Here is a 487,587-nt window from a genome sequence, read left to right as displayed (position 1 = left end):
GGGCTAAATGTGTTCTAGAAGTTAAATGCATAGGATGCGATGAATCAGAAGAACAAGAGCCACTTAAGATTTTTAAAGCCGTTGGGTTGCCCAGGCAATACACAGACGTTTTGTGGATGGTTTGGCATTAGCAGAAAACATTTTCGTGGCATTCGCCTCCTCCAGTATTCATCCGTGAGTCTCTGGAGTGCTAGTGATGGCCAGGAGACCAAGACCCAAGAGGGCAAGCAGTTTTCTCAGGGTCACGAATTGGGTTTGTCGCAGAGCTGATGGGAGACCCCAGGTCCCCCTGCACCTTGCAGCTACTTGCAGGGGCTGTCGCTTGTCAGCTTGCCTTTCGATACCCTATGCAGGGGCACTGATGCCACCGAGGCCTTCAGACACTGGGGCGCCACCCACAGTGACCATCCAAGAGGCTGTATTTGACCTTTAAGCGGCCAGCTTCTTGCCTGCGTTCTCAGCTCCGAGCCTCCCAGCCCACTTTCACCTGCGATACTAGCGAGCACCACCGACCACCCACTTGCCTGAGACACTGGGTTTTCCTTTTTGCCCACCTGCCGCTCCCGTCCCACTCCCGCCCCACTCCCACCCCCAACGTATGTTTAATCCATCCCTGAGAACTTTCAATCCCATGTTTAAAAATTCCTGAATCGCTCCATTTCTCTCTGTCCGGCTCCAAACACCTGTAGCCACATCAGCCTCCTGCATGGCCTCCTCCCACCCGATCATTTGTTTTAGTTTTTATTTTCAGTACTTTACATTTTCTCATAAAAACAGGTAGGTGTGGTGGAAAATTAGAAGTGGGCGTGACAGTGCCAGTGGAGGCTGTCACACATCAGCGTGTCCAGCCCAGACGCCCTTGCACCCAGAGCTTGGATCCTGTCTCCCTTGCCTTCTAGAATTGTCTGGGAGAAGCACTGTCCCCTCCCAGTAAATTCCATTCATGCTGTTCAGTTGGCCAATCTGTTTCTGGGGACGGAACCAAGGGTCTTCTTGGCTTATAACCCCACCCCCTGCATAGATGGTTGGGGTCAAGCAGGACATGTCAGTGGGGCTGCTTCTGTGAGACTGGAGTGTGGCTCTGTGGGAGTGGGTGGGGCCTGGGACACACACGCTTTAGAGAAAGCCGAAATCTTAATAATCAGAATTATATCAAATGTCAGGCATTCTTTGGGAGGTGGAGATATTGTGAAAATGCTCTATGAAGCCAAGGAGAATTAAGACCTTCTCCTTGTCTCACCAACTGAGGGGCCTCTGTTGTTTGTTGCTCAGTCGTGTCTGACTCTTTGCGACCCCATGGACTGCAGCATGCCAGGCTTCCCTGTCCTTCACCATCTCCTGGAGTTTGCTCAAATTCATGTCCATTGAGTTTGTGATGCCATCCAACCATCTCATCTCCCACTCTTCCGCTGTGCCTTCAGGTTAGCTTAAAAACGTATTTATTCAGAAAAAAAAAAAGTGGAGAGCGGTGCAGACCCACTTCCATAGACTGTGAGCACCCAGAAGGCAGGGATTTCTGCTTTTTTCTGCTCGGAATCTAGTGGGTTTGGGTTCAGTGCAGCAGCCTCGGGGGTCACTTTTCTGTAGCTGAGGGCAGGCTGGAAAGACAGCCCTACAGGCCGTGGACCGAGTCTCCCCCAGCGTGGAGCCTGAGAAGCTGCCCACCAAGGATCAGGCTTCACTTGGGGGGGTCAGCCCCCGGTGAAGTTGATGTCAGCTCTCCCCATGCCGGGGAGCATCCTAAGCTCCCTCTGTTCTGCCCTTCGGTCCCTGAAAGCCGGGCTGCTGTCTCCTCCACTTTGGACAGCATTCTCACAAGAGCGTGACTCCTGCCCCCTGGGGAACACAAAGGACACGCCTTCAAGCCCCACCCCTGGAACTCCTAACTGCATGTCTGGAAAAGAGGCCCTTTGAAGGCACAGAACTTAATCACAGTGTTTCTAGTTTTTTTCCATTTTGAAAGAGTGAGTAGCCAGTCTGACAGATGTGAAGGCAGAGCCATTAACCTCTTGGAGGAGGAAGGGCCATAACCCAGGGGCCCAGGCCGAGGCTGCCACTGAGGGAGCTGGCCTGGGTCTCTGCTTCTGCCGGGGCCGCGGGCACTGCTGGCCTCCCCCCAGGGTGGTGCTCGCCTGGGGTGGCAGAGCTGTGTCCTCAGTGCTTCCTCAAAGTCTCCGTGGAGCCTGTGGGTCCTCTGGGGGCAGAGGATTGGGGAGGCTGTGGGGACGTGGGGTCTGATCTGGGGTGCTAGAGGCGAGCATGGCAGCTCAGAACCAGCTCTCCCTTTAGCTCTGTGGGCCTCAGTTTCCTCATATGTAAAATGGGGCACGGGGTGAGATGCAAAGACGGCCAAGCTTTTCTTTGACCAGTCTGTATTTCCCATGAGCCTTTGAGGTGTCAGGCTGCCAGGCTGTGGTTCTGGGGTTTGGACGGTCTCTCCATCATCAACACTTAGAAAGGACCAAAGCTGCTTTCTGCACCCCCTTACACTGGACAGAGGCCCCTGGGCTTATCTTGGTGATAAGCACACTTGGGGCTTCCCAGGTAGCGCTACTGGTTAAGAAACCACCTGCCAGTGCAAGAGATATAAGAGAAGCAGGTTTGATCCCTGGGTGAGGAAGATCCCCTGGAGCAGGGCATGGCAACCCACTCCAGTATTCTTGCCTGGAGAGTCCTATGGACAGAGGGGCCTGGCGGGCTACAGCCCATAGGGTCATAGAGTCAGATATGACTGAAGTGAGTTAGCAGACAGCACGCACATCTTGGTGACAAACAGGAAGCTGGGGAAGCAGGTCCTTGTGTCCTACTTGGAGATGAACTTCACCTGCTGTGCGCTAAGATCAGAAGGATGAGAGGGGCTGGCGGAGCCGGGCTGTCTGTGTATCCCAGACAGACTGTCAGAGGGTGAGACAGCCAACGAGGCCAGTTGCGTGGCTTAAACAAAAGAAGTCAGTGGGAGCAGAAACAGAAACCCTAGGAGCTATTCCAAAAATGTTCCGTTTTAACCAAGTAAGTGTATTTTATTACATGCAGAGTATCATTGAATTTAAAGGAAGTTAATATGAAAGTTTGTATGTCTTCTTTTAAGCAAAAGCCAGATAATATAGAATGTGTCATTAGAGCCAGATGGTGAGGCGGGAGGATGTCATGGCCATATTTGCCTGTGAGCTGGTGGTTCAGCTTTTAGGTCCTTCTTTTTGACCTGCATTAAACCCCATCCTTACTGCCTCTGTGAAGTGTGCTGCTGCTGCTGCTAAGTCGCTTCAGTTGTGTCCGACTCTGTGCGACCCCACAGATGGTAGCCCACCAGGCTCCCCCGTCCCTGGGATTCTCCAGGCAAGAACACTGGAGTGGGTTGCTATTTCCTTCTCCACTGTGAAGTGTAGGAGAGGCTAAACAGATGGCATTGTTTTGCGACCCCTTCAACACCTGTGGAGTGGATCAGAGCCACCGACTGGTCAGTCAGGGCATTCCCTTCAGTCCTCACCTCATTGACCCTGGTGCCCACGGTCGCCCATCCCTGCCGAGGGGCTCTGAGCTGGTGTCTGTCGCCCTCCACTTCTGTCCCCTTTCATCCTGGCCAGAGAGCATGTCCGTGTACAGAGCAGGAATCCAACTCCTGTCACATCCCTCTAAAGGCCACAGAAAACTAACCTCTCTTTGCAGGGACACCTGCATCCGTCCAGTTGCCCCAGAAGCCACGCCCACTCTCCCCTCTCTCCTCGGGGAGTCCAGCTGGACGCCACGCTGTGTGGTGCTCCTTTTAGGAGCCTGAAAGCCACGTCCGGCTCCGCATTCCCACGGCTCCTGTCCTGGTTCACGTTGCTGGTGTCCGTCACCAGGACCCTCACAGCAGTCTCGTCCCTGGTCTTCGGCTCCCCCTTCCCCATTCCAACCTTCACCGTTGTCTGGATGGATATTGGGCAAAATGCGGTGGAGAGAACATGGGTTTTGAGATGAGACACAGGCCTGTGTTTCAGTCTGGTGTTCCCACTTAGCCGTGCAGCCTCAGCCCAGCTGACACTTCCATGCCTTCATTCTGGATCTGTACAGTGAGTGTAACATTGATGTCAGGTTATTCTTATGGAGACTGAATGTGATCACATTTTTAAGAAATGCCGACTAAGAAGCCATGAGCAGCTGCCCTTTCTGTTCCTCTACTCCCCACCCTGTTTAAAATCTTCCAGTGACGTAGTTTCAGGTCCCTTCATTGCACTGGTTGACTTTATCTAAGCCTGTCCAGTCTGGCACCAAGAACTAACCATATTATAACGTATTTAAGGCAGGGTTTGCCCCACAGAGAGTAGAACATTCTAGCATATCCGTCCATCTACCCAGTGGAGCGACGCTGTGATAGGCCCTGGAAAACACAGAAGCACAAGATGAGGTGTTTGTAGCCTGGTGGGGAGACAGTCCACTGGCGTCAGGAGGACCAGATATGGCAGGGGCTCAGGGAAGAGGGCCGGCCGGGAGCGGGGAGCAGGTGCAGGGAAGGTGCCCTGGGTGAGCTGCTGACCCCTGAGCAGGGAGGTGAGTCAGACAGACTCAGGACCTTGGAGACCAGGCCGTCCACACCTTGCAGGGCCCTGCACCATACTGAAGAATTTAGACTTGGCTTTGAAGCCCATGCACGTGTGTGCTAAGTCGATTTAGTCGTGTACAACTCTTTGGGACCCCATGGACTGCAGCCCGCCAGACTCCTCTGTCCATGGGATTCTCCAGGCAAGAATACTGGAGTGGGTTGCCATGCCCTGATCCAGGGGATCTTCCTGACCCAGGGATCAAACCTGCGTCTCCTACATCTCCTACTTTGGCAGGTGGATTCTTTACCAGTAGGGCCACCTGGGAAGCCCCTTTGAAGCCCATATGTAGCCTGAAACGGAGGACTGACATAGGTTTCTGTTCTAGAAACATCCCTTTGCCTGCATTTCAGAGAATGAGCTGGGAGGAAGTCAGACTGGAGGCACTGAAGCCAATTGAGACGTTCAGCTTGAAAAGGGTGGAGCCCTGGTCAGAGCAGCGCCTTATGGACACAGAAGGAGGGGCCAACTTCAGGCAGGGGGTGGTGGTGGTATCACTGGCTCTGATGACCCTTTGAGTTGGGGGCTTAAGGCAAGACCTCCACGAGGCAGAGGCTTCTGAGTCAGGCGACATCACCTGAGTTAAGTGATGCTATTCACCACGGGGGTGGAGGGGTGGTGGTGATGCTGGTGGTGAAGGTGGGAAAGGGAAACTGAGGAGGTCAGGCTCGGAGGATCAGAGAGGGCAGGGCCAAGTTTGGGCCGTGCGGGGCAGATACTCCTATATAAAGGTTGGCCAAGAGGAGCAGACCCCAGAGGACAAAACCACTAGGAAATGGAGTCCCAGAGAGCAAGGAAAACGATCAGGGTTCAGGAAGGAAGGCTGCATGGTAGCCAAGGCTGCAGTCAAGCAAGGCTAGGGCTGCAAGATGTTAGTTACAAGAGCAAAGTCGAAGTCACTGGTCAAGATACCAGCAGGAACCATTTCCTTAGGGAGTCTGAGCCATGGGTTATGGAGTGATGGGGATGAGCAAGCAGGGAATTTGCAGTCTGCACTTTCCAGAAGCTTGTCTCTTAAGAGAAAGTGCACTCGAGTGGAAGGGGCTAGGTAGGGGCAGGGGGCTTGAGCATTTTGATATACTTGGGAGATCACCCGGGAGACATGGGGGTGAGCGGTGGGTGCTGCTGCTTAGGACAGGGAGAGGGTGCTCCCAGCAGGGAGATGGGGCACCGGAGGAGCAGGGATTTCCCATGAGGAGGAGGAATTGGGAACAAGTCGTGGAGTTTAAAGAAAGGCGAAGCTTCCATCACAGCCTGTGGGGTGAACGAGGAGGGAGACGAGAGGAAAAATGAGGGCTTTGCACTTGACCACGGCCATAGTCTGTCCTGACCTGGAGCACGACGCACTCTGTGAGCCAGAGGTCCAGACAGTGGAAAGGAAACCACCGCCATTCAGACCCATTCAGGACAGTTGTGGAACCAAGGGAGTGTAGCCTAGGGAGGAGAAGGCTGATCCGAGGTGCCCCGAGAGGCCCCATGTCGACCCTGCAAACCGAGGGCTACTTGGCACCAACAAGCCAAGACTTCAGGGAAACCAAGATTTTTGTCAAGGGTCAGTCACTTCCTAGTTTATCTCGAGCACGGAATGAAAAGCAGACCCACGTTCTCCTTGCTGTCTCCTGAGTATACTAATTTTCACATAACTCTGAGCAAAAGCCCCCCACCCCAAACACACACACACAACCCCCATAAAGTGGCACTGTGACCAGATTCGCTACAATTTCATGGGTGTTCTCCCCTCTCACCATGAGACACAGCTGGTGAATCAGGTTGCAGAAGGTGCTTCCGGGAAAACTCAGTGGGAGGAGTTTCCAGACCCTGATGTATAGAAGCAAGTGTTCGGGTATGATACAGCGGTGTGTTGTATGTGTGAGTGTATGTGTTGGCAAGGGGATGGTGAATATGGCTGAATCTCCATCTTTTTTTGTGTAATAACTCACTTGCCAGCTGCAATCTCTGCAGGGTCTGGGGGTTTACATGAACTGTGATGAAAGGGCAGCGCTGACTGGGGGGGCTGGGGCCCTGGGGAAGCCCCAGCTCCGGGCTGGACTGCTGTGGCTGGCGGGATCCCTCGCTCTGTGTCAGGGCCCAGGTGTGCAGGGAGAGCATCTCTGGAGAGGTGCTGTTTGCTTTTTGCTCTGTAAGGTGTGCAGAAGGCGCCCGGTCCGGGGGGCAGCTCAGTCCCTGGTCTCGGCTCTGCCCGCTCCCGCTGTGTCAGGTTCCTCATATGTTAAACAGGCCAATCGGCCAGTCCCGCCAGCCCTCAGGGGCGAGGCGTGTCACACGGGGCTCCTGAGAGTCACCTGCAAAATGCTTTCAAAACCATGCATGGCTGTAGAGGATGCTGCTTCCTTCTTGTGATAACGTCATGTGTTTTCATTTGAACCGTTTCGGGACCTCACAGACTCACAGGTCCTTTCTGTGTCCTGGCAGGGGGGATTCACCTGTTACATGTCAACTGTAGGGAACCAGGATTTGGTCCCAGACACCACTCCGTGTCAGAATGGCAACTGAGCCCAGATCCCATTTAATCCTTTATTTGTATATTTTGGCCACACCTCGCGGTATTTGGGATCTGAGTTCCCCGACCAGAGGTGGACCCCATGCCCCCTGCAGTGGAAGTGCTGGGTCTTGACCACTGGAGTCTTAACCAGTGGGAAGTCCCACCACTGATTCCTCCTTAGGAAGGAGTGATGGAGGTTGGGAGGAGGGGCAGGGATGGGATAGATCCAGGATCAGAACCCACACCATGCTGAGGTTGGTCTGAGGTGAGGCGGTCGCTGCCCTGTGACTTGGAGTCAAGGTTACTGGGCTCCTTGGGTCCCCTTCACTCACCTGAATAAAAATCATGGCCTGGTGAGGATCGGCGGGATCCAGTCATGCACTGAGTTCACCCAAAGTGCTGAGAGATCCTTGGCTTTTCTGGTCTCATGGCTCCATCACATTTGTCTTTGACACTCAACTTGCTTTTAAAACGCCTTAGTACGGTTTCCACAGGAACTCTGGGTAACTTTCAAGTTCACGCCTTTGAAAGGCAAAAAGCTCTCCATCTTTTCAACGATGGCAGCCCCAGGTAAGCTGGAAGCTGAGCCACGGTGAGAAAATTCTGGTCTCATCCCTCAGAACCCGGGTATCAGCGTTCTCTTTTCATGTGCTGCTATTGTCAGAGTGCAGGAGATCTCTATTAATAGACTAAAGAGTTCATGCTTCTGGTGGTTTTTCTAAGAGGAGGCATTGATGCAGCTGGCCAAGCTTGGCCGCCCACTTTTGCATGAGGTTTCGGCTGGGTGCGTGGCTGTAATTGGGTTATGGGGCTGCTAATGTGATCGTGCTGCCTGGAAATGCGAAAGCCATGAGTCAGTTAAACATCAAGGTGAAGTTATTTCCAGCTGATCACTGGCAGCATTGAGGCCCGGGTGATGGAGCGCAGATTCGGCAGACTAGGCTGCCCATGCTGTCCCACGGCTCCCTGACTTCTGTCTCTGGGAGCACAGACTCCCTGTTCCTGCTCTGGGCAGCCTGCCTCACTGGTGGGGGATCCAATGGACGGGAGAGGTCAATTGGTTCCATTTGATTCTTTTAGCAAACATTCGTTCAGTTCCTCCTGTGTGTCCAGAGTGCACAAAAGCAGGTCTTCTTTGTGATTTTAAATTATGGATTTGAAACATTCTTGTTCTAACAATTCTAATGACAAGCTCGATGATCATCTTCTTCCCCTTCAACTCCCAGCTCCGTGAGGTGTCCAAGGTTCCTTTGCATCATAGGCTTCCATAGGTTTTCTATGCCACTGCAAACATGTTCACAAGTATATGTGTGATACAATTTGTATTTTCTGCAACTTTTTTCACGCCCTGCACCCCACCCCTGCTCCTAACCATATAACAGAGTTTCTAGGTTGATACATATAAATCCAGCTCATTTCTGTTCAGTAGCTGCATAGAATCACATGCTGTTGTTACCGAACCAAACTTGGGTCCACTCACAGTGTCTATTGCAGGTGCCAAGCAGGGAGTCCAGGCAGTTCAGTTCAGTTGAGTCACTCAGTTGTGTCCGACTCTTTGCGACACCGTGAATCGCAGCATGCCAGGCCTCCCTGTCCATCACCAACTCCCGGAGTTCAGTCAGACTCACGTCCATCGAGTCGGTGATGCCATCCAGCCATCTCATCCTCTGTTGTCCCCTTCTCCTCCTGCCCCCAATCGCTCCCAGCATCAGAGTCTTTTCCAATGAGTCAACTCTTCGCATGAGGTGGCCAAAGTACTGGAGTTTCAGCCTTAGCATCATTCCTTCCAAAGAGTCCAGGCCGCTACTGCTTAAAAGACTAAAGCTCTCCAAAGACGTTCAGGGAAAGGTTGTTAAATCAGGGTGAGGGAGAAGGTTTGTGGGGTGTGTCATCAGCTCATGGGCCTTCTTCTGATTGGTTGGCGGTGAGGTCATTGGGAGTTTACCTTGGGGTTCCACCTTGTGTTTCCAGTTGGTCTGGGGTCTACAGGCTTGTGGACAGCGGGCAATTAACTTCTTCCACTTGGTGGAGATTTCAATATCTATAAAATAGCTCAAAAGACACAGCTCAGAATATTATCTATAGCCCTTGAAGAGGAATTAAAGGCCCTAGATTTTGTTTAATGAACTAAACTATTATTTTGTCTTGCTTGACTGTTTTCCTTTCTGCATTTTCTCACTTCCCTGATTTACTCTTTGGGACTTGGGGAAGACCTAGGAGACTAAAGTTTTTCTGCAGACAAGAGGTAGACGGAGAACACAGAAGTCGGGTGGGCAGTAATCTGTTCAGAGAAAGCCTCAGAGGGTCCTGCTTGGTTACATTTTGGGGGCTGTGTGGTTCCTTTAATCATTCTCCTTCCCGTGTGTTTTCAGTTTGTTTCTAGCTTTTGCTCCCAGAAACTTCCTTCTGGAAGTATTTGTGCCTAAAACAGGGGCTTTGGGAGTAGAGAGACCTGGGTGTGAATCTCAGCTTTGCCATTTATCGTGTGAACTTTCATACAGTCTCTGAGCTCTTCTAACTTCAGCGTTATCAGCTGCAAAATGGGGACTGAAGTGATGCGGTGAGGCTGGCAGGGGATGGTCCAGATCAAGTGTCTTGGAGAAGGGCCTGACATTTGTGGGTGCTCAAAAAACATCAGGGGTACCTGCGGGTTTGGAAGGCTCTGCCTGTCTCGGCAGGTTTCTCACTGGTGTAACTGGAGGCTAGGACTCTCCAGGGTCTGGGGAATGCAGATCCCGCCACGCCAACCCTTCAATCCCTGCAGTCATGTACAGATGTGAGAGTTATAAAGAAGGCTGAATGCCAAAGAATTGATGCTTTTGACTGTGTTGCTGGAGAAGACTCTTGAGAGTCTCTTGGACAGCAAGGAGAGCAAACCGGTCAGTTCTAAAGGATATCGACCCTGAATAGTCATTGGAAAGACTGATGCTGAAACTGAAACTCCAGTACTTTGGCCACCTGATGCGAAGAGCCGACTCACTGGAAATGACCCTGATGCTGGGAAAGATTGAACACAGGAGGAGAAGAGGGACGACAAAGGATGAGTTGGTTGGATGGCATCACTGACTCAAGGGACGTGAGTTTGAGCCAGCTCCAGGAGAGGGTGAAAAGGAAGCCTGGCATGCTGCAGTCCTTGGGGTCACAAAGAGTTGAACACGACAGAGAGACTGAACAACAGCAAAGACGCAGCCTCCTCGGGTGGGGGGCTTGGGAAGCCCCAGGGAGGACCTGGGCCTCTTGCCTCTGCTCTCTGAGTAGAACCCCTCTGAGGCCCCCCATCCCCCGACACCCATGCGGCAGTGGCTGCCACCTCCGGCGTCAATGTCACTGGCACTTCTCTGTAAGGGCTGTCGTCATTTATCTAGACATATCTCAGTTCTCAGTGGCTGCGGCTGCCCAGTGCTGTATAGCTGGTCTTCAACTGTCAGCCTCCTGTGATGAAAAGCTGACAGCACACGGGGTCTGGGTGTCAGCCCTGTGCGTTCTGCAAACAGGCGGAATGTTCACTGCATCACATCTGCCTCCGTGCTGCCGGCCCCCCACCCGCACGCCAACCAAGAGGTTGGCCTGGTTTGCTCTGTAGATCCTCTCCGTTCGAGGTTCCAGGGACCTCTGGGGTCATCCCTGAGTCATTCTGCTGTTTCTCTCTGGAGACTCCAAGGCCATCAGACACGTGCACCCTGGTGGCCTCCTTAATAGCCCAGAAACCCTTGGGTGTGCATGTGGTTTGGGGCCCTCTATCAGTGTGCACAAGCTTGTCCATGTACTCAGAATTTTCTAGGTCAGAGATGCCAATAGTGGCCCCCACACTGGTTTCCATCATTGGTCCATGGTGAAATGAGAAAAATAAGAACAGAGTGGTGAGTTCTCTTAATGCTGAGTATGGTCAATGTTGAGGACTGTTCTTAATTCTCTGTGGTGGACACATCGCCTTTTTGGCATTAAAATGTCATTTTGAAAATGGTGGTCATTTCTTTTTTGACAATTGGAAGCGTTTCCAATGATATTTTAATTTCTGTGATTTTTCTGTTCAAGGACTTGGCCCGTATGTCCATTGGGTGTTAATGCTTTTCACGTTGACTTGTAAAATCGCCTAGATTTTACAAACATCCACCTCTCTAAGGGAAATATTTGCAAAGGCTTCCCGACTTGTCATATGTCACTTGATTTTATGGATCACACTTTTTGGTGTGTAGTTTGCATTTTTATGTATTCGTATTCAATTCCTTTTGCAATTTAGATAAAGCCGTGAGAAATCTATTTTATATTTCAAATTTGTATGGTTTTTCCCCCCTTAAACTTCAATATTTTATTAGTTTCTCCCCTGTTTTTATGTCCATATTTGGACAGATCAGAAAATAGGCAATCCTTTGTGAAGTCCCAAACTTTAGAATTGTCCTTATCTGTTACATCCCAAATATATACAGTCCTGAATATTCATTGGAAGGACTGATGCTGAAGCCGAAGCTCCAATACTTTGGCCACCTAATGCAAAGAACTGACTCATTGGAAAAGACTCTGATGCTGGGAAAGATTGAAGGCAGGAGGAGAAGGGGATGATAGAGGATGAAATGGTTGGATGGCATCACCGACTCAATGGACTTGAGTTTGAGTAATCTCCGAGAGTTGATGATGGACAGGGAAGCCTGGCATGCTGCAGTCCATGGGGTCACAAAGAGTCAGACATGACCGAGTGACTGACTGAACTGTTACATCCCAAGGCCTGGCAACACTGTTCCGGGTGGCCTCTCCCGCTCCCTTGCCCACTCCTGGGTACCACTGGTTTCAGTGGAAAAGGCTCTTTAGCCCAGCATCACACCTCATTTATGCTTGATGTCACCAATACAGCTGGAGTTGTTGTCATCTGAAATGGATTAAAAAAAAAACAAAATCTGATATATTTTCTGATCATTTCCTCATTTCTCTAAAATGTTGGATCCGCCTTTTCTCACCTTCCATCCCAGCGTCTTTCCTGATTGACTTGGCACAAAACTCTATCAGCTCATGGTTTCAGCCTCATTCTCTGAAACTGCAGCTCACTCCTCTCAGTAGGCACCAGTTCAGTGTTTTCTGATTTCTCACTGACAACGGCTACTGTTACATCTCACTCAGAGCAATCCACGTGGGAAATAAAGATGGGGGTGACTCTGTTCCCTTGCATTTACAGTCATAACGAGTAGTGTCTGCTGTGTCACCCACCATCAACTCGCTATGACCCACACGTTTGCACTCATGCATAAAATTGCTGCCTTAATTTTGGAGCATTTATTGTTTTCTGCAGGACCTAGGGGTCTCAAACTGGGTCAGGAACTGGAGAGGGTGGCTGTAGCAGAGGCTTCAGGTGCCCTGTGTTGCAGAGTGAGCCCTGGCCTGGGCATTTGGCGCAGCCTCCTTTTCCTCTGGCTGTGATGTGAGGCCTGGGGCAAGTTGCACGTGCCGAGTCTTTCTAAATCTGGAAAGCGAATAGGTGGCCTCTACTGGGATGCCTATGCAAGCCATCGAGGCACAGGATGAAGATATTAGACCTTGTATTCTTATTTTATCTTAAAAAATAATCCATCTGGATAGAGACTGATGTCTTGTGCCAGGCACTCAGGCTCCATCTATGGTTCATGAGTCTGGAGCCCTGTGCCAGTCCCCCTGGATGGCGTGTCCCGTATGGTGCTGAGGGAAGGCGGAGCTTCATTATGCAAAGGTGTTGGCTTTCAGCCCAATGCAGCGTTTTTCCCTTTCCCCAGGCCCCACTAAAATGTATTATCTAGTTTGAACCAAACTAACCCTTGACAAGGATGAGTGACTAAGATTTCTTGAAGAAATGCATGGATGAATGATAAGTGATTTTGCAAAGACAGAAAAACAGTATAATCAACCTTTCTTTTGCGCCTGGAACAATCTGTCACTCTCATTATGAACAAAAAACAGTGAAAGACCTAATTGGATCACAGAAGAACTTGACTTCAACTGCCCAGTTCTCTAGGCTTTAAAAATATAGACTTGCTTCCTCTTGTTAACAATGTGCTCTGTGTGGTGTGTCTCCGTCCAAGCATTCACCAGCCCCTACCCTGCTTGGCTTCTGAGATGACACTTCTCAGGAGTCTCAGATGGCTTCTGAGGGGATGTTCAGAGTGGCAGAGCCAAAGACCTTGTGGTGTGTCCATTGTGCCATTGGGAGCGCAACTCTGATGACCATTAAGAGCAAGCACAAGCTGGCACCTCAAACCTTTGATATTTCAGATATTCACATGGATATATGTCAAAGCATACCACCAAACCTGTTTTAAAAATGGCGTGTCTTCTACCACATTGCTCTCACTAAAAATATGGATAGCATTTTAAGGAGAACAGACATTTTGCATAATTAATGAGTAAATTTAAATACATTGGGAACGTTTAACATTTTTCATGGCATCCTTTCAAAAAGCATTTAACATTTGTTTTACAATAAATATATTTATACAGAGACACATATGTTATAATTTATATACAAAGAAGTACCTGTTTGGGGGATATGACCCAGGATTTTTATTGATAAGAGATATCCCATCAAAGAAGGGTAAAGATGTGAATCCGACAATTATGGACGAATCTTCTGGCTATGATGTTTCCCTTGGGGTCTCTTTCAGAAGCCAGTCATAATTTCAGGAAGAAACGTTTGTAGGGGGTATGTCAGGATCTGACATCTAAAAAATTTTTAAAAGATCGATCAAAATTTATTAAGACCAACAAGTGGCTTCCACTTTTTTATCACTGTGGAACATTAACAGAGGATACAGTCTTTACTATTTCAAATGTCCTTTATTGCTGCACTGCTCAGAGATGCTATATACTTTGGGGGAACAGACAAGTGAATCATTAAATGAAAATTTACTGCTTACATTTTCTAGAAAAGATAATACAATGCATAATACAATACATATTACACCCACCCTGTAGATATCGGGATAATACAATGCACGTTCAATGACCTCTATTTTTTAAAAGTCTTGAAATTCATAATAGCATCAAATGCAAGTTGAGTAAAAGTACAATTCCATTTAGAAGTTTTTTAAACTAAAAATAAATGCGGAAAATTAAAAAATATCTGGAGAAGCACAGTGTCCTGACGTCCTCTTGGTCTTTTGCAATTTTGACGAGTATGGTCATGAGAGTCAGGGACCCTGGGAGGGAACTCGCTCTGTTTTGAGGGAGGGGGTCCAGGGACGATCTGGTCCTGAGGGAGAGAGGATGGGGTCAACGGCAGAGCCTGAGCAGCTCCTGGCGGTGGGGACGACCTCTTGTCCTGAGCTCCCTGTTAGTATCCATGGAAATGTGGGATTTGGGGATAAATGGAGGGAAAGAGGAGCAGAATAGGGAACAAGGAGGAAGCGGCAGCACCCACGAGGGGCTTCTGGAGGGAAGGAGCCAAGCCTTCTACCTGTGCCCAGGGACCGGGAGCAGTGTTCTCTGGCAGATGCTCCACCTGGGTTATCAGACGCACGAGGGTCCACTTCCAGGAGCTTGACTTTAATCCATTTCAGTGACTCTTCTCTGATCTGCAACCCTCTTGTGGAGATATGGAGGCATCTATCAGTCTCCTGAGCTCCCAGCGGAACTTCGAGAGTTCTCAGCTCACCGGACAGCATCAGGGTTTGGAGAAGAAGAAATACTTCTCTGCTTTTCTTCAAGGTCTTGTAGTTACCCTCCCTCCCAGCCCCTGTAGATATCTGGAGCTTTGTCGGCATGGCTCACCTCGTCTCTTGCTTCAGGACAGTCCCCCGCTTTGCTCCAAGTCATCATCTGCTTTGACAGAATATTCCTAGAAGCTCCACTTCTTGACAAAGTTCAGTCACTTCAGGGACTCGCCTGAAAAATTTGGATCTGCACTACCCACTGGGGCTTGCTCTCAGATCTCCGTCTTCTTCTCCTGCCCTGATACAGACTTTTCTTTCCACCTTGGGCACTCAGATGCTCCCTTCCTTCCTCGTATCAGTCCTTCTCTTCTGGCCCCGAGAGCAGGAGCCTGGGGTCCCGCCAGTTTCCACCTCCTGACCCCACATTATCACCTGTGTGTCTTCTCTCACGGAAGCTGCCACTTCTTCCTCTGTCAATGAACATTCCTGCAGGGACTGGTAAGCCTTCCACGGGTCCTAGAGGTCAGTATACAGGTCCCGAGTATTCCTTCAGTTGCCTACAATAATTTTAAAGTGTTTTAGCTTCTTCCTCTTGTGTTCCCATGGGTTTGGCTTCTTTGTTCAGAATGTGGATCTTTGTTGAAGTGACAGACAGCTGGTCCTCCTCTTGATCTGACCATCCAGGTTCTTCTCTTGCCGGCTGGTTTGCTAAAAAGCCTGTGTCTACACCTCCGGGGACCCCAGGCATTGGTCTTTCTCCATCACAGGGTGAAACTCCCACTGTCCCCTGTACCGGGAAGGTCTTTGAACTCAGGACTGTGTGGTGAGCACGTGTCTATTCATAGCCATCAGGCCTCACTCTGGTGTCCCTGGGCCCTGTGGAGGGCCTGGCATGCAGCAGGCGCTTAGCACTCCCCATGTTTGTGGAATAAAAGCCCAAATAAGCGGAAAGCCATCGTTGGCAGTCTCTGAGGACTCACACACAAAGCTCTACTGTCTCAGTGGATGGTTCTGTTTCATGGGTTTTGAACTCCCCTGGGCATAAAGCGTCTGTGTGAAATAATTAAAAACATTTAACAAATGTTCGACATTGGATGACCACAAACCATTCATCAGAATTCACCCTTTGAATTACAAAGGGTGTAACTTTGTAATTCAAACTCAATGTTGTTTGAAAAATAAAATTTTCTGATGGTCATTTTCTGTAATCACATTTCAGTAAATTTAATAAACAAGTCACAAAAATCAAAAGGCAACTCTGGAAATCTCAAAACTCTTCTAAATAAACTTTGAATCAGGAAAAAAAAAAATAACCCACAAGAGCCCAAACTGCACCATTATTTAGGATACTGACAGTGAAGGCACTGTATCAATACCTGAGAAAGAGAGCCAGTGCTACACAAAGAGGAAAATTCATAGCATTCCGGAAGATGAAAGTGTGGTGATGAACTGGACAACTGAGTATCTGGCTAGAAAAGTTAACAGTGGGGAGAAAAAGAATCACAAGGAAAGGAGAGCAGTGGAAATAATGTTGCAACAAACTCTTTGAGAACTCAGAAAATCTGAAGACTCAAGTAACTGAAGAGCGGATTTGTAGGGTGGCTGTTATTTCTTCTTTTAAACAGAGAAGGCAGAAATACAACAGTGAAAATGAAAAAGAATGGAAAACCAAAGGCAAAGAGGAAAGTGACTTTTCGGAGCCTACCTTCCAGAAGGCTGTGCCGGTGGAGGAAGAGACGGGGAGTGGGTGGCGATGTTGTTCGAGGCTCCTGGGCAACTGCCCACCCCGACCTGTTCCCTCCGCCACCCCACGAGAATAGCGCAGTCCCTCCTGGGGTGGATGGGAGGTAAGACATTCCCATCTGGACCGCCCTGTGGCTGGGATCCCTGGGTAGGCTGGGAGCAGCCATGAGTCCCCTCAGATGCACCCTCTCCTGGGGGCTGGTGGCCATGCTTGGGCGTATTTGTACTTTCCCTTGCCTCCATCTGCTACAAAAGATCATCTTTAAAAAGTGAGATGACAGATTCTGGGTCCAAAGTCTTTTACGGTTTGGATTCTTATGAAGATTGCGGCAAGTGCAGACCTCCTCCCTGGAACCCGTGTGTGTACTTGTGGGACAGATGAACGAATGAGTGTCCTAAGGACAAAGCTATCATTTGATGACCTTAGGGATGACCTGTAACCCTGTGGGCTCTGTAGATGGTCCTCACCGTAGAGCTTAAAACCTCAGGGAAGAAGCCGTAGCTCTGGGGAGGGTTCTGGGTCCTATGATGGCGTTTCATTTTACAAGCCATTAATTCTCAAATTCAACATGTCCAAAACCAGCCTTCTTTTTCATTTATTTATTTTTTTAATTTGAAACCAAGTTTTATTTCAGAATATATCCAAGGTGAAGATTTTTGAGTGATATTATTTTATAATTTGGAGAATACACACATACACACACACACACAAATGCTCAGGCTCCCTTTGGGATGTTCTGGATTTTAATCTGGCAAATAACACTCCACTCTGATAGGCAAAGTTGTCCACTATTTTGATTGACTCTGTTATAAAAGCAAGAGTTCTTAGCGATGACTCCCAAACCTGCTCCCCGCTCCCCGCAACTTCATCTAAGTGGCCCCACCATCCAGCTAGAGCTGCTCAAGGGAAACCCTCAGAATCCGTCTTCGGTGCCCTTCTCCCCTGACTCACGTGCAATCTACCGTAAAGTCTCGTCGAGACTGCCCCTAAGACGTTTCCCAAACTGGCACTGTGTCTGTCTCCCACCCGATTTCCTGCCTGGAGTGCCATGGCCCACAGCCTCTTACGTGGTGTTCACGTGTCTGCTCCTTTCCTCTCTGGGTTTCTCCGTGGACCACACGGAGTTATCTTTTAACTGTGAATAGACGACATCACCTGCCACTTTCTAAGCGATGTTTATCTGGCTTGTGACAAAATCCAGACCCCTTTCCCTGGTCTTCAGTCTCCTGACTTATACATACAGCGTGGCCCCCTCCAGCCGTGTCAGCGTCAGCCCTGACTTTCTCCCCTACACCCAGCCCGCCCTGGCAACAGTGGCCTTTGTCTCTTTTCCCCAAGTTTGTTCCTACCTTAGAGACTGGCCCAAAATGCATGCCCCCAAATCTCATAACTATTTTAATTTGCCTGGTTTCAGCTTAAACATCTCTCTGAAACCAGCTCAAGGAGCCCCACCCCCCAATCCCTCGCTCACACCTCCCTGTGATATTTTCAATATTTTAGGTACAGGGTGATCTCAAAGTCCTCGTACTTTGCCACACATCTATGGCAGTGGCCAGGAATGAGAGGGCCATGGTCCTATTCCTCCAGAGTCTGGAACTCAGCCAGACAAGGATTTGGGTTAATTTCCTTTCTTATCAGGTGTGCTAGGAAGCTTTTCCCCTGTCACTCTAGGAGCGTGCTGTTCCCAGATGCTGGGAATGCTTTTCTCCTGCGTGAGGTGCCTTCCTGGCCTTCCTGGTGATCACGGTAACACCCCTGCCCGCCCATCGGCATTCCTCCTCCTGGTGCGGTCGCCTTGCCTCCAGGTGATCAAGCCCCACCCCCACCCCGTCACTGGCTTTTCTCCTGGTGCCGTCGCCTTGCCTCCTGGTGATCAAGCCCCCCACCCCACTGGCATTTCTCCCTCTGGGGCTGTCGCCTCGCTTCTCATGCTGTTTTAGCCCGCTGATCCCTAAAGGGATTGTGGCCAGGAAGAGGACGCCTGCTCCAGACAAGAGCCTTGGGGCCGTGGTCTCTGGCAGTGCCCCCCGCTGCAGCGCAGTCCCAGGGAGGTGTGCCCCTTTCCTCCAAAGTCGTCCACTTCTAGTCTTTGTGCAAAATCTGGTCTTTCCGGTTACGGTCTCAGTTCCCTCTAGGTATTTCTTGTGATCAGCGGGTGTTGAGCGGAAGCCGTGGTCAGAGGGGAAATTCAGAGATCAGCTCTCCCTCAGTGGGAAGGGACTGGCATGCAGGTCAGGCCAGTAGCACCATGTTGATGGAAGGAGCTAGGCTGCTACGATTGGGGCAGACTGTGGACGCTGCTCGAATTCCTGGGACAAGAGTGAAGTGGGGAGACACAGGAGGTGTGGCGGTCGGCTGGCCTGCTTCAAAGGTGAGGGTGAGGGGGCTCCATGGGGTGGCCGAAAGTGTGCAGAAGCTGCCCACATAGGCTCCCTGAGGTGGTCCCGGCTACAGCCCTGCCTCTGGCTGTGACCGTGGGGGAAAAAAGACCAGGAAACACATGGTCCTCAAGGGCACGGTCCTGGGGCTCCCCTGGTTCCCTTAGGGGGAGATCAGGAGAAGAGGGAGGGGGCTTTTGTACCATATAAATGAATGATGATTGAATGAGGGACTTGCAGTAGAGCAGGGCAGGGATTTTGGGGGCTGTGGGTTGGAAGGAACCTCTGGGCTGGGGTAGACCTCCCAGTTCTGCTTTTATAACCTCACAGGGAGTGGACTTGATAAACCAGAGCCATGTGCATCCACGTGGTATCCTGTGTCCTCACCATCACCGTTGCTGAATCAAAGCCGGACAAGCACAGAAAGAAGGAAACCCTCTGCCTCTGGTGCCTGGGGCCATCCAGACAGCATCAGACCTGGGGGGTGGGGGAGCCATACCAAGGCCCTGCCACAACCTGCTTGCTTTCTTGTTAGTCACCAGAGGCAGGTACCTTTACTTTGCGGATTTAAGTTGCAGACGCAACACTTTATCGACTCGTGCCAATCAGCTGAGTTAGTGTTTGTGAAGTGCTTAGAACAGTGCTTGGCACTGGTAGCTGCTCCAGCTCTTGTTATCAGTGTAGCAGCTACAGTGTTTCAGCCTCTAACTTCTGACGACCCGAGTAAACCGGGGTGACTCGAGGGTGACAGAGCAGCACCCATGGTTCCACTGGCTCATTGGATGAGCTTCACAGGCTGGGAGGAGGAAGTCACCCAAGCAGCTGGTCCACATGGCTGTTTGCTCAGACCTAACCTCTGGCTTTGGTTTTTCCATTGGTCATGTATGAACATGAGAGTTGGACTATAAAGAAAGCTGAGCACCAAAGAATTGATGTTTTTGAACTGTGGTGCTGGAGAAGATGCTTGAGAGTCTCTTCACTGCAAGGAGATCCAACCACTCCATCCTAAAGGAAATCAGTCCTGAATATTCATTGGAAGGACTGATGCTGAAGCTCAAACCCCAATACTTTGGCCACCTGATTCGAAGAACCGAATCATGGGAAAAGACCCTGATGCTGGGAAAGATTGAAGACAGCAGAAGGGCAGACAGAGTATGAGATGGTTGGATGGCATCACTGACTCAGCGGACATGCGTTTGAGTAAGCTCCAGGAGTTGGTAATGGACAGGGAAGCCTGGCGTGCTGCAGTCTATGGGGTTGCAAAGAGCTGGACACGACTGAGCGACTGAACTGAACTGAATCTTTGGCACTGGCACCTCGTGTGGGTGAAGTGCTGGGCATCCCAGAAGCCCCCTTTAGCAACAGGCGTGTGCTATAGGATGTGTGCAGGCTGCCCATCCTCCGGTGGGACTTGTGATGTAGGTGTTCCCTTCTGAGCTGTCTGCCTCCTGGCACCACCAAAGAGGGTACCCAGATGATTCCACCTGAATTTAGACTTGGCTGATAAGCCTGCACTCTGGGCCTGTGCCCTGGCCTGGGATGCTGGGAGGGGCTGGGCCATCCTGGGCTGCAGGGCACCCTCTTCCCTGCCCAGCTCGCCGACTCAGGCACACACACACAGCCCAGTGGGCCCACAGATGTTCACAAAGTCCAGGAGCGATTGTCTACCCCTGGGCTACTGGCCAGAGGAGTGCGTGAGCAAGGCCTCTGGGGGTGAGACCCTCCTGGTTACATTGCTTGCTCCAGAGTAAGGACTCGCTCGTCATATACCACTGCACCCTCGAGCCTTTGCTGTCTGCCCCCAGGCTGCCCTAAATGTCCCACCTCAGCTGCTCTGTGGCCTCTGCCCTTCCTTCCCCCGCTCCTAGAATCATCCACCAGCCCTCCTCCCCAGCACCTCATTCCCCATCCTGACCGCACCCCCCACTTTCCCTGCACAACCTCACTCTGGCTGCATGGTCTCAGCTGTCTGCTGTTCTGGGAAAACATCTTGGTTGAACCCTCATGGGCCACCCATACCAGCCTGTGCAGGCGGCCCTCTGAGGGATGCTGGGCTGAGACCCCAGCCTGGGGTCTCCCTTTAATTCAAGGGAGACCAGTCAGACTTGTATTGGAGACAGAGTCACGGATGCGTGTCAGACAGACTTCTTGTGCAGCCAGCAGTGACTGTTGGGAACGGCAGGCTCCCCCCTGGGCCCAGGGCAAGCACAGAGTGTACTTCCCACCAGCTCAAGCCTCTGATGGGGGCTGTTGGTGAGCAGAGATGGGCTCTTCTCCCCCCATTCCTCTTTTATTTTACACGACTAGCAAAGCCTCCTCCTACCCAGGGTGCTTTGGTCCAGTGTGCTGGATGCTGTTGACTTGCTGCTTCAGAAATCAACACACAACCACCTCAGTCGTCTTCTTTGGTGGGAGAAGCAAGTGTGGGTGTCTTTGATGGAGTGAGCCATGGGGACCCTTTTCTGAATGATGGGGAGTCAGGTCCTGGGCATCTGTGCTAATGAGCTTCCCTTGCCCTTTCTTGGCAGGATCTGCTGACCCACAGTGAATGTTCTGGAAAGCCCTGGTGGACCCGAGATGGAAAGAGGGTAAAGAGAGAGAGAGGCATGGGGGACTCGGGGGTGGGGGTTGGCGGTGAAGGAATCACGAAACATCTTACCCTGTGTCTGGACAAGAAACCAAGGTCTCACTTAAGTGTTTTCCCAAATAGCTAGTTGGTATCAGAGCACCAGAAGGTTGTTCTCTTCTAAAAATAGATATTGCATGTTATCAGAGCTGTTCTTTCCTTTATTATTTTTTTTTGTTCCTTCTTGATTTGAAAATGTTAGTTTTATTGGTGGCATTGCATTTTGTTTGGAGGGGGCATATCTAGCAATGTGTTTGTTTTCTCTACATCCTTTCATACCTTCTCCAAATCTCCCAGGCCGTTTGGTACTTCTGAACCTTCACTTTTGCTGTTCCCCGTGCCTGGGACCCTGTCTCCTCCGTAGGGCTCCTCCCAAGCCCTGAGACCAAACTCCTACTCATCCTTCAAGACTCAACTGAGACAGCTCTTTCTCTGGGGAGCCGTCCCTGTCTCTTTTATCTCCACTCCTCAACCTCCACCCCCCGCCAACCCCTAACCGTGGACTCCTGCCCACTGATCTCATGAGCTCCGTGCATGTATTTCCCTGCTTCCCATCCATATGTTAATTACAGTCAAAGCTATCGCGTCTCTCTTCCCTTCTAGACAGTAAGCTTTTTTGGGAACAGTGGGTGCATGTCAGTCCTGGTTGCGTCCGCCTTGGTGACCACAAGCCCAGACACGTTCTTCTGCTGATACCCTCACCCCATTCTGGCGCTCGCCCCCTCAGCTGGCCTCGAGAAGAAGTGACATATGCTTGGGGGCACATCTACCACAAAGAAGGGCTCTTCTTTTTACGGTGGCCAGTGGGTAGACCTGCTCAGCAACTTTCCTTTTGTCATCTATACCCTCCTCCTGCCTGTCTGGGGAGTCCTCAGATGTTTTGCTCTCGGGACCCCTTTGTAGTCTTGAAAGTCGCTAAGGACACCAAAGAGCTTTTGTTTATGTGGATTATGTCTACTGATGGTTCTGGTGTTATGAAGGAAAGCTGAAATTAAAAAAAAATATATATATATACATATATATATATACACACACACTACCTTAAACATAACAATAATAAATCTGTTACACACTCATGTGAGTATTTTTGAAACAAACAAAAAAAACCTTGAGGAGAGGCAGTGTTATTTTATATCAGGGTTTCTAAACCGTGGCACTATTGAAATCTTGGACCAGGTTATTCTTGGTGATGTGTGGGGAGGGGGGACAAGGGGAGCTTTCCTGTGCCTACTTGTAGGACTTTGAGCAAAATCCCTGGTGTTCATGCCCACTAGGTTTTAGGGGCACCCAGGGCCACCCAGCACCGCCTCTCGGCTACGACAACTAATGTGCCCTGGAGTGAGCCAGGGGACAGTCATACTGTCAAACCACTGTTTTACATCTGCAAATCTTTTTAATGTCTTCAGTTACAGAAGACAGCTGAATCCTTCCACCTGCTTCTGGATTCAGTCTGCTGTGGTTATGTTGTTTTGGTTGCAGTGTGTCTTGAACTTACAGCTGTCCACAGACATGTGGTTGGAAAAGGGAGACACATTTTAATAGCTTTCAAAATAATTGTGTATAGTCTTCTTTGGTGCTACCCCAAAACCCAACGTGTGGCAGTTTCCTTAAGCTTAGTTATAACGTGGAATCTGCTGTGTTCGTGAACTTTTTATACTGTTCCATCCAAATACATCTGTTTATCTTAACCTTTGGATGGTGCCTTTTACACAAGTGAGATTTTTGAAACATCACACATAACTTCTTTAGAAAAGTTTTGCACGGGTCTTTTCAAGTTTGGTGCATCTCACTGTAAAAGAAATTACATGTGCTCGTATTCGTCTTATTACAAAAGTTTCAAAATTCTGGGCAACTGTCAAGATCACAACAACCGATTCAAATTATCTGAAAATCTGTTTCCATCTGGAAAGATCCGATTTTGTTAAAAATCCGATTTTGGCCAAAAAACACTATGAATTGTTCTCCTAGAAGTGACTGGCTCGCTGACATTTGAAAAAATGGCTACCTAATACCAGCGTTTACACAATTGGGAGTACAGATGATTCTTTCAAGTGAAGATACTGTTCTGTGTTTAAAGCGGCTGCTGCAGCCCCCGACTCAACCCCCTCCCCCGTGGGCTTCTTCCCGACATCCCACCTAGCCCAGTGAACAGCCTGAGTGCTTTCTGGGTATCTCCCTCAGCAGCCCAGAGAATATTGTAAAAAGTGTATCAGGACTGGAGTAAAATTCATGTTTACTGCTTCATCAAGCGCATTCCTAAGGGAAACTGGCTTTTTCCCCCCTCCACTCCCCACCCCCCTTCCCAGTCCCCCGTGACAACCATGACGACCAGCCCTGCTTTGTTCGACTGGCCCTGAGACCCGTCTGATGCATCCGCTGCACACTCAACACCATCAGTGCGAGTATCAACACGGGGGCAAAGGCACGTGGCACCTTCGATCAACGACGAAGCTTGTTTTGACCTTGCTGAGCCGGAAGGGGTTTGGGGACCCCAGTGGACGCCTTCTGGTCACCACCAGCCTCGTCTCCCTCTGATGGTGAGGTAAGACCACTGCAAGTGTCTGTCTTGAGCAAACAGGAGCTGTTTACATGATGAGCTAGGGAAGCGCCAGGGAAGGGCCCCAGGAGGTTGTCTGATCCAGCCCCTTTGGACTGCGGACTGGCAGATTGAGACCCAGCTGGGAGATAGACCCAAGGTCTCACAGCTGCTCGTGGAGGAACTGGGCCTAGAACCCAGGTCTTCTGATTCCCAATCCAGTGCTCTTCCTCCTAGCTCTCTCCCACTAGTCTCGAGACTCATGGGGCCTCGAACAGGCGTCCACCTGCAAGAAGATGCTTGAGGGCATGTGGGGTGACTGTGCGTCATTACACTACATACAGACCACGTGTCTGCAAGCTTCCTTTGGCCCAGCAGCACTGGGGGGTTGGGGGAGGGGGCTGGCTGCTATTGTCTCCAGGTGCTGGGACCACCAGGTGGGCAGAGGCACCAGGTGGGCCCTGTGTGTTCTGACAGTCAGGCCCTCCTTCAAACTGATTAGCCAGGGAACTCTGTGGTTCCTTGGCTTCACTGGGTCACATCACAGTGTGATTACTTTATAAGGACTCCCCACCTTGCACAGAGTCTGAGCCTTGCAGAAGCAGCAGCAGCAGCAAGGTAGCAGTAGCTGATGCGCACGCAACTTGGCCCCATGAGATTTCATCCAGATCAACTCCAGGTACTTCTAGTATTTATCAAAGAAGGTAACCAGTGTAAAGGATTCTTCACGGCATGTCAAAAAGCAAGGTTTATGTGTTCAGTTACCAAGGAGGCTCAGACTGCCCTCGCCTGTTTCCTGGACAAACACCATGACATCATCACCATAGACCACAGAAATTCCCAACATCTGGATGCTGAGGCCCTGTGCGGGTCTATCAGATCATCAAAACTCTCAGAAAACAGAGCTATTATTGGTGTAGTATGCAGAGTGGACAGAAAAGAGTCTGTCTCTTGGATAGAGCCATCACGGGCGGCTGAGACGGCGCACAAGTGCGGCCGAAAGGAGCTACCCCACATCCGAGGTCAGGGGCGGCGGCTGGGAGGAGATACCCCACGCCCGAGCAAAGCTAGTGGAGGTGATCGAATTCCAGTTGAGCTATTTCAAATCCTGAAAGATGATGCTGTGAAAGTGCTGCACTCAATATGCCAGCAAATCTGGAAAACTCAGCAGTGGCCACAGGACTGGAAAAGGTCCGTTTTCATTCCAATCCCCAAGAAAGGCAATGCCAAAGAATGCTCAAACTACAGCACAATTGCACTCATCTCACACACTAGTAAAGTAATGCTCAAAATTCTCCAAGTCAGGCTTCAGCAATATGTGAACCATGAACTTCCAGATGTTCAAGCTGGTTTTAGAAGAGGCAGAGGAACCAGAGATCAAATTGCCAACATCCACTGGATCATCGAAAAAGCAAGAGAGTTCCAGAAAACATCTATTTCTGTTTTATTGACTATGCCAAAGCCTTTGACTGTGTGGATCACAATTAACTGTGGAAAATTCTGAAAGAGATGGGAATACCAGACCACCTGACCTGCCTCTTGAGAAACCTATATGCAGATCAGGAAGCAACAGCTAGAATTGGACATGGAACAACAGACTGGTTCCAAATAGGAAAAGGAGTACGTCAAGGCTGTGTATTGTCACCCTGCTTATTTAACTTCTATGCAGAGTACACCATGAGAAACGCTGGGCTGGAAGAAGCACAAGCTGGAATCAAGAGTGCCGGGAGAAATATCAATAACCTCAGATATGCAGATGACACCACCATTATGGCAGAAAGTGAAGAGGAACTAAAAAGCCTCTTGATGAAAGTGAAAGTGGAGAGTGAAAAAGTTGGCTTAAAGCTCAACATTCAGAAAACGAAGATCATGGCATCTGGTCCCATCACTTCATGGGAAATAGATGGGGAAACAGTGGAAACAGTGTTAGACTTTATTTTTCTGGGCTCCAATCACTGCAGATGGTGACTGCAGCCATGAAATTAAAAGATGCTTACTCCTTGGAAGGAAAGTTCTGACCAATCTAGATAGCATATTAAAAAGCAGAGATATTACTTTGCCAACAAAGGTCCATCTAGTCAAGGCTATGGTTTTTCCAGTAGTCATGTATGGATGTGAGAGTTGGACTATAAAGAAAGCTGAATGCAGAAGAATTGATGCTTTTGACCTGCGGTGTTGGAGAAGACTCTTGAGAGTCCTTTGGATTACAAGGAGATCCAACCAGTCCATCCTAAAGGAGATCAGTCCTGGGTATTCATTGGTAGGACTGATGTTGAAGCTGAAACTCCAATACTTTGGCCACCTGATAAGATCTGACTCATTGAAAAAGACCCTGATGCTGGGAAAGATTGAGGGCAAGAGAAGGGAACGACAGAGGATGAGATGGTTGGATGGCATCACTGACTCAATGGACATGGGTTTGGGTGGACTCTGGGAGTTGGTGATGGACAAGGAGGCCTGGCGTGCTGCGGTTCATGGGGTTGCAAAGAGTTGGACACGACTGAATGACTGAACTGAACTGAACTGACCTTGCACTTTGACAAACTTAAAAGAAGCTTCTGGAAGGTTTTCCAGGGAGCTGCCTTGTCCTCAGCCATCACTATGACCTCCTGTGCCTCGCAATGGTGTTCCACAGGAAAACTGCAGCCATTTTTCTGTCCCGAGGGGTGGGGGGTGGGACATGGAAGACAGACACAGATTCTCCCCGTAAACAGGCTTCTGGTGCAGAGTCACAGTTATTAATGACAGTGAGGACAAGTACCTCTTCCTGGTGACCTGCAATGTTCTTTAGAAAGGAAGTTCAGGGCCTGCCTTTGGTGGGAGCTGAGCTGAGAAAATAGGGCCCCCCTTCCCCCTTGGTTTCACTTAAGCACTGCAGAAAGATAATTTACTGGCCAACTGCAGCGCATGGGAAAGTTTAGAAGTCTGACATGGAACTTGAAAATTATTTCCAACCCTGTCTTCTGTGCCTTTTCCCCACCAGGGATCTCCAAGAGCTAATATCCCAAGTGATCTCCTTGGAAGCTGTCCCAGGCTGGAGTCCCCCTGTCCAGAGCCGGAGGCTGGGCTGGGTGGCCTCTCTGGTTCCTTCCTGCAGTTCCCAGTGGCAGTGACCAAGGACCCACATCTGAAGATGTATCCAGAAGGGTGACTGTGTGGCCTAGAAGCTGCTTGTTTCACAGACCTCCCTGCCCTACCAGCCTCCCCTCCAGGGGTGCCCAGGTCCTGACTGCTCCAGGCCTCCTGGCCCTGGGTGGCTCACATCAGCCCCCCTGTGATCAGGTCCCTAGGTGGCCCAGCACGAGGTACCCTGATGCTCTTATTCACGGAAGCCCCCTCCCTCAACCTGGCCTCCCAGTGGGGAGAGGGCCTTCTGGCTTCTGGTGGAGCATGGGCCTCAGGGTTGGGACCACACGGTCGCCTGGGTTTCTCGTGGAAAGTCCACGACGGGCTCTGGCAAGTATGAGCAGCAATGATAGGCTCAGGTCACCCCGGGTAACGGGGGTGTATTGTAAGGATACACAGGGGAGTGGCCAGGCTGGGCCACGCCCAGCTCTCAGCCGAGGGCAGCAGCAGACAGTCGCAGCAGGTCCAGCACCTGCCCTCGCCCCCGCCTTGCTCCCAGCAAGCGACCTGCTTCTGGCATCTCACTTGCCATCTGTCTCATGTCCCGTGGTCCCTGCCTGCCCCTGGGGAGGCCCTGGCTTCTCTCTCCTTCTGTCAGCATCTCCTTAAGTTCCCTCCCAGTCCTTACGAGGTTGGCGGGGGGGCACACGGCTTGGGGGGGCCGGGGCCCCAGCAAGCGTACCTCCTGGGCTGCTGGTTGGCCCCAAGGGGGCCTTTGTGGACTCACGCACTAACCCCCCATCCAGCATCTGTGGCCAGGGTGGTTGGTGGTGTCACAGGGTACAAAGCATGGTGACCTGCGGGCGAGGGGTGCCCAGTGGCTGCCCTCTTGAGATCTGGGCATGTGCTTGAGGGGAGCCTGGGGGTAGGGGGTAATCAGAGAGCTGGGAAAGAGCCTCAGGGACACCTCCCCATGTTATTTGAAGTCCTCGTATGTGCCCACAAAGGCCCTTCACAGACCCTTCAAGGCTCTGGAAGGGGCTGGAAAGGACTATCAAGGGTAGCTAGAGCCTCGGACTCCCATCTCTAGTCCATGTGCTGAGTCCTCTGGACCCCCACCCACGTCAGCCCCTTCCCTACCTGGGCTGGGTGCCCGCTCACTCACCAAGGCCTCCCCCACCCACCTCTCAGGGCCTTATATGGGAAAGACAGGAGCGGCAGGAACCAGAGAACCTTGTGGCCGATGGCAAGGCTCCCTTTGGAGTCAGGATTACTCATTGCGGAGGGGGGCAGTATTTAAAGTTGGATGGGAAGTGAATCACCCATCCTGATGACAAGACCACATTATGTGAGAGCTCTTTAGAGGAGGGGGTGATGGGGGCTGGAGTGGAAGGGCCTCAGAGGAAGTCGTTCCTGGCGGAGCATGGGTGGGGGGATGGCAGGTGGGGCCAGGAACCCTGGCTCCCAGTGCCTCCCCAAAACCTAGCCATGATGATGTACCAGCTCATCTTTGTGGTTTTTTTCAGGGGTGGCGGAGGCTGCAGGTAGGGCAGGGGCCTCCAAGCCTGGGGGAGGAGGCACAGGCACAAGGACTAGGACCCTCAGACAGGGCGAGGGGCGTGAGGGGAGCTGGGGGAGGGTGAGGTGCTGCCCTTACTTCTGCTTCTGTGCCCCTCGCTAAATTGAAATTGACCCCTCCCCCGTGAACAACGTGCCATACACTTAGGGTACTTCCGAGCGTGCCAGGTGGGAGCTGCCCGCTGTGGGCTTTAGGGCAGCAGCTCCCACCTGGCACGCAGGGATTCTCGCCCCACTCCTCTCTGAACCACCACCCCAGGTGACGGAGAGGAGGCAATGAGGGCCCGGGTCTTGGGCTCTGCCCAGGCTGAGGGCATCCCCGGCCGGTGGCCTCGACCTCCTGCCCAGCTCCTGGTTGGCGGAGGCTGAGGGAGGAGAGGCGGTGGAGCTGAACCCGCTAAACTGAAGGTGGTGGCTAGGTCCTTCTGCCTCCCTTCCGCAAACAGCCAGGCAGCTGGGAGCAGGGGGCGGAGGGAAGGAAGGCCATTCTGCAGGTACGGAGACCTGGATGCCCAAGACGTCAGATGACGTGTTTCTGGACTGCCCCCCAGCCCAGCAGGGACCCCAGCAGCGGGGACCCTGCTGCGGAAGACCGTGAAACCGGTGCGGATCTTGAGCCCTCTCACAGTCCCTGTTCTAGGTCTGGTTCTGTCTCTTGCTAGCTGTGTAACATAGGGGGAGTCCCTTAACTTCTCTGAGCCTGTTTCCTCATCTGTAAAATGAGGATAATAAGTCCTACATGGCTGAGGAAAAGTGGGGTTCGAGCAAGAACTGAACCCTGGAGCTGTGGAGCTGGGCTCCCGGCCCAAAACCACAAAAGCCCCATAAAAAGGGCACCTGCCTCCTTTCTTAGAACCACAAGTCTCTACCAACTCAGAGTATTTTATGGCAGTCTTGTGCACTCCACCCACTAGGAGGTGGCCACCTCGTACCCGCCACAACCTAAGGCTGCTGACTCTAAGTTGGGGGACGGAGCCATCAGATGAAACATTCTGCATGCTCTTCTGGTTGACAGACTTCTTTCAGAAACTAACAAAAACCATGGATCCCTCTCCCAAGTTAAAAACAAAAAACAAAAAAAAGCCCAATGCCAACACATCCACCCTATACCATTTTCTATAGCATTTCAGGGGAACTCCCAGAGTCCCCAGAGCCACTTGCAAAAGTCTTTTGACAGATGGAAAGCCAGGACGCATGAGCGTAAATGTTGACACTGAGTGACTTGCTGTGTTCGCCAGTTGTTCCCCAGTCTTTCCCTTGTGAGAGGGCCAGGGCGGTGCTTCCGAACCCACCCAATGCGGAAGGAACACACACATGGAGGACTGGAGGTGGGCGGTGGGGAAGGTCTCCACCCCAGTTCCAGGGTTGAGTCGTCTGGGCCTGGAGGACACACCGCAGTGAAGATCAGATGACAAGGGACTGACACTAGAGGTGTCCACCCTCTCCCTCCCTATTGACTAAGGTCGAACAAGACAGGAAAGAAGGCCAGGGGTGGGTGGGTGTGGGGAAGGGAGTTTTACCGGACAGACAGAATTGAAACCCTCCCGTAGGGAAATAGTAGGTGAACAACAGAACAGAAGTTGTGGGCTCTCTCAACTCAGAGGCTTTCTCCTGGGTGGCCGGGACTGGGGGCCTGGCCTGCTGACCATCCCGGTCATGGAAACACTAAGGCCAGAAAAGTAGCATCCTGGGGACCCAGGGACCTGGGGAGAGTGCCAGGCGCTCTCTGTCCATCTTGCAGAGGAGGTGTCTCCTAAGGGCCAGATGCTCATTGCAGTTTCTGTTCCACCTGTATTCCGAGTAAGCTTTACAAGAGCCGGTGTCTGGAGCCTGGACCTGCATGGCCACCCTCTCTGTGGGGGGAGCACAGACAGGCCCCTCTGGCTTAGATGGACCCTGGGGGGCTCTGGTCGGAATGGGGTGGGGGGTGCCAGATTCAGCAGCAGGCTCTGAATTCTCAACTCCTGGGTGGGGTCAGGGGCGAAGGCAGGGGCAGCAACCCCCACCCTTAATTCCAGAGCCACCTTGACCTTGAGTTCATCCTTGCTGCATCAACATTTTTTTTCAAAAATACGATTTCAAAACCACACCTAGTGGAAAAATTCGGAGAATATAGAACCCCAGCATGGGAAAGAATAATATAGAAAGCCGAGCCAGAAAAGAAGAAAATAAAAATCACCTGTAATCCCACCGCCCACATTTGAGTGCTTGTTGACCTCTGATGAGATCATTTCAGCTGGCCTCATCCCACCCTGATTCAGCGGTATTGAAATCATGTATTATTCCCCTCACCTTCCAGGGCTGGGGCTCTGGACCTCAGTTTTCCTGTTTGGAAAACATAGCTACACGCTAACAAATTTCTCCAGCTACTTTCCCATGATTATCACGTCTGTTTGGCCAGGAGAGAGGCCTGCCTGTCCATCGTTGGCAGCAAGGAAAAGACAGCTGGAGTGATGGGCACTTTCAAAGTTATGCAGGAGCCAAGGAGCTTGGGGCTCCTAACTCTTCACAAAAGTATGTGTCAAAGAAAAACTTCCCTGACCTGAGAGCAGGCACATCCTCCAGCTGGGACCAGACACCACAGGTCCATCCCTCCGGGATCTGTTCAGAGCTGTGCCCAGGCCTCTGTGCTACAAAGTCAGAACAGCAAGAGATCCTAAAACAGAGTTTTATTATCTGCTTTATGAGCCACTCCAAAGTTGGGACCAAACTTCCTCTGGTGCACACTCTCTCTGTCCCATGGCCCTTCCGTTTGGACCACCTTCCTGACCTTTCTAAATGCAGTGGGACCCTCCCCTTGTTTGGTGAGTAATGACCTCCTTCTCTGCATTTGATGGCTTTGGTGGCCTCTGTGACTTCCCATTCTCTGGGTCTCACCCCGCTCGCCCTTGCGGTCGGTGGCCAGTTACTCCCTCTCGGGGTCATCATCCGAACCCCCTCTCCTTGCGTGGGCAATCAACAGGAGACTTTGCCGAGTCTCCTGGGAAAAGGTCAATTCCTGGTTTATTTGCCAACTTGCTTGGAGGGTGTCCACTCGAAAATGATTGGCCCCACGGAGTTGCTCCACACCCGCTTGCTTTTCGAGTTGGGGATTTTTTTCTTTCCCTCGGCTAGATGTGTGCAAAGATTGAGGGTGTGAGGTAGCAGACGTTTGTCAGGCTGGCCCGAGAACCTGACGGCCGGGGCCACTCTTCCTACGTTCACCGTTCAGTCAGAAACCTTTTACTCCCTCAGCTGTTCTGGGGAAATTTGCTTCGGAAACCATGGCCAGGTTTGACTGACTAGAAATCTAAGAACCTTGGGCAGCGTTGCCAAGCGTTCAGTGCTTGGTGACCAGCTCTGGACTGGGGGTTTTGGCTGCCCTCCATCCCCCTCCTCATCTGCCCACATTTCTGGGCGAAACTTGTTTCTTTCCTGGTGGCGTGACTTCAAGCCAACCTTCAAAGAGAGTGCCCCTTTCCTGGGGCTGGTGTGGGGAGGGCAGGCATGGGGGATGCTGTGTGGGCATCCTAGCCTCACACAGGGGCAGGCACACCTCACACCCCGTGGAAAACCAGCTGTGCTCTCCTGAAAGCCTTCTTTGACTTCAGACGTGGTCACTGGGTGTTCTCTTGCATAAGTGGACTGACCCGCGGTCTGCTGAACCCTGCCTGCAAATGTGTGCAATCAGCATTGCACGTGTTTGTGACAAACACAGAAGAAGGAAGCACTTTGGCACGTGGAGTGCAGCTACACCTAATACCTAACGGGGTTCTGTTGGGGGATAGGGGCACAGGATTGGGGAGGCCTTGGCTGGTGACCGCAGCAGCGATGGGAGACCTTGGGGTCTCCTCCTCTGCCTTGCAACTTGGGAAAAAAAGGTGGCTAGTGATGGGGTGAACAGAGCTGGGCTCCCTGTCACTTTCTCACTAATGGGGGCATCTTCAGAGCAGAGGTGAAGACAGAATCTATAGGTGTCTCCTGGGAAATTCCAGGTGTCACGTCTGGTGCTGAGAAAGAGGTCCAAGTCCTCTGACCTCCAGCTTTGGTTAATTCCTATCCATCTCTAACTTCCCTGGTGGCTCAGACGGTAAAGCGTCTACCTGCAGTACAGGAGACCCGAGTTCAATCCCTGGGTTGGGAAGATCCCCTGGAGAAGGAAATGGCAATCCACTCCAGTACTCTTGCCTGGAAAATCCCAGGGATGGGGGAGCCTGGTAAGCTATAGTCACTGTCTTCTTTCATCCATCTCTTATCACTTTCTAGTTAACGTCCAATGAAAACATTTCTACTGCTCCCCTGGGAGGTTAAACTTTGTGTATTTTTTACTTTTCTAGGATAATCTCTTGACTATCAGAGAACCTTCGAAAATGTAAGTCTTAGAACATGCAGGTACTTCAGTGAATATGTGGCATGGCCCCTTTCATTTTACCCATAAGGGTTCAGAGCTGAGACCTAAGTGCTCAACCCGGCTCACAGATATAGACTCTTAACCTACCTCACATCTGTCTTGCTGGGTGACTTCAATGATTGAATAGCAGGCTCTTGGCAACCCAGGTGCCATTTGAGATATCCTGGGAGCAAAAAATTCTAGTCTTCTTTCTAAGGGTCCAGTTACTTTATGAATGAAGACACACCTCTGTCATTCTTAGCAATCTACGTGGGCTGTGGGCATCACCAGGTTCTCATTATGCCTTTCTTCCAAAGACCAAGCAGTTGGTGCAGCTGCCATGCTCGCTTTCAGACTTGCCAGTCATTTCCTGGCTTTCCCAAATGACCTACTTTTCCCTAACCATTCTACTCTCTGGCTGATCCTAGGCAGTAATGTGGCTAGAAGTGATAGGGCGAGAAAGAAGGGAATGGCAGAATAAGGTGCAGGAGGAATTAGAAACATTGATTGAGCACTAACTATATTCCTGGCACTCTGCTTAGTGCTTTACCCAATATTATCCCCATTTTACAGACTGAGGAAATTGAGGTTTAGAGAGGTTAAGTAATTTGCCCAAAGTCTCACATCAAGTAATAAGAGCAGCCTCGCTCTGATTTCAGAGCCGAAGCTTGTCATCACCATGTTCATGGGGCCACGCTGGAGGGATAAAGTCAGGTATCTAGGAAACTTCCAAGAGGCAGCAGCACAGAATGTTACTTTTTTAACTGCCTGTTGCTGCTGTCTTGATGGGATTTCTAGGACCACAGTGGAAGTGAGGGCATGAAAAGGAGAACAGACATTCCCTGGATTACCCATGCTCACGACTCATTTCTTCTCTCCCTCTTTTTGCTGGGGTAGACAGACAAGAATTTTTCCAGCAGGTACAGGCCTGAGGATGCTGGGGCTTTATGTTTGCGCCTATAAAAACAGTTTTTCAGGCTCAGGTAAACACTCATGTAGCTGTTTATCCATCCAAAGAGCATTTATTAAACACCTTCTGTCCTGTCAATTTTTGAGCCAATAAACTGGCAAAGTCACTGACCCAACAAACCTAGCTCAGATTCAGAAATTCATAATCTAATTCCAGCAGGGCTTTCTGTAGATTCTCCAGAGCAGTTTTTTCAAATAACCCTTTATCTTTCCCACTTCTCAGCTACTGCTTTATAGCCGGACCCTCTACATGAAGGACGGCGGAAGTGATGGAGAAGCTGGCCTGTTTAGCACTTGAGCTCCAGTTTGGGGGAAGGATATGGAAGCCAAAGACTAACAAGAGGTTTTGGCATTATTTGTGAATATCTCCTTATTCTGCTATTCCATTTCCTTGGGCACTTAAGCTAGGCTCATGATGTATAAGGGCCAACTAACTGTTTACTTAAAACTCTACCCCAGCATCCTCAGCGCAACCTCTCAACTAACTGCCAGCTGCCACTCACTTGCCCCAACGGAATTAACGGAAGCTGCCAACAGCTCTGCCCTAACCTCATTGGATAGAATTGTGTCCTCAGCAGACACGAGTTTCTCTTTCTTCTGAGATTGCCTCCCTCCTGTCTTGGAGCGGGAAATGTTCTCCTGTCCAGTCCAAGTTTCAGAGAGGGGAAGGAAGGGGGTGTTTTATTTATTCTTACCTTTTACTTATTCTTATTTATTTGTTTATTCAATGTGCTCCCGTATGGGTGTCAGGACTAGTCCTACAAGCAACTGCTGGCAGGGCCAGAGATAAGCCAAGGAGAGGGGTGCCAAGGAATTAAAGTGCTTGGGGAGGGTCAGCGGTCCCCTGATCACCACCGACAATCCAAAAACATGGTCCTTTTGGACTTAACTGGTCAAAGCCAGTGAAGTCACAGAAATGCATCTGTTAGGAAGAGTGGGCTGGTCCTTTTCCCTGAGATCTTGTAGCACAGATGCAGGTGGATGGAAAAGACATGGAAAGCCTTCATAACTGCACAAGTGTGGGTGGGGATCAGTACTTACTGGGGAATGGTGGAGGTCACAGGAATGTGTGTACAAGAAGTGAAATTAGCAGAAGAAAGGCTCGATCTAGGATTCAGGGTTTGGTTATGGTAAAATCAGAGACATCTGGAAGGATGGAGACAGAAACCTGAATCTACTGGCTTTGAAAGTGAGATGCATGGCTGAGACAACGTTGCCCTGAGAATTTCTAGTTTTTGGCTTGAGACATAAGGTTGTGGTCAGCGGGTGGAAGTAGACATCTGCAGGGACACAGGTCTACCTATCTGTCTTGGACTTCTGGAAGATTCTCTCTAGGCCAAAGATTGTTAGCTAGGTTACAATATCAAGGAAGGTTATAGTTGCTTCTTCTCCACGTTGCCAAGCAGTTGGACTTTCATAAACTCTATAGGAGGTTTGCAGCAGCATAAAGGAGATGGCACTGGATTTAAATTTGAAGCTTGGCCCTGCCAAGCTGTGTGCTCTGGGACAAGCCATTTAACATTTTTGACTGTAATCTAGAGAGTAACACCTATATTACAGGGGACGCCTTTAATGATCAAGGTGGGGACATAACCAGGAAAAAGATAACGTTTACCGTAAAGAGCTGTCATCACTCCGCAATGGTGATGGAGAGGAGCTTTATACTAAACCCTAGGAAGTTGGTGCATGTTCTTGTCTAGAGCAATTGTATGTACAAGATAATCCTTCCAGCTTGAGGATTCTCCAGTCAGGTTAAAGGATGCTACTGTTGCCTGGGGTTTCACACACCTAGACCCACCACCTACTGCTTTATCCTAGGGGATGTGGGACTGGGGGAGCCTCTGTTAGCAACTCTGGAGACCCTGGTTACAAATGATTGGAATGCACAGGGAGATGGGATAATTATCAACCTTTGAGAGCCTTATGAAATGGGTGAGTTATTTTCGTTCAGCAGTACAAAGCAAACATTAGCGGTGAAAAGAATGCAAACCACATCTTGCCTATTTAAAGCAATGAAGGAAGAGAGCACAATCACACAGGCAAAGAGGCTCTTTTGTTTCCCCAGCCAGGAGTGGTGGTTAAAAAGTGCACGCAAGCCACAAAGACCTAGCCCATCTCCTGCGCTCCTGACGCCATGTGTTTTCTTTAAGAAAAAAAAATGCCTAAAAATAAAGCAGCACCACATTTTCTCCAACTTGCTATCTCGTTTGAGCTTTATGTTTATATTCTGTTGAGAAAATCTCAAGACATTATCTGTTTTTCTCTACAGTAGTAGCTAATTCTTCCCAGGGGTGCCAGGGGGAGGATAAATGTAATTTTCCCTAAGCACACACTTATTCATTTACTCACTCTTTATTAAGACCCATCACCACTTGAGCTGTCTCCTAGGTGGGGATTAACAAAAATAAACTGAAAAGACCCTGTCCTTTAGGAAGAAAAGATATACACCCCAGCATCTCTGACTTTTGGGGAAAGGGAACAGGCTTGGGATGAAAAAGAGGACTGTTTATTTTTCATATATCTGAGCTGTCAGGAGTTAGATTGAGTGGCTGATGGGAAGAGAGAGCTGGAGTTAACCTTAGAGGTAGGATTAAATAAACCGGGTCACAGGTGGCCTTGGATAACAGGTTAACAATTTATCAGTTTATTTTTAAGATGTGGGGAGTAATAGAGAAGTTTTGAGCAAGGGAGCAGCATGATGGTCTGGCTATATAGACCTGAAATTTGGAATCTTAATTCTGAGAATGAACGCAGACAATAATTGCACGGGTGGATGTAAAGTGACTTGAGGATGTTTGAAAGAGAGCAGCAACATGGAGTGGGCCCTCTGCTAATGTCACATTTGCTGCTTCTCTTTATTTGGCAGGGAGAATGAAGCACGTGTACACAGAGTTAGGTTCTTTTGGAATTCCCTTTCTGACTGAGGTGGCCTCAGACGACTGAGAAACCTAGAGGATGTGTCTAAAAATACTAGATAGGAAGACGTGGCTTCCCCAGCCTGAAGATGTCTCTTCCTAAGGCGGGTGGGCGGGGCGTGGAAGCAGGGCACGGTAATAGGCTCTGCGGCCAAGATGAACGCATGTCGATGGGGAAGCGGGGAGGACACTGAGGGGGCGCCAAGCTCTAGTGATGCTGGCTCAAGTCTGAACGTTGCCACTAATCCACTGTGTGACCTTGAACAGGTCACTTTTCTTCTCTGGGCCTGAAATGTCCTCCGCTGTAGACTGAAGGGTGAAACTGGGTGGTCTCTATTGTCCTTTGAGCTCTGACATCCTGTGGGTCGTGGGACCAAGCGAGGCTGTGGTCCCTCCTGCAGGACACACGGCCCACAGGTGCCTTCTCTTCCCTCTCACTGGTGCCAAGGAAGACAACTCAACAGGGGGTGTTCTCCCCTGGGTCCCCAGCCGGGTCTTACAACCCCAGTTCAAGTTCTGGCCCAGCTATAGGTCAGTAGTGTAAACTTGGGCAAATCACTTCACCTCTATGAGTCTCTGTTTCCCTTTCTTAAAAAAATGGATAACTTTATTGGCCATGCCCTCTAGCCAAACATTCTTCCTTTGACCAAGAGAGAGTCAAGCTGTAGGACATTCGTCTCTGACACCCAGATCTTGCCCATTGCTGAATTTTTGCCGTCTAGATCAGGAAAGCCGTTCAGAGAATGCAGTGTATTAGTCGGTCTAGGGATCAGTCTTCTTCTGGTTCCTTGGCTACAAGGTGAGCTGTGGCTCCTGTGAGTTGCTAATGGCTACAGGGTAGCATCACAGACCCTGGGCAGAATATATGGACCAACTGCAACACAGGAACCTTCTGAAAACAAAAGGCTGGTTAGTTCTTAGGACTGGTCTCGATGCCAGGGGGCCCAGATTATGAAACTCAGATGATGAAAACATGTCCCAGGATCCGTCTGGGCCTGCTTTAGAGCCTGGCGGCTTTCTCTTGTGCCCAGTCACATGCTGTGCTAGTTTTCCTATAATGTGGACATACAGGGATAGCAAGACATGTTGGCTGTGATGTCAGTTTCCCTTTCCCTACCTACAAAGAGACTGAGGGGTCTGTGATTACTCACAATGAGCCAACTCTGGCTAGTGATGTTTGAACTGACCTGCTGGACTTCTGTGTTTGAGGGTGCTGCCATTTATGATGCCGTTAGGTTCAAAGATAAGTCTGGACCGCCTTTCTCAGTCGTGTTAATCCCTACCATGGGAACTGGGGCTCTCAGAGGGGATGACGTGCTCCATTCTTGCCTCTTTTGGAGGTTTCTGAGTATACTCCTCAGGGAAGCCTGGAGGGGTGGTCCTTGGATGCAACTGAAAGTCTCCCAACAGCTCCCCTGAAGAGAGAAAGTCAGTGTGTTGGCAGATGGGTGAAAGCCTAATGTCTGCAGAAGCAGTGGGGAGAACTGGATTAGGAGAACATTGTTTACCACAATAAACATGAGCAAAGCTTTTGTCCCTCACATCGGGACAGATCCCTTGAGTGGGTTCAATTCATTCCCGCAGAGCAAGAACAGTCTGGCTCTTGTAGCTCCAAGAGCCCCAATATTAGTTCCCGTTCCTGGTGGACTAGGTTCTGCTGATAGGATTGTAATAGCCACAGCAGAAACATGTTGCTGAAGTGGAAAAGCAGGTTTCAATTTTCAAAGACTCAAGTTTGGAATCAGTCATGGGAGAGAAACTTAAGAACCAGAAGGGGCCCACGAAGGAAATCGACCTTCTTAGATGTTTAAAGAAGCGTTATTAAACTTTGTCAAAAATCAGTTAAATTCAGGGCAGTGGCTAAGGCTGAAAAAAAAATAAGTGTTTTGATTTTTCCTAAGAGGATCATACGGAGTAAAATAGTTGGGGGGAGGAGGAAGGGATGGGAGCTCATGTTGAGAAAAGAGAGCAAAGCACAGTGATAAGCAGAAAGCAGAAGATGACACACACATGAACGAGAACTTACAGGGCTTTGCACACTCCCTGCATGAGCCATTATCATTATTCTATTTACTTGAATACTACGTGTGCAAATACATATAATTCTTCTTTTTAAACAAGTTATGAAAACAGCAGAACTTACTGACACCGTGAAACCAATATAGAAAACCTAGGAAGGTTGAATCACGAGAATTGGAACCAGGGCCTCATTCAAAGCAAAATACTGTGCTGACATTATTTGTATAGGGTAAATTAATTTTTTACAGATGCTGAATCAAACCCAAGGCCCTTTATCTCAGAGCTAAAGCCTTTAATAATTGCCTCAACAGTGTAGTAAAAATGAGAAGACTGCTATGTAGGTTAAGTGTCTTTTCAGTGTCTACTGAAAGAAACACAATTGAATTGCTCTCCTTTTCAGACTTTTTTTACAGTTTGTCTGCACTCTAGTTATTCCTGGAAGGCACACACAACTACAGATTGATATTTTGATTGGTTACCTTTAGTTTTCTAAGAGAGGGAAAGATAGAAATTTAAAAAATGGAGGAAACTGGCTTCCAATAATATGAAATTATCATGACAAGGCTAATGGAGTCTCTTCTACACAGAGAGCTAAGAAAGGTTAGACATAGAAAAATAGAATTTGCCATATGCACTCAAAAGCGAATGGCCTTACACTGTTTTAGACAACAGCACGGGCCCTTGACAGTTGTATCAAGCTGCAAGGTAAAAAGCCAGCACTTATTTATCCCCAAAGTACGGAAACCAAGGTAGGGGTGGGGGTTGTGTTGCCTATATTAAATAGTCTTGTTTTAGGCAAGACAATCTTCATGCAGTTTCCTCTCAAATCATCTTGCTTGTGTCAAAATTCCCTCAAGGGGCCACTGCCATTCCAACTTGTCTCTCACGGCTGCGTTAGAGACACAGAGGGACAAGGTGACAGAGAAAATGAAAATAGCAGGTGTCGTGCCCCAAAAGTGTCGTTTGGGTTTAAGAAGAAAGACCCCGAGCAAACCAGAAGAACCTGGAAGGAGGCTCTGTGTCTCGGGACCACGGTCAGAGGCCGATGGCTGGACATCAGTGGTCAGGGGCTGACCCCAAATCCTCCAGAATCCAGGCAGGTGGCACTTTTTAAGGAAGGTGGTTCCCCAGAACAACAGAGAGACGGGACTGGGGAAGGGGTCTTGAAGGCTTTGAAACAGTGACCTGAGGGTCAAGTGGGGTCGGAAGGGACACTGATCTGAAGAGGTCTCCTGAACTGCGTCCTGGTGACCAGGGCCAGGACAGACTTCTTGATCTCCATGTCTGTGCTCTTCCTGTTGGCTTTCCCACAAACAGCACTTAAGACATTAGACAGACAGACAGACAGAGACAGACACAGGAGCAGCCGTTAGAAGGCTGGAAACACTTTCTCCAGGGAGCAGCCCAAGCCTGACCAGACAACCGACAAGTCCCACAGCATCTCGTTCCTAGGAGAAAAGAAGGGGCTCAGAGCCGAGGGCCCTCCAGGTGATCCGAGAACTTATTTTGGGCCGAGCTTCATCCCCAGCCACGGGCCCACCCGGTGGGAGGCCTGGAGGCTTGACGTGCGGTCCACGGCTGGATGGTGTCTTCAGGTTCTGTGCTCAGTGGTGGCTCACTTCACCCCGCAGGGGAACCTCCGTTTCTGCCACGTGCCTCCTGCTGAAACCCACCCAGAACATGCCTGAAGTTGAACAAAAATGGGTTTTCCTTGACTTGTTTCCAAAAGGAGGAACGCTCACCTGTGGAGAGGGTGTTCAAAGGAACTCTGGGGCTTGGGCTTGTGATGGACAATTCTGGGGAGGGTGTAGCTTAGGATGGCGGGGTCTCTGAATAACATCGATAAGCAGGTGGGAGGCTCTGACTGCGGATCTCGGTTAATCACCTAGAGGGTGAGATGCTTGGCGGATGGTTCAAGCGCGGCGGGTGCGTCACTAAGATGGGGAGACGCCTGACGTTTGTGTGTCTGCTTAGACCAGATTATGAAGGAGTAACTTTTTTTTTTTTTTGGTCTCCCCTGTGGTCAGTGGTTATGTCTCACATTGGTGTCCTGGGAAATGATGTCCACCAGGGCACCCTGGTCCAGGGCCCTATGCCCGCGCCTGGCAGATGGAGGCCAGGCTATGTGGGTAAATGGGGCTGTTCCTGAGGGTCTGGGGCTGTATTTCTCTGTCTCACATAGACCGGTTCTTCAGTGCAACTGGGAGACTCCAAGCAGGAGAACCGTGGAAGGATGTGTAAAAATGAAAAGCACAAGAGAAATCAATAATTCTTACCCTGATACTTTCCTTATCTGGGAGTTCCCTACCCACAATCCTTGACCTTTGAGAAAATAGTCAAGGACTAGAAGCAAGCAGGCCATACTTCTGAGCACCTGAAATAAAAGCCCCCCCAATGCCCCAGGTGTTTACAAGATCCCGGGGTTTAACACAAGTCTTTCTGCTCTAACTGGTTTTGTCATGGTACTCACAGAAGGTTAGAAACTCAAGGGGAAGTGACAGGACCACTCAGACGTGGGTGGGCCCTGAGGGCACTGTGCTGATAAAAGAAGCCAGATACCAAGACCGCGTTTCTAAGGAAATGTTCAGAAGTAGGTCCAGGGCACAGGAAGGGGACCGTAAGGGTTTCCAGGGCTGGGGGAAGGGGTGGGGAGTGACAATTGATGCGAATTTCTTCTGTGGGGTGGATGAAAATATTTTGAATTAGTGGTGATGGTTGTGCCACTTGGAGAATATACTAAAAACCACCTTAGAAGGGTACATTTAGTGATAGGTGATCTATGTTTTGATTTTAAAAAGTTAGAATGAAGGAGAGCCTTGTCTGGCAACCTGGTAATCTGATGGCAAGAGAGAGTCCAAGCACAGTAGACATCTTTACTCATCTAGAGCTTCAAGCTTTGCCTGGAGCCTCCGCTGGCTTCGTCGTCATAATGTGGTGTCCCTGCTGGCCACGTGCAGACCTGGGTGCTGAGGGGGTAGAAAGACAAGTTAGGACATGGCCCCTGCTGCCTGGAGTGGGGGAGGTCACCTCCACACTGCAGTTCCGGCATACGTATTGGTGACCCCATTTTGAGGCAGCTGACTGATGTCCAAAACTGTTTAGTTTAAGAAGGCAGAGGAGTGGGTCATGGGTGATAAATTTGTTTAAAAAAAAAAAAAAGAAGTTTCTTTCAAAACCACCAACCTTTTAAAGAAAGGTGGAAGCTGCCGGTGGCTAGTGTCAGGGAGCTAGAAGGATAATGCATGTGGAATGACTCATTTCCCAGAGAAGCGGGGTCCTCGCTGCATTCACGGAAAGGCAAATGTCCCCATGCAGTTCACTAACCCCAGACAACGGGCGATTCCTCCAGCCCCCTTGGGCATCTGGGTTCTCAGGGCCGCCGCCCCAGTGGTACTAACCTGTATTGTTTTCCCAAGAGGCTCCACGTGCGTCTCCCTGAGAGGGCAGAGAACACAGAAAGCCTGAAATGGAGGGAAAGTCTCTGGGAGATGGGGCTGAGGTTGGGGGTTGCTGGAGGCAGGAGCGGATTAAACCTGCCCCCCCTTCCCTAGGCTCTCCATTCTCGGTGCTGCTCAGCGAGTGGAGGACTCTGTGTGGCTTCATGTGCAGGACATCCTGGAGGAAGCAGGTGGGGCAGGTGCCACATGAGCCCCTGCTTCCCACCCCGGGACTGGTGTCTCTCGAAAGGAAGAGCCATGCACCGCTCTAAATCACAGCCCCAGTGGACAGCTGTGTCTGCGGCGGCTTAAGAGGGGGCCTTGGGCGTGCGCAAGAGGAGAGCTGAGGCCTCTTTCGAGCCCTGGGCACATGAGTCCTTAGCTCAGAATGTCCATTTCGGTACTCAGGCCGCTGCCAGCGACCCTAGGTTCTGACTTTGCCACAGGCTTTGGGACACAGGGCTTTTCAAAGAAACATTTGGGAGATTTCAAAGGCACAGGTTCAGACCCACTCGTGGAAATGATACGTATAAAGAGAAGACCTGGCTCCCCACCCCTTACCCTGCCTCTTTCTACCGGGGCCACCCTTGGTGGGATCCAGAGGCTGAACACCAGGAGATGGGGACCCATGTCTTGGGAAGACTAGAGCCAAGCTGAGTGGGAGCGGGGTGGTGCGGGGTGGGGGGAGGCGGGCGGAGGGAATGGAGACTTCTTCACTGTAAACAAGTGGGGTGATGGAGACGCCTGGGTGGAGGTGGGGGGCTGGTCTCAGTGATGGCCCATCAGAGACTGCGTGGAGGCCCGGGGCTTCTCCTGGGCTCCTGTCACCTGCTGGGCTCTGGACAGGAGTCGGGGAGGTGGGCAGGATGGAGTGAAAGGCAGCCAGTGTGGAGACCCACCCTGTCCCCAGCCCTTCTCCTCCGTCCCCTCCCACGACCCCCTCAGGTTTGAGGAGCCAAGGCTGTCTGTCGGTCAGACCCTCTCAGGGGCACAGAGGTGTTTTCCCTTCACTAACGGGGATGTATTGTAAGGATATCTCTGGAAACTGGATGGTTACGCTAAACACTGAGGACAGATTGGCTTCCAGGGCTTTGGAACAGGATTCTGGATCCCTAGCAGCTCCAGGCACGAGCTTCTCTCGGATCCTCTGGTGAGATGGAACTCCTAGACCATGACGCCCCCAGCTCCATACCCGCCCAGCCCTGCTGCTTGTGATCTTGGCCACAAGCGCACCTGCCCCGGCTCACTGGCACGCCTCTCTGTGTGTCTTTTAGCTTTTAGTCACACTCCCAGCACCTTTTCTCTCACCTTCAAACTTCTGGAAGAGGTTCAAACTTCTGGAAGTACTTTGATTAGACCATTGTCACCATGGCCACTGTCACACGAAGCCACCTCCCGTAATGGTACAGGGCTGTGGTGAAGTCAGACGCTCATGGAACCCTCAGCTGTGGCTTGTACAACAGAGTGGTGGCAGCTGACAGTTGGGTGTCCTGGGTGGATGGAGACTGTTTGTGTTGGTGGTGGGGCCAGTGTGCATGGGTTGTGTTGAAGGAGCGAATAGCAGGTCTCCTAAGACTTGGTCTGAACTTCCACCCCAGCAAAAAGAAAAAAAAAAAAAAAATGTGTACATATATGAAGCCAGATCAATGGGATGCAGCCCTGCCTGGGTGCTGCTGTTTCTTGAGTCTTGTCTCCCCAAATGAGACTGGGAAGGACTCCCTCATTACCCCCCTCTTTCCTTTTTGGGGTCCTGTGAGTGAGAACAAGAAGAGGTGACCCTAAGTGTTTGTAGGGCTTTCTCTGGTTGCAGGAACTAACTCAGGTTTTAAGTCCTAAGGAATGGGCTGCACTCTGGCCCTGTTCACCTGACCCTCTGGCCCATCAGAACCTATTCCTTTGGATGCCAGACTTAACGTTCCTTAGTTTCATAGTAGTATTCGGAGCCCAGTGAGTGAGTCAGTGTTTGGCAAATGAATGAACAGATGAATGAGTGAAAACCATCGGCACTTGGGGCCGGCTGGGAGAGGCCGGTGCCTGGGCTCTGGTAGGAGCAAGGCCTCGCTTTGAGTCCTGGCTCTACCCCATGCAAGCTGTGTGACATCAGAACAAGTTACTTAACGTTTCAGAGCCTCCCTCTCCTCAACTGTAAGGTGAGGTTAATGTCCAGTGCTAAGTGGTTGTGGGGCTTCCCATGAGCCGAAGGTTCTCAGCACAGGACCTGACACCGGGCACTGGGGTTCTGAGAGCTGTAATGACCCAGGCTGGCTCCAGGGGGCTGGCGGGTGGGGACTGCACACCCACCACGTGTGGGCACGGGGGCATGAGCCCACTGGGGAAAGAGTCACTCGCCTGTGTGTGTGTGTGTGTCAGGAGGAGTGCGAAGGCCAGGGCCAGCCCCAAGTTGCTTGAATCCTCTTTATGCCCAGGGAGTGAGAGAGGGGCCCACTGGGCTCAGGGAGTGCGGTCCAGTTCCAACCAGGCCTGGGCTAAACAATTGGCGGTGGGGGGAAGGGGGGGTGGGAGGCACTTCCCAGCCGGGCTGTTGGGAAGAGCAGGATCCCAGAGAAGGGTAACAGCCCTGGCGGGGCCAAAAATCCACGTGGGGTCCACTGAGGCTTAGAGTCAAGTCTGTGGTCAGTGGTGAAGGCGAGGGCAGAGCCACAAGTGAAGAGCCAGCAGGATCAGAGAACAGGGAAAGCCCCGGGGCTGGGGTGAGGGGGGTGCCCTGGCTGCCTGGGGTGTGTGACCTAAGAGGTTGGAGAGTGCCTCCTCCTTGTCCGTCCCCAGAGTCCTCCGTCCACCCAGCTTGATGCCAAGCAGGCTGTTGACGTCCGAGTCTCTAATGGGGTGCAGATGGCAGGTGGGGAGGGGAGGGTCAGTGGGGAAGGGGCACCAGGTGCCCAGAGAAGCTCCAGCAGGGGCCCCTCGCTGACCGTGGCCACTGCTGTGAGCGCGTGTGCGGGTGGGGACGACTGCCCTCATGACTCCTCCTCCTCCCCGCTCCCCCCGCCCCGCCACCCAGCAAGCCTCCTCCATCACGGTCCTCCCGCCCGGGGCCTCTCCCAGCCCACCTTCTCTTCATTCAATTCTCGGCCTTGGGAGCTTGAGGGCCACCCCCTTCCCGGCCTCAAGGACTTCCCAGCTGTGCTCAGTCCTCAATGCGGCCCCGAGTTCCCCCCGCAACCTCCCATGCTGCCCCCCACCCCCAGTCCCTATCCTAACCCTCACCTGTCTCCCTAAGCTCCTGTTTCCTGCTGACGTGCCCCTCTCCTGCCCAGCCCCCTGCCACCTCACCTTGTACTTGAAGGTAAAGGTCTTGAAGCTCAGTAGCGGGAGGACCCTCTGGTCCAGCCCCCTCCCTGTGGCCTAGGGGTCTTATTCTGGGTCTGGTGGTTTTCTCCCCACCTGAACCTTTTCCTCACCAGCCAGCCCCTCCTCTCTGTTAGCATTTTAACACACTACTGGCTCATTCAATACAATTTACTGGCAAAACTCTCAACCCCAGGTCCCCCTGACTCCAGGGCCCTGTCACTGCCGCTCCTGACAGTTTGACGTTCTGGAAAGTACCTGTTCCTCCTGGCACTTCCCTCCCGCCCACCCATTCATCTTAGGAACCAGCTTTCATAGGCGGCCCCTCCCCCCACTGCCACCCAGCCTGTTCTCGAAGATTCTGTGCGACCACTCTGCTGAGACCACTGCCAGCCTCCGACTGCAAAGCCCAGCAGACGCACCTCTGAGGCTTCTCTGAGACCTCCTCCAGCCCTGACTGGCCTGTCTCCTGGTTTTACTTCTGTCTCTTGAGCCGGTCTTTCTCAACCTTCTCCTCCAAGCTCCTCTTTCTCTGTTGATCCTGCTGAAAGACGGGTCTCCCAGAATTCTCCACCTGCCATTCCCAATTGTCCACTTCTCCTTGGGTTTAAATGCCGTCACGATGCTGATGACTTCCCCCACCCCCACCAACACTGGCACGGCCACCCCACCAGGGGTCTTTTCTGAGCACCCCCTGTCAGCAGGGCATCTCCTGTAGACAGACGGGAATGCCAGGAGGATCAGGTCCTTTGCAGGACAGGGCATCTCCTTCTGGCAATCCTTTCAAACAGATTCTTCCCTCACTCCCCTGCTTCTTCCTATTCCTCTTAGTTCATTCTCTGGGTAGATGTTGTCTCTGGTCACCCAGCTGGCCGGCTCAACCATGACCTGAGACCCAACCTTGGCTCGTCCCTCCTGGGTATCTGCTTGGTGCCTCCTGCTCGTCTCTGATGGTTCCTTCTGCTCGTCACCTGGCTTAGTCGACTCTACCTTCTTACTGTCGGTGGAGCTCATCCTTCACTCTGCAGTCACGGTGTCCTCCAGACACACTTTGGCACCTCTTGTGGGGGTTCAGGGGGGCCCCTGCCTCCCCACCCATGCGTGCCGTCTCTGCCTCGTGTGCGGTCCCCTCCCGTTCATTCTCCATGCAGCTGCCAGGATGAATATCTACAGGTACAGCTCTGCTCGTGGCAAACTGCCACTTAAAACTCTTCACGGCTTCCCTGATGCTTTCAGGGTAAAGTCCAAACTCCTTAGCGGGGTGTTCAAGCCCCCCACCCCCAACCCCATGTCCCGTGGCCCAGTGCTGCGTGGGTCCAGGAGACTTGAGCTCAAACCTCAGCCGCACTTCTGCTGTGTGATTTTGAGTAAGTTACTTAACCTCTATGAGCCTCCGTGTTCTTGTGTGTCCAGGGCGCTCGGGTGCCAGGTCTGTTTCTCTTTATCTCAAAGCAGGTGCACAGCCACTGTCTCCCACCCCAGGGCCTGCACCCGGCACTCTGTCTCTCGCCCACAACAGCTTATGCCCCCGGACAGCAGACAAACTCTGCCCTAACGCTGCCGCCCTGCATCCTCCCCAGAATATCCACAGTTCTACCAGGAAACCCCCAGATTGGTCCCGATCCTTGTTTCCACTCGGCTGCCACTCTCTGCAGCCCCCGTCCCAGGCCGGCGCCTTCCTGCCGTGCTTGCCCGACTCCTCTCCACTCCTGAGGGGGTCTTCTAAGAGACCCCCTGCGGGAAGCGTCTCCTGCGTGCACACACCTAGACTAGTTACTTCCCAAATGTCCCAGGGGAGTCTTTCCAGGCCTTCCCCTCCTGCCTCCCTGGAGGGCTCTTGGCTGAGCTTCGTGGCAGCCCCCCAGAGGGTAGGGATCATGTCTTACTTATCTTTATATCCCTAGTATGGAGTACGGCACCCTGGGCTGTCTATAAACCTCTGTTGAATGAACAATTTAGACTTGGGATTGTCTCAGGGTGATACTGGGATCCTGACTGTATTTATCGGTGTATAATGCTCTCATTCTTGTTTGTTTCTGCTCCTCTGGGGAGTAGGGGCCTGGGCGGCCCGTCAGATTGTAACCTCCCTGAGGGCAGGGTCTCCGGTTGAGGGGTGACCTGTGCAATGAGTACACGGCTGGGAGCCTCATCCGTATTGCCGACCGCCCAACTTCTAAGAAGAGGGAACTGTCACGTGGGGTGGCTGGGTCCTAGTCCCACTGTGTGCAGAGCAAACGCGGTGGCCGTGGAGGGTCCTGGGCTGTCCCCAAGGTACCGACCGGGTCATGAGAGGTAGCAGTGGTGGAGGGGGCAGGGCACATTTGGGAGCAGGATGGCAGAGCTGAGGCCCCGAGGAGACACACAGTCTCCTGGGAGAGTGGTGGACATTCGCACCCGGGACTGTCAGGCAGGGACTGACTTTTCTTACCCAACTGGTTTGAGCTTTTCTTTTAAAACGAGTTTTCAGGCCAGGTCAGAGCATCTCTGAATGTCACTTCCCATCAGTTGAACGGGTGAACTTGCCTGTTTGTAATGTGACAGATCCCTGGGGGCTTTCTCCTGCCTGAGGACCCAGGCCGAGCTGCCAGCCTTCTGCCTCAGAGCTGCCCTGGGCTCTCTGCAGCCTGCCACCAACTCCCCTCACACCCCTGCCACCCCTGAGTTGTTGCACTCCTGGGGTATTTTGCTTTGAGGTGGAGGTGGTCTGCAAGAAAGATGCACAAGCCCCCCTAAATGTGACCCTGCAAGAGCCTGTGGGCTATCCCCTCTGGTCACTCTGGGAAGATGGGCACCCTCACCCTCCCCACCCTGGGTGCCCAGCACTGGGGTCATGGGGGGCTGATCCCAAGGAGGGAGTTGAAGCCCACTGCTGTGCTGGTGTCCATCCGGGGGGATCCTGGCACCTCAGGGAAACTCTTGTTTTTATGCTCACTCTCTTCCCTGTCCTGTGGGTGCGTGATGAACGTGGAGGGCTGGGAGCTAGAGGGCCATTAATTTTGTGCCCCTAGCTCTGAACACCTTTTTCCATATCAGAGCTTTCATAAAGTTGGTCTTCTGATAATCTGCTGAGAAATGGGGTTGGGCCAGGTACTCGGCCGAGCTTCAGGAGTCGTATTCAGTCTAATGAACATCTACGTGTCTTGGTAGAGGGAAGACCTCATTTGGGTCACTGGTCCTAAGACCGATGTGAATAAAAATTCCTTTATCTGCCCTCTGGGGCGACCCTTCAGCTGGCAGTGGGGGTGAGTGAGGCCAGGTGCTCCCAACCCTCCTTGCTTAGGAGCTGGGTGTCTGGGCGTGAAGGATGCCGTGGATTTGGGGACAAGCCCTCCTTCACATGCAGTGATAGAAACATGAGCCTGTTGGGGAAGGGGGAGAGGGAAACTGAGGCAGCCGGTCCCAGGCAGACGTCTTCTTGCAAGTCCGACTCTCAGCATGAAGGTTCCGCTGTTGGCAGGTATCTAAACAGTGGAGTATCTAAACAGAGGAGTGCCCACATTGGGCGTCTGTATTTACAGGCGCAGAGTCATCCAAGAAGGCCCCGGTTGGTGGCTCCTCCATACGCAGGCACACAGGAGATTTCTGTCCGTCTCCCCTCCCTCGGGCCAGGCGTCTGGCTCGTGCTGTGCAGGCAGGTCAGGAAAAGAGTCCCTGCAAGAAAAAAAAAAAAAACAAAAAAGCCCTCTCTGGAGGAGCCCTCCCGCCTGGGTTCACCAGGATGCTTGCCCTAGAGTTCCGATGGCAACCTCTTGCCCCCATTCTCTCCTCTGCCTGACAGAAGGCCTGAAGCTGTTCACAGATTCTGGACACAAAGCAACTGAGCATGCAGCAGGGCTGTGAATCAAACAGGGATGGGGCATTGAGTCTGTCCATTGGTGGACAGTGGAGGGGAGGATGGCCCCTCAGGAGCTGGGCTGGCAAGGCCCGGGGACTTAGAGAAACCAGGCAGCATTTTTAAGCATATTGGCATCCTGTGTGCATATGTGTATTAGCAGGAACTTACAGCTGTCGGGTCTGCCTGGCGTGTGACTGGCCGTAGGTGGGAAGGTATCTTCCTCTGGTGGTGCTGGACATGAGGAGGAAGTGGAAGGAAGGGTATCCTGGGGGACTGTAGAATTGCTGGGGTCCATTTACAAGGCTTTCTGGTTGTACAAAATGTATTTAGAAAAAAAAAATCCACTTTCTAATCTTGCTCCCAAATAATGAAAGGCAGTGAGCCTGGAAATAAAAAGTTACAGTAAGGCATCTTGTGTCCATTCATTCATTCATTCACTCATTCATTCATTCGTTCATTCAACTAGTACCTATGAGTACCTTTTGTGTGTCTGGCACTTGTCTAGGCATGGAGAAGCGGGGACACACAGAAGGTCAGGCTTTGCTCTCCTGGGACTCACCTCACTGTGAGGAAACTGAAAGGCATGGCCAGGAAGTGGTGGAGCCCTCTAGCACAGGCGGGGAGGTGGCTGCCCTTGTTCACCGTGGTTTGGACGTGGGGTGCTGAGTGCCCAGACTTCCCTGTGTTGGAAATTCTTCCAGCCTCTAAGTTTGGAAACATGTCATTAGAGCACTTTTTATGGAGATCTTTAAAAGGACATCCCCTCTGCCTTAGGAAATTTAATCCACAGAACACAACCTCATCTCTTTTCAATGCTTTGGTCCTAATCTTTCCTTCCCCTTGACTGTCCCCCAATCTATTCTTAATCCCCTGCTGCCATACAATTGGCCATTGCCCTTACGAATTTAAGACTGACTGGAGGAAGGACAGAACCGATTCTGTTTAATGAGTGAGCCTCGCCTTGCGTTCAACCTAAGGGTAACAAGCTCCGGCTTGGTGGGTAGGGTGCTGCAGAGACAGGGTGATGACTGTTCTCTTACTTTTCTGAGCATTTTCCTTGCCTTAAGCTGTGTTCTGCAGACTCACAGTGGCTGGATGTAACTTCTGGCTAAAGTAGGGCAAAACTCTATAAGATGCAGTGTCAAAGTGAGTGACGTGGTGTATAATACTTTGAGAGTTTAAAGAAAAAAAATTCCCCAGGGGCTGGCAAGCCCCAGGAAAGGTTTTATGGAACAGAAAGTTAGCTAGGCCTTGGTGACGGGGATGAAGGGCTTGGTGAGTTGAGGGGAGGCAGCCCCTTTATCAAGAAGGAGGAGTAGGCTGAACTCTGTGATGGAATCAGAGGGTCTTTGTGATCTGTACACATAACTCTTCATGGGGTTCTATGTGGTGTCATGTCTTCTACCCGCAGGCCAGGTGGGGATGTATTATGCAGATTCTAGGCCGCTCTGGGTTCCATAGGCACTCATGGGTGCATTTGCCAGCTGTGGGTGCTGCCTGGATTGTGGGCCTGAATCACAAGACAGAGACTTGTGCACCAGCTGTGACTCCGATGACTCAAAATGGGACAGCATTATGGAGCTTGCATGTGTCTGTCAAAGGCAGAGGAGAAAGAGGGCTGGTTCCATCCCCTCTTTGCACTGTCAAAGGCCCGTCCCCTTCTCTGGAACCCAACTTGCCCTAATATTTCAGAAGGATGACAAAGTTGCACTTGAAATCAGGAGCCACCAATGGGTATGAGCTCATGTGGGTATCTGTTATTAGCAAAAAAGTATGAGGGTCTTTTTTCAATTTATAAAATTCCTTGGAAATCTAGAACAATAGGGAAAAAAAAAAAAGACATGCAACTGGGCCTAAGACCCTTCCATGTGATGCCCAGTTGTGTATTCACTTAGAGTAAGGTGAAAAGTCTCTTGAAATCAGTCACTATTAATGAGTCAACTATTTTTCAAATGGCTGCTGCTGCTGCTAAGTTGCTTCAATTGTGTCCGACTCTGTGCGACCCCGTAGACGGCAGCCCACCGGGCTCCACCATCCCTGGGATTCTCCAGGCAAGAACACTGGAGTGGGTTGCCATTTCCTTTTCCAATGCATGAAAGTGAAAAGTGAAAGTGAAGTCACTCAGTCATGTCCAACTCTTTGCAACCCCATGGGCTGCAGACTCCTCCGTCCATGGGATTTTCCAGGCAAGAGTACCGGAGTGGGTTGCCATTGCCTTCTCCAATTTTTCAAATGGAGGAAGATGTTAAACTTATAGGCATTAGGATCCATTCATTCATCCAACCACTCTTTACTGAGAGCATAGTATGTTTGGTTCAAGATGAGGGATTCAGCAACAGTGGCCCCCTCACCCTTCCATCCCAAGATCCCAGAGATGACAGAATAGAATGAATACTTGTATAAAATTACATTAAAGAACATAAAACAGTGCCGGAAATTAAAAAAAAAAAAAAAAGGTGTCCTTGGTACAGAAGAAACCGAGGACTCCCCCAAGGATGGAGAGCAGTCAAGATCAGACTGATGAGGGAAACCACAACTCCAATGTCCCTGCAGAAGGATCACTAAAAGATGTGCTCTGGGCCCAGAAGTGGCAGATAATGGGGTGAAGGGAGGTGGGAGTATGTGATAGGGTGAGGGCTTGAGGTCACCAGGAGGCTTGGGTAGGCAACTGAATCCCTCCATTCCTCCACATCCAGTCTCTTCAGGGCAGGCAGGGAGCAGTGGAGACTGCTTGGATACTTGGGTGAGAGAGACTGAAGCTGAGCAGTGCTCCAGGGTGGCTGACACAAGCCCAAGAGGAAGATTTCACTTCTCCCCTCCCTGCTCGCTCACTCCCCCAACAGCAGGCACTTCCCCTTCACTTAGATTGGAAAGGCTGGAGCCAAACCTACCCTGTAACACATCCCACTTCCCACTGCCAACCTGACTTTCCAGTACAGAAAGGGGCATGCCTCCAGGATTCACCAAAAAGCTGTAGAAAACCCAACTGTGAAAAAGATGTGCTGATTGTAGGAGGCAAAAGTTCACACCAAAGCAGGTGCTAACAGTACAAGCAGAATGGGACTCCTCTGGAGCCTTTGGAGTAATAAGTACCACTATCAGATCTGTAAAATGATCAGCAGGAGACCTTGGAAACAAACTGTGCACAAGGACATATAAGAATCAACAGATGGGCTGGACCGGCAGTGCGGATGAGAGTGAAGAGTAACTGGTGAACTGGAGGTGTTCTCTGCAGCCTGTGGTCTACAGGACCATGAGATGGAGATACGGATTGAAGCACTTGCGAGAGAGGTGGAGAACACACTCTGTCCACAAGAAGTTTGTGAGGGATGGAAAGGGTGAAACACAATAAGAAAGCTTACTGGGAGACAGAAAAGAAACCACTGAAGACCAAATTGCAAGATGAAACCGGATGACCAAGTGCCAAGAAGGGGGAGTGACAAACACCTGCGACTGGATACAGCACAACAACAGAGTTAGAGGAAAACTACTAAAAAAAAAAAAAAAAAAAAAAAAACCCAAAAAACAAAAACAAAAACTTCCAGGGAAAGAGGGAAAAGAGGATCTAAAATGGAAGAAGGATGAGAGGGACAACAGACTTCTCGTTGGCTACACTAGATGCAGAAAGGCAGTGGAACCACATACAGGAACCCTCTGGGGTAGGGAAGACCGCGAGCCAGGAACCTGTGCCCAGTAACACTCGCCTTCATGTGTGCAGGGGAAAGAGTCACTCTGGACATTTAGGTCTCAAAGAGTTCCCTATCTTCTCTCTAAAAAGAAAGGTCAGAAAAAAGCAGAAGAAAAGTGGGAATGAAGAACCTCCTTTTTTTGCTGACTCCCCACACTTCTGTCTCAGAAAGAGATGGTCACTTTGCTCCTGGTTGGAGAAGAGCAGACTGAGCATCTCCCCCAGGCCAGCTGGCTGGACAGAAGCTTAACTGTCAACAGCTCTAGAAGGTCTCGGCCTGCCCTTGTGTGGTCACTGTGGTAAAGTGTGCGACAGGGCCTGACGCTGGCCATCTCCTCTCAGCCCTCATCCTAGGACTTGCTTTTTTCTCTGAAGCCTAAAGAGGCTTGGCTACGTAACTGGGGTGGCCACCATCCCGTGGAGTGTTTGCTTCTCTTTATTCTCAAATCCGTCCCGTAGGCGTTAAAGAGGGGATGAGGCTGGGAGAGGCTCTCTCCCCCAGACTGATGCTCAGGGCAGTAGTAGACACATTTGTGCAACCTTTGCCTACTGGAATCCGTGTCACGGCAGCCTTAGATGCTCAGAACATCAGGTGCATGCCTGGCTGAGCAGAGGGTCATGGCCTGGACCTCTGGGAACTCTGCCCAGTGGCCTGGCAATTTGAGAGTCTGCCAGCTCAGCTGGAGGGAGGAGAACGATCTGTTGGGAAGAAGCCCTTGACGGCCTTGGGAAGGAGTGAAGGAAGGAAATAAAAACTGCTGTCACAGGCTACAGGTACTGGAATTCCAGGCAAAGACCCAGGGTGCTGCTCTGGGACACTGGATGGCTGAGAGACGAGGCTTACAGGGCTGCCCCGGGGTCTCAGCGGTCTGAGCCGGCAGAGCTGGTCCTGGCTGGGAATGGTCTGGATCCCCTGGCAGGCCTCTCCACCCACTGAGGGGGCTTTGGAAGCTCTTTAAAATTTCATATGGTATTAAAGTCATCTCCCCCACTCCAGTTTCTCTCCTCCGTATAACTGTGTCTGAGAAAACCATGCCAGGCTCATGTTCCCTACAGGAGTCTGTGCCTCCCTGGTGGCTGCTCTCTGTGGCCCTGCCTGGTTCCCTAGGGGCCAGAGGAGGCCCCGAGCCTCCTTCACCCTCATGGGCCTTGGCCTGGGTTCTGCCTGGTTCTCCAGATGGGGCTGAATTTGGGAACCAGTGTGCCCAGTCGGCTGTCTTTGGAAGGGCCCTGGGGATTTGGCCCATGCTCTTATTATAATCCTAGAATGTGCAATCTAGTGGGGGACCTTGAGACCCTTTATCCAGCCCCTTTGGCTCTGGTCTGTTTTCTTTAGATAACTGCCTTCTTCGCTTAAAAAAAAAAAAAAAAACTCTGAAGATGCAGGTCCTTCTGCATTTCTTGAAAAGGCTTTCCTGCACTTTGCTTGCTGTTGGCCAAAAGAGGTTACACTGCTGTATGCAGGCCCACTGGGCGCAGAGGAAGGGCCAGCCTGAGGACTCTCCCCACCCGTGAGGAGCACTGGGCACCAATGGCCTTATTCCATGTTGGCCCTGGAACGAGGAGGCCCCTTGATTCTTGAAGCTGCCGTGTAAATTACATGTTTTTACACATCACCTGTTGGTGGCTGATTTGACTGTCCCGATTTCATTATTCACACTTTAGGCTATATCCACTCATTTAAAGGCATCTGAGCACAAGTGGACGATGCAGTGGAAGTGGGAGCAGAGAGTAAACGGGGAGATTGGAGAGAAACAGGAAGTCATTCGTGGCTGCCTTGCAAGTAGATTCCCAGGAGTTCGAGTCCATGGGTGCCTAGGGCTGGCACGCCCCTCGAGTGGGTGCGGAGAAAGCGGAACACTGGCTGGCATGAAAGTGAAAGTCCCTCAGTTGTGTCCGACTCTTTGCAACCCCATGGACTACACAGTCTGGAATTCTCCAGGCCAGAATACTGGAGTGGGTAGCCGTTCCCCTCTCCAGAGGATCTTCCCAACCCAGGCCTTGAACCAGGGTCTCCTGCATTGCAGGCGGATTCTTAACCAACTGAGCTATCAGGTATATTTCTCCATAAATTCCCAGCTAGAAGGACACCCTCTTCCCCAACTCTACAAGCTGCACTTGGGTGGAGTATTTGAGAGCAGATGATTCCTCCCAGGAGACCATGAGTATTTGAGATCCTTGGGGGCAGGAGGTGGCATCTACAGCTTTCTCTCTTTTTTTTTCCCTGCGTTTTTGTGTGTTTTTTTTTTTTTTTTTTAACAGAAAAACCACTTTGAAGATGAGTGGGGCTGGGTGTTGGTGTGGCCCGCGTGCCTGAGCCCCTGGATGGGGCACAAGGCTCTCCAACACTTTTGTTCTTTTCCTCATTTGCCATGCTGTGGGACAGCATCTCGCCTCTAGACACCACGTGGGCTTTCCAATGACAGAATGGAGAGTTGACAGCGAGCTCCTGGCTCAGCTAGTCCCAACTCAACAGAGGAAGAGTGATGACAGGGCGCATCCGGGACTCTACGGACAGGGACAGACCCTAGCCATCCGCGCTCCACCACTTCCGTCTATCTGATACCTCCCTCTCCAGGGTCTTGAGCAGCCTGAGACCCAGCTGGAGTTAGAATTTGAGCCTCTTGATTCTAGCTGAGTGCTTTTCTCCGCTCCCCCACCCTCCCAGTGCTCTGTGCTTTCTCTGCAGCCTGCAGGCCAGGGTACAACCCACTCACAGGCAGGAGAATGAAATAGGATCTTAGAGTGCAGGGCGCACTTCCACCCCAGAAAGACGCTCCCCCTGGCAGGTAGCTGATGCTTGACCTTCCACCATTAGAGATTCATTCCTTTGTCACTTGGAAGTGAGGCCGGCCTATAACTCTGGAAAGGCCACCCGTGGCTGATAGCTAACAACCTGCTTGGGCTGTTCCTGCAGGACAGTTGGTATCTGATGGTGGCAGGGGTGGAGGAGAAGCTAAGACAGAGAGATCTGAAACTCGCTGAAGCAGGAGGACAGCTTCCCAGGTGGTGCTAGCGGTAAAGAACCTGCCTGCCAATGCGGGAGACAGAAGAGACGAGGATTCAATCCCTGGGTCGGGAAGATCCCCTGGAGGAGGGCCTGGCAACCCACTCCAGTATTCTTGCCTGGGAAATCCCACGGACAGAGGAGCTGTGGTGGTCTATGGGGTCGCACAGAGTCGGACGTGACTGAGCATGCATGAAGATGCAGAAAGACCACGAGCTGGGGGTGTCGTGAGGACGAGTCCTCCTTGTTGCAGACGTTCCTTACAGGCTACCACCCATCTGCCCAGCACACACAACAGAACACGACCAGAGCTGCTTCTGCATGGACTGAGCCACACAGTGCATTGGTCCCCGGCTGAGGGAACAGAAGAGCTTGAGCTGTTGTTTTGTTACCGAAAGGCAGAGGAGGGGCCCCCAGAGGCCGAGGGGATGGTGTGCTTGCTACCCTGACACAGGGCTTTGTGTTCTTGCAGACACAGAGTGGGAGGGTTCCGGCCAGAAACAGAAAGGGCCGGTTCCCCAGGAGGCTCAAAGGGACTCAGAGCACGAGGAGGGGGCTGGGGGCTCGTCAGGTCTTGCCCCCAGCTTCTGCACAGCATCCTGAACTGCCAGGTGGGCGGGGAGACGACAGCCCTGCACGGCCATCAGCCTCCTTCCAAGCGACACGGTCGACGTGGGCACGGGCGAGGCTTCTGGAAGCAAGTTCAAGGTTACTGGACGTTGACGAAGGGGAGCAGAGATGAAGAAGGAGAACTCCGTGTGAGTGCCTACAGGGTGGTCCTGCAGGGTCTCCTGGAAACTCATAGGAGGGGCTTTGGTAGGGGAGGGGGTTATAAGGATCCTCTGTCACGTGACATTTTAAAAAGCAGAACTCTGGGCCGCTTTTACTTGGTTGGGACACAGGGTGGAGTTGGCCTGGTTATAACTGGAGTTTCTGTATACCATCTGAACCCTGCCTGAGATGCTGCTTGAAAAACAGCCTCTGGTCCTGGGACCTGGGATAGAGACCACGGCCCTGCTTGGAGAAAGTGCCGGAGCTCACGGGTGCAGCCTCCTCTTCCCCTCTATGTCTAGGCCATGAGTCTGCAGGACTGCAATTTGTACCAAACTCAGTCTGGGAAAGGGCGGAGTTTTCAGGGACCTCATTATCCAACCTGGAGGAGGAAGGGGGAAACCTAACCCACCTTGTCTTATGAACTTGAGGGTAAAATGAGGCTGAAGGAGGAAGACAAGGTGTGCTCAGAGGCTCCGGGCTGGAAACCATGACCTGAATGAACCTCCTGGGGCCTAGATTATGGGCCAGCGGGGAAAGGGTACAGACAGAGATTTGTTTTAAAAAGAGAAGGCCGTCTCTGCAGGCTGGAGAAAAGTCAGAGCGGATAAGCAGAGTTGTTCTGCTGTCGTTGCCCCTGGGCCCGCTCTCTCCTTCCTGCCTGTGATTAATCCCATGCTGGTCCAGGACGCATTCACTAAGTCCCCAGGCCGTGGAGTGGCAGATCTGGCCCCTTGAATAAGCCGAGTTATAAGTTCCAGAAGTTAAGAGGGCGAGGTCCTCCACACCTGCAAATATGGTATGCGACCCAGGGTGACACCACTCAGGGCAGGAACTAAGCAGATGTGACAGAAGGAGCTGCAGCAGGAACACGGCCTGATAGGTGCCATTTAGATGGAGTGGCCCTGCCTCGAGCCATTGCCCGGCTGACTGACGGATGCTGCGGCCTCAGGGGGATGGGGTGTGCTCTTCACCCGGAGAGTCAAACAGAACCAGAGGAGATGCAGTTTTGGCAGAGTGAAGTCGGTCACATCCGGCCGCACACCATTGCGCCCGTCTACTGAGCTCTGCAGGGAGCCTGGCTCTGGGTCAGGCACGTTGCCACAGCGCAGCCTGCCTTTTGTTTTTTATCTGAAGGATAGTTGATTTACAACGTTGTGTTAATTTCTGCTGTGCAGCACAGTGACTCGTATATATATTTTTTTTTTCTATTTTTCTATTCTTTACATTATATTTTATTCTTTATATTTTTGTTCTTTTCCATTAGGGTTTATCATATGGAATATAGTCCCCTGTGCTATGCAGTAGGACCTTGTTGCTTATCCACCCTCTATATAATGGCTTGCATCTGCTAACCCCAACCTCCAGCTCCATCCCTCCCCCACTTCTCCCCATTGGCAACCACAGGTCTGTTTTCTCTCTGTCTGTGATTGTGTTTCGGTTCCATAGATATGTTCATTGTGTCATATTGTAGATTCCACATGTAAGGGACATCATATGGTATCTGTCTTTCTCTTTCTGACTTAACTTCACAATGTATGACAATCTCTAGGTCCATCCACGTTGCTGTGGGTGGCATTATTTCAGTCTTTTTTATGGCTGAGCAGTATTCCACTGTGTATATGTACCGCATCTTCTTTACCCATTCCGGTCAATGGACACTTAAGTTATGTCCCTGTCTTGGGTATTGTGAAGAGTGTCATGAACTAGGGGTGCATGTATCTTTTTGAGTTGGAGTTTCGTCTGGGTATATGCCCAGGAGGAGTGGGATTGCCGGATCATATGGAAACTCCTATAGTTTTTTGAGGAACCTCCATCTGTCCTCCATAGTGGCTGCACCAACTTATATTCCCACCAACAGTGTAGAAGGGTTCCCCTTCCTCCGCACCTCCTCCAGCATTTGTTATTTGTAGACATTCGAATGATGGCCGTTCTAACCGGTATGAGGTGATATCTCATTGTATTTAGTTTTGTTTGCGTTTCTCTAGTAACTAGTGATGTTGAGCATCTTTTCATGCGCCCATTTGGCCTACCTCTTTTTGCAAATGGGGTTCTCGGGGCTCAGAGAAATAGAGCGATGTGCCCAGAGCCATAACGGAAAGTATCAACATCTGGATTTAAACCCGGGTCTGTGCTCCTTCTGCTGGTGGAGTTGGGGAGACGGGGGCTGTGTTTAGCCCCCCATTAGGAGCGTGACCTGAGAAAGCTCTGAAACCTTCCTGAGCCACCCCTCCCTGATGTACAAAACAGGGGTATAACGCAGCTCACCTCTGGGGTCAGTGTGGGCTCGGCGCCTGGCCTGGAGCAGGCACTTGGCCTGCAGTCACTGCTCTGGGGTCACCGTGCTCCCTCCCTTCCCTCCAGGCTCTGGAGAGAGGCTGCACAAGCTCGGGAGAGGCCCTGAACCCTGCCAGGGCTGGTCCAGCCCAAGAGAGGGAAGCTCTGCTCTCTGGAAGCCACAGCTGCATTTGAATTAAACAGATACCTGGATGGTCCATGAAACTGAAGCCACTCTTTTCTTGTTGTATGATTTTTAAACATCACACAAGCTTTATGCAGTTCTTCCCATAGAATAACCCTGGGAGGTGTGTAATGATGACAACTGATTTTTGTTTTCCTGCAGGAGAATCAGCTCCAGGGGGACCACTTCTGATGAGATGAAGACTCTGGCTGGCCTTGTCAGCACCCCAGCAAGCTGCTGCCTGGACTATCACCCAGGGTGGACATTGAGTATTTGGGACAAGACATTAATGTGAATATATTTTAAAGCCAAGAGTCATGAGACACGTAGAAGTTCTGTCTGCATGTACCTGGATACATACATGAGTCAGAGAAGCAGTTTGGGGATCATCTGCTGCTTTGAATGATTCATGTGTCAAAAAAGATCCCCGAGACCTCATGGGGGTGTAACTGGCCACAACCCTGCAGCCTGGGCTGTCGGGAAGCTTGCTGGCTCCCCCACAGAACTCTGCCCCTGGTAAGCATCTCAAAAATGAAGTGATGACTATTTATAATGATTGTTTGCTTATTGACTTTGAGGCTGCGAAAGCCAAAGAGGACTGTTTAAAAAAAAAATGGAGTGCGCCCTCCTAGCCCAGTGCTGGAGTGACCATTGCGATGAGCATTAGCGGCAAGCCTTCCTTGTAAATGTCTGACTGGCCAGGACTGGATTTTCCATTTGATCCCTCTGACACGCCTCACTTTTCAGCCTTTGTTTTGGCCACCAGAGTTGAGTTTTGGTCTGAGATGTGACCAGTCTTGGTTGTCATTTGGGTGTGATTGGATTCATCATTCAAACCATGCATAAAAGGACAAAGCAGAAAGGGGACATGGGGCTTATCTCATGTGAACCCCCCTTTTTTTTAAAGAAAAAGAAAGGGGCTTGAAGAGGGAAAGGGACTTTTTCAAGCTACCCAGCCATTGACTGACAGAGCTGGGACCAGAGCCCAGATCTGCTGACCCCTGCGGTGACCCTCTTCCCCCACATCACTCTGTTTCCCTCTTATGTGGACAAACATGATCTTCTATGAAGATGCTGGGAAGGAAACCCACTTTTATTAGAACACTATTTCTTAGGAATTGTCTTAGATGCTAGGTCTGCCTTGGCTCATTTTATTCTCACAGTGCATCTGCCAGAGAGCCGTCTCCATGAAGCCACTGATATAGGAATGAGAGGTTAACCGACTGGTCTGTAAGACCACAAAGCCCAGGCCCTTTCTCCCAGGCTCTGGCCAAAGGTCTCTCCTCCCTTTTGCTTCTTCCTCCCTCAGCCTCTCACACACTCTGAAGCAGGCTCTAACGGCCTAACATGGGAGGTTTTAAGCGGTATACGGTTTCCTTGGGTTACAGATGAGTCACGGGTGGACTGCATCTTATCAGCAAGTCTGGACACAACAGATGTTTCAAAGGGACTAAGCAAGACTTACTGGAAAGTAAGGGTGTGGTTTTGCAGGTGGTGGTTTTCTATTGGGTCCCCTGGACAAGAAGCAGGGGCATCTGGCCTCCAAGCCAGGTTCTCCTGGCACAACTCTCCAGAAGGAGCGGGAAATGAGACGTGCCTGCAGGCCTGAGAGTCCCCTGTGCACACTGCACCCAAGTGACAGGTAATTGATGCCATTTTTTGGTCTTTATTGTTTTTCAGACCATAGAACCTCTTGGTAGCATCCAATCCATGCTTGGCTGCCTAGACCTGGAATCAACCTGGTTTCCTCTCAGGAAAAGTGCCCCATGCCTCAGATGGTCTTGTGAACACTCTGCCAGGCTGTCGAGCTCTTGGCGTAGGAATGCTTTTAAAACAAGGATTGTGTCTTTTATTTCATGGATCCTCCCCCTCAAATACCCAATCCAGGGCTTTTAATGCAGTAAGTAAATATTTTTGTACTTAACATTGGAATAGTGGCGGGGAAGGGAGGCTGGATTTTCACCTTCCAAGGGTTCAGGCTACACCCCAAGGAATCAAATTTTTGAAAGGATCTGGCAACATACATTAAAATGCTGCCACTTTTGAGAAACTATCCTGTGGAAATGAAATTCCTGTTCATAGGGGTGTATGTAAAAGACCATTTATTGCAAAATCACGTAGAGTGACAAGAAAAATCAGAATGACTTGAAAATCCATCAGTAGTAGGGTGCTGGTTGACAAAAGCATGGTTTATCCACATAGCGAGACATTTTGCATGTTTAAAAATAATAACTTGGATTTACATGTAATAACCTGGAAAGGAGTCTCTAAGGTAATAACATACTGTTTAACAAAGAGATCAAGTTGCTGAGTGATGTATGTTATTCCACTTCTGTACAACACATTCATGGTCCCTGACTTAGCAGAGTTTTGGTTTATGATTTTACAACTTAACCATGGTATGAAAGTGATGGTGTGTTCAGCAGGAACCATACTTTAAAGGTTGAATTTCGATCTTTTCCTGGCCTAGGGACATGCAGTCCAATACAGTCTTGTGATGCTGGGCAGTGGCAGTGACCACATCTCCTGGTCGGCCCTGCAATTGTGGTAAACAACCGATGCTCGTAGAGCCATTCTGTACTCAGATAGCCGTTCTGCTTTCCTGCTTTCAGTATATTCCATGTGGGGAGGTGGGGTGTTACCAAATGGACTTTGTGTGAGATGATCTTGCTCAGCTGTAGGCTGATGTAAGTGTTCTGAGCATGTTTAAGGCAGGCAGGGCTAACCTGCCTGTGATGTTCAGGAGGGTAAGCGCATTTTTGACTCATGGTATTCTCCATCTGGGATGGGTTCATCAGAAGACAATCGCTACTGTAAGTCAAGGAAGATCTGTTCATACATTTGCATGAGAAACAAAAGCAGGATATACAGAAACATGCGCGTATCACCAGAGAGCGGTAACTTAATTTTTAAGTTTTTAAAAATCTAGCAGTTTATATTAAAGAAAAAAAATGCTTTAGGAAGGGAAGAGATAGGTCAGGGCAGTTAACTGGTCCAGAAAGAAAACAGGTGGAACCAAGCACAGCTTTTTTTGCCACCTCAGCTTACTGTGCACCCCCAGGCAGGACCATCCCTAAAACTCAGGATGAGCTCTTCAATGGGGCAGGTCACACAGTGTGTTATGTCCCAAGAAATATCAGTACTTGATGTTTTGGGGAGGGAGGCAAGGCTGCGAAATTTCCCATCCATAAAAGTTTTGGAAGCACACAGGAACTTTAGTATCTTGATAATGTGTCCCCAGCCTTACCTGAATGGAGGCTACTATGCTTCTATTCCAGGTCCTAAAGCCTCCAGGGTCTCCTGTCTATATCAGTGGTTAGTTCTTGCAGGGCCTCCCTGACAATAAGCCATTGGTTATAGCTGTATTGAACCTGTAAGACCCAATCCATATGACCTCTGATAGTACCTCTGAATCCATAACCATCTCCTCCTGAGAGGTCATCAGGGCAGGGCTGTGTCTTTTCATCTTCTGGTCCAGAACACTCAGCACAGTGCTTGGCTTAGCGTATCTGCTATAGAAGGGCTAATGGAAGAAAACGTGTGCTGAGTTCTGGCACCAGATAAATGGAATTGACTTCTAGCTGGCTTTGGGGGACCCAGGAGAGATTTTCCAGAAGAAGGTGAATCTTAATGACTTAAGAGGAAAGGAATGGAGTATCCAGCTTCCACCAAGGAGAAGAAGCTGATTTTTGTTGTGACAGCATTTTAGAAAGACTAAAATAGTATCTCTAAGGGCTCTGCTACCGTATTCCTCTTCTGCCTCCTCCAGAGAAGTTTAGGTTCCATCGTAGGCCACTGAGAAAATGTATGGATGTCTTATGAGTCCTTCTCACCTTGGGAGGGCTCCCCTGAGAGCTCAATTCATAAAGAATCTGCCTGCAATGCAGGAGACCCCGGTTCAATTACTGGGTCAGGAAGATCCACTGGAGAAGAGATAGGCTACTCACTCCAGTATTCTTGGGCTTCCCTTGTGGCTCAGCTGGTAAAGAATCTGCCTGCAGTGTGGGAGACCTGGGTTCAATCCCCGGGTTGGGAAGATCCCCTGGAGAAGGGAAAGGCTATACACTCTGGTATTCTGGCCTGCAGAATTCCATGGACTATACAGTCCATGGGATTGCAAAGAGTCAGACATGGCTGAGTGACTTTCACTTTTCACCTTGGGAGAAAGGTAGGTAACAATAGCCTGGGGTTTAGCTTCTTAGGGGCTTAAAACACCAAGGAGTAAGCTCTGAAGAACTACCAAGAAAACGCCTCCCAAGTATAGTTAGAATAAATAGTCAAGTCAAACAAGATCATATCCAGCAGAAGACTACAATGAATCCATTTAATCAGACATTATCAGAGTAAAGAAGAAATAACATTCTGGTTTTTATGGCAACTGAAAAAAAAACTCACGTTACTTTGCAGGCATTGGTGGCACTCTTTAAGTTGTTTGGGGGAACATAGTTTAAGAAACAATTTGGCTTGAATTGGGGAGAAATAGGACTGTGGAGGCTTCATGCAGGAGAACTCCCCAGGTGAGGGGTTGTCTGAAGGCTCAGCCAGGTGGCTGGCTGCTGCAGCCTTGGCTTGGCTCCCACCTCCCAGAAGACACTAAGAACACTGCTGGGTTTGCTGCTGGGAGGTGATGATGGGTAACGACTGTGGCCTGATTCTTGAGGCGCCATGGATTCACTGCAGCGTGTCTCAGCCATATGTGAGCCCTGGCCACGTGTGAGCTCCCCCGAGGAGGAGGAGTCGGGGGTGGGAAGCCACGTGACACGTCTTATACATCCCCTCTTATTGCAGCAACCACATTTGAACAAGCTGGCATCTGGGTTTCCCTAAACAGTATGTGTGCAGGCCAGAGAAACTGCACCCTGAGCCCAGGTGCTGGATTTGGGGAGGCAGCAGAGGAAGGGTTGGCTGGCTTCTGAAGAACATCTACTACACACGGTCTTCATCTTCCGGGGGTGGGGCTTGGAGGAGACAATGATGGGGTGGATGGAACATTAGAGGCATTGCTCAGCCTTCCAGAGTTTGCAGCTCTGCTACTACATCTATGCCAAATAATGAGTCCAACTGGACCCTTCTAGTGACAGGTGACTTGGTTTTTCTGTGGCATCTCATAAAGAAGGATTGTGGTTGTTCGGTTGTCATGTCTGTCTATGACCCCATGGACTGCAGCACACCAGGCCTCCCTGTCCCCCACTATCTCCTGGAGATATAACCACCCCAACCTGCCTATCTGGGGTGGCCCTGCTTGGCCTGGCTCATAGCTTCATTGAGTTATGCAAGTCCCTTTGCCACGACAAGACAGTGATCCATGAAGGGGTTAGGCAGGATAACTGGTCCAATTACAGCATAGTCCTCCCCAAGCATCCTTCAAAAACCTCTGCATACTCAGCCAACCCACAGCACAGCTTTACTCTCTCAAGGACCTCTGTTAGGGATGGACCTTTTGATAATGTGAGGCTTCTTACAGTTTTGGATGGGTCTTCTCTGTGACTTAGGGATTTTTCCTCAAATGGGTCTTTTCATCTCTAAATAGCCAACTGTCCTCAACCATGACTACCTGTTTGACTCATCCGGGGACTTAAAAAAAAAGATCCAGGTACTAGTTTCTTCTTCACTAAGTCTTAGTTTCTGGGGGTAGAACCAGAGCATGGTGTTTCTAAAACTCTCTGGATGATTCTCAGCAAGGTTGGGACCCACCCCCTGTCCCTGGAACCCTGGGTGACCTCTGGAAGATCATGCTGGCATCCTGGACTCGCAAGCCCACTCCACCACGTGGGCTGTTCTCTTGTGTTTTTGTGTCATCTGTTATGATGTGGAGACAGCGACAGTATATCAACTTCACAGAGTTGTCGAAAGAACTTCACGAGGACACATTACGTCTGGGAGAATCTCCAGCACGTGAGAAGGGCTTGATTGAGTTGAACTCAGAGCCCCCAGCTCAGGGCCTTGAAATGTGAGTGCAGTGTCCGTGTTCTTACCATGAACCAGGCATGTTCTAAGCATTTCACTTGTACTATTCAATCCATTTTGTTGCATTGCAGACCTGGTGTAAGAAAAATGACAACAGCAAAATTAGTCTTTGGGATTTCTTTACCAGGTAGGACTTACTGTACAGACCACACATTTAACTCACACCCTGGAGAGCTCCCCTGTACCCCCGGTCATAGGCCCTCTTGCCTCCCACCAGAGTCCTTTCCAAAGAAAGCTCTTCTATAAAAGTTCTGTATATTTCAAAACATCCAAGGTGATTAAGGGCTTCTCAGTTGGCTCAGTGGTAAAGAACCCGCAGGAGATGTGGGTTTGATCCCTGGGTTGAGAAGTTCCCCTGGAAGAGGAAATGGCAACCCATTCAGTATTCTTGCCTGGGAAATCCCAAGGACAGAGGATCCTTTCGGGCTACAGTCAGACTTGCAAAGAGTCAGATACAACTTAGCGACTGAACACATGCACGCGCATCCAAGGTGATTGGACCTCCTCAATGGTCATTCCAGTGTCTTTGCCTATTGCTAAAGCCCAGTGCCTGCTCATGGGCTAGGTATAAAAGCGCTGCCCAGTAAGTTCTTGGTGGAATGACTACATTAATCCTGCAAAGGAGTATGCCAACATACTTGCGCAAAAGATATGGAGAAAGACGGAAATCCTTGTGAACAGTGGGGATGGTGAGAAAAATGGTACCACAAAATGCCTACTGTGTGCTGGGCACTTTAAATACATTATGACTTTTCACAACTCAGGAGATGAGTATTCAGGTCATCTTTTGCTGTGTAGCAATTCACCCCCAAACTTAGTCTTTTAAAGTAGTGATTAATGAGGTGGGAGCGTAGAAGGGGCCACTGCTCTCTGCTCCAAGATGGCTCTGCAGAGGACAGGAGCATCCACTTTCAGACAGCCCAGTGTGGTCCTCCAACCACTCTGGAGCCACCCTGGGGGCCTTGGCAACTGAGGCACCACCCCAGGCTGGCTCAGGGTTGGATGTGTTGGCCTAGAACACTCTTTGCCATGAGAATACAGCTCTCCCATCTCAGCCTCTCTGCTCCCCATTCTGAGGGGAGCCGTGCCTGGGGAGAAGCCAAGCGAGAGATTTCAACAGAGAACAGAGGAAACACACCCACTGAGGTTCTCATAGCAACATAATCACGCACAGGCAGCAGCCTATTTTGGTGGGAGCTTGTCTGAACCTCCCTCCCCGCCCCGGTTAGTCACAGAATGGATGCCCTGCACAGGCTGCAGCAGTGTGGGGTGGCATGGGCTGGGGTGAGGGGAGAATAATGGACTGGAAGCCAAGGGCTGGGGAGCTCATCTCAGATGCTCCGTCAGCCAGCTGAAGGATCACAGGGTCCTTGCCCGAAAAAATGACAGGATAGGACTGAAGTGGGAAGATCCTTTCTGGTTTCCGTTGATCTTACAAGTGCTGAGCCTCTCCCAGCGGAAGATCATATGTCTCGAGAGATCTTTTGTCTCTGAGAAAGATGCTTAGAGAAAACAGGGTTCCAGAGGGTAAAGGTCATTCTTTAAATTCAGCTCATTTACCCTCCCACCCCCACCCCCAACCTTCGGCACATTGGCAGGATGTGAAAGGGGAGGAGAATGACCAGTGTCACCAAAGACTCTGGTCACTTACCCAGGTCTGTGGGCTGAGAAAGGACAGGGTTAAGGAGGTTAAGGTCATTCGTTTAAATTTACTCCTTCCTCAATTAAACACACATACACACAGAATCACTGGGAACTCAACCGTCTTGCTCGCTCACTCTCCATCCTCTCCCTCCTGCACTTACTGCAAGGCATCCTCTTTCCCCGCAGGACCAGGTGATGGAAACCTCTTTAGTTTCTGGCCCATTTCTTCAATGGACGCTGGGGTTAGTTGAGGACAATCAGGCTGTCAAAGGTGATGTTAAAAAACAACCAGGGCATGCATGCAGGACTGCTCTCCCTGGGTCAGCATGGGGATGAAGTTCAGAGCACCAGGAGGACCAAGGAGCCCCTTTTGGGTCCCTGCCCTCGACTCGTGAAGTGAAAGCTTTAAAAGTGCAGCTGTCTTTGAAGGAGTCAGAACCAAGTTGGCCTGTTGTAATTGGAGACAGAATGCCTCCCCCCACCCCCCACCCCCGCCCCCTGCCCCAAGCCCAGCTTTGTTTCCCACCAGCCTGACAGATGGCCACTAAGAGAAAAAGAAGCTCTCCAAGTGAAGACAGGAATGCATTGTATAAAAATTCACACCCCCTGCTACCGCCTAAACTCCCTTAAAAAAGGACCAAGAGAATCCTAATGGGTACGTGACATCCTCCTTCTCTCCCATAAAAGGGACTTCAAAATCTGGTGATGCTGGGGGAGGGGTGAGGAGGGAGAAGAGAGATGTGTGGGCAGGGGACTGCCAGGGAAGACTGAGGTTGGGGGAGGGAGAGGTCGGCTGCAGGTCACCCACTTGACTTCCTCCCACCCTCTTTTCCAAGCCACTTCTGGCTGAACCTTTGCCCCACCTTCCCAGCGAGGCTGGGAGCCCCAAGCCCTAGGAGAGGCAGAGTGGGAGGAAAAAAGGATGGTGATGCCACACTTGGCCCTAGAGTTGAAGGAGTTAAGGACCCTCCCTCACCCAGACAGCCACCCTTTTGCTCCCCAAACCCCAAACGCCGAGGAAGCATCCAGGAATTGGCAGCGGAGCAGGAGAGGGGGTGGGATGGGGTGGGGTCGGGGCGAAGTGACCGTGGCCCAGCCTTGCCCAGCGCCAGTCCTGGGGGGCGGGGAGGACGCACACCGGGGCTGAGGACCTGCCAGCGCCCAGCTCCGGCGCGCCTGCCTTCTCCGAGCCTCGAGCGTGGCCCAGCCGCGTCCACGCAGCCCTGGCTCCCCTCCACCCCACCCCCCTGCAAGTTGTCTACGGCTACGGGCAGCGGAGGCGGCCCAGAGACCCCCGGAGCCCAGCCGAGGGGGCGGCCCCAGGGCGCGGGAGCCCTCGGTCTGCGCCCAGCCACCGCCCGCCCGGCCCAGCCTCCTCCCCGCCCCCACTCACCGGCTCAGCCCCCGGGAGGGACGCGCAGGGAGCGTGTGGCTTCGCCCGCCGATCGGCAGAAGTTGAGAGGAGTTGCCGGCTGCCTCGGCCGGCCGGACTTTGCGAGTAGAGCAGCCGGCGAGGCGCCGCCGCCGCCGCCGCGGAGCCTTCGGGGGCTGCCTCCCGCCTGCCGGGCCCGCAGCGCGGCCGGAGAGGGGCGGGGAGGGGGTCGCGGGCGCCTGAGCCGCTCGGATCTGTGCGAAGGACTGGACTCCGAGGAGAATAAAACAAAGTGGACTCGGCAGGGAAGACCCTACCGCCGTTGATGGTACCGGCCGACGCTCCGGCAGAGGGGCTGGGTTGGGCTTTTTTTTTTTTTTTCCCTCCCATTCTCTCTCTTTCTCTCTCTCTTTTAAAGCGACACCCGCTCTCTCTTTCTCCCATCACTGTGCCACCAAACCCTCGCTGGCTCTTATGGGCATGAAACATTCCTCCCGCTGCTTGCTCCTAAGGAGGAAGATGGCGGAGAACGCGGCCGAGAGCACCGAGGTAAGGAGGCCAGAGGCCGGCCCGGCCACCCCGCGGCCGCCGGGCTACCCCGCGGCCGCCCGGACCCCAGCGCGCGCCGCGCCGCTCCCGGTGCCAAACTTTCTCAGCTCCATCCCGCTTGCTCCAGCCGGCCGCTTGCGCGTCTGTGTGTGTGTGCGTGGTGTGTGTGTGTGTGCTGGGTGGGGGAAAGACGGTGCCTGTCTCAGGACCCCTCCCTCTTGAAAAATGCAAAAGAGTCGCTCTTACCCCAGCTTCCTCTCCTTCCACCCGCTGCTCGCTCGCGCCCGCCTCGCCACCCCCCACCCCCAACCCAGAGTCCCAAGCCCTGGGCGGCCGCGCTCCCCTGCCCTCTCCTCTGGGCTCCGTTAGGGCTCCAAAGTGGCGGGCTGTGCTGAGCCTGGATGGGCGACCCAGGGGCCAGGTCGTTTCCCTGCAGGGCCTGGACCGTCCCTCCGGGCCGTCACCCTTCAAGCTCGCGCTCTCGGTCCCCGCCGCACCGCGGAGAGCTTCGGGCCTCGGGAGTGCCGAGCCGCGCCGGGGTAGGGCAGGGGCACCGCCGACAGACCCTGGCGCCCAGACCGGGGCGGGGGAGAGGTCCGCAACCCGGGACCTAGAGCCGCCTCGGGGGTGCTAACCCGGGGAGGGAGCTCGGGCCGCGGCCACCTTCAGGACCGCGGACAGCGCCCGCGCCTGCCGCAGCCGAGCCCGCGCGCGCTGTGGGGGCTGCGCGCCGCGCCACAGCAGCTTGGAGGAGGAGGTAGTGGGACCTCCGCAAATTGCGCTCTGGCCCCCAGTCTCCGGCAGCCCGGCAGCTGCCCTTTCTCGACTCTCGAGTTGGCTCGGAGCCGCCAAGAGCCCAGCGTCCCGAGACCGACCAGAGGCTGGGCTTCCTGTCCTCATTTTGACTCTGCTGTCATGACCCCTGGCTCAGCCCGTAGGCTCCGGGCACCTGTAGTCATGCAGGGGATCCGCGTGGGCAGCCCCCTTACCTTCCTGGAGGAACGGTGCGCCGGGGCAGGGGCGGAGTGGGGTGTGTGTGTGTGTGTGTGTGTGTGTGTGTGTGTGTAGATCATCCCTTACTCGGTGGCAGGAAAAAGACAGAGAACAAACTCCCGGACTCTATTAATAGCCTGGTGTCTGGTGGGGCTGCCGTGCCTTTCACAGATGGTTGCCCATATGCAGCGTGGGGCGGGGACGGAGGTGTGGCGCGCGGGGATTGTCCCTCCGTCCGTGGGATGCCCAAAGCGGCAGAGACCCTTCTCAACCGTCTTCCCTCCAGGTCTGAACTGCAGCTAACCCTCTACCCCACCGCGGAGGCAGCAAAGCTTTTTAAAATCCCCGTTCTCCGAGAAACTAGAAGCAGCACACATCCTGTCGATTTCGAAACAAAAAAATGCTCCGGGATAGAGCAGCGGGGCGTCCAGGAGCTACTGTGTCTCCTTGAGTTAGGGCAGAGCCAGCGCGTGCGGGGGCCCTCCCGGTGCCCCACCGGTGAGAGGGCATTTAGGAAGCTGTGTAGCGCTAGGCAGAGAGCTCGCCTGTACGGAACCCCTCGCCCTCCTCGCTGTGATCGCCCACCCGCAGAAGTGATTTCTAAAAATAGCTCCGAGTCAAGGCCGCACTTCTGTAATCCGTTGGCCCAGCGGGCACGTAGCAGTCCCTGCAGCCATGTGGCTGGAGCGCGGGCAGCAAAGAACAGCTTCTCCCGGCCCACCGCCAAAAAAAAAAAAAAAAAAAGTTTTCACGGGTCTCTGGCCCCCGCACTCCTGTTGTTGCCGGCGAGATGCGGGCGCAGACCCCGGGCCAGCGTCCGCAGTGAGCTTGTTGTGAGCTCCACACCTCCGCCAAGGTTCAAGGCGTCCGGAGCAGGCAGAGCGCGGCGTGTGCGCGCGCCAGGCTATTTTTACTTGCTTCCCCCGCAGCTCCAACGCTCCCCCTTCTCGGCGGTTGCACATGCCAGCTCTGCTCAAGGCATCAATGAAAACAGCAGTAGAGGCGGCGAGCTCCTGCGAGGGGAAAAAAAAAAAAAAAAAACAACCCACGTCGCACGCCTGGCACACAGGGGGAGGGGCAGATCCAGCTGGGGCTCCCGGGGCGGGGAGTGAGTCTGGGGTTCAGTTCCTCGCAGCTTCCCCGAGAAAGGGAGGAATTCAGACTTGGGCCAACGTGCCCCGGTGGAGGCATCCAGGCAGCGTGACAATCGCTTGGTTTTCTTCCAGGAACTGCCTGTTTTTGGAATGAGCCAGGACTAGAGCAGTACTTCCAAAAGTGGGGTGCTGTGGGTTTGCCTGCATTTATGGTGAGAGAGAAGCAAGGATGCCTCGGGGTGTGTGTGTGTGTCTATGGTGGTAGCTCTCCTTGTTCTCAATTCAGCATATCTTTATCAAATACTCTGTGCCAGGAATAATTAGGTTCCCGAGGTTCAAAGATAAAGACACTAGGCCACTGCCCTCATGGAACTCACAGTTTGGTGGACAGGAGTGCCGGCTGATCCAGATCATTCGGTAGCACCTTTTCCTGACTTTTGTTGGCGTGGTTTGCAAGCACTTTATCTCACTTTATCCTCACCATAATCCTGTGAGATAAGAGAAGGTTAGAATTCATTGTGTAGCCCCGTTTTACAGATGAGGATGTTGAGGCAGAGAGGTCCAGCAAGTTCTAAATATTACCTGACCGGCTAGGACAGCCTTGGAGCACAGACTGCCCCCACTTCTGACTCATTGCCCTTTGCCCTATACTGCTACCTTGATTCTTTTTTTCTACTGCACCATGCAGCATACAGATCTTAGTTCCCCAACCAGGGATCAAACCTGCACTCCCCCACCCCCCACCCAGTGGAAGTGCAGAGTCTTAACCCCTGGACCACCAGGGAAGTCCCTACATGGCTACTTCTAAAACGATGCCATGTGTGGATGGGAGCAGGCAAGAAGATGGGGAGAGAGGATGTTTGGGAAGGAAGAGATGCTGTTTTGGGACAGGCAAGGAGAACAGGGAGCAAGTGATCACTCACAAAGTAAAGGTAGGGAGAGATATTCTAATCTCTATGCAGGAAGGAGAGTGGGGAATAAAACTATCTGTGAGCAGAGCCTCCCTGGACCAGACAGGTTTGGAGCTGGGCCGAGGGCATCCTGGGTGCAGCTTGTGGCGGGGGGTGGGGGGGTGGGGGGGGGCATGGCCAACGTTGTTGCCACTTTCTCCAGCTCCCTCCCTCAGGTGCACTTCTCCTCCTCAGCTGAGGGCATCAACGCCCACGCATCCCCTCCTGGCAGCCTCTTCTCCCTCTCCCCTGCTCCACACGTGCCTTCAGAACCTCCTAGTGGGCCCATCGGAGTCTCTTTTTCAGCACCCCGCACTCGAGAGGCTGCCACCCTCACTCAGGCAGGAGGCGCTTTCCCGTTGTCCTCTTCTCTAGTCCAACCTCTTCATCACTGCTCAATGGGCTTTCAGAAGCACAGACCTGCTCAAGAGCACACGTGGCTGTCAAAACTTACCATGTCACCCTATTCCCTTTAGGACACAGGATAAAACTTGATGTCCTTAACCCTTCCATATCTGCCCCATGCAGTTCTCTGCAAACACCGACTTCATGCCTGAATGCCTTTGCACATCCTGGTTCCTCTACCTGGGCTGCTCTTTCCCCCTCTTTCTCTGGGGAGGGGGCCGAATCTTCCTCAACCTGAAGGACTCAATACAAAGGTCACTTCCTCTGAGCAGCCTTCCATTTAAATAGCTCTTCCATATATCCTCCATCCCTATGGAGATGGAGTGTTCCTCTCCTTCTTCTGTGCTCCTAACACCTATCTCTCACTTTCCCTGTTACAAGGTAATTGCATTTTTATATATCTGTTTCTCTAGTTGGATAAAGAACTTTCGGGGTGGTGGGGAGCAGGTCTACCCTGTTCTGACACTGGGCCTGACGCAGAGTAAATTAAAATCGTTGATAAATGTTGACTGATTCATAGGAATATGAACAAATTCGTGAGCCTTCTGGGTCTTAATCACTTTCTGCAAACTGGGCCTCCTATCTCCCACTCTTGTGCTTAGATCCTTGTGGATCCGGAAAACATAAAATGAGAGGAGATTCTGGGAATTAGGTGCTGCAAAGCTCCAAGCCCGGGTACATTTTGGTTACCCGTGTTCCTACTTAATAGTTGGTAATGACTGACTCTTCCTATGGGGTGTTCGTCTGAATAGCAAATAAATGGATTAATCACAATGCCCAATTAGGAGCCGTGGGCGATGGTGGACGCTTTGGAGCTGCTGCTTGCTTTACCGGCTCTCAGTGAAAGCCTGATGCATTATTTATGGTGCCCACCTCCCTGACTGGGGTTTCAGCACCTCAAAGGGAAGCCTCCATGGGTGTGAAAACAGTTTTAGCAAAGGAGTCATTTTGGAGACTGGTTTTTGAATGTCATCTTGACTTCCTGGTCCAAGGAGAGAGAGAATATTTATGGGTTGGGAAAACTACAATAAGACCCGGGTTGGGGCGCCAGTGGGCGCTGCTCCTGTGAGTTACGGGGAGACCGGGGCTGTATTCTGACATGGTGCCTGTTGGTGGTTTTGGCCGATGGATCCCTCTTCTCAGGGTTTCTCACTTAAGTGTGTGGTCCTATAGCACAAAAGTGAGAGAGGAGGAGGAGGAAGAAGACAAGAATTGGCAAGACCCAGGCCCACTTCTCTGAGGTCCACATGGTGTCTCTTTCTAACGAGTGTGGGGCTCTGGAGCCAGACCGCCTGGCTTTTACTCTGAACTCAGTAGATGTGTTGTTATGATGAACAAGGTGCTCCTAACCTCTCTGGGCCTCGTAAAGCTGTTGCGATGATTGAATGAATTAATTCGTGCAAAGGGTTTAGAGCCTCGTGAGCTCCAGAGACCTTCGCGATCACCATCAAGCCATCAGCTTTTAGGAGCCTCGCCGGGAAAGTGCCAACAGGATGGACTCACCCTGCCCTTGTTTCTCCAGCTGAAATGGTCCCCAAAACCATGGTCTGCACGCATTTCTCCTCCCTCTGCAAACACGGATTTCAGTCCTGAACTGAACTCAGGAGAATTAAGAAGATAGCCACGTTTGTTTTGTTTTGTTTTGTTTTCCTCCTGGGAAATTTGGCTCTTGGGGGAGTCCTCCATTGGCTTTTGGCTGTCAGAGAGGGTGAAACCACACTCCCGTCTCTGATTCAGGAGCGGTTTTCATTTCCTCCTCTGTGCTAACTGCGATGTGAAGTGATTATCACATTCCAGCGTGGAACATGCAAAAAATCTGTAAAAACAGCATTTACACCTTGGCTTCTCCTGTGCCAGCAGGGGAAGAACGGGCAGCGTTGCGAGATGTGAGCTGCCAAGGTAACTGGAAGTGGATGGTGGTGTTGTGTGATGGGCAGGCATTGCTGTCCAGTCGTGCACGGGCTTGGCCAGAGGAGAGGAAGCTCGGGCAGCAAGGACCATCCCGAGCCCACTTCCTGCACCCACGATGCAGTTGGCCCCTTGGTTGTTAGTTACAGAGCTTCAGAGAAGGCAGCTTCACCAAATTCCTTGTGCATTTTCAGTCAGGAAGTTCTTAGGTCTGAGCTCCACCTCTTCATTGCCATGGGAGTCACTTTGGTTTGTTCTGTTCTAAAAGGAGATTAAAGACTGTCTGGTTGCTTTTGCATTTGGGACTGCACGAGGGCTGTCACCCTCTGTACTAAACTCTGTTCTGAGTGATGCCAACCCTTTCCTCTGAAATTCTGGACTAGCCAGGAGAGGTGGGGTTGAGAAGATATACCCCTCCAGGGGTACCCAGACAGTTGAATGTTTCACACACCAAAAGGCTTTTCTATTTTGTTATTAGAAGTCCATCAAGCATCTCAACTTTCCCCAGATTTGTAACGGGTGACCCATAAGTAACGATTGTTTTTTTTAACTCATTTTTATTTTTGACTGCACTGGGTCTTTGTTGCTCCACGAGGGCTTTCTCTGGTTGCAGTGGGAGAGGGCTGCTGTTTGCAGTGTGCGGGCTTCTCATTGGCAGATGTGTGCGCGGGCTCCAGAGCGTGCAGGCTTCAGTAGTCGTGGTTCCTGGGCTCTGGAGAGTGGGCTCAGTAGTTGTGGAGCACGGGCTTAGTTGCCCCGCAGCATATGGAATTTTCCCGGACCAGGGATTGAACCCACGTCCCCTGTGTTGGCAGGTGGATTCTTAACCACTGGACTACCAGGGAAGTCTGTAAGGATCTCTTTTTAAAATGTAATTTTATACAAGCAAATAGTTCAACGTATACCTTTTCATAAAGTCATAGACTCTTAGAGCCAGATGGGAACTTTAAGTTATTTAAGAGGCAGGAAAATTTTTCCAACACCAGAGTTCCTCAATGTTGGTGTTAATACCATGTTTCCTCCTAAGTCAATGCCATCTCTACCTTCTTTAGACTCTAATTGATTGCTTTTGATACTTGGCACTAATTTTCTGGTGTATGCTGATACGGAATACTAAAAACTAGTTGTTACCCTATATAAGATCTAGGAATTGTGCATAACAAGATACCTCTCCCTTTCATATGACACTTCAAATGCTTTGGCATCTATTGTCTCGTGTAAGAGATGCCATCCTATATTACATACATGCATACACAGGCTCCATCCTGTACACCATATATAAACACAACGAGTTCCATCCTATTCCCATGGGACAGATGAAGAAACCAAAGCACAGAAAGTTAGTGTGACTTGCCCAAGATCCCACAGAGAGGAAGTGATGGAACCCAAGCTCTGGTTTTCTAGCCACTGAGACCTGTGGCTTCTCCACTCTATGGGGCTGTGAAGGCAGCAGGAGGACCAGAGTAGATACTCAAAATAAATACGAAGAGAAAGAATGCGGAAATTAACTGGAGAAACCACAAATGGTGGATTGGGAAGAAGTCCAAGAAAAGACACCAGCCCTGGCTTTCCTCTCCTGTTTTTATGGTTCTCACTGCTGTGCCCCATGGGTGGCGGGGACCTATGGCCAGGACAGTCCTTGTTCCACGATGCCCCTGAGCCCCAAATCCTTGCCAGTGGGCCAGGAAAAACTCTTGAGTAACAAAGTATACATTTTTGAAAGTTGGACTGAAGACCATTGTCTGATCATCGTTAAATCTGAACGTTCATCCAGCTTCTTTCTTGGGATGAAGTAAATAGCAGAGACTTCAGGACAGGAACTTTGTTTTTTAATTTATCTTTGTAATTTTATTTCATTGTTCAGGCTGTTGCAACAAAATACCACAAACTGGTGGCTTCAGCAACAGGAATTTATTGTCTCCCGGTTCCAGAGGCCAGATGTTCTGAAATCCAGGCATCTGCAGGGTGAGGTTCCTGCCGGAGATTCTTAGGGGATTGTGTTTGCTGACTTCTTCTTCGCTTCTGGTGGTTGTCAGCTGTGCTGTGGTTCATAGATGCAGCACCACCTCTCTGCTTCCTTCTCCACCTGGCCCCCTCCCCTGTGTGTCTGTATCTCTTCTTCTAGGGACACCAGTCATATTGAACCAGAGCCCACCTTGTCAGGTATGGCCTCGAATCCTTAATTCGATTGCACTGGAGAGATCTTGTTTACAAACAAGGTCAAATTCACAGGTCACAGGGGTTGCTGTTTAGTCGCCCAGTCGTGGCCCACTCTCTGTGATCCTGTGGACTGTAGCCCCACCAGGCTCCTCTGTTCATGGGATTTCCCAGGCAGGAATACTGGAGCGGGTTGTCATTTCCTTCTCCTGCGGATTGTCCATCTTCCCGACCCAGGGATCAAACCCGTGTCTCCTGCATGCCTCTTTACCACTGAGCCACCCGGGAAGCCCTAACAGTGGCTAGGGCTTCAATACATCTTTTGGGGGGACGACTCAACCCATGACCTCAGCCAACACATCATAGGCCTGAGTAGAGAGTGACTTGCAGATGACAATGAACAGGACTCAAAATACTTGCAAAATCAATGGAAGTAGTCTCTCTTCTCCAGTCCACCCACTGTCCACCTCCCCCACCACCTCCCCAGCACCTTGGCTGGGCCCCCTTTCCTTGAGTAGCAGCAAAATTATAGCAAGAGCTGCGGTGTTCATGTCTGTATTTTGTGCTGGACACGGTGTTCCATGCTTCATATGTATTGCCTTGTTTAGTTTACACAAATTGCAAAGCAACTCTTCTTATTCCTGTGTTGTAATATCTTGACAAACATTGTAGGGCCCCAAGTAGCAGAATGGAGGTGCTCTGGAGCTGGTGGCTCTGCTACTGATGGGGGCCTCTCTCCGCTCTTGCATCCCCTTCCAGCAGGAAGCTTGTCCTCCCTTTTGCTCCGCACTAGCTCTCACCGCCGGAGGGCTGGAAGGAACTGATAGACATCCATGGGTGGAAGAGGGCGGAGCCTGCCAGCCTGCACCTGGCTCCATGTGTTCAATCCGCTGGTCCTCCCAGGAGACTGGCTTGGGAGTAGTTCAGTCGCTCAGTCATGTCTGACTCTTTGCAACCCCATGGACTGCAGCATGCCAGGCTTCCCTGTCCATCACCAATTCCTGGAGCCTGCTCAAACTCATGTCCATAGAGTCGGTGATGCCATCCAACCATCTCATTCTCTGTCATCCTCTTCTCCTCCTGTAGCCAGAGACTTATTGTGGTGGTAGCATCGTGAGCCCACTGCCAGCTTCCATGAAGGGCTGTTCTGGAGGACTGGAGGGGTGAAGACTTTGTGGGCACCTTCCAAACAATTAAGCCACATGGGTCACTGGCTTCTGGGCCCAAAGCAGTTTTGTGCGAAGGTTTGGAGCCCTGCCCCTGGGGTTCAGACCTCAGCCCGTTGGGCCTCACGATCACCTGTGCCCAGTTTAATCATCTATGATATGGTGGTAGCACTTTTTTCCCATGAAGCTGTTACGAGGATTAAACAAGTGACTTCACATAAGCTCACGTTGGCACACAGGGAGATGCTCAAGACAAGCTCTGATTTATCATCCAGGCTTCTCTGGCAATGTCTCAAAGGAGCAGGGCGGCACACAGATGAATAAAAGGTGTCCCCTGCTGATGTGATGGACTCACCGATTCAAACATTCTCAGGAGGGATGGGGTCCTCCAAGCCCCAAGGGCTGCCCTACCTACCCCATTCCACATGCACACTCAATGCTGGGGTCCAGGGTTCTGGTGTCTGCAAGACCCAGAGCATGAAAACAAAATCTCATGGAGCCCCTAGAGATGGAGAGAAGCAGGGAGCACCCACTGCAGACCTCTCAGCCTCCTCTGGGCCCCCCTCAAGCCCTGCTCCTGGGATGAGAGCGACTCCTACTGGTCTGTGACTGGATCGAGCCCCCCTCCCCACATTCCTGAGAGGGAAACTGAGGCCTGGCGGAAGGGAAGACAGAGGTGTGGCCCAGTCTCCCTCCACACATCGGGTGTTAAATACCAAGTTAAACACACTGCCCTCTTGACCATGGACCCAGGAGAGTGTATTCACCGGGGGTGAGGCTTGACTGGAGGGTTGTACTGTAGAGAGCAGACCACTCTAAAGGAAGCAGCGATTAGCAAACGCCTCCATCAGGGCCTGACCTGCAGCTCTGTTGTGAAGGATCCTCTCTTGTTAGCTGGAGGGAGGGAAAGGGGTGGCCCTTTACGGCTGGGGCTGCCAGGAAATGAAAGGCTGCAATTCTCACAGGCATGTGACATCCAAGGGCTTCATCGCTTCTTGACAGGCAGTTATGACAGCCGCTCTCCAAGGAGGCGCAATCAGAGGATCCCCAGAAAATGATTGCAGCCCATTGCCAGCCTAAATGGGCTCCTAATTAAGGGATGTTCTCTATTAATGCACATTAGTTCAACTCTCGCCTTCAGGTACCGAGTGGGGAACTGATGAATATTTATTGAATGAATAAAGGAGATAAACCTGCGCATTGCATGCACACCAGCCAACTTCCTTCTCTTGGAAAGTCTCTCTGCTCCCCGCTTTCCAGAATGAAAGCTACGGTCCCAGGATGCAGGTGGGGAAGGTTTTGGAGGCAGCCTTGAGTCTGATCATCTTATCTTCATCTCTGTGGGATTAAAACCCACTTCACAGTCCACAAACAAGGATTAAACACGATCGCGAGAGAAGACAGAAAAATAGAAACTCGACACATGTTTTCTCCTTCTTCCCCGCTGTTGTAACTCTGAGTTTATTTGCTCAGCTATTGGTTTGCTTTTAGGGGACGATTTATAGTTCAAAGCATGAAGTGTGCTTTTGGATTTCAGTGCAGAGCGGGTGTGAACCACCTCATCCAGGTAGCAGGGTGGCGGGCGTGTTTATGCGAGGGGGTGTGGACAGACATCTGTAGAAGCACGTGTTCCCGCTCTTATGAACTTATCACGTGTGGTTTGTAGTTCATTGCAGGTAGCACACACCAGGTACACACTTCACCGCTGGCCTGGAGCTCCGAGATGGAGCCAGGGAATGGTGACTCAGTGTGGTGGGCAGAGTTGTACGTGGGGCACAAGATTCCAGGGAGGAGACATCATAGAGATGGATCTGAGTGTCAGGGAGGTCCGAAGCCCCGGCTTTGCAGCTGATGCACGACCTTTGTTACGGAACCCGGATGCTGTTTTCCTCAGGTCAGGGGTAGGTGGCCTTCCCATCTTGCTCCACACACCATCTCCAGACCCTCTCACGCCCTCTCTCCAATATGCTGGTGCTTCTCAGCTGCAGCCCAGACCTGGGCCCCAAGCTTGGACCGTTCAGTCTGGCTTCCCCCCTGTCGCAACCACTGCGGTGCCTCTCAGGGACCTCAGATTCACAGGGTCCCTCGGGAGCATCACCTCCTCCCATGTCTGCCCCCTCTTCCTGATCCTCATCTTGGGGTGTGAAGTCACCCGAGGAACAAGCCCCAGTCCTGTGTCCTTGGCGATTCCAGTGATTCTGCATCTCCTTGGCTTGTCCTCTGCCCTGACTCTGTCCTCCTCTTTTGGGTCCCACTTTGGCTGTCCCGGGCACGTCGCCCACCTCTTGCCTGACTCTCTGCATCTGCTCCAGATGCACACCCCACCCCTCCGCCCCCATCCCCACCCCCGCCAGCTGCCCCTGGCTTTCCTCTGTCCTCATAGCAGCACGGACCTGCATTCTGAAGTGGCGGCCAGACTGTGCTACCCCTCTCCTCAAACGCCTTCAATGGCTTTTCCATTATCACTGCAGAAGGTCCCACCTCCTTGCCAGGACTTAGTCGGCTCTGCAAGCTCACACCCCAGAGCGCTGTTCTCTGATGTCCTTCCCTTCCACTCTAGATACGCTCACCTGCCTCCCTCCTCTCATCACCTTCCTTCATCACTCTTCCTTCAGATCTCACCTTAGATGCCACCTCTTCCAGGAAGCCTTCCCCGACTCCACTCCCTCATTTAAGTCAGACTTAGCTCTCCCCACTCTCCACCATGTGATCCTACCTGTGTTGCAGATCCTACAACAGTCGCAGTGTGTAGCACTCTGTACTCATTGGCTGACTTCCTCGTTGACAAGTCCACCATAAACTTTGTGAAGGCAGGGGCTCTGTCTGTGCTGTTCACCATTGGATCCCAGCACCTAGCATAGGGGCTGATACCTGTTAGAGGTTAGAAACCTTTTGTCCTATGAATGATCACGCATGGACAGTGTTATATGGATGGTGGTAGTGGTTCAATTGATAAGTTGCGTCTGACTCTTGCAACACCATGGACTGCAGGCTTCCAGGCTCCTCTGTCCATGGGATTCTCCAGGCAAGAATACTGGAGTTGGTTGCCATTTTCTTCTCCAGGAGATCTTCCAGACCCAGGGATCAAACTCAGATCTCCTGCATCGCAGGCAGATTCTTTACTGACTGAATCACCCGGGAAGCCCGTTCTATAGATGCTGGTGTTAAATCATTATGGCGCCCTTCCTTTGACACTGGTTGGGATTGTCAGTCATTCACACAGCATCCCCTAAAAAGGAAGTCTCCATGGTCATAGTCATCATCCCCCAACCCAAAGAAAGGTTGCAGGTAAGCTGCCCCCAGAAAGATATTCACCGCCAAGCAGCAAAGGCCGGACTGCAGAGAGACGGGGACAGTTGTGCAAACTGGGGAAGCAATTTTCAGATACACAAGTGTGTGCATACCCAGTCGCTTGTCCTGTCTGATTCTTTGCAACCCCACGGACTGGAGCACATCAGACTCCTCTGTCTGTGGAATTCTCTACGCAAGAATACTGAAGTGGGTTGCCATGCCCCTCCTCCAGGGGATCTTCCTGACCCAGGGACTGAACCTGCATCTTAGGCCTATCCTGCATTGCAGGTGGATTCTTTACCATTGAGCCACCTGGGAGAGCATACGTTTAATACCCTCCTGAACAGGCAAGCCTTAAGTTTCAGAAAGGGCTGGGGGAGGTCAGGGCTGTGCCTGGGCTGTGGGAATTCCCTGGACTTCTGTGGTGGGAGGAGGAGGCAGAGAGACCGTGAAGCCTCCCCTGAAAAACCTCACTTGAAGCACAGGAGTTGGAGGTTTGCATCAGTTCAATTCAGTTCTGTTCAGTTGCTCAGTCATGTCTGACTCTTTGCAACCCCATGAACTGAAGCACGCCAGGCTTCCCTATCCATCGCCAACTCCTGGAGTTTACTCAAACTCATGTCTGTTGAGTCAGTGATGCCATTGAGCCATCTCATCCTCTGTCGTCCCCTTCTCCTCCTGCCTTCAATCTTTCCCAGCACCAGGGTCTTTTCAAATGAGTCAGTTCTTCACATCAGGTGGCCAAAGTATTGGAGTTTCAGCTTCAGCATCAGGTGGCCAAAGTATTGGAGTTTCAGCTTCAGTCCTTCCAATGAAAATTCAGAACTGATTTCATTTAGGATGGACTGCTTGGATCTCCTTGCAGTCCACGGGACTCTCAAGAGTCTTCTCCAACACCACAGTTTGCATCAGATGTTGGTTTGCATCAGCCAGTGTATTTTTTCCCACTGGGCCTGATGCTCATCATTGGCTGATGTGAGCAGGAGCTGAGCAGGGTGGGTGGTTGTGTCCAGACCAGGGATCTGAACCACCCTGAGGCTCTGGCTCCCAGCCCCAGGCTCTCTGGAGTCCCATGCTCCGGCTCAAGGGCCAGCACTCTGCAGGGGGATGTGACTTCTCGCCCAGCTTCTCCTGAGCCTCCTTTATTCACAGTTGTCTTAGGCTGGCACTGTCATTCACTCTGCTATTTATAAAGTTAACAATAAGATGCTCTCTACTCCAGGAGGGAAAGAAAGTCAAACCAGCGGGCTGGGCTGCCGATGCAACCGGGCCCTGGGGTTCTGTCCACAAGGACAGCTCTGGTGGTTTTACTGGAGGCTTCCCTGATGCTTGGCCAAGCCTGTGCCCATCCCCCTTGCTTCTTGTGGCTCTGCTTCGGCATCAGAACCCAGAGCTCTGGCTCTGCCCCCGCCTTTGGAAGGTACTACGTGTGCCCTAGTCCAGGCAGTCGGGCTCCATCCTAAGCCCCGAGGAGTCTCGGCCCTGGCCTTCCTGTATTTTTTGCTCTGTTTTCTCGGGCCCTGGGTGGTTACCAGGTAGCATGGAAAGAGCCCAGAAGCCCGAGGCCCTGACTCTGGTGCCATCTGCCCTCTGCCTCTCAGCCACCCATGTGAAAAATACCTGAATTGGTCCTCGTCTATCCCACCTGATGTGTGCGAGCTAGGTCGCTTCAGTCGTGTCTGACTCTCTGCCACCCTGTGGACTGTAGCCCACCAGGCTCCTCTGTCTGTGGGGATTCGGGGAACCCCTGAACGAGCTGGAGACCAGATCTTGAGTGCCTTTGGAAAGGGGGGTGTTTTATGCAAGTTGTAAACCTTGCTGTGGTTCCCCAGCTGTCCCAGGTGCCTCCCCGGGCAATTTTGTGTTCGTTTCCCCTTTACTAGGTTGTCAGCGGAGATGGAGACAGCTCATCGCCACGCTCCACGTGGCTCCCCTTCCAGACGTGCCCACGTGTGCTGGACTCGTGCTGCTGAACACGAGAGATGTTTTCCCCTCTCGGTGGCAGGTGGCGCAGAAAGTGGAGGTTTGGGAGGAAGGGAAAAGGAGCCGCCAGTCTGGGCTTGGTGGGGAGCTGACCTCTCCTAGGGTCCTGAATTGAACAAAGGCTGATAGGGAGGTGTTTATCCGGGCTGGGGAGCAAACCTTCTGGAAACCTCCGCCTCCTCTTCTGCTCCCCGCCTGATGGCTTAGCCGCCTCCCTTCCCCAGGCTGGGGCTTCTGCGCTGCTGAGAGCCAGGGCTGTTTCTTTTTTAGGCAGGAGAGATGTGTTGTTGTTGTTGTTCAGTCACTCAGTCATGTCTGACTCTTTGTGACCCAATAGATTGCAGCACAGAGTTTTCTCAAACTCATATCCATTGAGTCAGAGATGCCATCCAACCATCTCATCCTCTGTTGCCCCCTTCTCCTCCTGCCCTCAATCTTTCCCAGCATCGGGGTCTTTTCCAATGAGTCAGCTCTTCTCATCAGGTGGCCAAAGTATTGGAGCTTCAGCATCAGTCCTTCCAGTGAATATTCAGGGTTGATTTTCTTTAGGATTGACAGGTTTGATCTCCTTGAAGTCCAAGGGACTCTCAAGAGTCTTCTCCAGCACCACAGCTCAAAAGCATCAGTTCTTAGGAGCTCAGCCTTCTTTATGGTCCAACTCTCACATCCATACATGACTACTGGAAAAATCCTAGCTTTGACTATACAGACCTTTGTCAGCAAAGTGATGTCCCTGCTTTTGAATACGCTGTCTAAGTTTGTCATAGCTCTTCTTCCAAGGAGCAACTGTCTTTTAATTTCATGGCTGCAGTCACCATCCACAGGGATTTTGGAGTCCAAGAAAATAAAGTCTGAGAGAGATGAAGGGCTCTGGGGGAGGCAGCCTCAGCTTCTTAGTTCTGGACTCTGCGGGCCTGGATCTTGGAGTGATTCCAGTTTCAAGCAGCTGCGCCTTAACCTCCAGACACTTGATGCGCCATAGGTCTAGCCTGTTGTTAACGAGTACGGGATGGAGGAGAAGAAAGAGAAGGTTTGCGTCTCGAGTCCGTTAGCGCCGTGCTTCTTTGTCTTCCCCTGTGTGCACTGCTGGACCATTATTTCTGAAGTGCTGGGACCTGGCTTATCTCCCAGGATCCAGGCTGAGCCAGGATGTTGTGTTTCTTTGGTACCCTGGCTGGTGCCAGCGGCCGAGCGCCAGGCCGGGGGCCTGGAGGAGGGAGAATGCCACAGCCAGCCCTGGCATCATCCTCCCCTGACATCTTCTTACCACGGGCCCTGGAGATCCCCTTGTCACCAACTGCAACGGCCTCTAATCTCACCTGATCGATCGATGGCGATGGCATCAGACGCTGTTGGTGCTTTGTTTTCCCTGATGCTCTCTGCTCTTCGGGCTTCTGTGTCCTTCCTCCCTCCGCTCCCACAACTCTGACTTCCTGGATCCTTCTTGCTTCCCCCATGAGTGATGCTGAACCCTGCTCCCCATCCCTGGGTGACCTTTTCCTCCCCCATGTCTTGTGACGTCCAGACCTGCACTCCTGGCTATGTTCCTCTTCCTCAGTGTTTGGCAGGCCCTTCAAGTCCTACATAACCCAAACTATGCTCCCTACGTTTACCTCTGAGCTTGCACATCTGTTCCTACTCCAAGTGCATCCTCCCTTACTCAGGCCAGAAGTCAGGAGTCACACTAGCAGCCTCTCTACACTCACCTCCCCGACCCCAACCCTAGAGAATCTGTCACAGAGTCCTGCCGATTCTACCCTGTTCATATCGTTGGCTTGCGTCTCCTCCTCCGTCTCTTGCTGCCTCTGGTCAGACCCTGGCTGCACTCTGTCTGGGCCTGCTGCCCTGCTTCTGCCCCTGCCCTGGCCAGGCCACCCTCATCATGGCAGCCGGATGCCTGTGCTCCAGAAGGCCGCAGTGGATACTGGGGGGATGAATGCATGAGTTCTGGGTGGAGATGCTGGCTCAGAGGAGCAACGAGGGTGCTCATTCTGCAACTGCTGGACATTGTGAGTTAACATCGGGGCTCACCATTCTCATCTGGCCTTGGTGGAGATGGTTGTTTAGTCACTAAGTTGTGTCTGGGCTTCCCCGGTGGCTCGACTGGTAAAGAATCCGCCTGCAGTGCAGGAGACCACAGTTCAATTCTTGCGTTGGGAAGATCCACTGGAGAAGGGATAGGCTACCCACTCCAGTATTCTTGGGCTTCCCTGATAGATGACACCAGAGAAGAAGGGGACAACAGAGGATGAAATGGTTGGATGCCATCACTGACTCGATGGACATGAGTTTGAGCAAGCTCCAGGAGTTAGTGAGGGACAGGGAAGCCTGGTGTGCTACAGTTCATGGGGTCACAAACAGTAGGACATGACTGAGTGACTGAGCTGAACTGAAGCCGTGTCCGACTCTTTGACACCCCATAGACTGCAGCACTCGAGGCTTCCCTATCCTTCACCATCTCCTGGAGCTTGCTCAAACTCATGTTCATCGAGTTGTGATGCCATCCAACCATCTCATCCTCTGTTGCCCCTTCTCCTGCTGCCCTCGATCTTTCCCAGCGTCAGGGTCTTTTCCATTGAGTCAGCTCTTCTTACCAGGTGGCTAAAGTATTGGAGTTTCAGCTTCATCATCAGTCCTTACAATGAGCATTCAGGGTTGATTTTCTTTAGGATTGACTGGTTTGATCTCCTTGTTGTCCAAGGGACTCTCACGCAGTCTTAAATCCAGGGCTAACTTTTTATCACTGAAGGGGGGAAAAGAAACCCAACTCTTCAGAGTATTCAGAATTTATGAGGTTTTCCACTCTGGTCCAGAGGGACAAGAGCTCTTCCTGGCTCTATGTGAGTAACTAAAGTAGTCCCTTTATCTTTTTTTTTTTTTTTTTTTAGAAGTTTAAAAATAATTAATTAATTATGGCTATGTTGTGTCCTAGTTGAAGGGCCCTGGCTCAGTTGCCCCAAAGCACGTGTGGTCTTAGTTCCCTGACCGGGGATCGAACCTGAGACCCTTGCTTTGAAAGGCAGACTCTCACCCACTGGGCTGCGAGGGAAGTCCCAGCAGTCCCTTTATCTTGTTTGCACGTATTTTCTTGGTCTCACGTAGCGTCCTCACAGGCACGATTTGGTCAGCCTTGGCTGAAGACTGGAGGGACTCTCTCTCCAATTCTCCAAAGCTGCCTCACTGTAGAGCCTTCTGCCCCCCAGCACTCTGCCTTGCAGACTCTAGCTGCCTTGCTGTCCTGACTCCCACCTTTGTCTCTTCCACCAAGGACAGATGTATCGCTCTGCCTCTGAGTGTTCCCATTCCCCACAGCACAGCTCAGACACGCCGGGCAGCTGGGTCATCGTAGGCCCGCCTTGTCTCTCATCTTCCAGAGATCTAGTTTTTCACTGCCTGGTGTTCAGTGTCTTGAAAACTGTTATTTCATATGTTTTCTCCAGCTTTTAAACTGATCTTCGGAATTGCATGGGAGTGCTTTGAAAAACCCAGATTCCTGGGATCTGCCATTGGCTAATCTGAGGCCACTCTGGAGTAGATCTGGATATTATTGGGTGGCTGACAGTGTTCCCTTTCTAGCTGGAGCATCTGTACTTTCAGTCAATACTCACATTGGGAGCCTCTGATTAAAGGAGTCAGTCACCTCTGCTAAGAATCTGAGTGGAGAGATATTTATTAATATTTAAAGCAAATCAGTTTCCGGGAACTGGGTGGAAAGTATCTGGAGGAGTCCATGGAAACCAGATGAAAATCTGGATTAAGCAGATGTGGCTTTGGTTCTGGCCAACAACTTGCAGATGAGGACGAGATGGTTGGATGGCATCACCAACTCGATGGACATGAGTTTGAGCAAACTCTGGGAGATAGTGAAGGACAGGGGAGCCTGGCATGCTGCAGTCCCTGGGGTCTCAAAGAGTCGAACATGGCTTAGCAACTGAACAGCAACAACAGCAACGTGTGATTTTCTTTGTGACTTAAGACTCTGTAGCTTGTTTTTCTCCAGCCATTGGCGTATCAGACAGATCATGGGGCCAGAGTCTCTGTGAGGGACCAGCTCTGGGATCCTGACCAGTCCTGCCATGGGGGCAGAGTCAGCTTCTCTGAACCTTGGCACTGTTATCTGCAGCTCTATCTTTGCAGCATTTGAGTGTGAAGAGATTGTTGGAAAAGCATCTACGAACACACTTGAATCTGTACTTGAAGCCACTTGTAGACTCTACAGATGAAACGATGGGGCTTAGTAAACGCATTCTGTATTTGCAAGATATTTCCTTCTAGAAATCCCAGGAGATAGCACACTTCTCAGTAAAGATATTAGAAGCACTACCGAACCCTCCAAAGAATGTTGAATATTATTCACATTCTGGTGGTTATTTGTCTTGGTTTTGTCTTTCTTCCTGCCACCTCTCTGCCCTGTAAAGGGGAAAGAAAGGTCTCTGATTGCACGGTGGGAAGGAACCTTGCATAATATATTTATGAAGGGCAGCATTGACCCAGATGAATGCAAGGATGCTGTAATCAACACGTCTTTATTGAGCCCCAGCACTGTGCCAAGTATGAAGAGAGAAACAGTGACACGGAAGGTCTGCTTACTGGTCTGAAGGAATCTGCTTCTTCGTTGTAGACTCAATACCTACATGTGTGTGTGCTCAGTTGCTTTGGTCACATCTGACTCTTTGCGACCCCACAGACTAAAGCCCACCAGGCTTCTCTGTCCACAGGATTTTTCTGAGAAGGATACTGACGTGGGTTGCCATGCCTTCCTCCAGGGGGATCTTCCCAACCCAGCGATTGAACCGCATGTCCTGTGTCCCCTATATCGCAGGCAAATTCCTTACCACTAAGCCACCAGGGAAGCTCCCAGTGCCCACAGTTGTGAGACAGTTTTCATGAGACCCTTTGCCAACAAAACGGAACAGAACGTAACCAGTAGCTTCGGACCAGCAGATGCCATGGAAATTGAGAAGCAGCAGGAGAGAACAGGTGTCGGGGCTGCAGAAAATGACTGACTTTCCGTGATGGGCATGTTCCTGAAGACAGCAACTGCATAGTTCTCAGAAAGCTCTGGGGAGGAGGGGCAGAACGGAGCCCAGGGAGCAGACAGCGTGGAGGGTGAGGACCGGAGTCCAGTAGGCAGAGGAACAGAGCTCTACGAGCAGCCAAAGCCACCATGTCCAGTGCCAGAGAAGAGCCCAGGGAGCATCCAAAAATAGCACCAGGGCAGAGAGTCAGATGGCCGGAGATGGACGCCTGGTCCTCCTGCACCACACTTCAGAATTTCCTCTGAATGTTTATACACGAGATGTCTTTAGTCATCACTGAAACCCTGTAAAAGTCTGGACACATAATTATTGCCATGTGACAGGGAAGGAAGCTGGAGGTCAGAAAGGTTAAATGGGGTTTGCATCATAACCTGAATAGGGAAAGAGAGAATGAAGACCAGAGCCCACAGGTGCCCCGTGTGCATGTGACTTCTGCCTGATACCCTCTGTCTCCATGGCGACCCCGGCTGAGTGTAGAGTCACCTGCCCGGCTCACATCCCACGTGGATGCTGTGATCCAAATCCGGGATGAGGGCTTAATCCAACTCTGGGCAAGATGAGGGTCAGGGGAGGAGATGGTCTTTCTGCACATCTGTCCATAAAGGAAACAGAGAGCAGCTTGGTGGTGTCCTTCCAGTCAAAGGAGAGACAGGCCCCTGTTGGCTTGGGGAGGGGAAGTGGGGAGGGGAAAGGGGGAGGGGTTGGGGCACATGGCAGGTCTGCTGTTTAAGGCCATTCAGGAGGAAGAACCAGGAGCCAAGCATCCAATTAACCTGACATCTCTTGCAGCCAAAATATTTGAGGATATAAGAAGAAAATTTAATATGTGGAGGCTTGGGAGAAAAGTGACTAATAGCTGGAAAACAGCCCCAGTTTATTTAAAAAAAAAAAAAATAGGTCAGACCCAACAGCTCCAAAAGATTCCTTCCCAGCAGTTCCAGATCTGGGAGATGGAGGGGGTACCGCATGGCGGCAATGCCCCCCCGACATGAAGCAGGTGTGGCTATTGTGCCACAAAAAGATGGCCTGGTGCTGCCAGGAAGCGATGGGACACCATGCACGTCCTTGGAGTTGAGCTGCACTGTGACTCTGGCCGTGACCATAAGTTAGGGGCTGGCCCAGGTCGCCCAGCCTGCAGGTGGCTGAACCCTCACCCAACCCCAGTCCTTTGGCTGTGAGAGCCAACATGCTTTCTGTAAGCCGTGGCTGCCTCTCCTTCAGATGACCTTGGCCAGCTCTGGCGTTGTCTGGGGATCGCAGTGGCCCTGAGACAGGGCCAGGCTGGCCTCCAAGGGCTGCAGCAGAGGGTCACCGAGGGATGGAGAAGGTGGGCAGCTGCCCCCAGTCCTGCCTGGACCAGGCTTCATGGGTAGCCCTGGAGGAGCTGGTTAAAGTGCAGGCTGTCCGTCCTGACCCCCAGAGGATCAGATTCTGTCAGTCTGAGGAGGGGCCTGACCCCCACCCTAAGGTGACTGATGTATATGGTCCTCAGTCAGTCAGTCCCCAGGTGATTTCCCTCAGAACGCTGCTTTCTAGAGACAACTATAGCTCTCTCAGGAAAAAAGGATGCCCCGGCTATTAAATTGGTAGCACTAGACACCTTTCTCTGTCCATGGGATTTCCCAGGCACGAGTACTGGAATGAGTTGCCGTTTCCTTCTCCTGGCGAGCTACAAGTCTTTGGGGTCTCAAAGAGTTGGACACGGCTGAGCACACACACACACGCATGCAGACACCCTTGTTGCCTCTTAGAGATTCAGGATTCGTTTTAGCAAATTAAAGGCTTAAGAGGATTGCAATTAAGAAATCGCTTTATACTTTGTAGTCTATACATACAGCAAATTGTTACATTGTATATGCCTTCAACTTCCACAATGATATATGTCAATTTGATCTCAAGAAAGCAGGGAAAGAAAAGAAATTTCTTTGGATTTTTTTTTTTTTTCCCCACACTCAACCACAGAACCCTTGATTCCAGGAGTATATCTTCTGTGGGAAACAAAGTGAAAATAATTCAGCTGCAGACAAGTGGTTCTCAGTCTCTGGACGCAGTAGAGTCCGGGGGTGGAGGCAGGAGTTTTGTTAGGATAGATTGCGGGAACCCACCCATCCCAGAGACTCAGTGTTTCCGGTGAGGTCCGGGTACTCGCGTTTCTTATAAGCCTCCAAGTGGTGGCTGCTGCTGCTAGTGGACCTGGGACCAGCCAGCGAGAGCCACCCTGAGGCCCCTCTGTGAGCCCCTGGGAGAGAGGGAGGGTGGGCAGCAAGACCCGGGGGTAGGGCATTCTTGGGAGCATAGCCTTGGAAGGGGCGTGAGTCTGAAGTTAGAAAAAAGCATGTGGGGTGGGCTTTGCTGAGATGCCAGAGTTGCAGTCAGGGACACCATATAACGGGCTTCCCTGGTGGCTCAGATGGTAAAGAATCTGCCTGCAATGCAGGAGACCTGGGTTTAATCCCTGGGTCAGAAAGATCCCCTGGAGAAGGAAATGACAACCCACTCCAGTATTCGTGCCTGGAAAATTCCATGGACAGAGGAGCCTGGTGAGCTACAGTCCACGGGATAGCAAAGAGTCGGACACGACTGAGTGACTAACACTTTCACACCATGCACTGGAGAGATACCAGTCTGTGACAGGATCAGCGTCTGGCCTTGCCCCAGGGGTCTCTGTGCCTTTAAAAAGCCAACTCAAGGGAGGTGCGTGAAAGTGACTGTTGACAAATGAACAAGCACAGGGGCCATGCCTGGGGAGACAACTCTGCCCTGTGGGACCAGCAGCCTCTAGAACCCTCTCCCCATCCATCGCTGGGTTGTCAGGCTTCTCACCGCAGGGTGAGGAACAGGGAGCTAGCTGGATCCTGGCTTCCACTGCACTGTGCTTCCTTCCAGAGTGATGGGGGCTGACGTCAACATTCCTCTGCTGATTCCTCCTCTTTCAGCCCAGGTGATAGGAAACATGGGTGCAGCAGTGGAACCAGGCCCGTCTTTGGCCCAAGGCAGGCAAGAAAGCTGGATATCTGTGGTGTGGTCATGGCAGTGGTGGGCGACAGGGGAGTCCCCGGTTTCCGACACAGCCATGCCTGCCTGGGTGCTGCCCGACACGCACCCTTAGGATGGTCACCCTGCAGCAGAGCTCTGACCCCCTTCCTAGAGGCAGACAGATGGTGCCAGAAGATCTTGCTCTGGGTCACTATCAGCTGCATGGACCACGGTCAAGATCGCAGTCTTGGGAGTCAATACAGATGAGGGGGAGAAAAGGGTGACCCCAGGCTGGGTAGGGAGAAGAAGAAGACAGCTGGGAAGGACGAGGCTGTGAGACCTGGGCTGGGAGCCCTCCTCCTCCCACGCCCTCCTCTGCTCCCCCTCTGGTGCCCCACCCCTGCAGGTCCCTTTCTGTCCCTCCGCGGGGCCTCAGGCTGGGCAGGCGGCTGCGGAGGACAGGCTCAGGTTAGAAAAAGCTCTCCTGACATTTAGAGACAGAGCAGGATTTGGCACCTCCAGTGGCGCCTTTTGTTCTCAGGAAAATCGTTCGTTCGGCTTGGGCCGGCGCCAGTGACAGCCATTTATAGCCCAGCAGGCTTAGGTGGCTTCAGCTGCCTGGTACAGAAGGGCTGGCTGCCCCCTGGCCCCCCACCGCCTGCAGGCTCTTGGCCTCCCTGCTCCTCACCCTCCTTATCCTCTCCCTCCTCTCTCCCCACCTCCCATTTCCTAGAGGTCCCAGTTCTAGATTTGCCCACGTGACCCTAGACACATCCCCTTCCTCACATAGACCCCAACTTCTCCTGGAGCTCGCTGTCTGCTCGCTTTGGAACTCAGTCACCTTGGCGAGGTGCCTACCTGTGCCAGCCTCCACCGAGGGCTTGTCCTCTGCTTCCACATGACCTTTGACCCTCCCCCCCAAACCCCAGGTTGGGCTTCCTGCCTGGGCTGGCTTTGCTACCTACTTCTGAGTGCAGAGTCTGGCTCCCAGCAGAAGCTGTCGAGCTTGGTGGGACAGAACTGGCCCAACCACAGTATCGGGGTCAAGAGCACAGCTTTGCTGTCAGACAGACAACAACTGGTTCCTGTGTTGGCACTGGTACTCACTAACTCTGGGCTTAAGAAGTGATTGAATTTTTTGAGCTTCAGCTTCCTCACCTGTAAATTTCATTACCTCATTGAGTTATTACGAGGTGTTTATGGGATATTTGTGAAGTGCTTAGCATAGTGCCTGGCACACAGTGGGCTCTCAGTCACTGTTAAGGATCATATCACCACCATCACTACCATCACCACCATTATCACCATCATCACCACCATCATCATCACCATCACCACCATCATGACCACCATCATCACCATCATTATCACCACCATCACCACCATCATGACCATTATCATCACCACCATCACCACCATTATGACCACCACCATCGTGACCACCACCATCATGACCATCACCATCATGACCACCACCACCACCATCACCATCAGCACCATCAGCACCATCACCACCATCATGACCATGATCATCACCATCACCATCACCACCATCATTACCATTATCATCACCACCATCATGACCACCACCACCATCACCATCAGCACCATCGGCACCATCACCACCATCATCACCATCATGACCACCACCATCATGACCATGATCATGACCATCACCACCGTCATTACCATCATCATCACCACCATCACCACCATTATGACCACGATCATCTCCATCACCACCATCATTACCATTATCATCACCACCATCATGACCACCACCATCATGACCACCATCACCACCATCACCGTCATCAACACCATTATCATCTACCCTCATTTTCAGGTGGAAGTGGGGTTAGGTAAAAAATTCTGTCTCTGAATACCCAGCCCTGCCCATGGAATTCCCACCCACCCTTTGAAGACCAGCTGGACACCACTTTTGCAGGGAGCCCTACTCCAGTCTCCAGCTTCGGTGTTTCCACAGCCCTTTATCTAATTTCTCAGCATTTAGGAGCCTGGGCCTATTGACTGCAGTGGAACATGGTGGGCCAGGGAGACGACAGGTGAGAAGTACTGGTGAGAAGCTGTGCTGAAGACGCCCTGGGAGAGGCCAGACCTGGGGGCAGGTCACAGCATCCGAGCAGTCCTGATCTGCAGTAGGCGCTAAGAATAGAAGACAAAGTCACAAATCCTCTCAGTGGAAGGTGACCCTGAGCAGATTGGGGAGCAGGCAGCAGTGCGAGATTTTCCACAAGAGCAGTGCCCTGAGCCCAGGGCCCTGCGGAGGAGCGGGGAGGTCAGAGCAGGGTACGGCAGGAGATAGCCATGTGGAAAATGTTACCAGAACCAGACAGAGCCTCAGGGAGCCCCATGGAAGGGACCTTGGACTCAGAGTAGAATGGAGCTCAGGAGTGCAGGAGGCCCCTGTGACCTTGACCATGCAACAGCCTGGTTCAGCTGGAACTTTTTCTTTCTTAATATATTTAAGTGGAGTCAAGATTAGGGCAGCTTCATGCTGGAGCCCTCTCCTGCATTAGAGTTGAATATACAGCTTCCTGAGCACAGCATCTTCTGGATTCGAGAGGCTGAATGAGGTTGGCTTTGTTCTGGTGTCTTGTCTGGTTGCTGGAGTGCAGCGCTTGGGTCGCATGTCCTCAGAGCAGGGGCCATCACAGAACCAGAGGCGTGAGGACATGTCCTCCTGAGCCTCTCCTCTGTGTCCCCTGGTGCCTCCATGGTCCTCAGAGGAGGGTGCTTCTCTCGCTGCCCCATCCTCACCCCCTCTACCCTCTTCCCTGAGATCTCTCCCAAGTGAACCCCTCAGGCCCCCTCCTCTGCAGATGGCCTCCAAATCCAGAGAGCCAGCCTAAGCTTCCATCTGAGGTCTGGGATTACGGTTCCAGTGTTTCTACTTTCGGCTCTTCACAAAACTCGTACTGGTTCATGGCGTACACTTAAAAATACGTGAACCAGCACAAGGGTGAAAAGAATGAACTGTCCACAACCCAACACGCTGTGACAGTTGCCACTGACTCTAGGACCTTCCCCGGGCCTCCCCTCCCCACTCACAGGCATGAAGAGGCTTCAGTTCTAAAAATGCTCTCTCTTCTCCCACTGGTGCTCCTCAACCCACCGTTCATCACGATCACTTTTCTGTTATTAAACACTCTTCCGCCACATTTGAAACGGCTGTGTAGATGCTCCGTGGTTTGTACAATCAGTTCTGTTTTGTGAAAACCCCAGGTTGGCTCATATTCTTTCTTCCTTTTTTTAGTCTTTATTGAATTTTGTTGTAATATTGCTTCTGTGTTATGTTTTGTGTTTTTGGCAAAAAGGCATGTGGGATCTTAGCTCTCTGACCAGGGATCAAACCTGTACCCCTTGTACTGGAAGGCAAAGTCTTAACCACTGGACCACCAGGGAAGCCCCTGACTCATTTCCTGCGGTGATGAATAGAGTCATCACCAAATTCTTACAGCGATGTGCTTACGATTATCCATGATTCTTTCCTTACGATATAGTCCAAAAAAATGGAATGGCTGTGCTAAAGGATTTGTGCTTTTTACCACTTTTAATGCATTTTGTCAAACTATTTTCCCAAAAAGTCTCACTAGTATTGGAAGTATCCAAAAGCACGTATTTTTCTGCAATCATTGCAAATGCCGTTTTAGTCTTTTTTTTTTTTGGAGTGGGTAGGGAGAGAGTTGCGCTTATTTGGAATTTAAAAGTTATAACTTTTCCGTGTTCACTGGAAGTTATCTGGTTTCCAGAGAGACTGAATATTCTGGCAGCATGTTAATTTGCCATTTGTGGTGATCCTCATGTGAGCTGACTGTAAGATCCTCTGTTCAGTGTTAAATTGGAGATGTTCCTCTTGTTCTGGCTGATTTGTAAGGGCTCCCTCCATTTGAAGGGGTAAAAAATCTGTCTGCAATGCAGGAGACCCGAGTTCGATCCCTAAATTCGTCGAGAAGATTCCCCTGGAGAAGGGAAAGGCTACCCATTCCAGTGTTCTTGCCCGGAGAATAACACGGACAGAGGAGCCTGGTGGGCTACAGTCCATGTGATCGCCAAGAGCCAGGCACGACCGAGCAGCTAACGATTCCACCGTGTGAAGGATATTAACCTTCGCTGCCACATGTGTCAGAGACGTGCTTCTCAGTTCCCCGTTGACCTTCCGGCTGTGTTTATGGCATTTCCCGGCTGGGACGACATCACCGCCTGCCTGCCGGACATCTTTCCTCGTACTGTGCAGTGACGTGTCCAACTTCTCACAGGCAAATCGAAGTTTACCTCTTCCCCTCTGGCCCCGGCAGGCTCTTCCTGCTGACTTGCTTGTTTCTCTTTTGTGTCACCACCACTATCCTAGTCAGCCAGGCTTGAAATGTTGAAGTCATCTTTGATTCCAGCATCTCTCTTCTCCCCTCCCTTCTGACAGTTGCCAACTCCTGTGGATTCTATTTCTGCGATTTCTCTGGCAGGCAGCCCCTCTGACACCACAGTGGCTCAGTGGCTCATTATCTGGACTTTGGAACCGGCTCGGAGGCTCGCACTTTGCCTCCCAGCCCTACTTTCCCCCACAGCCGTCCTCCTTGCCCGCTCTCCACCCCCACCCGCCCCCCGCAGGCTGCCAGCACATCTACTGGCAAGTAGATGCTCAACCCTAGAGCTCAAGTAGAGCTCAACCCTAGAGCTCCCCTGTTGCAAACCACCAACAGCTCCCTCTCAATCTCGTATTTATTTACAGCCTCTTGCTGCTGCTGCTGCTGCTAAGTTGCTTCAGTCGTGTCCGACTCTGTGAGACCCCATAGACGGCACCTGGCTGTAATTTCTTCCAGTCCGATCTCCCAGTATCCCAGCCATGTTCCCCGAACAAGCTCCACTGCTTCTCCACCCTTTTCTTATTTGCTGAAGCCACGCCTTCCTAGAACTCTCACGTCCTTCTAGTCCTTCTAAAACTCCCTCCCGTCATCCTCAGCCACCAAAATCCATGGAGAAAGCCCCAAGATTTCAGGTCTCTCAGAATCTTCCAGTTGAAGTGACTTCTCTGTACTTTGAACCCGCACCACCCCCCACCCCTCCACCCCCGCTCCCACCCTCCCCCACCCCCCTGCCCCGGCCCAGAGCGGTTTGCTTGAGCTTTTCCTGTAAAACAAATCTTTCTCCACCATCCAGTGGAGCCTCAAGGGCCTCCGGCTCCCACTAGATCGAGTCCTTTGAGGGTACAGTACTTGCATGTCTGTTTCTTCCACTGGATGCACAGCACTCACGGCCGCCAAAGTTCAGTGGGTGTTTGTGGAATGAAACAGGCGGCGATGCCTGGAGGTAACATACCGCTGCTGTTCCCCACCCCAGCCCCCTGGGACAGGGCACCCTGGCTGCCAATAGGCAGATCGCAAGTCCCCTGTCTCTGCAGGAGGCTGAGCTGGGCTGACAGCCTTGGCACCAGGGCTTGGGTCACAGTCAACTCCTTGTCCCCTGGACCTGTGATTATTGAGATGAACGGCCCTGAATCCATCCATCATTTGCCTCGTGATGCAATGGGAGGCACATGGTGGCACTTTGTAAGTTGGCACCAGGGAAAGAATTTCATGGAGCCTGTGGCAAGGACCTTGGACTCAGCTGCCTGGAGCTCAGGGGTGCAGGAGGCCCCTGTGACCTTGACCGTGGGAGAGCCCAGTCCAGCTGGGACTATCTCCTTAATATATTTAAACGGAGTCAAGATTGGGGTCAGCTTCATGCACAGAGCCCTCTCCAGCGTTAGAGGTGACTCTGCAGCCAGCACGGGAGTGTGCAATTGACACAGTCTATTTTTAGCCTCCCAGAGACCGTGACCAACATCCCAAGTGGAGGGTGGATGCACCTGCCGCATTCTAATGAGGCAGCCCATTGCCTCCACTACCAGACAGCCCGGGATAGCGCCGACCTGGAATCTGATGTTGCTAAACTGGGAAGTCTGCTTATTTCCCAGAGGCTGTAGCCTAGATACACCAGGAAAACGGGACCATCACCACCCCCTCGAGCTCGCTCCCCTCCAGCCCAGGGCTCTGGGAAGTCTTGGGGCTATGCCTGCAGGACAGTGGAGGGGATGGACTCGGATTTCTTGATCTTGCTCTGTCCTAGGACCTCCCTGTTTCCCTTGCTGGAGAGGAGATAGTAAGTCTGTGTTGACCCAGCACACAGATGAGAAGACTGAGGCATAAATAAGGAGATGTTAGTGTACTCGGAATAGTGTTACTACTACTAATGATTGTTGTTGTTGTTTGGTGGCTAAGTCATGTCCTACTTTTAGTGACCCCGTGGACTGCATCACGTCAGGCTTCCCTGTCCTTCACCATCTCCTGGAGTTTGCTCAAACTCATGGCCATTGAGTCGATGATGCCATCCCACCATCTCATCCTCTGTCGTCCCCTTCTCCTGCCTGCAATCTTTCCCAGCATCAGGGTCTTTTCCAACGAGTCGGCCCTTCGCATCAGATGACCAAAATATTGGAGCTTCAGCTTCAGCATTAATTAACCAATGATAGGTCATATAATAAAGCACTTACTATATGCAGAAACTGTTCTAAACTCTTTACATGTATTAACTCATCACTTAAAGTAGACTTTTATAAATTCGGGACACCTGGATTTCCTACACTTTGGGAAAGGCAATCTTCTCCTGGCAGAATCATGCTTCTGCAACGAAACCTGAACTTCTGGGCTTCTGTCTCCTCCTCTGCCCTCCCCTTAGCCGGTGGAGGAGGAGGGACTGATCAGTGCCGTGCAGCAGCTGAGGGAGGTGGAACTGAGCTGGCTATCAGGTCAGGGAACCGGGGATGGGCCATGCGCTTGCAGGAGGTTGTCTGTCAGTGAGGGCACTTGCAGCTCAGAGCAAACTTCTGCTGAAGTTCAGAGTCAAACAGTGAACCAGAAGCTGGGGGAGGGCAGACGACAGGTGTGAGAAGCCAGAACCCAAGAGACCTGCATTTCAGGGGCCAGGGGCTGGAAAGAAGTCCAGGGGCTTGAACTGCCTAAGAACACAGGTGGGATTTGTTTTCGTCAAACACATTCATGGTGCCCTGGGTCCTTCTCTGAGCGCTTTCCAGATACCACCTTCCCTAGTCTTCAGGACGGCTCTACGAAGTGGGGACATTTATATTCCCATTTTAGAGTTGGGGAAACTGAGGCGCCAAGAGGTGAATAACTCTGGCCAAGGTTGTACAGCTGGTGAGTGGCAGGGCTTCATGTTTAAGGGGGCTGGCCCTTGGGATCCATACTCCAGCCATTCTGCTATGGAGTGCTATGTGACGCTATTACCTCTTTCCCTTTATTCTCTAAGGAAAGGTATTATTGTCCCCATTTGACGGATATGCAAACTGAGGCACACATTTGCCCAGGTCACCAACTAGTAGGAGACAGAATTAGGTTAAATTCAGGGGGCTTCCCTGATGGCTCAGTGGCTAATACAGGAGACACAGGTTTGATCCCTGGGTTGGGAAGATCTTCTGGAGAAGGAAATGGCAACCTACTCCGGTATTCTTGCCTGGAGAATCCCATGGACAGAGGAGCCTGATGGCTATAGCCCATGAGGTTGCAAAGAGTCTAATACGACTTAGTGACTAAACAACAGGTAGGTTTGGCTCCTAGGTAAGCAAACTGCTACCCACACAGCACGACCATCAGCTTGGGGACACCATCCCTTCGTCACCTTGGGTGCTGGGGCTGGTGGAAGCTGGACTGGGGGAGCCAAGGGAGAGGAAGAAGGAGGGCGGAGTCTCAGAGGGCAGGAGGTGGCCGCTGTTCACACCTGCCCCTCCTCTTTCCTGCAGGTGAGCAGCCCCCCATCTCAGCCCCCGCAGCCGGTCGTCCCAGCCAAGCCTGTGCAGTGTGTCCACCACGTGTCCACTCAGCCCAGCTGCCCGGGACGGGGCAAGATGTCCAAGCTGCTGAACCCGGAGGAGATGACCTCGAGGGATTACTACTTTGACTCCTACGCCCACTTTGGGATCCACGAGGTATGGCGTCCTGCGCTGGTGGCCAAGCGAGGCGAGCTGGGTCCTGCGGCGACCGCACTTTTTCCTAGGGCAGCATCCTGCATGCGGTTCTCTGCTGTCATTAAGGGAGATCTCCCCAAGGCTCAAGGCCAAGGGCCTGTCTCCATCCTGGAGGCTCCCCAGGTAAGAGATCAGGGCCAGGCCTGGAGCCGGTGAGCAAGGGGAAGCATGTGTCTGGGTGTTTCTCAGTCAGAGAGGAAGAGATGCTCCCGGGGTCCTTGTTTTATGGTCCGGTATCCTCGCCTCTTTCTGAGCCTGAGCCTGAAGGTCCAAGAAGACCAGACATCTCTGGTCCTTGCTACCAGATGCTTTGCAGCTGGGGTCCTTCTGGCATCTTGATGTGCTGGCTTCAGGCGTCCACGGGTCCGCAAGTTCTCCCTGGACGAATGAGCACCTCCAGGGAGGGTCAGCAGGCTTCCTTGGGAACCTGGGCCTGTCTGACACCCTGATTGATTCTCAGGAAGTCCTTATGTCTAAATGCTGTCTTCTTCCATAGCAGGGGAGATTGATGTTAGCTGCGGAACAGAACAGAGCCTCCTAACGAGTGCTTCCTGGCTACAGCAGGGGCACAGGCAGTGTTTCTTACCTCCCTCCCCCACCACCTCCAGCACCTCCTCACTCCAAACAAACAACGGACATGAGATGAGCCAAATGCGTACTCAGGGCTGGCCGCTCTTCTTAGCAAGCTATCCGTGTCGTTGCATCGAAGCCCCAGGCACTCTGTGAGGGAAGTGTTTATATGATCCCCCTACAGTACACGAAAACGTTTTGAAAAAGGAACAGAGGCTCGCTTGCTATGCAAATGCTTTTTCAAAAGAAGTCTCTGAGCTCCCCTTTCAATTAGATGCTTCTGTAAACCCTTCCTGTATCCAAACAGTGATGCTGCATTGCCAAAAGCATGTTTAATAAGTCATAGGCAGCTTTTTCTTTTCCTGAGTGCCTACTCCATCCACACTGGGTGTTGCTCCCCACGTTTCATGTTACTGACTCATTTATTCCTCAGGCCAACCCTACGAGGTTGGTATTCTTATTTGTCCCCATTTCACAGATGAGGCTAGATGACCTTAAGAATCTTATCCACCTCCATTCATCTTTGCTGGTTCCTTGGTGCTCAAGCTGATACTTGGCAGAGCTAGAAATGAAACCTTCGTGTTTGTGGCCCTGGGGGCTTCATTCCTAACTTCTAGGCCGTATAGTGTGGGTCTTTCTTTCTCTCTTTCTGGAAACTTTGGCTTTGTTCCTGCCAGTCCCTTTGCAGTTTCCCATGGAGGTAGTGGGTGGAGGGGTTTGAGCCCCCTGAAGATGGCTCTCCACATCAGAGCATGGGGCTTTGCAGGGAAGGGGCTGGGCCCTGTGTTTAGTTCCAGGGTCCCAGCCGAGGGAGCCCTGGGCAGCTGAGCCTGCAGCATTTGGCAGTTCCCACTGGGCTTGGGAAGCTCGCATTCTCTGGTGGCTCAGATGGTAAAGAATCTGCCTGCAATGAGGATACCTGGGTTCGATCCCTGGGTCAGGAAGATCCCCTGGAGAAGGGAATGGAAACCTGCTCTAGTATTCTTGCCTGGAGAATGCTATGGACAGAGGAGTCTGGTGGGCTACAGTCCATGGGGTCGCAAAGAGTCGAACACGATTGAGCGACTAACATTTTCTTCTTTCTTTTCTATCTGGGTGGGGATGGTGGATGGAGCCCTGTCCTAGGGAGGCAGGAAAGGTGCTCTCAAGAGCTTCCCTCCTCAGGACCCTACCTCTAATTAAAGGACAGGCCTGGGACTGTGGGCACCTGTCTCAGAGCAGGATCCTAGGAAGAGGCAGCAGTTCTGAGTCAGTCTTCAGTCGTGTCCAACTCTTTGCAACCCCATGGACTGTAGCCTGCCAGGCTCCTCTGTCCATGGGATTCTCCAGGCAAGAATACTGGAGTGGTTGCCATTTCCTTCTGCATTGAAGGCAGATTCTTTACCGCCTGAACCACCGGGGCATTAGTTCTGGGGGTCCCCAAATGCCCCCCCTGGGCTCCCTGTTAGGGACCAGCTGACTGTGGTGTGCCCCTCCCATCTGCCCCACTCCTTTTGACCCCCCCGCCCACCACGACACATGTGGGCAGGATGCTCTCTCTGAGCTGTTACACCTCTACGATTCCTTCAGGACAGGGTTCCCGGCCTCTGACTCAGGCACTCAGCACACTCTCTGATTCATACAGGTTTGTTGAACTAGAGGCTCATCTCCTCACTTGGGCACTGCTGGTCCCTCCATGGCCGGGCATCTGGAGCATCTGATGTCCCCTGGGGGGAGCCACCCAGGCTCACCCCCTGCAGACAGTATGACCAGGTTCCCTCCATTCCATGCGTCACTAGAAAACTCACACCTGCTTATGAACACATATGAGTAGAGTGCGGACTGAGTGAGCTTGTGAACCTGGAGTAGAGAAAGGATCTATATTCAGGTCATGCAGTTTGCATCTCTCCCTAGTAACCTGTCCTAGAATAGTTTACCAGACCTTTGCATCAGGAAGTACTTCTGATGACCCAGTTGGAATCCTTCTGGTTGTCATGGGGTTGTCATTCCTAGATCCTAGCCCCTGGGGAAACACAGGGGTCTTTAATAGTGGCGGGGGCTAACTAGCTTTCCTTTACCCCTAAACTCCCCTCCAGCCCTTTCGTCTCCGTGATTGTCCGCTGTGAAAGGAGGTCAGGGCCTGTGGATGGCCTCCTCCTGTGATCCTTTGCAGAGAGCACCTGTTCATTTCTCTGTTATCAGACACCAGAGATCCCCTCTCTATGCCAGACGGCTCATGGGGATGTCTTTACTTCCTCAGTCTGGACAAGACCCACATCTCATAGCCCACCTGGAACCGAGCTGACTGCTTGGCAGGCTTCTCCCATCATCAACAAGCCCCTCACGTGGGCCGGCAGCAGTACCGCCAGCTCGCTGATTCACAGTGACCAGCCAGTGTTTAGGAAACACGGTCCGGGCAGGACTGGGTTTGATTCGTCTGCAAATACAAACAAGTGCCCAGTGTGGTGTGTGTGGGGGGGGGGGGGGGGGGGGCACCGTCGGAGGTTGGAGGGCACAGTGGGAGGTAATTCTGAAAACTTCTGGTCTTGCATCCTATGGTTCCCCCAGAGCTGACTCCACGCTTGGCCTTGGAAAGGCAGGAGACAGGGAGAGGAGGACCGTGAATCCTTTCCCACGGCCTCTTCGAGAAGAAAGGAGTGGGGAAGCGACAGATGTCCCTGTGTGCAGAGGGGAGGGGCCCGGCCCCACGACCTGGCCCCATGACCTCTGAGATCCCGCCTCAGCTGCCAGAAGAATCAAGCCCAGCCGGGCCATGTTCCCAGCTCCGTGCCCAGCTCTGGGTGCCCCACCCGCTCCCAGCCCGCGCTCTTTTGACAGCCTTGCTGCAGGTTCTTTTTGAAATAGATTCCTCAGGGCTGCATTTCGCAGCCATTAGTCAATGTCCTGCCATGTGTTCAGTGGGCAGGAGACAAAGTCACCCACAGCTGGGGGTGGGAACTGCTGCCACCGAAGAGTGGCATGCTCCTGTCTGAGTGTCTGGAGATGTCTCTGGGCTGTTCTCTTTCAGGAGGGATTAAAGCAAGGGCGTGTAGGGAGGGGTGGGGAGGCAGGGAGATAGCCTTGCTATGTCACAACTTCTCTTCCCCCAGAACTAGTGCCTTTGGACTGAACTCCTGTGGTCTGGAGCCTTATGGAAGGGAAAAGGGGGCCAAAGAAATGACAAAAGATGATGAATTGAAGGGGACCCTGGGGAGATCCCTTTTAGCAATAGCAGGATCTGCAGAGACACTGGGCCGATCTAATTCCATTGGGAGAGGCAGTGAGGAGTTTGAACTATGAGTATGATTGGGAGATTTCTGAATCTTTGTCATATTTTTGCCTCCATTCCCTACTCACCCTCAACAATCTCCTCCCAGAGATGGAAAGGGTCCTCGTTTTCACAAAGACCCAGAGCTAAGCACTTTTGTAATACTTCCTTCACTTATTTGGTCATGACAACAACCCTATGAAATAGCTGCTCTCATTATCCCATTTTTCAAATGAGACTAAGATGCAGAAGGATAAGTGATGCTCTGGGCCTGCCGGAGAGCTCACTGGAGCTGTGACTTGCATGCAGGTGCCCTGGCCCTTTCCTTATAGAGCACAGATTACACCCTGTGCCCCGTGCCTGGTTCTGGGGATGCCATCTTGCAGTCTTGTAGGCTCTCAGTTTTGAGGCCCTGTTTTTTTATTTTATGTCAAGTGATCTTGCAGTGTTTGGTTCCAGAGAGCTTCTGGAAGGAGAGGCACAAACTCACTTACAAAGTATTTAGACTGAGACGTGAATTCAGCCTAACCAAACCGTCACCTTATCCAGCTTCTAAGATAACCAAAGATATGAGCCTTGGGGCAGCACAGGAAGTAGTGGCTGGACTGAAAAGCAAGCACACATACTTTTAGCTCCTGTAGTTGAATTCCAAGGCCCTGATAGATGAATTAAATTCCCCCATCTGAACGAATCCTACTCAACTCCTAACCTGCTCAACCCCTGATTGGACTGAACCGACCAATTCACCATTTTAGCAGTCTAGAAAGAAAGGCCATTCCCACTTAGAGAAACAACTGACTTCAGCTACTATAGTTCCTTAGACACCAGCCATGGCATAAAGGATAAGTGTCAAGACTTGAGAAGAAACAAGAGAATTTTGTTCATAGTCAAGAGAAAAATCAGTCAATAGAAACAGATCTACAGGCAGCCCCGGTGTTGGGCTGATTAGATAAAGATTTGTAAATAGCTATCAGTATAATAAAAATGATTTTTAAAAATTTCTAGGGAGAGCTAATGGATGTAATAGGTGAAACTGAAATCTTCCAACTGAAAAATACAGTATCTAAACCAAATATTTGCTGGATGGAATTAATAACAAATAGGATACATAGAAGAAAATATGTATGAATATGAGGACAGGAAAGAAAGAAATCATTGAAGAACAGAGAGAAAAAAATTGACAAGTGAAACAGAGCCTTGATGAACTGTAATACAGAATTAAGTGGTAAAACGTGAGTAATTGGAGTTCAAGAGGAGAAGAGAAAGAATGGGACAGAAAAAAAAATGTTTGAAAAAATATGGATGGATAAATGTCTAAAATTGATTTTAAAAAGGCCAGTAACCTTCTGGATTGATTTGCTCAAACAATGAAACCACATCAGAGACAGCCCCTGCAATCGTAGTCCTCACCTGACTATGAGGATCCATGGTCACTCTGGGTCCATGAGGATCCTCTGGGTCCACTCTGGATCCTCATGGTCCATGAGGATCCATGGACGCTGTTTTGGTGATTTAAGCCAGACTTCCGTTCACTAGACCTATAGCTTTTCTGCTGAAACAGAACAAGTGAGAATTTAGTATGCTTCTCAGGACTTATTTTCTAGAGGTATTCTAATTAACCGGTCGCCCCCTAGGGTTTGGTGAGCCAAGCTCTTACAAACACTGCTCTGGCTCTCCGGTCCTTCACAGTGGCCACACCCTCCTCATCTTTGGCGACTGGCCCCTGCTACCCCAGGATCCCAGCTGGATGCTGATCCCACGGTAACTTGGAGAGAAGGGCACACAGAGCTGGTCAAGGGTGCTGGGCTTCCCTCATGAACTTCTGCCTCACAGCGGTGGGTCTGTTCTCTGGCATTGGTGTGTGGGTCTCACATGACAGGTGCATTTTAACTTTCCAATCTCCCCGACTCTTTTTGGATACCTTCCCTTTCTGCTTACCAGGGATGTGCTGGCATTTCCGATTCATTTAGTGTCAACTAGCTTTGACCATGTGTCCTTCGACCAACCACAACCATTAGAGGTGCTCCAAGCCCCGGACGTAAAACACTGAAACCACAGTCTTTGCTCATGGACCCACGTCAATAGACGCTGCTCAATCCAACTTTGTGTTCCCTTCAAATTGTTCTCTCACTCTTCCTATACACCCCCCCAACTATCCCCCAGATTTCCATCTGTATAAGTTAGAAGTATCGTGCAGTTATTTTGGTGGGTATCACACCTCCTCCCGCGTCCCTCTTTGCCTTGCTATTTTGTTGTTGTTTACTCACTAAGTTGTGTCTGACCGTTTATGACCCCATGGATGGTAGCTTGCCAGACTCTTTGGTCCATGGGATTCTCCAGGCAAGAATACTGGACTGGGTTGCCATGCTCTCCTCCAGGGGATCTTTCTGACCCAGGGCTTAAACCCATGTCTCTTGCCTCTTCTGTATTGGTGGGGGTGGGGGTGGGGGTGGTTCTTTGTCTCTAGCGCCACCTGGGAAGCCCCATGCTGGTACAGTTGCTTGCAAAGTAACACAAATACTCCTCAGGGCCACCCTCACCAACCTTATCCCAGGTGGCACTAGGGGTAAAAGAACCCACCTGCCAACTCAGGAGACATAAGAAACACTAGTTCAACCCCCGGGTCGGGAAGATCCCCTGGAGGAGGAAATGGCAACCCACTCCAATATTCTTGCCTGGAGAATCCCATGGACAGAGGAGACTTGTGGGCTACAGTCCATGGGGTTGTAAAGAGTCCGACACGAATGAGGTGACTTAGCATAGCACAGCACGTACAGGTAAGACTCTTCAGGAAAACAAGCTTTCTTGGGCAGGGGTAGGAGGTGCTTTTGCTGGCAGATAAGACCGTGCAATTTAGGAACTTGAGGTCCCAGCTGCACCCGAATCTGCCCGTATGTTCCCATTCCAGTTCTCAGGACCTCGTTCTTTTCCAGTTGATGACTCAACTTTAACAAAGAGACCCTGCAAGGATAGGGGATTCAATCTGTGTTGTCATTCAGACAAGATTAGACTTTGGCTTTGCTTTTCAGAAATCTTTTTTTTTTTTTTTCTAATTTTATTATATTTTTAAACTTTACATAATTGTATTAGTTGCAAGAAAATAAGGGTTTCACGCCTTGCTTTTATTCTTTTCTTTCTTTCTTTTTTTCTCCTAGAAGTCGTAGAAGTTTTCAGGTGCTAAATGAGCTGGGAATTTAAGTCCCTGAGCTCATCATTGTCTTCCTTTAAGTTTTCTAGTACAATTAGCAATGACCAACCAACCAATCAATCCACCCCATTAAAATGCTCTAAGGTTGCAAATACTTGGCCACTCGGAGTCCTGTCTTTTGTAGGAACTTTATCACAGATATCTAAGGCTAAAATCTGAGTAACTCTTTTGCCATTTCACTAGAGCCCTCTTCACCAATGGCAACAGATTCATTAATGCCTTTAAATCTAATCAGATCAGAGAACCAATTCCAGAAAACTCAGAACCTATTCAGAGAACCCGTCCTTAAGCTCTGTTCCTTAGGAGCTATTCTTGGAACCTCAGGCAGTTGTGTAAGGTCATTGCCTCCATGTCTGATGGTGGAGTTGAAGTCCAGGGCACGTAATCAGGAAAGGAGCAAGAAATGACAGTTCTCTCACGGCAACAGAAAGTTCTGCTTCGGGTCTAACTTAAATCCCTCATGCTGTGCGCATACTGCCCCCTTTTTTTGGTTTTTGAGAAATCGGAGCCTTCCCAGGTCTGGATGGGAGTTTCTCCTTCGATGGTACAAGGTGACCTTCCCGGGGCAGACTTTTAGGGAACTGTGTGTCCTCTGTGGGGGGCCCTGGCCTAGCCATGCTCTTCCGTGGCTCGTCCTCATGACAGAGCTGAGGTCCCAGAAGAATTTGGCGGGACAGCCCTGGGTGCGTGGGTGTGTGGTCAGGTGCCCTAAACACATTGACTCTGCCTCTCCTTCCACACAGGAGATGCTGAAGGACGAGGTGCGGACGCTCACTTACCGGAACTCCATGTACCACAACAAACATGTGTTCAAGGACAAAGTGGTGCTGGACGTGGGGAGCGGCACCGGGATCCTCTCCATGTTTGCTGCCAAGGCCGGGGCCAAGAAGGTGTTCGGGGTGAGCATGGCCTCTGCGGGGACACTGGCCCTTCCCGGTCCTTCTGGTCCTTCCCAGTTCCCGTCCTTGCTGGGGTCACACACACCCTCCAGGAGGCAGTCAGGCATGGCTCTCGGGAGGCAGGCAAGCTCCTTAGCTCCCTGTCACCTGGGCATTGCTCCTGGCCTTGCCTTGGAGCTGCTGACATGTATAGAGGACTTGACTTTTCTGAAACCATTTTGGGCTCATCATTGCCTTGGAGTCCTTAGTCCTATGTGGGCTTGAGAGGCAGGGTGGCCACACCTGTGAGCTCTGGTTGGAATCTCCGCTCTTCCACTCCCAATAGGTATGACCTGGACTATTCACATCTCTTCTGTACCTCGGTTTCCCCACCTGTAAAGTGGGCATAACTACAGTACCTTGCCCACAGGGTGACTATGAGGAGGGGATGAGTTTAATACACAAATCAAGTGCTTAGCACAGTGCTTGGTGCAAGTCAAATGCCCAGTCTTTATTGGTAGAGTTGGGAGGGGGCCCTCAGCACTAACAAGACAGTCTCCTTCCTCTGTTCTTTAAAGGCAAGATGATAGATTTCATCCTGCTCTTCTGGCTCCTGCAGCCTCTCCAGCTAGAGGTGGTGATGGGGGACCCACTGGGAGAGCTCCTGCAATGCAGCTGGGCGCAGCCCCAGGACAGGGGCTGCAAGGGTCCAGAACTGGGGAGAAACTGAGAAAGCAGAGCTCTGAGCTGCTGGCTGACATAGTGAGTCTAGGGCTGGAAAACAGGAATTCATCATGATCAAAACACAAGGCACGCTGCAGTTAAACACACAGCGTGTGCACAGGACGGCCCAATGCAGAGGCCGGCGGGAAGCTTTCAGTGGGGCTTCATTAGCTGGATCATCCTGCAGCTTGTCTCAAGACCCCGCCCCCTGCCAGGCTCCTGGTTGACTAGAGCCCCCCAAATCCCTCTGCACCCCACAACCCCCTGCCTGAACAACATCCCCCTCCATGCCTTCCTTAATGGCTCAGATGGTAAAGAAACTGCCTGCAATTCAGGAGACAAGGGTTGGATCCCTGGGTTGGGAAGATACCCTGGAGAAGGAAATGGCAAACCACTCCAGTATGCTTGCCTCGAGAATTCAATGGACAGAGGAGCCTGGCGGGCTACAGTCCATGGGGTTGCAAAGAGTCAGACACGACTGAGCAACTAACACTTTCACTTTACATGCCTGACTTGAAAGATACCCGGGTCCTGGTTGGAAGGGGTCTCAGGGTGGTCTCAAGGCCCCTCTGGTGTAGCCTTGACCAGCAGAGCCATGATGTACTTGCCGAGGTCCATGTAGAGGGTGCAGAGTCAGCCCGGCTGCACACAGTCAAGTCCTGCTGTCTCCACGGCACTGCCTCTCCCCACCTTCCAACCTTCCTTCCTTCATGAAGCCTCTTCCTCAAGATGGGGGCTTCTGGTCAAGGGACTGATTCCCTTCCAAGGTGCTCACAGAGCCTCAGGGCTTGATGTACATCCCCTGTGACTCCCTCCGTCCTCCCTTCAGGGGCTCTCTGAGGTCCCAGCTCAGCTCCAGAGTCAGACAGGAGCCCAGGGCAGAGCCAAGCAAGGCAGGGCAGCCATCATTCGCTTCCAAGTCAGGGGGCTTCAGCTGCAGGTTTGACAGCTGCCCCTCTGATTCCAGCACCTAGGAAACAGGTTTTCTATGGCCAGACTGGGGCTTGGTCTCCTGCTGTTCCAACAAGGTCAACGAATTCCTCAAGTATCTTAGCCCTTTGCTTAGGAGAGGCTTCCCCGGTGACTCAGACAGTAAAGAACCCGCCTGCAATGCAGGAGACCAGAATTTGATCCCCAGGTCAGGAAGATCCCCTGGAGGAGGAAATGGTAACCCACTCCAGTATCCTTGCCTAGGAAAATCCATGGACAGAGGAGCCTGGCAGGCTACAGTCCGTGGGGTCACAAAGAGTTAGATGCAAGTGAGCAACTAACACTCTTACACTTTGCTTAGGAGATTTGGAGAGCCTGGCAAGACTAAGGCTTGCAAGAGTAAGAAGAATCAATTCTTTCAAAGGTGGAGATTGCAGAAGGAGTTAGAGTTAACACAGGTCTGCCCATGGGGCGGGGAAGGGTCTCAAGATGTCCTGAGTCCCTGACCTGCCCTTTTCCGATGGTCCCGGGAGGGCCAAGGAAGGAGAATGACAGCAGGGAGGCTCATCGTCGCTCTGGCTTCCCACCTCATCTGCCTTCCCACCTCCTCAACCCCACCACCCCAAAGACAGTGGCCATGCCAGGGGAATGAGGCCTGGTCACTTCTACCAACTCAGAGGCCAAGCCCTCCACTGCGGGGCAAAAGCAGCCAGTTTAGTGGGAGAGCCACTGCCCTGTGCTTTGGAAGGGTTGCGGGTTAGGCTTCCATCTGCCACGAAGTAGCCGTGTGGCCTTGGGCAGGTCATCGCATCCCCAGGCCTCAGCACCCCTGTCTGTTCTACTGGCCCTAAATTGCATGCTGTGATTCTTCTAATGCCTGGCCCCTTTGCTCTGTATCCCTTCCAGATTGAATGCTCCAGTATTTCTGACTACTCAGAGAAGATCATTAAGGCCAACCACTTGGACAACAGTAAGACTCACCTCCGCCTGCTTTCCTGTGGAGGGAGGGGGCAAGGGGTTTGTACTTCCTTGTTCGGGTGGCAGAGACTGATGTAAGACCACTTGGCCTTGAAAAGGTGGATGCCAGCCACTGCCTTATTAGCAGGACTGTGCCCACAGGGCTCAGAGTTTCCCAGTCCCTGCCAGGCCACCAAGGGCATGTCTGCTCCAGCTCAGCCTGCGCTGAGCCCAGCCTGAGGCTAAAGCCTTCATTTCCAAGCCCTCTGCTTGGCCCCAGCTGTCCCTCCTCCTCCCGTTCCCTCTCAATGCCTCCAGCCCTATGTCCACTGAGCAACATCCCAGTAGACCCCACGCTCTGTATTTGGAGAAACGTTGTCTTCTCATGCCCACAGGCCCCGCTGCTGATGAACTATCTTGGCAAGTAGCTTGCCCCTGGGAGTGGGACCTTCTTACAGCTAGAGTCTGAGCACAAGAGGAGCTGTGTTTCCTTCCCTTCCTCTCCTCAGTCCTTTCCCAGGCGTTTGTGATCTCCTTGGCCCCTCCCTCTGGGACTCATCTTGAACATGCTCACCCTCATGAGGGCCCCTAATCAGGAATAACTCCTGTATCTCCCATCACTCAGTATTCTTGCCTGGAGAATCTCCGTGAACAAAGGAGCCTGGTGGGCTACAGTCCATGAAGTCGCAAAGAGTCAGACACGACTGGAGCGACTTAGTGCGCGTGCACACACTGGGTCAGTTTCCTGTGTGTGGTCACCACCTCCTGCTCTCCCACCTGCCATGCAGTGCTGGGTTCCCACTCCTGGCTGGAAGGCCCCCGAATGGGCCCCGATCTCTGGGCTCAGGCTTGGGTGGGCGGAGCTTGGCTGCCTCTGCTGACCGTGCCCTTCCAAGGGTGACCCCTTGCTCATCACGTGGCCTCAGACCCTATCTGGCCTGTCTTCTGCTGGTGGCATCTTCTCAGCCCACCTCGTGGCTCCAGAAGAGAATCATTCCCTGCTCTGTATTTCGATGGCTCACATTTGATTCTGTGCTACGGAGGCAAAGACCTGGGAGGGACAAACAGTTGTCCCCAGGTGGATGGCCACCCCCATGGCCCATGCTTGTCCTCTTCACACAGGCCCGGGGGGGAGGTCTTTTCAAGGCAAAGCATGCTCTGCCTTGGCATGTATACTAGAAAGAGGACAGCTTGGCTTCCATGGAAATGCTTCTGAAACGTGGCAACAGCCAATTGTGTGGGTCTCGGGAGCGTAGGTGTAGAGACATAAATAACAACCCAGGACATAAAATACCTGCTACCCAGAATCAATCAATCTCCCTCCCTCTCCACCTCCGTACGGCTCCCCGGATGGGTTTGTTCCCAGGCAGACGCACACCTCCACACGGCCACCTGCAGGCGTGAGTGTGGCCTTCACGTGGTTCCTGCCACCCGCGTGGCCCACACACGTGCTCAGATCAGGGTGTCATCTTGGACATCAGGGCTGACAGCCGCCAATTCCTCTCTTTGCCTGCCCAGGAGACCCATAGTTCTAGAAGACAAATGCTAATCCATTGACTTTTCAGAAAACTAAAGGGAATAGTTGGGCCTTTCTTTCTCTTCTTCTGCCCTGGAGCATCCGTGAAGCCTGAGCAGAGTGTGAGGCACAGAGAGGCAGCAGGAAGGGCTTCATCAGGTGGCTCTCCTTCTGAGCCCTGGCTCCTGGTGCAGGAGACGCCGCCACACTCAACTCACAGGATTACGGAGGGATTAGAGAGAATACACGCGAAGGGCCTGTACAGCAAGCCTTAACTGTAGATCTTTCTGGCTTTACGTTCTGCACTTTGCTCATTCCTGGTCACGCATCCCAAGCCTTTTGTAGACGATGCTTGAATTCTCTGCCCTGTAGCATCCCTCCATGCTTGTGGCCATCCAGTCCTGGGATGATTCCCCTGATGAGGGTCCCACCAGCAGCCACCTGGGGCTGTGATGGTTTGAAGAACTTCCTTCTGCTGGAGTCTGCCTCTCTGCAGCCTGACCACAATGCTCTGGGTCATCACTTTGGGACCGCACAGAGTAAGGGGGCTCCCCTTCACCTGGCAGCCCTACTCCCACAGATGCAGGGACACACCCCAAGTTCCTTCACCCGTGGCTTTGGTTTCAGCCCCGTTCTCCTCTGGCCATGCGCCAGCATCCCTCTCACCCTGGCAGAGGACGCTCTGGCTCCCTTAGCAGCTGTGCTGACCTCAGGCCACACTGGCGCTCAGCTGGCATCAGCCATGATCTGCAATCTACCCACATGTGGCTGCCTAGCAGCAACTCCTCACCTCTGTCCAGTCTGTGGATACTTTGAATCCAAACTGAGAATCCCACCTTATCTACATATCAAGTCTCATGTTGTTAGGTTTGGCTCTTCCTTACAATCTACTGGGCTTCCCTCGTGGCTCAGCTGGTAAAGAATCTGCCTGCAATGCAGGTACCTGGGTTCAATCCCTGGGTTGGGAAGATCTTTTGGAGAAGGGAAAGGCTACCCACTCCAGTGTTCTGGCCTGGAGAATTCCATGGACTGTATAGGCCATGAGGTCACAAAGAGTCAGACACAACTGAGCGACTTTCACTTTGGCACTTTCACTATAATCTACTCGGAGTCCCCAGGCAGAGACTGGGGCTTCCCTGGTGGCTCAGTAGTAAAGAACATGCTTGCCAATGCAGGAGACACAAGAGGTGTGGGTTCAGTCCCTGGGTAGGGAAGATCCCTTGGGGGAGGAAATGGCAACCCACTCCAGTATTCTTGCCTGGGAAATCCCATGGACAGGGTAGCTTGACAAGCTACAGTCCATGGGGTTGCAAAGAGTCCAACAGGACTGAGCACGCACCGAGGAGTCCCCAGAGCCTTGCTATTTGGGGATCACTGTTCCCTGTGAGGCGCCGTCTACATAGGGAGGAGCTGGGGTGGAGGCAGGTCTAATCCAGTTCAGCTCTGAGCCAGCACCTTTGAATACAGTCAGGGAACAGCTGTGAATTTGCACAATAATTGGTCAGCTTCCACTCCAGAGAGGCTGTGGAGAAGGTGCCTTGCCAGGTCCTCACGTGGGGCCTGGCATGGTGGTTGAGAACTCCGGCAGGTTCACACTCAGTTCCAAAAGATCAGCTTGTGATCTTGGGCACCTGACCTTCTGTGCCTCCGTTTCCTGCTCTGGGAAATGGGAATGACAATGGAACAGACCACAGAGGGTTTCACAGAGCTACCATACTTTCAGTGAATTTGCAGAATGGATGCAGGGCATGTGGTGGCTTGAAATTGGCCTCAGTGGGAGTATTTATGTGGAGAAACAGGCAGATGCTGCAAGTCAGGGTATCCTTCCTGGAGAAGTCCCTGTTAAGTGTCTCCCAGCACAGCTCTCTGTAAAGCACAACAGTGTACCTGGGCCGTTAGCAGCCAATACATGTTAGCTATTGTTATGATTATTTCATTCATTAACTTGACTAATAGGCTGGTCCAAAGAAGGGATGAGTTTAATCAGATATAATCGCTGTTAATGAACCTGTAGTGGCTCTTGGCAATGGCTGCTTCCCTCAGAGGCAGCCCATGAATAATCCCAGGACTGGGTTCGTGCACCCACCCCTGGGGGAGGGATGTCACCCACAGTCCAGGCCCCAGGCCAGATGCAGGGGAGCTGGGGAGAAGAGCACAGATGAGGTCTGTGCTCTCATGATGCTTACAGTCTCAGGGAGGGCACAGACTCCAAAGCAAGTGGACACACAGCATCCCAATAGAATCGCAAATGGTGACTGTGCTCTGGAGGACAGGATGGAGCAGTTGAGAAAGCTGGGGTCCGCTTTGGATGGGGTGGCCGCCCAGGCGTGTCTGACTCTGCTCATACCGTGGACAAGCGCTTCTCTCCCAGCCCTGCTGCCCGTGACATCACGGCTGAGCCAGAGCAGGGCAAGGGTGGGCGTGTCTACACCACAGGCAGTGGTGGGTAATCAGGTCGTGATCCTGTCCGTGCGCAGATGCAGGACGGGGGTCTCAAGTGGCTTTTACCAGGTTGAACAGCAGGCCTGGACTTTTCTTCAACTTTTGATTTGTATCAGTGTGTTTGTGCTCAGTTGTGTCTGACTTTGCGACCCCGTGGACTGTAGCTCGCCAGGCTCCTCAGTCCGTGAATTCTCCAGGCAAGAATACTGGAGTGGGTTGCCATTTCCTTCTCCAGGGGATCTTCCTAGCTCAGGGATCGAACCCATGACTTCTGCATTGGCAGGCAGATTCTTTATGACTCTGCCATCTGGGAAGCCTTATTTTATATTGAGAGTGAAAGTGTTCGTCGCTCAGTTGTGTCTGACTCTGCAACCCCATGGACTGTAGCCCACCAGGCTCCTCTGTCCATGGGATTCTCCAGGCACGAATACTGGAGTGGATTGCCATTTCCTTCTCCAGGGGATTTTCCCAACCCAGGCATCGAACCTGGGTCTCCCGCATTCCAGGCACGTTTTTAACCAACTGAGCCACCAGGGAATCAAATTGACAATGTTGTGATGGTTTCAGCAGAGCGACTCAGCTGTACATATATGTTCTCCCCCAAACTCCCCTCCCATCCAGGCTCAGGCCTAGATTCTGGCACCCTCTTTTGATATTCTGGGGGAATTCCTGGTGGCAGAGTGGTAAAGAATCTGCCTGCCAATGCAGAAGATGCAGGTTCGATCCCTGAGCCAAGAAGATGCCCTCAAGAAGGAAATGGCAACCTGCTCCAATATTCTTGCCTGGGGAATCCCAGGGACAGATTAGCCTGGTGGGCCACAGTCCAGGGGGTTGCAGAGTCTGAACACGACTGAACACACACAGGTCACTGTTTAGTTTCCCCAGAAAAGCTCAGGCACCGGGTGGTCTTTCAGAGGATGGTGAAGGATGAGTTTCCTTCTAGAGGAAAGTTCTGATGGAACCAGCCCACTGTCCATTGCACAGCAGCACCTAGGAGAGCTTTTGCTGGGATCTTTACAGCAATGAATGCAAAACAAGCCCCCAAATGAGGTGTACATCTGTCTTGAATGATCAAAAACTCAACTGAGAAGTTTCTTCTGCCGTAGAGGGAGGGGCAGGTCTGGGAAGGGACTCAGGGGCAGAGGATGTTTACAGCAGGGGCTTTGCCTAAATTCTATCCACCTTACGTCTCAGTCATCCGGTCACCAAGGAAACAATGTCAGTGTTTGCCTTCTCTAGAGCCCCGATTGCGAGCTTGCCCTTCACCTGTCATTTCATTTCATCAGTACAGCCTCTCGTCAAGTAGATGTCACTTCTCCTGATTGTTCTCTGGATAACTGGAGTTCAGTCAAGTAACTTGCAGAAAGTCGTACAGCTAATCATGAGAAGACCCAGCACTTTAAGCCAGTTTTCTTGAGTGCAAAGCCCATTCTTTCTTATCAAAACACCAAGTCCTCTCCTCTCCAACACTAGCTAGGCATCCTTGGGGCTGAGCCTGGGCTGTGAACAGATGCAGTGGCGGCAGTCTCTCAGCCCCCTGTGGGTTTGAGTTGTCATGGTAGCCTGACATGGGGGATGGGGGCCCTGGTAAGGGTATGGGCTCTGTTTCCATGGTGACCATTGAACCCCTCTAAGCCTCACTTTCCTTAAAAATGAGAATAAGAATGCTGTGTCTGCTTCAAGGGCTTGTTGGGACATAGTGTCCATCCTGGGCTTAGCACAGCATGGGCCCTTAGTCGTCGTTCAGTTGCTCAGTTGTGTCTTTGTGACCCCATGGACTGCTGCATGCCACGCTTCCCTGTCCTTCACCATCTCCAGGAGCTTGATGAAACCCATGTCCATTGAGTCAGTGATGCCATCCAACCATCTCAACCTCTGTTGCCCCCTCCTCCTCCTTCCCTCAATCTTTCCCAGTACTGGGGTCTTTTCCAATGAGTTGCCTCTTCATATCAGGTGGCCAAAGTATTGAAGCTTCAGCTTCAGCATCAGTCCTTCCAATGACTTTTCAGGGTTGATTTCCTTTAGGATGGACTGGTTTGATCTTAACTGCCCAACACACTTCAGGAGGAATCACACAAGGAGTCTTCAGTCCTCAGTATAAACTGGCATGGTGAAGGGAGAGAAGAATCAGAACCGCGATGACCCCTGTAGATTGATCACGTCCTGATGTGGGGTGCTTCCCAGCCTGGGTCCCTGCAAAGTGCGGCCGTGGGGTTCTTATTTTGCAGTCATCACCATATTCAAGGGGAAGGTGGAGGAGGTGGAGCTGCCCGTGGAGAAGGTGGACATTATCATAAGCGAGTGGATGGGCTACTGCCTGTTCTACGAGTCGATGCTCGCCACCGTCATCTTCGCCAGGGACAAGTGGCTGGTGAGCCTGCTGCATGCCGTCCTCTGGTTGCCCCGTCGGCTGCCTGGCTGTTCAGCCCCCGCCTGTAGCCGAGGGAGACTGCGAGGACTTCAGAGAGGACCTGGGCTACAGGGTCACCGCTCCCAAACCCCTCTCTTTAAACTAGATCTGCTTCTGGGGGACAGAATGAGCATTCGTAGGTCTAACCTTGGCCTCTTTTGCTATAATAGAGACCCACTGTTTGCTGTCCAAAGTCTATGCTGGTCAGCAAGTACTAAGGGTTTGCACGGCTGTCAGTAAGCCAGTGTGCTTTTGACCTTAGCTTCTCCAGAATGAGAAGTCAAAACATCTTCCACCACCCTCACTGGACACATCTCTGCCCATCCACATTTATCCTATGGACCCCACTTCGGCCCCTTGGGTTTTTCCTGGTACCAAAATCGACACTGAGCCTCCCCACCCAGCCCTCCCCCCGGCCGAGGTGACAGTCTGCTGCATGAGGAATGCTGGCGAGGGGGTGCCTGTCTGGTGACTCTATGTGCAGTTCAAAAATGTATGTCTTTGTCAGGTGAATAGATTACGAGACCCATTTCCCCACAATTCATCAACAGAAACCTGGAGGGCTTATGTTTCCAGACCGGGCGGCTTTGTACGTGGTAGCAATTGAGGACAGACAGTACAAGGACTTCAAAATCCACTGTAAGTCACCCTTTCATTCTCTGCTGGGCTTTTAGGGGGGCTTTGCGGGGGCGGGAAGCACTTCAGAGGGCTGGGCGTGAGTGGTCAGTCTCGCGGACACAGCTGCTGTGCCTCTGAGGAGTTTATACCTGTGACCTTTTCTGGATTCTTCTCTCTGGATGTTTTCCTCTGGTCCCAAGGGTGGGGTTTCTACAGAGAGGAAATAAGAATGTGGCTGGTGGGAGGTAAAGTGGGGAGAGAATGAATGCCGTGTGGATGGAAAGTGAATGAAGCAGCAGAAGCTGAGGTTTTTTTGCAGAGCCGGCAGGTGGCTGAAATCTACTAAAGGTCATTTCTCCCTAACATCCACATAAGGACAGGGAGGGTCTCCAGCCAGGCCAGTTGTTTGAACTCTGCCTTTGTATGCCTGAAATCTGTCAGCATAGCATTGGTTCTCCTTCATATAAGTAAGATACAGAGGGAGATGAAGGCTGAGCATGGGGGTGGGGGAGCGCTGGGCTGGGGGTAGGGGCTCATCCGAATCTGTGCTCTTTGTGCTTAATCAGTTGAAAAGGTGCTCTCTTAGAAAAAATGTCCCCCACCCCCGCATAACTCTCCAACATTTTATCTGATCCCCAAAGAGTTGTTTGATTCTATTTCATTTAAAGAGTGACCATTCTCAAGGGATACAAGCCTGGTCCTCCATGTGTTTAAACGGATTATGCTTCCATAAGGTTTAGAAGGACAGGGAAGCCTGGCGTGCTGCAGTCCAAGTGGTCACAAAGAGTCAGACATGACTTAGCATCTGAACACACACACAAGGTTTAGAGACAGACTTGTGTCCTTAGCCAGAACTAACTAAAGCGACAAAGTGCGAAGACCACCTCCCCACCTCCACACACACAAGTGAGTATGCACACGATCCAGCCCTCCCCGCAACCCCCGCACACATACAAGTGAGCACAACCCCAAGCGTGAGCAGAAACTCCAAACAGTCCAACAGTCTCCGCAGATTTGGGTTCCTGCCAGCGCAATGCTAAACACCCCTCGTCTAGACTCCCTGTGACAGAGAGGTTCCCAGATCGAACAGACTGGCTTCCGGCCCCCAGAGGCTAGGACTCCAGAGTCCAACAAAGTCTGGTCGTTGTCTGTGCTGCTGGGCTGTGCCTCGGAGTACATGCGTCCACCTGCATCCTCACCTTTCTGGAAATATAAACTCAGAGCATGTTGAGAGCCAGGTCAGGACAAGACAGAAATGGGACATTTGTCTGAGCCCTCCCGCCCATCTGGCGTCATTTCTAACGTTCAACGAACAATGAGAGGTAGGAGGTTAGATGATAAAGCTTTGAAGGTGGCCAGTTCTGGCTTTGCATCCTCTGGGTGACCGTGAACGAGTCACCTAACATCTCTGAGCCTCGGTCTGAGATAAAACTCCCCCAGCCTATAGACATGTCAGGAGGATGAAGTGAGACAATGTATATAAGGGGCGTGACAGTTGTTGATGCCGCACGTGGCAGCCTGGATCTGGTCCCCAATTGTGTCATTAAGCTCCTTCCTGCCTGTGGCCCTGGCCCTGAGCCTGACTGCCGAGCTCGCTGGCCTCCAGAGGCTCAGAATCTAGGCCAGATGCGCTCTCGTGATAGGTTTCAGAAACAGCTGAAAGGCAAATGTTGATCAAATGCATGAATAAATAGGACATATTTTGCCCTGGAGCTGTGTGGTTATGCTGCCTTTGGAGTTTTTGCTGTAACAGTATAAATTGTGTTTGGAGGAGAACCTACAGGCACATTCTTTGTTCTCACATGCTCTAAACTGATTGAACTCCGACCCTCGGCTAGGCGCTTTAAGGAACTTCCTCGTAGTTTAAACGCAAACAGATCTCACCCTCCTCCTTGTCTGGATCCTGGTCGGGACCTTGACCTCATGCACCTTGCCATGAGGACTGGATCAGCCCTGACAGGCCCTGGTGCACTGGCTCCTACTCAGGTGCCAGCCCAGGACCCTCGGAGACCATGGGATTGAGTCTCCTCCTGCTTATTGCAATTTTCATACCATCTGAAAAAGAAAAAAAAAAACAAAACTGAAAGGTAGCCCCGTTTCTTCTCTCGTGGAATCTCTCCAGTCTGTCAACAGCATTCCCCCGCAAACTCAAAATCAAATGCACCTTTACATTTTATTTAACATAGTTTCCAAGTTTTCTATTTAAACATGTCTTTTTGAAAATGACCTGTTTCTGTTTTTAGGAAAGGAAGCAAGCGCATTTAGAAATCTGTTTTAAATAAACAGAGATTTTGGTTACTCAGAGTTCTAAATCCAAAGTGAAAGCATAAAGGTTGCTGGTTGCTAAGGGAACAATTGTAAGCAAATTTCTGATGGCTCAAGAACCGGCTAAAAAAGAAAAATCTTAAATAGGGCAGGAGAAGGAGTTGTGCCCAAATCCCTTTCAGAAAGAAAATTGTTGGGAAAATAGTTTGTCCCCTCCCCGCTCCCTCCTTGCCCTTCTCCTCCCCTCTTTTCTCCACCACACGCAACATGGGAACACAAAAACATGAGTGAACTCAGCAGTTGCCCTCAGTTTGCTCACACACACACACACACACACACACACACACACACACATACACAGAGATCACTGGCGTGTACCAGGCTCACAACGCACAGTTTGTTGAGTGAATGAACGAGAAAATGAATGAAGGAATAGAAGTAAGCCAGCAAAGGAATGTACAAAGTGGTGGTGGTGAGAGCAGCAGCAGCGGTGCTGTCGACTTAAAACAAAGGCATAAGGTGAGAGCTATGAGTCAAGTTTTATTTGGGCCAATATGAGGGCTGCAGCCTGGGAGACAGCACCTCTGGCGGCTCTGAGAAACTGCTCCAAAGACGTCGGGGGAAGAACAGTATATATGTGATTTTGGTAAAGAGGAAGTACATGTGGTCAGGCACGTTTATTTTTTTAGAAAGTTTCTGCTGGTCTTGTGAAGCTTCTGCTAGTCACGAGAAACGGTCGTCACAATGAAGGACGTTAGTGTTTTTCTACATATAAGGAGGTACTAGAATTGGGCTCATAAAATCAACTCCTGAGAACATCTATCTGAAGACCTGTCCTGCTAGCTTTCTGGAGCACAGAGTGCCTCGTTTCTGCTCTCCACTCTGGACTTCTTCAGGGGGTGTTGGAGGGCAGCCGCCGCAGCAGCACGTGATTTAATCCTTGTAGAGGTAGATGGCAAGCACCCATGGCAAGTGCCAATATGTGGTTGGCAGTGATTTAGTCGCTAAGTCATGTTCGACTCTTGTGACCCCATGGACTGTAGCCCACCAGGCTCCTCTGTCCTTGGGATTTCCCAGCAAGAATACTGGAATGGGTTGCCATTTCCTCCTCCAGGGGGTCTTCCCGACCCAGGGATTGAACCAGGGTCTCCTGTATTGCAGGAAGATTCTTTACCAGTGATCCAGTGAGGGTTCCCAGACAGAGGTGCAATCATTAATTTTTTTTTTAACTCTGAAGATTTCTAGAATCTCAAAATTGGAAGGAAATTGGGTAGATATTCCATGTGATTTTCTTACCCAGTAGTTGACTCTAAAACATGCTGAGGGTCAGAGGATGGGCACTGGCTTCCTGGCTGATGAGAAGATGACAAGGGACCTCTTGCATAGAGATGGTGGTGCCTGTAGCTGGAGGCTTGGCGGGCAGGACCTCTTGGAGGGTTCAGGTGCTCTCCATGAGTTTCTCCACCACCCTGACATCCAGAGCTCTATTGCCTGGCTCTAGCCTATTTTACACAAGGAGTTGACTTTGATCTGAGAGCCTAAAATATATTAAACTATTATACACACCTTCCTTTCTATCTGGAGGAAGTTGTCAGTGGTGCCTGGTGCCACCTGCTCTGTTTTTCCCCGAGGCACCCCCACTAGTTTCTCTAGCAGAGAAACTCAAATTACCGGGGCCAGGACAGGGATGGGGGATGTAGCTACCAATCTCTCCACTGAGCTTGTTTTCCAGTACTTCATATTCCTGTCTTTGTTTTCAGGTTAGTATTTCCTCTAATATATATCCATTCTGTGCGTAAGCTCATTGGAAGAGTTCTACATCTTTGATATTGTGATCTTTTTCATTTCCAGCATTTCCATCTCACTGATAAAATTCTGCATCTGTTCATGCATGTTTTTTCTGCATTAGATTCTTTAAAATATTTATTAAAGTATTTGAACCTCCTTGTTACATTTTCCCAATACCTGAGCTCTGAGTCTGGTTCTATTGACTATTTTTCCTTTTGGTAATGGGTCATATTTTTCTTCCTTTTCCATGTGTCTTGTAATTTTTGATTAATGCTGGACATTGTGAGTAGTGCTGGACAGTAGAGACAGATAAATAATTTATGCCCAGAGAAGAGCATGCCTCTTCCTCTACCAGCCCATTCAAGTGGGGATTCTAGTCCACCTAGTCTGGACTAGCTGGTAGGTCTGGACTTGGTTGCTGTTTCAGTTACATTCAGAGCACCATGGTGTGGTCCTTTTCAAGAGTTTGTTTCGATCCATAAACTAAATTTCACAGGTCTTTTGTTATTATTTTTGAATCCCTAGAAAGTTAGCTAACCCTTTCCTGGTGGTTGATGACCCTCACTCCATATTCACTCATTTACTAGATAAGACAATTGCAACAAAAAATTAATATGCTTGATGTGCATCCTCACCCATGCCTGCTGCACGCATGGTAGAGAAGCTAGTGGGAAACGCATGGTCAGTGGGAAGGAGAGGAAAAAACCCTTATGTCCTAGATAATCTCTCACTGAATAACTGGAGGTAGGGCCATCTGGCCGGGAAGATCAGACATAAATTAACCAGGTGTTGTGAAGCAGTGCAGGCATTGAATGTTTGGGAATAAATTCATTAAATTTAATTCATTCATTTAAAAAAAACCCAACATTATCGGTGGACCTGTACTGTGCCAGATGCTCTGTTGCAGGTGCTGAGGATACAGAGGAGAGGGGTTCCACAGGTGGGAGTGGTTGGAGATGTCACAGTGGCCATTTGAAGCTTTAAGTCCATTTGAAAATTGGACTGCAAGGGACTTCATAGATCGTGGAGCCCAAGGATTACCAACTGGTTGGAACTGCCTATGTTGACTTGGAAATCCCATCTCCCTGGGGCCCAAATCTGAAGATTCTGATTCAGTAGGTCTGGTTATGGTCCAGGAATCTGTATTCTAAGAAGTGTCTCAGATGATTCTGGAACACAGAACCAGTGGACCAAACCCCTCACTTTACAAACAATTCAGAAAGAAGGGGGCCAAGCTGCCAGGGTCACAAGCTTGGTTGATGGCAAAGCCAGAGCTCAACCATGTAACTACAGTAACTATCACATCTCAAGGGCTTTCTCTGTGCCAGACCCTGTTGTGAACCTTATATATATCATCACATTTGATCCTCATAACAACCCTAAAGAGCAACTATCATCATCATCATCTCCATTTTTAAAAACTTGTTATTTTATATTGGAGATAACAATGGGGCGATGGCTCCAGGTGCGCAGTAGGGGCACTCAGCCGTACATATACATGTATCCATTTCCCCCAAACCCCCTTCCCATCCAGGCCGCCGCATATCATTGAACAGTGTTTCCTGTGCTGTACTGGTGATCCATTCTAAATATAGCAATGCACTCATTGGAAAAGACTCTGATGCTGGGAGGGATTGGGGGCAGGAGGAGAAGGGGACGACAGAGGATGAGATGGCTGGATGGCATCACTGACTCGATGGACGTGAGTCTCAGTGAACTCCGGGAGTTGGTGATGGACAGGGAGGCCTGGTGTGCTGCGATTCATGGGGTCTCAAAGAGTCGGACACGACTGAGCGACTGATCTGATCTGATCTGATCTATGTCCATCCCCAAATCCCTTAATTATCCCTTCTCCCAATCCTCCCCCCGCACCACCGCATCCCCTGGTAACTGTAAGTTCATCGTCTCTATTTTAAAGAAGAAACCAGCTCTTCAAGAGGTTAAACTCTTGCCTAAATTTGCACAGCAAATAAACAGAGCCAAGATTTGAAGCCCAAACCCAGGATTTTAACCATTTCACATGGACTCTCAGATACACTTTCACAGAGTCTTAACTTAAAGCAGGGCGGAGGGTAAGAGCAGATGTGTAGCGGTAGGTGTCTTGAGAAAGGGTTTTAAAAAACGTGTGTGTGGGTGTGCATGTTTTACCTGGGTAAGCATGGACAACTCTTTCCAGATTCTAGCAGGGGATCTTCTCTGGAGCTGTCGACACACTTCCCCAAACGTTGAGTGTTAGTTGCTCAATTGTGTCTGACTCTTTGTAACCCATCAACTCTAGCCCACCAGGGTCCTCTGTCCATGGGATTCTCCAGGCAAGAATACTGGAGTGGGTTGCCATTCCCTTCTCTGGGGGATCTTCCTGACCCAGAATCGAATCCAGATCTCTCACATTTCAGGCAGATTCTTTACTATCTGAGCCAACAGGGAAGCCCCAAATGTAGATAGATAGGTTAAGTTGGGAGTTTGGCTCCAGCCTCGGCTATAGAATGGGAGCTGACTGGCATCTAATCCTCAAGCCAAAATTGCACAAGTGCTTGCCCTCTGGGAGATGATTATTTTCTCAGCCTCTTCTTTCCGAGGAAAGTCTTTGTGTGCCCTTGAAAAGATCCTGAGTAAAAGGAACACAGCATTCCCTGGCCGTTCACGCCTCCCTCATTTCACCCCCATCTCCTAAAGACACAGAGGGACATAAGTTTCCTATGGTTCCATTTGTTTGGTGAACATTTAAAAATAATTTAATCCTGTAAGATTTAAGAGAAAAGCAAGTCTGCTGCTACGGCTAAGTTGCTTCAGTTGTGTCCGACTCTGTGCAACCCCATAGACGGCAGCCCACAAGGCTCCCCGTCCCTGGGATTCTCCAGGCAAGAACACTGGAGTGGGTTGCCATTTCCTTCCCCAATGCATGAAAGTGAAAAGTGAAAGTGAAGTCGCTCAGTCGTGTCTGACTCTTAGTGACCCCATGGACTGCAGCCCACCAGGCTCCTCCGTCCATGGGATTTTCTAAGCAAGAGTACTGGAGTGGGGTGCCATTGCCTTCTCCAAAAGCAAGTCTAGTTCAATGTATTTCTAAACTCCTCTGAGTAAACGAACAAGTGAGATTCAGCCACCCAGTAACTAGACTCGGCTAAGGGATCCTCAACCTCCAGATCTAATGCTGATGATCTGAGGTGGGGCTCACGTAAAATAGCAAAAATGAAGCACCCAACACATGTAATGCACTTGAATCATCCTGAAACCACCTCCCCCAACCTTGTCCGGGGAAAGATTGTCTTACATGAAACCGGTGAAAGTAAGAGTCACTCAGTCATGTCTGATTCTTTGCAACCTCATGGACTACACAGTCCATGGTATTCTCCAGGCCAGAATTACTGGAGTGGGTAGCCGTTCCTTTCTCCATGGGATCTTCCCAACCCAGGGATCGAACCCAGGTCTCCCGCACTGCAGGTGTATTCTTTACCAGCTGAGCTACAAAACTGGTCCCCAGTGCCAAAAAGACTGGGGACGGCTCTGCACTGTGGGGCAAGCAAATGGCATTCCTGCTTGCTTTCACGACTGTGTTGGTGCAGCCAAAGGGTTAGGACACAGGGTTTGTCCCTCAGCGCCATGATTTCCCTGCTGTGGGATACTAGCCCAGTATCCCACATGCATTTAAGCCGAGCGCCAGCTGCTGCCAGCCCCATTTTCTCATCTGCTGTATGGAGGTATCCTCATGCGGTTGCTGGGGAGAGTCAGTGATGGGTCCGGCCAGGGCTGGGTGATCAAGCAGTGGTACCAGTGATGATCGTCATTTACCAGTGATCTGGCACCATCATGGACTTCTTGGTGGCTCAGATGGTAGAGAGCCTGCCTGCAATGCATAAGACCCAGGTTCGGTCCCTGGGTCGGGAAGAACCCCTGGAGAAGGGCATGGCTACCCACTCCAGTATTCTTGCCTAGAGAATCCCATGGACAGAGGAGCCTGGTGGGCTATAGTCCATGGGATTGCAAAGAGTCTGATATGACTGAGCGACCAACACTTGGACCATCAGACTTGCATTCATTGACTTCCAACCCTGCACCCTGAATCCCTGATTAATGCATCTTATGAGCAGCCCCTGGGGGCAAAGGGGCACTGCTGGGCTGCTCTGTGCCCCACCTGGGGGATATGTCTCACGGGATGGGTCCTAATGAGGACATTGTGGTGTGTGAAAAAAGCAAGGCCTCTGCTGGACACCCCGGATCCCCACCTCACATTTTGCAGTTGAGAAAGTGGATGATCAGAGAGGCTAGGAGATTTGCATGAGGGCATGGAGAAGGAAATGGCAATGACAACCCACTCCAGTGTTCTTGCCTGGAGAATCCCAGGGACGGGGGTGCTTGGTGGGCTGCCATCTATGGGGTCGCACAGAGTCGGACACGACTGAAGTGACTTAGCAGCAGCAGCAGCAGCTGGCTAGTAAAAGACGGCACTGGGATTCCAATGGCAGCCTGTTTCATGAACCAGGAAATCCCATGTTTCTTTCTGCTTCATGAGAGCTTCAGTAGGTGGGGATGGGAGGTAGGAGGGAGATGGCTTTATAGCTGTGGGGCAGGATGGAGCCGAGGCAGTGGGGTAGAAATGGGGACGGTGGAGGAGAGAGTTCTTAGGAGACGCTGAGGCTCAGAGAGAAGGGAGGAGAGCAGATACAGAAGAGTCAGGAATCTGGGTTCTAGTCCTGGCCTGACAGGAGTCTAGCTGTGTGACTTCGGTGAAGTTTCTTACCCTCTCTGAGCTTCACTTTTCCTAACCCTGAATCGGGACCTGTGCACATTAGATGGTGTGAAGGACCGTTTGGCACCTTGTGAAACTCTCCCCCAGGCAAGCACCTCTCCTGTTGTCAGACCAGGGAACACAAGCTGCCGCCCACCCTCTAGGACTCAGGGGGCCCCAGGGACTTCTGGGGGTCCCGCTGCTGGCCCTCACATTTTGCTCTGTCCCCACAGGGTGGGAGAACGTCTATGGCTTTGACATGACTTGTATTCGGGACGTTGCCATGAAGGAGCCCCTGGTGGACATCGTGGATCCAAAGCAAGTGGTGACCAACGCCTGTTTAATAAAGGTCTGCAGATGCATCCTGCATGGGCCTGGGGGTGAGGGAAGCCTACTGTGCCACGTGGATGCTCAGGCCTGGGGTCAAAGCTACGCAGGCTCCTGCAGGGCCCTAGGCTGTGAGGCAAGGCCACCTCGGCTGGCCGGAGCCTCTGGCAGCCCAGGGTGACCAATGAGAGCAGGCACTGGCCCTGAGCAGAGCTGTCGAAAGAGGGCCAGTGGACTCCATGGTGGCACAGCTGGGGGGTGGTCAGTGCGTGTCTCCTGGTGATGTGAGCGGGGGTGTGTGTCGGGGGAATGGGAGCATCAGAGACAGAAGTCCTGGAGGCTCAGGTCGGGGGAAGCCCCCCTATTCGGAGCAGGACGGCGGCTTTAGGGAAGAAATCCCAAACCTCAATCGGCTATGCAGTCAGCGTCACACTCCCCCGCTTCCAAGCGTACCTGTGACGTGGCCGGGTGGGACTCACCGCATCCTGGGCTCCCTGGTTTGTACACGGCTCCACATCTTGTCCTCCATGGCTTTCCGTCTTCAGTGCAGATGGAGAACTGCTCACCAGGGTCCTCCCCCAGGGCATTCCTATTACTAAATATCCAAACTCGCCAACTGTGCTGTGTGCGTGTACACTCAGACCCCATAGACTGTAGCCCGTCAGGCTCCCCAGTCCATGGGATTCTCCAGGCAAGAACGCTGGAGTGGGTTGCCATTTCCTCCTCCAAGGGATCTTCCAGACCCAGGGATCGAACCGGCATCTCTTGTGTCTCCTACATTGGCAGGTGGCTTCTTTACCACTAGTGCCACCTGGGAAACCCCTTTGGCGAGGGTACCAATAAAAGCGCTTCGTGACCTCCCCACCCTTCCAGCCCCACGCTCCCCCTGGAGGTGACCACTGTCCACACAACAGGTTAACCTTTCCAGCCCTTTGTCTAAGTATCTGCATTTACATATGCTGATCTGTCCTCCAGGCCCAAGGAGAACTCCTGGTACTTGAAAGCCATCCGTTTCACAGGGTTCAAGTTCACTTTTTAATCAAAGAATCTGGGTTCACTGTGTCTCCAGCTTCATTGTGTCAGTTGTCCTGGGCCCTCCCCCCAGCCCTCATTGTGCTGAAACACACCTGCCCGCTCTGGTCCAGTGAGCATCACTGCAGTTCCAGGAGCTCTGGTGGGTGGGACAGGGAAGAGCCCAGGGCCACTGGGGGAAGGGGAGGTTCCTGCAGGGTGAATGCAAACCGCGGCTTTGTCCAGGGGAGAGCAGTCAGTCCCCAGTCCCTGGTCGCTGTGTTCCTCATAAGGAACCCTTGTCATCTTGGATTTAGAAGGGACCCTGGAGGACAGATAAAACTAGGCGAACCTCATACAGGTCCCATCAGATAAAGGATGCTTCCCTCTCATCCTGCCTTGGCCTCGCGCTGGAGGGTTTTGCCACCTGTTACCTCTGCCGGTTCCGAGTCCAGGCAGGACTCATGATGAGCAAACGTCCTTTTATTTCTTCCCACCAGCCCCTCTGCCCATGAAGCTTCTCCCTTCTGGCCTAGGAGGTCCAGCAAACTATCATGTGCTTAGTTGCTCCGTCCTGTCTGGCTTTTTGCGACCCCATGAACTGTGGAGCCGTGGGGGTCTACAGGACAGACTCCTCCGTCCATGGGATTCTCCAGGCAAGAATACTGGAGTGGGTAGGCATTCACTTCTCCAGGGGACCTTCCCAACCCAGGGACTGGACCTTACCATCTGAGCCACCAGCGAAGCCCAGGTCCAGCAAACTACACTCCAGATAATTCACCCATGGTGCAAAACATTCCTGCAAATATTGTAGCATGAGTGGAAATCACCTGGTGCCGTTGAATTTGCCCAAATGGCACACGGCAGCTGCATGGAGCCGTTAAGCATTTTCCCACAGGGGATGAAATTCCTTCCCAGGTCACTCTCTGCCCCTACCGGGCAGGGGTGGCCACAGCCCTTGTGCACGCCCACTGCTGGTCCTGGACTGGCCTGCTCTGTCTCCCCTCCTTCCTCTCCCCCGCCCAGCCAGGAACAGGCCAGGGTCTCTCCGGAGTGCAGCCTGGGGCTGGAGGCATGGCAGAAACCGGAGCTCCGGGCCCTCCCCGGCCAGTCACCTTCCTTCCTGTGCTCTCTGAGAAGGGCAAGGTCGGCTGTGTTTGCTTCCGCCACCAGGAGAGCCGTCCATCAGCTCTTGCTACTGTGCTCAGCACTGTCTTCCCGGGTCTGTTGGGAAAACAGTTGCCCTTCTTCACACACTTAATTGCTATTTTCATCGCTATTAACGTTGCGGCTTGTGACACTTGATGATAATTAAGACTCTGTTTTGACCAGCCTTCTGCTCTGAGACGTCTGTTTGTAACATGACATAGTGGGGACAGCAGCGGCCTGGCTCCTCAGAGTCACCGATGCCTGCGGAGCCCTGCGCCTGTTGGTGTGGCCTGAGGCCTCGTCAGGGGTCCCCCTGGGGTCTCAGAGCTACTGCTGCTGCTGCTGCAGAAAGAGGAAGCTTTCTGGCAGAGGGATCAGGGCTCCGGGGGGCAGGTGATGGGTCTGACTCTGGAGACTTTGAGTCTAAGAGGAGGGGGGATCCGACCCAGAGGGCCTTGTGTCTATGAGGCACAGATGGCAGGGCGGAGGAGGGGCACTCCAAAAGAGCAGCTGCCCCTCTGTCTTTCCCGTTTTAATGAATATCAGACTTTCAGTCTGGACGGCTTTTGTTCCTGCAGAGGCCCCTGTTTAGAGGCAAATGTCTGGAGGACCTAGAGAATGCTGTCAGAGCACTGACATTTTGTTGATGGACATCTGAGAACCCCATAGAGACAGAATCCCTGATAGATGGGGTGGTGTGTGTGTGTGTGTGTGTGTGTGTGTGTGCACGCGTGTGTATGCGTGCATGTGTGCTCTTGTGCACACTGAGAGTGGTGAGGAAGTGAGGGGAGGCCAGAGAAGGAAGAAACCAAGTCCAGGTGAGTCACACAGCGTACTTCCCAGGTTGCTCTCTGGGTCCAGGCCCAGAGGCTGGGATATTTATAGGTGAGTCCTAGAAAGTTCTGGAAGGCTTTAGATCCAGGGAGCGGCATAGCCTGAATCCATCTTAGGTTGGTGGGTTGGTCTGAACCCACTTCAATATTCTTGCCTGGAGCATCTCATGGACAGAGGAGCTATTCTTGCCTGGAGCATCTCGTGGACAGAGGAGCGGAGGGCTACAGTCCATGGGGTCACACAGAGCTGGGCACGACTGAGCGCACACAAATGCACACTGAAGGGGAGGCCTGGGGGTGGGTGGGAGGGAGAGTCGTCAGGCGGGAAGACAGTGTCAGGAGGAAAATGATGAGTTTTAGGGGCCAGGTCACACACCGAGGGTGCACGGACCATCACGTCCGGTCCCCGTGTCTAACGAGCTCTGGTCTGATGGTGGGGACAGGGGCAGAGGCGGTGAGACCGCTGAGCCGAGCCAGAAGCAGTGTACAAAGACCAGGCTGGGCTGGTGGCCAAGGGGCACAGGCACAGGGACAGGGACTTTGGGAGGAGCCTGGAGACAGGTGGGCTGGCCCCAATGGAGAAAGAGATGGAGAAGCTAGTGAGTGTAGACACCATGAGCCCAGCCCTGGAGACTGAGCTGAAGCCCCCAACAAAAACCCAGTTAAGCTCTGGTGCTCTGAGAGTTGTTGGGTGGGAGGGAGGGACCTCCAGACGCGTGCACGGGAGGGATGACCAGTGGTGTGAGCTGACAGGTGCTGCAGCTAGACAGGCTTCCCGATGGGGCAATGCCCAAGCTCACAGGGTGGCATAGAATGAAGGACACCGCCGCCACCACACCCCCGGCCGCTGCACTCTGGTCCCAGGTGGAAAGGACACGGATTCTGAGAGCGGCTCAGTGGGGGAGGGGCTTACCTGCCTAAAGGCGGTAGGAGCCAGCAGGGTGGTCCTTGAGGTCAGAGGCTGCTAGAAGTGGGGCTTCCCAGGCATCACAATGGTGAAAAAGTCCACCTGCCAGTGTAGGAGATGCCCGCTCGATCCCTGGGTCAGGAGGCAAATGAGCCCACACACAGCACACAGCTGCTAGAAGTAGGTCCCCACTAGAAGGGACCCCCTAGGCTAGAAGTTGTGGCCAACTCTTTCCAGCCCCATGGACTGTAGCCCACCAGGCTCCTCTGTCCAGGGACTTTCCCAGGCAAGAACACTGGAGTGGGTTGCCACTTCCTCCTCCAGGAGATCTTCCCAACCCAGGGATCGCACTCGTGTCTCAAATCTCCTGCATTGGCAGGCAGGTTCTTTACCACTGGCTCCACCTGGGAAGCCCCAGTGAGGAGGGAGAAGGAGATGAAATCATGACTTAGGAAAGGCCGTTTACACAGGAGAAGAGAAAGTTGGGGGATCCATGTGAGCAGGAGCAGGCATTGGCTTGTTCTGTGGGTGGAAGATACAGAGGCTGGTTTTGAAGCAGGACCTACTGACTGGAGACGTTGGGGAGGACTGGCCGCCTGGTAGGCAGTGAGCAAATCCTGCCTGGGGGTGGTCAGGTGTCCAGGGCCACTAACTTCCTGGGGATGCTCTTAGGGCTCACGCATTCCCAGGGTAACAGGGGACCAGCTTTCTGACTCCGCTGGATTCTGGATGCCTGACCTGGCCTCACAAGGACCTTTAGTCTTTGTTCCCCATCCTTAGGCTCTAGAAGCATAGCATGGCTTATCTGAAGTGATGTCACCGACATCAAGGGCCCCCACAGTCCCCAACACCTGCAGTCACTTCCTTTTCCCAACCAACAGGTCATTGGGTGTTGAAGCTGCCACGCTGCACCGTAATGGGGCTCTGGGCTGGCTGCTGACTTGGCCTCACCTCTGCCTCTGTCCACCCTGTGGAGGCAGGACTTGGTTTTGAAGGTCCTGGGATTCCTTTCTTCATCCTAGAAACCTGTAGAGATAAAAGCCTCTTTGTCTTTCCTCCCCCCTCCCCTAAGACCCCTCTCTCCTACTTATTCCCAGCATCTTCCATCATCCGGGTCTCAGGCACACCCTTGGGAACCATTTCCAGGCACACAGGTGTCTGTCTGGCTTGCACAGAGCTTTCAGGACAGAGGTCCCTACTGTGCAACCCAGCAGTTAGACCTCACCGAAAGTGGTCTGGATGCCTGGAGAGCTTTGTCCTGTCTCACTGGAGGTGGCCCACGTCAGGTCAGCATCCTCTGCACAGAGAGAACACCACACTGCAAACCGTCATTCATGACTCCTGCTGCCACCCAAGATTGATTTTCAGTCACTTCCCGGCTGAAACTGTTAGAGTTATCAGTTCTTTGTGTTCTCCATTCCCAGCTAGAACTGAAAAATTCTCACCTCTTATTTCCCCGTTTTATGTATTTAACTGTCCAGCTGGTGATAAATGGTCAGCAGACTTCCCTCGGCTCAGCCTGTGATTGTGTGGGCTCGGTTCTCAGTGTCTCTTGTTGATGGGAAATGAGTAGTCCAGCTCTGCTGGAACCCAGGAGGGCTTGATGGAGCAGGTGGCTGCTTTAATGCAGTGGCTCTGGGGCACCCCACCTCCCTACCCCACCCCTTGGAATTTGCCCCCCAGTACGAGGCTTCCCAGGTGGCGCTAGTGGTTAAGAACCCACCTGGCAGCACAGAAGACATGAGACCTGAGTTGGATCCTTGGATCCTGGAGAAGGAAATGGCAACTCACTCCAGTATTCTTGCCTGGAGAATCCCATAGACAGAGGAGCCTGGCGGGCTACAGTCCATGCAATTGCAAAGAGTCGGAGAGGACTGAGCAACTGAGCATGCACACATGCACGCACTGAGCAGACTCCACCCGAGAAAGGATGGGGGAGCTTGTGGTGGGTGGGCCTGGGACGTGGTCCCAAGAAATGTGACACCCAGGGGAGTCTGCGGTCTATAGTCTCCCTGGGGGATGAAGCCTCAGGCGGGACCCAGACCCGGCAGAGGTGCTGACCCGCACTCTCTCTCCTCTGGACTGCAGGAGGTGGACATTTACACGGTGAAGACGGAGGAGCTGTCCTTCACGTCTGCCTTCTGCCTGCAGGTACAGCGCAACGACTACGTCCACGCCCTGGTCACCTATTTCAATATCGAGTTTACCAAGTGCCACAAGAAAATGGGATTTTCCACAGGTGAGCCTCCTGCTGGCCTTCCAGACCCACCTGGCCTGGTGCCCAGGCTCTGTAGGATGTGATCTCCCCAGCCTGGACGTGGGGCAAGGGCCGGGGGGCATCAGCCAGGGATCCTCACTTGGCACCTCGCAAGCCTCTCCAGTCCTGGAGGAATGCCACAGTTCTGGCTGCTAGAGGAGAAGGTAAAAAACTGTAGCAGCTGTGGCCAGCGCTGAGAGCCAGTGTCGGGTGGGCAGGGGCAGGTGTTGGGGCTGCCTTTTTGAATGCATGCTTATTCATTTAGTGTTTCCTGAGCACCTGCTGTGTGCAGGAGAGGGTATGGAGGGGAGTGAGACTTTCTTGTGGCAAAGAGCAGGCAAGAGACTTACCTTAATTCCTCACAGGAGGGCTTCTTCCAGAGGTGATGCCTCTGACCACCAAGTGGAGTCCTCTGGTTTCCATCAGCCAGGCCAGCCCTGGTGCCTCCTCATCCCGGGAAAACCAGAGGACCCTGGTCCCAGTCATTATCAGCCGCTCCCCTCCCTTCAGCCCACAGGGAGTAGGATATTTCACCTGGACCTTGACAGATGGGTGGGACTCAGCCTTTCAGTGGTGAAGGGTGGGGCAGTGGGGCTGAGGAGGAGCCCGCTGGAGGATCCTGGCTGTGACTGGAGGCCAAGGGTGGAGCCACATGGCTGTTTCTCCCTCTTCCATCCCTGGGATATGCCTCCCGAAGGGCCCGCCCACCCTGCTGCCGGAGATGAGAAAGTCAGGGGGCAAGGGTTCTCTGGAAAGAGTTCTGTGTCTCTAATGCCTGGGCTCCAGCATTGTAGCTAGCTCCCAGCTGGGGTCTTTCTTTCCCTGAGATGGTCTGTTTCTGGTGGGTGTCAGCATAGGGTTTGATCCAGCGTGTAAGAGATGTCCTACCATTTTTACCAGCTGGCATGGGTTTGGCAGTCGGGTTTACTCAGACCCTCTGCACTCTGACCACCGAGGAAAGAGTATTTCCTCTTTGTGTTTAGCGACCCCAGATGCACAGAAATAGATTAATCCTGACTCCTGGCTCATGACATACTGCTATGACATACTGCCACGCGCGGTTCACTTTTTGCTTATGTTTTAATTAATACAGCAAACACTCGTGAACTTGCCACCTAGCTCAGTAACTAGATTGTAAATAAAGTATTGTTAATTCGAATGAAATAGTGACTAGAAATAAGTTTATTATTAGTAGAATGTAAATGTATTAGTTAATATCATGAGATAAACCATTGTTCATTAGAATATAAATATTAAACTGAAATATATTATTAACAAGCATAATACAATAAGGTTTATAATTAATAAATGTAAGTCAATTAATTCAGGGGGCTTCCCAGGTGGCTCAGTGGTAAAGAATCTGCCTGCCAAGCAGGAGACATGGGTTCGCTCCCTGGGTCAGGAAGAGCCCCTGGAGTAGGAAGTGACCTGCTCCAGTATTCTTGCCTGGAAAATTTCATGGACAGGGGAACCTGGTGGGCTACAGTCCACGAGGTCGCAGAGTTGGATATGACTGATAACACAGGAGATTAAATTAATTCAGAGTCACAAAATAAATCCCTGTGAGCTTACTACCTAACTCAAGGACGTCAATGCTATCAACATCTTTGCATCTACCTGGATGGTCCCCTTATCCCATTCCCCACATCGCCACCAGATGAGCATTATCCTGAATTTTGGGTTAATTATCCCCTGCTATTTTTAAAAAGTTGTTTCATGTGTACGTACAGGCCTAAATAAGGTATTGTTTGGTCTCAGCTAGCTTTGAACTTAAGCTGAAATGCAGGTTGTTCTAAGTGGTTCCTCCCCATGGGCCCCCGGGGGCTGGAGCTGCTCCAGGAGACACACTGGAAAGCACGTCACGTTGTGCAGCTTGGAAACCATCCCTGCTAATGGCTCTGCCCGTGTCTTCCCCCCGAAGCTCTGGGCAGAAGCTGTTGCAAATGGGCACAGCCACGCAGGGCTCTGGGCTGTGCCAACCAGCCGGCGGGCCCGGCGGCCCTGCCCCCTGGACATATCCTCTGCGGGTGGGGTGGAATATGTGAACTGGGCCCCTTGGGGAGACTGAGTGGGTGGACGGGCGGTGCTGAGTGGAAGCGGCCTAGGGTTAAGTACTAGTTTTTCCAGGAATCAGCAAGGGAAGGCGGCCGGCAGTGGAAATAAATCTGAGTGGGTCCCTTTCTGGCCTTTGGGCTCATCATGAGTGAAATGGCCCGGATGGACTTCAATGGCCTGGCAGCCGCTTTCCCAGCTTGGCTACCCTGTGACACTGAGTCAGCTTCCCAGGTCAAAGAAGCTTCTTCATGCATAGTCTTGAATTCTCTGAAAAGCTTGTGAAAACCTTAGGGAATAGAATTACAAATTCACAGCTGAAGAAGTATTAAATTCCAGAAAGAACTACCATCCCCTTAATCACTGGCAAGAGACCAGAAGGCAGGATTCCACTCTGACTCCAAAAGCACCAGGAAAAATCTTCCTGTGAGAGGGCCCTCTGTTCGTACCCACTGGCCCCTGTGTGCCCCACTCCCAGCCTCTGTCACAACCAGTCACAACTCCCACTGGACGTTATGGCCAGCTACCCGAGTGTCTTCTCACATAGGCTGTCGGATCTCGTGGGGCAAGGCTGTACTGGCTGCTGTTCCCCACTTTTAAGACCATGTCAAGCGTATGATAGGCATCCTAAGTGGATGTCTGCTGAATGAATGAGCGAATGCATGAATGAGGGAGTGAATGCATGAATGAGGGAGTGAATGCATGAATGAATGAGTGAATGCATGAATGAGGGAGTGAATGACAGTATTATTATAATGGAAATTTAAAAGCCACTGATATGACCTTGACAGTTGTAGTTGGGGCTGGGAGGGAGGGAAAAGCCCGTTCACTGACCACATCTCCGGATGTCGTGGTCCACAGTGATGCTGAGTGCTCACCTTTGTGCACAGCAACTCTCTGGGGAATCAATCCTAGAACATTCCAGACCAAGTGCGGCAGCCCTGCTTTACAAACCAGAGCCATAGTTGATGGATAAATGACATGACATACCGCTTTCCACAAAGAGTCAATAACCACTGATCTGGGCCTGATATGTTATATAAATATATCTGTATTTAAGGTGACCATGCAATTCATCTTTCAATTGAGGACAGTTTGAGAGTAAAGAGGAGAGCTCTTGATAATTACGCTGGGAACATGGACCTGGGTGCAATAGGAGATGGTCACACTTGGTCTTACCCCGCTTCCCATCATCTAATCCTCACAGTCCCTCAGGAGATAAACCTTCTGCAGATGTAGAACGTGCGTGCCAGAGTCACAGTGCAGGAGGAGGCTGGACACTGGGCCTCTTGTTGCCTCATTAAATGTCCTTTCCACTGATACCCACCCAACAGATGTATAGGATGTGAAGGACTGGGTCTGCACAGCCATTGCGGCCTTGGTTGTGTATCTACATGAGATTTTTATGTCTTGGCAAACCTGCCCCCTTCTCACACCCTAGAATTACTCATTTCAAATCCCTAGGACCAGAGTCAAAACATCTACATTGCAATCAGCTTCTCTTGGAGACCCTGATGGAGGCCCCAGATTGAAAAAACTGCTTTAGACAATGAGTCTGTGGACCCATCACAGAAATGAGATGTTTGGGGAAGTTGTTAACCTTTTAATGTTGATGTTGAGGGAAAAAAATCCCTTTCCTCCAACTCAAGGCTGGCACGTTTTGGGGGGTCAGCATCAGAGGCGGATGGTCTGGGCTCGCTGGCTGGCAGATCTGAGTCAGTGAAGTCTCTGGGAGTCTCCCAGGGCATCTGATTAGGAGACAGAGGAAGTTGCTGGAATCTCCTTGCCTGAAGGTCTCTAAGAAAAGGAGTGGCACCTGTCTGGGCGTGGGTGGCGGTGGCGGCGAGAGTGCTGTCAGTCACTCACTGCCATTCTCCGCACACCCCGGAAGCTATCTTTTGACAATTCGTTTAGGTGCCACTGGCAGAGAAGGTACTGGGAACAGTTGGACTTTGCCCACGGGCAGCAGTATGCCTTGGAGGCCAGGAAGGCTGGACATGTTTGGAGATTCACAATATGAGCAGCACAGACTCCATGTTCATGATTCTCCTTCAAGCCCTTCCAAATGCTCAGGCTGCTTCCCCTCCCCACGACCTTGACTTTGCATCGATTTCCCAAAGACACATATTGAAGGCTACTCAGATCTGTATTCAAAGCACTGACATTTGATCAAGCTAGTCTATTACGAAGGACACAGACAGTTAAAATAGATCCTGAGGGTTGAATGATCTTGGTCCCACTGCGGGTGCGATAAATCTCCATGCAGGCTGTGTGTGAATTCCTTCAGGCTGGATCACCAGTGGCCAGTATGACTGAGGGACAGCCCCAACTCTTCCTGCGAATTAAAACTCTGCCTTCTGATGATGTCCAGGGCCTAGCCTTTGTTCTGCCTCCAAAGCCATCCATAAGGCCACAGACTTTTCATGTGACAGACTTTGAAATATTTGAAAGTCCTCCCCAAGGCTTCCCACCTTCAACTCTGGTTGTAAGGAAAGAGAATGAATCAGTGTTCGTGAGTCACGCCTCCTGGTGGAGGAAGGTAAGAGCCTGCAGGACAAGAGGAACTGGCTATAAGATGTATTTTTCTACAACCCTTTGGTTCCAAAGTCTCAATGTTGCTGAACATCCCTGGGTACCTTGAAGCCTCACACCAGACCCGCTCTGGCTTTTTACTATCAGTCATGTATTCGGTGCTCACAGACCTAGCAAGTATGGTGATGGGCTCCAAGGGTGTAATAGTATTCCCTCAGACCCCTGTCCTGATGGAGGTTGCAGTCTTGTGGAGACTACAGAAAGTAAAAAGAGACAGAGATGGTTATGCAGCAGTGTGACTGCTACAGTAATCACACAGGCTCAGGACGCCCTTAATCCAGCTAGGTGGTCAGGTGAGGCTCTCCCGAGAATTGACCTTGGAGGATGAGGAAGGGAGAGGCTGGTGGTTAAGGAGGGAAGAGTGTCCGAGGGATGGCAGCTTCTGGGACAGGACCCCTCATCTAGTCGTAGAATTTGTCATGAGCCCAGAGGATGGATGGGATTTCATGAGAGGTGTGAGCGTCAGTGTGACTTTGGTTCATGCATGAGGTGTGAGCTGTGGACCAGCATTGGGTCTGTAGAAGGAGAATCATTCTGAATTTTTACCCTATCTAGGTAGGAAGGCTTGTTCGAAACCCCACTACAGGCCTAAGCCAAGAGTAGCAGGATGGGTTATAGCAGGGGTCCCCAACCTCCGGGATGTAATGCCTGATGACCTGAGGTGAGCCGATGTAATAATAATAGAAATAAAGTGCCTAAGAATGTAGCACACTGGAATCATCCTGAAGCCACCACCCACCCATGGTTTGTGAACTAGGACAGAGAGGCAGGCAGAGAAAACTATCTGTAGGGCTGGGATATCCATGAAACTGGGGAAACTGGTTTAGCTGTGGAGTTGGTGTGAGTGCTGTCATTTAACAGGAGAGTGGATGGACTGCCCTCTGTATCTCTCCCCTACATTTGTCTGCAAGTCTTCACTCTGTTGAACCAATGAAACAGCAGCATTTTGAGATTCATTTGTGTTAATACTACCCTTGGTATGACCTTGTAATGTCAGTTGGTTTCTCCTCTGGTTGTCCACTAAGATCCTCAGTTTGGAGGGCGTGGGGAGTTGATGACAAGTTGAGCCCCTGGGCTGAGTGGGGAGGCCTGCCAGAACTTGGGCACCTGACCCAGTGAGAGGGCTGGGCAGAGTGTTCAGCATGTCCCAGAAGAAACCCAGCAGCTTCCGGGTGGGGTCCCAGCCCTTCTGGAGACATCTCTCTCTCTCTTTTTAAAAAATATTTATTTGACTGCACCAGGTCTTAGTTCAGCACGTGGGATCTTCAGCGGCAGCACGGAGGATCTAGTTCCCCTACTAGGAATTGAACCCTGGCCCCCTGCACTGGGGCTTTCCTGGTAGCCCAGCTAGTAAAGAGTCCACCTGCAATACAGGAGACCCCGTTTCGATTTCTGGGTCGGGAAGATCCATTGGAGAAGGGATAGGCTACCCACTCCAGTATTCTAGCCTGGAGAATTCCATGGACTGTATAGTCCATGGGATCGCCAGGAGTCGGACCCAGCTGAGCGACTTTCACTTTCCCCTGCACTGGGAGCGCAGAGGTCTTAGCCAGTGGACCACCAGGAAAGCCCCTGGAGGCGTCTCCTGTGACTCTCCCTTCTCTCCCTCAGCCCCTGATGCCCCCTACACCCACTGGAAGCAGACCGTCTTCTACCTGGAAGATTACCTCACTGTCCGGAGAGGGGAGGAGATCTACGGGACTATATCCATGAAGCCAAATGCCAAAAACGTGGTGAGTGCTGGGGGAGCTGGGGGTTTGGAGGGGGAGGTGGCGCAGAGAGGAGGAGGGACATGGAGGGGGTTTCCCCCACTGGCTGGCAGGGACCTGGGCACCTTGTGCACAATCAGGAAAGTTATAGGCGAAGTGGAAGAAAGGCAGGTGTGGCCGTGATGGCACCCTAGAAACACCCAACCTGGACCCCTTAAAACTGGAGCATTGGAGCCCTCCTGCAGGGCCCCCTGGGACCCTCCCCACCATGAGGGCAGCTTCCAGCCCTTGATGAGAGGGGTTCCCTGAGCAGAGACTGTGGCCATGGGTTTCACCTCGTTTGGGATGAGCTGAGCCAGGAAACCACCGTGTCTGGTGGCCTGGAAGACAAGTTCGCATTCCTCCAGTTGGCCTGGTGGGCTGGATGGTGTGGTTCTCTCTGGGCCCGCCCCCTCACTCCCCGGGTGCGGGTACGGGCACTGGCCCTGCAAATGCCAAGGTTGGGGGTGGGGGAGGGGGGTGTCTGGGGCCTCTTCCTCTGAGAAGCAACCGCTCCACTCCTCCCGAGTTGAAACCGGAGGGGACATTTCTATATTCTCACAGGAAAGATTTAGGTTAGAAACCAACGACTTTCCCAAGAGGATAATGAGGCTCCGGAAGAGGCTCGTGAGGGCTGTTCGTGGGGTGTCCTGAGCTGGAAGCTCTTAGCAGCTCAAATGCGCGCGGCCCTCCGCCTGCGGGGAGGGGCGTGGTCCCAGGGCTCCTCGGTGCTGACGCCTCGACTCCTCCTCCTTTGCAGCGAGACCTCGATTTCACAGTAGACTTGGATTTTAAGGGACAGCTGTGCGAAACATCTGTATCTAATTACTACAAAATGCGTTAGCACACGTGGGAGGCTGCAGAGAGCGAGAGCCAGCCCGGAAACTCGCCCCCATCTGCGGCTCGAACACCAGGGACCCTGTTTGCAGGACGACACGATCCAACCTGGAGTGCCCTCGAGACTGGTGAACTCCGCCGGCCTCCCGAGGGCCCTGCCCCTGGGCCAAGGGCCCCCAGCCCCTCGGCTCTGCTCCGGGGGGCCCTTCTCAGAGGCTCTGTTTTCCCGACCTTGAGCCACGGCCAGCGCGGCAGCCGGGCCCCGATGGAGGAGTCCACGCGTGTCCCCATCGTCCTCCTTAACCGTGACTCTCGGATCCTCAAGTTTTGCATGCTGCAGGCATCTAGGTCAGATTGCTTCTCTAGAACCTGGAGACTAGTGTCTTTGATAGCATAAGCCAGACTCTACGCGCGTGCGGCAGTGCGCGTGCGCGTGCGCGGACAACATCCCGGTTAGTTACTTAACCCCGCGCACCTGTATGTGTGTGCAGATACAGTCAAGCGGGTGACGTCCGTGTTCATCACAGGAGTGTGTGTGCGTGTGTGTGTGTGCGCGTGCGTAGAATATATATTACTCTCAGAGGAGATTCTGTTGCTTTCCAATAGAAATTTGTTTTGTGATTAGTTCTCTCCCGTCCCCAGCCCTTCCCAGCTATGAAACGTTCTCTGTATTAGCTCCGGTCTCCTTTTGACTAGACGGTGGCTCCGAACCCTGGGCATAGGACCGCACACTCCGTGGGCGCTCAATAAATGCACACGAGAGTGAAGAGATGGGGCGGCTGCATTCCTCGTGCTCTGGGGGCGTGCGGGGGCGGGGCGGGTCGTGCGGGAGGAAGTCAGAGGCCACAGTGGAACAGAAGAGCGGATGGCGCTGCTCTCAAAAGGAAGGCGGCTGCTTGGTGAGGGAGCCGTGAAGCTGGGACCTGTCTGAGGGCATCTCCCCTGTGACCCTCCGGGATGGGAGGAGGGTTCTGGAGTGGGGGTCAGGGGACATGGGCTAACATCGAGTGCTCTGGAATGGGAGGCCAGATGTAGCCTGGAGAGGGACCAAGGTCAGGGGCAAGAAAGGTTGGGAGGGTCCAGAGGAGGCAGGAGGTGGTGGCTGAGCTCTTGATTCGGGGCTGGGGTTTCTGGATGGCAGTGCCCGGGAACATGACCACTGATTCCAGCGGCAGGGAGCCTGCCCTTTCACTGCGTGTGTGCTAAGGCTTTCAGTCGTGTCTGAGTCTTTCTGACCCCATGGACTGTAGCCCACCAGGCTCCTCTGTCCATGGGATTCTCCAGGCTAGAATACTGGAGTGAGTTGCCATTTCCTATTTCGGGGATCTTCCCGACCCAGGGACCAAACCCGTGTCTCTTATGTCTCCGGCATTGACAGGCAGTTTCTTTACCACTAGAGCTTCTGTGTACATGTTGGCTTCCCCAGAGCCCTGGGGTTGAGCACAGGGCCCCCCTCACCCCTCCACTTTGGTAGCTGAGCCTCTGGGCTCCAGGGTGGGGGAGGGGGGGAGGAGAGGGGTCATGGAGGAGCCACCCTACCTCCAGGCCTGCTTAGATGCCCTCTGCACCCCCCGGCTCCCCTACACCCACCCTGTGCTCAGTCCTCTGCCCTTCCAGTTGGGGAGGCCTCTCGTTATAACTAGAGACAAATACCATGCATGCAAATCATGGAATGTTTTCATCATATGTTTTGGACAAGAAAAATAGAGAAACTTAACTCGAGGACAACAGTAAGAGTGTTAAAAGAAGGAAGGGGGTCGAGGAAGGACCGGGGTGGGGTCCCCCAAGGGCACTCGAGGGGAACCCCCTGTGGTGGAAGTATGGGAGTAGGCAGTCCTGTCCATCCAGCTTTGGAGAGTCCATTCATGGTCCATGGGGTCAAATCCTCCATGGCCGCCGAGAGCCAGCAAGGAGGATGCGCTTCCAGGAGCTCCAGGCCTCTGGGGGCTGCAGGTGTCCCTGACATCCCTGGGGGCCTGGAAGGGAGGCCCACGCTGAGCAAAGAACCGGCAGTCTTTCGGGCCTCTCCAGCCACCAGCTGAGAAGCGGGCACCCCAGAGGCCTCCCCGGGCCCTGGGCCTTCAGCACCTGCTGCATCAGCTCCTGGGGCTCCAAGAGTGAAGCCTGGGGGACATGGAGGAGCATGTCCACAGCAGCCCCCTCCCTCCTGCCCGTGGGAGCGCTGCAGTGGGACTGCCATCTCCCCTGACTCAGTGGGAAACAAGCAGTGTCCGTTCTGAGTACATTCTGTAGGGGATGAGGTCTCAGCTTGACCTTGGGGATTCCCGCGGGAGACCGCTTCACTTGTCAAACCTGTTTTCCCCAACTCTGCCTCCCTCTCTCTTTCCTTCTTCCTTGTTTTCCTTCCTTCCTTTCTCTCTCCCGCCTTCCCTTCCTTCATTCCTACCTTCCTTTTTTCTTCCATTCTTTTGAGACTACAAAACCCAGTAGTGACTTTCTCCGTGTCTCTCTCTTCCCTCTCTGGGGAACTTCCCCATTCCATCCCCACCGCACTTCTCCCCAAGCCTGCAGCTGCGATGCCCCTTTTCTGGTCTGATTTTGGCTTGCTTGTACACGCTGCTTGCTCTGAGGTCCACTGAGGTCCAGGTTCCCCGCTGGACCACAAGCTCCGAGGGCAGAGACCTTTCTCGTTCTGCCCGTATTTCCCCTGGACAGAGTGGGGTTGCAGGTGGAGTCTACACGGTGACAGCAGACGGGCTTGACTTCCTCAATACGTGCCCCAGCGTGACTCAAGGGCTCCAGGTTCCTGTCCCTTCTATCTGTGCCGCTCAGGAGATGCCCATCTCCCCTTTGTCCTGTCTCTGTGGCCTTCCTCTCCTCTGGGCACCACACTCAGCACCCAGCCAACTGATAGCTGGCTCCAGCCCATCGCTGTGCCTCGGGGTGGTCCCCTGGTCAGGAGTCTGTCCCTGGCCTTCTGACCAATTCAGATCCTTGGGTTTCTGCTCTGCTTTATCTCCTATCTTTTAAAAAAAATATTTATTATTTATTTACTGTTGACTGTGCTGGGTCTTCATGGCCCCGCACGGGCTTTCTCTAGCTGGGGAGTCAGGACTACTCTAGTCATGGTGAGTGGGCTTCTCATGGCAGTGGTTCCTCTTGCTGCAGTGTATGGGCTCTAGTCACACAGGCTCAGTAGTAGTGGTTCATGGGCTTAATTGCCCCTCAGCATGTGGGATCTTCCTGGACCAAGGATGGAACCTGTGTCCCTTGCATTGGCAGGCGGATTCTTAACCACTGGACCACCAGGGAAGCCCTATCTCCTATCTTTAAGTCTCAGGTCCCACACAGGGTTGGGGCTTTATCTTGTTCTCTCCACCTTCTCTACGGCATGGAGGGTCCCCAGCCTGGTTTCTTGAATTCCCTTCCTAAAGACTGTTTTTTCTGAATCCCTGCTCCCCACCTGGCATCTTGAATGGCACCTGTCCACACGCCTTGGTTTCTGAGTGCAGCCCCACCTGTGAAGCTTCCTACCTCACCTTAGACCCTTGGGTGTGTTGGGCCCAGACCCTCGCCTGTGGTCCTGAGACCACTGGGATGAGCCTGGCTTCCTGAGGCTGGGCAGTCTGACCACAGTGGACATGCCGGCCCCTTGTCCAGAGCCACCAAGGCTGCTGTGCGCCCGTCCCATTGGGAGCCATCAGCCTACATTCAGGTGAGACCCAGACACAACTTGTTCAGTGATCTGAAATTTAGCTGAAAGAAACACGTATTGGAAAAGGCATGGGCTCCAGGCTCAGCCAGACACTGGCAACAGAGTCCACAGCCCCGTCCCTGCCCTTGGGACTCCTGGTCCATACCGCCTGCTGGTCAGTCTCTAGGTGGGCAGGGCCTGCTCCCTTCTGAAAACAAACAGGGTCCCTCAGCCACTCTCCCTAAGCACAACCCCCCTCCGCGACCCCCACAGTCTTGACCCCTCGGCAGGTGATGCGAGCTGTGTCCAGGTCGCGGTGAGGCGGGCTGCCTCCCAAGCTGGTCCAGAAAGAGATCACACTGAATTTGCCTGCTTCTGCAAGCCCCCATGGGGGCTCAGGCCGTCACGTTCAGAGAAGGAGGCCTGGACCCCTCTTGTATTCTATCGAGAGATCATGTCTCACTGCGGAAGTGAAAAGGATCTTTACCAACTTCTAGGGTGCAGTCAACATCTCGGCCTCAAGGGCAGCCAGAGTCCACGGGGCAGAAGAGGCCCCTAGGGTACTGAGTCAAGGATCCAGGCCCCTGCGGACCCCTGCTCTGAAGGCAAGCATCCATCCTTGGACAACTTTGCCACATGACAGAGGTTTGGAGCCAAACCATCCAGTCAAACCCTGGCGCTGCTGCTTGCTAACTATGTGAGTCTGGGCCAGGCACTGCACCTTCCTGAGACTCCAAGGAAATCAACTGAAAGAACCAGAAAACACATCTGGAAACTGAAAGTACGATGGACATTCCAGTTATGCTTGCTATAGTAATAACATTTCTGCCTGCATTCTAGCCCTGACACTGAGAAGCATGACTGGGTGTCAGCGCCTGAGGCCTGTGGACCTCTGAAGGTCCCCGGGGAGCAGTAGGCATGGTCAGCAGCTGGCCAGATCCCAGGGCTACGGGCTTAGGCCCAGGGAGCCGGGCAGCCCTGCAGACGACGCACATGTAGACTCTTGCCAGAAGCCCTGGGCAGGAGTGGCATGCGTGGTGACTGTGCTCATTAGCTCGTTAAAGGCTTCACATGTGTCTCCCTGCAATCTTGATGTTCATCTCCCAGCTCCCCGGTAGGCAGTGACCGCCTGGCATCAAGACATGCATGGCCTTCCATTAGAGCTAAATGCTACTCTGTTACTGAGGTGTCACAGCCCTGCCTGGGCTGCTCTTTGCAGGCCCCCGCTTCTGGCTCTCTACCTGCATTTCCAAGAACCTCCTGGAGACCCACCTGGCCTAAGGCTTGGTTTGCATGGAGAGGAGCAGTGGAAACCTGCAGCGTCCACTTCACCTTGGAATTCAACACACACTGCTTCCCCCAGGAAAAGTCATATTTGGTTTGGGTTAATAATATGAGTCTATTTTGGGAGGGCTCCAAAATCACTGCAGTGACAGTAGCCATGAAATTAAAAGACACTTGCTCCTTGGAAGAAAAGCTATGATAAACCTAGACAATATATTAAAAAGCAGAGACATTACTTTGCCAATAAAGGTCCGTCTAGGCAAAGCTATGGTTTTTCCAAGAGTCATTGTACAGATGTGAGAGTTGGACCATAAAGAAGGCTGAGAGACGAGGAAGTGATGCTTTCAAACTGTGGTGCTAGAGAAGACACTTGAGAGTCCTTTGGATGCAAAGGAGATCAAATCAGTCAATTCTAAAGGAAATCGATCCTGAATATTCATTGGAAAGGATGATGCTGAAGCTTCAATACTTTGGCCACCTGATGCAAAGAGCTGACTCATTGGAAAAGACCCTGATGCTGGGACAGATTGAGGGCAGGAGGAGAAGGGGGTGACAGAGGATGAGATGGTTGGAGGGCATCATCGACTCAATGGACATGAGTTTGAGCAAACTGCAGGAGATAGTTAAGGACAGGGAAGCCTTGTGTGCTGCAGTTCATGGGGTGGCAGAGTCAGACACAATTTAGCAACTGAACAACAACAACAAATAATACATCCAGTTGGTGTAATGGGGTACCATTCTCTTTGACGGCCAGAGTTAGAGGCTCAAAAGTGCCTCTAACTTTCTGGGGACCAGGAAAAGGGAGGAGGTGGGGATTAGTGAGACCTAACAACCCTTTCTTGATGGCGTAACAGCCTCAGAAATGCTCCAGAGTTGTCTGGCTACACGGAACAGGAAATAACCGGCCCAATCCCCCACCGTCTTAAATCATCATTAATGTGACAGAAGCACAGAGCCACCATGACGTGGTGAGTCAGGAGGACAGAACAGGAGGTCCTTCCCTGTGCCCAGGGCTGGAGTGGGCTTCCCAGGAGAACACCGTGCAGGGAGGAAGGCGTGGCCTAGGAGTCCTTTTGTTGTTCCGTCACTCAGCTGTGTCCGACTCTTTGCAACCCTGTGGACTGCAGCACACCCATCTCCTCTGTCATTCACCATCTCCCGAAGTTTGTTCAAACTTGTGTCCATTGAGTTGGTGATGTCATCCAACCATCTCATCCTCTGTCACCCCCTTCCCCTCCTGCCCCCAATCCTTCCCAGCACCAGGGGCTTTTCCAATGAGTCCTGTGTGATCACCAAATGCGGAAGTCCTGCCTGAGTGGTGGGGTGGGGAGGGAGATACACTCACGCCTGTGACCTTGGGAGGCTGGCCGTGACTTCCAGGTCAGGCATGGGTGCTGGGCCATCCTGAACACAGTGGCTCCAGTCCTGATCTCAGATGAACCCAGGAGAGCTACGCGAGGAGTCTCTTCCAACTTTCTCATTCCATCAACTTTTGTCGGTCCCTCCTGAGGAGCAGACGCCAGGAGGAGACTCTCCACAAGGGTCATACATGCTACGAGGGAGTAGACTGTTAGGAGATCAAGAGCCTCTCTGAAGACACGACTTGAAACAGAAACTCGAAAAAGCAGAAGAGGAGGGGATGGTAAGGTAGAGGATGCGGTTGGCAGAAGTGACACGTGCTGAGGCCCCACCGAAAGGCGTCCAGAGAGGGAGGCTTGTTTGGAAAGAAGAGGAGAGACAAGGGAAAAGCCGGGACTGGGGGAGCGGGGAGAAGGGAGGCCTGGGATGCAGCCAGGGTCCACGGTCCAGAGCCCATGTCCAGGTCAGGGAGACGTTTTCCTCGGTCAGTGAGAGAGCACTGGGACTGTAATCAGGAAAGTGACAGGATAAGGTTTGTAGGCCGCACGTGCTCTGAAGCTAATGAGCTCAATTTGGCGGCTGCTTTCCCTGCAAAATGGCAATGGACTTCACTTATTGCCTAGTTCGGGAAATCAGCTACAGGAAAGGTGCCGGCAAGTACGCCTGGCAGAAGCGCCCCTGGGAGCCCTGGGCAGAGGGTGGAGGGGAGGCTTCTCTGGATGCTGTGTTGGGGAGTGGCAGGGGGACAGGTGGCTGCCTCGTAGGACTGCCCGCTCCCCAGCAGGGAGCCTCAGAGGGGCGACCTGTGCAGCTCTGAGATCGTCTGCATCCTCCTTTCTTGTGTCACGTCGCACTGTTCTCCCCACACAGACGGCTCGGAGGATGTAATTGTCTGGGAGGCGGGAGGGCGCGAAGGGTCTGAGCCAGGCTGATGTGTGCTCGGGAATTGTTCTGCGGCTGTTTCCAGGGGACCATGACACCCAGCATCACTTTCCACTCACAGAAAGGACTCTCGAAGCATCTTTCAGCGGCTCCGTGGGTCGTAATGGCTTTCTGACATTATGACGATTGCTTTCTGGCCACGGTTGGTTAGCTCAGCTGGATGGAGCTTGAAGCCAAAGACACAGGCTTCTCAGGCTCCCGCTCAGCTTCATGGTCATGGATGAACTCCAGCCAGCCTTGGAGTAAACAGAGCTGGGGCTGCAGCCTGGATTCTCCGGCCAACAATTGAGCGCTGCAGTGAGTTACCAGAACTGCTGTCTCCTGGGTGGACCCTTCCTCTGTGAAATGCCATGATGATCACACCTCTGTCCCAGACTGTTGTGAGCTGACCCAGGAACACATCCCGCATGGTGAGATGGTAGCCCCCTTTTCTCAGAAATGAGGGATCCGGACAAGAGCGTGCAGGAGCCCCTGGGAGGGAGAAGCCCCTCCAAGCTGAACCTCTGTGCACAGTGGGTCAGAGTGCTGCTTCCAGGGGCCAAGTGGCCAAGGCCCCCATCCTCTGTTTCTTGGAAGTGACTCTGACAGCTGGCCTGGGGATGCACAGATTAGAGACAGGGTAGGAGGTCAGGCCAGGGCTTGGAGGACCCCAGGCTGTTCAATAGGACTCAGGACTGGGACCACCTGCAAACCTGGAGCCCGTGGTGGCGGGAGGCTCCCCCGGGTTCATCACAGAGGACCCAAGGTCCCCTAAGAGGGGGGAGCCTGGAGCACAGTGGAATGTGGGCTCTGGGCTGGAGCACCAGGTTCAACCCCCAGTTTCCCCACAACCTCCTGGCTGTGTGACCTGCAGCTTCCCTGCCTCAATTTCCTCTACTCGCAAACTGGCTATAACCTTTCCCCTCTGCAGGGGCGTTGATGGAGGTAAGTGGGAGCCGTGACGGGGATGCGGTGAGTGGGCATGGGTTTACTGTCATGACTGTGGTTACGACTGTGGCTCTGACCTGGGTCCACTTGAGCCCCTCCGGGGCTGGGACACACGGCCTGGCTGAGCCCGTCTGGCTCCCCGTGTCTCCATGTGCCCAGGTATGGGACCTGCTGTAATTTCAGTGTCTGGTCTTGTGTCTCCTTCGATGGTGATTTCCTAGAGGACAGGTTCTGCCTCTCATCCGTGTTTATGCTCAGTGTCAGGTATAGATCACGCCCACCAAAGTTCTTCCAGATGTTCAGGAATATTTGCCAAATGAACTGATGAAGACTTATGACTGCGATGCTCTTCTCAGGTGCAAGCACCCATTCTTCCTGCTCTTGGCACCTGCCTGACACGTGGCCTTGAGGTCAGCACCATCCCCCTAGGATTCTGGGTTCTCACTTATGAATGAAGGTGTCGGCCTAGAACAGTCTCCAGGCGTCTACCCAGCTGGCAAAGCTGTAATAGCTGATTCTGTGGCTCTGTGCCTCTTATTTTGTGGCCCTGGGCTCAGAGATTTCTTCTTTTTTTTTTTTTTTTTTGAAGTCTTTTTTGAGTTTGTTGCAATATTGCTTCTGTTTTATGTTTTGGTTTTTTGGCCAGGAGACATGTGGGATCTTAAGTCCCCGACCAGGGATTGAACCTGCACCCCTTGCATTGGAAGGCGAAGTCTTAAAACCACTGGACCACCAGGAAAATTCGGGGCCCAGAGCTTTCCAAGGAGATTTTGCTCCGGACTTTTTAGGGGGGGAGAGTAGATTGGCTGCTGGGAGATCAGGGGTCAGGGTGAGAAATAAAGGCTTGGGGAGGAGAGAAGTTCCCACCAGGACTATAGCACAACAATATCCCACGACTTTGCCAGCACACAGCAGATGAGGAGGGGATAGCCAGGTTGCCAGGTTCCTCCAGGCGCTTAGCTCCATTATTCGTCTGCAGCTCTGCTGAGCCAGGACTATCTCATGGAAAATCATTTTAATAACCGAGAGGAAATGGAATTAAGGATTCGGCTGCCGGCCGGCCAGGGCTGGGCCACTCACATCCAGCAGGGTGTTAGCTCTGCTTTTGTTGTTGTCGTTGTTCAGTCGCTCGGTCATGTCCCCTTGGACTGCACACGCCAGGCTTCCCTGTCCTTCACCATCTCCCAGAGTGCTCAAACTCACGTCCATTGAATTGATGATGCAATCCCACATTTATCGTCTCTGATAAGATTCCTATTCAGGCATCATGCCCACAGCTTCCTAATGAGTGGCCTTTGGAGTGCTGGGCTTCTGCAGAAGGCGAGGACAGCCTAGAGGCCAGCAGGGCTGGACAGGGGTCCGGGATCGGGGGAGGCCGGGAGAGACGACCATAGATGTGCTCACGTCCAAACAGCGATCTGGCCCAGACGTAAGGGCCTGGTTTGGATGAGCCCCAGTCGCACTTGGAGGAGGTCCTCACACTTCAACAGAAAGGAAGTGGTTCACAGAGGGTGTCACAGGAGAGACCTGTGAACTCCAAGGCACCAGGTAGCTGGGGGTTTTCTGCACCTCAGCTACCTGGGGCCAGGATCCTGTTTTTCTCCATCCTGAATCCCCTCAGCTGAGAGCAGCAGCGGCTGATGGCTTTATGGCTGTAACATCCGTGTTCACAGAAAGGGCCAGAACATTCTTTGTCCCCACCATCAGGGGTAGGATAGTTGGGAAGGGAGCCAGGGATGAAATTGGAATGGGTGGAGTGTGTGGATTCGTGTGTGTGTGTGAGTGTGTGTATGAGTGTGAATGTGTGTGTATGTGTGTGCCTATGTGTGTGCGAGAGTGTGTGTATGTGCGTGTGTGTACGTGTTTGTGTGTATGTGTGTATAAGAGTGTGAGTGTGTGAGACTGTGTGTGTGTGCGTGTGTGTATGTGTCTATGTGTGTGTGAGTGTATGTGTGTGTATGTGTATGAGTGTATATGAGTGTGTGTGTATGTGTGTTTGTGTGTGTGTGTGTGTTTGTGTATGAGTGTGAGTATGTGTGTGTGTGAGAGAGACTGTGTGTGTGTGTGTGTGTGTGCCCGCGTGTGCTGTAGACCCACAGACACAGGATGAAGGACTGTAGCACTTGAGCCCCCACCCCCCACCCCCCTAAGCATAGGGCTCACCTACACTGACTGTCCAGGTCTGGTGATTAGAGGCTCTGCATTTCTGAGGAGGTCTCAGAACACTGTCAGGCAGCTGCTTCGCTAATGGTCTGCTGTGTGGACAGAGGAACCCTTTAAAATTCTCTGGAGGAATCCAGACGGAGGTGGAGGCAGGAAAGAGTGTGGAAGACGGAGACAGGCAGATCTGAGACTAGTTCACACACAGGTAGGTTTTCCACTTTCTATTACTCCACACCACTGTTACTGTTGCTGATAATGGTAATATTAAACACATTTTAAAAAAAGAACTTTCAACTTCTAATTACATTAGAATTTCTTGTGAGGGGACTTGGACAAGCACTGGTATTAGTTTTTTCTTAGTGCTTACCAACCAAGTATGTTGAAAGAAATAATCCACCAGTTATGACAGGTAAAGTAACAAAATGAAACAAGAACTTTAAGATTCTAGACAGATACCAAACAATAGCCTCCCCCGCCAAAGAAACACAGTGATACTGTTTTAAACATTATTTTTAAATTATTTTTTAATGTCAAGCCAAATACGCCAATTAAAAGAAGAATAAACAAAAATAAATAAATGGTAAAAATAAAAACAAATCCCTCAGGAGATTCCATGGGCCTCTGAGACTAAAAATGTGGAGTTGGAAGCCTGGCCTTCCTGGTGCAGCTGGGGCGGAGCGGTGGATGGGCCATTTCCAGGAAAGCATCTCTTCAGATTCGACCACTGCAATCCCTGCAATCCCAGCCGCCTGCCTGCAGGTGGAGGACCTCCTGCAGGGCCTCTTATCAAGCCTCAAAGAAATGACGTTCAGGGATTAGTAAACAGAATATGGCTTAAATTACGGCAGAAGAAAATTCGGTTAGCTCAACCAAAGTGGGCTGAAGCCCCAGAATTAGCTGGGGAAGGACTGGGGCCCCTGCTGTGACAGCATCCTGTAAGGGGCTCATGGGGGGCTTATTGGGAGCTTGGGGGCTCTGAAGGCACCAGACAGTAAGGCTGGCTGTGATCCCCAGGGCAGCGGGCTGCAGGCTCCTTGTCTGTGACAGGCAGGACCTTGGTGAGTCCTGCTCTGGGGTCTGCCCGGCCAGGCAGGGAGTGAGCTGGGAGTGAGGGCAGCCCACTTGTGGGGCGCTGTCTCTTATCTCCTATGCACTGAGGAGGAAACCCAGACTCCTCCGGCACCCATCCACTCTCAGGGTGCAGACTTCAGAGCCACTGAGCGAAGGGGAGGGATGGGAGATGGGCCTCATGAATGAAAACTGCTCTGGGAGGGGGCAGGAGATGGGGGGAAGAAAAGAAAGAGGACGGGGTGGGCACCGAGGAAGGAAAATGCAGCCTCATCTGCTTGTTTGTGTTTCTTGTGTTCAAGATGCTGACTTCTAGCATATTTTTAAATCCATCAGACATGAAAGGCTGGTTTAAATAGATCTGCAGAGTGAAGCTGGTGATTTCATTTGCCACAGTGGAGGGGCTGGCAGGATGCTGGCGAGGGCCCAGAGCCTCTCCCTGTGCTGCTGAGGAAGCTGTAGGAACATGAATCGGTGGCGCTTTTAGGCAGGTGCTCTCCCTGCGGACTGAGGGAGGGGGACATGCACTGGGGGCGAGGGGAAGGTTGGCAGGAAACGAAACTGGAGAAATGAATTGGACCTACACTCTTCTGGTCCAGGGAAGCCTCCTGGTTTAACGCATCCTGACCCCTGTTGCACCTTAAAGTGAAAGTGGAAGTCTCTCAGTTGTGTGTGACTCTTTGCAACCTCATGGACTATACAGTCCATGGAGTTCTCCAGGCCAGATTCCTAGAGTGGGTAGTCTATCCCTTCTCCAGCAGATCGTCCCGACCCAGGAATCGAACCCAGGTCTCCCGCACTGCAGGTGGATTCTTTACCAACTGAGCTATCAGGGAAGCCTTTGTTACACCTTATCCTACAAACTTTCACTTCAATCTCAGCTCAAAAGAATCCCAGACCCTTGGGGTTGATGGGGGTGGAGGTAGGAGCCTAGTAATTCAGGGTATCTAGTTTCTCACCTGCACTCCTAAGAGCAGACCTCAACATATCCTTGAATGCCTCTCGTGTTAGTGGGCTCACTACCTCACGAGGCAGCCTGTTCCTCTGCTGGACAGCAGTCACTGGGATAAACTTCCCTGGGATGAGTCACAGCCCCATGCTCTGTGCTGACTGGTTCTAACCTGGTTCTCTGTGTATGATGCCAAAGTCAGCCCTTCACCTCTGAACACAGTTCTCAGCTCCCTCCCCAACTCCATCCTTCTGTGCCAATTCCTAGTTTCCCTACCATAAAAGTACCCCCATGAAAGTGGAAGTGTTAGTCACTCAGTCATGTCTGACTCTTTAAGAATGCATGGACTGTAGCCCACCAGGCTCCTCTGTCCATGGGATTCTCCAGGCAAGAATACTGGAGTGGGTACTCATTCTCTTCTCCAGGAAATCTTCCCAATCCAGGGATTGAACCCAGGTCTCCTGCATTGCAGGCGGATTCTTTACCATCTGAGCCACCATCAAGGAACCTCAAAATTTAACCCATAAATCTCTGCAAAGCCAAAATATTTCTTGGTGCTAAGTGAACATATTCCATGCTGTAAGAATGCATATTTCCTGATGTGACAAAATTCCAGGAAAGACAAAAGACTTTGCCATTCATTTTTTCTGTCATTCAACAAACTCTGGCCCCTATTTTGGGGCCAGGTTATGCCTACTGTTGGGATTTGGGGTATGGGAATCCCCTTATCCCAGGAGCTATCTCCAGAGGGAGAAGTCAAACTCCTAAAAAGAAGGGTGTGCTCGGGTGGGCAAGGGCAACGAGGCTGGCAGAGTGGGCTGGGGTGGGGTTGGCTCCAGGTCCTTGGGGGAGGGGAGCTGGGATCATTGTCATGGTGTTTTTATAACATACTAATATACAGTCGAGAGTTTCTAGGTCTTTCCTCCCCTTGGAGCCCTGACACTCAAGGGCTGTCAGCAAGCTTCTTCCCTCTCCTGATCCCCCATCTCCTGACACAGCCTGAAACAAACATCATGTGTCTTAGAGCCTTGGTGGTTGGCACTGGAGAGAACCAAGATTTCACCCATTCATGGAACATAAACGTTTGTGAAAGAGGTTGTTCAAAAAATGTATCGCAGAAAAATATACATAATGTACATTTACAGTTTTAACCATCTTCAAATGTACAATCCCGAAGCGTTGATTAGCACACCCACAGCAGTACATGTAGCCATCCTTCCCTACCCTCCAAGGCCAGAACTTGGGGCTCATCGCAGAGTGCAAGTGTTTCATAAACCATGCCGGTGAAGATGGTTCTATCTGGAGTGTGGTATTAATATCTAAAATCTTAAATCCACCCATCCACCCAACCAGTGTCTGTTGCATGCCAGTTTCTAATAAATACAAAAGGGACTGAGACCTGAGCCCTGCAGGTAGTGTGGAGAGGGGAGCCTGGAGTCTGGATTCCGCTCCCAGTCCACCGTCCACGGAGGGCGGGAAGACACAGAGAGTTCTGTTCTGGGACGGCATCTCTAGCTTGGAGATATGTAGGGTTTCCTTATTCTATTTGCCCAGAGACACAAGCAATGCTCTTACCCGAGACCCCAGCTTCTCCCAGTTACCCAGGCATGTGAGATTTCTCTCTTTCCTATTGTGTTTTGTTCTGATCTCTTCACGAGAGACAGAGGTAATAACTAACATTTGTCTGGAACTTTTTGGTTGACTAAGCACTGTCCCCAAGAGTTCTCTTTTGACCCGTCCATGCCCGGTGAGTGTAGCTGGGCAGAGAGAACTCTTTTACAGCCTGGGAAGCTGGGGCTCAGGGCAGCAAGTGGGTCCAGATTCTGCCCACGGCCACACACACATCTGCAGGTCCGCACTCTGCACAGGTCTTTAGAGAAAGTGTTTGGGAGGGGACTGTCTGGGTGAAGGTGGCTGGTTCCACACAAGGAAAGAAGAGGGCCAGCAGGGAAGCATCTTTTAATGCTCAGAGGCACAAAGCCCAAGTCAAATTGAGCTGTCGAGCTGCCTGTGGGTCATGGATGACTGCCAGCGGGAGCCGGGGCAGCTCAGGGCAATGAGATGGACGCTCTGATGGGCCGCACAGAGACTGAAAGGCAATCAGACCTCGGCAGCTGGAACGCTCCTGGACACTTTGTTTTAAAGCTGGAAGCAGCTCCTCACTGGAACTACCAGGCACACCCATGGGTCTACCAGGCCACAAGGGTCCAGGTGACCAGCCGAGTGACCCACCAGGTGCTCGTGATGCTCTGCTCTCAGCTGGGTCTTTAGGCAAACGCTGCTGGCCAGTGTACCCAACATGAGGCCACAGAGATGGATGTTTATGCCCTTACTCTGTATAAATAAACACCACACAGTAATTTTACAGAGCAGCCTGGCAACCCTTGGCCAAATGTCGCACCAGCACCCCCATCTTCTGCCCTTGACCTCATGCTACATGTGCTCATCAAACTCCAGTTCCATGGTCACATGATCCAAACTCATTATGAGTCCCCTTGAGTACCACACTTTAATTCTTTTCGAGTCAAAAAAGATTCCATTCTCTCTGTCCATGTTCTTTGGGCATTTTTGATTAGCAGTGCAGAGTTTTTATGTGTATTATTTATTGTTATAGGTCAGATGGATCCAGTCATAATTCATTATAACAGCACAGGCCTCACTGGTCCTAGGAGTCCTTATACTTTGAGCAGTGGACTTTCCTGGTGCTGTGACAAGAACCTGCAAAGACCACTTCTGAATCAGAGCCAAAGCGCTGATGAAGTCCAGCCCCCTGAGGGGGTCAGTCCTTGAACCTGACGCAGTCCTGCCCATGGATGATAAGCAGCCCAGCCTATTCCAACACTGCTCAGTTTCCACATTGACTTCAGGTCCTCTGCTGAGCACCATATGGCTTCCCAAACCCCATCACTTCCAGGAGGTTCTTCCTATGTAGGGCACTTAGATTAAGTGGCTGCCCTGCATTGTGTGAAGGGTGGAGTTATAATGTTCTTTGTTATTGCCACGGCTGAGGATCAGTATGTCTATTAATAGAAATATTAATAGGAAGTGGGGAGGTTTAGAAAGCTCCCATATCCTGCCAACATCACCGTTTCCTCCCCACCGACACACACCCCACAATGAGGAGGGAGGGAATAGCTCATAACTATGGATTTTGGCTGAGTTGGTTGGAATTTGAAGAGCCACTTTCTGTCCCCCAGACTATGGGAAGACAACATGGCAGGACACCTAGGGCCTGTCAGCAACAGGCCACCTACGTCTTGGGTTTTATATGCTTATGTACTGTGATTTCATGATTTGGAAGTAATTAAACTACTTTTTAAATAAGCTTCTGATTTGCAATCTTCCCACACCTGTCCTTTGGGAGTGAAGCTTTGTGGAATGTCTGGATTCCTGGAAGGAAGGGGACAAATATCTGAGGACCCCTGGTCTCTCTTCACTTCCCCAAGGAACTGAACACTTCCTTGAGCATCTCATCTCCATCAGGGTGGCCAGAAGCTCCAGGTGGAGGGGAGGGCTTCTCAGATCCAAACAGCTTCTGATGTTAAGGTCCTCTTCCAATCCAGAAGAGAAGAAAGACCCTGTGCAGGAGGTTCAGGGTGGGGCTAAGGGATGAGGCCAGAGTCCTGGTTATGTTGGGTGAAGTGCAGGAAGGCAGCAGGAGCTGGCAAGCAGGGCTCGACCTGTGCACAGGGCAGATGGCTACCACTGAGAGGTCTTTGAAACTGTCAATCAGCTATCTAAAACATGTTCAAAGACCTACAGGAAGCCATGTCTAAATAACTGAAGGGAAGCATGAGAATAATATCTCACCAAATAGAGAGTATCAATAAAAGACATAAATTATAAAAAAAGAAGCAATCAGAAATTGTGGAGTTGATGAGGACAATAATAAAATTCACTAAAAGTACAGTTAAAAATTGACTAGAGGGTCCTGATAGCACATCTGAGCAGGCAGAAGAAAGAATTAGTGGGCTTGAAGACAAGGCAATTGAGATTATCTGGTCCTAGGAACACAACTTTAAAAAAATAAAGAAAAATGAACAGAACCTCAGAAACCTGTGAGACACCATAAAGCATGCCAATATATGTATAACAGGGCCCTAGAAGGAAGGGAGGGGGTAGAGGGGCAGAAAGACTATTTAAAGAAATAATAACCAAAAACTCCCCAAACTTGCTGAAAGCCATTAATTTATACATTCAAGAAACTCAGCCCAACTTCAAGTAGGATAAACTCAAAGGGGTCTATTGCTAGACCCATAAGAATCAAACTATTGAAAGACAAAGAGCTTTGAAAGCAGCAACAAACAAGCCACTCACCACATACAAATGATCCTTAATCAGATGAACAGCTGGCTTCTCATCAGAAACCATGGTGGCCAGAAACATCGGGATGGTAAAGTCAAAGTAGTGACAGGGAAGAAACACCGTCAATCAAAGGTTCTATATCTGGTCAAACTATCTTTTAAAAGTGAAGGATAAATCAGACATTTCTGGATAAACAAAATTGAGAGTGTATCTGTAGCAGACTTGCCCTACAAAAACTACTACAGAAATAAAGGACACTAAATAGCAACTTCAATCAACATGAAAAAGTAACGAGCACTGGTAAAAACAAATTACATAAGTAAAGATGATATAAACATATTTTTCATTTGTAACTCCTTTTTTCTGACTTAAAAGGCAACTGCATAAAACAATAAATAAACATCTATGTTGATGGGCATAAAATGTATAAAGATGTAATTTATAATAATAACAACAAAAAGGAGGGTGGAATGGAATTATATAGGAATAAATTTTTTATACTCTTGGAATTAAGTCATTATTAATCCAAACTGTAACAAATTGAGATATTAATGGTGACCCTCGGGGCAACCACCAAGAAAACAAATAAATTACACATTGTAGATAAAATTACAAGAGAATTACAGTTGTACACTAGAAAATAACTAACACAAAGGAAGGCAGTAGTGGAGGAATACAGGGACAAAAAAGACACGTGAAATACAGAAACGGCAAAATGGCTGACGTAAATCATACTTTACCCATCACATTAAATATAAACAGATTAAACTCTCCAGTTAAAAGGCAGAGATTGGAAGAAAAGGAAACGTGACTCCATCTACATGCTGTCTACGAGAGACCCACTTTAGGTTCAAGGACACAAACAGGCTGAAGGTAAAAGGACAGAGAAGATATGCCATTCAGGAGATGTATCCACCAAAAGGGCCCGAGTGGCCACACGAACATCAGACAAAACAGTCTCTAGGGCAAAAATCGTGAGTAAAGACAAAGAAGCACATTTTATGATGATAGAGGGTCCAACCATCAGGAAGACAAAACAATTATAAACATACAGGAACTTAGAGCCCGAAAGTACATGAAGCAAACTGATCTTTAGGAGGAGAACAGGAGAAGCAGCGCTGTCTTAAATATTTGACCCCATAAACCATTATGGTGCTTAATAGTCTGCTAGGGATTTATTCCTTTGGGTTAAAGTATGCCTTTCTTAGAGTTCTTTGTTAAAATACAGATACGGCCCTGAACACCACGGGCATGAACACCTTAGCTGAAACTGTTTTAAGATCCTTTGGAGTAGGGCCTGCTACTGACAGAAACAAAGGGTTGAGCCGTCTATGATGGAGGATGCAGGTGTGGCCTGGAGCAGACCTGGGCGAGGGGAGGCTGGAGGGGCGTCCAAGATTGGGCAGAGGTATGAACACTGGGGAAAGAGCAGTACAGGGTAGAGGAGAGGCGGGAGAGAGCCAGGAGGAACAGAAAAGACCCCAAAGGGGAAATGAGTGCTGGACAAGGAGCAAAGCCACCAGGGTGTTGGTTTGGTGCTGGAGTTCGTGGCCAGAGGCAGCAGCAGACCCGGGAGAGGTCCAAGCAGTCAGAATGGGAGCGGCCAGCATGAGGCCAGAGATGGTGATAAGCACAGGGCATCCCTGGGTAGGCACTGGGAGCACAGGGCATCCCTGGGCAGGCACTGGGAGCCTAGGGCATCCCTGGGCAGGCACTGGGAGCACCATGGCAGGGAGGGAATGTGGTGGGATGCGGTCTGAGTAGAAAACCAGGAAGCCCCCAGGACAAAGATGGGCAGAGCCAGGAGGTCACACCAGACACGAGCTCAGAGTCGAGCAAAGAACCGGACAAGCAGAAACAAAAACAAGGAGGTGTCTGGGAGGCGCCCAGTGACGGGAAGACGCTTAGTGTTGGCTGGTGCTGAATCTGAAACCGAAGCGAGGCAAATGTTCTGGGCAGAAACTCGAGCTTGACAGTGACAGTAGCCCCTGCTTGTCAGCACCTAAGTGTTCCAGGCACGTCACACATGCTGCCTCCCACCGTATCCGAAGCATTCCTAGAGGTCCACGTGGAAACCTCCTGTCCACAGACACATAGGAAACCTGCTTCAGTGACTTGCTCAGAGCTATTCCTGCTGCAAGGGGCTAGAGCTGGGAGGCTTTGCTGCCACCCTGTGCTAGGCTCTGGGCCGGGCTGGTGTCCAACAGTCTTGCTTTAAAGGAATAGTGGGGTAGGGGGCAACTGAGATCCGGGGGCACGGAAGTTCTCAGAGTCTCTACAAAGTCCCCATACATCATGTTTTCTCAGCTGGGCGTGGAGAAGGGAGCCGCAGAAGCCTGACCACCTTCCTGCCCCTCTCTCTGCCTGGATCCTTGAGGGCTGGTGAGGATTCACCCCATGGGCTGAAAGCCCAGGCACTAGGGTTATCCCACCCTACTTGAAACCCAAGCTAGGGACAAGGGGCTGCAGATAAAGGCACACACACAGACACACAGACACGTCACATACAGACACTGCTGGTGACCATCTCACTAGTGAGACACTGGCAGTACCCTCTCTTAGGGAAAGGACCTCCTGTGAGTCCCCCACACTGGGGCTGGGGGCCAGAGCCCATCAGATGATGAACACAAGCCCTCTGAGCAGGAAGAGCCCCCCAGAGCCCTAATGTTACTGATGCCACGGAGGCCCAGGAGGGAGCAGGAATGCTCAAGGTCCTGGGTCCCTCCTGGCATTCAGTGCTGGCTCTTGTTACCCACCCTCCAGGGGCTCCCAGGTGCCTACAAAGGTGGACGAGAGAGAAAGCCTGAACAAAGGAAGCTGGCGCTTGCCTGTGGCCTGTGGTCTCTGACCCTCTGGCCGATCTGGGCAGGAGGCCATAGGCACACCCTTGGGAGCTCTTGGCCAGTGACTGCCCCCTACCCTGCCCAGCTGGCTGTGTGCAGCTTTCTTGAATCATCTTCTTGGTGGTTTGCAGACTCTTTCTGTCCCCTCCCTTCCTGCATGCCCCAACAGCATGTGGACATCACCCACTCTCCTATGTGGGGCCGGGGTCTAGCCCTAGAATGGTCAGCAGCAGTGATGTTTATTATCTTTGCTTCCAAGTTTCCACTCAGGGTGAGAGTGCCCTTGCCAGCCTCAGATGCTAGTCAGTGATGCTGGAGCACTGCCAAGGGGTGGGACCTCAGAACCCAACGGAACGGACCACACACCAGCCCAGATCAGTGTCCTTCTTCAAGTGCCCTGTTCAGGGGCTGTCACAGGGGTGCCAAAGCTGGCAGCTACCCTTTGCTCACTGCTCAGAACCCCCCAAATGTCAACATCACAGCCACACTTGAAAAAAATATAGCTTTCTAGAAAAGTAAAATAAAATGAAGTCAGTAACTACAGACCCGATGTTGGGCCTCCTGCCTGCCTGTCAATCTACCCCAATAATCATCAGGTACAATTCTTGAAGAGCTATTTTGAGAAACATTCAGAAAATGGCTTTTACATGGCTCTATGTACCTTGCTGATAACCTCAGACATGGTCACTCTGTTTAGCAGCAGCTGGTTTTGTTGCCCAGGTTTTCTTTTCATCTCCTCGCTGAAGTTAAGCAGTTGGTCAGCCCACTCCCTGACCCCAGCGTACATTTATCACCCAGAGTCCACCCTGAGGAGTCGGGGGAGCAGGTGGGCGGTGGGGAAGAAGGCTGTGGCTTTTGTAAGGCGCAGCTCCAAAGAACCCACAGGGATAAACACAGAGGCCAGGCGGCTGCTGAGAAAGGAGGGGCCCTGAAGCTGGGGAAGGAGCAGGTCCCCTGGGGGTGAGGGTGGAACAGGAAGCAGGTATCTCAGTTTGATGGACTCAGCACCCACGGGCACCTCAAGGCCAATGAAGCACATGCCAAGGGTGTCCACTGGCATCCAGAGAACAGGCTCTGAGGCTGGACTGATCACCCAGCATTGCCCAGTCCCGTGTCTTTGACCTACAGGAAGCTGCCAGTCTGCCCTGCACAGTTGCCATGGCAACCTCAGTGCCAGGCTCCTAAGGGCAGGGTGGGGAGAAGGGAGGTGGAGAAGGCACGGGGTGGCTTTTCTGGAAAAGCCCATCTGTCCGTTCCCCCAGGAAACCAAGCTGGGGGAGAAGGAAGGATGGTAGCGACATCTGGGTCCAGACAGAGAAGAGAGGGAGAGACCCCGAGACACCCAGAGAGCAGCTGTCCTTGGGGCTGTGCTTTCCTTCCACAGTGGAGGGGGGCCCATCGCCGATGGAGACTAAGGCCCACTGGGTCTTGGCGGGGGCATCTGCGCAGGAGCCCGTGTGCAGGAGGCAGGGCGGCCCCGTGGCCTCAGGTCCCGGCGGAAGCCCTGCGAGGCGCATATCAGCCGCAGCAGGCTTTCTTCTTGGCAGGGCGGTCAACCTGAATGGTGTCTTCCCTCACTGTGTCTTCTTGCTCCTTGAGGATCCTAGGGGAGGGGAAGGTGGAGGGTCAGCAGCAGAGGAGCTGCTGGGACAGACCCAGCCTCCCAAGAGCATCAGAGACAGTGTTCCAAGTCTCCCCTGGGCCGGGCACAGGTGCACAACAGTGATTTGTAAAGCTAGAGTTGTAATCAGTATGGATCTTTCACAACACCTCCTCCAGGCAGCCTCCCCTGATGCTCTGGATAATGTAAGTGCCCCTGGTAGCACTTGGGTCCTTCCTCTGTTACAGTCCCATCGCTGCTTCTTAGCAGAGAGTGAGACGCTGATGACAGAGACTGTATCCTTTGTCTCTGTGTCTCTGAAGCTTATCATAGTACCCAGCAACCCAGCAGAGGCTCAAACATTATATTTATTGGTTATTAACTTTATGGAGTGGAGAAGGAAATGGCAATCCACTCCAGTACTATTGCCTGGAAAATCCCTTGGACAGAGGAACCTGGTAGGCTACAGTCCATGGGGTTGCAAAGAGTCGGACACGACTGAGCAAGGGCTTCCCATGTGGCCAGAGCTCCAGATTAACTATGAGAGGTGAAGGATCAAAAATAGTGTCAGGGATCTTATCCCTGCTTTATATTCTCCAAGAACTTTCACCGGAAGCATCTCTACCGATTTTCACATAAGAGCAGAGAAGGTAGGATGGATGTTCCCATGTTGGAGGCAAAACCCTGGCAGGCAGGGCAACTTGCCCTGGGAATCAGTGGCAGAGAAAAGCCTAGAGTTTTCCCCACAAATCTCTAGGTCTTTCATATCTCCACAATGTCTCCAGTGCACCAAATAAGTTGTTCTGTGCTCTTAATTATTAAAAAAAAAAAAAAATATATATATATATCTTTTAGATGCTCCAGAATGAATACTCAGCATGACATAAGCACTAAGCAGTGTCTGCTGGGTGGGTTGATGGATGGGGATGGGTGGATGGACAAATGGATGGCTGGATGGAGGGAGGGAGGGATGGATGGATGGACAAATGGATGGATGGATGGAGGGAGGGAGGGATGGATGGATGGGTGGAGGGAGGGATGGACGGATGGATGGGGGGTGGATGGACAGATGGATGGATGGAGAGATGAAGAGATGAATGGATGGATGGATGGGTTGATGGATGGGTGGGTGGGTAGATGGAGGGAGGGAGGGATGGATGGATGGACGGATGGATAGGGGGTAGAGGGATGAAGAGATGGATGGATGGGTGGGTAGATGGATGGCTGGATGGATGGAGGGATGGAGTGAGGGATGAAGGGATGGACAGAGCAATGGATGGATGCCTAGATAGATGAATGAGTGAATGCCCAAGGATTGAGACTGGGGCCTGTGTGGTCCTGTCTCCTTAGCCTTGGTGTAGGTAGAGGCTCACAGCACCAGTCCTTTGAGCGCTGTCTTCTAGGGTACCTCTGTGTCCCCCATCGCAGCCCCTCTCCTTGGCTCCCCTCCCCCTCCAACAGGAGTCCACAGTATAAACCAGCTGGCTGCCAACTAATCCTTGGTAAAACATTAGGCAGCATTGAAGGGCCTCTGATCTGACCTTTCCCAAAGCATTTGCATTTAAAAAGAGGATCTCTGGGAAATGGCTGGCAGCCGTTAAGACTCTGAAGACAAAGACTGCGGTGGGGGTGGGGGCGGGGTGTCGATGGGGGCGGGTGACAGGCAAGGAGGCTCTCTTTTTGTCATGGTATTTCAGAGGTCTGTTCCTGACCCTGGGGTCCCACACAAAGGCCTAGGGCTCCAGCCCCTCTACCCAGATGGCTCAGACAGACAGAGGGGGTTTAGGACACAGAGACACCAGCTGAGTAGCGTCTCATTACCTGGCCAGATGGAGCACAGGCTCTTCCGTGTTGTGACCAGAATAGGCGCTGCATTCGTAGAAGATCAGGTCGTGTTCCTGGAATCAGAGGACAGAGGGCATGAAGAAGAGTTGTGGGGAGGGGTGGGATGGAGGGAGCCTTGGGTGGGGGGAGAATGCCCGTCTACACCTGCCACACCTTCACTTCCTCGCGAGCCCTCCCTACTCTGTACCAGGCTGAGTTCTGTCCCTCGGGCTCCCTGACGGATGCAGGTTCCGGAACCATCTCCCAGAGGAGCCATAAGAACTTTAAAACAACCCAACCTATGCCGCTGCCTTAGTGCTTCACGCTTTCTGGAATTGCTGTCTGGGGTGTACGGGCTGCTTTTTCTTCTCACACCAGCCTGCAATGCAGGCCAAGACTCAGACAGAGGCCAGGGTGGGTGACATCCTTCCTGCTTTACAGGCAGGGAAACTGAGGCTCGAGAGGGTACAAATGGTGGGTGAGCCTGTTCAGGTCTCCGCCGGGCTCCCAGCAGCTCGCTTTCCCTGGCACACGGGCACAGTTATTAATAATTCACATACCAGCTAACGCACACTCCGGCTGCCTGTGCTGTTGACCCTGGGGTACAGGACCCTGGGGCCCCAGGACAACTGTCCGTCACCTCACCAGGCAGAGGGTGGACTGTAAGTGTGGGGACAGGGGGTTTGGCCAAGGCTCATTCTATTCCATTTATCACTCCCATTAACAGGCTTCCTGCTTTGTTAATGACAATGCTAATGGCATCTGGCAGGAGCCCTGGAGGCTGCCACCCTGGGGGACAGGCAGCTGGGTGCAGATGCATCCATAGCCACAGATCAGGAGGCCCCAAGAATGCTGGTCCAGCTCTGTCCTCTGCCTTCGCCTGGTCTGGTCCCTGCACACCTCTGTCCTGACTCCCCTTCAGTCCATGGAAGGATGAAGGCTCCGTGGTGGGGGTGGGGGGAGCACATAGACCTGGAACTGGAAGACACGATTTGCCCCTTAGCTTCAAGTCCCAACCCCACCACTGAGGACGGGTAATGACGGAACAGATCACTTAACTTCTCCCGGCCTTCTCTTTTTTGCACTTACAGAAGGAAAGAAAGAAAAAGAAAATGGAATGATAAAAATACAGATCTGCAGTTCCTTAATCAAACTCCTTGGATCCAGGTGTATTTCGAAATCCAGAATTTTTGTTTTAGAAAGATAATAGTGTTAGTTGCTCAGTTGTGTTTAACTCTTTGCGACCCCATGGACTGTAACCTCTGTCCATGGCATTCTCCAGGCAAGAATACTGCAGTGAGTTGCCATTCCTTTCTCCAGGGGATCTTCCAGACCCAGGGATGAAACCTGGGTCTCCCGCATTGCAGGCAGATTCTTTACCATCTGAGCCACCAGGAAAACCCAGAAATAAGGACAAGAAAGATAATACTTGTCCATAATATATATTACATAATAGCCTCTGTGGATATACAACAGCACCCTATAATCAAATATATTACTATTTCTTCAGTGAAGCATTTGAATATTCATTCAAAGTGAAGTAAACAAAAACCATAAAAAGTCCCAACTGCAGTCCTGGTCAGGTTCTTCTGACAAATGAAATGCAAAAAAACCTTTGTGTTTGGAGCTCTTTGGACCTGGAATTGCAGATGTGGCCCAGGGACATGCAGCTGCCCGCTGACCACACAGCTGCCGGACCTTCCTCCTCCTCCTCCTCCCATGAATCTCACCCCTGTGCCTGCCTGCCCAGCCCCAGAGGCCATAAGTCCCTGTCTCGAGCAAGCACACCAAGATTTATGGAATCCTGGTGCTGCAGAGCACTAGCTCACAGACACACGGTTCCTAGAATCTGCTCCAAGGGAAAGCAGGCTGCCAAGAGCGAGCGTGGTTTGTGTTGCTGCCTGATTTCCTTCAAGCCACATTGGTCCTCCGCTTGGGCGAGGGGGCTGGTGCTTATTTTAATGGTCGGCTTTGCAGGGCCTGCCCTGAGTTTGTCTGGAGTCTGCAGCTTGGAGGCTCAGTCTTGGTGGGAAAGAGGAATGCTCTAACAGGAAGAACACTCTCCAAGGAAGAGCACATGGCCTGGCGGGGAGTGAGCGCGTCATCTGTGAAGGCGACCAAGTCAAGAAACATGGATGGATGGAACTCAAGGATCGCCTGGGGGACTGAAATAAGGAACCTCCTCCTAGCGGATGGTTTGGGCTTCCCCGATGGCTTTTAGGTAAAAAATCTGCCTGTGTCTCCTGCACTGCAGGCAGATTCAGGAGACGAAGGCAGACTGGGGTTCGATCCCTGGGTCGGGAAGATCTCCTGGAGGAGGAAATGGCAACTCATTCCAGTGTTCTTGCCTGGAGAATCCCATGGACAGAGGAGCATGGTGGCTACAGTCCACGGGGTCATGAGGCGGACATGGCTGAATGCGTGCACAGCTGCAGCCTCTGAAGATTCATAATTCTGAGTTTCAAGGAAGAGGATTTGGGAAATGCCCCACACCCAAGGCAAGTCTGTCTTGCAACCTTGGTTCTCTGCAGAAAGTTCCACATGCACAGCAGCTGGACTGCCCCCCGATGCCAGGACACCATCCGGCCCGCTTGCTGCCTTCCCAGGGGCCTCCCCAAGAAGGATCCCAGCCCGGCTCTGGGCACATGCATGACCCCCCTGGGGTCCCTCCCCGTCCAGAGAGATGGGCTGCTCGCCCCTCACCTTGGCCAGCTGCTCCCCCAGGCCTCGCGGCACTTCCCGCTCTTTCTCATTGTCAATTTTGTTGGCCAGCAGAAGAACAGGAATGCGGTCTCCCACAGCTTCCTGTGGAAAAGATAATCCCCAACTGAGAGATACATCTTTAAGGAGAACCTGGAAGGGCAGGTGAAAACACTGGCTGCAAAGACTCAAACTGGCTTGCAAACTCTCTGCTGCCACAGAGGTTGGGTGATAAGACAGTCAGCCCAGAGCGGAGAGGGGACCTCAGTCTTTCAGAGCCTTAGTTTGCTGGGCTTCTGTGAGTGCCTGAGGCTGCCTCTGATGCCTCCCAGTCCTCTGTGCAGGGACCCCCCTCCTCCAGCCTGCTCCTCGGGTCCTAGCTGGAGTAGAACGAGGGCACAGCTGATGCTGATAAAATAAGGGTCTGTACACAGTCCCCACGGGCATTCCCAAGTGAGCAGATTTGGTCGACATGACCGAATGAATGAGGAGTTACTGTGATGGGCTTAGGAGGTGGTCCAGGGACTATGCTGCCAGCAGTGGCACCTCCGGGGACCTTGAACTTGGCACATTGCTCCTCTAAGGATGGGTCCGGGTCCAACTCATGGTCCTGGGCCCACAGTGCCCAATACATGGCTGTCGTGTGCTTTCCTGGAGGTCACCCCACAGGGATCCCTGTCCTGGGTACCCTGGCTCTGAAGAAGTCCCAATCAGGAAGAATGGGGGCTGGAGCACCCACAGTTCATGGGCCAAAATAACAGGTTAATTCGAGGGCTCAACCCTACTTACTCCTCCAGCAGCTGTGATGTATCAGCTGGGGACTTGCACCCCAGGATCCCTGCACTCCAGGGTCTCTGCACACTGGGGTGTCTGCATTCCAGGGTCCCTGCATCCCAGGTTCCCTACACTCCCAAGCTCTTTGCACCCCAGGTCCCTGCACTCTGGGATCCCTGCCGTCCAGGGTCCTTGCTCCCCAGGGTTCTTACACCCCAGGTTCCCTGCACCCAAGAGTTCCTGCACCCCAAGGGCCCAAGACACACAGAGACTGAGTCAATGTGGTAATGTTCACATTCACTCAGGTTGTTATTTTTGTTCTGTGAGATATTTAATTAAGGGCTTTTCATCATAATTTGGTAACAACTAATTATTCACTGCAGCTCTGTGTTTCACAAAGTAGAGAGAGCCGTGGGATTCCAGAAGTCAGCCAGTGGTTACAGCGTCACCAACAGTTCAGCTGCCTTACCCTAGACCCAGTCAAGCAAATGTCCACGGTCCCTCCAACAGGACTCCTACAGAAGTTTAAATGTCATCACATTTGAAATGAAGCCTCCCTGGTTCCTCAGTGTACACATTCCTTTTTATTGAAGTTCAGTAGTGAAAAAATTCTCATTGATTAAATGAGAACGTTAGAGCTCAGAGAATCCAAAATAACATCCAGTAAAGTCAGTGTTATGAAGACCCATCCTTTAGTATATGGATCACCTTTCTCAAATCTTTGGCTCTAAGTTCTTATTTCCAATGACCTCTGCTACTTTGCTGCTGCTGCTGCTAAGTCACTTCAGTCGTGTCCAATTCTGTGTGACCCCATAGTTGGCAGTCCACCAGGCTCCCCCGTCTCTGGGATTCTCCAGGCAAGAACACTGGAGTGGGGTGCCACTTCCTTCTCCAAAGCATGAAAGTGAAAAGTGAAAGGGAAGTTGCTCAGTCGTGTCCAACTCTTCGCGACCCCATGGACTGCAGCCCACCAGGCTCCTCTGTCCACGGGATTTTCCAGGCAAGAGTACTGGAGTGGGGTGCCATTTCTTTCTCCAGGGGAGCTTCCCCACCCAGGGACTGAACCCAGGTCTCCTGCATTGGCAGGCAGGTTCTTTACCACTGAGCCACCTGAGAAGCTCCTCTGCTATCTACTGTCTCATTAACCAGAACTCTCTGAAGGCAGTATTTCTGCATATCCATGGTGGGACGAATGATGACTCGAGGCACTCCAGGATCTTAAAGTGTCCTCCGAGACATCGGAAGTAGGTTGACTTGTGCACATGTTGGTGTGTGTGCTGGGCAGGCTCTGCCACATTCCAGGTATCTGTGTGTAAGAAATGCTCATGGCTGCATGCAGGGTCCACCAGACTCCCTCTTAACCAGACTTCAGGGACCAGCGATGCCCCCCAGTCTCACCTGTTTTGTCCCACAGAAACTCTTGCAAACAGTTTTTCACAGAAAAGGAACAAAAGAGGAAGAAGCAGGAAAACGAGCCAAAAGCCTTGTTGTTTGGAGCACATGTGAGAGATATTTGTAGATGGGTGTGTGAGAAATGACTTAAGGCTGCTGGGATTTCTCGATGTGGAAACTCTGTGAAAATAGGAGCATCAGACTTGAAATCGCACGGTGGGATTCTAGCCTGGAGTCTGATATTGTTACTGGAAATGGCTGGTTTTTCTCCCTGGGTCCTGAATGACCAAACGGGATGAGGTAGGAACAGGCAGCCTAGCACTTGTACCATGAGCAGCAGAGCTGCCCCTGAAAAAGGAAAGTGGCCTTCTTTCCTAAAACGATTCCTGGCTGAAAAATAAAAATAAAGATGAAAGAGTTTAGAAGGAGCAGGAGAAAAAAAAAAAAAGCCCAGGCCCCAGCTGGAGTGGTGGTTTCTGCTCTTTGCAGTGTTCTCCTCCTACACAAACTCTCTGGCCCCTCGCTTCTCCTCCGTGGGCCCTGTGATGTAGGAGAACTAGGCCTATCTCCAAAGATGCGGCAAAAAATAAGTCAGAACATACGTAAGGCCACGGCCCGTGCTACCCATCATGGGCAGCCAGGTGTCCTCACTCTGCCCTAGATCCGTCTCCAACATGGGAGGAGCCGGGGCTGGGCTGGGGTCTCACGGCCCTCTCTGACTTGAACCTCAACACTTGAGCCCTCTGCCTACACTTTATGTCATTCACCTACCTAACTAGCTGCCGGCCTGTCCGTCCACTGCTTGAACAAAGATGTTCCTAATGACCCATCAGATGAAGTGATACTTTCTTTTGAAAGTCCGAGGAGCACCTCCTTCGGTGCCTAAGTCTGCAGCCACTCAATGTCTGTGGATGTTTCTATAGATGTTGGTAAGGTCACATGGGGCTTCCCTAGCAGCTCAGACGGTAAAGAATCTGCCTGCAATGCAGGAGACGCAGGTTTGATCCCTGGGTCGGGAAGATCCCCTGCAGGAGGGCATGGCAACCCACTCCAGTATTGTTGCCTGGTGAATTCCGTGGACAGGGGAGCCTGGTGAGTTGGAATCCATGGGGTCGCAAAGAGTTGGATACAACTGAGCGACTATCAATTTCACTTTCACAAAGCCAAGAGGGCACCCCAGGTTGGAGGGAAGGAGTGGCCAGCTGGGCACAGTCTCTGGGCAGGCCCTCCAGGCCCTGTCCAGTTCTGCTGCAGCTCTCATGGGACCACTCCCTCCTCTCTCCCTTCTCTACTCCCTGAGCTGGGAGGTGGGTTTCAGTGCTGGCATCTATCCTCCCATTGTCCTCAGAAGCCTCTTTCCACCTTCCACCATTCAGTTACTTTTCTCTAAACTTGAACTTCTTGGAAGACAGACTTGTTGAAATTCAAATATTCTCCATCTCTGACTTTAACTTACAGGAACTGTCAACTTGGAGCAAGCTTAGGACATGCAGCTGTTGCATTTGGTTGGTAGCTATGTGTGTGTGTGAGAGAGAGAGAGAGACAGTGTGTGTGTGTGAGTGTGTGTGTGTGTGTTAATACCTATTTGCTGGGAGGCAAGGAAAAGCACTTAGCCAGGCAAGTGCTGTATTTCTCCAGAGGCAGGAAAAAAAAATCTTAACACATTAAAGCGCGCAGTTATGCTAAGAACAAAAAAATGACTGCAAAATTATATCTTGGGGGTTTCCATATTTATCCAACCCCCCCACCCCGAAGATGAGTCAAAACAAGATTTATTTGTGTAGTTCGTTCTAAACTGCCAGCACTTTGAGCTCAACTTGGAACATGGGGGAAAAAAATCAAGCTGCTATTTTTGCCAAGTGCTATACATTGTCACCGGCGACAAAGATCACAGAGTGAGAGCCAGCCAGTCGTCCAGGAAGGGAGCGGAGACCTGCAGGGCTATTCTGCTTTGAGGTGGAAGCCGGAAGGGCCAGAAAGAGATGAACGTCTATTTCTCAGAAGCAGGTGTAACCAGAGCCATGTGATGAGGGAGGAGCAGAGTGCAGGAGCAGACCTTAGATTCCAGCCCTGGCTATGCCACCTGACCAGCTGTGGATCCTCTGACAAGTCACTTCTCTCTGCATCTCAGGATTTCTCAGTTATAAGGCAAACAGCCTACGTGACATTAATCTCCATGGTTTTATTCCAGCTCAGATTCACTCACTGGTCTTGCTGGTTCATGATTTGGTTCAGATGCTACTTTCTTGATGCACAGGCTTAATGGGACAGAGTTCTGGGGGTGACAGAAAGATCCAAACAAGAAGTTAGTATGCCAGGACTGCGGGCACTGGGGACCAGCAATCTGGATTCAGGAGAAATATCAGCGTATCTGGCTTGTGTTGTTGTTTTCAGTCGCTAAGTCATGTCCGACTCTTTGTAGCACCATGGACTGTAGCCTGCCAGGCTTCTCTGTCCATGGGATTCTCCAGGCAAGAATACTGGAGTGAGTTGCCATGCCCTCCTCTAGGGGATTTTTTCCACCCAGGGATTGAACCCACGTCTCCTGTATTGGCAGGTGGGTTCTTTACCACTGAGCCACCAGGGAAGCCCCACTGGGCTTGTTGTTGGGTCACTAAGTTGTGTCCGACTCTTTTCGACCCCATGAACTGCAGCACACCAAGCTTCCCTGTTCTTCACAATCTCCCGGAGCTTGCTCAAACTCACATCCATTGAGTTGGTGATGCTATCCAACCATCTCATCCTCTGTTGCCCCCTTCTCCTCCTGCCCTCAATCTTTTCCAGCATCAGGGTCTTTTCAAATTAGTCGGCTCTTCACATCAGGTGGCAAAACTATCGGAGCTTCAGCTTTAGCATCAGTCCTTCCAGTCAATGTGCAGGGTTGATTAGGATTGACTGGTGTGATCTTCTTACTCAAGAGTTTTCACTGGGCCTGTACCAAATCCTATTTTCTTGACCTGATTCAGGGACAAAGTTTTCAGACGTCTAGGGTGCTTCACAGTCTAAAAACAGGGCCCTTAGATCCCGTCCAGGTTCTCCTCTAGACTGGACTGGTTAAAGGAGTCCCACGCAGCAGAGATTAGGGTCAGATGGGTCGGGGACGCTGAGGTGGCAGGAAGGTCTAACGGCTGCGATTTCCCGTAGGTACACAAGAAAGGTAAGATGGTGGGAGGATCCTCAGAGTGTGTCTGGGTCCAGCTTTGGCCTCTTCTGCAGGAGGCCTGCGGGCCAGTAAAGGTGGAAGGGGCCTGGGTGGTGGCCAGAACACCTCTTAAGGTGGGGCAGAGGCCCCTTTTCTTCACCCAAGGCGTTTGGGTGGGTGAAGATCCTTCCAGCCCAGCTCCTTCCTCTGGGCTGGAAGGATCACTGGGGTCCTCTAGTCCATATGCTCCATCCTGGCGCCCCCAGACAGTCAGGGCCAGCCCCAGTAGAACATGAGGGCCAGAGCATCCCATCCACTCCTTCACTGAGTGACTGGCCCACATTGTAGAGCCAGGCGGTGGCTGAGTTGAGACGGTGACAAGGTCCAAGTGGAGGTCAGGGAACTGCACTCCTCCCCAGCAGCTGTTCCCGCCCCAGGCAACCTCGTCCAGGAGCCAGGCTTTGCCGTGTATAATCTCAGCCCTTTCCTCTGGTACAGCTTTCAGGTTGAGGGGGGATGGGGTGCTGGGAACAGCTGGCCACCGTTCACTTAACAATAAGGCTTCCGAACCCAAAGGCTGTTCTTAAAGCTCCCGCTCCACCCTCCCTCCTCCGGGCGGGGGTGCGGGCTGGCGGAGCGCCATGGAAGTTGGAGCTGCGCCACCAGCGCCAATGCTGCTTGTGTTCAGTCCCTCTCCAATCCGAGTAGGTGTCAAGTTTCCATCCATCACCTGACGTCTCTGGTGGCTGGTTGCCAAGGCAGAACAACGTAGCTTTTCAAGAACCTTGAGATCAATTGCATTTCCAATGCCACCGTTCCACGTCCTCAACACACCCCCGCCACCTGACACAGCCTCTGGCACCTGCCCATGAAATCCAGGGCCACCAAATTGGGCCCTCCAGAGTGCCTGGGACACGCTGAGCACGCGGGTCACGCCCCTCAAATTTTTGCTAAAGGAGCACAAACATCTTTGAGAAGGATTTAGAATCTTGCTTCTCAAAGTGGGGTCCCTGGCCCAGCAGCACTGGCTCGTTAGAACTTGCTAGAAATGCAGAATCTGGGGCCCCAGCCCACACCTGCTGACCCAGGATCCGTATTTTAACCCTGTCTCCAGGAGACTATTTATGCACATTAGAGTTTGAGGAGCCACTGGTTTAGGCTGGAAACCACGGCGGCTGAGGATCAAAAGCACCTGGGGGACCTTTGCTGTTGTTGTTGTTCAGATTTCCAGGTTCTGGATCATTCTCTCCAGGAGAGAAGGCCCTGGTGTCTATTTTGGTTGAAAGCTCCATAAGTAATCTTCGCGTTCATTCAGGTTTGGAATCATCTTTTCAAGTTACCTGTACCTTCTGCTCAAAGCTAAAGCAGGAGAATGCAAACCACAAATTACACAGAGAAGGCCCGTCCACACATGGGTAATTCTGAGTTAGCCACAGATGGATCTGCCATTTCAGCTTTGCTTCCGTGGGGGGCTCTGTTGGGGTGCACACAGGTGATGCTATCCAGCCCTACCCCGGGCAGGAACAGGCTAATCACACAGTGCTCCACCCAGCTTTGTGCAGAATGACTGAACTCAGCCTTCATGCTGTGACGATGTTGTTGTCATTCAATCACTGAGTCGTGTCTCACTCTCTGCGACCCCATGGACAACAGCATGCCAGGCTCCTCTGTCCTTCACTATCTCCTGGAGTTTGCTCAGATTCATGTCCATTGAGTTGGTGATGTTATCTAACTGTCTCATCACCTGCTGCCTCCTTCTCCTTTTGTCGTCAGTCTTTCCCGGCATCAGCCACTCTGACATTTCTTTACCTCTACCACCACCTCCAAATTCAATCTGATGTGCCACCTCCTGGCTAAATCCCAGGCTCTCTGCAAAACAGGGGCCTTAGAAACCCCAGCTCCTACTAATGCAGAGAGCACACTTCTGTAAATTTCTCTCCATCCATCCTTGCTAATTCCAGACTACCTGCATTACTTCTTCCCAGAACTTGCTCTGTAACTGCAAGGAATTGGCGCCAGGATCTCTGAGGGCACCAAAACCCACGTGGATGCTCAAGTCCCTTACTTAAAAAGGTGTAGTACAGTCAGCCCCCTGCCCGGAATCTGAAAGTCCCACATCTTCCAGTTTGGTAAGCGCAGAAACCCCGCTGTGTGTTTATCAAAATTTTGATGTGGGGTACAATTAAACGTCTGTGGCTGGGGAAAGAACGGGTGACCATGAAGAGGTCCTGACCTCAGTTTCATCATTTGAGAACCAGATGGCTATATTACATCTGTGGTTTTCAAAGGGAAACCATCTTGCCTAACAAGATCATAGTCAAGACTCCAATGCACAAAACTGAAAGACGGGGAATTCCCTGGCGGTCCAATGGTTCAGACTGAATTTCAAATGCAGGAGACACAGGTTCAATCCCTGTTCGAGGAACTAAGATCCTTCATGCTGTGTGGCATGGCCAAAAACTAAAATAAAAATAAATAAAGCAATCTAAAGAAAAAAATTTAACAATATAGAAGGACTCTGAGGTGGGGGGTAGAGGGTCCAGACTTGTGACCACCACCCTTCCCTGACCATCTCTGGCCATGGGAAATGTCAGCCTGATTGCCGGGCTCCAAGGAGGAAAGTTTGAAAACCACCAGGATAGGTAAGCCCTAAAATCTCTCCTGGTGCTTTACCTCTGTGAGGAAGATAAAATCTGCTGATGCCATCAAAAATCAGGTTGTAAATCACAAATTTTAAAGAGGATGCACTTTCATACCACCCCACCATCTGCCTCTACCATCAGCTCTGTGTAGGGCCACTCGCTACATTTCAAAACATACATTTTCTCTATCGTGTTTTAGACACAATCATTTTGAAAAATAATTTGTATCGGGCAAACTTCTGAGAAACCCTGGAATCTCACTTCCATCCCTGTTCCTCATTTTCCTTGGTGACGCCAAAGCAGCGGAAGAACAGGAGAGAAAGCAGTGCCCCATCCAAGTCCAAACTCCAAAAGGAACACATTTTGGGTTCGAGGCAGTATGGGTGTCAGGGCTGAGACATAACGAAATGAACAACACCAGCATCCTGCCTGCACGGAGACACAGCATCCACACTTGTGTCCAACATCTGTTGAGCACAGAGGAGCCTCTGCCAAGCCCTGGTCACAAAGGCAAAGATTTGTGGAGGGTGGCAGCTCCTTCCTGAACAGCAGTGGACAGTCTGATGAGCAGGTTAGGAGCTGAGCAAGGCCTGTGGGCTTGAAGAGACGGTCGAGCATGAGCTCCGCAAAGAGAGGAAAACTGTCCCTTTAATCCGCTCCTGGAGCCCCCAGGCCCCAGAATAATGCCTGTTAGAGCTCAGAACAAATAAACAAAGCATGGGTCCTGCTGGTGAAAGGAGTGGGACCTCCTATTTGTCTGTATGTGAAAGGACTGGGGTGGGCAGGGCTGTAAAAGAAAACAAGTGACTTGGCACAAGCCCTTGGCCTTGGGACGTCTGCATTCAGGTGGCTGAGGACAGCTTGAGGTGGTCGGGAGCACCAAGGGCCCACAGAGCAGTATGTTGGAAGGACAACTCGGGAAAGCAGAGTCTTAGAGAGAATCCAGAATTCAAGGAGGAGTCCCATCTCTCGAGGACCCTGCCCAGGGTGACTCGGGACAGCCTGGGACCCTCACATTGCAGATGAGCCTCCCTTTGTGTGAAGGGCTGTGATGAGACCACCAAACACTGAGCAGACCCGACGCCCCCTGGAGCTGGAAAAACGCAGGCGGTGGGAAGAGGCCCTGATGACTCTATTTAAACATCCTGGAAAATCGTGCTCCCTCGACACTTGGCACTCCCTCCCCGACTCCTAATCCCACTTTTCACAGTCTCAAGGTCCGCATTACTGGCTTCATCTATATTTTACCTGGGTTCCTTTCCCAGCACCCCCTCACAAGGGCAGAGTCTGATCACACCTCTCAGGTTCACCTATGGGTCCCCAGTAACCAGCCTGATGCCGGACACTTGGGTGGACGGACGCACGGATGCCTGAACCGGTTTGTTCTGGGAAAAGGTGGGGTCTGAGTCAGGTGTCCTCCCGGGAGGCCAGCCACTCACCTCCACGCTGCTCAGCCACTGCCGCACGTCCAGGAAGGACTGTCTGGCTGTGAGGTCGTACATGACCACGACGCCGTCCGCTTTTCGGAAGAACTGCTGGGTGATGCAGCGATACCTGTGCGAAGCTCCTGGTCAGGTGTGCGGCCTCCTCGGCCGCCAGACCTCACCCCCGCGGGGAGAGGGCAGGCGGGGTTACCCCGGGGCGGGGCGGGGGTGGCTCCTCACCTCTCCTGCCCCGCCGTGTCCCACAGCTGCACGGCCACCCGCGAGTCGTCCACTCGCACCGTCTTCACGCGGTAATCGATGCCTGTGGGTGGAGCCGAGCATCACGCCCAATCCAGAAGACGCGCCCCCACCCGTCAGCCCCAGGGACAGCCCTCCCCGCTACAGCTCCTGATCGGTGATGTGGGCATGGACTGAGCACTGGGCAACGAGCCCGGGGACCTGGGCTCTGGTCCTGTCTCAGCCACTGACCAGCTGTGGGACCTCGATCCAACCACTGAACCTCTCTGAACCGCAGGCCCCTCACCGCAGTGTCCCTCTTTAGGGATCAGATGAGCTCATATATGGAAAAGCAATCTACTAAGGGGAAAAATTATCATTCATGAATTGATTCCCTCATTGTCAAGATGAGGAGACAGAAAGACTGTCCTCAGATTCCTCCCTCCTCCCTTTCTCCTTTTCTTCTTTCCCCCTGAAATCCTTTACAAAATTTCTATAATAAAATTCAGATATGCTTGGGGGGATGGATCACATGTTCAGACTCCCATGAGTGATACAAAGATAGGTGAAGGGAGGGGAAAGCAGAAAGAGGGGAGCGCTTGACAGTGGCGGGGGCGGGGGTGGCTGGGGCAGAGAGAATAAGGGGCTGGGGAAGGAATCAGAGGCAACATTCCCCCTAGAGTTGGGTCCAGAGTTCCTAATCCCAGCCACCAGTGAAAGTGTTAGTCATTCAGTTGTGTCTGACTCTTTGCGACCTGATGGACTATAGACCACCAGGCTCCTCTGTCTGTGGGATTCTCCAGGCAAGAATACTGGAGTGGATTGCCATTCCCTTCTCCAGGGGAATCATCCGGATCCAAGGATCAAACCTCGATCTTCCGCATTGGCAGGCAGATTCTTAACCGTCTAAGCCACCAGGGAAGTCCCAGTCCCAGCCATCAAGCCCCTTGTAATCATCCTTCTGAGGCTGTGACCGCCCCCCGACCCCTGGAGTCATAGACCCCAGAGAGAGGCCACGGGGCAGGGAGACACACCATGTGCCCCACAGCAGACTTCAGACAGAGGACCTAAATGCAGGTTCTTTGATAACAAACATTCCTCTACTCCACATCCTGTAAGGGTATTCACAGATGTTCAACCAGTTAAAACACTTTTCCCTCTTAAGGCATCAGTTCTTGAAACCAGTGAGAAACCTCCTCCACCTTCAAAAAGGCCCAGCTTCTGGGGTCCTTACTCTGGAGGGCCCAGGGAGGAACAGTTAGCAGCAGCTGGCCAGAGAGAGACAGACAGATGGACAGGCAGATAAGAGGCAGGTGACAGAAAAGGGCATCCCTGCCACAATGTCCAGGCAAAGGGGCATGAGGGTCCAGGCAGGGCAGGAGAGATGGGAGGGTCGTCAGTTCCTAGGATGTCAGCAGGACCGCAGACACCCTGGGTTCCCAGAAGAGGGTCAGAAAGAGGGTGCCCGCATCTGGGTGAGGAACAGAGGGACGGGTCCCAAAGGTAGAAGGCTTGGCATTCCAGTTCCCATGTGACAGCCCTCCCTCCTCATGGAGCTCCCCTGTGACATCCACGTGAGGGTTGCCATCTGCATACACACAGGCACCATACATGCGCATGCACACACCTCCATCCCCTCCCCACCATGGAAGGCTGAAGAAGCAGGACATCCTCTTTGCCTGAGCTGGTCAGCAGCCTCACTGAGTTGTAAACCCAGTTCTGAGACTCGTTCCCCTCTTCACAGCAGCACCCTGGGCATGGGGCACCCAGTAGCTTCATTTCACCCAGAGAGTCCAGGACTCAGTGCTCCCATCAGAACAGGTGGGAACCAGACCCAAGGGTATCTCCTTGGCTCAAGCGAACGGGCTTCCCCCACGGGTGCTCCGGGAGACAGAGTAGCTGCCTGCCATCTGATAACAGCTCAGGAGAAAGCCAACCACAGCCGATACCTCCGGGGCCTGGTCTGAAGGCCCTGAGGACCCAAGGATGAGCCTTGTGTTTGGTGGAAAGGTGATGGAGGGCCGGCTGGGTCCCTTGACCTCACCGATGACCGCTCTGCTGGAGCTGGGGAGCTTGTCTTGTAGGGGGCACGTGGACCAGGAGCTTGGGGAGTCCCTGCTGGCCCACAGGGCACTCCTCCCTGCAGCCTCGCCTGCAGGCTGGGAAGAGGATGAACAAGCCCGAGGGGAGTGTGGGGCTGGGAGGACACGGGGCATCAGTGTACAGCAGAAAGGGCCTCACAGAAGGACATGGGACCAGAGGGGTTTCTGAGACCCCTGCACCGGTTCCAACGATCCAGGAGCCCAGACCCTGTGTTCCTGCCTCCGAGCAGCCATGTGACCTTGAGGACTTGATGTCACCCCACTTGGGGAACTTCACTTTCCCCGTCTGTAAGGTGAGGCATGATGGGGGTGTGGGGGAAGTTGGGTGTCCATGACCTTTACGTCCTGCTGCAGCATTCGGTGAACTCTCACAGGTGACCCCCAGACTGCAACCTAAGTGGTTCCTGAATGAGGACTGGACCCCAGGGCCCCTCACCGTGGAGTGTATGTGTGGTAGGATGTGCAGGTCAGAGCTGGGCGATGGACCCCAGGAAGGGCGGCCTTCACCTTTCTAAGCAGTCAGTCCGAGCACACGGGCTTGGGAATGGGGAGAGCCAGCGATGTCATGGACACAAGCTCCCAGAATTTCTCTGTGCACATGAGGAGATGGATGGAAACTGACTGGTGCCCAGGAGAGGTCAAAGGGCATCCTGCCAGGGAAAGCTTTTGGAAGGAGCACCTTGGGGCACTGCCCGTGGTTTAAAGCAGGAGCCTGTGAACCAAGGTGAGGCCTCAGGGAGAGCCCTGGACTCAGAGTCCTGGGTTCAGAGCCTTTGCCTCCAACAGCCTCTCTTCTCCTTGACAACACGAGTTCCAGAATTCTACAGGAAGCATCATTTGACATTTCCAGGGCACTCACAGGACCCACGCACCCGCTTTTGAAGGGACATATGGTGGGGGAGGCAGGGCACCCCAAGACACACTGCTGCATTGTAGAACCCAGATCCTGCACAAGCCAACGGGCAAGGACAAGTCATGTGCTCACGAGGGGCTGGGCGATCAGGAAGTCTCTTCGGGGAAGGAGGAGGGCTTGCGAGCACTGCCGTGTCCCTGTAGGTCTGTGCTGAGGGTCCAGGGCTGTTGAGCCTATGGGACTCAGCCTGCTGGAGCCCCCGGAGCCCAGGACTCGATGCCTTGCCTGTATCTTTAAAGGGAGCATCTTCCAGGCAGCTGGCGTGACATCGGCTCCCAGACGCATGTGCCAGGGACGCGGATTCCAGCTGATGCTCTGGGCTCCCCTTGCACAGTGAGAGGAAGGGTGTTCTAGATTTGGAAACTGATATTTTTCCCCATCCTAAATTGTCGGTGTTTCCGTAATTGGCCTCCTGGAAAGTGCAAATTAGTCTGATATTCTCAGAGTTCTCCATCTTGGAGACACTGGTTGGAGGTGTGAGCAGACCCCGATTCTCTGATTCTTCCAACAGGAAGGGCAACATGCCCATGGCGTGGGGGCTGCCCTGGGGGGTGAAGCATCTCCCCTCTGCTCCCACAGGCTGATGCCCGAGGCGTGACTTCGGGGGTAGTTCTGCAGTCACCCCATGGAATGCTCCAGGGAGGGCCAGTCCAGCTCCATAGAGGTCACTCCCAGGGTCACCACACTCGGCACCCAGGGTCACTCCCAGCTGTCCATCTCCAGCTGCCCACGGCAGGGTCTTCTGGGTGTCTTCCTGTCAGAGTCCCGATTCTTCCCTTTGGGAGGCTCTGAGTCTCCAGGTGAAATGGGGCAGAAGTGGGGCAAGAGGGGCCCCCAGATTTGGAATCTGCAAAGGCTCAGCCATAGGAACGGGGTGCCTGCAGCCTGCAGGAGAGACCCATCCGTAGGAGGAAAATTGGAAAGAAGGGCCCATTTAGGTTATCCTGGAGGAGACCTTGGAGTCTCCCAAAGCAGGTCTCTGGGGCAGGAAAGTTTATCTCGGAGGGCCAGCTTGTAAGACCACCAGGGGTCAAGGGTGGTTTGGACAGGGTACTGGGCTTGGAAGCAATCTTGGGTGGCTTCGTTCAAATCTCTCATTATTTTCAGGTGAGGAAAACTGGAGGGCAAAGAAGAAATACCTCCGGAGTCACATGGCTGGCCAGTGGCAGAGCTGGGGTAAAGGTCCAGGATTTCTGATGCCCCCCTGGACCTCAGCAGACTGCCCTGCCTATGCCACCCGCCTCCTGTGGCAGAAACTGGGTGCTGAGCACACAACTCCATGTTGTTAGGGAGACCGTGGGCTGGAACAGCAAGGGTGCTGGGGGCGGGCAGTGGGAGCACCAGCCAGCTGATGAGAACGAGGACGGGCCTCTGGGCCTCTCTGGGCCTCAGGGTCCTGGTCCTGCGTTGGGCTGATAGCAGTGCTTGCCTTTTCAGGGTTGTTGGGAAGACAGATGGATATGGTAACTATTAGGTGGGGATGCAAATTGATGCAGGCACCGTAGAGAACAGGAAGGAGAGGCCTTAAAAAGCTAAAACAGAACTATCATATGATCCGGCAATCCCACTCCTGGGCATATACCCTCAGAAAACCATGAGGCAAAAAGACCCACATACCCCAGTGCTCATCGCAGCACTATCTACAATAGCCAGGACGTGGAAGCAACCTAGACGTCCATCGACAGATGAATGGATAAAGAATATTCCCCACCATAAAAAGGAATGAAATTGGGTCATTCGTAGAGATGTGGATGGATCTGGAGTCAGTCATACAGAGTGAAGTAAGTCAGAAAGAGAAAAACAAATATCACATATTAATACATATATATAGAATCTAGAAAACAGGTACTGATGAACCTATTTTCGGGGCAGGAATAGAGAACAGACGTGTGGGCACAGAAAGGCAAGGGGAGGGTGGGATGAACTGGGAGAGTAGCCTTGACATACAGACATGACCGTGTGTAAAACAGATAGTTAGAGGGAAGCTGCTATGTAACACAGGGAGCTCAGCCTAGTGCTCCGTGATGACCCACAGAGGTGGGATGGTGGGGGGTGGGAGGGAGGCTCAAGAGGAAGGGATGTAAGTATATATACAGCTGATTCACTTTGTTGTACAGTGGAAGGTAATGCAACACTGTTCTTGCCTGGAAAATTCCATGGACAGAGAAGCCTGTTGGGCTACAGTCCATGGGCGTCACAAAGAGTCAGACGTGACTGGTCAGCTAACATTTTTCACTTCACTTTCTTATCAGCAAGGTTAAATGGCACATCGAAGACACTCCATGGATTCATTTATTTTTTTGGTGAGTGACTGAATTTGGGAGAAGCTAAAAGGTCGATATGCCCTTGGGTTCTGCCACATATCCCAAGGCAAGGAGCAACTCTGGGAGAAGGGGCCAAGGCCTCTACCTAAATACAGATTTGTGCTCGGTCACTCAGTCGTGTCTGACTCTTCGCGATCCCCTGGACTGTAGCCTGCCAGGCTCCTCTGTCCATGGGAATTCCCAGGCAAGAACGCTGGAATAGGTTGCCATTTCTTATTCCAGAGGGTCTTCCTGACCCAGAGATCGAACCCATGCATCTTCTGCATTGGTAGGTGGATTCTCTACCATGGAGCCACCCGGGAAGCCCACCTAAACACAGAATTACCCAGATAGTGATGGGAGCAGATAAAGATCTGATCAGCTAATAGCTGAGCTTAAAGAGCATCCACAACAGACTCCAGCTGTCACCAGCAGGCCTGGGATGTAGGATGGGGACACCTGACAGGTAAAAGAAGCCACCAGAGCACTGTCCTGTCCCCTGCCCATCTACACAAGTGCGTGCACACACACACACATACACATACACACACACACACACACAGAAAATGGGGAAGGCATGATCCAAGAGAGACGGGTTCCGAAAGGCAACCAAGGGCCAGCAGTTCATCTTTGCCAAGTTCAAGTCCCCTTCAGGCCGGGCGTAGGAAGCATTTATGGTTGCACCCTCGTCGAGCACTGGGCAGACATGGTCCTCACCTACCAGCCCAGCCCTTGGCTCTTCCCACAGGGCTCCAAGTCCCTCCCTGGGCCCCCTTCTCACAGCCACCCCTTTCCAGAGGTGGGCTGGGGTCCAGCCTCAGGTGGAAAACTCACCCACAGTGGCCGCCGAGCCTGGGGAGAACCTGCCATCACAGAACCGGCCCAGGAAAGACGTCTTCCCCACGGAGGAGTTGCCCACAAACACGATCTTGAAGAGCCGGTCTGGGGTGGATGGGAAGCCTTCCTCCTGCAGAAGGCAGATAGTTGGGTCAACCACTGGCATGGTCACCAGTCCCCACACTTGCCACCCCCACCCCTCACCCATCCCTACAGCATCCAGAGAGACACCAGCAACCAGCAAGGGAGGCTGCTCGGCCTCGGATGCAGGAAGCTTCAGGTTCAGGGCACTGGGGCTCCTTCCAGCATCAGATGTGGGAAGAGAGACATGCCTTCCAGCACCAGTGATGACCATGTGCTGGGCCGCAGACCCTGTGCTGGGCTGGGTTTGTGGTGGAGGGAAGGAGGCCATGTTTACAGAGTCACAGCATGATGCTCCAAGTGTCCAGGGAGCACGGTCAGGAAGTCAAGGGTCTTGGGGTGCAGGGGGCTTTGGGCTGGGCCTTAAGAAGGAGCTGGAGGTTTTCTGTGGGGGGTGATTAGGAAGGACAAGGTGGGGTGTTGGCAGGGAGATGGGGAGATAGAAAAAGAAGGCTTAGCTATATCTTGGGGGCAGAATGATCCCAGACAGGGGTCAGGCCTCTTATTTCTGCCCCATCACTGGAAACCTAGACTGGATGGAGGATGAGCCTCCCTTCCTGCACACTACCCTGCCATCCCACCTCACCAGCTTCATCTAGGGGCCCCATCTGCCCTCGAAATAAAAAAAGAAATCCACACTCATTAAAAAAAAAGCTTTAAAAATTAAAAGTGATACTCATTTTAAAAATTAGGAAACTTAGTAGAGAGGAAAATAATTATTCATCATTCATCCCACCACCCTGAAATGACCACTGTTTCTATTTTGATGGATTTCTTTCAGTTTTTTTTTTTCTATATAGATGAAGCAATAGGTGATTCTTGAGAGCGATTTGAGATATTATATGTAATTTGTTTATATTATTATACATACATTTAAATTTATATGTAATTTTTTATTTTTAATATATTATTAAATTATGAATAGTTTTCTGAATTGCCAAAGTTTTTTGAAAGTGTGATTTTTAAAAATTATTTTAAATTAATGAATTTTTGTTTCGGCTGGGCTGGGTCTTCATTGCTGTGAGGGCTTTTCTCTAGTTGTGGCAAGCGGGGGTTACTCTGTACTTGTGTTGCATGGGCTTCTCACTGCAGTGGCTTCTCTTGATGCAGAGCATGGGCTCCAGGGAGCACAGCTTTGGTGATGGCAGCACATGGCCTCAGCAGTTGCAGCTCCCAGGCTCTGGAGCACAGGCTCTAGTTATGGCCCATGGGCTTAGTTGTCCCATGGCATTTGGAATATTTCTGGACCAGGGATCAAATCCATGTTCCCTGCACTGGCAGGTGGATTCTTCCTTACTGAGCCACCAGGGAAGTCCTGAAAGTGTGACTTTTAACAGTGCTATAACATTCTGTTAAATTAATGTAGTTTAATTTATGACCAACAAAGGTCTGTCTAGTCGAAGCCATAATTTTTCCAGTAGTCATGTATGGATGTGCGAGTTGGACTATAAAGAAATCTGAGCACTGAAGAATTGATGCTTTTGAACTGTGGTGTTAGAGAAGACTCTTGAGAGTCCCTTGGACTGCAAGGAGATCCAACCAATTCATCCTAAAGATCAGTCCTAGGTGTTCTTCGGAAGGGCTCATTTGAAACACCTGATGTTGGGAAAGATTGAAGGCAGGAGGAGAAGGGGATGACAGAGGATGAGATGGTTGGATGGCATCACCGACTCGATGGACATGAGTTTGAATAAACTCCAGGAGTTGGCGATGGACAGGGAGGGCTGGCCTGCTGCAGTCCATGGGGTCACAAAGAGTCGGACACGACTGAGTGACTGAACTAACTGAACTGAGGTGAATTTATGGCCTTATTGTTTTTATTCAATTGTGGCAAGACAATCTCCATCAGTAGTGTGGCAAATCCTGAGATGCCAGGCTATGGGCAGAACTTTCCAAAACACGGTCACACTGCCCCTTCTCTGCCCAGCAGGGGGAGGGACCTGGAGCTGGCCAGCGCGTTACTTTGCAATGCTCCAGCCAGTAGGAAATGGACTTGCTCCAGGACAAGGGGGATGGGGTGGGAAGCCAAGGGTCGTGAAGTCCAGAGAGCCACCCGCATGCCCAAACCCTGCTCTCAGGCTCTGCCCGGTACTGCTGGCTGAGTGAGCAGGCTCTTTAGAATCCATTTAGAAGTGGATCTGGGGGAGTTAGCTCTTCTCATGGACAAATACTGTAATGGAGCCGCAGCTGGTCTTAGCAGTTTCAGAGAAAAGCCATTAATAGCCTTTTGGGGAGAAATCAATTCCATGCCATACTTAGGAGGGAATTCAAGGTCAATTACAGGAATTTGAACTCATCTTTAAAAAAGAGAAAAGAAACCCATGCTCAGAAACACTGTCCCAGCCCCATGTTCTTTATTCCTACACAAGCACCACTCTCTGCCAGCCTGGGGTCTCCACGCGTCATTTGTTTGAGATTAAAGCTCCGTGCGGCCACAGTGTCCCAGGCCCGTGACAACAAGGAACATGAAACCGAGGCTGGAAGGAGATGCTCCAGGCCACGGAGGTGGGGGCTGACCTTGCTCTGCGCTCTCCCCAGCCCCGCCCCCACCCTAGCAGAGCACTTCTTTTCCAGACAGGATACCACCAACATGGTGATGGCTCAGCTGAGGCCACCTCACAGGGTGGCTCAGCAGGATCCATCTCACATGAGTGGCGAACCCTCCCAGGGTCCACTATCAGCCCTTAACCTGGGGAACAATCCACCCGCCCACGACAATGAGAAACGATCTCCCACTAGCAAGTTAGGGGCTCTGTTCTCATTCTCGTCAAGGCCACTCTTTTTTTAAAGCTCTAAAAAAATAAATGTATTACAAACTAAGTTTTAAAACCAGGAAACTTAGTTGAGAGAAAAATAATAATTATTCGTCATTTATCCCACCACCCTGTAACGGCCACTATTCTTAAATTGATGCATTTCTTCCAGGCGTTTTTCTACATTCCCTTTTCACATTTGATGAATCAATATGTGTTTCTTGAGAGAGGTTGGACCTATTATATATAATTTATTTACACTACTATGTATAAATTTAAATTTATACATAATTTTATATTTTTCATATATTATTGTATGCATGTTCAGTTGTGTCCAACTCTTTGCAACCCCATGGACTATACCCCACCAGGCTCCTCCAACCATGGGATTCTCCAGGCAAGAATACTGGAGTGGGTTGCCATTTCCTTCTCCAGGGGATCTTCCCAACCCAAGAACCATATACTAATAGATTAAGAATAGTTTTCTGAGTCACTAAAGCTTTTTTGAAAATACGATTCTTAAATGCACCATAACATTCTATTAAATGACTATAGTCTAATTTGTGTCCTTGCTGCTGCTGCTGCTGCTAAGTCGCTTCAGTCGTGTCAGATTCTGTGAGACCCCAGAGACGGCAGCCCACCGGGCTCCCCCATCCCTGGGATTCTCCAGGCAAGAACACTGGACTGGGTTGCCATTCCCTTCTCCAATGCATGAGAGTGAAAAGTGAAAGTGAAGTTGCTCAGTAGTGTCCGACTCTAGCGACCCCATGGACTACAGCCACCAGGCTCCTCTGTCCATGGGATTTTCCAGGCAAGAGTACTGGAGTGGGGTGCCATCACCTTTGTGTTGTTTTTTTCCATTGTTTGCTCTTATCCACTTATATTCTTCAATGAAATTTCTGTCTGACTTTAATTACTTCCTTAGGAACGGTCGCTAGAGGTAGAAATGCTGGTTACAGAGGTGGCCATTTAAAGTTCTTGATTCCTATCCTCAAACTACTTTCCAGAAAGCTGGTTCCAACTGAGGGCTCAGCGGCCTTGAAGGGGACCCTCTGCTGAGGCTGCTGTGTGAATTCCAGCGGATATATTTCCTCTTGGCGCAGCTTCTGCCCCAGCTAAAGGGCAGCGCATGTGTGCAGCCCGCGGGCTGGGGGTGGTGGCGGGGAAGGCAGAGTGGCAGGTGAGGGGCTGGGCTCCCATCACTGCAGGGGTGAGGGGTGCGGCCTCACGCTCTCTGCTCTACTTCCCCACACTCCCAAGGGGGCATCAGGTCTCTGACGCCCCTCACCGGACAACTGCGAGGATCACATGCCACCACAGACTGGATGCTTCATCTCTTCCTTCACCCTGTCTCCCGTGCACCTCGTAACACTTCTTTCACCACCATCGGTGGGTATTTAAAGCCCCATTTTGTGCCCACTGCCAGCCAATGTGGCCTGTGCACTTTGGGGGATGTGGAAGGGCGTGTATGAGACAGGGCTCCGCCCACCAATCTCTCTGGGTCCCATGGCCCAGGGTCCTTTACAAGTAGGGGTTTGTAGGCATGAGTGTTAATCCAGGACCAAGAATGATAACTGAGGCCAAGAAGTTCCTGTGCAGGGCTGGGAGAGGGCTGTCTGGCACATAGGCCAATGCACCGCTGGACTGCTCAGCTCTGAAGGTTGCCATGAGGCACGTGAGCTGTTCTAGAGGGTCCAGTGGTGGGCACAGGGCTGAGGAGCTGATCCCATGGCCTGGGTCACAAACAGGGTGAGGGGTTTCATCAGTGATCCAGAGGACGGTCTGTGTGCCTCCTTCTCCCGAGAACTCAGCAGGTTGAGCTGGCAGGGGGCACAGCCGTGGGAGTGGGGTAGTGGAGGGTCACACTGGCGGGAGGAGCAGGAGGTGAGCTCATTAGGAGCTGAGAGGAGAGGGGTGGGGCACAGACCTCCCCAGCAGGGATGCGCCTGCAGGGAGCAGTCGCAGAAAGGACCAGAAGAGGGACCATGTTTAAAGTGCGTGCTATCTGATGTTCACAGCCCAGCAAAGGTTCCATCATAATCCATGAAGGCTTTTAAATCTGACTCAGAAAAGAGCACATGGGGTAGGGAGTGGGGCCAGCAATAGAAGTTGTCAGGAGAGCATCCCCAGGCCCCCAAGTCTTCATCATGACTCTCATAACCGAGGGGGATGGTGGTACCCAATGGACACAAACGTGGTCAGGCTTGCTGCATCTGACCCCCGAGCTGCCCTGGGCTCTTGGGCTACGATGAAGGGAGACGGCACAGGATGACCTACAAACCAGCATGGGAACATCCATACCTCAGACAGGGCTTCTTTTCCGACGGGCTGCCCTCGGGGAGATGTGGGTGTGAGCCCCAGAGGTCGGGCAGGTCCACTTTGTTCATTCACCCCCTGGCCGGAGGCCTCTTTTTCTTCCAAGCATTTGCTCAGTGGCTGCTGAAAGCCACCCCCCAGCAGCTGGGGCAGCGGGTCCTCTTCAATGGAGATGATCCTGCGGAGCGGCTGGGTGAGTGGTCCTCCGGGCCCCGGCTCCTCTTCTGTAAGGGGGCACCCGCTCAGGCCCAGGGAGCTTCTCCGCCTCTGGATGCCAAATACATCCTCTTCCTCCTCTGACTGGCTGTTTGCAGTAGCGGGGGGGAAAAAGAGAGGGGACAATATCATAACATGTATATGCGTGGAGGCTGGGGGCTGCCCGACGGCTTCTGTGACAGACAGTTGAGGAAGCACATGCTCTGGGGGCAGAGAGGAGCTAGGAACGGGAAAAGCAGACCCCGCATTCTCTAGCTCATTCACTGAACGTCTTTACGATGAAGGTGGGATGAAGATGATGATAAAGGCGAAGGTGGTGAAGGGGATGATAAAGCGATGAAGATGGTAAAGGTGAAGATGACGGTGGCTCCAGGTGTTAAGCTAATGACACGCTCCTTGCTCTCAAGGAGCACTTGGCTCAGGAGTCTAGGGCCATCCCGACACACTCACCACACCGGTCCGGCTTGTGGCAGGTGCCGCGGAGGAAAAGGAAAGCTGTGAAGAAGGAGCGTAACAGATGCAGAAACAAAACCTCCTGGGTCAACCGTTGGCGGCCTTCGCCCAGGTCCGACACCAGCCCTTCTCAGCCGCACGTCCCCAAGTCAGACGCCAACTCTCCAGGCCGGTTTCCCTGCCCGGCTGCCCTGCCCACCTCCCTGATAAGCTGGTGCACAAACCCGACCCATTAGGGAAGCGGCCCTCAGGGAGGCAGGTGAGGGGGTCGCTGCTCTGGGGAGGGGGCCCCAGCACAGCAGGCATCCACCGGCTCGGGGCTGTCGAGGAAGCCAGGCAGGGCCCTCCACCCGCTTCTTCTCCCTTTCTCCTGAGAGTCTGGAGTGAGCGGCCTCGGATGGTCTGAGCATCCAGAAGCAGGAGAAGCAGGAGGTGGAGCACTCCGGTGCTGGACGTGGGGTCAGTGCGAGGGCTGTGTCCTCGAGGCTTGAGAGCAAAGGCCCCCCGGGGCCACTGTCAGCAAGTCAACCTGAGGACGGTTTTACGGGAAGGGACTTGAGCCCAAAGGCGAAACCCACACACGAGGAGAAGAGAAAATGGAGCAGGAAGCAGTGGTGAGGCGACAGGGCCAAAGGACACAGAATATGCTGGAAGGAGAAGCCCCTTCACTTTGCTCCCCGGCTTCTAGCATTTCTGGCTCCTAAGGACCAACAGCAGAAAGAAAAAGAAAAAAAATGTGTGTATCACTGTTCTGAAGTTGGACGATTCTGAAAGAGAAATGGGGATGCAGCACTTGCTCACAGAAGTGCTGACTTAGTTTGGTCGCCTGGTATAAAACAAAGGATTTGTAGGAATTCAGGGATGCTTAGATTTACTGATCAAATCAGTTTTTCACAGAAACTGACTGTCACCTTTTCAACAAATTTCTCCTACATTCTAATGAGCCTACTAAGTGCTCACCCACTTCAGCACACAGTGTTCCTATCTGCTTTGTCTCTGCCTGCACACTCATGTACACGTGAGCATATGTGAGCAACATGCGTGCACGCACATGTATTCACCAACCCACACACACACTCACTCACACACTCACTCACACATACTCTCTCTCTCTCACACACACACACAGGCAGAGCATGGCATTTTAAAGTCCCTGCAACCAGGAAAGAAATGGCCACTGAAATGATCCTAAAATGAAATGACCCTAAAATGAATTGTTTCTTGGCGAAAGCTTCTCCCTGGGGAATTTTCAAGCACTGTTACACTCTGGAGTGTCATCAGTACAGCATGACTAAGTTCCTCTTTGCTTTTGCCATCAAACGCTATGTGTGAGCAGCAGAGAACAGGCACCTCTGCCAAAGTCTATGGGAATTCAGAGTTCTTGATATTGATTATTTGTCAATTAATGTCTGTTTCCTCCTCTCAACTATACGTTCCTTGAAAACAGAGATGGGGTCTATTTTTTTGACCCCTGTACCCCAGCACACAGCCTTGTGTCCTGCACACAGCAGGTACTCAATAACGTATATTAAGGGCAGGACTCATGCCTAATCGATCTTTGGAGGCTTCCTAGAACTCAAAGAATGTCTGGTATGCAGTAAGCAATCAGGCAGTGCTTGTTGAGAGCATATATTCGGTTCCGAGGAACCAAGAGAACAATTACTGCAGGAATTTGGCTCCCATGTTGCATCTCATCGTTCAGCTGTTTAGAAAAGGAATTGATGATGATCAAGTTCAAGATTTTGACAGATCAGTGGACTGACATCCCCAGGTCACCTCCACTTTGCATATCTTTTTATTTCATGCTTGCTGTCCTCAGGCTCTCCCAGATGAGCGAGTTCACACAATCACTCCTGGGTTTGGCACCTGAGGATCTGACTGTCTCTGCCTCTCTGTGGCCATCATGGGCGTGGAGTACGTGATCCATAGAAAAGAGGGCAGGGGACCACCTTGCCTCTCTCCAGGAGCAATGGGCCACTCCTCTGGGGACTCAAGTTCTGTCCAGAAGCAACCAAGCACATTATCACATTATCTCTGAGTTAATTAACTATGAATTATTGAAAGGAGTCTGTGAATTACAAACCCCATGCTTATCTGCAAAGGAATTAACGGTTGGAGACTCCATGAAGTATGTGAAGTGTTAGTTGCTAAGTCTTGTCTGACTCTTTGTGACCTCGTGAACTATAGCCTACCAGGCTCCTCCATCCATGGAATTCTCTAGGCAATAATACTGGAGTGGGTAGGGATTCACTTCTCCAGGTGATCTTCCTGACCCAGGGATCAAACCCAGGCCTTCTGCACTGAAGGCAGATTCTTTACCATCTGAAACATTAGGAAAGCCCACAGAGATTCCATACTCCACTATAATTACCCTTCAGACTCACACAGTCCAGTGTCTGGAAGACTGGAGCATCCTTCTGCCCGACAGACCGCAGAGCCCTGCCTGGCATTCCTGCCCTTCCCGTTGCTGACCCGTCTTCCTCCCACCCTCTCTGTCTCTGGGCTGATTTGCAGCCGCTCTTCAGCACCCCCTGCAGGAACACTGCAGGCTGGGGCAGCCCAGGACCTGTCCTGGGACTCACCCTGCACCTTGACATCAGAGCAAGAAGGCACATGTCCTTCAAGATTCAACAAAAGTGCACGTGGCTGACCCCAGGCTTCCCGCCAGGGCCAAGTGCAATCAGCATGCGCTCAGAGCCTACTCCCAACCCTGCAAGGCCAAGGAACAGATAACAGGTAAGTAAAGTGGGATGGCTTACCTTCTGAGCATCCCTGTGCCATCCACGTATTTGCCGATCACAGAGCCAGATCGCTGCTTCCATCTTGCTGTGGGAGCAGTTGTGTTTGCCCTGGCCGCCTTGTCTTTCTGGAGAAACACAGAATGCTCTCAGATCCTCGCCCGCTGATTCGTCCCAGTGCTTGAGCAGACAAGGGCTCAAGCCTCATAGATAAGGCTTGAAATAAACCCCTAAAGGAAGAAAGTGATGGCCTGGGCTCCTTGCTAGCCTTTATCCACTTTCCTTTCGCTGTCATCTCTCAGCAGAATTCCTTCACCTCCTGTCTAATAATCTAATCGAAGGAACCAGTTTAGAGCCCCAGGGTCTGGGAGGTTACCCTTCACAGGATTAGTGATCATTTGCAAGAGGATAAATAGGTTCAGTTCAGTTCAATTGCTCAGTCGTGTCCAACTCTTTGCAACCCCATGGATTGGAGCACGCCAGGCTCCCTGTCCATCACCAACTCCTGGAGTGTGTTCAAACCCATGTCCGTCAAGTCAGTGATGCCATCCAACCATCTCATCCTCTATCGTCCCCTTCTCCTCCCGTCTTCTATCTTTCCCAGCATCAGGGTCTTTACCAATGGGTCAGTTCTTCGCATCAGGTGGCCAAAGTATTGGATTTTCAGCTTCAGCATCAGTCCTTCCAATGAATATTCAGGACTAATTTCCTTTAGGATGGACTGGTTGGATCTCCTTGCAGTCCAAGGGACTCCCAAGAGTCTTCTGCAACATCACAGTTCAAAAGCATCAGTTTTTCAGTGCTCAGCTTCCTTTGCAGTCCAACTGTCAAATCCATACATGACTACTGAAAAAACCATAGCTTTGACTAGATGGACCTTTGTTGGTAAAGGAATATCTCTGCTTTTTAATATGCTATCTAGGTTGGTCATAGCTTTTCTTCCAAGGAGCAAGTGTCTTTTAATTTCATGGCTGCAGTCACCATCTGCAGTGATTTTGGAGCCCCCCAAAAAAGTCTCTCAGTGTTCCCATTGTTTCCCCATCTATTTGCCATGAAGTAATGGGACCAGATGCCATGATCTTCATTTTTTGAATGTTGAGTTTTAAGCCAGCTTTTTCACTCTCCTCTTTCACTTTCATCAAGAGGCTCTTCAGTTCTTCATTTTCTGCCATAAGGGTGGTGTAATCTGTGTATCTGAGATTATTGATATTTCTCCCAGCAATCTTGATTCCAGATTGTGCTTCATCCAGCCCAGAATTTTGCATGATGTACTCTGCATTTAAGTTAATTAAGCAGGGTGACAATATACAGCCTTGACATACTCCTTTTCCCATGGAAACCGTCTGTTGTTCCATGTCTGGTTCTAACTGCTGCTTCTTGACCTGCATACAGATTTCTCAGGAGGCAGGTAAGATGGTCTGGTATTCCCGTCTCTTGAAGAATTTTCCATAGTTTGTTATGATCCACACAAAGTCTTTGGCATGGTCAATAAAGTTGAAGTAGATGTTTTTCTGGAACTCTCTTGCTTTTTTGATGATCCAGTGGATGTTGGCAATTTGATCTCTGGTTCCTCTGCCTTTTCTAAATCCAGCTTGAACATCTGGAAGTTCATGGTTCACATACTGTTGAAGCCTGGCTTGGAAAATTTTGAGCATAACTATACTAGTGTGTGAGATGAGTACAACTGTGTGGCAGTTTGAGCATTCTTTGGCATTGCCTTTCTTTGGGATTGGAATGAAAAGTGACCTTTTTCAGTCCTGTGGCCACTGCTGAGTGTTCCAAATTTGCTAGCATATTGAGTGCAGCACTTTCACAGCATCATCTTTAAGGATTTGAAAAAGCTCAACTGGAATTCCATCACTTCCACTAGCTTTGTTCATAGTGATGCTTCCTAAGGCCCACTTGACTTCGCATTCCAGGATGTCTGGCTCTAGGTGAGTGATCACACCATCGTGGTTATCCGGGTCATGAGGAGCTAAATGTAGGATGCACAGAAAAGACTCTGTGCGTCGTTTAGTCACACACACTCTTCCGTGGAGCTTCAGTCCCTCTTAGTTTCCAAAGCCCCAGACGCTGCTGTTGTCCAGCTGCTCAGCCGTGTCTCTTTGTGACCCTTGGACTGCAGCACACTAGGCCTCCCTGTCCTGCATTGTTTCCTGAGGTTTGCTCAACCTCATGCTCATTGAGTCGGTGATGCCATCCAGCCATCTCATCTTCTGTCATCCCCTTCCCCTTCTGCCCTCAATCTTTCCCAGCATCAGGGTCTTTTCCAGCGAGTCAGCTCTTCACATCAGGTGGAGCTTCAGCTTCAGCATCAGTCCTTCCATTGAATTTTCAGGGTTGATTTTCTTTAGCATTGACTGGTTTGATCTCCTTGCTGTCCAAGGGACTCTCAAGACTGTTCTCCAGCACCACAGTTTGAAAGTATCAGTTCTTCAGTGCTCAGCCTTACGGACCAGCTCTCACATTGGTACATGACTACTGGAAAAACCATGTGAAGTGAAAGTCACTCAGTCATGTCCAACTCTTTGCAACCCCACAGCCTCTACAGTCCATGGAATTCTCCAGGCCAGAATACTGGAGTGGGTAGCTGTTCTCTTCTCCAGGGGATCTTCCCAACCCCAGGGATCAAACCCAGGTCTCTTGCATTGCAGACAGATTCTTTACCAGCTGAGCCACCAGGGAAGCCCTGGAAAAACCATAGCTTTGACTATATGGACCTTTGTCGACAAAGTGATGTCTCTGCTTTTTAATATGCCATCTAGGTTTGTCGTAGATTTCCTTCCAGAGAGTAGGATCAATTAGCCCAGTGCCCTGCCCACAGCTACGAAGCTAGAACAGAGTATTTCAGATCTTTTGTGGAAGCAGGCTAGGTGAGATAATTTCTCACGTGTCCTCAGTGAAGAGCCTGGTGGAGTTGGGGGCTTGCACCCCCCTCTCCAGGGCTCCCTAGCAGATGTCTTCCAGATGAGAGGGACTCAGATCACAGAAGAGTCTCTCATTAATCAGCCAGTCCCATGGTTCCGAGTGATCTTTAATGACAGAAGGAGGGGTAGCCATGCTCCCAGGGCCCCAGAAGGTATGGCTGTGATTCCACATAAATCTTTAACTATTATCCGGCATGAACATGATTTTATCCTCTTTTTTCTATTCCCCATGAAGGTTCTCAATTCCATTCCCTACTCGAAACAGAGTAAGTTTGGCAGGGGTAGGGAAGCAAGGTCAAGGGATTAGGGTGACATTTGGTAGGAAGTTTTAAAATAAATTCATTGTTACTTCTAAAACAATTATAACCATTATCACCATCAAACAAACATGTGTGGGCTTAAGCCTTGCTCTGATAGTACACATAGGTGGGCGGCAGAGACGTGCTGCCGCCAGCTGGGAACAGAAGAGAGACGGTTATGTGCAAGGTCCCCAAGGGGTTTGCAGCTACAAACCAGCTTCGACCAAATGAGGGGCAAGCTAGCTGCCACATGCTGCCTCATTTAGGGAATTAACAGCTGAGGGGCTAGCACAAGACCTCCTTTTCCAAGAGGTTTTCACACACACAAAAACAATCCCTATACACTACCACGTGTAAAATAGCTAGTGGTGTTGGTGGTGTTTAGTCGCTCAGTCGTGTCTGACTCTGTGCGACCCCATGGACTGTAGCCCACCAGGCTCCTCTGTCCATGAGATCTCCCAGGGAAGAATACTGGAGTGAGTTGCCATTTCCTTCTCCAGGGGATCTTCCCGACCGGGGGATCAAATCCATGTCTCCTGCATTGGCAGGGGGGTTCTTTACCACTGAGCCACCAGGGAAGTCCAAAATAGCTACTATAAGCTGCTATATGACACAAGGAGCCCAGCCTGCTGCTCTGTGACCACCCAGAGGAATGGGACGCGGGGACGGGAGGGAGGCTCACTAGGGAGGGAATATACAGGTAGTTATGGTTGATTTGCATTGCTTACAGCAGAAACCAACACAACATTATATCCCCCAACTAAATACAAAAAAAAACAAAAAGCCCTACAAAATGGAAAAAAAGAAGAATTCCCTTTCCTCCTGTGATCACTGGGGTCGTGGTCCAAGGAGGCTAACAATTTACCCAAGATCACACATGAAATTCACGATGGATAATCCTGGTAGAATGTTACATGGATCCATCCTGTCCCCCTTTTTCTTCCCTTCAGAGCATCCAACAGCTACTGTCTAAGGGGAGGATGATAGGAGACCCTGAAAGCCTAGATTCTGCTTAGTGCATTCGCAAATGAAAATCTTCATGTAAATAAAGGATTTTTGTGTTATTTGGGAAAGTATGTAGGTTTAGAGGAGCAGTGGTCCCCATAGGATTAAAAAATTGTATATAAAATCAACTATGTAGATGATGAAATATACATTTTAATTCTCTCTATGACAGTCTAAAATGTAAAATTTTCATCAAGACATCAAAATCTTAATGAAGAAAAAAAACAGAACATTTTGGTTTAAAAGTGATGGCAACATTTCAACTCATCGTTTCTACATTCAAAAAGTGAGGGACCCTCCCAGGTATTCCAGTCTCGTGATGCTAAAAGAAAAGTAACACAATGTGACCCTATAGGTCACCCTGAACCTTTACTACTTTTGCCACCATCCTGCCCACATGAAGGTGCAGCCAGACCCCAAGCCAGGGGACCTTCTTGGACCAGTCCCAGCACAGCCTGGCTGCCACTGGACCCCAGTCCTTGTCTTCCCCCTGCTGCTCGGAGGGGGCACCGCCCACTTACCTGGAAACGTATGTCCTGTTCATCCCGGAGATGCTTGTTCCTTTCCCTGCAGATGGAAAGGGGAATCTGTTCAAACATGGGGCCTGCGGTCAACAGATCCACAGCACTGGTTTGACGGTCAGATGGGTGCAGAGGACGGCTGTGTATGGAAGGCCCGGGGAGGGGAGGGTGTGGAACTGCTTTCCTTAGGGATGGTGGCTAAGGGCAGAGGGTGACTGTGTCTAAGTCAGGTCAGAGGCAGGGGGACAGAATGGCCCTTTGGCCATTGGCCTTAGAGCCATCTGGCATCAAAGCTCCCCTCAGCTGGTTGGGGGGCCAGGTGAGGCACAGAGAGGCTCCAGGCTGGGACTCTGAACAGACACTGGTGGTGGTTTAGTCGCTAAGTCGTGTCCGACTCTTGCAACCCCATGGACTGTAGCCCACCAGGCTCCTCTGTCCATGAGATTCTCCAGGCAAGAACACTGGAGTGGGTTGCCATTTCCTTTTCCAGGGCATCTTCCCAACCCAGGAATCGAACCCGGGTCTCCTGCATTGCAGGCAGATTCTTTCCCAACTGAGCTGTAAGGGAAACCCTCGTCTCCATTAAAAAGACCCATAAATGTTGGCAGAGCAGTGCCTTGTCAGCCTCCCCTGCTCACTCACACTGTATCTGCCCTTGTATTTTTTCAAAGTACAAATAGCAAAAAGGGGAAAATCCCAACCCAGCATGTTCCTGTGCATCTTGTTCTCTGCCTTCATTAAATCCTTCCTGAGAATCCAGACCTCCTCTCACACCCGTGAGAACTTGGCCACCTAAGAAAATCTCTTCCATCTTCCCAGGCTTTTGAATCACATCTTAAGTGAAGAAATCTGAGATGCATTCTCTTTGAAGAATTTTTCCATTTGGTGGCATCAAAGACGCCAGACACAGTGACCTTACCTCACTTTCAAATTAAAAAAAAAAAAAAAAACTAAACTAAAAACCTTAATAAAGTAGCCGATTCAAACCTGCTTGCAATTTAAAAAATTAGAACCCAAATTTAATCACCATTTCCCAAAAGGTGTCTTGTGGGCAGCAGGTTAAGTAACTTAGAAACCTCAGAGGCAAAATTGAAAATTCCATCTTTCCCCACACCTGGTTGGGTATGGTCATTTGGGGGGAGTTTTTTGAGAGTATTCCAAACCAAATCAAACCAGTGAGCTTTGAATTTATAGTAAGCTTGATAGGCTGGGACAACTCCTATCTTGCTGCCTTGTTTGTGATGTTCAACCAGTTCAGTTTTCTCCTACCTGAGCAAGTACCATGCCAGGCACGCAGAAGAGCGGGGCAATGCCCGTCTGCAGAGGTACAAACTGGAGAGGGGGGTGGGCACCTGTGTAAATGGACCAAACATGGCGGAGAGGTGGTATTCAGCCGTCCAACAGGATGTCGGGGACCAAGGGAATGAGGGTGCTCTCTCAGCAGACAGGTGAGACTCTGGAGGCAGGGGCGCCCTTCTGGGCTCTGGGATGAGCTCACACCTCAGGAAATCCAGCTGCTTCAGGAGCCCCGACTTCTCCCGCTGCAGACTCTCGGTGACGCGGTACACTTCCCTGAGGGGGTGCAAGAGGGCAGTGATGAGTGACCACACCAGGTGGCGCACTACCAGGGCGCGAGGCGGTGATGAAGTCAGACCCTGGAGATGGTACCCGGGCTGGTCCTCCACTGGAGAGCAGGGCCTCGTGCAAGGGCTTATACCAGGATCAGCGAGTCATCTCAGGCACCTATTTGGAAGGTGAACTTATCCCCATTTTACAAACATAGATCACAAGACAGGTTCACTAACTCTCCCAGGACAACCCAGGGCTGAGCCGGGGTCCTAATCCAGACCCCCTGGTCCCAAGAATACGGCTTCATGATGACTGTACTGTCTTCGCAGGCTCCCAGTGGTCCTGCCCTGCCCAGAGGTCAGGGAATCAGAATCAACTCTCTTCTCCAGCCCAGTCTCGGAGGTGAGAGCAGAGCTAGTGCTTCCCCATCCCCTGCCCACCTCCACCATGCTGGTTTGGTTTATTTTCAGGAGCTACTGAAGAACCACTGTCCCATCTCCACCTCCCCCCAACAGTCTCCAATCTGTTCCCGAAGATCTGGAATCTCCACTCGTGCGCATTCATTTCTTTGACTAAAATTTCCATCTGTAGCTACAAAGCAGAGACTTAATGTAGCAGTCATAATCCATCGTTTACATCACTGTGTGAGTGTGTCAGTCGAGGATTTGGGGGGAGGAAAGAGAGAGGCTGGAAGATACACAGCGGTGGCTGGAGGGCAACTTAGGCTGCAAGGTGGGGCCGTGGGTGCTGTGCTTGCCTTTGTGTTCTCGCTGCAGTGTCTGGCTTGAAAGCCGCAGTTAGCAAACAGCAGTGGGAATAAAGGAGAGAGGGCAGGAGGGGTGGGCGGGAGGAGGGCAGGGGAGAAGGGAGGAAGAGAGATGGAAGGGAGGAGGGAGTGGTGGCGAGGAATTCAGCCTCTCTCAGAAGGGGAAAAATAGAGAACGGGGTGATGCTGGAAAATAAACCTTGCTTAACTGTGCAAGTCTGCCTCCCTCCTTCCCTCTGGGCTCTGCCCTGCAGTTCAGAGATTTTAAATCTCCCCCAGGCTTACGGCAAAGGGTCCAAGGTTCCATATTTTCAAGCCACAGCCTAGTTTTAGAGCAGGAGGCACCTTGCATCTGATAAACGCATCGCTGCCATGGGCTGCCTGGAGGGTGCACAGACTGCGCTGGGCAAGGACTGTCCCCCGACCACCCCGCCCACATCACTACCGAGCTTGCTGGGGCCACAGGATGCGCCCGCCAAGCTCGAGATCTCCTGATTCCTTCGGCAGTATCTGTGGGTTTTTCACCTTTATAGAATAATTAGAAAGTCAATTTGCAACAGTAACAAACTGTCTCAAATTCTAAGTTCACCTCAGACAATCCTAATTAAGCAAAAGAACTTCTCTGGCTCCTGCAGAGCTGCGAACTCCCAACATTTTAATACCAATTATATTTAATTTCGACTTGAGGGAGAACAATGCCTCTCCCATTATCCATGCTGGGTCCCTAAGCTCCAGCCTGGGACTCTGCTCCGACCGACCGGCACTACATGAGCATACCTGCCAGCTTGCTCCTTGGTTCCCTTGGAGCCAAGGTTGCCTCCGGCTGGCTTTGGGGCTCCCCAGCCCCCACCCCACGTCCTGCTTCTTCCTGGGAGCAGATGGCTTTCCCCGCTGAGGACAGTCACTCATTGGAGACCTGAGGGCTGGGGTCTCACAGTGTTTGAGCAAGTGTGACTGGGTGTGTGCTGTTGTGCCCGACTCTGTGCGACCCCATGGGCTGTAGCCCACCAGGTTTCTCTGTCCACGGAATTCTCCAGGCAAAAATATTGGAGTGAGTTGCCACGCCTTCCTTTAGGGGATCTTACCGACCCAGGGATTGAACCTGTGTCTCCTGTTTCTCCTGCATTGGCAGGCAGGTTCTTTACCGCTGAGCCACCTGGGAAACTCCACAGTATTTGATGGAGGGGTCAAGTCCTCCACAATGAGAGGAACTTATTCCAGCCCTCCTCTGGCCCTGCTGACACAGCACCAGGGGACCCTGGCACCATGACAACACACACACATACACACCTGTACATGGTACGTAACAGTGCACACACGCGGCTGTTTGTCTAGTAGATATACAGATATCCACCTATCTGAACATGCACACACACACACACACACACACATATTCAGATAGATTTGGGGGGTTTTAACAAAAAGAAGAGCATTTCTGCAAAAAAAGAAAAAAAGATACTTAGATATTTAACAAAATGCCCCTGAACGTCCTTCTGACCTAGACATTCGACAAGTTTGTGTCTGGCTGACGGGTGAAGGGTAAAGCACAGAGCTTGCCATTTCATGGAAGCTGCTGGGGAGAGGTTTACCGCCGCCCGGAGGGAAGGGCTGTCGGCCTGGTTTTTATCAGAAAGAAATATGGAGTGTTCTCCAAAGGATCCGTCAAGTGAAAAAGGCAGGCTGATGTAGAGCAGTGCACTGCTGCTGCGTGTGTGTGTGTGTGTGTGTGTGTGTGTGTGTGTGTGTGAGCTCACTGTGACCCATGGACTGTAACCCGCCAGGCTCCTCTGTCCATGAGATTCTCCAGGCAAGAATACTGGAGTGGGTTCCCACGCCCTCCTCCAGGAGATCTTCCCCACCCAGGGATTGAACCTGCATCTCTTACGTCTCCTGCATTGGCAGGTGGGTTCTTTACCACTAGCGCTGCCTGGAAGTGCCTGTGTGTGCACACACAACCTGGAAGGATCCACGAGCAGCCACGACTGGTGGCCTCCTACTCACAGGAGGCCAGCGGTGAGGGGGTGGGGCTGCAAACCACTTTGAATTTTGTGCCTTGTCATAAACCACCTGCCCCAGATACAAAGTGATTAACAAAACAGACAGCGATGCTGCTTTTCAGTTGACCTTCACCTCTCCTATGACTGTTCCTTCTTCATCTCTTTTTAAAATCTAGTTCTCTTTCCTTGGGCATCTTCAGAGAACAGGAAGACTCATTTTCCTATCCACATGATGGGGCCTGGTGATCTAGGGGCCTACTCCCCCCGCTGCCCGCTGCTCTGGAGAATCACCCGGCAGTCAGACATCTCTGGGGATGGACAGGATGGGAGACGAGACTCTGACCTTGCTTCCTGGCACTGTGTAGCTGTGTGACTGCAGGTTGCTCGCTACCCCTCTCTGAGCTTCCATTTTCCATGTGTGAAATAGAGAGGTGGCTTCCAGCACGAAGGTCCTGTCCATACTGCTGGTCAGGGTTCCTGCTCTATGGAGGGCACGCTAAGCCTCTCCCCGCCCTTCTCTCCCGTCTCCCTGGACAAGACACGCTCTCCTGGGCTCCAGCAGGCTCTCCAGCTGCACAAGCCGCTGCAAGCTTCTTCAAAACAAGCCATGAAGGTTCCGCACTCATTTATCTCTCCCTCCTAGCCCCTCCTCCCTCTTTTTCAATTCCCGGCCTCCAGAGATTGTGTCTCTGGCTTGCCTGATGAAGATAAGGCTTCAGAAAGATTTTAATCCTCACGCCGTGATTGGTTACCCCGGCTCTGGTGCTTAGCTCTGGTGCTTACTTCCACCTGCAGACCTCACGCCTGTGCTTTCCGATATTTGTTGCTTTTAGGCCTTGATTGAATTTTAAGAGGCTGAATCCTTAATTCTGTTTATAAAGTTAAGCACCTTGTTGACCTGCTCTCAGTGGGGAGGAACTGATTTTGCTTGTTTCCAATGAAATACACCGTTCCTCCACCCGGCATCCGAGCCTTGGAACGGAAGGGCTGGATTCGCTTTAAACCAGAAGCTAGGGAAGACAACTATTTTTCAACTGGAGGGATCTTCCTAGGGTAAAAAACTCCAAATCTAAACACACATCCTGCCTCTCACTCTGGATCAGTCCCAAATCATACAAGACACTACACAAGAGCCAGACAGCAGAACAATTTGATTTAGGCTAATGGCTTCTCAGGTGGCAACGTGGTAAAGAATCTGCCTGCCAATATAGGAGACGCAAGACAGCGGGTTCGATCCCTGGATCAGGAAGATCCCCTGGAGGAGGGCATGGCAACCACTCCAGTATTCTTGCCTGGAGAATCCCTGATCTAGGAGGATTTCACACGCTGCGGGGCAAGTAAGCCCGTGCACCACAACTACTGAGCCTGGCGGGCTACAGTCCAAAGGGTTGCAAAGAGTCAGATGTGACTGAGCACACACACCTCCTGCAGTGGACCAAGGTTTTGCCAGCAGTCAGAGACAGGCAGGGCTTTATCAGCAAACCATGCCCCAGAAACGTGGGGCTGCCCCCATAGGGCCCGCACAGAGGAAGGCTGATGGGAAAAAAATGGGCAGAGCCGGGATGCTGTCTCCAGGCCCCTGTCACATGCCCTGTGACACGCTGCACACATATGGCACGCTGACCTGGGAAGACTTCCCGGCCAGCCGTGGCCTCCAGGGTCAATGTCTGGCCACTCCCCTCATTCAGCATCTTTCCCCAGACTGCCTGCTACGTGGTTGGATAATGCCATCCTGATCGTTTAATACATTTTCTGAGAACAAGGCTGCATGTTTCTTGTCAATCCTAGGTAATGCCTGGCACAGAGCTGGTCTGCTTCACATCTCAGGATTCTAGAAGAAGGTTAGAAGAGGGACCGAGGAGCCCCGTCCCCATGTTATGAGCAAGGAAAAGGGTCTGGGGTGGGGGTGGGGGGCGGGAGGAGTCACTCATAGGCTCAGAGCAGGGGGACCAATGCAGAGGGCAGAGTCCGGGCGGCGCAAGGGTCACACTCACATCTCCTTCTCCTGGTGGAGCTTGTGGGCCTCTTGCCGGAGGCTCTCCAGCTGCTGCTGGGCGTCCTGGAGCTCCCGAGACGTCCGTTCCAGCTCCCGTGCCAGCTCCTGGTTGGTGAGTCTCAGCTTGGTATTCTCAGCCTTCGTCTCGTGCTTGTCATTGTGCAGGGCGGTGCACTGGCCTTCCAGCTGGAAAGGCGGAAGAGGGTGTGCAGCAAGGAGTGATGAGGGACCAGCTCTGTCAGGCGCCTCTCCCGGCCCCACCTGGCCTCCTCCACATGGCAGGCAGCAGCCCTTGCTCTTGCCCCTCACCACCCTCCAGCCTCAGTCAGCTTCGTCCAGCCCCTCAATTCACACACACACACACACACTCTTCCAGGGGCAGGAAGAAGCTTCCAGAGCACTCCTGTCTCTCCCCTGTCTCCACGGGGCTACTAAACAATCTGGGCAGGACTTCCCTGGTGGTCCAGTTGTTGAGAATCCACCTGCCAATGCAGGAGATGTGGGTTCGATCCCTGGTCCGAGAAGATTCCACATGCTGAGGCACAACTAAGCTACAACTATTGAGCCCACGCTCTGGAGCCCAGGAGCTGCAACTGCGAGCCTGTGTCCTAGAGCCTGCGCTCCATAAGAGAAACCGTCACAGTGAGAAGCCCTCAGACCGTGACAGAGAGTAACCCGGACTCACCCAACTAGAGAAAGGCCCACGTGCAGCAACAAGGACCCAGCAGAGCCAAAATGAAATCCATTTTTTAAAGCAACATTGTTTAAAAAAAAAAAAAGTCCTGGGAGGGGCTGCACCATTCAGAAAGACCATCATCTGTCCCTCTATCCCAGTGCTGATGACCATCGTCTCACCAGCGGTCTCATCAATGTCTTAGGCTCTCATGAGACCCCTCTTGTCCTCCACACTAGTTGCTTCCCCTTGGTCCTTGATGGAGATGGAAACTGCTAAGTGTCGTTCTTCACACAGCCACCTGCCCCGGTCATGAATCCTGAATGTCAATCAATTTATTCCCTTTTCGACTGGAAAAGAGCAATAGTTGCTTTTCATCATGTCTGGTAGAGGTAAAGGAGGAAAAGGGCTCGGAAAAGGAGGCGCTAAACGCCATATTAAAAAAAAAAATTTATTCCCTTTTCCTCTCCCAGCTAAACAAGTCTGAGTCCTTTCATCTAGACAAGTTTGCTATGGTAGCCACAAACCCTGCAAACCCTTAGGAAATAGCTCAAACCGGTCCAACCAAACATGGACCTTTTCTCATGTCCCTAAAGCAACTAAACACCTTAAGGTTTTTCTGGCTGGTGATTAGTCTGTACAGAGCTTCTAACCCTCGCACCAGAGGAAGACTCAAAGCAAGGCACACAGATCATAATGGATTTAGTTGAATGAATGTGGCCAGTAAGAGAAAAAGGAGGCAAAAACAAGACGTCTGTGCCAATCTTAGGAGGCTCCTGTGTAATCAGGCAAGCATGCAGTAATTAAGTCGAGTGGCAATCACTCATTGAAGGGATAAATCTATTTGCGAAGAACTTAATACGTAACAGTAAGGAGGAGAAAGAGGGAGGAGAAGCCAGGTATGACTGTGTGGTGGGGATGGGGAGGCAGCTGGCAGTTCCAGGCATTGAGAGCATCTCGCTGCAGGAGAAAAACCAAAATCTACGGGTTGGGGATTCGCAGGAGTGGAACTGTCTTCCAGCCTTAGCATGGGTTGTCTTCAAGCGTATTTTAATGTGCTGCTAAAAATATCCCTCTCTTTTCAAATGGAAGCAATGCGTCTGGGTCTGTCCAGGGCTGGATTCCTTCCAGCACCAAACAAAACAAAACAGGAGGCCAAGTGGCAAATGGCTCTCTCTCTACCTATGAGCCCCTTGCTTTGAAGAGGAGGCTTGCCTAGGCTTCCCTGGTTGCTCAGATGGTAAAGAATCTGTCTTCAATGCAGGGGATCCAGGTTCCATCCCCGGGTCAGGAAGATCCCCTGGAGAAGGGAATGGCAATCCACTCTAGTAATTTTGTCTGAAGAATGCCATGGACAGAGGAGCCTGGCGGGCTACAGTCCATGGGGTCACAAAGAGTCAGACGAGACTGAGTACGCACATGCTATAGAACAGAAAACCTCAGAGCTCGTCACACGTAAGGACAGTGAGCATATTTCATGAAACTCTGGTTTCAGTTACTCACACATCCAAGTGTGTGTGAGCTCCAAAGTCACTCATTTTTCACTTGCCTAGAGAGACCATCTCTCGGGGTCCTGTGCCAGGCTCTCCCAGACAGGGTGGATGGACACAGAGATACTGCCTAGCCTGCCTCTGGGTACTCAGGTGCATCAAGGGAGCGTCTGGTGTCTGCATCGATCCTGTGGGGTGATGGGAGCAGTCGCAAAGGGGCTGATGTGCATTTTCTGGGTGCATGGGAAGAGATGGAACAGACAAACGGACCTTTGAGGAGCCTCTTCCAACTGGAGGCATCCCCAGCCATCCTGGCAGGAAGACATCACAGTCTGCAGCCCCCTCCCCCCAAATCAGTGACTGTGGCCCCATGTCTCAGCATCTCCCTCCTCTCTCACACAGGATGCAGGAAACAAACTACAGTTTCAGCTTTCTGGTAGCTCCCAGGCATAACTATACCCCCATGTCTGCAGATACCTCGACCGTCGGCAATTTTTCTGAGTTAAACACCAGGCATGGGAGAGTACAAAGGTTTTATCTTGGGATCACCTGTGATTTTTTTTTAAATTTTATTTTATTTTTAAACTTTACATTAAATGCTCTCTTTTGTATCATTAAATGGTTCTTCTCAGATTGGAAAAAATTAAGTCCTTAAGCAAAGGGCAGGGAAAGTGGGTAAGAAAAGAGGGGAGGATAGAGTAGAGAGTTGGGTCCTCTGAGGATGCAGAGGAAAGTTTACCCGCTTCTGCTTCTGGACCAGCTGTTCCAGCTCCTGCTCCTTTGAGAGCAGCTTCCGCTCCAGCTCCTGACTTCGGGCCCGGAACCTCTCCGTGTCCTGCCAGACCAGGGAGAGGGACATGTGAGGCCCAAAGGCACCTGGATGGAGACTGCTTTTACCACCTTGAACCTGCTCAACAGCAGGGTCCACTCAGCCTTTGGACTTCCAGTAGTCTTGTACAGATGTGAGAGCTGGACCATAAAGAATGCTGAGCGATGAAGAACTGATGCTTTCGAATTGTGGTGCTAAAGAAGACTCTTGAGAGTCTGGGGAACATCAAACCAGTCAATCCTAGAGGAAATCAATCCTGAATATTCACTGGAAGGACTGATGCTGAAGCTGAAGCTCCAATACTTTGGCCACCTGATGTGAAAGCCAACTCACTGTGAAAAAAAACCCTGATGCTGGGAGATTGAGGGCAGGAGGAGAAGGGGACAACAGAGGATGTGATGGTTGGATGGCATCATCCACTCAGTGGACATGAGTTTGAGCAAACTCTGGGAGACAGTGAAGGACAGAGAAGCCTGGTGTGCTGCAGTCCATGGTGTTGCAAAGAGTTGGACACGACTTAGCCACTGAGCAGCAGCAACAACATGCCATCCCAGGGCTTCAGTGACCCCCCCCCCCCAGTCCAGGTAGACAGGGAGCATGTACAACACTAGCTCCCTCCAGGAATGACCAAAATCAAGCCCAGCCTTCAGGATGCTTTCAGCGGTAAACCCCTCCATCCCTCTGTAATCCCCGTTTACTCATTGATCCAACAGATACTTGTTGATTGCCTGCCTACTCTGCTCCAGGCACAGTGGGGGTTCCAAGGGTACATCAGTCCATAAAAGAGGACGACCCCTGCTCTCTGGGGTTAACATCTTAATAGGACCAGACAGACCACAATCGATCAAAATGAACCAGTAAATTACATGCCAAATTTGAAGGTGACAACGACCTTGAAAAAAAAAAACAAAGCCAAAAAATAGGAAATCAATAATACCATGGGGGTACTGTGACCTTAGGCCCAGGAGGCAGAAGGTGGTCAGAGCAGGTGCTATTTCACTATTTCAGCCTGGCCAGCACAGCCAAGGCCCGGACTTGAATGGACTCTCACCTTCAGGAGAAACTGCTCCTTCTCGGTTTTGATCTGCTGTTCCATCTCCTCGTAGAGGTGCTGGATTTCTTCATCATAGGCAGCAATTTTCCTGCACAGGTGACAAGGAGAGTCTGATGAGAAGCCTCTATTCCCCAGTGGAGCTCTGGGTGGTGGGGGTGACCACGTAGGTCGGCCAGCCAAGACTGCAGGGTCAGCTCCTCAGGATCAGCAGACCACAGAGGACAGGCAGGACCCTCTCGTCCTCCTGTCTCTCGGCCATCCCCCCCAGATGATACACTTGCTGGTGGGGAGGGGAGCGTCCCAGCTCCATCTTCTTGTGCTCTGCTTTATGCCAGCACCAACCACCCAGCCTCGCGACACTCATCATAGTGTTACCCGCCGATCCCTATGCTTTTCCACAGCATAAAGGTGTGGGCTTTTTCTCTGCTTGGTTTCTTGGTTTATCTCTTTCCCACGTTGGCTGCTTTCTCTCCACCTGGCTCCATCAGCACTGTCTGAGCTGTACTCTCCTGGTGTGCTGAACTTTGGGTGACCCTTGTTTTTCACAGGCTCTCAAAAGGTTCCATGGTGATGACTACCACCTCCATCACAACACCCCCTACAGAGGGAGGGGCCACTCCTGTCCAAGGACTCAGACCATCTCAGCACGGGGCCATGGGGAGGGTGAAACTCAAAGTGTTAGAATCTCAGTCGTGTCCGACTCTTTGCAACCCTATGGGCTGTAGCCCACCAGGCTCCTCCATGCATGGAGCTCTCCAGGCAAGAATACTGGAGCAGGTTGCCATTCCTTTCTCCAGGGGATCTTCCTGACCCAGGGGTCGAACTCAGGTCTCCCGCACCACAGCCCATGGGCTGGTCTTTCCTCACTCGCTATCTGCTGGGGGAACCTGGCACCCCATGCACAGGCCACAATTTTGATTGGCATCCTTTCAGTTCTACAGGAACCACACAGCCGCCCCAGAACACACAGTCAAGGTTACTCACTGGTCTGAGTTCACGTTCCTGGTTGTACCTCCAAGACCATTAACCTGACTTGGAGTGAGTACCCCATTGGTCCAGGGTTGTGCCCAGAGAGAAGGGCACGGCTCCCCAAGACGCCTCTGAGCTGAGGCTCTCTGCTCACCGCTGGACCTCCCATTCTGGGAGTAACAAGCGTCTTTTTGGCAAAGAGGGAGAACTCTCTTCTCAGTAAATGACAAATGTTTGGATTGCTGCTTTGGTTCTTGGCTACCCCACAACAATTACAAGAAAATCTTGGCGAGAAACAAGGAACTGAGACACCTGTGGTTACACAGGGACCCCTTGGGGACAGAAATGGATACAGTGGATAGGAAAGTTCAGAGAGAAAGATAGGCTTCCCCTGGTCCCTGGAATTGCCTTCCTGTGATGGAAGAAATTCAAATGCGACGTGGCAAATGGTATTTAGGAAAATTACAGACAGTGATTCCAACTATACAAGCACCAGAGAACTGATAAAGTGAGATGAGAAAAACTTCGAAATGGATTTGGCGCTGCTAATGTCATACTCATTATAATCATTCATATAAGCCATGTACCATGTAAGCCTAATAACCATGCAGGGCATTAATTCTACATTATCATTAAATGTGTTATATTAACTTGAAGTTTTATTGGATTAAATTAATAAACTTTATGCTTTTCACGCTCACATGTCAGTTTGTTAGTCATGAAGTAAGTAATTTTACAAACACAGATGTGAGAATTGGACTATAAAGAAGGCTGAGCACTGAAGAATTGATGCTTTTGAACAGTGGTGCTGCAGAAGACTCTTGAGAGTCCCCTGGACAGCAAGGAGATCAAACCAGTCAATCCTAAAGGAAATCAGTCCAGAATATTCATTGGAAGGACTGATGCTGAAGCTGAAACTCCAATACTTTGGTGAAGAGCTGATTCATTGGAAAAGATCCTGATGCTGGGAAAGATTGAAGGCAGGAGGAGAAGGGGATGACAGAGGAAGAGACGGTTGGATGGCATCATCGACTCGATAGACATGAGTTTGAGCAAAGTTCAGGAGATGGTGTAGGACAGGGAAGTCCATGGGATCTGGAATTGCTGCACACAACTTAGCGTCTGAACCTCAAGGACAACAGGAAAACAAATGGAGGGAAGAGAGATGCAGCCTCTGAATGGCACCTACCCCTGCCCTCATCACAGAGGAGGGACCCACCGCAAAGAAGCCCTGGGCTGCGGGTGAGCATCAGTGGTCCCGGCCCATGTGGGCTCCCACATGGAGCTCATACTTTGGAAATGCTTGTGAACAAACCTGGTCTCTTTGGAGGCTGTTGAGGCATGAAGGACTTCATAGGTTGAGCTGTGACCCAGGGCTGGACACACGAGCTCGAGAATGAGAATATTAAGGTGCTGTGTATACCACAGGCATCACTAACCCAGCTCAGGGGTGCAGACGGCCAGGGTTATGATCCCAGAACCGGCTTATTTCCTCTGTGTGACCTTGGGTAAATGCTTCGACATCCTTTGATCCCAGGATAACAGCTGCTCCCCGTTCCTTCCAGCATGGTTACAATGAATGGGCAGGTAAAGTGTTTGGAACTGCAAAGTCCTAGACAGATATAAGGGATTATTTATTTTCCTAATTATTATCATGGGCTGCAGAGGGCAAGGGCCAGTGCTCCCCAAGGGGTAGAGGGTCTTCGTTTTAAGGATAAAAGGGCTGCTGGGTTTGGAAAGGGTCAGAAGCAATCAGAAAGGTGAAGAACAGAAAGCTTAGTCAATAAAACCTCCTGTCGGAGTGATCCATTAGAGACGCAGGCTGTGTGTGAGCAGGGGCTGCAGAGAAATTACTTCTCTGGGAGAAACAGTGGCGAGAGGCACTCTCAAAAGATGTGGGCATATGGCATGTGGTGCCCCAGCCAAGCTCACCACATTCTGCCATCAGAGGAAAGAGGCAACCGATTGTGTTTGCTTATTACACACCCCTTTGCTGCCACAGTTTCTGGAACCACTCAGATTGCCTGATGCACAAACACAGACTCTGAAGTCTTCTCCACGAGGATTTCTCCATCTGTTCCGATTTCCTGACCCTCTTCCCGGACCTCAGAGAACACCACATGTCTTTATTTGAACCTTTCAAAGTCCTGAATGACTCTTTCCTTTGGGTTTATGCAGTCTCCACTAGGTTATGGACACTCAGACACTGATGTCATCCACAGGACCTGTGCTCAAAGTGTTAACGCTGAAAATCTGTAAGAAATAAATATAAGACTTTGGATACCAGACTCAGAAGTCCATGGGTGGACCACATGGGGTGGCAGGGAAATGCCAGATTCCAGGAGAATTGAAAAATTTGGGGGTTGAAAGAGGTCTTGTCTGATCCAACCACGTTTCCAGTGTCAGAGTCCTTGCCATAATATCGCCACCAAGTATGTCCCCAAACTGGTTTAGAACAGCTCCAGTGAGAGAGAATGCTGAGTTTCTAACCAGCTCTTTTAGAGCAAATGACCTACCAAAAGCTGGGGTGAAAGGTCCAACCAGCCTCAAGGAAACAGTGCCACCCTGGGCATCTGACTGCGGTGGATGCCCCCTCTCGCAAGGACGACGTATGTGTGTGTGTGTGGTGTGTGTGTGTGTGTGTGTGGTGTGTGCATGCGCACAGTATCAGGCGTATTGGAGATCTAAGGATGGAATGTTTGTGGGAAGCAAGGAGGGCTGGAGATAGTGATGCTCCCCATCAGTACAAGCTTTAGGTTCAGAGAGAATTCTCAGGGAGCAAGACCTTTCCCTGCCAGCCTCTGACAGGCACCGTGGAAGTTAATTAACCTTCACCAAGTGCACACAGAGAGTCAAGGTACCAGGCACAAGCAGAGTATTTTAATCCTCAGCACCACTGCGGCCCCAGCTAACAGCACACCGGTGAGGCCTTCGAATATTAATTGGTCAAAATATTTTTTTTCCCAGTTTGCTCTCTCCTTTTCCTTTCCTTAGAAACAAAGGGTCTCAGAAAATCACCAGGTCCAGTGTCTAGGTTTTAGGCAGGATGTGCTGAAATTACTCCAAGAAACAATGCAGTGTCTTCCTTCCCTAAATGGAGGTGTAGTTTTGACCTCGGACAGGACAAGCAGCATTTGTCTGCATTTTAGATACATTTCAGAAACTTGAACTCAAAGGACAGCTTAAGAAATGGCCACAGGCCTTGGAGAGGGGTCGTTCTGATTCCATGTGTGTGCTTGTGGATGGGCAGTGGTCTGATACACAGGACTCTGGTTTGCAGAGCCTGGTGAGAGGCAGGTGCAGAGAGAGGAAGAGCCCCTCCCATCACAGACAAGCATCCTGTGTGTCCACAGGAAGGGAAATGTGGGTCGAGGCAGGGAGGGGGCCAGTCTGTGGTCACCCGGTTCCTGGGGCCAGAGCGGCGGCAGAACCCAGGCTTCAACTCCCAGCCCGTGCCCTCCAGCCTGTCCTTGCAGAATCCACTTCTAAGACAAATATCGTATGATATCACATATGTGGGCTCTAAAGAAAGGGCACAAGTAAACTTATTTACAGCACAGAAATAGAGGCACAGATGCAGAAAACAAACTTACGGTTACCGGGGAGGAAAGTGGGGGTGGGGGGATAAGTTGGGAGATTGGGATTGACATATACGCACTGCTATATACAAAACAGACAAGTAATAAGGACCTACTGTATAGCACAGGGAACTCTATTCAGTACTCTGTAATGACCTACATGAGAAAAGAATTTTAAAAAGATATATGATATATCATATATATATATATATATATATATATATATATATATATAAAGGTGCCCTGCTGCCTTTTCCTCGCAACTGCGGTCTCCACTGGCTTCCCCAGTGGCTCAGCTGTAAGGAATCCTCCTGCAATGCAGGATACCTGGGTTCAATCCCTGGGTCAGGAAGATCCCCTGAAGAAGGGAGTGGCTACCCATTCCAGTGTTCTTGCCAGGAGAATCCCTTGGACAGAGGAGCCTGGTGGGCTACAGTCCAAGGGATCTCAAAGAGTTGGACTGACTGAAGCGACTTAGCACGTGCGTGTGTGCACGTGCACACACACGCATGCACACACACACACACAGATACATGGGTTTCTCTGGTGGCTCAGATGGTAAAGAATCCACCTGCAATGTGGGAGACTTGGGTTTGATCCTTGGGTTGGGAAGATCCCCTGGAGGAGGTCTTGGCAAGCTACTCCAGCATTGCTGCCTGGAGAATCCCCACGGACAGAGGAGCCTGGTGGGCTACAGTCCACGGGGTCACAAAGAGTCAGATGCTACTAAGCACAGCACAGCAGATATGTATGTATAGCTGATTCACTTTGCTGAATAGCAGAAACTAATATAACATTGTAAATCAATGATACATCAATAAAAATGTTAAAAAAGAAAGATGACAACTCCACACCTCTGTGTTCTGGATTGTCAGCATCCAAACCTCATCTGGCGTCTGTCAATTGTGGAGTGAGAGATCAAGGGGGTGAGGAATGGGGCTGAATGTCTGGAGGCTGCCCCCTTCCCCTGTCTCCCCGACCCCTGCCCCTCATGCTCTGTTCACAGAATGGAGACCCCGGGCCAGAAACCTCTCAGAGAGTCTGCTCTTTGCCAGAGAAAATGGAAGCGCATTCTGCCTCCGCCAACTTCGTGGTTGGGACTCAGACTCGCCACCGCTCCCTGCTGACTTTTCCTCGCAACTGCGGTCTCCAGAGGCAAAGGGAGGCTCTCACTAGAAAAATTCATTAGGGTTCTCTTGTTCCCCTGAAAGCAGTCTCTCCCAGTCTCTCTGTGGTCTGTCTCTCTCTCTCACACACACACAGGATTAGAGTATCACTGAATGAAAGGCAAACATACGAGTTTGTCGAAAATTCTGCGAAGGCTGTAAAATCGCCAATTGGATTTTCAAGATGGATGGTTTCTCCCTAATTAGATTCTGCTGCCTTGTATAAACCAACTTTGCAGCTTTATCCCAGCCTATAAAGCAAACCATTCTTCATTAGTCAGGTTTACAAATCATGCCCCCAGTGACCACAGAGCACAATCACCCTCACTGTTCCTCCTGCTCTCAGGGCAAAGTTAACAATGTGCTTCTGCCTCCGATAATAGTACACCAATTAAAAAAACACGGGCGTGACTAAGCCATGGCCTCATGGCTGAGGGCCCACCCCAAGAACTTCCCTCTACTCAGAGAACGGGAGAGGAATTACAGACTGGAAGAGCCAGGGTGTGCCTGCTGCAGCCTGATACCTTCCAGAAGTTTGTTCAGTCGTGTCCGACTCTTTGGGACCCCATGGACTGTAGCCCACCAGTCTGCCTCCTCTGTCCATGGAATTCTCCAGGCAAGAACACTAGAGTGGGTTGCCATTCCCTTCCCCAGGGAATCTTCCCGACCCAGGGATTGAACCTGAGTCTCCTGCATTGCAGGTGAATTCCTAACCATTTAAGCCACCAAGGAAGCCCCTGAGTGACTAACACACATACCTTCTAGAAGCTAGACAGCATTTCTCAGTGAGGTCTGGGGTCTACCTGCTTCAGAACCCACATTCCTGGATCCCCCACCCCCAAGACATACTGATTTAGACCCTCTGGGGTAGGAACCTAAGGAGCTACCTTTTAACCCAGAGGCCCTGGTCATTCTGAAACAAGCTAACTTGCCAGAACCACACAGCTAAGATTCATCACAAGGACTACTGGCCGTACACACAATGCTTTAATTGCCATCAGTGGTCTTCGACCTTTTTGGCACCAGGGACCATTTTCATGGAAGATAATTCCCCCCTGCCCAGGGTGATGGGGCGGGTTGCTTTCAGGATGATTCAAGTTGCATTATAGCTACTGTGCCCTTTATTTCTATTATTATTCCATGAGCTCACCTCAGATCAGCAGGCATTAGATCCCGGAGGTTGGGGACCCCTGTCCTACCTGGTGGCAAGGTCAAAGAAACAGTGACTGCCCCCCGCCCCCATCACGGAACACCAGTTCTCAGGCTTGTGTCAGGTACCAGGTATCCCAGTTGGGCTGCCTGTCAGGTTGTGAGACACTGTCCCTCCTGGTCTGGACACCGTCTCGGGGCTAAAGGAAGTGAGTCTGCATGGACAGCAACGGGACAGTGGCTGAGAGGGTGGGAGTTGCAAGTGCAGCCCACCTCCACCAACCTCCACGCTCCTGAGAAACTGCTCAAGGCCTGAATCATCTGGGCCAGGAAACTGTGCAGATGAGGAACCAATGCCAATGAGGGTGTGGGCTAAGCTCGCCAAGGCCAAGGGTGGTCCACCGAGGATGCAGAGCGGGCGGCCTGGGGGTGTTTCCAGGCTCTGAGCTGCAGAGGATGGAGCTGAGGCTGCCTTTGATCTTGAAAGCACTTCTCTTCAAAGCGCTCCCCAGATACAGCCTAATCCATCTTCTCCCCCATCCTCAGGGTTAGATCCTGGTAAGGAACTCAACCCAGCAACTCCTCCAGCAGATTCCAGCTCTGGTCCAAAGTCAGGAGATTTTATACATGTAGACTTGGAGCCCCCACTGCAGACCAAGCTGACGGGGTCCTCCTGGGGTGTGGTTCCAGAATTCCTGCTCGTGATGCTGCCTCCAGGCAGCCCCGTTCTACATCTGGAGAGCCCAAGCTTTTCTTTTTTTTCTGAATCATCATAAATAGCAGGATGCTTTATACAGTGGAAGAGTTCATAACTCTGATGGCCAGAAGTCCTTTCTCATGTCAAACTACTCATATGTCTCCTAAGGTAAAGTATAAGTTTCTCCAAGTCTCTGCACGGTGCATACAGAGAAGAGTGGCTTGGTTGCGACCTGACCTCCCTTTTCTTCGGAGGGAAGTGGAGGTGCTGGAGGGCATGCACCCACCTCTGGAGGTGCAGCAGAGGAGCTGGGCATTAGCCCAAGGTCCCTGCATTCGACCTGCCCCTGCCTCATCCCACTGGGTCGTGGCTGCTTGCCCATGGACATGCAGCAGCGTCAAACACTGAACCCAGATTCTAGCCCAAATCTGAGGGCTTCTCAACTGCTTTTCCAAGAGACAAGGGTCGGGGGAGGTCGAAGGCTCCCAGACTTGCTTCCTTCCCCTGCTCCTGAGGTGCAGATTCAGAAAATGAAACTGCCAGCAGGGAGGAAAGGCCCCGTGCTGTTTCTGACACTGTCTTAACGCTTGAGTCTCCAGACATCAAGATGTCACCCCCAAGCATCCCACCCGCTGCATCCTCCTCCCTCCCAGAGCCTGGAGGTGACCCTGGAGGATGCTGGGGGCCCTTCCTCACTCACTGCAGCAAGACTAACCATGAGGGGCACAGCCAGCCTGGGAGCTGGGGCCAGGAGTGCCCCCAGGTTAGTCACATTTCTCTGGGCCCCATGGGAGAGAGAACCAAGGTGTGCAGTTCAGAAAAGGAGGAGAAAGCCGAGGCTACTGCTGCTGCCAATGGCAATGCTGTCGAGTGTTTCAACAGCCCAGGGATTTTCTGGTCGGCTCTGCAGCAGAATTTTTACGGCTCTGCCTCCTGGGCGTGATGGTAAACTCCTCAGAGATGGGGACTCTGTGTTCCTTTTGCCCAGTTCAGCCTGGCACAGAGTAAGTGCCCGTTGTGCACGCATGCTAAATTGCTTTAGTTGTGTCTGACTCTTTTGCAACCCCATGGACTGTAGCCCACCAGGCTCCTGTGTCCATAGGATTCTCCAGGTAAGAACACTGGAGTGGGTTGCCATTTCCTCCTTCAGGGGATCTTCCCGACCCAGGGATCGAACCCACATCTCTTACATGCCAGCTGCTAGTCACACGAGAACTGTGCCCTGGTGCCCAGCCCCAAGTGGCCCACAGCAGTCAAGCCTTGTCACCCTCTCTGGGTGATGCTCATGTCCCAGATAGAGTGATGAGTTAGAACCTGGACTGAACAGTCGGCTCATGGGGGAGCCTGGGAGATGCTCTGACAGTTGTCAGGGTTCCCCCGACTCCAGCCCAAATCAAACCATTCCCCCAGGGGACTTTCCTGGGGTCTGATGTCTAAGACTCTGTGCTCCCAATGGAGGGAGCCCGGGTTTGATCCCTGGTCCGGGAACTAGATCCCACATGGCATAACTAAAGATCCCATGGGCTATAACTAAGATTCAGGACAGCCAAATAAATATTTAAAAAAAAATTTCTCCAGACTTCCTTTTCTCACTAACCAGAGTGTGTCCCTCCCTCAAACAAGCCCAAACTCCCAAACTCGCCTCCTAGATGTCCCAGCATCACTTGGCCTCACCCGAGCTATTTGTAAAGCCTCCCATTTAACTATTCTGTATCCTTCTGTTGCTGCTGTTGCTAAGTCGCCCCAGTCGTGTGCAACTCTGTGTGACCCTATGGACAGCAGCCCACTAGGCTCCTCTGTCCACAGGATTCTCTAGGCAAGAATACTGGAGTGGGTTGCCATTTCCTTTTCCAGTATCCTTCTGTATCCTTGGAAGAAAAGTTATGACCAACCTAGACAGCATATTAAAAAGCAGAGACATTACTTTGCCAACAAAGGTTTGTCTAGTCAGAGCTATAGTCTTTCCAATAGTTATGTATGGATGTGAGAGTTGGACTATAAAGAAAGCTGAGCACCAAAGAATTGATGCTTTTGAACTATGGTGTTGGAGAAGACTCTTGAGAGTCCCTTGGACTGCAAGGAGATCAAACCAGTCAAGCCTAAAGGAAATCAATCCTGAGTGTTCATTGGAAGGACTGATGCTGAAGCTGAAACTCCAATATTTTGGCCACCTTATGTGAAGAGCTGACTCATTGGAAAAGACCCTGATGCTGAGAAAGATTGAAGGCAGGAGGAGAAGGGGACAACAGAAGATGAGATGGTTGGATGGCATCACTGACTTGATGGACATGAGTTTGAGCAAGCTCTGGGAGTTGGTGAAGGACAGAGAAGCCTGGCATGCTGCAGTCCATGGGGTCGTAGAGTTGGACACAATTGAGCAACTGAACTGATCCTTCTGGGGTTTCAGTTTCTTGTTTGACTTGAGCTACAAGGACCTCCAGGGATCACCTGGTTCAGGTAGAACTGGGAAGCAGGATGTGATGAATGCTTTTTCTTTCTTTAAGGGAAGAGAAGAGAACACAGAAACTCCAATGGGACCTACTGTGTATTTCTTATATTTCTTATTGCTGGGCTTCCTAGGTAAAGAACTTGTGTGCCAACGCAGGAGACACAAGAGACACAGTTCAATCCCTAGGTCAGGAAGATCCCCTGGAGGAGGAAATGGCAACCCATTCCTGTATTCTTGCTTGGGAAATGCCATGGACAGAGGAGCCTGGTGGGCTACAGTCCATGGGGTCACAAAGAGTCAGACGTGACTGAGTACGCATGTGCTATAAAATAAAAAACCTCAGAGCCTGTCACATGTAAGGGGAATGAGCATGTTTCATGAAACTGGTTTCAGTTACTCAGACATGCAAGTGTGTGCGAGCGCCAAAGTCAAGTGCATTTCTTCTGATGAGTCTCCATCAGAAAGTTTAAACAGCACCAATCCTGTTCTAATGCTGCCAGTAAGGAAACCGGAGCACAGAGAGGTAAAGCACGTTGCCTGAGGTCACACAGCTGGTCGGTGGCAGTGCCTGGGCGGGAGCTCGGGGTGCTCTTGTCCTGTTTCAGTGCTCTGCTTGCTACAGGCCTCTGGGAAATCGACTGCCAGACAGTTCAGTGACCCCCTCCCCAGCCGAGGGTGGACTCCATCAGCTGACCCAGGGCGGGGGTAGCTGGCCAGGATGTGGACACAGAGGGCTAGAACTCCTGGCTGAACTAATTTCTCCCACACAGCCGACAGTGACCTTGACTTTCAGCTCACGAACTTTATAACCATCATTAAACTGGGACAAAAGCATGAATGGAGGCCACTTACAGATGGATGTGAGGACTGAAAGGCTCTGAAGTAAGTCTCTCCCTGCGGGGGTGCAGGCCACAGAGGGGCCCCCTGCAGGGAAGATTCTAAGCCCTGAGCTGGGTCACTGCGGCCACTCAGGACCCCCGCCTCCCTAGGGAACAAGGGAACCGTTGGCCCTTCTGGGGGTGTCATCTGACTTTCCTGTGGCTCCTTGGGGGTGATCAAGGCTGGGGTCAGAGACGGAGTGATGAGGGGGAGAAAATAATCCAACCCCTCATTTTACAGGTGAGAAAAACCAAAGCTCAGAGAGGCCAAGAGAGCAGAGCAAGGTCACAGAGCTAGCTGGCTGGAGAGCCACACGGCTCAGACCCAGAGCTCCTGATTTCCTGGTTCTGCTTCTAACATCCACAGAGGAGGTGCTGGGACCTACTTTTATTCAGTGAGGCTGGGACTCCTCCCAGCCTGAGGTCCCAAAATGCTGGGGCCTTACTGCCCAGAGGCGGGTAGGGTGGTTTCTAACGGGTCTTGGGTACCAGCCTATCTGGCTTAACGGAATACACACTGCCTCTTACGTGCTGTGAATTCTGGGGACGCGTTACTTACCCTTCCACTGCCTCAATTTCCCTATCTGTAAAATGTGGATGATGATAAATATCCGAATGAATAGACAAGATAGCACAGTGCCGAGCATGGCTGAGGGCCTAGTGCATGTGAGCCAGGGCTTAGAAACATACACATGGTGTCAGCTTGAGCCCAGGCCCAGCTCGGGTGGATGACTGACAGGCGGCAGTGCCGGATATAAGACAGAAGGGGTGTTCCTGGTTTGCATGTGTCTGTGCAGAGGGCGGGCTGACACAGGTACCCACTTTTTCAGGGCGCACTCCAGCTCATTCTTCTCCTCATGGGCTTCTAGGAGCTGCGAGAAGATTCTGGTCAGGAAATCCTCAAAGTTGGACAGTAAGTGAGGCTCGTCCTTCTTGAGCTGCAGCCAGAGCTGCTTGACATCAGCTTCACTGCAAGAGAAAAAGGAGCATTGAGGCAGGAGTGTAGACACGAGGCTTCCCGGGACACCCCAAGGCCCCGGGGGTGACAGGGGCAGCCAGAGCATCATCACTGTGGTCGGGACAGTGACGTCAGGGGCTGGCATTTATTGAGTGCTGGCTGCATGCCCACTGCTTTATGAACATTTGTTCATTTCGTCCTGCAGTCACCTGTGAGGCAGGTGCCGCTAACACCCCCGCTTATGGGCGAGGAGACGGACGGAGAGGGGTGAATGAGACAACTCAGGTCACTCAGCTGCGAAGCGATGGAGCCAGGAGGCAAGCTCGGGCCTGTCTGGTCCCGTGCTGGCCTCCTACTGGCCACACCCGAGGAAGCGGGGAGGACAGGAGCCCAGTGCTTGTGAGGACAGGCGTCGTGGAGCTGAAGGAGAAGGCCTGTCGCCTCAGGAAGGACGGTCCTCACGGCTGAGAGGGGAAGACGTGCCAGCTGCTGGGTGGCAGAAAGCAACTGTCACTGCAGGGAATGGAGGGAAGACAGTGCGCCCCACTGGGGCCCGGAGGCAGCGGCATGACTGAGAGGCGAGGGGAAGGGAAGGAGCAAGGCTGAGAGACGCGAGTGTGCACACGGGGAGACGGTGGAGAGGGAGGGGGACGGAGCAGGCAGAGAGACAGACGCAGAGTGATGAGCCCAGAACCGCGCCACCCCCGCCCCGGCCAGCACCCTGGGCTCTTGTGCATGCACTTAACAGAGACATGCAGGGACATGGTGATCGGGGAGGGGAGGGGTGGGAGGCGGCACGCCACAGCCCCCGCTCTCCCTCTGGAGAGATTCAACAGTCTACAGCCAGTGATCAAACAGACAGCCAGAGAGCAATCTGATTTGCAGTCCATTAAATTCCAAAGCCACTATGATCCGAAGGTAGCTACCACCAGGGGCCCTCAGGATAAAGAATAAAATCCCTTGTGCTTGTATAACAAGCATGGTATCTGAGAAATTGTACTCAAAAGTAATACTTGATGGTGCCATGTTAGCAATGTGCCTGGGGCATGGATATTACTCTCTGCACCAAGCAGAGAGGAGGCTCACCAAGAAGTGAGGCTGGCTCTGGTCAGTTATCTGATCATCTATCTGACTGTCTCTCCCTCTCTCTTTCCTGTCCTTGCTCCATTCTATCCAAACATCTGCCAACTCATCTAGACCAATCATCCACCCATCCATTCATCCATCCATCCATCCATCCACCCATCCATTCATCCATCCATCCATCCATCCATCCACCCATCCATCCACCCATCTACCCATCCATTCATCCATCCAAACACCCACCCTCCCATCCTCCCATCCATCCATCCACCCATCCACCCAACAAGTATCTATTACTTGTTGAAAATGCAGCACTGAATTGGATGACATGAGAGATTTTAGAAATGAGAGAAGGGGAGGTAAGGAGCCTCCCTGTTTTCCAGAATGAGTTCCATTCCCCCCAACCCACCCACAGAACATGTGGTCGTCTGCTCTATTGTACTGTAGATACAATGGAGATGGCACAGAGGGTTCCGCGATGAGGGTCTCAGAGTGATACCACAGTGACCTTCCATCACTGTGGCAGGTTGCCCCTCATGAAGTAAATGCATGATAAACTCAAGGTGCACCTCACTGGCCAAGACTTTTCTGTTTGCATCCCTCGGGTTCCTATTGGAACCTGGCAGTGAGCCATTTGGGCTCGAGCCTCCTCTGAAATTAGCAGACCTCGTGATGCTCTTCAAAGCTCTTTGAACCACCTATTGTGGTTACATCTTTTTTTGTTGGTTTTTTTTTTTTGCGTATTGGGCAGTTACCCAGTCATGTCCAACTCTTTGCGCCCTTATGAACTGTAGCCTCCCAGGCTCCTCTGTCCATGGGATTTTTCAGGCAAGAATACTGGAATGGGTTGCCATTTCCTTCTCCAGAGGATCATCCTCCCAACCCAGACATCAAACTCATGTCTCTTGCTTCTTCTGAATTGTCAGGCAGATTCTTTACCACTGTGTCACCTGGGAAGCACCAAATTTCTGGAAAAGAAACAAATCTCTGAACCCTGGATGAAAGATAAGCCAAGGCTGATCAGCTGCCCAATCACGCAGCCAACCAGAGCACTGAGAAAAGTTGGGAGTCCAGGTGTTCTGCCTACCACATCTGGACCAGGCCAGGGTCACTCTCTTGGAAGGATGTAGGGGTAGGGGGTGAGAAGGGGTTTTGGGTGGTCAGTCCATCCATCTCCCTGCTTCCGGAACAACACACGAACCAACAAGATGTCACCTTAATTGGTGAGATCTTTAAAGACCTCTGAAAATTTCCCAGCCTTTTCTGCTTCCTCGTCTGGGGTCCTGCGGTCTGGATGGTCCCCCTCACGTTACGGTGTTTAACTTGAATGAGAACTGCAATGCCTGGGCACCATCTTAATTTATATATATATATATATATATATATATATATATATATATATATAATTTTATTTATTTATTTTCAGCTGTGCTGGGTCTTCATTGCCACACACAGGCTTTCTCTGGTTTGGGAAGCAGGGGTTACTCTTGGTTGTGATGCGCGGTCTTCTCACTGCGGAGGCTTCCCCTGTTGTGGAGCGCGGGCTCTAGGGCACACAGGCTCAGTGGTTGTGGTGTTGGGGCTCTGGGGCATGCTGGCTTCAGTAGCTGCAGCTCTCGGGCCCTTACAGCACGGAGGCGTCGGTAGTCGCAGCATGCAGGCTCAGTAGCTGTGGCTCACCAGTTCTAGAGCACAGGCTTAGTTGCTCCAAGACATGTGGGATGTTCCCAGACCAGGGTCGAACCCACGTCCCCTGCATTGGCAGGCAGGTTCCTATCCACTGGGCCACCAGGGAAGTCCCCAGGCCCCCTACTCTGTGTGTTGGTTTTGTCCACTGTTCGACTCTTCCCTGGAACCTTCTCTTCATCATGTGGGCTCAGCCCTGCCCGGGGCCCTTGACAGAGGTCCTCTGGGCAGCCTCTGTAAGGTGGCTGGCCTGGAAGTGATGAGTGGACAGAGACGCCCCTGGCTTTCATGACAGTCCCTTGGCCCCCACACGGCCCTCTCCTGCCCCCTCCTCCAGGACAAGGCTTCACGGGGTCATGGGCATGGTCACTGGGCTCTGGCCTCTTGTCCTTGGAGAGGTGGGGTCTGGTGTCCCCTCTGGCCTGCCTGTCTCAACTCTGCCACAAGCTAGAAGATGCTTTGACTTACACGTGCTGTCGTGGCCCACACGTTGTGTGAAGACCACTCTCTTCTTCCTCTTCATCCTTCTCCTCCATAGTCTTCCTCTTTCCAAGCTCCAGACACAGCAGCTCCAATCATCAGGACATTCCCGCCCCTCATGAAACTCACTCCCAACCCAGGACCCAGAGACCCCAACACGAAGAGGCAAAAGGTGATGATGGGAATGGGGGCAGAAGTCATTCCACGTTTCTCAGGCTTCTGTCCAGTTTCCACCTGTTACGACATCCCTTGATAACATTTCACTGAAAATGCCTGGGCTTACATTTATGTGTCTCTTTCTTACAAAATACTTTGTACCAAAAAGGAAAAAATGGGAGTATTATGTTTGGTTTGAAGTGGCAACCATCTAAAATTTTCAGCTGAGTTACTGATCGCCCAAGTGATGAGCTGGTAAAAACAGGTCCACCTCCCACCTTAGCTTCCAGAACAGGTTTGGTTCGGCTCAGGGATCCGACATGCAGTCCCGTCCACATAAGGTGCCTTTGGCAGAAGCACAAGGTTTGCACTGCAGACCCAGGGACCCGGCGGAGGTGGAGATGCAGCTGAGCAGGCGGTGACAGGAAGCCTCAGGTGCGACTCACTGAAAACCCTCAAGGCCTGGCACTGCCCTCCGGTGGGTGAGCACCCCTAAAGTGAAGGAGACTAAGCCAAGGACAGTGCTGATTATAAACAGCAGAGAGTGAGAGATCAGGGGACCAGGGTGTTACCCGTGGAAATAATGCAAAAAGCAGGGTCAGAGCCCTAAATCCTAGCACCCAGCCAGGTCATGGCCAAGGACAGGCTGCACTGAGTCACCGGTCTAGCTGGAAGCAGAGACCCGGGACCTGGCTGAAGGCTTCATGAGCATTAAGGTGGAAAGGGCCAGATGGAGAGGCTGTCCCTGGGCTGGGCCCCGTCCCCAGGTCGTTGTCACCACTTACTCTTCCAAAACCTTTTGGGCTCCAAGTCTGTCCATGAGGGTCTGGAACTGGGCTTCTTCATCTTCGTCCATGTCGCCCAGGTCCTCGTCCCCTCTACTCTGATACACCTTCTCCTCCTGGAGCTGGGCCGGCTGTGCACCTGCATCTTCCTGACTTGGGTTATTCTGGCTGAAGAAGAAGTGACCTGGGGGACGCATGGGCACAAGAGTCTGAATTAGGCAACACTCACCAAGGAAGACCTTCAGTTTCTCAGCGGCCAGGAATCACTTGAGGTTCAGCCGAGAGACAGAAAAGGGAGATCAGACCTTCATAGCAAAGATCTTTGGATGACATGCTCTGGATTCTGTGTCTTTCCTACTTGGACGAGATTCTGCCAGAGATGTTAGAACCTGGGAAAGGCAGAGTGCAGGTACTATGGCATTTTGTAGTTCTCAAAACTTTAAAGGCTGGCTTCAGATCATCTCTCCATGGATTCCTTCTCTAAGACCTTCCCCCCATCACACTCCAGCAGCCCAACTCCCTATGCTTCATGTTACCACCTAGCTCTCCTGGCTGCCAGCATCACTGTGCTTCACATTACAAGTCAGTTATCAATTTCTGAAGGTCAGGAAAGGCATCAGAGATGTCTAAGCAAATACAAGGTTCCTGGAAGGAGGCAGATGTATGGTGATTTATCTGACCTGTATTTGTTCTAATCAATATCTGATCAGTATCAGATATGATGGTGTATCTGTTTTGTTTTGTTTTTTTTTAATCTCATTCATGGATCTCAGTTCCTTCCCTCCTGGTCACTTTGAGAACAACTGGTCTATTCAAACCCTTTACAAATTCCTGTGAAAGCTGGTGCCCCTCAACCTGGAAGACTCAGCCAGCCAGGTTGCAATGAGCCATGTAAGCCTCCCACTCTGTGGTCCCAGACAGACTGGAAACCCCACCTCAGCTCCCCTCTTATGCCGAGCCTCCCCCCAGAGCTTCTCTGCTCGCTCCTTGCCGTTCTCCAGGGGGTGGGCACCAAGCGGGCAGTGGTGTGAGCAAGGATGGAGGGCACATGAAAAAAGAACAAATGACCCACAATCTGGAAACTTTGAGAGGCAGGGAAGGGTGTACAACACGCTGCCTCAGAGATGATGGAGCAGAGCTGCTTCTTATAGGGCTCTGCTCAGACGCTCAGTGTCCAAGTCTCTGTGACCCCCCGGACTGTCCCCTGCCAGGCTCCTCTGTCCATGGGGTTCTCCAGGCAAGAATACTGGAGTGGGTTGCCATTTCCTCCTCCAGAGGATCTTCCTGACCCAGGGATCCAACTTGCATCTCTTATGTCTCCTGCATTGGCAGGCGGTTTCTATACCACTAGCACCACCTGGGAAACCCTTATATGGCTTTAGGCTGACCCGTACCCTGGGGCCCAGCACCCATCAGAACTTACTAAATCCAGTGGTGAACTCCTCTGGGGTCAGGAAGCCGTTGCCATCAGCATCCAGGGTATCAAACACATCCTCCAGGTCCTCCAAGCTGAGGGGCAGCTCCTTATGGAGTCTCTGAAAACAATGCAGACTGCCACGGTTAACACTGCTCATCACAGAGGGCTGCCTGGGGGCGGCGGCGCCTTCCATCCCAGAGGGCTGCCTGGGGGCGGTGGCGCCTTCCATCCCCAGCCGACAAAAGCCAGAAGCTGGATTCTGAAGCTTCACCTTCCTTCTCTGAATATTAGGACTCCACCATCTCTTGGGTACCTGCTCATCTGTTAGGCAACTTGCTGGGTGATTTATAAGTAAATTTGTGTATATTTCTTTCTATATTTATATATAACTTAATATATATAGGATTTCCCAGGTGGGCTCTCAACTACTCCTGAAAAAACAACTGCCACTGGCTTAAGGTGTGGACAAGAGTATTTGTGTTGTAAAGAGAAACTGGCCCAGTGGGGTGCGAGGTCACTGGACCTGGGTCCTGGGCTGCCCCAATCACCCAGGGAGGGAAGAGCAGACACGGAAAGATGAAGAACAAAGCTGAGCTTCCCCCTGGCCTTTGCCTGCTGTGCAGTGGCCCCAGGCTAGGGTTAATTTGTACCCTTGAAGCAAGCACCCTCTTGTACCCTAATAATCAAAACTTCCCAGTGGTGACTCCCAAGGGAGTTCATTAGAACCCAGCTGTCCCTCTCCCTTCCTCCTGTTCCCCTGGGGATGGCTGCACAAATTTTCTCACTGTGGAAGTGACAGACAGCTGAAGACAAGGAACACACGGAGCCGCAAGAGGGAAGGCACATGTGCATCTGAACAGTCAGAAAGAGCTGGCAGGTGTGAGCGCCCATGACATAACTTGAGAAATACTCAGCTTGATCCTCCGGCAATCTTCTCGCTGATAAGCCATAAAGATTAATTTGGCAGGTACGTGCATTAAGGAAGACGGTGATGGATCACAATGTGGGGAGGCAGGATGGTGTCGGAGCCATTTAGAATCATTGAATTAAATATGAATGGGGTTTTTTTTTAAAGGAAGGGGAGTGAGACTGTGTGTGCAGGTTCTGGAAGTACATCTGCTGAGCAAAGAGCAAAATCTCTAGCTTATCACAGTCCATAAACCAGCTGTCCCAAAGCCAAAGGCAGAGAATACAGGGCGAGGAGGGGGGTCAATCTGGCAAGTGGAAAGTCCATTAACTTCTTCTGAAGCTAAAGGCATCCCACTGGAGGCAGGCTGAAAACCAAGATTCCAGTCCTTTCCTTGTGATAATCTGCCTCTCTCCCAAGCTCAGCCTGAATTTGATATCTAAAGTGTGGTCTCGGGCTTCCCTGGTGGTCCGGTGGTTAAAAATCCATCTGCTGATGCAGGGGACATGGGTTCGATCCCTGGTCCAGGAGGATCTCACATGCTGTGGGGCAAGTAAGCCCGTGTACAACAACTTCTGAGCCCTCACTTTAGAGCCCAGGAGCCGCGCTACTGAAGCCCACATGCCCTAGAGCCCAAGCTCCAAACAGAGAGGCCAGGAAATGAGAAGGCCACACACCGCAGCTAGAGAGCAGCCCCTACTCGCCGCAACTAGAGGAAGCCTGCTCACAGCAACAAAGACCACCGTAGCCAAAAATAAATAAATAAACATTTAAAAAATAATAAAATGTGGTCTCCATGCTGAACCCAGAAATGGGCTGGAAGGAATTTCAGAGTCAGTAGGACGCCCAAATTGCCTCTAACCACCAACAGGTGGGTACCCTTGCTCTTGTTAGCATCACCCAGGAAAAGCTAGGTCACACCCAATCTCTGGCACCACTTCTGAATCCAACAACACTTCTGAGCACAAGTCCTTCCCATGACAGAATCCCACACCTTGTCTCCGTTTCAACCCAGCTTCTTCCTCCTGCTGTCACTGAAACTGAGGGGCAGGAGGACGACAGTCTTATACCTTCTGAGTCATCCTCAGTCTTCACATCCCGGCAGAGCAACACCAAGGGCTTCTCCAGCCTCCTCGGCAAACTGCGAACACTAGATCTCTTCACCTCTCTTCACTGGCCTTACTTGCAAAATCCTTTAGTCTTAATAACCATAATTGCCTCTTATTTATCTTTCGTCTCCGGGCCTGCAGAGCTGTGTAAAAGCAACTCATTCTGCTCCTGTCCCCTGGGTACCTAGTACTGTCTGCATTTTTAGCTAAGGGAGCCGAGCCGAATGGAGAGGGATGTGATGATTCACTCCATGGTGCTGATAACCCGCGAAGCTCGGGGATTTGCCTGAAGTCACAGTGGAGGCCAGCCTGGGGTAACAAAGTGATTTCTCCTTCAGGGCCTCTGCTGTGGGCTAGTGGTTCTCTGGGCACCCTTCCTTAATTCCCTTGTCTCATTTCTATCCCACCCCTGCCACCAAAATCTGCCCGGCCAGCACTGCCCATACCAGCCTTCCAGAATCCTGCTTCATGGGTGGGTCCTGTGTCCCTTCAGCTCCACCTGGACGGGCAGGCAGAGGATGGAGGGCGACAGGGAGGAGGCAGGGTCACCCTCCTTACTCAGCCCACAGCCCAACCAGCTCTTCACAAGTCCACACCCCCCAACCCTGGCCTCCCCCCACCGCCTCCCAGTTAACCCTCAATTCCTGCCTCTTGGCATCACTTCCCCAGGAAGGCTTGGCAGCCCCCAGCTTAGGAGAGACCCAGACTCCCCGAAACACATTGCACTCATTCACAAGTCTCACCTCACTTTGTACTTCACGTCCTGATGGATGTGATTAGTGGATAAGCGTCTGCTCCTCCGGCCTGGAAGCTCTGGGAAGAGGGGCCCCACTCATGTTTGCTCACTATTGTGCCCCCAGGATCTGGCCCAGTGTTGACAACCCAGGGGTATGCAACTCGTTCACTTATTGAACGAGCGAATCAATAAACGAGTGACTACAAGTGATCTCAGGCGGTTCTGAACTCCTATTCACAGATCTCTGGTCAACACCCCACCCACTCCAGATCCTGACCAGCCCCCTGGGAATGCTCAGCAAGGTCTTATAAACTAGGCCCTAGAACAGGAGTCTAGGCCCTAGCATAGCCGTGCTGAGGGGGCAGGCTCCCAGAGCCAGGGACAAATGCTGTCTCCTGCTGCACCCCAGCAGGACAGACCCTCTGTCTTCCAGGCTACCAGCCCCTAACATGTCTCGTGCAGCGGAAAGCTAAGGTTTGCATAGCTTCAAACGCATCTAAGGGAAACACTCACTAAAGAGAAAACCAACAAAATGAAGTTAACTTTGCAAAAAGAATAACAATTGCATGTGAACAATGTTCTGTGACCTCATTTTAAAAGAATTAAACTGACTGTATGTGCACAGAAAAAAAAAAAGTTTCAGAAGGACACATACCAGCCCTGCACACTGGATTTTCCCCGGAGGGTGGCACTTGGAGGGAGGGGTGGAAATCGTACCTCTATCTTTCTCCTGTCTATAATGTGCTTTTTAAAATGACGAAGTTAGTTTTACTTTCATAAAAAAGGATAAGACCACAAGGGATCCACCTTTACAGCCAGATTGAAGTCTTCCTCTTCTCCCACAGTCTCCTGTTCAGACTCCTGTCCCTGTGGTTGAGCCCAGCCACATCCAGTGTCTTCAGAACAGGACTGTGAGGTCTGGAGGTGGGCTCTACCTTGATTCCGCCTGGTGCCTTGAGGCGCTTGGTCCAGGCTGACGGCTGGGTTTAGACAGGTGTCTCAACCTCTGCACCGCTGACATTTCAGGACGGAGAATTCTTTGCTGGGGAGAGAGCTGCTCTGGGTCTTACAGGACACTCAGCAGCATCCCTGGACAACACTTTGTAGATGCCAGCCGCATCTCCCTCTCCGGTCACTCCGGTCAAGAATGTCCCCAGGGCTTCCTTGGTGGCTCAGTGGTGAAGAATCCGCCTGCCAGTGCAGGAGACGTGGGTTTGATCCCTGATCCTGGACGATTCCACGTGCTAAGAAGCAACTAAGCCCCTGTGCCACGACTGTCGAGCCTGTGCTCTAGAGCCTGGGCGCTGCCACTGCCGAGCCTGAGTGCTGCCACTCCTGCAGCCCGCACGCCCTGGAACCGGTGAACAGCAACAAGAGAAGTCACCGCAATGAGAAGCCCACACACCGGAACTAGAGAGTAGCCCCGCTCGCCACAGCTAGAGAAAAGCCCGCTCAGCAACAAAGACCCAGCACAGCCGAACATAAATAAACTAGTTAATTACAAGTGTTTAAAATGGTCCACATAAACAAAATTAAAAAAAAAAAAAAAGACTGTCCCTAGATGTGGCCAAAAGTCTTCTAAGAAGCATAACCGTGTTTGCTCCCACAGACTGGACACAAGCGAGGTCAGTGCCTGTTGGAGATGACCAGAGGGGACACTCTCCAGCAGAAATGTCCCTTCTTGGCCTCGAAGGCAGAACAGATGACACTCGCCTGGCCTCCCAGTGTGACAGTGCAGCTGCTGTGGAAACAGGCTGGGGCTCCTCCAAACCACACATAGAATCGCCTGGGATCCAGCGATCCTGCTTTGGGGTACACACCCCAGAGAACTGACAGCAGGGCCGCCAAGTGCATTTGTACATCCCTGATCACAGTAGCATGGTTCACAGGCAAGGGTGTGAAGCATCAGAAGTGCCCATTGACGGTCAAATGGATACACAAAATATGATAAATAGGTACAATGGAATCTTATACAGCCCTGAAAAGAGAGGAGATTCTGATAAGTGCTGCCACGGGGCATCTTGAAGACATTCTGCTCAATGAAATACAGCGGTCACACCAGGATGGACACTATATGATTCCACTTACATGAGGTCCCCAGAGGAGCCGTATCCATAGAGACATAAGGCAGGATAGTCCTGGGGGCTGGGGGAGGGGGATGAGGATGTAGGCTTTAATAGGGACAGTTTCTCTTTTGCAAAATAAGAAGAGCTCTGGAGCTGAGTGGGAGTGATGATTACACAACAACATGAATGTATTGAAAAGCACTGAAATAGTCACTTAGAAACGATTAAGAAATTTTTAGTGGATTTATCAGTTGGAGCTAGTGGTAAAGAACCCACTGGCCAGTACAGGAGTATGAGTCGAGGGTTCGATCCCTAGGTCAGGAAGATCCCCTGGAAAAGGACATGGCAACCAACTCCAGTATTCTTCCCTGGAGAATCCCATGGACAGAGGAGGGTGGAGGGCTACAGTCCATGGGGTCACAGAGTCGGACATGACTCAAGTGACTTAGCAGGCACAGATGGGCACACACAATTTTAAAGCATCACGAGGTGGAGGACACTAGGGATTAAGAATCAGGGTATAAGTTCCCCACCACCAACAACACACACACAGACAGTGAGCATTTATGGGGAGATTTCAGGTCCCAGCTCGGGGCTAAGTGCTCTGCATGAACACGGGTGTCTGAGTCTCTTCTAGAGCCGGGGGGTAGTTATAAATAATTCACACATGAGCAACTACAGCTTACAGGGGTTAAGAGACTCACACAAATGCACATTGCCAGTAAGCTGCAGATTCAGGATTAAAATTGGTCAATTTTCCGTAAAATTCTTTAAGAGTCTCCTTGCTAACCTAACTGAGGAGTCATCTAGCTTCTCCTGTAAGCGTCGGATGGTGCCCCTTTGAGGCTTTGTGGGCCTCTGTGATGGCTTCTGAAAGTCTGAGCCGTAACTTGGAATCTGCTGTGGAGGGTCTGCAAAGAGCCGGCTGGGGTCCAATAACCCGGTGCTCACAGAAATGGGGAGCGGCGGGGTTCGGCTGGTTGGCCAGCTCCTGGGTGGTTCTTTACAGCTCAGCTAATCCAGGAACCGCAGGCAGTGTTGGGAGGTGTGCTCTTGGCACCGGGTGCTCAGTCTCTCAGTCTGCCTGACTCTGTGCGACCCCATGGACTGCAGCCCTCCAGGCTCCTCTGCCCATGGGATTCTCCAGACAAGAACACTGGAGTGGGTTGCCATGCCCTCCTCCAGGGGATCTTCCCGACCCAGGGACTGAACCCGAATCGCCTGTGACTCCTACATTGGCAGGCAGTTTCTTTACTACTAGTGCCATCTGAGAAGCCCACACACTTCTCTAAAAAACTGGGGAAATGGGATTTATGAGACTGCAGACTGCCCATCCAGTTCCAGCTCTCTCTCCCGGCTGGAAAGGTCTTTTCACCCCCTTCTCCAGCCTGGCCCTCCTGTGTCCCTCAGCCCCCTCCAGCCCATGACTCTGCTTCTCTAAGGGACCCCTCCCTGCAAAGCAGTCTTCACCCCAGCTCTTTCAGGAATGATCCCCAAGGGACACACAGCGGGGCTCCTTGTGGAGGAGGGTGTGAGGTGTTGTGGGGGGACATGGGCAGGTCTGAAGACCCTCACATCCCTGCCGAAACCCTGTGCACCTATGCAGATCAGGGTCTTCTGCCCACTGTCTGGTAGCAGGATGTCTGCCCCTGGAGCGTGAGCTCAGGGCAGCCAGCCATCCCCGAGACCGGCTCCTTTCCACCTGTGGTCCTGCCCCGCCAGGCCAGCTGGCTGCCCACCGCTGCTCTGAGCACCTGTCAGATGGCTGAAGCCCATCTCGCCTGCTGCGAGTGGACTTCCTGTCATTACACAGGAGAAAGAAGAACAGGAGCACTGGGGGAGCAGCCTACCACAGCATCGGCTATACCCCAATACAAAATGAAAAGACTGGGAAAAAAAGAAAACCTGCCCATCTTGGGTCTTCATCCCCTTAACACCACTGTATGTCCCCCACCCAAAATGCACTTGACAGGTAAGTGAGGGCTGGTAGGGGTAGGGGAGATGCTGTCAGAGCTCCAGCAGAACCTATGCTTCCTCTAGTCTCGTCTGGGTGAAACCATGACTGCAGCATGAGAGACTGCAGGAAGACGCTCAGAAGAACTTTTATACTAGCGGCAGGAAGGTACCAGACCAGGGGTGGGCAAGCCACGCCCCCGTCCTGTAAGTGGGACCCAGAGCCTGTTTTCCTATGACCAGTGAGCTAAGAATGACTTTTACATTTTTTAACGGTTGAAAACAACATCAAAAGGATAATATTTAGTGACACATGAAAATGACATACAATGTTCATTTCAGTATTGGTAAGTAGAGTTGTCTGGGGGCGGGCCACACTGTCTGTGGCTGCTGGTGCTGATGTAAGCAAGCAGGACCCTCTGGGGCCTTCCCAGGACAGACCCCTTCCCAGCATCCTCTGCTTTAGATCCTCTCTGAAGGCTGCCCACTCCAGTATTCTTGCCTGGAAAATCCTGCAGACAGAGGAACCTGGCGGGTTACAGACCATGGTGTCGCAGAGTCAGACATGACTGAAGTGACTTAGCACGAAAGACCTAGATAATAGTATCTGAAGCACACTGCCTGAGTTGTTCTACAGATGATAAAAGCCACCACCAAATGGAAAACGTCATATACCTGATGATCATGAGTATGTAGCCCCCGGGCCTCCTGGAGCCCAAGGATTGATCACCTGAATCCCTGTGACAGCGCTCTGATCTCTCACCATCAGCCAATCAAGAATTGCGCACGAACTGATCACAGACCCTGGAACTCTCCCTCCCAAACCTGGCCTTCAAAGATGCTTTGCTGAAACCCCTCAGGGAGCTTGAAGGTCCTGGGCTCCTTGCCTGACCTGGTAATAAATGCTACATTTCCTTCCCCGCAACCCAACATGGATAGATAGCTTTATGGCGCATGGGACAGTGGATCCGACTTTGGTTTAGTGACCCGGCCACAGAACGGAGAGTCACAGCACCTTGTGGGAGTGGCTTGAGCACAACTCAGAGCTGTGCTGCAAGTCAACAAGTCAGTGCCTTTCCACCTGTGTTCCAGAAGGTTCTTCTCCATGTCTTCAAGAAACTTATATTGCAATCACTATTTTCCACAATCCTAGGGCTTCAGCAATACGTGAACCGTGAACTTCCTGATGGTCAAGCTGGTTTTAGAAAAGGCAGAGGAACTAGAGATCAAATTGCCAACATCCGCTAGATCATGGAAAAAGCAAGAGAGTTCCAGAAAAACATCTATTTCTGCTTTATTGACTATGCCAAAGTCTTTGACTGTGTGGATCACAATAAACTGTGGAAAATTCTTAAAGAGATGGGAATACCAGACCACCTGATCTGCCTCTTGAGAAATTTGTATGCAGGTCAGGAAGCAACAGTTAGAACTGGACATGGAACAACAGACTGGTTCCAAATAGGAAAAGGAGTTCATCAAGGCTGTATATCGTCACCCTGCTTATTTAACTTATATGCAGAGTACATCATGAGAAACGCTGGACTGGAAGAAACACAAGCTGGAATCAAGATTGCCGGGAGAAATATCAATAACCTCAGATATGCAGATGACACCACCCTTATGGCAGAAAATGAAGAGGAACCAAAAAGCCTCTTGATGAAAGTGAAAGAGGAGAATGAAAAAGTTGGCTTAAAGCTCAACATTCAGAAAATGAAGATCATGACATCCAGTCCCATCACTTCATGGGAAATAGATGGGGAAGCAGTGTCAGACTTTATTTTTTGGGGCTCCAAAATCACTGCAGATGGTGATTGCAGCCATGAAATTAAAAGACACTTACTCCTTGGAAGGAAAGTTATGACCAACCTAGATAGCATATTCAAAAGCAGAGACATTACTTTGCCAACAAAGATCCATCTAGTCAAGGCTATGGTTTTTCCTGTGGTCATGTATGGATGTGAGAGTTGGACTGTGAAGAAGGCTGAGCGCCGAAGAATTGATGCTTTTGAACTGTGGTGTTGGAGAAGACTCTTGAGAGTCCCTTGGACTGCAAGGAGATCCAACCAGTCCATTCTGAAGGAGATCAGCCCTGGGATTTCTTTGGAGGGAATGATGCTAAAGCTGAAACTCCAGTACTTTGGCCACCTCATGCGAAGAGTTGACTCATTGGAAAAGACTCTGATGCTGGGAGGGATTGGGGGCAGGAGGAGAAGGGGACGACAGAGGATGAGATGGCTGGATGCCATCACTGACTCGACGGACGTGAGTCTGAGTGAACTCCGGGAGTTGGTGACGGACAGGGAGGCCTGGCGTGCTGCGATTCATGGGGTCGCAAAGAGTCGGACACGACTGAGCGACTGAACTGAACTGAACTAAGGTAGTTACTGAGTCAGAGAAAACAGCTCCCAAGTCAGACAGCAAGTATAGACCAGAAAAAGAGCACCCAGGAGATCTGGCTCCCACAAGAGTCTGGGTCGATGTCTCCTTCCAGGACAGAGTTAACGGCATCTTTTCTGTTAAAGGGCTTCCTTGGTGGCTCAGACAGTAAAGAATCTGCCTGCAATTCAGGAGACCTGGGATTGATCCTTGGGTTGGGACGATTCCCTGGAGAAGGAAATGGCAACCCACTCCAGTATTTTTGCCTGGGAAATTCCATGGACAGAGGAGCCTGGCGGGCTACAGTCCAAGGGGTTGCAAAGAGTCAGAACGACTGAGCGACTAACACTTTCACTTTCTGTTAAAGACGTCACATCCCAAGAGACAGGTCCCAACCCAAGAGAGGGAGACCTAGGCCCTTGGCATTCCAGGTGGGCAGGCCCAGCCCAGGGACCCCTTACCTGCATATCTGCCCTGGCGATGAAGCCCTTGCCCTCAGTATCACAGGTCTGAAAGAATTCCTGTGCCCTCCTCAGCATGGCCAGCTGAGTCTGTGCCAGCTCCTGAGTCCCCTCGCATGGCAGGTCGTCCAGGGAGCCCAAGCAGGCCCCGCTCCCCTGGCGCCCCCGGCCAGATCCCCGGGGTCTGGAGACCATTCTCCCATCAATGGTGGCCATCCGGATCTGTCAATTTCTTCGAGTCTCTTCAGAACCTGAAGATGGAAGATGAGAGAGAGGCGTGGTGAGGATGGAAGGAGGCTGGAGAAGGATGTGGGGGTTGGTGAGAGGGACGCAGAGAACCACCTACCAGTGTGCCTGTCTCTCTCTTAATTAGCATGAGCTCAGAACAGGGGAAATGCACCATGATCACTAACAGATCAGCCAGCCCATCAAAGTAAGCAGAAAAGATTGGCGGGGGGGGTGGCGGCGGGGGATAGACGTTTCCAGATTGAAAGGAGGCGGCCAGAGAACTGAATCAACAAATAGATGTAAATCAACATCAAAAGTACAGACCCTGATAGATCAGTTATCATTTCTGGAGTGTTCCTCTGGAGGCAGGTACCACACCAAGATCCCTCTACACATTTCCCCACCCTCGAATGGAGGGATTTCAGTCATGGTGACCAGCAGTAGAGGAAGATATTTGGGGTTGGGTCTTCCCTGGTAGCTCAGATGGTAAAGAGTCTGCCTGCAATGTAGGAGACCTGGGTTCAATCCCCGGGCTGGGAAGAGCCCCTAGAGGAGGGCGTGACAACCCACTCCAGTATTCTCGCCTGGAGAAGCCTATCAGTTCTATCAGTGTTTGTTCTATGCTTTTGGCATCTGTTATTAGGTCCAATTGTGTTTAGATTACTTTATTCTACTGATGAACCTTGCCTGGAGAATCCCACGGACAGAGGAGCCTGGTGGGCTATCATCCACGGGTTGCAGAGTCGGACATGACTGAAGCCACGTAGCATGCACGCATTGCTGAAAGAATTTTCAGTTCATGGCACAGGAGGAAGAAACCTAGGTGGAGCCTGTGTGTTCAGTTGCTCAGTTGTGTCTGACCCTTTGCAACCCCATGGATGATAGCCTGCCAGGCTCCTCTGTCCATTGGATTCTCCAGGCAAGATTCATCAATAGGATAAAGTAATCTAAACACAAATGTACCTAATAACAGATGCCAAAAGCAAATGCACAGAATAAGAACTGATAGAAATTCAAGGAGAACTAGACAAATCCACAACCACATTTAGATTTCAATATCCCTCTATCAATAATGAATAAAACAAGGAGACAGAAATCAGAAAGGATACAGAAGGCTTGAACCAAACTGTCAACTATTTTGACCTAATTGACATTAATAGAAAAATCTACCCAACAAAATCTGAATACAAATCTTTTAAGTGTAACATGGAACATTTACCAAGACAGTCCATATTATGGTCCACAAAACAAGATTCAACAAATTTAAAAGGATTCAGTCAAACAGAGTATGTACTCTGACCACCCTGGAATTACATTAGAACAACAACAGAAAGACCTCTGGAAAATCGCCAAATATGTGGAAACTACATAATGCTCTTCTGAAACCCATGGCTCAAAGGAGAAATGTAAAGGGAATTTAAGAAGCATTTTTTAACTAAATGAAACTGCTGCTGCTGCTAAGTCACTTCAGTCGTGTCCGACTCTGTGCAACCCCAGGGACAGCAGCCCACCAGGCTCCCCCGTCCCTGGGATTCTCCAGGCAAGAACACTGGAGTGGGTTGCCATTTCCTTCTCCAATGCATAAAAGCTCAACATATCAAATTTTGTAGAATATCGCTAAAGCATTACTCAGGGAAAGATTTACAGCACAAAACACACATAAAAGCAAAGAAAGGTCTTGGTCAAGCAGCCTCATCTTCTACCACCAGAAACTAGAAAAAGAGGAGCAAATTAAACCCCAAGTAAGGAGAAGAAATAACAATCAGAGCAGAAATCAATGAAATAAAAAAACCTGGAGAAAAATCAATGAAACTAAAAGCTAGTACTTTAAGAAGATCAATAAAGACAGAAGACACTATATCACAGTATCAGGAATTTGAGATGACACCATTACACATTCTACAGACATTTAAAGCATAATAAGGGAAAATTATGAGCAAGTTTATGCCAGTAAGTTTATCAATTTAGATGAGATGGAGAAATTCCTTGAAATATCACACTAAATATCAAAGCTCACTCAAGGAAAAATAGGTAACACGAATAATACTTTATTTTAAAAATTGAACTGACAGTTTAAAATCTTCCTATAGGAAAACTCTAGGCCCAGGTGGCTACGCTGATGAAGTCTACCAAATACTAAAAGAAAAATTAATAGCAATTCTATTCAAACTCTTCTGGAAGATTGAAGGATAGGAAATACTTTCTAACATATTCTATGAGGCCAGGATTACCCTGACACTCAAACTAGACAAAAACATTAAAAGAAAAGAAAAACAGACCAAAAACCTTCATGAACATAGATGCAAGAATTCTTTAGGAAATTATAGCAGATTGAACCCAACACTGTATAAAAAGAATGATACATCCTGATTAAGTGGGGTTTTATCCCAGGAGTACAAGAATGGCTTAATATTTGAAAATTAACACCATAATTCACCACATTAACAAATTTAAAAGACAAACGGTATGATCATCTGAATAGATGCAGAACAAGCATTTGACAAAATCTAACACCAACTTCTGGCAAAAACTCTCAGCAAACTAGAAATAGGAAGGAGTTTTCCCAATCTAAAAATGGGTATCTACCCAAAAAAAGTGACAGTTAAAATTATACTTGGTGTAAAACCAAATGTTTTTGCCCTATGATCAAGAAAAAGACAAGAATGTTGTCTCACCACTTCTATCCAACATTGTTGTTAGCATCTCGCCAGTTTGATGAGACAAGAAAAGAAATAAAAAGCACCCAGATTGGAAAGCAGGAAGTAAAATTATCTTTATTCCCAGACAACTTGAGTGTCTAGTAGGAAATCTGACGAAATTCACAAAAAGCTGCTAGAACTAACATGTGACTTTGACAAGTTTAAAAGATACACACTCTCTATACGAAAATCAATTGTGCTTCTGGATGTCGGCAACAAAAAGCTGAGATTGAAATAAAAATATCATTTACAGTAGCATCAAAAATATGAAATGCTTATGGATATATCTGAGAAAAAATATGTAATACTCATCGATGGAAAGATACAAAATATTGGTGAGAGAATTTAAAGAAGACCACAATCAGTGGAAAGAGTTGAATGTTCATGAACTGAAAGACTCAATCCTGTTAAGATGCTATTTCTCCCTAAATTCATCCATAGATTCATCTCAATCCCAATCAAAATCCCAGCGGGTTTTGTAGAAGCTGACAACCTGATCCAAAATTCATGTGAAAATGCAAAGGACCTAGAAGAGCCAAAACAACTTCAAAAAAAGAAAACAAAGTTGCAAGAACACTACTGGATTTCCAGACATTCTGAGTCTGCAGTCATGAAGGCAGTGTAATATTGGTATAAAGACAGAAAAGTAAATAGATAAATGAAACAGAACAGAAGATCCAGAAATAGACCTGTATATAGAACTAATTTTTTTGCAAAGGCAGTTCAGCAGAGGGAGTGTAATCCTTTTAGCAAATGGTACTGGAATAATCGGATATCCATTTGCAAAAATGAATTTCAGTTCATACCTTATCCCATATACTAAGATTTACTCAAAACGGATCATAGAACTAAATGGAAAATCTAAAAATATTAAACTTCAAGAAGAAAACATCTTTGTGACCTTGGCTTAAAGTCAAATATTTCTTAGGTACAGTAGCAATAGCATAATCCATTTAAAGGAAACCCTGATAAATTGGACTTTATAAAAATTTCAACTTTCTGCTCTTTGAAAGATACCATTTAAGCTCCACAGAGAAAAATATTTGCAAATCATGTATCTGATAGAGAATTTTGATCCAGAATATATAAAGAACCCTCAGAACTTATTTGGAGAAGGCAATGGCACCCCACTCCAGTACTCTTGCCTGGAAAATCCCATGGACGGAGGAGCCTGGTAGGCTGCAGTCCATGGGGTCGCTAAGAGTCGGACACGACTGAGCGACTTCACTTTCACTTTTCACTTTCATGCATTGGAGAAGGAAATGGCAACCCACTCCAGTGTTCTTGCCTGGAGAATCCCAGGGACGCAGGAGCCTGGTGGGCTGTCATCTCTGGGGTCACACATAGTCGGACATTACTGAAGCGACTTAGCAGCAGCAGAACTTATTAATCAGAAAATAAACAACTCAATTTTTTAATGGACAAACATTTGAACAGGCACTTCACCAAATAAGATATATTGATATCAAATAATTGCATAAAAATGTTCAACACTATTAGTCATAAGGGAAATGCAATTTAACACCACAGTGAAAGGCTACTATATATACACTTACTAGAATGTCTGAAACGAAAAAGATTGACCAAGTCTTGGCACAGATATGGGGTGATCGGATGGAATACTCAAATGCTGCTGGTGAGAATGTACACAAATGTACAACCCTTTGGAAAACATTCTGTGGTTTCCTTAAAAAGTCAAACAAACTCCTACCATCCTAAATATTTACTAACAGAATAAAAGCATATATCTGTACAAAGACTTGTCCATGAAGGTTCATAGAAGCTTTATTCGTAGCAGCCAAAAACAGTCAAAACGCTTATCGGCATGTGAGTGGGTAAAACTGTAATGTAAACCCACAATGGGATACTACTTGGGTTTGAAAGGAGAGGACTGTTGTTCCAAGGAACAAACTGCATTATTTCAATCACATGAGTGAAAGAAGTTGGACAAAAATAATGCACCCTATTTGATTCCATTTATATAAAATTATGAAAAAGGATGACTACCTAAGTGATAGGAAAGAGATAAGGGAGGGTGGGAGAAGGTGAAAAGCAGGAATGGCAAATGGGCAAGAGGAACTTTTGGCGGTGTAGACGTGTTCCAAATCTTACTTGCTGTGGTGGTTTCATGGAGATATACATATACATACAGACACTCGTACACATGTATACATACATGTATATACGAACATGGGCTTCCCTGGAGCTCAGTGATAAAGAACCTGCCTGCAATGCAGGAGAAACGCGTTCAGTTCCTAGGTCTGGAAGATCCCCTGGAAGAGGAAATGGCAAGCCACTCTAGTATTCTTGCCTGGAGATATCCCATGGACAGAGGAGCTTGGTGGGCTACGGTCCACGGGGTCCCAAAAATTCAGACATGACTGAGCGACAGAACAACAATTGTATGTCAATAGTTCAACAGATCTATTTAAAATATATATATAGGCCAGCCAGCCCCTTCTCATGCTTCCCAGAACTTGCAAATCTTGCACCACCTGCTGTGTTTATTCCCAGGATCCTGACTCCTCCTTTGACCTTCAACTCTGGCAAGCCGGAAATGCCTGAAAATTCAGCAGTTTCCCTGTGAAAACCCTCAGTCACATAGTGTCGGAGCTAAATGAACATGGAAAGGAGGGGAGCAAGGCAGAGTTCCTTCTGCAGACTCTTGCCCCAGTCGGATGCATGAGCTCACCTCCTTTCTCCTCTGACTTGGCCAGAAATCTTCCCATAGTATCTGTGGGGTTCCCAAGGGGAAGAGAAGACAAAGCCACAGAAGTGCTTCTGCTTTCATTTCCAAATAGAATGGAAGCCCTGCGCTGGGCTGGGCCGTCTCACATTTGGAGGAAGCCTGGTGATGCTCTGGCTCGGGACTGAACACAGCTTTCTGCCTCCAGGATGCTTCAGGCCACCAGACAGTAACTCCGTAAGAGGGAAGAGGTTGTGTGTGTTAGTTTCTCAGTCCTGTCCAACTCTATGTGACCCCATGGACCATAGCCCTCTGGGCCCTTCTGTCCCTGGGGTTTTCTAGGCAGGAATATTGGAGTAGGTTGCATTCCCTTCTCCAGAAGATTTTCCTGACCCAGGGATCAAACCTGGGTCTTCCCCACTACAGGCAGAGTCTTAACTGTCTGAGACACCAGAGAAGCCTCCATAAGAGGGCAAGTGGTGGGATATGGCCCAAAGACAGTGGACAAAGTCTGTCACCATCACAAAGGGAAAGAGAGCCCACTCTTATCTGCCTGTCTCCATCAGAGCTGGCAGACGGCCGTTCTTCCTCCAGAATGGTTCCAGAAAAGCCTTCATACACGGATGGAAATTATCCAGCCCTCTTATATTTCCAGAAGCATCTCCAGACCTCCAAAGTGATTCACAGCTCAGTAGTGGCTATAATCAGAACATTCACAGACAAAGCCTAAATCCTCTCTGAAGGCTCTGAGCCCCTTCCCTGTTACTCTGGGCTCCTCAGAAATGGAGCAGGCTGGTACCCCCTCTCTACCATGCCAGAGGCAGACTTCAGAGTCACCCTGACCTTCCTTGAAGCTCTCCTGACGCAGGTAGGACTAAGAGTCCCACAGCATTTTCAGTATCTGATCAGATCCTATTAATTACCCAGGCTCCAGTGGAGGAATATTCTATATGCAGCAGTGATCCAGTACTCTTGCCTGGAGAATCGCATGGACAGTGGAGCCTGGCTGGCTACAATCCATGGGATCGCAGGGGTCAGACACGAATTAGCGACTAAACCTCCACCACCACCGCCCACTTGTCAGTGACTAACTTCATGTTGCCAGCATCACAGGGAGGCAGATGGGCCAGTCGTGTCAAGCTGTGGGGGTGCCGGAGGGCTGCTGAGCAAAAGGCAGCTGCAGCCAGAGAGGGTGTGAAAAGCTTGGGGGGCCTGGTTCTTACCCGCCCCTGGGAGGGAGCAAGTGAAGGAATAATTGAGGAGGCATCAGACGGGAGGTGTGTCAGTTTCCTAGGGCCATTTTGCAATAGAGGACCAAAAACTGAGTGGCTTAAACAACAGGAACATATTCTCTCATATTCTGAGGGCCAATCCTGAGGCTAGAAGCCCAAATCCCGTGTGTCTCAGAGTGGGCTGTGCTTCCTTTTGATAGAGACAAAGCTGGTGATGAAACAATTAATCTCACTAGGGGATTGTAAGTAGAAAAAAATATGAGAAAGCCCTGTAAGTTAATGATCTCTCAAGAAAGCAGGTTTGCTTAACCACAAAACCAAGCTGGCTTGCTTAGCAACCATGCGACAGAAGACATGCCTCCAAACAATGAAACAATGGCGGCATGAGCCCCACACCCTGCCCAGTGATCTTAGTGAGTTAATAACCCCTAGGACATGCTCTCTGCACACATTTGGTGGAAAGTCACTCATTGTACAGAGACCTGAAATAATATTTTTCAAGTCCTGGCTTGACCACGTCGAGACAAGAAAACTCCCCTTCCCAACCTAGAGGAGGAGTTGATGGAAGTGTGATGGCTACTCAAGGATGAGGAAGAAAGTGGCCTTTTTCCCCTCCCTATTTTTCCTTTGATTATAAAACTATAGCCCACTAAGTTCTTGGGTGCGGTACTCTCCCACCCATCCACTTGTAAGCCGCACAAGTGTCCTGTTCTAATAACTCCCTTCTCATCTATCAATTTACTTCTTGCTGAATTCTTTTCACATAGAGACATGTACAGCTGTGAGAGCTGGACCATAAAGAAGCTGGGGTGCTGAAGAATTGATTCTTTCAAACTGTGATGCTAGTGAAGGCTCTTGAGAGTCCCTTGGACAACAAGGAGATCAAACCAGTCAATGCTAAAGGAAATCAACCCTGAATATTCATTGGAAGGACTGATGCTGGAGCTGAAGCTCCAATACTTTGACCACCAGATACAAAGAGCTGACTCATTGGAAAAGGCCCTGATGCTGGGAAAGATTGAGGGCAGGAGGAGAAGGGGGCAGCAGCAGATGAGATGGTTGGATGGCATCACCGAGTCAATGGACATGAGTCTGATTAAACTCCAGGAAATGGTGAAGGACAGGGAAGCCTGGTGTGCTGCAGTCCATGGGGTCCCAAAGAGTCAGACATGACTTATCGACTGAACAAGAGACATAAAGGACCAGAGCTCTTCCGAGCACCCCGAAATACCACCTAGCGGTTTCACTCTGAGACTCTTTCCAGGCAAGACTTTTCCTGCCTCTTCCCAGCTGGCGGCCAGCCTGGAGTCCTTGGCTCTTAGCTGCATCTCTCCTCTGATCTCTGCCCCCATCACCACAAGGCCTCTCCCTTCCACATCTGCTCCTATCATCTTTCTATCTTACATAACCAGTCATGTTGATTAAGGGCCCACCCTAATGACTTCATTTCAACTTCTCTAATTGCCCTTACAATCACCCTACTTCCAAATGGCTCAGCAGTTTAAAAAAAAAAAAAAAATGCCTGCAATGAAGGAGATACAGCTTCAATCCCTGGGTTGGAAAGATCCCCTGGAGGAAGATAACGGCAACCCACTCCAGTGTTCTTGACTGGGAAACCCCATGGACAGAGGAGACTGGTGGCTACAGTCCATGGGGTCACAAAAAGAGTCGGACATGACTGAGCGATTTAACACGCACACAGGCTACTTTGAAATCAGGTCACAATCCAGGGTCCTGGGGGTTAAGACTTCAATGTGTCTTTTGGGGATACAACTCAAGTCCTAAGAGGTGGTGTCTTAGAAGACCCTGAGACAGGGATGTGGGTGAAAGGGGCTAGTTTGTGAGGGATGGAAACATTGTCCAGGGAGTAGAAAGGGAGTGCAGCCTGTGAGAGGTGACTTCTCCAGCCAATTATGGGGTGGGGGGGATGCCAAGGGCTACTGGAGCCTCCCAGGAACTTGGGGATAGACCACAGGTCTTAGTGGTCCAACCCCAGGCCAAGGAAATGGATTCCTTGTATGTCAATCCCTCTCAATCATGGAGAGCTGCCCCTGAGGATGTCAGGCCCCAGCACTCCAGGGGCCATGTGTGGCGGCTCTAGAGAAAACCCCCCAGACAAAGGGGCAGCTAGAAGTGGCCAGAGGACTTGGAAATGGTCAGCACTACCCCTTCCATGAAGTGGGCAGGGCACCAACAGCATCTGGAACTAGAACATGGGGGAAGGGGAGTCTCCAGGCCACCCACCTGCAATTCAGACGCGTCCAACCTCAGTTTCTCTATCTGTAAGATGCAGATGACAGTACTTACTTCCCGTGAGGACCAGGCAACGTAAAAACATGCAAAACACTTGGAAATGATGACGGGCACACAGTAAGTGGTTGGTAAGTGTGAACGAACTCTTACGATCATTTCTAGAGCATTTTCAGTATTATTCTTTCTAGTTCAAAAATCTGAGAGTGAGATGACTCCTTGGAAGGTGATTCGATAATCCAAGATGTATAAACTCCTAATGATGCTAATTATCCTTTTCAGTTGCAAAAGGACTTTCCCTTCCATCCTCCCATCTCCATCATGTGAAGCTGTCAGAACTGGCTGTCCTTTCCCCTTTTCATTAATGAGCATCTCAGTCTCTGAGAGATGACCTGCATGACCTGTCTGGGGTCATCAAGCCAAGCTGAAACTCAAACTTACCACCGCTGAGAGTAAGAGAGGACCACACCAGCAACCTGGGGGCTCTGTTTGTTTTCTAGGACTCAGCAAAGGGCAGTTTTCAGTTCTTTCTCTCTCCTGTGAGAATCCTTCACAGTCTGCTCCAGCCCTCAGCATTGTACATGCCTTCAGGGCCCAACTGTAATTCCTCCTCCTCCGAGGAGTCTTCCCTGACCACCTGGTCTGGATTGCCTTGGCCTCTGAGTACTTACTCTTTCTTACTCTTTTTTAGAACACACTGCTTGGTCCAATTGGCTAGATTTTCAAGTGCACATAATATGTCTAATTTCTTCCACAAAGACAAATGCCCTATTAATAGATCCTAGTAGGTATGGAATTGACATATGATGATTTAAATGAACAAATTCCCAGCCTGGTACTTTGCATATGACAGGTGTTCAATAAGTGTGTGTTGGCTTCCTAACTGGCCCTGGAGAGTGAGGGCTGAGAAGGATAAGTATTGGTTGTATGTGTGTGTGTGTGTGTATTCAGTTGCTAAGTCGTGTCTGACTCTTTGCGACCCCATGGATTGTAGCCCACCAGGCTACAGTATTCTTGCCTGGGAAATCCACCATGGAATTTCCCAGGCAAGAATACTGGAGTGGGTTGCCATTTCCTTCTCCAGGGGATCTTCCCAACGCGGGGATCAAACCCTCATCTCTCGCATTGGCAGGCAGGTTCTTCACCACTGAGCCACCAAGGAAGCCCAAGTATACAAGGAGAAATATCTACCTGGTCTTTGTGCCTGGTTTCTGGTGCAGAGCTCCTAAAACCCTTAGAATTTCCTGCGTGAAAGAAGAGTCTTTTGTTATTTATAATGAGCCCCTTTCAACCACACCTTAGTTCAAGCTAAGGAGTGACTTTGGGTAGGTGGCTTTGGGTGGGTTTCAGGATGGGGACTGGTGGCCAGACGAACCAACCGTGTGATTAGAAGTGTCGACTAAGAGAAAAAAAAATGCATGGCTTAAAAGTTGAGAACTATATTTTATACAAGGAGACTGCTAAAGAATCCAGCCCTGGAAAACAGCCTCTCAGATCACTCTGTCTCAAAGAGGCAAGGGAGGCACCAGGGTACATAGGAGTTCTTGCTAGAAAAATAAAACTTACAGTCAAAGATTAAAAGATTACTGCTAATCACACATACACACAAAACCCCCAGACATTTCAAGTTAATGAATTTAGCCCTTTTCTGCTGTCTGAGAAGATGCCAGAGATGGGCTCATTGAAATTATCCCTGTGATATGCCTCTTAACTATCTAGGGCCAGTATCCTGGTTTTTCTCCACCCTGAACCCCCTCAGGTGCACCACCGGGAGCAGCTGCTGTGGCTGATGACTTGACGGTTGCAGTGTGGTTGTGAACTGAAATGGCAGGTGACATTTTTTATTCACAGTGGGTTGGCATCTCAACCCCACCCCACACCTCCAGGAAGGAGAGAGAGGCTGGAGCTTGACTTAGTCACTCATGGCTAATGATTTAATCAATTCTGCCAACATAAAGAAGCCCCAACAGATGGGGTTCGGGGGGACCTGGAGGATCCTAGGATCTTTCCCTTACCCTGGGCATCTCTTCCATCTGACTGTTCCCCAGTTGTATCCTTTGTAACAAAGGGTGATAAGTAAGGCACTTTCCTGAAGTCTGTGCGCCCTTCTAGAGAGTTAATGAACTTGAGGAGGGGGTTGTGGAAAATTTGTGGTGGGTCAGACATATGGGGGTGTATGGTTCAGGGCCCCCACAGTGGCTACTCTCTTGCTTTCTGTATAACCCCTTCTCAGCCTGTCCCTGGTTGAGACTGAATTCTCACTGTAACCGAGACTGGTTACACCCACACCAACTTACAGGACTGACCTTCCCTCTTACTGTTGCTGTCGTTCAGTCGCTAATTCATGTCTGATTCTTGTGACTCTAGGGACTGCAGCACGCCAGCCTCCCCTATCCTTCACTATTCCCAGACTCTGCTCAAACTCATGTCCATTGAGTCGGTGATGCTACCTAACCATCTCATCTTCTGCTGCCCCTTCTCCTTTGCCTTCAATCTTTCCTGGATACAGGGTCTTTCCCATTACTAATTGCCCCCTGCACTTCTCCAGTAGCATACTGGACACCTTTCAACTCAGGTGGCTCATCTTCTAGTGTCCTATATTTTTGCCTTTTCATACTGTTCATGGGGTTCTCGTGGCAAGAATACTGGACTGGTTTGCCTTTCCCTCCTCTCGTGGACCATGTTTCATCAGAACTCTCCACTATGACTCATCTGTCTTGAGTGGGGCTTCTTTGTCAATTCAATTCTGAGACTAACGCAGACCCCACAGGGTAAGGGCTCACAGGCCCTCAGAACTGAATTAACAATCCAAGGACACACATTTGGTGTTGGAAATAAGTGTTAGAAAAAAAGATACCACAATATTTCACAGCTGGTTCTCTGGGGAGAGTGGGGGACAGACTCGATTTGCAGCTTCTGCCTGTTGCTATGGTGTCAATCTTCCCACCACGGATGATGTCAACCCACCAACCATCAGCTCTCACAAAGAAAGGAAAATGGTGAGGCTACTGTTTCTGCCCAGGGTCTCCTGAGAGGGTGACCTGTGAATCCCCACTGTCTACACAGATGACAATGGCTGATGACTATTCAGACTGTACTCCCCACCTGAGACTTAGAGGTCAGGGTATGTTTAAGATCCCCCTTCAGTTCAACCCCTCAGTCATCTCCGACTCTTTGCAACCCCATGGACTGCAGCACGCCAGGCTTCCCTGTCCACCACCAACTCCTGGAGCTTACTCAAACTCATGTCCATCGAGTTGGTGATGCCATCCAACCATCTCATCCTCTGTCGTCCCCTTCTCCTCCTGCCTTCAATCTTTCCCAGCATCAGGGTCTTTTAAAATGAGTCAGCTCTTTGCATCAAGTAGCCAAAGTATTGGAGTTTCAGCTTCAGCATCAGTCCTTCCAAAGAATATTCAGGACTGATCTCCTTTAGGATGGACTCTCAAGAGTCTTCTCCAATACCACAGTTCAAAAGCATCAATTCTTCGGCGTTCAGCTTTCTTTATAGTCCAACTCTCACATCCGTACATAATACTGGAAAAACCATAGCTTTGACTAGATGGACCATTGTTAGCAAAGTAATGTCTCTGCATCTTAATATGCTGTCTAGGTTGGTCCTAACTTTTCTTCCAAGGAGCAAGCGTCTTTTAATTTCATGGCTGCAGTCACCATCTGCAGTGATTTTGGAGCCCCAAAAATAAAGTCTGTTACTGTTTCCATTGTTTCCCCGTCTATTTGCCATGAAGTGATGGGACCAGATGCCAGGTCCCATTAGTTTTCTGAATGTTGAGTTTTAAGCCAACTTTTTCACTCTCCTCTTTCACCTTCATCAAGAGGCTGTTTAGGTCTTCTTCACTTTCTGCCATAAGGATGGGGTCATCTGCATATCTGAGGCTATTGATATTTCTCCCGGCAATCTTGATTCCAGCCTGGGCTTCACCCAGTCCAGCATTTCTCATGCTGTACTCTGCATATAAGTTAAATCCACCTTAGCACCTGGGAAAATGTGTTTTTCCAAAGCTTCAGAGTCTCACAGGTGTCCTGCCCATCATTTATGCCTGTGCCCCCTCCTTGCCCCACAGTCCTGGGCAGACCCTCTGGCAGGACCAGAACATAGATGAACAAAGATGATGCTTCCTCACCACCCACTGCTCAAGATTAAAATATTTAGTTCAGGAGACAGGCCAGTCTGGAAAGGAGAGTTTCCCTGTTGCATATCAGATTATTCTTTACTTCTTCAACACACGGTGTTAGGGGGCTTCAGACAGTCACCCCACCTTCTACAGTAGGCTCTTACTGCAGTGGGTAAGAATACCAGGTCCAAGGCCACAAACAGGTTACTCAGCCTCTCTGAGTCCCTCTATCCTCACCTGTACAATGAAGGCACGAGTAGAACCTTATGGGTGTCAGCTCCTGTTATTATTCTTATCATTTTGTTGTTGTTTAGTCGCTCAGTCATGTCTGACTCTTGAGACCCCATGGATTGTAGCTCACCAGGCTCCTCTGTCCATGGGATTCTCCAGGCAAGAATACTGGAGTGGGTTGCCATTTCCTTCTCCCAGGGATCTTCCCGACCCAGGGATCTTCCCGACCCAGGGATCGAATCCGCGTCTCCTGCATTGGCAGGCTGATTCTTTACCACTGAGCCACCAGGGAAGCCCGTTCTTATCATGATATCATGATGAAACCCAAACTGGCTTCCTCCACCCCTGATACAATTCTAACAAATAAACTCATAGACAAAAAGAAACATAACAACAAAACATGCTACAGAAAAGACATAGTCAAGAGGCGCAGAAATCTACCATTGAAGGCCCAGCGGGAGAGGACCTTGTGATGCGATCTCACCCTCCCACTGGGAAGGACACCTGCCCCACCAGCCCATTTATAGGGGCAGGCTCACGGGAACACCTTTGAGAGGGCGACTCACCACTCTGCCTGCTGTGCCTTATGCCACTGCTACACCGCACCTCCTCTTCCCTCGAATTAGGTCCAATTTCCTTTTCCACCTCAAGGGAGACAGGGAACAGCTGTCTCTACCGCTGTAAAACAACTCTCCCAAGTCTGCACAGCTAATGTTCAACAGCCCCGCTCACACTTGTCTTGCTCTATTATAAGATACATTAAAGGCCTTGATAATGGTTTGGGGTCTCCATGAGATGGCTGTTGTTCACCCTCATTCTTCTCATAATTAGTGGTTGTAAACCACTTTGAAGATAAAAGGCGTTTTATAGGAGCTAAGTCCTGTTATGATTAGTCTTCCAATATTTCCTCGCTGATGAGCACATCAAAGCCAACCATGGGCTCAGCGTGAGATCTGGTGGTTAATTAGATGTATTTCAAGGCGGCTGGTATATATTAAAGACTTTGCTGCAAAATGTATCAACATTAAAAAAAAAAAAGTGCCTGCCTTCTTCCCAACAGAACAAGCTCTCTCCAAAGACTGTCAGTGCTGATGCCGGCCAGACGGGCAAAGACCAGGAGCTAATATATCCTCTGATCCTGAGAGAGAACGACTGGATAACAGCACCTGGCTTTGGGTAATGTCTCTATTGTTGTCAAGAAGGTTCTGGGCCCCCGACTCATTTCACTTTGTTTTCACAATCATCCTGTGATACGGGCAAGTTAACAGGATCCCCATTTGGCCGATGAGGAAGCTTCAAAGTGGTTTTAGAGGCAGAGGCATCAGTGTGGTACAGCTGAACATGGTTATGGATGCAGTTACCCAGGCAACACTACAGATGATCCACCCACATCCCTTCCAACATTTGTGCACTACCCAACCCCCACCACTGCCCCCACCTTTGCCCTAGCTCCTTGCACCTGGGACTCTTAGAAGGCCGACCGCTGGGCTTCTGGAGTTATTTTCTCTTATGGGCAGAGCCAGGAGTGCCTGAAGTTTCCCAGTCACCCCTAAATAGCCCTCGGCTGATGCCTGCCTGGTGCGGAAGTGGGGAAGCCCATTTCCCAGTCTCCAGACGGCATGATTCTGAGTTGCGTTTACACTTTCATGGAACCAGGCTGAGGCTGGACCTCTGTTCCACATCAAACCCCTGGCTTCCTCCTCTCTCCTGTCCTGTGAATCACACCTTCGCTAGGTTTTCCTGAAGCATTTCCTTAATACATCATTTGCCTGGGCATAAACAAACAAACAAATCACTCTTTTGGGGTCTGCTTCTGGGCAACTCAGCCTAATACAGCCCTCTCAACTCAGCATGAATGAGAATGTTCTGCATGTTTTTTGTGAAATACATGCTCCCAGATCCCCTGAGTTCCAGTCCTTCCCTGCCAAGTCTCAGAAGCAGGTGGACCATCATGATCAAAGGGAAAATAGGGACTTTGAGAGTAAAGAGCTAAGAGCTTGGAGATCAGGGTGGACACAGGATTGTTTTCCACCTGTCCCATGGAGGAGGGTCAGATGGGACACTGAATATGAAAGTGAGCAGTGATGTTGTACACAAAGGTAGACATGCCCTCGTCATTGCTATTGGGGAGGGAGGAGATTAGAGGAAGGAGGATGGAGAGATGGGTCATGCTCCATGGGGAGGTGACTTCTATTGGTAACAAGTGCCTAGGCAGCAGCGCCCCGTGGAGAGGAGCTGGCAAAGGTTCCAGACCCTTCTGCCCACATGTAACTACAAGGCAAGAAGATCTAGGAAAAGTGACAAGCTTTCTCATCCAGAGGCCTCCTTTAGACAAACTGAGGTGATATTTTACTTGTTTCACCAACTTCCCCAATGGGCTGGGACAGACCTCTGTCATCTGATGTTTAAGCAACTGTGTTGTCATCATACCCTTGATGAAAATAGACACAAACATTGTCAACAGAATACTAGCAAACCAAAACCAACAGCAGCACTGAAAACATCACACACCATAATCAAGTGGGGTGCACGCCTGGGTTATAAAGTGAAAAGTGAAGTCGTTCAGTCGTGTCCGACTCTTTGAAACCCCATGGACTATAGCCTACCAGGCTCCTCTGTCCATGGGATTTATAAGGATGGTTCAAATTGTACAAATCAATAATGTGATTCACCACATGAATAGAATGAAAGATAGCTCTTATATTATAGGATCATCACAAGAGATGCACAGAAAGTACTGGACAAAATTCAACATCCATTCATGATAAAAAAAAAAAAAAAAAAAAAAAACTCTCAACAAATCGGGCACGGAAGGAACATGCCTCAACATAAGGATCGCCATACAGGACCAGCCCACAGTTAACATTACACTCAATGGTCAAAAGTGGAAAGCCCTTCCTCTAAGATCAGGAACAAGATGTGGGTGTCTACTCTCACCTCTCCTACTCAACATAGCACTAGAAGTCCTAGCTGGAGAATCCAGGCAAGAAGAAGAAATAAAAGGCAGCCAAATCAGAAAGGAAGACGTAACCGTGTCTGTGTGTTGATGGTAAAATTTTATGTATAGACAATCTTCTTTAGATTTCACCTAAAACCTGTTGTGTGTGTTAGTTGCTCAATCATGTCCAACTCTTTGTGACACCATGGACTGTAGCCCGCCAGGCTCCTCTGTCCATGGGATTCTCCAGGCAAGAATACTGGAGTGGGTTGCCATTTCCTTCTCCAGGGGATCTTCCTAACTCAGGGATTGAACCCGGGTCTCCCACATTGCATGCAGATCCTTTACCATCTGAACCACCAGGGAAGCCCTAAAACCTATTAGATCTAACCAATAAATCCAGAAAAGTTGTAGGACTCCAAATCAGCATGCAGAAATCGGTAGCATTTCCATATACTAACTGTGAATTATCTGAAAAAGAAATGAAGTAAACAACCTCAATTATAATAGCATTGAAAAGCAATAAACTACTTAGGACTAAATTCAACCAAGGAGGTGAAACATCTGTGCACTGAAAATTATGACATTAATGAAAAATTATAAGACATTAAGAAGACACACATAAATGGAAAGATAGCTCATGTTCAGGGATCAGAAGAATTAGTATTGTTAAAATGTCCTTACTACCCAAAGCCCACTGTAGAGTTAAGATATTCCCTATCGAGTTTCCAATGTAATTTCTTGCAGAAAAAAAAAAATCCTAAAACTTGTTTGGAACCATAAAGAAGAGGAAACGGCAACCCTCTCCAGTAGTCTTGTCTGGAGAGTCCCATCTGACAGAGGAGCCCGGTGGGCTACAGTCCACAGGGTCGCAAGGAGGGGATAGGACTGAATTGACTTAGCACACACACACGTAACTCTAAGTTTTTTTTCTATGCCTATGAGTCACTTTCTATTTTGTAAATAAGTTTGTGTCACATGTTAGATTCCACATATAAGTGATATCATATGGTATTTGCCTTTCTCTGTTTGACTTACTTCACTTGGTACGATAACCTCTAGGTCCGTCCATGTTGCTGCAAATGGAATTACTTTATTCTTCTTTACGGCTGAGTAATATTTCAATATATATATATATATATATATATATATATACATACACACACACACACACACACACACACACTATATCTTCTTTATCAATTCATCTGTCGATGGATATTCAGGTTGCTTCCACGTCCTGACTATTGTAAATATTGCTGCTATGAACATTGGAATGCCTGTGTCTTTTTGAATTATAGTTTTCTCTGGATGTATGCCCAGGAGTGGGATTACTGGATCATATGGTAGCTCTATTTTTATTTTTTTAAGGAAACTCCATCCTGTTCTCCATAGTGACTGCACCAACTTACATTCCCACCAACAGGGTAGGAGGGTTCCCTTTTCTCCACACCTTCTCCAGCATTTGTTATTTGTAGACTTTTTACTGATGGCCATTCTGACCAGTGTGAGGTGGTACCTCACTGAATTTTCTAGTATTTTTGTTACAACAATGTCTTATTTTGCAATAAAGGAAAAAAAACATTTCTTAAAAAGATGAGAGAATTGGCCTAGCTAAATGAAATGAATAAGAAATACATTTGGGCAGGGAGGCATGGATAACATCCTATTGAAGTCCATGGGGTCGCAAAGAGTCGGACATGACTGAGTGACTGAACTGAACTGAAGCCACTTTTTGGTTGATAAAGAAATTTCACAACGAACACCCCCCTTGACCTTCACAAGACTTTCTCAAGGTTACAAAGAAAATAAACTTCAGTACAAGAACGTCTGATGCTCAGGGTCCTGATTGCAAGGCCAATGTGTTTTCTTTATCCTTCCTGCTCTTCCATAGTTAAGCTTGCTTCTCTTTACAGCAGAAGGCCCCCAAAAGCCACTGAGCACCCAGCTCCAGGCCCCCTCCCTGCCACCATCTGAGCCTCTCCTGCTGTGCCCAGGCTGGTGAACTCATCCGTGCATTTATTAAACTGTAGTCTTTCCCAATTCTCTTCTGGGTTCTAGGCATCGCATTGAACTGGGTCTTGGGATAGAGTGAGGAGCCAAAAAGGTCTCCCAGTGCAGGAAGGAGCTTTTACCAAATTAGTGAATATATACAAGTCAAGATCATGGCAGTGAAATAAAAGTAAAGGATGTTGTGCAAATGACTGGCACCAGAGGGAGCTATTTGAATCAGGTGATCCTTTCTCCTTACAGAGCAACTGTCACTGAGCCCCAAGGTCAGCCAGGCAGACATCCTAGCTGGAGGCCAAGATCACAAGACCCCAGTTCTCAAAGGCTATGCCTTCTGGATGGACAGGCAGTGCATGAAGCCAGATGAAAACTTAATGACGGCAGCAGGGCATTCACAGTGATGAAACAGCCCTGGAACCCTCTCTGGGACAAAGCGGAATTCACCAACCAGGTCACCAGGGCTGCCACAAGTCAATCTGTGATTGTCACTGGGAGAAGCCACAGAAAGAAAAGGCACAGCCATATAGAACACGTGTAGTTAACAATGCAAGATGGGAGCTTTGGTGTCTAAGAGAGGGCAGAGTCCTTCAGCACTGCAGGATGCTAGAGATGGGACAGGTCCAGGCCGTGCTGACACAAAGAAAGGCTTTGGGGAGGAGGTAGCATTTCAAGTGGCCCTCAGAGAGTGAATGGGATCTAGAAGCTCTTCAAGGTGATCCCCTTCGGCAAGACCATAAGGGTGCCTGGAAACCCAGAGCAGTCACTTGGTTGTATACGACTCTTTGTGACCCTGTAGACTGTAGCCCACCAGGCTCCTCTGTCCATGGGATTCTCCAGGCAAGAACACTTCAGTGGGTAGCCATTCCCTTCTCCAGGGGATCTTCCTGATCCAGCGATCAAATCTGGATCCCATGTATTGCAGGCACATTCTTTACCGTCTGAGTCACCAGGGAAGCCCAAAGTACGTATAAAAGCTTGCTGCTGTTACTGTGTGGTTAGTATCATTGTCAGGGTTGAGTCGATGGTGTCCTTTCTTCCTTGGACACCAGAGGTTGGCTTCCCAGCCCTCCGTCACGTCTGAGGGCTTCCCAGTGTCCCTGCAGTTCTGCTCTGAATATCCAGGCATGCTGCTGGCCACCCCAAGCTGAATGTAAAGATGATTTCAGCACAGGGTGAGCTGGCAAAGGCTGAGAGCACCTGGCTAATTAGGTCACCTGCCCCGTGGGTTTTATTGTGATAACATCCATGAGAGAAGTGTCAACCTGCTGGGGGCTGGGACCCTCCAGGAGCGGACAACTCAGGTCACACTAGTTACCGTTTGAAACTACCGGCAGCACTGCAGTGACCCGGGCTGCAGTGAGCTCCCCGGCCACACCATCAGCTCAACTCTGACGATGATTCTAACCACACAATAACAACAGCAAGCTCTCATATGGTACTTTGGGCTTCCCTGGTGGCTCAATCGGTAAAGAATCTGCCTTCAATGCAGGTGACTTGGATTTGATCCCTGGGTTGGGACGATCCCCTGGAGAAGGAAATGACAAACCACTCCAGTATTCTTGACTGGAGGATCCCATGGACAGAAGAACCTGGTGGGCTACAGTCCATGGGGTCGCAAAGAGTTGGACACGACTTAGTGACTGAACAACAACAGCAACAGCATGATATTATATCATGCTGAAATGATATCCCTGGGGGAATATTAGGTTAAAGGAAAATGTTAATAAAGTTAATTCTGTCTGCTTCCTTTCCTTCTTCTGTGTTGGCAACCAGAACAATTGGAAAGCTCCGGTGCTCAGATCTTCGTCTGCTACATAGCCCTGATCTAGCACATGAGCCCCATGAAGCCACGGTTTTGTGGCTCTGGTTCCCTGCTGGTGTCCAGGCCCCACCCCCTGGGACAGGCCCTGAACTCATGAGCACAAGGAGGAGGGAGGCCTGGAGGGAGAGCCTGCAGGGTCGGAAGTTATGGAGGTCACACTTGAGGAGGCTGGGTTAGTTTGGGAGTCATGTACTTGCTGGTTAGTCACTCAGTGGTGTCCAGCTCTTTGCGACCCCCACCAGGCTCCTCTGTCCATGAGATTTCCCAGGCACGAATACTGGAGTGGGTAGCCATTCATTCCCTTCTCCAGCGGATCTTCCCGACCCAGGGATCGAACCCATGCCTCCTGCACTGGCAGGCAGTTTCTTTACCACTGAGACTCCAGGGAAGCCTTTGGGATTCCAGGAGCAAACAGTCTGGGGAAAATATTAGAAACTTGCTACCAACAGCAAGAGTCTAACCAAGTGCTTCCCAACCACATGTTCTTTCTACTAAGTCCCTTTACCTCCCATAGCAATGCGGAGTTGAGAAAGAAAACTAGATTTTGGATTTTCTTAAAACAGACATCTCCCTTACCCCCATCACCACCAACATCCCAGCTTCCAGCCTCCTTGGGCGTCGGGCTCCCAAGCTTCCCCTTGGCACTATGTCAACCACCAAAACCCTTGCATTTCCTGTCTGATCCTGGCGTGCGGAGAGAGGCCAAGCCCTGAATATTTCCACGTTCTCCTCTCCAGGCTTCGGTCCCCAGAGAGCCTCCCCAGCTGAGCTTTCTTCCCAACACCCGCATCAATAATGTGTTAGCTTAAGGTTCCCTTTGATTTCACTTGGTTTTAGATGCTTTTCATCCGAAGCCAAAACTTTGCAGACTTTTCCCTTGATCTTGTCATGAAATTCCCTAGGAGGTATTTAATTCTAGAAATAGCTTCTGCTCTGCCACATATTTTTAAAGAAAAAGGATGCCTAAATAACAAACCTCCTGCCGTAGTCAAGCACACATCTCAGAAGACACATGGGCTTGTCACCCTCTGTCTGCTCCCTTGGTGCGGTTGCCATCTATACCGATGACGTGTCTACATTTCATTCCCCAAAAGGAAGGTACTCGATATGCCGCCAGCCTCCCATGTTCCCCATTTATGCCGTGAAGGGATTCTGATGTTCAGCGAACATTTTCTGCTGCCTTTCTTCCCGTGAAACCTTCTCAACTGCTCTGATCTGCTTTCCCCCGCGGTCCCCTCCCTGACTTGTTCCCACCCACCTCTACCAAATACCACGCGTTTTTGGAAGAGAGTCTGTCATTTCCACTTCCAACCTCAGCTCAAGAACCTCTTGAAGTTTCATCTAAGCGAGAGTATTTTAGAGCCAAAGCTGATGTCTCAGAGAAGGGAAAAAAATCCCCCCCTCTCCAAGTGTAACGCCGACACTATTTTTGATCAGAAAGAAAAAAGAAAGATTGGCCAGAATCAACTGTGTCATTCTAGTCAAGAAAAGGGCTTCTGTGAACTAGCAAGGACAGAGCTGCTTTCGAATCGGCCTGACGTGGGATGTAGAATGCACTGACTCATCCAGCCGTGTTCCAGCCGCTGGTGGAATCATTGTGGATTTTGATCCACTTCCCCAGCCACCCAGCAGAGCACCTGATGGGCTAGCAGTGGCTGGTGCTGGAGGGCTGCACGTGAGTTTTAAATCACCAGCAAGTGCCAGGACTGCAGGTTCACCTCCTCTAATTCATGATCTGCTGCATCCTGAGGCCAAACCAATTCACCCAGCCGTTCTCCTGGGCTCACACTGACAGAGGCCCAGGTGGATAAAGAATCCATCTGCCAGTGTAGGAGATGCAAGAGACGAGGGTTGGATCCCTGGGTCAGGAATATCCCCTGGAGGAGGGCATGGCAACCCACTCCAGTATTCCTGCCTGGAGAATCCCATGGACAGAGGAGCCTGGCGGGCTACAATCCATGGAGTCACAAAGAGTCGGACACAACTGAAGCGACTTAGCACGCACAGTAACGCAAGATGCTGCGTTAGGGAACAGAGATAAAACATGAGTTAAACATGAGATAAAACATGATGAGCGACACAGCATCAGGGTTCCCAGAGAGCTCAGCACTCACTGGACTCAGATGCATGTGAGCAAAAATGTAAGGTAGAAAGGGAATAAGCGTGTGTGTGTGTGTGTATGAATGGGTGTGTGCATGTTTGTGAGTGTATGTGTGTGTGACTGTGTACTGAATAAAAAGATGTGAAGGAAATATACCCCGACGTTACCAGTAACTCTCTCCGTTTATTGGTTTTACGAGTGATTTTTTTTTTCTCTTCTTTACCGTTTGCTATGCACTGGTTATAACAAACACCCTCTTCCAACAACACAAGAGAAGACTCTATACATGGACATCACCAGATGGTCAACACCGAAATCAGATTGATTATATTCTTTGCAGCCAAAGATGGAGAAGCTCTATACAGTCAGCAAAAACAAGACCAGGAACTGACTGTGGCTCAGACCATGAACTCCTTATTGCCAAATTCAGACTTAAATTGAAGAAAGTAAGGAAAACCACAAGACCATTCAGGTATGACCTAAATCAAATCCCTTATGATTATACAGTGGAAGTGAAAAATAGATTTAAGGGCCTAGATCTGATAGATAGAGTGCCTAATGAACTATGGAATGAGGTTCGTGACATTGTACAGGAGACAGGGATCAAGACCATTCCCATAGAAAAGAAATGCAAAAAGCAAAATGGCTGTCTGGGGAGCCCTTACAAATAGCTGTGAAATGAAGAGAAGCGAAAAGCAAAGGAGAAAAGGAAAGATATAAACATCTGAATGCAGAGTTCCAAAGAATAGCAAGAAGAGATAAGAAAGCCTTCTTCAGCAATCAATGCAAAGAAATAGAGGAAAACAACAGAATGGGAAAGACTAGGGATCTCTTCAAGAAAATCAGAGATACCAAAGGAACATTTCATGCAAAGATGAGCTCGATAAAGAACAGAAATGGTATGGACCTAACAGAAGCAGAAGATATTAAGAAGAGATGGCAAGAATACACAGAAGAACTGTACAAAAGAGATCTTCACGACCCAGATAATCACAATGGTGTGATCACTGACCTAGAGCCAGACATCCTGGAATTGAAGTCAAGTGGGCCTTAGAAAGCATCACTACGAACAAAGCTAGTGGAGGTGATGGAATTCCAGTTGAGCTATTTCAAATCCTGAAAGATGATGCTGTGAAAGTGCTGCACTCAATATGCCAGCAAATTTGGAAAACTCAGCAGCGGCCACAGGACTGGAAAAGATCAGTTTTCATTCCAATCCCAAAGAAAGGAAATGCCAAAGAATGCTCAAACTACCACACAATTGCACTCATCTCACATGCTAGTAAAGTGATGCTCAAAATTCTCCAAGCCAGGCTTCAGCAATATGTGAACTGTGAATTTCCTGATGTTCAAGCTGGTTTTAGAAAAGGCAGAGGAACTAGAGATCAAATTGCCAACATCCAATGGATCATAGAAAAAGCAAGAGAGTTCCAGAAAAACATCTATTTCTGCTTTATTGACTATGCCAAAGCCTTTGACTGTGTGGATCACAATAAACTGTGGAAAATTCTGAAAGAGATGGGAATACCAGACCACCTCATCTGCCTCTTGAGAAATTTATATGCAGGTCAGGAAGCAACAGTTAGAACTGGACATGGAACAACAGACTGGTTCCAAATAGGAAAAGGAGTTCATCAAGGCTGTATATTGTCACCCTGCTTATTTAACTTATATGCAGAGTACATCATGAGAAACGCTGGACTGGAAGAAACACAAGCTGGAATCAAGATTGCCGGGAGAAATATCAATAACCTCAGATATGCAGATGACACCACCCTTATGGCAGAAAGTGAAGAGGAACTCAAAAGCCTCTTGATGAAAGTGAAAGAGGAGAGTGAAAAAGTTGGCTTAAAGCTCAACATTCAGAAAACAAAGATCATGGCATCAGGTCCCACCACTTCATGGTAAATAGATGAGGAAACAGTCGAAACAGTGTCAGACTTTATTTTTCGGGGCTCCAAAATCACTACAGATGGTGACTGCAGCCGTGAAATTAAAAGATGCTTACTCCTTGGAAGGAAAGTTATGACCAACCTAGACAGCATATTCAAAAGCAGAGACATTACTTTGCCAACAAAGGTCCGTCTAGTCAAGGCTATGGTTTTTCCTGTGATCATGTATGGATGTGAGAGTTGGACTGTGAAGAAGGCTGAGCGCCAAAGAATTGATGCTTTTGAACTGTGGTGTTGGAGAAGACTCTTGAGAGTCCCTTGGACTGCAAGGAGATCCAACCAGTCCATTCTGAAGATCAGCCCTGGGATTTCTTTGGAAGAAATGATGCTGAAGCTGAAACTCCAGTACTTTGGCCACCTCATGCAAAGAGTTGACTCATTGGAAAAGACTCTGATGCTGGGAGGGATTGGGGGCAGGAGGAAAAGGGGACGACAGAGGATGAGATGGCTGGATGGCATCACTGACTCGACGGACGTGAGTCTGAGTGAACTCCGGGAGTTGGTGATGGACAGGGAGGCCTGGCGTGCTGAGATTCATGGGGTCGCAAAGAGTTGGACACGACTGAGCGACTGATCTGATCTGATCTGATATTCTCAGCTCTTTTCTCTTAGGACAAACATATACTGCTTATATGATAAAGGACATTTTTGAAGAAAACTTCAGCACATGATAAAGAACTATGATTTGGGTGAAAAGTTATGACTTGACAGAGGATGGGGTAGGTATGTGGGCCCTACATGGTACGGAGAACTGGGGGGGAAGGAAAGGAGCAGAGGAGATTTCAGGCAAAGGGACAGCATGAGGGACTTCCACGGTGGTCCAGTGGCTAAGACTCCATACTCCCGATTCAGGGGGTCTGGGGTCTGGAGGTTGGGACATGGGTCCCATCACAGCCCTCTCAGTTCATGAGAGTTATCTGGAGATGTTTTTAGACTCCAGATCCCTGGCCCTCACTGCAGAGACTCACCTGATCTTGAGTGGGGTCAAGGTATGAGGTGTGTGCACGAGCTGGGGAGGCATTAGGTGAGGTTTTGTTTTTGTTTTGTGTTTTAGAGTTTCCTAGCTTCTGAAGTCCAGCCTAGGGAGAGCCAGTGCTTTTTTTTCACCTTCATTAATTCATGTTTTGCATCTTATTGATGGATTTTCCATATTTTTTTTAACAAAGTTACACTGCAGAGAGCAAAAGTCATACACAGTCCTGACTGACATCAAAGTGAATACTTTCAAATGGAACTGCATTTAGTCTCTCAGAATATGTGACCACTGGAAAAGATATGACAAACCTAGAGAGCATATTAAAAAGCAGAGACATCACTTTGTCAACAAAGGTCCATCTAGTCAAAGCTATGGTTTTTCTAGTAGTCATGTATGGTTGTGAGAGATGGACCATAAAGAAAGCTGAGCACCAACGAATTGATGCTTTTGAACTGTGGTGTCGGAGAATACTCTTGAAAATCCGTTGGACAGCAAGGAGATCGATCAATCCCAAAGGAAATCAGTCCTGAATATTCATTGGAAGCACTGATGCTGAAGCTGAAGCTCTAATACTTTGGCCACTTGATGCAAAGGGCCAACGCATTGGAAAAGACTCTGATGCTGGGAAAGACTGACAGCAGGAGGAGAAGGGGTTGGCAGAAGGTGAGATGGTTGGATAACATCACTGACTCAATGGGCATGATCTGAGCAAACCCTGAGTGATAGAGAAGGACAGGGAAGCCTGGAGTGTTGCAGTCCACGGGGTCACAAAGAGTCGGACATGACTTAGTGACTGAACAACAGCAACTGACCGTGTGCTGGGCATCGTGGGAGGCATTGGGAAGGCAGTCGGTGCTTTGAGTCTCAAGGACTCCCAGCCTCCCATCCAGGCAGACATCATGAGCGACACGACCTTTCACCCACAGGATGATTCTCAGTTTCCACACCAGTCACACTGTCTGTCGTCTCCTGGTTTTTCAACGTTGCAGAAGAAGAAGATCAGAGACCTCAGAGATCATTCCACCCAGTGACACCCCACCCTCTCCCCAGTCAACACCCCATCTTTATAACAAATATTTGGAAATGCCCTCTTCACTGCCAGAGATGAAATTCCTCGATAAGTCAGTTGACCCACATGCATCATTGAGCTATAATTGTGATATAAAAGAGAAAAGGGAAAGCCACTTATAACAAAATCATAACTATTTCAGGAAGGAAGCATTCACGCATGACTGCCCTAGAACACTTATTGGGGCAGGCAATGCTCACACCTACTCGTGATGGATAAGGTTAGACTAAACCATCCATACAAACAGCAGGAGGAAATAAAAGAGCAGAGGACAACGAGATAAAAAATGTGAGGACATTTACCTGTCTGCATCTGATAACAGGAAGGAAATAACCTCACTGCCAAATTCAATTATGGTGTGGAAACGGAGAAAACAAGGAAACAAGGAAGTATGTTCTTCTTGTGAACGAGCTAAGCCTTATATAAAAGTACATTCTAATACACTTGGCCATGCTGAGACCTGGAACAAAATTTCACGGAGAACAAGTGTCCATCTGGAAGACTCCACTCACGGAGGGAGGCGGGCACACATTCAGTCTTTAGCATTAAAAACCCTAGGAAACAATATCGTTTTTCTTTAGGTGGTGGGGAGAGGAAGTTGAATTGGAAAAAGCTGTTTGGTAGATCACTAATAAGAACATCAGAGTCAGAATGAAACACACAGGCAGCCCCAAAGGAAATCATTGTAACATGTAAATTTTGCAAGAGATTCCTTATTATTAAACTGCATATATACACACACAGACATACATGGGTTTTCCAGGTGGCTCAGTGGTAAAGAATCCATCTACCAATGCAGGAAATACAGAAGACACGGGTTTGATCCCTGGGTCGAGAAGATTCCCTGGAGAAGGACATGGCAATCCAGTCCAGCATTCATATTGGGAAGAGCCCATGGACAGAGGAGTTTGGTGGGCTACAGTCCATGGAGTCGCAAAGAGCTGGACATGACTGAGTGACTAACACTTCCACTTTTCTCATGTATATATCTATGTTCTTTTTTTAAAAGATCTTTTGCCAGGATAGCTCATTACAAGATATTTAATATAGTTCTCTGTGCTCTAGAGTGAATCCTTGTTATTTATCTCCTCTTCTTGCCATCAGGTTCCTCAAGGACAAGACAGACAGGGGACTTTTCTCTTGAATGTCCCCCCCAGCGGCCAGTCCACACAGCTGTGGCCCTAGCAATGCCGGTCGTCTGTATCCCTCAGGACTCCGAATTCTTTTTTAACCAGAAAGCGACTCGTCCCCTTGACTCATCCACAGACGCAGAGGCCACATCCTCCCGAAGCCCCTGCGGTGCGTTCACCACCTTTGTCTTGTTAGTTTCGCCACCAGCTCCGACTGCACCCGGCACCACAGGGCTTGAAGAGTCACTGGCTCCCTCCTTCCCCCCGCCCCCGACACCCGCCCCCCTCCCCTGCAGCCTTTGCGGTTAGTCCTACACTCAAGAAAGAATAAATAGAAAGCAACCCCCTTGTTCTAAGATAACCACAGAGATGACAGATGCATGCAGACTTGGGGGAGATGGAAGATAGAGTGAAACAATTAAAAAAAAAAAAGGCATGTCTCCGTGATGAGAAGCCCTGGCCTGCAGATGCTTTTGCTGGGCTGTGACTTCAAAAGTCCAACACGGGGACCTATGAAGGTACCCTCCTGCCCCATCCTGGCCCCCAAGCTTCACTGGGGAAGAGGGTAAATGCCCCAGAGGGAGGCAGCGCGGCTCAGCCGCTCAATGAATGACCAGAAATGCTGAGCTGGGGGTGGAAAGGGGAAAGCAGGCTTCCTTCTGGCTGCCTCTAGACCCTGCCAGATCCAGTGTCAAGAAGCCTACGGTCTCCGGAGCCCAGGACTGTCAGCCTCCCCCTGGGAGGCGGGCAAGAGATGGCTCAACACCTTAACTCACAGCCTCCACTTCCGGTCCCCACTTCCTTCCTTCATCAGCAATGGTGGGCCCAAGACAGGAAACCACTCACCTCCTTGCTCCACAGTAAATTTGTTTCTTTTGTCAAGAAATTCAGGACCCAGGCTGACACATCCCTGTACCAGGTTTGGTCAATGGGTCGTCCCTTGGGCCCTGGGACCTGGATGTGGCTCATTCGTCTCTTCGCTCACCCCTGGCACAGAGTCGGGCATGCAGAAGTTGCTCCACTGATATTTGGGCACAGGGGGCGATGAAGCCAATTCCTCTCTACAATGTGACAGCCCACAAAGGAGGAGCCATCGCCTTTGTCAGAAGAACAAAACAGCATCCTCTTTGTGTGCCTTCAGGGTACGTCATCATTTCACCCATTTTCAGAGACGTTCTCTTCATCATGACGGTTATTGCCGTGCCACCACTGACAACAATCACAAAGGTGAGAGGTGTAACAGTAAGCCACACGCTTTTTTTTTTTTTTTTTTTTTCCAGAGGCAGCGTAATATATTGAATAAAACAGGAGTTTCTAAAGACAGAAATTATTGGGTTCAGGTCTCAGGTCTGCCATGTACAAGTTACAAATCCTGGCCGAGGGACTTTGTTACTGTTTTCTTGTCTATAAAACAGGAATAGGAATAGTGTGTCCTTGTGGGGCTCTGGTGAGATGATGTATGTCACCTGTCTCTTCCACCTGGACCAAGAGACACAGTTAAGTATTCACCCCAGCCCCACCCATGTCCTAATCTTGTCACTGAAATGAGCTCGCTTAGTGTTCCAGGTCGCATTCTGATCTCCAAGAAGAGGCACAATGAAGTCCTCACCCCCAGGACTTCAGAAGGTACCCCGATACGACCGGTGTCCTCAGAAAAAGACAGCCACCTTAAGACAGATACACGCGAGGACAAACCATGTTGCGGTGCAGGCAAGAGCTCTATTACTGAAAGCTGAGAAACACCGAAGATGGCCTGCCAACCACCAGATCCAGGAGGAGGCCAGGAAGGACCGCCCTACAGGCCGGAGGGGGAGCAGAGCCCTGCGACACCTTGAACCTGAACTTCCTTCTTCCAGAGCAACTGAGACAACACATTTCTGTTGCTTGAAATCACCCAGTGTGCAGTACTTGTTAGGCGACGCAGTGGTAAAGAATCCACCTGCCAACGCAGGGGACACAGGTTCGATCCCTGGTTCGGGAGGATTCCACATGCTTTGGGGCAACTAAGCCCATGCACCACAACTACTGAGCCTGTGCTCTACAGCCAGGAGCTGCAACTGCCGGGCTCACATGCTACAACTACTGAAGCCCTTGCAGCCTAGAGTCCATGCTCTGCGACGAGAGAAGCCCGTGCCCTGCACCTAGAGAGTAGCCCACACTCACTGCAACTAGAAAACGCCTGAGTGTGGCAACAGAGACCCAGCACAGCCAAAAATAATTGATTGATGATTGATTTTTAAAAAGAGGGGCTACGGAAGGTCAGACCTACTGTTTCCTGCAGCATCACTCGGAACCTCTGCTCATGTGGCCCAGCCTTCCTGCAGGTGGCTGCTCCCACCATATCTACCTCGAGGACCTCTGATTCTCACCATAAGAAGCCCTGTGTCCAGCTCCACACCTGGGGTTGTAGAAGGAGTTCACCTTGCCTGGGCTTTCCTGGGGTTTCCCCTGGACACCCGGCTCTGGGCTCTGGCTGTCCAGCGCCCCTCCTGCAGCCCTCTTCGTGGGAAGAGCCATGGCCGCACTGATCACAAGGAGGAGAGGACAAGCGGCCCAGTGGCCCGACTGTGGGTCAGCCTCCTGAAGGGCAGATGTGGTCAGGGCAGGACCTGCAAGCGGAATAGACTGCAAGAAAGTGTCCTCAGTTTGGCTTCGAGTAACTCATGATAGAGCTCAGGGGAGAGAACATGCTGAGAATCACTTAATTTTCCTCCTGGGGCTTCTGAAATCAACTGCTAGCTTGGGTCCGGGTCAGGTTTTGAAGCAGATCCCGGTTACCTGCCTAATATCATCCCTTCTCCCTTCCTCCTTTCCAACAAGATTCCAATTTTGTTGACCACTCAGAATAAGCAAAGTTTATGCTCGGCTCAGGGTCCCATCCAGTCAAAGCAAGCACAGGCCCTTTCCAGAGGGTGGTAGGGGGTGGGCTTCTGACCCACCTCTGGTCACTGAGACAGGAGAGGGGCTTTGTGGACTGTCCCTGGAAATGCTTTCCTGGCTCTTAAGGGAGGTGCAGGACTGCCTCCCTCTGGTATCGCAGAAGTGGTGCGATGAAGCTTTATTCTTTGGGATGAGATCTCTGGCCCAAATGCTGGGAATGGAGGTTGAGCAGGGGGTAGAGACCAGGAGGAAGTGAGGTGATGGTTCAGACAAGCTACAGCATATATACATATACACATTACATACGTACATATTAGAGATATACGCATTATATAGGTATATTATATGTTGATATATGTATTTATATCAATTACAATTTTGATATGTATGTATATATATGCATATGTATGGGATAGATAGGTAGACAGCTGTTGTATTTATTACAGTAAAAGCAAAGGACATAAAATTTTTTGAGGGAGTCTCAAGTCTTGTTTCTCATATATTGAGAGGTGAGGTAGATGGGATCATTGTTTCATAATTATTATTATGTGATTAAATAAGCCAGATGGATATTTGTTCTCCAGGTGAACAACACCCGCAGCGGGCTGGGCTTTGTGGTCTGTGTCACCGACAGTGAAGAACAGACGTCTGTGAGCCCAGCCCTCATCAGGTAGTGGGGAACACACACAATGAACAGAAACTGCAAGTCAGTTATGGGATCACAACTGAGGTACCTGCTCTGCTGAAGACACAGAGAGATACAGATGCTTGCTGGAGGGAGCGTGAAGCGGCAAGGCTGACATAGACAGAGGATGCAGGAAAGAAAGGGACATTTACATTGGGTCCTGTAGGATGAGTAGGAGTGAGCCAGGAAAGGGGACGGAGAGAGTTCTAGGGAGAGGAGACGGCAGGTGCCAACACCCTCAGGAAGAAGAGCTTTAACGTGCTCAGAACCGGAAGGAAACCAAGACGGCCAGAACAATGGTAACCTGACAAAGGCGGCCAGGATGAGGCTGAAGAGTGAGGCTTTGGGGGGCAGGCTGGGACCGGGGGCTTCACCCACGCAGCCGTGGGAATCATTGAAGTAACACCTAAAAGCTGCAAGAGACAGGATTTGCATTTTTAAAAGGTGACCTGGGCTTCTTGTGGGAATGAATTTAGGAGGAGGAGGAGGAGCTGAGGAAGTGGATACACTGAGACCAGTTAGGGGAATATTACAGTCCAGACAGGACTGTATAAAGTCCAGGGCTTCCCTGGTGGCTCAGCTGGTAAAAAATCCACCTGCAATGCAGGAGACCTGGGTTCGATCCCTGGGTTAGGAATACCCCCTGGAGAAGGGAATGGCTACACACTCCAGTATTCTGGCCTGGAGAATTCCATGGACTGTAGAGGCCATGGGGTCGCAAAGAGCTGGACATGAGTGAGCGACTTTCACTTTCACAGTCCACACAAGCAATGGTGTGTCCTGAGCGGGTTGTGGCCGGGACAGATGAACGGGTGCTCCGGCTGTTTAGATATGGGATCGAGAGGATGGAGGGGTTGGATGTGGCATAGGTGGAGATGGAGAGGTGGAGGCCGGCTCGGACTCAGTGGTTCCCTCTACATCTATCTTGGAAACTCTCAGAAATAAAATGACTCCTTCAGAGAGGAAGTCTCTGCAAATCTCCTCTTGTCTGCTCCCTGCTACTTACAGCATCACGTCCTCCGGGGGTGGGGTGCTGAGCAGAATAATCTCTGCTGGGTAAGCCACACCTCCCCACTGAGGCATCTCATGAGCCGGTCAGAGAGCTCACAAAATCCAATCAGTACAGGCCGGGCTTCTAGGTCCAGAAGGCCAACCTCCACTGAATTAACTTACCTCTTGCACAATTCGGTCCATGCTAAATGGAATTCTCAGATGACACTTTCTTTTAGCATGAGGAAGATGAAAAAAGAATACCTTCGGCATGCGGAAAGAAAGTGTCATCTGACAATTCTAGGCTTAAAGAAAATGTCATTTAAGAATAAGGGAAATGAAGACATTATCTGATAAAACTCTAGTGTGCCACAAGCAGACCCTTTAATAAAAGACATTTTTAAAGGGGTATTTCAGACAGTAAGAAAGATTCCATATGGAAGATTGGAGATTGAGAAGGAGTGAAAAACAAAGCAAATGAAAATAGATTTTCTCAGTCTATTATTGAAGAAACAGCAATTGGGAGTCAGACATATTTATCTCCATATCAAGTTGTCATTTCTTACTGTCTGGGAAATTTGGATCAAGTTCATCTCTCACAGTCTTGATAGCCTCATCTTCAAAATTCATAAGCGAGGTCTTTGTAAGCAATAAATGAGCGACCACATATAAATGCTTCCAGCATAGCTTCTGCATCTAGGAGGTGTGGAATAAATGTTTACTCCTTATCTTTTTAAAAATTAATAAACAAGCAAGTAAATAAGATGTCGTTAGCCACACGGAATTCCTCCCTCTGCTTCAAGTGGAGATAGAAGCCTGGCACTCTTTCCCGTCGTACGAGGCTACACCACAGAGCTGATGCTTTAAAGCTGGTCTTTTCATCTTTGCAGTAGCAAGCCTAAGATCTTTCTAACAAAATATTTATGATTTCTTTATTTTATAAATACTGCATGTGAACACACAAGCCCCAGGGGTGGACCCTAGATTCCCGCTTCGCTCACAATTTTAACATAATTCGTGTTCACAGTTTTATGAGAATGAAGGAAATGAAGGCAATATCTGATAAACAAAATTCTAGTTTGCCACAAAGAGACCCTTAATAAAGGACAGTTTTTAAAGGTGTATGTCAGACAGGAGGAAAGGAGATGATTGGATAGAATCACTGACTCAATGGACATGAATCTGAGCAAACTCTGGGAGACAGCAAAGGATAGGGAAGCCTGGCGTGCTGCAGTCCATGGGGTTGAAAAGAGTCAAGACACGACTTAGTGACCGAACAACAATAGTTTTTTGAGATCATAAAACGCCTGCTGGTCCATCTGAGGGGCAAAACGACCAGTCCTGCCCAGCCCTCTCCAGGGCTCTTCCGCCACCTAGAAAGCAGCAGCACACAAAGGACCCCTCTGTGCCGCTTCTGCATCCTTACCCCCAACGCTGGCAGCCACAGTCCCCAGTTCCATCCTCAACCTCACCCCCATTCCCTTTAGGACAAGGAAGCCAAGCTAAGAAAAGCTAGCTTAGTCTTCCTTGGAATCTCTGCCTAATTTTCATCTGGCACCGATTTGGTGGGGTTTCCACCACCAAACTGGTGGTGATGGAGAAGGGAGAGATAAACCCCAAAGCAGTCTCCCCCTGATGGCTTAAGGAGGCAAACAGCACCAGAGGTTCTAGGGCCTGGGCTAGCATCCTCACTCTGCCCTTTGTCCCCTACGTGTCCCCAGGCAAACCCCTTCACCTCTCTGATTTCATCTTCCTCTCACCTGTAAGTCAGAGTCAACAATTATACCGTATTTGTAGAGGATGTTACAATTTCCCGAGTGTCTCCACAGTCATAATTTCATTTACTATGCAAAGTCAGCTGTATAACAGCCAGCATGATGGTCACCTTGCTGCTGTAAAGACCTAAAAGCAGAGCATGGACTACTGTGTGCATGACAAAGAGCTCCGTCCACATGAGGGACCATCACCAGGGTCCTGCGGCTGACACCCCTAAGAGCCGGGCTTTGCTGTCTGAGTGCCGACTTTGAATTGATTCTACCCCAACCGGCTATGGGACCCGGAGCTTCTCAGCTCCTTGCTTCTAAATGAAGGGTGATAACAATAGCCCCGTCTCGCAGCCCAGGGCTTTGTACATGGGAGACACTCAGGGAATGAGAGATGATGGAATCGACACAAGTTAAGTCCACGGGAGTCTGACCACATACATCCACACTCCCTGACTCCCACCATCTTCCATTCCTTCTTATCCACGGTTACACCTGATCTCCACAGCCCTGGACAAATATTGGCAAAGGGAGGGTGGGAGCTCTGAACAGCAGGACAGACTGAGGACTGTTTCTTAAAGATGATCAAGCCTCAGAGTCCCAGTAGATTTGGAGGTGTCTCCAGCTCGCTCTGGATGGAAGCAGAGTCCAGGATCCCTGAGGTCCCAGGCAGCCCCGACCCTTCCCACTGCCACCCGAGGGTCTTGCTACAGTGGCTGGAAAGTTCTGGAATATAGGACATTGGCCAAGCCTCAGGGCCCTAACTAGACTGTGCAGCCACCTTGTTGACAAAAAGCCCTGAGTTTGGGAAAGATTGAAGATAAAAAGAGAAGGGGCGGAAGAGGATGAGACGGTTAGAGAGCATCACCAACTCAATGAACATGAAGTTGAGCAAACTCTGGGAGATGGGGAAGGACAGGGAAGCCTGGGGTTCTGCCATCCATGGGGTCACAGAGTCAGACACGACTTAGCGACTGAACAGCAACCGAGGCCTGTGCCCACGTCACATGGAGCTGTTGTGCTGACCTGGGAAGCAAATGTTAATTGAGCCCAATCTGATGAATGGATGGAAACCACTGGACTGTAAAAAATATAAGCTTATTGTTGTTCATTCACTAAGTCATGTCTGACTCTTTGTGATCCCATGCACTGCAGCATACCAGGCTCCTCTGTCCATGGAATTCTCCAGGCAAGAATACTGGAGTCGGTTGCCATCTCCTTCTCCAGGGGATCTTCCCAACCCAAGGATCGAACGAAGCTCTCCCAAATTACTGGCAGATTCTTTACCATCTGAGCCACCAGGGCAGCCACCTGGCTTCTCCTTTCTGATGTCTGTTTTGTCTGGCTTTCCTGGTGGATAACGTGGTATGAAAAGTCTAAGTCTCTGAGAGTGAGTCTGCCTGCGTTCCCCTGCAGCCCCACAGCACCTTCTTCGGGGTTCTGAACACTGCCTCCTTCCTAACGGAGCCTGGCCATGTGACACATACCTACACCCACACATGTTCTAGAAACCCCCAGAGCAGACACTCGTGTGTCCAAGCAGGGCGAGCTGTGCTTGACTCCCTATGACACCTGTATCTACAGGAAAGATGAGAGTTCAGAGGATCTAGAAGAGCCTCCTGGCTCCTCACAGCTTTAGATGGTGAGCCGAGTCAGCAGAGGCCAGCCAGTGGAAGAGGTCACCCATAGAAATACGGGGAGGGTCAAGGCACATCTTATAGTCCAGCCAGGACCTCCTTGGTTCAATTTCTATGCAGTCTGGTCCTCAGACACTGCCTACTAAGATGGACTGAATGACCCTCACGGAACATCCTTCCAGAACCCTGCCATCCCCACCTGCTGAATTCTGCCATCCTTTCAAGCCCAGCTCTGTTCTCGCCTACCTACTTAAGCTTTCTGCAAAGGCCCTTTCCTTCTAAAGAACATAGAGTCTGTCCTACTCCCTTGACAGGGTCACTTATGCTGACGGAAGAAGTCCTATGGGCTTTGTTCTCTCTCCCAGTACAAAGCACTGCACACAGTAGGTGCTCAAGCATTTTGCTTTTGTGTTTTGGAGGTTTTTTGAGGGTTGGGCATTAGCATTCCATAAAACCACATTGATTTAGTCCCTACCATGTTAGGAAATTCAGATGTGGTGTGTGGAATAACCTGATTGCTATTCAGTACAAATTAGAGCTTTTTATTCTATTTCTAATCCCAGTAAATGGGGCTTGTGCGTTAAAAAAAATATTTTTAGTTTGCAATGTATGATTACATAATGGAGGCCGAGTCATTTTTTTTTTCATTAACATTCATCTTCCTTAGCAGTTCCTTTCTGGGTCTTTGTTTTTGACTCGAGCTGCGGTTCAATGTATTAAAATTGCATTCCTTATAAAGGAGTTCCATAGCAGATGTTTTAACTGGCCCTCCCCACGCCTGTATTTCCAGCCGGCCTGCGCCTGGGGCAACTCACCTAGTGGGGAGTCAGGGGATCATGCACCCATTCTACAAGTCTGTTAACTAATCTCTGGAATCCAGCAGGGCCCCCCACCTACCAGGGCAGCTCTTTGCAGGGAGCCCGTGTTGGGTGGAAGGAGCATCAGTGTGGTGAAGTGTCCCTGGGGGAGGTGTCTGTACCAGAACTAGATGTATGAACTCAGATGACCTATTTAACCTCTAGGAGCCTCAGTTTCCTCATCTGTAAAATGGGGATGCTAAGTCCTAGAAAAAGTGCCTGACACACTGCAGGCATTTAATACCTTGTCTTATTTGCAGACTTCCTGTGGGAGTCTATTCCTTGCTGTTTTTCCAGCTGTCGTCATCCTCAGAGTTATATCACATCTACCGAAGCCAGAACCCTGAGCCCCAAGCAAAAATGAACCTCCAAAATCTAAGAATAGGGCAACACAGCAGGGACTAGTGTAGCTCATGGAGAGGGTAACGACAAGCAACAAGAAACATGCCAGAGACCAGGGCACGTATCCACAGAAAACCATGATCCAAAAAGATACACACACCCCTATGTGGATAGCACTATTCACAATGGCCAAGACTCGAGGCAGCCTAAATGCCCACTGGCAGTGAGTAGATAAAAAAAAAGATGCGGTGTGTATATATATATATATATATTCTTTACTGACTGAGCTACCAGGGTAGCCCGCATGGTCCATAATTAAGCTATTTTCAAACCAATCCTATTTGGCTAAAGGCTCCATTTGAGAATCCCAATGGAAGATAGTTCATCTATTACAGACCCAAACCCGTGCAGGTTCTAAAAGCCCTCTAAAGCAGATGCTGATGTAGGAGTTGGGGTTGGCTGTGCTTGGTTCTACACGATGACGGTGGAGGAAGATCAGAGTCCAGAATCAAAACCTGGCTCTGAAATCCTGTGCCTTTGGGTGTGTCAACTCTGACACTGCTTCCTCGTCTTTGAAAAGGGTGATAATGATAATAATCCCCTACAGGACGGCTGGGAGAAACACAGTAGACAGTGAAAGAAAAGAAAATGAAGTCGCTCAGTCGTGTCCGACTCTTGTGACCCTACCACGCTCCTCCATCCATGGGATTTTCCAGGCAAGAGTACTGGAGTGGGTTGCCATTTCCTTCTCCAGAGGATCTTCCCAACCCAGGGATCAAACCCAGGTCTCCCGCATTGTAGGCAGACACTTTACCATCTGAGCCACCAGGGAAGTGCTTAACGCAGAACCCAGCCCCAAGGAGGGCGGTCTCACAGGAGCCCATTGGCTGAAGCAGAGAATTAAAGAACCAGAAAGTGACAGGAATCAGCAGCATAAAGACTGCCCAAGTGCAGAGGGCATCGGATGGCAAGGGGGCTGTGTGGAGGGAGGCTGAGACACAGTGAGACTGGGGCCTCCCGGGAGTCAAGGTCAAGGTCAAACCCGAGCAGCTGGGCAGATGAAGACATTCCTGGGATGGTGTTGGTGGGGGTGGTTACGTAGCACTGTGAATGTCTGATGCTACTGAGCTGTACCCTTAGGAAGGGTTAAAAGTGTAAACTTTATGTCAAGTATATTTTACTCCGATGAAAAAAGACCGAGTTACCAAAAAAATTAAAAAACAAGACAATACCCTAAAACCCAACAGTCAGCCCACTGAAGACACTAAAACGAAAGCAGCACAGAGATCAGGGTCCCCTCGTTCTGTGGGATGTTGCGGGGGCGCCAGACCCCCGCATCCAAGGCCTGGCAAGTCTAGACCTCCATGGCGTGGAGCTGACTTTCCTCAGAATGCCCACGGAACCCAAGCTCCCGAACGCTTGAAAACCCAAGGCCACCAGAGGCCACAGCAGCAGAGCAAGATCACGAGGTTCATGTGCAGAGCAGTGTCTCTCTTGATGGTTCCTCCCCAGTCATTTCTGACATGATCGAGATGAAACAGAAGGAAACATCCAAGAACCCCCTCTTCTTCACCCTGTGTCCTCATCTGGGGACGGTGGTGTTTCTCTCTCGTTCAGAAAACCCTTGCCTTCAGGAAGAAAGCCTCGAACTTTCCATCCTGCTCAGGTCATAGAAAAAGGACCTTCAGCAAACCACCACTTCCTTCCCTCCCCAGAGAGAAACAAACCCTGGCTGGAGAAGTCTCTCTGGCCAGTATCTGGAACACACTTGGCCATGACCTCACTCATGTTCCCCAGAGGGCGTGGCAGGCTGGTGCCACCAAAGGTCTGTCTCCATACCCCCAGGGACCTATGACTGCAAAAGCCCCCAGCCTGGGCCTGACAGGCTGGGGCCCAAGGGGGTTACCCAGCTGCCTATTTCTGCGCTGTCAGTCATTAGCAGCCCCAGGGGCAGCTCCTCAGTAGAAGGCTCTGCTGGAAAATGGACAGGGTAAGTTGGTGAAGCAGACCTCACCCTAAGGGATCCCACCCAGCAGCATGCCTCTGTCCACTATGCTCGGTCCGATCACAGATCCCCTCCCCTTCTACACTGCCCACTGTCCTCTCTGCCCAAGTCTAGCCCTCCTCCAGGCCCAATTCCATCCCACTTCCTCTGCTCCCCTGCAGGTGCTCATAGCATTGCTCATCACTGAAGATCATCATTCCCAGGGACCGGGATGCTGGCTGGCTGTGGTCTCTTTTCTTAAACCAGATCCCTGGGGACCTTTGGGCTTCCAAGTCACACTAGCAGTAAAGAACCCATCTGCCAATTCAGGAGACATAAGGTTTGAGGGTTCAATCCCTGGATTGGGAAGATCCCCTGGAGGAGGGCATGTAACCCACTCCAGTGGTCCTGCCTGGAGAATCTCTTGGACACAGGAACCTGGAGTTCTATGGTCCACAGGGTTGCAAAGAGTTGGACACAATTGAAGCGACTTAGCATGCATGCATGGGGACCCTTAGCTGGCACAGATCAGATCAGATCAGTCGCTCAGTCGTATCCGACTCTTTGCGACCCCATGAATCGCAGCACGCCAGGCCTCCCTGTCCATCACCAACTCCCGGAGTTCACCCAGACTCACGTCCATCGAGTCAGTGATGCCATCCAGCCATCTCATCCTCTGTCGTCCCCTTCTCCTCTTGCCCCCAGTCCCTCCCAGCATCAGTCTTTTCCAATGAGTCAACTCTTCGCATGAGTTGGCACAGCCAGGGCTCAATAAGTATAGATGTCAATTAAGTGAGCGGTTCTATCCCTTCCCTTTGAGGAATTTCGGTCCAACACTGGCACCCTGGCAGGGACCGTCTAGACAGCAGGACTCAAGAACACGCTCAGTGGGCAAAGCCACCATGACCAGCAGGGGACGTGAGCCATGGCCATAGAGCCTTTCACACCCTGAACTCACCCGGGATGGACGAGCTGGCCATCATTCCTATCTCACTGAAGAGGGAAGGAGCTCAAGCTTAGAGGCTGAATTCCCAGGACACATGACTGGTTACAGTCAGAACTGTTTTTGGCACTCAGCATCTCTAGGGGCAGGGCGGGGTTGAGCCAGTGGCCCCGGGGCCAGCCTGACTGAGTTCAAACCCCAGCTCAGCTTTTTAGGAGCTGTGTGATCTCAGGCAAGTTACTTCAGCTCTCGGAGTCTTGAGTTTCTCATCTGTAACACACACATCTGTAATGTGTGTGTTAGTTGCTCAGTTGTCTCCGACTCTTTGCAACCCCATGACTGCCAGGCTCCTCTGTCCATGGGATTTCCCAGGCAAGAATACTGGAGTGGGTTGCCATTTCCTTCTCCAGGGGATCTTCCCAACCCAGGGATCAAACCTGGGTCTCCTGTATTGCAGGGAGACACTTTACCGTCTGAGCCACCAGGGACAGGACCAAATGTGGAGCCGAGACTGATGCATTTCTGTGCATTCAGCCTCAAGGTGCAGTGGGAAGGGGTTCCTGACATTCTGCATTGGATCAGGGTGGGGCTGCAGGAAGCTGGTCTACCTCCCCACCCTTCCCTCAGCACCCATGCAACCTTCCAAGCCAGCAGGCAAGGGTGTATGTTTCTGCAGCTTCCATGTGGCAAAGCTCCATCCATCCATCAGATCCCGGAGCTCAACACAGAATAGCCTCTTAAGTAAACAAAGAGGAAACCAGCCAATTGCCCAGGTAATAGGAGATTTTCCTCCTGTCTGCACTGGTAATTGAGCCATTGGAGCCAGCCCCCAACCTCCACTGGCGCTGCTGTGAGTTGGAAAGGGAGTTTAGGAGGCTGTCTGGCCAAAGATACACGTGCAGGTCCAGAAGGTGGTGTCCACCACACTGGAACCTGGATCTAGAAGGCGGGTGTCCACTGCGCTGGACCCTGGGTCCGGTGGGGCTCAGCACACCCACAGTGTGTTCACTAAGTCTCGCCCACCTTACCTGTCCCCTTGGCCCAGCAGGACACGGAGCTGCCCATACCCAGGGGCCCCGGGAACAGACAATCGGGCAACGCCAACCAGCCACAAGGCTGCTCTATAATGCGAACAAGGGGCCTTCAGCACAGGCTCCGTGGGTTCAGAGGCCCTTGGAATCTGAGCCCCGTGGGACACCCATCTGCTCCTGCCTCCCTGCAGCCTCCATGCTGGAGGGTCTGACTCCAGAACCCTCACCACCCCGTGACTGCCACACCCCCGCATCGGCCTTGCCAGCCCGACCAGGATGTGTCAACAAACGGGCGGGGGAGAAAGAACCGCTGGCATTTCTGAGAAACCAGGGCTGGGAGCCAAAACAAACCGTCGAAGGGAAGGCAACTTCTCCTGAAGAAAGTGTCATAAAAGGAAAAACATATCCCTCAAGCTGAGAGAAACCCCTGAAGGTCATTCTGTGCCCCCAGACAGAGTAGGTTTTGGAACCTACCCCCGACACTGGCCTACAAGAGGGTCTTCCTGCGTCTGACCCAGTGCATCCAGTCCGATGACCTTGTCTGAACGGACAAAGCAGTTACAATCCAAGAAAGAGGCAGAAGGGAGATCAGCCTGAAGCAGGTGCAGAGGCCCCTGAGGACAGAACCTACAGGTCTCCCACCCCATCACGCGACGCAATCACAGGTGAAATCACGCGAAGTCAACCTTTGAAGGGGAGGGGCAAGATAGGGGCAGGGGACTCAGAGGGCAAACTACGAGGTGTAAAATAAATATGCTACAAGGATATATTGCACAGCACAGGGAATATAGCCAATATCTTACAATAACTTTACGTGGAGTATACTCCATAAAAATTTGAATCACTTAGTGGACACTTGAAACTAATACTTTAAATCAACTATACTTCAAGGGTTTTTAATGTTCTGTGTTTTGATTGTGCTGGCAATTATGAGTGTGTACATGTGTCAAAGATCATTAAACCAAACGTTTACATAAATAAGCTGGTTCACTTCACTGTACAGCAGAAAGTAACATGATATTGTAAAGCAATTATATCGCTAAGCTGTGTCCAACTCATTGCAACCTCATGGACTGTAGACCGTCAGGGCTGTCCACGGGCCAGACAAGAATACTGGAGTGGGTTGCCATTTCCTTCTCCAGGGGATCTTCCCGACCCAGGCGTTGAACCCGCATCTCCTGCATTGGCAGGTGGATTCTTTGCCACTTGAGCCACCTGGGAAGCTCCCAAAGCAATGATACTCCAATAAAATAAATAAATAAACCTAAGCACCGTCTAGCAAATCCCCCCAAAAAATAAATAAATAAATCCGGCTTTGAGAACAGCAGGGAAGGGAGACAAGGCCTAAAACATCACGTCTGCTGAAGCTGTTGGTGGGTCCACTCCTGACCACATCGCCCACTGTGCTTTCCCCGGTGGTCCCCAGACACATCCCTCTCCCTAACTCTACCGTGATGTCCCTCCCCTCAAATGCACTGACCCAGCTTCCTCCTCAAGGCGCAGTGAAGTGCCACCTTCAGGGGGCTACCCAATCCACTCCTTACAGAGGTGACCCCTCCTGCCAACTTCCCAAGACTTGGGCATTCATCACCCTTTCCAGTCAGTACCAAGCAGCAAGGGGACATCAGAAGGCAGACAGAGTCCTCCTTTATCCCTCAAACCTATGGGCAGAGCAGCTCTGATGGGCAGACACCACCTGACCCTGCATGCTAATGCCACCCAGAGCGGGGCACAAACCCTGGACCCTCCAACTAAAATTTCAGTTCTGTACAGAATACACTGCCCCAGTTTTATGTCCCTCAGCCCACACCTTGATGAAAAGATTCGTGGATACCTGCTGGTTTCTTCCAGAGACAGGGAACTCACTACCTCATGAGTTAGGCTCTTCTCCTGAGCTCTGATCTCCCCGGGGACTCCCACCCCTAGGCCCTTCCTGCCCTCTGGAGCCACTAATTCATCCAGGGTTCTTCCAGGATTGGCTCTCAACAAGGTCACTGTGTTGACCAGGGACAGACGTATGGAACAGAGGGCTTTCCCACCTGCTGGAGTGTATGTATGCACACACACACGTCCACACACGTCCACACACATCCACACACACCTAAGCCAGAGGGTTTTTGCACCTGCTGGAGTGGGCTTCCCAGGTGGAATTAGTGGGAAAAAACCCACCTGCCAATGCAGGAGACAAAGACACTGGTTCGACCCCTGGGTGGGGAAGATCCCCTGGAGGAGGGCACGGCAACCCACTCCAGTATTCTTGCCTGAAGAACCCCATGGACAGAGGAGCCTGGCGGGCTACAGTCCATGGGGTCGCAAAGAGTCTGACACGACTGAAGCGACTTAGCAAACATGTAGCATGGAGTGTATATATGCACACACACACATGTACCTATGTATACACATGCTCATACGCATGGCATACACATGCCCACACAGACACATACATGTGCACACACACAGGCACACACACCCAGGCCAGAGGCAGCCAAGTCTGGCTGAGTCACGCAGCCAGACCACAGCTCAAGCACGGCCAGGGAGGAAGTGACGCCCCATTTCCTGACCGTCCTCTGCTCTGAGAGGTTCTCTTCTGTCTCTTTGTCTTTCTGACTCCGTCCCTCCCAGGGCTTTGCTTCTACTCAGAACAATAGCCTGCTGCATCCTGGCCCCACGGCATGGGCTCCCGGCAGCCCTGAGCCCCAGGAGAGGACTTAGGGCTTCTAGACCTGCCGTCCTGGACTAGGCAGCTCACGGCTCTGAACCTCGGTCTCCTCATCCTTGAAACGAAGAGGCTGGGTATGACGACAGGGCCCTTGAGTTCCCTTCTGATCTCAGCCCCGGGGCTTCTGGCCCTCCTCCAGTCCCCACGGGGTTCAGAGTATCAGAGGGGCCAGGATCAGGCCTGGGGACGGGGCTGGGGAGCCCAGCTGCTTCCTGGGCACATGCCTCCCTCGGAACTCCATGTGCTGCACACATTCCCTGCCCCCCTCGGCAGGGCACCCAGCAGGAAGCACCACCACCCAGCAGACGGCCAGGCAGAGGGGCCTGGAGCACCCACCTGCTCCACACCTCCCTCTCCCCTCCCCTTGCCCTCCTCTCCCTCCCTTCCCCCCTCTCTGCCCCCTCCCTCCCCGCTCCAGACCTACCTTGCACCTGCAGCTACCTCCTTCTCAGTCCCCAAGCGACACCACCGCAGGCCACAGCTTTCAGGCTCTGCCTGACCCCCCTGGCCCCAGCAGCTGGACTGTCCCCCAGCGGCAGAGGTGGGAGTGGTCCCAGGAGCCACTGCCCTCTAGGAGCCCTCCAGGATCTGCCTGCGCGTGTGGGGCCGGCTGGCAGCAACCTCTGACTGCCCTGAGGGGGAGCCTGGGTGGTGAGGGCGGGGCTGAAGTGGCCTGCCTGACTGGTTGGGCTTCCTGGGCCCCTCTGTTCCGGAGTCCTGGAGGCCTGCTGTCCCATTCCAGGATGTTTCCAGGACTTTCTGTAGAGGTGTACATCCGTCCTGGGCCTTGCCCTCAGACTGGAAGAAGATGCAGACTAGGGGGGGTGTGTGTGTGTGTGCTCAGTCATTTCCCACTCTTTTGAGACCCCATGGACTGCAGCCCGCCAGGCTCCTCTGTCCATATAACTCTTCAGGCAAGAATATTGGAGTGGGTTGCCATGGCGTCCCCCACGGGATCTTCCCCACCCAGGGATCAAACCTGCATCTCCTGCATGTCTCCCTGAAAACCTGCACCATCCAGGCCCACCCCCAGCTGGTATCTCTGGGGGCTTTGTCCTTTATAGTAATACTTCTCTACCTCTTCTGTATACTCTACTGTGGGCATGAGTGCTTGTGTAATAGAAAGCATCCAATTAATAAAGCATTAAATATTAATAAAGCTTCAAAGGCCTCCCGAGGCAGTGGGGTTGAAGGATGACCCTGACCCTGTACACGAGACCGTCCGTGCACACGAGCTAACTTTCCAGCCTCACAGCCTCTCCAAAAACACCCACACGCAGCCCCGCTCTGCACACTGGCTGCTGCCACCTGCCAGCTGCTGACACTTTTGCTTTGCTTGGAGTCCACGTTCCCATCCCTCTCTGCTTGCAACATCCTACTCAGCCATCCTGGCCCCACCGAAATGCTCCCTTCCCAGGGAATCCGTGCCCAGACACTGGCCCCAGCAGAACTCCCAGCCCCTTCCTGGTGAACCCCTTCCTGGTTCCCTTGCTGGTTTGTGGATTAGCATCCTCTATCTCCCCCCATTTCTGCTCTCCTCCCCTCCACACTCAGCCCTGTTCCAGGAGGGACAGAAGCAAACACTTACTGAGATGCTGTCATAAATTGCTAGGTGCTGTACTTGCTTTGGGGCTTCGCAGGTGGCTCATTGGTAAAGAACCCACCTGCCAATGCAGGAGACGGGAGTTCGATCCCTGGGTCAGGAAGATCCCCCGGAGGAGAAAATGGCAACCTAGTTTTGCCTGGGAAATCTCACGGACAGAGGAGCCTGGCGGGCTACGGTCCACAGGGTCACAAAGAGTTGGACACGACTGAGCAACTGAACACCCACGCATGTATTGCTTCTCCATGAAACCTGGGTACCACTGACTCATGGCCTCCCCCACCCCACCTCACACCCAAGCAGCAGGGTTGCCCCAAAGCCCTGGCCACCAGAGGTTCAGAGGGCGGTCAGGCCTCCCTCGCCCTCCTTCTGATGCCCCCACCCCGTCACTGGGCTTCTGCATCCCTATTACGTGGCATGCCTGCTTGCATCAGCCCCAAGGTCAAAGACGGTTGTGTCCATCTCTGAGTCTCGGTGCCACTCCAGCGCACAGATTGAGGGCTGGTGGTTCAGAGAGCAGAGCCAGCTGCACGGGTGGCCTGCCCTCCTCCCAGCCCCTTATCATCAGCATCTGAGGATTGGAAGGGCTCTTGCAGATCACATGATGTGAAATCTACCCATCCCCATCTTACAGAAGAGAAAACTGAGGCCAGAGAGATCGGGGGCATCAGAGGGAGCAAGGTGTGGGAGGAAGGTGGGCAGGGCTCCTGGGACACCAGCCCTGCTTTCTTGGTGATGCAGGAAAGCCTGGAGAGGTGGGGAGACCCTGCTGGGGTAGGGGCACTTAGGCCCGAGTACTGTGGATGGGGAGAGCAGTCAGTGGGCTTGCAGGGCACATTTCCAGGGAGGGGTATTCCCCTCTTCCTGAGCAGCCCCCTCTAATCCTCACAGCCTTCTCCTGGCATCTCTGTGTTCTCTTGCCCATGAGCTGCTCTCAACTGTAATGAGAGGCCAGCTCCTCGGGCGTGGCACCCAGGGGAACAGTGTGGAGACATTCCCTGTTCCAGTACAGGAATTTCCTGCTGGCCTTTCTTCCTTATTATGAGCGGCTATGATTACAGAGTTTCCAACAGGTGGAGGCCAACAAAATAAACAGACCTTTCAATATTGACTCTCGGGCTCCACAGAAGGCTATCATCTGTCCTGCCTCCCAGAGCCTCGCCAGCAAAGGTGAAACCAAACAAGAGGGTCAGAGCTTGAGAGCGCTGGGCACGCTGCCCACGAAGCAGACTCCAGAAGCGGTGGCCCTGGGTTTCCACACTGTCCATCTTTCTCCTCCTGGATCAGCTGGACTTGGGGGGAAAAGAGACATTTTCTCTAAGATCGCAGGGCCCAATTCAGGTTGCAGGCTCACTTCTGGGCTTGAAAAAGAAAAGAAGGGAGGGAAATAAAGCCTCCTTGGGGATGCCTCTGAAATCCACATGCTTCCTCTAGAGAACTTACAAACCTAGAGTCCTTTAGAGCAGGACAAGTAAGATTTCACTTCCTTGTGAGCCATGACTTTTTACTCTCTCCAGCAGCAAGAATGGACTTCATCACTCAGACGGTGTCATGGTTAAAGAACTGGAAGAGAACTAAAAGCAGTACCAACCCCATGATCGTAGATGATGTAACTATGGTCCAGGATGACTTGACCAAAGACATGGGGACGGATTCCTCCTGGGCTCCTCTACAGGACTGTGTCCGGTCCCCAAGTCTTGAAAGTAGCCTCTGAGGGACTTCCCTGGTGGCCCAATGGCTGAGACACTACACTCTCAAGGCAGGGGGCCTGGGTTCGATCCCTGGTCAGGGAAGTATTACTAGATCCCGCATACTGCAACTAGAGAGCCCACATGGTTCACTGAAGAGCCTGCATGCCTAAACCTAGACCAGGTATAGCCAAATGGATGAATAAATGCTGTCTCTCCATTGTGTACATGAACCGCAACTTAGATATAGTCTATTAACACGGATAAATGGAATCCAGAAAGATGGTACTGACGGACATATTCGCAGGGCAGCAGGCATAGAGAACAGTCTTGTCGGGGGAGGGGAGAGTGGGACACACTGAGAGAGCAGCACGGAAGCATACACACTACCGTATGTAAAACAGAGAGCCAGTGGGAATTTGCAGTGTGATGCAGGGAGCTCAACATAGTGCTCTGTGACAACCCAGAGCGGGTGGCATGGGGTGGGGGGTGGGAGGGAGGTTCCAGAGGGAAGGGACATACATATATACCTATGGCTGATTCATGTTGCTGTATGGCAGGAGCCAACACAATATGGTAAAGCAATTCGCCTCCAATTGAAAATAAATTAAAAAAAAATTTTTTTAAGTGGCCTGTGAGAGACAGAGTGCCTGGTACCACCTTGTCTGACATACTACTGTCTTCTATCAGGAATTTCTGAATCCCAAGTTTAGAGAGCAGCGAAGGAAAATGCACCATATGATCAAGGCCGCTCCCTAAAGGATGGTAGAAGCTGTATCATTATTTCTGCTAAAAAAAAATTTAAGACTCTATAATGAGTAATATATGGCTCCCCAAATACAGGAAAATACAGACAGAATGAGCTCCTTTGGGCGTGATGAAATTCATGTTTTATATCTACTATTTTTTTCCTTATAGAATGTTTGAGAAAAGAAAGTTCAGACCTTTTGGCCCCTAATTTCACCTTATTGGGTGCACATGCTGCTGCTAAGTCGCTTCAGTCGTGTCCAACTCTGTGCGACCCCATAGATGGCAGCCCACCAGGTTCCCCTGTCCCTGGGATTCTCCAGGCAAGAACACTGGAGTGGGTTGCCATTTCCTTCTCCAATGCATGAAAGTGAAAAGTGAAAGTGAAGTCGCTCAGTCGTGTCCGACTCCCAGTGACCCCATGGACTGCAGCCCACCAGGCTCCTCCATCCATGGGATTTTCCAGGCAAGAGTAAACCCAACCCCAGTGCCCTGGCTGTTGATGTAATAAATAAGGAAATAAGAAACTCTACTCCATAGAAGGCTTTCCAACCTAGAGTTTTGTGGCATCAATCAGATTCTAAGCATAATGAGTACGAAGCAAATCTGTTGCCAGTGAGGTTACGAGACGGCTCCAAATTATTTCTGTCTTCCACCATCCAAAGTTTGTCAGCAGCATCATCATTTTGGGAAGATGTTTTGTTTGGGTGCGGGAAAAGAAGCTTGATTTTTCTAAGCTGGTGTTCTCAACCAAGAATAGATTTTAGACATCAAAAATGATACCAGCTGACAATTTGGAATTTGAGAGGATAAAAGCTGAATGACCTATTTTTTAAAGCGATAGTCATCTCTTGACCCATTAGAAAAGAGAAAATAAGACACAACCGCCTAACACTGTTTTAAGAAAAACAACACAGAAGCTATAAAACAGCTCACTCGACAGTGACTAAAGATCAGAACTGTCGTGGGATTTTGCTACTGAGTCAAGAGGTTGCAAGTCCCCCTAAGTTCTGTGGACTCCTCAGTAGTGACTCTGGCCTCCCCACAGTCTCTTTTCCCGGTTTATGCCCTGAGCTCAGGTTTTCTCACCTCTTTCTGGGCGATACCCTTGACTTTATACTTTTATTTTCTCCTGCACCCAATACTCCCTGCAAAGGATAGCCAGATGATGACTAAGGCAAAGCACAGTCTAGACTGCTCCTTCTCTGCACACACACACACACACGCACACACACACACACACACACACACAAACCTTCCATGGACACCCCTTCTGTGTTTTCAGAATAAAATCCAAAACCTTTAGTGCGTGTGCTCAGTCGTGTCTAATTCTTTTCGACCCTTTGGACTATAGCCAGCCCAGCTCCTCTGTCCATGGGATTTTTCAGGCAAGAATACTGGAGTGGGTTGCCATTTCCTCCTCCAGGGGATCTTCCCAACCCAGGGATCAAACCCACATCTCCTGTGTCTCCTGCCTTGGCAGGCAGATTCTTTACCACTGAGCCATGGGGGAAACCTTTAGCCTGGCCTTCAAAGCCCTCGGCACCTGAGAGTCTGCTTCCTGCAGCTCACCCACAGCAGGCCGTTGAGAGCGCCTTGTTGGGACTCCAGCCACAATGTTGTGCTAACTTTGCTTTCCCGCTCAAAGGGCCCTCCCTACTGTCTCCAACCAAAGTCCAGGGCCAGATCCAGCCCTCAAAGGACGGCCTTGCCCTCATCTCAGAACTGGGAGGAGCATCCTTGCCCCGCCTGGACTCCCAACCACATCTCTCAGAGACTTGATCACCCCGCTGCCTTAGAGCCAGTAATTTGCGGAGTCAGTGCCAGGGAGGGGAAGGGGATAGAGAGGCAGAAAGAACTAACTCTCACTGTGAGCAAGCTGGGAAGTCTCTCTGATCTCATTTCCTCATCTGTCAAATGTCCTTAAAGAAGGACTGACCCGATGAAGTTGCCTTAGGTGGGGGGTAAACGCGATAATTCACATAGATAGCACCTAGTCCACAGCCTGGGACTAAGTCAGGGCTCACAGTGGTAGAATGGCAGAACATACGAGAGAGAGAGAGAGAGAGAGAGAGAGAGAGAGAGAGAGGGAGACAAAGGAAGAAAGGCAGGGTTGGGGTGGAGACGGAGGCAGAAAGAAAAGAGGAGGGAAGGGGAGGGGAGAGAAGGAAGAAAAAGCAATCAACGACCTTCTTTTTCTACCAGAGTCAAAGAAACTTGCTGCTCCATAGAAGAAAATATACACATACATAACCTTCCTTGGAGAGAAAATTTGACATAAAAATGTCATCAAGATCAGGGGAAGGGTGAAATCAATTAATCTTCTGAGGTCCACTGTGTATATTTATGAACTGAATTCTATTAGAAACTTAACATTTTCAAAATGGCATCACCCTGTCCACTCCCATTGCTTGTCTGCTAAAGAAACAGGGCAGAGGGCAAGGACTGGCCAGTGGCAGGGTCCAGATTGGAAATCTTTCAGCCCAGAGCTCCAACCTCCCCATACATCACATCACCAGTCTTGGAAAACACACAGTAAAAACCTCCCACCCAGGGGGGAACTTTCAGCATGAGAACAGGAAGAGTTTGATAAACGCTTTCTCCAAAAAGCAGCTATAAAGCTTGGTCAGAACTGTCAGAAACAACCATTTCAGCCCTCTGGAAATTGGTTGTAAACACACAAACTGAGACACGTTTGTTCGTGAAAACGACTGAATTCGTGTTCTTGCCTGGAGCTGTTCCCATCCCCCGCAGTTCTGTTGTTTGATGACTCCACCAGGGCAGGTTGGGAAAACCGAGCGGCGTTTTGTCACAGCCAGAGTGGTCTCTATTTGGAGAGGTGTCAGTTTAAATGGCGATCTCATAAACAAGTGGACAGGGAGGGCTGGCAGCTCTGAGAGCTTGAAATTGGGGAGCAACGGACTGGTGATGACCTGGAGATTTAACGGGAAATTAAGGGAGGTGAACCAGCCCCAGGGAGATGGATAACCCTCCACATGTCGTGGGTTGACCGAGGCCGCAAGCACCACACAGACAGCAGCAGCCCACGCGGCCCACACAGCCCTGGTCAATGGACCTGCCCACACGCACAGTGGAGATGCAAGGGCCTGATGGGAAACAGAAGCCCCAGCAGGCTTCGGGGGGAAAAACCTGTACATTTGAATGCACTGCCCAGCTCAGTCTCAGATTTTTCAGCCGAGAGTGGAGGTCTTATTGGCTCACGGCATTTCAGCTACAATATAAACATTATAACTGAATCAGTTTGCTGTACACCTGAAACTAACACAACCTTGTAAATCAAGTTATATTTCATTTAAAAAATAAATAAAGGGTGGAAAAGATGAAGTTCTGAAGGGCACAGCCCAGAGACTAAGGTGCAAGAAAAGGTTGAGACTTTTATCCTAAGATTATATAGGATGCTTCCCCTCCCCAGCACTTTACCACCGCATCCACATAACAGGATCCTAACAGGAGGTTTCAACCAAAAGAGCAGAAAAACACAAGGAGGAGCTCATATAGCAGGAGCTACAGAAATTGTAAGATGTTTCAAACTAAATGAAAAGGAAATACACCTTATCAAAATTTGTCAAACAGTGAAAGAAGAGCTTAGACGGAAACTATAGGATTAAATGCATATATCAGAAACGAAGAAAGAGCTAAAATCAATAACCTAAGTTTCCACCTTAGGAAACTTCTAGAAAAAGAGCTAATTAAATCTAAGGTAAGATCTTAATACATGAAGATGAAATAGTCACGGATTGGAAGACAATGTGGTTAAGATGTCATTTCTCTCTCACTTGATTTTTTGGTTGAAATGACAAGTTGATCCTAAAATTGCATATGGAAAAATACAAAGATCTAGAGTAGCCAAGAAAATTGTGTAAAAGAAGAAAGAATATTGGAGGATTTCCACTATGATTACAAAATATATTAGGAAGCTTCAGTGATCAGGCAATGGGATATTGGCATTAAGACAGGTGTATGGATTACTGGAACAGAATTAAAAGTCTGGAAATAAAACTTTACATTTATGATCCATTGACTGTCAACTAAAGTAACAAGACAATTCAATGGAGATATTGTCATCTTTGCAGCAATAGGAGCTGGGATAAGGGATATATACAACCTAGATCCTTTTCTCAATCATGCATAAAAATTAACTCAAAATGAGTCATAGTGCTAAGCAAAAGAGCTAAAACTATAAAACTTGTAGAAGAAAACACAGGAGAAAAATCTTGTGAAAATCTTTATGGCTCCAAAACAAGAGTCATTAAAAAATGGATAAAGTGGGAAGGTCATGTACACACTGCTATATTTAAAACGGATAACCAACAAGGGTCTACTGTGTAGCAGGTGGATGGGAGGGGAGTTTCAGGGAGAATAGATACATTGTATGTGTATAGTAGAGTCCCTTTTGGGCTCCAAAATCACTGCAGATGGTGACTGCAGCCATGAAATTAAAAGACGCTTACTCCTTGGAAGGAAAGTTATGACCAACCTAGATAGCATATTCAAAAGCAGAGACATTACTTTGCCAACAAAGGTCTGTCTAGTCAAGGCTATGGCTTTTCCTGTGGTCATGTATGGATGTGAGAGTTGGACTGTGAAGAAAGCTGAGCGCCGAAGATTGATGCTTTTGAACTGTACTGTTGGAGGAGACTCTTGAGAGTCCCTTGGACTGCAAGGAGATCCAACCAGTCCATTCTGAAGGAGATCAGCCCTGGGATTTCTTTGGAAGGAATGATGCTGAAGCTGAAACTCCAGTACTTTGGCCACCTCATGTGAAGAGTTGACTCACTGGAAAAGACTCTGATGCTAGGAGGGATTGGGGGCAGGAGGAGAAGGGGACGACAGAGGATGAGATGGCTGGATGGCGTCACTGACTTGATGGACGTGAGTCTGAGTGAACTCCAGGAGTTGGTGATGGACAGGGAGGCCTGGCATGCTGCGATTCATGGGGTCGCAAAGAGTCGGACAGGACTGAGCGACTGAACTGAACCGAACTGAAACTATCACAACGCTATTCATTGCCTATACCCCAACACAAAATAAAAGGTTTAAAGTTTGGAACAAAAAATTAAAAAAAAAAAACCTTTGTGCTTCAACAAATAACCTTAATAAATGGAAAAATCCAGTCGTAGACTGGGATAAAATATTTGCAAAACATGTAATTGATAAAGGACTTGTATCCAGAATACAAAAAGAACTTTTACAACTCAATAAGACAACCCACTTTTTAAAAAAATTCCTGGCAGGAATTAAAATGGTATATCTACTTTGGGGAAAATGGTTGTTTCTTTAAGTGAAACAAAAAGTTACCCAAACCCTGCAAATTTACTCTAAGGAATCTACCCAAGAGAAAGGAAGACATGTTCCCACAAAGACTTGTAAGTGAATGTTCACAGCAGCATCATTGATAATCACTTCAAATTGGAAATAATTCACACATCTACCAGCTGCTGAGTGGATAAACTCCATGTGGAATATCCACGAAGTAGAATACTATTCAGCCATAGAAAGGAATGAGATACCAGTGCTTATTACAGCATGGATGGGCCTAAACAAATCACGCTTCAAGAAGCCAGCTGTACAGCCTATATATATTGTATGATTCATTTATATTAAATGTCCAGAAAAGACAGATGACAGACAGAAAGCAGATTCATGACTACCTAGACTGAGGGCTGGGAGTCGGTGTTGACCGCAAATGAACTTGATAGAAATTTTTAGGATGATGGCGATGTTCTCAGACTGGCTCACGGTGATGGTTGTACTACTCTATAGATTGATTAAAAATAATTAAACCATATACTCTCAAGGAGTGAATTTTAAGGTATGTAAACTATACATCAATAAACCTGTAAACATAAAGTCTGATGCTCGGGGTCAATTCAGCAAGAGAGATAAGCCCTCTGGAAGATGACAGGAGACAGACAATATCCCGCAATGATATAAATTCCTCCTCCCTCCCCAGGACCGCCCTGGCTGACTGCAGGCGGGCCTGGCCATATCCGGTCCGGGTCAGGTCACGCCTTTCCTGTGGCCCAGTGTCCCTGTGGGCTCTTGGATTTCACTGTCATGAGCTCTGGGACAGGGTACCAGGTGTCAGCCACCTGCTCAGTACTTTCGAGCATCGCAGTATGGTGGCACTTCTGTTACCAGTGACAGTCCACATGGATTTATTATAAATCTAACAAAAATAAATACTTACCTACAGTCTTGGTCTTTATACACACAAAAGAACTAAAATGTATCTTAATAGTTTATACTCGCATAAGTTGGTGACACTTTCTGCCCCACTAAGAATACAAGCACTTACAACATACTTGATGCTTGTCCCCCAGGAAGGAGTGTGTGTGTGTGTGTGTGTGTGTGCACATTCTGGTAGACTTAGGTGGAAGATGAGGCCTAGGAGATGTAGTCATCTGATGTTTCTCGTTTTAGTTGAGGGACACATCTGTGAAGGAATGAAAGGTGATGTTATCACTTCCTCTGCCAACTTTGCTGCTTTTAGTTTTTCCTTTCTTTTTTTTTTTTTAGGAGAGAATTTCATTGGGGCTGCAGCTGGCTTCTTCCGAAGAGAGATCAAACCAGCACATTTCCTGCTCTTGACTTTCTCATTTACTCTGGACTCCATCACCAGCTGAGTTTTCCAAAATTCCTTAACTGCTCATTTCTTGATTCACATTCATTTCACAACAGATGTTTATGGAGCTCCTAGCTTGCACAAAAGGCTCTCTTAGATATGAGATGGGGCTACGGAGGTGGCAGAGAATGGCCCATCCTTGGAGAGTTTACAATCTGATCACAGCAGGAGGCAAACAAGGTGCCTACAAATATCTAAACTAGTCACTAACGTGGTCACAGTGATGCCAACTCAGCCGTCAAGGCACAAAGGAGAAATCTTTGAGGGGAAGAGCCAGGAAAGTCCTTTATGGAGAAAGCGTGGCTGAAATCAGGCCTTAAGGATGGATGTAACTGTGAGTGACAGCTGCCGGACCACAAGGAAAGATACGTGCCTGGAAGATGCAGCTTTCAGAAATGGTGTATGTGAGCAAAGGACCATATCATTTTGCTAAAACACAGAATAAGTATTGGGCAGCAGCACCACATGTATTTATAAATATAAGTTGGAGTTCAATCACATGGGACATTGACTCCCAGGGAAGATTTTAATTCCCTTCCGGACGTGCAATGTGAACCTTCTCTGACTCAAAAGACACTGAAAGTCAAACCTGGAGAGCATCCCCATATGGTCACAAATTATTGGATGGCTGTCCTGGGTAACTCTTAATCCCCATCCAGCCTAAGACTGAAGCTCAGTGGGCCCTAGCAGGCCATGAATGTGAGATGAACTCTTGTCTTCTGGGGCCTGGGGTGGCCAGAGCCATGTATGGATGTTGGGGATAAGAACTGGCCTGCCGGAGAGATGCCCTGGGCGTGGTTTACTCAGAAGTCCGTCTCTCCCGCAGCTTTGAAAGCGAGGACGGCCTTCCCACACCTGTGGCCCCTCGTGTTTCAAGTACCAGGCGGGCTGGCGCCCACCGCTAGCACAACGGGAGGCCAACATGGTGTGTGTGCCCGTGCTGATTCAAGATCCGTGTGAACGCTATTAATTCCACTGTTCCAGACAAAAGTTTCTTAAGTGGAGTAACCAGGCAGCCTCGGGGAGGCTGTCAGAAGAGTTTAGAAGGCTGACAAATATGCGAAGTCTTTACCGGCTCTCCTCTGGGGGTCATTTCTCTGGACAACTTGGGCTGCCGCTGCCATGAATACAAAATTCCTTCTGAGGCCAGAAGTCCTGTGACGGGAGCAGAAAGGGAAGAGGGAGGGCTGGGGTTCCTATTTCAGAAAGAGGGTTGGAGGGATGGGAGATGTAGATCAGACGACCCCCTTTTAGAGCCTCAGGTATGGTGAGGGTGGCTGGGAGGAGGCTGAGAGAATCGTTACAAGCACAAAACCCATGTCTTGCTAAAGGTACTCACTGCTGTGTAAATCCCACAGCAGCAGCTAGATAGGCCCCAAATGGATAAGGATGAGGCTGGCTGCCGACTGTGATGGCTGGACAATTAAGCTCAGTTAATACAAAGACAAGGACCAGCCAGCACGGCCCAGGCCACCAGCATTCTGAAGAAGCTGAGATCAGATTCCGGGGTGCTCAGTGGATTTAATGAGCTAGACATCCCCTGGGTCCTTTTTCTGCTTCAGCCACTTGGCAGGCTCTGTTGAACGTGGACATTTTTTTCCTCTGCTGGACTGATCAATGTCTGAAGTCCTGTCCACCTTTAAAACTCTCCATGCCTTTACTTCGGTCATTTTCACTACCTGGGCTCAAAGTGTATGAAGGATCTGGGAAAGTCACTTGGTTCTAGAGATTTTAAAAGTAACTCACTGGTGGATGGTGGTGATATTTACTACGCTGGGAAAAACAAGGGGGAAGAGCAGGTTAAGACAGTCCAGGGGAGGCCAAGAAGGCTTTCAGATGCAAGATACTGTGGATCAGGAGAGAGATCCAGGCTGGAGATGTGAAACTGGGAGTCATTGCTCAATACAGCATATTAAAATCAGGGACTACATGAGATTACCTGGCAGCAGTGGAGGGGTTGCAGCTATAGGAGGAAAGAGAAGATAAATGCAGGTATGAGAACGCCCAGGATGGAGACTTGTGACCCTGCAGGATCTGAGGTCAGGAGAAGGAGGGACCACAGCCAGCAAAGGGGGCTCTGATCTCCTCAGTCCTAATCCATCCTTCACATTGAGACCAGGGTGACTTCTCCAAACCCAGATGGGTTCCTGAGACCTCCCTGCTAAGTCTCTCCTGCCCACCTTACCCTGAGAAAATCTAGCACCTTAGATGTTACACAAGTCCCTTCACAACCTAGATTTCACCTTCTCTGGTAGGGTCCTCGACCTCTCCTCCTGTGTCACAGCACTTTAAGATCATGTTTTGAGGGATTCCTTGGTGGTCCAGTGGTTAAGAATTCGCCTCGCAATGCAGAGGACATGGGTTCGATCCCTGGTCCAGGAAGATCCCACGGTCACAGGGCAACTAAACCCACGTGCCACAACTACTGAGCCTGCTCTCGAGAGTCCGTGCTCCGCAACGAGAGAAGCCACCGCAGTAAGAAGCTCACGCACTACATAGAAAGGAGCCCCCACTCACTGCTACTAGAGAAAGCTTGCAAGCAGCAGTGAAGTCCCAGCCGGAAATAAACATTTTTTTAAATTGTGTTTTGCTTGTCTGGGTACACATTTGTCTCGGTTATTAGATGTAACTGAAGGATCATGTCGTTCACACTTTCAATGCCCGGCACATAGTAGGTGCTCAAAACTATCTGCTGAACGAGATGAAGGAAGGAAGGAGGATGGAAGGGAGGAGGGCAGACTCCTTGTGTGGGAACCTTCTCATGAAGAATGCATGACAATGTCTGCGCCATCTTCCTCCTTGGCATTTTTGGAAACCTTGAAACCTGGGTTGGGATGAGAAGAGTGCCCTCTACAGGGAGACAGATACAGAAACAGACACTTCCTGAAATTTTCCCAGAAATATAAACCGCTGAGCAGGCAAAGCTGGAGCTCACACCAAAGCAATCTTTTTAAGAAGCCAATTAATGATAGCGATGTTCTCAGATGACTGGATCCTATATGTATATAGAAAATCCCCGAGACACAACGCCAAAACTATTAGAACTAGTCAGTGAATTCACTAAAGTTGCAACATACAAAATTAACATGCAGAAATGTGTGAAATTTCTAAATGATAATAACAAACTCTCCAAAAAAGAAATTAAGAAAAAACCCCTGTGTACCGTCACATCAACAAGAATAAAATACCTAGGAATAAATCTAACTCAGGAGATAAAAGACCTGTACTGGAAACTGTTAATATAAGAGGCTGATGAAAGAAATTGAATATAACACAAACAGATGAAAAGATGTACTATTTTTGTATTAGAAGGATCAATATGGTTAAATGACCATACCACCAAGAAAATCTATGTATTCAAAGCAATATCTATCGAAATACGATGGCATTTATCACAGAGCCAGAACAAACAATTCCAAAATTTATATGGAAACACAAAAGACCCCCAGTAGCAAACAATCTTGAGAAAGAAGACTGGAGCTCTAGGAATCAGTCTCCCAGACCCCAGACTATACTACGAAGCTATAGTAATCAAGATAGTCTGGCACTGGCTCAAAAACAGATACATAGATCAGTGGAACAGGAGAGAAAGCCCAGAAATAAACCAATGCACTTACGGTCAGTTAATCTAAGACAAAGTAGGCAAGAATATACGATGAGGAAAAGACAGACTCTCTAATAAGTGCTACTGGGAAAACCGGACAGCTACATGCAAAAGAATCAAACTGAACTACTTCCTCACACTATATACAAAAATAAACTCAAATGTACTAAAGACAAAAATGTAAGAACTGAAACCATAAAACTGCCAGAAGAAAACATACGCAGTACATTCTTTGACACTGGTCTTGGCAGTATTTTTTGGATACATCTTCTCAGGCAAGAAAAACAAAAGCAAAATAAAATAGGACTGTGTCAGACTAAAAAGCTTTTGCACAGGGAAGGAAACTATCAATAAAATGTAAGGAAGACTATTGACTGGGTGAGGATTTTTGCAAACAATATACCTGATAAGGGGTTAATACCCAAAATATACAAAGAACTCACACAAGACAATATCAAAAAACAAACAATAGCCCAACAATTAAAAACTGGGCAGAAGACCTGAATAGATGTTTCTCCAAAGAAGACACACAGATGATCAACAGGCATATGAAAAGGTGTTCAACATCACTAATCCTCAGGGAAGTGCAAAGTAAAACCACAGTGAAACCTCAAACCTGTCAGAATGGCTATGATGAAAAAGACAACAAAATATACATATGCACATGTACATGTGTATGCGGTGTGATGTCGCTTCAGTCATGTCTTTGAGACATGACTTTGAGACCCCATGGACTGTACCTGCCAGGCTCCTCTGTTCATGGGATTCTCCAGGCAAGAATATTGGAGTGGGTTGCTGTGCCCTCCTCCAGGGGATCTTCCTGACCCAGGGATCGAACCCTTGTCCCCTGCAGCTCCCGCACTGTAGACAGATTCTTTACCACTGAGCCATCGGGGCAGCCCATATATATGTACACATGTATACATATAAACATGCACATATATGTATATATGTACATGTTATGTATGTACATACACAATGGAATATTACTCAGACATTTAAAAAATGAAATCTTGCCATTTGTGACAACATGGATGGATCTAGAGAATACTGTTGTTTAGTTGCTAAGTTGTCTCCGACTCTTTTGCGACCCCATGGACTGCAGCCCACCAGGCTCCTCTCCATGGGATTTCTCAGGCGAGAATACTGCAGTGGGTTGCCATTTCCTTCTCCAGGGGATCTTCCTGACCCGGGAATCAAACTCATGTCTCCTACATTGCAGGTGGATTCTTAACCACTGAGCTACCTGGAAAGCTGATAAAATAAGCAAGCTGTGGGGATATAATATACAACATAAAGAATATGGCAAATAATGTTAATAATTCTGTACAGGGACAGATGGTTACTAGGCTTATCATGGTGATCATTTCATAAAGTATGCAAATATTAAATTACTACCTAGTGCTTTTGAACTGTGGTGTTAGAGAAGACTCTTGAGAGTCCCTTGGACTGCAAGGAGATCAAACCAGTCAATCTTAAAGGAAATCAACCTGGAATATTCATTGGAAGGACTGATGGTGAAGCTCCAATAATTTGGCCACGTGATGCAAAGAGCTGAATCATTAGAAATGACCCCAGTGCTGGGAAAGACTGAAGGCAGGAGGAGAAGGGGATGACAGAGGATGAGATGGCTGGATGGCATCACCAACTCAATGGACATGAGTTTGAGCAAGCTCCAGGAGATGGTGAAGGACAGGGAAGCCTGGCATGCTGCAGTCCATAGGGTCGCAAAGAGTTGGACACAACCAAGTGACTGAACAACAAAAACAACGCCGTCCACCTGAAAATAACATATTATGGTATTAATTTACCAATCATATTTTAATATAAAATTTTTTGAAATAAATACCATGCATGCCCATGTGAACTACCACTGTAGAGGATATTTTTATGTCCAGTTTTATTTATTTAATTTATTTTTGACTGTGCTGGGTTTTCATTGCTGGGTGGGCTTTCCTCTAGTGACGGTGCTTGGGCCTCTCTTTATAGTGACTTCTCTTGTTGCAGAGCACGGACTTTCCGGTGCCCAGGCTTCAGCAGCTGCAGCTTGTGGGCTCAGCAGTTGCAGCTCCTGGGCTCTGGAGCACAGTCTCAGTTAACTGTGGGGCACGGGCTTAGCTTTTCCGCAGCCTGTGGGATCCTCCCAGACCAGGGATCGAAGCTGTGTCCCCTGCACTGACAGGCGGACTCTTCACCACGGAACCAACCAGGAAGGCTCTTTATGCTCCAGTTTTTATTTTAGTCCATTGCGTCAGGAAACTTGCAGGTTTGGTTTGGCTCTGGAACCTTGTATTCCATTCACTTATTTATAAAAGACCCAATTTATACCCTGTTTCATGGTGCCGCTGAAACCACTAAGTAGTACATGAAATAGAAAGAAAAAATGGAACAGGAGTAAAAGGCTGAGTTTCATGCCGGTTGTGAGATCTCAGGCAACTCGTAGAAACTTTTATCTGAATGCTGGGTTTCTGAAACACGAAATGGGGAGAATTTTCACTGCATTCCTCTCTCAGGCTGTTGTGGAGAACAAACAGCATAATGTCTATGAAAGCACTTTTTAACTTTCAAGAAAATTTTATTGAGGAATAATTTATACACAACTAAATTTATAGAGCTTAAGTTTTTCCAAATGTACATACATGTTTTTTGTATGTACAAAGTGAGTTTTTCCAAATGTACATACAGTGTAATGCACGTGTGTGCATGCTAAGTCATTCAGTTGTGTCCAACTCTTTGCAACCCTGTGGACTATAGCCTGACAGGCTCCTCTGTCCATGGGATTCTCGAGGCAAGAATACTGGAGTGGGTTGCCATTTCCTTCTCCAGGGTATCTTTCTGCCCCATGGATCGAACTCCCATCCCTGCAATTCCTCCATTGGCAGGCAGATTCTTTATCACACTTATAGAATGGCTCGAGGCCTAACTCAGTCCATGTGGACCTGGCGCAGCTGGGGGTAGATGTCCCATACACACTCAGATTCACCACTGCTGGGATGGACAGGAGGGGAAGCAGGCTTCCAATGGAGAAGAGGGACCACTGGACTGACCTTGGCAGCATTGGCATTTCCAAGAGCGATGTGTTCAACTTGCCCAGCAAGGCTGGGAGTCAGCACTTTGCAGGACAGACATGATTGTCTAGAGAGCAAATCAGGCAGGACACTTTGCAATTAGAGAAGCTGCGATAGAGGCAGGAAAGTCAGGGTTCTGGGGAGAGAGGAGGAACTGCTGACTGCAGGGATCGGTCACCACGTCACAGGTGCAGGCAACAGATCGGGCCAGACGGGTCCCTGACTACCTCTCCGTCACATGGAAAGAACCCTTCCCACTCTTCACCCTCAGACCCACTCCCTTCCGGCAGGGAGAGGGGGCTTCACGGCTCATCAAGGCTGTGCCCCAGATCCTACAAACCTCAGTCTTAGACTCTCCAGAAATATCAAGAGCTCGGGTGTGTGTTGCGGGGGTGGGGGGGTGCTAAATGCTATTTGCACAGAAAAAGTTTATCATCATTTCTGAAAGCAATAAAGAGTGTCCCTGAAGAGTGATCTTTCAATGATTGACTTTTGACTCCATTTCTTCTAGAATGCATTTCTCAGCTATATCAACTCCGTATTGGGCATTTGCTCCGTGGAAGAGCCCTCAGCGTTCTGCACGTTTTTTGCACAATAGGATTTATAACATCCTGTCTTGCTTACCCAATACCTTGGCAGCAAGCAGAATGCATCTCATAGCTTGCTCCAAGAGATGTTTTCACCTAAACCTTAGGTTTTTCGGTGCAAATGCCTCTCTGACTCAATCTATCTCCCTTTTGCATGATGGTGTTTTGGGCTTCCTTCCATCCTTGGGATGAAAAAATGTACTTTCCATCTGTACCAGTTATTAATTTCACGTCTTTCAGCTCCACCCGCCTCCCCCAGCCTTCTTCCGCTTTGTCATACTGGAGCTGGACTCTGCAGGCTAGCTTTCCCGTTGTCAGCTGGCTGGCCCTGAGGTTGGACAATAGGAGTGTGGGCGGGACGATGCATGGTTGGGAGAGAAAGAAGGGCCTTTTTCTCCCCCTTCCCTTTGTCTGTTTTTCAGAGCGGCAGCAAGCAGGCACCCCAGTGGTGTTGCAGAGGGGGCGGCAGGCCGCCCGCGGCCGCCAGCTCTGGGCACCTTCATCCTCACCAGCGTCACCATCGCCGTGCTGCACGCTTCCTGACATAGGAACCTCCCCTCTGGGGTCTGAGGCCAGCGGGCATGCAGGCTCTTTACTCTGAGTTCCTAAGCTTCTTCCTTGTTCACGTTTCCCTTCGTCCTCCACCCCTTAGAGTTCTCCTGGAGCCCTCTCCATAGTGCCAGTCTCTTCTACATTGAACAAGTCTTCCTGTTACATTTCCCTCTTCAAACTTCCTGAGTTTTTTTTACAAATGCTAAAACCATCACCAAATGGAAAAAGTTAACTACTCGACAGCCATGAGCACATACCCCCAGGGCTCCTAGAGGCTGAGGACTGATAATGTTCACTCCTGTGACACCACCCTGGTACCACCATCAGCCCATCAGAGAACTGCACGAGCAGATCATGTACCCTGGATCCCCACCTCCCTCACCTGGCCTTTAAAGATGCTTTCTTGAGAACTCCTTTAGGGAGTCCAGGTGTTCTGAGCACTAACTTTCCTGGACTCCTTGCTTGGCACCTGAAATAAACACTCCTTTCCTTCTTTACAACCTGGTGTCGGTAGATGGTGCACTCAGGGGAAGGGACAGAGTTTGGCTCAGTAACGAGTTAAGTTCTGGAGATTGCAGTCTTGGGAAAGTAGAGGCAACACAGCAAGCCAGAAGCCTCAAGCAGTAAGAGAAGTAAGGTATTTTATAGTTTAAGGGAACATGAGTATAAACATTATATTTTCAAAGTGCATGTACATCTCAGTTCAGTTGAGTCACTGAGTCGTGTCCGACTCTTTGCAACCCAGTGGACTGCAGCACACCAGGCTTCACTGTCCATCACCAACTCCCGGAGTTTACTCAAACTCAGGTCCATTGAGTCAGTGATGCCATCCAACCATCTCATCCTCTCTCGTCCCCTTCTCCTCCTGCCCTCAATCTTTCCTAGCATCAGGGTCTTTTCCAATAAGTCAGTTTTTTGCATCAGGTGGCCAAAGTATTGGAGCTTCAGCTTCAGCATCAGTCCTTTCAATGAATATTCAGGACTGATCTCCTTTAGGATGGACTGGTTGGATCTCCTTGCAGTCCAAAGGACTCTCAAGAGTCTTCTCCAACACCACAGTTCTAAAGCATCAATTCTTCAGCGCTCAGCTTTGTTTATAGTCCAACTCTCACATCCATACATGACCACTGGAAAAACCATGGCCTTGACTAGATGGACCTTTGTTGGCAAAGTAATGTCTCTGCTTTTTAATATGCTGTCTAGGTTGGTCATAACTTTTCTTCCAAGGGGTAAGCATCTTTTAATTTCACGGCTGCAGTCACCATCTGCAGTGATTTTAGAGCCCCAAAAATAAAGTCTGTCACTGTTTCCACTGTTTCCCCATCTATTTGCCATGAAGTGATGGGACCAGATGCCATGATCTTAGTTTTCTGAATGTTGAGTCTTAAGCCAGCTTTTTCACTCTCCTCACTTTTATCAAGAGGCTCTATGATCACTTACTACATTCACGAGTCTATACGTGCACATGTGTACATGCACACAGACACATATATTAAAGACAGGCTGACACTGAGTGGCTCTGCCACATCCATAACGCTTAGAAGACCCCAGACAATCTCCTCTGAGGAATCTCAGAGTCTCACTCACCATGATCTCTAAATATTGTGAATTGATACAGGACATCATTCTTAGCCAGAGGCTCAGGGTCACAGGAAAAGAATGAAGGGTGGGTGCTGACCGTGCCAAGGCTCCAGGAGGTAAAGATTCAATAGAGACCAAGAGCAGCCCTTGAGAAGTTCAGCTGAGACCCCCTGGAAGGGTGCGAGCGAATCCTGGCTCAGGCATGCTAACCCCAGGGCGCCCTCTGGTGGAGCTTAGTGGCTATTGCCAGCGTGGACCTGCGTAAGGTCAGAGTCAAGACCATCCTTTCTCTTGTTTGAGAGCTCATACGCCCCTTCCCTCCCATGCCTCCAGTTCCTCACAAACACACAGGACTCCACCCCTGCCTTCTTGAGCCAGGAGAGTCAGGATTGTTAGGAGAACCCCAAAGAAAGCCTCCCTGGCCAGTCATTCCAACCAGTCTCTTTTTTTCCCCCCTAAGAGCTATGTCCCTACCTTTCTGATCCAGAAGTAAGGATACCCGTGGGGATTCAGGCAGGTGAGCAGTCGAAGACTGCTGCTGTTCATTCACAGACTTGTGCTGAGCCCAGGAGGCACCGGGCACTGGGTTTGATCTCTGGTACTCACAGCCAGGCTGTGTCCTGACCCTCAGCTGTCCTCACCCATGCAGGCGTCACAGCTGGGAGACCCATGCTGCTTTACTGATGGGGCAGCCAAAGCACAGAGGGGCCCCACGGCCTGCAAGCGCTCCTGGCAGGATGTGAGCCCAGATTCCTGGTTCCGGAGTCTGTACTGCTAAATACCATTCTGTGCCAGATACAAACATATAGCATACGCCTCACTCACAGAGAACTGAACAGTCTGGTGGGTGTATTCCCGAAATTCACTACTCTTTCAAAGTGGGGACCCAGCAATCCCACAGCATGACATAAACCCTGAAAAGATCAAAATCTAAAATGACATATGTACCTCAATGTTCACTGCAGCACTGTTTATAGTAGCCAAGACGTGAAAGAAACCTAGATGTCCATTGACAACAGATGAATGGACAAAGAAGCTGTGGTACGTATATACAATGGAATATTACTCAGCCACAAAAAGGAACAAAGTTGGATCATTTGTAGAGATGTGGATGGACTGAGAGTCTGTCACACAGAGTGAAGTAAATTAGGAGAAATAGACAACTGCTTTCAGCTGATTTATTCAATCCAAGAAAACTGTATGTAAATTAAATTATACTTTCTTGGTGAATATGGCAAGGAAGGAATCTATAGGTTTCTAAAAAAGGAGTCTCGGAGACCAACATCATCTTTGGTCAAAAAGTAAGAAACTCACTGGGAGAACCCGAAGCACAAGGCCCCGCAGTGCACACCACACGCTCCAGGCTCGCTGTCTCTGCTGTGGCAGCTACACCCGTCACAACCCTGGTCCCCTGTGACAGGCGTCCGATCACCAGTTCTTGCAGTGGATTAGTGACCCGAGACAAGAACAAATCAGGAAGGAGAGAAACATAAACCATCACGTCGGGCTGTCGGCAGAGATCCTGCTGCCCGTGGTTCAGAGGCCAGATGGCAAGAGGCGGAAACGGGCTCTGTCGGTGAAAGGTTGTTGTTGAATCACGTGAATACACCAGGATTCTTGGCCCCTGGAGGAGAAGAATTCAATCCGGGGCCAGAGACGAGGCTTGATCGCTCAGAGCTTTTGTGTAATAAAGTTTTATTAAAGTATAAAGGAAATAGAGAAAGCTTCTGACATACGCATCAGAAGTGGACAGAAAGAGTACCCCCCTGCTAGTCTTTAGCTGGATGTTATATAGTCACTAGCAGTCTGTTAATGAAAGAAAGGAATGTCTTAAAATTCAGAATGGCACCAGGCCCCTCACCCATAAGATGCATTTTGGGATAATCTTGGCACCAAATGGTTTATCCTGGGCCATAAAACGATTAACTTGAATCTTGAAGAAGGGCAGACCACCATACAAATAGTTTCATTTACATAGATTAGGGGAACAATATCCATACTGGTTTGTCAAGTAGGTTCTGGGCCAAGAGGCGGAACCTACTTGGAGACAGAGTTTGGGGTAAAGACATAGCACATTAGCATAGCTTAAGACGGACATTTCCATAAGAAAAAGGCATTGGTTATCTCTAGGCTCAAGAATAGCTAACTTCAGGCGAAACCAGGTGTCATTATGGCCACACAGTATTTTAAGAGAAACCTCCCTTTGAATTTGTATAGAGAAGGAAAAAATATTGCTAGTTTGTTTCCTCCTGCCGCTTAAGAGAGATAAAAATGTCTGACACTTGCAGGCTATTTCCTCCATTTGGAGACCCCTGGCCTTCCTGCCTGTTACCCTCTCATCGGTGGACGCAATGCTGAGACCCACGCAGGCCAGGCAGTAACACACACACACACACACACACACACATATCAGGGCTCCAAGCACCCCTTGGTCACCCGGCGACCCTCATCCTTCCAGACAGCTGGAAACCTGCCTGCTCTTTTCAGCCAGAGCAGGAGTGGGCATAGGGCAGCTGGGCTTGGGCAGCCAGACGCCAGGACTGGTCTCGGATACAGCTGGGGACTTAGCTCCTCATACGATTCAATTCATGTCTCTCTCACCATGGTGAACAGGATCCACTGTCCCATCTTAGGAGACAAATCAAAGAGACTATTGTCTCTGGGCTTTTCCTCCTTGATAGATACAGGTATAGACATAGATACATGTATCAGTTCAGTTTAGTTGCTCAGTCGTGTCCGACTCTTTGCAACCCCATGAATCGCAGCATGCCAGGCCTCCCTGTCCATCACCAACACCCGGAGTTCACTCAGACTCATATCTATCGAGTCAGTGATGCCATCCAGCCATCTCATCCTCTGTCATCCCCTTCTCTTCCTGCCCCCAATCCCTCCCAGCATCAGAGTCTTTTCCAATGAGTCAACTCTTCGAATGAGGTGGACAAAGTACTGGAGCTTCAGCTTCAGCATCATTCCTTCTAAAGAGTATTCAGGACTGATTTCCTTTAGGATGGACTGGTATGATCTCCTTGCTGTCCAAGGGGCTCTCAAGAGTCTTCTCCAACACCACAGTTCAAAAGCATCAATTCTTTGGCGCTCAGCCTTCTTCACAGTCCAACTCTCACATCCATACATGACCACTGGAAAAACCATAGCCTTGACTAGACGGACCTTTGTTGGCAAAGTGATGTCTCTGCTTTTGATACATGTATAGGTATAGGTATATGTATACATACACATGGGCTTCTCAGGTGGCTCAGCAGTAAAAGAATCCATCTGCCAACGCAGGAGATGCTAGAGATGCTGGTTCAATCCCTGGGTTGGGAAGATCCCCTGGAGAAAGAAATGGCAACCTGCTTTGGTATTCTTGCCCAGAAAATTCCATGGACAGAAGAGCCTGGTGGGCTACAGGCAATGGGGTCGCAAAGTCAGACATGACTGTGTGTGTGCACACACACACAGACACAGACAATTGTGTAGGAGTGAACCCAAAACAGAAGTTCATTCTAAAACCTCAGTTTAGGGGGCAAGGGAAGTTTTCTCTCCAGCCAGATAATCATCACCCTCTGCATCCACAGCTTCCCCATTCATGGATTCAACCAACTGTAGATTTAAAATACTTGCAAAAAATAGTCCAGAAACCTCAAAAAAGTGAAACCTGAATTTTCCACATGCTGACAATTATTTAAATAGAATTTACATTGTATTTACAGCTATTTACATCTCATTATTTTAGGTGTTATAAGTGATCTAGAGATGCTTTAAAGTATACAGAAGGATATGTGTATACACGGTAGAGCAGAAAGACCCTGGGCTCACTTCCTTTCACAAGCACACCAAAAATCCCAACTATCTGTGGAACAACCACAGATGAGAAAGACCAGAAGGGTTCAGTAAAGCTGATCATTACCAGGTGAGTAAAGTCCCTTGGACTGCAAGGAGATCAAAACAGTAAGTCCTCAAGAAAATCAACCCTGAATATTATTGGAGGGACAGATGCTGAAACTGAAGCTCCAATATTTTGGCCATGTGATGCAAGAACCAATTCATTGGAAAAGACCCTGATGCTGGGAAAGATTGAGGGCAGGAGAAGGGGGCAACAGAGGATGAGATAGTTGGATGGCATCACCGACTCAATGGACATGAGTTTGAGCAAACTCTGAGAGACAGTGGAGGGCAGAGGAGCCTGGCGTGCTGCAGTTCACGGGGTCACAAAGAGTCAGACACACCCGAGTGACTGAACAACAACAATGGCTGAATGAAGTAAGAAATTTAACCCTGAAGAAGACCTAAATTACGAGATCACAGGTTTCAAATAAAAGGAAGAGCTTTTGGGGGATGGAGAACTAGAATTACTCTGTTGAAGATTTCAAAAGATTTGACCTAGAGCGTTAAATAAAAAAGAAAGAAAGAAAGGGGACTTCCCTGGTGGTTCAGTGGTTAAGACTCTGAGCTTCCAACACAGGTTTGATCAGGTTTGCTCTCTGGTCCCTGATCAGGGAACTAAGATCCCACATGCTGCATGGCCAATAAAGAAAAGAAAGATAGAAAAAAGAGAAGCTAGCGACCCGCTCCTGGACTTAGACGTGGCCTTCTCCCCAAGGAGGACTGTGAGAGTGGAAGAGCTGGGTGAAATCAGAAATGGCCTGGGTGAGACAGCTGGTCCTCCTTCTCTGTCCCCTTGGATGCTGGCATCCTTCAAAATGCCTCCTCCTAGGATGGCATCCTCCTAGGCCTCAGACCACTTCCTACGCTTACCTTAGGTGAGCTCATTCACTTCCAGGGCTCAGACAACCTCTAAACCAAACATGACCTTCAAGTCTCTATCTCTGGTCCTGCTTTTCCCCTTGAGCTCCACCATCACTCAGAGAAGAGTCTTTTAAAAGGTAATGTATCAAGATCAGACTTAATTATCTCCCTATCTTCATTAGTCAGGACTCTCGGTTGCTAGTGTCAGAAACCCAATAAGAACTACCTCCGGCATAAAGGGTAATTTATGGGTTCATGTTAACCAAACTGTAGGACAGGAGGGGATGAAATTAATTCCAGGGATGCCTGGAACCAGGGGCTGAAAGGCCACCAGAACTAGCTTCCTTCTGGGCCTCACATCTGCATCTCTGCTAAGGTTAAACTTTTTTCTACTGAAGGCCAGTTTTTTTTCCCCAAATATTAGATACATAACCATTAGCATCGCTAAATTTGCAACTTGACTGATTCACCATCAGAAAAAAAAAAAAAAAAAAAACAGCTCTTTCCCCTAGTGACAATTCAAAATTCAGAATTACCGGGGAAGGTCTCCGACTGGGGTCACATGCCTGTATGTTGGTCAAACACTCCGGACAGGGAGGAGACAATAAGATACTATGATTGAACTAGCTTGTATCTGGTGTCCACCCTTAGATCAATCATTATAGCTAAGGAGATGGCTTTTTATTAAATATTTTATTATTTTTAAATTTACATTTAAAAGGCAGTTCTTGGGAAGGCTGACATATTGAAGTTGGGGCAGGGGAGAACAGGTGCATCCGGGTGTGTCTGCTGTTCCCAGGAGATGGGAGCTGCGCCACGTAAATAAAACATCGATGTCCGCTGCATTCTCCAAGGATGCTCTGTGCACCGTACTCTTTTTCTCAGGCCACATGTGCGACTTGTGGGGTCTTGAACCTTGGCATTGAGAGCGTAGAGCCCTGATCACTGGACCTCCAGGGAATTCCCTGTGCCCGTGATCTCCACCAACAACATCTCGATTTATCTAGTCTCGCCAATCATGCCTCAGCTTCCTAAGAACTTTGGTCAGTTTCCCAAACAAAATCCAATCTCCTTCACTTGGAACATGAAGCCCCTCCCACCCTGGCCCAAACCTTCTCTCCAGCCATATCCCCTGTGATTCAGCTGTTCCACTCTCTGCTTCCTCAATAAGCACACGTGGCTGGCACGCCTGCACACTGTTCCTCAGACACAGACTGCCTCCGTCCCTTCCAGCCCCGAACATTCGCCCAAGCTCGTGTCTGCCTGGATTGGACTGTCCTTTCTCACTTTGTCACCTGTATATCTTCCTTCATTGGAAAAAAACCCCTGATGCTGGAAAAGACTGAAGGCAGGAGGAGAAGGGGGAGAGAGAGGATGACATGGTCCATCACCGACTCAATGGACATGAACTGGAGCAATCTCCAGGAGATACTGAAGGACAGAGAAGCCTGGTGTGCTGCAGTCCATGGGGTTGCAAAGAGCCGGACACGACTGAGCAACTGAACAACAACCAGATTAAGGTAGGAAGTGGCCTTACCCGCAAGTTAAATCTACCTGCTCTCCAGGCACGTCTGACACCTCTGTATGTCCCAGGACGTGTGAGTTCATCTCTCTGATCTGCACTTATCACACGGAGTTATCATTCACTTGTTGACCTGTGCGTCTCTTCACTTGACCAGGAGCCCTCAGAAGGTGAGGACCACACGTTGTTCATCTTTCAAGCTGGTCCTAGCACCAGCCTGGTAGGTGAATGGCTATCCCCTGGCATACAGTGGATGGCCAATCCATGTTTTATTTTTTTTCCTCTTTTTTTTTTTATTGAAGTATAGTTGATGTACAGTGTTGTGTTAATTATTACTGCACAGCAAGGTGATTCATTTATACATATATAGCAGTCTTTTTTCATATATTCTTTTCCATTATGGTTTATCATAGGACATGGAATAGAATTCCTTGTTCTAGACAGTCGGACCCTGTTGTGATGTTTAATGACTAAAGCAACAATGAAGTTTCTAATTTTGAGCATTCATTTGGTAGTTTTAATAACTGAAGACTCATATTACCAAAACTTCTTAGTTCCTTTTATTCTCTTTAGGATATGAGAGTGAATTAAAGGCTAATGAGTGGATGGATTTGGTTTCATTACTTCCATCCCAAATATTTTATTCAGATTTGCCAAAGAGAAAGTCACTCAGTTGTGTCTTTGCGACCCCATGGACTTCTGGACTGTATAGACCAGAATACTGGAGTGGGTAGCCTTTCCCTTCTCCAGCGGATCTTCTCAACCCAGGGATTGAACCCAAGTCTCCCGCACTGCAGGCAGACTCTTTACCAGCTGAGCCACCAGGGAAGCCCACGGTGCTACTGCAATAACCACCACCCCATATTGCTGTATATTTCTGAAGCTTCTTCACTGCCATATGAGTCCAGATAGTACATAGATTTTTATCTTCCCTGAGCTCTGAAGTGCACGCTGCACTGGCAGGTGAACGAGCATAAACCTGTGGCCTGGCTACACACTAAATAATGCAAATGCCTGGTTTTCCATCCTGAGTTTTTCCCCTTGATTAGCAGATTCCAAATAGCTGTGATGTGTAAATTGTTATCATGATGAAGGGCATTTACTTTTGAGTGATCTAACTTTGCATGTGCATCAGAGTTGATTCGAGGTGAACGCTCCCCCCATCTCACTTCTCTGCAATTTGCTTTCTCATGTAGAAGACCAAGGCATGAAGCCAGCCTCTTGGGACGCCACTGCATTCTCTCTGCTCTAGGTGGGGATTTACCACCCCAGGTTGTGCCAACTACCTTATGCTGCATGACCTCAGTCATTAGAGAAATTCCTCAACATCTAGATCCCCTATGAGGTTCCTCCCGGCCCATGGGTGGCAGACAACCCGTGTGACAGCAGAGCACAACCCGTGTGGCAGCAGAGCACTCCCCTGGCACTATCGTTCCTCTCATTACGATAGACCAGACTCTCAAAGGTCATCTGGCAAGAGGGTCCACATTCTCTCAAACAGCTCTGGCTACACTGAGAACACCCTCGCTCTCTGCTACTTCATCCTTTATTTCAATATGTGCTGCTTCTTATTTGGTGTTCTGTCTACTTGCCTTTTTATGATCCACATCTGATGCTAAGCCAAAGAGCTGTGAACATAAATTGCTTTGCAGAGGTGACCTTGCTTTTATTTTCGACAGCTTTGAGAGAGTAGGAGCTGTGTTTCACAGAAGACAGGAGCCGGAAGGGGCCTTAGACCACCTCCTCATTCTACAGACATGGAGCTGAGCCCCAGGGGGAGGAAGTGACCTGCCAAGGTCGGGGAAGAGCCAAAATGAGACCTGGGTTAATGCAAGTGACTCTAAAACCAACAAAGAGACGTGCCAGTATTGAAGGCAATGAGCTAGGTTCTGCCAGAAGAATAGAGAAAATGGTTCAGATGGTACAGAATCTGCCTACAATGCAGGAGACCTGGGTTCAATCCCCTGGGTTGGGAAGATCCTCTGGAGAAGGGAATGGCAACCCACCCCTGTATTCTTGCCTGGAGAATCCCATGGAGAGAAGAACCTGGCGGGCTACAGTCCAGGGGTCGCCAAGAGTCAGACACGACTGAATGACGAACGTTATACTTACCCTGAGGACCCGACCGCAGGCCATGGTCACGTAGGAAGAGCCAAAGCATTAGGTGCTGTCGCTGTTATTGTTGACGATGAAAGTGTACAAAGGCTTCGCAGACAGTCTTCAGCCTGGAAGCAGTGTCTGAAATCCTGCTGCCCTGGCGCACCAGGGCTGTCTGGAAGTTGGGAGGTGGCATCTAGGTCACAGATGGATTCTTCCTTGTGCTGCTTGGCCAATCTGTGCCTCAGTTCTCCTCTCCTGCATCTTGTGCTCTCAAGCTCTTTGAGAGGCGAAGGTCTGTGTTGGGCTCTGACTCTGGCTCCGCAGGGTCACTTCTTCCAGACGTTCTGAGCCTCCACTTTGGCCTGAAGGGATGGACGCCCACCTCCAGGAAGAACTCAGCCAGCCATAAAACCGGGCCCCATCGTGGAGCTGCCAACATACTTCAGACACTGTGCCGAGCGCCTTCATATGCCCAGTCTCTGATAACTCACAACAGCATTAAAAGACAAAGAGGACTTCCTTGGTGGTCCTGATAGTTAGGGATCCGCCTGCCAGTGCAGGGGACATGGGTTTGACCCCTGGTCCAGGACAATTCCACATGCAGAGGGGGCAACTAAGCCCAAGCACCCTGAAGCCGGTGCGCCCTAGAGCCTGTGCTCCTCAGTAAGAGAGGCCACTGCAATAAGAAGCCCACGTGCCACAGCTAGCGAGTAGCCCCCACTCGTGGCAACCAGAGAAAGCCCGTGCGGCAATGAAGACCCAGCACAGCCAAAAGTAAATAAAAATAAATAAATACGCAAATACGAAGAAAAGACAAAGCAGCAGCAGCTCGGAGCAGCTGAATGACTTCTCCCATGCACATGGTTAGAAAGGGGCTGAGCTGGGTCTGTCACACAGGGCGGTCTGACTCCGAAAACTGTATTTTCCATGACGGCACACTGCCTTACAAACAGAAAATGCTAAACCCATGACACATATATTTTTTAAACGTTGATCTTATAACACATAGATTTTTTTTTTTAATGGAGGGTATCAGTGCTAAGCTCAGGCAACGACAGCCACGTTACAACAACGATGCAGGAAAAGCCAGACCACTGGCCGGGTGACCACAAAGCCTGTGTCTGGGCTCTCTGCCAGCTCTGACCCTGACATGTGACCTCAGGAGTCAACTTCCTGTCCTCGCAGTGACAGGTTATTACCTAACCCTCCACCCCACCTCCATTTCACAGGAAGTGTGACAGTTTACCTTTTAAAACTCCGCAGGGCACCAAGTGCAATTCCTCGGACTTTGAGAGAGGGATTTCATAAGTGTGTGTTGTGGGACTTCCCTGGGGGAAGTGGCTAAGACTCTGCACTCCCAATGCAGGCGGCCCGGGGTTTGATCCCTGGTCGGGGAACTAGGTCTCACATGCCACAACTAAGACCCAGTGCAGCCAAATAAGTAATTCAATAATATTCAAAATCTAAAAAGAAACGTGTGTTGATATGTCAAAGATTCCCATTTTAAGCTCAGTTTATGGCCCAACTCTTGGACACATGTTTGGTAAAGAACGTAGCATATGCAGAACGTCACAAGGTGCTGACTTTGCAATGGAATAAGGCAAGAAATCAAGACCATCCCCAAGAAAAAGAAATGCAAAAAAGCAAAATGGCTGTCTGAGGAGGCCTTACAAATAGCTGTGAAAAGAAGGGAGGGGAAAAGCGAAAGAGAAAAGGAAAGATACATCCATCTGAATGCAGAGTTCCAAAGAACAGCAAGGAGAGGTAAGAAAGCCGTCCTCAGTGACCAATGCAAAGAAACTGAGGAAAACAACAGAATGGGAAAGATTAGAGATCTCTTCAAGAAAATCAGAGATACCAAGGGAACATTTCATGCAAAGATGGGCTCAATAAAGGACAGAAATGGTACGGACCTAAGAGAAGCAGAAGATATTAAGAAGAGGTGGCAAGAATACACAGAAGAACTGTACAAAAAAGATCTTCATGACCAAGATAATCACAATCGTGTGATCACTCACCTACAGCCAGACTTCCTGGAATGTGAAGTCAAGTGGGCTTTAGAAAGCATCACTATGAGCAAAGCTGGTGGCGGTGATGGAATTCCAGTTGAGCCATTTCAAATACTGAAAAATGATGCTGTGAAAGTGCTGCACTCATTATGCCAGCAAATTTGGAAAGCTGAGCAGTGGCCACAGGACTGGAAAAGGTCAGTTTTCATTCCAATCCCAAAGAAAGGCAATGCCAATGAATGCTCAAACTACCGCACAATTGTACTCATCTCACACGCTAGTAAAGTGATGCTTAAAATTCTCCAAGCCAGGCTTCAGATATGTGAACCGTGAACTTCCAGATGTTCAAGCTGGTTTTAGAAAAGGCAGAGGAACCAGAGATCAAATTGCCAACATCCGCTGGATCATCGAAAAAGCAAGATAATTTCAGAAAAACATCTATTTCTGCTTTATTGACTATGCCAAAGCCTTTGACTGTGTGGATCACAATAAACTGTGGAAAATTCTGAAAGAGATGGGAATACCAGACCACCTGACCTGCCTCCTGAGAAATCTGTATGCAGGTCAGGAAGCAACAGTTAGAACTGGACATGGAACAACAGACTGGTTCCAAATAGGAAAAGGAGTACATAAGGGCTGTATATTGTCACCCTGCTTATTTAACTTATATGCAAAGTACATCATGAGAAACGCTGGGCTGGAAGAAGCACAAGTTGGAATCAAGATTGCCAGGAGAAATATCAATAACCTCAGATATGCAGATGACACCACCCTTATGGCAGAAAGTGAAGAGGAACTAAAGAGCCTCTTGATGAAAGTGAAAGAGGAGAGTGAAAAAGTTGGCTTAAAGTTCAACATTCAGAAAACTAAGATCATGGCATCCGGTCCCATCACTTCATGGCAAATAGATGGGGAAACGGTAGAAACAGTGTCAGACTTTATCTTTCTGGGCTCCAAAATCACTGCAGATGGTGACTGCAGCCATGAAATTAAAAGATGCTTACTCCTTGGAAGGAAAGTTATGACCAACTTAGATAGCATATTCAAAAGCAGAGACATTACTTTGCCAACATAGATCCGTCTAGTCAAGGCTATGGTTTTTCCAGTGGTCATGTATGGATGTGAGAGTTGGACTATAAACAAAGCTGAGTGCAAAAGAATTGATGCTTTTGAACTGTGGTGTTGGAGAAGACTCTTGAGAGTCCTTTGGACTGCAAGGAGATCCAACTAGTCCATCCTAAAGGAGATCAGTCCTGGGTGTTATTGGAAGGACTAATTTTTAAGCTGAAACTCCAATACTTTGGCCACCTGATGCGAAGAGCTGACTCACTGGAAAAGACCCTGATGCTGGGAAAGATTGAGGGCAGTAGTAGAAGGGGAGAACAGAGGATGAGATGTTTGGATGGCATCACCGACTCGATGGACATGGGTTTGGGTGGACTCCAGGAGTTGGTGATAGACAGGGAGGCCTGGTGTGCTGTGGTTCATGGGGTCACTAAGAGTCAGACACGACTGAGTGACTGAACTGAACTGAAGGCAAGAAAGAAGTTACAGGATTAGAGATGGTGATTTTATTTAATTTGATGACTGGAGAGGGAAGCTTTGAAGAGTAACTATTTTTGTCTTTATGGACAGAGAAAGTACTCCAAATATTTGCTAGGTGACATAAAATTTCGTAAGAGAAAAGAAAATAAAGATTCAGTGATGGTATGGGAAAAGGTTATCTAGGCAAATATTTTAGAGAGATTAGATGTGCTGTGCTGTGCTCAGCAGCTTCAGTCATGTCCGACTCTTGGTAACCTCATGGACTGTAGCCCGCCAGGGTCCTCTGTCCATGGGATTCTCCAGGCAAGAATACTGGAGTGGGTTGCCATTCCATCCTCAACTGGATCTTCCCAACCCAGGGATCAAACCTGGGTCTCCTGCATTACAGGCAGATTCTTTACTGACTGAGCCACTGTGGGACATGATGCCAATTAAAATAAAAAGAATAGGACAAAGAAATTTTTCCCCCAGCCCTTCCGAGAGCAGGCTTCAGACATAGTACCCCATCACACTGTTTGGTGGTATCTAAAACAGAAGAGAAGGTGTGTCTATTTTAAAGAATCTGATGTAGGGAGTTCTTGCATTATGTGCTTCAAACAAAAAGCAATTGCTTTAAAAATAAATAAACAAAACCTGTTAAGAGGTTACTGTTCGGAAGGGTCTCACTTTTCCCAGCAATTATTACAAAAGGGATGAAGGCAGGCTCGCATGGACTTGAGCAGAGGAGACCAGAAACTTTCTGGGGGGTCCTTTCCCCCTGTTCTCCACAGTTTACCGCTGGTAGCTCAATGCCCGACTTTGCTGTCCGCAGTCTGGGGGAGATGCTGCCCTCTAGTGTCCACTGCTCACAATAGCATCTCACCGCCCAGATGCTGATCTAATTAGGAAGCCCCTGTAATGGGATGGACATGAGTTTGCCCAAGCTCTGGGAGTTGGTGATGGACAGGGAAGCCTGGTGTGCTGAAGTCCATGGGGTCGCAAAGAGTCAGACACGACTGAGCAGCTGAACTGAACTATAAGGTGGTCTCTGACCTCCAGCCAAACACAATCACCCTACAGAGCAAAGCCATTCAGAAAGGAGAATCAACATTAAGGAGTTTGTTGAATTGAAATCGGTTTCTGAGAAAACTATGAGAAGAGCGCGTACAGCGCTGAGGTGCGAGGGTGTCGAGTTCCCTTACCCCTCCTGATTGTGGACCGCACGCGGATACAGCACGGAACACGCACAGAACACCTGGTCCCTGGGCCGATCCTGGGCAGACCGAGGGGTGCAAGGAATGGGGAGGGGTGGCAGGTCCAACCTTCACACTGAGTTCCTAACTCTGCCTCGTGGAAGCAGGGGTTTGGGAGTTCCAGGCAGGATGGAAAACTTCTTGGTGACAAGCTGATGAGCAAACTAGACTGACACAGACAGCCTTTCAGTCTTGACTTGTGACTTGGAGCTCCTTGAAGGAAGGCAGGGTTTTTACCACGTTATCTTGCCTGGCACGTTGTCCATACAGATACTCAGCTATTGTTTTGTTGCATGAATGAATACATTCACTTACAGTTTCTCTTGAGGGAGAAAAAAATTAGTTCAAATAAATAATTAATGGATCGAGAGAGAAAAAGAGAGCAGCCTTTAGAGGCCACATTTAGAAAGTGGCCATAAACTTGGAGTGGGGTCGCAAAGAGTTGGACATGACTGAGGGACTGAACTGATCAACTTGCAGAATACCAACCTCAGGAGAAGTTAATGAGGAGACCCTGGCTAGATGAGACAGAGCAAGGCCACTTCATAGCTCTAAGCATAGACGACAACAAGGTCAGTGAACCACCCACGGAATACCAAACACCCACCCCACATCAGAAGGAGCTGCTCCGTGACCAAGTCCAGCTCATCCTCCGGCTCGTCTTCCTGTCCCACAGATAAGACTCATCGAAATGCCCAGTTGCAGACTTGCCTGCTTCTTGGCAGCCTCCAATCTTGGGCAGAGCCCCACGTCCTTAGAGGCTCCCCCCAAATCCTCAATAAACTCTTCCTAAGCCCCGCTTGCTGGGACTCCCCATGGCTCCAGGTCTGGACTCTCGCTGGCTACAACCCTGATTGTTTAGCTCCAGGGCTGCTTCTGGGGCTGCTTGGCCAAGTTGAAGTGCTAAGAAGAAAAGAATGCCCAGGACTCTGAGTTCTGTGTGGAACCTGTCGGGCTCCCAAGAGTTCTGGGTCTTAAATGTTAACACCCAATAACCCTTCCTGAGGCATTCTCCTAGGCACTCCACAGTCAGCTCATCACAGGAGGCAGGCTCTGTTGTTTAGTCCTCCGTCATGTCCAACTCTCGATCCCCCTAGACTACAGCCTGCCAGGCTCCTCTGCCCATGGGAGTCTTTAGGCAAGAATATTGGAGTGAGTAGCCATTCCCTCCTCCAGGGGATCTTCCCAACCCAGGGATCAAACCCGTGTCTCCTGCACTGGCAAGCGGGTTCTTTACTGCTGAGCCACCAGGGAAGCCTAGGCACTGTTACTATCCCCATTTACAGACACAGAGGTGCAGCACGGAGAGGTTAAGTAACCTCTGCCTCTGCGAGGTCAAACAGCTGGCGGGAGATGGGACCAGGGTTCAGCTTGGTTATCTGACCCCAGAGCCCAAGCTGCAGATAGACGGGACTCTGAAGGACTCTGAAGGTAGAAGGAGGAATGTGCGTGTGTTTCCGCTGGCAGTGGGAGCAGGGGAGGAAGGCATGAGCAAAGGCCCAGGAACAGGAATGAACAACTTTGCATAATCAGCATCTGGATTCTAAGTCGAATAAAAATCTCTGCAACGTCCGCTGATGTCCCAGTCACCATGCCCCCCTCCCTTCCCCACCCCCTCCCCCGGCACTGACCCAGCCCCCTGGGTCAGCCCCCAGCCCTCTGGAAGCCAGACCTCAGGGCTAGGTGCATGCATTGGCGTGACAGATTCTGGTTCTTGAAGTGGCTGGGATCCTGCCATCTTCACTAGAATAATAAAGAATGTTCCATTGGCCCACACCCACACCTGTTCCTCATCTCCTAGAACCTGGAGGCATAGAAGGGTGTGGCCAGGCCCAGAGTCCCCCTAACTAGCACCCGCCCCTCTTTCTGATCTGTGTGTCCAGACGTCACTTCTCAGGGAAGCCTCCTCTGATCCCTTGGGATTGGTTACATCCTTGGTCACAGGCTGCCAAGCAGCCTTAGCTTCCCCCTTACTAAAGCCTGTGGCAGTGCAGAATGTCCTCCTGCCGGACCATGAGTCCCACGGGGCTGGGGCTATGCTGGACTGGATTGCTGCCTGGCTCACCCCTGGAACTGAGACGTGAACTTGAGGGGGACAGACTGAGTAGCTGGAGATTCAGGGAAAACGAGGTCAATCCCTTTCCTTTCCCGTCCCAAACCCTTGCCTCTTGGCCCTCAGCCAAGTCAGGTGTTCCTAGAGAAATCCAGCCACAGGTTGTTCTTCTACCAAGAGCTCAGTCAGTCTCCAGTAAACTTCACCTTCTGAGAAGTGACGGTTCCCCTCTGGTGAGTTATCCAAGGTCACCCGGAGCCAGCAAAGTCAGAAGTAAGACTCAGATTAGTGCTCCCAAGATGGTCCTTTTCTTAAATGAATAAAGAGGAGGAACTGGGCCGGACATTGATTCTCTTAAGAATTCTCTAAGAATGTTCATCAAACGCAGACTGAGAATGTCTACTGATTCTGTATGGGACCTGCAGAAATACTCAAGTGTCATGAGCCCTTCAGGACAAGGTATTTCTTAAAAATGAACAGGAAAACACAAGAAGCACCACGTGGGTTCATGGTTAACACTGCAGAGGTGAGCTGAATTCAACTCTGGATTGCGACTCTCCTGAGCCGGCTTAAACAGCAGGGTGGGAGCCGGGATCAGCTTGCTGTGCAGCCTCTCGGAGGAGGGCAAAGCACAGCGGAAAAAGCTGCAGAGAACACAAGCGTTGTTGGCATATCCTGTATGTTCCCTTCTCACGAGGAGCCATTAAAAATAAATAAGACCAGTGCTAATTTCTTAGATCCACAGCCACACAGGGAGAAGGTTCAAATAAAAGCCAAGCTCTTAGCCTGCAGGGCTGAGGAACGAAAGCCAGGCAATTAGAGCTGAGAAAACGTTTTACATAATCTTGCAGCAGGAGGCCGAGCTGAGTCACATTCAGGAAGGAGCCCTCACTCAGGTGTTAGGAAGAAGCAAGATGCCTTCCCACCTGGGATGGGGGGAACACAGGCCAGCAGGGGTTGGGGGAGAGGCGGGACACACCAAACCAACTCCCCAGCCAGCTCCCAGCCTAGAGTCTGGGAATGATACTCCCTGAGGAATAGTGGGGGTTGGTGATGAGCTGTCAACATCTTTCCCAGACGTTTGGGACTCACCTCTCCCATGGACATCATTCTCGATGACCAGGCAGCCCCCGAGAGCCGTGTACCTCGTATTTCTTTGAAACGTTCCTCTTTTCCATCAGCAGTGCCCAAGCATTATGATCCAGTGATCCATGGGAAGTGAAGCAGGGTGGCTTCTTTCGCCAAACCTTTCCCTACATTTAGGGCAAGGGGGTAAAATGAAGCATAGTCACGTTGCTGAAGCTTCTGATCAAAAACAATTTTTGACAAGGCTTCTGTTTTTCTTTTCCTTGCTATCTTTTTATTACCATCCCTCTTTCACTTTGCAAGTACAGAGATGTATACTTTCATCTAGAAATGGACTATTTTATGCAAAATAGTCCATGTTTATTGAAAAATAAATAAAACATCCTTCCCCCAGGGGCCAGAGGGCAGTCTGGGATGGAAGGGTCACCAGAAACACCCACTGTAAGATGGTTTTTAGCACTGTTCTTGGCAATCTGTGTGTGTGTGTGTACACGCGCGTGTAGTTATCAGTCGTGTCTGACTCTTTGTGACTCCATGGACTGTAGCCCACCAGGCTCCTCTGTCCATGGGATTCTCCAGGCAAGAATACTGGAGTGGGTTGCCATGCCCTCCTCCAGGGGATCTTCCTGACCCAGGGATCAAACCCAGGTCTCCTGTGTCTCCTGCTGAACAGGAGATCCACTGGGGCAACCTGGGAGGTGACATCAAATAGCTGGATGGCTTAGACACATTTCTGTAAAGATATCACCTTTCTCCATCATCCATCAAAACTCAGCAGAATTTTCATCATAATAAGTCCCAATAAAAGTCCAATTTAGACAGACTAGGACCTAGCTTCATCAAACGGAAAACTTAACTTGTTTCCATGGGTGGGTAGTCTTAGTCATTCTGTTTTGCCTTTCTACCACTCTACAATTAAGGGATCTTTTAACACCTCCCTTTTTGACCAACAGAAGCCGAAAGATTAAGTGAAGTGTCTAACTCACTTCAAAAAGACATACCCGGGAGGGGCTGGAGGCCGGTGGACTCAGGAAGCTCAGGAAGCTCACTCTTCGGGTGAGGGCAGACAGCCTCCTGGATTCTCCTCTGGGCCAGGAGCCACCGAGAGTGAAGGTACCAGGCCCTGGTCTGTTTCGGAATTTTCAATTGCATGGAGTAAGTGTTTTCCGCCACGGGTTATGTGTTTAGCTGTTGCTTGTGATGATTCAAACCGAGAACAAGAGATTTCCCACACCTGCAAGTGGGTTACGTAAGAGTTACAGGAAACAAAACACCTCAAGAGTCCTTTAACTCTGAGCTGAGAACTGAGGTTTAAATAATGCAAGGTGGAAATGAGACACAGACATCGCAGAAAGAAATATATAACATATGCAGCCCTCCATGACCCGCTGCAGGGAGCACTGATTACTCCATGTAGAAAGAGTGTATTTGTGAGTCCAGAGCGGCTCCCAGGTCTTGACCATCCTCACAGGAACAGTCTAGAAATGAAAGCGACGCTGATACAAAACCTTCTTCTTCATCACCACAAGATCTAGGAGATTGTTTCTTATCAACACATATATTTTTTTTTTAACCCTGAGGCTGATATTACCAAAGTGATAAAAGAACAGTTACTATCAGCTGCAGTTTATTCAGGGCAAAATTTTAAAAATCATTTATTCATGAATCTGGAATGGATTCCCTCTTCCCCAACCCGCACACACATGATGACAGGAAAAGAAGGCAAACAGTGGTGTCCAGTCTCATTACACAGTGATGATACGACTCTCAAATCAGTCTGCTGATCACAGCAAAGAGGACGCTAACACCAATGAACTCGACACGATCACGTTTAAGAAGTTCATCAAACTCAGGTCTTTCTTATGAAAGAGGATTTGGAGTACGACCTCAGACAAGAATAACAGCACAGTTCTCTCTTACAATGTCTATTTCACCGCACTCTGCCTACAGAGAGGAGCTAGCTAGTGAAGTTCAGAGTTCACCTGGGGGGTTGCCTTGCAAGTTTCAACCTCAGGCTCTTAGTCTCCTGGAGGTCAGATCAGCTAATGTCCAGAAGTTGTGTGTGTGTGTGTGTGCGTGCATGTGTGTGCACGCGCACTCAGTCACTCAGTCCTGACTCTTTGTGACCCCATGGACTGCAGCCCACCAGGCTCCTTTGTCCATGGGATTTTCCAGGCAAGAATACTGGAGTGGGTTTCCATTTCCTTCTCCAGGGGATCTTTCCAACCCAAGGATCGAAACCACGTCTCTTGAGTCTCCTGCCAATGAAAGTGAAAGTCGCTCAGTCACGTCCAACTCTTTGCAACCCCATGGACTGTGTCCATGGACTTCTCCAGGACAGAATACTGGAGTGGGTGGCCTTTCCCTTCTCCAGGGGATCTTCCCAACCCAGGAATCGAACACAGGTCTCCTGCATTGCAGGCGCATTCTTTACCAGCTGAGCCACAAGGGTAGCCCAAGAATACCGGAGTGGGTAGCCTATCCCATCTCTCACAGATCTTCCTGACCCAGAAATCGAACTGGGGTCTCCTGCATTGCAGGCAGATTCTTTACCAACTGAGATAAAATCTACAACAGTTATTCCATTCAAGCATTGGGGAGGCCATCAAATTAAACTGGAAAAGAGAGCTGTGTTGAATTGGGGACTGTCTGAACATCAGTTTGTATGTAAGTAACAAATAAGTAGAAGAAAAAGATTGTCAGCATGTGCCTTCCTGATGTCTCTGAGGTCGTTTTTGCGAGCAGGTCCGCAGCAGCGGTAAGCTGCCTCCCATGAGGCAGCAGCCTGGTGACTTTCTCTCCTGTATTTCCATGGTGACTTCCACATGTTTATAAAATGTGTCCTTTCTAAAAACACGAACAGCACTTCATCAAAACCAGCTGTTCCTCTGCACATCAGAGTCAGGAACTCTCGGCTGTCACTTGGCTTCAGTGAGCTGGACACAGCTTCCTGGGTGGCAGGTGTCCGTGTGTGACCTACTCTCGGCACAGTCACATGCCCTCAGGGCTGCAGGGAGTCTGGGGGAGGCGGCAGCAGCTGAAGAACCGCCTCGCCTAACCTGCTCCCTACGCCTTATTTGTATGGTGTCTTTGCAGTTCAAGGGACAGAGCTGAGCGTCCCAGGTGCGCACATGTACTGGGTTTTTCTTGAGAAGTTAAATTACCTTGACTACCTTTCAGCCCAAATTGGGGTGAAAGGTAATGGAGATGGAATTTAGTACCAAAGTGAATTCGAAAAAGGATTTCCAGGAAAGATACCAGTATTCTGGGGACTTCTCTGGCGGTGCGGTGTTAAGACTCTGCTCTTCTAAGGCAGGGGGGTGTGGCTTCAATCCCTAGTCAGGGAACTAAGATTCCACATGCCCTCGAAGTGCAGACAGAAAATAAATAAATCTAGGAGATGGCAAAACTTAAAAAAAAAAAGATACCAAATTTTTTTTTTTTCAGCTATAACCACAGAAAATCAAGGCTGGAAAAAGTCTTTAACAATCATATGATCAAATCCTCCACCCGACACCTGAACTCCTACGTAACATCTCTGCCAAGTTGCTGTCCTGTCTCTGCTAGAATAGCTTTAGGGGCAGGAAGTTCTTTCAACATCACTTATTCCTCCTTAAAATTGAACAGCCAGGCAGATGGAGCAGGTAAACAAACTTCACTGAGCACGATTATGAATTGTACCTAATTTTTCAAGACAGTGAGCAGACTGTCTACTGCTACTCAAAAGAACAAATCAGATTGGTTGCAAGCATCTCAGGCTTTCTGCAACGATTCAAAATGGGGAATTTAGAAGTGTGGGTTTTATAAATCATAGCTGAATAGCTGTGCATTTGGTGGGGGGAGGATCGGATTAAAAATCTCTTAGAAGTAATCATTGTAAGAACCCGAAACAAAGGGCAAGTATGTGCTTGGTGCTGGAGAAGACTCTTGAGAGTCCCCTGGACAGCAAGGAGATCAAGCCAATCAATCCTAAAAGAAATCAACCCTGAATATTCATTGGAAGGACTGATGCTGAAGCTCCAATACTTTGGACACCTGATGTGAAGAGCCAATTCATTGGAAAAGACCCTGATGCTGAGAGAGATTGAGGGCAGAAGAGGGAAAGAGAGAATGAGACGGTTGGATGGCATCATTGATTCAATGGACATGAGTTTGAGCAAATTCTGGGAGACAGTGAAGGACAGGGAAGCCTGGCATCCTGAAGTTCTTGGGGTCGCAAAGAGTCGGACACAACTGACTGAACAAGAACATGTGTTGTAAAAAAATTTCCTTTTGAAGATGCAGTAAGTACCTTGTGCAGGGAGTCTGGGTATAAGAATTGGGGAGCTCTAGGGGATGAGGTGCTTGCTAATTGCAGTCATTTGGGCTGCAGGAGGCAGAAGAGGTGAGCAAGGCCAGTCACACCCCGCAGTGACTCTTTGCCTCTCCCAAAGGCATCAGGAGAGGGTACCCTGTCTTGATCCTCCTTCTGGCCTGCTTGGCAGCACTGCCTACCATTCTTTTGTGTCTGATTTCTCTCAAGTTACTCAGGCTGCTTCAAGGTTTCAAACTGCCTCCCATCCTCCCGAAGACTAACAAAGCAACACATAGATCAGTGGATGATCATTTCAGAATTTGTTTACAAAGTCTCAGTTCCTCTCAAGGGACACTTTTATGTCTACATTTTTTTGATCATATATAGGACTAAGTCTACTTGAACTGAAAACATTCACCCTAAAGACACACATGTAAACCTTAAAGATGGAGTGACTCAGACGATTCCATTTTGAGCGCCGCCCTTAAACAGCAGTGGTATTGCGCTTTAACAAACGTCAACGACAAACGGAAACAGAACAACAAACCAACCGTAAAGTCAGTGTGTCTTTTTATAGAGAGGCCTCTTTCTGCTTCAGAGGGATCAGAGCATTAACACTGAGTGGCTAGATGATCGGTGCGCAGACCTCCCTGCGAAAAAGAATATAGCTCCCTCAACCTCGAAGACTTGGATGTGAAATCAGTGAAAGTCTATCAGGTACTCGGGGTAGATCTGGTTGGCGTCGAACACCACAAAGACCCTGGGATTCCAGGTGTCGTCCACGCAGCTGTCATACAAGTTTACATAGCTGCCGTCTTTGGAGGGAGGGCGCATATATTTGGAGTCTCCATTTATGTAGTCTCCAATCAGCACTCGGGCGAGAAACATGGATTTGTGTGTTCGGAACAGATGCCGCTGCGGCAGGCTGACCCCGTGGATCTGGAACGTGTTTCCGTGCTTTACGTCATCTTTGCAGAAGCGGCTGGAGTAAGCAGCGTCTCGAGCAAAATAGGTTCCTTAGACAGAAAGGGCCCCGGAGAGCCAAGGTTACTCCAAGGAATGTATGAAACACAAGCGAAACTACTGGGGCTAGGGGGACAGACACAGGGAATCGTAGAGCCAAGATAGACGTGGAATTCCCTCAACTATAGGTGTTAAAGAAAAGAACAGAAATCTGTCTGTTGTGGACAGCTGCGATGCAGATGGCCACTGGGGTGTGTGTGTTAGTACAGACCAGTCCCCACCACCAACACCATCCCCATCCCCACCAAAATGCAGCTACTGGACTTGTGTAGTGGTATTCAAAAAGAATATTACAGGGACTTCCCTGGCAGTCCAGTGGTTAAGAGTCCAAGCATCCAAGGCAGGGGTCCCAGGTTTGATCCCTGGTTGGGGAACTAAAATCCCACATGCCATGTGGTATGGCCAAAAACAAATCTTATAAATAAATCCAATATGTAAGACAGACACAAGTGGCTTCTGTGATTACAAGTGGCAGGACCCGCCTTGTAACTGCTGGGACCTCCCTCCCTCTTCTATTTCCTTCCACCTTTTCCCCACCTGCTACCCACCCATCTAAGCACCCATCACTGGGGAACACAGTGAAACCATGGGTCTGCACAGATGATTTCAAACCCCAAGAAACCATGTTTCTATTTTACAAGGTGACAGTTCGATAATATTTTTGGAAATGATAGAACCCCACATCCAGAAATCCGGGAAAAGATTTCCGGAGAGAATGCAATTCAGTTTACACCCGAACGTTCCAGAAGAACAAGCTCACGGGTCTACTGGCTAAACAGGACTCTCCATGAAGCATCTGACTCTTCCAAACTGGGAGGTCTAGGAGGCTGCCCTCAGTAAGGGAGCACTTACCCAAAACACTTTGGAAATGAATTGCAAAGTCCCCTATCACTCAAATCCAGTGGGATTTATGTAATACCTTTCTGATCCTCTTACACAGTTAAATAAAGGGGATGGCCTTTTCAGCCGTGATTTTTTAAATTAACGCAGCCCCTCTTGCTGGAGGGAAGGTGCAAAATAAGGACCCAGCATACAGGCAATGCAGCTCACACACAGGCTAAGTCGCTTCAGTCGTGTCCGACTCTTTGCAACCCAGTGGACTGCAGCCCACCAGGCTCCTCTGCCCATGGGATTCTTCAGGCAAGAATACTGGAGTGGGCAGCCATGCACTCCTCCAGGGGATCTTTCTGACCAGGGATCAAGCCTACGTCTCCTGCAATGCAGGCGGATTCTTTACCACTGAGCCACCAGGGAAGACCAAGTTAAGGCCCACCTCTTAATGTTAATGTTTATGTTTATGTTAATGTTAATGTTTCCCCTCCCCTCTCTCCTTAACGTGCTTGTCTAGTGAGCAAAGACTAAGGAACTCAGACTTCCACAACATTAGGAAAAAGGGGAGGATTTCCCCCATTATTCTTTAAAGCTCATCAACATTCCAACCTATCATTTTCTAAAAAAAACAAACAAAAAATAGACCTATGTAACCATGTACACATTAACTGATTTATTTTTTAGTGCTCTGTGTACTTGACATAAAACAGTTTGGTGTACAGACTTATCCATGGAAAGGACTCATATGTGGAAACTAAATGTCATAATGCAAAAATGAGCAAATCTAGACATGATGTCCCACCTGAATGGCTGGGACTTGGGGGCAGCAGTGGAGGGTGGTTATCTGACCTCGGAGAGATGTGAAAAGTCTTCCTTCCATCTTGCACAAGCAGGAAGTGGCTTTTTGGCGGCTCGGAAACTCTGAGGGTGTGCCAGGAGCCTAGCATTTAACTTTTGCGTCTAACATTTAACTTAAAGCCTCTGGAGCCCCTGAATCTCATTAATCCTCTCTCAAAGAGAAGACTGTCTCCTAGCACTCCGACTAGGTTCGGATGATTACCTTTGCCAAAGAGAGCACCGTGGATGCCGTTGATTCTCCAGTCAAAGTTGTGAATGCAAATCGCCTCCACGAACTCACTGCTGGTGCCATGGAACAGCATTTGTTCATTAATCTGAGGCACGCCTCTTTTTTTCTTGAGCTGAGCCTTTTTCCTAAAAATACAATGCACAGACACAAAACACACAGAAATCTACTGTAAGTGGCATCACTGATTCTTCAAGGAGTGAAGCGCAATAGAATGGGTGAAACAGAAAACGGTAATTTAACATCTACCACAAGTGGACATATAATAGCTCTGGAAAAAATAATCTCAAATGCTCTTGGGACATCTAAATTGGTTCATCAAAAATTACTAGTTAACAGACAAGGGTAAAAATTATACCCCAAACTACACTATAAATCAACTACACTTCAATTAAATATTTTAATTTTAAAAAATTAAAAAAAAACAAACTATAGATCTCCCAGATGATGCCCCATCACAGTAAAATGACTGATTGCTTAAACCAGTCAAGCTTTACCGATACCTAAAAATGACACTACAGACAATAACTGTTCACAGAGTCTTTAAACAGTGAAATTCCTTGAGCAAGGACTATGCCTTGATCATTTTATCCCCAGAGTGCGACATGTTAGTTGAACTGCACTTTTGAATCTTCGGGCTGGAAGGGACATAAAACCATCCAGTTCAACCCTCTTGTCCGTGGACAAACCTCTTCCAAAACATACAAAGATATTCCGTGTAGGACTTACTGTAAAAGCAAAAAAACAAACATACTAAAAATGGCCTAAAATCCTCTCAAGAGAAAAAACTGAACAAATAAGTACATATTTAGATATGGAAATTAAAATAATGAAATAGGTGTACGTGTATTAACACTGATAACTCTTTTACAGACAACATTATTTTTCAAAAGAATGATGCAGAAAGAGATGTATAACTCAAAATAATAATGTGTATTGTATACAAACGAAGGCAGTAAAAACTATCCAACTGTGCCTAAGAACGGCTGTCCCCAGCCTTTCAGGCACCAGGGACCGGTTTTGCGGAAGACGACCCTTCCACGGACCAGGGGTGGGAGGATGGTTTCGGGATGACTCAAGGGAGCGACATGTATTGTGCACTTTATTTCCATTATTATTGTACCAGCTCCACCTCAGGGGGTCAGGCATTAGACCACAGAGGTTGGGGACCCCTGCTGTACAGGAAGTTGGCAGCTTACAGAGCAGCTGTCCCTGGGGATGAGGAAGAGGCTGGGAAACCAGGTCAAAACACGTGGAGAAGAGCACGGGGTGCCGCTGGCGGTGAACACCATTGAGCGTTTGAGCTTTGCCGTCTCTGAGGCTGCAGAACGTCTCAGAGGCCAAGGAGCAGGGTTCCAAGTGGAAATGGTCTCACCTGCAGAAGAACTCCCACAGGTCTAGGTTTTGAATTCTCTGAATCCTTTTAATTCTGTTGCGGTCCATTGTTTTCCCAAAGAGACTAGCGACTTCATTGTATTCGTGTGTCTGATTGTGCAACGGAATAAGCTGGAAAGAGAAGATGACACCGTGTTACCGGGGTTCTTCCCCACCTCTCCCGCGGGCGGGTGGTCGCTGGGTGCTACCCTCACCTGGTAGGGCAGCTCGGTGTTCACGTTCTCCCAGTGTGGTGGCATGGGGATGGCCTCGTTCTCACAGATGTAACTTGGAGCAGAAAAGACAAAACAACATTTTAGAAGCCGATTATAATCACGGTCAATGACTCAGACATTTTCTCCCAAGCTGAATTATCATGTGACAAAAGCAGTAAAGTGTCGTCCTTGGTTTCTTTATTTTAAAACACTTACTGAATATTGGCTTGTGTGCAACTTTTTTAGGGGCTGCGTTGAGAAATCTGATGGGAAACTTCAAAAATGATATTATTTCGATCTTGTTTTCCTGTATTTGCCAGAGTTTCTTTTAAAGGGAGGAAGACTTTAGGTGAAGAAAAGTAATTTCCAAGAAGAAAATCAACTTCTTGATTAAAATAAAACTCCTTTAACGGATTTAGTGTCTATTAAATACCACTCAGAACCCTCAGCTACATGTTCAATGTCCTTCAAGATCTATTATTAACTCAAATCTAAACCTTTCTCTCTTTATTGTCCACTAGGCCCCTGCACGGTCCTAATTAATTCACCCAAAGCAGAAGCTGGCAAAGTCATCTACCACGTTTAAGCCACTGGATGTGAACACAGAAAAAGACAATGACCTTGGGGAGCTTGATGGCAGAAGGCTGTAACTGATACATGAAACCCGTCTGGTGACTGGAAGTTGTGGAAGAAATGTATCAACTTCTAGCCTGTCTTTAACTTATTTTTTTAACTCGTTTTACCTTTGGGGACATCACACAATCATGATTTAAAGATGGGGACAAGAGTTTGAGCAAACTCAGGGAGACAGTGAAGGACAGGAAAGCCTGGCGTGCTGCAGTCCATGGTGTCGCAAAGAGTCGGACGTGACTCAGCGACTGGACAATAAAGGTGTAAGAGAGTGAGTGGTGGATAGCTTCCCTCCCTCTCCAGTCCCCGGTCTGGTTCTCACCTCTTGCCTCCATGCCAAGTAATCACTGCTTTCAGTCTCTTGGGTATTCTAGAACTTTAGGTTAACACAAACCTATGGGGTTTTTTGTCTGTTTGTTTTGCACACAGGAATGGCAGCATATTCCTTTGTCTTTTGTAGCTGCTCTATGTTTTTCACTATGTTCTCAGAGAGCCTTCTGTATCATGGAGAGAACTCTCCAGCACACAGCCTGGCACACACAGACACTCTGGACACTGGAGGATGAAGGCGTGCATTCTACTGATGCAGGTACCCCAGTGCACGGACACACCCCCTCCTGTTGACCACAAGTTCCCTGTGGATGACATCTGGCTGTTTCCAACTCTCGCTGCCATTAAGGATGCTAGAGAACAAGTCTGTCCACTTGTCATTGTCCATGGCCGCTTGTCAACTTTTAAGATAACATTTTCGGAATGGCATTTCTGGGTCAAAGAATATATTTATTCCTGACTTTAACAGAAACTTTCCAGAGGCCCTCCTCGAAGGCTACAGTCATTGACATTCCCAGCAGAAACGTAGAGAATGCCTACTTGTCCACAACCTCTCCGAAGAGGTGTGTTACCAGACTCTGGAATTTCTGTCCATCTGATAGTAAGAAATAACCTGGTATAATCTGTATTTCTCTTTTTTATAAGTGAGGCTGCATGAACTGCACAAATTCTTTTCTTATTCTTCTAAGGGGCTATTGGTTTTCTACTTAGAGATTCTTCAAAGTGCTTCATATACTCCAGAGATTGTGATACCACGTAACAATACCTTTCCCAGGTTTTCTTTGTTTTTTGTTTGTTTTTTTCACTTTGCCTGAAGTATCTTTTTTGCTTCCCAGGTGGCTCAGTGGTAAAGAATCTGCCTGCAATGCAGGAGACCTGGGTTCGATTCCTGGGTTGGGAAGATCCCCTGGAGAAGGAAATGGCAGCCCACTGCAATACTCTTGCCTAGAGAATCCCATGGACAGAGGAGCCTGGCAGGCTCCAATCCATGGGACTGCAAACAGTCAGGCACAACTTGGTGACTAAGCAACGACAGAAGTGTCTTTCAGCTATGTGAAACGTTTTTGTTTGCTTATTTGTTGAATATTTACAGCCTTGGTTAATTGCAAATTTCTTGCCAACAGGCAATGTGCTATTCACTCTGCATGTCATAAGCACTCGGTGTATTCCCGCAATACACAAGCATTTGTGTATCAACACCTCTTGGTCGTCATTGCTCGTCTGTATCCTGCCTAACCATTCTTCCTTTTATTATCCTGCGTCTTGGACTCCGTTCTGGTTATTTCCCCCCGTCTCCTGTCTTTGTGCTATGGCTTCTATGGTCTGTGAGCGAACAAAGTGCCTTGCATTACATGCCTCTCCCCACAAAAGGACACCAGATATAGTGACATACAATTACTATAACATTTTTCATTATCATGTCTCATTTTTCTCTCAGATTACATACCTTCTGAAGATAAGCAATTCCTTTCTTAAATTCCTTGTACTTAAGAATGAGGATATAATGTAGCTAGTAAGGAAGTAAAGTTCTCTCCCTTCCTAGAGCATTCATTATACAAGTACTTGCATAACTTATAAATCATGATCCTAAAATATATGCCCAAAGTCCCAAGAAGAGAAACTTCAAAAACTATTTTCTTTAATCCTTTCAAAACACCTCCTTGGAAGAAGCAAATGGGCATCTCCTACAAATCACATGCTATTAAACAGCATTTTTTGTTTGTTTCATTTTAAATTCTTTGAACAACAGGAATCTCAAGACTTGATTGAGGAATCATTCCCAATAATAGGAGACACGCCCTAAAGTTTTTCCCTTCAACTTTACTCATGTGAATAACACCTATTTATTCTCTTGTTTCTCCTGTGGCATTTATAGCAGGGCTTCCCTGGTGGCTCAGTGGTAAAGAATCTGCCTGCCGATGCAGGAGATGTGGGTTCGATCCCTGGGTCAGGAAGATCCCCTGAAGGAGGAAATGGAAACCAAGTGCAGTATTCTTGCCTGGAGAATCCCCATGGACAGAAGAGTCTGGTGGGGCTACAACCCACGGGGTCGCAGAGTGGGACATGACTTGGTGACTAAACCACAACAAGGCATTCATAGCTTTTCAGGATAGGACAGCAGGCAGCTGGGCCACCGTCCCACGCACTCCTGTCTCCCCAGGCCCCCTTTAGTCACTGCAGATCTGAAATTACCTCCAGGAGCTGCCCAGTGGGGCTCAGTGGAGGTGAAGACAAAGTGGGTAATTACTCAGGATTTACAACCCAAATAATTGGATGGTTCCAGGAGAGTCTTTCCAAGCTAATTTGAGCTTACCTTGGTAGGTTATTTTAAGGATTTATAGTAGAGATCATTAGGCATTTTTTAAACTACCGCTCAAACTGCTCTAAAGAATTGAAAAATACATCTATCTAAGGGAAATGAAAAGGACGACAGGAAAGGAAATGCCAGTCGAAGATAACAGTACGGCTCATGCATCAACAAATGTGAAATTCAGTAAAGATTAATATTAAGATCATTAAATAACCCACCAAAACATTCTCCGTCTACTTATTCCTCTGCCAAACGTTAAAGAAGAGGAGAGAGAGAGACAGCCCACTCTTTGCAGCCCATTCCCCCCACAATACCTGAAAGCACTGATGGAAAAGGGGGCTCTTTTTATTAAGCGCTGCTTCCCTGTGGTGAGGTTCATCTGCTTCATTTCTGTGCACAGAGACAAAGAGGTGAGTCACGGGAACACACTGGGCGACGCAACGTCACGAAGCTTTGCAGCCGCACAATCGGATGGTCAAGGACCACGGGCTTCAGGAGCAGCTGCCAGCACCAGCCTTATTAGGGATGCCTGACCACACGTCTGGTTATCAGCTTCCCTGCTTGATCTAAGCTAACAGAGGAGGAGGCCACCCTCACACGCGGCTCAGTACGTAGGGTCTATTCCTTTTCGTACCGTGCTTGAGTCAAACACGTGAACAGAGAGGGGTTCTCAACTTTGGAAAATTAAAAGTACTAGGAAGAGAAAGAAAGTACTGAATCTTCTGACTGGCTTCTTTAATGTTTGATTGTTTCAAAAATTTTGGACATAACAACAAAAACAAAAAAGATACGTTACCATGATAAAACTTGCACAACTCAGTTTCAAAAATTTGTACATTCCTTGCCTTCTCTGTAAATTGTACACCTAAACCAAAACAATAGAAAACCTAGCTAGACTCAATACAGACTTACACGAGGGATGCAGTGCTAAGAGGCTAATGGACTGACTGATGTATCACTTTCTTCTCTCCTCTCTTTCTCAGCCATGGCGGTATTTGCCAGGTCCGCCTCATCATCCCCACCGAGGTAGGCGCTAAGTCTTACCGAGGGGATTCTGGTCAGTTCACCACCTTGTCTACGTGGACGTCATCCCACGCCAAGATGAGGTGGTCCACGCAGCCGGGCTGCTGCTGTGAGAAGTGTGCTCACCCCTCCTGTACGCCTAGGCTCTGCACACGCTGGCACAGCCACCATGCGGCGAGAAAGCAACGTCGTCTCAGCACATGGAGTTAAGCCTGTGATGCCTTCACCTTATACCAGCTTGTCTTGAGCTTACTTCTCACCAGTTTTTTTATAAAGAGAAGCTGAGCTGGCTTGTGACAAAATGATGGGGACTAATTTTGCCAATGTACGTGGGAAATGCTAATACCTACACTTTCGAAACAGTGTCATTACATAGAGGGGTGTGAGCTGGTGTTTATGTGACTCTTGTTCTTTGATAGACTTTTTTTTTTTTTAAATAAACTGCACTGTCCGAGAGAAATGCTCCCCCAGATACAGTTCACTAGAAAGTATTCTTTCAAAGACACGTGGCTTGTTGGAGCACGGACCAAACGCTTTGACGAGTCCTGCCCTCCATGTAAAGCTTGAGGTCTGCACGTCATGACGTCTCAGTGCGGCTTCAACACTGACAGTTGTGCACCAGCCTCAAGTGTCCACCAGCACCTTCTGTCTAAGACAAGTGTCGGGCCCCTTAAAGGCAGCCAATTTGCCTAATGTAAAAAATGCTATGCTTAGTCAGCACTGCTGCTACTGCTGCTGCTAAGTCGCTTCAGTCATGTCCGACTCTGTGCGACCCCATAGACGGCAGCCCACCAGGCTCCCCCATCCCTGGGATTCTCCAGGCAAGAACACTGGAGTGGGTTGCCATTTCCTTCTCCAATGCATGAAAGTGAAAAGTGAAAGTGAAGTCGCCCAGTCGTGTCCAACTCCTAGCGACCCCATGGACTGCAGCCTACCAGGCTCCTCCATCCATGGGATTTTCCAGGCAAGAGTACTGGAGTGGGGTGCCATTGCCTTCTCCGTAGTCAGCACTAACTCTTGACTAAAAACAAATAAACAACTCTGGGGGCATAGCAGTCATTGGAGACTTGGCTGCACCAATGTCTTAGTGGACAATTTAACCCCCTTCAGTATGTCTGGGCCTTGGCTCCTCCAGGGGAATCTCCTGTGTTTCACCAGCCCCCTACCTGCTACCACAGCCAGCGCTCACTGATATAAGGACTCCACTCTCAGGAACCAGGAAAGAACACCTGACCTGGATGACAGAGCTGTGTGGCAGCGCAAAGCACTTTTGTTAAGAAAGCCGCCCTCCCTCCAGGTCCTATTTGCCTCTGACCAGTAAACAGCTGAGGCTGGCAACTGGAGAAGGCAGTGTGAGTGCAAGAGGTTTGTCAAGGGGTCCTTAAAAGCATGCCCTTGGATTTCATCACAGATGAATGTTCATCCCGGATTAATTTCATCACAGATGAAATCCAAGTGGGGCTGATTTCCAGACTAGCTGGCTGGAAATGAGAGATCCAGAAATCAGAAAGTGGCTGAAGGCAATGTCCACTGAAGAGTGGTTTTCTAGGCAAGACACCAAGAGATGGGTCATTTGGCTGAACTCTGGCCTTAAAACTAGAACCGGCCACGTAGGACTTTGTCACGTAACTGCTCTGGTTGATCCTGAAATCACCTGATGGCTCCTACCTATTTCAAGAGACTGAAAGGATGAGGAGCAACACAATGGCTTAGAGGCGTTTTGTGTTCCTTAGGTGAGAAGCATTATATGAACTCAAGAGATACGAAACTCTCCATATATATCAGTATCTATAAGCATATGAACACACCTTTATAAAAGGCAAATCCAAAAGTTTTAAATGTTGAATTTTTGTAGAGGCATCTTTATGTATTACAAAAGGGGTTTACTTTGCCGTTTGCAAATATTAATATATCAACTAATCCTGATCTGCAGAACTGTAGATTTCACCATATCAACACACTAAGAACACACAACTATTAGGGGAAAAAAACATACCTGCAAAGTCTATCTTGTAGCTGAATTTGGAAGTGGTAAAAGAAATGGAGCCACAAGGGTTTGCTTTGAAGCTTTTTTCGATATCTTCACTGCTAACTGAACACTGAATGTTGGTATCCGGCTTTAAGACAAACCAGAAAGTTCATTTACCAGCTGTTCACAGAAATGGCTTGGCCACAGAGGCAGGTACTGGGGGAGACAGAGAATGGAGGGACAGAGGAAACTTGCTGACCTGTCCTAGTCACCAACACATGGGGAGAATTGGCTAAGACAACATGTGGGCAAAGGCTTAAGGATTTTCAGCACACACACAAAAAAAACTTTAACGACTGGTTATAAGGCCTTTTTCCAAAGTATTGCAATATTTTCAGATTATTGCCAAAATGACACATCTTAAGTGGCTCAAATCAAATCTTTTAAGTAGCCTCGTAAGTGAAAAAAGAAAAAAGACCACAAACTTTTGAGTGTGGGCTCACATCTCAGCTTAACTGTTAATTAACTGTGTGACTTGGGACCAGTTACATTAACTTTCCTGAGTTTCCCAGTCTTTGGCTGTAAGAGAGTGTTAGCATCTGCTTTCAGGCTGCTATGAGGCTGGAGGAGAACACATATCTACACCCTCTGACTTGACACTGGGAGCACAGGGGCGCTTCATGCAGGCTGGGTCTCTTCCCTGACCATTTGTCCACCAAACCAGGCCTGGCCTTGCGCACACATGCCCAGCCCACACACCCCGCAGACACTCTCATCCCGCAGACACGCTCACCCTCTGGACACACAGAAAACATACACCGTACCTTCTAAGAAAACACTGAAAATCTGGGGAAGGGGAGAGGAGCCAGAAGAGTTTGACTTTTCTTTTAGTTCCGCTCTCTGACTTCCCTAAGGTTTGGTTTCTGGCGGGTGCAGCTTCTACTGATTTTTCACGCGAGCATGACGACGCTCCGCGTTTAACCCCCGCCCCACCCAGAGGGGCGCTACCTGAAACATGTGCCACTTGCCGCACTCCGCCAAGTAAAACCAGCCCCACTGTGTGTCTGACGTGTCCATCTCATCCACCTCGCTGTCTGTCGTCTTGGATAAGAATTCTTCTGCTTTGTGAAACATCTCCTGAAGTGCCGGAGAGAGGAAGAGATCGTTTTCTTAGCAACCAGTGCGCCGTTTACACATTACTTTTTTTTTTAATTTTTACTTATTTAATATATTTACTTGGCTGCAGGTCCAGGGGGCGCTAGTGGTAAATAATCCACCTGCCAATGCAGGAGACTTAAGAAACGCAAGCTTGATCCCTGGGTGGGGAAGACTCCCTAGAGGAGGAAATGGCAATCCACTCCAGTATTCTTGCCTGGAGAACCCCATGGACAGAGGAGCCTAGCAGGCCACGGTCCATAGGGTCACCAAGGGTCAGACATGACTGAAGTGACTTAGCATCCACACCGCATCTTGGTTGTGGCAATGTGGGATCCCGTTCCCTAACCAAGGATTGAACATCGGCCCCCTGCATTGGGAACACTGAGTCTTAGCCACTGGACACCATGAAGTTTCTACACATCATTTTTCTTCTCACAAAGATCTGTAATGTCAACTCTGATGCTGACAAACAGCATAGTGTCTTGCATATTGGCTCTGAAGATAAACATGTAAAATGATGAATATCACATTTGCACATCAGACATGGAACATAAAGTTCCAGTTTTTAGCAGCAACTGCTGGACAAACAGTTTGGAGGTTTTGGATTAACTGCTTATAAGAGAAGTTCCCAGAGTGGGCTGTTTAGGAAAAAAAAGAGGAAAGCTTCAGTGTGCATGCTCAGTCTCTAAGTCACGTCTGACTGTTTTGCGACCCTAGGACTGGAGCCCGCCAGGCTCCTCTGTTAGCTTTCCCAGGCAAGAACACTGGAGCGGGTTGCTGTTTCCTTCTCCAGGGAATCTTCCCAAGGGGTCAAACCCAAATCTCTCATGTCCTCCACTGGCAGGCAGGTTCCTTACCACTGTACCACCTGGGAAGCCTCGATTCAGTCTGCGATTATGAAGTAAACCACAAATTTTAGTTTTACGCTTAAACTGTCCAGTCTGTTTAAAAAATCTTGGTGTTTAATTAAAAAAAAATATTGACGATCATTGCTTAACAAATATGACAATCAATCAGACACTTGGGTGGATGCATCGATGTCCCTGCCACCACTTAAGCAAGCTGTATCAGCACCAAGAAGCACTCCAGCTTCTCAGTTTAGCGCCGAGAAATGTGGCTTATCCTCTGTTCATGTATTTGGCTGAAGGATCCACGCTACCACTACTAGTTAAAACCAAATACTGACACATTTGATTTTTGTTTTAAACGTTCGTATTTCGGGAACTCCCTGGTGGTCCAGCGGCTGAGACTGAAGAGTTTTCACTGCCAGGGCCCGATTCAATCCCTGGCTAGGGAACTAAGATCCTGCAAGCTGTGTGGCGTATCTTTAAAAAAAGCAATTAATTTTCATATTTCATTTAGTGGCATGGAAAGATGTTTGTAAAATATAGTATTGAGAGTACAAAGAAGGCTATAATAAATGGAAACAGTATGATCCAATTTTAATAAAAATATACATCTATCTTTACACACATAAATGTGTATATGTCTATATATGCACACGTGTATATGCATACACACAGAAAAGTCCAAATGGATATACGTTTAACACGGCTTTTTCTCTGAATGTTAGGATAATAATAGTAATAATAGTAACCCTTATATAACTCTTCAGTTCAGTTCACTTCAGTTCAGTCGCTCAGTCATGTCCGACTCTTTGCGACCCCATGGACTGCAGCATGCCAGGCCTCCCTCTCTAACACCAACTCCCAGAGTCCACCCAAACTCGTGTCCATCGAGTCAATGATGCCATCCAACCATCTCATCCTCTGTCGTCCCCTTCTCCTCCTGCCCCCAATCCCTCCCAGCATCAGTCTTTCCAAATGAGTCAGCTCTTCGCACCCGGTGGCCAGTGCTGGAGTTTCAGCTTCAGCATCAGTCCTTCCAGTGAACACCCAGGACTGATCTATAGGATGGGCTCTTCCTAGGTGCCAGATGCTGTCCCCAGTACTGCACGAGCAACACTCACAACAGCCCTGTAACATAGGTACTATTACTACCCCACATTTATAAATGAGAAGGTCACAACAGGGAAGCCAGGGTTCAAACCCAGGCAGTGCAGACCCAGGGTCTGTGCACTTCCACACGATGGAACACTGCCTTATATTTCCTTATCAATGACTTTATAATCTTGTCTATATCATGTACATGTTATTATTTTTGAAAGTTTTAAACACTTTTGGGTGGAGAATGTGATGAAGAGGAGGTCACCAGAAAAGAGGGAAAGAGGTGAGTCATGAAGATTCAACTTTACCTAGAATGTAGCTTTCTGTCCTCATTCTCTAAGGGTTTTTAAATTACTAAATTTGCACAGCTAATATATGAAAATATTCTCCTTGCAAAAAAGCAGAACATTCAAGATAAAGCTAAAGACTTCTTTGACCATCACTTCCCTTCCTGGTGGCTCTCACCTGCTTTCTCCACGGTTAATCAATACTATTCACTTAACTGTGTATCATTCAGACTTTGCTGTGTGTGTGTGTATGTGTGTGTGTGTGTATGTGTGTGTGTTTCATCATACACACACACACACAGTTAAACGGTTACTGGTGATTTGTCAAAACTTTAATTTCCTGTATCTCTGATTTTTTTTTTTTTTTTTTGGCAAAGAATATGTAGTACTTGGGTAATTTGGAAAAAATTTCATTCTTTAAAGTATCCAGAAGTGGTTTCACCTGGGCTAAGCTTCTATGCCCTTGTTGAGAAACCTTCTATGCCCGGTTTCCTTCTCACAGACCTGAGATGAGAAGATCCTTCTTCCCTGGCTGCTGGGAGACATGACGCCCAGTCCTGCAGAGTACCAAGCACAGTACCTGAGCACAGGGGATGGGGCTTGTTATTTTTTCATTCCTGTTTGGAAACTCTCTCCAAGGAATGCTTTGTAATTATGTTCAGGAATTTCCCTTCATGTTTTAAAGTGGATTGGCTGCTAAGAAATTAAAACCAGAACACCCTCAGAGCAAGAGCTGTAGATTTAGGCTCTGCTGTGTGGCTCAGTAGGTAAAGAATCCGCCTGCCAACGCAGGAGACACGGCCTTGAACCCTGGGTCAGGAAGATCCCCTGGAAGAGGAAACAGCAACCCACTCCAGTGTTCTTGCCCAGAAAATCCCATGGACAGAGGTGCCTGGCAGGCTGCAGTCCGTGAGGTCGCAGAGTCAGATGTGATTTAGCAGCTGAACACACAGCACCTGCATTCCACCTTATATATTTTACCAGGAATAAAGGCAGTGATTTAAATTTTAAGATCAGCTGTGTAAGTTATTCACAGCGCCTACTCTTCCTTATGATTTACTGTTCACCTAATTTGCCCATTTACACAGAAAGCAACAGTGACCTAAATTTAGTTTTTCTTCCGAAAATAACTTAAAAAATTGGGAAGGATGAATTTCAAGGAAATAGTTCGGATAAATATTTGGCTTATGAGTTCCATCGAGGAGAAAAGGGATGGGAAGTAGAAAAGCCCCCCAGACACAGCATACAAGCAACCGGTGTGCTGTGGTGCGTCACACTAACCCAGGACCACGCCGTGAGCCAGGTCACAAGGCGGGCGTGTTCACCACAGTCCTTTCCAGGAGGCCCGTCAAAGGCAGCTGTGTGTGTGTCAGCAGGTCAGAGGGGCGCCCAGGACAGACTTGTCTTATCATCCCTGTACAGAGAGGGCCATACCACAGGCTGGTACCACTGCCCTAAGGAGCTTCAGATTTTATAAAATTCCTCGTCAACTTACACTAATGTTTTCCTCCACAATCCAAGGCACAAGAGAAGTCATTATTCTCCAGTTAGTGTTGGGGGGGGGGGGGGGGAGAAACGAAATAGAGGAAAGATAATTACATTGTCTAGAATCACACAGCTGGCAGTTCAAAGAAGATTCTAGAAATACCCGACGCTTCCCTAAGATGCCAGCCCCCTGTCTCTTCTCTCCTCTGGGGCTAAAGGTGAATGTGACTGCTTTGCTTCACAGATGTTATGACTTTCTTTCTATAGACTCAGTTCACAAGACTAACTTGTATGGTTTTCAACAAGTTCACCCTCCAAAGGAATGACTAGTGTATATAATTAGGCTCAAAGAGGTAAGTCAAGCTTCAGTGAATACCTTTAAAATACTGTAACCACGGAAGTAATGTATCGAGGTTATGATACATTTATAGGCAACAAAAGGAGTGTGTACAAGCTGTCCACCAGAGAGGAGGCAGTCAATAAATGTCAGTGAGATGGGTTCGATCAGCCAGGATGCCATACTCTGCTTGATCTTCTGGTTAACTGGCAGACAATGATACTTCCTGCACATCAGGCTGAGGAGAAAAAAAAAAAGTTAATGTAAAGTGGAAAAAAACGTTTTGTAAATTTTCAAGTGCAATGCGTATGCTGGAGGAGCCCGTCTACAATGCTAGCTTTTCCAAAGGGAATATTTATGGGGCCTGGGAGCAATCAGTTTGGATCATCAAATTGAAAGGCCAGGTGGAAGATAAGTTTAAAGTCAAAATCCTGGCCTGTGAGAGAAAAATGACATTCCAGATGGCTAAAACCCTCTGATGAGTTTATTAAAGTAAGTATCACTTGTTTGGTTAGTATAAACATAACACCTTGAGGAAATAATATTTGGTAATGAAAACCTCCTTGTTTCTTATACGTGTCAAAGCATGAACTGTTAGTCGATCAGTTGCATCCAACTCTTTGCCATCCCATGGGCTGCAGCCTCCTCTGTCCATGGGATTATCCAAGTAAGAATACTAGAGTGGGTTGCCATTTCCTGCTCCAAGGAATCTTTCCAACTCAAGGATCAAACCTGGGTCTCCTGCACTGCAGGCAGATTCTTCAGCATCTGAGCCACCAGGAAAGCCCCCCTTATTATAGGAAGAAGGTCCAAAACTAGGCATCAAAAGCTTAGAAACAGGGTGGAACTTTTGGAATGACAAAACTGCATTTTAACTGGTGGACATTATTTTAAAGAACAACAACATTTAGTCTCTGGAAACTATCCTAAGAGCATAAAGCAAAAGAAGTATTTGCTCAAGAAAATCTACGAAGTCTCAGAGCAGGCAAGGGAGGGTCTGGCCTTTGAGCTGAGGTCTGCTCCATCAGCCCTGCTCCCCCTGCTCTGTGTTGCAGACAAGAAGACAGGGGTTTCCTCTCTGTCCAGCTGCTAGTCTGGGGCTACGACACCCTGGAAGGGGCTGCCTGCCCCCACGTGCGGAAGGTCTATTTCGGGCAGACAACACCAAGGACTCGTCTCCTTTCCTCTACCCAGTCCCCACTCATTTGGTGGAAGCTCCCGTCCAGACCCAACATGCTGTGAATACGGGGCCCTGACTGCTTCCACCTAGTCTGCTCCCAGGGTAAAGTTTTCATGGCAGGAGGAGTAAGTCAAGACGACCGAGGGCTGTCATCTCCCCTCTCGCCCAGTGCCCACTCAGAGGAAGGTGGCACTCTGGGAAGAACAGGCTCCCATCTCCAGTTCCAGGCACAGTGACACTGGGGTTCTATTTACCGGAGCAAAGGTACACCCCTGCTTTGGGTGCAGAGATCCATGTATCTGCCTGAGGGGGCTGGCTCTACATGAACAAAGAGTAGAGAACCTCATGCCTAAGAACATTATTGGAAAAAAAAAAAAGCAATCTTTTCATGAAATTAAGGAGAAGCTCTGATATAAGCAGAATGGCAGACTAGTCAAAAAGTTAACATAGAGAACCAGGGAAAGCCAACAAGAGCCCACATGGAATCAACAGTGGCAGTGGGAAGGCTGTGCACAAGCTCTAGGCTGTACCAACCCAGGAGTGGTCAGAGCAGGTCCTGGGGCCGATGTGACATCTCCAAGGCTGCACACCAATCCATCAGCATGGGGGGAATCTCACTGGCACAGGGGCTTAAACATTTCTTCTAACAAAACACCGAGTAAACCGCCCTTTTCCACCGAGTCTTTTATTAAAAAATCAGTTGTCCATGTTTGTGGGCCTACTTCTAGACCTTCTATTCTAATAAACATTTTTTCTATTTTGAATACACGGTTTTGAGTGGAGTTTCATGTCATGTTGCTTGCTCAGTCGTGTCCAACTCTCTGAACTGTAGCCCGCCAGGCTCCTTTATCTATGGGATTTTCCAGGCAAGAATACTGGAGTGGGTTGAAATTTCCTCCTCCAGGGGATCTTCCCGATCCAGGGATTGAACCCACGTCTCTGGCATCTCCTACATTAGCAGGTGGATTCTTTACCACTAGTGCCACTTAGGAAGTCCAGTTTCATACTCAATCTTTTAATCAGGTAGCATTCAGTTCAGTTCAGTTGCTCAGTTGTGTCCAATTCTTTGCGACCCCATGAACTGCAACATGCCAGGCCTCCCCGTCCATCAACTCCTGGAGTCCACCCAAACCCATGTCCATTGTGTCGGTGATGCCATCCAACCATCTCATCCCCTGTCGTCCCCTTCTCCTCCTGCCCTTAATCGTTCCCAGCATCAGGGTCTTTTCAAATGAGTCAACTCTTTGCATGAGGTGGCCAAAATATTGGAGTTTCAGCTTCAGCATCAGTCCTTCCAATGAACACTCAGGACTGATCTCCTTTAGGATGGACTGGTTGGATCTCCTTGCAGTCCAAGGGACTCTCAAGAGTCTTCTCCAACACCACAGTTCAAAAGCATCAATTCATCAGTGCTCAGCTTTCTTCACAGTCCAACTCTCACACCCATACATGACCACTGGAAAAACCATTGCCTTGACTAGATGGACCTTTGTTGGCAAAGTAATCTCTCTGCTTTTGAATATGCTGTCTAGGTTGGTCATAACTTTCCTTCCAAGGAGTAAGTGTCTTTTAATTTCATGGCTGCAATCACGATCTGCAGTGATTTTGGAGCCGCCAAAAAATAAAGTCTGACACTGTTTCCACTGTTTCCCCATCTATTTCCCATGAAGTGATGGGACCAGATGCCATGATCTTAGTTTTCTGAATATTGAGCTTTACACTTTTTCACTTTCCTCTTTCACTTTCATCAAGAGGCTCTTACAGTTCTTCTTCACTTTCTGCCACAAGGGTGGTGTCATCTGCATATCTGAGGTTATTGATATTTCTCCCGGCAATCTTGATTCCAGCTTGTGCTTCTTCCAGCCCAGCGTTTCTCATGATGTACTCTGCACAGAAGTTAAACAAGCAGGGTGACAATATACAGCCTTGACGTACTCCTTTTCCTATTTGGAACCAGTCTGTTGTTCTATGTCCAGTTCTAATTGTTGCTTCCTGACCTGTATACAGGTTTCTCAAGAGGAGGTCAGGTGGTCTGGTTAGCACTCCAATTTGTTCTTCTTTCTCAGAACTGCTTTGGCAAGTCTAGGTCCATTCACGTTCGACTGGGATTGAATAGTGAATGAGCTACCTGGAACTGGCATCTCAACAATATTTAGTATTCCAACCCATGAATGAGGTATGTCTCTTGACTTATTTACATCTTCTTTAACTGTTTTCAATAATGTTTTATAGTTTTCGATGTACAGATCCCACACATCATGTACAGATCCCACACATCATTTCTGCAAGATTCATACCTATTTTTGATACTACTGTAAATGGAACTGCATTTGAAATTTCAATTTCTGATTGAATGTTGCTAGTATGTAGATATATGTTGATTTGGGGATCTGGTTTCTGTATTTGGCAACCTTAGTAAACTCACTTATTAATTCTAGAAAACTTCTGGACATTTCATCACATTTCTATATAGGCATCATACAGACAGAAGCTTTCCTTCTTTCTTCTAGCATACAGATGTCTGTTTTTTCTTTTCTGTGCTTTTTCTTGTCTTACTGCACTGGTTATAATTTCCAGGATAAAGGTACATAAACAACAAGCATCACTGCCTCATTCCTGATCTTAGTGGGGAAGCATTCAGTCTTTGACTACCAAGTTTAATATTAGATACAGGTATTTCATAGATGTCCCATGTGTCAGGGGTCCCCAAGGTCAACCTGAGGCTCATGAGAGAAGAATTCACAGGACTCAGAGTTGGTCGATTATGGCTATAGTTTATTACAGTAAAAGTATACAGAGTGAAATAAACACCACAAGGAAATTGGATGGGGTGAAGTCCAGAGGAACCATGTTCAAGCTTTCAAGTGTCCCTTCCCACTGGAGTCACACAGGACACTTAATTCTCCCAGAAACTCTGTGGGCAACAGAGTGCTGCCCACCAAGGACATTCACCTGAGCCTAGGTGTCCAGGGGTTCTACTGGGTATTGGTCATGCAAGCATATAGCACCTGTGTGGGTGACCCACCTCAGCTGCCAAAGTTCCAGACCTCCAGAAGGTTAGAACTCACCATGAATCACATTGCTAGTATAAACTATCTGGACACTGATGGAGCATGGCTGAAGATCGCGACCATGCAATTACACTCATTAGATAACCAATTCCAAGAGTTCAGTTCTTTGGAGTTCAGCAAAGGACAGTCATGAAAACAGGTATTGGTCATTGCACATTCTTGAGAATGTGCAGAGTTTGAGCAGCCCAGGCCTGTTCAGTTAACCTTTTCTGTACACCCCTTCTCAGGCTGAGCATGTTTTCTTCTGGTCCTAGGCAGCTCAGAACTTGTATCAGGAATAGATACTGGATTTTGTCAAATGCGTTTTCTGCATGCATTGAAATAATCATATGGTTTTTCATTTTAGTGTATTTGCAGATGAGTTATACTGAGTGCTGGGCTTCCCTGATGGCTCAGATGGTAAAGAATCTGCCTGCAATGCAGGAGACCTGGGTCTGATCCCGGGTCAGGAAGATCCCCTGAAGAGAACGGCTACCCACTCCAATATTCTGCCTGAAGAATCCCAGGCACAGAGTCCATGGGGTCACAAAGAGTCAGACATGACTGAGTGATTAGCACATACTGATTGCTATTCAAATATTAAACAAACCTTGAATTTGGGGGATAAACACCATTTGGTAATGATGCATTAACCTTATATATTATTAGGTCTGGTTTGTTAAAATTTCCTTTAGAATGTTTGTGTCTACATTCATTAGGGATGTTGATCTGTAGTTGTCTTATAGCGTCTTTGACTGGTTTTGGTATTGGCATGGTGACAGTTTCATAGAATGAGTGGTGAAGTATTACCTTAACTTCAATTTTCTGAAGTCTGTGCAAAATTGTTATTATTTCTTCCTTAAATGTTTATAAAAATCACTGGCAAGCAACTGCACTTGCAGTTTTCTTTGTGGGTAAGTTTTTTCTACAAATTTAAATTTTTTAGTAAATACTGGGCTATTTGTGTGATTTATTTCTTGAGGGTGCTTTGGTAATTTGTGTCTTAGAGAGAACATGTCAATTTTATCTCAGTCATCACACTAACTGACATTCAGTTGTTCATAACAATCCCCTTACTATCCTTTCACATTTGTAGAATATGTAGTGATACTCTCTCTCTCATTCTCAATATTGGTAATTTGTATTCCCTTTTTCTATTTTTCCTTCTGGTTTCATTTTCTCTGTTGTTTCATTTTCGTGATTTTCACTCTAAACTTTATCTCTTTGTTCCTGCTTTAGTTTAATTTGCTCTTCTTTTTCTCATTTCTTAAGGAGGAAGCTGTGGTCACTGATTTGTGACTTTTTTTATATATAAGCAGCTATAACTATAAATTTCCCTCTGAGTACTGCTTAGCAGCATACCACAAATTTGATAGGTTTTCATGTTCTATTTTCCCTTATTTCTTTAATCAATGAGTTTTGTAAGGTTACTATTTACTTACCAATACTTGAGGATTTTTACAGATCTTTTGTTTACTGAATTCTAATTTAATTCCATTTCACTCAGACAGCATACCTATGACCCCAATTCTTTTAAATGTATTTAGACTCCGTTCATGGCCCAGATATATGATCTATATTGCTAAATATTCTCTGTGTAGTTAAAAAAGAAACGTGTATTCAGCAGTTGTTGGATGTAATTAATGGTCTATAAATATTGATCAGCTGAAGCTGATGTTGATAATGTTGTTCAAGTCTTCTATACCCTTGCTCATTCCTAACTACTTATTCCATCAATTATTGAGACAGGAGTATTAAAATCTCCAACTAAAATGGGATTTGTCTATTTCTCCTTAACAGTTTTACTAGTTTTGTTTCATGTATCTTGATACTCTGTTATTGGGTGTATAAATGTTTAAAGTTGTTTCTGATGAACTGACTTCTTTATCATTAGGATATGGCATTCTTTATAACTAATAATACCATTATCACTGAAACCTACTATAATATTAATACCACTCTTTCTCTCAACTAGAGTTAGCACTGTGTATCTCTTTCCATTTAGTTTTATCCTACTTGTGTCTTCATTTTCCATGTGTGTTTCCTGTAGACAATTTACAGCTGGGTTTTGCTTTTTAATCCAATCTGACAATCTGCCTTCCAACTGGGATGTTTGGAGTATTACTTGCTATTATTGATTGGTTAGGTTTATCATCTTGCTATTTGCTTTTTACTTGTCCCCTGTTCTTTGTCCCCTTTTCATCTTTTTTTTTCAATCTTCTTTTCGGTTGAGTGCTTTGGGGATTCCGCCTCATCTCCTGTGGAGGCTTACTAACTATAACTGTGTGTCTACACACACTGTGCTTGTTGGTTCCTTTCCAGGCACGCTAACACCTACTCTAACTCGGGTTTGCCAGCTTCTGGCCCAGTATCTCCTACCACTGTCACAGACGGACACACGCACGCACACAGGCACTTGCCAGGACCTCCAATGAGCTGTCCTCAGTCCTGCACACTTTTATCAGACCTTATCTTATTTAACCTCTCAGTAACATTTTACCCATTAATCTAAATTACTTTTTTCTCAGTTTTCATTGAATCACACTCTCCAAATCATCTTAGATTTCTGGCCATGATCCTCAACCGTTTGCATCTTTACATCTATTCATGCTATCACTTCACAGGTTCCTGGTGCTCAGTCCTAGTCCCTTTTTGTCTTCCTTAGCATCTTTAAAACATGGTCCTTAAGAATTAGGAAGTAGTTCAAAGGCATTTTCAGAGAAAAAAAGGTAAAGGAAGAAATTTGTTCACATGCAGTTTGCAAAGTTGAAATATAAGCTTAATAATGATTTTCACAAAAATCCGTTATTTTCTTACCATAACGCCTATGTTCGGTCTGTGTTAATCAGCTCATATAAGCTGGTGTTCAGCAAATATAATGGTGTAAAAACAAATAAACTTCCACACAATTTTCAAACAGAGCCCAAATCAATCTCCTTTGTTGATAAGGATACAGAGGAACCCAGGCTAAATAGGCATTACCCAGCTAAAATGGGCAAAAGTCTTGATATTGCTGAGAATCTGTCAATTCAAATTTAATGCCCAATTTAACTGCTGTGACCAAAAAAAAACAAGCTCTTGACAAAATTTCTTTATTAAATTACTCTGTTGGAAGTCACATCTTATCAATGGCACATGATACAGCAGAGCGATTGTTATCACTTGAGTGTTTCAACATGTATTTAGTTTTAAAATTGAACAGACTACAAGAGAGAAAATACAAATCCATTCTTGTAGCACATGTAGTATGTAACAGGGTAGGAGAACTCAACAGCCTTCTGTTCTGTTTACTGATGGGAACTCATGGTACAAGGGAAGTTGGCTTTCATTCAGGCAATGATACTTTTGTGGTCTGTGACGTGGGCTGGAAAAGGTGCAATCCATTCACAACTAAAAGAGCTCAAGCTATACAAACAGCAAGGAAATGTGCTGCTGGGTTCCTAAATGATGCTTAAACATCTGGGACACTCAGAAGGCAGCGATGCGCCTCCCGAGTGTAACTGGGTGTGGAAGGAAACAGTGAAAACCAAGTACCAGCAAATCCTGCCACCTCAGAGCACGTGCTTTCAGACGCTGAAGGAAGAAATGGCAGTGTCTGTAAGATTCCTCTTCCCACCTGATTTACCGGCTGCCAAGGATAAAAGTGCTGACACGAGTTGCTGAAGGGAGGGATGAAATTAAAAACACTTCTTCGTGATACGGATTAAGCCTATGGTCAAGCTTGATTTCCAGAGGCCTACGGAAGTGATGCTGAAACACAGTCAGCATCGTAAATAACGGCAACCTACTAGTCCAAGGCCAAAACATCGCTAAACCCTTTTTTACCCCAAGTTTTAATGCTGAGAATACAATACCAGATTTCACAAAGTCACCAAACTATGCTGGAAATGGCTCAATTGCTAGGCTCTGATTTCTTCCAAGAATCTGATGGTTTTCCTGACTCACTGGAGAGGAAGACTGACCTTAGTATTGTGAATATATAAAGAACACAACCAGTGTTACAAGAGAACAGGAACAGATACTTTCCAGAAACTGAAGCAGTCCAAGAATCCACTTGCTCCCATCTTCCAAACATCCTGGCTGGTTGAATCCTACAGTTATCTGATATTATAAGTGTGTCAATTTGGTGACTGTGTTGACCTGGGTTGACCCACCCTGCTCTCCTCAACCCTGGACCACACACTACAGCTCCCTAAGTGCCTCCCCACAGTCCTTCAGATGTCCATCTGTGCAAGTTCTAGTCACTGCCAGAACAAACCACCACCAATTTAGTGACTTATAAGAACACACTTTCTCATCTCACAGGTCTGTTGCGGTCTGATGTGGGACTCACAGGCTAAAATTAAGATGGGCTTGGTTCCCACCTGGAGGCTGCTGGGGGGCTCAATTTCCTCGGCTTTTCCAGCTTCTAAAAGCCGATCGCACTGCTTGCTTTACGGCTCCCTTAAGTCCATCTCCAGTCAGCAATGATGCACATCTGTGATTCTTCCTCCAGCCTCACGCTCCCTCTGACTCACTCCTATCTCCATCTTCTGCTTTTAAGGACCCCAGTGATGACGACACTGAGTACACCTGTACAATTCAAGATACACTCCCCATTATTAGTCAGCTGACCAGCAATCTTAACTCCCTTTTGCTCCGTGACCTGACAAGAGTCACACTTTCTGGTGACCAGGATGTGGAGACCTTTGGCAGCCCATCACTCTGCCTCGCATACTCTCTAACACAGAACTCATTTTCCCCACAGCAGCCAGAATGATCTTTGTAAAACCCCTCCTCTGAGGGTAAAAGTCAAATCCTAAACAGGTGCCACAAATCCACACGTGGCCTGTTCCTAACTACCTACCGGCCGGACTCCTGGTTCCTGGCGTTCCAGCCACAGATGGCTTCTCTCTCAAGCTCCTTCCTGCCTCGGGGCCTTCGCTCGGGCATCTCTGCTGTCTGAACAGCCCTCCTCCCCTCCCATGATGACTGTACCTGGCTAACCCTTGCTCAGTCCCTCAAATCTCTGCAGAAGGAGCTCTCACTGGGTGGCCTGACCGGATGGATCTCCGAGTCCAGCACTAGCTCCTCCTGTTACATATTCCAGTGTGCTTTTTCTTTCAGAGCTTCTACTATGGTTGGAGTTGAACGCTAAGGTGCAGTTATTGGTGTAATGTCTGCCTCACTGCATAGACCGCAAACCCACAAGGGCCAGGCCTGCTGGGTTGCTCACTACCGTGAACTCTGGGCCTGAGAACTCACTGGCTTATAGTAAGTGCTAAATAAATGAGTGAGCGACCTCAGACCTTATTTCCAAAGCAAGTCTACTCTGGGAGGGGAAGCTGCACGTGCCAAAGGCCTCAACACCCTGCATGAGCACCAGGCCAGGGGGGGCTCCCTCGGTGAACCACCCCACGCCATCCCTTCAGGCCTCAACCATGAACACGCACGCCCAGCTTTGTCTCCGACTGTTCTGCCCTGACACCAGACTCACCCCTAAGCCCTGTGCAGTGCCCACCATGCCAATTCCAGGAGGGCCGCATTGTCTTTCTCCTCCTATTCGTGGGCGACATCACTAGAAAGTCCTGAATCCCCAGAGATGTCATCACAAAGATTTTCTGCAGTTCAGGAGCCCTTCCTTTAGCTCTGGTTTCCTGCAGCCCTCCCCACAGGGTCTTTTCTACTCATTCTAAATCCTACATCCCAAGTCGGAATGGGAAAAGCACTTGTTCTGGGGACAGAAAGCTCTGTGTTGAAAACTGGGCTGTCCTTATTCAGAAAATGCACCCAAGGTTGAGCCTTTGTCTCATCATTAAACAAAGGACAGTAATTTACACCCCCCCCACCTCACAGAAGTACCAGAGGACCCCGTAAACTAGTCAGTGTTGCCCCCAGCCACCAAACATCGCACACATCACACACCTCTCTAAGCTCAGCTAAACCCATTGCCAGAACAATTATAGAGAATGCCAAGACAATGCCAAAGTTCTCGGTGACCTCCCAGCAAGTCAGGTGCTGGGGCAGAGGAGGGGCTGGGGGAGCTGAAGTTTGAGTAAGAAAGACAAAAAGTGTACGACTATTCTCTCAAGACGCTGGACACAGAAAGGAGAGAAGTCTGGAAGCACCTGTCAGTTACCAAACCCCAAGTGGATGCTGATCTTGAGAACATGTCTGCATGGACACTACACTGTCTAAACTTTCCCTGCGAGGAACCCACCCTACCTCCATCCCCCCTCCAGCCCAAGGGTACGTCTATGAAAGACACTGCCTACTCCAGACACACACAGCCACAGATGTCAGCTGCCACCCCCTACAGCCCTCCACACTCATTCTCTCGCGATGTCCTCACCTAGACTTGACCCACCAGCCATGCTCTTCTTCCATGTCACTCCTCCACTGAAGCTGTACGGGTCATTCTCTCTTGCTTTTGCGGGCTTCAGCTATTTTGCTTCCTCTGTCCTTTCCATGAGACCACATCATGTGACTCGGACACCTAGCTCAAACTGTAAGTTACTTCACTAAACCTACCCAGTCCCCCAGACACCCTCTGGCAACACTGGCCCCATTCAAACTATACCTCCAGCCCTTGAGGATAGGCTCTGACGCGGTCCAGGTTTGCACTGGTCCCTTCCTAGTGTCTGGAGTAAGCAGGTGTTTATCTCGTGTTTGTTGATGGGGTGAAATCATGACTTGACAGCTCAGGGAGCTGGGTTTAGACATGCTACCTGTGAACTCTTGGACAGACAACCAGTAGCTCTGTCCATCTCCCAGTTCAGAGAAGGGGTCAGGATTAATGGCATACATTGGGCAGGCACGGCCATCAGAGTGATACCTGAAGCCTGGGAGTTCAGAAAGACGCACCGAGACAAGAACAAGGGGAAGGTGGAACGTTTCAGGACAGAAAAAGGCAGTGCAGCTAAGCCAAGATCAGGATTCAAGGACAAATCACAGGAAGGAAAAGAAATCCAAAGAAGTACAGTCCCAGAAAATTCCAAAAGAAGAGAGAGGAGGTTGTGAGAAATACTTCCAGTGGCATTAATGCTGCAGAAAGACAGAAGAGGGTCAGGTGTGCAGGTGGCCGTTGTGCATGGTGATCCGTAAGCTCCTGGTGACCTCCCAGCAAGCCAGGTGCTGGGGCAGAGGCAGGGCTGGCGGAGCTGAGGTTTGAGTAAGAATGACAGAAAGTGTAAGACTATTCTCTCAAGATGCTGGACAGAGAAAGGAGAGAAGTCTGGAAGCAGCTCAGCTGTGATGATAAAACAACAGAGGAAAAGGAGGCTTGGCAGGTGGAGTGCCGCGCTGACTTACAAACATCATCACGGCTCCCGCCAAGCGCAGGACAGAGGCAGCGAGGACATGGGTGCTAAGAGTTCCGTGGCTTCCCCACCTGCTTGATCTTGGCAAAGTCATTTCCTCCTCCCTCCGCTACGTCACTAGACTGTTCTCACCGTCCGAGCTAACAAGGGAAAAGGAATTTCACAAGAGTTTATCACTCTTTATGAACTAAGACCCTGTTACTGCAAGAGATGACTTGTTATCTTAAGAGACGTTTGTCACTTTTCACTTTCTGTCATCAGAGAGAAGCTGGAACTCCCTCCCATGTAATGTTGACACTTAATCTATTTTCAGCAAAGAGGGGTAAGACAATGGCAGAGAGAGCAAAAGGCAGGGCAAGGTCAGGGTATGCAGAGTCAGGCAGTGATGGTGCTCCTTCCAAGTCCTTTCTGCAGATCTTGCCGTTTTCCTAAACTGAGGGACACTGGCCAAGGGCTGCCTCCCCCAGTGGGTGGAGAACTGCCAGGAACCCCCACTGGAACTGAGAACATGCCGCCTGTCAACCGGGTCTGCCTCAGTCGGTGCCTGGCTGGTAAAAGACTTGAACAGAATCACCACCAACCTCATGACTGTCTTGAAAAAGGAAAATAAAACTGTGTGCTGAGATAAAGTTTATTTATAGCTCCTTGGTTTTCTTGTGTGGGGTTTCCCCCCACCCAAGGAAATGCTGCAAGTTCATGGTGATTTTCCACACTCCAAACATGTCTGGGGGACTTTCCAGGTGGAAGGGGGCGGCTGCTTCTAGTATTACCACAGCCAGAGTCAGTGCAGTTATCTCCCCAAAACACTTGCAAGTAGAATACAGTATCACACAGGAGGTGTATTTGCCAGAGGAGATATATTTGCAGATTACAGGTGGCGTATCAGAGTCATAGATACTACCAAAACAATACAGGGAGAAATTAGCAGACATCTTCAATTAAAGCAGTTCACTATGCCTTCCTCCACAAAGCAGAATTTATTATACCATTCAATGGAAAGAAATGGTAAACAGTAATTTACACTGGTGGGTAACACAGAGTCATCTGTATTTATCTTTAGGATGCTTTTTTTTTTTTCATCTTCCCAATTGTGTTTGGTTTAGAGAAACATTAAAATTAATTTTTACTCCAGGAGCACAGCTGGACAGACAATCCAGATGCTTCTTCTATTAAAAGAAACTAACAAATTGCCAGAGGAAACCCAAATGCAGGATGCTGGCTGTATTTATACAGAACAGACCTGGGTTCAGTCCCTGGGTTGGGCAGATCTCCTGGAGAAGGGAAAAGCTACCCACTCCAGTATTCTGGCCTGGAGATTTCCATGGACTATGTAGTCCATGGGGTCGCAAACAGTTGGACATGACTGAGCAACTTTCACTTCACAAACTGTCCTTATTGATAGTATTCATATGCTCAGAGGAAGAAAAACAGTATCAGTAAGAAAACACAGGACCACTAAGACATATTAGAGTGGCAAGACAAGGGTCAGAAGAAGAATGTGGGTTTGTAGGTGCAAAGTTCATCACAATTAACAAAAGTCAGTCTGCTCTACTGAAATCAAGCAAAATCGCTAGAATGATTTCAGAGAAAACCAACCATTCCTTCCAAAGAAGTGAGATAATGCCATAACAAACTAAATACAGGAGATATTCACTAGCGCCTCTATAACCCTCACAAACACACCAGTGACCCAATAGTGAAATCTGATATGTACGTTATGGAGAAAGAGAAAAAAAAAAAATGGAGCAAAGGAGTCTTCCCAGTGTTGATACAATGGCCTTTGTGAATTCAAGGGGCATTTACTGAGCACCTACTATATGCCAGGCTCTCTTCCCTAGTCTTTGGATGCCACAGGAAACAAAACAGACAAAAATCTCTGCCCCTGCGGAGCTTACAACATAATGAAGGATTTAAGACATGTGACTTTGAGCAAGACATGTACTTAGATGAGTAAAGATGTGTTATGGAGAAACCAGGAAGAAGACAGCCAATAAAAACTGAATACACACACACACACATAATAATAATATATGAAACTGACTGATGACAGCGAAAGTGAATATATAAGCAGAATACATTCTCACAATCTGCAATTATTTTTGCTAAAATCAAAACCCGGCAATTACTTTCCTCTGATGTGGCCTTATATTAGAGGATTCTATGTCTGAGCCAAAAAAAAAAAAAAGTCTTAAATGATGACCATCATTACATGAAGGTCTGGGATGGAACCACAACATGCAGCGAAAAAATCCAGACCAACAGACTAGTCTGTACTGGGGAAAAACAGATGGAAATTTACTGATAACTCTCTTCTTTACCTGGAAATATACTCCAGGAACGAGGAAGATGTAGTACTGATGACAGAAAAGGAGTTACTGCAAATATGGAAACTGGGTTACTAAAGTAGACTCAGGAATTTCTCTCAATAGACGGGGCAGCTGCACATATTTTGGCCAACAATTCGCTGATACATGATTCTGCCATTTTCCAGTTAACTCAAAGGTGTAAACAGCGTCTAACTGTGTTACCAGGCGACTTCGCCTCTAACAGGAGACTAATAGAAATACTCCTGGCAAACGGACTCCTCTCTTTTAAAGCTGCATATTAAACGAAGGTACAAAAACAAAATAAAAATATATGTAGACACAATGCGAATACCGGAGGGAGAAAGACTTGCAGCGGGAACGCTCCAGGTCACCACTTCTGTCCACCCGGGGGAGGAAAAAAAAATCTAAGAACACACGTTCGCCCCTCCACCCCTCCCACCCGTTTTCCCAGGCTGTCCATCAAAAAGGGGAAAGGCGCCCCGGCGGTTCCTCTTAGGCCCATTCAGGGGAGAGTCCGGGGGGGAAAGCCCCTTCGCTTTGGATAGGGGTGAGGTGGAGGGCTGGCAAGTACATCTGAGCCTAACGAAGACTCACAGGTTCGAGGCCCAGGAAACGCCAGCCAGACAGCAAAACGCAGTCTAAAACGACAGTGTGGAGGGATGGGGAGCAGAGTAACCACAGCGAGTCCAAATCAATCACTGGGACGGGACAGACAGCCTGCCCGGCACTGGAGACCCACCAAGCCTTCTCCACTGTTCGCAAGGTGCTGCCGGAGCCGCCGAACCCGGGGCCTCCGCGTTCTCGGAACTCAACAGCCGGCCGGCGGGGCCAGGAGGGGTGCGGGGTGTGGGGGGCGCAGTTCCCGGGAACTCCGCCCGCCCTCTCCCGTCAACCCCGCCCATCGGTCCGCCCCATCCCACCCGGCTACTCACCGGATTCGCTTCCCACATAGCGGTGGCGAAATCGAGCGGAGAGAGCCTAGGGGAAGGGGCCGGCCGCAGGGTCGGGGCACTGGATTTTTCCGAGGGTCCCCGGGAGCCAAGGGACGGAGAGGCAACCTTCTCGTAGGCCTCCTTCTCCCCTGTCACAGGCCGGCGTCTTTGGACCCCAAACCTCCCGACTTCCGGCTGCAGCCGGCCAACCAACGCCGGCCCCGCCCCGTCCCCGGAAGCCCGCCCCGCCCCTGACGCTCCCTTCCGGTCTCGGCGCGGGGTGGGCGGAGCCTGCCAGGGTCTGAGTGGTCCTGGGCTTTTTAAAGGGTTTTCAGTCCAAGCACACGCCCAGGCCTGCAGTTGAAGTGTAACGTCCACTCTGAGAGAACCTCGCTGGCTGTTCTTCCTCTTATATTTATTGATCACCGCGTAGTGACCAAGAGGTAGACAGGCCTGAGAATTAATAGCTCGCAGGACAAGCTTTCCGGAGAAGGCACTGGCACCCCACTCCAGTACTCTTGCCTGGAAAATCCCATGGATGGAGGAGCCTGGAAGGCTGCAGTCCGTGGGGTCGCTGAGCGTCGGACACGACTGAGCGACTTCACTTTCACTTTTCACTTTCATGCATTGGAGAAGGAAATGGCAACCCACTCCAGTGTTCTTGCCTGGAGAATCCCAGGGACGGGGGAGCCTGGTGGGCTGCCGTCTCTGGGGTCACACAGAGTCGGACACGACTGAAGCGACTTAGCAGCAGCAGCAGCAGGACAAGCTTTCATGCTCAGACTCGGTTTCCTCACTCTCAGAACTGAGGTGATAATAGTATCTAAGGGTGTAGTGAGGTCGTTAAAGGCACCTAGCGCGGTATTTGGCAAACAGTAAGTCACCCTGCTTATTTAACTTATATGCAGAGTACATCATGAGAAACGCTGGATTGGAAGAAACACAAACTGAAATCAAGATTGCCGGGAGAAATATCAATAACCTCAGATATGCAGATGACACCACCCTTATGGCAGAAAGTGAAGAGGAACTAAAAAGCCTCTTGATGAAAGTGAAAGAGGAGAGTGAAAAAGTTGGCTTAAGACTCAACATTCAGAAAACTAAGATCATGGCATCCGGTCCCATCACTTCATGGGAAATAGATGGGGAAACAGTGGAAACAGTGTCAGAATAAATTTTGGGGGGCTCCAAAATCACTGCAGATGGTGATTGCAGCCATGAAATTAAAAGACACTTACTCCTTGGAAGGAAAGTTATGACCAACCTAGATGGCATATTCAAAAGCAGAGACATTACTTTGCCAACAAAGGTCCGTCTAGTCAAGGCAATGGTTTTTCCTGTGGTCATGTATGGATGTGAGAGTTGGACTGTGAAGAAGGCTGAGCGCCGACGAATTGATGCTTTTGAACTGTGGTGTTGGAGAAGACTCTTGAGAGTCCCTTGGACTGAAAGAAGATCCAACCAGTCCATTCTGAAGGAGATCAGCCCTGGGATTTCTTTGGAGGGAATGATGCTGAAGCTGAAACTCCAGTACTTTGGCCACCTCATGTGAAGAGCTAACTCATTGGAAAAGACTCTGATGCTGGGAGGGATTGGGGGCAGGAGGAGAAGGGGACGACAGAGGATGAGATGGCTGGATGGCATCACTGACTCAATGGACATGAGTATGAGTGAACTCTGGGAGTTGGTGATGGACAGGGAGGCCTGGCGTGCTGCAATTCATGGGGTTGCAAAGAGTCGGACACGACTGAGCGACTGAACTGAGCTGAACTGAACTGAAGTGCTCAGTTAATGACGGTTATTTGCCAGGCACTGTGCTAGGCTCCAGAATGAATAAGACTGACCCGTGTGCAGCCCTCATAGAGCTTGGGGTCCAGAGAAACAATAAGGTGTAATTTAGATAAGTAAGAACATGCAGGATGGTTTGTAGGTAGTATGGCATGTACAGGATTCTTTGAAAAAATGATTACCTAGGACAGGGTGTTTGCCTACCCCCTGTGTCGAACCTCCCTACCCTACACCCACCAAGAAATTTAAGCTAAGACTTAAATAGGATGCCCTCCTATTGAAGTTACCTAGGTAAAATGAGCTACAAGAGGGGAAGGATTTTCTAGGCAAAGAAGTACTATCTGCCCGTAGGAAACAAAAAGGAAACAATTTAAGGTCCTTCTGAGGGACTTCCTTGGCAGTCAAGTGGTTAAGGGTTCACCTTCCAATGCTTAGCCTTTGTCAGGGAGCTAAGATCTTACAAACCCCTCCTCCAAAAAACTAAAGTGTAAACAGCGGAAGCACTATTGTAACAATTCAGCAAAGACTTTAAAAATGGTCCACGTCAAAAAAAAAAAAAAACTTAAAAAAATATACTTCTGAGCTTTTATATAACTCCACAGATTGAGCTTTTATATAACTCCACAGATTACAATTTTTACTTGTCCAAGAATACCTACAGATTTAGAATCTGGTTTTTTTCACTTACTATGAAATATAGGATATACAGATATCCTTCAATCCAATATGTATAGTAAATCTATTACAAAGTGGTGAGGAAAGAATGGATTATTTAGTAAGTAATACTGGGGCAACTGGTTAGCCATTTGACAAAAAATAAAGTGAGGAAAAAAAAAGGTTAAGTAAAGATCCCTGCCCCATAGTTTGGCAATATGAAATTTCCATAATCTTTTATTGAACAATTCCATTTCTAGGAGCTAATTTCAAGGAGGTAAATGAATAAATGTTCAGAAATGGTCTGTACAAGAATGTTTATTGCTACATTTTTTGGAATAGTAAAAACTTGAAATGACTTAAATATCAATCACAATGGATATTTCAAATGTAAATGTGTGTAACGTACATACAAGCTATGGAATGCTGTATGTATTTATCTTGTGTACTACCCCACTGAAAATGTCTTATAGTTTTAATAGCTTATCAACTGATGTCTCTGAAATTTCTATTTTAACGATCATATCACCTACAAATAATGCAGTTTTCACTCTTACTCTTGCATTGGCCAAAATATCAACACAAGACAAGAAAAAGGGCACTCAGTCTTTAACTCAGGATGACAAACATTTGCTCCTAGTTGGTGCTGCTGCTGCTGCTGCTAAGTCACTTCAGTCGTGTCCGACTCTGTGTGACCCCATAGACGGCAGCCCACTAGGCTCCTCTGTCCCTGGGATTCTCCAGGCAAGAATATTGGAGTGGGCTGCCATTTCCTTCTCCAATGCATGAAAGTGAAAAGTGAGAGTGAAGCCGCTCAGTCGTGTCTGACTCTTAGCGACCCCATGGACTGCAGCCTACCAGGCTCCCCCGTCCTTGGGATTCTCCAGGCAAGAACACTGGAGTGGGTTGCCATTTCCTTCTCCAATGCATGAAAGTGAAAGTGAAGCCGCTCAGTTCTGTCTGACTCTTAGCGACCCCATAGACAGCAGCCCACCAGGCTCCCCTGTCCCCGGGATTCTCCAGACAAGAACGCTGGAGTGGGTTGCCATTTCCTAGAACACTATAATCTTTAAGGACTTCCCCAATGGCTTAGGGGTAAAGAATCTCCCTGCTAATGCAGAAGACACAAAAAATGTGGGTTTGATCCCTGGGTGGGAAAGATCCCCTGGGGAGAAAATGTCAACCCATTCCAGTAGTCTTGCCTGAAAAATCCCACGGACAGAGAGGCAGACCGGCTCTAGTCCAGAAAGTCATAAAGAGTGGACATGACTGAGCACACACACATCATTTTTCTGTTCCTTATTTACTATAAGCATTTAATTGGGAAAGATATTAAATTTATCAACTGTCTATTGAGCTCTATCACTGTGCTCCTTTTTTATTCTGACTCATGAATATAATGAACTACACTAGGAGAAATGGAATATGTCCTGCCACATCAGTTAACAAAGGGTGTCGCTGTCACCAACGATTGCCGTCATCGTGGAAGGTGAGCTGATGAGCCCTGAGGGAACTCAGGATGTGAAAATACAGGATACGGGCCCCAGAAAGCTGAGGGACAGATCAAAGGAATGATTTCAGTGCGTCCAGACTCTTGCATCTTCCCATACAAAGAAAAGTGCTAAATTCCTTAACTTGCCATATCTGGTTTCTTTCATTAACAGTAATCTTTTGGTGTTCCCAAATGACTACCTGCCCTTTGTTGCAAAACTCGGATATATCCCTATTCCTCCTCTTGCCTCCTTGAGGCAGTTTCTCAGAGCCATCCAAAAAGAATGTCTCCTGGGCTGCAGTCCTCATTTTGCCCCAGACCAAACTTAATTCACAATTCCCACAGTTTTCAAATTTTTTTCAACACAGGTATGAATGTGCTTAGTCACTCAGTCCTGTCTGACTCTTTGTGACCCCATGGGATGTAGCCCCCAGGCTTCTCTGTCCTGGGACTTTTCCTGGCAAGAATACTGGAGAAGGTTGCCATTTCCTTCTCCAGGGGCTCTTCTCAACCCAGGGATCAAATCTGGATCTCCTGCATTGTAGGCACAGATTCTTTGCTGTCTGAGCTACCAGGGAAGTCGTAACACAAGAATCAACAGAATTTCTAATGTTCAACCCATCCTTACCTTCTTGAAATAAACTTTGCTTAGTCATATATTCATTATTCTTTGAATAAACTGCTGGGTTCAATTTTTTCATCTTCTATTTAGGAATAAAATTTATCTATAATTATGAAATTGTTACTGGTGGTTTATGGTGATTGTCTTTAACAAGTTTTGCAAAGTGAACAGTAGTAAATAATTTAGGAACTAGCACTTCTTTGAAGATAGAATGGATTTTCACAATGAAAGTTTAACTGGAAAGGTTAGGGCCTTTTGTGGGATTTCATTTCTATGAAACCTTGGGGTTGCCTGGCCTGGCGGCTGGAGAGTCAGATGCATAGAGCTCAGGTTCAGTTCAGTTTAGTCACTAAGTCGTGTCCAACTCTTTGTGACCCCATGGACTGCAGCACGCCGGGCCTCCCTGTCCATCACCAACTCCTGGAGCTCGCTCAAACTTATGTCCAGTGAGTCAGTGATGCTGTCCAACCTCAGATGGATATGTTTTTAAAATATACAGCTGTGTCCCAAATGTGAAGAGAACACATTTCATAAACTGGAAATAACAGTGCAAAGTTTCTCAATCATCTTTTTTTCTTATTATTCTGGATTTATAACCACCATTAGAGAGCAAGCATGGGAAATGACCCGAGATCATTAGTCATAGGGTCTCAAACTGAGAGCTAAGAAGCTTTAGCACACAAAGTATTTTAAAAGTTTTGATAAGTGGCCACCGTTTTAAAACTTGGGAAATCTCACATTAAATAATAGCTCTCTCGAGCTCCCCTTACATAGCATCTTCCTGTGCCAGCAACTGGCAATACCCACCACTTTGGACTAGCAATGGATTCTCGGTTTTACCTGAGTCACCAAACCAGTATCTCTTATCCTCATTCAAATTACCTGCCCGAGCCCCTTGGGTATTTAGAATCCTAATTAATAATAACACTCCTCTTATGTTTCTGAGGAAATGGAATGGATCTGGGACTTTCTAGAATGTTCTCACAGGAAACATCGTCATGCACTTTTCTGTAACTGTCTCCAGGGATGGTCCAGACATGTATTCAGCCTCTCATAGTCTTCCAAGAGCTTACTCTCTGTGACACAGTCTGGGGCTGGAACGGCTTCCCACTGCATCATTGTCTGGGGCTAAATGCCACAGCCGTAGAAACTATGCATCCTGACCATGGACAGTCACTAGCTTTCTCAGGAAAACGAGACAAAGAGATGTTTTCGTTTATCTTTCTTGTGTTCTGGATGGAGATGTCTTGCTGCTGCTGCTGCTAAGTCTCTTCAGTCGTGTCTGACTCTGTGCGACCCCATAAATGGCAGCCCACCAGGCTCCCCTGTCCCTGGGATTCTCTAGGCAAGAACACTGGAGTGGATTGCCATTTCCTTCTCCAATGCATGAAAGTGAGAAGTCAAAGTGAAGTCATTCAGTCATGTCTGACCCTTAGCAACCCCATGGACTGCAGCCCAAGAGATGTCTTAAACCACCCTAAACCCAGCCCAGGGATCCTGAGGGACAGAATCTTCCCTCCCACCTGGTTGAGTGGATTCAGCTCAGTTCAGTCTCTCAGTCATGTCCGACTCTGTGACTGCATGGACTGCAGCACACCAGGCTCCCCTGTCCATCACCAACTCCCTGAGCTTGCTCAAATTCATATCCATCCAGTCGGTGATGCCATCCAACCATCTCATCCTGTGCCATCCCCTTCTCTTCCTGCCTTCAATCTTTCCCAGCATCAGACTCTTGTTCCAATGAGTCAGCTCTTCAAATCAGGTGGTCAAAGTTGGAGCTTCAGCTTCAGCATCAGTCCTTCTAATGAATATTCAGGACTGATTTCCTTAGGATTGACTGGTTTGGTCTCCTTATCATCCAAGGGACTCTCAAGAACCTTCTCTGACACCACAGTTCAAAAGCATCCATTCTTCAGCACTTAGGCTTTCTTTATGGTCCAGTTCTCACATCCATACATGACTACTGGAAAAACCACAGCTTTGACTAGACAGACCTTTGTTGGCAAAGTGATGTCTCTGCTTTTTAACATGCTGTCTAGGTTTGTCACAGCTTTTCTGGGTGAATGGATTAGATCTCAGAATGCCTAGAGAGCAGAGGAAAGGCCCAAGGGTCAAGGAGAGGTGGGAGTATGGAGGAGCACAGGCAATCCATCTTATCTCTAAAAAGAAAGAAAATAATCAGATGGAGAAAACATGCGGAGGAAGGAAAAGAGTGGCAAGGTCAATTCATGGTGGAAAAAAAAATCAATGTCCCCTAAGACAACAGAAAGAGAATAGAGAACCAAGTGACGGGTGAGATGAAGGATTTAGTCTTAGCTATTTTAATCAGTTATTTTTATAACTGATTCTTTATACATTTTTTGAAAATGTATTTATGTGGACTATTTTTAAAAAGTCTTTCTTGACTTTGTTACACTATCACTTCTGTTTTACATTTTGGGTTTTTTTTGGCTGCAAGGCATGTGGGATCTTAGTTCCCCAACCAGGGATTGAACCTGCAACCACTGGAAGCAAAGTCTTAAGCACTGGGCCACCAGGGAAGTCCTTGATTTTATATTTAAGGGCCACGTGGACAGCTAAAAACAGGGGCCAGCATACTAGGAATGTATAATATATGGGAGACGGCGGGATCTGACAGAAAGGGTAAGCAGGAGACAGAGAGAGGCATAGAGAGAGGATGAGGGGCCACGAGAGGGTCCAGGAGTGAGGGGAGAAAGAGCTGTATTTGTGCCCATCGGCCCTGAATATAAAGACCCAGCCTCCATCTGAAAAAGAGCCAACAATGAGGCAGTCGCAGAATCAGCCCCGTTGTAACAACTCCAGCAAGAATTAAGAGGTGAAATAAGCCGATGAAAAACGTTTGTCAAAACTGGGATAAGTATCCCTGGGAAGGATTTTTTTGATTTGTTTTTTTCCAAAAAAATCAGAACGAATCCCATAAATCTTCCTAATTAGGAAACAGGACAAGGAATTAAATTCAACCGAAAAAAAAATGCAGCATGAAGTAATTCACTCACACTAAATGGAAAGGCTGTCTCGAAAATCCCACTGATGATTACCCTTGGCTGCTGGGGGAAATGATGCAGGCACAGCAATGGACATCAGCATGCAACTCACAGCCTCGGCCCAAAGCGGCAGCTGAGATGAGCGACCATCCTAATTAGAGGATGGAGAACTCTGAAAAAAGCCTCTGAGGCTGTGACATTCCTGGCCGAGGTTCTTCTTCCAGGAACGCCACTCCAGGGTTTGGGTCATCACTCTGTCAAAAAGGACTTAATGGGGGTGATTCAGAAAGAGACCACAGACATGACTCAGTGTGAGAAGCTTTGAGTTTAAAAGCAGAAAGCACGTCTATAAGAAATCCTTTTTAAAATTAGCAGGGAAGCAAGGACAAGCCTTGAGTGGTGGAAAGGACAGCTGGAGGGTGTCCTGCCTACATTCAGCTCACCGCAGACACGGGGGACCTTGACACAGGAACTTTCACCAGTTCTTAAGAATCATGTTCAGGGAGGTCAGGAAACCACGGCGGATTATCTAATATGAGTTGCTCTTCAGTTCTTCATTCAACAAATATTTAGCAACCTCGCTCCATATTTCACGGAGAAGGCAATGGCACCCCACTCCAGTACTCTCGCCTGGAAAATCCCATGGACGGAGGAGCCTGGTGGGCTGCAGTCCACGGGGTCGCTAAGAGTCAGACACGACTGAGCGACTTCACTTTCACTTTTCACTTTCATGCATTGGAGAAGGAAATGGCAACCCACTCCAGTGTTCTTGCCTGGAGAATCCCAGGGTTGGGGGAGCCTGGTGGGCTGCCGTCTATGGGGTCGCACAGAGTCGAACACGACTGAAGCCACTTAGCAGCAGCAGCAGCTCCATATTTCAGGCACAGGCTCTAGCCTCTTAGGATGTACCAGGGAACAAAACAGAGGGAAATTCCTACCTTTGTGAAATTTACACGCTGGGGAAGGTTGGGGGCCCGGCTTGAGGCTGGGAAGGGATGGTGAGAGGTGGCCACAGATCCTATAATATAAAAAGTAAACACATTGTGTGGTAGGCTGTAAAGTGACAACAGCTAAAGAAACACGGTTAAGAGTAAAGGATATTGAGAGCATTCAGGATGGTCCTCATTAGGAAAGTAACATTTGAGGAGGTCAGGGAGCAAGCTGAACGGTACCCCGGCAAAGAGGGTTCCATGTAGAAGGAACAGCCAGTCAGAATTCCTAAGAAGTGTGTGTGTGTGTGTGTGTGTGTAGAAGGGGTGCAGATGGAACAGGCCCTGGTATAACAGCAAGAACGGGCCTGACACTGTTTAAAGCTGTTTACAATATGCAACTGACAAATAGAATTCACACAGCAACACAGTTCAGTAGGCGCTGCCTTTACCCCCTTTTATGTGAAAGGAAAGTAAGGCACAGAGATATCACCTGACCTGCCCAAGAACAAGGACCCAAGCCGCGGTGCCTGACTTCAGGATGGCGCTCCTGACCACTGCTCTGTGTGGTTCCAGTCCTCCACCAGTGCCCCCTGCTTGGCCATCCAGTCACAACTGGCATCCAAGTACTGCCCTAGGGTAAGTTTGTGTTCTTGTTTCTCTTTCTTTTAAAAAGCAGTGTTTCTCCCTGCTTTATCACCTACCACCCTCTTCCTGTCCCTTTGCTCCCTTTCCCATCAACTCAAGAACTCTTCGTTCCTGCAAGTTCATCACCGAGACCATTGTTTCTGCCCAGCAAATCAAGCAAATATGGATAGAGCTTCTGTTCAGTTTGGGAGGAGCAGTTGGGGAGCAGTGAAGGGGTGCTTCTATGGATTAATAATGCCCTACAGATCACGCCTGCTCCTTGGAAGGAGAGCTGTGACAAACCTGTGCTGTGCTCTACTTAGCACCTCAGTCATGTTTGACTCTTCACGACCCGCCACGGACTGCAGCCCACCAGGCACCTCTGTCCGTAGAAATTCTCTAGGCAAGAATATTGGAATGGGTTGCCATGCCCTCTTCTAGGGGATCTTCCCAACCCAGAGATCGAACCCAGGTCTCCCTCATTGCAGGCAGATTCTTTACCAACTGAGCCATGAGGGAAGCCCAAGAATACTGGAGTGGGTAGCCTATCCCTTCTCCAGGATGACAAACCTAGACAGCCTATTAAAAAACAGAGACATCACTTGCCGACAAAGGTCCGTCTAGTCAAAGCTATGGTTTTTCCCACAGTAATGTAGGGAAGTGAGAGCTGGACCTTAAAGAAGGCTGAGCACTGAAGAACTGATGCTTTTGAACTGTGGTGCTGGACAAGACTCTTGAGAGTCCCTTGGACAACAAGGAGATCAAACCAGTCAATCCTAAAGGAAATCAACCCTGAATATTCATTGGAAGGACCGATGCTGAAGCTGAAGCTTCACTATTTTGGCCACCTGATGGGAAGAGCTGACTCAATGGAAAAGACCCTGATGCTGGGAAAGACTGAGGGCAGGAGGAGAAGGGGGCAACAGAGGATGGGATGGTTGGATGGCATCACCGACTCAATGGACATAAATGTGAGCAAACTCTAGGAGATAGATAGTGAAGGAAGGGGAGCCTGGGGTGCTGCAGTCCATGGGGACGCAAAAAGTTGGACACGACTTAGTGACTAAACAACAGTTACAGATCAGGAGGGGCAGGATGGAGCATAAATGGAATTTAAAAATAAAAACCACACGTTGCTTTTCCTTCTACTCTAACAGGTGCTGTGTAGGGATGTGTCTTTGCAGCTGTTCACTCAAGACAAAGCACCTTTATCCCCAAAGCCATTCAATTATGCAATTTAAATGAAGGGGTTATATGGTATGTGAATTACATCTCAATAAGGCTGTTAAAACAATTAATTTTTTCAAAAGATAGAATCTTGGCTTTCCCCTCCCTGGTTTATCCTCCTTCTGACCTCTATCCTCAGGAACCCAGAACCACACTCAGGAAGATGTTCAGGGTTCCTCAATCCCAAGCACAAAAGTCACAACTTTGTTTTGACTCTGAGGCTTGCAACATGATGCCAAGGAAGAAAAACAACTCTTTCTCATTGTACTTTCAGCACCAAGTTTCCTCATGAGAAAAAAAAAAAAAAAGATATTCTAACATTTTCATGCTAAAACAAACACATACAAATTATAGAGTAGAAGGCAATATTTGTATCCATGAGGGTTTGGGAAGTTTCTTGCTGGTGGCTCGCTGCTGTCAGTTGGGGGTGGAGAGGCACCCTGCCTCCCTTCCACTATTGAAGCTGCCATGTTAATGTCCAGAACAGTCAGGAGATGCAGAGGCTGATCCCAGTTCTGGTTCCAATGAGCTGAGTGACGGACTTGAAGCAAGTCACATCCCTCTTGAGCTGGGAAGAGATGAGTGGACCCGGTAATCTTCAAGGTGGCTGCCAGCTCTCACAGTCCATGATTTGATGCCCCAGGGAGATAAATCAGATACTGAGCTCAGGTATGTCAGCCAAGAGATATAGGAAGCAAAAGATACATCCCGTGCCTTTGAGGAACTTTTCATTTACCAGAGGAGACTAAAAGGAGAGCCACGTGTAAGATGTGATAAGAGACATAAAGTAAAGAGACAAACCATCCAAAGAATGCGAGGGACAGGGAGTAGCTGAGAGTCAGGAGTGATCAGTTTTCTGGTCCAGATCACCTTGCCTTCACTCACCTGTGCGTCTAAAATCAACAAGGAAGCTCTCACCCTTCCAGTTCTCAGGTGCCCGGGCCGGGTCCCTGGTTGCTGTTTAATCGCTAAGTCGTGTCCAACTCTGCGACCCCCGTGGACTGCAGCACACCAGGCTCCCCTGTCCTTTACTGTCTCCGGGAGTTTGTCCAAACTCACGTCCATTGTGTCGACGATGCCATTCAAAACCATCTCATCCTCTGTCGCCCCCTTCTCCTCCTGCCTTCCACCTTTTCCAGCATCAAGATACTTTCCAATGAGTCAGCTCTTTGCATCAAGTGGCCAAAGTATTGCAGCTTCAGCTTTAGCATTAGTCTTTCCAACGAATATTTAGGGTTGATTTCCTTTTGGATTGACTGGTTTGATTTTGCAATCCAAGGGACTCTTTCTTTGATAGAATATCCTTAACATTATCTTCAATCCTGAATAATCCTGAAACTAGAACAAGAAATGCACATGATAGCCTTCTCTTGAAAGCACAGTGGATTAAATATGAAATGACTTAAGACAAGTCTCATCACTGGCACAGAGCTGAGCAAGATCTGCCCAGCAACCACTTCTCAAAAGTCAAAATCCTGAAAAGAATTAAGTTCTTACCCCACTTTGTAGGGTATTTGTGTATTTTTCCATCTGGACCGATCCCCCTTGCTGAGGCTCTGTGAACCTCTGCAAGTCTCAGGTCACAAGTCTTTGCATCAAGTCTTAATCTGTCCTGATTTCTTAAAAAAAAAAAAAAAAAAAGAGTGAAATGCAAAGGAAACAGACAGGAAAAAAATCACTATGATCTCTCTTTTTCAATTTGTTTGTTTTCCTTTTTCCTGGGCGCTCTGGTCTTCAGGATTAATGCTCACTCTGGGGACTAGGCTTATGTAGTCATGGCAAAGTGGTTAAGGAAATGAACTAGAAATCCACTGGGGTCTCCCTGAGCAGGTTCAAATCCTGTTGACTATGCATTCCTTTTAGGGTTTCCCGGTGGCTCAGACAGTAAAGAATCTGGCTGGGGACTAGACTAAAAATTGGTATCTCTGGCTAGGATCTTGGGGAAGGCCCACCTAGATAATACAGGGATATTAAATATTGACCCCTAGAAGTTTCTTCCACCCCAAATATTCTGAGGTCCAGAAAGGAATGATGATCCCACATAGATCTTTCCAAACTGGGATTTTTACTCCTGGGCTGGGAAAAATGTACTCAGAGCCCCACTAGGTGGCGCTGGCAGACAGGCAAGAAATGGCTCTGATTTTAAAATGTGAGCACAAACTTCCTATAAGCCAGAGAATTCCTTTGTTTCTGGATGACCAAGATCAGCTTTTGTCAAGCACATGTCAGAATAGCTTTCTGGAGTAACAATAATCTAACTGTACAGTTTACCCTAAATCAACCAAATAGTCAAGACTGAACGAAAGCAGAAGGAAATACGCGTAGGGGTAAAAGTATGCTATAAATACTTTAAATTTAAGAACTATAAATCTCTCAAACTATGTAGTGTCCAAAACAAAGATGAGTGGTCAGGAGAGTTAACGATGATCAAAGGTGATAAATTTTAGATTCTTATTCTGATGTGGACATGTCTTTACCAATGAGATGATGCTGATACGAATTTAGTCGCTCAGTCGTGTCCGACTCTTTGTGAACCCATGGCCTGTAGCCTACCAGGCTCCTCTGTCCATGGGATTTTTCAGGCAAGAATACTGGAGTGGGTTGCCATTTCTTTCTCCAGGGAATCTTCCCGACCCAGGGATCAAACCCAGGTCTCTTGCATTGCAGGCGTATTCGTTACCATCTGAGCCACAGGGAATTCAGGAATCCCCAGATTAAATTAGGAATTAGAGTAGGACCTCTCCTTCTTCCCAAGAAACCATATTGTTTTAACAAATCTAGGTCTGTGCAAGGATTTGTCTGGTGGGTCGTCTGATGAATGTTTCACTAGAGCTGGACAGGACTTAGCAACTCAACAAAAACAAGTAGGGTCTGATTTTGGATTTGGAGGGGCACAGACACGGCCTCTGTCTCCCTCTTGGCTCCCACCATAACCTCTTCCACTTTAACAAGGGCTTGTCCAGTCTTTAAACTGTCATGGGAACAGCAAACTGACCTCTGTCTTCTATTTCCAGACAGTTCCAATAGTTAGAAAATTCGTTCTCAGATTAAGCCAAACCCTGGCCCTTTTTAACTCCCACACATGCATCCCCGTTCTGCCTTTTAGAGCAATGCAGAATGAACTAACCTTTTTTTTTTTTTTTAATGGCTTCTCCTTAAATATGGGATGGTTTAGGCCTTCTCAGCCTCCAACGGTATCAGTTGTTTTCAACCATATTTCCTATAACAGAGCTTCTGCATCTCTTAGTTACCTTTCTCTGCAGTGGGACCCTTCGCTGTCTTGATTTAAATACTGTGTATCAATAAATGCAGCCAAATTTGGTTAACTCTCTTCACTGTTTTTCCTTTGGAGCCTGGGGGCAACTAAAACCCCCCAGATCATTTCCGTGGGTGTGGTAGGTCCCATCAACCCAATCCTTGCATATGCCACTGATCTTTAGAATTAAAATGCGGATGTTGGGCTCTATAATACCGCGTGGATTTAAGCTCAAAGCTGCGGTCTGTCGAAATGACACACGATCCTTTCATCCCAACTCTGGTACCAGACATCCCTGGATTCAAAGTTTTGTTCCTGCCCTCCTGAGCTGTGTCATCTTAAGCACATGACTCATCTCAGATCATCAATTTCCTCATGTCAGAGGCAGATCACATTCCCATCTGCCTCCCAGGGGTGGTTCGATGGAAATGTGATCATTTTGTGGGAAAAGTATATGCAACACAATTCACAGAACACAGCGAGGGTCCTTCATATTAGCTATTTCCCCTTGTCCATGTCATATGAAGATCAGATAAACATCTCCTTTAAGACAGACAAAAATACTGAATATTACTCTCAGGGAGGAATAAAGAGAGACCTCTGTGGCTCAGCACCATAGCGTCCCTTCAAGCTGATGTACACACTAATCAGCAGTCTTTAGGTACAATCCTTACCCCAGCCATGGCTGTTCCCACTGGCTGTGAGCCAGTTCACGTCTCACCCACAAAGATTATGATGGATCTTGTCAAGCGCCATGCTGAAAGCAAGCATGGTTTTGACGCCACTGCTTTCTACCAGTCTAACATCCCTATCAAAAAAGAAATAAATGAAGACGTGTTTTGTTTCCTGAGATTTCGGGTTGGCTCTGAGTGATCTCTCCTTTTCTAAAGACTTACAAAGAGTCTACTTAATACTCTGTTCAGTTGATGGGTTAAAGTGGTCAAATTGTGGGTTATTTCCCCCTTCGTTTCTATCATTATAATAATGTTTGTGGAGTAAATAGCTTTTTAAAATTCTGTTCTAGAATTCTGCCAGGGATAATTGTCAAGCTGACTAGCTTATCGTTTTTATAATGTGCCCCTTCCCTCCCCCCTGGTTTTTTTTTTTTTGAGAATCGGGACAACTTTGTTCTTCTCTTGTCTCTTAACAGTTCTGCTATTCTCCATGCTTTTTCAAAGATTATTGACAAGGGTTCTGCGAGTTCTTTGAGCAACGTGGGATGTGATTTGTCTACGTCTGGAGATTTGAATTTATTAAGGGTGGGGGGGTGGTGAAAAAACACCACACTGGTTTCTAGCTTTGGCTTTTCCCTTTATCCACTGAGTGCGCGTGGGCAGGTTTTGGTTTTATTTCAGCTGAAATTTCCCCATCTGGGAAATCAGGCATTTGGATCAGATGAAGTTGAAGGCCCCTTCAAGGTCTGATGGTCTCTGTTTTATGTTTCAAGCAATCAAACATTTTCTAACGAGTTGCTCTCATTTGCCTCGTCTTTCAGTGTCCTCTCAATAAAATTTGCTCTACTCTTTTTAAAATTGAAGAATAGTTGATTTATTTTCTTAACGTTTTATCTTATATTGGAGCATAGCTGATTAACAATGTTATGTTAGCTTCAGATTTACAGCAAAGTGGTTCAGTTATACACATACATGTATCTGTTCTTTTTCAAATACTTTTCCCATTTCGGCTGTTACATGATATTGAGCCGTTTTCCCTGTGCTGTACAGTAGGTATTTGTTGGTTATCCATGTTAAATCTAGCAGCATGTACAAGTCCATCCCAAAGTCCCAATCTATCCCTCCCCACCACCCTTCCCCCCAGTAACCATACATTCATTCTCTAAGTCTGTGAGTCTAATTCACAATGTTGTGTTAGTTTCAGGTGTAAGATGTAGATAGATAGATGGAGAGGCAGGGTTCCCTGGTGACTCAGACAGTAAAGAATCTGCCTGCAATACTGGTTAGATCCCTGGGTCAGGAAGATCCCCTGGAGGAGGGCGTGGCAACCTACTCCAGTACTCTTGCCTGGAGAATCCCATGGACAGAGGAGCCTGTTGAGCCCCTCTGTCCGTGGGGTAGCAAAGAGTTAGACACAACTAAGCAACTAACACTCCACTCCATAGATAGATGACTTTTTCAGATTATTTTCCCTTTTAGGTTATTGCAAAATATTGAATATAGTTCCCTGTGCTATAAGTTCAGTTCAGTTCAGTCGCTCAGTCATGTCCGACTCTTTGTGACCCCATGGACTGTAGCACACCAGGCTTCTCTGTCCATCACCAAGTCTATAAGTTAGGTCCTTTTTTTCTTGTCATTGTGGTTTTGAGGATACAATGTGGTCTAGAATCCAAACACCTTAGTGTGGCACTTAGAACTGACATACCTGGCCCGATGTCTCATCCTGCCTGTGTCTCCTCCTCCTCCTCCCCTGGGTACCAGTTTTCTCTCCATTCAGATGGGCATGACCACTCAGTCACACGTGTGCACCCCCGCCACCCCCACACGACCTTTTCCTAAGATCTCTTCCCCAAGGTGGACTGGTATTTCCAGCCACCCCACTCAGATCCTACACTTCCTTTAAGACCCAGCTCAGTGCCCATTTCCTTCGGGAAGTGTTCCCTCCCCACTGTCAGCCCCAGACTGTCCTTCCTCTAAACTTCTGCTGTTTTCAGTACAGATCATCTGGCTCTTCGTCCTGACAATCCTTGTGACATCTGGGTGTGGGTATGTTGCTGAACTGTATAGTTATTGCTTAACCCTTGTTGAGCACTGCCCAGAGAACTCAATAAACCAATGTGGATGTTGCATGAATTCCAGGCCCTTATCAGTGTTCCCTAATCAGAACATTGAGGTAATTACCTACCATGTGGAAGCACCTTTTCACCTTAGGAGTCACGGAAAGGTGAGCTTGAGTAGTTAAACACTTGGTGTCTTCTTACATTTTACGACAAGAAAAGGACTCTAGTGCACAATTGATAACAAAGGCAGAACTGGTTCACTTTCCTCCCGAAGCCAGTGCGGATTAGGGATTGAAGAAAAGTTGCTGAGTGTACAAAATGACTCAGGACGGAGTCTGACTCATCGGTGCCTGAGCTAACCCAACCTTCCCTGTACTGACCAACACAACCTAAAGCTTTGGATCAGAGGCCAGGTTTATACTTTATCTGACAAATAGTTCAGTTGCATTTCTTAGGAAGGGAGAAACTACTTTTGAGTGTCCTACATCAGTACCAATATATATCCCAGCAGACATGGATTATGCAAAAATGCTCACACGTGGAAAGGCACCCCCCCCCCATCTGTGAAATTCTTGTCCATCGTAATTTGTAAACTGTAATGGGTAATCCTAACAGAACACTTCAGAATCACACCACTGTCATAAAAGTAACATAGTTGTGAGAGAAGACTTGGGATGAGACGGAACAGAGGAAAAATAAAGTCTTTCCCCAAACGAGTTACTCATAAGCTCACAAAGCATGTCAGAGACACACGCACTGGGCATCCACCATGAACCAAGGGCTGCTGAGGACGTGGTGTTGGGGATGTAGAAATAGAGAAAAGATACACAGACTTTGCTTGCAAGGCATTCATGGTGCTGAGGGAGAGGCTGTTGAATACAGAGAGAATAGCTGTGATACAAAAAGAGCTGTCACAGGGACCTGTGAGCCTATGGCCCAGAACTTAGGGGGACGTGAACATCTTTGTTCTTGTGGGCATGTCCTGGACCTTACTCGCAAACACCCTTCTCCATGCTCCTGAGACCGCCCCCCGCCCAACAACAGGTGGGAAAAAAGGCTCTCTCACTTCACTGGGGATCACTACCTCTGCCTTAAGGGGAGTCTTCCATATTCAGGAGGAAGCCAGGGACTGGGAGGTCCTGGCGCTTACTGCTAAAATGAAAGCTGCAAACCAACAAGTCACTCCCTACTTATAAAGCAGTGTTTGCACAGCACCTTCATTGCCCTGCTTCGGGGCGATAAGCACAAATTTCCCAGGCAAAGAGAAGTAAAAGCCGGTGCTTAGGAAGCTCGTAATAAATGGGAGTGTTTATAACTGTTAAACAGAATGATAACACTGGAACTCCTTCCAGGAAAGCAAAAGTAAAAGTGTGTGAAGGAACAGCCTGGCCATATGGGCTGCTGGATGGATCGTCGGGCGTGGGAACATAGACTCCTGCGCCTGGGAGCCCTTTCATGTAGCAATCATCCAGAAAATATAGCACCTAAGCCGCAGCTCCTCTAGTTCCCAAACACCACTGCTCACCTTGTCACTTAGAGCGGAGGAAGTGCTTTCCCTGGGAAATCCTATGCCTGGGAAGCCAACCTTATCCCTCCCATGCCTGAACCCCTGATCCTCAACCCACCCCACCCCCAGCCCTCCAGGCTGCAAATTCCAGGGAGCCCCTCACCTGGATCCTGGCTGCTACACGGTTCCTCCCTTCTCCTCCGGCTTGGTCTCCAATGCCTGGGAAGGACAGCTCCTTTCTGCCCACTCCCCGGCTGGACCTTTCCAGGGAGGTGGGTGAGATCACAGTCTCCTTCCTCCTGAGCAACCGGAGGCTAACCTCACACTTCCAGGGACCCCAGGATGGACTAGGCTGCCTTGTGAGCTCCTGAGCGTCTGCACAGCTGGCCTCCCACCAGCAGGGGGCTCTGTTCCTGCCTCCTTCCACCCCCAGAGGTTCTCCAGAGGCTGAGGCCTGCAAGTGGTCCAGGGCCTCCTGGAACTAGGGCATCACTGGTGCAGGAGGAGAAGGAATGATGCAGGATTTATGCCCTATCATCACCACGGAGAAGGCAATGGCACCCCACTCTAGTACTTTTGCCTAGAAAATCCCATGGACGGAGGAGCCTGGTAGGCTGCAATCCATGGGGTCGCTAGAGTCAGACACGACTGAGCGACTTCACTTTCACTTTTCACTTTCATGCATTGGAGAAGGAAATGGCAACCCACTCCAGTTCTTGCCTGGAGAATCCCAGGGACGGGGGAGCCTGGTGGGCTGCCGTCTATGGGGTCACACAGAGTTGGACACGACTGAAGCGACTTAGCAGCAGCAACAGCATCACCATGGTGGCCACAAGAAAAAAATTGCTCATTAAACACCATCAAGGGTTATCAAGATTTAGAAACAAGCATTCAGGAGAGTAGCTGGGGCTTGGGACCCTGGCTCTCCCCTTTACCAGCTCTTGGTCTTGAGCCCATGAGTGTCTGTGAACTTCCTCCTGTGTATTTATCAAACAGGAACAGTAAATACCTACCTCATCTGTTTGTTCTGAAGATTAAAGCTGATCACGCATGTCAAGCCCCAGACTGGCATATTTCACTTACTATCAACAATATCTGGGCTTTTTTTTTTTTTTTCAGAATTTTTTATGCAGATCATTTTTTAAAGTCTTTATTGAGTTTGTTGCAATATCGCTTCCGTTTTATGTTTTGGTTTTTGGCCACGAGGTATATGGGATTTTAGTTCCCCAACCAGGGATCAAACCCGCAACCTCTGCATTGGAAAATGAAAATGTTAGTCACTCAGTCGTGTTCAACTCTTTGCTATCCCCAGGACTGTAGCCCACCAAGCTTCTCTGTTCATGGAATTCTCCAGACAAGAATACTGGAGTGGGTAGCCATTCCCTTCTCTAGGGGATCTTCCTGACCCAGGGAAACCTGGCTCTCCTGCGTTGAAGGCAGATTCTCTACCATTTGAGCCACCAGGGAAGCCCCCTGCATTGGAAGGCTAAGTCTTAACCACTGACCCTCAGGGATATTCCAGCAATATCTAGTTTATTATGTGAAAATGGCTGTTACATTAAGTGTTTTTTTTTTACTTTATTTTCTCCACTTTAATGAATTGATGAATAAATTAATCAATGCATGAATTAAGGCTTCCCTGGTGGCTCAGATGGTAAAGCGTCTGCCTACAATGTGGGAGACCCAGGTTCAATCCCTGGGTCAGGAAGAAACCCTGGAGAAGGAAATGGCAACCTGCTCCAGTACTCTTCCCTGGAAAATCCCATGGACAGAGGAACCTAGTAGGCTATAGTCCATGGGGTCACAAAGGGTCAGACATGACTGAGCGACTTCACTTTCTTTATTTTCTTTCTTTCTTTTCCTGGTGGCTCAGGCATAAAGAATATGCCTGCCAATGCAGGAGATGCAGGTCTGATCCCTGGGTCAGGAAGGAAGAAGATCCTGGAGAAGGACATGGCAACCCACTCCAGTATTCTTGACCGGTAAATCCAGGGACAGAGGAAGGGGTCAAAAAGAGTTGGACACAATGTAGCAACTGAACAACAACATAAATAAATAAATAAACAAATACAAGCATCTTTAAAATGTAAGAAAAACAGAAATCCTTTCCTAGCGTATTCACTGGCACTTGAGCTCCAATCAATGGAAACTTCCCTAAGAACATCAGAAACATGCCTGGAAGGAGGGGGTGTGAAGCAGTTCCATCTACTGTGGCTAAAGGTCTTGACTCTGTGCATCCATGAAGGCCTTTGTGAGGTGCTTCTAAGAAAATGTTTTAGGACCCAAAGCGCAATGTGTTATTATTCCCCTAATGTTGCAAGGTCTAGCCTCGAAGGCGGCATCCCCAGGAGGTAATTGTCAGACTTCTCACACTGAATAGAGCCCTGTTAGAACACCCCAGAGACACACGTTTGCATCCAGATTTAGAAGTATGTGGGAAAACAATGGAATATTACTCAGCCATTAAAAGGAACAAAATTGGGTCATTCATAGAGACGTGGATGGACCTAGAATCTGTCATACAGAGTGCAGTAAGTCAGAAAGAGAAAAGCAAAATATTGTATATTAACACACATACGTGGAATCTAGAAAGATGGTACAGATGAACCTATTTTCAAGGCAGGAACAGAGACTCAGATGTAGGAAACGGACTTGTGGACACAGGAGTGGGGAGAAGAGGGGCATGGAATATAAATGTTGGCAATATACTCAAAAAATGTAAATACCGGTTGTCCAAACACACACGCGCGCGCGCACGCGCACACACACATACAAACACACACATCTCTGGTCTGAATTGTCCTGCGAACTGCTTACTTACCTACCACCTGTTATGTAGAAAAAAGCATGAGCTTTAGCATCATACTGATTGGGTTCAACCCTTGACTCTGCCTACTGGATCACAAAGTTATTTCAAGTAACTTAAGTTTCATTTTTTCCATCTATAAAATTGGGACAGTACTTCCAGGATTGATATGAATAGTAACTGAAACCAGGAGGTTGGTACCCAATACTAATTTCCCCTCTTTCTCCATCTCTGCCCTTTCCCCTCTTTCTCGATCCCCAATAAATAGGAAGGAATAGCTCCTCCACATTTTTATCTGAAGCAAGTTAAGCATCACTTTTCATCATTCATCATATGTTTTTCTAGGAAAATGGACCATGAGGAGCCTTAGTGCCCAATCCTAGTGGTTCTGCAGACCTCGTGGGCATCTGTGAAGAGAAGCAAACCTCAAGAGGAGCTTCTAATTTGCTGTTGTTCCTGTGTCTTGCTTTATTATGCCTGTGTTTCATTGTTTAAAGGGTAAAAGAACAGAAGAGGTATTAAAGAAACATTCTTCCAGCAATTTAAATGTCCATAGACAGAGGAATGGATAAAGGAGATGTGATAATATATATACATACATGATGGACTATTACTCAGTCATAAAAAGGAATGAAGTAATGCTATTTGCAGCAACGTGGATGAAGCTAGAGGTTTTCATCATAAGTGATGTAAGTCAGTCAATATCATATGATGTCACTTACTTGAATATTATATGAAGTAAGTCAATATCATATGATGTCGCTTATATGTGGAATCTAAAATCATGATACAAATGATCTTGTAAAAAAAATGATACAAGTGTTTCTGTTATCTATAAAACAGAAACAGACTTACAAACATAGAAAACAAATTTATGGCTACCAAAGGGGAAGGGGGATGGGGAGGGAGGAATTAGGAGTTTGGGATTAGCAGGTATACACTATATAAAATAGATACACAACAAGGTCCTACTGTATACTATAGGAAACTATATTTAATATCTTATAATAAACTATAATGAAGAAGAATCTGAAAAGACTATATACATATACATATATATTACAACTGAATTACTTTGCTGTATACCTGAAACTAACACAGCATTGTAAATCTACTATCAATTCAGTTTAGTCACTCAGTCGTGTCCGACTCTTTGTGACCCCATGGACTGCAGCACACCAGGCTTCCCTGTTCATCACCAACTCCTGGAGCTTGCTCAAACTCATGTTCATCAAGTCAGTGATGCCATTCAACCATCTCATCCTCTGTCATCCCCTTCTCCTCCTGCCCTCAGTCTTTCCCAGCATATTCAGGGTTGATTGCCTTTAGGATTGACTGGTTGGATCTCCTTGCTGTTCAAGGGACTCAAGCACCACAGTTGGAAAGCATCAGTTCTTCGGTGCTCAGCCTTCTTTATGGTCCAATGACGACTTGAACATCATTTCACAGCTTTTTCTTTTTTGAAAGCTTATCAAAACCCACCAGGTTTTCCCAGAGGTACGGAGTCTTTCAGCAGGGGCTTGGGCACAGTTTCTTATGGTAAGATGAATAGGTAAGGATTAGAGATGGTCTCCAGTTGGGGCAAGGCACAGCTAGGCAAACCAGGGTATAGAGAAAGCATTGAAGGATTGAGTCGAGTCATCCAAAGAAAGCAGGTACAGGGCCAGAAGCCTCCGATCCTTGTGTGGGACTGGTTCTGCTAAATACCTTTCAGTGATGTGTCAGATACGCCAACAGATAAATGAGAGTTGACATAAGACGGAGACACACAAGTAATACTCAGCAGGATACAGTTTGCTGAGCAAGGAGCCAAAACAAACACGTGGAATTTAATGGGGGAAAATGAAAGATTTTCATTTTGATTTTCAAAAAACAATGACTCGGTTACTCAAACTATTGACAAAGAGTTCATGTGAAAAAAAAATTTTTTTTGATGATTTTAGTTAATAAAAAGCTCAGTGTGAGCCCAAAATTCTGATATGGCTGCAAAAATACTGATGTTTGTCATGGCCACACCAAGATGGTGAGCGTGCCACAGGCCACCTGCATCAGAGCATCCGAGTTCGTTCCAAGCGCCATGTTTCTCCTTCACATTCAGCTTTGTGGGCCTCTGTAATTTTGTGTGTGTGTGTGTGTAATTTTTTTAAATTGCGAAAGAAAAGTACAGTTGTGGTAGAAAACCTAGAAATGTAGGAAGTTGAAAAGGAGAAAACAAAAATGATCTAATTGTCACCATTTCAGGATAATTACTAGTTTTCGAGTGTCCTTCAAGTCTTTTTTTTGTGTGAGATGGAGGCATATGGAAGGAAGAATTTACAATGTAGCTTAGGTAGAGTTTATATTCTCTTTTTTTTAATTAACATCATATCCTGAATCCCTCCCCCCAACTCATTATATGTTCTTTGAAAACACAGTTTTCATAGATAATCCATTGTCTTAGGACTATGCCTTAATTTGTTTAAACTGATTCATTCTTGTTTCCATTCGGAGGTGGGGGCAGGGAGGTGACACAAGATTTGAGAAGAATATTGACAAAGGAGTGGGCACCCCAGGAAGGTCAGCCTGTTTAGGGAAGGGTCTTAGAGGGACAGTTAAAAAGCTGAGAATGTTTATGCCAGGGAAAGGCCCTGGTGACCAAGGGAATACATGTGTTTTGTGTTGTTCTTGAAGTAAGGCAAGTGGGAAAAGGCTGGAGTGAGTCTGCTTTAAGCTCCATTTGTATCGATGCCTGCCGCCTGCCCATGGACCAGCAGGGTTTGAGAGGGAGTAACCCTTCCATCACGCAAAGTGTTCAAGCCGAGACAGGATGGCCACCTGGGGCTGGAATTTGTAGGTAGGACTCCTCCTCAGAGTGGGAGACTGGAATAATAACTTCTGAGACTCCTTCCAAGTGGACGATTTCATGCTTCTTTCCTGCCCTCCCTTGACCCTGCTCACAGGAAGATTTACGGCAGGTAAGGAGCAAAGAAGTCAATGTTATTAATTTCACTGCTGGAGGAAGTACTGTAGCTCAGAGATGCAATGTACATCTTTGTCCTCTGTACTGACTCGCACCCTGACGGCATTTTACAGTCAACAAAGCATTTTTCATGTAGACCTTATAATGTGATTCTTGTAACAGCTTTGTGAAGTGGGTGTTGACATAAGTGTTCTCACCTTTAGTTATTATGGCTTTACAAGGTGTTTTGATTTACAAGGTGGTAGGACAAGTGCCCTAATTTTTTTTTTCCTTCCAAAATTGTCTGAGCTATTCTTGGCCCTTTTTTTCCCCTTCCCGTATTAATTTTTGTATGACCTTTTCAACTGCCTCGGAACAAACTCATTTCCCTTTTGATTGCAGTTGTCCTAAATTCATAGATTTAAATTTGGGGAGCTTTAATACAATTGGGTCTCCCCATCCATTTATTTGGGGGCATAAGTGACCTCTTCATTAGTAACCTACTCTACTGCACCCCCTTTCTTTTTCAAAGATTTTTTTTTTTAATGTGGACCATTTTTAAAAGTCTTTAATGAATTTGTTACAATGTTATTTCTGTTTTATGTTTTGTTTTTTTGGCCATGAGGCATGTGGGATCTTGGCTCCCTGACCAGGGATCAAACCCACAGCCCCCACGTTGGAAGGTGAAGTCTTAACCTCTGGACAACCAGGAAAGTCCCCCCACTCACTTTCTTATTGGCAGAGTACACTTCCCACGATAGAGACTGAAAATATGAGATGCCTTCCCAGCATCCCTTGCTGGTAGCATGACCGCACAGCTTAATCTCGTGTGTGTGACATTCTGCGAGAACAGTTTGATATACATGGATGTGTGAAGAGATGCTTCCTTTACTTCCTTCAGAATGAGGCTGTACGAAGGAGACTTCACAGGAGGACCAATCTGAAGGCAGAAGCTGTGCAGCAGAAAGATGGAAGGATACCGAGCGTCTGATGACAGGTTTGTGTTGCACTTGCTGATCCTGGACTTCTTGTTACAAAGAATAACAAACATTCATAGAGTTAAGGCATTTCTTGTTGCCATGTGTTACTTGCATGTGAAAGAATCCTAATTAATATACTGTGTGTTTTTATCATCTCTTTCGATAACAGTCCATCATCTCCACAAGCATCTTCTTCATTTTTGTGAATAAGACATTTTTAAAAAAAAATTACATTCTTAATTGTCTAATACTGGTGATTAGGTAGGCTACCAATGTGTTTGTTGATCTTACATCCAGCTTAGCAGCCATTCATTTATTACAAAAGTTTATAAGATATCTTATGGGCTATTATGCTATGCTGTGTTAAGTCGTGTCCGGCTCTTTGCGACCCCATGAACTGTAGCCTTCCAGGACTACTCCTCCTCCTCCTCCTCCTCCTCTGTCCATTGGGATTCTCGAAGCAAGAATACTGGAGTGGGTTGCCATTTCCTTCTCCAGGGGATCTTTTCCAACCCAGGGATCGAACCCAGGTCTCCCACATTGCAGGCAGATTCTTTACTGTCTGAGCCACCAGGGAAGCCTAAGAATACTGGAGTGGGTATCCTATCCCTTCTCCAGGAGAACTTCCCGACCCAGGAATCAAAGCGGGGTCTCCTGTGTTGCAGGCAGATTCTTTACCAGCTGAGTTTCCAGGGAAGCCCCACGGACAATCATATTATCTGCTAATAAAAACCATTTTCCTTTGGTTTTTAAGTTCTTGATCTGATTATATTAGCTAAGACTTTGGGTACAGGATGGAAGAGAAACCGTTTAGAGAGTGTAGTCCTGCTGCCTCCTGACTAATTGTATTTCTCCTCTCAAGGCCCCCCAGAGCACAGCTCCAGGGTGGTCTCACTCAGATTATTATGTGTGATTTTTGTAATATATTTTAATAAATAATCTTCACTAAGTTAATATGTTCCCTTTTTGTATCAGTTAGAATTAGGCTTAGCTGAGATGAACCCAAAAAGACTAAATGATAGAGGATTAAATAAGGTAGAAAATTATTTTTCATGCTCAAGAAATCCAGTCCGTTTGCGACATCTCAGAGATTCAGGTTCTTATAGTCATGTTGCGCCATCATCAGAAGGCAAAGTGGGGTGGAAATGTATGCTTTTCACAAGAGGTAAAGAAAAAGCATTCAATAACGTTTATCATTGACTTGTGATCTTTAAAAAAAAAAAAAAAACTTAATAAACTAGGCCAAGAGAGTGTGGCCTTTATTCTCCCTTTACTCCATTATAAAAAGAAACTTGATTCTTTCTTCTGACTTTTCAAACTTATTTGCATAGATGTATCATTTTCTCTTATGATCTGTTTACTCTCCATTCTGAGACAAAGTGGATCTGGTCCCCTTTTGGTTCTCTGAATTATTGTTTGGTGCCTTTTTCTTTACTATCCTTATGAGACATTTTTCTTTTATTCAAAAAATCAAATTTTAATTTTATTGATCTTTTGTATTGTTAGTTTTCTCATTCACCCTTATTTTTTCCTTCCTTCCCCTTTTAGGCTCTTTCTGGTTTTTACCCCACCTCTTGCTTCTTGAATTGACTATAAACTCATTTACTTTTTACCTTTCTTTCTTTTTATAAATGTAGGCCTTAACTGAACCTTACAAGTCTAATGGCATTATATGTATTTATGTTTAACTTTTATTTAGATGATTTTGGACTTTTCATTATGATTTCTTCTGAACCCAGAAGTTATTTAGGAGAGCATTTTTTAAGCTAACAACCTTTTTTTCCTCCACTTACTAAAAGTAAATAAATAAATACACAAACAATAAAACCACCTCTTTGAAAACCATTAAAATCTTCTTTGTGACATCCCTGGAGAAGGGAATGACAACCCACTCCAACATTCTTGCCTGGAAAGTCCCATGGACAGACGAACCTGGTGGGCTACAGGGGGTCGCAAAGAGTCAGACACCGAGTGACTCACACTTACTTTTCACAGGAGGCTTTCTGTTCTGTGTGTTTGCTCTCTCTTGCACCCGACCGAAAAGCTTTGTGGATGCTCCCCCCCCAGCTCCCTGCAGCCTCTGCCCATAGCCAGGTTTACAATAGTTTTCTGGGGTCTCCTGCCCCATGGCGATGAACATTTCAGAGTCACTCAAGAAACCTGGGTCAGTTCCCTGTTGGAAGGCTGGGTCTCAGCTCCCTCGTCCCACAGCTTCTGGGAGAGTCAGACCTTGTCTTTGGACAGTAAGCCAGTTTCCACCAATCTTTTCATGGACACTTAGCCTCTGTCACCCCAGAGGAGCCAGGCTCCTTTCTGCTGCCTGCCAGTCTCATGACTTCATCTCTCCTCCCTGGTGGGATTGATCCACAAAGACATTTTTTTCTTTTTCTTTTTTTTAATTTGGCTACATCTTATTAGGGTTTTTTTTTTCTTTTTCTTTTTATACTTTTTTCATCATTTTGTCCTTAGAGCACAGGGAATATGGAGAAATAAGAAATGAACGGGGGTCAACTTGAAAGTCTGTTTCGTGTCATCTTTTTCCTAGAAATTAAAATATAACCCCCTTAGGCTGGAGTTCGAGGTCTTTTGTAACCAAGTGCAGTCCACTTCACCGCGAGCATCCTGTATCCCACTGATTTGAACTTTCCTGCTGCTCCCTCCCTGATCACAGAACCTGCTCTCATTCTGTGTATTTACATATGCTGTTCCTTATGTTGGGATGGCCATTCTGCCGCATCTGTAATCTCCAAGACCTTGACCAAAAGCCTCTTTACCTGGGAAGTTGGCTTCAGTTCCTACAGGCTAAGTTATTTATTTCTTCTCTATAAAAGGCATTCGATACATGTGACTGAGTGAATGAGTGGATGAATGAATGAATGAACCAGTCAATCATAAGGTGAGAAAGACTGAGTAGTCACAGCATATGCGGTTTACTGCCATAGTGTTATCTCTGTGGTTCACTGTTTATCTAAGGACCTGCTCTGAGCAACTGTTAAGTGCTCCAGTGCATTTAGAAATAAAGGGAAAACAGTGGAGACAGTTTTTCCACAAAGACTATCTTACATCATAGCCATCACACTAACTCTGCATGAAGCTAGTTAAGACAGCCCATATTCCTTTTGTGAAAATGTGGCTTTTACAACTTTTAAGGCAAAATCACTAGCAACCAGGACTTCCCTGGAGATCCAGTGGTTAAGACCTCAGCTTCCACTGCAGGGGGGCACAGATTCAATCCCTGGTTGGGGAACCCACATGCCTTGAGGCCAAAAAAGAAAATGATTAGGGACCAACTGTCTCACTTCCTTCCTCAATATCAGGGTATTCTCTTAAAGAAGTCAGTTAGCCTGAGCTCTATTTTTTTTATTTTTAGAAAAGTTAAAAATATGATGGAAAAAGCTTAGTGACTTCAAGTTCCAGTGTGCTTAAATGTTGTATCAATAACGCTGTACAAACCCAGTTGTATCTTTCTATTCATTATGAATCCATCTCAGGATAAAGGTTACCTTTTTTTTTTTTTACTCCCTTTTAGACAGGGGAAAGATAATTTGTCAGGGAAAGTGGTACCAAATGGCATGTTTATTGAGCAAAAATATTTACCTAATTGTCTAGCTTTTCGGGAATCCTTGAGGATATGGTTTCTTCCTTGGGAACAGAATGGAGACTCTGTGACACAGAAGAAGCAAAAAGGGCTTCAGTCTGGCAGGAGTTGCTTATGCTGTCTTTTCCTCCAGCTCAGTTGCACAGCTCCGGCAAAAACAGCAAATTCAACTGAGTAGCATTTTTGTTTTAAAAACATCTAAAATTCATCTCAAATCTGTATCTCTTCTGGGGAGAGAAATGCAATCCATTCTAACAAGTAATTAAACAAACAAAAAAATGCCTAAAACCACAGTCTCCTCTGGTGCCTGTCTACAACCCCTTCCAGCAGGGACCCCCTCTCTCAAAGCCCAGCCCACCGGATCCCCTCTCCCAAAGCCCAGCCCATGGGATCTCCTCTCTCCCACAGGCCCACCCCCCACCCCCGGTCCAGCTTCCTCATGGCAGGGCTCTTGTGTCTGACACAGGGCACGTGTTGGGTATAAGCTACACGTGGAAAACCTGGGGGAGAGAATTCAGAAGCAAATAAGGAGTTATCATCCCATTTAATTCCTAGAAATTTGCCCCCTGGTGCCAGGAGTCATCACAGATTTCTGAAAACCCGAAATTTAATTTATGTGAGATTTCTTCTTCTTAGTGATTCAGAAAGAAAAAAAAAAAAAAAACACTAAAATTTTCTCCAAATTGCTATTTCCTCCACATTCCTAATCTGAACTCAAAGCTTTATTCATTTAACTTCATTTAACAGAAGATCGTGAAATACTCTGCTCTCTGCTCTGTTTTCTCATAGACAGACTTTGAACCAGGTAAGGGCTTCGAAGGGAAGGGTTTGGAGGATTTGAAAATATTTTTTTATTTATCTGGCAGCTCCAGGTCTTAATTGCAGCATGAGGGATCTAGTTCCCTGAACAGGGATCAAACTGGGGCCCCCTGCCTTGGAGCGCAGAGTCTTAGCCACCAGATCCCTAGGGATTTGGAGTTTTGACAACTCATAGTCTTGAATCAATTTCAGTGTCTATAGAAACGGCCCAAAGTTGGTAAATTTTCGTTTCTCCTCGTGATATGAGCCATCTCACTGAACCTGAGTGATTGTGGTAGCTCCTAGAGAAGGAAATGAGGGAGGGGAGCAAAGGGGATTTTTTATTTAAAGAAAAAAATACCTGTAACTATCTTTTGGCTTATTGGCTTGATCTTTTGTGCTAAGCAACTATGAATTTTTGAAGAGGAGAACAAAATTCACAATATATATACATCAAACCATTATGTTGTACACCTTCAACTGACATACAGTGGTGTATGTCAACTGAATCTCAACAAAGCTTTGCGGAAAAAAGAAGACAGCAAACAGTAGCCATGAAGATGTAGCAGTACAGTCTAAAGACAGTGATCAGTCAGCTCTGAGACATGTAGTTGTGGTACATTCTGTTTTGTTTCATTTCAAATCACATTTACAAGCACCTTTAGTTAAGTGCCAGGCACTGAGTTCCAGACCAGTGTCATCCAATAGAAATATGATGCAAACCACGAATGCAATTTGAAAGTTTCTAGTAGCCACATTAAAATGATGAAAAGGAAATCAGTTTTGCAAATTTTCAAATATTAGAAAATATAAAAATAACATTTTAAACTTTGGAAAACAATTCTTTTAAAAAAGAAACAGGTGACTGTGGTCTGGTCCCGCTGACCTTCCATTCCACCCCACTGCTCCCACCCTCTTCCCTGAACTTCAGGTCCCAGGTGGCTTCCAGTTCCTCCCACAATGAGTCTTTTCCCCGGGGGCCTCCCACAGCTCAGGTCTCTGGCCAGTGTCCCCTTCCTGTCCCTGTCACTACTTGTCATTTGGTAAAGAGAATGCAGCGGTCAATGGCCGACAGGTGCTGGACAGGTGTTCAGTATCCGGGCATGCTGGCACTTGATTAAGTGGAGGATGATGTTCTCATCCGAGCACATAGATTGGACCCCAAAGGTGGAGTTTTGGGCTCCATAGTGGCATCTACGACTGTGTGGCTTGTTTTTGACGTAGAAGTTGAACCTGAGGGGATGAGTGAGGTCATAAACCCATCTGCTCTCTGTTCATCAAGCCATGCCCCCCGGCACAGAGGGGTGTCCCCCTGAGGAAGGAGACTTTTCTCATTTTCACAAAGCCACTGAACTGGAACTAGCCAACGGCAGCTTTGAGTCAAAAGGGGGGCTTTAGGGTTTGGGGAGAGGCCTTGCCAGCCCCTCTTAAGATGCATCTTGCAAGTGTCCCCCAACATCGTCATTGTATGAGTTCTGTAGTGTTGAGAATATACGTATTCGGGTATTTGTGATCATTCTTAGGTCTTGATCTTGAGATTCCCACAGGGAGAGACAGAAAAAGAACAGAAATATCAATCATTTCAATAAATCTTATTTTGGGCTCAACATGAATCATCTCTCCTCAAAACTCTCCTGGAATTCGAATGAGGTTCCCATGACAACAGGAGGCATGGGCTTCTGTCTCAGACTCTCTCAGAAGGGAGTCTTACTAAGAATTAGGGGAGGACAAAGTGCCATCTGGATAAAGGCGGCCTTCTAAACAAAGGTCCGATGGACACAGCCATTGGACATCACTGTTCTGGTGGCATAAAACCTCTCCTACAATATCACACCCACTCTACAAACTTATGTATGTGAGTGCTCAGTCGATCAGTCATGTCTGACTCTTTGGGACCCCATGAACTGCAGACTTCCAGACTCCTCTGTCCATGGGATTTGCCACTTCCTTCTCCAGGGGATCTTTGCGACCCAGGGATCAAACCTATGCCTCTTGGATCTCCTGCGTTGGCAGGAGGATTCTTTACTACTGGGCCATCTGGGAAGCTCCCTATAAACTCACACTATTCATTAAAAAAATCCTACCCATTTAAGCAACATTAGACAATTTCTCAGTGTGTCTGCCCTCTCTGATGCCCTCTCGCAACACCTACCGTCTTACTTGGGTTTCTCTTACCTTGGACATGGGGTATCTCTTCACAGCTGCTCCAGCAAAGTGCAGCCACTGCTCCTTACCTTGGATGAGGTCCCCTCTCCTAACCTTGAATGTGGAGTAGCTGTGGAAAATTCTGAAAGAGATGGGAATACCAGACCACCTGACCTGCCTCTTGAGAAATTTATATGCAGGTCAGAAAGCAACAGTCGGAACTGGACATGGAACAACAGACTGGTTCCAAATAGGAAAAGGAGTACGTCAAGGCTGTATATTGTCACCCTGCTTATTTAACTTATATGCAGAGTACATCATGAGAAACGCTGGGCTGGAAGAAGCACAAGCTGGAATCAAGATTGCCGGGAGAAATATCAATAACCTCAGATATACAGATGACTCCACCATTATGGCAGAAAGTGAAGAGGAACTAAAAAGCCTCTTGATGAAAGTGAAAGAGGAGAGTGAAAAAGTTGGCTTAAAACTCAACATTCAGAAAACCAAGATCATGGCATCTGGTCCCATCACTTCATGGGAAATAGGGAAACAGTGTCAGACTTTATTTTTGGGAGCTTCAAAATCACTGCAGATGGTGACTGCAGCCATGAAATTAAAAGATGCTTACTCCTTAGAAGGAAAGTTATGACCAACCTAGATAGCATGTTGAAAAGCAGAAACATTACTTTGCCAAAAAAGGTCCGTCTAGTCAAGGCTATGGTTTTTCCTGTGGTCATGTATGGATGTGAGAGTTGGACTGTGAAGAAAGCTGAGCACTGATGAACTGATGCTTTTGAACTGTGGTGTTAGAGAAGATTCTTAAGAATCCCTTGGACTGCAAGGAGATCCAACCAGTCATCCTAAAGGAGATCAGTCCTGGGTGTTCCTTGGAAGGACTGATGCTGAAGCTGAAACTCCAGTACTTTGGCCACCTCATGTGAAGAGTTGACTCATTGGAAAAGACTCTGATGCTGGGAGGGATCGGGGGCAGGAGAAGAAGGGGACAACAGAGGATGAGATGGCTGGATGGCATCACCGACTTGAAATCCGGGAGTTGGTGATAGACAGGGAGGCCTGGCGTGCTACGATTCATGGGGTCGCAGAGTCAGACATGACTGAGTGACTGAACTGAACTGAGACAATTTCTAAAACTTCCCCTTCCCTTCTTCTTCCTTCCCATAGGCCAATAGTCAATCATTTAAAAATATTAATGAACGATATGTGCCAGCAGCAACAAAGAATGACCATCACTCTCTGGTCTCACAGATTTTAACATAAGTTTCCAAGCTGGTTTCTCCTAACAGAAGATTTTAAGCCTGAGATGGTCTCTGGGAATTTGGTGCTCAGATTTCCAGAATCCTCGGGTGTCCTTTAATGTTCTATAGTGTGTTGCCAAATGCTGAACAAACTTAGATGCAAATCACGAATTACATATCGAAGAGAACACGGTGCCCAGGCCATCCCCCAAAGATGAAGCTACTCCTTCACTGTGCTTATTCACCACTTGGGAAGTGTATTTAGATTTCCCAAACTCCAAGTCAGTGCCACTGACCTCCAGGACAGGACTTTATCAAACTTCCTGTCTATGCCTTGGTTGGTAAGCATACCATTTAGGTTTTCTCCACTCGTTCTCCTTCATCAAAACTTTTATTCCATCACTTATTGGTTTACCATCAGATATTGGTTGAGCATCTGTATTAATTTTGCATTAATTTTGGATAAACGACAAAAATGATAAAACATTATCCCCACCACTTTTGAACTCATGGGCCAGGTGGGGAGGAAGAAAGTATGTAAAGCATTTTCGTTCAGGGTCATAAGGGCCATTGCAAATCCTACAGAAAGATAGAAAATGTAGCTATTAACTTGAGCTGAGCAACTGGGGAGGCTTCATGGAAGAGTCCTTTTTTGAGCTGAAACTTTTTTCTTTGATATATTCTCTGTTTCTTCCAGTCCAAGCTAGTGGTGTTTCTGTTTGTACAATTTTCTTAAACCTTTGGAAAATTCCTATGAATCTTATTGTGTTTCGTGACATTAAAAAAATAAAAAGTCATATCCACAGATCTTCTTGAGAACAAATCTTTCTCTACCTTGGGCTTCTGCCAAAGCTACCAAGGATTCTTGAAAGTCCTGGATTTTGTTTGCTTGTTTTCATTTTTATTTTCAAATGCACAGTTCTCTAAGGCGTTCCTTTAAATCTTTCCAAGGTCTTAACAGAGGACTTTACAAGTGTGCTCTTGCTTTTATCTTTACACCGTGCTTTTCTGAATTTTACTTTTGTCCAGAAGCTGTTCTGGATTTAACACTGCTTTCCATCTGGAGAGGCAGGAGACTTTCCAAACTCTGCAGATTCTGCCACCCATACACTTACTTAACTTTTGTGTTTTCTTGAGCTTATCTCTTTCCCCTCAAATTTTAATATAAACAGCAAAAAGAAGTCAGGGTGGGGGACCTCCCTGGCAGTCCAGTGGTTAAGACTTCACCTTCCAGTGCAGGGGCTGCGGGTTCAACCCCTGGTTGGGGAGCTAAGATCCAACATGCCTCACGGCCAAAAACCAAAACATAACAACAAAAAAACCCCAGTGGCAATATTGTAACAAATTCAATTAAGACTTTTTAAATGGTCCACATCAAATATCTTTATAAAAGAGAAATCAGGGTGACCTTTAACCCTCCCTGGAAATCGCGGCTAGACCACCCAACTCACGGAGCACGCTTTCTGTTTTCCCCATAAAGTGTTGCTAAATGTTCTGCCTCTGCATAATGGATCCTCTTCTCTCTAGTTGCTGATAACATTTCCCGAATTTTTCTTTAATCCTTGATAAATAGCTTTCTCGAGGGGCACCAGGTTTCTGCTAACAGCCTCCTTGAGACCCCTTGAATTTTTACTAACTCTCCCCCACTCAAGGTCCTTCCAGCCTCTGTCCTTCACTATCCCAAAGCCACTCTCATATTCTTAGTTGCTTTGTGACAGCAGCCATCCTACTTGTCTCTCATCTTCTGCACCCTGGATTCGGACTCCCTTGTCTATTTCCATCTCCAGCTACCTCCCATCAAGCCTGCTTCTGGTCCCATTCCAGGCACTGCGTAGACAGTTTTCTTCTACTCCTTCTGAAAGTCTGGGAAATCACTCCAACATACTCCTCCAAAGATCAGCTCCCCAGAGGAGCTGTCTTGGGAAAGAGCTGAAAGGTAGAGTTAGTCAAAGTTTTTATTCAATGCTGTCTTTGAAAACAAATGAACAAATACCTTTTCAGGGTACCACATATTTCTTCTGGAGACAAGCATCAAAATTCTGTGGGAAATGTTTTTAATTCTCTGTTTGAAAATGAAATTCAGACAGTGAGATCCAATTCTAACATTTTAGGAGAAAGAAAAAAAAGTGGACTTAAGTTTATATTAGACTAATATGGGTTATTTAGTTGCTCAGTTGTGTCCAACTCTTTTCAACCACATGGACTATAGCCCACCAGGCTCCTCTGTTCGTGGGATTTCCCAGGCAAGAATACTGGAGTGGGTTGCCACTTCCTTCTCCAGGGGATCTTCCCTGAATATGCATTGGAAGGACTGTTGCTGAAGCTGAAGCTCCAATACTTTGGCCACCTGATGTGAAGAGCTGAATCAGAAAAGACCTTGATGCTGGGAAAGACTGAAGGCAGGAGACAAAGGAAGAGGCAAAGGACGATGTGGTTAGATAGCATCATTGATTCAATGGACATGAATTTGAGCGAACTCTGGGAGATAGCGGAGGACAGAGGAGCCTGAAGGGGTTCGGTCCATGGGGTCAAAAAGAGTTGGACGTGACTTAGCAACTGAACAACAGCAACAACAATGTGGGTTATTCTTTTACTTTTATTTCTAAACATTAGCTTGATAGTGGAAGGAGTGTGTGACCAAGTGGAGAAGGCTGAGGACTCATGCAGAACTGGGCATGATCCCGCAAACCTCAGTTACTCTGCCTCTAAAGTGGAGTTATGACTGCATTTACCTGCTGAGATTGATGCTAGAATTAGAGGAGACACAGAGGATTCTCAATAACCTCCTCTGGACTCGTTAATACCCAAACCATAGAAATGACTCCTCATGGTTCCTCTGAAGCCTCCACTGGTCGTTCATGAAGCTTCTGGAATCAGAAGTCTGTGCCCCTACTCCCTGGGGAGCATGCAGTGCTGGGGAGGAAGTGGGGGAAAGGCCGATTCTCTCTTGCCGTCTAAGGAATTACAATCTGTCCCATATTTAAAAAGATCCCAAATTTAGGATATGGAATGTGGACATCTCCAGGGATCACACTGAATCTGTTCCCAGAGGACTATTGCAGGGAAGAAAGACCCATTTAATTGTATGGCTGCCTTAAATCCACCCTTGATGTCATCCTTCTGGCCTTCTCTCCTCCTCAGCCCAAATCTTCCCCATCCTGTTTCCCAGGAGAAGACTTCACTCCCATCTCCAAGGCAAAAGTCTGGAAGCCAGTCCATCCTCTACAAACAGGAGCACGTCCTGGCTGCCACCGTGGCATCAAGCTGGGAAAAGCATGGGTTCAGGAAAAGGAGAGAAAGATGAAGGGGAAAAATGAGATTCAGAGAAGGAATTCTGGGAGAGTAGGCAGGGAACATGGTTAGGAAACACGAGGTTAACAGGAAAGTCTTAATCCAGGTGAGAGGGCGGTCTTGGAGAAGACATGAATGAAAGCAGAGAGACGGAAGAGGAGCTTGAAGAGGAGTAACTTGAAATATACTAGAGAGAAAAGCTCTGGAAGAAGGGAGTCGGAGGAGGAGTTGATTAGACTTGTTGGAATTCCAGGAAATTCCTCTCCCTGCTTTTTCCATACCTTCCTCCAGACAAGTCCACTTTTTTAGATGCTTTGTCTTCTTTGCCCCTTTCTGGGTTAACTCAATCCCGGTTGTCTCACCCTAGAAGTCAGGCAGCCTCTAAACCAATGGTGACCTAGCCCATGTCCCACACCCCTGCATCTCACAACCCCAGTGACCTCTTTTTAGTTGGATCTTGTCCCCACTCCTACCCCCACTCCAAGCCTCACAGTGGGTCCACCTCCTCCAGGATCAGAAGTGGATCCCCATCCTGAGGATCAGATCTGAACCCCTCATCGAGTGCATCAGGCCTTTTTGTGATCCAGGCCTTGCGAGCTCACAGCAAGGATCCTTGCTCTCCACCCTCTGCTCCATCCTCTCTGGGGAACCCGTCAACCAGAGCCTACCTGGCCCCCTCCCCATCCTGCCTTGACCCTGCCTCTGGCTCTGTTCTTTCTGTCTGGACGACCTTCTCGTCTTTGAGCACACACGGTGTTTCCTCTTCATGTCAGATACTTTCCCCCCCTGCTTCCCCAGAGAACTCTTTTTGGTTTTCACATTTCAGCTCGGAAACCCTCCTCTCCTTGACTCCTTGCCTGCTGTTACCACCTCTCACCCCTCCAGGCTCACCCAGGCGCAGCTGCTTGCTTCTGTTTTCCTACTTACTGGGCACCAGTTTTTCTCTGATGCTTCAGGACAGAGATGCTGCCTCTTGCGCATCTAGAATGGCTTTTGGAAGGAGTTCCACATTGACAGAGTGAGTGAATGGACAGATGGATGGATGCTTGACACTTGTCTGGTGGCATAGAAGAAGTGGGTGGGGGAGCCAGTGAAGGAAGGGGGTTTGGCAAAGAGGAAAGAATGAGAAAATACAGAGAAGAAAGCGAAGTGTTTGGGTAAAAGAAGCACACATATTTTGGCAGGGGATATTAGACACCGGTTCAATTCCTAAGTTGGGAAGATCCGCTGGAGAAGGGATAGGCTACCCCCTTCAGTATTCTTGGGCTTCCCTTGTGGCTCAGCTGGTAAAGAATCCACCAGCAATATGGGAGACTTGGGTTCGAACCCTGGGTTGGGAAGATCCCCTGGAGAAGGGAAGGGCTACTCACTCCAGTATTCTGGCCTGGAGAATTTCATGGACTGTATAGTCCATGGGGTTACAAAGAATCAGACACAACTGAGCAACTTTCACTTTCACTTCATTAAATTCCATTTTAGGAGAGAAAAGTCTGACACCCAAGCAGCACCTCAGCTCTTTCTTCTGCATCTGAATGAAGAATGAGGGTAGGAGGGGGCTCCAGACCCTAGAACCAGTATCACTCAGGAATCACCCCCCTCCCCACCCCTCCCATCTTAGGGTTCACTTCCTGGGGCTCAGATACCTGACTCCTTCCTCCCCTGATACTATGTCCCTGCCCCTCTCCACCACACTCCCAACCATCACCCCCTACCGGAGACAAGCCCTTCCAAGCTTCTCTCTTACCCTCTCCACCCTATCTTCCTCAGTTCATCACTTTCCCATCTCCTAGGAGCTTCCCAGATGGTGCTGGTGGTAAAGAACCCGCCTGCCAAAGCAGGAGACATAAGAGATGCAGGTTCAATCCCTGGGTAGGGAAGATTCCCCTAGAGGAGGGCATGGCAACCCACTCCAATATTCTCGCCTGGAGAATCCCATGGACAGAGGGGCCTGGGGGGATACAGTTCATGGGATCGCAAAGATTCAGACACGACTGAGGCAGCTCACATCATCCATCCTTTGGTCCAAATTCCTCACCAAAGGTGGGGTGCCTCCACTTCTCAGCTTCCTAAAGGCCCCACAAGTCCTGATAAGACGATCAGAACAAGAGACTTCCTTGGTGCTCCAGAGGTTAAGACTTTGTCTTCCAATGCAGAGGGTGCAGGCTCGATCCCGAGTCAGGGAGGTAACATCCCACATTCCTCATGACCAAAAAACCAAAACATAAAATAGAACCAATATTGTAACAGACTCAGTAAAGACTTTAAAACCAGTCCGTATTTTTTTTTTTAATCTTAAAAAAAAAAAGACAATCAGAACATTTATGAACAACCTTTAAAAAAAAAAAACCTCCAAGGCATTCAGTTACCTCTGCTCAAGATTCCACTTTATGCCCCCAACACTACAAGGCCTGGCCTGGAGCTGAAGATTAATGTCTCTGCCTGTCTCGGGTCAATGACTCATGGGGTTTTATCAGTGGAGGCAGAGTGGGAAAGGTAATGGAGAGTCAGTTCAAGGGACACCACCCCCTCCCTCCCCAGCCGCCTCCATCCGATCCTCTCTCCTTTGGTGCAAAGGAGCCCCGTGCACCATGGTTTATTTTTAATCTGTTGATTTTGCAATTAACAGAGAGAAGGCGCCTCTTTTGGATGGGCTGGTTCAGGGTTCAAAGCAGCCAGCTCCCTTGACCCCTTTACCAGCCTCCGACGTCGCGGTGCGGCTGCCCAACTGGGAGAGATTTATACTTATTTTTCTATAATGGAAAACTCATTGCTGGACATCGAGTTACTCACTTAGATTTGTTTTCTTTGGAAGAAGCTGCCGGCGGGCGGGCTGGCGGGCGGGCGGCAGCGCCCCAAGCTGGGTCATTAACATGGCAGCAACAGCAACACAGACCTTTACAGCCGCTGCCTGTAAACCGTGGATAAAGTTCAAGCGTTTATTCTGTCTGAGGCCTCCCAGCGTCTATAAAAGCCCAGCACGATTATATGATCAGTGTCAAGACCCACTTTCCCCCTTTGTGCTCCCGGGCGCTTTCGTTGCCCTGTCCCTCCGCGTTGCCACCGCAGCTGCTCTGGCGCTAATAGCAACCCAAGGCACAGACGACTGGAGTGATCCTCGGGCTTTGTTTTAAACATGGTTTTTGCTTGTGTTAACTACCGCCTGGCTCTCTGACACCCGTGAATGAGGCTATGCGGGGCTGTCAATCAACAACAATAATAATGCCATCTGGGTTTGAATAATACTAATGAGAAGAAGAAGAAGAGGGATGCTGTGTATTAACATAGCACCTTTGTCCCAGAAGCTCAGAGGGCGTTTGGGAGAATAATTCATTCATGCTCGGAGCACTGCTTGGCAGTAGATATTATGATCCCACCACGGGGGACTGAGACACAGAGAGGGCAAGCTGCTGGCCCTGAGGTCACACAGTAAGTCAGGGGTGGCACAGATCACAGTCGCCAGAGTCCCCCAAAACCTTGGCCCTGCAGGATCACACAGGTCTGTGCCTCTGTCCCTCTGGGTTGTCACTCTAGTTATAAGAGTTGTAAAACTCCGCTTCTCCATACTCATGGGGGGAGGAAGGAAAGGAAGAAATGAAAAGAATATTCTAGGGTGGAGGAGACCACAAAGATCGTCAGCATTATGGGAGAGCCCATCTGAGTCGGGGACAAGGCAGGGAGGGTGACTGGATGCAGGGGTACCAGGCCGAGAGGCAGCTGGGATTTCCAAAGGCGCTGAGGGATGGCGGAAGGATGTTAAAGCGAGGTGGATCAAAAAAAGAGAAAGAGAGATCCCCCAAGTGGGTGAAAAGGTGAACTCATCACTGAGCCCCTAAGCTCTCAGAAGGCAAAACATGGGGCAGGAGCCAGCCAGAAGAAAAGATAAAGCTGGAGACCTGGAGAATTTCCCAGTTCAGTCTAAAATCCCATTCTGCACTTTGCAGGTTCCACCAAGGTGCCAGGACCCTAATCCTCCCTTCCAGACCCCTTGGTGCCCTGGGGGTTTCAAACTGGATTATCACATCAAGTCAGTAGAATCTTTCTTAACTTCTCTGTGCCTCAGTTTCCACCTCTGTGAGTGAGTGATAATCGCTTAGTCATGCCTGACTCTTTGCAACCCCATGGACTGTAGCCCGCCAGGCTCCTCTGTCTGTGGGATTCTCCAGTCACAAATACTGGAGTGGGTTGCCATTTCCTCCTCCATGGTATCTTCCCCACCCAGGGATCAAACCCATGTCTCCTGTGTCTCTTGCATTGGCAAGCAGACTCTTTACCACGGAGCCACCAGGGAAGGGAGGGCTTGTTTGAAAGAATCTAAAATGACTTTGACTGTCCATCAAAGTTTTACTTTGATTCTTTTTCAGAGGAACTATTCAGAATTTGTTAGAGAAATAATAATGTGATCAAAGAGATATCCCAGAAAATCAACCTTGCAAAACTGTGGAGCATGGATGAGACCAGGGAGAGACTGAAGTTGGGAGAAATCAGTTTGGGATAGCTGTCATATTCTAGGGAGGCGTTGAAAGTGCTGAACAAGATGACTAAGTGATGGACCAGTTCTGAAGTCTTCCCAAACCTCTCATTGAATCCTTCCTCTCCGTCTCCCTCTCCCTTGCAGAGCTGGGGCTCACACCTTCTGCCCTAGAAGTGTGTTATTTATGGTCTCATCTGTCCTTAGCTTTTGTCCCTGACCCAATTTAGAGATGCTTTATCACCAGGACTGCCTCTGCGGCTCTCAAGCTTCCAAGGCAAGCACTCCCAGTAACAAACAAACAGATTTACAATCCCTCCCCAGACCATCCATGCAGAAAGTCCCTGTTTCATGTCTCTCCAGGCAGGAAGGAATTCTCCCTCTTCTCCATCCCTCTCCCAAAGTGAGGATTTGACCTTGAGGGAACTTGGGCTCCCGTCTTCTTTCCCTCCAGGCTCTGAGCTCCTCAAAGACAAAGCCCAACCTCTGTCCTGCATTTGAGTCCCTTCTCAGTCTAGCGGCTGCCACCCTATCAGTGCTAGAGAAATCAGACTTGAAAGTAATTCAAGACACATTTTATTATAAGGATCTAAAATTCTTTGTGTATTCAAGTGTGGAATGCCCATCCTAGGTTGATATCTTTGTGAAAGCAGCTGGTTCATGAGATTTCTCCTATAGACAGAATTTGTTAGATCCTCCCAAGGAGGCAGTGTTTGTAAGGTAGGCCTTCAGGAATAAGAAATCACCTGGATGATGGAATAGCCTTCACAAAAATATATGACTTTTGGGCTTCCCTGGTGGCTCGGTGATAAAGAATCTGCCTGCTGATGCAGGACACACAAGTTCGATCCCTGATCCAGGAAGAACCCACAGGTCTCGGAGCAACTAAGTCCTTGCCCCACAACTGCTGATCCTGTCTAGGGCACGTGCTCTGCAGCAAGAGAAGCCACTGCAATGAGAAGCCCGAGAACCCCAACTGGAGAGTAGCCACTGCTCGCTGAAACTAGAGAAAAGCTCATGCAGCAGTGAAGACCCAGCATAGCCAAAAATAAATAAAATTATTAAAAAACAATGATTTCTCTATTCTCTCCTACTTTCCCCCTCCCTCTCTCTGCCCTTCCTTGCTTCATCCCTCCCCTCATCCCCTCCATCCCTTCTCCCTCCCTCCCTTCCCCCATCCTTCCATCCTCCCTTCCTGAATCACATGATGACCAAGTGTGAGATTCCTGCACAAGGCATTCTGGACATTGGTTCCTGCCCTTAAGAAGTTTCCAACAAAAGATACACAACCACTCCTCCTCTTACTGTATAAGCCGAATTTTATTGCAGTTTAAACTCAGGTACAAACCACATGGTGTGGCCTGTGGAAGGAGAAACAGGATCGTGTACTGGAGCTAGAAGGGACCACCGGGCAGCCAGCGTGGCTGAAGGACTGTGTGCGCACAGAAGAGCTGGAGGTGCAGCCCGTGGGGTGGGGCTCGAGAAGCCAGACCCTCAGAGATAACTCGGCAGAACAGCTGCAGGGAGATGCAGAAAGGCAGCCATGGACCTAAATGAGTCCGGTGGCTCAGATGGTAAAGAATCTGCCTCCAATGCAGGAGACCTGGGTTTGATCCCTGGGTCGGGAAAATCCCCCGGAGTAGGAAATGGCTGCCCTCTCCAATATTCTTTCCTGGAGAATTCCACGAGCAGAGGAGCCTGGTGGGCTACAGTCCTTGGGGTAGTAAAGAGCTGGACACAACTAAGTGACTAATACACCACTGAATAAACTAAAAGAGCTGCAGTGAGGACTTCTGGTCCTACTCAAAGGCAAGGAGAGTGAGCGAAGCTTTAGGAACAGTGACATGACCCAGATCCGATGGTGGTGGCCCAGGCCGTCAGCCAGCCTTGGCCCAATGTCCTGAGGCTACGATGCTTTCTGCACTTTTCCCTGCAGTTGAAGGACGCGCTGGGCACTTCTCTTGGAGGACGAGGCCCGGGGACTCATCTGGCCTGGGGCTGGATCTGTCTGTCCTTGGAGTGTTTTTCTAGAGAACCCTCCCTCCCTTCCCACTCCTCACCCAGGGGACGGTCTTGACCTTCAGCTGAGACGGAGCTCCAAGGTCTCTGAAGCTCTGTGGTCCCTCTAGCGGACGGCCCACCACGAGGGGCAGAGGGCCTCAGGGCGCCTGCCTCCTTCTCCGGCTGCCCAGTCCTCACCGCATCACGGATTTTCCTGGAGGGAAATGGAGGAGTCCACACACTCTTGGCTTGAAGAGATTCCACGCTGTCTGCACAAACAGAGCCTGGAGCCTCCGGGAGCGCCTTGCTCTCACCTCACCCCCAGAAAGCCTCCCTTCCCGGCCCCTGCAGACAGGCTGTGAATTGTGACTCTGACCGCCACACACTAGTGTACTGTGGGGCTGAGGCTTGGGGTTTCTGCCTTGAAAAAAATAAATCCCTGCCTCTCCTCTCTGCGGCGGTCATGTGTGTCTCTGAGGATCTTGGCTCCCCAGACAGCCCTGAGTGGCACAGACCAGGGGGCTCTCGGGAGGGCCTGGCCTCATCAGGCACCAGGTGTCACCAAGTGGTCTGCAGACAGGGCGAGCCGACTTCCAGCAGCTCCACACACAGGAGGAACCATCCACCACGCACGGACACCTTGCCACACTCTGGCCCCCTTGCCCACAATGCCCCTTCTTTCCTGCTCTGCTTGGGGAGCTCCTTTTCATTGTTGAACGCTTAGCTCTAAGGGCACTTGTATTAGGAAGTGTATTAGCTCCCATTTAGAGAGACACTGGCTTATCCCTTCTCTGCGCTCTTTAGATGTGCCTCGCTGACAGTGCTGAGGGGGCAGATTTAGAGTTCCCTGTTTGGATATCAAGGCTTCCCAGGTGATGCAGTGGTAAAGAGTCCGCTTGCCAAGGCCGGAGACCCAAGAGACTCGAGTTCCATCCCTGGGTCAGGAAGATCCCCTGGAGTAGGAAATAGCAATCCACTCCAGGATTCTTGTCTGGAAAATTCCATGGACAGAGGAACCCGTGGGGCTATGGTCTCTGGGGTCACAAAGAGTTGGACACGATTGAGCAACTGAGCATATTTAGATATTCCTTTCCCATCTAGACTATGAGCTGTTGAGGACAGCCCTCAGGAGACAGTTGCACAGGCTGTGCACTGCTCAACCCTCTGGGAGGCCATTCACATTGTATTCTAAATATATCCTGCACAATTCTAAGCAGCAACTTTGGGGATCATTGGATCTTATTGTTAATAGGGACTGGCACATAACCAAGTTTGTTTATTCAACCTCATGTAGGGCCACTGCTCAGATTTTTACTCCTCCTGCCCTGGTCCCATAAAAGAGGGAAGAAACATGAGTTGGCCCAACTCCCTTGCAATGAGAATATGCCAGTTCCCCTTGGAGACAGTATATTAGTTATAGATCTAGAAAGAAACTCAAGGTCCCAGTAAAGCCCTCAAATAGCTGATGGCTGGGCCCAGGGATGTCAAAGGGGTTTCAGCTCATGGACCAAATCAGATTCAGAGAGAATGACTCCCAAAGGGTGAATCTGGGAAGTCCTCTGTGGCAGTGTCGGAGGTCAGAGGGAAAGAAGCCCCACTGGATTAGTGAAGTCTGGTCCTGGAGCAGGGCTGAGAAAGGAGGTTGGTGAGCCCCTGGCCCAGAAATAGTGGCAGGGAGCCGTCAGACTACATAATGTGCCCCTGTCCTGTCTTGCACTGACTTTCTCAGGGTACTGTGACTGGTATATGAACTTTTGTCCTGGTGCCTCAGTTTCCCACCTATTGAATGAGAGATCCGTCTCTCAGGGTTTTGGAAAGATGAAATAGAGGATCGAAGGGGGTCTTCTAATTTCCTCACGCCTCTCCAGGAAAAGAAATGTACTCTTTGGGAGATGGACAGACCCAGAACCCCTTTCAGCTCATCAAACAATATAGGATTCGTGCCCCAACTTCACACTGATGCCCATTGTTTTGTCTGCCACTCCGCCCACTCCTATATCCTGAGATTAGGAGGAAGTAAAGATGGGAGGAAAGGCAGTTACAATAATACCAACAATGCTTCTGACCACTTGACATGCCGCAGATGGACATCGAGGAGTAGGGGTGCCCTCTGTCACTGGAGGAAGGGCCGTGGGACCGTGATCGGGACCCCAGGCTCTGGGACCCTCTCACTGGGCTCGATTCTGGGTCCTGGTACTCCTCAGCCGTGTGACACCAGGCAAGCTGCTTTACCTGACTCTCCAGTGTCCTTGTTTACAGAAGGGGCTGACAGAGTCGTGAGGATCAAGTGAGTTAACACAGACATAGTGAACGGATTCATGGACACAGGAGGGGAAGGAGAGGGTGGGACAAACTGAAAGAGCAGCACTGACATACAGACACTGCTATGTGGAAAATAAAGAGCTAGTGGGAAGCTGCTGTAGAGCACAGGGCGCTCAGCTCAGTGGTCTGTGCTGACCTAGAGGGGTGGGATGGGAGCGGGCAGGGAGGTCCCAGAGGGCGGAGATATATAGAGAGAGTTGATTCACTTTGCTGTACAGCAGAAACCAACACAACATTGTAAAGCAATAATACCCCAATAATATATATATATATATAAATGTGTGATACTTAAAGCAGAGCCTGAGTCAGGGCAAGTTCCAAGGGTTACTGTTATTTGGCAGATACTGTAGCCATATAAGGACTTTCCTGGTGGCTCAGATGGTAAAGTGTCTGCCTACAATGCAGGAGACCCAGGTTCAGTCCCTGGATTGGGAAGATTCTCTGGAGAAGGAAATGGCAACCCACTCCAGTACTCTTGCCTGGAAAATCCCATGGACAGAGGAGCATGGTAGGCTACAGTCCGTGGGGTCGCAAAGAGTCGGACACGACTGAGCGACTTCCATATAATGCTGCTTTCCCAGCCCAAGGAGGAAGGGGCCACAGAAGGGCTTGAGAATGGACCAGGGGCTCACCCAGTAAACCAGCATGACCCCCTCCCCATTCCCCCTTGTTATCATTCTAATTTTCATGGCCTCAGCTCACACTGTCCTCACCTCCCACATTACCCCTTTTCTCAGGCTGTCTGCGCGTGAGTGAACAACCACAGGCCCCCAGCCTGCTCGACTCTCTGCAGGGAACCTCCATGCACCCGTCAGGCTCAGACACTCTGTCTTAGGTACCAACACTTAATAAAAGACCACGAGGGCACTGGTACCTGTGAGGTTTGCAAATCCCCTGGCCAATGCTATGAAGTGCTGGACTGCTTCTGTGCATGTTTGCTTATTTATTATTCTTTTATCAGATGCTAAGTTGACTACGGCAGCAAGATCTTGGAGGAAACAAGAGGGAAGCTTGCTCAGCCCTGGTGCAATTCCTGTGGACCAGCATCCAATGTGGAGCCCTGGGGATCCGCGTGTAGAATGCCCCTCTCACCCCTGTCTACCTGGCAATCCGTCCCCCTCCTTTCCAGCCCAGCACAACAACGACCTCTTTCGTGAAGCCTTCTCGATCATCCCCCAACCTCCCAGCAGTCTTGGGAACTTTCTTATGAATTCTTTTAGCCTTTAAATTATAAGAGACTTTCTAATGATATGCTTTAATTGCTTATTACATCCTGAGCATCCTGCAGGCACGAAAATCCTCATTTACTCTGATAGCCAGAGCCTGATGTGGGTCTGCCTCACAGGGGGAGCTGACCATGTCTGCAGTGACACCTCTCTGCCCACAGTACCTCTTTGGATTTTCTAAGCTGAAGAGTTGGTTTCAGGTATGAACCTCAGGCTGCCAGATAGATTCAAAGCAAATATGAGGGAAGATGTGTTGACAAGTATAGACCTAGAACTTCAGAGAAACTCGCCAGAAATTCCAGAATCTTTTTCTTGGCCTCTACAAACGAGGGAGATGATTCGGTCATGACCACCTTTGGCAGTGGGGATGGAACGGCTGGTTCTCCACTGGCCTTCAGCTTCAGGAGTCTATAAGCCGATTTCTGGGCTCACGTGGGTGCCTGTGGGCGCCCGTGGGTGACAGATTCACCCACCTCTGCCTCTCAGTCGCCATGGCACGCTGTGCTGGGTGTCCAGACCTGCCTTTCTGCCCAAGTTATAGCCTTCTTTGCAACCAGGTCAAATACCCCCTTCCCTGCAAAGCTGCTTCGGACCCACCCTGTCCAAAGGGAACTCTTCTTTCTCTGGGCTCTGGACAGCATGCCATTGACCAGGCTCCTCATTGGTTCAGGAATGTCACAGGGGAAATTCCTTTGAGAGAAAACGTTATTTCTCTTGGGGTCCTGGTTCGCTGCTCAGTGCTGAGCAGAGTTTGGGATCCTGGTGTGTATGTGTACGTGTGTGTGTGTGCGCACACGGGTGTATGTGTGGGTATGGGTGTGCATAGGTGTGTGCATACATGGGTATGTGTGTGCCTGGGTGTGTGTGTGTTGGCATGGCAACATAATATGTATAAGCCGATTCGGAGACCCTGGTGTTACATCTGGAATAAAACGAACGCATTTCTGACATCTTGCAGTGCAAAAGCGCAAGGTCTCTGCCCCACTGAGGTCTCAAAGAAACAAAGCGGCCCCCCAAATAGGGTGGGGAGCCGACATTCCTTTCCTGCCTGCCGGCGCGCCCTCCCCTGCCCACTGCCCCGCATACAGAATGGAAACTTTCAGGGGAAAAGAATTCTGCACAGCTGTGTGAGAGACCACACAGATTCCCTACATCTGCCAGCGGCTGGCCGGTGAGCTCATTTCCCCGGGGGGCTGCCGTCTGAGCCTGTGGGGTCCTCTCCAGTCCACCTCGGGAGGGGCTGCAGAGGAAAGAGGAAGTGGCCCCAGGTGGGGCGAGACCTTTCTCACGTCAGACGCTCATGGGAGACGTGCGAGGGAGCCCACAGAGGGCTGCTGCGACTGAGAGGGCTGGCTCTCCAGAAGTCCCTTTGTCCATTCAGGTTGAAAGGAGGTATTATCAAACATACAATGGATTTTAGAAAGATCTTCACTCCCACCAAGTCCTCCTGCTCTCTCCCCAAAGTCAAAGTCAAGAAGCGACGGCTGGTTAGAAAATACCCTAGAGAGGAAAACAGTCCTGGGCCACGGAAGCTTTCCAGCACTAAAAGTAATGTTTTCATGTGTACATGCCCTATCGCCCACACGGAGACTTCACACGTGGTCCCTGATCCCCCAGTGGCTGTCTAGGAGAGGCAGGCAGGTAGCGCTGACATCCACCCTGGTACCCGGATAGGTACTGATGCAGACACTGACATGGGCAGAGCACCCACCCTGACTTTCTCAAGTGGAAGGTGAGGCTTACAGAGGCTTCCTGGGATTGCCCAAGTCCACACACCAGAACAGAGGACTTGGGCTCTTGCATTTGATTCGTAAACCCGTGTGCTTTTCCTTTTGCAAAACTGTGACATGGTGTCTTACAAAATAGCAGCTTGTTTGTAAGCTGATTTTTTCTTCTTCTCCCACTTCTCGGGGCCCCTTGTTTCCCAAATCCGACCAAGCTCTGGGATTCTTGTGGGTAGGACACAATCTCTCCCCAAGTTGAGTTTGGGGCCCACACCCTGGCAGAGCAGCAGAGGAGGGGGGTTCAGACATACTCTCCAACTCCTTTGTAAAGTCATCCTCTGGCTATGTGGCTGTGACCCCAGAGTGTGACCAGAACGTAGGAGATCGCGGTATCCAGGCAGCCTGGCATCTCAGGTCAAGCTGTTGGGCATTACCTAACCGGGGGCCTAGGTGTTTCCACCTGTAAAGTAAGGGGGCGGGGCCAGTGGTCTCCAAGGACACGCCCAGCTCCCTGGCTTCCAGTGTTCCATGACTGGACAGGGGACTGGGATGGAGAGAGTTTCCCTGGAGGGAGCCTGTGCCTCTGAGACCCTTCCCTCTGCTCTCGTTCTGCTGTCGGCCTGGAGCTGGCCTGGCCCTGCCTGGCTTGGGGACCCCTTTGTACAGCATCAGCTGAAGGCTGGGTGAGGGCGGGCTGGGGCCAGCAGGGGGGAGACCCACTGGGGTATTTTTTTTCAGATGCATATGTCCCCTCTCAGGCAGCCCTTTCAGCGCTCGGGACAATGTGCTCTTTTTGTCCCCAGCTCTTTCAGCCGCCTGCTCATTCTCTTTGCATCTGCTGCCACACAGGACATCCCGGCTGGCAGGCGACCATGGGACACATTGTGCTCCCTTAATGAAGCATGGGGCTGGGGATATGGGGGTGTCTGGGGGCCTGCGGGGGCTAGGGGTGAGCTAGGGGCACCCCATCTTTCCACTCCAGGCTCCTGCCGAGGGGAGGGACCCTCGGCCGGCCCCTCTTTTATCCCTCACTGCCACATGGATGTGACTAACCCCATGTCAGAGGCTTTGGGGATGGAATGCCTGTGGCAGGAATGAGCTGGAAGATGGAGGGGATGGTTTTCCCCCAAGGAAACCGAGGCACAGCTGGGCAGGTGGGAGGGAGGTCCTGGGAGAAGGGCAGTCTGCCAGGAGCACTTGCCCTTCTTCCTCCCCACAGTGAGATTCCCTGCCCCATTCAACATGTGAGCAGGTAAGGCAAGAACCAGGGCTCCCTGCTTCTCATACTTGAAAATCTTACTGTACCCATCAACCACTTCGGTTTCTAAAGAGTAAATTTTGGAGCCAGGAGGGTCACGGAGTGATCTCCTGGGGTCCCCTCAGGCCCCCATGTGTTCGCGTTGGAGGTCTTCTCCATCCAGGTGAAGAAGAAAAAGAGGAATGGCTAGGGAATTTGCAGGAGGTGGCCAAGGGCAGAACAGTGCACAGTGGCACGCTAGCGGCCAGCTGGGTGAGATGGGAAGACTGGGCATGGGTCTTTACCTCACCCCAAATGTTTCTTAAGCATGCCTTGTCACCATGCTACCCCAGTGCCGTCCAACAGCAAAGAAGGATGAAATGGGTGGAGTTCCGAGGAGGAGAGGTTTTTCCTCCCTGCATGGCTTGTAGCCACACACCTGTAATCTCTGCGCCAGGAGGTGATTCTACCAAAGCCGATGGCTGTCTGCACGGGAGGGCGTGATTAGGCACCTCCTTGGCTCCCACCTGGGTGCCGGCAGCGAAGGCAGCCCCACGTTTCCAGATAGGGCTGTCCTGGGTCCCCTGTGGCTCTCGGGGCCCACAGAAGTCCTTCTCCCTCACTTCAGGCCCCTTTTCTACTTGCTAGAGTCACCTTGTGGATGCCCGTCTTCACTACAGCATTCCAGCCCATGCAGACGGCTTCTGGACAGTTCCTGCAACTTCAGAATTGGTCTTTCTGGTCTCCTTCCCCCCCACCCTCCCCAGTCCACCCCTCACTCCTCCTGGCCTGCTTCCCCGCCCACCACCCCAAAGAAAAAAGCCTGGGCCTTGTCCAACAAGGCCCCCTGTCCCCTTTAACAAGCGGAGTGTGCTGGCATTGCGATTGGTGGTCTTCTCCCTGAAGGTGGTTAATTGGTACAGAATGTAGACTTCAGTTGTCTTGCCAGCCCCGATGAAAACGCAGCTGGCAGGTAGCCGAGACGGAGGAATTTGTCATAGGTTAGATCAGCCCCAGCTCTAAGAACCGAATGTACGGCTTATGCAAATAGTTTTGCTTAGCATGGATCCTGTGTTCCTCTCCCCCCTCAGTCCCCCCCACAACTATTTTTTCCCCTGAAGGGTGGGGAGGGAAGCAGGGGTGGGGGGCCGAGGGTGAGGGGGTTGCGGACAGAGGAAGGAGGCAGAGAGAGCACTTGCTTGCCAGATCTCATTCTCCATCAGAAAGGAGCAAATTGCTTTCCCTAAAAAAAAGAAAAGGGCAGGAGAAAAAGAAGACAAAACACCCATCCTTTGGGCTAATGTACCGAGCATTTGAAAGCTGAATGGCTCAGTAAGAAAGGCCAGCCATGAGTGTATTTGAAGAGACTGTTATCCCCATCAAAACCCATTCGTACTCTCTGGGAGGCCTGTGGAGCACCTGGGTGGGGACTTGGAACAGGGGCATCTCTTCCTCCCTTTGCCATGATGGCATCACCTCCCCAACCCTGCCTCGGTGTCCGACCATGGCAGATGCTGACCCCAGCCTCTGGGTCACCCACAGGTCCCAGCAGAGAGACGGCTGCAGCGGCTACTATCAGCATGTGTATCCGGCAGACAAGCCAGTTCCAAGCTGTGCGATTCAGGATATATCGCTTAACCTCTCTGAGCGACGGTCGCCTCATCTGCACAAACCGGGGTAGAATGGTTTCCTCAGATGGAAGTACTATATCTGGCACATAGTAAGGTTGCAATGACTATGTAATAAGCACGAATAAAGCAAGATAACAAGAGAAGGTGATGAACATGCTTGCTGCCTGGTGAGTAGTCAAATGTTGGCTGAATCTTGCCTGGCTCCTAAGGCTGGTGAAAAGACCAAAAACTAATCAAGAGAAAAGGTGAATTTCAAGGCGTCAAGTTGGTTCAACCCTGGTTGTACTGAAGATGGAGGGTGGGGGTGGGATTCGGGAAGAAAACCTTGAAGTCAGTCGAGGACAGAGTTCCTCAACCTCAACTACTGACATCTGGGACTTGGTGGTTCTTTGTTGGTGGGGGTGGGGGGCTGTCCTGCTCCACGTGAGATGATTAGTGTCCTCTACCAACTAGATACCTGTAGCAGCTTCCCCAGTTATGAAAACCAAAAAGGTCTCCCCGCCAGGCCAACTCTAGGGCACTGTTGGTGGGGGCGTAAAATGGTGCAATTGCTATTGAAAATAGTATGGAGATTCCTCAAAAACTTAAAAATTGAACTAGCATACGATCCAGTGACCCCACTTCTGGATATACAGCCAAATGAATTGAAAGCAGAGTCTTGAAGAAGTATCTGCACTCTCGTGTTCACTGCAGCATTATTCAGAGCCAGAGGAAGAAACAGCTTCAGGATCCGTCAACAGACAGATAAACAAAGACAATGTGATCTATACACACAGTGTAATCGCCTCGGCAAAGAGACACTTCTGTCATATGCCACAACATGAATGAACATGAATGAGACATTCGTGCTCAGTAGCTCGGAGGTGACCAACTCTTTGTGACCCCATGGCCTGTAGCCCACCAGGCTCCTCTGTTCTTGGGGTTTTCCAGGCAAGAATACTGGAGTGGGTTGCCATTTTCTCCTCCAAGGGATCATCCCAACCCAGGGATCATACCCATGTCTCCTGGATCTCCTGCCTTGGCAGGCAGATTCTCCACTGGGCCACCTGGGAAGCCGATTGTTAGCAAGGTGTGTGTGTGTGTGTGTGTGCAAGCTAAGTCACTTCTTTGTGATCCTATGGACTATAACCCGCCAGACTCCCCTGTCCACGGGACTCTCCAGGGAAGAATCCTGGAGTGGGTTGCCATGCCCTCCTCCAGGGGACCACAGTACTGCTATCTAAACTTCAGACTTGACAGAGATTTCACCAATTGCCCAGTAATGTCCTTTATTGTGAAAGAAAACACATTGCATTCCTTTATCACATCTCTAATTTAGTCTCCCTTAAAGTGGACCAGTTCCTAAGCCTCCCTTTGTGTTTCCATGCTGTGGACAATTTTGAAGAGTAGAGCTCAATTTGTTTGTAGACTGTCCTTCAAGTTGGGTTTGTCTGGTGATTAGATTACACGTACTTGGCAGGAACTCCACAGAAGTGAAGTTGTGTTCTCTTAAATATATCATTTTAGAGGCATATAAAATCAAGTTGTCCCATTACTGCTGATGTTAATTTTGACCACTCTTTTAAGATGATGTCTGCCAGGCTTCTCCACTGCAAAATGACTATTTTGCCCCTGTAATCGGTAAGTGTCTTATGGGTAGACATTGAGAGTATATAAAATTGAATACTCAAACCTTCCCCCATTGGTTTAAGCATCCATTGATGTTTCTTGCCTAAATCAATTATTACTTTGGTACCAAGTACTGATTTTCTAATTTCATCATTTCTTCTACATTTATCAGTTGACTTTCCATACTAAGGGCTTCCCTGGTAACTCAGCTGGGAAAGAATCCACCTGTAATGCAGGAGACCCCGCTTTGATTCCTGGGTTGGGAAGATCCCCTGGAGAAGGGATCGGCTACCCACTTCACTATTCTTGGGCTTCCCTGGTGGCTCAGCTGGTAAAGAATCTGCCTGCAATGCGGGAGGCCTGGGTTTGATCCCTGGGTTGGGAAGATCCCCTGGAGAAGGGGAAGGCTACCCACTCCAGTATTCTGGCCTGGAGAATTCCATGGACTGTACAGTCCATGGGGTCGCAAAGAGTCGGACATGACTGAGCGACTTTCACTTTCACTTTCCATGCTAAGGAAGAGCTTTTCTCTCTTTATTCCTCTCTTTCCTTCTTTCCATCTTTCTTCCATTCCATAAACATGGGTTCTTTGTTTACCTTTTTAAAATTAATTTTTATTGGAGTACAGTTGCTTTACAATGCTGTGTTAGTTTCTGTTGTACAGCAAGACTCATGGGTTCTTCATTATACCTTTAGCAGTATTATTCATTTTGATGTTCAAGTTGTTCTAGATTCTGTAAGACCTTCTTTAATATTCTATGAGAAAAGAAGGCTGAACATTACACACTTGTGTGCACTCAGTTATTTTTAAGGGGGGATGTTTAAATTGTAAATCAAATGTTGAGCCATGGCCTAAAATTCACCAAGGAAAGAGATGTCATGGTTGAGTACCCAAGCCTTGAAAAAAAAGGATTGAATGCTTTGAACCTAAGTGTTTGTGTGGGGCTGGGAAAGAACAGCTATGGGAAGGCAGCCCTTAAGGACCAATGAGTCCATGAACTGTGGAAACCTCTCTGATATGACGGGAGGTTTGAGTTTCCTGTTTCACTCAGGTCAGAGCTGAAGGTTATTTATTTAACCTTTTCCAGGAGCTGAGTCTGATCGGCCGTGCAGCCCTTCCACGCTCGTGTTTATTCTGATTTGTATCCAGTTGACTTCATTTCCCCCCGCTTCTTCCTCCACACCTGCCCCCAACCACCAGGAAACGGAGCCTCTGGCCATCACCGTGATGCTGAATGAATTATTTGGAAATAGTTTCTTCAAGCATGTGGAATGGCATTTGCAGCTTCTGGAGTTGGTTCGTGTGAAAAATACAAATGAAAATTTACTGGGTAGGAGAGCCCGAAGGTAACCCACCAAAGGGGTCCCCAACCTCTGGGATCTAATGCCTGATGATCTGAGTGGAGCAGATATAATAATAATAGAAGTAAAGTGCCCAGTAAGTGTATTGTGCTTGAATCATCCCCAACCATCTCCCCCTACCCTGTCTGTGGAAAAATTGCCTTCCACGAAACCAATCCCTGTTGCCAAAAAGGTCAGGGACTGCTGCTCTATAGGGCTGCTAATGGTGTGCCCCTTGGCTTTGGGCAGAACTTGAAAGGTTCATTCACTGTCCACCATCATTCCACTCCACCTTTAGGTAAATCTACACTGTATTGGTGCAAGCTGGCAGGGAACTGTTTCCCATCTTAAACTGGGCTCCACTAGGGGAATAATGACATGCTTGAAAACCACTTGGAAAAAATGATTAAACCCAGGCATCTAAATTGGTTTAACCTCATAGGGCCAGGGCAGAGGACAACCAGTCGTAGACAGCTAGGTAACCTGCATTTTGTGGACTCTCCAGACAGAATGAAGAGGTGGGGAGGAGGCAGCCTCATTCCCTCTTGGTCGCCCCTGGAAACTGGGCTCCATGACCAGGCAGCACAGGAATTTGCACACATGCCCTCAGGAGACCAAGGAGCCTGCACTTCAGTGGTGGCATTAGATACTCCTCTGAAATGCTAATAAAGACTCGATTTCAGGATCGCTAACAAAGTGAGCCCCAAGGAGCTGATGCCTTCCAATTGTGGTGCTAAAGAAGACTCTTGAGAGTCCCTTGGACAGCAAGATCAAATATGTCAATCTTAAAGGAAATCAACCCTGAATACTCATTGGAAGGACTGGTGCTGAAGTTGAAGCTCCAATACTTTGGCTGCCTGATATAAAGAGCCAACTTATTGGAAAAGACTCTGATGTTAGGAAAGACTGAGGGCCAGAAGAGAAGGTGGCACCAGAGGATGAGGTGGTGGGATGGCATCACTGACTCAATGGATATGAATCTGAGTAAACTCCAGAAGACAGTGACAGACAGGGAAGCCTGGCATGCTGCAGTCTATGGAGTTGCAAGGAGTCGGACACGACTGAGAGACTGAAGAACAACAAAGTTCTCAGACTTGTTAAAGGATCACTCCCTTGGAAGACCAGGGACAGCAGCACTGAACAAATGGCTCGAAGCACCCAGAAACGAGTTATTGCCTCAGTTGAAAGACTTCCAGGGAGAGACAGTTCTCCGTTCTCCTCCATGGCACATTTCGCTCACACAGTTTTCTGGCCGCCAGTACATTGGCTCCATCAACCCTCCATCTCTCCAACTGATTTTAACCCAGTTTCCAGCTCACCACCCTTCTCAAAAGAAATAGCCAAAGCCCCTCTCTCCTTTCATGTTATCCCCCTGTTTTTAGATGAAGGAGAAAAGGAAGTTGGGGGTCAGAAGGGTGTGGAAATGGATAAACAGGCTGCCAAGTCCCCTTGTTGAGTGGTTCTTGCATTTAATCCTCACAACAAACGGGTAAAGCTAAGGGAACTGAGAGTTGGAGAAAATGTGTGATTTGCCAGAGCTTTGAGAGCCAACCCTCCTCCCACATGCTGAGCTATGTCAGATGAGTCAGAGGACGGGCTTATGGCCATAGCCTGGCTATGGGTTTTCTATACAACTTTCAGTAAATCATAGAATTTCTCTGAATCTATTTTCTCAACAATACAGTAGAGACTTGTTTGTATGGATACAAATGTGTATGTAGAAAGATAGATATATACATATAGAAGGGCTTTCCTGGTGACCCTAGTGGAAAAGATCCTGCCTGACAAAGCAGCTAGATGTAAGAGATGCGGGTTTGATCCCTGGGTCAGGAAGATCCCCTGGAGGAGGACATGGCAACCCACTCCAGTATTCTTGCCTGGAGAATCCCATGGACAGAGGAGCCTGGAGGGCTACAGTCCATGGGGTCACAGAGAGTCAGACACGACTGAAGTGACTTAGCATGCACGCATACATCCATATGGATATCAAGATACATTTCACATATGTTTGTGTGTATCCATTTCTATCTATCTCTTAATTTACCTACTTACCTATCATCTATCTATTATATATCTATCATCTATTATATATCTGTCATCCATTATCTATCATCTATCTATCTATTATGTATCTATCATCTATCTGTCTATCATTTATTATATATCTATCATCTCTCTACCTGTCTATCTATTATTGATCTTCTATTTCCCTCCTAGAAAGGATTTGAAGAGCCTCCATCTCCTTATCTCTTACTTCGTAGTCAACTCACTTCAATTTGCCTTCTATTTCATCACTCCAGGAAACAGCTTTCTTTAAAGTCATCAGTGACCTTCATGTTACCAGTTTCAATGGATATTTAAGGAAGATCACCTGGAGTAGGAAAGAGCAGCCCACTCCAGTTTTCTTGCCTGGGAAATCCCATGGAGAGAGGAGCCTGGTAGGCTACAGTCCATGGGTTTGTAAAGCATCAACCCGATTGAGCACACAAGCATCATAGTTCTATTTCTAATTTTTTGAGGACCCTTTGCAGTATTAACCACAGGGGCTGCACCAGTTCACATTCCCACCAACAGTGCATAAAGTGTCCGTTTTTCCCTACATCTTTGCCAACACTTGTTATTTCTTTTTTTTTTTTTCGATAATAGTCATTCCAGCAGGTGTGAGGTGATACCCCACTGCGGTTTTGGTTCGCATCTCCCTAAAGATGAGTAATGTGGAACACACTTTCCCGTACCTACTGGCCTCTGTGCATCTTCCTTTTGTATGGTGTAAGATAATGGTCCAGTTTGATTGTCTGGCGTGTGTCTGTCCAGTTTTCCCCAACACCATTTGCTGAAGAGGCTCTTCTTTCCACATTGTATATTCTTGGCTCATTGTCAAAAATAAATTAACTGTAAACACACAGATCTATTTCTGGGCTCTCTAATCTTTTCCATTGATTTATGTGTGTGTTTTTCTGCCAATACCATACTTTTTTTGATTACTATAGGCTTGTAATATAGTTTCAAGGAAGAATTCAATGAATAGAAACATCATGCACCCAGTTTCACAAGTCAGAAACTATGTCATTCTCGATCAATCATCGCCCTCCCTCCATATCTACTCTGTCGCCAAGTTCTAACTGTCCTCTTCATGCCCATCCTCACAGTCCTCCTCGACTAACAACAGGGAAGGTGTTAGTCTTCCCTGGACTATGCTGACCTTCCAAGTCACTCTGGCTCCCCTCCACTGCAGCCAGAGTGATCTTTATGAATTTGAATCTGATAATGTCATTCTTCCAGCTTAAAATCTTTGGTAGCTTCCCTCACTCCCATTGAAAAACTTAAAATCCCTGAAGTGAAGTAAAGTGAAGTCACTCAGTCGTGCCCGACTCTTTGCGACCCCATAGACTTGTAGCCTACCAGGATCCTCCGTCCATGGGATTTTCCAAGCAAGAATATTGGAGTGGGGTGCCATTTCCTTCTCCAGAGGATCTTCCAGACCCAAGGATCGAACTCGGATCTCCCGCAGGATAGGCAGACGCTTTACCGTCTGAGCCACAAGGGAAGCTCCGTTAAAATCCAGGTCTTCTCCTTTTGACTTCTCTGTGCTTTGCAACCACAGTTCACGTTCTGTGGGCTCCAGCTGCACTCCCCTTCTTTCAGGTCTCTGAATCTGCTGTAAACCCATCCTTCCACAGGGCCTTTGTACTTGCTCTTCCTACAAACTGAATCACCACACTCTCTTCATCTAGGCAAACCCTGCCTTTATTTTTATGTTTTTTTAAGAATTCATTTCAATCATAATTTTCTCAGGGAAGCCTTCTGGGACCTCTCTGGCCTGGCTGAATCTCTCTGTTATGTATTCTCATAGCATTAATGACAGTAGAAATTCCTTTAACCAACCTCCCCTTAACTGATTTCCAGATTCACCCATGCTTTCCATCTCTCTGTGATTGGTACCCATGGTACTCTGAATGCTGGAAGCAGGTAGGCCACTCTTTAACATGACTGAATATTTCTGTTTCTCTCTTGTTTAGTTTTTGCTTTTCAAGAGTCATTTTTGTGCTTATTCCTAAACTGATTCACGCTAGTTGTGTGTGTTATTGTAATTTACATAACTGAATTAAATATCATGTAAGCCAATGAAACATGCATATAAAAAGTATTCATCTGTATAAGAACCAAACTGAATCATTTGGGAAAACTTGACAAAGGTAAGGCCCCCAAGCTTGCTGAGGAGTGAGTGAAACAATCATCAGTGTTTGGAAAGGAGATGATCAAACTGCAGAAGAGTTGCGTAGGTTTCTTTTCAAGTCTGTCTTTAACTTCATCCTCCCCTTTCAAGAAATGAAAACAGGAAATCACAGACGATGTATTAAGGGTGTGTTTTACACAAGAAAGACGGCAGAGAAAAGGCGTTGACTCTGCATCAAAAAGATGTGTGTGTGTGTGTGTGTGTACACCCGTATACATTTCATGTTTAAACTCATATTCATGGTGTGTTTCTTTTCTTATGATTCCTGCCTCCAGATCAAACCTTCGTGCAGGTGGAAACACAGAAACACCCTCATCAGGACTCATCACAGAGTTCGAGAAGCCCAGAGTAAACAGAAACGTGGGCTTTTTGTTCAAAGTGTATTAGGAATTTCAAGATGGTGACACCATAGCATTTAATCAAGTGTGGGGCCCACCTCAGGGTAGGACCCTGTGACCTGCTCAGGTCACATCCCCATGGCACTGGCTCTAGTCCCCATCTCCTGGCACAGAATTTGGCAGGTGATAAATGATTCTTTCACTCAGTAGGTATTTATTGAGGGTCTTCCATGTGCCAAGCACACTGCCCTAGACTCTGGAAATACAGTACAGAACAACAGCAAAAAATTCTTGCCCTCATGGAACTTAATTTCTATTATCCAGTGTTGGGGAGTCAGGGAAGATACATGATAAACAATAAATAAAATATATGGCATTTTAGGGGTTTCCCAGGTGGTGCTAGTGGTTAAAAACGTACCTGCCAATGCAGGAGACATAAGACACGTGGGTACAGTCCCTGCATCGGGAAGATCCCCTGGAGGAGGACATGGCAACCCACTCCAGCAGTCTTGCCTGGAGAATCTCACGGACAGAGGAACCTGGTGGGCTACAACCCACAAGGTTGCACAGACTGGGACACCACTAAAGTGACTTAGCACACACACACACGGCACGTTAGATGGTGTTAAATAAGCAGGAGAGAGGAGCAGGGAGGATGACAGATAATCAACATAAATGCAATGAGCTTCTAACCAAGACTCGAAGAAGAATAAATGGCAAAATATCATCAAAATAAAAACCTGACCCAAGGAAAATAAGAAGACAAACAAAAATCAAAACCAGGAAAAGACTCAATCAATAAAGTTTGAGCTACACATTTGGCTCTGAGATTCCTTGTCACCAAAGGAAAACGTGAGAGATACCACCAGTCACATCTTTCTCTCTTTTTTTAATATTCATTTATTTATGTGTCTGTGCTGGGTCTTAGTTGCTGTGCGTGGCATCTTCAATCTCCGCTGTGCTATGCAGGATATTTAGGTGTGGCATGTGGGATCTAGGAACCAGGCTCAAATCCCTTGCATTGGGAGTGCAGAGTCTCAGCCACTGGACCACCAGGGAAGCCCACGTCGTTCTTATCACCAGAAAGGCGGAAGCACACCAGTGTCCCAGGGATAAACAGAGATAACAGTCTTCGTCTTCCTCCCTGACAGAACCTAGTGAGATGGCAGCTGTGAAAATAACCTGAATAAACGCAAAGTACTATGATACACAGGGAGGCATTAGCATTAGAATTTTTCCCAAGATGAAAGAGAAAATTTTTCATTGTGACATCTTTGTTTTTCCTGGAAGGGTGCTCAGTAAATTCACCTTTGCAGGCAAAGTAACTTTCAAATCAGCTAAAGTTTAGATGTTGGAATCCATCACTTCAGCCCGCAACGATTTCAACCAGTCCATACAAGTTCCACCATCTCCTTTCCTGACCTTTACAAGAAGAAGGAGGCCGCCCAGCAGCAGTCCCAGATGCCCTGGGTCTCGGGAGGACGGAGGGTGGAGATGCTGGAGCCTTTTCCAGCTGCTCTGCCGTCATAACCCTGAGGCCTCAGCGGGTCCATCCTCAGTGACAGACAGGACTTGTGAACAGAGAGACCTGGAGCCAAGACAGTGCTGCTAAGGGCGGAGAAAAGGAGCCACACTATCCTCACCTTCCTAATATTTTATTTCAGTCTTCCTCTTGTCCTGGTTTGCCACCCATCTCTTGGTGTTTCTGTGTTCCCTTCTCACCAGCATCACAGCCATCATGGACTTAGAGGAAGTCCTACGTCCTCTACGTTTCACAGAGACAAGACAGTTCAGCAGGACAGACATAGACAGGCTTGTTTTGCCTTTCTCTGTGGCTGTTATCCTGTGTCTGTGTGTCTGTCTCCCACACACAGACACACCGAATACAGACCTGTGTGTACTTCAGAGATGGAGAAAGAGAGGGTTTGATGGGAAACCAATAAATAAAAATACCAGCTACCTTGACTAACAGACTGTCTGTCATCTAGATGGGAAAAAAATAAAACCATAAAACCTCATTAGATCAGAAGCACCTTAGAACTCTAAATGGGGCTCGAAGAAATTCATCTTGTGGCTATTTGAAACATTAAACAATGAGCCACCTGTCTTAGACTCTTATAGTGCAAAGGTCAAGCTCTAGAGACCAGCTACAGCCAGAGAGGGAAAGATCTGAGTGTTTCACCAAAGATGTCGCCAGACTGTGGATCTGCTGCCCTTTGAAGCTCCCCCCTAAAATGTGAACGAGAGAGCATGCCCACCAGCGACTGGCGTCAACAACTGACACGGGCCCCTTCTCGGGTACCCACTTTGGTATCAAAGAGATACCTTTAATGAAAGGAGAGCTTGCTGCGGGGTTTCTATTTTAGACTTCATACTAGTAAATATAACTGTAGACATGGTCTTGGGGCTGGGACCCGCTCTCGCTGCGGAGGGGCTGTTTGAAGTGCGCCTTAAGCGTGGTCTTTGAAGCTCTGAGCTGTGGTACGTGTGGTCATGTCTCTTTCTTTCTCTCTGCCATGGTGGAGTTGTCAACTGCTCTTCAGTGGCTTATATAACACCCACCTGAACAGGGCGAGGACCTTGGGGGTCCATTGTGCTGGAATCCTGGGTGTCGGTCCTTGGTGTTGGAAGACAGCAGCATCCCTGGCCTCCAGCCACAAGATGCTTATAGGTCTGCCCGTGGTCGTGACAGACAAAGAAGTCCCCAGGCATCGCCAAACATTCCCCTGGGGAGTGAAACTGTCCCCCGCTGAGGACCTCTGCTGAGAGTGCTTCTCTCAACATCCCGTAATCTTTATTAAGTAGAATTGTAAATTTCGTTCTAAGACTCACTGATCTCGAAATTAAACTTACAGTTTTCAAAGGGGAAACATGGGGGGAATTAATAAATTAAGAGACTGGAATGAACACACATGCACTACTGTGTAAGAAATAGATAACTAGAGACCAAATCAGACGGCAGAGTAGAAGGACGTGCGCTCGTCACTGCAAGAGCACAGAAGTTGCAACTAGCTATTGAACAACCATCGACGGGAAGACCCTGGAACCCACTGAAGAAAGATACCCCATGTCCAAAGACAAAGGAGGAGCTGCAGTGATGCGACAGGAGGGGCACGATCACAATAATAGGCAAGGAGAGCCAACCAGTCCATTCTGAAGGAGATCAGCCCTGGGATTTCTTTGGAAGGAATGATGCTAAAGCTGAAACTCCAGTACTTTGGCCACCTCATGCGAAGAGTTGACTCATTGGAAAAGACTCTGATGCTGGGAGGGATTGGGGGCAGGGGGAGAAGGGGACGACAGAGGATGAGATGGCTGGATGGCATCACTGACTCGATGGACGTGAGTCTGGGTAAACTCCGGGAGTTGGTGATAGACAGGCAGGCCTGGCATGCTGCGATTCATGGGGTCGCAAAGAGTTAGACACGACTGAGCGACTGAACTGAACTGAACTGAACTGAACAAGGACCTACTGTATAGCACAGGGAGCTCTATTCAATATCCTGTAATTAGCTATATGGGAAAATAATCTGGAAAAGAATGTATGTATATTTATATATATATATATAGTTGTGTTAGTCACTTAGTCATGTCTGACTCTTTGTAACCCCATGGACTGCAGCCCGACAGGCTCCTCTGTCCATGGCATTCTCCAGGCAAGAATACTGGAGTGGGTTGCCATTTCCTTCTCCCAAATATATATATATATGTATAAACTTGAAGGACCTCCCATAAATACAACAGTTCACCCATGTCCCTCTCAAATGTGGCACCTGAATGAGTGTTGCCAGAGACAACTTAGACAGAATGGTACTTGGGTAATCTCATATTTTCTACTACCTTTGTAATAGTAATAAGTATTCCAATAGTAATACATAAATAGATGTGTGTGTGTGTGCTCAGTTGCTCAGTCGTGTCCAACTCTGTGAGCCCCATGGACTGTAGGCCACTAGGCTCCTCTGTCCATCGGATTCTCCAGGCAAGAACAGTGCAGTGGATTGCCATTTCCTCCATATATATACACACATATATATATATATATATGAACTGATTCACTTTGCTAACTAACAACATTGTAAACAACTATACTCCACTAAAATTTAATATATATATGAATTTTAAAAATTAATTTTGTTTAAATATTTGTTGATTGATATTATGATTTTTCTTTAACCGATGAATCAACTCAAAAGGTATTAAATTCTAAACGTTGGTTGCCTTTTCTTGTTGTCCAGTCACTAAGTCATGTCCAACTCTTTGCGTCCCCATGGACTGCAGGACACCAGGCTCCTCTGTCCTGCACCATATCCTGGAGCTTGCTGAAAATCATGTCCATGGAATCGGTTACACTATCTAACCACTGCATCCTCTGCTGCCCCTTTCTCCTTTTGCCTTCAGTCTTTCCAGCATCAGTGTCTTTTCCAATGAGTCAGTTCTTGGCATCAGGTGGCCAATGTATTGAAACCTTTTTTAGTTACCTTTTCCTTGTTCATTTATAACTGGAAACCCACTCCAGTATTCTTGCCTGGAGAATCCCATGGATGGAGGAGCCTGGTGGGCTACAGTCCACGGGGTCGCAAAGAGCTGGACACGACTGAGTGACTTAACTAAATAATTAACTAACTAGACTGTGGTTTGGAGAAGGCGATGGCACCCCAGTCCAGTACTCTTGCCTCGAAAATCCCATGGACAGAGGAGCCTGGTAGGCTGCAGTCCATGGGGTCGCTAGAGTCGGGCACGACTGAGCGACTTCCCTTTCACTTTTCACTTTCATGCATTGGAGAAGGAAATGGCAACCCACCCCAGTGTTCTTGCCTGGAGAATCCCGGGGACGGGGGAGCCTGGTGGGCTGCCACCTATGGGGTCGCACAGAGTCGAACACGACTGAAGCGACTTAGCAGGAGCAGCAGCAGACTGTGGTTGGGGAAGGTGGACTCTATCATCCTTATTTTTTGGGCATGTGTGGGGAATTGCTTTGTGGCTGAGTTCCTTGTCAGTTCCTATAACTTTCTTACATGTTTGAAAAATGTGCCTTCTTTTACTGTTGGGTACAAGATTCTAAACAGGTCTGTTGGATCAATCTTGTTCATTGTGTCATTTGAATCTTAGACATTGTTGCCAATTTTTATGTCACCTGATCCATGACTCACCAGAAAAGTGTATTTTAAACTCTGTAACCATTTGTCAGTTTCTCCCTGAAATTCAGCCATTTTGCTTTTTTGCATTTTGAGTGTCTAGAATAAATGAGAGAAGGTGATGGCACCCCACTCCAGTACTCTTGCCTGGAAAATCCCATGGATGGAGGAGCCTGGTAGGCTGCAGTCCATGGGGTTGCTAGAGTCGGGCACGACTGAGCGACTTCCCTTTCACTTTTCAGTTTCGTGCATTGGAGAAGGAAATGGCAACCCACCCCAGTGTTCTTGCCTGGAGAATCCCGGGGACGGGGGAGCCTGGTGGGCTGCCATCTATGGGGTCGCACAGAGTCGGACACGACTGAAGCGACTTAGCAGCAGCAGCAGAATAAATGAATGCAAATTTGGGTTGGTTATACCTTCCTGATAAATTGCTCCTTTTATCACGATATGATAACTCTTTTTTCGTTAAAGACATTTACTCTGCTACAGCCTTATAGCTAGTTTTGTTTTGATTAGTATTTGCTTAGTATACACACATCTTTTTATCGTTTACTTTCAATTTTTTGGAATCCTTCTGTTTTAGGTATATATTTTGAAGGAAGCATAAGTAAGTTTTCTTTCTATTGCTCTCACATTGAGCCTGACAATTGTCTTTTAACTAGTGAGTGTAATCCACTTAGATTCATGGTGTTTCTTCAGACATAGAGAACAGACTTGTGGTGGCCAAGGGGGAGGGGAGTGGTGGAAAGATGGACTGGGAGTTTGGGATTAGCTGATGCAAGCTATTATATATAGGATGGATAAACAACAGGTCCCACTCTATACCACAGGGAACTATGGTCAATATTCAAAGAATATTAGAAAGAATGTATATATTTATATTTCTGTATAACTGGTTCACTTTGCTGTATAGCAGAAATTAACACAACACTGTAAATGAACTGTACTTGAATAAAAGATATTTTTTAAAAAGTTACTGTGTTTCTTAATATGTTTATATTTATTTCCACTATTTCTTTCTGTATTTTCTGTTTACTCTTCTTTTTCATGCCTTTTTTTCCTTTTTTCCTGCCTTTTTTGGATTGTTCAAGACCTCCATATTTTTCTTTTTCCCTCAATTAATTTAGAAATTACATGCTCTGTTTCTACTCTTTCAGGGGTTAGCCTGAAATTTTTGTCAAGCCATATTCTAAAGTTAATATTAGTACCCTCTTCCTAAATAATATGCTTTTGATGCTTTTGAACTGTGCTGTTGGAGAAGACTCTTGAGAGTCCCTTGGACTACAAGGAGATCAAACCAATCAATCCTAAAGGAAATAAGTCCTGAATATTCATTGGAAGGACTGACGCTGAAGCTGAAACTTCAATACTTTGGTTACCTGATGTGAAGAACTGACCCTGATTGGAAAATATCCTGATACTAGGAAAGATTGAAAGCAGGAGGAGAAGGGGACAACAGAGGATGAGATTGTTGGATGGCATCACTGACTCGAAGGACATGAGTTTGAGCAAGCTCCAGGAGTTGGTGATGGACAGGGAAGCCTGGTGCGCTGCAGTCCATGGGGTTGCAAAGAGCTGGACACGACTGAGCGACTGAACTGAACTGAACTGAGAACATTTTAACCTGTCTTACATTATTGCTATCCAGCGTTTCAGATAGTTTCACTTTAGTTTTACACTCAAGTTTCATTACTTTCATCATTGTTGGTTTTGAACAATTAGTACATTTTTTTTGGCTTTGCCTAGATGCTTATCAGCATCTTTAATTACCATCCCTTCTTGCCTTAACATCTTACCCTCTGAGTTCAGTTTTTTCTTTCCTAAAATGCTCTAGAAACTTTTTCCACAAGTGTCCTTGAACAATACATTCTTTGGGTTGTTGCTTAAAAATATCTTTATTTCTTCTCATTTTTAAGTGACAATTTAAGATGATAAAAATGAAGGCTGACAGTTTTTTTCCTCTCGGCAACTTAAAAATATTACCTCAATATTATCATTTCCACTGTTGCTTTTGAGAAATTAGTTGTAAGTCCAATTATGATTTCTTTATGAGCAATCCGTATTTCTGTCTCTTGTTACTTTTAAGATCTTCTGTGTCTTTTTGATTTTTAAGTTTTTCTATGATGCTGTGAGTATAGGTTTTATCTGCTCTTTCTTAGGACTCATTTCCTGTCTCCAAAGATTTGTCTCTGTCACAGATTCTGGAACTTTCTTAGCCTTTTTCTCTTTGGTTGCTTTCTTCCCTCGTTCTCTTAATATTCTTCTGAAATTGTATTAGTCATATGTTTCCCCTCTTTCTAGTCTGCATGTCTCTTAATTTTGTGTTCATGTTTTCCATTTATGTATCTATCTGCAGTTTTCTGAAATCTGCCAGTTCTTAAACTCTCACTTCAGTGATACATTGTTCTTGCTGTCGTTTAGTTGCTCAGTCGTGTCCAAATCTTCGTGACCCCATGGACTGCAGCTCACCAGGCTCCTCTGTCCGTGGGATTCTTGGGCAAGAATACTGGAGTGGGTTGCCAATCCATTCTCCAGGGGATCTTCCCAACCCAGGGATCGAATCCGGGTCTCCTGTATTGCAAGCAGATTCTTTACCGTCTGAGCCACAAGGGAAGCCCTTAGGCCTAGATAGGGTTTCTGCTTTCAAAGAGCTTAATGTTAATAATATTAATATTCAGGCAAGAGACAAGTAAACAAATAAAAACTAGTTGAGTTGATGTTTCACAGAAAACAACAAAATTCTATAAAGCAATTATCCTTCAATTAAAAAATAAATTATTTTTGAGATCTGAAGCAAATATAAAATAAATAAATAAACTAGTTGAGACAGTGATAAGGCAAAATAATAGTGAAATCAGAGCATGCTGGAGAGTGATTATCTCGTGTACATATGACATGTAACCTTGCGGTCTCTGCCCTCAGAGCAGGTTTCCAGGGAAGCCCAGTGCTCCCCAGATGCTCTGGGTGCTGCCTACCTGTATTCTCTGGCCAGGCGAGCCCGTCAAGAGCCCACAGCGGGGGTGTGACCCGGCCTGAGGGTAGAGAAGCAGGTTCTTGGAGAGAATGGAGCCAGAAGGACCAGCGCCCCCACGGAGGTCTCTCTGCGCCCCACGTGTCATCAGGGGCCACGCCCTTGCCCCGTGGCCCTGGCTGACCGGCCGGCACTGACTTCTGAGAAAACGAATTTCTTGCCTTCCAGCCATTCAAACAAACCTCCGTGGCCTCCTTGGTCAGGAACTTTGACTCCCTGCTGACCTGGTTTTGAACTAGTGACCTGGAGGTGAGCAACTTCATATCTCATTACTAATTCCTTACAGCCACAGCTTCTTCCTACTGGCCACGAGCCGGAGGCCTGGATGAGGACAGGGGCAGAGGGCAAGCCAGGGGCCCTGGACCCATCCGTCCACCCAGCTCCGGCCCCTGCCATCTGGCCTCCTGCCTGCCCCCGGCCCCCACCGGGGCTCCAGCCCAGCCTGACCCAACAGGCTTTAGAAGAGGCCAAGGTCACCGTGGGCCGACCTCCACAGATGGATGCCGCCTGACACCGCAGCTGTGGTCCAGCCTGACCAGGGATGTTCAGGGGGCACTTAGGCCAGATGAGGGCTGGGCCTCCACCAGCGAGGCCCTGACTATAGGCCCAGAGACCACGGCTTGACTCCCCCTGCCACCTGGCTCCTTCTGGACCACAGTCTCCTCACTTTCCAGCCCTGCTCCTTCCCTGTCCCTCAAGAAGCTGTCAGCCCTTCTGATTAAGGTGGTGGGGTTACGTGAGTATGTGGAGTGCTCAGAAGCGTGGCCGGCATGCTCAGCACTGGCTGTCGCGGCCCCTCGTTCGCCTGCCCACCTTCCTCAGGGGTCTGCTGTCCCTTGATGGGGCCGAGGGCCCTGTGTGCTGCCCGTCTGGCATGGAAGTAGCTCAAGATGTCTGGGGGCTGCAGGGATGTCTACTGACTGGACTCCAGATCACTCTCCACTGACTGGAACTCTGGGGCATCGGTAGGTGGGGGTGAGGGGTGGGGGGCATCAAACCAAATCTGGTGTCAGTCTGCTAATGAATAACTTCCTCCAAAACCCTAGCAGGCCAAGTAGAGTGGACGCGTCCCTCCTTATCTGGGTCCAGCTACACTGTGGTCGATGGTGTTTCCCAATGGCAACCACATCCTGACACTGCCACTCCCCTGCAGAGAGATGGGGTCTTCCTCCCTCACCTGGCATCACGGTGAACTGGGGTGACCGTCGAGGAGATGAAGCATGGTGACATCCCGTGGCTGGGGTTAGAAAAGAAAGGAGTTGGTGTTCGAGGGATGGGCCATCTACCCAGGAACTTGGGCACAGCATGGTGAGAACCATCACTGGGCGACTTTCCAGGCGATCAGCAAGGGCTGGTCCCCTCATTTCTCAGGGCCACAGAGGAGTCTGGCCCTCCTGGACTGCAGGCTTGATGGTGTCCTTCAAGGGGCCAGGCTGGGGCTGTGGAGACTGAGGAGGCAGTGGTCAGAGCTCCGGAAGTATCAGTCTTTGCTCTAATGGACACTTGTGCTCTGTGCTCTGACTGAGATCATTCAGCTAGGCCTAAAATGCATTCTTTGTAGGGACTTATGGTCCAGGGAAGCGGAAGTGCTTTGTCTCTTCTAAGAATTACAGCCTTAACCATCGCACGTCGAGTATGCTTCTGTAAGTGCCGGTATCACTTCGCACTGGGATATTCCCCCTGTCCATCTATTTCCTCCACCAGACTGTGGGCTCTTCCAAGACAGCGTCCTTCCCCATTCATCCTGGGCCTATCTTTGGTGACTGAGGAAGGAAGTGGTGAGGATGACCACGATGTAGCCAGACCAGTGTGGCTGGTCCAACTTTCATTCCAGGTCTCTTTGGATTTATCTCAACTTTTGTGAGTTTATTTCAACAGTGGTCATATCAGTGGTTTAGACACTACAGATAGTCTGGTGTGAAATGACTACAGTCAACATTTGCTAGAAAGATAGATTAGGGTGTGGTGTTTTAGTTTACAATAGGTTAATGAAACGGTGAGGCAAATACTGTATGATACCGCTTCCTGTGGCATCAAAAACAACAACAAATTAGTGAATGTAAAAAAAAAGAAGCAGACTCACAGATACACAGGACGAGTCAGTGGTTACCAGTGGGGAGCAGGGAGGGTGGAGAGGCAGCAGAGGGGTGGAGAATTAAGAGACTCAAACTATTAAGTATAAAATAAGCTATAAGAATACAGTGTACAACACAGGTAACAGAGCCAATGTTTTATAATAACTATAAATGGAGCATAACCTTTAAAAATTGACTCATGATATTGTACACCTGTAACATATAAAATTGTATAACAACTATACTAAATTAGGGGCTCTTAGATGGCTCAGTGGGTAAAGAATCCGCCTGCCAGTGCAGGAGACACAGAAGACACAAGTTCGATCCCTGGGTTGGGAAGATCCCTTGGAACAGGAAATGGCAACCCACTCCAGTATTCTTGCGTGGAAAATTCCACGGACAGAGGAGCCTGGTGGGCTATAGTCCACTGAGTTGCAAAGAGTTGGTTACAACTGAGCACACACACAAAATACTTAAATTAAGAAATAAAACATAGTGGAATGAATTGGGAGATTGGGATTGATGTATATACACTGTTGATCCTGTGTATAAAATAGATAACTAAAGAGAACCTACTGTGTAGCTCAGAGAATCTACTCAGTGCCCTGTGGTGACCTAAATGGGAAGTAAATCCAAAAAAGAGGGGATATGTGTATCTGTATGGCTGATTCACTTTGCTGTACTGCAGAAACTATAACAACATTATAAAGCAACTATACTCCAATAAAAAATTACCTAAAAAATTTAAAAACAGCAATTAATAGAAATGCAGTTGATTTTTGAATATACATCTTGTAGCCTGGCTAAATACTGTTATAAAATCTCTTAAAAAAAAAAAATTTTCCATCTACACAATTATTTTGTTTGTGAGTAAAGACAATTTAAATCCTTTTTTTTAAAAAAAATAAAAGGATAAAAGTAAATTGCAGAGTGAAAGAATACAGGAATAAAATGGTCAGCTTCAAAACTGTCTACGATTCCATTCAGATAAAGTTAACTATGAGTAGGATTCTCTCCTAAGAGGCTGCTAAGATATGTTTCTTCTGGTTCTCTTCTACGAAGAGAAGTTCTCTGAGAAATCACGTCTCTTCTATACTGGGAGAGGGCATCAAGGACCCATGAGGATCACTTTTCTATCTGGTTCCTGGATGTAGAGTGAGAACCACAAGCTTGAGAAACAACACATGACTTCAAAAAAGGGGGCCTCCTGGGGGCCTCTAACCAACCATTTCTCTCCACCTGTCATGCGGAGATAACCCACCACTGGGTGCTCTGGTCCCACAGCCCTGCTGAGCCGGGGCAAGCTGCTTCCCCTAAGAGGCTCCTGGTATCTAGGCTGGTGGCAGAGCTGTCTGTTTCTCCACCCTCCTAGCATGGGAGCCGGAATCTAGAAAGAGACCCTGACAGAGCAAGCTTGAGTCAGAACAGCTTCTTTGGACCCTTCTGTAAGGGCCGAGATCACCTCCCTGTTGACGGGCTGTGGAGCCAGTGGCTGGCCATCTGCTGAGCGAGAAAGGAGGTACTCTTCCCGTGAGCTCCCTCCAGCTGCTGCCTCCCCCTCGGCCCTGAGAAGGGATCGCTGTCACCTTCCCCTCACCTGCACCGTGACTCAGACCCCAGGACACAGTCTCACTGCCTAGGGACCTCGGACTTTGCTGTGAAGGGCCCTGCCTTTGGCGTCAGGCAGACCTAGATTTGCATCCCAGTTTTGCCAGTGACTGGCTGTGTGACTTGGGGCGAGCTATTTGATTCTCTCTGTGCTTTGGTTTACTCATCAGCAAAATAGGAATAATAATAATAATGTGAAGAATGACAAGTACGATACTTCTAAAACATCTAATATGATGCCAGAAATACAGTAAGTGATAAATAAATGCTTACTAAATAATTCTGTAGTGCCATCCAGTTCCCTGGAGTCCTGAGATCTTTCCCAGGAGTTTGAGAGCCCCTTGGATGGGAAAAGGGATGGGGAGGGGAGGAAAAGTGAGCTGGGTTATCAGCCTCCCGTTAGCAAAAGCAAATGCTCTGTGGTCTGTTGTTTGTTGCACATCTAAGTCTGAAGTACGTATTCTTATCCCCTCATGCAGTAGATGAAGAAGCAGAGGCCCAGGGACTCTAGGGATGTCACTTGCTGGTCCAAGATGAAGCTGGAGGCAGCATCCTCTGGTGTGTAAATCACAGGTTCTGCGATGATGCTGCCTGGGTGGGATGTCTGTTCCATCACTGCCTACTTTGTAATCTCAAGCTTATTTCTTGTCTCTTTGTGCCTCAATTCCCTCATCTTTAGAATGCCTGCTTCTATGTGGTCCAAATGTACAATGGAATACTGCTGCTAAGTCACTTCAGTCGTGTCCGACTCTGTGTGACCCCACAGATGTCAGCGCACCAGGCTCCCCTGTCCCTGGGATTCTCCAGACAAGAACACTGGAGTGGGTTGCCATTTCCTTCTCCAGTGCTTGAAAGTGAAAAGTGAAAGTGAAGTCGCTCAGTCGTGTCCGACTCTTAGCGATCCCATGGACCGCAGCCCACCAGGCTCCTCCATCCGTGGGATTTTCCAGGCAAGAGTACTGGAGTGGGGTGCCATTGCCTTCCCGACAATGGAATACTACTCAACCATAAAAGAGAGTGAAATACTCAGACTTCCCTGGTGGCACAGTGGATAGGAATCACCTACTGGGGATGTGGGTTCAATCCCTGGTCAGGGAAGATCCCACACGGTGTGAAGCACGTGAGCCCATGCGCCACAGCTACTGAGCCCACGTACTGCAAGCACTGAAGCCCACACACCTAGCGTCTTGCTCCACAAAAAGAGAAGCTACCATGATGAGAAGCCTGAGCACAGCAAAGAAGAGTAGCTCCTGCTCGCCACAGCTAGAGAAAGCCCACACCACAAAAAAGATCCAGGGCAGTCAAAAAAGAGTGAAATTATGCCATTTACGATAACATGGATGGACCTAGAGATGATCACATCAGGTGAAGTAAGCCAGACAGAGAAAGACAAACGCCGTATGCTATCACTTATACGTGGAATCTAAGCTATGACAGAAACGTCCTTGTCCGTGAGACAGACTCGCAGACATAGAGAACACATTTGTGGTTGCCAGGGGGGAGGTGCAAGTGAGGGAGAGATGGACTGGGATTGGACGGGAGACGCAACCTCGCGTATATACAGGATGGATGAACAGCAAAGTCCTACTGCATAGCTACACACCTTATCTATATTACAGAATACCTGTATTATAGGATATTGAATACAGCTGTAACTATATTCAATATCCTGTAATAAACCATAATGGAAAAGAAAAAAAAATCTGTAAAATGCCTGCTTCTGAGGGTTTTTATGAAGATTGACTGAAATGTTATATATAAAATGCTTAGAACAGCATCTGACATAACGTTAAGCCTTAGTGATTATTCCTAAAACACTGGACTCCACGTCACAGTCTAGTAAAACGTAACTGTGAGTAGGGTAATGTTAATGTGTGCTCATTCTTCAGGGCAACCAGGATGCTTCACGAAGTGAAAAGAGCTTTGGTGGGCTTCGACCAACACAGAAAGGTGTCACGTCTCCTGCAGCCCTGAAGGTCCCTGCCGTGGGTCAGACACTTTTGCTTAGAGTGGACAGATTTAGTTGAATGAAGCAAAGTCCTTGGCAGGCAAAAAATAGAAGTGGCTGGAAGAAGAGAGACTATTCTAGGCAATTTTTTCCTCCACTGTTATCCCTGGAGATAGATTTGTGGAGCAGAGGTATGAGAAGAGGTATGGTAAATGAGGCTTCCCAGGTGGCGCTACTGGTAAAGAATCCACCTCCTAATGCAGGAGGTGTAAAAGACTCAGGTTCAATCCCAGGATCAGGAAGATCCCCTGGAGGAGGAAATGGCAACCCACTCCAGTATTCTTGCCTGGAGAATCCCATGGACAGAGGGGCCTGGCGAGCTATGGCCCATGGGGTCACAAAGAGTCAGATATGGCTGAGCACACACACATACGTGGGATGCTTTGGGTGTTATTTTGACCACTAGAGGTCAGTGGACTGTTTGCTGTCCTTCGAGGCTGGGGTCCCAGGGAGAGGCCATGCCCACAGCAAGGCTCTGTCCTCCTGTTTGACCTGGCTGTGGTCTGTTTGCCAGGAGTCCAGGTCAACCACTTTTGTTCCTGGTCTGGTCTGTGACCAGGTAGCGTTGACAAGGCATGGCTCTGGGCCAACGATGAGAGATGCTTTTCTCCTCTAAAGCAGGCTGGCCCCCAAATTCAAGACCCTCAGAGCCCCCATTTTTCTAGCCAGTACAGTCCAAACTCTTTAATGGCCTCCCAAGCCTGCCTTCTCTGAATTCTGTTCTCCCATTCCCAACAGCACTTGATTCTCTAAGCCCACCTCCACTCACTGTCTGTTTTCTCCTTCCCCATCACAAACCATCTACAAGATTCTTACTTTTTCACCAATGCCTGCATCACACCCCATAATTGGATGAATTTTCCCCATACCAGAGTACTCTATCGGGCTTCCCTAGTGGCTCAGATGGTAAAGAACATGCCTGCGATGCCGGACACTTGGCTTTGATCCCTGGGTCGAGCAGATCCCCCTGGAGAAGGAAATGGCAACCCACTCCAGTATTCTTGCCTGGAGAATCCCATGAACAGAGGAGCCTGGCGGGCTAGGGGTCACAAAGAGTTGGACACGACTGGACGATTAACACACAGAACCGTGAACTTCCAGAGGTTCAAGCTGGTTTTAGAAAAGGCAGAGGAACAAGATATCAAATTGCCAACATCCGTTGGATCATCGAAAAAGCAAGAGAGTTCCAGAAAAACATCTATTTCTGCTTTATTGACTATGCCAAAACCTTGGACTGTGTGGATCACAACACACTGTGGAAAATTCTGAAAGAGATGGGAATACCAGACCATCTGACCTGCCTCTTGAGAAATCTGTATGCAGGTCAAGAAGCAACAGTTAGAACTGGACATGGAACAACAGACTGGTTCCAAATAGGAAAAGGAGTACGTCAAAGCTGTATATTGTCACCCTGCTTATTTAACTTATATACAGAGGACATCATGAGAAACACTGGGTTGGATGAAGCACAAGCTGGAATCAAGATTGCTGGGAGAAATATCAATAACCTCAGATACGCAGATGACACCACCCTTATGGCAGAAAGTGAAGAGGAACTAAAAAGCCTCTTGATCAAAGTGAAAGAGGAGAGTGAAAAGTTGGCTTAAAGTTCAGCATTCAGAAAACTAAGATCATGGCATCTGGTCCCGTCACTTCATGGCAAATAGATGGGGAAACAGTGGCTGACTTTATTTATTTATTTATTTTTGGCTACAAAATCACTGCAGATGGTGACTGCAGCCATGAAATTAAAAAATGCTTACTCCTTGGAAGGAAAGTTATGACCAACCTAGACAGCATATTAAAAAGAGAGACATTACTTTGCCAACAAAGGTCCATCTAGTCAAGGCTATGGTTTTTCCAGTGGTCATGTATGGATGTGAGAGTTGGACTATAAACAAAGGTGAGTGCAGAAGAATTGATGCTTTTGAACTGTGGTGTTGGAGAAGACTCTTGAGAGTCCCTTGGACTGCAAGGAGATCCAACCAGTCCATCCTAAAGGAGATCAGTCCTGGGTGTTCATTGGAAGGACTGATGTTAAAGCTGAAACTCCAATACTTTGGCCACCTGATGCGAAGAGCTGACTCATTTGCAAAGACCCTGATGCTGGCAAAGATTGAGGGCAGGAGGAGAAGGGGACGACAGAGGGTGAGATGGTTGGATGGCATCACCAACTCAATGGAAATGGGTTTGGGTGGACTCCGGGAGTTGGTGATGGACAGGGAGACCTGGCATGCTGTGGTTCATGGGTCTCAAAGAGTCGGACACGACTGAGCGACTGAACTGAACACATACCCAGAGTGCTCTATAATACAAGGTCCCTATCTCATACCATTTACCACGTATTGCGAGTAATGAAGCTGGAAATTTAGCTGAGGAGATATCTAAGCCAAATGTAGAAGGAGCGGTTTGGTTCCTCCTGAATCTCTACAGGAAAGAAAAAGGAGAGTGGTAACATGAAGACGGGATTGTAAGCCCCAAATTCCAAAAAACAAACAAAAAAGGAACTTGGAAAACTCCCAGTATGTCCATATTGCCAAACCTAGAGCTTGTCCTGAAGAGAACGCTAAGGGTGAGACAAGGAGATGGTGCGTATGACTCGTGATTTCACCCAGCCCGCCCGGGAGAGGCAGGAGTGGAGATGGGATCATGCCAGCAGACACTCCAGGCTGACCCAGAGAGGAGGACCAAGGAAGAGGGACGGAGTGAATGAAGGCCACGAGACTTCCTGGATGCTACAGGTTAGGATCGGAGAGGTCTTTGCCTACAGATGTGTGCTGTCTTTCCAGAAAGGGGAGGAAGGACCCCAAAGGCAATTCAGAGATGACCCCAGGGAGCACAGGCCAGGGGTGGGAGGGGAAAGGGAGGTCCAGGCTGTCTCTGCCTCTTTCAGAGGACAGGACTGCTGCACCCCCGCAGAGAGTCATAGCCTGAGCCAATCCCCCAGGGAGTCACCTTATGGATGGGGCCCCACCTGGAGCCCCTGCACAGCCATGTGGGTGACGTTGCCGCCCTGGTAGGCCTGGATGGCAGAGCACTGAGCCAAAGAGGATTATCCTTGTGCCCTAGGATCCCATGGGATTTGCCCTGCTAGCTTTGAGACTTACTTGGGACCTGTCATCTCTTCTATCTTTCTTGTTTTGCTCTTTTGGGGTAGGCATGTGTGTGTGTGTGTGTGTGTGTGTGTGTGTGTTTTGCTTTTTAATTTAAAAAAATTTTTTGTTTATTTATGGCCATGCCAGCACCTGTGGGATCTTAGTTCCCAACCAGGAATTGAACCCGAACCCCCTCCTTTTGAAGCCCAGAGTCTTAACTACTGGACCACCCGAGAAGTCCCACGTTTTGCTCTTTTGGAGGGAGGGTGTCTGTCCAATGCTTGTCCCATCACTGTGCTCTGAAAGCACATATGTTGTGTGGTTTCCAAGGTTCATGAATAGAGAAAAATTTGGCCTTAGGATAAATAAGATTTCAAATCTTGTTCATATCTTATTTAGAAGATATTTAGATGATACTGTCCCCAGTCCCAATTCATATGGTGAAATCCTAACCTCCAATATGATAGCATTTAGAGATGGGGCCTCTGGAAGGTAATTAGGTCTTCCTTGGTGGCTCGGATAGTAAAGAATCTGCCTGCAATGCGGGAGATCGGGTTTTGATCCCTGGGTTGGGAAGATCCCCTGGAGAAGGAAATGGCAATCCAGTCCAGTATTCTTGCCTGGAGAATCCCATGGACAGAGGAGCCTGATGGGCTACAGTCCACAGGGTCGCAAAGAATTGGATACAACCAAGCGACTAACATATATATATATATATATATATATATATATATACACATACACACATAGATGATACTGAACTTTATATGTGAGAGCTGAAGCTGGAATCAGCTAAGAATTCGGGGGCTGTTGGAGTGGAATATCTGTATCTTACATGCAAGAAGGATATGATCTGGGGAGGCAGGGGCAGAAATCTAGGGACTGAATTGTGTCCCCACTCCCAATTTGCATGGTGAAGTCCTAACCTCCAACATGATAGTGTTTGGAGATGGGGCCTTTGGAAGGTAATTAGGTTGAGATGAGGTCATGCGAGCGGAGTCCCTCATGATGGAATTAATGTACTTATACACGGAGGAGGAGACCAGGGCTCGCTCGCTCGCTCTCTCTCTCCCACCTTCATGTATAGACCTGGGAAGACTCTACAACTATGAGAAGTAAATGTCTTGTTTCACACACCACTGATGGCCTTCGGTTAGAGCAGCCCAAACACACAAATACAACAACCAGAATGTTTTTCTGGGAGGAACCCTCACAAACAGAACTACTGGCTATACAACCCACAGTTGAGAACTCAACAAAGCACCTGCTTGAGCAGAAATTCAAGAAGACACGTGGATCTTGGGAGAGAAATCAGGAACACAAGTCACGATCCTTAGAGGGGTCAGAGATAACGCGGGTGTTTGGATTTTCTTAAAGTGCCAAGCGATCAGGCATCTCAGATGTTTTTCAAAATCAATTCCTTTGGGAAGTCTTCCCAGCCTGCCACTGGTTTCTCCCTGAAAGTTTAGCAACTTAGTCCACATTGCCTACCCAGCCCTGTCTACGCAGAGTGGGGATGGGCGCATGTTCTTTTTGGTCCCCACTGATAGCCAGGGAGAGCAAAAGCAAGAGGCTCCTGTTCACTCATCCCATAGAGGCAGCAATAAACCTCTGCAGTGTTTATGGCACTTTTTATTGTGTTTGTTGATCGTCATATCAAACCCTGGGAAGCGGCTGGCATCATCCCATCTTACAGATAAGAAAACTGAGGCTCAGAAAGGCTAAGTAACTTGCCCGAGGCCATTCCATTCATAAATGAAAGAACTGGGTCCCCAGCCCAAAGCATCTGACTCTAGAGATCTAGTCATCCCTACTCAGCACAGTCTTTCAGGTGTGTGTGCGCATGCATGTGCGTGTGTGTGTGTGTGTGTGTGCGCGTGTGTGTGTGTACACAAGCATGTACATGAGAGAAGGGCATGTGGTGGAAGGACAGGGGAGTCACTGATTTCTGTCCTTTCAGACTCTGCGAGTGCAAGCTCGACACTTAGAGGGTGGGTCACAATTCTTATCAACATGTTTTATTTAAGACTTTCTGGTGGCTCAGACTGTAAATAACCCACCTGCCGATACAAGAGATGCGGGTTTGTCCCTGAGTCGGGAAGATCCTCTGGAGAAAGAAATGGCGACCCACTCCAGAGTATTCTTGCCTGGAGAATTCCGTGGATAGAGGAGCCTGGCAGGCTACAGTCCACAGGATGGCAAAGAGTCAGACACAACTGAGCAGCTAAGTTTTATTAATATTTGTGTTTATGAAATCCTTAACATTTTGAAAATCATGGATCACAACCTTGTTATGGCGAAGGTGCTTGCAGAACTCAACGAAGCGATAAGCCAAGGCTTGCAGGGCCACCCAAGACAGACGGGTCATAGTGGAGAGTTCTGACAAGACGTGGCCCACTGGAGGAAGGGATGGCAAATCACTCGAGGGGTTTTCATAGGGCTCTTGCTGCAAGAACCATATGAACAGTATGAAAAGGTAAAAAGATATGATACTTGAAGATGAGCCGTTTTTTTGCAGAAATGAGGACTGGGGAAGGGGTATGACACAGAGGCCTGGGGGTGATCATTGCCATTCATTCATTCATTTCATTAATGCTCATTCAGAAAACGCTCACTGAGTCCCTACCCGGTACTAAGCATGGCGAGGCCTCTCTGGACACCAGGCCCTGTCTCTCCTCTTGCCTCCTGTGCTCTGGCCCCTGCCCAGTCCCGTGATGCTGGTCTTCAGGCAGACTCGGTGGGGACTCCGGTACCTGTGCAGACAGTCACGGCGGATGGAGCCTTTGCCCCGCATTCCGCGGCAAAGAGGAAGGAATGTGCTTTCATTCTTCCCAGGCTCTACCTGGGTGTGGTGGGCACTGCTGTCACCAGGAGGCTCCTATGAATAAAGCCTGCTTAATCTCCTTAGCCGGACGGTGGTGTCAGCCGGCTGGGAGCCGGCAGGAAAGCAGCAGTCATGCCTCAGATTCTCCAAATTGTTGGGAGCGGTGAGTGATCCCACAATCCGAGGGGCCTGCACTGGCTTGCCCAAGGGAGGGGAGCGGGGCTCAGGGTTTCCTCTCGGTCTGCTGCTCCGGGCGTGCTCTCTGAGGCCCTTTAGCCACCCCAGAAGGGCTGAGCAGATTCCCAGGATGCCAAGGAGTTGGACAGTCTCCAGGAGCACCAACGCTGCCTCGTTCCCACTGGAGTGCCCTGGGGCTTACATGAGACATCCACCAGCTCCCCAGCTTGGCCCTTGAGGCTCACCGTGAAACATATCCAGAGCTCTGCCTCTTTGGTCCCTCGGGCTTAAGCAATTTGTGAGGCCCTCTTTAAGGAAAAGGACACCAGCCAAAGAGCTGGAGCCTCTCTGGGTCTTGGGAAGGGTCCAGGCAGTGAGGAGCCCTGCGGATCAGCTTCATCCACATAGTGAAAAGACCCCCATTGCCCATGCTTCCCTTTTCAGTCTCTCTTGACTCCTCCGTGGATGCGTCCAACCCAGGCATCATCCCTGCTCAGGGGGCATCTGCCTGACCCTGCCTGGCTTCCTCACTCATGCCTCTGCAAGCTAAGACTACATGGAAACGAGCTTTCATTCCTTGAGACGCCAGATTAGCGACAATGACTACTAGAGTCATTAGACAACAACTCTTATCCTGGGTGCCTCCTATCTCTTGGTTTCGTGCTAGACGCTGACCCCCCGCAAGGCAGGGAAATAGATTAGAGACTATGCTGTTCACAGCAGGCACTGAATCTCAGATGTGTCCACCTAGCTGCTGGCCAGGATGCAGGGCAGGTCTGTGTTGCCCTCTCCTGGGTTTCATGGGTCCTCCTCATCCCATCTCCCATTGTCTCCATCCTGCACACCCTGTCCTCTGCCCTCCCAAAGCCTCAGCATCAGAACCAAACTGGCAGAGTGGACACGTGAGAACCCTGAGATGCTGCTGTCCGGCTCTCTGATAGCCACCTGGGCTGTCCTTTCACAGAATTCATAATCACTCATCCGTTCAATCCATTACTCATTGGAAAACCCGGGCTTCACATGAGGGAGATGCTGCTCCAGGCACTTAGGGATACAGTGGTGAGAAAAACAAACACCCTCTCTGCCTTCCTGGAGCTGAAATTATACTCAAGAGGATTAATAGACAATTAGCTCAGCTGGTAAAGAATGCATCTGCAGTGCAGAAGACCCCTGGTTCAATTCCTGGGTCAGGAAGATGCCCTGGAGAAGGAAATGGCAACCCACTCCAGTATTTTTGCCTGGAGAATCCCATGGACAGAGGAACCTGGTGGGCTATAGTCCATGGGGTCACAAAGTCATACACGACTGAGTGACTAACGAGAAAGAATCAGTCAAGGCTTCCCTCATGGTTCAGATGGTAAAGAATCCACCTGCAGTGCAGTAGCCCTGGGTTTGATCCCTGGGTTGGGCAGATCCCCTGGAGAAGGGAACGGCTACCCACTCCAGTATTCTTGCCTGGGAAATCCCATGGACAGAGGAGTCTGGCGGGCTACAGTCCATGGGGTAGCAGAGAGTCAGACAAAACTGAGTTACTAACATACATACACACACATACACAAGCACACACAAAGAATCTATCAGGTTGGTCCTAATCGTTGGGCTTCTGTTTGTTTTGATTTTTAAGGGTTACAGTAAAGGGTCGATGTTTTACCCAAATAAGTGAGTCACTAACAGCAGAATTTCAGGCAGTTCTGGGGGAAAACCTTGGGGATTCCTTCCAGTCTCCAGACTAAGGTCACAGACAGGGACGAGCTTAGAGATGAAAAACACGCAGTTAGGAGTGGGAGGGAAAGCAAAAAGAGTGCAGATTATTTCAGTAAAAAAGCGAAGACTCTGGCAGTGCCCCTCCCCAAAGAGAAGCATGTGGGGACACCTCCGGGGACGTCCCCTCTGTCACCAGCTGAGCACCTGGAGAAACAGACCCGAAGGGCAGAGTAAGGGGACTTTAGGGCCCATTGTTCAGAGCAGCGCTGTTAGGGAAGATGCGTGTGGGGAAGATTCTCACAACCAGGCTGGAGAATATCCCACTTGAACTCGAAATGCCATTCTTCTCACTGTGCCCTCAACTGCAGGCCCAGCAGACATACAGGAGAGGGGTGCCCACTGAGAAGTACCAGCCCCTCCTTCCTCCGAGCAGCCAGAGAGAGCATCTTTGCATCCTGCTAACCTGATTGGCCATGAAGCCTTCAGACTCTCCCGTCCCTTCCTGTAGATGAGGGTGAGGTTTTGTTTCTAGTAACGGAGTCTCCCCAGAGGGAGCCGGCATCAGAGGTCACAGTCTGTCTCTATCACGGGACAGTGGGGAGTTCCTCCGATCTTAAACAAACAAACAAACACAGCATCACGAGAGGGGTCTCTCGTTCCTACATCCTCAGAGACCTCCACTGGGGTGCCATGTATGCTTCTCTGAGCTGCATGCCTTCTAGGTTTCCACTCTTTCCAAATAGTTCCTGTGCCATTGGAGGCAGAGGTTTCCAGTGGGAGTTGGAGCCCTCTGCCTTTGATCTGGGTGCCATGCTCTCAGGAGCAGAAATCAGAAAGAAGCCTTTGACTTTGCTGTGCAGCCAAAGGAAGAAGCACTGACTGCCCTGGATGGTCCCCTTGGCTGGCTGTGCCAGGAGTGCCACCTGGCAGGGAGCCCAGTGAAGGAGCCCCAACTTCTTCCCTTCTTAATCTCTATCCACAGATTGCAGCCTGAAACCTGCCCTGCAGAGAGTGAGACAGAGAGCTTCAGGGAAGACAAACCTGGATAACCCAGGAACCAGAGCAATCGAAGGGCTTCCCTAGTGGCTCAGATAGTTAAGAGTCTGCCTGCAATGTAGGAGACCCAGGTTCAATCCTCGGATTGGAAAGATCCCCTGGAGGAGGAAATGGCAACCCACTCCAGTATTCTTGCCTGGAGAATCCCATGGACAGAGGAGCCTGGTGGGCTACAGTCCGTGGGGTCGCACAGAGTCAGACACAACTGAAGTGACTTAACACAGCACAGAGCAATCAATAATGAACAAAACTATTTGGAGAAGCAAGGGCTGACCCCACCGTTGAGCTCTGTCTGAGCTTGAGGTTGGACAAGCTTTTGAAAAACACCCCCTTTCTCCTTCCCAAGTTCAACTCGTTTCCATCTAGTAAACTTCCACTTTTTTTCCACATTTATTCTAGTAAGCATAATGTCTGTCATGTTCCAAACTGACTCTGACACACTCTCCGCCCTCAGGGAGTTCCCAGAGAGGGCGAAAGGGACAACTCAAGTGGGGTTGGCAACCTGGGATCCCCTCCCCAGGCTAACATAGCCCATGGCTTGGTTTTTTAGGACCCACCAGCTTTGTACCTGGTTTTTTTAAAATTCAAAATAGGAGTTGTATGTTGTTCCATGTGGGAAATGAAAGTGAAAGTTGCTCAGACGTGTCAGACTCTTTGCAATCCCATGGACCAGGCCAGAATACTGGAGTGGGTAGCCTCTCCCTTCTCCAGGGTGCTCCATGTGGAAATTAAACAAAATTCAGATCTCAGTGTCCACACATAAAGTTCTGCTTGAACACGGTACGGCGCTTGGCGTCTCTGTGCTCCACAGTAGCTTTCGCTCTATGGTGGCCGTAGTGAGCAGTGGCGACAGAGGCCACGTGGCCCACAGAGCCCAGATGGTTTGCTTTCTGACCCTTCACTGAATAAGTTTGCTGACTCTTGGGCTAGAGTTCTATCGCCAGAAGAAATAATACAAGGTCATTTCCAAAGGTGAGAAAACTCTCATGCTGTCAAAGCATTCTCGGGTAACCTGTTATTTATAACCAATGCCTTTGATGACTTGGTGAATTGCAGCTCTGCTGTGGCGTGGGGTTTTTAATAGTCTGAGGGAAAGGACTCAGCATCCCCCAAAGAAGTTTCTGCAGTGAGATCAGAATGAGTCCCAGAGAGAGAAGAGCATTCTGGTGACACATAGAGTCAGACCTCCCGGGCTCAAGTCAGAGCCCCAGCACGGATGGAGTGACCTTGGACAAGATGCTCAGCTTGACTGTTTCAGTTTCATGACCTATAAACTGAGCGTAAGAAAAATATCTACCTACCAGGGATTTTCCTAAAGATTAGTTAATCAAAAGATATAAAACATTTTAAAGATTGCCCAGGATTATTAAAGAGAAATGTCACAACTCTTGCCTGTCTTTAAAGCTCATGTGCTTGTACACTGTCATTTGGTGATAAGTGATACTGCTTAATGTTGACTATGCTCTTCTAAGGAAGTTAGTTTGCTTGTCTGTTTAGAAAAAATCTTTGGCTGGAAAAAAAAGGAATCCTCACGTATGGATGGTAGGATTGTAAACCGGTACTGCTGCTGTGGGCTTCCCTGGTGGCTCAGATGGTGAAGAATCTGCCTGCAATGCAGGAGACCCGGGTTTGATTTCTGGGTAGGGAAAATCCTCTGGAGAAGGGAATGACAACTCACTCCAGTATTCGTGCTTGGAGAATTCCATGGACAGAGGAGCCTGGAGGGCTATAGTCCATGGGGTCACAAAGAGTCGGACACAACTGAGCAACTAACACACAACACCGCTGTGGGAAACAGTGTGGAGTTTCCTCCAGAAATTAAAAATAAAACTGCCATATGATCCAGCAATGTCATTTCTGGGTATTTATCCAAAGAAAATGAAAACACGAATTTGAAAAGATATATACACACAAATGTTCACTGAAGCATTATTTATGACAGCCAAGATGTGAAAGCAAATTGTCTGTTGACAGATAAATGCATAAAGAAGATGTGAAGATATATATATATACACACACACACACAAATAGTATTTCATTATATACACATGTATATAATAAAATACTACTTAGTCAGCAAAAATGAACTCTTACCATTTGTGACAACGAGGATGGATCTAGAAGGTATTATGCAAGGTAAACTGAGAAAGACAAATACTTTATGACCTCACTTACATGTGAAATCTGAAAAGCAGAACAAACGAAAACAGCAAAATGAAAACAGACTCCTAGATACAGAGAATCATCAGGTGGTTGCCAGAGGGAAGGGAGGGAGTAGGGGGCCAAGAGATGAAGAGGATTAAGACACACAGACCTCTAGACAGAAAATACATGAACCATAGGGATGTGATACACCGAGAAAAGATTACAGCCAATAATATCGTAATACTTTGTATGGGGACAGATGGTTACTAGACTTATCATGGTGATCATTTCACAATGCGTGCAAATGGCCAATCACCACAGCATACCTGAAACTAGCATCATGCTGTCCACTATATTTCAATTTAAAAAAAGAACACGGATACACCGTGATTACAGTTATATAAATAAAACATGCCTTTGAATTTAAAAATTAAACAATCTTCCTCAATAAATCGAGGGAAGTTAACAGTGTACAGTGAAGCTGAAATCTCTCTAGAGGAAAATCAGCACACAGACATGACATAATCTCATTCTCTGCAGTGTAGACACGGATCGGGGTCAGCCGAGCTCTCAACCCAGCGAGATAAGCAGGATTTGCTTTCCTGTTGAACATTAAGAGAAGAGTCTGGTGGCAGCAAACTGCAGAGCAGAGGGTTAAAAGAGGTAAAGACTCATTCACCCTCCTAACCAACCACAGCAGAATAGATAGGCTAGTTCGTGGCTGTTAAAAATAAATCTGATCGCAGAAGTCGGTGAAAACCGTATTCAGAACTGTTTGATGTATGTGAAGTTAGACACATACACACTACAGCATATAAACAGATAACCACTGAGGACCTGGTATATAGCACAGTGGACTCTACTCAACTCTATGGAATGATCTATATGGGAAAAGAATCTAAAAAAGAGTAGATATACGCATAACTGGCTCACCTTGCTATACACCTGAAATTAACACAACGCTGTAAATCCACTAGACTCCAATAAAATTTTTTTTAATGTGGTTAGATACGAAGATACTTAATGTTTCCCTGTGCGTTTTCCTGTGTGTTATATCATTTTTAAACTTTGATCTAATTGGCACAAGTAGATATTAGGGTTAGTAGACATTAGGGGGGATTTCCCTGGTAGTTCAGCTAGTGAAGAATCCACCTGCAATACAGGAGACCCTGGTTCAATTCCCGGGTTGGAAAAATCCCCTGGAGAAGGGATAGGGTACCCACTCCAGTATTCTTGGGCTTCCCTTGTGGCTCAGAAAGGAAAGAATCTGCCTGCAATGCAGGAGACCTAGATTCAATCCCTGGGTTGGGAAGATCCATTGGAGGAGGGCATGGCAACCCACTCCAGTATTCTTGCCTGGAGAATCCCCAAGGACAGAAGAGCCTGGTGGGCTACAGCCCATGGGGTCACAAAGAATTGGACATGACTGAGTAAGCACAGATATTAGGCAGTGATTCCAACAGGCAGTAAGACTTTCATAAAGAATGACATTTTTGTAGAAAATGCACAAAGGAATTGATCCCACTTTTTAAAATTATCTTCACCTATAGGGAAAACATGAGGCCTCTAGCCACCTGGCAGGTACCGTAGTCTATTGAGATGGGATCATCTCCAAGTGACAGAGGCTGCTAGGAAGAACTCTCCAGCTTCTCCCGGCCTTGCTTCGTGACCTCCAGCCTTTTCAATGACTGTCAACATCCCAGCATTGACAACAAGGGTGGTGTGTTCAGGTGACGGCATAACGAACATCAGCTCTGTGACCTTCAACAACCCAGTCACCTCCCTGACCTCAGTTTTCTCATCTGACAGCAGAGGGGAGCCGATGGCTTGAACTTTAGGCTTTCTCTGAATTTTTAGAGACCATGACCTTTCAGTTGCAAACCAGCAGCGTGACTTTAGTCATCTCTGCTACTGTATTTGTTCAACACTTCTGGGTCTAGAACGGAGACAGGTAAGGGGGAGGGAGCGGGTAGAATGATGATTGATAGATATTCTAACACTTGTTCTCTCTTTCTGTGAAAGAGACTCGAAAGAAAGCAAGAGGGTTGGTTTCACTTTGAACTTTCTACCTTCTCTTAAACGTCCGATATGGGCTGATGTGAACACTATGAGGTCCCTGATGGAAGAATTGCTCATCACTGTGTCCAGGCAGTTTTCTGTATGAGTTCATTCTATGGTGACTGGGAATAACCTGGGTAACCCATCAACACATCCCTGTAGCTACGTGTGTGTGTGTGTGTGTGCGTGCTCAGTAGATTCAGTTGTGTCCGACTCTTTGCCATCCCCTGGACTGTAGCCCATCAGGCCCCAGTCTGTCCTCAGACTTCTCCAGACAAGAATACTGGAGTCGGTTGCTGTTTCCTCCTCTGGGGATCTTCCCAACCAGGGATTGAACCCATGTCTCCTGCATTGCAGGCAGACTCTTCACTGTCTGAGCCACCAGGGAAGTCCCCCTTCATCTGCTGATGAGGTCAAATGGATAGGCAGCCAGAGACCTAGGTGTGGACACAGAGGAGGAGCCAGCACTGGCGTCATCACAGCTCTGGAGCCCTCATCTGGCTCCCGGCCTGGGAATGAACAGTCTTTGTGGCCATGGTGCTGGGTCATCCTTGGTTAAAGATGTCGAGAATCGGGAAAGAGAATCTGATGGGCTTAGTTTAGTTCACACACCACCACTTAGTTAGGGGTGGACAAGGGATGGTCCCGCCAAATTGCACACAATGGTGATGGGGTGCTACGAGAAAGAGATATATATGCTGAGATACACACACGTTCATAAGTGTACACACAAACCCATAAACGCCCAAAAGAGTGGCCAATAATTAGCCAGGAAGATGTGTTCCTTTTCCATCTATGCCTGAAAAGGTACATACAATGGACTCAGACATCACTCTCGCCCAAAGAGGCTGCAGGATACCTTGACAAGAATCACATCACACCCCCAGGTCCCCAAAGGAAACAGTACTTCAAAAGGAGAAAGATGAAGCTCTAATCCTCAAAACAGGTTTCTCTCTTAAAGAGGAAAAATAGAGGCCATGTCTTCTCACTGGGAAGCTTCCCATCAGATTTTCTAGAGACCAAAACAGTGAAGCATGTTTTTCAAGACAGTCAGCAAACTAAAATCGGACTTTCCCTGAAGTTTTTTGTTGGTTTGTTTTGTTTTTTGCTGCCTCTTTTCCCTTCATCACGTGGAGATTGAGACTAACAAAAGCCAAAACCCAGGAGATGGGGTTTCTACGCACTGCTCATGGTGTCGGGTGAGTCAAGGTTCACAAAGGGTCGATTCAGGTTGGTTCTTGGATGTTCGTAAGTTATGTTTCAGGCAGTCGTTTCCTCAGAAGAAGGGAGACTTTTTCACTAAGTGTTGCACAGGGTAGGCTGTCAATGTGTAGGAAGAAAGGAAGGGAGGAAGGAAGTAAAGAAAGGAGGGAGGGAAGCAGGAAGGGGTGACGAAACCCAGCCTTGATTCATCAGCATCAGGAGAGGATAACGTATCCTCCTCAAGCTTGACCTTTCTGGCCAGCACCCATATGCAGAGATCTAGAGACAGACTCCGGGAAAGGGAGGCAGAATTATTGAGGACTCCTCCCCCACACGGGGGCTTCCCTGGTGGCTCAGAGGGTAAAGTGTCTGCCTGCAAAGCGGGAGACCTGGGTTCTATCCCTGGGTCGGGAAGATCCCCTGGAGAAGGAAATGGCAACCCACTCCAGTATTCTCGCCTGGAGAATCCCATGGACGGAGGAGCCTGGTAGGCTACAGTCCCCAGGATCGCAAAGAGTTGGACATGACTGAGCGACTTCACTTTTCTTTCTTTCCTCCCCGTCGTTAGCAAAAGTGTATGGGTCTTCGTCAGGGATACATATGAGCACATCTTGAGAGTTCTGCTGATCCGTGATCTATTCTAAGAACTAATGATTGCCAGGCTAACGGTTTTATAGTAGAAATGCACAGGCCCCTTCTAATCCAACAATCTTATTTTACAAATGAAAACACTAAAGGCTAGAAACATCATACGGGACTTCCACTTTTGGCCAAAATAGAGCAGCAGGGACCATATTTACCATCTGTTCTAAAACAGATGGAAAAAAAAAATCCCTCTCATCAACATGTGTCTCTCTCTCTCCTCTTTGAAAACCAGCTCAGGACTGGAGCGCAGGGCCGGGACTAGGGTGAGGGCACCTGAGGCACTCTGACCAGCACCAGGGCGAGGCCGCCTCAGTCTCGCAGGCGTGGCACTTTGCCTGCTTCCAGGGAACAGTGGTGTGGGACTGAGGTGAAGATCCAGGTAAAGATCTCAGCTGAGAGCTCGGAGCTCCACTCAGCAGCTTCCTCTCATGTGATTTTGGTCTGGACTCTGTTGTTCAGGCGCTAAGTTGTGTCCAACTCTCTGCAACCCTATGGACTGCAGCACGCCAGTCTTCCCTGTCCTTCACTGTCTCCTGGAGTTTGCTCAAACTCATGTCCATTGAGTCGGTGATGCCATCCAACCATCTCATCCTCTGTCGAACCCTTCTCCTCCTGCCCTCAATCTTTCCCAGCCTCAGGGTCTTTTTCAATGAGTCAGCTCTTTGTATCAGGTGGCCAAAGTACTGGATCTTTAATTTCAGCATCAGTCCTTCCAATAAACATGCAGGGTTGATTTCCTTTAGGATTAATTGGTCTACCTTTGATGAAAATATACGCTCATATCAGCCTCCCTGCCTCCTCCACCAAAGCCTCCCCCATCTTCCCTGCCTCCACTTGCTGCCCCCCTGCCCTGCAGGCACCCCAGGGTGGCCATTGCCCTGAGCCCTGTCCACCGTGGCTGGGGTTGCCTCCCCCAACACGCTGATCAGAGATGCTCCTGGAGGACTTGAGCACTGGCCGAGTGGTGCTTCCTTGGGTATGTCCACTCTTTTTCCCCAGCTTCACGTGCTATGCTCGGGTCACCTGTCAGGCCCAGGCAGCATGGACTCAAAGTAGAAAGGGACCCTGAGCAGATTGGACTGGACTGGCCTTGTCCCTGGAGATGCGGGTGTGGGGTGAGAGGTGGAGTTAGTCCCCTGCATCCAGCTAAATCCTCTGCAGATAGACCCTGGTTGCCAGCCGCCCCTTTCAGGTGGGCAGTGGGGGAGAATGCTAAGAGGCCAGCCGTGTGCCCACCCCCGCCCCCGCCAACCCCACTAGAAGGCTCTGTTTCCAGCAGTGGTGGGACAGCAGGCCTGTGCCTCTCTCTAGCAGTCAAAACAGAACTTGCAAAACCGAGAACAGACAGCCTTCCTGCGTGTCCCAAGGCCCCTGGCTGCTCCACAGGGCACACAAGTCTCCCCAGATATCAGTGTGCAGTCAGCACCCTGGGTCATTCCCTGCGTGATGGAGGGAGGGCGGGTGCCTTTCTCTTATCAAAGCCAAGGGCGGGAGTGATGATAAGGGCATCTTGGGCTGGGAAGGCCCCCCTTCAAAGGTCATCTCTGGCATCCCCTCTACGTCCAGCTGAGGCTTTCTGTCCTCCTCTGCAGATAGACCCTGATTGCCGGATGCCCCTTACAGCAGCCCCTGCTCATTAACAGTCCAGCCATGGGCAGCTCCCTGCGCGCGGGAGGGTCGGGGAAAGATGCCTTTCTGAGATCTGGGTTAGACGTCACCTGCTCTCACATGAGACCCATCTCTCTTGTCTTATCTCTTGCAGAGATGGGAACAGAGAGTCATGGACTGGAGCAGGGACCAGGGGGAGGGACTGAAGTCAAAACCAAGGCAGTCCAGTCCAAGGCTGAGGATGCTTGGCTCCGTCTAAATGCTGGCTCCTCAAAGTGTGGTCCACGGGCAGGAAGCGTCCGCCTCCCCTGGGAGCCAAGGAAAAATGTGGGATCCCGGGTCCCACCTCAGACCTGCTGATTCTGCTTCGGCGTTTTTATCAAGGTCTCCCAGGGACTCATCTGCTCATTTAAGTCTGAGAAGCGCCCGGACTAGGGCTTCGTGTCCTTGTTCACTGTGAGCTTCGGGGCAGGAGTCTCAACCCAGAGCGAGACTGTGTGCGGAGGTGTCAGCGTCGGACCTCATCACACCCTTCCCCGAGCCCCCCAAGCACGCTGGGCTCCACTCCAAAACCATTCCAGCCATCCACCGCTAGCCTCGTTCCCTGCAGGCAGGTGGGAGTGGTCCCCGGACAGTGGGTCCCTCCATCTCTGTTCCTCATGGAGAAGGCTGCCCACCCCACATCAGCCGGCTTTGGGACTATTTCTGATCACAGCACAGGGCTTAGTTCTGCGGGGTGGCAAGGGTTTTGTTTTTTTTTCTTTTTGTGTGTGTGTGATTCATTTGGCTTGCTTCTTTTTGTTTTGAACAAGGGGTGGGTTTCGTGTCTCTGAACGACACCCTTGTGGCCCGTGTCCCCCTCCCCACCAACCCCTTGGAGGAGAGGCTTCTGTTTTTGAAGCATCAGGGTTCTGTCACCCGGACCTGGGGAGGCATATTTAAAGCTGTTTAAACTGACAGACCAGGCAAACAGGATTAACTCTGCAGCCCAGAATGGGAGGTGTGGGTCGGAGGGGGCCACCGAACGGTTTACATGGGTGAGCAGGAGGAAGACGGCCGGCCGGCCTGGCTGGGAAGGAGCCGAGTGCTCGAGGCGGCCAAGAAGTCTCTATCTGGGAGGTAGGCAGAGAGCTTGCAATCTGCCGGGTGATTGGATTAGACATGGTGTGAAATTCGGAGCAGGGCTGCACGGCTGGGGCTGGGGCCCGGGGCTGCTGCAGGGCCCCAGACGGCGCGGGGGCTCCTGTCCTGCCCCAGCGGGCCTTGGAGACGAACTAGACGGCACAGCATCGTGGGCTCCCCTACCCGGCCCCATGTCTCCCCGCCCCATAGCGCCTCCCCTGCCTTCTCAGGGAACTCGGGGGCCCAGGGACCCCTATTCACAGCCACCCTGGCTCAGTCGTGCTCTCAGCAGCAGAGGGAGAGTCCCCGCGCTCTTCCTTCACCTTCTCCTTTGTCTCCCTTTCGTCTTCCTCGGGTTCCATCTCTCTCCTGCACCGTCCGGTTCATCCTGAGGACTCTGCTCCATCTGCATCTGTCCAACACCCAGATTCCGTTCGTGTTCTCCACCTTTGGAAGTTCGGACAGATGTCTCTGAGGATTTTGCAACTTCTTCCTGAAGTCTGATTCGGCCACCAGGGCTGGGGCAGTGGGATTTCTCACCGTTGGGAAGTTGACAAGGTTTAAGCCTTTCTGGCAAAGGCGCTAACACCAGGTGCAAGTCCAGAAAGGGAAAAGAGGAACTAGACCTCTTGGTTGAAGGGTTGGAACTGGGTTTAACAGGCATTCCCGGACCCCACCCAGTATAGTGGGAGAGTCAGCCAGGAGAGTCAGCCTCTGGCTGGCGTGGGTGATGCAAGCTGGTGGCCAGAGTATGGATGCCTGGATCCCGGGCAGAGGGCTGACGCCCACCATTTCCTGCCTCTACTCTGACTCTTGTCATAAAAGGCAGCAGAGGAGAAGTCACTGCAGGAAGGTCAAGGTCCCAGACACAGGTCTGAGATCTTGGCTTTTCACCAGCCAAGTAGTCAGCAGAATGCAGCCAATGAGTGACCCCAGATGATTGCTCATGGTCGGGAGAACTGCCCCATGAGTGCCGCCCAATTTCCTGACCCACAGAATTGTCGTTTTAAGGTGCTAAGTGCTGGGGTTGTTTGTTACACAGCAGTAGACACTCTGAGATACTCTGTGATTGTGTTTGTGACCCAACACCAGTGGAGCCATCACTTCCTTGCTCATCTTTCAAGGTCAGTCTATCATGTACTGCTGCGTGGGCTGCAGACCATAGGACTCTCTCAGTCCTCAGAAGAAACAGTCACCCAGGCATTGTGATGCTCGTGGTTGGGAGAACTGCCTGATCCTGTAGACAAGATCAGGAGTGTGTTAGAAAGCGCCAGTGCATCTCTGGAAAGGAAAAGTGGTTCCCCTACATTTAAGTCTGACGTTGTTCCATTCCATCCTCGCTTCTTTGGCTCATTCCCTGCTTGTATTCCAGTGCCATCCAAGGACCATATAGTTTCAGTTCCCTGCAGGTGATTTCTAGTTCAGCCCAGGGTCATCATTTTTATCTGTCTCCCTAGAAACTCCTATCATTTCTCTCAACTAAGTACTGGAGTCAAAGTTCACTCCGTCATGCCAGCTGCTAGATCTAAGCAGAGCCCCAAGGTGCAGTGTTCTGCCCACGGCCATGGAGAGCTAGGTCCCACAATCTGCTCTCCTGAGGATGTTCGCAGAGCTCTTAGTGTGGAGTTCATGCTCCAGAGTCCCCAGGCAGGTAAACCTTCAATTGTTCAGTAATACTATTTTAAACCTTATTAGATAGTGAAAAGGCTGGGGAGAGGAAGGGAGCAAAAATAGTATACTAAGATGAACTCAAGAGTATTAATACTTATTCTTGGGACTTGGTGGTGGTCCAGTGGGTAAGATCCCTCACTCCCAATGCAGGGGGCCAGGGTTCGATTCCTGGTCAGGGAACTAGATCCCACAATCAACTGAAGATCCCACAAGCCGCAACTGAGAGCCAACACAGCCAATATAAATAAAAAATTTAAAAAGAGCCCTTATTCGGAAAAAAAAAAAACACCCTACTTCCTATCCATAGGAGACTGGTTCTATAAACCACAATATCCTCACACAATGGAATATTAACAGCTATAAAAACAATGAGGAAGTTTTAAAACTACATTGATATGGAAAGTTAACCAATGTACACTGTTCTGTAAAAAAGAGTTTAAAATGTGTACAAAGGGCGCTTCCTTTTTGTCTAATGGAGAAGGACAACAATAATGTATACTTACATGTGTTTGTATTTGCATTAAAAAACACGGAGAGAACACACATGAAATTAACAACAACAGTTTCTGCTGGCAGAGCAGAGAGGAAAGAGAGATGCCAGGGTCGGCTGGTGACAGGATGAATTGATATTTACCATAAGCTTTTTCATTGTTTTGATCTTGGACCATGTGAATTGCATTACCTAATCCAAAAAAACGCTGGGGGTGGGGGAGAAAGGATACGTACTTTGCCTAACTTGATTAAAGAAAAAGCACAAGAAGAAAAACCAGGATCAGAAGCTTTGGATGGAACCATGCCTGTCTCAGTTGCCTGGGGAAAACCCCAGGATTTACAAAGAGCTTGAAAAAATCTTAGGAAGGAGGTGAGGTGAAGGCAGTGCTTTATCAAGGTTTCCAAGAATCTGAAGCCACGTTGGTGCTTGCGGGGGCCAAGTGGGAGACACAGGCTCCCACACCTGAAGGAGGCGTTAAGCTCTAGGAACTGCTAGGATGGGTTTCCATCGAGACTTAGGAATCTCACGCTTTGATTTGGGTGAGTCTTGACTGAGCTTCCAGACCCATGAGTCCAAGGTAATTATTCCAGTCCAGATACTCCCTGACAGCGAGGAAGAGTTCCTTTCTCCAGCCAGATCCTAATTGCGGGTGAAAACTGGCAAGTCTGAAGCTGAGCTCCAGGGGTCAGGGGGCTTGTGCCTTGGGTACCAAATCTGTACAAAGTGAAATGAGCTGTACTTGTTAAATAAGCATCACTTTCCTTCTTTTATTTTTTTAAAGCAAATCTCTTTAAAAAGTTATTTATGATTGCGCTGGGTCTTCGTTGCTGCACAGGCTTTTCTCTAGTTGCAGAAAGTGGGGGCTACTCTCTAGTTGTGGTTGTCAGGCTTCTCTCGTTGCAGAGCATAAGTTCAAGGCTCCCGGGCTTCAGCAGTTGTGGCTCAGATTTAGTTGCTCCGAGGCACGTGGTATCTTCCCGAACCAGGGATTGAACCTGCATCCCCTGCATTGGCAGGCAGATTCTTAACCACTGGGCCACCAGGGAAGTCCCCTTACCTCCTTTTAGAAATAGAATATTATAACTTCCTGGAGAGCAGGGACATACACTGCTTTTCCACTCCTTATTCCACTACTTGTGGAATAAACCAATGAATGAATGCATAGTCTAAAACCCACGAAATATAGTTTATTTGTGAGTTGTGTGAAAAATCATTTGCAACAAGCCATCAAATTATTTTCAGAAGCAGCAAAGGTTCCAGGTTGTGTCTCACACAGGGAGGAGGTGACAGCTTTGCCAGTAGAGGGCAGTGGTGACTTGTCAATTAATACAAGTGTGTGTGTGTGTGTGTGTGTGTGTGTGTGTGTGTGTGTGCACGTGCGCATCCTGCAGCCCACACTCTTCTCTGTTCCTTCTCTCCACCATCAGCTCCTTCCTGCGGTATCTGTCAAAGCAGAATGACCTGCCTTCAGTCAATACATACACTTCAGTGATGGACAGTTGAGGTCATAGTCCTTGACCCACGAAACCCCCTTGGCTGGACTTGGCAAACCCACTCCGTGCTGGAATGAACTTGAATTCTACATTAATACCTTCTTAATAACATTCAGAAACCGTGGGGATTGTTTTCTGGGAAAGAAGATGCCGCCCCCTCCCCTCTTCCCCTGGGGCCCCTGACCCCTCTTTATCTGCTGACAGGCACCATATCTAATCTCGGGAATGAGGGGCAGCTCTGCAAGACCTGGGCGCTTTCCGGGTGGAGGGAGCGGGCAGGGAGGAGCGCCCGGCCAGGATCGCAGGCTTCTCAAATATTTAAGGGTACAAAGAAGCAGCTGTCAAGCACTTGTGCATTCGGGAGGGAGAGGGAGCTGGGTATAATTAGCCTGCCCTGGTTCCCCGCAAGGACTTCTCCCCTGGGGCCCCCTCAGCCCAACCGACTGCATGCAGATCAGCACCAGAGGAGGCTGATGGCTTGCATTCCTTTCCTCCAAAACTCTGGGAAAGAAGACTTTCCTCTCCAGGGTAATAAATGGGGGATGTCCTTCACCCCCTGACTGTTTCTGGACCTCAGTTACTTCCGCTGATAAATAGGAGAACTGAATTCACCGACTCCACTTCCAACCTGACAATTCCGTGGCTTCCGTGGTGCCTCAGCTGCTGAAGAATTGCCTGCAATGTGGGAGACCTGGGTTCATTCCCTGGGTTGGGAGGATCCCCTGGAGAAGGGAACAGCTACCCACTCCAGTATTCTGGGCATGAGAATTCCATGGACTGTATAGTCCACGGGGTCGCAAAGAGTCGGACACAATTGAGCAGCTTTCACTTACACTTCACTACAAAGTGACGAGCCCATTGGTACCCAGCAGAACGCACACAGGGACCCACTGGGACAAAACTAAGTCCAGAAAGTCAGCTACGTGTAAAGTCGGGTCAGGCCTCCTGGGGCTGAGCACAGTATGGACTAGAATCTATAAGAGGGAGCAAGGGAGGTGTCAGACAGCAAGGGAGAACGATGACATCCAAGTAGGAATCACCCTTTCCATTTGTGTGACGCTTATGAAGTACTTCCACGTCCGGCAGCTCACTGAAACCTCAGGATGGACTGTGAGGTCGACTAGAGCAGGGCGGCCCCATTTTAAAGACACGTGCCTGTATGCTCAGCAGCTCAATCGTGCCCTACTCTTTGCAACGCCATGGACTACAGTCCACCAGGCTCCTCTGCCCATGGGATGTTCCTGGCAAGAATACTAGAATGGGTTGCCATTTCCTTCTCCAGGGGGTCTTCCCTACCCAGGGATCAAACCCATGTCTCCTGAGTCTCCTGCATTGGCAGGCAGATTCTTTACCACAGAGCCACTTGGGAAGCCCATTTTAAAGATGAGACTGGAGCAAACACAGGTGAGCATCCTCTTGTTTCTCCCATTTTCTAATTTCACAGCCAGTGGCCCTGGAATAAATGGGTAGAAGGCACTGGTGGGAACAAACAAGGTTCCCTGGGTTCCACACATAGATGGCAAAAAGTTCAGGTTGGGGGATTCGGGCAGGATCTTCCCCATAAGTGCCCCCAAACAACCCCAGTCCTTGTGGGTAGGAGGGGACTCAAAAGCTGTAAGCTTGTGGGCTACAGAGCTGAAAGGCAGAGCGGAAAGGGAAGACGCCATCAGTCTTGGTTTTCAGAGGTAGAGACTGAAGGCTATTTCATGCTTAGCGTTCATTAGACTTCAACATGGCAAAAAAAAAAAAAAAAAAACAACTAAAACCCTCTGTGTACCGAGCCTGAAAGGAGCTACGTCAAGGGATGAAGGGCACTAATAAGTGTGGTCCAGCGCCTTCCTCCCCACCAGCAAGGAATGCAGCACTCCTTAATATTAACAGGAGTCTGTAGGGTCCTGGCTGGAAGCACTGGGTTACCTGTGACCTGGGGGAGCTGGAGAGGGAGGCATGGCAGGGGAGAGAAGCCCTTGTAAATGTGGGTGGAGTCGGCACGCCAAGTTGTGGGGGGCAAGGGCCAATCTCTGTCCCACAGATGTTTTAGCAACATGGTAGGACACAGTTAACTGGATCCATCACCCGTCTCAGGTAAGAAATCACTGAAAACGATAGCAACAATTATTGTCCTGTTACAGTAACTTGACATGCGTGCACGCTTAAGTCATTTCAGTCATGTCTCTTTGCGACCCCATGGACTACAGCCTACCAGGCTCCTGTCCATGGGGATTCTGCAGGCAAGAATACCAGAGTGGGTTGCCATGCCCTCCGCCAGGAGATCTTCCCAACCCAGGGATCAAATCCATGCCTCTTATGTCTCCTGTGTTGACAGGCAGGTTCTTTACCACTAGCGCCACCTGGGAAGCCCCGTTTCCTGGTCTCTGTACACATATTGCACACATATTGTGTGTAATACACGTATTGTCTCACTTAATCCCCTATACCTGGGACACAAACAAGGCAGGAATTATTTCTGTTTCACGGAGGAGGAAACTGAGGCCCAGAGTACTGAAATGGTTTGATCAAGGTCATGCAGCTGGTACAGCTCTGAGCTGAAGTTCAAACAGGGAATCCTGACTCCATCTCTACCCAGTTTTCTTTCCAGGTAAGAAAAGCTGGGAAGGGCTTCCCTGGTAGCTTGGTGGTAAAGAATCTGCCTGCCAATGCAGGAGACTCAGGTTCGATCCCTGATCTGGGAATATCCCACATGCCACAGAGCAACTAAGCCCGAGTGCAAAATAAATAAATAAATAAATAAAAAGAAAAGAAAAGACAGGAAGTGAAAGAGCCTGAACAGCAGCCTGGCCTCCCAGCCTTCTCTGAGGCCCTTGCTGGGTGCTGTGCTAAGTCACTTCAGTCATGTTCAACTCTGTGAGGCCCCGTGGACTGTAGTCCACCAGGCTCCTCTGTCCATGGGATTCTCCAGGCAAGAATACTGGAGAGGGTTGCCATTTCCTCCTCCAGGGGTTCTTCCCGACCCAGGGATCGAACTCAGGTCTCTTGCCTTGCAAGCAGATTCTTTACCGTCTGAGCCACCAGAGCTCCAGGTAAAGGCGGTCCAGTACAGAGTTACTTGTGCAGTGCACAGGCTGGGACACTGGACACAGGCTCCCCACAGCTTCAGCAAGTTTGTGTGGCTTTAAGGAAGCAGAAGCAAGAGGGAAGGAAGGATGGGGTTGCAGCAGAGGAGTGCAGAGGGAAATAATGAAAGAAAAAGTGATGGGCTGAGAATCCATAGTCTTTTTTTTTTCAACTGAAGTATAATTGACTTATAGTATTATATTAGTTTCAGGGGAACGACATAGTAATTCAATATTTTCAAACATTATAAGACAATCACCACGATAAGTCTAGTTACCATCTGTCCCCATACAAAGTTATTACAATGTTATTGGCTATATTCCCTATGCCTGTACGTTACATCTCTGTGATCTATTTAAATTTTATCACTAGGACTTTGCACCTTGTAATCCCCTTCATCATTTTGCCCATCCCCCCTTCCCTTTTCCCTGGTAATCATCCATTTGTTCTCTGCATCTATGAGTCTGCTTCTGGGGAGTCGGGGAGGGGGGCGGGGGAGTCAACGTATTTTTCCATTTCTTTCTTTCAGTTCTACGTATAAGTGAAATATTTGTCCTTCTCTGACTCATTTCACTTAGCATAATACCCTCTAGGTTCATCCATGCATGTGTGCTAAGTCACTTCAGTTGTGTCTGAGTCTTTGTGACCTACGGACTGTAGCCCACCAGGCTCCTCTGTCCATGGGATTCTCCAGGCAAGAATATTAGAGTGGGTTGCCACGCTGTCCTCCAGAGGATCTCCCTGACCCAAGGATCAAACATGCATCTCCTGCATTGGCAGGCGGATTCTTACCACTAGCACCATCTGCAAAGCCACCTGGGATGGACCTAGGTTTATCCATGTTGCAAATAGCAAGATTTCATTCTTTTTCACAGTTGAGTACTACTCCGTTTTCTACACATATATCACCTCTTCTTTTATTCATTCGTCCCTGGATGGACACTTTGGTAGTTTCCATGTCTTAGTTGTTGAAAATGAGGCTGCAGTGAACACAAGGGTGTACATATCTTTTCAAATTCGTGTTTTGAAAAATTGAAAAAAAAAAAAAACATTGCTGGGACTTCCCTGTTGTCCAGTGGCTAAGACTCTGCACTGCCAAAGCAAGGGTCTGGGTTCGATCGACCACCGGTCAGGGAACTAGATCCCTCATGCTGCAGCTAAGAGCTCGCGTGCCACAACTAAGATCCGGTGCAGCCGAGTAAATAAATAAATATTTCAAAAGAAAAAATACTGCTAAGACTGATGTCAAAGAGTGTACTGCCTATGTTCTCTTCTAGGGGTTTTATGCTTTCAGGTGGAAGAATCCATGGTCTTGGAGTTTCGTCCAACTGTGCTTTTATCGGCAACCTGGGGAAAATCACTCCATCAGTCTGAGCCCCAGGCCTGCCCTGCATAAAATAAGATGCTGCAACAAATGGATCTAAAGTCCCTTCTGGCTCTAAAACCTTAGGACTAAAAATTCATCTGTGTTCACATGTGCACACACATACACACACACACACAGACCACTGCACCCAGATTATGAATGTCAACACTCATTCATTCATTAAGTAGTTGCCTGTTAAATGCAAAGCAATTTTAGTGCCCAGTTATGACTTAAAGATGCGCATAAGCTAGACGTATATTTGAATTTCAAAGTAAACCAAATTATTTATGTTAGTATATAAGTCTATGTGTGCCAAGAAGAGGGCTGGAAATTTAGCACAGGTTATCAGTGACTTGGGCAGGCAGGAAATGCTGGGTCCTCACATTCATGGTAGCTGTTACTAAGCTTCCTAGGGGGTTCAGACGGTAAAGAATCCACCTGCCAATCTAGGAGACACGGGTTTGATTCCTGGGTCAGAAAGATCCCCTGGAGAAGGGAATGGCTACCCACTCCAATATTCTTGCTTGGAGAATCCCATAGACAGAGGAGTATGACTGGGCTACAGTCCACAGGGTCACAAAGAATTGGACACGACTGAGCGACTGAGCACACATTAGTAAGCTCAGAGAGTGTGTCTTGCACATGAACTAAACCAGGTATCCAGTGGCACATGAAGACACAGTGAAACCCAACACATGAGCTCGAGGAACTATCTCATGTTCCAAATTCCCCAAGGAGAGCCTCGATTGCCCTTAAGACACAGGTCATTCTCAAGAAGTCCTGTGGACTTCTTCCTGCATTAGGATAGCAAGATGACTGCAGAGTGGAAGGGGTTAACCCGCGGTGGAGTTTGCTGGTTGGAAGGATTTTTATGAGCCCTGGCAGGGTGAACATGCCTCCTGCCCACTTCTGCCTAGTGCCACGGTGGAATGAAACACTTCCTTCTGCACTCCAACTGCATCTGCCCTCTTAATCCCACCTCGAGGCCGGGGCAGAGGGTGGAAGCCAGGGGGCAGAGAGCGCCAGTCCACCAAGATTCACAGAGAGGTTGGGTCAGTGGTCCTGGCCCACACAGGAAATAGGATGCAGGGGCCCTGGCGCCACCCGGGGAATCTATGGGCTCCAGGCTTTGCTTCCAACAGATGCTTGTGTTTCCTGCCATGTTTGTTTAATGGTAGAAACATTTCAGGGGAAACCAGAGACCTGGCTTCTCTGAGGCTCACCTGTTGCTTTGGAATGTATTTATTTGTACATGGGGCCCCTTCTCGGCAAACTGTTCCCATCCTCCAGCCAGGAGGCCAATGTGCTGCTTACGTCACAGTCTCCACGGCGACGGCCGTGATATTACAAACGGCAGATTGTGCCTCCAGGTAGATAGCGAGTGACCCTGGCAGGTACGATGGGCCAAACAAACTTCCTGTTTCTAGGAAGAGGTCTCAGGGAAGAACAGTAAAATGTGCCCTCACTCCCCACCTCCAGACATGCTCTTCTCCAGTGCCACAAGCACTTCACCATGTGAGGTCTAGTTTTTTCTCTCATTATTCTTGCGAAAGGAGGCAAAGGGTTAGGGGTGGGGGGGAAGCATTTATGCTTCTCTTAATGATCACCAACCCCCCATCCCTCTGCCTCATTTTACTCACAAACTAAAGACAAAGCCTCCCTTGGCACAGTCATGTCTAAGTGTGGACCCTGGGCATGGAAACATGCATCCCAGGCATGGTGGTGATGAACCTTCGTGGCTCTATGGTGATTCATTCTCTAGAGAGGAGAGAGGAGGGGACTTCCTCGGAGGTCCTGGGGCTGAGACTCTGCACTCCCAATACGGGAGTTCCTCATAAGGGAACTAGATCCCACACGCTGCAACTAGGAGTTCACATGCCATAACCAAAAGATCTGGAGTGGAAGAAGTTCAGAGGCGTTAATACAGGGGTGCCAGAGGGGCTTCCTAAAGTCATCAGGGTCCTTCTACGTGGTCTGCTTTTCTCAGAGCTTGGCTCCTGCCTTATGACTCAGAACAACTGCTGAGCTCCAGCTCTCAGGCCAGCAGAAACAAGGAAGCAGTGAAGAGGGGCATACTCCTTCCCTTTAAAGACACTTCCTGGAACTTTCCCACAGCACTTTCCCTAAATTTTAGAGGCCACAAGGGAAGTCGATAAATGTCATCCTTATTGTGCTGACGTTATAGATCCTGGTTTTCTGGGTTGCATTTCTATGGAAGAAGCAGGTTATGATTGCTGGGACAACTAACAGACTCAGCTCCACTTTCTGTCCTGAATAATTACTTTTCCACCTTCGAGAGACCATTTTTCTCATTCCTCAATGGTCAGGACTGGGAATCTCTAAGTTCACTTCTGCTTTTCATAAAGCAGGAGTTTAAATAGGACTATGAAAGTGAAAGTGTTAGTTGTTCAGTCCATATCCCGCTCTTTGCAACCCCATGGACTGTAGCCCACCAGGTTCCTCTGTCCATGGAATTCTCCAGGCAAGAAAACTGGAGTGGGAAGCCATTTCCTTTTCAAGGGGATTTTCCCATCCAATGGATCAAACCCGGGTCTCTTGCATAAATAGGTCTGGGGGAACCCAAAGTACAGCAGGTCAGGTGATTGTCTCAAAACGTGCAGCCAACATAAGCCAAGGCAGCAGGGACACACAGTGGCCCCGACCCCCAGGCCCACGGAGTCACAGCTTTAGGAGGCTCAGCTGGGTCTGAGTCAGGAGCCAGGAAGGGAGGCTGTCACTGCACAAAGCCCTGGGTGCTGATGGATGCCAGGGACCAGGAGAGGCGTGGGAGTCCTGGCGGAGAGCAACCCCAGGAAGCTGCAGATAAGAAATCTACATCCGGTGGTGCTGCGTGCCAGCTGCACACGGACTGCAGCTTCCTGGTGTCATCCTGCCCCTTGGTTCCCCACTCTCCTCCAAGGCAAGACCTGCAGTGCCTGCCCCAGCCCGGGCAGTCTCCTGCCACCTGGCAGGGAGCTTCGGGTCCCAAGAGGCAAACTTCACAGCCGCATCCATCCATGGGGTCCCTGAGTTCCCAGGCAAGGCATCCCTGCCTGGGCGGGTGGCTACGTGCAGACTTTCCTGTTATCGCCCTGCATCTGGCCCAGCCCCTCCAGTGTTGATGCTGCTCCCTGAGTAGGATCTGCCCTCCCACGGATGGTTCCTCCTCCCTCCCCAGGGCCTCAGGAAAGGTATTTAGGCTGGCGGTTTGCCTGCCTCCTCTCCCCAGGTGCTGGGTCCTCTGAACACCCCACAGACTGTGGGGGTGATGGTTTTGAAAGATCTTGCACATGCAGGCTTGCAGTAATCTGGGGTGGTGGGAAGGTGCCAGAGCCAGGACTAGTTTGGGCTGGAAGGTGGGGGGACCTGGGTCCTGTTCAGGATTGTGTGGACCCACAATTGAAGAAAGGCACTGTCAAGCTCAAGGTACCTACCTTGAGGAGGTAGGTAGGGTGGAGCCCATCCAAATGCGGGAGGGAAGCTCTCTGAGCATCCATCCTTAGGAAAGTCAGTCTCCCTCCCTGGGCGGGATGCTCATCTCCTGACTTTAGACCAGGAAGTTATCCTCAGCCCCTTTCACAGGGGAGGACATGGGGGCTCGGCCATTAGCAGGGGTATCATTTCCATTCCATCAGGTCAGCGACCCTTTCTGCAGGGCTGCTGGGCCGCCATCGAGGCCAGGCCTCGTGTTGGGTCTGCAGTGGTGAATTCTCCTTTTTTTTTTCTCTCTCTTTTGAAAAGTCCAGCGTAGGAGAGTTAACTCTTCAGGACAGTTAAGCTAAGCTTCCTTCCTATTAAACAGGCTTCCCTTCTCCCTCCTCCTCCTCGTCCCCTTCCCCTCCCCATCCTCCTCCTCCTTCTTCATGAAAGTGTTGCCTTTGAAACAATGAAACCCTCGCCTCTAAGCCCAAAGTCTTTTCTGATGTCCCTGCCCAGGCACCCGCTCTTCGCTCCCCTTCCCAGAGGAAGCCCCGTGGTCAGTTCAGGGTGTCTCTTCCTGGTCCACGGCTGCACACGGAGCCCTCTTTTCCTGACAAAACCACCCGCCTGGAGAAGAGGTTGGAGGACGCCTTCTTCACACCAGATCCAGACAGTTCCCTCCTCTCCTTTCTCTTCTCCAAGAATCCTCCAAGAACAGGGTCACTGCACCCCACCCCACCTCACTTGGATGGAGTTCTCTGTTACACCATCATCTTCATACCACCAAACCAAGGGGGCCCAGGGAGAGGCTGCCCCAGCAAGGAGAGGAGGTGGGAACTGGCCCAGTGGCCAGGGAGGAGGCCTTCCAGGGTGGGCGGAGAACCTCAGAGGCCTGAGATCCTGCAGAATAAATCCACGGGGACATTCCCAGCTTGCTTGCGGGGAGAATGGCTGTGTAAGTTTTGTCCCCAGATGGACAGGGTCAGACATAGAGAGAGGAGCAGGTCTGCCCGGGGAGTCCTGTCTCCTGCCCCTCCCAGGACCTCGCCACAATTCCACAGAGAAGCCATCTGCTCTGAAACACGTCCTAACTGAATCTCTCTTCTGGTTTTAGGAAAACAAGGTACAACAGACAGACCATGAATCATGAATGGTGGCCATTAGGACACCTGAGTTCTGCTGTTTCTTGCACAGTTAGAATGGAATTAAGAATTTTTCATGCCTTGTGTTGTCTCCACATGAAAGACGAATGGAGAATATATCTTGTGCCTCCTTGAGATTTCTAAGTTTAAAAGATTCAGGGACTTCCCTGATGGTCCGGTGGTTAAGACTTTGCCTTCACAAGGCAGGGAATGTGGATTTCATCCTTGGTCAGGGAACTAAGGTCCCACCTGCCTTGTGGCCAAAAAAACGGAAAAACATAAAACAGAAGCAATATTGTGGCAAATTCAATAAAGTGTGGGTTTTTTTTTTTTTTAAGATTCAAATTTTAGAAGGAAGGAGCTAGGAATGAAGGTAGCAACAAACAATGCAAACACTGGTCTTCAAATCCAGCAATTGCAGTCCTTGGGCAGGTCGTGGTTTTTGTTTTTCTGTTTGTTTGGCATCTCCAGTTCTTCACCTATCTACTTTTAAAGTAATTAAACAGATCTGAGGATTAAATGAGATGACACTTCTAAAGGGAGCTAGTTTGATACCTGGCACATGATGGGTATTTGGTAAACAGTGATTTCATAACCAATCTTATTTTCTTTGAGAGAGGTATGGTCTTCCCCCAATTAGTTTTAACCCAATGGACTTCATGCATTTAAAAAAAAAAAATGAAATTCTTTCCACACATCCAGGTCTGAGGACTGTCATCATAACCTCCAGTTTTAGCAGCAGGCTGGAAGGTTCTAAAAAATGTTTGTAACAGTGGTTCATTGAGCAAGCACTGAAAATGAAGTGGACAGCTGAGGTAATTTTCCAGATAATCCCCACCCCAAATCGGGGGTGCCCAGGCTGAGTGATCAGAACAGTTGTGTTGGTCTCTGCCCCGTCTTGCCCAATGCAGACCTGCCTTTTCACAGATCCTTTGCTTAATATATTTTTAAAATACATGTATCTATATATACATATATCTTTATATATAAAATGTTGATTCACTATTTATTTCAAACTGTATGAAGGTAGCACAGAGATTCTTTGGAGGAAAGAAAGAGATTGAGTCGCTTAGCATGTTAAGTTCTAGTTTTAAAATGGATGTTAAATCCAGATCAATGATCATATTAATAATAGCCTTGGGATTTCCCTGGTGCTCCCAATGCAGGGGACCCGGGTTCTATCCCTGGTCAGGGAACTAGATCCCAAGAGTTCACATGCTACAACTGAGACCTGGTGCAGCCAAATAAATAACTGTTTGAAAGTGTTTAAAAAAAATCCTGATAGCCTCACTTGCAGTCACCTTTGGAAAGCCAGAAATATAGCATTGTCTGTTGCCTTTTTTTTTTTTTTAATTAAACTATAGTTGATTTACAATACTGAGAATATTATGTCAGTTTCCTGTGTACAGCTTCAGATTCTTACCCATTCTAGGTTATTACAAGATATTGACTAGAGTTCCATGTACTGTACAGTAAATTCTTGTTGTCTATCTAGCCTCTTGGGTTTCCATCATGTCTCCATGAAGGACCCGAGGCATCCAGGAGTACCACCAATTCACATGGAGAATATGAAATTCAGAGAGGTTGTAGGACTGCTTCCTCCGTGACATAGAGAGGACTGTGGTTTCAGGTTCATCTGAAGACATCTGAGAAGCCTTCTCCCATGCTCTGGGGAGGGTCCAGCCTCCCAAGAGAGAGTCTATGCCCTAACACGTGCGGTGTATGTCAGTTGCTCAGTCATGTCCAACTCTTTGCAACCCCATGGACTGTAGCCCTCCAGGCTCTTCTGTCCCTGGGATTTCCCAGGGAAGAATACTGGAGTGGGTTGCCATTCCCTTCTGCAGGGGATCTTCCTGACCCAGGGATCAAACCCACATCTCCTGTGTCTCCTGCATTGCAGGTGGATTCTTTAGTCACTGAGCCATCAGGGAAGCCCTGAATCCCTGACAGTCTGAAGCAATGCAAGGAAGGCTGAGGGACCAACCACTCTTCCCCCTTCTCTGCCCTCTTCACACAAAAGCGTTCCTCCCTCTTAGATGCCTGAAGTGATTCATTCCTTGGAGGAGTCCAACCACAGGTCCAAGGATGCTCCGGGGCTGGCTGCACACTGATGCCCCAGGAGGCATCTTTGTTCAACGCTCCCCATGTGGCCCACAGCCAGGTTTTAACTCAGTTTGCTTTGAGTCTTGCTTTCCTAGCTGTCCTAATCTGAAAAGGAAGGACACCTCAGAAGAATGAACCCCAGGTGGCTGGAACCTTAATGCAAAACTGTCCTGGTTCTGAGAGATGGCCCTCGATGAAGGGGCTTCCTGATCAAATGTGTGTGGCAGTGCTAACCACACTTTTCGCTTTCTTGCAAATTTGCTGTTCATATTAGTGTGGGGAAAGCTCTCAGAATACTTTCTTTAAATGTTTATGTATTTATTTCCTTGTCTGCGCTGGGCCTTAGCTGGGGCACGCGGGAACCTTTCGTTAGGACACACGGACTCTCTAGTTACTGAACTCGGGCTCAGTAGTTGCGGTGCATGGGTTTAGTTTCTCCAGGTCTGAGGGATCTTAGTTCCCCAACCAGGGATTGAACCTGAGTCCCCTGCATTGCAAGGTGGATGCTTAACCACTGGGCCACCAGGGAAGTTCCCAGAATTCTTAGTAAAACTGGGTCAGCACCATTTCCCAAATGGAGCTGATCCAGAAACCTCTGCTATTTCTCCCCTAACACCTGTTAGTGTTCCATGGGACACACTTTGGGAAACATTGACTTTGTGTAACTGCTTTCACAGCTTTCTCTGTGGGTAATCCAGAAAAGTGAAAGATTAAATACATGACCAAGTAAAAAGTTCAACAGTTTTATAGTTGTGCTTGGGACCAGCTTAAGGTCTGGTGCAAATATCATGCAGGAAAGATTCCCGCAGACTTGGGTGCAAGTTTTCTATATTTTCCCTATAAAGTAAGTTTTTATGCATCAAAATTGTTTCCTACAAATATTGATATTATTTGTAGGCAGTTTTACAGTTTATGAAGTCCTCGATATGTTGATACAGTATATGACTTGGAAGAAGAATATTAATATCTCCATTTTATGACAAGAATATTGACCTTCTATAAACAGAGAATACTCTTTAGGGTCCCTTGGACAGCAAGGAGATCAAACCAATCAATCCTAAAGGAAATCAACCCTGAATATTCATTGGAAGGACTGATGCTGAAGCTGAAGCTCCAATACTTTGGCCACCTGATAGGAAAACTTAACTCATTGGAAAAGACCCTGATTCTAAGAAAGATCGAGGGCAGGAAGAGAAGAAGGTGACAGAGGATGAGATGGTTGAATGGCATCACCGACTCAATGGACATGAATTTGAGCAAACTCCAGGAGATAGTAAAGGACAGGGAAGCCTGGCGCGCTGTAGTTCATGAGGTCGCAAAGAATCAGACATGACTTAGCGACTGAACAACAACAAAGCATAAGCAACTCATTTGCTGGAAGCACTCAAAAATAATCTAGTCCAGTGTTCCTAAGCCCGATTCTGCATCACGAATTCCCTGGAAAATCTCTTGCAATAGATCTTGGGTGAGGACCAGGAGCTGTCGTTCTCAATGAGCCCAGGTGATACTGATGCTGTCTGCCTGTGGACCCACCTTTGGGTTCAATCCTCTCTTTTTTCATCAGGAAAACTGAGACCCAGAAAGATAAATGGAAGGATCCCAAATCACAGAGCCAGCACTCAAACATGGATTTTTCTCCTTCTAAGCGTACCGTTGTTACTTCTGAATCCTTGATGCTTCACTTTGGAGCAGAGGAAGTCAGGGCCAGTTGTGGTGGGTGAATCATGGTGGGTCGTGTAAGACACTCAGCACATCTGGGGACGAGAGGGAAAGGCACCTGGGGAGTGGGGGGTCAACTGCTCTTTGATAGGAATCCTATCTGTGCAAAACTGTTTTCTTAAATGAATAAAGTAAGATTTTCACATTCGACATTTAATTATTTTTCCCTTTAAAAATGACTCGGGGACTTCCCTTGTGGTCCAGTTGGTTGAGAATCTACCTGCCAATGCAGGGAACACAAATTCGATTCCTGGTCCAGGAAGATTCCACTGAGTTGCCTCGAGTCAGCTTAGTCCGTGTGCCACAACTCCTGAAGCCTGCGCACCCTAGGGCCTGTGCTCTGCAACAAGAGAAGCCATCACAATGAGAAGTCTGTACATCACTAGGGAGTAGCTCCCGCTCACCGCAACCCAGGGCAGTCAAAAATAAACACATAGATATTTCAAATGTTTGCCAGTATCAAAAAAAAAAAAAAGTGACTCAGCACAGACAGAACAGACTGGTGGCTGCCAAGGGGAGGGGTCGGGGGAGGAATGGATTGAAAGGTTGGGGTTAGCAGATATAAGCTTTTATATATAAATGGATAAACAACCATGTCCTCCTATATAGCACAGAGAACTATATTCAATGTATTGAGACGAGCCATAATGGAAAAGACTATTTTAAAAGATTGCATATGCTGCTGCTACTGCTGCTGCTGCTGCTAAGTCACTTCAGTTGTGTCCGACTCTGTATGACCCCATAGACAGCAGCCCACCAGGCTCCCCATCCCTGGGAATCTCCAGGCAAGAACACTGGAGTGGGTTTCCATTTCCTTCTCCAATGCATGAAAGGAAAAGTGAAAGTGAAGTCGCTCAGTCGTGTCCAACTCTGCGACCCCATGGACTGCAGCCTACCAGGCGCCTCCATCCATGGGATTTTCCAGGTGAGAGTACTGGAGTGGGTGCCGTATATAATATACAAATGACTTTGCTACACAGCAGAAGTTAGTGCAACACAGTGAATCAGCTATACTTCAATAAAAGACTAAAATGGAGAAAGAAAAGTGATTCGGGCTCTCAAAATCTGTCTCCACACTTCTGTCTTTCAGAAATCCTTCTTAGAATCCTACAACTCAACTCACAGCCCTGCCTTTGATCTCAGCCACTAGACATCCTACAGCCCTTGAAGACACGCATTTGCTGACCTGTTGAATGCAAATACTCCCCAGACCTTTTCACGACCTGGGTTCGGCCGGAGGTAAAATCTCTCTGTCTTCCCACACCCTGGGTCCCCTCCGGGTCTATACCACGTTAAAGAACACCGTCAGTCAGGCGTGGAAGAAGGAAATAGCTGAGGGTCCGGAAGACTGGGTTGTCTGCCCGGCTCTGCCGCTAACTGGCCGGCTGCCCCCAGGCAGTTCCTTTCTCACTGAGTGCTTCAGTTCCCCTGTTAAAAAGCAAACACCTTGGACTTGATTAATATTTCCCAGGAGATGTTCTGAAGGACACTTCCTCAGGAGGTTAATGATTGTTACACGAGCACAGGCCCTCTGTGGTTAAGAACCTTTCAGAAACACCAGGACACGTGGGTCTCTACTGCAGGACACCTTCACCGTGCCTCACAGGTTGATGGCTTGTACAGAACCCTTGCTCGGGGGGCATCCCATGAGGTTAATGTTCTACAAAACTTTGGCTCGAGTCTGGAAGGATGAGCTCTGGGGTCCCTTCCAGGATGAACAGATGTGAAAAGAGGACTAAGAACTGGGCCAGAAGCCAGGAGACTTGGGTTCAAATCTCCTCCACTTACAAGTTGTGCGGTGGCCCCTGTCTGAGCCTGTGTCCTCCAGCACACCTGGGGCGGGGGGGCTGTGGTGAAATTATGCATGACACCTAACACCTGCCTAGGGATTCCCCGATGGCTCAGCGCTAAAGAATCTGCCTACAATGCAGGAGACACAGGATTCATGGGTTCGATCCCTGGGTCAGGAAGATCCCCTGGAGAAGGGCATGGCAACACACTCCAGTATTTTTGCCTGGAGCATCCTATGGTCGGAGGAGCCTGGCGGGCTACAGTTCAGAGGACTGTAAAGAGTCGGACACGACTGTGCATGCACGCACACAGCACATGAAACACCGCCTGGGATGAAATAAAGGCTGGAATGTTACTGGGACTTACTGGCTTTCTCACCCAGGTCTTCGTCAACAGCTGCACGGGACTTCCTTCTGAAACCGTTCTATGCATCAGCCATAAAACTGCAGTTTTTTTAAGATTTTTTTTTTTAATGTGGACTATTTTCAAAAGTCTTCATTGAATTTCTTACAATAGTGCTTCTGTTTTATGTTTTGGATTTTTGGCCACAAGACACGTGGGACTTAGCTCCCCAACCAGGAATCGAACCTGTACCCCTTGCCTTGGAAGACAACGTCTTAACCACTGGACCATCAGGGAAGTCCCTGAAACTGCATATTTTCAAGAAGAGTTTGGAGATGACCCTGACCACTGACTCACCCACTCTAGGCCGTGAGCTTCGTCCATTCTCTGGAAGCGGGTATCATAAGCAAAGCTGGCATTGCACGTAGACAGGCATGCCATGTAACTCCAGGCTGGGGAGTATATGCCCAAACTGCCTGCAGCTCCTCTAGCCAAGCCAGGGGCCTTGCGGAGCTGGCGAGGATGCCCCGATCACCTGACACAGGGTTCTCGGCAAGAGCAGACCGGATTGCACTCGGGCCCCAGGAATGTTATCGCCTGGCCTCCCCGGAAGGCAGATGTTTGCCTAGGCTGACCCAGGGTCAGGCACACCTGGGCTGAAGACAGCCTGTCTTTCCCCAGGGCTGAGCCTCCACATTCTGACCGGGTCAGGGTCAGGGGGTCACTGGAGATAAAGGTTCAAGGGATGATGATGGTAGGGAGGAGGTGGATGTGGATGTTCAGTATATCTTGCATTCTGGGAAGACCCAGAAAAAGTGTCTCTGTTAACAGGTGTGTCAGCTCAGCTTGTCGAGAAGCAGGACCTCAGTAACTTAGGATCGAACGATGCTGTTCTGAGCACAGATGTTTTCATCGGGGTGGGCGAGCACAGCTGAGCACTATTCAAAGAGACTTATGTGAGCTCTATCCTTCAAACCTCCTATTCTAGGAGGCAGCTTCTAACCTTTTCCTCTTTTGCTCATGCACAGAGAGATTAAGTAACTTGCTCATGTTCCCACAGCCATTTAGTGATGACTCAGGTGAATCTAAGAAGTGAGTTCTAAAACCTGAGAGCCCACCCACCTTGATAGCGTGCCTCTTGAAACTTAACGAGGGGCTTGCTCTTTGAAGTCCAAAACGAGGTTGTAAAAAAGCATGTTTGTTCCAACTAGTATTTCACAGAGCAAGGTGCTGTGATGGGCCAAGAAACTAGAAAAGGGGACCTAAGGGTTAGCAGGCCAGTGAAGTCCATTCACCTAAACTGCCCCCCATGGCTTTACTTCCTGGACTTCCGTCCCCTGGGGCACTGCACCCTCAGCCAGGCTGCGAAGTCAACACCAACACCAGTGGCCAAAATAGGTACTTAAAAAGCTTAAGGGCTTCCCTGGTGGCTCAGACGGTAAAGAAGCTTCCTGCGATGCGGGAGATTTGGGTTTGATCCCTGGATTGGGAAGATCCTCTAGAAGATGGCACGACAACCCACTCCAGTACTCTTGCCTGGAGAATTCCACAGACAGAGGAGGCTGACAGGCTACAGGCCGTGGGGTGGCAAATAGTCAGACACAACTGAGCAACTAAGCACACGGCACAAACAGCAAGCAGTGCAAGCATGAGACAACAAGAGGAGAGTGTTAAGTGTTCCAAAGGAATTCTAAAAAAGCTCCCTAGGACTTGGAAAAGGAGCACCTGGCTGGGTAACTCCAGAAGGCTTCCTGGAGGAAGTGAGATTGGAACATCTGCCATCACCAAGCAGCTGTTCTAAGCTCCAGAGCCAGTCACCAACCCTCCTGGAATTCCTGGCAGGATGCGTCACAAAGTTCCGGCTCCCAGCTGAGAAACAGCAGCCCCCAGGGGCTGAGGCAGCCCGGAGGAGCACTGGCCAGCAGCAGGCCCTGGCCACAACTCCCAGAGGCGTATCAGAACTTCCTGAAGCAACAGCTGCCCTAAAGCAGGGCATGAGGAAGAGCTCTGCAAGTTAATCCACCGAGCTTTGCCCACCTCTCCTCTGCACCCCACAGGCCCAGCCCCTAGGAGACAGCCTAACTGTGCAGGAAGCATAGTGCATGCCATCTGGAGACTGGACAGCAGGGAGGGAGACTGAGGGGCCTTCTCGGGCCTCACTGCCTTGGGCTGACTTGTCCAGTTCATTCTTCCTTCGTCATCCTCTTCTTCTGTTGCTGTTCCGTGGCTAAGTCATGTCTGACTCTCTGCCCCCTTGTGGACTGCAGCAGGCCAGTCTTCCTTGTCCTTCACTATCTCCCAGCGCTTGCTCAAACTCATGTCCATTGAGTCGGTGATGCCATCCAACCATCTCATCCTCTGTGTCCCTCTTCTCCTGCCCTCTATCTTTCCCAGCATCTGCATCCTCTTCTTTCCCCCTCCCTCAACTCCGCTTATTCTAAAGGCCCCAGAAAGCTATGCAGTCATGTTCACAGAAGATTGCTCAGGGAGGCTGCTGAAGGCAGATGTGATGAGGCCAATTTCCAAGTTCTAGATCTTTGTAAGAAGACATGGAGATGGGGAATTGTGGAACTTCATGACTCAGACTGGGGACAGGGGGGTGGAGGCAGAGAAGGTAAGGGGCATAGCTAAGACCACATGGCACACTGGTACGCAGACCCCTGAGAAGTCCCCACACCCCAACAGCTCGAATAATCACTGTTCCCATCCCTGATGGCTAACTTGCCGTTCGTCCGTTTCTCCATCCCATAGAAACCCATCCAGCCCCTAACAAAATACAGACGCTACAACCAAGTCACGTTTTGTCAGGGGCCAGAGCCCTTTCTCAAATAGGAATCTCCCTAAAACTAACTCAAAATAAAACAGAGCATTCTGGTACTTTTTAAAGCCCAAGTCCACTGTTTTAGGGTATTGTCTCAAGTTCAATGCCTCATGACCCAGGGATGCTTTAGAATCACGGAACTGGTTCAGTCCCTGAGGACAGACATCCACGTGTATTTGCTGCCACTAGCGACGTGCTTACTCATTCACTCACTTATTCCTTTGGAAAACATTTTTCACGTGTTTCATGCATTCAGTCTGGTGGAAAGGAGGACCAACACAGGCTGCAAAACATAGAAGGACTATCTTATTGTTCTCGTTCGCATTGGACACCTGCCCTGCCCTGTGGGCCGCTCCCCCCAGCCCCAGGAGGGGCTGCTGGGGGCCTCTTTGTGCGGCTCAGAGGATCTGGGTACCTGGCCCAGGGCCCAGTGCTGCCAGTGACGGGCACCAGGGAAGAGACTCGCACGTGGGCAAGCCCGGGAGCCACCCGCTGAGGAAGAAGAGGAGGAAGTGAAGACAGCTGCCTTCCCGAGTGGGCGGCCGTTCAAGGCCCTGGAGAGAAAGGCAGGAAGCCATTCGACCAGAGCAAGGAAGGAAGACCAGGATGACGCGGCCCTCACGAAGGTGTGCGCCTGACCCCTCGGTGGCTCTGCTCGCCATCCTTGGAGGGAAACTTGCACAAACACTCAGAAGAAGGTAACTGGAGGCCACAGGGCTCCCCGGAGCAGCCCCATCTCTTTCTTCTGGGTAACCAAAACAGTTTGGAGGAGGAAAGCCTTTGGAATAACTTTCATAAATGCCTCAAACCAAAGTATTTAGGTGAAGGGGGTGGGGGGCTCACGGGGAGGGATAGTAGCCAGGGGGGGATAAAGAGGAAATAGACCCAGGCCTTGGTCTGTCCAGGTCCAGCAACCTCAAGGTCATCCCAGAGGTCTGCCCAGGGCCACACACAGGCGAGGCTCCCATTACTCATTAGCCAGCCCGGGCGCTGGTCCCCGGGGTCCCTGTCCTTGGCCACAAACAGAGATGAAAGCCGAGCCGCCAGCTCAGGGAGCAGTGGGCCTGATAGCTCAGTAGCTGTCTCAGCCACCGGCATTATCAGAGCCTGGGGCAGCCAAGCTCCCGGGGGTGGGGGAGGCTGGGCTCCCAAACACTCATCACCCGCCCTTCAACTCGCCTCACCCAAACAAACGGGCAAAACAGCCACCGGGAGTGGAGGGGGCATTGTAACAGACTCCTGGAGCCAGCTCTGTAAGGACTGATGACAGGGAAGAAATCCTTCCCACATCCTCTCACCAGACACGTGGATGGAGGTCTCTCCTCTCACCCCCAGGCTGAGATAAAAGGCACCTGGATTCAGGTTCAGGGAGCAGCTGTGCCCATCCTGAAGCCCTGGTCCTGTCCAAGCTCTCTGCTCACCACACCTCCCCTCACTAAGCGGTGGTGGGAAGTGCCCATGGGGCCATGCCTACCCACCCATGCCTCACCAGCTGAGACCACGGAAGTCCAGAAAGCAGCAGGTTGCTTCCACGACCTTGTCTGAGAGACGCAGCTGGCCCCATAAGCCCCCAACTACCCTCTGCCCGACTTGAAACTGGCATCAAGCATATGGCTGAGCTGCTGTCACAGCCCCATCAATGGAAACTGGAGGCTGACATTCTAAGCAGAGAAACCCAAGCAGAGAGCAGGAAGCGGTTCGATTCCTGGTCTGGGAAGATCCCACATGCCGAGGAGCAACTAAGCCAACACATTTGAGCCTGTGCTCTAGAATCCGGGAACTGCAACTACTGAGCCCACAAACCGCAAGTAACTGAAGCCCAAGTACTCTAGAGCCTGTGCTTCCACAGGAGAAGCCATGACAATGAGAAGCCTGTGCGCCACAAATACAGAGTAGCCCCAACTCGCCACAACTTGAGAACAGCCCGCACGGGAACAAAGACCCAGCACAGCCAACGATTAATTAATTAGTTAGAAAGAAAAAAAAACAAGAATCTGCCTTCCAGTGCAGGGGTCGGGAGTTCGATCCTTGGTCGGAAAACTAAGATCCCATATGCCTCAGAGCAGCTAAGCTCGCTCGCCACAACTACTGGAGCCTCCAGAGCCATGCACTCTGGGGCCTGTGTCACAGCTGCAGAGGCCCATGCACCGCAACAAAAGATCCTGAGTGCCACAACCAAGACCTGGAGCAGCCAGAGAGATAGACAGATTAAAAATAGTAACAACGAATGACTGACGTGCTGGGTGTCGACTGGGGTTGATACAAAGATCCGATCCCTGATCTTGAGGAGGTCCTGAACTTGGGAAAGAACAGGTAACTAGACAGCACTCAGCACCACACAAGCTGCCCTTGGCTGAGCCCCGAGAAGGTGCTCTGCTTCTCCAGCCGTTACGTACCTTTCACCAAAGGGGACGTGAGCTCCGAGTGCCAGCCACATGTCAGGGCTCCAAGTCACACCCCAGTCTGGTAGCTGTGTCTTAGGTCGGGACCAGACAGGGTTGACTGAGGCAGTCCCCTGGGAACTGAATTTCTACCCTTCCCAGCCACCCACACAGCTTCTTTTCCATCTCCATGGCTTCTCTGACCTTTGTGACAAGACCTCTCTTGTCTTCTGTTACCCTTGTTGCTTAAATCCATTTCTAGGGTTTCAAGGATCACTTTTTGAAAATATTTTTATTTATTTGTTTGGCTGCACTGGGTTTTCGTTGCAGCATGCAGGATCTTTCGCTGCAGCATGTGAGATCTAGTACCCTGACCAGGGGTCAAACCCAGGCTGGCTGCATTGGGAAGCACAGTTTTAGCCACTGGATCACCAGGGAAGTCCACTCAAGCATTACCTTCACTTGCCATCTCCACACCTGAAGCTCCAGTTCACACCTCGCCTCGTGCTCCAGACCCCCATTCTACCCCAAATCATTTCAGACACTTAACACCATCCTGCCATTCTTGGGCTACTCTGTTCTAGATCTCTTTGGCCCGTGCTGGAATTTCAACAACCTGAGTCTCCTGTTGTCATTTATTCTCTCCTCATCCCAAGACCCCTTACTAATGTCTTGTTGAGTTCTCACGTCACTGTCTTATTCAAATACATTCCCTGGTCCCCTAACACCTACAGAACATGTCCTGGTGCCTGCAGAGCCTTGTGTGTTCTGGTGCCAACCTAGCCTCTGTTTTCTTCTTCTCAGATCCTAAACCCCAAGATTATACCTGAGCAGGACCCTGTGATCTTGAAAAATCCCATGTCCTCAAAATCCCATGGACAGAGGAGCCTGGTGAGCTACAGTCCATGGGGTCGCAAAGAGTCAGATACAACTGAGCTTGCACGCACACACACACAGGACACTATGGGGCCTTCCCAGGGCCAAATCCCTCCCCCATATCCTCTGCTGTAGCTCCTCTCTGAAGGACCTAGATAATAGTATCTGATGCACATTTCCTGAGTTTTTCTTACAAATACAAAAACCACCATCAAAAGGAAGACAACGACTTGATGACCATGAGCACATAGCCCCCAGGCCTCCTGGAACCTAAGGCTTGATCATGTGAATGCCTATGACACTATCCTGTCCCCTCACCATTACGGTGCACTAGCTGATCACAGATCCCGGGATGCCCCTGCCTCACCTGGCCTTTAAAGATGCTGAACCCCATCAGGAAGTCTGAGTGGTTCAAACACTAACTACATGGGCTCCTTGCTTGGCACCTGCAATAGACACTTCGCTTTCCTTCCCCACAGCCTGGGGTCGGTAGATTGGCTTTACACAGGGGAGAGACCCCAAGTTTGGTTCAGTACTGTTGCAGGAAGGGGGAGCCCTCCCAGGGCCCGAGAGCAAGCTCTTGTCTAACACTCAGAAATGAATCGTCTGAGTAGACACCTGTGCTGACAAAGAGACTTTATTGGGAAGGGACGCCTGGGCAGAGAGCAGTAGGGTAAGGGAACTCAGGAGGACTGCTCCGCCACGTGGCTTGCAGTCTTGGGTTTTAAGGTGATGGGATTAGTTTCTGCGTTGTCTTTGGCCAATCATTCTGACTCAGGGTCCTTCCTGGTGGCACACGCATTGCTTAGCCAAAATGGACACCAGCAAGAAGGATTCTGGGAGGTGGTCGGACACGTTTCGTCTCCTTTTGACTTTTTTCGAACTCTTGCAGTTGGTGGTAGCTTATTAGTTCTGTGTTCCTTATCAGACCTCCTATTGTAAAATAACTCATGCAAATGGTAACTATGGTGCCTGGCCAGGGTGGACGGTTTCAATCAGTGTGCTTCCCCTAACAGTTAATAGGATGACTCACTATTTCTTGGTCATCTCAGAGCTTCTACACCTCATGACCTCCTGGGTGTCTCTCCCCAGAGACACCCACCCCTCTGGGATGCAGTTCCTATCCCCACAGTGGGATAGAGGCCCTGCTTCCCAAGATTCCCCCGAATATGGTTATTTCACATCCAGGGGAACTTGGGTCCAGCCTTGTCTTGTACTTCGGTGCCAGGGAAGGAGTCTGGGCTGTGAACTTGGAATGGGTGTTAAATTCTGGCTCAACAATGTCCAAGTTGTATGACCTTGGACCCTTTAATAGGAACCTTTTCCCCCATCTGTGAAATTGGCACCAGAATACAACCTTGCTGTGAAAGTTAGAAATAATATACATAAAAACATCCCACACAAGCAAGTGATCCGCGTGTGTTAAGTTGCTTCAGTCATGTCTGACTCTGCGACCCCATGGACTGTAGCCCACCAGGCTCCCACCAGGATTCTCCAGGCAAAAATACTGGACTGGGTTGCCATGCCTTCCTTCAGCGGATCTTCCTGACCCAGTGATCAGACCTGCGTCTCTTACGTCTCCCACATTGGCAGGTGGGTAATTAGTGCCACCTGGGAAGCACAAGTGATCCATAGGCAGTAATTATTAATATTATGATGCATTGTTTATTTCCCACATAAATACCTGGAGTTTTAGGCTGACCAAGCTCTATTTTCTTTTCCTTTTTTTTGGCATCAACCTCAGTCACCAACACAGAGACAGGATCACAGAACCCTTCCCAGCAATGCGATTTGAATCCTGACAAAACTGGAGGAATCAAGATTTCCTCTTGTCTCCTCTGCTGCTGTCCTGGCTGGGCCCCCTGGCGCCCTGGAGTCACAATTGTTCAGGATTACACTGCCCCCCCGTCCCATCCCACCGCCCCCACTGTCTGCCTCTGTTTCCCCAGTCCAAGTACCTCCATATCCACACCCCCTGGCCCCATGCCATACATATAAGATGCTATGTAGGGTTCCTGCATGAAATAACTCAGTTGTAGGTGGAAAGGGAGAGCTTCTTAAAGGAACAGAAGTCATGAATCACTCTGAAGCTGGGAGGCAACCCCAGGAAGCCGTGCCATGCAAACCACAATTCCCCAAACCTCGGTAAGAAGTGGCCTCCAACCCCCCGGAGACCTGGCAGGAGACTCCTTTCTCTCTGTTGCTTGGCACTTGGCCGTTGTCATTCTGGCCGAACCCCAGCAGCCCAGAGGCACAGAAAAACTGAAAGCCCCAACACCCCTGCCCTAGATGCAAAGCCAGCCTGGGCCCTGTCACTTTTTCGCCTTCGTTCAAACCCAGAGGGTCTTCAGGTTGTGTGTGTGTGTGACTCAGTCGTGTCCGATTCTTTGAGATCCCATTGCTGTAGCCCCCCATGCTCCTCTGTCCATGGGATTTTCCAGGCAAGAATACTGGAGTGGGTTGCCATTTCCTTCTTCAGGGAATCTTCCTGACTCAGGGATCGTACCAGTGTCTCCTGCATTGGCAGACTCTTGACTGTCTGAGCCACCAGGGAAGCCTGGGTCTTTAGGCTACAGACAGAGAAAGGTGGGCCGACAAGGCATCTTTATCCCAGCCTGTGGCTTTTCCTAGAATCAAGGCCCTGGATGGTTTGTATCTCAGGTGGGTGTCCTGGCTAGGGGTGATGCCGCAAACCCCAGTCCCTGGCTTCCCAGTCATGCTATGGAATGCTGGAGGCCAGGCCTTGGAGCCTGGGAGGAGAGAACACTGCTTGCAGATGCGAGCTTGCAAGAAGCTTTGATGTTCCGAGCGGGGTTGGGAGGCGTGGGAAGTGAGACTTCTGTTCCCCGGTGCTCCTGCCGGCAGAGGCTCCAGTTATCGGAAAGGCCCCAGCATAGCCTAAAGGTGCTGGCTACATACAGTCTGTCTTGGCCCAGAGTATATATCAGGGCCGGAACCAAAGAATGCGCTTGAATCAAAGTGGAAAATGAGCTGCTGTACAACAGAAAGCACTCCTCTCCAAAATATATAGGCATCAAAGTGTACCCCTGTCTAGCTGGGACAGGAGCCATCAAAATGCAAATGCGGGTTTTGAGAATGCTAATGTTGAAATTGGAGAACAATACCGAGACAGACTTCTTGGGGCCGGGGAGAGGGCCCCGGGGCAGGATGTGGGAGCCGAGTAGGGGGCAGGGATGAAAGGGGCAAAGGAAGCCGAATGAGAGAGCCGGAGAGGAGAAAACAGCAGGAGTCAATTGAGGTTGAAAGACTGCCGGGCCGGCTGGGGAAAAGGGGAGTGCTGCAGGGGACGGGTCAGAGGACCTGACCGCTGACCACTGACCTGAGGCTGCGCGCCCAGGAAAGGGGAGGGGGCGGGGCGGAGCGGCAGGACGCGCCTGGAGTCTGGGCTTGGACTTGAGGTCGAGGCCTGGGGAAAGAGACAGAGGGACCCGTGTTTCTGAAAGGCCCGTGATGCCAGGAGACGTGCTCTGCTTGGGTGCAGCTGGCCTGCGAGGCGGAGAGCGAGGGGGCCTGGGAAGGGGCCCGAGAGCGGGGCGCAGGCCAGAGGCAGGCCTGGGGTGGGAGCGGCTTCCCAGGGTTGGAAGTCGGCTCCTGCCCCTGTGGATGGCCTGCTTCCTCCCTGAGCCTCACTTTCTTATCTGGAAACCCGAGACCGGCTGTGCTGAGAGGACCCAATAAGTCAAAACTGAGCGTTCCACAGGGAAAGGGCTTGCGATGTTGGCTGTCAGCTTCGTAAGTTAAGAAACTGAGGCTCAGGACATCCCGGCCGGTCCATTGGTTAAGATTTCACCTTCCTTTGCAGGGGGTGAGGGTTCGATCCCTGGTTGGGGAACTAAGATCTATATGCCTTGAGGCCAAAACACAAAGCAGAAGCAATATCTTAGCAGATTCAATAAAGACTTTTAAAATGGTCCACATTAAAAAAAAAAGTCTTTTTTAAAAAGAGAAAGAAACTGAGGCTCAAGAAGGCTTGAGAACACGTGCAATCAGACAGCAGCGGGTTGGGGCATGGAAAATTCATCTCAACTCCAATGTCAGATCTGTACCCACCTCTATGAAGAAAGCAGGCCACAGACATGGGCCGTGGGACCCCAGGGAGGCCGAAGAGTGGCCAAGACTTGAATCCTGTTGCTGGAATCAGTGAGGTCTGAGAAGGGCTCATCTGGACAGTGGAGTCCCCGGACGGTTTGAGGGCCTGTTTTCAGGCCATTCCTCAGCACGGTCACTGACAGCCTGGCACAGTTACAGCTCAGGCCATCACTGTGCCACCGCTGACCCCCAGGCTGAGTTCAAGAAGGCAAGGATCGTGTCCTGTGCCCACCTTGGTTCCTCCAGGGCCACGCATGGCATGGGGTGGATAGATGCCAAATGGGCTCACTCACTGAACAGGCACTGTGCTCCGAGGCAGGAATTCACAGATACATGTAGCAGTGTGACCCTGCTTTTGGATAACTCCTTCCAGCCTGCTGAGTGGATGAAGGAAAGAATGAATGGAACCTTGGAAGGGCCAGGCTATCTTGCTTGCTGCTTTCTGATTGCGTCAAGCCTGTGTTCACATTTTCTGATCAGAGTCATCCCACTCTCTCTGCAGCACAGACCAGAGCCATGCCCGCACCCTGCCTGTTGGTTAAGTGGCTGGTATAGGGGTCTCAGGGCTCTCAATCAGTGCTGCCTTTATCAAAAAGAGGATGCTTACCCTTCTACACACACCGCAGGCAGGAGGGCCTAGAGCTGTTCACATCCTCTCCCTTAGACTCTCCCGGGACCAGGGACTGCCATAGCCCCAGGCAGCAGGAGGCCAGGGGAACCGGGATGATGTTCTCTGGTGTGGAGCTCCTGGTCCCCAAGGCAGTACGCTGGGGCATCACTGGGACTCCCACAGGAGGAACTGAGGGCTCGGCTACCTTTTCAGGTGCTGTCAGAGGAAGGAATCCAAGAAAATGCTGACTAAAGGGGGCAGCTCTGTGAACTACTCAGGAGCCAAGAACACACATATTTTCTCATGTTGTTATTGTTCAGTCACTCCGTCATGTCCAACTCTTTGTCCCCATGGACAAAGCATACCAGACCACCCTGTCCTTCACTATTTTCCAGAGTTTGCTCAAACTCACGTCCATTGAGTCGATGATGTTATCCAACCATCTCATCCTCTGTCACCCTCTTCTCCTCCTGCCCTCAGTCTTTCCCAGAATCAGGGTCTTTTTCAATGAGTGGGCTCTTCTCATCAGGTGGCCAAAGTATTGGAGCTTCAGCTTCAGCATCAGTCCTTCCAATGAATATTCAGGGTTGATTTCCTTTAGAATTGACTGCTTTGATCTCCTTGCTGTCCAAGGGGCTCTCAAGAGTCTTCTCCAGTGCCACAGTTTGAAAGTATCAATTCTTCGGCGCTCAGCCTTCTTTATGGTCCAACTCTCACGTCCATACATGACTACTGGAATCTATACACAACCACTTGTCTCATGTAGAAAAGACTCATTTTGTACAGGATGAACAACAGGGAGCACTGATGTGTTTCCCCTTCAGTGGAAATACCACAGCCTGAGGCTGTGTATGTGTTTATGAGAGAGAGATAGAAAGACAGGGAGAGAAAGGACTGGAAACTTAGAGTGCATCAGGCCAGGGGCCTTTCTGGGGCTCACAGGAAGGATGAACAGAAGGGAAAGATGGGCCGGAGCAGGGACTGACTGACTTCAGGGAAGCGGCTCTGTCCAGGGCCAAGTGTGACCGTGGAAACGGACCTACTCGCCATGCCCTTCCCCACCAGCTCTGCCCACAGAGGAGTCCACAGGGCAGGCTCTCAACCTCCCCCGTGTTGCCTGCAGGAGGAGTCAAAGATCAGTAGTGATACTTGTGCTGGAAGCCAGTCCAAGGGAAAGGAAGAGATTCCCCTCCCAAGGAGCCACAGAGGCCAGAATGCATGGTCACCACCCCACACCAGTTCACAGCCGAGGGGACAGTGAGAGAAGATACAGACACATTTGCAGATGTTCAGACCTAGGATCCATGCTGGGTGTCCAGATTCCAGAGTGAATGGGAACCAGTGTGAGCACAAAAAGACCAAGTCTGGTGCAATGTTAGGCTTGGGAAGGGCTGCGTTTTACAACCTCACATGCAGTGTTTACTGGGAGAAAATGGAAAAAAAAAAAAAAAAGAACTAGGCTTTCAAGAGTGACCAATGTTGATAGACTCTCCGATTTAACAGCTTCTTGTTCTTCCTCACCATCATCACCTCTTCCCCACCATCATCACCTCTTCTCCATCATCACCATCTCTTCTCCACCATCATCTCTTCTCCACCATCATCATCATCTCTTCCCCACATCATCTCTTCTCCATCCTCCTCGTTGCCTCTTCTCCACTATCATCACTTCTTCTCCACCATCATCTCTTCTCTATCACTGTCATCTCTTCTCCATCACTGTCATCTCTTCTCCATCACCATCACCTCTTCCCCACCATCATCACCTCTTCTCCATCATCACCATCTCTTCTCCATCATCTCTTATCCACCATCATCTCTTCTCCATCCTCATCATCTCTTCTCCACCACCATCATCATCTCTTCTCCACCATCATCTCTTCTCCATCCTCAACTCTTCTCCACCATCATCACCTCTTCCTCATCATTATTTCTTCTCCATCCTCCTCCTCATCTCTTCTCCACTCTGCAGGAGCCTTCCTGTCACCTGGGTTGGTGCACACACTAATGTGATCACCCTGAGGCATTCGCTTCAGTTTTCTGTGTGTGTGGTGGTTGTTTGATCAGTGACTGTTTAGGTACCCTCATTGGACCATAAACTCTCTGAGGACAGAGACTTTGGTTAGTTTTACTCCCTGTTGTAGTCCCCGTACTGGACAGAATGCCTGGTGTATGATTAATAAATGTTTACTGAATAAGTAAAAGAATAAAGTAATGGAGCCAGTTCATTTCATAGATGCCTCAGAGCTGGAAAGTGTTGGGATCAGAGGAGGAGCCTGGAGCTTGGAAGGGCAGACACTAGACAGAGGTCACATGGCTTGGCTATTGTGAGGAGCTGGGACTTGGTCTGAATATTCTCTCCTCTCCCCTTTATGTCATTTTGACTCAGCAATTTGGTGGCAGCAACAACAGTGCTGGCCGTGGCAGTGATGGTGGTGCTGATGCGTGTGTGTGTCTCAGGTGGAGACACAGAGCAGAGCCTGCTTCTAGAGCACAGTTAAGGGAATGGTATCCAGAAAAGTCTCTTGACATGTGTACACTTCTCTACTGTAGCATCTTTCTCCTTTAGAAATAACCACGGTTGGTCCCCAGACCTCACTGCCAATCCAAAGAAACAATAGGATTAATTTAAAAATATATATTCCAGGCATGGAGATGCATTTTTTAGGTTAATTAAAAATACAGGCTAATCCTACTGCATACTAGAACAGACACAGAGATCAACAAAATATCAGGAGAATATCCGAATTTTTTAATAAATGAACACAGTGGATTCTGCTCTTTAGTAGATAGCTTGTGGTCTCAAAGTTCACACTTACCAGTAACTTCTGGATGGGAACTCTTCTGGTTACCCTTGTGCTGCTGGGCTCATCATAACAGGTGCTCCACTCATATCTGTAGAATGAACAAGTGAATGAACTTTCATTAGACTGGAAAGAGTCCTGGATAGCAGAAGGAAGACCACAGCACCCAAAGTGCTATACTTGTCTGTTATAGGATTTATTTGCTATCTCTTGGAAGGCCTATGCTTTCATAATACCATGGCCTAACAGAAGCAAAAGACCAGAGATAGGTTTGGTCACCTTTTGACTATTTGAATATAAGTAAGTTACCAAAGTGGAGAGTGAAAAAGTTGGCTTAAAGCTCAACATTCAGAAAACGAAGATCATGGCATCCGGTCCCATCACTTCATGGGAAATAGATGGGGAAGCAGTGGAGACAATGTCAGATTTTATTTTTTTGGGCTCCAAAATCACTGCAGATGGTGATTGCAGCCATGAAAGTAAAAGACGCTTACTCCTTGGAAGGAAATTTATGACCAACCTAGATAGCATATTCAAAAGCAGAGACATTACTTTGCCAACAAAGGTCCATCTAGTCAAGGCTATGTTTTTTCCTGTGGTCATGTATGGATGTGAGACTTGGACTGTGAAGAAGGCTGAGCGCCGAAGAATTAATGCCTTTGAACTGTGGTGTTGGAGAAAACTCTTGAGAGTCTCTTGGACTGCAAGGAGATCCAACCAGTCCATTCTGAAGGAGATCAGCCCTGGGATTTCTTTGGAAGGAATGATGCTAAAGCTGAAACTCCAGTACTTTGGCCACCTCATGCGAAGAGTTGACTCGTTGGAAAAGACTCTGATGCTGGGAGGGATTGGGGGCAGGAGGAGAAGGGGACGACAGAGGATGAGATGGCTGGATGGCATCACTGACTTGATGGACGTGAGTCTGGGTGAACTCTGGGAGTTGGTGATGGACAGGGAGGCCTGGCGTGCTGCAATTCATGGGGTCGCAAAGAGTCGGCCACGACTGAGCGACTGAACTGAACTGAACTGAAGTTACCAAAGCTGTCTGAGCTTCTATGGCCTCATCTGTCAAATGGGTACAAGAATTCTTTACTCTCCTAAGATAATTTTTAAATTGAAAGTGAAAGAGTTAGTCACTCAGTTGTATCTGACTCTTTGTGACCCCAGGGGCTATATAGCCTGCCAGGCTCTTCTGTCCATAAGATTCTCCAGGCAAGAAGAATGGAGTGGGTTGCCATTCCTTTCTCCTGGGGATCTTCCCAACCCAGGGATCAAACCCAAGTCTCCTGCACTGCAAGCAGACTCCTTGAATCTGAATTCAGCCTAACATTTACTGAGTGGCAGGCACTCTGGTAGACGGTAGGGATGTGGTACAAAAATGAACTCATCCCTGTTCTTTTTAGTGGAGGAGATATTCAGCAAATAAATACAAATACAAATAAAATTACAGTTTGCAGTGTGTGTTATGATGGAAAACCACTGCAGGGGGTGGGGGTGGGGGGCGGTGCATAAGAGAGAAGAGCAGTGGTACCAATTCAGATCAGGGTGTCATGGATGAGTCAGGACATAGCCAAGGGAGAGGTGGGGTTTCCGTGACGGCTCACTGATAAAGAATCTGCCTGCCAATGCCAGAATCACTGGTTGGATCCCTGGGTTGGGAAGATCCCCTGGAGAAGGAAATAGCAGTCCACTCCAGTGTTCTTGCCTGGGAAATCCCATGGACAGAGGAACCTGGCAGGCTATAATCCAAGGGTAGCAAGATTCCTCCTACAGGACTGAGCGACAAAACCTCGCCTAAGGCAGGGGTTGGGGCGGTGGCTAAGGAAATAGCAGTGCAAAGGCCCTGGAGGTATAGGAAAGAGGGGGGCGGCGGGGGCGGCGGGGGCTGGGCGATAAGGCGGGGTATGCAAAAGGTTTTAAGTGTGTGCTTGTGTGTGTTGGGGCGGGGAGCGTGACTATTCCATTCATGTGTTAAAAAACCCTTGCACTGCCTGGTGGAAAGCGGTTTGGGCTGAAAACGAGAATCAAACCTCAATGCTCCTTTCGGTGTTGAGATAAGAACCAGAATCTTAAGAGGCGGCTGTGGGAGTCCAAACCTCTCGTCTTTAAACATGGGGAAAAAACGAGAATCACATTTGTGGAGGCTCCGTCAGGCTCACACGTGTATTCAGCTGTGAACCGGGAGAGACCTCGGATGTCTGACATCTCTTTCCAGATATCTGGTGGACTGTGCCTCTTTTTGCTTTCTGAGATGCGGGAGAGATGACTGACGGGTGCTCAGGGGCTGTCGGGAATCGGACAGTCTGGGCTCCCAAGAATGGTTCCCAGGGATGCGCCAGCGCCGGCCATGGCAGCTCGCCGCAGCTCACGTGCTGCAGCGGGAACTTGGGGCTCAAGGTCTCCCTCCCTCCTAGGCGGCTTAGCCCCCTTTCTTCAGTTCCCTCCCGGGCCCTACCTGCCTAAACACACAGCTGGAGCCTCCCATTCCGCCCCCGCCCTCAGGACAGGAAGCGAGCGGGGACTGCCACCCGCCGTGCTTCCCTAGGACCCGGCGGTCCGGATAGCAACCGGCTGAAAGGCGCTGCGATTGGCTGGCCCGGCTAAGAGGCGCTGCGGTTGGCTGCACCGGGGCTAAGCGGCCCCGCGATTGGCTGGCCCGGCTAAGCGGCACCGTGATTGGCTGGCCTCGCTTAGCAGCGCGGCGCTCGTCCAATCGAGGGCCGGGCCGGGCCGCCGCCGGGCCTGGCGGCGGGGCCGCGGGGAGCGGGGTGGGACATGCCTGTGGTATTTGCTCAGAGGGGCATGACCACTTTGGGCAAGTCTTTAAATGTGAGTCAGCTTTCGGCCGATCCCTGGGAAAAATTCCTTTGGTGTTGTCAGGCAGGGTTCTCTCACTGCAGCCTTTTTTTTTTTTTTTTTAACAATTCAAAAGGGATAATCCCGCTGAATGGAGAAAGGCGTTCGGACTGGTCCCCGGCTTCCCGGACAGTGATGGGGACTAGGGACCTCAACAGGGACGAGAGCCCCTAATATGCCGGGGAACAACCTATGAGCTGTCCGTGTGGAGGATAGGGGCACCTTCCCCCGATCCCTGCGACCCCAGTCCCGTCTCCACGGGGCACACATTGGTGGGGCGAGGCGAACAGCGCCCCCTGGAGTTGTGCTGGCGCCTCCTGCCGCGTGAAAAAGACCTCGCCGTTCCTTCGCTGTCCTCCCATCTCACTGTGGGTCCAGGACTGGACCTCGAACTTAGTAGCTCTGGAATCACGGATAATCCCTCCATCTCTCTAAGCTCTCTAAACTCTCAGGTTCCCCATCTGCAGAGCCAAAGGCAGCGGTCCAGGCAGTGAACTGGTCCGGGAGGAGGGCCACTTTTTTGGGGGAGGGGGGGGCGGGGGAGGGGGCCCTCTCCTAACTCGCATTCCTTAATTGCGAGGGCAAGACAGTTCTGCACTCCAGGCCTCCTGTTTCCACAGCTTTGAGATGAGGGAGTTGTTCTAGAAGAGTGCTTGAGGGGCTTCCCGGTTCTATGAGGGTCGTTGCGCCGGGCCATCCCTGTAACCCTCTCCCGCTGGCCAGCCGGCTCCAGCACTACCCTGTGGATGCTCCCCCAGTCAGCCCAGCTTCTCCCTGCCCGTGTGTCATCTCAGAGACTCGCAGTAGACAGGGTTAGGAGCACAGAGGGGGAAAAAAAGACCAAAAAAGGCCGAGGGCTGAGGGAAATGAACAGAAACTAGAGGGATTTATGTGCAATTTGATTTTAAATGAACGTCTTGTGCAAAAGAAGAGGCAACTTGGCATGTGTTGCTGGTGAGTTAATAGCTTAGGCACTCTTGGTCATAGGGATAAGACGCTGTGAAGACCAGCCTAGCTCCTGTGGCAACAGATTTTAAGAGGGTTGGCCGGAGTGGGGGGCTGTGGAATCTGTGCCTGGGAGTCTTGGAAAGATCTGGAAGGCGCCAAGCTGCTTTATGGAGGGGTTTTGAAATGCCAGGCCTCCTGGAACCCCAAGGGCCCCAAGAGTCTACTGGGCATCTGTGTGTGTGTGTGTGTGTGTAGCAGGTTTGAGTAAACAGCATCCCATTCTGCTGCTAACTCAGAGGTGTGACCTTGGGCACATTGCTGGCCTGCTGCAGTATCCTTTTTTATTTACTGCTAGAGGATGGATAAGGCTAATTGGCCTCTTAAAATCCCCTCCAGCTCTGACACCCCATAATGAAATGGAATAATGGGATAATTGCTCTGAAAGCTACTGAGCACTGGGAGTCTCTTGTTTAAACTCTATGGGTGCCTGTGTGCGTGAGTGCTAAGTCGCTTCAGTCATGTCTGACTCTGTGCAACCCCATGGACTGTAGCCTGCTAGGCTCCTCCATCCATGGGTTTCTCCAGGCAAGAATACTGGATTGGGTTGCTGTGCCCTGCTCTAGGGGATCTTCCCGACCCAGGGATCAAACCGGTGTCTCTTATGTATCCTGCATTGGCAGGCGGATTCTTTACCACTAGAGCCACCTGGGATGCTCCACTGCCTATATCTCAAAGACAGCCACAGTGCCTTTGCTTGTCATCAGGGTTTGCTGTGGCCTGTGAATCAGCATTTATTTTGTGCCCCATGTCAGCTCCTAGCTTGATTGTGCAGCTGTCTACCAGTGTTCTCACTCTGCCTTGATTTCTCCTTCTCATCTTGCCTTTTCCAATTTCCTGTCATTCAGATGGAATGTCTTGTGTTTTTGCCAAGTTTGGATTCCCCGTCAGTCTGATGGTAGAGAAACCAGACTGGTTTGCCACCACTAATTTGACCATGCCTTTTTCTCCTTGTCTGATCTTCCCATTCTCCTGGTGGTGCTGAGTTTTGTGGAGATGGTGGGGCCAGAAGTAGGTGGAAGATAAAGAAAAAAGAAGGCAATGGCTAATCACAAAGGAAAGAAAAAGACAAAAGGTGTTCTTTTAAAATTATTTCTGTTGTTGTATAGTCATGTCTGACTCTTCTGCAACCCCATGGGCTGTAGCCGACCAACCTCCTCTGTCCATGGGATTTCCCAGGCAAGAATACTGGAGTGGGTTGCCATTCCCTTCTCCAGGGGATCTTCCTGACCCAAGGATCAAACCCAAGTCTCCTGCATTGCAGGCGGAGTCTTTACCACTGAGCCACCTGGGAAGCCATAAAAGTTATTTCTACCAGTTCAAAAATAGAAAAGGCCAGTTCAGCTGTGATAAGGAGGGCCAGATGATCATCATATATACTAAGAAAAAAGGAATTCCTCAAGACCGTGGGAGCCTAGTGGAAAGTTTGGTTCTGCTTGGGCAGGTCGGGGCAGTCTTCCGAGGAACTGACAGCTGGGATATTTCTTAAGGATGGAGAGGAATTTGTCCTGCAGCAAGAAGCGTGTCAAGGCTGAGGGTAGGGGACAAGTAAGGCAGAGAAATGGGAGAGTGCTCAGTGAGCTTGGGTCACCTTGGAGAGGCATGTGTCAGGTGTGTTGGGAGCATGAGATGCTTGGGTGAAGATGGCAGAACTGAAATGGAAGATGAGATCATATAAATGGTCTTATCTGTCCTGTTAAAGAATTTGCACTCTAGTTGAGAGGAAATGGAGAGAAATTGCAGGCAGTCCCATCAGTCGGTAAGATCAATGGTGAAGAACATAGTTCAAAGGTCAGGTCACACGGTGAAATTCAGGTCACGAACAGCTTAAAAGTGGAATGAATGAGTATAGAATGAAATAGAAAACATCAAAGTCCATGCACATAGTAAGCTCTGGTTCATGAAATATTAAGTGTCTTTGTGTGCATGATGGTGTGTACGTTCTGGGTCATGATACATGTGGTCCTTGTTACTGTCAGTCTTGATCTTAAAAAGTAAAAACTCCATTGAATTTGCAGCCCCACTTCCCCCTAGGCTGTAACAAGGAGAGAGGAGAGTGGGCTGGAGGAGGCGACACAGGAAGTTCTTGCAAAGGACCTGCGACCTGCATTCTCTCCCACTTGTTATTGAGAAAGAAATTGCTTAACTTTTGAAGACAGTTAGCTGATCTCTTCCAAGGCCTCCCCTGCAGGGGACAGAGGGGACACTTGGAATATTTGATGGCCTGCAGCATTGGCAGGGCATGCAACTGGGCCAGGAGCTGGAATTCCGTTCCTTCCAACCTCTGCCCCAGGCCCCCTGTGACTGAACATCCTGTGACTCGTTCAGTCACTCGGTTGTGTCCGACTCCTTGCGACCCCATGGACTGCAACGCGCCAGGGTTCCCTGTCCCTCACTGTCTCCTGGAATTTGCTCAAACTCATGTCCATTGAGTCAGTGATGCTATCCAGCCATCTCATTCTCTGCCACCTTCTTCTCCTCCTGCCTTCAATCTTTCCCAGGATCAGGTTCTTTTCCAATGAGTCGGCTCTTCACATCAGGTTACCAAGGTGTTGGCTCTTCAGCTTCAGCATCAGTCCTTCCAATGAATATTCAGGGCTGACCCACATGACTCTGGTATGAATCCTGATGGGATGACTTAAAAACCATGGTATCTTCCCACTCTTCCGGTGAAGCATGACACACTCACTGTTGACAGCACTAGGGGCCAACAGATGTACCCAGTTCCCAGATAGTGTGTGATTGGTGTCCGGGTACTGGTTCAATAAAGACGGGAGTTACCTCCCTGCCACATGAGTAACAACCTTATGTTTAAAGTGTTGAAGGAGATGATTTCACAATGTCTGGTCTGTAATACCAGTGTCTAACAGACCTGAGTGCAGGGATGTCCTGTGGGGATAATATATGTCAGCTGAAAAAAATGCACAACCTGAAAGTTTTCCCTGGGTTTTCTAAGATAGAAACTTGGCCATTTTTTATATTCAGCAAAATTCCGGAAGACATCATCCTCTTTTACAGAGAGAGACGCCGCGACTTGGATATTGATAAACATTTCGCATCTACTGAATGATCAAGTTGAGTGTCAAAACCAAGTTTCTCCAGATGGTAAACCATGCTGTGACCCCTGAGACACACGGCATCTCCTGATTCTTTTCAAAATCATCCTTCCACAAGAGCTGGGAGTATCCTCTCTCTCTCTCTCTCTCTCACCCCTTCCTACCTTAGAAGAACTGGGAAAACTCAACTACCTGCGTCAGTAGAGAAGGTCTACGTGGAGTTTGGTCTTGCACTGGGACTCACACAGAGCAAGAATTTCCAAAAGCCGTGTGTTCAGACTCCTCCCTCTTTATGAAGTTCCCTAGCTGTGAGAAAAAGGATTGTTCTTGGTGTCAGATAAAAGAAAATAGGAAAGGAAGGTGTTCTGAATCGCACAGTTCCTGATGTGATCAAACTTGAACTTTGAGGGGAGCATCGCTAGTGTCAGAAACACTGATCAGTCGTTCCAAAAACAGCGGAGTGGATCTATAGCAACCGTCTTTGATGCGCATAACCCTGCTCTTGGCTTAGAAGTAATTGTCTGAGGCTTAACCACCAGCTGATCGAGACGCCCAGGAATAAGATGAGAGGTGGCTGGATGCATAGCGATCCGATGATGTGGGAAAGTGTAGATGTCACAACCGCCAGGTTGGAAAGCAGACCATCCTTTCCACCCACCTGACATAACAATGCTTTCCCGCTTGTCCCTTTCCTTGGAATAGAGAATTACAGAATTTCCTGAGTTGGAAAGGTTCTTGTGGGTCACCCAACACTTCCAGCTGATGCAGGAATCTGCAGTGTCACTTCCCTTCCATTGCTCATCCCACCTCTCCTGGCACACCCCTGGGATGAGCCAACTGCTGTTTTACTCTGTTTTGGGGAAGCTTTCATGTTCTGTAGTTGAAGTAATTCTCTAGCAAGCTTGATCTGATTCCCCAATTCTGCCACTCATGGGTCTACTTTCTACTCAGGGTGACAGGAGTCCTAATCTGTCTTCCTCATGCCCAGTTTTGTAATTGTATTGCTGGTCTCCGTAATGTCAATTTCACGCGTGGGGCCAATTCAGATTCAGAGTAAATGAGTGGATCCTGAGCTCTGACTACGTGCCCGATCCCTTCAAAGACAGGATCTCATTTAATTCTGCATCCAACCTTGGTGATAAGAACATTTTATCTCTTACAGACGATGGAACTGTAGCTCATGAGGTTGGTTAGGGGTTTAGACCAAGGTCATATAGTTAGAAACGGACAGAACTGGACCTTGAACCTGAACCTTTGGCCAAACACATGCGCGTTATTTTTTTCCTTCATATACAAGTTTCACCAGGACAAAGGTGGTACCAGACAACCAAAACACAGCCCTGCTCATCCTTAACTATGTATAAACACTGAGCCGAGGTGGTAATGTCTCTCTGAAATGTCAGGTCTAACTTGCTGGACCCCTTTTCTCCCTCCCCTTCTCTCCCACCCGATTGTGGCTGTGGGTTGTAACAAGAGAAGAACAGAGAAGAGAGGTTGATGGTTTCTGACCACATTGGCTCAGGGGCCCTGTTGTAATCGGAACTGAAATCCCTCAACTCTCCAAGATGATTTTCTGTGTGCGGACACAGAAATGGCCAGTTCCACGTGTGCACGCTCGGAGTGGAAAATATTGGAGACGTTTGTCACTTTTCCATAATATTTTTGGAATACAGGAGCCCTCTGGTGGCCAAAAGAGCAGGAGGGTGTCCTCGGGAGAGGCGGGCTGAGATTTCCTGCGAGGACGCCTCTAAGTGATCTCGGGCTTCACTTTTGAGGTCATTCCTTTACTGTTTAGCACTTCTCTTCCTATGTTCATGGAGGGTTGTTTGCTTTTTATTTGCACATCCTCCCTCCTTCTCTCCCTCTCAAGTTCCTCTCTGCACCTTCCCTGCCAGCGCCAGCTGTTGCCCCCCACACCCCTGGAATCTCTCCTTCCTGCTGCCTCTGGCCTCAGAGGACCCTATCTGAAATCTGGCCAGTTCCCCTGTGGCAGGTGCCACTCGACAGCTGCTGCCTCTGCTGCTGCTTCAGTCGTGTGGAATTCAAATCCCTGGTGGGTGTTCAGAGCCCACAGATGGATTAACTAATGATGCCTGCTCATCAGTGAGCGTGTTCAGGGGATGCTCATCGTCACCCAGGACTCAGCCTTCTTAGACCAGCAGATGACCTTCCTCTCCCTTAGGTCCAAGGAGCTGACTGCACAGCGCCTGGTCCCTGAGGCTGACCAACGGTCCAGAGCTCGGCCATTCCAGGTTTCTGTGTTCATCTCTCTACTGCACAGAAGTCTGCTTATAATTTGTGCAGAATGGCCTGGCTTCTAGAAGTCCATGCCAGTGATACCGAGCAGGTTCTTGGCCTCCTTAATCAATAGAAATTGCCTAGAGGCCAGACAGTCCATGGAGTCGCAAAGAATTGGAAGTGGCTGAGCACGTGCGCGCCTGCACACAGACACACACACACACAGGCCAGACAGGAAATTCAGGCTAGGCTTTACAGGGTCCCTGCTGCAGCAGGAGCAAGCGAGAACAAGTAACAGGTTCCCTTGCTTGCTCTGGAGCTAGCATGGATGCTCAGTCTGTCTCCTTATGTGCAATGAGGGTAGGGGGTGTGTCCAGAGGTCGGGCTGGAGGGGTGGCTTAGGTGGTTTGCCCACCCTTTGGTCGTGTTCAGTGCCGGCAGCATGCTCAGCCCCCAGCACCCTGCTTTCCCCCAACTCTCCAGAAGTGGAAGTTGTATGTTTGGTCTTTCTGTATCTTATTGTCCATAATTTGACCCAACTGTGTATGCATGCAGTTGTTTTTAGTCCTTTATGACCTCTTTTGTATTTTCATGCTCAAGGAGATATCTGTCCAGGTGCAAGTACTACAGCAAAGGTCCCAGCCTGTCTCAACGCAACAGCCAGCAGCAAATCAAGACCCACAAAAATAGCCATCCCACATATAAAGGTAGTGGTGCCTTCAGTGGACTACGATGAACCACGTAAAGGGAAAGGAGGCTATGATAGGATGAGGCAGAGACGTCAGCTACGATTTTCATCACTATCACCCTGGCTTTTCCTGTAATAGGAGGATGGGGCGGTATAAAACTTAGAAAGCACTTTGGACTCTTGGGGAAAGGAGCTCCTTTAAAATGAGCTGGTGACTTTATTACTTTACTACGCTCGACAATTAGTGGCTTAATCTTAGGGCAGCGCGAGCAGCCAGTCCATGACCCTCACTCTGGAGACAGGAAGCCCCCAGGGGATCCAGAATCTGCTGCAGGAGGTTGGCCAGGGTGGAACCTAGGGCTCTGGGAGGATCATGACATTTGGAAAGCTGGAGATTTCTTTTTTTAAAAAACATTTTATTGGAGTATAGTTGCTTTACTATGTTGTGTTAGTTTCTGCTGTACAGCAAAGTGAATCAGCTATGGGCGCGTGGGTGCTCAGTCGTTCAGTTGTGTCTGATTCTTTTCAACCACGTGGACTGTAGCCTGCCAGGCTCCTCTGTCCATGGGATTTTCCCAGGCAAGAATACTGCAGTGGGTTGCCATTTCCTCTCAAAGGAATCTTCCTGACCTAGGAATGGAACCTGCGTCTCCAGCGCAGCTATACACACACGTATACCCTCTCTTTCTTGGATTTCCTTCCCATTTAGGTCACCACAGAGCACAGAGTAGTGTTGCAGCTTTCTGTAATCTGCAGAAGAAACGGCTGGAGGGGATGGAGAGGGGTACAGAGGGCATAGTTAATACATTCCAACTCAAAGACAGACGGTGCAGTGGGCACAAAATGCAGCGAAGTTTCTGCTGCTACTCGCTCCGTGGTGAGTGGGAGTGGCCACTGGATGAAGCACAATGAACTGAGGCTTCTGGGGATGAGGACTGAGGCAGTACTGGAGAGTGCAGAATTCTCAATTGAAACTGTAGGTAAGTCTTATTCTAAAAGCCTATAGGTGTCTATGTTAGCCATTCTGGGGGAATATAATTGCTTTACAATGTTGTGTTAGTCTCTGCTGTACAATGAAGTGAAACAGCTATGTGTATACATATATCCCCTCCCTCTTGGACCACCTCCCATCCCACCCCTCTAGGTCATCACAGAGCACCGAGCTGAGCTCCCTGTGCTATACAGAAGCTTCCCACTAGCTAGCTATTTTACACATGGTAGTGTATATATCGACAGATGAGTGGATAAAGAAGATGTGGTTCATACATACAATGGAATATTACTCAGCTGCCTAAAGGAAAAAAATAGAGTCATTTGTAGAGACATGGATGGACCTAGAGTCTGTCACGTGGGAGCATGTGGGTGGAACCCTACCTTCCAGGATGGATGGGCTGACCTCTGGGGATGTATTTTGCAGTCATTCGAGAACCCCGTGGGTCTCCTGTTTCCCGGCGTGTTACGGATATTTAAAGTGCTGACGTCTAGGGGTCGGGGGTGGAAGGGTGACGCGGGAGCACGTGCAGAATCTGGCATCTGGACCCCCTTGTCCCTCAAGAGGCTGCTCCCTCTCCCTCTGTCACCGCCCAATAAACCACAGCTACTCTCCCACCTCTCCGGTCTGACATGACTTACAGCAACCTTTTGGGCACCACGGACTGGTTTCGTGGGAGACAGTTTTTCCACAGACCACAGCAGCAGGGAGATGGTTTCGGGATGACTCCAGTGCACTACACAGATTGTGCAATTTATGTCTATTATTATTACATTAGCTCCACCTCAGATCACAAGGCATCGGATCCAGAGGTTGGGAACCGTTAACTTACAGGATTCCCTAGAACATTGTCATCCCACTAGGAATGCCTGCAGTACAGCAGCTTGTGGTTGACCGCATTCCCCTTGATCCAGTGTACATGCTCTGACCACAGCGTCCTTCCCGACAGAGCCGCCGGCAGGGATGTGCTCAGCTCTCTGTCTTCCCACAAGACTTGGGGCCAAGGGCCTGGACCAGGTCTCTCTCAACTGTGCATTGTTCAGCAGCTCCTTTCAAGGACAGGTGCTAAATCAATTATTATTATTTTTTTAATCACTGTCCTGAGGATACAATGAAAAGTGCCTTGGATTGGAAGTCAGACGCTCTGGTGGAGTCCCTGCCTGGCCCCAGTGACTTTGGTGTGACCTTGAATCAAGTCTTGCTTTGCTTCTCCAGGCCTCAGTCTCCAAGAGATTCAAGGAGGTTTAGACCAGAGCATCTTGAAGGGTACCTCCAGATCTGACATCTTCTGCTTTCTCAGGGGTGCCCCCCTCCAGAAAGACTGTGAGTTCCTCAGGCAGGGGAGACCCTCACCTGCAGGGCTCCTGGAGTGCCCAGCCCTTGAAGGTGGGGGTGGAACGGTGGGAGATAGACCCACCCACCCAGTTGCCTTCCAGGAGAAAGCTGACGATGCTCTAGGAAGAAGAGGCCTCAGGAGAGGCTGGAGGGATTGCCAGCTCCTGTTTGCATGCCTACTGTGTGCCCCATTCTTTATCTCCCTCCATAGGGAGCTGCTCGGTCCAAAACACCACCCAGGATCTGGAGGAGAAGGAACGAGACGCCAACCTGTTCTTCTCACACCCCAAACTGAAAGTTGGGGCTGAGCTGTGAAGACCTGTAGAAAAATTCTCCTTACCTCTCCAGGAACTGGGAGAACACTATTTTTTTCTCATGATGGGGCGAGATTTAGGCTTTTTCTACGAAAATGTTCATGTAAATAGAAAGAATAGGCTAGAAAGTTCGGGCATGGAGCCGAGCCTTTTGTGAAGGGTAGGATTCCTCAGCTGTCATAAATATCAGTGGAAGGGGAAACAGGTGGCGAATCCGGGCTTTCCTGACACAAATATTTTAAGTGAATCATAAACCCCTCTATTCTTCCAACCAGTTAGTCCTCACTGGGTTTTCATGCTCACAGCTTAGAATACCAGGAGCTTTTTTTTTACCCCAATCATAGCACATCACTCTGCTAGTGCCTGCTGGTGTTTGCGATAAATAGATTTTGGTTCGAGAAGGCGGACTTGGGACCTAATTCTCTCACTTCGATGACTGACGATGAAGAAGCTGGCCCGACCTCCTGGGCTTGACGGACTGATGGTTTGTCGGTGGAAATGTGTCTCGTTTTCTTTCCAACACCCGAGCCCGAGCACACAGGAGTTATGTTCGCCAGACAGGCAAGGTGGGGAGTCTTGGCAGCAGCTCTGGGCGAAACCAGGAGGACGTGATGAGGCTGACTGAGAGAGGGCGTCGCTGGTTTCTGATGAGGGGGTGTGTGTCAGGGGAGCAGCGCCTGAGGGAAGCCTTTTCTTGGAAGGGGGAGTGAGGTCCAAAGGGGATCCCATGACCTGTCCAGAGGAGAAAGATGCTCTGAGAGGTAGAAAGGGGTGTCAAGTGAGGAGACAGATTGTGGGAGGGTCTTTCAGAGTCATCAGATCTTGCCGAGAGAGGCAGATGGTAAAGCTCATTACGTCAGCATGCGAGGAGTCTGCTCACACCAGTCAGAGGGGAGAGAATTCTGGAACTTAAAGCTGCAAGGTCTCTTAAAAGTCTCTGGGTACTTTATTTTATACACAGCAATTTGTATCTACTGGGCTTCTCAGGAAACTCAGTGGTGAAGAACGTGCCTGCCAATGCAGGAGATGCAGGTTCAAACTCTGGGTCGGGAAGATCCCCTGGAGAAGGAAATGGCAACCCACTCCAGTATTCTTGTCTGGAGAATCCCATGGACAGATAAGCCTGGTGGGCTACATTCCATGGGGTCGCAGAGTCAGACAGAACTGAGCGACTAAACAACAAACAACAGTTTGTATCTACTACAAACTACTAATGTATAAAATAAACAACAAGTATATGTTGTACACCACAGGGAAATAAAGCCATTATTTTGTAATAACTTTAGGGTATAATCTATAAAAATATTGAGCAATTATACTCCAATTAAGGGCTTCCCTGGTAGCTCAGTTGGTAAAGAATCCGCCTGCAGTACAGGCAACCCTGGTTCGATTCCTGGGTCAGGAAGATCCGATGGAGGAGGGATAGGCTACCCACTCCATATTCTTGGGTTTCCTTGGTGGCTCAGCTGGTAAACAATCTGCCTGTAACGCAGGAGATCTGGGTTCCATCCCTGGGTTGGGAAGATCTCCTGGAGAAGGGAACAGCTACCCACTCCAGTATTCTAGCCTGGAGAATTCCTGGAGAAGTCCATGGGGTCACAAAGAGTTGGACACGACTGAGTGACTTTCACTTTCATACTCCAATTAAATTAATTTTTAAAATAAAGTAAATAGAAATATTGAATCACTACATTTCACACCTAAAACTGACATAATGTCAATCAGTTATATTTCAATAAAAAATATTGCTTGCATTTTTTTTAGAAAAGGTCTTTTGGACCAGTGCTTTCATTTGACAGGTGAAGAAACCAGGGTTTATTCCAGGGGTAACTGAATGAGCTTTTTCTAAGATAGGCGTGTTTAGTACAGCAGTGTGATTTGGCGGGGAAAGCATGGAATCTTGTGTCAAACTGACTGGAGTGGGAATACCAATACCTCAGTTACTAACTGTGATCTCCTGCATCTTGGGATTCTTGAGAGAAGTAAATAAGGAGAGAAGTAAATAAAGAAGTATGTGAAAGTCCCCCAAACTTGGCTTGTGCCTAACAGATTCCATCTAACGGATGGTCACAGCTCCTTTGTTGGGACTATGATGCCCTTTTCTAAATAATTTTTTTTTGGTGATTGCTATAATTTTTGGAATGGTTCATACATTTTCCAAATTCTTTTAAGTTTATAACTTTTATCTTTTTTTTCAATTGTGTACCATTCCGTATTGCATCTTTATTGCAAAAGTCAACACGCTTCTTAGAAATTCAGATTGTAATCAGTAAAACAAACATACATATATGAATTTAAATGTAGAAACAGAAATTCCACAAGATCTCCTATTGTACTATTCCACAAGTACACAGTTCTGTAAACACTATAATACCGGTGCACTATACCTCTCATCGGAGAAGGCAATGGCACCCTACTCGAGTCCTCTTGCCTGGAAAATCCCATGGACAGAGGAGCCTGGTAGGCTGCAGTCCTTGGGGTCGCTAAGAGTCGGGCACGACTGAGCGACTTCCCTTTCACTTTTCACTTTCATGCATTAGAGAAGGAAATGGCAACCCACTCCAGTATTCTTGCCTGGAGAATCCCAGGGACAGAGGAGCCTAGTGGGCTGCTGTCTATGGGGTCGCACAGAGTTGAACACAACTGAAGCGACTTAGCAGTAGCAGCATACCTCTCATACCACGCTCCTCAAGGCCTGCAGCATTTCCCTGACCAGGGACTGAACCTGTGCCCCCTGCATTGGAAGCGTGGAGTCTAAACCACTGGACCCCCAGGGAAGTCCATGACTGTGATGCCCTTGGCTAAGAGCGTTTACTGTCTTGAGAGTGAATGAGCAAACTGTACCCGAGTTGCTGCTGTCTGTCAGGCACACTCTTGCTCTATTGTAGGCATTTCATTAGTCACTAAGATCATATTAGTCTAATGAGCCATTATGAAATGATTAGCCATCATGCTAATGAATAAATAATAACCGCCGTGGTGGTGGCAGTGGTGACCCTGACTGCTCTAGGTACTGCAGGTGAAATGAGGCCAGAAGGAGGGCTGCCTTGGGGACCTGGTACCTGAGTCGGCTCCAGATTTTGGCCGCAAGGGATCTGAGGATTAAGAACTGTCCGCATCACCCGTTCATCAGGCAAACATTTACTGAGGACCTACTACATGCCAGTCGCTGTCCTACGATTTGGCGACTTGGTGGTCGACAAAAACAAGATCCTTTCCCAAAGTGGAAAATCCTGAATGCAGCATCCCGGTATAGGCAGTAAACTGAGAAGGAAACAGATCTGTTGTGAGGTTGTGGTGAGAAGTATGAACACCTGGGACTTGCCTGGTGGTCCAGTGGTTAACAATCCACCTTCCAGTGCTAGGGATGCAGGTTTGATCCCTGATCAGGGATGTAAGATCCTGCATACCTCAGAGCAATTAAGCCTTGAGTGAGTATTGCAACTACTAAGACCCAACACAGCAAAAAATAACTAAAATTTAAAGAAAAAGAAGTGTGAACATAAATGGATCAGGGCGAGGGGACAGGATGGTGGGAGGGAAGGCCGCCTGGTGAGGGACTGATTCTCTGAAGAGGTGACAGCTGGGTAGAGTCCTGAATGAGGCGGGACACGGTCACGGGAACACCATGGGGTGGGGGCAGGGTGTGGACACCAGGCCAAGGGAGATGCTCTGAGGGGGGAGACCACGTGTCTGGAATGTGCCTCCATCTGTGGCTAAAGGGAAAGCTTCTGCTCTAGCCTGGATGCAGGAAAATGAGCAACTCACTCAAGAGACTTCCTGGAGAACTTAATAGACAGACCTGGGGCCAGGGGAGGCCTGCATGCATCTTGAGACTTTCCAAGAGATGAGGAGAGGCCATGAGGACTGCCCATGATGTGGCAGGGAGACTGAGAAACAGCCGCTGGGTCAGAACACAGAGCCACGTGGCTCTGTCTCAGTCTGGAATCTGTCACCGTCCGGCATCCGAGGCAGAGCTGGAGGAGGAAAAAATTGAACCTGGTATCAGCCTCTGAGAACTGGGAGTCTTCCCCAACTCCCCACTTTTCCACTAAACTGCTTGGGATCATCAGGTATGACTTTCCAGTTGCCTTTAAAGATTTTCCCCAATAGCAAAAATTTCCCCCAATTCGTGTCTTAAAGTAGATCCAGGAGGGTAGGGGCCCTGTCCAATCATAGAATTCCCCTGGGGGAACTTCCCTAGTGATCCAGTGACTAAAACTCCGAGTTCCCAATGCAGGGGACCCAGGTTTTATCCCTAGTCAGGGAACTAGATCCCACGTGCTGCAGCTAAAGATCCTGTGTGCCCCAACTAAGAACCGGTGCAGCCAAATAAATAAATATTAAAAAAAAAAAAAAAGAATTCCCCTGGGAAACAAACATTAGCACAGTGGGGCTGGGAGACTCTGCTATTTCTTCTCTAATAAGGCTCCACAAGCTTACTTCCTGCTCACCTCATGAGTCCTCTTTTTCTTTGCTCCCCATTTTATCCTGTTCAAGTTTCCAGGGCCTCCCTGGTAGTCCAGTGGCTAAGACTCCATGCTCCCAATGCAGGAGGTCTGGGTTAGATCCCGGGTCAGGGAACTCGATCCCGCATACTACCAGTAAGATCTGGCATAGCCAAATAAATAAACAAAGTAAGAAACAAAAAATCTCCCATGGTTATCCTGAAAAGCACTCTAAAGGTTTGTGAAGGCAGAATGTTTTCACCAGTCATGGACCTTTGCGACTCTGTAAACTTGTCTTTATCCACAGCCTTCTCTCTGCCAGTGATGAATTCTTCCCGATCCATGGCATAGTAATAAGAGCACAGGGCCAGGGCCAATGTCTCTAATGTTTGCTAGCCCTGCACCCGTATAGCCCAGCCTCTGGGAGCCCAAGTTTCACCCCTGAATTTTACAGGGTGCTGACTAGACATTAGGATGATCCAGTCAGTATTATACCCATTCTATAAGCCCTGAAGTGTACACTTTAGGGGGTCGCATTCACACCAGCAACATCTCCCACCAACCTGCTCCTGATCATTTGAATTGTCTCTTCCTGAACTTTCCACGTGAGAGTTTTTACTTCTTTCAATGGACAAGTGAACAGTGGATTCATCCTAAGAGGAAATATTTTTTCCCCCTCAATTCTGGTTTTGCCTTTCCTCCTCTCTTCCCTTCCTTTTAGGAATCCCTGGAGCTCACTGGGTTGAAAGCATGAGGGAATAATAATCTAGAAGGGTCCCTAGGTTCACCCCAAGGATGTGAATATTCAGAGCCTATTGCCTGGACATTCAAATCATTTCAACTCTGAACACGAGCTCCGGGTCTGGGTTGTGCATTATAACTGGAGGCCATAGGAGTTGAAAAGTGAATGAGGGGCCATCCCCAAGCATAGGTGGAACGGGAGTGACGATGCACACATCACCCATCACTGGGAGACCTTGCACCGTCAAGCAGGCGGCGCTCCACCGGAGCAAAGCGCTGGGGGACCCGGAGGTGCGAGCCACCAGAATTGGCGGAGGGGATTCGGGTCCCCTCCTCAAGGTGGCCGTTTCCCGCCCCCGCCTTTGCGTGCGGCTCCTCCGTCCTCTCGCAGCCCGATAAAGCCTGATGGAATGGGGCAGGGGCCTTCCTTACCACCCAAGGAGAGGGTCTTATGGGGAAAAGGTACTGCATCCTGAGAGCAAGAGCCTCTGGACCAGTGGCTGGGGAGGGGCGGGGAGGTCAGGTCAGGGCTTGGAGGAAGGAATGAGCTTGGTCTGGCAGAGGTCTTCCCTGTTCCCAGACCTCTTGGGGTTTCACACCAAGGCCTCACCACGCCACTCGGCTTGCACGAGCCCTGGCAGGAGGCTCCACTCGCTGGGAGTGAGAGAGGCTGGACCCGTCATTAAGACCGTCCAACGGAGCTCTCTGTCCTTTGTCAGGCCCTGGAGGCTCCGTGTCCTTACCCCGTCCCCCACCCCCTACCCCCCAGAGCACTGGCTCCCCTCCGGCCTCATTACGCAGTGCATTAGCTGTGGGAACTAAACCCATTACAGAAAGGAGGGGGAGATTGGCACACCAGAAAAGAAGGCTTCTCAGCTCCAGCTAACAACTTGTGCCTGTTAACTAAAGAAGATCATTAGAAAACTCTCATCTCCTCCTCTCCTCTCCCCTGCCTCCCCGTTCGTTCCCCACCCCGTCACCGGCCACATCCACGTCAGCGGGGAGGGGAGAGAGGGAGGCTCGCATTCCAAGATGGCTGTTTTTGGCTCGGTTGGAGGCACTGACCAAAATAAACGAAGTCCCGCTTCATAAACATTTTACAACAAAATAGACCAGGGGAGATGCTTTTATTTCCTCTTTTCCCCCTGTGATGAGCGTTTTTAATAGTTATGCCCTTAGCAGCTTTCAAACTGACAATACAGTGTTATTACTCTAGTCACCGTAGCTTACATCACACCTCATTTGTCTTCATTTCTCTGTGGAGAAATAAGCCTCAGTAAGTAATCGCCCAGTGTGCTTGACCACAGCAAAAGAGGATTTTAATTTAGGGAGAATTCTTTGGTTTTAGTTTAATTTTTTTGTATTGAAGTTTAGTTGATTCACAGCATCATGGTAGTTTCAGGTGTAAGCACAGTGATTTGGTTATACGTATATGTATATCTAGTCTTTTCAGGTTCTTTTCCCTCTTGGGGGTGTGTGTGTGTGTGTGTGTGTGTTAGTTGCTCAGTCATGTCCAACTCTGCAACCCCATGGACTGTAGCTCGCCAGGCTCCTCTGTCCGTGGGATTCTCCAGCAAGAATACTGCAGTGTGTTGCCATTCCTTTCTCCAGGGGATCTTCCCGACCCAGGGATTGAACCCGGTCTCTTACACTGCAGGCAAATTCTTCACCGACTGAGCCACCAGGCAAGCCCTTCCTTTCCCTTATAGCTTATTAAAAAAAACACTGAGTGTAGGTCCCTGTGCTATACAATAGATCCTTGATGGTGGGAAGCTTTTGTTTCTACTATTCAGTAATGTAAATATCAGAGCTGGAAAGTCACTTTGAAAGTCATCCATGTAAGCCTGTTTCTGCAGAGGAAGATACCAGCACCCAGAGGGAGTACACGACGTGTCCCACCCCTGGTGAGAGCCACATGTAAGTTGTTGTAAACCTGGGGTGTTTCCAACAAACTTTCTCCAGTTTGCTCATCTTCTCTCTCGATTTTCCTCCCTCCTTGGCTGTGTTCTCAGCTAGGAACTGGACAATGTCTTCCAAGACATTCAGTGAGTGAGGCACCTTGGACATCTGGCCACACGGGACATGAAGCCTCAGCTATGGCCTTGCCACTTGCTCTTCCTCTCTCCCACATTAAAAAGCAAAAACCCAATAACCACCCCAAAACCCTCTGCAAAATATGGTTCAAATCACAGGTCTCAGGGCAAAGGTCCGCCTGAACTTTCTCTGTGTGTTCCCCACCCGGAACGAGCTCATGGCTCCAGGGCTACCTGGGTGCCTCCCCCCACGCCCTTTCCAGTTCCTATGGCAGCCCCTGGCCAGACTTGGAGCTGGCGAACGTGTCTTCCAATGTACATGCCCTTCTCCCCCTCTGAATGTTCAAGCTCTGTCTGAAACTACACAATGAAAGAGAGAGCTGCAGAGAAGACAAGCGATGCATGGCTATCCCCTGGGGGCTCCTCAAGTCATTGGAGGAAACCCCAAGACCTACTAGTGATGTAGGATGCTGAGAAAAGAGATGTTTCTCCTTAAATCAGAGCCCCCTTTTAATTTGTGTGCATGT

At 49.2% G+C, this 487,587-nt stretch overlaps 3 protein-coding genes and 3 long non-coding RNA genes across 13 annotated transcripts; 3 read left to right on the top strand and 3 right to left on the bottom strand.

Moving 5' to 3' along the window:
* Positions 1-21,133: 21,133 nt before the first annotated feature.
* On the top strand, positions 21,134-28,402 carry LOC139183224 (uncharacterized). Its single transcript, XR_011566785.1, has 3 exons — positions 21,134-21,403; positions 23,748-23,983; positions 26,961-28,402. It is a non-coding gene; the product is annotated as an uncharacterized lncRNA (long non-coding RNA).
* Positions 28,403-43,019: 14,617 nt separating this feature from the next.
* Positions 43,020-61,467, top strand: LOC139183222 (uncharacterized). Its single transcript, XR_011566783.1, has 3 exons — positions 43,020-56,927; positions 59,564-59,917; positions 61,082-61,467. It is a non-coding gene; the product is annotated as an uncharacterized lncRNA (long non-coding RNA).
* A 2,231-nt stretch (positions 61,468-63,698) lies between these two features.
* Positions 63,699-68,493, bottom strand: LOC139183223 (uncharacterized). Its single transcript, XR_011566784.1, has 2 exons — positions 68,406-68,493; positions 63,699-65,441 (listed from the first exon to the last, which is right to left on the bottom strand). It is a non-coding gene; the product is annotated as an uncharacterized lncRNA (long non-coding RNA).
* Positions 68,494-68,851: 358 nt separating this feature from the next.
* PRMT8 (protein arginine methyltransferase 8) lies at positions 68,852-139,694 on the top strand. 2 transcript variants are annotated; one of them, XM_070790286.1, is made up of 10 exons: positions 68,852-68,933; positions 98,709-98,894; positions 106,702-106,857; positions 109,396-109,459; positions 115,633-115,775; positions 116,366-116,453; positions 125,448-125,563; positions 131,593-131,680; positions 137,954-138,075; positions 138,851-139,694. In XM_070790286.1, exons 1-10 carry the CDS (start codon positions 68,859-68,861, stop codon positions 138,932-138,934), a joined length of 1,122 nt encoding a protein of 373 aa, XP_070646387.1. In that variant the 5' UTR covers positions 68,852-68,858; the 3' UTR covers positions 138,935-139,694. The 2 variants fall into 2 exon arrangements, with proteins under 2 accessions (XP_070646387.1, XP_070646386.1); XM_070790285.1 differs by having other exon boundaries at positions 131,530-131,680.
* Positions 139,695-149,763: 10,069 nt separating this feature from the next.
* Positions 149,764-311,976, bottom strand: CRACR2A (calcium release activated channel regulator 2A). 5 transcript variants are annotated; one of them, XM_019961686.2, is made up of 19 exons: positions 311,776-311,976; positions 310,781-310,941; positions 231,115-231,365; positions 221,513-221,624; positions 220,090-220,273; positions 215,764-215,910; positions 204,053-204,143; positions 202,912-203,007; positions 200,008-200,195; positions 195,182-195,253; positions 193,682-193,727; positions 188,951-189,057; positions 185,508-185,826; positions 180,310-180,442; positions 174,161-174,242; positions 173,936-174,050; positions 164,550-164,651; positions 161,844-161,920; positions 149,764-160,025 (listed from the first exon to the last, which is right to left on the bottom strand). In XM_019961686.2, exons 3-19 carry the CDS (start codon positions 231,328-231,330, stop codon positions 159,941-159,943), a joined length of 2,172 nt encoding a protein of 723 aa, XP_019817245.2. In that variant the 5' UTR covers positions 231,331-231,365; positions 310,781-310,941; positions 311,776-311,976; the 3' UTR covers positions 149,764-159,940. The 5 variants fall into 5 exon arrangements, with proteins under 5 accessions (XP_019817245.2, XP_070646381.1, XP_070646382.1 ...); XM_070790280.1 differs by having other exon boundaries at positions 310,834-310,941; XM_070790281.1 differs by lacking the exons at positions 310,781-310,941; positions 311,776-311,976 and adding an exon at positions 274,830-276,276.
* Positions 311,977-312,384: 408 nt separating this feature from the next.
* PARP11 (poly(ADP-ribose) polymerase family member 11) lies at positions 312,385-346,080 on the bottom strand. 3 transcript variants are annotated; one of them, XM_019961682.2, is made up of 10 exons: positions 345,859-346,080; positions 331,111-331,309; positions 326,867-326,995; positions 325,886-326,006; positions 323,663-323,731; positions 323,181-323,256; positions 319,596-319,668; positions 319,382-319,512; positions 317,983-318,134; positions 312,385-316,084 (listed from the first exon to the last, which is right to left on the bottom strand). In XM_019961682.2, exons 2-10 carry the CDS (start codon positions 331,303-331,305, stop codon positions 315,768-315,770), a joined length of 1,263 nt encoding a protein of 420 aa, XP_019817241.1. In that variant the 5' UTR covers positions 331,306-331,309; positions 345,859-346,080; the 3' UTR covers positions 312,385-315,767. The 3 variants fall into 3 exon arrangements, with proteins under 3 accessions (XP_019817241.1, XP_019817242.1, XP_070646385.1); XM_019961683.2 differs by lacking the exon at positions 323,663-323,731 and having other exon boundaries at positions 345,859-346,078; XM_070790284.1 differs by lacking the exons at positions 323,663-323,731; positions 325,886-326,006; positions 331,111-331,309; positions 345,859-346,080 and having other exon boundaries at positions 326,867-326,999.
* Between the last annotated feature and the right edge of the window lie 141,507 nt (positions 346,081-487,587).

Source organism: Bos indicus, chromosome 5, assembly GCF_029378745.1.
Source record: "Bos indicus isolate NIAB-ARS_2022 breed Sahiwal x Tharparkar chromosome 5, NIAB-ARS_B.indTharparkar_mat_pri_1.0, whole genome shotgun sequence".
In the NCBI taxonomy this organism is placed as follows: domain Eukaryota; kingdom Metazoa; phylum Chordata; class Mammalia; order Artiodactyla; family Bovidae; genus Bos; species Bos indicus.
This window is presented reverse-complemented; position numbering and strand designations above follow the sequence as displayed.

Coding starts and splice junctions, on each gene's coding strand:
- PRMT8 (XM_070790285.1), top strand. CDS start 68,859: ATGGGCATGAAACATTCCTCCCGCTGCTTGCTCCTAAGGAGGAAGATG. Junction 68,934..98,708: donor ACGCGGCCGAGAGCACCGAG/GTAAGGAGGCCA, acceptor TCTTTCCTGCAG/GTGAGCAGCCCCCCATCTCA. Junction 109,460..115,632: donor GGCCAACCACTTGGACAACA/GTAAGACTCACC, acceptor CTTATTTTGCAG/TCATCACCATATTCAAGGGG.
- CRACR2A (XM_019961686.2), bottom strand. CDS start 231,330: ATGGCCACCATTGATGGGAGAATGGTCTCCAGACCCCGGGGATCTGGC. Junction 195,254..200,007: donor CTCCACCAGGAGAAGGAGAT/GTGAGTGTGACC, acceptor GCACCCCCTCAG/GGAAGTGTACCGCGTCACCG. Junction 189,058..193,681: donor AACAGGACATACGTTTCCAG/GTAAGTGGGCGG, acceptor GTGTTTCTCCAG/AAAGACAAGGCGGCCAGGGC.
- PARP11 (XM_019961682.2), bottom strand. CDS start 331,305: ATGTGCAGGAAGTATCATTGTCTGCCAGTTAACCAGAAGATCAAGCAG. Junction 326,007..326,866: donor GCAAGTGGCACATGTTTCAG/GTAGCGCCCCTC, acceptor TTTGTCTTAAAG/CCGGATACCAACATTCAGTG. Junction 318,135..319,381: donor CTGTGGGAGTTCTTCTGCAG/GTGAGACCATTT, acceptor TTGTATTTTTAG/GAAAAAGGCTCAGCTCAAGA.